This window comes from Meles meles, chromosome 1 (assembly GCF_922984935.1).
Source record: "Meles meles chromosome 1, mMelMel3.1 paternal haplotype, whole genome shotgun sequence".
Taxonomy (NCBI): Eukaryota; Metazoa; Chordata; class Mammalia; order Carnivora; family Mustelidae; genus Meles; species Meles meles.
This window is the reverse complement of record NC_060066.1, coordinates 203,949,881-204,522,593: the sequence shown is the minus strand read 5'-3', so window position 1 is coordinate 204,522,593 and position 572,713 is coordinate 203,949,881. Positions and strand designations below refer to the sequence as shown.

Below are 572,713 nucleotides of genomic sequence, written 5' to 3'. Positions count from 1 at the left end.
CAGTCTTATTTTTAGTCCAGCCCAGCCCCTGCCTTCAGAGACACTGCAGCCAAACCCCGAAGCCTGTTCTTGGAGGATGAATCTGAGTTGCCATCAAAAGCGACTCCAGAATGAAGAGTCACCGCCTTGGCCAGCTGTGTTCATGTCTGAGATCGGGAAGGGTCGGGAGGGCTTGTTGGTGCCGCGGTTTCATCCTCCTTAAACCAGAGCTACTTCAGCTCAACAGGCTGGGGCGTCAGGAGGGTTAAGTACCCCGAGTTCTTGGTGTGTGGCCCTCCCCTCCATCCACTGGCACTCACTAGTGACCGGGGGACCCTGCCACCTGGAAAGTCCTCGGCAAACCGGGGGCACTGTTGGCCACCTGCCGCATGCAGGTCTCATGCTGGGTGCCAGGAACGGACACAGGAGTCAGAGCTGGAGTTGCCTGCTGTCGGCGAGGAGTGGCAAACCTGACATGCATTAAACTAAGCTGTGGTTTGGGCTCTGGGATCTGATGAGGAATCCTTCCCGGGGGTAATGCAGCCAGCAGAGTGGGAAGGTACAAGTGCAAGTACCGGAGGGGCTGAGAGATAGGAGAGGAGTTTCTCAGGATGGGACACCACAGCCTCACTCAGGGGTTGGCCCTGACCCAGCCATTGTGCCGGGAAGTGCACCTTGGGGTCTAACCTGAATCCTTCCTGCTGCATCAGGTTCTCATGTCCCCCAATCCCCATCCTCCTAATAACAGACCATGTGAACTCGGGGCCCGCTTGGGAAATTTAAGGTCCCCTAACAGATAGTGAGAGACTTTCCTTGTGGGGCTCAGAAATAGCTTGGAAAATAACTCCCAAAGCAGATCGGGCTGTAGTGGAAGGCCTGGCCCTTCAAGCCTTCCGTGGTTGCTCCTTTACAGGGGCAACACTGACGAGGGTAGGTTAGCACCGGCCGCGCTGGACAGCTGAACACCCAGACTGTTGTCGCCAAGATCAGTCTCACCACTTTACACCTTTGAGGTGGGCTGTCATTTTTTAAAAGATTTTTTTTTTTTTTTTAGGGTTTTGCTAGAGATGGGGTCTGGACATATTGTGAATGGACAGACTTGTCTTTAGTCTTAGATCTGTACCCCTTCCCCCAGCCACTAATTATCATTGAGCGAAAGATCGATGAACTTGGCTGAGCTGTCCAAAGCTGGAATTGTTGGGGCAAGCTGCCTGCAAACCCAGCTTCAAAATCAGCTCCAATTGGAGGAAAGTGACATTTTGATCTTAAAAAGGCTGGTGAGCAGAAAGTCCCTTTGGAGCAGGACATGTTTCTGAGGATAGAGACACCAAAAGAGCGGCAAGGTCCTAGCCCCCAAGAAGGTGACATTCTAGTTTGGGAGAGGAGACATACAAGCAACACATGAACCCTCCAGCTCCTGACCCTCAGTGGTTCCCCCACGGCAGGTATCCCCATCTACCTCGCTGTGAAGTTCATTGTCTTGTGTGTCGTCCATCCCCACGCTCTGGGCAGGGACTTGGTCTTGTTCACGGCTGCATCCCGAGTACCCAGCCTAGTCCCAGACACACAGCAGGTGCTCAGAAAACACATGCTGAATGAACAATGAGTGAATGAAGGCAGGTAGGATGGCCTCAGCAAGGCTTTCCTGGGGTGTGGGATGGCCACAGGGTCACTCGGGCTCTGGATCTGTGGTCACATGTCTCCCGGCAGGGTGGAGACCCCCGCCTCCTCCCTCGCTCTGGGATCCTCTGTCTGGCCTGCCCCTGACTCTGTACCTTCTCCCACCACCCAGCCTGCCTGGGCTGGTGGAGGAGGAGAGCCAGTAGCCGCCCTTGGCCCAGCTCGGTCTGGGTGGTCAGCTTCCAGATGCTGTCTCTGCTCTCCCATCCCGGAACGCTGAGTGGCGGAATCTGCTCCACCCTCCCCGCCTCTGCCCTTGTCTTCTGGTCAAATCCTATGCCTGTCAGTGTTAGTATCCAAAGGCTTATTCCCCAAGACAGACTTGGCTTCCATCCACCGCTCACCAACATGAGACCTTGGCCCAATGACGGTGTATTATTGAGCATCAATTTATTTATCCATAGAATGAAAATAATAGTAAAAATACTAATTGAATCCCATTATTTTGCAGCAAGGTTTGGTGAGAGAATGCATGCGAAGCGCTTGGTACCATGCTCAGCACGTAAGTAATTTACACCTTCTACTCAGTATTTCGGCTGCCACTCTTGTCGCTATTATAATCTCCCATTTTTATGTGCTGGGCACTTAGTAGGTGCCAGCAAATCAAGCAGGACTTAGCCTCTTGCTCTCTTTAAAAGACAGAGCTTTTAGTTTGTCGTTGTTATGAGGGTGAGTACCGTGAGGATTTGGGTTCCCCTGTTTCGGCTGACCCAGAGTTTACCCTTCTGGGCGAAAGTCTTCCTCTGGCCATTGCCAGAAGAGCTCTTCTTGTCAAATCAATATTGGCCAGAGGACAGTCCTGGCCAACAGGTGTTCAGAGTCCTCCCACACTTCTTATCTATCCGCATTTGATGGGAACGAACATCAGAGCCCAGAGAGGTTTGGTGCGTTAGCTAGGGTCACACAGCATGCTGATCCAACCCACCCCACCCCACCCCACCCCCAGCCTCTGGTTGAGGGCTCCAAGTGCCAGGCTGCTGTCACCACCACCGCCACCGTTAATTGTCATCATCTACATGTGCATGGAATGCTTAAGTCTTCTAATCACTTCTGCAACCTTCCTCTCTCATGATCCTGCAGCAGCCCCAGGAGCTGGGCAGAGAAGGTCAGGGTGGGGCAAAATCAACCCAACATTACTGCCATTTTTCCAAGGTGAAAGCTGAGACTCAGAAGAGACTCAGCCTGGCCTAAGGTTACACAGAGGGAGCAGCTCCCCGATGCCCAGCCTGGTTCTCCAGCCTACAGAGCAGGGCATCGCTGGCGTGAGGTCCTGGTCTTGTTGCTTTGTGCCGGTTGCCTCCAGCCCCACAGCTGCCCTCCAAGCCCAGCTCCTGCAGCCCCCAGCTGAGAGCCTTCGAGGGGGTGGCCTGCCCCTCTTGCAGGAGACCTCAGAAACAGTTTTAGGGACCCAAGACCCTGGACACCAATAGGCAATGTCTTTTTTTTTTTTTTCCTTCTCTTGCGGAGCGGAAGAGATTTATAGCTTCTGACTCTCGACCCTGCTTGGAACCAAGTTGCACAAATATAACAGGCATCCCTTCCTGGAAGACAGACGGTGTCTCTGCAACGGGAGGCGGAGACCAAAAGCCTGGTGACTTCCCTGGGAAAAGTTCCTTCTTATTTAGAAATCACCTTGGGGGTTTTAAGAAATGGAATTCATGGAAGAAGAGGGTGAAATTTGTCATGGCGACTTGGCAGTGTGTTAAAGCACCTGAGATTTCAGGTTGTTCCGGGGCCCATCACTTCTCTCCGGAGGAGGGCAATGGGCGAGGTCAGACCAGCCCCCACACCTGGAAGGTGCACTTGAATCCATCCTCGCAGCTCGGGGAGCCCCTCTTTGGCTGATGGGAGTCTCTGGCTCTGGGGCCCCGAGCCCACCGGGCTCTGATGAGGATTAAGTGAGTTGGTGCAAGTAAAGCACTTGGAAGAGTGCCCAGCACCTGGCGGACACCGTGGAAGTGCAAGCCGTAGTTACTCTTATTCATGGCATCCATATAACGTTAGGTGGGGGGTAGGAGGTACGTGTGTAATAGCGCAATCCTTCAGTGTGCTGGAGGGAATCACAGGAGAATGAAACCCTTTTGGTCTCTGTCTCTCAGTGTCCCGAAACTTGCATCTCATTGCATTTACAAGGAAAAACTGTAAGGACAGCAAAACAAAGCTGGGTCTGACCCAGAGAAGGGGGCCTCTGAGGACAGATTCTTGAACACTGGTCCAGGGAGAAGACAGCCCAGAAGCAGGGCTCTGGGGCCAAGGCCCATTTCACAAACCAGCTGTGTCACTGGGCCACAAAATGTCCATGGTCCCTGGGCAGCAGGTCGTTGGGGGGTGCCACACCCGCCGGGAGCAGCAGGGGCCTGAGCTTGAACAGCAGGGACCTGACGGGCAACTGCCCAGGGGGCGGAGGGTCTGGACTCCCCAGGGAAGGGTCCTCTCTGAGCCTGAGGGCTTCACCTGGTGTCCAGATGCCTCAGTGGATGAGTCTGTTCTGGAAGATCACCACTGGTCCTTCCCTGAGTTGGAGGACAGGTGGTTACATCACCTGCAAGATCAAGGCCACCTCTGTCCCCACTGGTCCTGCCTTCTGTCTGCTCTTGTCTCGCCCAGAAATGGTCTGGAAGAGACCCCCGGGGCTGCAGATAATATTGCCACATGGACCCCTTCCCACCTGCACCCACTGTCTGGTGTCCAAAGGTGGGGCGGCCTCCATCTGGTTCCAGGCAGGAGGCTGGGCCACAGAGCAGCGACAACAGTGCTCATTAGACCGGTGTCCCTAAAGCCTTACAAGGCACTGGGCAAAAGGGTGGGATCCCTTTTAATGCCCCAAGTAATCCCTTGAGGGTGCTGGGACAACCCCGTTTTCCAGATGAGAAAACAGAGGCTCCGAGAGAGAAAACAATTTTTCCCTAGTCATGGTTTGAAAGAAGCAGAATCAGGATTTGAACTGAGCTGTGTGTGATTCCATTCTCAACTCCCACACTGCCGTGTGCTTTATAAAGTAGGAAGTAACTGGTTTTCTTTTTTAATTAATAGATCCATTCCCCATCTTCTTCTTCCTTCCTTCCCTTCCTTTTTACAGATTCCAAAGTTTTCCCACCCATTAATTTACTGGATCCTACGAGGAGAACTGGGGGATTGCCTCTGCATTTTCACAATGAGGGAACTGAGGCCCAGAGAGGTAAGGTGATGTGTCCTGAGTGGGAGCGGGGAAGCCGGGGCTCCTGCCTCCTGTCCAGGCACGCTGGGCTAGAGGCGACTGTGTGTCCGGGAGAAGCCACCGGGGTGTTCTGCCAACAGAAGCAATGATTATCATAAACTCATTTCGCAGAGTATCATTCTCCTTTTTTCAGAGATTGGATTTCCGTCCTTACTGAGGGCCGCGTTCCCCAGCCCTCCACTCCCACCTCCAGTTTTGCAGTGCCCTCCCTCTGCTGCAGTTTAGCCAACTTATTCATTAACTGCTATGTGCCCAGAAGGTATTTATATCAACTGCGCGTTTGGAAATTCAGCTGCCCTTGAAGTGTGGGTAGCAAGCTGATGACCTGCTTGGGGATGGGTGAGACCTGGGGAACCTGCTCTGGCAGGCCGCACCTTCCCGTGACCCCGCGTGTGCAGAACCGCACCAGCGGCTCTGAGAGTGGAAGCCTCAGGAGGTGGGGGCTGACACATGTGGGTGCTGTCATTGTCTCGCTTCAGATTTTCGCTGGTTCCCTACCTCCTAGCCAGCCTTCTTCCTTTCTTCCTGTCTCCTTCCTTCCTTCCTTCCTTCCTTCCTTTGTTCTTTCTTTCCATTAATCCATCTTCCCTTCCTCCCTTCCTTCTTTTCTTCCTTCCTCTTCTCCTCTCTCTCTCCCTTCCTCTCTCCCTCCCCTCCATCCATCCATCTTTCTTTCCTTCTATCCACCTTTCTTTCTTTCTTTCCTCCCTCCCTTTCCTTCCTTCCTCCCTTTCCCTTCCTCTCCTCTCCTTTTCTTTCCTTCATCCCTCTGTGCCTTCCATCCATCTTTCTTTCCTTCCACCCTTCCTTCCTTCCACCACCCATCCATCCTTTCTTCCATCCACCTATGCATCTATCCACCCATCTTTTCCCTCCTTCCTTTCTCTCTTCCTTTGTTTTTCCCTTCCATCCATCTTTCCATCCATTCATCTTTCTTTCCTTTGTTCTTTCCTTCTATCCATCCATCCATTCATCCATCCATCCATCCATCCATCTTTCTTTCTTTCCATCCATTCATCTCCCCTCCCTCCCTCCCTCCCTTCTATGTATCCTTCTTTCTTTCCTTCCATCCATCCAACCTTCCTTCCATCCATCCATGCATCTCTCTATTCCTTCCTTCCTCCTTCCTTCCTTCCCTCCTTTTCCTTCCATCCATCTTTCCATCCTTCCATCCATCTAACCAATCTTTCTTTCCTTCCTCCCTTCCTTCCTCCCTCCCTCCCTCCCTTCCTTCATTCCTTCTTTCCATTCATCTTAATTCACTCATTACTTCATTAATTTAATGACTGTCTACCATATCCTGCTCTAATTTTCTTATTTTCCAAAGCACTTACCACCATTTAACATGCTGAAACAGTTATCTATCTATTGATCAATCTAATTGATCTATCTATCCTCATTACTGTTTATTGCCTATCTTTCTCTACCACCATTTTTCGCTCCCTGACTAGTGTGAAAGACCTACAAAGGCAAGAACATTGGTTTTGTTTACTTGTATTCTAAGTGCTGCCCAGTAGGCACTTAGTGTTTGTTAAGTGAGTGAATAAATGTGGATATAATATTAAACAAACACACATTTATAGAAATTAAGGTAAAACTGGGGACTTCAAATATGTAAAGAAATGCATTTGTCTGGACCCCAGGCAGTATTTCCTTCCATCTGCCTCTAGTGCTTCTTATGAGGGAAATTTTGAGGACACAGGCCAGTAGGAGGAATTCTTACCTGGCATTCTGAGCTTCCAGCATCTGACCCCTGCCCTCCTCTTGTCACTCTCCAACAGGACTTGCAGTGAGTTGGACTTGCTCATGCTTTCCAAACACACTCTGAGCTATCTTTTCATACCTCAGGGCCTTTGAACATGCTCCCCCCCCTTACAGGAATCACTTTTACCCTCTTATCCATCTGGAAAACTTTTTATACACTCTTTGGGACTGGATTCAGATTATACCTCCTTTGGGAAGTGTTCCTAGTCTTTTTTCTTCCCATTCTGGGCAAAATTAGACCCACCCTCTGCCTCTTGTGATTTCCTCTACTTGAAGAACATTTCGATGGCGAATTTGCTTATTTCTGTCTGTATCCTTCTTGGCATGGGAGTGAATTATTGTAGTAATAACTATTTGTAGAATTATTATAATGATAGTGCCTACTGATTATTGGGTACCTATCATTTACTGTTCAAAGTATTTCAACATTCAATCATAATAACTTTATGAGGTAGGAGCTACTATTTTCCCCATTTATAAATGAGAAAATCGGTGCAGAGAGATTATGGTAATCTACCCAAGATTACACCTTAAGAAATGGTAAGATGAGAAATAGAGCTCGGGGAAACTGACTCAGGATCCCCTGAGCTGAATGTCTCTGTGACATTGGACAAGACCTGGCACCTGTCCAGGTCCCATCTTCCCCATCTGTACAACAAATTGTTAGTATGAGGTAATGTTCAAGGACTCTTTCACCGAGGATGCTCTTTGGAGTCTCTTCTCTCTAGAGATGGTGTCTCCATGTGGCAACCTCTTCCTTATAGAAACATGGTGGGGACCCCAAAAAGCTGGGAGAAGAGGATGTCAGCAAGCATTTGTTTCTAGGACAGTTTTGGTCTGGGAGGATGTGTGGGGAGATGGGTGATAGTGTGAACGTATCAAAGATTCTTTCTGGACTGTGTTATATTGTATGTTTTCCCTCAGTTCTCCTTTCCTTCCGGCCGTACCCATGGCTTCCATCCATTGGGGAAGAATATACTTTCCCATTGACTTTAGACTTAGTCATGTGACTTGCTTTGGCCAATAGAGTGTGGGTGGAAATAATTGTATGTTTATTATAAGACAAGATCTTTAGAGCCACAGCCAGCTCCTGCCAGCGCCGTTGAGCTCCTGTTCTCAGAAGACTGAGGAAATCTGAGACCAGAGGTCCTAGAATAAGGACACATGGAATAGACTTGGTTTTCACTTAAATTAGCCTGGAGTCGGCCTGGCCCACCTTAACCCAGCCCACATCAACTGAACTGTAGATGATCTATAGGTCTATGAGTATGAAACACCTATTTGACATCATGAGTCATTGGAAACTTGGAGATGTTTGTTATGCAGCATTGGTATAGTGGAGATCTGACCAATGTATAGACTAAAGGCCAGAGCAGTGTAAGGGTAGCATCCTTGTTGAATTATATTGTCCTTAGTCATAAACATTAATTTCAAAGTCTAACATTAATTTCAAAGTAGCAATGACATTTGAGCAAACAGGTCATATTCAGACTTTCTTAATTCCTTGTGGAGCATAAGCAACACCTTGCAAGGTGAATGAGGGGCATTTTGATGGACAGACAACCATGTAACAGTTCTTTGTCCTTGTTGTCACATAGCTAATAAAGTTTTATTTCCTCTGCTAATCAAACATGCTTCCATGGGAAGTGCCTGGTCCCAGCCTGCTGGAGGAAAAGGCTGTGAGTGGGCAAAGCCTGTCCCCTCTGTCACTTTTGGCATATTTAATCTACAATGAGGATCTCTGTGGTTTGATGCATGAAGGACACGGAAGAATCTGGCTTGGATTATTTGAGATATAAGCAATGAGGGAAGGTATCCCAGCAGAGAGGTTGATGTGTCCTGTTGTTCCAGCTCCCTGAGTCTGTCATATGGATGTGGGTGGTTTTGGTGGTGTGTTGAGGAGGAGATGAGAATGGTGGGAAGGGACTTGAAAGGTTTCTGTAATTTTGGAGCCTACACAATCTTTGTGAAAGTCTCTCTGATTCAAGCTTGGCTTGGGCATTGCCTCCTCCCATGATTCTGCATATGCCAATAAAATCTCCTATGATCCCTCCAGCCTGTTTTCTTAATTCTCATGACCTAAGCCTAGGGTCATGGCTGCAGTGATGAACAGGTCCTGTGGTCATGACAGACACATTGTCTCATGGGATCCCGTATTAGTTTCCTATGGCTGCTGGAATAAATGTCCACAAACCCAGTGGCTAAAACCAACATTCATTAACTCTCCTATGGTCCTGGAGATCAGAGATCTGAAATCAGCTAGAGTCAAGGTGCAAGCAGAGCTGGTTCCTTCTGGAGGCTCTGAGCGACAGCACGTTTCTTTGCCTTTTTCAGCTTCTAGAGGTGACTCTTCCCTTGACTCGTGACCCCTGCCTCCATCAGCCCAGCCTCTTGCTTTCATTCTCACATTTTCTAGTACTGACTCCGCTTCTGCTGTCCCTCTTATGATTACATTGGGTCCACCTGGACAATCCAGGAGAATCTTCCCATCTCAAGATTTGCAAAGTCCCTTTTACCATGTAGTGTAATATATTCGCCAGTTCTAGGAATTAGATATGGATGTCTTTGGAAGGGGCATGTCTACCTCAAAGACCCTGCAGGGTAGGGAACACAGGTACTAGTACCCAGTTATTTCCATTTTACAATAGAGGAAACAGAAAACAGTAGGTTGCTGATCCGGGACCAGAGCCCAGACTTAGGACTCCTACTCTTTAAGCTATTATTTTTAAAAAAGATTTCATTTATTCATTTAAGAGAGAGAGAGAGGAAGAAAGGGAGAGAGAGAGCGCACGCATGAGCAAGGGGGAAGAGGCGGAGGGAGAAGCAGACTCCCCGCCCCCCCGCCCCCAGCAGGAAGCTAGATGTGGGCCTTGATCCCACGACCTGAGCCGAAGGCAGATGCTTAACCATCTGAGCCATCCAGGCACTCTTTTAAACAATTATTGTTATTATTATTATTATTTAGTAGTAGTAGTAATTTCAACGATAGTAACACTCATTGAGTGTTTGTGATGCGCCCAGCCAGGTGCTAAGCACCTTTACATATGTCATGCTGTGCTGTTATCCCCATGGGACTTAGGGAGGCTTAGAATCACTTAGATCACGGAGGCACTAAGTGGTGGAATCAGGATTTGAATCCATGTCCTCTGTGATGAAAAAGACGCAGTGGATGTTGTTTATCAGATTGTCTTTTCCAGACCAGCGCACCCATCCCAGCTGCTGAGAAGGCTGACATCTGACAGCACTCAACTGCCCTCTTCCCCAGAGAATTGCCCTTGGCCTCTAGGAGCCATTTTGGGGGGAAATGCTTAGAAGAGTGTCCCTCCTCCACGGGTTCCCCTAGGAAATCACTAGTGGATAATGATGGATAACAGAGCTGACCCGCTTCCCTCAAGGTGGGACAACTCTGGGGTGTCTTTCACACTCCAGGACTCCCAGGGGATAGAAGCTAGATTCCAGCTGACCCCACTCCTTATTTAGCTTCTTCCCCTACCCCCATCCTACTTCACATACTCTCAGATTTCTCCTGCAGGCTCTCCTTCTGGAAATCACTTCCACTGGAATTACAATCTCAGGCTCTACCTGCGGGGAACCTCACCTAGGACATGGTCTCAGTTAAGAGTAGGACAAGGAAAGAGAACCAGGAAGACTACTAAAGGGTGAAGGATTTGTTATAGGGATTTGACCTCACACAGTTGTGGGGCCTGGTTTAACAGTCTGTGTAGAGTTGTTGCCTCTGCATCTCGTGCTTATCCTGAAGACAGTCAGGCAGGCAGTTTGGGAAAAAAGACAGAAATGCAGGAGGGCAAACAATGACATCTGTAAGAACCCACAGTGATGCACTGGAACTCATGCAGCCCTCCCCATCTCCCAGCTCCTGACCTGCAAAGCAGCTGCCATTCTTTATGTCAGAGTTCATGGCACCCTGCCTAGGACCTGGGGGTGCTGGAGGAGGTGATGTGCCAGGAGCTAGGGTTGCCGTGGCCCCAGTTGCTGCTCTACCCTTATGAGGGGAGCCATGTGCTGATCCTACACTGACCCAAGGACAAGCCTGGCTGCTGCCTCACTTCACTTCCGCCTCTGATCCCAGTCCCAAGCAAATTGCTCTACTGCTAACCAAACTCAGAGCCAGAAGGGGAAAGGGATTCTGGGAAATGTAGTTCCAGCTTTGTTAAACTGACTCGGTTCAGCTTTGTTAAACTGATCGTCGGTTCCCCATGTCAGCCTAGCACATGGACACACCTCTTTAACCATACTGAACTTCCAAATTAAGATTATAGCGGACATGAAAAGTACAGCATAGGGATTATACTCAGCAGTACTGTAATAACTTTGTGCAGTGACTATACTTACCATGAGTATTGTGATTGTATGGAATTGTCCAATCGCTATGTTGTACACCTGAAATGAATATGACATTGTAGGTCAGTCATACTTCAGCAGAAAAAATAAAACATCAAGCAAAATCATGCTTCTTTCTAATGCAATAGAGCTATCCCTGGCACACTAACCTTCTTCCCCAAAGAAGATACAGAGTTCCTTTACCTTTGGGTGATGTTCATACCTATTTTAGGTGGGTCACAATCCTTGGTAGGCAGTCTATCATTTAAATACTGGATGATCATGGAGGACATTGGGAGATGGAGAGGAGAAGGAAGTTGAGGGAAATTGGAAGAGGAGGCGAACCATAAGAGACTATGGACTCTGAAAAACAACCTGAGGGTTTTGAAGGGGCGGGGGTGGGAGGTTGGGGGAACCAGGTGGTGGGTAATAGGGAGGGCACGTATTGCATGGAGCACTGGGTGTTGTGCAAAAACAATGAATACTGTTATGCTGAAAAATAAATAAATTAATTAATTAATATTAATAAATAAATAAATACTGGATGATCAGTTAGCAACTGTTAACAAATCTTATTCGAGGTGGTCAGGGAATCAGGGCAAGGGAGGCAGAAGAATTAATTAGCATCCACACAAAAATTGTCATACAGAATAGAGAAGAAACTCCCCAGTCTGTTCTCTTCCTCCTTTCTTCAACTGGTTATGTATGAGATTGTAACTGGTATTTATAATTTTCTTCTTCTACTACTCATTTCATATTCTGCTCGCCCTCAGTGGTAGGTTTGACCTGTTATGGTTCCTTGCCTGATGGGGTAACCCAACTTTCATTCCTTAAGTGTCTGGGCCATTAGCTGTCTTACCTATTATGGGTGGTTGTGTTCACCTGTTTGTTTGTATTTTAATTCCAGTGTAGTTAATTAAGATACACTGTTACATTAGTTTCAGGTGTGCAATATAATGATTCAACTTTTTAAAAAAATTTCTAAGGGCGATTATGTTTTTTAATTGCTTGTATCACAGGACATGGGAATACTTAAAGGTGCCTCAGGGGGTCTCTTGAATTCAGGGAATCTTCCTGTTTATCCTCATTGGACAACAGCATCCCAATTTCCCCTGATAGTCAGAATCAATCATTCTAGCCAGTATGGAGACCCCTTCTATGCCCATGGATTCATTGACAAGGAGAGCCCAATGTAGCCACATAGCAATCTCAACTCTAGTTTCATGGGGCCATTATGCCTCATGGTGCAGGCATTCCTCCTTTGGGAACTAAGATCTCTGGACAAACACACCTAAAGTCCTGGAGACAGAAAACAAAAGTTTTGCTAGTGAATTGTATAAGATAATAGTGAGAGGAGCCATACCCATTTCCACCCCAATTCCTGGGCCTGGGAATCTTGGCCATGAGATGAATAGCACTGTGTATTTGTTGCTGATTTTAGAGCATAGATTGCTTTCGGGAGGATGTTGCCCTAGCCCTCAAGATGTTGCCATAAGGCTGGTACTGTAACCAAGCCTTCAAAAGGCCATTCCACAATTCAGTCAGATCAGCTGCTTCAGGGTGATGAAGATCATGGTAAGACTAGTGAGTTAGTGACTAGTGAACAGGGGCCATATTGGGTGCCATCTTGGGGGTTCAGTGCTGGCCTCTGTGGTAGGAGCTTGGGTACTTAGCTTGACTGTAGCTAGCTCAGCCTCGATGAGCACAAGTCCAGTTTGCTGTGTCCTTGCATCACCTCTATCCTTTCCTCTATGGCCATTTTGCTTACAAGCCCACAAGTAAGGATGCAGAGGTCTTGGGAAAGAGTTTGGCTGAAATCCACAAAATGGACCACTTTGCCTACCCACTTGTTAGAATCCCCCTCCACTGCAGTGACTCTGATGCACATTGACACAAACACAGATCTGTTCACCCAATCTGCCCATTCGCAAGTTCTGGCCATACGCTCTTGCCCAAGACCTCATTTCACCAATTTTCCAGTTACGTTTCTTCCAAGTGCCTGATGAGTCAGCCAGCCCATTAGCCACAGCCCATATATCAGTGTAGATGCATACCTATGGCCATCTCTCTTCCTAGGCTAAGTAAGCAAAGTCCTGCCACGGATAGGATTTTCTTGACCTCTGGCTCCAAGGGTAGGGCTGGCGGGTTGCACCTTCATATGATGCAGAACCTCCTGTAAACCAGAACATTTCTTCTCTTTCTCCTCCTCCTCCTCCTCCTCCTTCTTTTTTAAAGATTTTATTTTTTGACAGAGAGACAGAGGTCACAAGTACGCAGAAAGGCAGGCAGAGGGGGAGGGAAGCAGGCTTCCTGCCGAGCAGAGAGCCCGATACGGGGCTCGATCCCAGTACCCTGGGATCATGACCTGAGCTGAAGGCAGAGACTTTAACCCACTGAGCCACCTAGGTGCCTCTCTCCTTCTTCTTCTTCTTCTTCTTTTTTAAGGGTTTTATTTATTTATTTGAGAGAGAGAGAGAGAGTGAAAGAGGACAAGCAGAGGGAGCAGTAGAGGGAGAGGGAGAAGCAGGCTCACCGCTGAGCAGAGAGCCCAGTGTGGGATTTGATCCCAGGACCCTGGGATCATGACCTGAGCTGAAGGCAGATGCTTAACCCTTTGAGCCGCCCAGGTGTCCCCCCTTTTTTCTTCCTTAGTCAAATTGTCAGCAAGTCCCACATGAGGTCATAGGTTTGGGTTGAGAGAGAGAAAGTAATGTAGCATGAGCAGGAGAGAGGGGCATTTGAAGTATTGGGTCAGGAGACTTACTTGAGTCTTCTTGAGCTGCTTGAGCTGATCTTTGTGCCACTTCCATTCAATGATGAAACTGCCACTGCAAATGCTCAATTTTATGGTTTGGTTGCTCAGACAACACTCAGTTCATTGACGAGCAGCTCAGACGGCATGTTAACTTGGGGCCCGTGATCAAGCTTTCAGTGCCTAGTAAGGCCCAATGGCAATCCAGAAGCCACTTCTCAGAAAGAGAATAATTACCTCCAGAGAGTAGCACGGCTTTTCTCTGAAACCTTAAGGACCTCTGCTATTATTCGCTGGTGGGGCCTGCCTGAGTCTGGGACAATATCCCTACCCGCCGCAGACCCTTCAAGTAACGTCAGCTCTTCTGGGTCCCACAGACCAACTGGCAGAGCAGCTCACATGGCAACCCGCACCTGTCGGGGGTGGACGAACAGGTCTTGCGTGATAAATCCGTTTCAACATTTCAATATCCCTAAGCCTTTGGATACTCCCCTCTACCATCTACCGGGGAAAGGCTGGCACCAGAACTCCACTTAGTGGAGGCCACCTTTGCATCCAGGGTTTTAGTCCATCAACCGAACAAACAGAGCCGGTCCCAGCTGCTCGAGCGAACACACTGAATCCAGAATCTCTGCTTACTACACCCACGTCAATGCATTTGGCCTGCTCTGACACTCTGTTTTTTCCACTCTGATCCAATATCCTAAGGGCTCATTCCGAGAACTGCAGAGAAGGGGATGCCGGGAAATGTCATTCCGGCTGAACTGAGTTGACAGTGCAAAGCGCGGCAGACAGCGTGCCTTATTTTACCTGGTGGCCTCTTTCAGCTTCCCAGCAAAAATACTGTATTTCCCTGGAAGAGGGGTGTGTGTCTTCTTAGAGCTACAAGGGCAAGTGCGGTAGCATTCTTCCCCCAGATTGAGACCCAAGGTCACCCTCAGAGTCACACTTATCCTCTCTGGGGCATTTCCCCTCTCTGGGTAGTAATAATAGCTACCCACCTCCAGTCTGCCCTTAACTCACATCATTTCACCTAATTCTGATGACCTTAGGGTGAATCACTAGCTCCGTTTTACAGATGTAGAAACTGATGTGCAGGGAGGGCCTGGGCGGCAAAGTTGTGTCACTGGCAAGGGACGGAAACGAAATTCAGATGGAGTTTCCAGCTTCTGTGTCCAAAGCATACTATGCAGAATCTCTCCCCCCCTTCCCTGCCAGATTAATATCCATAACAGATTATGGGGAATGGATTGCATGTGGAACCCCAGAACCATAGACTGTCCTTGGTAGATGGGATCCACTTTAGGGTTAAGGAAATCAGAGCCCAGAAAGGTGAAGCAGTTTGTCCAAGGCAACCCAATGGGTCGTTAACAGGACTCAGACCAGAAGGGGACAGCCTGAGCTACCCCCAGGGGGGCAGGAATTAAGTAGCTAAATGAGCTTGCCATTCCAAATCTGCCTGAGGCTGGGATCCACATCAGCCTTGGACAAAAACGCCTGTTCGGGACTGACGCAGGTTCTCCTGCCATACCCTCTTGTCCTAGTAGCCAGGTAGAAACCAGATTTTGACTCTAACCAAGCAGCATGAACAGCCCACCTCCTTGTCCCCATCAATGTCTGCAGAGTCCCTTTTGCTGGTCACCAGGTACATTTTGGATGTCTTCTGCTTCACTTTGTGCAAAGGGAGTGGGGAGTCTCTCTTCCTGGTTTGTCTGTTCTAAGAGCAGGGCAGGGTGTCCCATGGAGGACTAGCCTGGTTTGTGTGTTCAAATAAAAACACACAAACCACGTTGTCTTATTCTGGGCTCATCCGGGCAAAAGCCAGTGTGGACACTCCTGCTCGGGGGCCGGCATCTCAAGTTCAAGGGATTCTCTGGGGCTTCCAGCAAAAGTGTCATTTCCTTGACATGTGGCCCGTCTGCTCTTTCTCTGCACGCAGAGCCTGAGGAAACAGCAGGCACTGGATGAGGAGGGCTTGGGCTGGATTCACGCAGCCATTTAACAGGTTTCGTTGAGTGTCCTCCGTGGGCCAGCACTGCCGGAGGGTCTGGGAGGTGTCAGCAGTACAGCAAACAATACCTTGCCCTGCGGAGTCATATTCTAGCACAGAATTTGATAAAAACAACAAATAACTAAATTCTGTGGTGTGGTCAAGGTATTCTGTGACGTAGAAGAGGGTAAAGCAGAGCAAGGTAAGGGGGGGCAGGAGTGAGGGCAAGAAGGTGAATTGCAGAATTAAAATGGGAGGTGAGGGAGAGCTTCATGGGAAAGTGGGATTCGAGCAGGGACTCGAAGGAAATAAGAGAGGCTCCCTGTGGATGTCTGGGGAGGAACCTGCCAGGCAGTGGAAACAGCCAGTGCAAAGGCCCTGGGGTAGGAGAATGCTGATGTGTTCCAGGAATGGTGAGGAGGCAACAGTGGCTGAGCAGAGGGGAGTGGGGGAGATGTGGGAGAGACAGGAGGTGCAGGGACAGAGCCTGCCACCACTTGAGCTGTGGGGACTGAGGACCAGGCTGAAGGGTGTCCGTCAACCTGATAAGCATCCAGTGTGGTAACTTACATTTGTAAAGGGTGTCTCAGGCTGCTGCGTAGAGAACAGACTGCAGGGGGTGGGTGGGGAGGGGCTGTTGCAGTAACCAGCTAGGTGAGAAGTGATGGGGGCTCAGACCCAGATTGCTGGAGGGGGATGGTGAGCAGCCTTCGGAATTGGGAAGATATTTTATTTTCATTTATTTAGTTTTAAAGATTTTATGTACTTATTTGAGAGGAGAGAGAGCATAAGCAGAGGGAGGTGCAGAGGAAGAGGGAGAGGGAGAAGCAGGCTCCCCACTAAGCAGGGAGCCCAATCTGGGGCTCGATCCCAGGACCCCAATATCATGGCCTGAGCCGAAGGCAGATGCTTAACTGACTGAACCACCCAGGTGCCCCAAAGAGTTGGGAGCATATTTTAAAGGCAGAGCCAATAGGATCTGCTGATGGGTTAGATGTGGGGTGTGGGAGGAAGAGCTGACGCCAAGCTTCTGAGCAACTGGTTGGGTGGATATGAAGCAGATCTTTTGGACCAGCACGGGCCATGCACGACTTGGGCCAAGTCACCCAGCCTCTCGGAGCCTGGGCTCTCACCTGTAAAACAGGGACATCTTCTATGTTTGGCCCAGAGTGGAAACCCATTTCGTCAGGAACCTTGGCTGTCTTGTCTACATCCTAATATCAGGACCTCATCGCAGCGCCTGGCATGTGACAGATGCTCAGTAAACGTTTGTTGAGTGAATAAAGGAGCGCAGAGCCTGCGTGGAGTGGATACCGGATCACCGAGGCTGTTTCGTGATCATAAGGTTGCTACGAGATTGTAGGATTCTCTGCAGCGCTGTGTCAGGAGCAGCTGTGATTCCGGGGCCTGGGTGGGGTTTTAGGGGCTGCCCGAGGAAGGAGTGAGACCATGGAGTTTCGGAGGCCACCAACAGGTTTGGATTCCCTGGGGAAGCAGGCGAGTGAGTGAAGGCCATGGGCGGCTCTGACACACACACGCAGAGACAGGTGATAGACTGACAGATAAATAAATACAAGACAGAAGGAAAGGCAGACAGGCAGGTTGCCAGGCAGGCAGATAAATAGGTAGATAAGTGGCGGTTCGTGTCCTCCGCACCCAGCCCTCCTCCTCCCTCTGCTGTCACATACTCCTGGTGACACAGCCAGCCCCATGCTGACTCAGAGCCTGAGGTCCCGGGCCTCGGGGGACATTCTGGGGATGGCAGTGTCCTACCAGCCCAGCTGCCTTTCCAGGCAGATGTCAGGACAAAGGGAGGGCAGGTGGCAGGCGTGAGGCCAGAGAGAGCCTGGCTACAGGTGGGAGTCTTGGGCGTGAGCCTCAGCCCTGCACTTCCTGACCGTGGGACCTGGACCAGTGTAATCTTCTTCCCCAGAGCCCAAGGCCAGGCTGAGAGGCGCTGGCAGTGTCTCTGAGAGGTGCCCGCCGCCAGGAGTGGGGTGACGGCTCACAGGCCCCCACCTGACGCCCAGCTTGGGGAGCCACGCGGTGCCGAGGCAGGGGCTGTCAGCATAGGCTCGCCTGCGCGTGGATCCGTGAGCCTGTGCAGAGCCGGAGCTCAGCCACACAAGTGAGGGGTGGGGTGCACGTCATGGGCGTTGGCGTCTCAGCTGGACTGCCTCCCTCGAGGGGGATGCGCATGCAGGGGCTCCCTGTTCCCTGCCTTCACAGCTACGCTGGCTGGGCCGCGAGGCCAGGAGCCCCATCCCTGTCCCTGAATCTCACAATTTCCCTGCCAAATCATCTTAATGTCGAGAAGCCAACTTGGCTATCTACTTTGCAGAGCCCAGTGCAACACGAAAACATCAGGCTCTGTGTTCAAATGTCATTAATTTCAAGGTGGCCGAGCAGTAGACCAGGCCCTGTGTGCCCGCCCAGAGTGTGGGGGAGGGGGCTCGTCTGCAAAGCCAGCCCCATTGGTGGCCCGTGGCGTCCTGACTTGGTCGGTGGGGGAGGGGCTGGTGAAGGACAGCGGCTCCCGAGCTGCTCAGCCCTCAGTCTGTACCGCGGTTCCCCCACTTCTTAGTGTTGTGACTCTGGACAGGTCGCTTGGTCCCTCTGGGCCTCAGTTTCCTTATGTGAACGTGGGCGTAAGGGTAGCATCGGTGCCTGTGCTGTGTGAGGCAGGGAAACGGATGGGGACACCTCCAGGCTGGGCCCTGTGCCTGGTAAACACCAGCTCTCGTCATCGTCCTACAGACCAAGTTATGGAGCTAGTAGGTAACCACGTCCAGAGCTGGGCCAGGGTGGTGGTCACCAGCCCCACCACAGCAGCAGTTTGCTTTTTTCCCCTAGAGGATCTCATGCACGTCTCTTGAGGAGCAAATATGTCACGTGCTTCCACTGGCTAGGAGCCCCGCTTCCTCCCCTCCTTGAGTCTCCCTGTTCCTGCTCCTGACGTCCTCCTCCGCACCTTCCCCCATTAAGATGCCCTTGACGTTTACTTGTACCGATCTCACCTGATTCCCCAGAGACAGGGTCTAGTCTCCAGGTCAGGGCGTTGAGCTGCTGTGGGCCCTGAACCCTCTCCTCAGACACATTTCTTCCCTCCCTTGGGTTGGCAGAGGAAGGTAGTTAAGAGAAAATGACCCTTGACCTCATGCTCATCATGGTCCTGGTTTTTAGTTTTAACTTAATGGTCCCTTCTAGAAGTCAGGCATGCTCCAGGGATGATAAGGCATCATCTTCTGGGCATCCCAAACCACTTGGTGGCCAGACCTCCCGTTTCCCTGTCTGGACTGAAGTAAGCTTTGAGGGGGTTAGCCTTCCAAGGATGCCGGGGTCCAGAGTAGAGGTCTGGGTGACATCCTGGCTGGTGATGGGGTTTATGAAGGTCCGAGCTCTTGGGGGTATTTAAAACAGATGCTGCGGGCGATATGGTCAGCGTGCAAATCTCCTATATTCTCATGGGCTTAAAGAAACATTTCCCCTCAAGTTATGAGGCTTTAAACTCTCTGATTCAGGAGCTTGAGGAAGACCCAGGCAAGTCAGTCCTGGGCAGCTCGAGAAGCCTTTGGGTTGCTGCTGACCTTTCTTTGGTACCATTGAAAAACCCAGTCGGAGAAACAGCTTTCCAGAACATCTCTGCTATTTTGTTCTCCTGCAGCGGAGCTGACCGCAGTCTTCCTCCCTGAAAAAGCCCTGTCTGGCATCAGCAAGGGGATGGCAGAGGAGAGTTAATATTGGTCAAGCTTCGACAGAGCCTGTCCTAGAAACTCTCACCCCAGGGGAGTGGCAAGGAGTCAAGTCTGGAGCTCTTAGGTTTGAATGCTGGCTCTGCTCTGACTAGCTGTGTTCCCTTAAGCAAGTCATTTAATCTCTCTGTGTCTGCTTCAAAAAGCTGTTGTGGGAATTAAATAAAGTATATATATACATATATATATGTATACATATACAATGTCGAGAACTGGGCCTGGCATATTGTGAGAGTATGTAAGTATTAGCTGCTACGTGTTCTCTTTTGGACTTTCCCCAAACCTGCTAAAGTGGGTCCCATTAGGACCCCCATTTTATAGATGAAGAGAATAAGGCTCCAAAACGGGAATGACTTTCCTTAGGAGGGGGCAGGGGGTGGTATATGCCTGGGCTGCTTCCTGCCCGGCCCGGGCCTTCTGGGCAGCCCATACAGGCAGGTGGGCTCTGCCCAAGCAAGCATGGAAGGAAGGAGGAAGCAAAAGCTGTTCTGAACCACCCCCTCCAAGTAGGTCCCCAAAGTCCTTGTCAGAGTCAGTCTAGTGGCACTTTCCAAACTCATGCTGACAGTCCTGTCCCTTGATCTCACGCCGGGCCAGCTGGGAAGGGGAGCAGCCCTCCTCCTTGCCTCCCAGACTGTCAGATCCACTCCAGCTCAGATGAAGGGAGCAGCTGGCGCAGGGCTGCCCTGTCCATCACTTAGGGAAGTGTCTGCTTTGCCTCTCTGACAGGCTCCCCACCATCTCCAGGCTTGGGGGCCAAGGTGACTGGTACCTGAGTATGGAAGGCAGGACCAGCCCAGGGTTCCTCAGACAAGCTTTCTGCCTTGATAGCTGGGTCAGCTCTGATGACCCAACCTGGCTGTCCTGGCTCCGGGATCCATTAGAGAATCCTTCAGAACGGGATGGAGGACTATAGAATAAATATAATGTTGGAACTTCTAAGTGTTTCTGTGTTTGGGTGAGGAAGGTAAGGAAGGCCTGTTGAGCTAAATTCTCTTCAGGGTGCCAGGAATCACAGCCACTGAGGCCCAGAGTCTTAGAGCTAGGAGAGCAAATTAGGTGTTTCTTGGTACCATTGTTTCATTTTCCAGATGGGTAAACTGAGGTTTGGCTTACCTACTTGAGGTTACTTGCCCAACACCATAGAGTGAATCTTACTTGACTGAGCAGGACCTCGAGCCTCTATTCTAGAGTTGCCGATCTAGAGCCTAAATCCTAGAGCCGCAGACCACTAAATTCCAGTGCCTGCCGAGAGCTTTCCATTCCTGGCAGTCCCAGGTCTCTGCTGAGCCAGACTCCCCTGACCCCACCTCCACCCCCACCATGCTGATAACACTAGCTGACATTTACTGAGCATATAGTATATGCCTGGCACTCTTCCAAATGCCTTATAAGCACTAACTTATTTTACCTCACTTCTTAGGGAACAGTTGATAACATTGTCCTCATTTCACACATGGGGAATGAAATCACAAAGAATAATTTGCTCGAAGTCCTTCTCTCAGGAAATAATAGGCCTAGAATCCAGATCATTGGGCTCTAGAGTCCGGTGTCTTGAAAATACAGGAAAAAATAGCTTCAAGGGAGCTAGAGCCTCTTGTCCTCAAGTAGTCTTATGGTCTATCAGTTTTGTGTGCCATTAAATATCTTTTATAAAAATCCTGTTTACCATGTCTTCACTGGAGGGCCTCAGGGCCAGCAGCAGACTGGGTTTGAAGTGGTTTCATGAAATAGGATATGGGAATATTATTCTGGTCTGTGGGGAAATCCTACATCTGAGGGGGAAAGATCAGAGCAAGGATGCATGGAGAGGACTCTTGTCTGGTGCCTGGCCTAGGACAGGGTCAAGACAAGTGAGTTCTAATGCCCAGCCGACCCCTCCTTGGTGTGTCAACTTCATCTCTCCCAACCCTTCCCTGGGCCTCAGAAATCCACCTGTAAAGGGGGAGGTCTGTCTGAGAAATGTGCTCTCTAAAGACCTTTCCAGCTCTGACATTTGAGGATTTGATGAGTGGCACCTGGTAATCCTGCTATTTCCCCACGGGTTTGCATCAGAATGGCCCCCTAAAACTTCCCTGCCTTCTCCACAGGGATCTGCTCTCCAGTGAGGTTCCCCCACCCACCCTGGAGCTGGGCAATGCCTGTTGTTGGGAAAGTCTTCCTCAGGTTTAACTGAAATGCCCCTTCCCCCATTTGATCTATCTTTCTTCTTCAAGGAGCCTTTGTGTCTTTTTCTTAATGCCAGACTAACTCAGAACATGACCCCGGCTCAAATTTGCCATCACAGGTCTGGGCACGTCCAGGCCCATCAGGGATGCCACCAGTGGCTTCATGACACTGTTGCTGAGCAAATGAGTCATGGATGGGAGAGAATGTGCCACCTCTGCGGTGCCTACCTGAGCCTGCAGGTGAGGAGGAGACTGTCTGTTCCCTCAAGTCTGGCAGAGACTGTGTGGGGCAGGATGGAAGGCTCAGCTAAGGCCGTATGCTACAGGGTGAGCCTCTCAGCTCAACTGACCCCATGGCATGGGTGAGAAGGTCTACTCCCTCAGGGGGACAGGGGACAGGACGACCCGATGTTCCTCTGCAGGCCAGCATCTGAATGCAGCATGTCATGCATCCCTCCCAGACTATTTGCACACTCACCCAATCCACTCACCGGGCTTTTATTCATTCTCTTAATAATTTGGCATATACTGAGCCTCTGCTGGGTGTCACACTCCAGGATGGTGCCCGGCTTCCCAAGATCTCATGGATTGGTGAAAGACAGCTTGGAGCCTAGATTCAGATGGACCTAGGTTTAAGCCATGGCTCTTGCAGCAACAAGCTAAAAGATTTGGGGTAGCTGCTTTGCTCTTCCAGTCCTCTGTATCCTTACCTATAAGGATAGGTATAATATTATCCCTCGGCATAATATTATCGACCTTCTACAGTGAGGACTTCATCCATTTGGAGCCTAGCATAGTGTTAAGGAAATGTTAGTTTCCTTTCTACCCCTCTCCACCCCTGCCTTTAATCTCGTATGTCATGACTTTGGCAAGTATGACTCCCACTTTCTGTACCAGACTGGAGACTCCTTGTGAGCTCTCTTCTCTTACACCCCACTCCCCTCCCTGGAGCAGGATCTGAGTCTTTTCTCAGACCAAGAGCTCCCTGAGAGGGACTTCTTCCCTTCCATTCAGCTGATAACTCCAGGAATTCCAAAGGGCTAAGCCCGCAGGAATGAAGAGGACGGGAGCTGACCATGGTGCTGACTTACTCTACCATTCTCACCCAAGAGGAAGAGAATTGTATTCCACAGATGACTTCACACCCCTGGGTGGATCTTCTGGATCCTCCCATCACAGAAGTGTTTCCAAGTGTGAAAGGCTCCATCAGACTCAGCTTGTATGAAAGGCCTAGAAATACTCTTAGAGTGGTGAACAGCTCAGGATGACCAAGCAAACCAAGGGCGCCAACTCTCCCTCCCCTCATCCCTCTGATGATGGAGGAGGGTGGGGGGGGGGGTGAGGTGAGTGGGAAGTTTTAAAATGCACAAAAAGCACAGCAGTGAGACAATCTCCTACATGTCTCCCTGCTGTCTTCCAGCCTACCCTGCAGGCTATAGCCAGATTCATCTTCTGGAAGCCTGGCTGTTATCTGAGGAAGAATCACAGAACACTAAGAAGTAGAAGACTCTGCGTCTGGGCTAGCCTTCCTCCCTTGCTTCACCAGTAGAATGCTGTGGAAGTGACATTCTTGGCCTTTCAATGCCAGGTTATAAACAGCTTTTCAACTTCTACCTGGAGGTATAAAGTATTTAGCCAGAGGAAACCAGTTACCATGTAAAAAACTCTCCCTCCTCTGAGACCACTGAGCTGGGAGGAAGGTCAACTTGGCACCTGGGTGGAGAGAGAGAGCTGCCTGGCCAGCCCTCCGCTGATGCGCCATCCCAGGTGAGGTGCCAGACATACAACTGAAGAAACATCATCGACACACAGCCGCCACGTGACTGCAACTGCATGTCAGACCTAGGTGAGTGCTGCCCAGCAGAGCGCCATCAACCCACAGAACTTGGGGAGATAATAATAAATTTGTATTTTAATCTACTGAGTTGTGGGCATGGTTTGTAACAGAATAACGGGTGGTGGAAACAGTGTACACCTACAGACTCCTGAGCTCCTATTATTCACTCATAGTGTTAGAGTGACTATTCGTGTTGGAAGGGAGGTGAGCTCCTCACCCCAGACTCCACATCTCCTGCATATGGTGGCGCAGTTGTTAGGAAGGGGTTACCCAGCCGTCTGTATTTCCCGGCTCTCTTTGCAACTTGGTAGGTCAGGTGACTGAGCTCTGAACAGCAGATTAGGGATGAAAGTGATGAACACCACACCATCATATCAAAAGATAAGGAAGGTCTACAGAGAAGCCCTGAGTAGTGGCACTCAGTGGTTAGCTCAGTGGGTTAAGCATCTGACTTTTGATTTCAGCTCAGGTCATGATCTCAGGATCGTGAGATCGAGCCCAGCGTCAGGCTCTGCGTTCAGCACGGAGCCTGCTTGTTCCTCTCCCTCTGCTCCTCCCTTACCCCCTCTGTCTCTAAAATAAATAAATAAATAAAATCTTTTTTAAAAATGCCCTGTGTGGTCTTCCATACTTTCCACCTCCCTCTGCCTGTCAGCTGGGTGTGAATTTGAGAGCCGTAAGTTGAACATGAAAATGCTTCCATCTGCCTGGGTTGCTGAGGAGATCTCTCTCACCCACAGATTGATCTGTGCACAGAGGAGAAATAAACTTTTCACTTAAGCTACTGAGATTTGAGGGGGTGTGGCGGTTCCACTGCACATTACTTAACACCATAATTGTAAATTATGTATTCTCACCATTTAGACTGTAAACACCACAAGGACAGATGCAACATTTAAGTGGCTCACCCTTGTACTCCAGCCCTAACCCGAAGCCTGGAACATGGGGGACATGTGATAAATGCCCAGTGTGTGAATGAGCACATGCCTGGGCTATTTATTTATTTTTCTGGGGGGTTATCTGACTCACACTTGACCCCTAGGCTAAACTTTGATGCTTTGGTTGTCATGCTCACCCAGGTGGTAGTGACGGACTCTATGTGTGTATTGTCTCCCCAAATGCATATATGTTGGAGTCCTACATATGCAATGCGCTGGTATTAGGAGGTGGGGCCTGTGGGAGGTAATTAGGATGAGACTAGGTCATGAGGGTGGAGTAGCCATGAATGGGATTAGAGTCCCTCCAAGAGCCAAGAGAGAACTCGTTTCCTCTCTGCTCTCTGCCATGTGAGGACACAATGAGAAGTCACCAGTCTGCAACACCAGTTCTCACCAGAATCCAACTATGGCTGACACCTCAATTGTGGATTTCTAGTCTCCAGAACTGTCGGAAATAGATTTCTGTTGTTTACAAGCCAGCCAGTCTATGGCATTTTGTGGTAAGAGCCACTCGGACGAAGACAGTGGTGAACCTGACATGCAAAAAATCCCTCTCCTCCTAGAGTCTCCCTGGAGAGGCGGGAGCTGGGGAGTCCAGCTTCCAATTCCTCCCTTTGCTTTGGCCTGATTTTAATGACTGATTTTTTTTTAGATCTTTTTTTTTTTTTAAGGTAGTGGAGGGTTGGGCGGGTGGCAGCTTCATTCTACTCAGAAGCTAAAAGGCTCGTTGATTTTTCTGATATCCTTTGAATGTGCCCCTTCTCCACAGACAGCTCCTCGCAGCTGTTAGGACTTCAAATTCCTCGTGCATTGAGGGGGGCAGAGAAAAGATATGAAAGGCTTTTCAGCTGACACAAAAGAGGGGAAAAAAAGTGGAATAAAAACGACAATGTGGTTAATACATAAAACGGTGAAATTTCTGGCACTCACTGTATCATTAATCTGTCTAAAGTGGCTTTGATCTCTTCTGCTTTAATTAACTTGTAATTATAACATGATGATTTTTGCAGCGGGCAGAATCTGGGAGCCGGGCCCTGAAAGGGACTTCAGCCTCCGAGTGGCATCATAAAGCAGGGTTTGCAGTATCTGCCTTTCAGAGACGCGCTTCCCACATCTGTGCTCACACATGCACGTGTACACACACACGCGCGCGCTCCCCAGGCTTCCCCAACACACGTTGCCATGGGATAGAATCTGTGTGTTCTTAACAGCTTCCCAGACCTAACTGAGAGTTGAGGGTTATCTGGGCAGAACTGGTAAGGGAGCAGGCATATCATTTTTGAACATGTCTCATGACAACCCTGACAGGTGGGTATTATTAGCCCATTTTCTGGATGAGGACACTGAGGCTCAGAGAGTTTAATTCACCTGCTTGAGGTCAGCTAGTTAGAAGGGCGGTAGATAGACTTGTTGGTCTCAACTCTTCACCCTATCCTGGCCATGGTCTCACTGTGAAGGGACTTGACTTTAGGTTTGGCCATGAAATTTGTTTTTCATGTTGGTGAAAATGACCAAATGTGCCCAGTCTCACCTTCAGGCCCCAGAAGAGTCCAAGAGGCAGAGCTGAGTCACCCTGGTGGCTGTCAGCCTGGATCAGCCAACACCCAGCAGACCCACAAGTGCATGAGTGTAGTAGATATTTCTCTGTGTAAGTCCTGGGTTTGGGGGTAACAAGGGGTAACAAATATTTTGGTGGGATTGGGATTTAAACCCAGCCCTAGAGATCCATCTCTCTCTAAGACCCATAGGCTTTACTGATTGTCCTGTGATCTTGGAGCTGGGGGCTGCTGAGTCTGTCAGCCCAGTGATTCTCAGGCTGAGGGTGGGGAGGGAGCCCAGAGTTCTGTCCCTGTCACCCTTATAGCACTCTGAGCTCTTCCACACCCATTTGTCTTATATTGGTCTGTTCTGCAGTATTGCATTCAAAGAATGTGTTCTGTTGCTTAAACTATGTTTGAAAACCACATACTGAGTCCAATCTTCTCATTTTACAAGTGAGGAGATAGAGGCTCAAAGAAGGACAGTGGCTTGGCCGTGACTGCAGCTGCTCAGGGGCAGAGCAAAGATTATAGCCCACCCTTTCCAGGCCCTTTAGTCAGAAAATATTCGCACCACAGAATATTTCAGGAAACTCTGAGACAGAAGGACTGGGCAGGGATACTGATGGGGTGTTGGGCACCAAGAAGAGGCTCAGAGAAGGGAGTCCTTGCTGTACTGGCCTCCATCTTCCACTGCCCCGGCTGGCTCTTATCTCCCCCCAGACCCTCCAAGAAACTTTCCCAGATCATGGAGACCAGGCTCCCTGGTATTACAACTTATGGGATTCCAGCCCCCTTGCACTTCTAATTATTTCATGCAAGGAGTAACCTCCTTGTCCCAACCTTATTGTAAAGACCTCAGGGACAGGACCTTCGAGTTTCATCTCTTGCTCTCCATTATCTTGTTCAGGGCACAAAGCTGGTCCCTGGGGAAACTGTTGAATAATACACAGTAACATTCCCAGTTTCATTTAGTGCAGGGCTGAGAACGCTTGTGTCTTGATAATCATATGTGGGTGGATATGTCCTGGTGAGGACGGGATGGCAGACTGAACTCACAGTAATAGTATCAGACCACACAGAGTGTCTTGTGGGCATCACCTCATTTAATCTTTCCAACAACCCTATGGGGTAGTCATTCATTCGCTCATGCATTTGCGTACTCATGCATTCATTCATTCAACAGATATTTCTGAGCATCTTTCCTGAGTCAGGTACTGTACTGGGCTCTAGGATATAGTGGTGCCCATGATTTCATCTGACAGAGTTTCATGTGACAAACCAAGACACACAGCAGGGAAGAGACTTGTCTAGGACCACACACTGGTTTGATGTATCCAGGTTCAGACACAGAACTTTCTCCTCTGAGTACTTTTGCAGCTCTTACTTGCCTGGGATCTCTTTCCTTTAAGTCTCCCTGGTTTCTCTTCTTCCACCATGCCTTCACTACCCAGCCACTCAATCTCTGTCTTACTAGTTCCATCACTCCTTCATTCATTCATGCATGCATTGATCCACTCAGGTTCTTCCTAAGCTCCTGGCATGCTCAGACCTGAGCTGGGCATTGGGCACAGCCCATAATAGCTCAGTCAACATCAAGTCTGGAAGCCAACCTGGGATTTCTAGGTATTTTTCCAGGTGTGGTTGGCCCCAGCAGAGGTGGGCAGAAGGTGAGAGGGCAGGGGGACAGAGAACAATGTTGGGGAGCCTAAAGTGTCAGGAGCAAATCATGAACAAATGTCAGTATTTTGGGATTTTAAAAAAAAAAAAAAAAGCGATATGCAAATGAGATGCAAAATGATGCAAATCACGGACATTCCATTTCAGTCCAAAGCTACTTTTGGTAATAAGTCTGCAGCAGGGCTGGCAGTGGAAGAGAGGGTGTATCAGCAGGGCCAACACTGCCTGTCCCCCAACACTTAGCCCCCGCCTTGGAGCCAGAGCAGAGCTGTGCTGGAGCAATTGGAGTGGCTGTGTCAGTCGGGACATCATCTCTAGGCTGGATGGTGCAGGATGCAAGAGGGACAAAGTATAGTCCTGCCCGGGGTGTGGTGATGAGGTTTCCGGGCAGGGGTAAGTGTGAAGGAGGATTGTACACCTCCCCACTGAGTGTGCAGGGTGCTGTGTGAACAGGCAAGAGGATAGGAGCAGAGCCCATGGTCACAGGGCCTGGGGGTCAGGGTGCGTGGGCAATGGGGCCATAGGAAAGAAGACTGGAGATGTAAGTAGGACCACAGTCTGAGGCATTTGGTCTAGAGCTAGAGCGGAAGATCCGAATGCCTCCAGGGGCCGGTATTAATGAGAGAAGCTGGCTGTTGTTTGCATTTTAAATACATGGAAATATCCATCCCTTCCACAAAGAAACATACTCTCCTTATTTTCCTTGAATTAGGAGGCCCTCGAGGTCTAGCTTTCCTTCGCCAACTTTTGACAGAGACATGCACAGAGGAATATCTCTAAAATAAGGAAACAGAGAGCGTAAGATAGATGGTGACTAGTGCTCAGGCTTGGTGTTGGGGAAATAGGAGTGGGGAGGTCTGTTGTCACAGCATGGGGACCGCACAGGTCCCAGGCTCATGCGACAGCTGCTTCTCAGGCCCAGATGGACGGAATCTTCTGATTTTTCTATATAAGGCTTCCAACGTGTAAAAGGTGGTTCAAATTCTTTTTTTTTTTTTATTAAACACATGGTGGGAGCAAAAGGAAAAGAGAAAGCACAAGGAAAGGGAAATAAAAGGAAAGAAGAAAAAGCTGGAATCTGTGAGCCACTAACTGAGGCCTCTGTGGGGGAGAAGGGATTAGGGAAGAAGAGAAGGCTAAAGGAGGGTAGGTCAGTTTCACAGAAGTTGGAATTGTCACTATTTAGGGTATATGGGTGCCTTAGCACACCAGTGAGAATAACAAGGAGGGAATGTGTGAAGATGTATGTATCAGTTATCTCTGTGCTGTGTAACAAATAGCCACAAAACCTCAGTGGCAGACTATTGTCAGACATGAGTCTGAGTCTGCTGAGTGGTTGTGCTAAATGAGTGGACCTGGGCACACTCAGGAGATGAGGGCACACTCATCTGTCTGGCCAGCTGCAGGGGAGAGATGCATTAGCCCCCCTTGTGCTCTCGAGGGGCATACGTCCTTAATGGAGAGAGGGACATGGCTGATTCTGTCTCTCCATTGTTTGAGTATTAATGAGGCTTTTATAGATGGCACCTTGCTGGGCAGGGTGACACAAAAGATAGACTTTCTCACAGGCCCAGTTTCCATGTATTGAAACCTGCAGGAACCTGCAGGAACCAGGAAGCTCTGATGTCTCAGGGCTCTCTCTCATGTTGGGCCTGGCTGGGGCAACAGGGCTGATGGGGCTCTGCTCCTTCCTCCAGCTGGTGAGCCCAGGAGTGTTCTTAGGGTAGAAAAACAAGGGGAAGACCAAAAGCTCATAAGACTTTGGAGACATAAGTTTAAAACTGGCATGGAAGCATTTCTGTCACTTTTGGTCAAACAAGTCACATGGCCAAGCCCAGCTCCAAGAGGGAGAGAAATACATTCTGCCTTGTGGTGGGCAGAGCTGCACGGTCATGTTGGCAAAGAGCATGGATATAAGGACGGTTGAAGTAGGACCATTTTTGCAATTTATTTAGGATAGTGTAGCTTTGGGTAAGTCACCCACTCTGTCTGGACCTGCTTTGTCATCTGTAAAAGGAGGAGGTTGCTTGGACTGATCCTTTCAGCTCAGCTAACTTGAGAACCCACCTCCAGGCAGGCCTCCAGAGCTCCGCTGGATTCTAGCTGGCAACAGTGAGGAGAAGGGTCTTACCTCTGTCCCTCCTCTGCTGTTCCCAGGAAGGGCCTGCCCAGGATTCCAGGCATCTTTCATCAGGGATCAATAGCTCTTTGCCTTCTAATGGGCTCCCTGAGGGTTGGCAGTTGCCGCAGAGTCATGGAGAGAGATGCATTAGCCCCCCTTGTGCTCTCGAGGGGCATACGTCCTTAATGGAGAGAGGGACATGGCTGATTCTGTCTCTCCATTGTTTGAGTATTAATGAGGCTTTTATAGATGGCACCTTGCTGGGCAGGGTGACACAAAAGATAGACTTTCTCACAGGCCCAGTTTCCATGTATTGAAACCTGGAGGAACCTGCTTAAAGGAATTCACCCTGTCCATCTGTCCAACCGTCCATTCATCTGCCCATCCATCCATCCATCCATCCATCCATCCATCCATGCATACATCCATGCATACATCCATTTTGTAAGACCTTCTATGTGCCAGGACAGGTGCAGACAACACAGAGATGAATAAAGCAAGGCCCAGCGTGGGTGGGGAGGGCACACAAGGAAGCAGTCAGTGAACCATTCTGGGTGTTGGGTGCAGCTAAACATGAAGGAAGAAGCCAAGCAGAGGTAAATTTTCACCCTAAGCCTGAGAGGAAACTGCATGTAGGCTGAACACTGAGGGAAAAGATGGGGCTGATTCTTTGGAGGCCCAAAGAACCACCTTCCAACACTGAAAGGATGAAGGGTCACCTCAAGCCAGAGCACAGGATCAGAGCCCTGTCCTTCATGGGCTTACATCTAAGATGTTGACCACGGAGAGTCTTCATGGGAGAACACCATGATGATGGGACATGCACCTAGGGGACCCATGGGGCTAAGCTCCAGACATGCTGCTTTGTGATCTCAGTCCCAGGGAATGGCCACTTCATCCTGCCCCTGCAGCCCCTGGGAAGAAGTGTGTGGACAAGGGTCGAGAGCTTTCTTGCTTTGTAGCCATCTGTGGAAAGGGTTGCTGAGCAGCCAGTGGGTTGAGTTCATCCATGTCAACACTCCAGTGGGCTTTCCCCTGAGAATTACTGAGAATTAGAAAGATCCAGGTAAGCTGGTGCATTATCTGTGGTTATACATCTGGGCTCCAGCCACCACCCAGCTCCCCCTGCCAAGGTGAGTGGAGGCTAGGAAGGACCAGATAAGAGAGAGACCCTCTTTCCCAGCAGGACAGAGCCCAGAGAGATGTTTACATTTCTCTTGGAGCCACAGGAAGATTCCTAAGTGCTCAAAATTGGACATTTAATTTCAGGGAGACCCCTAGAGTCCCAGAACAGGAACCCCAACTTAAGGACTTTTAGATTAGCCACATAATTAGACCTCCTGCTCAGACGAATGAAACGTTCTGGTATCATTAGACAAAGCCATACCCAGCCCCAGACTAGATAAGAAGGGTTCTGAGACATCGCCTCTGTTACAGCTGCAACTCCTGGCCCCTGAGAGAGGCAACCGCCCAGGAAGATGAAGGAACTCAGCCATTTCTCTCTGTAGTCAGAACCAGGAGGTGCCGGCAAAATGGAAATTTCACATCCAACGAGAGTCTCTTCGCCATGGAAAATCTCAGTATCGATTCATCACTTATTGCTTCTCCAGTTCCAAAGATGGATTGTGTAGATATGTAAAATAAGTGTAACAAATAAAGGAAATACATTTAAAATGTACAAGGATTGGCCAATTTTGCAATATTTCACCTCAATTTTATATGCTGTCAAATATACTTGAAATACATGTGCGCTAAGCATGACAAATACATAGAAACTAAAGCTCTATTATTTTGCTGTAATGGGCCAGGGGAATAGCTCTGAAATAATATTCTTCTGTCTGCAATAAAGGCTTTTCTCTGAAGCTGTCTTAATGCTGTGAACAAAACCTAGAGCTCTCTCAAGGGCTTCTTCCTTTGAATTAGTGCCCCTCTCTGTGGCCTTCTACCATGACGAGTTTGGCAACCAGCGGGTGGATGGATGGGGACCTCGCCCATGATGCAGCAGGGTGCGGGGAGCGTGACACCCTGGCTCAGGCTGATAAGCATGGAGAGGACGGGCGATTGTGAGAATGCATGCCTGGCACCACAGGGTCTGTGTGAGTTACACCGTGCCCAGTGCCCGCCCCTGCAGTTATACCTTGTTTGTCTGTATTTCTCCTTGGGCAGCAGTCCTCGGGAAAACTGGAGGCACACTTGGCTTGAGAGGTTGGCTGCAGGTGACTGTGTGGCATGGCAGAAGTAGGTTGGGGAGGAGTCTAAAGGCATCAGGGAATCAGTCTCTGCAGTTAAACAGGTTCAGAGCTGCATTTTTGCCATTCATTGGCTGTGAGCTTTTGGGAAGTCCCATAACCTCTCTGAGAGTCACTTTATTGGCTGTAAAAAGGGAATAACATTTTTGACATTACAGGATTGTTGTCACCCCACGGCAGGCAGACAGTGCTCCCTGAAGTTGTACAGTGTGCTACATGTGCTGCTGTACATGGCAGTTCTGCATGACATAAAGACCTGGCACATAGTACGTATGAAACAGGTAATAGTTCTCATTATTACTGCAATCCTTAGTCCTAAGCAAACTTACTTCTAGAATGTTGAATTTGGAAGGGGCCCAGAGGCAGCTGTTATACAGAGATTAAAGAAGAGGGTGCTGGAATCAGACAGGCCTAGACTCACACCTTTTCTCTGGCACTTTTTAGCTCTGTTATCCTGGGGAAGTTGTTTTTTTTTACCTCTGCCTCGGTTTCCTCTTCCATAAAATGGGGATAATCATGGAGCCGGTTGCTGCGAGGATGAAGTCTGATAATTCAAGTCTGAGCCTTTATTGGTCAGTGTCTGGCAAATGACAGATGTTCAGAATGTTAGTTTGCACAAGCAACTGGATGGACAGAGGGAGAATATGGCCACCATGCGGCTGAGAGCAGTTAGAAGCCACACGCCAGATGCACCCACAGCAATATAATCAATTGCAAAGCCCAGGGCTGGGATGGAAATGCCATTGAAGTATGCTGAAAATGCATGCATACAAAACAACAATATGCATTTCACAAAAAGACGTACAAACAGAAGCATACACATAAAACTCACCAGAAGGGCTGCCTGTGGGAGGAAAGAGGGAGTGAGGATTGAGGATAAAGGGGAATATGTCAATATATAAAACTGGGGTGGCAAAGCCGTAAGTCCTTCTTCTGAAGTCTCTGGACAGCACTCTTCCAGAGCCAAGGCATGAAGGATTGCCTCCAGCTGAACCCCATCCAAAATCAAGGCTGAGAGGTAGCTGAAAAACTGTCCAGTTCAAGGGAAGGAGAAAGTCAGAATGGGCATCCTGGCCGGTGGAGTACCTGACTACAGAGAAGGGGGTCATGGTCAATGCGAGGGTCTGGAAAGTTCTATTTTAAGTTTGCACTACCGTGCACAAAGGGAGTCATGTCTGCTGACTCCCTCATCTCATGGGTTTGGAGGAAACCAGGAAAGCAGGTCATCCTGCAGCTGGGCCAGTGCAGCTGGAGGAGGGCAGGGTGGGAGAGGAAAGGTCAGGGAGAAGAGGTCCCTGAGCCAGAAGTGGCCACAAGCTCTGCTCCCTGGACAGTGCTCAGAAACTGTGGGAGAGCATCAACCATGCTTGCTGCAGAACATCAGCTAAGGGGCTTAAATCTGTGACATTAAAGACCAGGGGCTTTCTCTTACACTGAGTCATAAGAAGGAGCTGGAAGCAGAACTGACCAACTTGTCCTTGGGTGGGAGTCTTGGTATCCTGAGGGCATGTCATCAACAGGACAGGGAAGCAGCACTGAAAATTCAGGACAGGGTTGGGGGGACCAGATGTCAGACATAAAGACATCAGTGGATTCCAGTTGAAAATGAATGAATGATTGAATGGACATTATATGCAACACCTGTCACCTAATTCGGTAGAATTTTTCAACTTTTCAACTAGACACTCTGGGGATGTGTCTCTCAGAACTGTTGGGATTCACTTGGTTGCCTGTTCCTCTTTCTTCATCTCCCCTCTTCCTTCTCTCCTCCCTTGTGTCCCCGGTCTTGCTCCTCTGGCTCTGCTCTCTCTCCCCTCCTCAGCACAGAGATGTCACTTCAGACCAGCGCCGACCTCAGTCACCACAGATGCTCCCCAAATAGGAAAAAAAATCAAATTGCTCAAAGGATTCACTTACTTTAACCTTCCACCCCGCCTCATGCCTTCCTAGGGGACAAGGGGCCCTTGGAACCACCAATGAGACAGTCAGGGTTCCTGCACCCCAGGAGGGAAAGGCTAAGCCTGGGACACACTCCTGCATTCTTGTGTTCCTACAGAGTCATGAATGCACACAGAAACACATGCACAGACACACAAACACACAGATGCTTGCCTTAGCAGTACCATAAAACTGTATGGCTTTGGGGGTGGGAATGATTAGCCCCATGAGCTAACACAGGGTGGGGACCAGTGTTGGAGCACCAGCCAGGCGCTGTACACACACCATCTCATTGGATCTCAGCACTTCTCTCCCTGCGGGACCACTGCCTCCGCTTCCTGCTTCCCTGCTTCCTTGCTTGTTTCTTTGCAAGGGGACATTCTCTTCATATCAGTCAGAACAATTTTGTTAACATATAAGCTTAGTCATGACACTTCTTTGCACAGAACCTTCCAAGGGCTTCCATTCCATCAACTGTAATGCTGAAGCCCCGCAGCTTCTGGATGTCCTTTATCATCTGGTCCCTCATTGACTCCCCTCCTGCTCTTAACCTTTTGCCCTCTCTGCCCCAGCCACGCCGGCTCCCTTGCTGTTGCTCACACACACGAGGCATGGTCCTACCTCAGAACCTTGCTGACCCGCTCCCCTGACAATGCCTCTGTTGTTCATTAGTGGCATGACTCCTTAAATGTCACCTCCGTGGAGCCTTCCTTGGACATCTGACCTATGATTACATCCTACCAAGTTCCTGTTGCCTCTTCCTGCTTCACTTTTCTTCATAATGCTTACAACAGTCTAGCAAACTGTACACTTTACTTATTTTTCTGGTCTATTCTCTGTTTCCCGTCTATCACATGAGCTCACGAGAGCAGGGTCTGACTTGTTCTGCTTCATGTCTAGGGCAGTACCTGGCATGTAGTGCGTGCTCAACATACATTTACTGAAGGAAGGGACCATCCTGTAAGGTAGGCATTTTCATGCCCATTTCACAGATGAGGAAGCTGAGGATATTAATGCTACATCAATCTGTTCAAACTCACAAGGCTGGCAAGTAGTAGGGCCTGAGTTTGAACCCAGATTGATTTAGCTCACAGGACAGAGGCTGTACTTGTCCTGCCTGGCTATCACCTGTAATTGCACCACATGTAACCATGTGCCACGGAAACTCCATACCCATGGTTGTCAAACTTTGGTGTACATCAAGGTCAATGCCAATCCCTGGGCTCTCATTAAGTCAAATGGTGCTTTGCATAACACACTTTGAGAAACACAGCTCTATGCTATTTTCCCAAGATACCAAAGATCCAGGATATCCCTTGGTTAACCCTCTTACAATGTTCCAGAAAGTATTATTTTCTACACTTCCTTTTTTTTTTTAAAGATTTTATTTATTTATTTGACAGAGAGAGAGATCACAAGTAGGCAGAGAGGCAGGCAGAGAGAGAGGAGGAAGCAGGCTCCCCACTGAGCAGAGAGCCTGATGCGGGGCTCGATCCCAGGACCCTGAGATCATGACCTGAGCCGAAGGCAGCGGCTTAATCCAGTGAGCCACCCAGGCGCCCCTCTACACTTCCTTTTTGAAGTGTAGGTGATGATACGAAGTGTAGGTGATGATTCAAAGCGTAGGTGATGCCTAGGTGGTGATAGTGGCATGGGACCTGGTTATCTAGGGCCAGGACCAAGGGAACATAACCTTTACTGTACTCTTATTACATGTGAACACTATGTTAGGAATGTTGCCGGTGCTGGTGAGGCAGACCCATGTTGTAGCAATCTGCATGGGCTCTGGACACAGTTCGCTGGCTTAGAGGTCTGGTTCTATCCTTTTGCCAGGTGCTTAATGTTGGGTGACTTATTTATCTTTTCTGAGCTTCCATTCTCCTATCTGTGGAGCACTGACTTTTTTGCAGAAGATTGTCTCCAATAGTTACTGCTTTCTTTTTCTTTTCCTAATAGAACTAGCTGCCTTGAGTTGGGCACATAGTCCCCACCCAAACACTACCTTTCCCATACTCCTGAGTTGCTAAATGTGGTCACATGATTATGTTCTGACCTATAAGACTTAAGAGGAAGTTATGGGAACAACTTCCGGGTCATGCCCTTGGAAGAGAAAGAATTGCCCTCCACTTCCGCTCTGGTCCCAGATTGCCGGTGACAAAGCTGGGCCGCATGTGGACGGCCCCAGAGCAGTGAAGACGAAGGAGGCCTTGATGTTGACAGAGTGGAGCTTCTTTATCAGCCTGGGATCCACCGTCACCCAAGACAGGAACTTCCGTCGTGTTTAACGCACTCTCCCTTCGGCTTTTGGTGCAGTCGCGGAGGCTTTGTCTTGACTACGATGCACTTGGGCTCCAGGGTGGGGCGCTGCGGTAACAAAACAAAGCCTTAAAGCTGAGGCCTGTGGTCGGGGGTTGGGGATGGGGGGCGGTGGAGACGTAGGAGTCCCGGGATGGGAAGATGGCGACCCTCAAGGCACAGGGTGGACATCTGACGTTGCCTGCGATCCCTCCAAAACAGAGCACCTGCCAGCAGTGCTTGACTCCAGCGGGTCTTCAGACTGTCAGCATGTAGCCTGCCTGACTTATTTCTTCATGTTCAGCAGAGTCCTGTGAGAGACGATCTGAGGCTAGTCACCAAGGAATTGGAAGAGGAATTCTTAGTGGGGAGGAGAGGAGAAGACCAAAGCCCTAACCTTTGCCCCCAGTGACTCAAGCTGTCAAGGATGGACTGTGGTAGCGGAGTCAGATTGGAACATCACCTTCCCGTCTGAGCCTCCTGCCCCAGGTGGCCGCCAGGAAGCCTCCTGTGGGTTGGGAGATCCTGGGAAGTAAAAGGCAAGAGTTTTCAGACAGAAAAACACCTGGAAGAGATCCGGGTTATGATTATTTGTATGTGGAACTGATGAAGTAAAGGGAAGGAGAGTCTGCACAACTCATTCTGTTGCTGAATTTTTCTGGGATGAGTTGGTCGTCCTAGGCCAGAGCTGCATCTGGAACGGGGCTCTCCAGGCACCCAGGCTCCTCAGGCCAAGCCCAACTGCTCTTTTTACATGTGGGGAAATGGAAAACAAGGAGGGGCAGTGCCCAAGCGAAGACCACACAGCTCCACGGTGGCATTCACTCTGGTCATGGGACTCACCAAGGACCACTTTGTGCATCACTTCCAGGACCAAGTGTAAGGAAAGAAATGAAGTTTGTGAAAGTAGTGCACAAAATATGAGGGATCATGAATCATGCTGATGGCACCTGCCCCTCCTCCAAATCCCACTTACTCTGCCTCCTTCCAGGGGAATGGGAGAGGTTCTGGCAAGACAGGGAAATGAGAACTCGGGTGTGAGCCTCACACTGCCAGAGGCTGAATCCTGACCATGCCGTTAACTACCTGTGGGACCTGGAGCAGGTGATTTGCTTCTGTGGACCCCAGTCTCCTCATCTGTAACAGTAATGGCTGCCTTAAGGAGTTATTGTAAGTTTTGGATGAGGAAGTCATACAAAATGTTTACAGAGGCACCTGGCACAGTGGCCGTTATGGTGGTGGGGTGATTAACGTGAATTGCTAGCGTCTCAGTGGCTTTGTGCAATTGTTGATTTCTTACTCATATGGCAGTCTGGTGGCACCAGGTAGAGAGACTTTCTCCATCTTCCAGCTGCACTGCTCAAGGTCTCCAAGGAGAGGAAGAGATGAAAGACGTTCCTAAGGGCCAGGCCCAGAAGTGACAGATAATCCCCTCTGCCCAATCCTGTTGGCTGGAAGCTGTCGGTGGTGCAAATACATTGTAGGGGATGCTGTACAGTGTGATTCCCTGTGTACCCAGAGGAGGAAGCATCATCTAGGCCTCATCTGGGCTGCAGTACTGATGTGATCCCCTTTATCTTGTATGATTATCTACATGTTTTCAGCCTCTCAAGCTCAGTTTCCTCATTGTCAATGGAGCTAATGATACCAGTTTTATTATTACGAAGCTCACAGAAGGAAAGGGAAATTCCGAGTGCTTGGTGTGTGGAGACTGTTCAGGGAATGTTATTTTCCTTCCTTTCTTTGCTCTTTAGGCCTCCTCTTTGCCCCACCTCCACCTTCCCTCCTGCCCACACCTTCTGTTCCCCTCGCTCCTCCCTTCCTCTGCAGTGAGCAGGTGACAGCCAGCAGGGCTCCTGGTCTGCCATCACTAAACCTGATCATTTTCAACCAAAGGGACCAAGTTACCAAAGAAGACCCGAGAGGGAAGGTGGTGGCCCAGAGTGGGTGACTGGAGCCATGTCCCCTGCTTCCCATCATAAATCTCCAGGAAAACCATTAGTGCGCCCTGCAGCCCAGAGACAAATTACGAGGCAGGGGATCAATGTTATTTTTTCCACAAGCTGAATTCATAACGGTTTATGGCAAAATCGATGCAAATCTTCATGAATAAAGTGAAGGCAGGTGCATGTTGGAGAATAATGAAGGGGTTCAATGGGGGAACCTTAGCGAATTGCCACTGGCAGTGGGGACCAGGAGGGAGTCACCTGTCCAGCTGCCCTGGGGTTTGGTCGTGTGTGGTGCTGCAGGGCCCCTCACCAACTAGTCACAGGCTGCTTGCACACCCGTGGAGGAGGGGGCCCGAGGGTGGGCAGGGGGTTAAGAAGAGACTACTTTCGTGAGAACTTACTCTGAGCTTCATGCCTTGTGTTCTTACTGGATCCTCAAAAGAAGGCCAGAGATCGATGACATCATAACCCTCATTTCACAGTTCTGGAAACCGAGGCTGAGAAATGTAAAGCAACCTGATGCCACCTGATTAATAGCTGGCAATGTCTGGACTCAAACCCAGATCTTCCCTATCCCAGAGGCCCAGCACTACTTCTTCCAACAAGCATGGCCTGTCTGTCCTGTGATTTCCTGCCTCTGGCCTCTGCACAAGCTATGGCCTCAGTCTGGAGTACCCGACTCCTCTTCCTTCTACCTGAGTAAAGACAGTCCTCATTGGCCCTCCGCACCTGGGTACAATGCTGCTGGGAAGGCTGGCTGTGTTTGTGTGTCTTCAGCTGGCATTGTCATGCCCTTCTGGTGGGATTTGTGTGTATGTCCAGTGTGGACTCTATGTCTAGGGAGCGCTTGTCCACCCAGGCCCTTACTAGGCTGTAAGCTACTTCAGGGTTGGAGCACATCTTCTCTTACTATCTCTTCAGTCCATGAACCTGCATGCTGGCACTGACATCCATCCTTCTATCACCCATTGTCCACTCAGCCATCTTTTTGTCTGTCCGTCCATCCATCCATCCCTGTGCTTGTTCATCCATCCATCCCTCTGTCTGTCTGTCCGTCCATCCATCCACCCATCCATCCTTTTGTCTGTCCATCCATCCATCCATCCATCACTCTGTCCATCCATCCATCCCTTCATCCATCCATCCATCCATCCATCCATCCATCATCCATCCATCCATCCTTTTGTCTACCCATCATCCCTCTGTTTATCCATCCATCCATCCTTCCATCCAACCATCCATCCATCCTTTTGTCTGTCCGTCCATCCATCCATCCCTGTGCTTGTCCATCCATCCATCCCTCTGTCTGTCTGTCCGTCCATCCATCCATCCATCCTTTTGTCTGTCCATCCATCCATCCATCCATCCATCCTTTTGTCTACCCATCATCCCTCTGTTTATCCATCCATCCATCCTTCCATCCAACCATCCATCCATCCTTTTGTCTGTCCATCCATCCATCCATCACTCTGTCCATCCATCCATCCCTTCATCCATCCATCCATCCATCCATCCATCCATCCATCCATCCTTTTGTCTACCCATCATCCCTCTGTTTATCCATCCATCCATCCTTCCATCCAACTATCTGTACATCCTCGAGCCTTTTATCTATTCATCCATCTTTTTGTGTTTAATGGGTGTATACTTTCAGTTTCCCAAGATGGAAAGAGTTCTGGAGATGGATGGTGGTGATAGAAGAACACCAGTGTGAATGTACGTCATGCCACTGAACTGGTCTCTTAAAAATGGTTACAGTGATAATTTCATGTTATGCATATTCTTCCACAATTAAAAATAAGTTGATTTAGAATATTATCAGATTTCCTGGGGAGGCTGAAGTACACTACTCCCTCCCAACCTGTTCCAATTCACACTCCTGGTAGAGCTCTGTCTTGAGTCCTGCCTCCCCCATGCATCACCAGCAGGTGACTCCAGCCCCCTCCAGCTCTCCTGCTTCCAGATCCACCAGATGCTCACCCGTTTCACAGAATCCTGATAACAGTGTCAGTAACAGCAACCAACACACACGGAGGGTGTCCTTTAGGTCAGTATTCTTTAACTGCTTTGTGCAGACCCGTGCATGTCCCCCCTGGGGACATTCTAAAGGTGTCTCATTCTAAAGGTGAGGAAACAGGCCCAAGGAAGTTCAGTAACTTGCTCGAGCTCCCTAAGCTATTAGGCTAAAGGGACAAGACTCAGACCCAGCCCTGATGACACCCTTGTCCTTAAAGCTACCGGGTGCTTCTTCCCATGAACCATGTTCACTAATTACCCCCTTAGGCACTGAGCTCATGTAAGTCTCATCTCCCCAAGACCACTTGCGTTCCTAAACACAGGGACTGGGTATTCATGCTCATATTACACACTCCTGACCCAGTGGGGATGCAAAGTTGGGGCTCTGTAGCTCAGAGTCAGGGCTTGAGTGAGGGGCGGTCCCCTCCAGGGCAAAATCGGAACGGGTGCCAAAGATCTCAGTGTAAGGTAAATTCTGTTTTAATATGATCTTTTGAAATACCAAGTTTAATGCAAAAAATCCTGCACAATCCTACCTCACCTACCTTAATCCAAATCCTTTTCTCTTTTTTTTTTAAGATTTTATTTATTTAATTGACAGAGAAAGAGAGAGATCACAAGTAGGCAGAGGCAGGCAGAGAGAGAAGGGGAAGCAGGCTCCCTGCTGAGCAGAGAGCCCGATGTAGGGCTCGATCCCAGGACCCTAAGACCATGACCTGAGCCAAAGACAGAGGCTTAACCCACTGAGCCACCAAAGCACCCCAATCCCAATCCTTTTCTAACTACCTGGGATACTTGTTAAGATGGAGCCATGCCCTGGCATGGTTTGGGGGAATCACTGATACATTTGTTTTAATAGGTAGATATTCCCCTCTGCTCTCACCCATTTGGCGAGGACCACGTGCTGTAAGGCAATTGAGCAAGGACCCTGAAGCCAATCTTGGCTTGGCAGCTTATTTCCAGGCCTCTGTAGCTGTGCGACCTCGGGCAAATCACTTCACCTTTCTGTGCCTCAATTTCCTCCCCTGTAAATGGTGTGTCTGATGAAACTAACTTTGTAGGGCAGCCCTGAAAATTAAATGAGATAAAGCTTGTGAAGAGCTCGGCGCAGCAATTGACCCTTATCTAACTACAAAGGGCAAAACTCTGGTAAAAATGATTTAACTGATTCCTCCATCCAGGAAAAGTGTAAGACATGAATCTGTGTTAGCAGGCATCAAAAGCCATCAGCTTTCATCCTTCCTTCTCTTGTCTCGCTGTTGACATTTCTTGACCACACCCAGCACGGGGAAGTTGGCAGGTGCAGAAGTGAGAGCGGAGACCCAAAGACCTGGACAGGTCTGCAGACAGGCTGGGAGGAGGGGGCAGAGAGGAAAGCAAGGCCCAGCTTATCAGAGCGAGGCAGCTGACAAGCTTCTGTTTCCCACTCTCTAAGCCTTGCATATTTCTTCGTTAACTTCAATAGGAGGCGTTCCTGGCTCTCCAGAAGCATGCTCTGTTCTCTGTGCTATACATCTGGAGGAGAAAGCACTGGGAGAATAAGCTGTTTTATCCCTCCTCACTGCCAGGAATACTCAGAGAGCCAGACGTCCAGTGGCCGATGGGCAGCACATCTGTAAGGCAGGTGGAACTTTTTCAGCCAGATGTGTCAAATATCTTGGTGACTTGGGGACACAACGTAAGGTCCTGGTCATGGGGAACAGTAGAGAGATGGCCAATGCAATCCCCCAGGGTCTCTGCAAACCAAAGGTGGCTTCTGTCTCCATCTTCCAGCTGAGAATTTGAATGAGACTCTTTGCTTTTCACTGTCCCTGAAGACCAGCATCCTGAAGCTGAGGGCTCTGGCCAGGGTTTTTTGTCCACGAAACAATGGACGAGGTGTCTCCCTGAGGAGTCAAGGGCTGTGAGGGCCATAATTCTGACTTCCAGAGACCTTGACCTGCTTCTCTCTTCAGGATCAAGGGAGTGGGGGGAAGCAGAGGAAATGTCCATCACACAGCCAAATGGGTGGAAGAGAACAAGGATCAGGCTCACTTCTTCACAGCAGCCTGAAAATCGTCTTCATTCCCAGTGAATCTTAGCCATCCCAAGGCCCTGGGGCTAGAAGGGACCCTATTTCTTCCGTTCTGTGCCGCCTTTGTTCCAGCTGGGAACACCAGGGCCAGGGGTGGGACGCGCCTGCCAAAGTGAGGGAGTTGTTTCCTAGAAGAGCCAAGTCTATGATCCAAATCCCCTGACCCCTGTGATCAGTCCCCTGGGCTGCCCTGGAGGTAGCCTCCCTGGGGGAGCCCCCACTAGCCCACTCCCTGACCATAGGCAGGTGCTGCCTCCTCTAAGCTCTGGTTTCCTCAAATGAATGAATGAGGGAACAAGTCCCTTCCCCATTTGACTCAAAGAGGAGTTAAGAATTCAGGTAATCAATAAAAACGTAAGGGTTTAGAGAGCGAACACTTTCTGGGTTCTCACCGCATGCCCCAGGCCCTGGGCTGAGCACAGGACCTGCGGGGTCCCAGTGCCTGCAAGCTCAGCCACCTCTTCCTGGAATAGCTCCTGACTCTCCCTCTTCTTGCCCTGTCGCCAAATCCCTTCATCCAGCCCACACCCAGTCAGTACTGTGGTCTCTACTACATGCCACCTCCTCCAGGAAGCTCACTCTGATGACCAGTGACCCATCTTTGTGTCCGCAGGGCAGCCTGTGTGTCCTGGCGTAGCACTGGCCACAGAGCGTGTTGCCCGTTTCACCATCTACATCCGCACTGAACGTCAGATCTGGGTGTGTGGACAAGGTCTGTGTCTTTCTTGTTCACTATGGCAACCCCCCACCCCCAAGGTAGCTGATGCATAGTATGTATGTGATGTGTATCTGTTAGATTTTACGGAGGAATCTGAGCTTGTAGATATGGAAAACTGCGAACTCTAAAGGGCTCCTTTTACTTCAAAGAGGAGGACTAAGGCGGCGTGAGGTGTTGCAATCCCGCAGCCTACCTACAGAGGGCAACACGGAGCCCAAAGGACTGCTCTAGAGTTCGTGGCATTTCAAACTAAGGAGGGGTGGAGAGACCTGATGGAGCTGGGGACAAAGGGCTCTTGGGCCCTTGCATCACACCACAGGGTGATGCCATAGAGCCTACCGCAATGAATCCTGAGGCCCACATGGGTTAATTCCAGCAAAGGAATAATTTCCAGGGGTTTTAGCACCTGGTTCACGAGCCCAGCCCAGCTTGTGGTCAGGGGTTGATCAATTGCGCTAGACCCTATTATTTTGGCTGCATTTTCTGCCTCCCTCCTTTCCTGTTCCCCAATTAGATTTAATTAGATATTGACAAGAGTTGCAGGTGGAGTGAGCCTCTGTGGTCTTGGGACTGAAGGCAGAGGGAAAGCTGCAGAAAGGGGAGGCCACAGGAAGGGGACAGCCAATGTCCTGGGGACCCAAGGGGTTGGTATTCCTAAGGCTACTTCCAAAGCTTGCACTTTCATCCTCCTTCCCCTCCCCATTGCTTGCGGCCCCCTCCCGCATCCTCTCTGCTCTCCTGTGGGATCCATAGCCCAGTCCACGCCTGCACTGGTTGGTCCCTCTCTCCAGCCTAATTGTTTCCTCTCTCCAAGCCCCAGGTGTTCTAATGTGGGTCCTTCCTGGAAGAGGGGGGGGACACTTTGGAATACTGTTCAGCAGACATTCTCTCTCCTCTCTTCCCACTGTGGTAGAGCATCCCCATCTCCCAATGCAGAGCTTGACCCCATGGCTTCCTTTGACCAATGCGGAGTTGGCAGACATGACCTTAGCAGAGGTCCTAAACATGCATGCATCAGCGGCTCAATGTCTTGTGTTCCTGTGACGCAACAGAAACAGAAGATGCCTAGGGGGGCCATTGCTACCTTGGGGTTGGCTCCAGAATGACCACCCAGGAGTCAGATCTGAGCCTAGCCTGCAGCCAGAATGGAGTAACCCCTCCGGGTCCAGACTAGACCAGCCAAACCATAGCCCAGCTGAGCCCTAGAATAGATAAGCTGTGATTGTAAGTCACCGAAAGTCTGTGCTATGTGTTATGGAACATGACCCCCGTCAGAGTCTGGCTAGTATGGAGGGTGGGTGGGTGGAACCTCAGTGAATGACACAGCAAAACAGATGATTCTAGACTCTGAGACAGGAGACCCAGGCTCTCGTCCAAAAATTTCTGCTAACTTCCTCCCTCGCTTTGGAGGCGAAGGAAAGCTGCTCATACTGGTTGATCATCTTCTGTGGGCCAGGCACCGTGCTAAGAACTTTCCATATATCAATCTATTTTATCACCATCATTTCTATCTTATTTTGATCCTAATCTATGCCAGGCTTTGTGATGAGTGTTTATAATGCTAATTAGGATTATGCTAAAAATGATTAATAACTTAAAAAAAAAAACACCTGTCTGTTGATGACACAACGTGGAACAAGCTTGCACCAGGTTATTTAAATGTAGTGTTTCAACTCACTCTCAGTACAGCCACAGAAGGTGATCTGGGGTAACACGTCAGTGGTGCTCAGCGAGGGAAACCCTGGCTGGGCTGTTGGGCGAGGCTGGCTCTGATGTCCTGGCAGCAAATGACACTCTGATTTGTCTTGCCCCAAAGCACCTGTTACTTTCCTGCAGCTGCCATAGGGAGTTCCCACAAACCGTATGGCCAAAAGCCATAGGCATTAATTTCCTCACAGTTCTGGAGGCCAGAAGTCCAAGATCAACAATGGGCGAGAGCGTGTTCCTCCCGGAGGCTCGGGGTGAGATCCCCATCCTCGCCTCCAGCTCCGGAGCTGCCCACACTCCAGCCTTGCCTTCCAGCCTCGCGCCAACTTCTCTTGGTCTCAAAGGATACCTGTCATCAGATTTAGGGCCCACTCAGGTCCTCCACATTCTTTCCTCGTCTTGAAACCCTTTAGTGTGGTCTTGTCTGCAAGACCCTTTTTCCAAGTACGGTTACATCTCTGGGCTTAGAGAGTTGATGTGGGTATCTTTTTGATCTATTACTTCTTCTTAGATGTGGACCCATCCTGTCTGTCTACAGATATTATTTACATTTTATCTTCACAGTGACCCTCCAAGGAGTACATTTCCCTCCAGGGCACTGAGCCTCAGAAAGGTTGTGTAACTCTCCAGGAAGAATCAGTGCCAGGGTCGGGATTTGCTCTCTGGCTCTCCAGCTCCTGCTCTCAGCCTTAAACTTGCTCCGTGAACCCTGCCCACCCATCTGGGATCACAGATGCCCAGACTCTGCCGGGTACCTGGACAGGTCCCCTGGACCAGCTGTGTTTGGTGGCCAATGGGCATCCTACTGGGTGACATGAGTCGTCAGCAGGCTTTTCAGGGGACTAACTGGAGATACTGGGCAGAGAAAGCCCCAGGATCGGCAGCCACCACTGGAGAAGGAGAGCAGGAGGCCTTATCCTGGGGACTTTGCCATGAGAGTCCAGCCCAGGCTGAGCCTTGCCTTTCCGTCACTGTGGCCCCAGTGAGTCCCCTTCCCCTCCCCCAGCCACATGCTTCCTCACTAGCCTTCAGGTAAGGAACTGTGTGTCAGCATGCTGCCGGGATGGAAGCCAAATGATGACAGGAAGGGGTTTGTCTGGCTCCGGTCAGTGTTTGAAGGGGTGGATGGAGCCAGTTGGGGGCACAGGCATAAGACCCCCCCCCACTCTTTGTAGGGAAAGTCCCACCAAACTCCACAGAGATGAACGGGAGTCACTGGGTATTACATCATTTAATAGCCTCAATAAAATTCATTTCCCCCTCTTTTTGTAATTGTTTTATTGAATCATAATATACACACAAGAAACTGCGTTATCTTTAAAGCGATGCACTGGGTGTATTTTGATGTATGTCTACATCTGTAAAGCCATCGCTACAATCAGGATAATGAATATATACATCACTCTCCAGAAGTTTCCTTGTGCCCCTTCGTAATGAATGTCCCCCCTCCTCGCTCTCCCTGCCATTTCCAGGCGATCACTGATCTGCTTTCTGCCACTATAGATGAGTTTGCATTTTCCAGCGTCTGTTTTATACAGATGGGATCATACGGTTTGGACTACTTCTGGTGTGGCTTCTCTCGCTCAGCACGGTTGTTTCACAATCCGACCATGTTGTAACACGTATCAGCAGTTTGTCCTTTTTATTGATGGCTCCGAGTCCGTCTTGTGGCTCCTCTGCCGTTCGTTGACAAATCATTCACCTATTGGTGGACCTTGGATTTTTTTTGGTTTTTGACAGTTACGAACAAAGCTGTTGTGCACATGTGTATAAACGCCCTTGTATGGGACGCATGCTTTCCTTGTCCTTGGAATGGCTGGACCCTATGGTGGCTGCATGTTTAATTTAAGAAACCACCCAAGCCTTCTGAAATGTTTGTACCAATTCACGTTCCCACCGGCTGTGTGCGTGATTTCCCATTGCCCCACAGCCTTGAGGTGCTCTGTACGGCCGGTCTCGTTCTCAGCCGTGCTAACAAGTTCGTTGGTCTCTCTGTGGCCTTAATTGGCATGGCCCCGTGTCTAATAGTGTTGGGCAGCTTCCTGTGTGCTCATTTGCCATCCCTACATCTTCTTCGCCGAAATGTCTGCTCAAATCCTTTGCCCCTTTTTAATTGGGTTGTTTATTTTCTTCCCGTCGTGTTTTGAGAATTCTTTATATATTCCAGCTATGTCTTTTAGCAGAAGTATGGTCTGTGGGTATTTTTTTTTTTCTCAGCCTTTGTCTTGCCTTTTCCTCCCTGTAACGGTACCTCTCAAAGGGCATAAGTGTGCCATTTTGATGGAGTCCCATTTTTCAATTTGTCCTTTGACAGATCGTGCTACTGATGTTGTATCTAGGAAATCCTGACCCAGCCCTGAGTCTGCAAGATCTTCAGCAGCAGCGAGCCGGGGCAGCTGCAGAGCCCGACCCCCATGCCTCTTGTTTCTTGGGGATCAAATTCTTTCACTGGTTAGCGCCTCATGTCTTAGAAACCACTGTTCAGTATGTTCTATCTGGTTTGTGCTGTGGTTTGGGGCAAAAGAGTAAATCTGATCCCTGCCATCCATCCTGACCTGAAGCCCTGATAAACTTTGAAGGCAGGCATGATTCTGTTTACACCGCCCCCCAGTTCTTAGAGGAGGACAGGGCTCAGAGAGGCACAGTGACTCGCCCAGGGTCCAACAGCACGTGCATGGCCAGCACCGGCTTAGAAGCCCAGGGCTGCCCCGCTCCAGAGCCCAGACTTGCTGCTGGAAGTTCCAGGGTCTGGAATGCGTCTGGGGTCTGGGGCTGGCTAGGTGGGAGACCCTTGTTTGGTGTGGCTGGCTTGGCACCGTGATTCTAGAGCAAAAGTAACCTCTCTGCGTTTCATTTGTCTCATCTGTCTACCAAAAGGGGTCATTCTAACTTGACTTGCTCTGTAAGAGATGCAGTAAAAAGCAACCACAAAACCATAGGCTCTCCATGACCACATGGGTTATAGCGCCCAGCCTTCCGCCCAAAGCCACTTCAACCGCAGGATCAGAAATCCAAAAGCACCCGCCACCGCTTACCCTTCCTGTGTCCATTGCAGACATCGCTCATCAATGGTGGAACTCTTTGCTGCTGAGCTAGACTTCCCCTCCATGTCTAATCTTCTTTCAATCGAGTATGGAAAGACCCCACCACCCCAATCAGATTAGCACCAGAAATGAAGCCTGTTTGCACCCCAGCTCTTTTTTTTTTAATTTATTTCTTATTTTTTTATAAACTTATAATGTATTTTTGTCCCCAGGGGTACAGGTCTGTGAATCGCCAGGTTTACATACTTCACAGCACTCACGATAGCACATACTCTCCCCAATGTCCATAACCCCACTCCCCTTCTTCCAACCCCCCCGTCCCCCCAGCAACCCTCAGTTTGTTTTGTGAAATTAAGAGTCACTTATGATTTGTCTCCTTCCCAATCCCATCTTGTTTCATTTATTCTTCTCCTATACCCCAACCCCCCATGTTGCATCTCCACGTCCTCATATCAGGGAGATCATATGATAGTTGTCTTTCTCCGATTGACTTATTTCACTAAGCATAATACCCTCTAGTTCCATCCACGTTGTCGCAAATGGCAAGATTTCATTTCTTTTGATGGCTGCATAGTATTCCATTGTGTATATATACCACCTCTTCTTTATCCATTCATCTGTGGATGGACATCTAGGTTCCTTCCATGGTTTGGCTATTGTAGACATTGCTGCTATAAACATTCGGGTGCACGTGCCCCTTCGGATCACTACGTTTGTATCTTTAGGGTAAATACCCGGTAGTGCAATTGCTGGGTCATAGGGTAGTTCTATTTTCAACATTTTGAGGAACCTCCATGCTGTTTTCCAGAGTGGTTGCACCAGTTGCATTCCCACCAACAGTGTAGGAGGGTTCCCCTTTCTCTGCATCCTTGCCAGCATCTGTCATTTCCTGACTTGTTAATTTTAGCCATTCTGACTGGTGTGAGGTGATATCTCATTGTGGTTTTGACTTGTATTTCCCTGATGCCGAGTGATGTGGAGCACTTTTTCATGCGTCTGTTGGCCATCTGGATGTCTTCTTTGCCAAATGTCTGTTCATGTCTTCTGCACGTTTCTTGATTGGATTGTTTGTTCTTTGGGTGTTGAGTTTGCTAAGTTCCTTATAGATTTTGGACACTAGCCCTTTATCTGATATGTCATTTGCAAATATCTTCTCCCATTCTGTCAGTTTGCACCCCAGCTCTTAAGCGCTCTGGTCAGACGGCCGGCCGCCCGGCCTTGTGGACACAGCTGCTTTGACCAAGTCTCCACCACCTCCCAAGGCAATCCACTCCATTTTCATCAGCCGCAGTGTCTGAAACTCTCTTGCATGTGACAAACCCACTGTCCACTCAGCATTTCTTCTTAGGTTAAGCTGTGCCTGCTGGGGACGCAGAGACCAGACGTCACACCTTCAAACCGAAGGCGCTCAGATACAAGGTGAGCGTGACGGCCACGTCGGCCTGGGGAAGTGTTTCCAGTTCCTGGAATGTAGCCATGGAGCTTTTCAGCCCCGCTTTCCCTCTGTTCTCAGATGCTTTGGTTTGCCAACCTCTTCCCTAAAATGTAAATCCAAATTCGAAAATTACCCGGGGTATGACTTGAGGAAGGCGCCGAAGAGGAAAACTCTCCAGCTTAGTCTCAACGTTTTCCTTTTATTAACAGAGCCGAGGACCTTCCTAGCTTTTAAAGCCACGCTCTCATAATCTGTTCACGAGAGCAAACGTGAGCTCGTTTTTATGTGAACGGAAGTGAGGCCAGATGTGCTCCCTCCGACAGCTGTAAGAATCTGTGGACCCCAGTGCAGCGCCCGACACCATCTCCCGTCACACCCCATCAGTGCGGCCCGTGGCTGTTTGCAAAGCGCTTTGTCTCTGGGGCCGCCCAGTACCGATCGCCGTAACAGTATTGGCTGACGCGGACCTGTTCTTAGCGTGTGCCCATGTGTTCGAGGCACGTTACATGTTTTAGCTGATCTAATCCTCACCACAGCCCTGTGAGGTGGAGACTGTTTGGTTCCTATCTCGCAGAGAAGGAAATGGCTCCAGAGGGGTTAAGTAAGCTAGTGAGTGGTAGAGCTGGGACTTGACCCAGCTCTGAAGCCCGTGCCCAATCACTACCTTACACTGCTCTGTAGGGCGGAACCTTCCTGTAAATGCCTTCCATATGGCTGTTCATGTTTCTGCACTGTGGTTCTCATGGAAGGCTTCCTGGAAGTGGCAGGAGAAAGTGAGGCATGGTTGCTGGCTATCTGCTGCTCCAGGCCTGTTTCCCCTTGTCCCGCCTGGACCAGAAGCCGCGGGGAAAAGATAGGAAGAGAATGTCACCCTCTGGCGGACGGTTTCCCTGCTCAAGTTCCTCTTAACACTGCAGGCTGCACATAGGTGAGGGCAGCTTTACCCAGAGCAACCAGCCTCTCCCCCCATCCTGGAGGGCCGTGGCCTTCAATTCATAACCCAGAGCTCCACTCTGAAATGAATCACAAGGTTCAGGGCACAAAGGGACAGTTTGAGATGAGGACTCAGGTTCTCCGCCAGCAAAGCCGCCCGCTTGCTCTCCGCTGGGGAGTCCTCAGGCTAGACAATGAGCCTGGCCGTGTGCTTCACCCTCCCGCTCAGGGACCCTGATTCTGCTCCAGGCACATGACCCTGGGGGTCTAGGAAGAGGCAGGCCTGGGACTCTGATAGAAACTGTTCTTTTCTATGGACTTGAAGCCCAGGGGAGGAGAACCTTGAGCCTTTGTGGGAAGAATCTACTTGTTTGTAGAAAACGCCAAGAAGGGCAAACAGAGCAAACGCCGTGCTGATCCCTGAATCCAGCCACGGGCGGCTCCGCTGTCTGAGCCTGTCAGTCTCCGGGATTCTTCAGCTGGGTGGGCTGGCTTTTCTGCGGCAGACTGTCCAGCGAGCTCGGACAAGGACAGGCTGTGACCTCAGCTTCAGGCCCTCTCTGGCTGTTATGTACCCTCCCCCACCAGGGCCAGGGACTGTGAGGGGACTCACCACTGCTGTGAAGTGGGACCCCCGACCCCATGTCAGACAGACAGATACGTTAGGGTCCAGCAACGAATCAGACGTGGTCCTTGTCCCCATCGGCTCACTCCCTGCTCACAGACGTCCGCCCTGTCTCGGGGGCACATGACTCCAGCCTTCTGATGGCTCAGATTTTTCACTCGGGTGTACGCTCTGGTTTATACATTTACAAGCTCTCGCTCACCAGCTAGGCGTTGTATTCTCTCCCTGTTCTAGAGGCAAGAAGTCCAAAATCAAAGCGTCTGGTGCTGTCGTGTTCTCTCTGAGGCCCTGCATAGACTCCTTCCCTGCCTCATCCTAGCTTCGGGTAGCCGGTGGCCGTCTGTCCTTGGTGCTCCTTGGCTCAGACACTCCCCCGCAGTCTCCGCTCTGTCACCGCATGGCCTGTGGGCCCCATGTTCAGTGCCCTCTTCTTATAAGGATTATAAGAAGCCATGCTGGATTAGGCCCACCTTAACGACCTCGTCTTAATTCGATCACATTTGCAAAGACCCTTTTTCCAGGGGTGCCTGGGTGGCTCAGTGGGTTAAAGCCTCTGCCTTCCGCTCAGGTCATGATCTCAGGGTCCTGGGATTGAGCCCCCGCATCGGGCTCTCTGCTCCGCGGGGAGCCTGCTTCCTCCTCTCTCTCTGCCTTCCTCTCTGCCTACTTGTGATCTGTCTGTCAAATAAACAAATCAAATCTTAAAAAAAAAAAAAAAAGACCCCATTTCCACTGAAGATTTCCACTGAAGATCCTATTCACGGGAACTGGGGTTAGGGCTTCAACACACCCTTTTGGGAGACACATTTCACTGTGTGAAGAGTGATTTGGGAGACACTGATAGCCACGGTGCCCAGGGACATGCCTATCCAGGGGAGAATTCATGCTTCAACCCCCCACAGTCCCCCAGGGAAAATGCTGTCCTAGGGCTGAGGACCACGCTCAGCTGAAAATTCCAAGGCTCCGGCTTGCTGGGAACGCCTGCCCGACCTCTCCGGCCTCACCTATCTGCTGGCAGCCCCTGGGTGGGCCCCAGCAGCTCGCCAGTAACTGGAAAAAGAGCAGTGGGGCAGGGAATACATCTTGCAGTGAAATTAATGTAGCTTGAGAAAAAAAAAAAGGTACATTTACTCATTTCAACTTCTTGTTGCCAGACCCATAAGTGAATAAATCCAAAATAAATGTAACCAGGACAAAGGGAGAAGCCACGAGACATGCGATCCCATCGCCCTAAACGAAGACAAAGACTCTGAGACAATATTAAATTCCATCCCCAAAGGCTCATTTCATTTCAGGCCCAGATTTGCACAAAATCGAGTTTTCCTGTGAGCCAAGCCCCACTCCGTTCAGAGCCTCCTCCCCTGCTCCCTCCCCCGGCCCGCTGGTCCCTTCTGCCCAGGCTCCTGGTTCTTGGTTCTCGTCCCTGAAGTTTGCACAGTCTCTTCACTCGACAGACAGCCAGCTGGGCCCCAAACTCCCAAGACGCAGTGACTTCCTCAGTTCCTCGGCTCTGGACGGACAGCTTTGCGGGACTCCAGGGACTGGAGCATCTGCTTGGGCTTCCAGGAATTCATTTCCTTAGTTATCGGAATCCTCCTGCAGCCCAGGCAGAGCATGGGGTCAGGGAGCGCTGCACTCACCTGCCTGTCTCCACAGAGGCTTAGGACCTGTGGGGTGTGTGTGTGGGGGGGGGGGGGGTTCGTGCCTGCAGGCGGGAGGCCCATCAGTGCTGAGCAGCTTTCTAACCAAATACTTAAGCCAACAAAGCTGGGAGAGGAGGCAGGGCTGTGCCCCTTCTTTCTCTGCTGCATTGTAACACAATAACTACTTTAGGTTGTATATTAACACAATAACTACAGATTCCAGACCCCACGCTGTGCAGACCTGCTGGGTGGGCATCCCGGCATCCTCCAGGAAGAGGAGAATGGGTGTGGGGAATCACAGGAAGGAGCTGACCGAGGTGTGTCACCAGAGTGAACACTTAGGTCTGTGTCAGGATTGTGCCAATGTCAAGAACTGTGTTACCTGGACCCAGCCCTTCCCAGGCAGGCCGTAGGTGTTGATCTTCTGGTTGGGCTGGGGGTGGGGGCAGGCTTCTTTTTTTTTTTTTTTAAGTAATCTACGTCCAATGTAGGGCTCGAATCCATGACCCCAAGATCAAGAGTCACATGTTCTACCAACTGAACCAGCCAGGTGCCCCCAGGTTGACTTTCTTTTTTAAATTTTTATTTTTTTAAAGATTTTATTTATTTATTTGACAGAAAGAGATCACAAGTAGGCAGAGAGGCAGGCAGAGAGAGAGGAGGAAGCAGGCTCCCTGCGGAGCAGAGAGCCTGATGCGGGGCTCGATCCCAGGACCCTGAGATCATGACCTGAGCCGAAGGCAGCGGCTTAATCCACTGAGCCACCCAGGCGCCCCCCAGGTTGACTTTTAACAATGATAATAGCTGCCATGAGTTAGCGCCTACTGTATGCCAACTCCTTTCCATAGGCTTCTCCTCCTGTTCATTCAATAAATCTCACTGGAGGGCCTACTATTTGCTCTATTTTAGTGGTGCTGGAGTTTGCTCTGGCGTCCTGAAGTTTACGCTCTGGAAGGAGGTTATGTATTTTATCTCCTTCTGTTATATTCTAGTGGAAGGAGTTATATATATTCTATCATATTGTTATCAAATATGTATTCACATGTATTATGTTGTATTCAATCTAACTAAAATTAGACGTTATTCTATGATATAAAACTCGTGTTGTATTATGTTCTATTACCGACCCCAGAGGGCATCATGTGACATCGCGTCGGATGTCATGAGATATGGTGTCGCCTGTGATACGTACATATCACGTCATACTATTCCCATTGAACCTTCAGAACAGTGCTGTCTTCGCGCTGGAGCCTTCAAGACAGGGTTGGAGAGAGAAGTGATGGGCCAAGGGCCTGCAGCTAGGGACGTGCCGAGAAGCCAGAGGGAAGAGGGAGGCTCTCGGAGTGGGACTGGCCTGGATCTGGTCCCAAGGAGGCGACCTCATACCTCATACTCCACGCACTAGGAGGGCTGTGAGGCTCACCTGGGCGGATGCCGGTGCTCAGCTCCTGGCTCAGCTCTAGCGCAGGTGAGAACCACCCTTCACTGGGGCAATGACTGTGGTCCCTGTGCTGCCCGCACCACGGAGCGGCCCGTGTGGCAGGATGCTGATGTCTGCTCCCCTGTTGTCCCCTGCTGTGAGGACTGAGCAAGTCTCCAAAAGCACCGCCTCCACCCCCCCTCCCCCGACCCCTGGCGCTCAAACCCTGAGGTCAGGCAGGCAGCCCCTCCGGGTGGCGGGTGGCGGAGAAGCAGCAGGGTTGAGGACAGACTTGGGGCTCAGGCTGCCGGGTTCCAAAGCGGGCTCTGCCACTTCCTCACTGGGCAAACGGGGCCAAATCCCACGCCTTTGCCACGCCTCCGTGTCTGTCAAAGGGGGTTTTCCCTCCTGGGTTGTAGGAACAAGTATATTGGAGGGCGTGCCCCATGAGGGGTTAGCTTGTGGATGGCGGGCTTGCCCACTTGGTGAGGAGCTGGGTGGCACCTGGCCGAGACGGGGGACTTGCCAATGAGTCTTGGAAATGAAGCTCCAGGGGGATGGTGGCTGTTGTCAAGGCAGTCAGGAGTCAGGAAAACATGAGTTTGGAAAACACAGTGCTCTGCCCAGCGCTCTGGGCATAAGGAGTCCAGGAAGCCCACGCTTGACCCTGACCCCCTCTTGCGTCCAGAGGCCCCACTGGCTGGCGTGTGTGAAGTACGTGTTTACTGGGCAGGATCTTCAGGACACCAACCCTGATCACCCGGTCCCGGTTCCATGGGGCCTTAAATCAGACCTACTTGTTTGAATTTTTTAAGAACTCAGTGGGTTTTAGTATATTCATGAAGTTGTGAAACTATCACCATCATAAACTTGAGAATATTTCGTCTCTCCAAAAAGAAACCCCACGGATCAGCGATCACCCCGGCTCCACCCCTCCGGCTCCCCAGCCCCAGCAACCATCAATCTGCTTCCTGTCTCTGTCTACTTGCCTGCTCTGGACATTTCACACAAAGGCAATCATACAATATGTGGTCTTTGGTGACTGGCTTCTCCGGATTTATTTATAGACTCCTACATGTATCGTCAGGAGGAGCCCCCGGATCATTTAACCCAAATCTTTCATATTTCAGATGGGAAAGTGAGGCCCAGAGAAGGGAGGTCCCTTCACTATGGCCAGGGAGAGGATTAGAACCAGTAACCCCTGATACTCAGTCCCACCCCCTCAGGAAGCCTGGATCAGGAGCAGCTTAAGGATATAATCCTTGAGCAATAATGAGGCCCCTTTGGGGGGCCGTAGATAAGCAGTTGCAACCATCCATCCATCCAACCATCCATTCGTCCGTCCATCCATCCACGTATTCATTCACCAGCAAACATTTGTTGGATCCCCATGTCCTTCTAGGCATGCGTCCAGGCAATGGAGACACAGAGAAGGAGACAGAGAAGCCCTGTAGACAGAGATTACAGACAACTAACCTGGGAACAATACAGAAGAGGGGCAGCAAGGGCAGCCATACTGTGAACACGGTAGGGGGAAGTGGGAGAGTGACTGACCTGGGGGAGGGACGCCACGTCCTCTTGGGTGGTCAGAGAAGCTTCTTGGAGAAGGGGATGTTTGGTGCAGTGAAGTCACCTATGCAAAGGTCCAAGGGGAAGAGCATTCTAAGAGGACGAAAGGGAGTTTGGGGACCGAGTTTGGAAAGGAAGGGGGTGCAGAGAATCCCAGTGTGGCTGGAGCATCTTTACGGGGATAATGGCAGAAGGTAAGGTTCACTTTCCCCCTGACCTTCCCAGAACCATGTATCATCACAGTGCCATTATTTGCTTAAGGTCATGTCTCCCTAAGTCTGGGGCATGGCTCCCCCTAGCAGCTGGGTCAATGTTGTTTGAATGAATGTCTTAGCAGAAACTCCCATTACAGGTCTTTCTGAGAGCAGGTTTGCATAAAAGAAGGTGGAATAGGACCCCAAAATGGTGTTAAGGGAGGGGAAGGGGAAAGAACCGGGTCGCCAAAGATAGGCTTGACCCCTCAGTCCTTGCCTGTTTGCTGCATTTGGGTTTTCTTGTTTGCCCTTGTCTCCTCCATCATTCTCCTTGAGAATCAAGTTGTTTGGGAAAGAGAAAACCAGTTGCATAACTGTGTCCGTTGGCAGGCGCGTTCTAATTTTAAAAAATGTGTCACTCTCCAAACTGCGCGTCCCTTAATCAGGCAATTACTTTATGATGTAGTATAGTTAAGGAGAGGGGGGAAAAAACACAAACCACCAACCCTTGAAGTCCCAAACATTTTCTTGCAGAGAATTAATTTGGTAAATGTTTGACTTGAGCTCAAGAATGTCTTTTGTTTCCATTTCTAAGACAAAAGGGACACAAAAGAAAGGTACTAATTTGGTATTAATCAATCTTCTTCATTAAAATTAGCTCCCCAAACCAAGGGTGTCATGGAAACAGCAAATGCTGGGAGAAGAGCTTGAGGGTCTGGAGAGAGTGGGGATGAGGTTGTCTGCAGAGTGGCGGGGTTCTCACGTGGCCGTGGCCCCAAGGGGACCCAGAACATGTCAGGATGGACTGCCAAGCTGACACAGAAATAGTAACCATTCTAAATGCTTCCCACATTCTAGCCCTCATTCCAAACCCTTTCCAACATCCTCCTGTTCCCACCCGGAGCGACCCTGGGATGAGAGAGTGGCTATGCCCATTTCACAGCGATAGGCACTGAACCATGGGAGGTCAGAGCACATGCGCAGTATTACAGCTCAAAGTGCAGAATGGGGACCTGAACCAGGCTCCACCCCTGTTCTGTCTTCTCATCCCTATGTGCCCTCTCCTCTGCCAAGTCCAAGGTCAGGGCCCACAGGCCAGGAGGGCTTGCCAGGAGGGCCCAGGGGTATGTCAGGGACTTGACCACTCCTGCCGCAGATGCTTCTGCCGAGGACCCCCTGAGTGGAAAGGCAGATTCCAGACATCAACCATGCTTCTCCCCAGCACCAAAGGGCACCTGTTCTTCACCTGCCCTGAGGCCTGATTCTAAATGTTTCTTGTGCCCCTCACTTCATCAGAAGACCCTCTGCCCTTCCCCTGGACCTCCTGGGTCACAATGAGTCAATATGTCCCTAGTCCTGTGTGATCTACGTGCTGTGAACCCCAAGAAATCTCAAAAGCTAGAGACTTCCGCTTCTGTACAGGCTTGTGGAGGAAGCATCTGGGCCAGGACAGGCAGAGGGGGTGGGGACCATTTTCCGTAATTCAAATCTATCCCTCATCTCTCTGTCTCCAAACCCCAGCGCTGAGACTTTCTCCTCCCCTCCCTACCCCCCACAACTCGTTATTATGTAGAGCAGCGGAGATGGCCAGTCTGGCCAGATTTTCCCCCTTCGTTCTTCCTGACATAATCCAACATGCTGCACGGAGCCCCACAGGTGCACAGGGCTGGCCGTCACGGGAGGGACTGGGGAGTCTGGGAGCTGAGCCTGCAGAGACAAACTTCCACTGGGAGGAGGAGAGGGTGGTGGGGAGTCCTCACGTGCTCATGCATCTTGTCCCTGTCAAGTGATCACATATGTTTCAACAGTCACTCTGCCACCTGGAAAGCAGAGCACTCTCGATCTGCTAATGTGCAGGCGTGTCTAGAGACAGCAGGGAGGCCAAAGGGCCTGTGGAGACATTCCTGCCAAAGGATGGTTGGCTGCTGATCCCTGGAAAGGGTCACGGAGGGGCGACGGAGGCCTTAGCCCAGGCAGCCCCCGAAGGAGCCCAAGGCCTCTGACAAGTGGAAATGGGAAATCCCAAGCGAGTAATTACCTCAGGTCAGGCCCCAGGCTCTGTGAAGAAAAGCAACCAATGATTTAGCACACGGGCTATATACAAAGTCCCCACTTCCCTGTAAGATACTTATCATTTGCCTCCATTTTACAGATGGGAAAACAGAGTCTCCAAGAGGTTACTTCACTTGCTCAAAGCCAAACAGCTTGTAAACGGTGGAACAAGGACTCGAACTGAAGTCCTGCTGATGTGACCACCCGGTCCCTGACCATTACACCCTCTTGCTTCACAGTCACGTGCAGAGTCTCTGTTCCTAGTCCCTGAAAGAGACTCGGACTGATTGTATCCTAATGGGTTCTCACATTGGAGGCATGTCTTTCTTTCGGGCGCTTGGATAAGGGCAGACTCTGGGCAGCCTGGGACCCCTCCGTGGGTCACCGTTCTAATGTCCGCATAGCATTTGATCCCCATGGTAAGAATTTGCAGTAGGCAATGCATTAATTCGTGTATTCAGTTGTTCAAGCCTGTGTACCAGGCACTGTGGCAGGTGCTGTCATTGTGAGCATGGCTCATCGGGCTTCTGGGGGCATGCAGTCTGTGGTCAGGAGTATTGCCCTTGACCGAGCAATTGAAACATTGTATCTGTCAGGGTACAGAGGAAGGAATTTAATACAGGGGATTATGTGTTTCTAAAACCACTGGAGGATCTGATGAAACAGAGCCTTCACTGGGTACCTGGGAATGACTCAGAACAATGTGGACGTGGACTGTGAGGGGGGCCGGGACCCCTGAAGCTACCCTGGAGGCCACGCCATGTAGGTTTGGAGCCACCAGCACTGACGACGCCCCCACACACCAACAAGCGGTAAAGGACCCTGGACATGCTGTGGTGCGATGATTAGGGGGTCAGCTCAGGAAACTGTCACAACCACCATTCTTGCATGACCGCCAGGAGGCTGGCTAATTAACCTGGGAACTTGCTGCAGGAACATCACAACTCTTCCAACCAGCAGAGAGGGTCAGAAGGCACAGAGAGAGGCCATTCACCTCATGTTTGCCTTCCAGATGTCATGCAAGCACACATTACTGATAGAAACTTCACTTATAATCTTGAATCTGAGCCACAAAGGAATCTGGGAGATGAGGATTTTAGCCTTCCAGACCAGAAGATGCAGGGAGTGCCCAGAAGGGCTGGGAAGGTGGGCCATGTGTCCACAGGTGGTATCCAGGGCAACCATGATGAGGGAAGAGAGAGAAGGCCCCCAGGGTGCTGTGGGCAAGAATGATGGGGTGAATCCACACTCCAGGGTCAGAGGCAGCTTCTCTCATGAAGGTGACTTCCAAGCTGAGATCTGAATGGTGCACTGGAATGTTCCAGGTGAAGTGAACAGCACGTGCAAAGGCCCTGAGGTCAGTGGTGAAGGGAAAGCATGGAGTATCTGTGATACTTTGGATGATGGTTCCATAGACACTCATTTCCTCTCCTCTTCCGTATGGGCAGTATGCACTTTCTTGCCCCATTGACGTTGAACTCAGCCACGTGACTGCCTTTACCAGATGTGATATGAGCAGGGGCCTGGTTTGGCTGACTTTATCGTGTCCTAGGGGACCCACCAGAAGAGCCTCCCTGAACTCCAGGAGGAAAGCTTGGGATGCAGGAATGAGCCCAGCCTGTAGCCTGAACCCAAATCCAGGCAACTCACAGCCTGAAGCTAAGTTCTTCAGCTGAGCCCAGCATGGGTCAGCCAGACCCTAGCCAACCCGCAGACCCATGGACTTGAGAATAAATGCTGACTATTGTATCCCACTGAGATTTGGGGTGGTTGTTATGCAGCACTGGTGTGGTCAAAGCTGACTGATACAGAACAGGAACTCTTGAAAGGAAAGAATCCAGTATGATTGGAATGGGGAGGTGAGCAGGAAGTGAGAGGCAGAGGCTGCTGTGAACCCAGTGGGGACTCTGTAGACCCTGTTAAAGATACGGGAATTTTCCCAGTTCATACAGGGTCAAGCCATGGCCAAGAGAGGTGAAGGGTCAATGGTAGGAGCAGAGCTGGGGCTGGAGCTCAGATCTCCTGGCTCCCACCTATACACATCCCTGTTCCTTTCATCTCACTGATGACAACAGCAACCACCCAACCCCAGCAACATTCAGTCTGACCTCGTTGTGTCTTCTTTGTCCAGTGCTGCCCAACTTAACCCTGGGAATATCTCCACGTAGGAAACTGGGGATCAGAGAGGCTCCACATTCTGCTCGAGGCCATACCCTCCTTTGATCTAGCGCCCGTGATCCTAAGCCCTGGGCACCAATGCTCTTCACCAGCCTGGTCCCTGTGGGCTCCCCAGGCATATGTCTGCTCCATGGCCATCCGCTTCTGTCTCTGGTTCTCTGTCACTCCGCTCTGACTCAGGGGAGCTAAGCTGACCCCTTGGGCGGGGGCGTGTGGGGACTGCGTGCTGTGGGTGAGAGAGGAGTTCAGGTCCATTGCACATCCCCGTCAGTACAGGCTTCTTTGTTGGCAGGCCATCACCATACACCTGTGGGGAGGTCTCCATCACAGAAAGGGGCTCATGAAGAGGGCTTAACCTGTCTCTAATGGGAAGTGACAAGGACAAAGGATACCGGGGAGAGAATGGAGGAAGGGAAGACATGGGTGACCACTACTCTTGGAGCCTTGGTGGAAGGAGACAGGAAAGAACTCCAGAAATCCAAGTGGAGGTCTGCCTCTGGTCCAGCCTGGGCACCGGGCAACATGGAGATGCTTTCCCAAACAGAGCTGCTGAGCCATGGGGATTCACAGAGTGTTGGAACATAGGGTACAGACCAGAGAGCCTCTGGATGTGGATCTGTCCGGACACGTGGCCACAGTGCACTTGCTGGCCCCCTGTCCTTGAGTGAGCCATGGGGCTCGTCCACCCATGAGCTGCAAGGGAAGGGCACCCATATCACTTCCGCATTGGAGCTTTTGATTGCTGGAGCAGACCCTCAGGAATTCTCTGCCTCCTCTGGACAGTGCCTGTTGAGAAGGGGTCATGAGTGATTGCCATGAACAAACACCTCCATCTGCCTGTAGTGGACAGACAGTGTGGGTGAGCCCTACATGCGTGTGGCCACACCTGCGGGGGCTTCCTGGAGATTCCTGTTATGACAGCACGGCTGAGTCTAGCTTCATAGAGAAGAGTGATCCAGCGAGGCAGGGAAATCCTGCACTCTCGATCCGTTTCTTAGAGATTTACAGGGTACTTTATCTCATAGTGAAGGAAGGAAGCTGTCCTCAAAGGAAAAAAAAAAAGAAAGAAATTTGTTTACTTTGAATAAATTCAAAGTTTTCCAAGCTTATGGAGTAGCAATGCCCTCTCCATGTTTGTGGAGCCCCATGAGAGTCCAGTGGAACAGCTTTGGGAAAGGCCAGTCTGGGAAGACTGGGACATATGGCAGCTAAAACCTTCTGGGGTGCTCCCCACAGACTCTGAGGGGCACCTCTGGAGGACTGTCATGTCAGGCCTCCTCCTAGGCAGTGCCGAGGGGGCACCCTGGGGAAGGGTGTGGACCTCAGACAGGAACCAGAGCAGCTCCATCCACCCAGCTCTGCCACCAGCTCCCTATGGACGTGGGAGGTCATCGTACCCCTAAATCCTCCTAAGCTTCTTCAGCATCCAGGCTGCTGGGGAGGGTGAACTGACTCTGTCCAGTGCCTGGCACATCGGAGGGACCAACTTGGCCCTCTGCAGCTGTCCCTGATGTGCAGGCAGCTGTCTGAAGCGTGGACCACAGCCACGCAGGAAGCCCAGAGGCAGGATACATTGGACCTGCCCGGGAAAGATGGCGAGATTGGGAAAGTGTGGTTCTGGCGGTCTCTAGGGGTATGAGCAATATCATAGACCCCACTCATTGCCCTGGGACGCCCCTCCCTCTCCAGCCAGAGTGTCTATTTCCACAACAGTTTCCCAGCTGAGATTCCCAGACAATCTCTAGAGCCTACCCGCTCCCTGCCACCCCAGGGATGCGGGGTTCTGCCTCTGGGACCCTCGGGCTGGGACTCACATTGGCCAGAACCCATGGAAATGCACCCTGATCTTCTTGCTTCTGGTCAGACCACTGAGGGGTCCTCAGGTCTCAGCTTTCCTGGTCTCAGCTGCTGCCGGTTCCCTGGAGGTCTCACAGGGTCCCATTTCCTCATCCCCTCAAGGCCTTTCCCCAGCCTCAGCTCTGGCAAGGATTCAAGCTTGGATGCCTTCTCCTTTGTCCTGTTGGAGACTCAGCATAACACCAACTCAAAAAGTGTTGCTCTTTTCTCTGGATCTCAGTTAAATGTCTGCAGTGGGGGGACTGTGGGCTATGCTGTGGGTTTGCAAACCTTGTTTCTTAGCTATGGACCCTTTCCTTTGAACGACATCTTCGATGGAGCCCAGACGTCCACAACACATGGAAGCAGAGTGCCCGGGGGTGGGGGGGAAGCTGCCACCCTGCTTTCCGCTCCCCCTTCTCACTTCCATCTCCACCCCCTGATGTCCAGGCCTTCCTGGCTCAGCCTGAAGGTCACCTGGAGATCCTCCCAGCTCCGGGGCAGTCCACAGGTCCATGAGACAGACCCTGCTGCCTTACCCTCCCTTCTCTTCTGAGGACCTGCACCTTTGAATCACCTCGGGGTCTGCCCATGCCCAGAGGCTGACATTGTGGCCCGGGGGTGCCCTGGAGCTCACAGGATGGTTGTGGGGGCTGGGATCTGCCCCCCCCCATATCCTTGTAGGCTAGCCCCTCACCAACAGAAGAGTCAGGGCGGTTAGCTCCTGGAGGCAGGGGCTTGGCAAGATGTGCTCTGTGTGGGCTGAGGATCTCTAGTTTTCTCACATCCTCACCCCACCAACATGCAACCTGAGCCTGGGCATCCTGAACTGCCCGGGGGCAGGATGAGGCTAGGCTGCCCTGCCTGGGGAACCAGCTCTGATGCCTTCACAAGCCCTCCTGGCACCAACCCTTCCTGACCTGCTAGCTGAAGAGAGGAGCTCGTTAGATACAAATTAGCATGATTATTCAACTCAAGTGCCCTGTCAGGGGCTTACACAAGGGAACCATCAGATGCCCAGTATGTGGGTCTTCTTGTCCTTGCTGGAGATTTTAATAATCTCCGAAGGTGTTTTTTAATAATGCAATGATGATGATGATGATGATGATGATGATGATGATGATGATGGTCGGTGGAACAACAGCATTCCCTCCCTAAGGGGTTTTGGCAACCTGACTCATAGGGCCCAGGGTGATGACCTGAGGTGGGGGCAGGGTGCATAAATTCACCTCCTGAAATAACCATGAATAAGGGTGATAACACACCTTGTGGATACATTTCAGTCTGGCCCCGGCTTCTAGAACTGTGCCAGCATGAGTATCTCCCCTGCCCAGCTTCACATTACTTCAGGAACAGGAACGTACTCAAGAGTTCCCCACTAATCCATTTTGGGGAGCTCCCTGAGATGCTAACTGATTCCCTTCTTGCTCTTTTTGGAATGGTTCCCTCCTAGCAAGTCATTTGAGCTTGGCCAGAAGAGGGAAGAGCCATATTATACTAAATGGAGCCCCCTGCATCTGAGAGAACTCTTTTGGGACCAAGAGGCAGAAAAAATTAATTCAAATGGGCTCAAACAACAATGACAACAAATGATGTTTTAGGCCACAGAACATATTAGTTTGGAGGAGAGCTTCAGCTCCGGCTGGATCCAGGTGACTCTAAAAATATTATCAGGATAATTTTAAAATATAAGTTATATATATATAATATATAATTTATAATATTATATATATAATAAATATATAATTTTAATTTATACAACATAGGGTAAGTCCCAATATGAAAATATTGATCTTTTTGTTGCCATCACATGGGCTACTTTCCTTTTGTTGACTGTGTTCTCAGGCAATCCCCTCATGGTGTCAAGATGGCTGCCAGGGATCCAGCCTACCATCATAGCGGAAAGAGTCTTCCTCTTTTTCACTAATCCCTATTAAAGTCCATCATTGACTCTTGTCGGCTCCCACTGGCCCAGCTTGGGTCACGTGCCATCCCCAAATCAATCATTATGACCAGAAGAAAGGTGCTCTGTTTGAACAGGACTAGACGACATGTCCATCCCTGGAGCAAAAAAGGATGAGAACTGCACTCAAGCCACCTGGACTGAGACGGGTAGGAGGGTTAAGAAGCCCCAGGAAAGTCGTTGTTGCCAGGAATAAGGGGTCTGCATTCTGGACAGACTAAACCTAGATGGCTATCCATATATATTTATACTTCAGATGGAATCGTTCTGCCCTCAATGGTGCTACCACCACACTCAGGGCCTCCAGATCCAGAGCTGGCCTGTATTTCAGTCCCAACCTCAGACCAGGGAAAGGCTTCTGTAGCAAGATGGTAGCCTCTGGGGCCAGATCTTGGCCATGGTTGACTGAAACTTAGGCAATCACAGGTGTCCAAATCACTCCATCCAACCTTCACCGGATGCTCCTTCCCGCTGCCACCTCTCCAAGAGGTAGTCCGGTCTACACACCCAGGGACTAACACCTCCAGGACAGCCCGCGTCTGCTAGAAAGTGAGCTCCTTCCGGGTGAGGGCTTTGTTTTGTTCATTTTTTAATCCACTGAGGGCAGTGCCCAGTACATACTGTTGCATAAATGAACAAATTTTACAATTGGTTGGCTCTGACTTTTTGAAAAAAGAAAATGCTACTCACATATGGATATTTAACCAGAAATCAGTTGTGGGGGATTTCTACCCTCTGGTTAGGCCCACTCAAAAAAGCTTTACTATTTTCAGGGGACTGCATGTCAGATATTTGAGACTACAAAATATCCATTACCTACACTCCATTCAGTCTCTCCTCCGGCTATACAGGACTAGTTTCTTCAATTACATTCCATGTGATATGATCTGGAGTCCCTCTCCCAAGGCTCTCTCTAGATCTAATTCCCTTTGGCCATTATCTTGTTTAAAGTACAGTGCCACTTCTTTAGGTGTGGGAGTTTTGGAGTATAGCATGGTAGGATGATCACCTCCTACATTCTACATAGTGTATCTCTTTTTAATATGGCCAATATCCCATTATTGTTTGAATCCCTTTATCTTATTGGTGATTCACAATATACTTACTGTTTCCTAAATCCTCTGTGTTCTTTGCATGTTGTAACTATAGATTTCTCATCCATTACTTACATGGTTGACTTCTTATATGGCTCTAACACCCAAGTAGAAGCTGAGGATGAAGATAATTAACCCTTATGGAGCACTTCCCATGTGCCAAGTACTTTGTGCACATTCAACTATTTACTTCTAACAATCCCACAAAGTAAGTGTAATTGTCCTCTATGTATAGAAGTTGAAACTAAGGTTCCGAAAAGATCCTCCTCTACAAAAGTCACACGACTGAAAAGGGGCAGATTCGGGATTCAAACCCAGAATAGCCTGGCCCCCAAGCCTGTGCTCTTATGACAACGCAATGAGTTACTCCCAAGTCTGAGTTGAAGTCAAGGCAGGTGGGTCACCCTGGAGAAGATTTCATCATGCACGTAAGTTCTCCTATGTTTCCAGCTATGCTCCAGACCCACCCCTTCGTACCCCTCTCTGACTGCCCTTCTGGATACTGCTTCCTGGAAACTGCGAGAACTTTTATAACCTGTGAGTTCCCTGTGTCCATCTGCTTGCTTGGCACGGCTGCATCGGCAGGGCACTGTGGACAGCAGATGGGGGGGTCAGTGAGTCGGGGGCCAACAAGCCATGTTGGAAAAGGTACTCGGAAGAGAAAAGGCCAGTGTAGCCCATTGCATTCCTACCTTCTATCCACCAGCTGTCATGGGGGCTCACCAATTAAGTGGCTGTTTAGGGCTTTCAAAACCACTAATCAGACCTGCCAAAATCTTTAAAAAGAGCTTTTAAAAAATTTTCTCTTCATTTATTTTTTTAAGTGTGTTAAAAGGTTCATTAAAGATCCGCAAAGGATGAAGAAGCCCTTCTCCAGCTGCCTTCCTCCCCCACTCAGTAATTAAGCATGCGGCTCCCCCCACATTAGCTTTCATGCCTCCCCTACTGGCAGTGGAAAACGCGGACGGGAGTTCAGAAGCATCTTGTTAGCGTGTCTGCTTCGCAAGAATCGCTCATTAATGGGAGATGCTGGGAGTTGGTAATTTGGTAAAAATGGGTTGTTATTGTCAGCAGACGGTTTCTCTAGCTTTCGCCTGGGCCTTGCCTTCTCCTTCTCTTGTGGTTGGAGCTCTGCTGGGAAGCAATCAAAGAAAAGCTAGCCCTCTGGGGAGTGCAGGCGGAATGAGTTCCCTTAAAGATCTCCCCAGAGTAAGTGGCATTTGGGAAGCTGCATTCCTGGGAGAGAACTGCCTTCCCACTGTGGTGGGAGCTGGGGCCTCCTGGGAGGGTGTGACCCCTCGAGTCAAAAATCTGAGCCGGGAGACCCTGTTTCTGTCTCTGACCTACCTCGGGCAGGTTGTTTCATCCTTTGGTCTCAATGTCTCCATCTGTGGAGACTACCATATCTTTCTTGCAGGATTGTCCCAAAGTTGCACAGCCACAGCGGTAATTAGAACGACCAGTGCCATCGAGGGAGCATACGCCGAGAGCAAGACGCCCTGCTAAGATCCTCAGAACACTCCTTGCCTTGGCTCAGAGAGGCTGAGTGACTGGACTCGAGTCACAGAGCTCACAAGTGGAACGGGATTTGAAACCAGGCATGTCTGTTTTCAAAGCCCTGTACGGCTGCGTCTCTTGTTTCAATCAGATGCCGGATACAATTGTAACCACCGTCTCTGCAGGGAAGTTCTGTGGCCGCCCGACTTCGCAGAAGCATCCGTACTGACATTCGCTGAGCTGTCAGGCTGCAGGAACAGAAGCACAAAGGACCATCACCAATTTTGGGGGATGGAGCAACAGAGGGAGGAGGGGGTGGGGGAGAGACAGAGATGGGCGGGAGGCCCCACAGCACAGCCACCAGCCCTGCTCCTGGTGCTCAGAGGGACTGGATCTCAGAGGCCCTGCGGACTAGACCAGCCCCGCCCCTGCCCAGAGTCCAAATTCACATTCTCATCGAGTAAAAAAGCTGACATGGAGTAAGTGGAAAGGTACAAACAGCCAGCCAAGCCTCACTCTTGTTTATCCGGCAGGTATTTCCTGAGCGCCTCTGAGCATGGGGCCGGGGGTATGGGGGACACGGGGTGCTGGTTAGAGCTCCACCTAAAGTGCTCTTAAGTCTCCCCTCTGTGCAGCCCTTACCGAGTGCCCACTGACCGGGCCGCCCCTGCCCCATATCCCAGACCCTCCTGCTGCTCGCTCTCCACCGCCGGCCTCGGTTTTGCTCAAATGTCATTGCCTTGGGGGGGCCAGGGTGGTTTTGTCGGCTAAGCATTTGACTCTAGTTTTTGGCTCATGTTGTAATCTCGGGGTTGTGGGGTCAGGGGCTGAATTGGGTTCCGTGCTCAGCGGGGAGTCTGCTTGAGATTCTCTCTCCCTCTCTCCCTCTCCATCTGCCCTTCCTTCCCCCCGCTCTCCCTCTCTTAAAAGAATAAACATCACGGTCTTAGGGACACCCCACATGATGCATTGCTGTTCCTTCCCTTCCTCCCGGTCTCTGTCCTCAAATCCATTTGTCTCCATCATAACTGTTAGCACCTTTCATGATTATTTCACAATCTGTGTGCATCCTCTATCTCCTCTCCAACTAGATGGAAACTCCTTGGGGACAGTGACCACGTCTGTCTCCTTCACTTCAGGGCGTGTGTCCAGAGTCAGACACTGAGCAGGTGTCCAGGAAGTATTGGTTGCAGGAATCTGCCCTTGGGGAGGCTGAGAAGGTAGCCACAGGCTTCCCTGGCAGGTGACAGAAAGGAAGAGATAGTCGTGGTGGCTTTCCTGGTGGGCTGAGGTCTCCAGGGTAGAGAACGGCTTGGGCACAGGTGGAGAGGATGGGGTCCTACGGAAGAAAGCAGAGTTTGTGCTCATCACTGGGCCCAGGCCACAGAGGAGAGTCCCAGCTCTGTTCTGGTGGCTTCGGTGGCCGGGCCGTGGAGGATAGTGGTTGGTCACAGTTAGCCATATCGCGGGCAGAGTGGGCAAGCCCGGGGAAGCTGGTGGTGCGGGGGAGGGGGTGTGGGGGCAGCCCCAGACCCTGATCCCGGTCTCCTGCCTGCTGCTCTCCCAGCTGTAGCCATGCCCCTCTGCCAGACAGAAGGAGGAGGAAAAGAATGAGAAAGAAGAAGAAAAAAAAAAAACCCACACCAATTCCCTGGGAAACACACTTGAAAACATCTCGTTGAACAAGGAACGTGTGCAAGGCTCAGGCGACCGCGGGCAGGCTGGTGGACGACCTCATTTCCAAGCTGACACGAGACCCTCCCGCTGCCAGGGGCCATGGAGTGGCCCCCGTGCCGGCCTCACCAAGCCAGGAGTCTGCTGGGCAAGTTGTCTCTCCTGGAAGGAAGTGCTGATGCCCAGCGGACCGCGGGGGTCTGATGAGCAAATGTTCTCTCTTGCTCAACATCCCGGGTCAGTAGGCGTTCCCTGACGGCAGCCAGGTTCCTGGCGCGAGCCTCCTGCTGGGAAAGCAGATGAGAAACACCCAGAGACACAAGGAGAGCAGCCCTGTTGTCAGGAGGGCGGGAGGGACCCAGAAAACAGACATCAGAATCTGTGCAGAGGTGATGGGGGACAGACAGTAGCCGTGAGGCTGACAGGCCCTGGAACCCTGTTTGCGGGGGAGGGCGAAGGTCAAGAGTCTTGGGGAGGGCATCCTGGGTGGAGGAGAAGACACCAGTTTGTAGACAGAACCAGCAGCTCACGGTCATATCCAACTTCCCCAGTTCCTCTGAGGATCACAGGCAGGCCAACATGTCCATAGGTAACAGAGGATCGACACAAGGGCCACCCAGGGCTCCCCAAGCCCAGAGGCCCTGCAGAGGGGACAAGGAATCCACCTGGAAGGTTCTGCATGTGGTTAACATGGATTGCCAATCTGGGGGTAAACAGTGGTGAGGAGGTGGGGGATGAGCTGTCCCAGTGGCTGCGGACACTGTGCACACGAGTCACGTGGCTGCCGGAGAGATGGGCACGGTGCTGGTGGTGATGCAGACTTAGGGGGCCGTGGGGACTGTGGCACCAGAATAAAGGTGGTGGACCTGGGACACTGGGAGTGTGGTGGTGGCTAGAGGGCAGTGTGGTGATGGAGATGCTGAGGGAGTGTGATGACATGGGGACAGTGTTGTCATGGACATGCTGGGACTGGGACAACTGTGGGGACAGCAGTGATGGAGACACTGAGGGGATGGGACAACCATGGGGACCTTGGTGATGGAGATGCTGGGAATGGGACGACCGTGGGGACAATGGTGATGGAGATGCTGGGAGTGGGGTGACATGGGGACAATGTTGTCATGGACACGCTGGAACTGGGAATGGGGACAGAGCTGGTGGTGCAGGAGAACTGGAGGATGTCCGGATCTTTCTCGAACAGCTCACCCTCCAGATCTAAAGTGCAGACAGCGGTGAACATCCCTTGTCCACCACTCCAGGAGCGCTGGTACGCTCTCTTTGTGGCAGGAACAACAGAGCTTTCCTCGGGAAAACATGCTTCCAAACCCTGGTGCGGCTCTAACCGTGTGTGCAGTCTTCTCCAGTGCTGGCCCCCTGGCAGGGGAAACTTTCCAGTGTCCCCAAGAGTTCAGGGTGGACCTCTAGAGACACAGCCATGGCCTGACATTTGGGAGGGTCCCGATGAGAAGGGGGCTTTTCCCTGGGAGGCTCATCCCCCGAGAGGACAATGCTATCTGTGGATGAAGAGGTCATCTTGCACGTTGGGAGAGAGATCAGCTCGGTGGCCGGCGAGTCAAGATCAGGGGTTCTAGGGTAGAATTTGCCTCCTCCCATCTCCTGTCTGATGGTCTTTGTCAGCCTGGGATGCTCTAACAGATTTCCATAGACTGGGGCTTAAACAACAGACAGGTGCTTCTCCCAGTTCTGGAGGCTGGATGTCCATGACCAAGGTGTCACTGATTCAGTTCCTGGTGAAAGCCATCTCCCTGGCTTGAGGATAGCCACCTTCTTTCTGTGTCCTCACAGGACGGAGAGAAAGCGCTCTGGTCTCTCTTCCTCTACTCTTCTGTGAAGACACTAATCCCGTCCTGGGCCTCACCTGAGCCTAATCACCTAACTCAGCATCGGTTGGAGAACCCGAGGCCAACGCAGGATGCACAGAGGTGGGTGAGGACATCCCCAGGACCCTCTGCCCAGTGCTGGGCTGCTTGTCAGCTGACCTCCTCATTAGCATGACCCTTCTGTGCCTTTAACAAGCTCCAAACTGTCACAGCTGATGGTGAGAGACAGTCCAGATCCTGGGGAGGAGCTCCAGGCTCTAGGCAGGCAGGCAGGGACAGTGCCAGCGAGAGCCACCCTCTGGGATGCCTTGGAGAATGGGCTCCCTAGAGGAATTTGGGGGAAAGCAGAGTGGGCTGTTCCCTGTTGCTATATTATTGGGACCCACCTCAGGCTTCTTAAAGGGGAGTCTTAGTCCCTCCTTCCCCTCCACACACAGTTAAGTGGGCTCACTGTCTGCCAGGACCTATAGGCCACCACTGCTCACTCATGCATCCACGTTTACTGAGCACCTACTATACGCCACAGAGACAATCCGGCCCAGGATCTTCCCAGATGAGAGTGAGGCAGGAGACACCCACACATAACCGAAGCAGAAGGAAGAGAGGGACAAAGGACATGTGGGCTTCAGAGGGAGAGGGACATGGGTCCAAATCCAGAGATATATTCCACCTATCTGGGTCTCGGCTTCCGTGTCTGTAAAATGGAAACAATGCCTGTTCATCACGGGTGCCCTGAGGATTTTTAAAAGGCAGCTCCCAAATCCAGAAGAGGGGTACAAAGGAAGGGGCGGAATTCAAGGTGGGAGGGACGGACGCTCTCCAGCCGGAGGACCACGGGAGTCTGCCTGGAGGAGGTGTGCTTGGAGAACCTTCCCATGACCAGCAATTCGAGCGCCTGGTGATGAACCCGTGATTAATAAGGTCAGGAGGATTGACATCCACACTCCGTCCGCCAGCCGGTTGGTTTTCATGACCCGCGTCTCTATTTGAACTTACCATGTTTATTTGTCTTCCTGTATATTGGCCATCTCCCCTAACTAGGACGTGAGCCCCAGGAGGGAAGCCCTGGGTCCCCAGTGCTTAAAGCAGTCCAGCGCGGGGGCGCCTGGGGGGCTCAGTCGGTTAAGCATCTGACTCGATTTCAGCTCAGGACATGATCTCAGGGTCGTGAGATCAAGCCCCGCATCGGGTTCCACATTGAGCACAGAGCCTGCTTCAGATTCTCTCTCTCTTCCTTTCCCTCTGCCCTCTCCCCACTCTATCTCTCACCTAAAAAAAAAAAAAGTAGACTGGAGAGAATGGCATTCGATGACTATTTGGTGGGCGATGACTGAAGTTGGAAATGATGTCATCTGTGAATCCCCAGGGGAGCCTTATGATGAAGCCATGGGCCACTGGCTCACGGTGTTCCACAGAGTTGCTGGCTTTTTAGGAATTCTTGACCCCACTGATACCAATGTATGTTGAGCTAATGTCCTTCCAAACCCCCTTCCTTTGAGGTGCACAAAGCAGAGCTCTTTCCCGCTCTCATTGAACTTATCTCTATTACATCACCTATTCCAGCAGGGAGAGCAGGAACAGGGACCCCATTTCCCATTCCTGGAAAGTAGGCTTGGGAAGGTAAGGCACTTCTCGGGTTCCCAGAGCTGCTGGGGGCTTGGGGGGCAAGGGAAGACAGCCAGCATGTGTCCCCAAACCCAGGGCTCTGTCTCCAAGCCCAGAACTCCTTCCAGGAGCCCCACTTACCTCCAAGATCCTAGACTGACCCATGATGCCTGTAGAAGGGCCGCTCCATTTCTGGAACTTCTCTCCCACCAAGCATGATTTCTGTGTTGTGGGATGTGCCAGCCATTCGCCTCCCCGAGCCTCGGTTTCCCCACCTGTGCCGCATGCATGACCATTTCCACTTTTCCTGCTTCGTGTGAGGGTATTTGCACAGGCCCGGAACCTGATAGAGGTGGTGCAAACAGCGGGTGCTAACGTGTGAGCTGCTTCCCTCCCTTTCCTGTCTGGGCCCCCACCTGCCAGTGGGAAGAGAGGCTGCCCGGGAGCTGCTCTGCAGATGAGGGCATGGAGGGCGGGCAGGGAGACGGGGTGGGGGAAGGATCACAGGGTTGGAGCAGCAGGGCGGGGGCCCGAGGGCAGGAGGGGAGAGGCAGGGAGGGGCAGCCCCCAAGCCGAGCAGTGCTGATCTTAAACAGGAATGAGAACAGCACACACTTGCTGTGTCATATAAATGATAAACAATAATAATAATGCGGGTTCGCGTATAATGAGAAAGACTACAGAGACCGAATTACCTTTGTAATGGGTTGTGAATGTCAAGGAGTCATTTGTTTCTTGAGGAAAGAGCTGAGGATTGCATTCTCTCTGTCTCTGTGTATCTCTCTGTCTCTGTCTCTCTCACACATGCCCATGCACACACCAAGGATGCTGCTAAGGGTGGAGGGGGAGGTGGGGAGGGGGACGGAACCCTGGCAGAGAACGGAGCGGGTAGGGCTCAGAAAGGGAGTGTGGTCATCACCGTTGCTGGTCATCAAATGCGTCCCCCCTCACCTTAGGGACACAAGCTGGGTATATTTCCAGGCCCTCTTTTACTTGCTGGAACCCTTGAGCTGTCAGGGGAAGTGACACGTGCCACCTCTGAGCCGGAGCTCTTACTAGCTGGTGCGAGGACTCCCCCCGTCCCCCCAGAATTGCCTTCCTGCTGCGGCAGCACCTGGTAGAGGGATGTATAGGTGAGGAACTCTCAACCGGGGCAGCGTAGAGCCTCCAAGGCAGAGGACACACAACAGGAGGCAGAAAGGAAACTTTGTGGACATGAACCTCGGAGGCTGAGGGTCACTGTTCCCGTAGCGTGACCCAGCGCAGGGCCCTACCTGGGGGTCAGAGTCTCACAAGACAAGCCCAGAACACAGAGTCATGCAGCTGTTGTGAACCATGGCCACATAAAGAAGAACTTCCTGTCCCCAAACCTGCCAGACTGGGAGATGGGTGTCTCGAGCTGGAACGATCGAATGGTTTGGGGACAGGTCTGGTCCTTACATGGCTTTGTGCTGCTGGCTGGACCACCGATCCAGGAGTCACACTTGCCTATTCCGTTCAGGGAATAAAAATAATAAAAACCAGGGGGATGTCCAGTATGAGACGGAAGGTGACCGGTTGACTGAATTTTGCCTTTTCGATTACTTGTGAGGTCAGGAGACGTCCCAGCACTGTGGCTTTGGAGTCAGAGCCTGGTGTGTTGTCCAGGTGCTCAATCAGAGTGTCAATTTTCATCCCATCCCCTGACCGTGAGAGGGGAAACTGAGGCTCATGTGTTCAAGGCCGTACGAGACAAATTTTGTCTGTTTTAAACTTCCCTGGAACCTCCCTGATGTTTCTGGCTCCATTGTCCCCCCCGGACAGGAGGTCTCTGAGAACCCAAACATCACCTTCCTGTCTCGTTTAGGAAGGCAGAGGGATAAAGCGGATTCTGCAAGACGGAACCTCACACCTGGGCGTAAATCTTAGCGGCTACATAATGATACGCACCCTTCTGCCAGGTGGGCAAAAATTCGATCAGCTCTCCGCTTCCTATTTAATCATCCGGAAGCTCAGCTGGTGTCTCACCCGCGAAGTTTCTCGCTGTACGGGGAGAGCTGGTACCTGGGAATTCTCCATAACCTCTCCACCTCCACGGTAGTAAATAATCCACTCTCTGGCTTCCTTGCCGGGAGGTGCCGTTCCTCAGACCTTTAATCTTGTCCGTGGCTCTTGGCTGGCTCAGTTCCAGTTGCCACATTGCTCGGCATCTCTGCATAGATCGTGCATTTACTGCTTCCCCCCCCGTCCCATATATTACACCCTCACGTAGTCAGCCTAATAGCCCTCGGAGCCTAAAAGCATAAATCACATTTTAAAAAGGAGCAAAGTGGTTTAGCATCTTGAGCTGGAATCATAATAACAGGAGGTAACAGTGACAGAGGGTTTCTTCCGTGCCGGGGACCGTTCTAAATGCTGCGGGCGTGTTCACGTCTTTCCTCCTGAAAACAGCCTGGGGAGAGGGTCTGATGATTTTTCTGCCAAGGCAACTGAGGCAAAGAGCACGGAAGGAACTTTCTCGAGGTCACGCAGCAGGGGTGTCTGCTCTGGACCCTGGACCCTGGACCCTGGAGTCCTTCCTCTTGAGCATGCTCTCTGTACTCCTCCAAGAGGATATTTCAGGAATTTCAAATCCAGCCCTATATGGAGACAAGACCCAGAGAGGTGAAGGGACTTTGTCTAGCTCCCCTGCAAAGGTAGTGGCCCATGGATTAATTGATCCACTCCCCAGAGGTTCTATTCCAGGCTTCTCTCATCCCTCCTTGTGGGGCAGTCTTTGTCCAGGCAAGGCTGCATGGCTCTCTCTTCTCTCTTCTTTGCTCCACCCACTTGCCAGCATTTTGGTTTGGTTTGGTTTTTCCCCAGAGCCCCAGCCCCCAGTGAGCGCACCCAGTCTGCTCTACTCCCAGGCACATCTGGAAATGATTCACAGATGAGGCACGGTGGTAGACACCGTCCCATAGGCGGGAGCTGCCAGGCATGGAGGAAATGCCAGCAGAGAGTGGGGAGCCGACACTACCTTTCCAGCGGAGCTAGACAAAGTCCCTTCACCTCTCTGGGTCTTATCTCCATAGAGGGCTGGATTTGAGGACCTCGAAATATCCTCTCGGAGGAGTACAGAGAGCATGCTCAAGAGGGAGGACTCCAGGGTCCAGAGCAGACACCCCTACTGCGTGACCTAGAGAAAGTTCCTTCCATGCTCTGTGCCTCAGAGACCTGGGCTGGGGAAGATTGAGGCTGACCAACTCCAAGAGGCAAGGCCAGCACGGATGAGTAAGGTTTTCATAGCCTGCCAGACCTGAGCTGGATCCTGGCTCCATCCTAAATGACCTTGGGAAGGTTACCTAACCTCTCTGAGCTTCTGTTTCCCGCCTTGAGAGCAACGCCACATACAAATTATCTAGCACGGTGCTTGGCACTTACAAGCTTTTGATAAATGATGGTTATTATTATTAATAAAAAGTTTCTCCCAAATTTGAGATTCTGAGATTCTCTGCCTCTGTAAGTGCATGTGTTGTATTAGGCTTTTGTTTTGCTTTGTTTTTGCACTGAAACAGGAAAACAACCCCAAATTGCAAGGCTTTGCAAAAACAAGCATTTACGTCATGCTCCTGGGTCTGTGGGTCCGTGACAGCTCAGCAGGGCTGGGTCCAGGCATCAGGCTCCAGCGAAGGACTGGGTTCAGCTCTGCTCCCAGCATCTCTCATCCCAAGACCAGCCAACCCGGGACACACCCTGCTTGAGATGAAGGGCAGAAGGTTTGCAAAGGACACTTAGAAACACACAATACCTGTTGGGCCTCAGCTCAGAAGTGCCTCACCGCCACTTCCTCCCGCATTCCACAGGGCCCAAGCAGGTCCCAGGGCCACGCCCAAGGTCAATGCTGCAAGGATGTCTGCAATGCCACTGTGCGGTAGTCACACGGCGAAGGGGAATGCAGAACGGTGAAGAATTAGGAACAATACTCTGATTGCATACACACAGAACATTCTAGAGTTACTCTGTTCTGGGTAGGAGAATATATTTCTAAAAAAACTTCTTCAAGAACCATGAGGCTATAAAATATAAGGTTCAAAAGCCTCAGCCTAACAGTGAACAGTGAAAATGTAATTTTCCCATTTTATTGGCTTATATAATAAAATCATTGTATAGCTGATGAGTTTTAATGCTCCATGATATGTCAGTGAAGAGGTAAATTCAGAGCTCTGGGGTCTTTCTTCCTAATTCTGGGTCTCACCTGTTGACCAAAAGACCCCAGAGACTCGCCTACTCCTGGCTGAAAATTGCTTTTGTCTTTTTTTTTTTTTTCCTGTATTCTCAGACTCCCTGGCAAGTTGAGATTTCTGTTTAAGGGCCTGTTTTGTCTCTGGGTCAAGCAGAGGGGCTTGGAGAGGAGGCCGCCGGAGTCTGGGCTTAGGTAGGGGCAGAATAAGATGTTGTTCTCCTTCAAAGAATTTTCACCAGCTCAAGCAGGCCCCTGGCCCAGCAGGCATGTCCGCCCCCCACTCTCTGCTGGCATTTCCTCCATGCCTGGCAGCTCCTGCCTATGGGACGGTGTCTACCACCGTGCCTCATCTGTGAATCATTTCCAGATGTGCCTGGGAGTAGAGCAGACTGGGTGCGCTCACTGGGGGCTGGGGCTCTGGGGAAAAACCAAACCAAACCAAAATGCTGGCAAGTGGGTGGAGCAAAGAAGAGAGAAGAGAGAGCCATGCAGCCTTGCCTGGACATTGACTCATCCTCCAAGATCTTTGCCAAGGTTCACATCAGGGCGCCTTGGAGTCCTTTAATTAAATAAAAAATAATTAGTTTCCCCCACAAAAAAAGTGTACTCCCTTTTTGAATGTCTCTGATTATTGGAAATTCTTCCTTATCTTGAGCTAAAACCTGTCCCTCTCTGATCCTGATTTTTTCATTTTTCCTCCTTTGGGACTATGTGGAAAGATGGTGTCGTCCCGGCCACATCTGTGTCATTCAAATACTGGAAGACGGGTTTTACACTCGCCCCTTATTTTCTCTTCTGGAACTAAACAATCCTACTTCCTCAGCTGTCCTGAAGAAGATGTACTTTTATTGTGAAATGTCACATACAGAAAAGTGAGTCCCATGTAAACCCTCTGAGGCCAGGAGCTGGAACTTGGCCATCTCCTGAAGACCCGTGTGTGTCCCCTTTCTGATTATCCCCTGTCCCTCATCCCACTGGGACCACTGTCCTGACATTTATGGGACTTACTATCTTGGCGTCTGCTTTTTGTTTTATTACCTGTGTATGCGTCCCTGAACTCTACGGTTTAGTTTCGCCTGTTGGTGAGCTTCCTGTAAATGGGGTCACGAGGCTTCTCTGTGCCTTGCTTCACTTAGTTCATACTTTGTTTATAAGATTTGCCAACATTGTTGCTTGCAGTGGATTTCATTTCTTATCCTTGTTATATTGTACTGTACTGGGTAAATACATTGCAATTATCCATTCTACTGTTGCTGCACATTTGGGATATGTCCGGTTTGGGCTGCAACAACTAGAGACGCTGTAAATATTCTGAATCACGTACCTCGGTCGTATACCCAAGAGTTGCTCAAATCATAGCATGTGGGTATCTTCAATTTTATGCGATGATTCTTAGCGGCTTTCCAGAGCGAGGGGACCCAATGCATACAACCATTGGTTGTTTTTGTGAATGGCCATTGCTCTTCTAGTGTTCTTCCTATGGCTTAGTTCCAAGTGGCCTTTGTTGGCCTCTGTAGGCTGGTTTCGTGGTTTCCACGTGTGCATACGAAATGCATTCACATTCACAAGGTGCACTCTTGCCCGACAGTTCAGGACTCATTTGTAGAGACAAGAAACCCCACTTGACTAGGTTTTAGAAGATACACAGTTTATTAGGATAAATCACTGTGACAAAGAAGATAAGAAACTCTTGCCACTTGATCACAGCTCTCATTCTGTGCTCACACGAGTGGGTGAAAAGTCAGAGTAAGTGCTCCCGAGTTGCTCGCTGTGGCAGCCGGGGCCCTGGGGCTCCTCCTCACTCCCTATCCAGTACCAGGATCATAGAGCCACACTCTCGGGTGCACACCTGGGCCATCCCCTCCCCCTGTTGTGGCCCAGGCATCCTCCCCTGTCCCTTGAGCTGGGGCTCAGTGTCATGTCTTGCTTCGGCTGGTGGAAAATGAGTAGATGAGACATGAAATGCACTCATGCGGTCCGCCCTGTGTTCTTTCTGCCATCGCCGTGGGCCCAGGAGGAGAACTAGAGTCACGAGGAGCCCGGCAGCCCCCGCGAGCCCAGACCAGCCCAGCCAACTAATTAACAAACCAATGAAACATTGCTGTCCTGTGCCACGGAGGTCTGGCCGTGGACGTGGAGTAATGGCGAACCAATGCCACCATCGCTGTCGCCGCCGCCACTGCCCTGTGAGTCACAGTTACTATTTACCGAGCATTTGTCACTTGCCAGGCACAGCTCTAAGAACCGTACTGGAGAAACCCACCCACTGCTTTGTACTAGACACCCTCATCCCCTCCATTTTGCGGGGAGAATCTGAAGCTCAGAGAAGTTAATTCTTGCACAATCACGGAATTAGGAAGAAGATCGGCCAACATTTATACTTGGTTCTCTCTGATTTACCACCAGCTTGGGGAAGAGGAAGGAGGAGACTTTTAAATAAATATTTAAGTTAAATAGCCTTAGAGGGCACAGGGGTCGCACACGTTCAAAGGACCAGATGAAGATAAGCAGAAGAACAGCCAAAGGTGGGCCCCCCACCCGTCGGCTCAGGCTGGCCCTTGGGGCTCTCCCTGATGTTAGAGTCTAGCAACAGAGCCACTGACCACAGTATATTTGCAGATGTGAGACAGAAGTAACCCGAGATTGGAAGCAGGTCGGCGCTGGGATGGAGTCCTGACTCATCTTCTTACCAGCACTGTGTCCTTGGGCAAATCATTGAACCACCCAAACTCTACTCTTTCACCTGTAAAATGGGGAGAATGAAATACTCCCTCGGGGCTTTGATCCTGCTTGTGTGAGGACCCCTGGCACAGGGAGGCACCGAGTGTGTCAGTGGCAAGGCCTCCGCAGGGTGGGAGGCTGTTATTTTTATTGTTCTGATAACAGTGTGGGTCCCCCGTGTGATCAGGCCTCCCCACCAGCGACACGGCTCTCCTGGATGATCCCGGGCCAGAGGGAGAGTCGGGAACATGAAGAACAGGGATGGGTCACAGGTCACTGGGATCTCAGGACCAGCCTTTGGGTTGGCTGACCCCACAACAGCTCTGAGAGGGACTTGGCATTGTTTCTTTGCCTTCCCTCCGAGGTTGGGAAGATGGGGCTCAGGGGTGAGACCCGAAGGTAGGTCGCCCCCCGCCCCCGGGCGGCCCCAACAGCAGCCTGGTTACTGGGGCGGCCATCTTGAATGTCCTGTGTGCCCCCAAAGAGCCAGAAGGGGGGCCTCTGTCTTGACCTTCAGCTTTTATGTGCTTTAGCTTCTGCAAAAGCCTCTTTCATTTCTCCCCAGGACAGCCTCTGACAGCTCTCCTCACTCCTCTGTGTGCGATGGTTTCTTTGTTTGGCTGAATAAAGAAGCTTGTTACCGGAGAAAATGCCTTGGCAAGTGTCAGTGGAGATATCTGTTTCCTTGTAGAAACTCCCATAAAACCTTTCAAGCTGCTGCTTTTGAGTCCCAGAGCTCCCTGGATCCAAAGTCCTCTCCATTTTCCTTACTTTCTTTAGCGGTTGCTTGGTGATTTTCCAGGTCTCCTGGCTGCGGCAGGAAAGATGAGCCCCGCTCCTGGCATCTCTGGGGCATGTGGCGGATTGGCCTCTATCGGTGTGCTTTTTCCTCACAGTTGACTCGAGGCCGGGGCCAAGGCGCTGGGGAAGTGAGGGGTTGGTAGGGGACAGTCACCTGTGGTCATTCCCCCCAGAAGGTTTCCCAAGGTCCATCTGGGCTTCATTACATTTCTAGGATCTAGCCATAAGTGAGCTCATAAGAGAGCACCACATGCCAGTGTGTCTCTCTGTGTGGGCCATGGTCCTTGTTCCTTGGCAAAGATGGTAAAAGATACTCTTGGTTCTTGCTCTTGGTTCTTTTCCCACAACTCCCCCCTACCCTTACTCCCCAGGCCCTGGGCTTCATCCCACACATACCTGCCATGCAATCCCTGTGGCTCACCACTCTCTCCCAGTGAGCTCTGCTTTTGCAGGGCTCCTGTCCCCAGATGTTCCTCTTCCTCACCTGGACCCAAGTCCAGTCTCAACATCCCCTCCTCTGACCACCAGGGAGGCCTCCCATGGAGTCCCAGCCTGCTTTCATTATAGCCCTTCTCACACGACTCTGTCATAGTCCACGTGGACGGCCATCTTCCCTGAGGCAGGAGAAGCTCCTTGAAGGTCAGGAGCTGGTCTCTCACATGGTGTGGGGCACGCCACAGGGGCTGTGTCCATTTGGCTTTGTAAAACTTCAAGGATGACTCACGTCCGTGTTGACTTTGATGATGTGGGGGGCAGGGACTGTTTGCTGCAAGGACAGAAAGGGCAGTGAGCTGGCATAGCCGGGCCATCATGCTGGGTTCTAGAATTTTCTGGGCTCATAAAAAACAGAAACAAATTCTCTGTGGTGTCCAAAAATACGTAGGATGACCCTCCTTCTCTGGGACCTCCAGTGTCTAGACCCCAAGAAGAGAAAGCCTCTGTTTGTTTCCACCGCAAATGAAGAATCATTCCTGAGCAAGGACCCCTTGCTCTGAATGAGGCTCCGAAAAGGACAAGGACTATTGCAGGTTTGTGCACTGACCCTGATCCTACCGGAAATGACTGGGGCTAGTAGGATCTCCATGCCCCGACAAACTAAGGTCTCCCTGAGGAAAGACTCTCTCATGGTATCTTTTCTTAAAAGGGACAGCAGGCAGGGTGACTCCGGGGCCCCCCGCAGGGCCACACAGCGCCCATCACAAGTGGAAGGAAGCACCTCAGAAAGGATCTCCCTTTGTGATGGGAAGCCATCTGGCCTCATCAAGAGAATGGAAGGAAATAGATGTGGAGTCCCTGTGGCATTTCAAATTCTGCAGGTGATCGACGAAGCCTTCTCTTTGTGCCCGAGTTCAGGGCCGCCAGAGAGAAGGTCCTAGTATCCAGACTGCCCTGATTCCTAGCAATGAAAATAATTGGCAATATATGGGGCATCTCATATGCATCAGGTAGGCATTATGCCATTTGATCCCCCATACAGCCTGATGAGGTCAGGTCCTACGCTTGTCCCACTTCACAGGTGTGGAAAAGGGACTCAGGTGGAGTGACCTGCGTCAGGACATGGAAGGAGTAGGTGTCCAGATCAGTTTGATCCCAAGGCTGGCACTCTTTGCCTCTGTTCTACACTGCCCAGCCAGCCTGTCCCGTGGTCCTGGGCTCCCAGACTCACCCCTGCCCTGGGTCCTGCCTCTGCCTCATCTGGTTTCTGAAAGCTGCATCTCATCCTGGACCATCCGAGGAGAGCTTCCCATCACACCTGCTTGCTGGTGTCCACAGGAGACTCTAGGGGCTGCTTCTCTGTACCTCTTGCTGCCCACCAGGCCTGGGATCATCCTGGTTACACTCAGAGCCTTCGAACCTCAATACTCCCTAGTAGCAGACTCACTGATGCCTGGAGGGGTTTTTGTCTTGGCCATCCTCCTTGGAGGTGTCTTTGTTCCTTCTCTAGGACATGCACTCTACTCAACCAGTAGTCCTTCAGGCTGGGGTCTAATACAATCCCGGGCTCTCTGTTCCTCATGGGTGTAGAGTTAATCTGGCCACCATCACTCCTGGACACAGATGAGGGTGCTTCTTCCCTCCATGGTTGCTCTCATCCTCACTCTGAGATAGCTCCCGCCTCCCAGACACTGACTGCCACCGACTTCTAGGCTCTGCCCTTCGCCAGATGCTTCTGTGAACCAAGATGACCGAGGACCTTCATAATCCAGCTTGTTCTTCACTGAACCAGACATATGTCCATGCAGAGCTTTCACGGTTTCTCTTTGCCAAACCTCATCAGATTTCGGAGACCCCATTGTACAGATGGGGAAACTAAGGCTCAGCAAGAGCAAAGGACTCTCTCAAGGTGGCAGAACTGAATTGTGGGCTGAGATCCCAGGTCCCCTCCATCCCCTGGACACTGAGAAGTGACCACCTCCTCAAAGATGGGTCACTTGTCTCTGGCGCAGTGCTCCAGGATGGGACTAGACTGCTCTCCAGCCTAGGATTTCCCCTGAGGACACGTCCTGCATCTACAAGGACTCGGAATAAAATCACCAAAGATTCCAGCCACAGAGTGAGAGGTTTGTCTGGGAATGGCTACACTTTGGTGTAACAGAGGAGCGGTCCCGTCCACCTTCGAGTGTAGACCAGCTGGTGACAGTGCTCAGGAAAACAAAAACGGTGACAACAACCTGGGCCGACATTTAAAGCGTCGCTCCCCGGGAGACTAACGGCGATACGTCCTTCGCCCGCAGTGGGGCTGCAGAGAAACAGCTCGTCCCCTGAACGATGTGGACCCAGAGCCCTGCATCAGGGATCCGAGGGACAATCCGTCTCCCTGCTTTTCTCGGAAGCCTTAACATCTGATCTGCCGCAAGGTCCAGCCCGGCCCAGCCCAGCCCACCCCCCACCTTTCCTTTGCCAAGTGAAATAATGAGATTTTTGCTTTTTTGCAAAAGGGTGGGGGAGGTTAAAAAAAAAAAAAGCACCCTCAACAACCAACAAGAAATAATTAGCGCACGTCGTGTCATTAAACACTAGACTTTAATTAAATCGCATGGAGATAAATACCTCTAGCGACTGGAAATCTGGAGACCGTAGACAGCAAAGCACTCAGCATAATGGAGTAATAGACTCCGCAAAGAGCGTCGAGTCAGGGATCCCGACTTGATTAAGAATCTGACTAAATTGGGTTGTCACCGTGCGTGCTGCACCTACCACCTGAAAATTGCTCATTATCTTCCCCATTTGATCTTCTTGGAACTAACAAGCCTTTGCGGAAATTGGTCCAATGATCAAAGGACCCATTTATTTGGAGTTCTTTCCCGCGTCGGGGGTCCTCATGGCTGGTGTCACCTTCCTCCCTTTTTTATTTGGAATGAATCATCACCTGGCAGCAGCCAGTGGGGAGGCCAGGCTGGAGGTGACCTCTGTGATTTCCGTGACAATCGTCCCTTCCGTAACCCTGGCTACGGGGACCCAGGGCATGGGCTCCAGAAGGCAATGCGTAGTCTCTCCCCTCCCTTTGCCCCCTACCAGCAGCCTGCCGCCAAAGCCAACCTCCCCTTCCTCCTCCCATGTGATGTCTCCTCCTGAGGTTTACCTGCTACCCCACCCCGGTCAGCACAACCCACCCCCCCCCCAACTGGAGAGCCCTGCATGAAGATGTCTAGCCATTGTCTCGTCCCCATCACTCCCTGGCCAGAAAGGCACCCCCAGAGCACAGCTCTGATTCAACCTCAGCAAAGACTCCCCATTTTCTCACGTGGCTCTCAGAGCCTTCTCCATTCCCATCTCGACATGCCTATGCAGTCCAGATGACTAGCCTATGACGTGTGTCTCCAGAAAGCCCCTACGCTCCAGCCACGCTGAACTACCCTCATTCCCTAAGGCAACCCTGCCCTTTTTTTTACCTCCTAACCTCCGTTCATTCTGTTCACTTGTGTTGCTCTTCCACATGATCCCAGCCTGGCAACGTGGGGCACACTTCCCAGGGCCTGCCTCCAGCTTCCTCTGCTGTGAGGTCTTCTCTGGAAACTGAAACTCAGAGGCATTCTCTTCCTGGCCGACTGAGTCCTGAATTCTTTTTTTTTTTTTAAAGATTTTATTTATTTATTTGACAGACAGAGATCACAATTAGGCAGAGAAGCAGGCAGAGAGAGAGAGAGGAGGAAGCAGGCTCCCGGCAGAGCAGAGAGCCCGATGCGGGGCTCTATCCCATGACCCTGGGATCATGACCTGAGCCGAAGGCAGAGGCTTTAACCCACTGAGCCACCCAGGCGCCCCTGAGTTCTGAATTCTTGTGTGATGGCACAGGTGGGAACCCTAGGGCAAGATCCCCTTCACTGAACCACACCTTAAAAAGCGTCTACTATGCTTCAGGCATTGCAGCGGGCTCTGGGGATAGAGCAACAATCTTCCATGCAGGTGGAAGGTAGAGAGTGAGGGATGGGGGGGGTGGGGTGCCGAGGCTCTGGGGGCGTCAAGTGAGGGGAGTGAGTGGGTAAGCTGGAGGGTCCTCGGCATGAAAAACCTGGGAGGTGAAGGGGTTTAAAGCACATCCCTTCTGTAGGGGGTCCTTGAGAGCCTCTAAGCCTCGGTGTGTGCATCTGTAAAATGGGGGAATACTTGAACCCAGATGGTTGAGTCAGGCTGGGGCTAAACTGTACCCCATGATAGTGGGTCTGACCCCTAGGTGGCCCTGAGGAAGTCTGGTTTCTGTGGCTGCCCTTCCCTCGGAGAGTTCCTCCAAGAGAGAACAGAGTCCCGTTCTTTATCTTCTTGATCATAAACTGTTTGAAGACACGGACTTTCCAAGACTCTCCCTGGGCCTCAATTTCTTCCTCTGCAAAGTGGACTTAATGACATCACCTGCCTATAGGCAAGGTATGGGGGGGGGCTTTATTAGAATGATAACAGTCATGGTAGTGAACATAATTTTAGGCCAAACCACTGCACGATTTGGCCAGCCTTCCTTTGTTCCTTCCTTCCTTCTTTCCATCTTTCCTTCCTTCCTTCCTTCTTTCCTTCCTTCCTTCCTTCCTTCTTCCTTCCTTCCTTGCAGAAATGCTTAATAAACACTCACTGTGGGCCAGGCACTGTTCTAGGTCCTTGGGATATATCTGCGAATAAAAGAGAGAAAGCTTTAGGCTTCTGGAGGAGTTTATCATACAGCGGAGGGAAGGACACTATATTTCCATCTCTTATAAAGGAGGGCTAGCATCTTACCTGATTTACAAATGAGAAAAGTGAGGCCCAGAAAGGATAAGTAACTGAGGGCGCCTTGAGCTGTCAGTCAAATGGAAGGTCTGGGATACAATTAATTCACGTACACTGAGAACAGAACATTCTCTATGAATGATCACTTCTGGTGATGATGATGGTGATGGTGATTTTGCAAACAGTAGGTGATCATTAAAGTTTCTAGAGTTGAAACCAAATGAAACCAGCCCCATCCACCAGAACATGTCAGCCAAGCCCCTGAGAGAGAAACGAGGCAACATGGGAGGCCCCTCCTGTTCTGGGTGGGCAAAGCCCAGGTTACACAATTGCAGTCCTGCAGGGGGACCCTTGCTCCTTGCCTGGATCCCTGGGTCAAGGGTGTAGCCTCCCTGCAGGGAAAGCCTGGGAGGTGGGTGCTGGGACCTAGGGGAGGAGGAAGAAGCTGGAGCCAACGGACAATGGTGAGATGGAGAGGGACCAAAGGAAAGAAACTGCTACAGAGGTGAGTCAATAATTCATACGTCTCCTTTAAGTATTCAGTTCTCTGGCTGCTTAAGATGTAGAATGGCATCTTTGAATATACATGTATATTTTGTAGTTTGAGCACAGAAACATGGACATCGCTGACAAAGTGATGGAGAACGAAGGGCGTGGGGCCCTGAAGCCCTCAGGGAGGTGCCAAATCCTTTTACCTGTAGGAGGAGAGCGTGTGATATTGAAATCCTAATCCATCATGAGCGCCTACTATGTGCTGGGCCTTGTGCTAAGTGCTCTACCTGCTCAAGCATTCATTCCCTCGCCCAGCCTTCTGGTTCTGGAGCTTAACAGCTTGCGTTGAAATCTTGGTTCTGCCTTGGGGGACCGGCTGCATGTGTGACCCTAGGCATGCTGTCAAACCTTCCCGTGTCCTGTCTCCTCTGTGAAGGGCCTGGAACAGTGTCTGGCATGTTCTAAGGGCTCAATAAATATTATCACTATAGTCATAATCATCCACTCATTTATTCCTTGGAAGAAGTATTTACTGAGTGCTTACCAGGTACCGTGGAGTACAATGATGAGCTCAGAAAGATAGTTTCTGCCTTCGGGAAGTCTCCACTGGGGCACGGGCATTAAGCTAACAACAACAAAAATCAATGAATAAAGTTCAAATTTCTGTAAGCACTGGGAAGAAGATGAACAGGCTGAGGGGACAGAGGAGAACTCCACTCACCATGTGGTCAGGGAAGTCCTATCCGAGGAGGTGACTTTTACGCTGAAATTTAAAATATGTAAAGGAGCCCAGGAAAGAAAGCTCTAGGCAGCAGGAACAGGAAGTGCAAAGGCCCTGAAGTGGCTAGTAGTTTGATGTGTTGGAAGAAAAGAAAGAAGGCCGTTGTGGTTGGAGAGTAGCATAAACTTTTCCAAAACTCTCCAAGGGATTTGGAACACTTGCAAATGTGGGAAAGGCAGCCCAGAGAGGTGTAGAGATTTGCCTAAGGATTCATAGCTGCTGTTGGAAAAAACCAACGTCTGTTTGACTCCAGGGCTTGTGTCCTTGGTGAAGTCACCAGACCACACCCAAGTGGGAGCACAGGCCCCCACAGAACGCAGTCCTACTTGGATATGTCCAGGGTCAATCATGGTGACTCTGAATTAGGGAGAGTCCTGAGAGAGAGGCAGCGGGTGCTCTTAGAGCTCTGACAGTCTCTCAAACCAGCCACCCACGAAATGCTGCCAAGGAGAGGCTCTGCTGGACCTTCCTCACTGAATACATCAAAGACACCTCCAATTAGCATCTCCCTGGGCACGAAACCAACCCCACAAGGCAATCTGAAATTGTAGTACGGGCTCGCACAGGCAGCAGGAAAGGGGACGGGAATGGGCTGGACAAGATGGAAGGTTCACAGAAACCCTGTTAGGTTCCAAGCACTGGACCAGTGACTTTGTGTGTCATTCAATCCTCAGAGGAACTCACACCTGAACATATGACTGTCCTTACGTGAGAACATGAGGTACGTCAATATCAGGTAATTTATTGGGAACAGAACAAGAAAGCAGAAGGCTCCAAAGCTCCCCTAACCACTTCACTCCAAACCTATCGCTGGTTCCAGATGATGCTCGGCTCAGGCTACGAAGCTTGATGTAGCTTCAAATTACCTGTCTTTGCCTCAGTTGCTAATTGGTCCATTTCGTCATACCAGAACCTTCTGAGACATGGTCACATTCATTCACATCCAAGGTGGCCATCGGGTCTGGGAATTCCCACTGGGCTTTCCAGAATTCTTGGTGACATTCTAAGGACTCAGGGAATGCTGAGGTATCAGCTCTGGGAGGAGGCACGGTGTCTTGGGGTCACTGAGTTTGTTTGGCTGGAGTGTGAATAAGTGTGATCTGGGGGCTACCCCTTACTGGGGAAGGAGGAGGAGTCTTCGTGGGTCCACATGGCAAGGCTGGCTTCTACTAGACAACATCGGATCAGAGCTGTACATATAGGAGGACAGGATTCGTGTCTTTCTATCTCACCACTAAAACAGCAGGCCCAAGGCCTAGCCTAGGATGTGGCACATAGTAGGAGAGGCAGGAAACAAGTGCAGACCCATAGTGGGGACTCATGTGTCTTGGATCCTTGCTAGGTCCCAGACACTTGGCTAAGAAGATGATATCGTTGGTATGCTGCCTCAGCCACAAAGGGAACTACCCGGGGAGATCGCAAAGATGTTGATGCCCGAGTCCTGTTTCTCAGATATCCTGTTCTGTTTCATTTAGGGTACAGCCCGGACACTGGCATTTCTTTTTAAAGGTCCCCAGCTGACTGACGTACAGCCAAGGTGGGGAGCACTGTTTTCTGTGCCTCGTCTCGTCGAACACTTCCATTAGCTTTCAAGGTGGTTACTATTGGCATGCATGCCCATTTTGCAGACGAGAAAGCAGATGCTCAGAGACATTCGGTAGCCTGCCCAAGGCCACACCGCGAGGAGATGGTGGAGTCAGAATTTCAAGGGAGACGGACTGGCTTCAGCACCTGGACAGAGCCACAAACCGCACGGAATGCACAGAAGGATGAAGGAGCATCCTTAGAGCCGTAGAGAAAGGACGAAGGTGCAGGCTGGTTAGGAAGCCCCTTTGCAGAAGCAACAAGGAGCTGTGCCTGGTTGCAAGCACCTCCTGAGGGACGTGGCCCCAATTCCCTTAGGGGAAGATGAGTCTCTGCTTCTAGAGCAGCAGAGACACCTTTCTGTGTTTGTAAACTCTCCCGTGGGTCAGAGATGTTTGGATCTGGGGCCGGTGTCTGACTCAAGGGCCAACAGCTCACAGACTGAACAGCAGCACATCGGGGGGTCTGATACGAAAAAGCCTTTCCTTGTAACCTAATCCCAGTTGACACAAGTTAAATAAGCGTTTATTAAATTAATTGCTTGATATTGCATTTTTACAAGCCAATGAGTAGGTTGGTGTACTGTTCACTTTCCTCTTTTTAATCCCAAATATCCACTTTTCTTATTGGTTCTTCTGATCAGCGTATGCTCTACCCTTCTGACTATAATGAGTGGAGACTCAGGGCAAGTCATTCATTCATTCCTTCTTTGCTTCATTCATTCGTTATCGTCTCTGTGCAGGGCTGTCTCCTAGACGCCGGAGCCTTTCCTTGTGGGTAAGCGATGAGAGAAGGACCTGGATTCATGTTGATTTTCACTTGCCTTAATGTAAAACAGGATTTCAGATCCTGCTAGTTTATCTTGCACGGCCAAAGCCCCAGTTATCTCTGCTTCACTAAGTCTTGAGATTGGTTTGGAACTTGAACATATATTCTTCGAGACCATTAAAAGTGGTTTAATTGGCTGTTCAGGGATGTCCCGCACTCAACTCTCCAGATGGATCATCTCTCTCGTCTTTCTCAAGAACCAGGAGGCCGGAAGCCCTCACCTAGATGATCCACTCTCCTGGATTTCTTTCTCTTGCTCTGGGCCCCAGAAGCATCCAGCTTTGCATATTGTACATCCAGCCTCTGCTCACAGCTACATCTGCAAATCCAACCTCAAATGCTCGCTGGGGTCCACAAAGCCACAGCCCCACAGGGCGGGGCGATGTCTGCCCGTGTCCTCCGAGGAGAAGCCCAAGTCATTCCTACAGATTCAAGCCTCACCTTGATGCAGCATGGGGCTGGGGTTATCTGAAGGAGGACTGCAGGAAGAAAGATGGACAGCCACCTGGGATTACACAACACAGCAGAAAGGCAATGACCTTGGGAGTCAGATTGTCCTAATATACCGGTCTGTCGCCCTGCATTTGTCCCCAGACACAGGGCTTGGTTTGTAGGCAGGCTTTCCCTGCTCTTAGCTGTATGACCTTTCACAGTCACAGAACCCTGAGTCTGCCTGGTTCACAGGCGCTCTGAAAATTAACCGAGGCCAGAGATGTGACAAACAGCCAGTAATTGATAAGGGCTCGTTCCCTCGGCTGGTTTAGAAGAGCAGTGCCCAGTCATTTGGAACTGGGCAGCTCATCATTATTTACTCTTATTTGTTGAAATATATTTCATCTCACCCATCCCTAAGGCTCTGTGTGACGCGTACACGGATATATTTGTGTACACACACGGGAAGGCTCACCCCTGATAATTGTGTGCATATTTTACAAAGATAAACAGAGAGACAGATGAAGCTAGACAGGACAAAGACAGACAGAGATGAGCACACAAGTCTAGATATTTTCCTGACGTCATTTCTGGATCATTTCTAGGACCTACCAAAGCATTCAGCATGCGTTTAATACCAATCTGTCGAATGAATACCTTTCAGAGTTCGTGGCTCGTATACATGTGTGAGACAAGGAGTTTGAGCGTGTTTCTGGGCAGTTTTAACTGTAACTCGAGGGACAAAATCATATTTAATATGAGATGCCAGGAAATAAAATTGAATAAGTCAGAGCACGGAGTGGCATATCAGAAAACAAGACTGAATTTTCCAGTCCTCTTCTTCCTTTTCTCTTCCAGTGTGGGCTGCCAGATGAACACCAGGACATTCGGTTCAATGTGAATTTCAGGTTTAAAAAAATAATCTTGTAGTGTAAGTATGTCCCAAATATTGGATGGTCAGATAGTACACAGGCCATACATATGTTTAAAAACAAACGAACAGGGGCACCTGGGTGGCTCAGTGGGTTAAAACCTCTGCCTTCAGCTCAGGTCAAGATTTCAGGGTCCTGGGATCGAGCCTCGCATCAGGCTCTCTGCTCAGCAGGGAGCCTGTTTCCCCCCTCTCTCTCTCTGTCTGCCTCTCTGCCTACTTGTGATCTCTATCTGTCAAATAAATAAATAAAATCTTAAAAGAAAAAAACAAAAACAAACAAACAAAAAACTATTTCTCCTGTATTTTATTTGCTAAGTTTGGCAACCCTACCTGACCATTCTAGATTCGAAGTCCCTAAATCTACTTTTTTCCCCCCAGTGTCATTTAAGTGCTCAAAGACCTGCAGAGGGTTTTCATCACCTCTGGGGTAAGGTAGAAACCCTTTTACCTTGTGTCTGACTCAAAAGCCTTTGCTGCCTTCCTGCTCCATTCAGAGAGGATGTGTTGCGGCTGCCTGGGGCATTCACCCTCTGTCCAGGCCCGGCAGGTTCTAGGGCTGCAGGCAGTTGGGGCAGGTGCATGGACTGTGGTCTGCGTTCCAGGTTACGTTTCATTGGCTGCCTCTCCCGGATGAGTTGTGTACCAGCTGGTCCCAGCCCCGTGCTTTTGTATCCCTCTCCTGCCCAGAAACCAGCCTCACGTCCAAACAGATGGAAGCCCAGGAAACCTTTGTCTCTATCTTTTCAGGGCGCTAAAAATGCAATTACCTTTTCCCTGGTCAAGGAGGAGCTCATAAAGAGCCTTATCAGAGATAGAGTCTCTGCCGTGGGTAATGGGCCAGAACTCACGACCTGGGGGCCGAGGGGTCAGCAGGCGTGAGTCACCTGCAAGCTGTTTGGGGAGCCTTTCCCTCCCACCAGCCTTCCCACATAACTCAGCTGGACACCCCCAGGCTGCCTTTGGAGGTTTGGACAGCAAGAGGCTGGAAAGCACTCGAAGGAGGGGTAGGGCTTGCAGAAGGCAGAGAAGGAGAATTTTAGGAAACCAGCGGAACAGGGATGGCTGGAACTCCCCGGCATGCTGGGGATCATCCCTGGAGGTCACATCACCTGGAAAAGTGGAAGCCACAGTCCAAGCTGTTAGGGTTGTGAAGAGACACTGAGATGGGGCGTGGGAAGCGTCTCCTGGAACAACCCGTCCTCCCCTCTATTCCCCTCTCATTCCTGCACTTCTACTCCCTTATCCCAGTGCACAGCCAGCAGCCAGACGGCTAGGTGGCCCCCTCCATCCCATGGCTGACTCTCTCTCTCTCTCTAATAGGGATGGCAGCCATTTGAAGACACACTGAGTCGGCCCTGGGCTGAAGCAAAGACACAGGCTCTGCTTCCAAGCCCACTTACCTCCCACCCATCCTGGAGACGTCTCACGGCCCGAAGCCTCTCGCCGGGCTGTCCTCCCTGATCTGGTGAATCACCATGATGCCAAGAAGTCTCAGCTGGCCTCCAAAAACGGCCTATCGCTCACGAACTCCTTTCCAGCCCTGAGCCCACCAAATTCTGCGAACCATCTGAGGCCAGGCACCCTTGTCAGTTCCAGCTTACAGCTGAGGGAGCCAAAGCTCAGAAGTCTGGATTCACCAGCCCCGCTGGTCACTGTTTGCTTCCAGAGCTCTGATCTTAGCCACTGGGCCCGCAGGAGGCTGGAGGGGCACTTTGGCTTCACATACACAGGCTGGAAACGTCCATTCTTCCCTCCCCTTTCCAACCTGGGAATGGAGAGGGGTCCCCAAAGCCCCATGCCCTTGGCCCACACAGTGTGTCCAGGTTTGCTTCAAAGCTGGCCCAGCCGCTCTGGGAAGGAAGCTCCCCAACCCTCTATGGCCTCACAGCCACAATCTTTTCTCCTGAGTGTTTTTTTTCTTTATTTCTCTCTGTGGCTCTGGCCCTTTCTCCCTGAAAATACAGTTTGCTGATATTAAAAAGAAACACACAACCACTAAACACATTTTATATAGTCTTTGAAGTCTGATGGCCTCGGGCTCTGGATTGATAAGCATGCCGATAGTGCAGACCAGAGCTGGGAAGACAGCACCGTGGGCAGGGATGTCCCCACACAGGGGCAGAGGAGGGAAGCCTGAGGGAAGGAGGTTGGGGACCAGCTGACAGGAGGTGCCCCCCCAGGAGGTGGGGGGGGCGGCAGAGGAGGTACACAGGCCCCAGAGGGAGGCAGCCGCCATGGAGGCTATCTGAAAGGGATTTGATCCCCCAGAAGCTGGGGATTTGGAGGGGTTCCCTCTCAGAACAGGTAGGGAAAAAATGTTCTGTGCACCCCAAGGCCTCGGAGGGCATCTCTGTACCCACAGAAAGGGTCAAGATGGGGAACCGGTGAGGGTGTTGCAGGTACTTGTGGGATACAGGTACGTGTGTGAAGGGAGGTGGAAAAGGTGTTGAACTTGGTCTCCATCAGTCCCTTCCTACAAAGCTGCTGGGTTGGGGACCCCAGTCCAAGTGTAGGTACTCAGCCAGAGCCCTGGGGGCATGACGCTCTCTTAGAACAACAGTCCGCAGGTGCAAGAGAGGAGAAAGTCTCTACCAGCAGGGAGCTCCCAGGCTGATGGGGGGAGCCCTGATCCCTCTCAGGCCATCTCACTTCCAAGTCAGCTCCCGGCTTCCCATCCATCCCCAACGTTCCCACACTGACGCTCCTCCCGTTACACATAGCTTCCAGCAGCAGAATCCTATTTGTGTGCCCATCACCTGGCCAGGGAGGACGCCTGCCTTCCGCATCTTCCTCTTGGTGCCGAACAGCCCAGCCATTGACGTTCATGCCGCAGCTGTTAAGTGCGTGCTCTATGCTGGGCCCACGTGTGCCATCGCATCAATAGATGGGAGGCCGCGGCCCCCGAGAAGCCTGAGAGCTGGCTCTCCCATGGCCTGGGTCATTCCTGTCATCCCCTCAGGTCCCTGCCTAAATGTCCCTTCCTTAGGGATATCACGCAGTGTCCTTCCCGTCTTGGTAGCACTAATCACAGTGGTGCTTAATCAATCATTTCTTTGATGGTTCACTCTCTCCCCACTCCTCTGCGGCCCCATAAGGGAAGGGCATATGTCTTTGCTGTTGACCTCCCTGTCCTGAATGCTCAGCACCGAGGCTGGCTCAGAGAAGACCCCTCCCCCAGGAAATATCTGCTTTGAAGAATCAGTAGCTTACTGAGTTTGCACACCTAAAGTGCTCTGAACTTCAACTGCTTCAGGTGCACACAGGTGGAAAATAGGCCCCCATGACCAGCTCACTGTCAAGGTGACTTTTTTCCCAGGTCCCAGAAAATACATTTTTAGATTCTACTTTCCAGGAAACCGTCCACAAAAAGGAGAGGCAACCTAGTGAACGTGAGAAGCTATTTGCAAAGCGTACATCTGATAGCGGGTGAATATATAAAATACATAATGAACGTGCACAACTTAATGCCAAACAAACAAACACCCAAACAACTAAATTAAAAACATGGACAGAGGTCTTGGGTAGACATTTTTCCAAAGAAGACGTACAGACGGGCCAACACGATGTTCAACATCATTCATCATTAGGGAAATGCAAATCAAAACCATGATGAGATCGTACCTCACACCTGCTTGGCTGGCTAGCATCAAGAAGACAAGAAATAACAAGTGTTGGCAAGGATGTGGAGACAAGGATGTGGTGGCAAGGTCATGAACTATTGGTGGGAATGTACCCTGGTGCAGCCACTGTGGAAGACAGTATGGAGGGTCGTCAAAAAAATAAAAAAATAGAACTACCATACAATTCAGCAATCCCACTTCTTGTTATATATCCGAAGAAAATGAAAATGCCAATTTGAAGAGATATAAGTATCCTTATGTTCATTGTATCATTGTTTACAGGAAAGCAAACAAAGTTCCTTCAATAGATGAAGAGATAAAGAAGATGTGAGATGTGTGCATATATATACATATATATTATATATATAAATCTATAATGGAATATTACTCAGTCATAAAAAAGATTGGGATCTTCCGATTTGCAACAACATGGATGGAACCAGAGGGTATTAGGCTAAGTGAAGTAAGTTGGACAGAGAAAGACAAATACAGTATGATTTCACTTATATGTGGAATCTAAAACACAAAAGAAACAAAATAAAACAGTGTCACAGACACAGGAAATAAACCATTAGTTACTAGAAGGGGGATGGGCTGGGGGGGGTGGATGAAATAGGAGAAAGGGATTAAGAGGGACAAACTTCCAGCTATAAATAAGTCATAGGGATGTCATGTACAGCACAGAGGGTCTAGTCAATAATATCATAGTAACTGTTCTATGGTGACAGATGGTAGCTATGCTGATTGTGGTGATCCTTTTGTAACATATAAAAATATTGAATCATTACGATGTGCACCAGAAACTAATAGGATATTGTATATCACGTATTCTTCAATTTTTGAAATTCCATTTTCTTTCCCCCAATTAAAACAACACTATCGTACCACTTTACACTAATCCGATTGGAAAAAAAATTAGAAAAACTGGATAACGCCATGTATCGACAACAATGTGGGGAGCACCAAGTTCTGGAAGAAACCCAGCAATATTTAGGGAAATGAAGTACCACACACCATGACTCCACCATTCCACTCCTATATAACCCAGGGACACCCCCCTGGGGTCCAAGCAGGGCAATCTGGGTGAACACCTTTAGGAGACCAGTTGTCCCTCTGGAAGACTCTGTGTTAGTTGGAGACATTGAACAAGATTTACACACAGCAAGATTGGTAGGTCTTAAAAATACAGAGATAAGTGAAAAAAATTAAGCAGGAGAATGAGATCTATAGCCACTACAATTTATGTAAATTAAAACACATTCACACAATAAACAGCACCATATATTTTCCAAGAAGCATCCGTATCTCAGGACACAGATTAGAGGGGGGGCTCGGGAGAAGGATCAGGGGATAAGGGAGAAAAATTTAAAAAAACAGGAGAGGGGCTGTGAAAGATCATGGTGGTAACAGGAATGAGCTGGGGGGTGTGGGAGCCTTCCTTTCTGTCCCTTCAAGGTAAAGGTCAACTGACCGGCCAACCAACCTTCCTCCTTCCCTGCCATCTGTGGTCCCCATGGGGCTAGAATAGATCTGGACAAGATTTCTTGGCTTCAGCACTGGGACATTTTACTGGGGGCTGTCCTGTGCACTGTAGGATGTCTGCCAGCATCTGGCCTCTCCTGCCAGCTACCAGTAGCACCCACTGAGTGGTGACAACCACAATGTCTCCAGACATTGCCAGATGTCCCCTGAGGGAACAAAATCACCTTGGCAGAGAACAACTGTGTGGGGATGAAAGTCTAAAAATGGTGCTATGTCTTCAAGGTAAGTGGTCCACACTTGCTTTACCAAAACCCACACCCAGAGCACCAGAGCCTTGGGACCTGGGACGGAGCTGGGAGGTCCATCTTGAAAGCTGCCAGCGTCCCTTGCATGTTTCCATCAAGGCTCTGTGGATATTCCAGTTACAGCCCACAACCACATCTGCCTTGGGCTTCCTCCTAATTTTAACTGGCAGCTGGATTTGCATAGGACATTTGCATTTGAGATTACCCATGGTTCTCCAGGAGACACCGTCTATAGCAGACGGTGGCAAAAAAAAAAATGTAATTCCATTTCAGCTTGCAAGGGAGGAGGGAAGAAAAAGGAGTGCTTCGGGGAGGGAGGATACTTACAGGAAATTTCAGTGCCTTATGCATTTGGTGAGGGGTTGGAAAGGGGATGGTCTGCTGGTTCCTTGGGTGAAGATGACTGTCTGTCCTGGCATTGGCCTGCAAATTGGTGAATCAAATGGTGAATGAAGGGGTCCCCCTGAGAATTTATCAGGAGGGGGCTGCTGTTTTAAGTAGAGGCAGTCAGAGGGAAGAGGAGGATAGTGTAGACTATCTATAGATAAGCACACAGACCCAGCCCCTGTCCCCAGAACCACCCACCCACCAGCACTGCCTAAGAGCCCACTCTGCCAGACAGTGCTCCCTGAGTGTTTTCACCACACAGGGCTATAGCAACACACAGCCCCACCCCTCTCAAGGGAGACATCTCTCCTGTCACTTAGAAGAGAAGGAAAGAGAGGCTCCCGGATCTCATCCTTAGTGAAGAGTAGAACCTGGTAAAACGAAAGTCTGCCAGACTCTAGAATCAGGTCTCTTTCCAAGGCCCTCGATGGGCTCTCACTGACTTGCAAAATTCATGAATAAAGCAAGGGTAGGTAGGTAATGCTCAAGAGGACAGACAGCCTCTCCCTTACAGGTCAGCAGGTCATACTTAGCCCAAGATATATAGCCAAGCCTGGATCCCATAATGTATAGACAGACACCTGTGGGCCATGACCTAAATGCCAGGAGAGGTGTGTGTGTTCCACATGGGTCAAGGCTAAATTGGAAACTTCCTCACTGAACTCATACTCATCCCAGTTATCCTAGGATAGTCACATTCTCCACTTTGCTGCCCCAGAGGCTTGCAGTCCTCTATTATTACATGTAATTTATTCTTTCTATATCTCTCTCACCTACTAGTCTAGGAACATCTTGAGGGCAGAGATCATGACTGGTTCCTCTTTCTATTTCCAGTGCTCAATAAATATATGTGCTCAAAACTGAACTAATTTTGGGCTGGGAATAGGTGAGTAACCAATCCATATCATTTCATGGAAGTGTTTCTTGATTTTCCCAGAAGGAAGATCGTAAAAGGACCTTTCCTTAAACCAAATGTAAGAGGAGGCATTGTGTCCTTGACCACATTCCATCTTACATACTTGAAGTCCATGAACATGCAGAGGAGTCCTCAAGGGGTAGGAACTTGTCCGATGGTCCCCGCATTCTCAGTGCCAAGAATGGGGTCTTGCATGTAAGAAATAGAAGATGGATGGGTAGATGAGATGGATGGATGAATTGGATGGATGGATAGACAGACGAATGGAGGGATGGGTGAGTAGATGGTTGATGGAAATGAAAGAAGGCATATGGTTGTATGGTGGTTTTTTTAAATAGCTAAGTGAGTAGAAAGATGCTTGGTGGATTTGTGGATGAGTTAGTAGACACACAGATGAATGGATGGAACAATGGTGGATGGTTGGGTGTTTGGATCAAATCAGTGAAAGAATGAATGAACGGATGGATGAAGGTTGGATGGGTGGATTTATGGTTTGTAGGGTGAGTTAAATGTATATGGGTAGGTGGTGAACAGCTAGATGGATCCACATGGAATGGGAGGGTGGATGGCTAGTAGGGTATTGGTTGCTTAGATGTATAAATTGTCTTTCCATCTCCTGATATCATTCTCAACCTTCTTAAGTAAAATAGCTTTTTGTACTCCTTTTTTCCAGATCCCACCCTTAAGTCCCCCTGCCTCTCCTGCTCTCTTCCATCCGCTAAGCAGGGGCTCTAAGATGCCAGATGGAAGTCTTCCCAGGAAGTTCAGCTCCAGTCTCTGCCTCTGTGCTGAGCGTTCCACACTGTGCAGAGATTTAATACTTAACTCCATCCTCTCCCCGCTCCTTACCTGCCTGAGGAGGTAGAGGCAGCAATTTGCATATTTATTAAATATCTCTTAGCAGGATACACAAGCCGCATTGCTACATCCCGCTCCCAGAGCCTTCCTGCTGGCATACAAGACTGTGCACCATCAGCGCTGCATCACCGCCCACTAAGTAGCTGTTCCAGAGCCCAGGAGGCGAGGAGGGGAGTGAGGGGCCACAGGGCAGGTGGGGAGGAGGGAAGCCGTTATCTCACAACTGCTCGGTAGTGGTGGGGAGGGTCTCTTCTTGGCCCAGGCAGAAGGGGTTCTTCAGGCATCTCCTCTAGCTCCTGTGTCCACATGGGCACCCCTGACAACCAACCCTGTCTTTAGAAAATTCCCAGAGGAGGACACTTAGAAGCATCTTGGTTTTGTGTTCCTTCTGCTCTTCAATTTACTTGGAAGTCCATCTTGTTATCTAAACAGAAGTGTCCTTGCCTTTGAGTAAGCCCAATGCTGGTGCATTGTCTTTGGTCAAAATGGCATAAGTGTCCCCCGTGGCTCAGGTCACCCTTCCTCAGGTAGTCATCTGCTGAGATCCAGCCGCAGGTCTAAGTAGCCAGTGTCTTGGGCACACGTGCCATCTGCATCCTGGAAAGGAGTCCTCTGGGTGAGTGTTCTTCTAGGGAACAGGAACTCCCTGTTATAAACAGGGATGAACTTTCCCACTTCCGACTGGGTACTCTTCTTCCTGTCTCTTGTCACAATTCCTAGATTGGGGCTCAAATCCCAGAACGTGGTTTCAGGGGGCAGATTTTCCAGTGCTGATCCGGGTCTCAACTCTTACTAACTGGATGACCTGGGGAACGCGACAGAATCTCTCTGAGCCTCAGTTTCCTCATCTGTAAATGGGGTTGATGATCATATCTACCTCAAAAATTATTGTGTAGGTAATTACAATGAAGGATGTTGAGGGATTAGCACAGTGTCTGGCTCTGGGCTGAATATTCAGGAAACACCAGCTGTTACGGTTGTGGAATCATGCAAAATTGTAAGTGCAAAGTGAGGCTGGTTTCTTGCTCATCTTTTCCAGGGAGAAGGGAAGTGGGGCTCATATCTATCTCATATTCTCTCTGCTGGATTCAGCTTTGAGCACCTGTGAGGTAGATATTCCCAACACTCCCACTTTACAGATGAAGAAACTGAGTCCCAAAGGGAGGACAGAAACACACAAGACCACACGTTTGTTGGAGAACCCCATTCCTCTTGGTTTTCTTTTCATAAGCAAGTTATGAGGGGTCTCTGACCTGGGAACATCCTAGGACCCAAGGAAGAGGAGGAAGAAACACACAAACAGCTTTTCCAGCTCCATCTGCCCCCACATCCCACTGCCCTGAACTGGCAGGAGCCAGAAGGAAGGGTCTGGGCTACAGCCTCATAAACCTTCCTGAAAGCCCTCGTAAATGTAAGGCCCAGCTGGCTCCGAGTCTGCTGTTGCAAAAAGCAAAATCCCTGGTCATAAAGTAATCCCCATAAAAAATTTTAAAAAGAAGAAGAAAAGAAAAAAATCTGTGCAGTAAAAACAGTAAGAGCCTCTAGGACATAAGGAAGAGGAGACTGATCTCCCATGAGCTCAGGCCCCACTCAAAGGCACCAAGCTCGGACAGCCTTGTGGACCAATGGTCCAAGCAGACAGAGTGGGTGTGGGTGGCTGGGCTGGGGACTGCTGGTGTTGAAGAACGGTGATGTTTCTGATGGTGATGGTGGTAGCACTGAGGAAGCTTCTAGAAGATGTCCACTCATGCCCACTGCCTCACTGGAGCTGCCATTGTCTCAAGGTATCCAGGGTTAAGATCCCCATTATACAGATGAAGAAACTGAGGTCCAGGAGAGTAGGAGTTTGCCATCAGATCTCGGGCCTACTGCCTCCTCTAGGACCCTACATTGCTATTTTTATAAGTCAAGTCTCCAGTAGAGATGGGGGCCTGGCTACTCCTTCCCAAAAAGGAGTCCAAGGCTGGGGAGGTAGATGAAGCTGTGGGATTCTAAGCGGGTGCCTGCACATCCTTGAGTTTTTGATTGTCATCTGCTCACTGAGGATGTTCGTTCTTACCCCATCTAGGGGTTGGAATGAGATGAGTTATGTACAGGTATAAGGATCTAGTGCATGCTCAGGACTCCGACAGTGGGAGGTATGGGATTCAGGGTGGGGTGCTTAGAATCCCGGCGAAGTGAGGCCCCCAGCCAAGGGGGTAAGGACATTTGGAGGTAAGGACAACTCAGTACTGGCACAGATCACCTTTGCCCCTTGTCAGCACCCACTCCACCCACAGACAAAGCAGTTCTGCTCAGCTCCAAGCTTCCCAGTCCTGACAACTCACAGACCTTCCTTCCTCCCTCCCCACCCCCAACTCAGTCTTTACATTCCCAGGCTTATCTCTTCCCTGCAACTCTCTCCTTTCCTCTCTGCCCCTTTGCTGGCTTTTGTCTGCCATGTTCAACCTCACCATCTTTCCGTGGTGCTGACATCTCCTTTGCTCTCTTGCTCCAGGTTAGGGAGACTGCTGTCCTCCTGGTTGTCAGAGCCAACTCTGCATTTCCCTATTCAAGACGACATGCACTGGCTTCTCCCTGGACCCTCTGGCGACCCCATGCAGGAGCCAGACTCAGTCCTGAGGCCTGTCCCAGCCTCATCCCTTGGGAAAGGCTTGCTTTGATCCCAACCCACAGTCTTTCAGTGAGTGGGAAGTACCCTTGTCCCACACAGCTCTTCCTACACATCTCCCCCCACCCTGCAGGAAGTAAGCTCGGTAGGAAACCATCCCTGTCCCCACCAGGCTCATCCTCCATCTCCCTGAGGACAGGAGGAAGGGATGGATGCTCTGTTCCTTCACCTCCCAGCCAGGGCCAGGAATATAAGAAGAGCATGTTTTGAGTTACTGAGCCTCAGGGAACGAGCTCCCTGACACAAGGAACCTCTTAGGCAGAGAATGTCTCCCTCGCCACACTTCCCCTCTGCCACCCTCCCCTCCTACACAGACACAAAACAAATGCAAGGAAGCCCAAACCTGTTCTCATCAATTCTGCTCAAGAATGCTGTGGGGGAGGGGGTTGCAGGAAAGTCAGCTTCCAGAAGCCTCGCTCTCACCACCCATGCCCTGAGCTGCCCCTCCCCTTGCTGGGATTTCATTTCCCCATCTGTAAAATGGGTGTCAAAACTAGCAGGGTCTGAGGTGTGATGAAGACAGCAGTCCCAGTAAGATTTGCCAGGGAGGCCAGGGGCTTTCAAGCCCGCCCTGCCTGGAAAGGGTTGAGCTGCCAGAGCTTGTCCAGGGGCCCTGCCTCCTCCTCATAGGATCCACCCTAACACAGGGGACCCAGAGATAATTAGTTCCAACAACGCTCCACTTCAGAGAGACCAGGGGATCAGTGAGGGGGAGGAGAGTGCTGGAGCCCCAGCTGGCATTGGTGGAAGCTGGGCTCCTGAGAGAGGTGGTTGGGGCTCCTGGGGGGGGTGGTGGTATGGGAGTGCGGGACCAGGGTTCCAAGGCCAGTGATCCCAGACTCGGCAGATGGAATGACTAAAGCCCAGAGAGAGGTTGGCCCCCAGTCCTGTTACTGCTCCTCCCTCCTCAGGGGCTGTAACTCTTATTATTATTAGTAGTAGTAGTAGTAGTAGTAGTAGTAGTAGTAGTAGTAGTAGTAATGGTTATCAGTAATTTAACCAGAGCCCCTTCTCTGCTAGACACCTTCTTGGAGGCTAACATCACCTTCCTAGCCTCCCCCCGGGGACCCTGGGGGACCAAGACGGCTTCACCAGCCTCATTGCACAGAAGAGGAAAATGCAGACTTTCAGGTCTGTCTAGGCTCATCCAGCAAATGGGCTGCATGCTGATTTTGAACTTGGGTCTGACTCTGAAACCTATGTCCTTTCTAAGAAGCGAGACTGCCTCATACAGGACCTGTTACTGATTCTCTCAGGATTCTGTGTCCCTTCTCAAGCTTGGCGCAGACCAGGGCCCACTTTGATGGGGTCATCTTGACCACTGGGGTAGGACAGACCTGGGTTCGAATCCTGTGTAAATGAGAGTGTCACTTGCACGACATGCAGGCATGTTTGTGGGCATGTGTAGACATTGTTGGTTGGTTAAGTGGCTGGTACAACCCCAACCCACCCCCGACAGAGTAAATATTGAGTAATTTCTTCAGCCCTAAGAATACCTTGCATTTAGCCAGAACCCATTTGCATTTTGGGACCTTCCAACCCGCCTTCCTCTCTGCCTGGAATCTCCTCTCTTTTCCCACTTGGCTGTTTTCTGCTCATCCTTCCAGATGGTTCCTCGGGAAGCCTTGTTGGATTCCCCAGGCTGAGTTAGACGTGCGCCCTCCCCTTCCAGCCTGCACAGCACCTTTAACATCTCTCTCTTCCTGGTAATTGCCAATTACACATCTGGCTGGAGTACTGCGAGATCCCTGCGGGCCGGGAGGGTGTCATACTCAGCTTGCTTTTCCAGCATCACGCAGCACTTCGGAGCCTGCAGAACCGATAAGCAAGGAAGCAGACAAATGAAGAAATGAACGCATGGGCGACAGGGAAACCAGCGTGAGCGCATTCCTGTCTTGCCACGTTCAGGGACAGAGACATGGGTGACAGAATCCCGTCCCAGTCCCCAGGCACCCAACACCCACCAGTGTTCCTCTCCTCAGCATTTAAAAGTGCCTGTTGCCCTTGCTGAAGATGCTGCCTGGTCATGAATCTAGAGAGTCAGGACCACAGTGACCTCTGGACTCTGTAGCCACCAGCCAATGGTGCAATCTAGAGGTCATGGGACCAGCGTGACACGAGACATCAAGGGGTGGGTGTCCTTGAGAGACCCGACTTCCTCCAAATTTTCCTTGATTTGCACACCACTTGGCTTTTCCCTGAGGGCGGGGAGAACACGTGTACCACAGTACGTGGCTGCAGAAATCTACATACTCCTTACTCCTAGCAACCTCCCCACCCCTCCTGCCACAGTAGCAACTAAATTTATCATGAATTGGCGCATGTCCCTAAGCCCTGGCCCAACCCCATCCTCATCTGTGTCAGAGAAGTAATGTCTACTTCCTTTGTTTTGGAGACCAGCAAGGAGGCTTCTGGACTTTGACATGCTGTCTTCCAGGAAACTGGAGTTTGAACATGATCCCTTGGGTGACGTGACCAAAGGAGAAGTTCTCGCTGAAATCCCCACATCATAAAATGTCAGGATGTCTGTGGTCTTTATTTATAGACAGATTGCTTTTCAACTTTTCTCACTCCAACATTTCCATGTGTTATTCCTGAAGATAAATGCACATTATGATTTCATAATAGAAATTGCATTTCTCCCCCGTGTCACCTCTAAGCATGTATATACATAAATATGGCACATTGCCTCCGACAGTAATTTAAAAGGCACTTTGGAGAACATATTGATCATGACCAGAGAACAGGGCTGGCATGGTCTCGATTTCATCGAAGTCCGCCTCCTCCCAGCCCCTGCCTTCCCTCTTTTCTTCGTTTGGATCCTGAAGCTTGGGGACTTATGATTTCCATTTATCTTTGTACGTTGGGATGATTGTTTATAGGCACCAGGAGCTCTGGGGTGGGGGGGGATGTGAAATTTTATAACTCAAAGTGTAAATAAGGAATGAAAAATGTAGCCTTCCTCCAGAGTGAGTTCTCTGGACACAGGAATCCTCTATCTCACACCCACATATACTTGAGATGGCGTGGGGTGGATGCTGTCTACCCCTGCCTCAGGGTCACCTGGATGTACACTTTCCTTTCAGCTCACCAGCACATTCTCCTACAACTGAATTCCTATTCCAGTCAGAGCAGCCTCCTCTCTATTTGTTTGCCTCCCGGGGACCTCAGGCTCACCTGGGAGTGCTCACCTCCTCTTAGCGCTATGAGTCACTCCCCATCACTCCTGGAAACTACTAGAAACTCACCTCTTCTAGGAAGCCTCCATAACCACTCAGAGCAGCATCCCAGCATCCCACTCTCTCTATGGCACCCTCCACACTCTGTCCATTTTTAAAATGATATATCTTTCGGTCCCTTTGAGATCACATTTTCCTAGGCCAGGTAGCTCAATGTGTTGGAGGTAACCAGGCTGGAGTTTGCTGGGCCTCTACAATACCCCAGGAAAGTTCCCTTAGCCCATCTCCTTGAGTTTCCACAACTATCTTGAAGGGTAGTGTTTTATCTTTCCATTTTTCAGAACAGAAAACGGAGGCTCAAAAATAATCAACCTACGCAACCACAGTCTTGAGGCCCCAAGTGGAAGAGCCTTGATTCAAACTCTCCATGTTTCATTGTACCAATGGGGCTAGGGCTTGGGGGTCCAATTTTCAAGATACCTATTACTTTTCCAGTCGAGAAGAATAGCTCCAGAATTGTCCTCTGACAGCAACTGTGGCCCAGCCAAGTGTTCTGTAGACACTCACCTCTGGTCGTAAGGTGAGCAGGTTGAGAAGGATTAGCTCTTCTACTCTCTTTATCTTTGTACTACCTCCTTGGCCCTCCTCTTCAAGCCCTTCCATTAGCCTCTTTCCTCTGCCCACTCCTTCAACATCAATATTCCCTCCACTTTGGTCTTGGACCTCCTCTCTTCTTCCTTTCACTCTTCCCGGGCTCTGTCACCCACCCACCCCCTCTCCCCAGCTTCAAGGATCATTTTTCTCCTGGCAACATTCCAATCCCCATTCTGGCTCAGATCACTCTCCCGACTAGCTGTCCACTGGATGTCTCCATTGGGGTGTCTTGTAGGTCTCTCAAAGGTAATCTGGCAGATTGAGCTAAGCATCCCACCGTCTTAGTGGGGTCCCAACACCACACAGGCTGCCAGTGCGAGAACCCTAGCCATCATTCTGGGTTCCTTCTGTATTATCACATGCATTCCTTACCAGCCCCTCTATCTTCCACTTCTTAATACCCCTGGATGATCTCTCTTCTCCCTGTCTCCCAATATTATGTATTATTTCAAGCCACCACTCATTCACACTTGTCATAGCAGTACCCTCCTAGCACATCCCCAACCCCCACTCTTGCCCCTTCCAGTCCATTCCCCATATTACAGCCAGAGTGAGATTCCTCAAGCAAAAAACTGTCCCCACCCATCATTCTCTTGTTTACATCCATCATGGCGCCCATCGATGGTCAATGGGGGCAGTTCCTATTGTGTCCTCTCTATTGTGTCCTCCCTCTCGTGCCAGACACATGTAGTAAGCAGTCTGTGAAGAGTTACCAAGTGAGTTTTCTGCCACTTCTCCTTGGGTCTGCTCTCTGGGCTTTTTACTGTTTAACTTTTCCTTCCAGAGCCTCTCAAGACGATTCTGCCTTAGCATCTGAGCTTTGCCAAGGAGCCAAGACTGTGGGGGCTGAGCTGGCCTTTACCTCTGCCATTAGCAGTCTTCCCCTCTCAATTACATGGTAATCCCTGTTAAAATTACAAATTTATTTATAGGGTTTTTCCCCCCCCTTTCCTTTTTTTTTTTTCCCAACCCGGCAATTTTTATGGCTCATCGGCCATAACAAATTCTACTGCATAAAGCAAAGGCGCACGTTATTATTACCTTATGGGAATAGACGGCGGCAGCTGACTCCATTCCTGGCCGGAGTGTTGTCTCTGCGAATCCGTAATGGTCTCAATCAATACCCTCGTGGGATTTGTTCCGCTCTTTGAGGCCAAGAACATTTGGACCTGGAGATTCTGTATCTGCCTCTAAGCCAGCTGGCAGCGCTGGCCCCTCCCCAGGACTCTGGATTTGGGTGGTTGTCCTGGTGATTCCATTTTGTCCAGGAATAAAGAACTCACACTCGTGGGTGGTATTCACCGAAAGTTCTCTCTAAGTATTGTGATGGTAACCATATGAAGCAGGTGCTGGTCATAACCCCATTGTACAGGCGAGGAGAGCACGGCTTGGAGACACTGTGAACCGAAGGTCAACATGACATGGTCAGGGGCTTCTCTGAGGGGAGAACACAGGCCACCGTGTCACTTCTGATTGGATCTGGAAGGCTCAGGGGTCTAGGATAGGGGTTACAAAGGAGTGCTACTGGAACTCTCCTCCTCTGTTCACTCCTCCCCCTCTCTGTCTTCAGATTGACTCATGTTTGGAAAGAAAATACATATCAGAGAAGGACAAGACTTCCTGCTGCTTGGGCACAGAGCTAGAAATGACTAGCAGGGCACCCCTCTTCCAGCCTCACTTAGATGCCTCCAAAGTCAGGGAACTCACTAACTGAAGAGCTGGCTCACTCCTGAGGAGTCCAACTCGCTCAGTTTTCTTTCCATGAAACCCAAGTGGGCAATGCTGTCACTTCTATCTGTAGCTCTTAGTTTGGCTTTTGGAAGCCACAGGAGCTAGGGTGATCCTTCTGGTCTGCTTTGGCTGCTCAGCTGTTGCCAACAGAACATCAGAGCTGGAAGGGATTCACAGAATTCACGTCTCCCTTCTTTGTGCTGTGGTCATTGCGACCCTGAGCCAGCTAACGTGACTCACGTCCATCATCCGTGGGGCAGAGCCTGTCATGTAGGATGTTTGTCCGAGACCTGACCCTAGAGCAGGGGCTAGACCCCAGCCTCCAGTCCGCTCATTTGCTGCCTTTGGTGGCCACAGTCTACAGCAGGTCGAGTGGGCCAGGATGGGTCTGACTCCAGCGACGCCCACTCCCAGGAGCCCCTGGTTTACCGTGGCCTGCAGCATAGGCCCAGCCTAGCCTGCGCAAAATGTCGGGTGCTTAGTCGCAATCATATCTTTCTCTGCATCTGTCTGATGAATTCGGCTGCTGGAGATAGTCCAGGGTTTTGCTCCAGTATGTTTAAGAGGGATAGACTGATTCCCAGGTCCCAGTCACCCCAAAGCCAGGCTGGAAGCTCTGCGGTCCCTTTCCTGGCCCTCAGGGTAAACTCTTACTGAGTCCTGAAGGCAGCCTGGTAGAGCAGAAAGGAAAAGCAGGGACTCTGGAGACAGAGAAGGCAAGTTCCAGTTCTGGCTCTTTCTTTCACCAGGTGTGTGGCCTGCCTCAAAGCTCTCCCCTTCTCTTGGTCTCAGTTTCCAAATCTGTAGAAGAGAGATAAACATATGCCAGTCAAAGGGCCGGCGTGGGACTTCAGGCATGAGGAGTGAAGGGAAGCACCTGGCGTGGTGTCTGGCACACACTGGACTCTTGGCTGACACTGGCCTTCCCCATCCCAGCCCCCTTCCCAAGCACCTTGGTCCTTGCCACATCCCCCCAGACCTCAGCCTTCTCTGGCTCACACAGGAGGATCATGGTTACCATGGCAACCTTCAGGCAGCTCAGCTCCTGGTCCCTCTGGGCTCCTGCACCCAATCCACCCAGCCCAGCTTGGACAGCGTCCAGGGCAGGGGGATAGTGTGGGTGCCATGGGCCCTTCCTCTTGGAGCTGACCCCCTTACTGAGAGATTTTAAGGGGTATTGGACTCAGAGGGTTTAATGGCTTTTTCAGTTGGCACAGGCTCTCCTGCTCTCCTTCCTCCTAGATCCCGCCTGGATCTACTTTGCTCCCTCACAAGGAAGCCTGGCCAGGGTCCAAGCTGGTGTTTAGAGAGCTCTTTCTGGTGGCAGACCCCTTCCTCCTAACCCCTGCTTCCTCCAAGCATTGGCTCAGAAAAGCCTCTCCCCAAACCCCCTTGGCCAGGTAGGCTGGGTCTGGGTGAAAGCATATCTCAGTGCAGAGTAGCAGCAGTCTCTGAAATCAAGGGTTCAAGTCCTCACTCTGCATTTGCCAGCTGTATGAGCTGTCATAACAAAGCACCACCAACTGGGGCTTCAACAACAGACATTTACTGTCTCACAGTCTTGGAGGCTGGATGTCCAAGGTCAAGGTGCTGGTCCCTTTGGAGGGACTGGAGGGGAATCTGTTCCAGGCCTCTCTCCTACCTTCTGAGGTTTGCTGGCAACATTTGATGTCCCTTAGCTTGTAGACACATCACCCCAAACCCGGTCTTCATCTTCACAGGTGCTCTCCTTGTGTGTGTGTCTGGGTCCAAATTCCCCCTTTCTATAAGAACACCAGTCATAATGGAGTAGGGGCCACCCTACTCCAGCCTGAATTCATCCTAATTATATCTTCAATGACTCTATTTCTTTTTTTTCCATTTTATTTATTTTTTCAGCGTAACAGTATTCATTGTTTTTGCACAACACCCAGTGCTCCATGCAAAACGTGCCCTCCCTATTACCCACCACCTGTTCCCCCAACCTCCCACCCCTGACCCTTCAAAACCCTCAGGTTGTTTTTCAGAATGACTCTATTTCTAAATAAGTCACACTCCGAGGGCCTAGAAGTTAGAACGTCAATGTGTGCATTTTTGAGAGACACAGTCCAACTTGTAACACTTGCCGGGTGGCTTTGGGCAAGTCATACCACCTCCTGGGAACTTAGAAAAGCTCATCTTGAAAATAAGAGTAAATATAGCAAAGCCCTTGTGCAGTGGTTGAAAGGATTAAATGGGGTGATGTATATAAGTTGATTAGTCCAGGACTAGCAGAGAGTGGAGTTGGTAATGAGCTGCTATGAATTCCCATTTGGGGGAAGGCTCTTTCCCTCAGGGAACACCCTCATTGTTCCCCTTTGTTCCTGATGGGGAGAGTGAAGAGACGCATGGGAAGAAGTTCTAGGCCTTGGAGCTTCATGCCTCTGATTCCAGCCTCCAGACAACCTCAGTGGAGCCATGCTGTTAGCATTCACTCACCGATTTACTCTACAAATGCCCAGTGCTTTATGCATGCTATTTCGTTTCATCTTTGCAAACCTTTGTAGTTTTCATCATTGTATTGTTATTTTCATTTCATGGATGAAGACATCGAGGCTTGGAGAGGTAGAGTGGCTTCCCTAAAGTCACGGTGGGGACTGGCTCCCCAGTTCAGATCTCAGAGCGTGGATGTGTCTGGGGCAGCTTTGTTTTTTCTCTCCTGCATGGGCCCTTCTCTGAGCTCCTGAAGCCCACCCCGGAGGAGCCCTTGTGTGTTCTCATGCTGTCACCACCCTGCATGCAGTCCCTGGTTATAATTTTTTGTATTTATATCTTCCCTTTGCTTGTCATCAGGCTGTTTATCGGCACGCAGTGATGCACCCGTGTTAAATATATATGCATCTGTGTGTGTGTGTGCGTGCGTGCTTGTGTGTGCCTTCCCAGTTATAGTTATGCAGCTCCTCCGAGGATTAATTTAGCCAAATAACCGAAGCTATTTAGGTAGTTGACATTCACACTGTGAAGGAATGCGGGCGCTAAGTCATCCAGGCACTGGCTTTGCTCCCAGGCCTTCCAAGGACTCAGTTTCCTTAACTTGGGGTGAGTGTGGCAGACAGTGCAGGGGCTCAGCAAGCCCAGAGTTTGAATCCTGGCTCTACAATGCAAAGCTGCATGACTCTGGAGGAAATCCATAATGAGCCTCAGTTTGTTCAGCTAAAAAAGATGACTTTTTCTTGCAGAGCTGTTGTAAACTTTAATCAATTCAATGAATATAAACTTTTTTCATAACAGGTGCTTATTGGTTCATTCTGGGTTTTTTCCCCTTCCATCCCTCCACATGGCTCCTAGAGGCATATACAATGATGTTAAAATGCCCTGGCTTGGCCCCCGAGGTCCTCAACCCTGTTGTCTTTGCTGCTCTTCCTTCCTCCAAGAGTTGCCCTCTCGCCTTTCCTGGAAGCGTGGTTTAGTTGGGATGGCTGATACTACCGGTGCCCTTTCAATCCCTCTCTGGTGCATGCCAACCTCATGATGTCCCCTGGCCAGCATGTGGGAGGGTTTTCTCTGGGTGCCAGCACCCACTCACCTGCCAGAGGGGCAGGCTGGAGGTGGGAGCAGCCCTCAACCACAGACCAAAGGGAGAGGGTGTGTAAATACCCCATACCCATTGCTCCTCAGTCAGAATAACTCATAGGTCTGTTCTACACTCTTCTTCACTGTGCTCCAGAGGGCTGAAGGCCTTGTTGCCCACAGCAGGAGCTAGCGCGATAATGTCTGCTTTCCTTTCTTCTCTTCCTTTCCCTGTCTCCCTACCTCATGCTCTTACAAGGTGTCTGGGACCTCCTTCAAAATAAATGTTATGCACTCAAATCCTTGTCCCAGGGTCTCTGTCTGAGAAAACCCAACCTAAGAGCAGGTAGGGTGGTGGGTGGTAAAATCTGGGGCTTGGGGGTTCCCCTATCTGTCTTTGAATCCTGCTTTAAGAGGCAGTGAGCAATTAATTACTTGAAGTTTCTGAGCCTTAGCTTTCTCTTCTGTGGCATAAGGGTAGTGATGAGAGTACCTACCCCTGGAGGCATGAAGTGACAGAGTGGAATGACCTGTCCCTCACTGGCCGACTGCAGCTTGGTCCACCACCCTCTTCATCCTCTTCATGGAGCATCTATCACTTATTGATTTGCATGTGGTCTTCACAGAGAGTGCTTCCCCATCCTAGAGGAGGAGCTCCATGAGCAGCTATCCCCATCATTTCCTTCGCTGTTGTTCCTCAGGACCATGGACAGCGAACACACACAAGGCCGTTCTTCAGCACCATGGACAGCAAGCACCTTCACTGCAGTTCTTCAACACCATAGACAGTGAGTACTGAACCCATTCTGCCCCCGACAGGACCGTATCTCAGTGCTTCTCCCTCAGGAGCTTGGCTCCTTTGGCCTCTCTTTGCTTTAGCTCTTCCCATCGCCTTGCATTCCTGCTCTGTCCAGCTCTATCTATGCTTCACAGCCCAGGGAGCTTCTCAGATCAACTCTGGCCCTGACTGTACCCTGCTTCCTTCCTGATTCTCTACCAAGGCCCATTCTTGGGGGTCCAGACTGAGGTCTTGGGCCTAGAGCCAATACCTGCTCAGCTCCTGAGCTCCCCTCTCTCATCCTCCTTCTCAGGTCCCACTGAGATGCATCCCAGGGTGCCTGAAGCTCACCCCCTCCTTGGTTAGCAACAGTAAGCAGAGAGGCCAGCTGAGGACCTCTCCCGACCCCTCCATGGCCAGGTTAACAAGATTCCTCTCTTCCACCTAGACTTCCAGACCACAGACATATGTAGGTCTGCTCAGCCTCACGCTTGTGTCCAGTCCCCTGGTGCGGTCTCTTAGCATCTTCGTGCATGTCCAGCCTCACAGGTCAAGAGCAGCAATGTGGCCATGCTTCCTATTTACCTGCCTCAAAATGACTGAGATTGTTTTGGACATCACAGGGGGAAATCAGTGTATTGAATTGTGTGGAATCAGGAACAAAGAGTCAGGTTGGGGTAGGATGTTCAGAAGACCCGAGCTCCATGGCCTCAGGGAACTCCTTCCCTCTCCAGGTCATGTTTTTCCCATGCACACTCCAAGAAGGGTGGGTAGGAAGTCCTCCAGGATGCCCCCAGTAGAGCGCATGAGCCCCTCCCTGAACATCTAGCATATTCCCGCGCGCTCACCGATGTGATCCCATTTTGTTTCGACAGCCAAGGGGTTATGAACATCTCCATCTCACAGTACAGTTTCTGAGGCCAGAGAGCATGAGGTCTGGAAGGCCTGGAGCTCTCTGCCCTCTAGCCAGGCCTCTGGGAGAAGCTGCCTGGCCTGGGGATGAGGGTCATGGCAGCTGGACCTGAAGGAGCTTCCACAAGTCTTGAGCAAGCAGCCTTCCCCACCTTTCACTGTTGTCCTGGTGAGAGCCTGGTTCCCCTTTCCACACCAGTTTTTTTTCCAGTTGCAGACAGGAATAATAATAATGCCTACCCCACTGCCTTCATGTGAGAATTCAGTGAATTCATACCAGTAAAGGACTCAGCTTGGACTTGGCAGTCAGGTTCAATAAACACCAGGCGCTATTATTATTTAACTTTGTTTTCTATCATTCTCTTTCTTCCCTATCATTACTAGTCTAGTGTGGGGCTTCAAAGCTGAAGTTTGCCCTTGTATCTGCCCTAGGTCCCATGGTCTGCAGCCCACCTAGCCCCCAGGACAAGACCCCTCCCTCACTCAATTCAGCCGCCAGTGGAGGGGCTGCCCCACACCAGCCGGAGGGGGTACATTCACATGAGACTTCGGGGTTGGCTACACATGGTCCTACCTGGGGTCATGGCAGACTGGACCCAGGATCAAGGCCTGAGCCTAAGGTCACCCATAGGCCGGTGTGAATCTGCCCAGCCTGGGAATACTAACAAACTCAAACTGACCTGTCCTGCACATCCAGCACATGACCTCACTGAAACTCACGGCCATCCTCTGAGGCTGGTGCTATCATCATGTCCATTTCACAGGTGTAGAAACAGAGTCGTTAAGGTGAAGCAACTTGCCCAACCTCAGGGCTTGGCCAGATCTGTCAGAATCCAGAGCAGGCACTGCGGGGAACATACCCTGTCCTCTCCTTCTGGGTGGTGAGTAAACCGAGAGCCCATGTGAACCACTCAGATCTGAGTACCCCTGCCGACTACAGATGTGGTGGGAGGGGGGAGGGCAGACAGAAAGTCAGGGAGTGGAGAGGAGCAGTCATGGCCCAGCCCTGTGGTGGGCAGGCTGGGGCCTGAGGCCAGGAGCTAGCAGAAGCCGGAGAGCAGGCATCAGGCACTGTGTTCCAGGCAACAACACCCGAGGAAGGCTCCATTCTTCACGAGGCCATGAGTAGTGGCTCCCCATGCCCCAAGGAGCCCGAGGCACATCTCTACCCTAGTAAGCTGAGTGAACCAGCCCAACACTGTCCCAACTAAACACCACCATCATGCTGCACCCCGGCTTGACGAAATGGTCCCAGCCGCTGTCATCCCCATCCCCAGTCTTGTTACATAATGTTCATGGATGTCTTCTCCACACCATCTGCATGGTCGACATAACCATGTGCAATCACTCACTCACGCGTTTATTCAGCAAATACTCTTGGAGCCCGTGATGTGCTGGGTGCTCTTGTTGCCACTGGAAATACAGTGGAGAACAAAACCCAGTGTCAGCTCTCTAGGGATCTCATCCGTCACTCTCCCGTGCCCTTTGTGACCTTGGCTGCTGGCATCGGTGCCATGGCTACACCATCACCTTGTTACATAATGGGCATCGACTCTGTGAAACGTGCCAGGCTGGGAGCTGAGCGCAGACAGAGGCACCACACCTGGCAATGCACATCCCACTTCTTACCCTATCATTGGTGCAGAGGGAAACCCTTCTTTCCTGGGACTCACCCCCAAGAACCCCTCCAGTTGGTACCACTCAAAGCCTGCCAATAGGAGTATGGTGGTCTGACCTACTTGAAAGTCTTATAGTGCAAAAAAAAGCCGATACTTCATTACAGAGGCAGCTGTGTTTCCCCAGAGCAGGAAAGGATATAAGACAAAGACAGTGGCTTCCTTCCACCCCTCCACAAAAGAAACCCCAAAAATGCCCAAGAGATGCCAGAGAGGTGGTGAGGAGAACACCGGGGTTTGTAATGAGCTCGACAGCCTCTGACCACAGCAGCACCTTCCCTTTAAGGAGTAACTGATAGGTGCATAAGGACGCCTCATGGGGGGCGGGGTAAGGGAACCTTAATTCTCTGGCTGCAAATGAGCCCATCCACTCACCCAAGTGGCTTCCCCCAGCACCCGACTTCCTCCTGACCTGGCATTCCAAATTACAGAGGGTCTCCTTTGGCCCCCAGGGCTGGGATTTCTTTAAATGTGAGCGAGCCAGGTGGCTAAAGTGCATGTTAAGCAATGTTTATTACAATCAATAAATCATGGTCCCGTATCTGATCCAGAGACAGAAATAGCTCGTGAGCCCTAGCCATGGGGGTAGAGCGAGGGTGACTGTAGTCCCCGAGATAATGCAAACCCAATGGAGCTTGCCTCTCCATATTGGCTGTGAGAGGCTGGCGTACCCCAGAGCCCTGGTCTCTTCTCTCCTGACAGTTCCTCCTCTGCCTGTCCCTTGGAGGAACCTGGGGAGAGCAGAGGGCCATCTTTCCTCAGCATGAGCAGGTGTGTGCCTTACGGGGCCAGGTGGGCTCCACAAGGAGCAGGACTTGGACGAGAAGTTTGTTGGGTCTCCTTTGGTGATGTCTGTTCTCATCGTGGGTGGAAGTTTGGCTCCGTTCCCAGCAGGTCTGGAAGGGAAGCAGGGTGGTGGATGGGGAGATGACTTGCCGTGCCACACTGAGAAAGTCTGCAGCCTTGCATGGGAGGAGAGGAACACTAGGGACAGGCAGTGCCATTATGCTTCAGAGCAGTGTCTCATTATCACAAAGGGCTGGGTTCGAACCCCAGCTTCGCCACTTCTTTGATGCTGTGACCTAACTTCTGCTAGTACCCATTTCCTCATGTGTGAAATGTCTCAGGTTTTCTGTCTCAGGTTTTCTGGGGAATACAAGAAGGTAACATGCATAGATGTACTTAGTGTGGGGGCTGCAAAGGATACCTCTTGTCGGAGGCTGAACCATGGCCCTGAAGATGTTCTTGCTCTAATCCCCATAACCTGGAAGTGTCATTTACATGGGGGGAAAGGACCTTACAGAGAGTCTTCAGATGGGGAGATGATCTTGGGTGATCCGGGTGGGCTGTAATCAGAAGGGTGCTAGAAGGGGCAGAGCGGTCAGAGTGAGAAGGTCATGTGACACTGGGAGCAGAGTCAGAGAGAGAAGGTGCTACTCCACCGACTCTGAAGATGGAGGAAGGGGCCACAAGCCAAGGACCACATACAGCCTCTAGAAACTAGAAAACATAAGGGAACAGATTGTCCCCTGAAGATTCTAGAAGGAACTGGCTCTGCCAGTCCTTTGATTTGAGCCCCACAGGACTCATTTCAAATGTCTCACTTCCAGAATGGGAAGAGAATACAGGTGCATTGTTTAAGCCCCTGGGCTTGCGGTAATTTATTACAGGAGAAACAAGAAAACTATTTCATCGGTGATGACAAGGGTGTTACCGATGTGGGTGCCAACTTCTGAGATGCTTCCCAGGGTCCCTTGGGTGGTGCAGGTCACCTGGCCAAGCATGGAAGGTGAGACTAAGGCTAAGGTAGACCCGACTTGTGCCACTTGGCATGACCAGGACAGACTAGGTGGGAAGACGAAGCATCACACAGATTCCTGGAGACAGGACAGGAGGCCCCTTACTGGTAAAAAACCAGAGCAATCCTTCTTTGATGCAGGGATACCAGAGACTGGCCCAGGGCTCCTTACAAACCCCTGGTTAGGATCAGGATCCGTCCTGGGCTTCAGGGTAGAGCGTGGTAAAGCCTCTGACTGTGGTGTCCATGAGCTCCAGCCTCCTCTAGAGAAAGAGTGGAGGGCTGTTAAAATGAGGAGGTTATTTTCTCACAAGTCATGTTGTCTTTGGATGGATGCAGGGGCCCAATCTCAGGATGGACTCCATTGAGGGAGGCTCTTCCTACTCCCAGATCAGACAGACTAGCCATCCTCAACAGAACGACTCAGGCTGGTGGGAAGCAGTGGCTGGAAGTTTCCTTTTTCTTCATTGGAGCTGCCGGTTCTGCGGTAGGAAGGACTGTGTGGGGCAGGGGTGGGTGGTGGCTGGGGAGGTCACGTGGGATGAGGGGAGATGGAGCTGAGGGCACCAACATGGATGAGTCCAGAGTCTCCACTGGTGGCTCCCAAATTCTGGCACCTGGACTAGCCATGGCAGAGTCATCCTGGGAGCGGGACCAACGCCCAGAGATTTCTGCTCAGTGGTCTGGGTGAGGGGGGAGGCATTTGTAGTTTTAAGCAGTAGGTTTGGGAAGCACTGGTGTGCACAAACAATGTCAACGAGGCCCACAGAAGTCTTGGTGAAGAGAGAGAAAAGGAGGTGGGAGGAGTGGAAATGAGAACAAAGAAAGTGGACGAGGGAGAACCAGAAAAGACAAGGTCTTGAGCAGAGAACCCACCATTTGTAGTGTTCTCCAAACACTGGGCCCCTTCACTCCTCCCTGGAGCCCCGTGACATTAATGCTTCTATTTACCATGACTCACCATTGTTCAGCTCAGGTGATCGGCGCCCCAAGAGGTTATGTAGCATGTTCAAGGTCAAGGTCATATACAGACAATGGGCTGAGATCTGATCATGTTCGTGTGCTGCTCGGGCGGCCTCTTGAATGTGTGTGTCTCCTACGTACTCCAGCTGAATGACTGGGAAGAAATGATTGTGCCCTTGGGTCCCTGGGAGAAGGAACAACTTTCCAGCTGGAGAGTCAAGGCTGCTGCCATGGCTCCTGGCCCCCATCCTAATCTCAGGCTTTAGGGACTTCACCAGGAAGATGTGAAGTCTTGTTCTCCAAAGCAGAACGCTTGGGGAGTTCACCAGAGCCAGCTTCTCTCCCCCACCTCCCAGGCCACCTACGCCACCTGCACCCAGAGCTGGCCACAGCAACGGCCTCTGCTCCCTCCCCCTGTTCCGGACCAGTTCCTGCCCCGCGCCAGCTTCCCTTGGCTGCACGTCTCACCTGCCTATCTCAGTTATGGCTTTGGCCTTCTGGACTTGACATTGGGAATGGCTCTTACCCATAAGCCTCTGTCCCCTTCCCCAAGGACTAACCTCCAACCCACCAAACCAGCTTGTTCTACCTCAAATGGTGTGCCCCACCGGCTCTTCACCCCCGCCTCCCTGTTGAAGGTAGACACTCCCCTCCCCCGCACAGGGACATTTGAATTTTTTGTCAGTGGTGCTTGTACCCAGGGTGTGATATGGGACCTTGGGAGGGGAAGAAAGGTGTCCTATTTGTTTTTATCTTGTGCTTGTATTGCAGGGTGATCCAGCTTACCTGTACCCTGGAATCCCCAGGGTGTGACTGGCAAGGATGGAGCAGATCCAAAAGAGGTGTGATGATAATCGCAGAAGATAACGGAGGAGGGGAGGGGGAGGGCGGACGCCTGCTTCTCTCCCTCCCCCACCGCTTACAAACCACTCTCAGCGCAGGAGCCAGAGCCATGACCGTGATGCTCACACACACAGATGTCTTTCTTCTGCAGTGTTTCTCATTGACATTTTGGACAGGTTGATTTTTTGCTGTGGGGGATTTTCTGTACATTAAAGGGTGTTTGAGAGCATTGCTGGGCTCTACCCGCTAGATTCCACTAACACCCATCCCCAGCCATAAGAGTGAAAATTTTCTCCAGATATTGCCAAATGTGCTGTTGGGGGAAGGGAGGGTGTCACGTTGCCCCCAGCTGAGAACCACTGCCCAAGTACAGCAAAGTCCCCAGTGGTCTCTCGGATGGGTTACATCATTGTTCCTAATTCTTCGTGTGTGCCCTTAGCCACAGGCCTTTCTAGTCCCCTCTTTTAGAGACAGAGTACATTTCCCCATCGCTGCAAAGAAGGGCACAGCCAGACTCGATGTGGCCCGCAGGACGAGAGTGGAAGTGACAGGGTACCAGCTCTGAGATGAGACCTGAAGAGACATCACCTGTTCTGCTCAGCCATCGTCTCAGGAAGCCCATGCCCAGAGCAGGACGTGTCATGTGGAGCAAAGCTGAGCCCCAGCCAAGCCCAGGCTGCACCGGGCTACCCCCAGTCAACCCACGGACGTGTGAGTGAGGGCAGGTGATCACTTCTTCAAGCCATCAGGTGGCTTGTTATGCAGCATTATGTGGCAACAGCTGACCAATACGGCTTCCTGTGGAAACTGGGAGAAACCCTGAGATCTTTGCTCTGACCCAGGAGACCCTGCATGGTTTGACCTCTGCCTAATTCTCTAAAGGGTGGGGGATAGGGTGCACATGTCAGGCATGGGGAAAATGCCTGAGGACTCGGAGACAGGGCTAAGTTCAAGGGAGAGAAATAGACTGTTACGAAGAGACCAGATGCCTGCTGTAGGCTGCTGTTTCAGAGAACCTATACCTGTATTACAGGTACAGCCAGAGCCAGAAACCAGAACATTCTATTCTCATGCACTATTGGTGTGAAGGTAAATTGGTACAGCCCACTATGGAAGGCAGTCTGGAATTTCCTCAAATAATTGAAGATAGAATTACCATGAGAGCCAGTAACTCCACTACTGGTTATTTACTCCCCCCAAAACAAAAACACTAAATTTGAAAAGATACATGTCCGCTATGTTTATTGCAGACTTATTTACAATAGCCAAGATATGGAACCAGCCCAAGTGTCCATCCATACATGAAGGGATAAAGAAGATACGGTGTCTAGATGCAATGGAATATTACTCAGCCACAAAAAAGAACAAGATCTCATCATTTGTAACAACATGGGAGGAGTTAGAGGGGATTATGCTGAGTGAAATGAGTCAGAGAAAGACAATACCATATGATTTCGTTTATATATGGCATCTAAAAAGGAACAAAACAATCAAAAACAGAAACACCCCCATAAATTCAGAGAACAAGCTGATGGTCACCAGAGGGGAGGTAGGTGGGGTTTGGGCAAAGTGGGGGAAGGGGAGTGTGAGGTGCAGGCTTCCAGTTATAGAATGAGTGTGTCTAGGATGAGAAGTACAGAATAGGGAATATAATTAATGATATTGTAATAAGGCTGTATGGAGACAGACAACAGCCACGCCCGTGGTGAGCACGGCATAACGTACGGACTTGTCAGATCACTGTGTCGTGCACTGAAATGAAGGCTACAGGGTGTGTCAACCAGGCTTCAATCAAAAAGTAAGAAAATTTTAAAAATAAAAATAGCGGCCGGGACATTCCAATTCTAGATTCTGGGTTTGCCTCTCTCTCCCACTCCATAAACAAAGATGATTGCTGTTATTATTAACAGTACTATTAAGCTCTTCCCTGAGCCAGGTACCAGGTTCAGCATCTCACGTAGCATGAGAACCTCCTGCTAATGAGGTTCTGTTTTTGCAACCATGTTATAGGTAGGGAAATCGAGTCACGACCTGCCTGAGCGCACACAAGTAGCGGTGATAGAGTGGGAATTTAAACTCAGATCCACCTGATCTCCAGAGTTCAAGTTCTCAAGCCCTCGCTCATCTCTCCCTTGCCTAGGTCTGCATACCCAGACACATTTTGGAACCAATTTCCCTTCAGAGAGCGGGAGAGATCCGTTGCTTTTCAAGGGCATGACACCTTTGGGAGACAACGGTCGCCATGGTGTTATCAGACCCTTCAGTTACTTTCCAGGCTCACAGTGCCAAATCCCGCCTTCTGCAGGGGAGGATGGGTTGTTTGTTTATCTGGAGACAGGCCTCTGGGTGCACATTAGGGGACAGACTCCAAGAGGATTTTTAGACTCGAACTGGATCCCATGTCCAGCACCAATAGCAGAGGGGTTGGGGGTGTCGTGAGGCGTTGGTGAGAAGATACACGTAGAATGCTTAGAATAGTCCTCAGCACACCACATGTGCTCAACCGATGTTCACTACTGTCGTCCTTGACGCCTCCCTCCCCCACTCCTTGTATGCAGTCCGTCACCGAGCCCTGCCAGTCTGTCTCCTAAATATCAAATCCATCCCCTCTCCTCCATCTCCGTGGCCACCCACTGAGCGCAGGTCACTGTCATCTCTATCGAGGGCAGCTACACCTGCCTCCTCATTAGCCTCCCTGCTTCCTTCTACCGCCTTCAGTCTATTCCCCACGCAGCAGCAGCTGGGCGATCCTCTAAGAACAGAAATGGAACGGAGGGATTGTGTCCCTTTGCTGCTTAAAACCTCAGTGGCTCCCCATCTCTCCCCCCCCCCCCGCTGCCCCCAGGCTCTTACAGCACAATCTTTCTGGCCCTATCCACTCTCTCTACCCCCGTTGGTCTTCTCCTGATTCCCTCCTCCTCCTCATCCAAGCCCACAGGAGCCCAATCCCTGGGGCAGGTCCCTGGCTCTGTGCCCCCATGGTGTATCCCTGGTGTCTCCTATCACAGCAGCGCACCCGTCTCTGGTCCTCTCTGCCTTCCAGGCCCTACCACAAGCATGCCACCGCTTGGCACAAACGGCCTATGGGCAGAAGCTGCTGCGGTCTCCCCATTGCCCCGTCCCTGTCATCGTCCTCTCTCTCTGGTCAGCTGCTGCCATGACATCACTGCGGGCTACTGTTGGTAACTGACCTGGAGACCCATCCCCTAACTGCAAGCCGGCTTTGGCTTTCAGCTTCTCTGCTAAACCTGGGAGCTAGCTGAGGCTTTCAATGCATCTGTACCCTGCCTTTCCTCCCTTCCCCACAAACCTGCTGCCTGAGCTTGTGTAGCATCTCGGAGATCCCCTAGGGCCTCTGCTGAAGTGGCAGGCTCCCCCTTAAATGGCCCTGGGGGACAGGGATGGAGACGTCGCCCTGCTTCCCAAACCGCAGTGCCCGCCTGCAGCCCCTGCTCCTAGAGCCCACCTGCCCTGGCAGGAGGCCCTCGGTGTTCCCAGTGAAGAGCCTCCCAGGCTCCCTAGTGAAGGCTTCTCTTCTAGATATCTGTCGCTCATTGCTGGCTTTGCCCATCAGGCTCATGCCATAAACCCTTCTCTTGCCTGTAGGGCCAACAGTGACTGGGAGCCTCTGTCTCTGACCTGGCTGGGTCGATGCTTGGTTGCCGCCTCTGCCCGGCCAGCATTCGGGCCCAGCCCAGAGGACAATGGAAGTCTTTTGAGAACTCAACACTTAATTCAACATTCTTTTTCCTTTCCTTCTTTGAAAGAGAAAGAGTGAACAAGCCAGTTTCACACAGGCTGATTTTTTGCACCTGTCTGAACATGGTCTGGAAGATTCTGCCCTCCCTGGCATCGCCATGGGAAGAGGGAAACTGCTTCCGCCTTGAAGCCACCATCATAGCGTAGAATCCGCCAAAGCATGAGACAGTCCGATGAAAATCTAGCCCCACGTGAGCCTCCAAACACACACACACACACACACACACACACACAAAGAAGAGTGTCTTCTCCATGTTCCTGAATGTTTTAAATTTCTTAGACAGCTCTTCCATTCTGAGGGGTTGCGGAGGGATCTGTCTGCTCTGTGAAGGCCCCCGGGGAGCATCATTTCCCTCTCTGGGGCTGGAGCCCACGGCTGTTTCCCTCCAGGGAAGAGGGTGTCTCCATCAGCCTCCGGCAAGCTAGAAAGCAGGCCTTCGAAAGCGTGTAGACTCCGGATGACCCAGCAGTTCCACTCCCAGTGATAGATCCCAAGGAACTGAAAGTGGCATCACAAAGAGACATTTACATACTGTGTTCACAGCAGTCTTATTCCCAGGAGCCAAAAGGTGGGAGAAGTCTGTCCATGGACGGACGAATGGATAAACAGAATGTGGTGTATCCAGACAATGGAACACAATTGGACCCTACAAAGGAAGGGAATTCTGACACCTGCTACAACGAAGACCCCCCAAGGACATTATGCTGAATGAAATAAGCCAGTCAGCAAAAGACAAACGCTGTGTGATTCCGTTTCTCCAAGGCACTTAAACAGTCCAATTCGTAGGGACAGAAAGTGGAACGGTGGGGGCCAGGGTCTGGGGGAGGGAGAAATGGGGAGTCAGTGTTTAACAGGTGCAGAGTTTCAGTTTTTGTAAGCTGAAAGAGTCCTGGGGATTTGCTACACAACAACTTGAATGTACTTACGATTACCGCACTGGACACTTAGAAATGACGAGGATGGTAAACCTCATGTTATAGGTGTTTGTTTCTTTTTTTCTTTTTTTACCACAATTACAAATAAAAAGGTGTACACCATCCTTCTGTTAGACTTGTTCAAAAATATAAAGGAGAAAACAAAAGACACCCTTCATTTCCATGGCCCGCACGTCCATTTTGGAACACTTCTAAAAACACAAGTAATAGGCACGTGTGGTTAGCCTACTTACACGTTATATCTACTTTTTAAAATTTACACAGAAAGGATCTTTTCCTACCATTCTGGGTCTTGCTTTTCTCCCTTAATAACACACCTTGGAGATCTTCCTAAATCAGCACATTTCACTACAATGTTCTTTTCAACAGTCCACGGTCCTAGGGGGACAGTCCCTGATGTCAGCCCTCGTTCTAGGTCAGGCACTATTCCAAGCGATTCACCTGTGCCCACTCATCTAATTTTCCCAAATGTTCTAAAAGAGGTCTTATTATACAACCCCCCCCCCTCATTTTCTACAGTAAGAACCAGGCCCAGAGAGGTTTACGTGACTTGCCCAGGTTCACACAGTTGGAAAATGACAGAGCAGGATTAAAACCCAGAGACTCAGGCTCTGGGGCTATGCTCTTCGTCACTCTGCTGCCCTGAACAAGGTAGCATTTTCTTGGACAAATGACCTATGTCTTTACTAACCAGTTCCCGAGGTGGTGTTCTGGTTGTTTCCGCTCTTTTGCTATTACAAATAATGCTGCATAAATATTTCTGTGCATGCGTGCGTGTGTCTTGAACACAAATATAGAATGAGTCTGGGGGGTAAATCCCTAGCTATGGCATGGATGGGTTGAAAGGTGTGTGCATTGCAAATTCTGATATGATCACCAAATTGCCCTCTGAAGATGTGGCATCGAGTGCATTCTCAGAGCTAGGGGAGGAGAGGGGCTGGAGAACGTCTCCCGGGAAGCGCGCTGCTCTGTTTTTAAAAACTGGCTTCTCACACTTTGGCAGTACACTGCCACCTTGGCCAGCTCCTTCGGGAGCTCGGGGACCTGGCCCTGGACCAGGACGGTGGAGAAACAGTGTGAACCACAATGGCGTGATGACTTGTCACTCAATGCAGAAGCACCGGGCTCTGTGCTATGTAAGCTCAGGACATGCTATTGTCTGACTCTCCCAGGTGAAGACAACAGGCTTCCCCAGGATGCCTGCTTCCCGAGAGGATCCCTGAGCTATAGCAGATGAGAGGAGATCTGGGTAGGAGTCCCTCCTCCCCCATCAGCTCACTGCAGGAGACTGGTCAAGTGACCCTTCCCCCTGGGACGTGGTCTACCCCTCTATAAAATGGGAAGGTGGTACCCAGTGTCTTGTGACTGCTCTCCAGCCCCACATTTCTCTGATTCCGTGGTTCTCAGTACGGGCAAGGGTTTTCCATAGAGTCCTTCTAGCCTCACATTTATCTGCAGAACTCGGCAAAGTACAGGGGGTCTAAAGCCGGACCGCCAGGGTACAAAGCCCAGCTCAGGGTCGTACCGGCTGTGCGTCCTCAAGCAGATTACCTAACTTCTCTGACCTTTGGGTCCTTCTTCTGAAGGGGGGAATCAAATAGTTATATGCTAGAATTACGGTGAGAAAAGAGACAACGCATGGGAAGTGTTCAGCATCAACGAGCGCTCGGCAAACGTGAGCTCTGACCGCTCGGCTTCTCCCATTCTTACTGTTGCCTTCACTATCTTCACACCACGGGCACCTGGAGCGAAGCGGATGCTGGAAACGGCTCCTTCCCCTGGCCAACTGCCCAGCCAGTCTTTCGACAAGGCACTTCCTTGGGAACTCCACGCCTTGAAATCTGCCTGAAAGTGAAGCTTCCATGTTGCGTGTCCTGCATGTCACAGATGGGTGGGGAGACACGTTTATAGTTGCAACTAATGTTGATAAAAGGTTTGGAGGTCCACCAGGGAAAGGTTGCTCCAGGATGTAAAGAAGCAGGTCCACGGTTCCCCGAATTGAAGTCTTCAGTGTCCTGGGAGCACCGCCGGGGGAGAGGCAGGAAGACACAGCGAGGAGCTCCTTACCCTGCTTTGATGCAAAGGCAGGTGTTGGGAGAGCTAATGACCCGGCGTCAGAGGCTAAGCCTGACACCTGGTAGCTGGGTGTCCCCTGAACCTCAGTTTCTCCATCTCTAAAATGGGCATAATAGTTGCTTTGCCAGCTGCAGGAGTGAAGATCACATGAAAGTGGGTGGCACATGGTAGGCGCTCAGTAATTGTTGGTGTACTTCCTCCCCTCTAGGCTCCGGCAGCCCTGTGAGCAGAGCCTTGGCATGGGCACCGTCGGGAGTCAATGTGACACAGACAGATGCAGGCTCTGCTCTTGGGGAGCTCCCAGTCGGGGGGGGGTGCCGAGCCCCACCCTTGGTGAGCTTCAAGTTTTTGGCCATCAAGGTGACACTCTTTTGTCCTTCCCCAAGAGGCACATAAGGCCACCTGGTCCTCAGAGTATGGTCCATGGGCCAGCAGCAACAGCACCCCCCAGGACCTTGTTAGAAATGCAGAATCGAGCCCACCCAAGCCTCCCAGACCAGCATCTTGCACTTTAATAAGATCTCAGGGGATCTACATGCTCAGCTGAGTTGAGAAGCGCTGGTGTGGGCACCCATCCTAGCCTTCACTCCCCCAGCTCAGCATTGCCATGAGGCTCCCCTTTCCAGGGTCAAGAAGGCAGTGGGGGAGGGAAAGGGTGCAGCTCCCCAGGACCCGCAGAGGAAGTAGGAGATGCTCCCAGAAGGCACCACCACTCAGGGATGCAGGCACACCTGCACGGATGGATGGGTCCAGGGGACAGGCAGGGATGGGAGACCATGTCACCACCCAGCAAGCAATCCTCAGAGGTCAGGCCAGCAGGACAGAGCCTCTGCCTTCCCCAGGCAGGTGTCCCATAAGCCTTCTCCCACTCCCGTATCTCCTGTGTCTGGGGGAGCAAGCTGGGGAGACTGAGGCAGCTGGGCCCAGCTGGCTGGTAATGAGGCAGACCCAGCAAACAGCCGCCGCAGAAGGCATATTAAAGACGCTTGATCCCACTTTAATAACCTGCCAGCCTGCGCAGCCAGACGTGGCTCAGAAGTTGTGGAACAAGAGGGCCATTTCTTATTATTTTTAATAAAGAGCTTTTCATAACCGACTTCGTTGGTGCTATTAACATGCCGTGTGTTTAATAAGACTACATGGTAACAAGGGGACCGTCTTGTTACTCACGTGCTGGAGAAGCCGGAGCAGCTGTGGGCACATCCACGCTCACGCAGCAGCATGCTCCGTGCAGGTGGAGTCTTACCAAGTTTGCACGTCCGCTCTCCCAAACACGCTCGCCTGGCACGCTCGCAGCCTCACCCACGCGGGCAAGCGATGCCCATGCCCATGGGAGTGCATCCTTAGGGACATGCATGCTCTCACACACACATATCCATGTTACACGCATGAAAATACGTGAACCTGACGTGGGCACCCAGCGACCTGACCACACAAGCTAGACAAACGTGCATGTGTGCACGTGCCCACACGTCTGACTTTCCAATCCACGGCGTGGATGGGGAAAAGGCACCTCCGAGAAGTGTTCCCCACAGACCCACAGGAGTCTTCTCCCAGGAGCTCTGCGGAGCAGTAGGATGGGGGGAGGGAGTACCGGGACGGTACGCTGTGTGTGTCAAGTAGGAAAAGACGAGTGAAGCCGTCCTAGGAGGGATGTGGTCAGAAAGGAGAGAGAAGCCAGCAAGGAGAGGGGAAGTAACAGCCACCAGAGCCTGCTGGTCAGGATGGGGTCCAGGAAAGGGAAGGCTGGGGGTCAGCAAGTAACTCAGACAGGGGAGAGAGAGCGTGGGGTTGGGAGATCGGGGAGTATGTGCAGGACTCCTTGTGAAAAGTCGGTAAGGGGGTTGGAAGGGACCATGTGGGTGTCGCAGTCCTGCTTCCCTATTTCAGACATGCCTTTTCTACTCTCAAGGATCTATTTCTGGATTCATAGTCTTCTGACACACACACACACATACGCATGTACACACATAGAATGAAAGCAGTAGCCAACGTTTTGCAGTACCCACGATGTCCCGCACCCTCTTCTAAGCCTTGCACAGCTATGAGCTCATTCAAGTCTCTCCACACACACCCCATCCCCCCCAAGGCTCCATGACCACCTGGTTCTCCAGTCAAGGTAAAGGAGACAGAGAGAAGGGGAGTGGTCACTTGGGAGAAAGGGGCGCCCGCAGCCCTGGCCGAGCTGTGTGTCCCATCCCCTCTAACCGCAGAGAGGGGAAGGTGGAGGCAGTAGGAGTCCAGGGCTGAGGTTTGGGCTCAGAAGGAAAGGCCATGCGTGCATCGCATGTGGGTGGAGGTGAAGCTGAGCCAGAGGGACGGGAGTGAATGGGCCTCCGGGAAGGACACCCACAGCGGCACTTGGTCCCCGTGTCAACCCTGGGAGACGGCAAAGGAGGGAAAGAGGGTTGGGTGGCCTGGGAAGTTGAGCAGCATACCCCAGGTGACTTCGCAGAGCAGGTGTCCCACCCAGATCTGCTGGCCGCCCCCCTCCCCTGCAGGCGCACATCCGGGGACTCCACTAGAAGCGTGACCACACACCCTTTGGCCACTGGCCACTCCCCTACTGCTCCTTTGTCAGCAGAGCCAGGGCGCAACGGGTCAGCATCTTCCTTGCAACATCCCCACGCTGGGCACCTGGTAACGAGACACCTGTCAGCCTTCTCATCCCCAGGCTTCCGCGCAGAATAGATGAGAGGAGCTCTTTGCAGAGTCGCGCTGAGCGGGAATAAAGAGGAGGAGAAGGGCAGGAGTAAGGGGAGGAGGTGGGGGACGATGAATAAAACCATCGACGTTTGCGAAAGAACAGACGCAGCGTTTTTTCTTTTTTTTGCCTTCTGATCTATAAGCCTCTGGAAATTGGGGGTCTGCGGGGGTCTCTCTGTGCGGCGGTTTTAATTCTGGCCTCTCTGCTCCATGCAGCTTTCTGGAGCCATCATCGAACAGGCTCCCCAAAGGAGGCATCGATAGGCCCGGGAAAGACAAAACGGTGAATCCCGTGCCTTCTCCGGGGGCTGGGGGGAGGCGGCAGGCGGATGGGGAGCGATCGACATTTTAACAGCCACAGTCAGCACGGCACTGGGCAGCCTGGGCCCAGACAAAGGCACCGGGTCCCTCACTCTCACCCCACCTTCGTTGCCTGCCACTTGGGCCCTGTTCAGATTTGGCCTCACTCCCGCTGGGCCTTCCAAAAGGTCAGAGGCTCCTGCCGCCAGGCTGAATTTGGGCCTTGAACTTTAAAGGGGACAGGAGAGGCTGTCGGGGCTGTGTGTGCAGCCGATGGAGAGGAGGAAGTAATTCGGGTGGGGGATGTGGTGCTCAGGGGACAATGGGAAGGATCCCAGGGACAGGCCAGAGGCAATGAGGCCAGCAGAACGCTGTGATTATCAACTCCGGCGGTAGGTGGCGCTGCGCCGGTCCTCGCGGCTCGCCCACTGACCTACTTTCCCGGCCCTCCATCTCCCCACTGCTTCCCAGACGCACTTGCCAGGCCCCTCCGTGGACTGAAACCAGTCCTGTTAATGGACATCTCTCGGACGCAGCCCCAGGACCCCCTCTTATGGCCCACTGTTCTGATCCGCATCCCTAACCGAGCTTGGCAGGCCTGGCAGGGCTCAGACAAAGGACATGGAACAATGATCAGAGACAGACTCTGCAAAGCGGCTGCATGAATGTGGGCAATTCTAATGACAGTGGGAAGGGGAGTATTTTGAATGCACATTCCCCCCACGATGGAGACATGTCTTAGCGAGCGCGGGGTCCACCCAAGGTATGCGGTTCAGCAGTTTGCACAAGACATTGTATTTAGTCTAGACAATGACCCCGAGAGAGAGGCATGTTCATCTTCCCAGTACAGATGGGGGAAACTGAGTCTCAGCGAGGCTTATGTGCCCTGCTCACCGTGCCACACAGCAAGTAGCTGAGTCTGGATTGGAGCTCTGGATCATATCCCTCCGTATAGCCTCTTCCCCTCTTCCCTGTGGATAGCCTCTCTGCTGATCATCTGTCCCCACCAACCAGCTCAGCAACCTCCACGTGTCCCCAGACTTACTGTCATTTTCTGCGGCACTACTTTTCCCAGAAGCTCTAGACTGTCTCCCTGCAGGGCACCGGCAGACGATTAGCAATGATGACCTTGTCTCGGCGAGCTCCAGAGAGGGTGACTGCCGGGTCCTGCACCCACAGAGCCTGCCGGGAACACTGAGGGTGGCTTCTCAGCCACATGCCACTTCCAGGGATCGGGAACAGAGAGAGGACAGGGTCATGTTCTGGGTGTTTGAAGCCAGCAGGAGGAAGAGTCCATCCCGCAGGCACCGTGAAGCAGGGAAACCCCTGCTGGACCAGGAGCCTTGTTCCTACCTCTGTACTGTCAGCGAGTGCCTCGGAGGATGGATACCTCTCCAAACCCCGGCCACACATGGAATTGACCTCCCTCAGCCCTCTCTGGAGGATGAGGGACAACACGGGGAGGTGGCTGGGTGACGCAGAGCCCGTACTTGGGAATCAGGCAGCTAGGTGTTCAACCCCTATCACATATCCTCTCATACATCAGTGGTGTGGTTTTGGCAAGCAGTTTCTCCATACTGGGTCCCTTTGGGCCTGAGTTTTCTCATCTGTAAACATGAGGAGGATAAGGCTCACGTCACAGCTATTGCCAAGACTAAAGATGCGTGGTAGAGCACAGACATTGCATAGCGACATCCACCGATAGACGTGACATGGCCTCCTGGAACCCCTGTTCCATCTTTGGAGACTAGGACTGGGAAGGAGAGGTGGATCTTGGGGGACATAAGCAAGGGGGTGGCTCTCATGGGGATCCCAAGCCATGGGCAGTCAGTGGGCAGAGGCTGGCTGACCAGCCGGTAGGGGTGCTTTGAAGGGCTTCTTCACAGGCAGGGAGGGAACAGGATGGCTTCAGAAACCCCGCTCTGTCTTTACTTGAATCACCTCTGTCCTTCCCTGACTCTTAGCTGGAAAAGCAGCATCCGAATATCAATGTCCACTCAAATGATGTGAATTAGATCGAACTAGGGGCTGGAACAACCCAGCTCAGGCTCCAGAATATGGTGTCCATAGCGGGCACTTGGCAAAGATTCTTAATAGTGGCGCTGAGGACAGACTGAGGACAGACTGACAGAGCAGACCAGAAGAAGCTGGGAGGGCCTGCCAGTGGCTGGAAACAAATTCCTCCAGGTCAGCGGAAGAGCAATGTACTGGACCCATCACATCCCCACAGAGGGCCAGGGCCTGGGGGTCCCGAGATGGTACAACAGAGTCCTGGCCATGGGCCAGCGGGACACAGACCTTTTTGGCGGGTCAAGGTGGTAGGGCTGAATCAGAGGTAGACATGGAAGCTAATGGGAGCCAGGGGAGGGACCAGCCCAGAGGGCATGACCCGGAGACAGTCTTACAACACAAATAGGTTAGAAAGAGTGATGGCAGAGAAAGATAGGTAAGGGATTCTTGCAGATGGAAGAAAAGAGAAAAAGGAAACAAAAGTATGACCCATAATCTACGTTGTTCGCCACGATACTCTGGCACTCAGCCCAACGCCTGGCAATCCTAGGTGCTCAATAGACATTTGTCAAATGAATAACTAAGCTAATGCTACCTATTGCTTATTAATCGAACCTATGCAACAGCTCTATGAGCAGACATTATCATTGTCCTCATTTCACAGATGGAAAATAGAGGCACCGTGAGACTAAGTAAAGTGCTCAAGGTCGGGTGACTTGAATAAGTTGATACATAGCACAGCTGGGGCTCAAATGAAAGGATTCTGGATGCAGAGTCATGCTCTGAGCCCCTCTGCTAGAGTGGGCCTGCTATGCTCCCCTGCTGCTGGCCAGGATACTGTGAGCAGGAACCACAAACGGGGGTGTGCTAGTCTGCTCGGGCTGCCGTAACAGAGTCCCACAGCCAGAGTGGCTTAAATGACAAACTTATTTTCACATGATTTTGGAGGCTGGAAGTCTGAGATCAAGGTGTCAGCAGGGTTGGCTTCCCCTGAAGCTCTCTCCTTGGCTTAGAGATGGCCATCTTCTCTCCTGTCCTCACATGGTCTCCCATCTGTGCAGGTCCGTGTCCAAATTTCCTCTTCCTATAAGGACACCCATTGTGCTGGATTAGATCCCACACCAATGATGTTATTTCCACTTTACTACCTCTTTAAAGACCCTATCTTCAAAGTCCGGTCACATCCCGAGGCACTGGGTAGTTAGGATTTCAACAGATGAATTTGGTGGTGGGAGGAACACGATTTAGCCCATAACAAGGGGTTGCAGGGAATAGATGGGGGACAAAGCTAGAGGGGTGGGTAGAGTCAAATCCTGCTGGATCTTGGCATGGAAGGGACACATCTGGATGACATCTGGAAGCACCAGTGAAGGTGGATGGCGGGATGATGAGGCTGTAACAGACCCTACCCCATGCTTCTCTACACAGATTACTCCACTGGGATAAAAGGCTCCTCTGGGTGCCCACTTCGCAGCTGAAAAAAAAAAAAAACTGAAGTGGTGATAATGGTAAAGTATCATTTTCTTTAGCCAGGGATGCATGGATGGTTTGCTTTTAGGTTTAAGACATGCACATCTAGAATTCCACGAGGCTTAACCATACACGGTAACATGAACCAAGCCACCTCTAACAAACTAAATTGATAAATGGCGATGTTAAGCTAGAAGGCATCGCTAATTACAAAGCAGGGAGAGCAACCAATGAAAACCACAGCCCTCTCCAGCTCACCCCGCTGATTCACTGATAACAGGGCATCCTTTGCTAGGAATGGGGGATTGACGCAGTCTGCTGCACGAGCCCGTGCACAGTAGGAGCCGTGTGATGCTGTCAAGTGTGGGACGCACCTGGATCTCTTAAAGGAAAGACAACTCTCACCTCTGAGCTGATGGTCACTCTTAATAACGCACTGAGCTGGTTAGTAATAAATAGAGCTTTGATGTCAAAACAAAAGCTCACAGAATTCTGAGCCATTTGCCTGGAAGAAGCTAAGGAAAGACCTGCATTATGAGTTTGGTCATGGCCACCGTGGGACCCTGAAGAGCCCCGAGGGAGCTACAGACAGATAGTACCATGAAAATCCCTGAGGTACAGAAACATCTCAGAGCCGCCACACCTGTCCTACACCCAAGAACTGTCCAACACAATACAGATTCTGATACAAACAGAACATATTTAAATGTATTAAATGCGTCCTCGGGGAGAGATGCATGCATTTTCCAAATCCATATTTAAAATCTCGAAGAAATTGCATGGCAACATTCAACAATTCATATGCCAACAGATAAAGTTCTGGATGGGGAGACAGAAGACCCAAGTACCATTAATCTGCCCAGTCCCAACTCAGCCACGAATCAGCAATAGTGATTAGGTTTACCTATAAATGTGCTCATTTATTCAAAGGGTGGTATGGTTCTTTAAGATCTGTGCTCCTATGGAATAGCTTCTGTTACATGTATTGCTTCTTTTCCGATTCATTTCCTGTATTAATTATCTACTGCTATGTAACAAATTGTCCTCAAATGTACAGGCTTAGAATAGCACAATTTAGATCACAGGTTCTGTGGGTCGGGAATCCAGGGACCCTTAGATGGATCCTCTGGTTGAGGGTGTCACCTGGGGCTTGTGGGGTCATCCTAAGGCTCAGCTGGGGCTGGATCTCTGTCTGAGCTCATGCCAGTGGTTGTTGGCTGACTCGGTTCCTCCAGGCTTTAGAACCTAGGGCTTCATTCATTTCTCACGATCTGTTACCCCAGCCCCCTCTTTCCCAATTCTTTGCCATGTGGGCCTCCCCATAGCGCAGCTCACAATATGGCAGCTGGCTTCATCAGAGCAAGCAAAGGAGGGGCCAGAGAGAATCCAGCAAGTCAGAAGTCACAGTCTTTCAGAGACTAATGTCAGAAGTGACATCCCATCATTATTGCCTGTCCCGTTCACTAGAAACCAGTCACCAGACCCTGCCCACACTCAAGGGGAGGGGGCTACATGGGGGGTGTGAAGGCAGGAGATGGGGGTCACTGGGAACTACTTTAGAAGCAGCTCACCTCCCCTCTCCACCATTCTCTGTGCCTTCCTAGGGCATCTGAGATCATGGTTCCCCTCTTGGGCTTTTATAATATGTTCCATTAAAAAAGGGTTGAGGATTTTGCAGCAACATGGACGGGACTGGAAGAGATTATGCTGAGTGAAATAAGTCAAGCAGAGAGAGTCAAGTATCATATGGTTTCACTTATTTGTGGAGCATAACAAATGACATGGAGGACATTGGGAGATGGAGAAGAGAAGGAAGTTGAGGGAAATTGGAAGGGGAGGCGAACCATAAGAGACTATGGACTCTGAAAAACAACCTGAGGGTTTTGAAGGGGCGGGGGTGGGAGGTTGGGGGAACCAGGTGGTGGGTAATAGGGAGGGCACGTACTGCATGGAGCACTGGGTGTGGTGCAAAAACAATGAATACTGTTACTCTGAAAAAATAAATTAATTAATTAAAAAAATAATGAAAAAAAAAAAGGGTTGAGGAGAGGCCTGGGTGGTGCAGTCAATGAAGCATCTGACTCTTGGTTTAGGCTCAGATCATGATCTCAGGGCAGTGAGATCGAGCCCTGTGTCCGGCTCTACTCTCAGCGGGACGTCTACTTGAGATTCTCTCTCTTTCTCTCCCTGCTGCCCCTCCTGCTCATACTCTCTCTCTCTCTTTCTCTCTAAAATAAATAAATAAATCTTTTTTAAAAAAAAAAACCAGCATGGTGCCTGGGTGGCTCAGTTGGTTGGGTGGCCAAATCTTGGTTTTTTGCTTGGGTCGTGATCCCAGGGTGGTGGGATCAAGCCCCATGTTGGACTTCAAGCTCAACCCAGAGTCCACATGTACCTCTCCCTCCCCCTCTGCCCCTGCCCCCCTCAGATAAATAAAACATTTTTTTAAAGGATTGAGAAGTAGGCATGGTAACTTAGAAGAAGATAGGTTTGACGCACCAAGGGTATGATGAGAGGGACACTGACGGCAGATGTGGCCCCGTTACCACCAATGGGGGCTGCTTTAGCCCATGGCATTCTGGGAGCTACATCTTAATACTTTGCAAAAGACTTGGGTAAAAAGGCAGTGTCCAAGGCACATAAAATTCGAGTCTTTCTCATGCTCCATGAGACCTCTTGGTCCCCAGTCCTCTAACTCCAACTGTCGGAGGTGCTGGAGGCTGATGGGACCACCTGAGTGAAGCATGGTATCTAATCTGTTCTCTTGAGCTTGGTGGATATTATCACCTCCCAGAAGAGAAAAAAAAGAAAAGCCAAACCTTCTGTAAGAAGGTTAATGGAGAATTATCTCTGTTCCATGGGAAAATCACTTTCTTACTGCGGGGTTAAGGAAAAGTTCAATGTTTTGTGAAATGTGGAAGGGCAAGATGGTACACATCTCAAGGTCCGGCCTCCCATCCTGCCTTGGCCAAGCTCAAGAAAGAGCTGGAAACTGGGAGTGTAGAGAGCAATATGCAGGGGGAATCCCCGAATGCTGGTTGACACATGCAAATGTTTAGTTGGGGGTTAAACTCTGCCGTGTGCTCTGGTTTCATGAGTGGGGTTTCACACCCCTATGGCCCCAAATGGCAGGGCTAAGTGAGGCCAGGACTGGAACTAGTGGAGCGCCTGGAAGAGAAGGTCCAATTTATGGAGACCCTCACTGTCAAGAGCAGGTCAACCCCAGTCCTGGCCCTGGGGTAGACTAATTGGTCATGTGATTGTTGTTTAATGTCAGCCTCTCCATGGGCACTTCATGTCTGGTTTTGTTCCTCACTGTGTTTGCAGGGCTCCCTATGGGCTCTGGCACTTACTGGCAGGATGAATGAATGAGTAAGTCATTGACTCAGTCAATAAACTCTCCACTGGGAGAGATTCTGTGTATCTGTCAAGACCAGCTCAAAGGCTCTTCCTCTCCAAAACTTTGCCCATTGCCCAGGCAGCAAGCAGCCACTCCTTGGGTTCCCATCACGCCTTGAATCCCTCATCCCAAACCCCTCCACCTTGTGCCCATTGACCTTCTGTAGGATGGTGATTAGGAGCTTGGGCTCTGGAGCTATACTGCAGGTTCACATCCTCACTCCATCTCATGAATGCTGGGACCCTGGCGCATTAGCTTAACTTCTCTGTACCTCAGTTTCCCCATCTGTAAACTGGGACCAATAATAGTTGTATTGTAAAGATTAAAGACGTGTATACATGGAGGCATTTAGGATGATGCCAGACACATCGTAAGTGATCGATAAATGCTGGCCATTTCCTGCATCCTCTCACTTAGCCCCCTGTGCTGTAATTACCTACTTACTTCGACTGTGAACTTGAACTTCTCAAGAGCAAGCACTTTGAGCGTCCTGTCTCCTGGCACACGGTGGGCTGTATATCCTGATTCACTTAGTGGGTCATCTTGCCTCAGGGGGATAGAGCACAGCCTTGAACTCTGAGATGAGCTTATGACCTTCTTCCTCCCCACTGCCGTTCTCCAGCACTCTGGTGTGGTAAAGACCCCTCGCTCGGTCTCTGGAGACCTGTGGAGGGCTCTGGGCCCCATGTTCTTCCCTCCCAGCCCCTCATTAATCTTGATTAGGAAGTCCTTGCACTGGAGTTAATTTTCTTGCAGATGCATATCAGTCATGTAGCGGGGAACCTCTCCTGAGCTAATGAGGAATCATAGTCTTGCCATGTTATTACTTAGGTAATTAGTACACAGACTTCTTTGGTGGCAGTGGGTGGGGAGAAGGTCAGGGAAGGTATTGGGAGAAAGGGAGAAAGTTGGAGTCTCCGGGGGACTGGGTGTGGGTGGCGAGTCTCCCAGGAGGTGGGGGAAACACTGGGCTCTGTGTCTGTCCTGGAGGTGAGGCCAGGGCAGAGAGAGAGAATGTCCCCACCTTGAGCTCGTGCCCCACGTGGAGGTGCCCCCACACCGCCACCACCCCACCCTGCCCAGGTGGTGAGAGCGTCTGATGTGCAGATCCCATGTCCAGAGGCCAGTGGGGGAGATCCTGAGGGTCCAGCGTGACCATTCCACGCGAGCAAGGAGGGCTGCTGAGCCTGACTTGGAGACCAGGAAGCCAAAGCAGAGGAGAGGCTGTAAGCACCACAGCTGCCTCGCCTGGGCATTTTGTTCTACCGCTCAAGATTTGAATTCGAAAGAAAGGCACACCCTGTCTCCCTCTTCCCCACCTCCCGGGAAACAGAAGTAGTCTCCTCCTGACCATGCCACAGACTACCATAGTATTGAAGGCTTAACTTCTCCAAAGAGAGACGGGTCCTGCCAGGTAGGGAAAGTTACTCTGAGCAGAGAGGGAAAATGCTCTCTCTGCCTCTCTAGTGAGCAAGTTTTCTCCTCCTCCTCCTCCTCCTCCACCTCCACCTCCTCCTCCTTCTCCTTCTCCTTCTCCAAGATTTTATTTATTTATTTGAGAGAGAGAGAAAGAGCACATGAGCAGAGGGAGAGGGAGAAGCAGACTCCCCGCTGAGCAGGGAGCCTGACACAGTGCTTGATCCCAGGACCCTGGGATCATCCTGGGATCATGACTTCAGAGGAAGGCAGACCCTTAACCAACTGAGCCCCCCAAGCGCCCCTCAAGTTTTCTTCTCTATTCAACAAAGTTGGGTTAGGTGTCCACAAATGCTGGCATCTGGGGCTATGTTTGAGGGGCCTAGCGGGGAGGTCAGAGAGATCCCCGTGTGTCTCCCAAGCATGGTTCACTCTGGAGGGCACGCTGGTCACACCGGTCACGCTGGTGTCATGGTCCCACCAGGGATGGAAAGAGGCTCACATTTGGGGGCTTGTGACATCTAGGACAGTATCAAATCCCAGAGGGGTGAGGACCAGAAAGCTGTGCGGAGCAGCAGGTCAGACAGGCCGTGGTTACCGGCCACCCGACGAGGCAGCTCCGTCTCTGGGCCCAGAGCCCAGAAGAATCCCCACAGGAGAGACTTGGCCTGCAGAGAAGCCTCTGGTCACATGGCGGCATCTTTCTCTGACCTCCCACTCGGAGGGGAGACAAATTCCATCCAGAAGGAGATGTGCGAAAATTGGATTTGCTGCCAGGGTCAAGCTCTGTCCCAGCTGTCACCTGCTTTTGAAACAGAGTGTGTCTCCAAGAGACGCCTCTCCCTGGGGCCCTCCCTGCTGGAAGGAGATCCCTGGGCCACGGCCCGGGCCCCACCCTGGCCTGGTCACCTCGTCTCTCCAGGGCCCTGGCGGTGGCTGGCCCCCTCCTTCCCACTTTTCACACAGCAGCCCGAGAGCCCTTTCAAAAATGCAAATCCGATCCCACCCTTCTCCTGCTCAGAGCCCGCCCCCTGGCCCCCTGTCACTCTGAAATAAAATCTCAACGCCTACTGTCCCCAGCCCTGTGCCACCCAAAGCTCATTTCCTAGAACTCACTCCAGGCGCTGTCTGCTCATTCCCGGAACAAGCAGAGCTCTTTCTCCCTCAAGGCTTTCCTCTGGTTCTATCCTCTGCTTTCCACAATGCTGGCTCCTTGCGACCCTTCTTGGCCAGCTTAATTGCCACTTCTTCAAGGAAGCCTTCCCTGACTGCCCTATGCTCCCGTTATCACCGTTCACGTACTCTCATTTCTTTATGTTCTTGTACAGATTACAACCTATTATCATTTTGGTTTAGTTGCTAGCTTGTTCGTTGCCTGTTTGTCCCTTGACATCAGCTCCAAGAGGACCAAGAGGACACCCAGTCCGTCATGGCTTTATCCTCTGGGCCCAGCATGCTCTGGGATAAACGAATTCCTCTACCCGGAGGATTGCAACACCGTCTCAACCTCCATCACTGCCTGCAGGCGTACCCTTTCCAAACCACCCCGTACACAGCCACCAGATGAATCGACGTAAAGCTGAACCCTGAGCACGCAACCATCGTGTCAGTCGCCCCAGGTACCCACCGGTGTCCGGGACACTTGGCCTCAGGGTCAAGGTTGGGGCCAGCCAACCATTTCCTAATGTTCCAGCACACGAGCTCTGGGCTCGGTCCGACAGAACATCCCCTGCCATTTTCTGTCTCTGGGCATAGGCTGGGATGTCCTCTCCACCTGGAAAACCTTTCTCATCTTTGGAGGCAGATATGTGTACTCATCTGGGCTCAAGCCACCTCCCCTAGGAAGGCGTCCTGGCCACCTCTGTTGGTGCAGAGGGAAGATGTTGGGATTGGTGATCAGGCCTGGATTCATGTCCCTGTTCTGCCTCTAGCCAGTGTGTGCCCTTGGGCAAGTCAGCCCACATACCTGAATCTGTGCTGAGGGAACGGTCCTGGCCATAGGAGTTGTTGGAGGAAACACATGATCAGAAAGTGCTTGCTCCAAAGTAGACACAAGATGGACATGGGGGGCCCTTTGCAGGTTTGCTGGTAACGTGGACGTGCCGCACACTCAGTTCTTCCTGCGGCGCCCTCGGTAGTGGACTGGTCTTCCTCCACCCCACTGGTCTAGGGGCAACATCTGGGCAGGACCACAACTTCTCCCACTCCATTCCTTCACCTTGCCCACCAAGGGACTTGTGTGCACCCAGTAGGGTCTATGGACAGTTTGTGGAATGTTCTTGACCTTTCTTCCTTTCTGGATTCTCCTCCTTTATAGAGTAAAACCACTGATGCAACCGTATGCTTGTTCACTCACTCATTCCCTGAGCTCCCATCCAGCCGACGTGAGAGCCACATTTCACCCCACTGTGGGACCTGCTTTCTAGAATTTTGGAACTTCTGCCGTTCGTTTGGTCAACACACATCCACCCACTAAGTTATATGCTTACTAATGAGTCCAGCAGAGTCTTTAGCCTCCAAGATGCTGTCAACAGTTGCCAGGGACACCTGGGTCCCTCTTCCCTGTATCTCCAAGCTCTCTGGGCACCGTGAGACTCAGGTCCCATGCAGGCGGAGGCTACGAAATTGGCCATGATCCCCTAGAGCCAGACAGGGCGTAGGGCACGCCCTGCCTCCCAGTGTCCTGCATGCATTCTAGCCTCTCTGACCATCTTCAGAGGGCGCTGGGGGAGCATGGTGGACCACCCGATGGCGTCTCCTTCCTTGAAGAGGAGGCAGCACGTGACCCAGCAAGTCCACTTCTGGGTATAGATCCTAAAGAACTGAAAGCAGAGTCTTGAAGAGATACTCAGGTTCACAGCAAGATACCCACAATAGCCAGAAGCTGGAAACAACCCCAGGACCCAGCACGAGACGAACGCATGAACGAAAGTGGGTTGATGCACACAATCAGGTATGATTCAGCCTTAAAAAGCAAGGAAGTTGCGATACATCCACAACATGGATGAACTTGAGGGCATTACACTCAGGCATGAAGCAGGTCACCAAAGGGCAAATGCCATTATGATTCCACGTACGTGAGGTAATTAGCGCAGTGGAATTTGTAGCGGGGGAATGGCGGACCCCACAGGCTGCGGAGAGGGAGGGGAGAGAATTAAGGGATACAGAGTTTCAGTTTTACAAGATGAAGAAGTTCCGGACTTTGGTTGAGCAAGAATATGAATGTACTTAATGTGACTTAAAAAAATGGGTGGTCAGTTTCATGTTATGTGTACTTTACCACAATTTAAATTTTTATTTTTTATTTTTATTTTTTTAAAGAGAGCTAAGGTGGAGAAGAGAATCCCTTCTAGGAGAGGATATCTGGCCAGGTAGGAATGTCCCTGTGAGATCTGCCCTTGGTCTCTGAGCCCCACCTCCTCCCGAAAGTCCTCCAGCTTTCATACCTACTCCCATCAACAGCCCGACCTCTTCTTTCTGGGTAGCCTGAGTATGGACACACCTCCTTTCCCCTTGGCGCTCCCTAACACTGCTGACTAAGGTTGCTGTCTCCAGCTTTCCTGAAAACAGAAATAAATTAGAAGGAAATAAAGCGAGAAAAATCAAACTGGAAAGAACAGGTTTCTGATCCCACAACCTCCAGCCCACTTCTCCAGACTCAAGAGTCCGGATGGATTCCACAAGGGCCGCCCTCTGACAGTCTCACTTATTTCTTCGTTTACAAACCAGCATAGCATTTCCTATCAGTAAGCCATGCCTGGCTGTTCCCTGGAGCCCTTCTTACCGCCATGGCTCCCCTCATTCTGCAGACCACCCCCTGCCTCAGAGGTGTGCCTCTGCCTTCCCTGCGGCGTCTGGGGCTCTCGCTGCTGGCACACTGATGTCGGTGGCCCTGGGCAACCTCCTTATCCAATCCAACCTGGCTTCCGGCCGGTAAACTTGGTACTTGCCCTCGTGGGCTGCACTTCCGCTGGACCTTCAAAATAGAGTCGGCAGGGGGCACCTGGGTGGCTCAGTTGGTTAAGAGTCTGGCTCTTGATTTTGGCTCAGGTGTTGATCTCAGGGTCCTGGGATCGAGCCCCACTTCGGGCTTGCTCCTCAGGGATGAGTCTGCTTGAGAGTCTCTCTCCCTCTCCCTCTGCTCCTCCCCCTGCTCGTGATCTTTCTCTCTCAAATAAATAAGTAAATAAATCTTTAAAAACAAAACAAAATACAGTCAGGGAAGGTTTCCTCATCAGCTGCTAAGCCTCCCTACCCAGGGAGCCGGGTATTGGAGAGCCCTCTGGGGACAGTGCCCAGCCCTGGACCCTTGGCCCTCCGGCCAGCCTTAGGGGTAACCCGGCTCCTGAGAAGCGAGCAGCCTGCTTCCCTTCCAGATCTTCCATGGTGGGATGTGAGTTCAAGACGAGAGGCCAGAGCTCAGCATCTTTGACCCCCGCCCCCGCCCTTGGCCATCAGAGACTGTAATTGCTCTAAACCCCATCTTCTTCCCCCAGGGCACATCCCCACCAAAGCCTTGTGTTTCTCTCTCTGACTCAGGGACCTGGCAGATGAAAGCCTTCCTCTCTGCTTCACTCTGTGTGTGATAAAAGTCAGACCGGGTTTCACGTCCTTGCAATGGCTGGGAGTTCCTGGCCCCAGGAGCACATTTCCCAACTCCATGCTTCCTCTTGGGCCAGGGTCCCCACAGTGAGGCTGCTCTGAGGGCCACATCACAGGCCCAGCCCATCTCTAGGGGCAGGCAATCCACCCAGAGACCTTGATGCCCTGTGACCTCATTGACCTGTGTTCATGCGGGGCTTCCCAGCTCCCTCCCTGGCCTCCTGACACCTTGCACACGTTCCTTAACCTCTCTGACTCCAGCCTCCTTGTCAGCGAACCGGACTAGGGATGCCCCCGCCCGCCTCGGTGTGGCTGTCCAGTTGAAAGGCGGTAATGTGTGATGTCACCAGGTCTGGAGCAGGAGATCAGGCCGTGCTTCCTCCTTTCTCCTCTCCACGGTGGGCGAGGCCGCCTGGAACCACCCCCCACCTCAGCAACCACTGTCTGCATTACCAGACCCCCGTCTTTGTACTTCCACTAACCTGCTCCAAATGAACGGCTGGGGAGGAATAATGATAAGCCTCTTACGGTTGTGTATTATAGTTCTCAGGGGTGATTTCCATTCTTTATCATATTTGTTCTTTTATAAAGAGTTGGGAGGCTGACAGGGGAGGCATGGTTAACCCCATTTTATAGATGTTGGGGCTGAGCCCCAGAGGATGGAAGGGCCTCATTCAAGGTCACGCAGCTGGGAGGTGGCAGAATTAAGGTGGAAACCCAAAGGCAGCCTTTTCCTCTTCCTCCTCCTCCTCCTCTTCCTCCTTCTTCAATTTTGCTCTGGAAAGTTTGCCAAGGCACCACCCTGTTCTAGGAGCCAATGAGAGCAGCGACCACTCCCAGGAGAATGGAGCCAGTGATTCTTGGGGGAGGGGGCAGGGAGGGCTGGGGGCATGGCCTTTCCGACCTGGCAGGGCCTGTGCCCAGGTTGAACTAATCGCCATGCTCCCTCACACTCCCATTGAGCCCTGCCTTCCACAGAGGCCCTAAAGTGCTTCTGAGCTCCTCGTACATGTTTATATGCCGGCTTGCATGATAAAAATAAAACCACTTCACCCACCGCTGAAATGCAGCCACTCGGGGTGTGAAATATGGGGCTTATCGAACAGCCGCGAGGAGCAGCTCTCAGGGAGAGGCTCCTGTCCCTCCTGACATTGCAAAGGGGCAGCTGGAGGCAGGTGGAATTTAATTATCTTGATACGGAGGCGTTGGACTTGGAAGCAGGAACCGGGATGACGACGGGTCCCCAGGCTCCCGGGACCCCCTCAAGCCTCCCCGGGATTGGGAGCTGCGCCTGCCAGCGGAGACAGTGCCGTCTCCAGGGGAGTGTGGTCCCGTCAGCACAAGCCCCTTCATGTGCACCCCCGAACCTTGCTCCCTGAGAACTGGCCTCCAGCCTTCTGTTGTTCTAAACCCAATGTTTACCAGGTACCACGTTTTTCTTTCAAGGAAGCTGTCAGGAGGCTTCCGTGATCTAAATGTCTTGGAGTGAGGACTTGCATCTTTGCCAGCGGGCCACCCGGGGCAGTCCTAGTTAAGAAAGGGATTGTTCTGGGGCCCCTTTTATGGCCATCCTGACCTTCCCAGGCACCTGACTCTGTTCTGATTGCTGAAGCTGAGCCTCGCTCTAGAGTCGGACTTCCGGCCCCCTCCCTCCTTGCTTCCCTCCCTCCCCCTGTACTTTGCACCTCTTGCCACCCTACTCTGAATTCTCTCGGTGGAGCACAGAGAAGGCACCTGACACAGACTTCCTGAGCTAGTGGCTGCCAGAGCTGAGCCTTGGGGCCTGAGTGGGAGTTAGCCCGCCCACAGAGTATGTGTGGGGTACAGGGAGATGGGTAAGGGGAATGGGGGAAGGGGGAGTGGGTTAGGGAGGAAGAAAGGGGGAAGGGTGTTTCTGGCAGAGGGAATAGCCTGTATAAAGGCCGAGAGTTAAGAGTATGATGAGCCCATGGGGCGCCTGGGTGGCTCAGTGGTTTAAGCCTCTGCCTTCGGCTCAGGTCATGATCCCAGGGTCCTGGGATCGAGTCCCGCATTGGGCTCTCTGCTTGGCGGGGAGCCTGCTTCCTCCTCTCTCTCTCTCTGCCTGCCTCTCTGCCTACTTGTGATCTCTCTCTGTCAAATAAATAAATAAAATCTTTAAAAAAAAAGAGTACGATGAGCCCTAAGAACTGCAGAGTCGGGTGCGGAGTGAAGAGGAAGACCCTGCAAATTTTGCCAGGGCTGTTGGCTTTGCTCTGCAGGCCCTGAGGAGCTAGGGAAGGATTTTACAGGGGTTGTCCCAACCAGCCAGCAGCCCTTGGTGTGCCCAGGTGAGCTGGGGCGTGGAGAGATGGGGGTCATGCTTTACATGCTGGATAAAATTCGGGCGACCACACAGAGGTCCGTTCAGCTGTCTTTCCTTTAGTGGAGACTGCATGGGGCAAGGCCTGGGGGAACGGCCCAAGACAGGGGCCTGGGAGCCATCTGGGAAGGAGGAAGCTGGGGAGTGGGGAGGAGCTGACCGATGGGAGCAGGACTCTGATGGCAAAGAGGTCTGGCGAGCAGATATGGGGTGGGAGGCCCTGACTTTGGCTTTCAGGTGTTTTAGCCTCACACCGGCCTCTGCCCGCTGGGAGCTCCTCAGGAGCACAGACTGTGTCCTTGTGTATCTGTGTCCTCGGCACCCAGTTCAGCGCCTAGCCCAGAGGAGAAGACCACTGTGCACACACAACCTTAATGCCCTTGGTGGAGGTAGAGACCCACCAGAACCACTTATTTAGGGACACTGGAATAACACCATAAGGGTTTGAGGCCCCCGCCCCCATCCCACTTAGGGGGTTAATGTCCCCAGGGCCCAGGCACCTTCCCTTAGAATCCGACAAAGCTTAACAATGCCCATATGTTTGTTGCCCATGGTCCATTAGCTATTAGCACCCCTTTTGAGGGACGGATAGCTTTGAGGGTGGAGGGGACTCTCCGTTTGTGCTTCCCAGTATTCTCCAATCCCAGGGAAACCCTCCAGCCTGATTTACCAGCTGCCTCTTTGTAGGGTCATCCTCTTGCCAGGGTAAATGGAAAGGGGAGGACAGGAGGCTGGGCACAGGCAGAAGACAGGAAAGCAGGAAGGGGAGACCAAGTCAGGTGACCGGCAAGGGGGGCTGGGAGGCTCGTGGATCCTTGGTCAGGAGTTGGGGGGAGAAATGGGGAGGAAGGAGGAAGGGGTCTCTGCAGAGATGTAGATGAAATGATAAGAAAGTCCCCTCTGGCGGTCGGGAAGGGACGGTCAGTGGAGAGAGATTCACCATCAAGAGTCACAGAATCTCAAAAGGGGCAGAGGTGTTCAGGTCATTTTGTTCAATGTAGGTTTTCAGATCAGGTTTTATTGTCCTTTCGCTGTTCCCTGGCACACGTGGGCTTCTGTGATCTGCAAAGAGCCTGCCTAACCTCACAGCTCTTCCTCCCCACACACCCCTGTCCCAGCCTTCTTAGATCACCTGCTGCTCCGTGGCAGGCAAACCCCACCACGTGTCTGGACGACTGTGCGCACTGGCTCTGCCTCAGACATTTTTCTGTTACTCTTAGGCAGCCTCCAAAGCTTCAGGTATCACCTCCTCCAGGAAGCCAGTCTCCCGTGTCCTGGCTCAATGTCCTGGCTCAATGCCCCGTCTCTGCTCCACTGAAGGCATAAGAAGGGGGAGGTGAAGCAGGAAGGTGGAGGTCAGTTTGAGTCCTCTGTCAGGGGCCTGGCGAAGCAAGCCTGGCTTACAAATGGGGGCTCTGAAGCCCAGAGAAATGAAATGGGCTTCCTACACCATAAACTGAATTGGGATTTTTCTGAAAGGTTTGGGCACCTAGCAACTCAAGACAGAAAGCAGGCTGATGGGGAGAGGAGGCAAGTCATCAGTTTTTAATCAGATGGCTTTGTAATTTATGAGAGCACTTTCGTCTTCCCGGCCCCTTCAGAACATGTGACCCAGGCCTGAGCAGGGTGACATTGGAGATGCCAAGGGATAAAGTGAAATACTTATGTTATGACCTGGGAAGACAAGACACACAGGTGAGTCACCTGGAGAGACACTACTTCACTGTGTAGTACAGACAACAGGCACCTCCGACAGGGAGAATGCAGGGAGCTGACAATCTTGCTTTGGGTCTCAATTTCCTCATCTGTAGTACTATGGACCCATCACACAGTTATGGCTAACTAGAGAGTTTAAGTGCACATGTTCTCTGACAGTGTGCCTCGCTGTGATTACATTAAAGCTTAGCCAATTGGTGAAATGGGAAGCTGATTCGTTTTACAGAATACAGGCCCTCAAACTTAAGGGTTGTAAAAATGGAACAGATCACATATTAGATGGCGCCACCTGTTGTCTATGGGTGGTATTGTAGTTTGGTCATGAAAAGAGCAAAGGGGCCGCTCTAAGGGTGACCTCTGAAGATCCCATGTCCAGCCTGACAGCGTGGAGTCAAGAATCCAAAGGCAGGAATAGAGTGAGTGATGCTGTAGAATGTCATAGAAGAGAAGTTCACTGTGGATCCAGCTCTCACCGAACTTTTCCTTTGGTTCGTCGTCACAGCAACCCCAGGCTGAGTCCCTTGGGGACTTGACCCTGGAGACATTATCCACCTCACTCTGATGCAAAGTGCAGGAAGCTAAGGGTGAAAAGAAGGAACTGCAGCGTGAGGGTAATTATAGCATTGTGCGGCTGCCTCTGTGGGTAATCATTGTTACAGCTAATATTTATTGAGTGCTTATGCCATTTAAAGCATTGCCTTATTTAATCAGTGTGACGGAATGAGGTTGGTTCTCATCCCCATCCCCATTTTGTAGAGGCAGAAATCAAGGCATGGGGAGACTAAATAATGTGTTCAAGTTTTCACGGCAATTCCTCCCTCCTCCCCTCCTCCTTCCTTCTATCCCTTTCTCCTTCCTTCTCTTTCTCCTTCCTTACCTCTCTCCCTCCTTCCTTTCCTCCTTCCCTGCATCCGTCTTTCCTCCTTCCTTCCTTCCTTCCCTCCCTCCACTCAACCCTCTTTCTCTTCTTTCCTCCTTCTTCCTCCCTTCTGTCCATTCAACGTCATTTTCTTGATTGTCAAAGCTGAGATTTGGGTCTAATCAGGCCAACTCTAGAGCCCATGCTTTTAGCCATTGTGCCTGACTACCTTTGTTGACACCTTCTAACTATCACTAGTATCTGTTAGTCTGGGTCTCTCATACTTAGCAAATTCAATGACACAGGAAAAAGTCAAGTCTTGCTGATGCTTTCTGATCTTGATTCATCTATCCACGCTTCTATCCATGTGCTCATCCACCCATCAATCCTTTCTCTAATCCCTCTGTCTACACGTTCACTCACCATCATCCATCCATCCATCACCATGTACTCATCCACCCACCCATCCACCCATCTATCTATCCACTCAATAATTCTTCCATCCATCCATCCATCCATCCACCCACCCATCCATCCATCCATCCATCCATCCATCCATCCATCCATCCACCCACCCACCCATCCATCCATCCATCCATCCATCCATCCATCCATCCACCCACCCACCCATCCATCCATCCATCCATCTTCTCATCCATCCAACTTCCCATTCATCCATTCTTCCTCCCTTCCATCTAACTATCCAACACCTTCTTGGGGTAATGCAGAGATGAGTTGGCTGTGGTCCTCCTCTTCATGCTGTCCCAGAAATAGGTAAAAGCAATGTGACCTTGGGCAAAGAGCTTCACTTCTGTGCCTTATTCTATTTCTTTTTATTCTATTATTTCTTATTCTATTATTCTGTGCCTTATTCTATCCTTCTGTGCCTTATTCTGTGTCTTAGTCTATTGGGATTCAAAACAGAACCTTCCTGCTCCGGTCATGGACAAGTTCCGACAAATTAGTTCAAGCAAAACACTTTGAACCGAGCCCAGCACATAGTAAGCCCTCAGTGAATGCTATCAGTTGAGCGTGGTTGTTGCTCTTCATATGATCATGATTATGACTGTGATTATGATTGTGATCTCTGCTGCTACTACAACTGGGGTAATCCAGGAGGCTTGTCAAACGCTGGAGCAGTATCTTCTATCCATCCCATGATCTCCACAACTGTTGCTTTATGGGATATTAATAGGTATTTATGCAAAGAGAGTCCTGAGGCCAAACAGTTTGGGTTTCAAGGAAGTGAAACAGAAGACCTCTGCAGGATTGCTCATAGCCTTTAAAACGTTCCTGTGAATTGTAAATCTCCAAGAAGGTGGGGGGCCCGATGACCTAATATGCAGCATTTCAAGAAATGTTTATTGCAAACTTGCATAACAGACAGTTGGGGGACCAGTGTTGGCCTGCTTCTCTCTGTCTGAGCTGACCCCTGGGGCTGCATTTCCTGTCCTTGTTCTTCCTGTGGCCCAGCTCCCCTCTCTGGGCTTGCATCTTGCATTGCCGCAGCCCATTCAGCAACCGGTAGCGTCAGACTCCCCGCGGAGACGCACTGGGGTCCTCCTGTGGCAAGGTCCGCTGGAGCAGAAGCTTCAGGGTTCAGGTGGGGCTGAGGTCCATTAAGGACGCAGCGGTGGACTTAATTTCAAGCGGCCGACTCGGAATCGATTTGGGTCACCGGTGTCAAGGCATCACTTTCAGTCGTGTTTAATTTAAACAAACAATAAAAAAAAAAAAAACTCAGTCCTGTCTGGGATGCAGCCTGATGGATGCTTAATTCCCAGCACGGAGTAGCAGGGGACAGGGTAGGAAGGAGCCGGAGGACTGCATGGCTGTGTAGCGGGGAGAGGCGAGGAGTGGGCAGGGAAGAGAGAATGTGTGGCTCTTGAGGTGGGGGGAGCCTGGGGAAGGCCCCCACTAGATCCCTGGCCCCCAAATCCAGCATCCCGGTACCTTGGCCACTTCAGGTCCTTCTTTTCACTTCTGAGACTCAGTTTACTTATCTGTACAATGGGCATAAATAAAACTGCCACAGAGGGCTCTCATGAGGGTTGAGGGAGGTGGAACACGTTGGGCTCGTTGGAGTTTCATTTTTTTATCTCCTTTCCCAACCAAATCCTGGCTCCCTGGGTGTTTGCGCGCGTGCGTCTGCTCAGGTCCTGTGCGTATGCGTGCGTCTTAGCCCAGAAGGGCTTTTCAGAACTCTGGCCTCTCTCTGCGTTCCGATCTGGCTCTCTAACGAGCTGTGTTGCAGGAGACAAGTTCCTCAGCTCACCTGTGTTTCAGGTTCCTCATCTGTGGAATACACATAAGGGCACTACCCACCTCATATGTTATTGTGAAGATTCTTACACTCATTGATTACTCTAACCGTGACTAAGAGAAGCCCTCACAAAAATGCTTGCCCTTCTATTAGCATCCCAGGCCATAGCATGTCCTTCCCCACACCAGCGGAGCCCATCCCCTTGGAAGCTGGGCTGGGGGAGATAACGATAGGCCATATTCCTCCCTTCTCCTGCAAATAAACATGCCAGAGGTCACGGAGGGGTCTCTATGACCTCTGGGGATGTTCCCTAGGGTCCAGAGAAGAGGAATTTCTTTGTGCTGTGGTGCCCTCTGTTGGGAGAGCTTCACTCCGGAACCATGGGCCGAGGGAAGTGGGGGCAGACAGCCACAGCTCCTGCTGCCAGGAGGTCTGGGTCCCCTGCTCCACCCCACACCCAAGGAGGAGGCATGTCCCCCTGGGTCCCATGGGACTGAGTGTCTGGACTGCAAAGTGGAGGCCGTCCCACCTCCGGCAGCCAATCCACCAGGTGTCAGGAACAGAGGCACAGGAAACAAGCTAAAAGCCTAGGGCTGCCCTGGGTGACCTTTCCTTTGGCTAAGTCACCCTGTGCCCTCTGCCTACCATCCCTCCCAGTGCTTCGGATACGCCTTTCTCTGGGGCCAAAGGACAGGCACCAAAGCTGTGTTTATGACACAGGACCTGGAAGCGTGGGCCTCCCCAGGAGGCAGAGGTAGTGGCATTAGGATGAACAATTACCATATGGTAATAAACACACACTTGGCCGCCCACCGCTTTGGGAAAACCACCTGTGCACCTGGGCAAGACGCCCTCTCTCTGAACACACCATGGAGGGGGGGGCTGTTGGTTCTTTGAAAAGATTCACTGCCACAGGATGCCTGCTAGCCATTGCTAAGTCAGGGCCTTGTGCCCTAGGAGCAAGGAACAGAGTGGGTAGGACAAAGTACCCAGTCTCCATCCCTCCCTCCCTCCAACAACTATTTATTCTGGGCCTACTGTGTGCCAGGCACTGGCCAGGAAGACTTATGATTATAATACAGGGTGATGTTACAAGAGAGTGAGGATGTTTTGGAAGTCTGGTGCTGAAGGAGGATTCATGGAGATCTTCCGACCCTGCCCTGGCCCAATCCTTAGCCCTAGGAGGCAACCCTCCTTTGGCTATCAGGCTCTCTTCCTCCTTGCTAGCCTCTCACCGGGTATCACTGACAGCTGGCATCAGGGAGGGGACTCTAGAGCCCCTCTCTGCTGCTCCCTGGGAATTTCTCTCCCAGCTGGTACAGACCAAGGCTGGAAGGAGGCATCACAGTGGTGGTGGGGGTGGGGTGGAGGTCTGGAATCCCACCCAGTCTGAATTTCCTCTCTAATGCCCAGGCTCCCACAGCACAGACAGGAAAGCCTTGCCCACGCAGGTGCTCACCTGGCGAACTGTTGCCTGTCTACCTGCCTGGCAGCTCTCGGCTTTGCGCTGGCTCAACAGAGTAGGAATGCCCACACCGTGATGCCTGACATTTGCTGGCCAAACTCAGACCAGCGAGCCCACGTGAGGGTCCTCCTAGGTCGCTGCTGCTCCCCTGGCTGGCCGGGAGGGCTCTTCCAGGGCGGGCTGAGCGCCTGGGGTGGATTGGGTTCTGCTGGCTCTTTTCTCCGCCAGAGGTGGGAAGGTGGAGGGGCAGGGAGAGAGCAGTCAGGGATGGCGCCCCATGACGTGGCGGGGTCAGCCCAAAGAGAGGGTGTGGGGGAGAGGTGACCCCCAAGCTGACCCTCAGCGACTTGGAGAAGAGGAGACCTGGGTGGGTGGGGACGAAGTGGCGCGAAGAACAGCCAGCAGAAGGGAGAAGGACCTAAGCTAGCGCCACATCCAGCCCAATCAGCCTGGCAGCCAATTAGTCTGATTCAAAAAAAAAAAAAAAATACCCACGTAGGGACAAACTGTAATCAAACACCTATTTATAAGGGTTTATTACGATCATTATTATTATTTTACTGAGAGGATCATTCTAAAGCCTGTCAGGTGAACGTATGTTTTCAGATCTTCATAAATGCAAATCGCTCCTTCCCCTGGGTGGGTGGGCGGGAGCTGAAGCAAGGCTGCCTTAGGAAGCCCCGAGGTGAGGCTTGAAGAGGGCAGATGGAGCTACTCGCTGCCGCCCTGGGGCATCTCTGCAACAGGGCTGGCCAACCCTCTACCCAGCTCACTCCCTGCACCCCCTCAAAGGGCTGCCAGAGATGCTACTGCCTATGTACCCATTGCCTATCCAGGTAAATAGGGCAAAAACCCTTAGGCAGCAAACCTGACAGAGCTGGGAATTCTCCACAGAGAAGGAAGTTGGGATTTCTCCATAGAATGTTCTAGAAAGAACACTGGGTCAGGAGCCCAGAAGCTTGGATTCAGAGGCCTGTGCTGCCTCTGGCTGTGATGGTCTTTCTGGGCCTTGGCTTACGGGGGGGGGGGGGGGGGGGGGGGGGGGGTGGATTTCCTGCCAGGTGTGAAGGTCCATGGCCCGAACCCCATCTAACCTCCTCCCGCCCCCAGCCCACCCCAAGGGCTGGAGTACCTCTCCCCTCCCAGGGGACCTCAAGTCAAGGCTCACAGCCAGACTTGAGGCTCAGTGGTGTGTGTGTGTGTGTGTGTGTGTGTGTAATGAGATACAAGCCCCAAACCTCACTCACTCCAACCCTCTTTGGGGAAAAAGTGTCAGGCCTGCCAAAAAGGTGAAAATGTGGTCTCTGCCAGGAGGAAACAACCAGTTCCTTAACCATTCTTGGCTGGATTGAAGAATGTGGCTATTCTTGGAAGAAAGGACAAAACATAACAATTTTGCTGGTACCTGGGGGAAGCCGTTCATAATTTGGGAAGTTTCAGAAGACTGATGCCCCTAATCCTGCCCACTACGAGCATTAAGAGGTGCAGGGCCAGTCAGGGGGGCCACACCCCGCCTGCTCCGCTCCGCTCCGTGGAAGGCACAGCTTGCTCTCAAAGGAGGCTGCCTCCCTCCATCCGGCTGGGGGTGGGGGGTATGAGCCCAGGGAGGGGATCAGGTGGAGGGGCATCAGACGCAGCTAGCTTCTGGGGGCCAGGGGTGCTTGGCCAGCTGGGGGTGGGTGGTAGAGCTAAGGACTGGGAGACTTGTGAGGAGGGGAACCCGGGGGAGGGAGGGGGTGGGAGACAGGGAGAAGGGGGAGGGGGCGGGAGGGGGGAGCTCTCCTTCTCCCTGCAATAAATCGGCTTAGCAGACGAGAGCCGAACAGCCCAGAAAGGATTAAAGAAAAGTCTGTATAATACAGCGGAGAGCGCGGCGAGGGAAAGGCAGGAGGGCGGGGGGCGGGGAGAGGGGGAGGGGCGGAGGGAGGGCGCGGGGAGGGGGGCGCTCGCGCCTCCGGGAGAGGCGAGCGCGAGGCGCAGAGAGCGCGGTTCGGCTCCAAACTCCGGCGCCGCAGCCGAGCCGACTCCGGGCCGCGGTGGGCGCCGCGCGCAGCGGGGGAGCCGGGAGCCGCAGCGCGCCCGGAGCACGGCCGGAGCGCAGGGTCGCGGCGCCCCGCGGAGCCCGAGCCGAGTCGAGCCCGGCGCCCCGGCTGCCCGGCCGCGGCGGCATGGGGGCGCCCCCGCGGCGCCCGGAGCTGCCCGCCATCGTCTCGGCCGGCGGCCGGAGGCAGGAGCGCGCCTGAGCCCATGGCGAGGGGATCTGCCGCCTCCGCCACCGCCTCCGCCCCGCCACCGCCGCCAGCTCCCGGGCACCATGCGAGCCGCCCCGAGCCTCGGCGGCTGCGCCTGCCTGCTGCTCGCCGCGATCCTGGACCTGGCGCGCGGTGAGTGCGCGGGCGCCCGGCGGGAGCCCCGGTGGGGGACGCGCGCGGGGGCGGGCCGCCGGGGAAGGGCGCGGGCCCCGGGCGCCCCGGAGAGGCTCGGGGTGCGAGCACCGGTCCTGGCGTGGGGGTCCGCGCAGTCGCTCGGCTCGGCGACAGAGGGAGGAGGTCTCCTCCGTCGAGAGCGCTCGTGGGTCTGTGCCAGGGTATGCGTGTGTGTGTGTGTGTGTGTGTGTGTGTGTGTGTGTGTGTGTGTACGAGCGTGTGCCTTTGTTGCGTCTGTGGGTGAGGGTGTCCGGGAAGGAGCTGTGTGCGGGAGTGCATTTAGAGATGTGAGTGTGCGGATGGGGTGTTTGAGTGTCTGTGTCAGTTCCACGGAGAAGGTGTGCGTGTGAGAAAGAGTGAGCCAGAGTGTTTGGGGGTGTGAGCGGGTGCCAGCTTCTAGGGGAGGTGTGAAGTGTGAGAGCTTGTGTCATTGTATGTGTGAACGTGTTGAAGGGTGGTGAGTATGCGAGGTGTGGCGTTTCTCGCGGGTCCCAAGTGTGCGGGTCTCTTTAGGGATGTGTGGCAGAGGATGACTACTGCTGTGTGTGGGGCGATTGTGCGTGCATCGGAGAGGGGATGTGACACTTGGGCCGGAGTGTGCGTGGATCTGGGGTGTGTGGAGGTGCAGGCGCGTGGGGGTTGTGTTGCTTGGTGGGCCGGGAGTGTGTGTGCCCGCGATGGAGCGTGTGGTTTTAGTGTAGAGGGAGGTATGGATGCGTCCGGGGGCAGAGAAGGTGTGAGCAGCCGTGTGTGTGTCCCGCATGGACTTGGTCTCAGCTAGACTGAACCAGCTGGGAGGAGGTGGAAGCAGAGCGGGGTCCCCAGAGCTAGCGATTGGTGGCTCCGCAGCTCCGGGGTCCAGGGATCGCGGCTGCCTCAGTGCCTCGTTCCCGGCACCGCCGTCTGGTAGGTCTTAAATGGTGCTGGAGCCTATCCTGGCGACCCAGGCACCTTTCCGGCAGTGAGCCAACACCTGGGCTAGGAGCCCAGCAGGATGGAGGCGGGACCAGAGAGTCGAGGGCGTGGGGACCAGAGGGTCCTTGTCACCGGTTCCCCGCTGAGCCTAGTGCCAAACCTGAGTGCCTAGAATTGGCCCCTCTGGAGTTACAACCTGGCTCCATGGTGATGGGGGTGCGGGGTGCCAAAAAGTAGCCACTGTGGCCAGGAGGATCTCAGCCCCTAGCCCAACTGAGTGATGAAGGCAGGGGGTCAACTCTGTCCTGGTGTTTGCCTTGCCCTCTCTGGAGGTGCCTCACCAGGCTCTGAGAGTGCCTGGCAGGAAGGGGTGTCCCCCTAAAATAACTCAGCCCCCAGGTCCTTGGAGAGTGGTGGGTCTGCAGATGGGAGAAGTTGCAGAATTTGAGTCTAAATGGTGGTCTCTCAGGCAGAGGGCGGGGGAGGGGTTGTGTAACCCAGAAGAAATGTCAGGCCCGTACTTTGTCCCCCTACCCTTGGAGCAAGACACTTTCCAAAGTGGATCAGAATCTCCCCCCAAATTTGGGGTGAGGGCTCCCTCGTCGGATGCCTCTAGAGGGAAAGGTTATATGGGAGAGGGGGTCCCGGTTCCAGCGCCGGCCACCGGGCTTTGTTGAAAGGCGCTGGAGCCCTCACCTGGACATTGCAGGGAGAAAGGATTAGGGTTTGGGGGCCGGAGGGGAGCACCCTTTCTCTCCCTGAATGTGCAGAACAGACGCCACAGGGGGTGGCGACTGTTGTTAAAGCTACGTTGGGAAACCGACTCTGTCAGGACCCCACCCTGAGAGCTCTCCTCAGAACCCGCAAGCGGCGTTCTTTGGGCTGCAGGGCTGCGGAGAGCTGACCCGGCCTCCCAGCGCCTCCACCCCCTTTGCCCGCCCCTGCAGGCTGCGGGGGGGGGCAGGGGCTTGGGCGCGGAGGTTGGGAGTTTTGGGGCAGGGGGAGCCGGCGTGGCCTCGCGATCCTAGGCTCAGGGTGAAGAAAAAGCGCCGACTCGGATCGCGGAGGGGAAACTTTCCGAGACTGGGGCGCAGGCAGGGGTTCTGCGCCACCGGGGGGCCCTCTTCTCCGCAGAGGAAGAGAGAGTGCTTGAGGGTGGGGTCCCTCCTTCCCCCGCTTCCAAGTCTGTGCGCACGAGGGGGCGGGAGTACGGAAAGGGTCAGCAGGAGATGCAAGAGGCCGGCTTGCCAGAGGAGGGCGCCCTTCCAGGATATGAGCAAGAACTATACACCTGGCCGTTGGCTTAGCCGGGCCACCTGCCAGCGGGGCTACCTGGGAGGGAGGAGAGGGTAGAATCCAGGGCAGGCATTCCGAAACACGCCTTCCATTTGGCGGGAGGGTGGGGGGGCGGGTCGGTGGTGGTCACTCCTGAGTAGGGGCATGGCTCGCGTGCCCTCACCTGTTGTGCCCCTAAGGGTCGCAGACAAGGGGGCTCAACTTTGGAGAGGTGGGTCTGTGCATTGGGAGAAGACTCAGCCGCGCACAGGATTGGCTGGGACATAGTTTCTGCCCCTAACTCACCCTCCCCAATATCTGACTCTGCAGTAGAGAAACCCCAATTTCTCTCTTCTCCCAGATCACCCAGGAGCCCCCGAGGCGTTTTCAAGTCTTCGGGCCCCAGATTCCCCTGCCTGGGCACTTCCGGGAAGGAAATCTGGCAGTTGAGTCTGTGCAGTGGCCCGGAAGAGAGGGCACTGGCAAGGTGGGGGGTGGGGTGGAGGTAGGGGAGAGAGTGATTCTTGGCTCTGCCTCCTTGGGCCCCCGGAAATTCTCGGCGAAGAGTAGTGGGTGGGCAAGCTCGGTTGGGGTGATCCAAGGTCCCCAGCCAGTGGCCCTGCCAGTTCTGTCTCCGCAGCCGCGTGTCAGCAGGTGGGTGGGTGGGAGGGCTGGCCGAGGCTGCCGCAGCACTGAGACTGCGGGGGTTGTGCCCGCCCGGGCTGCGGTGCCGACTTTTAAGTTATTTATCCTTCCTCCCCACACCCACCCCACGCCCAGGGCGCGGGGCGGGGGCTCGGACTCCTGGGTTCCTTGTCAGCCCCCGCCCCCCAGCGCCACGGTGCGCTGGGCCGAGCCCAGAGCCGACTGCTCCGCCCCTGCTCCCCCAGCCGCCCCGCCCCTGCTCCCCCAGCCGCCCCGCCCCCGCCTGGCCACACCCCCATCCATAAATCCTTCCCCTTTCCCACCCCAGCCGCAAACTCAAATTTCTCCTGAGATGTTGAGCTAGTTTTCGCTTTTTAAGTGCAGGGAATGTTCAAGCTGGAAGCGACCTCCACGATCATTCATTCAGTGGGTCCGAAAACTCCTATTTTTTAGCTGGAGGATCCTTTTAGAGTAGGAACTGACGATTACCCCCCCCCCCCCAAATCCTAATGCCTTGGGCAAGATAGCAGGCGCAAAGGGAGAGCTGCCTGGGTTCCTGCGAGTGATGAAACTCCACGGGGAGTGATCCTTACGCACAAGTCTCCTGAAACAGTCTGAGGTTGCTTCTTTCCTAATATCTGGCAGGGAGTCTGGTGTTTCAATAGCCCCAATTGTGTGGCTCAGCGGCAGTGTGCCATGCACGTGCTGGCCGCTTCCCAGGCCTCAGGCAGCTGCAAGATGGGCTTAAGCTCCTTTTTTCACAGACTAGGAAACTGAGGCTCAGAGTTTCACGATTGGTTAATGACAGAAGTAGTGGCTCCTTCCAGCTTCCTGCCTGGCCCAGCCCCAAGCGCTGTCTTTCCTTCCAGGGTTCCGTCCCTAAACCCCAGCTTGGAGAATCCCTTGGGCAGGGGCAGGCAAACTACCAGTGATGCCTTAGATTGGCCTGGCTACCCTCAGCTCTCCATAACATCTGTCTCATACACAACTGGGGCCGTGGAAGTGGCGTCCTCGGGTTTCTGGATTACAGTGGAATTATACAATTCCCAAATTGGAAGGCAAAAGCCAAATCAAGAGCCTAACAAAGAAGAGACTGGTTAGTTCTGTTCGCTGGATTTCCTGGGCTCCATGTAGATGTCTAACCTGGCTTACCACCCTACCCACCTCTGCAACACCTCCAGACCAAGCACAGTGCTAAGCACTGGGAACATGACCTTGAACACGGTGGGGGTGTCCCTGCCTTTATGGTGTTTACCACTTAATGGAAAATGGATTCTTCACTGAGCCGGAAGAAGGGGCTGCATCTCCGACCCTTACTGAACTCTCACCGGTTCGTCATTCTCGTCTCGTTTAATCCTAACAACCACACAGAGAGGTAAAACTAACCCTGTTTTGCTGATGAGGGAACTGAGTCTTGCAGAGGTCAGGTGACTCGTCCAAGGCCACTAGGTCAGTGCCTGGTGAGCAGAAATGCAGATGCAGGGCTGAGTCTCGCCCTCTGTGCCCTGGTGTCTCCCAGTGGGGACAGCACTCAGGCACTTCCTCGGCTCTGGCCACGTGGACCGTTTAGTGTGTAGTTCCCTGTCTGGATGTTTTACTCCTTACAAACCCTCACGAAGATAGAATTATCCAGTGTGTGCTTCTGCGCAGATGGGAGAAGGGGTTGTCTCTGTTAAGCCTTCCTCTTGTCAGGACAATGAATGGGCATCCCTTGTGGGCGGGGCACATCGGAAAAGAAAGAGACTTCGATCCTCCTCCCAGCGGTGAGAGAGGTTGGGCATGTTCCCCAGAAGATGAATGGCAGTCCAGGGGGAAATGTGTTAACACTTGCTAGATGCCAAATGATTGACATCCCCTGCAGGAAGATCCTGGGGAAGAGGGATTCCTTGAGGGATCCAGGGGATGCTTCCCAGGGGAGGGGGGACTTGAGCTAGACCTTGAAATAAAGAGAGGACATTAAAAAGCTCAGGGCGAAGGAGGACAATGTGGCGGGAGGGAAAGCGAGAGCAAAGAGCTGGAGGGTCGGGTTGTGTGTGGTGGGACCCATGCAACTCAAGACTGGCCTCCCCAGAGACTGGTTGAGAACTGGGAGAAACAAGAATCATAGCGTGGATAGCTACCATTTATTGCACACCTATTAAATGTTCTTTATGCAGTAAAAGCTCTCGGTAATCTGTGCCATTAGCCATTTTTGCAGCTGAAGACGAGAGGCCCGGGATCTTTCTCTTTCTCCCTCCCTCTTTCTCTCTCTTTGGCTTCTTTTTTTTTTCTTCCTTAAATAATGAATGAGGCTCGGGATCTCTTTTTAAGTGCAACAGATGGGAGTTTCAAACCCAGGTCTGAAGCAATCCAGAGACACTGCTGCTCCCAGAGGAGAGGAGAAACTAGTTTTTCATCACTGGAAGGAGGAATACAACAGTCTCCCTCCACTTGCCAGAGGATGCGAAGCCTTCTGTTTTAAAAAGACAAATGTCAGCAGTGGAGAAACACACAGCATCACTTCCTAAGAGCTGTCTGCCTTCAGGATGAAGGTCCCGGGAAGGAGCAGGGGAACGAGGTCCCAGAACCCACCTTTACGCTCTCAGTGGGGTCCGGGAGCAGAGGGGGTGCACATGATCACCAAGACCTCCTGGCTAAATTTTGTGGATGGAGCAAATAAATCCAACGTGGCTGGAGCTGGAGGTACACAGAGCAGCAGCTCCAAGGGGCAGGAAAGGACACTGCAGCCCCCAGGCAAGGAATCTGATCGAACAGCCATTCCTGCATCTACGGGCCACTTGCTAGATTTGTGCTGGAAATCATGCACACTGCCTGCCATCTTGGTAAGCCACCCCAAGAGGATCCCATCAGACACTCGCCCGGATATGGACCCAGAGCAGAGGAAGACTGAGAACCCCTGTAAAGGACCCCTTTGCCAGTGGGGAGTCCCCAAGGAACTGTACTTCTCTGGTGCCCTGAGGCTAATAATGACCCGACCTACCCTCCAGGGTGTTCGCAGGATGGAACAAGTCCTTACATGCAAAGCTCTTGTCTCAGTCCTGCGAGCTGTGCCGATGACAGTTTTAACCGTGGTTGTGCCAGAGTTGCTGTGCCCCAAACTGCACAGGTCTTTCCAGTGCCTGGGGCTTCCGCTTATCCTCGTGTTCCAGAAACTTCCATGTTCCACCTGTTACTTTTGGGGGCCTTGAGCTGTCCAGTGTTGGTTTCTACTGCTTGCAAAACAAGGACCCCATTGATCCCTTTCCAAGGCACCATGAGCCTCAGAGCCTGGGTTAGCTCCTGGTCCACTAGCTGGGGGGTGATTGATCCTCCCACCAACCCCCTGACTTCCCTGGGAGGTCCACGGCATTGGCGCTGCCCCTCGCCAACAACCGAGTAGAGATGCAAGTTGTTTCTCTCAGTGGGATGCGGGGATGGAGTCAGTCTTGCCGTGAACCTCCTGTCCCCTGCCCTGGGACGCCCCATGAAGGCAGGGGGCCCTGGCCGGTCTGTACGCTACTGAGTCTTCCCCATAAAAAGCATAGTGGGTTCTCAGTGAAGCTTGGTTGTTCGGGTGCATAAACCATCTTTGGCCTTCAGACATGGGTGTCCTGGTTTAGAAGAGACTTCCTACAGAAACACGCACGGAAAGATGAACAGCACATGAAATTTGGGCTGGACTCACAGGTGAACTTCCCTTTGGCAAAGTTCCACTCCTGGAACTACGAGCCTGTTCTCTCAGATCATCCAAAGGGCAGAGACGCTGGTTCCAGACATCGTGCCGGGGGTGGGAAGTGGCTTAAGTGGGGTCTGGGTTTGTTGGCTGCGTGCCAAGCCTTCCTTCCCTCCGCCAACGACTGTGCTGCCTCACGGAGCCCACAGGGTTTCGGAATGGGACAGGCCAACTCCCAGGGGCCTTCAGGCCAGTACACCGACCAGAAAGTATGCTCTATGGGCTGGATGCGTAGGCACTTTGCTGACGTGAGGTTCTCTCTCCTCCACTGCTGTCCAGAAGGGTGTCACGTCCCCAGTCCATCGGCAAGGAGGCTGGTGTGTCCGGGCCAAACAGTGGGGAGACCAGAGCTAACTGTCTCTCTGCTCCACAATCTTGGCCTGCTCAGAGGTTTCTGGCTTTAAACTTCACCCTGTCTGTCCCTGCCCCAGTTTTCACCATTTCTTGGCTTGGAGAAGAGACCTCTGCCCTTAGCCAGCACAGCCCCTGGCCACATAAACCTCCTTCCAGTCTCTGTCCCCTACTTCCCCGCCCTCCATAACTCCTCCCCTTGCCCCCGCTGACTCAGGTGTCCCCTAAAAGTCTTGACAGCAGCACTTTGGGCGATACTGTGTTAGAAGAACCCTCCTCTGGGGCTGGAGATGCCTTAGGGCTGGTGTCCCTGCTGAACCGAGAGCTCTCAAGGGCGGGCATCCCTGCACCCCAGCCTTGGCACGAGGCCTGGCTCTGGGCGGATCCTCAGGATATGTTTGATGAATGAGTGGATGATCCCCCCCTCCCCTACCGAATCTGAGTTTCAGACACCAGACCTGGGCCTGTTTCCCAGCCCGGACCAATAACCTCTGGAAAGCACTTTCTGGTGTGAGAATGCTCCCGTTGTGACTGGTCACCGTCACTCACACTGGCATCACGGCTGGCATCTGGGGAAGAGTCAGCAGGGGAATATGGTAGGAAGTCCAAAGGGCTTCCTGTTCCCTCTGGCTTCTCCTTGTGGAGGGGTGCTGTCCTTGCCTGGGGATGAGTGGGGGTTTGGGGAAGAAAGCATGGGAGGAACCAAGGAAGGAAGGAAGGAAACATTCTGTGTGTCCAGGCCTGTGCCAACCTTGTTCACGAGTTCTGCCCTATTAAATCATCCCAGAAACTTTGGGAGGTCCTGTGCTTCTCATCTGACAGATGAGGAACAAGGCTTGGAGAGACTGTGATTTGCCCAAGGTCCCACCACTTGTCGTGGGGGTTGGGGGGAGAGCTGGACTCACACCTAGGCATTGACTGGCACATTGCTCTCCAGACTCTGAATGGATCCCGTTGGTGGCCTGAAATCGACCATAGCAGGAGTATTTACACCATGGAAATCGGCAGACACTCCAGAGCAGAGGTCCCCCCAATCCGCAGCTGGTTGTTAGCCTTTGGCAGCACAGCCCTGGGCAGGCTCATCCTTCCTCAATCGCTGTCTTTCTGGGCAGCCAGCTGGGGTTAATGGACTCGGGTTTCCATCTGAACTGGGTTCAAGTCCCAACACGGCCACTTCTTAGCAGAATATACTGGAACCAGTCGCTCCCTTTCTGAGTCACAGTTTCCTTATCTTTTGAAAGTGGAGGGTGTCCTGAGACACATGAGATTCCACGTGGGAGCCCTTGGCAGGTAACCTGCCCTCAACCCCTGGCCCCTCCCTTCCTCCTGACCCTTCTGACCTTCCTTCCTTCCTTCCACCTGTCTCATAGGCCAGGTGGACTCACACTTTCTTCTCCCTCCCCCGGAGGTGGACTCAGGAGCCAAGTCAGGGATTCTGGTCACTTCCACGAATGGAGCAGCTGCCCTAGCCTCCTGCTAGGCTGGCAGAGACCTCCCTCAAGGAATTTCAGGTTGTTGGCAACCCCACACAGCCTGGACTCATTTGAGAACAAGAAACGATCGTGTGTAATAAATAGCCAATACAGGGATAGCATGGGTGATTTTTCGGGGGCTAAAGGAGTGGCCCAGCAAGGTTCTGAGGGATTGAGAGCATCCTGATGGCCAAGGAGGGTGTCCCGGGCAAGGGGACAGTTTGCACAAAGGCCTGGAGGAAGGAGTCAGAGGGCTGTCTAGGTGCGTAAAGGGTTGAGAGGCAATGAGCCGGCTTACCTCACTTGAGCATCGGGTGCCCGGTGAGAGGCTGGAGATGAGGCTGGCGTTGTTGGCGGAGGCCTGTGTGCCGGGGGCTGGGGGTCTGGATTCGAGCCCGGGGACTGCAGGGAGCAGTTGAAGAGAGAAGAATGACATTCCCAGAACAGCGCTCTAGGAAGACGAATTGGTTTTTCTGGGCCACCTGAAGCTGGAAACTGTTTGGAACTTCCATTGGGTTATAAATGGTTGTTCTGGAGGGCCCAAAGAGACAATGGCCTGAAGGAAGAAGTGCCGTCAGTGGGGTCGTTCCATCTTACCCGGCGTGTCCAGACCTGGCAGGGAGGAAAACCAGGCCCCGCCAAGATCACACGGCCCGGCATGCGGCTGCTGCAGCGGGAGCATGTACCTTGGGCTTGAACCAAGAGTCATGGGAATAGTTTTTCCTGGGGAGAAGCTTCTAGCTCTCCAGGGAGCATGGGCACCAGCGTCTGACCTAGGCTCAGACCCTCTCTCCACCATTCATCCAGCACGTGAACTCAGGGAACCCTTCACTAATCTCAGCCTCGACTTCTCCCACTGAGCCCCAGCTCGTCGTGGTGGCCTGGTGGGGTGGGGACAGCTGGGTGTGGTAAGTGACTTACCATGAGGAGACCACAAGCTCGGTGCCCAGCACACAGGAGGCATGTGAGAAATGGCTGCTGCTCTTAGGGTGATGTTTGCCTCCCCGCCATGTCACCAAGTGCAAAGGTGAGGAAGTGTTGGCGAGCCTCGGTGCCCGGCCAAGGGCGTACATTGTAGGTGTCCCTGCTTGGAGCCCTCAGTGAATCTTCATTGGAATTACGCAGGCTTGGAATTACAGAGCTAAAAGGGAGCTGAGAAATCACTGGCATTATCTCCTTACTCCCATTTTAAGTCAGGAAAACTGAGGCCAGGGAGAAATGCCTCTCTGTCATTGTGCACACTGTGCGTGATATGGGGACAGTCCGCATTCTGCGGGCCACCCCAGGGCTCGGTCCGGTGGCCCCACCACCCTGAGAGCCTTCAATGGGGGAGGCCTCAGGGGTCCCCCAGCCTTGGGTGGGGATCTTGACAGCCCTCTGGAGGGAGCGACCCCCAAGCCTCATAAATCACGGGAGCCGCTTGGGAGTCGCCAGAGAGAGAAGCAGCTGAGGCTTTGGGTTTTTTTGTTCCTTTGCCAAGCTGTCCACTTTGCCCTTTTGTTTTTCTTTCTGCAGAGGCACTCCTGCCCCTCCGATGGGGTTGTTTGTCACCAGTCGTTGGCGCCTGCATTATGTCCTCAGCACCGACTCTTCCTCCCCTCTCCCTCGCACTGCCCCCAGAGGAAGGCGTCCATCACGGGCTGCCCTGGCATCGTGCTGGGCTGGCGGGGAGGGGCAGCGCGGGGGCTCGGGGACACGGGCAGGGTGAAGACTGACCGGGGCGGACCTGGGTTGTTGTCAGGAGGGCGGTGGGACCTGCACAGATAGTCTCAGGCCAGGGACCTGGCGCTGCAAACTCAGAGAATTTTAAGTGGTGCATAGTCACCCAGCCCCTGACCTCACAGGCAGGGGCAGCGGGAGGGAGGTGGGAGGGAGGGAGCCCCCAAAGCCACCACATCACAAAGACTTCTTTGTTCGCTGGGGCAGCAGAGGAGTGGGCTGGGGCCCAGCTCGGAGGAGGGAAGGCTGGGGAAGGCGAATTCCTGAAGCCCAGTCGCCCAATGGGGAAGAGTTCTCGGTTCCCGGGGCAGTCTGAGTTGCAGAGAGCAGGTTTTTGTTGCAGGAAACAGTGGAGTTTGTCTGTTGGTTCATTCATTCATTCACTGACTCCCTCGCTGGAGCAGCCGGTGTGAACTGAATGCTTCCTGGGGGTGATGCACTGGGCTGTTCTCGAAGTCCAGAACAGAATGAACAGGCCAGTCCTTCCCCTTCTGGGGCTTATAGTCCATGTGGCCATGGCCCTTGGTGTAGACACAACTACACCAAGTGTCTCAGCTTTTATTGAACGGAATTGACCAAAATTCAGTTCTGCGGTCCGCCGAATCACATGCCAAGTGCTCAGGGGCCACACGGGCCTCCCTTTTCGGACCGCACAGATGTAAACAGGACGTTTGCATCGTTATAGAAAGTTCTGGACAGGGCGGATCCAGGGTGGATGATGTTCCTCTTTGGGCAGGACCAAGGACTGGTCACAGGTGACAAGGAATCGGGGAGGGAGGGTCCTTCCGTGTTTCTTCCTCGCTCTGTCCTTCCAGTGGTGCCAAGGAGAAAGCCTCAGGCTGATGATATCGTGTCTTTAATGCCCTCTGTCACACGCTGATCTGTGTTTCCAACAAAAACGGGGTGAGCGCAAGGGAGTGAGAGTTGTCGTAAACGGCGTTTTGTTTTCATTGTAATTCTTGTAGTTACCCTGTTTAAGGCAAGGGAGGCTGGTTTGCCATTTGGGGCAGTGATTTAAATTCTCTCTCTTTTTAAAATGGCTTATTTAAGTAAAAAATGAGCCGAGTTAAAGAAAAACGTTAAGTATGCCACAGAGCAGGTGGCACAGGGATATGGCCAATCTGGGAAGGTGGCGGGTGTGAGTGCCTGCCGCGCAGAAACCCCGGTTCAGATGGAACGATCCAGGCTTTGGAGGCAGATAGCGTAGGGTTCAAGTTTCAGCGCCCCTGTGTGTGCGCTTGATGGCTCTGCCTCTGTAGTGTTTAGGGGCCAGCAAGCTCAACTGGGGAGTCTGGGAGGGGGCGCTTCTTAAGGGGACAATTTGCAAGGGGTTTTGGGCGGGCAGCAGCAGATGGCGTCACCCTGGGCTCCGAGCAGTGTGCGCCTGCTCCCACCCACAGACCAGAGAGGGTCATGCAGAGAGAGCCTCAGGCACCTGACCAGGAGTGGGAGGGAGAAAAACCCAACATTACCCTCTTGTCTTTGAACGTTTTGCTGGTGCTGACCATTGACCAAACCCAGGAGGAAGCCCATAGAGGGGGGTCTCCCAGGTACAGAGGGCGAGGAGGGTGAAGTGGAGTGCAAACAGCAGCGATCTAGCACCATCTCGCTAAGCCTCAGTTTCCCCATCTGTAAAATGGGGATGGTGCTACCTGCCCAGCAGAGTTGCTGTGAGGAGGGAAGGGACCACGTGAGTTGCTATTTATATGCACGACAACAGCAGTAATACAATGCCTACCCTGTGCCCAGTCCTCAGCTGATGCTAGATTTTTCTGAACTGAAAAGTAGCCTATGAACATAGGTCCTTGGAAAAGGTGGAACTGGCTTTTCAGGGGCACATGAACTTGAAGCAGCAGGTAACTTTGCGTTCATGCGGCAGTTTGCAGAAAAGACCCACCTGCACTCCCTACTCACTGCTCGTGTTGACCTTTGCAATGCGTCATCTGCGCTCTAGACTGCTTGGTGGTCCCTCCACCTCCCTGTCCCTTGGTGCATCTCGCTGATTGATGACCCCACCCCAGGGCACACGGATTCGTCATCCTCCAGTCCATTTTCTACCCGATTTCCCACGGAGAGGTTCTTTCTCTTTAGGTCCATTTAGGTCATCTTTCCTGCCATGCCCACTGGCTCCTACCACGTGCCGGCTGGTCCTCATCTGTCATGAACGGGCTGCAAGCTAGCCTCCTTCCAAGTGGAAAGGCAGGTGCTCTCCCACTGCTAGCCTCTTTCCCTGGAGGCTGCTCCCATGCTCACAGGTAGGGGAGGAGAGGGAGGGACTGGCGAGTAAGTTACCCCTTTGGGCCGCCAGCTCTTTATCCTTCACCCGAAAGCTGAGGATGCCACAGCCATTTTTAGTGGCGTCTTCTTGGCACGGGGGTGGGAGACGGGTGGAGGAGGCGGGGGCAGTTCGCTGGAGGTCAAGGAGGAGCCGGCTTCCAAGATGATAACTATTTCTTGGGAAAACTTCCTCCAACAGCCTCCTTAGCTCACAGCTCCTCGGTTGACGGAGGTGACTTTCCTTAGGTCCCTCGATTTTCCTTTGTCTGGCCTTTTTTCCCATCTACCTTGACTGTTCAAAATGACTTTGATGGGCACTAATTCCGCCGGTTGAAATTCATGAGACGCTTTACACATTCGGTGCTTTGCTGAAATTGCTGTTACAAATACCAGTGGCAATTTCTTCCCTGGCTCATTCTCTAATGTGCTCCGGGCAAGACAGAGTGCCCTGCCCCTCGCCAACCTTCCATCTGGCAACACCGCCATCCTCCGCCAGCCCTGTGACGTGCCCTGCCCCGGCGCAGGTGGGTCTTAGCCCCGCCTGCTGGCTCAGTGGCTGTGCCACCTTCCTGAGGGGGACCGGTTGTTTCCCAGGGAGGAACATCCATTGGGAAGAACTTCACCAACAGCACCATCAGATTTCAGTTCCCAAGTTGGCTGAAATGACATTCTTTTGTTCCATCCCCTTCCCATCTACCTGACTGTCCTGATGGGCTTTGATGAGGATTTGTTGCCCAGCCAACTAGCGGCCGGGTCCTGGGGTTCTCTCCGTGCTGACTGTGGGGTCTCCAGCTTAGCCCCAAGGTGCCACTCCTGGCTTCTTGGGGGTAGGATCCGGGGTCTCCAAGGTAGCTTTTGTCACCCATCAATCTTATCTCCCTGGGTGCTGGTGTCTTCTGGTCGGCCCGTTCTGAGCTGCTCCCTGTGGAGCTTGCCAGGTTTCCGCTACCCCTTCATGGCGTTTGTCCTACGTAGCTGTGTCCCATCTCTACTATTATTCACATCATCATTTTCTTAAAATCAAAGCTAAATTAATTTCCTCTTTGTTGATTTGTCTTGCGTAAAGACATCATGTATAGGTGTGCTATACTGAGTATATATTTTTTCTTAATTCGTAGTAAGATAACCTGTAACTATTTGAGTTTTTAAAAAAAGCTTTCTCCTACCCCCTACCATCATCAAGAGCCACGATGGAAAACACCAGTGTGGTAGAAAGGGCACCGGCCTCAGACTTAACCAGCCTCAGGATCCGATTTCAACTCCTCCATTAACTTGCTGGCTTATTGACCCCCTCCTCCGAGTCTTAGGTTCCTAATACAAAGGAGTCAGTCTGGACGATTCCAGTTCTAAGATTCTGTGATGGGTAATAGAACTGGAAGGGGGAATCTCACCTACTTCCAAAATGTCTCCTTTAAGACATGTTTGAATTGGGGCGCCTGGGTGGCTCAGTGGATTAAGCCGCTGCCTTCGGCTGAGGTCATGATCTCAGGGTCCTGGGATCTAGCCCCGCGTCGGGCTCTCTGCTCTGCAGGGAGCCTGCTTCCTCCTCTCTCTCTGCCTGCCTCTCTGCCTACTTGTGATCTCTCTCTCTGTCAAATAAATAAATGAAATCTTAAAAAAAAAAAAAAAGACATGTTTGAATTACCCTGGAATTTCCACCTTTGGAAATTCCCTCCTGTGGATCCCTCCAATGGCTACTCATTTCCTTGGTGCACACATAGGGCCTCAGCTCAGTTCCATCCTGCGGTCATTGCTCTGGGTGGGGCTCTGTGCTAAGACTGACACAGCAGGGATAAATGAGACCCAGTGCCTGTCTTCAAGGAGTTCGCAGTCTCCCAGGGCAGCTAGGCAGGCAGGCAGATAAACTGGGGTATGATATTGGAAATTTTAAAATTTAAATAGCTACCGAGTCCTTGGAAGAATGCAGATGGGGCAATAATGAATCTGCCTGAGGTTTGGGGGAAAGCAATGTATCACTCGAAGGGGTGACACATGACTGGGTCTTGAAGGGTGCATAGGAGTTTGCCAGGCTAAGGAGGAGAAGGAAAGATTTTTAAGAGAATGTAACAGTAGGGACAAAGACTCATAGGCTGGAAAGGGCTTGGATTATCTGGGAGTGTCTGGGAGACAGTGTTGGAGGGTACGTGTTGCAGGAAAGAAGCGAGGCTGGAGATGACACAGGGGACAGACAGATCAAGTGCATTTGCTGGAGGTGGGTTGGTCTTGCCGCTGGGTAGGTTTTCCAGGTCCGGACCCACAGGCCCACTGGCACTTACAGAGGCCCCAGGGAGCCTGCTGGCCCCACCCTGGGAAGCAAGAATTCCTCTTTTCCCACTGAAGAGACCTCCCAGGGCCATTTGCCACATAGAGACAGGGGAAAAGGCTATGTGGGCAGGACTTCAGGGCTGGAAGCAGGGAGACATTTTCATCCAGGTTGGTCTCTTCAAAAGATGCCCCCTGCTGTGAATCTGGGCTCAGCCCCCTGGGACAGCACCTGGTTACAAAGCGGCCTTTCTCAGCTTTGTGGATGCAGGGAAAGACTCCCGGGCTTGAAATCGACAGAGATGTAGGTCCAGGCTCTCTACCTGGGCCTTCTGGACGTCACCTGCAAAGTGGTGAGAGCAGGAACCATGTGATGAACACTGGCTCTGTGTGCGCAGGCGCTGTGGGAGCTCCTGCTCGTGTTAACTACTCCCTGCACCAGCTTCTTAATAACCCCTTGGGAGGTGTGCGCTACTGGGATCCCCATTTTACCATAGAATAAACCGAAACACAGAGAGGTTAAGCCACTCGCTCAGGGTTGCCCAGCTACGAAGTGGCTGTGCTGTTTTGAATCCAGAATGTCTCACATTTTAACTGCTTTCTATGCTCTCTGGCGGAGATCCCTTTCTTTTGTGATCCCAGGACTCTCCAGACCTCCCATCTTGATCCTACAGAGCTCTCAGGGGCTTAGGGACTCTAGCCGCAGCCGGAGCTGGGCCTGGCCTCCACGGCTGCACCACAGTGGAAGGCCACAGGCCCAGCGCCTCCCAACGTCGGCAGTCGTGGTGTGGCAGTCCGGCTCTGCTTTGTTGTTTCTGGCCTTGTTATTATTATCATTTCTTTCCAGCATGCTGCTAAAAGCTTCCCGCAGTGAGCACGCATCCCAGCTCTTTAAAATTTTAAGGGCTTTACTTAAACAATGTTATTTCCCTCGGAAAGGAGCCAGAAGAGGCATATGTGACGGATATATTTAGTGCAGTGTGTGGGTCTGAGCACACGCGTGTTCGGTGGGCCTGGAGGTGACTAGGGAGGGGTGTGTGTGTGTGTGTGTGTGTGTGTGTGTGTGTGTGGCAGTGGGTGGGTCTCCAGCTGGCCTCCCCCTCTCCTGTCTCCCAGAAAGCATAGCCTCACAGAGAGCCTATTGCGCGGTGTTCAGTGAACAGGAGGATGGATGCTACCTGCAGGGAGCCGCTGGGGAGACATAAAGCTGGACAGAGAGCTCCATCCTCCCGCCATCCTCCTCAGCACTGGAAGCACAGTGGTCCTAGCTGCCCTGGGGCCTTTGCACATGTTTTCCCCACCCCCTCTGCTGAAATCCACCTCCTTTGGACTGAGGCCCGTTCGTTATTCAGATCTCACCTTGGACATCACTTGATCCATTCATTTCACAAATACTTTCTGGGCACCTGCTCTGTTCTCAGCACTTGGGGGCACGGGTGCCCTTTGTGACTTGTGTTCATGCGCCCTGCACCCGGCACGGGTCCTGGGGCCGAGCAGGCTTTACCTCGTGTTTCTGGAGCTGATGAATGCCCGCACAGATGCTGTGGGATCTGGAAAGAGGATACGGTTGCCCTCCAGGAGCTGATAGCCTTGTTGGAACTCGTACCAGAGACACGGTGAAATGGGAGCGAGCCCGTTAGGCCTGGCAGAGCTGTACTGGTTTGGTACAGGAGGGAAGAACTCATTCCTGCCTTCTTATCCATCTGACACCTTGGGTCCTTACTCTGTTCCGGGCAGGGTGCAAGGCACTGGGGGTGGAGGGGAGGCTAGAGAAAGGCAGAGCCCAGCCCCGCCCTCCTGGCGCTTCGCTTCCACAGTGCAGGATTGACACATGCATGAGTAGGAATTTTCACAGACAGGCGGGGGGAGTGATAACCACGGTGCGGAAGGGCGAGGCCTGGACGCGGTCATGACCACGTGCAGAGGTGCATGGGGGTCAGGCCAGGCCCAGTGACCAGATACCTAGGGGCTGCAAACACCCAAGGGCCCTAATCACTGACTGTGGGAAATGCTGGCATGGGGTGCCCATGGATGTGTGGCAGTGACTAGGGGAGGCCCACGACCTGCAGGGACCCACACTCAGGTTCTGGGGGAGGAGCTGGGCCTTAGGGGGGAAGGGGATATTAGGTGGGAGTTGGCAGAGTTGTGGTTTTCAAACTGGGTTCCTTGGAACCCCAGCATCCCACAGAGGTACCCCCAGCACCACTTTGGGAGGCCAGAATGTGGGTCCAGGTGAGAGTCAAAGGGGCCCTTGTCCCCAGATCAAGGCAGCGAGCCCTGCTTTGTCAGTTTTACAGACTGGGTTCTCTTTCTGCTCATGCTTTCCTTTGAATGGAGGAATGTAAAAATGAGTGTTTTGGATGATGTAGGGAGACCATCAGGGCTGGAGGAGGTTCTGGAGCTTTCCTGTTTAGGTGCAGCCCTCCTTTCAATCTATATGTGGGGAAACTGAGGCCAAATGTGCAAGTGACTGACCCCAGGTCACCAGCAGGAGGAGGCCGTCCCTGGGAGAAAACCTCATGACTTGTGCCTGTCCAAGCTTGGAAAGGAGGCCTGGGCAAGTCCACTCTACCCTGGACAGGAGGCCTGGGGTTACTGTCCCCAGCGGGTGCCTGCCCCTCCCCCAGCCCAGCCTCAGAATGGACCCCTATGAACCGTTCTCCTTTGCCAGCCCAACTGGTCTGTCCCACCCTCGTGGGGGCCGGGAATGAGATGAAATATTTATGATCCCATGCTTCGTTATGTTTTATTAAAAGTGCCCGTGCTGGCTTCCGCTGGTACATCTGCCAGGCCCGGTTCTGGGGCTTCCTGTCCCTCCCCGCCCCCACCCCTTGCTGTCAAGAGGAGGCAGACAGCTGCTGCCCCATTCCCCAATCCTTCCCGCACAGAGCAGGGCCCCAGCCGGGCTGTCAGGTGTCCAGGAGATAAAGGGGAATCCTGCAGGTGAGGACAGATTGGAGGGCTTAGAGCCATAATCCTGTGTGTTCACACATCCCTAACCCCATCTGGTCCTGCTGCTACCCCTGGAGGGGACAGGCGCAGAGAGGTGCAGGGGCAAGTCCACAGTCACGCAGCACGTTTGATGCACCTGGGCCTGCATTCCTGACCTTCCCCGTGTGTCCTGTGTGAATCTAAGATCAGGCTGACGTCCCTCCCGAGGCTGGTCATGTCCTATGCACCGGTGACCACTGGAAATGGCTTGCTCTCAGCAGGCTGCCAGTTTCGATCTGGGTGCCAGCAGGAAAATCCTTGCGTCCAGGTATTTCCGGCAGAGAAGCAGCACCCATGTGCCTCCTGGTGCAAGGCACTCTGCCATATCGGGGGCAGCTGACGTGTTAAGGCACAGCCCGCCTGGATCAGAATGGCAGCCGAGTCCCCCGCTGGATGCGTCACCTGGGGCAAGGCATGTGACTGCTCCGAGCCTCCATTTCTCTTCTGTAAAGTGGGAGTGACGATATCTACGTTGTTGGGGAGATCTGACACCTAATAGGCATTTCATACATGGTGGCAGTGATTTTGAATGGGCTCCCCCACTACCGGTGAGAAAGTATTTAATCAGCTTTTCTTTCAAGGAAAGTGGGAAGTGATCATCTCATTATTATTAGCGAATACTAATGCTGAAGGTGTTATTCATTTATTAAGGACTTACTGATTGCGTACTGTATACCTAAGGACATGGTACAGCACAAAACAATCAGAGCTTTGGGCTCATGGGGCTGACATCCTGGTGGGCAACGCAGAAATGAACAGACAGTCAAATCACCTAACCGGACAAATATGGCGCCATACTGAGAAGAAGGCCATAGGGTGGTGGGATAGGGCAGGGCTTGGGGGCAGAGTGGCTTCTCTAGACTGGGTGGTCAAGGATGGCTTCTTGGAGGAGTTGCCTTTGGAGCTGAAAAGGAAGAAGAAAAGCAGGTCCTACACGTATGTGTTTGACTCCTCCTGATGACATCTTCTCTGGGCCCTGCTCCCTGGTGCCTGGCATGAGCCACCTGCATTCTTGGGTGCCAGTAAAGACGGCCGGGCCACAGCCGCACCCCCTTCTGCCTGGGGCTGAGGCCCAGTGAACCAGGAGGCAGGGGACTGCATTAGGCACCTTCCCGACCTGTTCCCATTGAGCTCTTCCCCACGTAGCAGGTGGATCTGTGGCTTGCTCCCTTTTGCGGGTAAGGAGCCTGAGAGCCCAGGAAACTCTCACAGCTGGTTCGAGGAGGGTCTGTCTGGGTCTGTCCCTCCTGAGTTACTTCCTCTTGTGCTTGATGGCTGTGTGCACCTGTGAGTCTAGCGGATGCTGACAAGTCGGAAGCCTACTCCCCTCCTCCTAGTCCCCTGGGGCCCCTGGGTGTCTCTGGGCTGGGGCTGGAGCCCAAGCCAGGGGGCTCGAGTGGGTTAGGAGGGCAGGGAGCCTGGAGTATTGATGGCCTTCAAAGCTGGCAGGTGTCAGGAGGCAAAAAGGTATTAATTAGCAGTTATTCCCTGGCAGTGAGGAGATGGATAGAGATTAAGGTGGCGGCCCGAGCATCCGTTTTGTAGCAGCCGAAAAGCAACAGTAAATCAGGGCTATGAATCGATACTGTAAGAGGGAGATATGTTTTAATCTTATTAGCAAGGCGGGAGAATTCCTCACTTGTGAGGCTGGATTGGAAGTAGGGAGTGAAGTGACGGGGGAGGGGGGGCGCTTGGACCTTCTGGGGGGGGTGGGGTGGCGAGCACCAGGATGGAGAACTCGGACCCCTGTTGGGAAAAATCAGGGCGTGGAAGGTGGGAAGGCAGCTCTGAGTCAGCAGAGGGGGTGGCCTGCCTTCTTCCCGAGGGTCTTGGCTACAACCCAGCACCCTTACAACCTCTCCCTGTGAACGGAGGGCTCCGGGTTGGGCATCAGTTCAACTGCTGGGCGTGGATGGGACTCTGACTCTGGCGCTCGGCCCAGCCACATCCACATGGTGGGCAAGGTTCTGAGGCCCCCAGAGTGGGGAAGGACAGGGTAGGACGGTGATCAGGGGTGCTATCTGGGAAGCAGCCCTCACAGCAGGCACGGAATGCATGGCCTTTGGTCCTCTTGATGACAGACACCGGGGTGGGCGCTCTGGCCCTGTGCACCGAGGGAAACAGGTGCAGGCGAAGACGTCTGCTCAGGCATGGCCGGGCTTGGATTTAACCCCATATCTGGGCGGCCAGAGCCTGAGTCCTTTCCACTGGAGCACCAGACCACCCCCAGCAAAAGCAGGGGAAAGACCCATGAGGTCCAGCCTCTAAGTGGGATGAGGGACTTAGATTCGGGACAGTTTCTTTCTCTTCCTCTCCCAGGGTCAGGTCCTTTCTGCACACCGGGACAGAAAGTGCCTGTGGGAGGGAGCCTGGGATGCAGAGGACAAGGTGGAAAAAAACCAGAGCAGTCAGGATAACTCCTAGCACCTACCTTTCTGTTCCACCCAGGGCAAATAACAATTACTATCTCTGGGCCTCGGTTTCCCCATGAGATCTCGGAGGGCCTTGCTAGCTAGAACATTCTCAGACTGTATTTTCCTCTCCTTAAATATCAGTTGCCTACTATGTGACGTAATCAGAGTCCCTGTGGTACAAGCATTATTAGCCCCATTTTACAGTTACGTGAACAGAGGGGCTCAGAGAGGGTTAGTTGCTTGCCCAGGGTTACCCAGCTGGTGAGTGTGTGTGTGTGCATATGTGTGTGTGTGTGTGTGTGTGTGTATGGATTTTGGGTAGCCAGCTGCTGTCTCTGCCTCAGTAAATGTCCCATTTACTTATCTGCTTCACTCACTCTATGAAGTCAGTAAGAGTGGAGTTCCGGTTTGTCTTACTAATTTCTGTAATACAGAATTCTGTGAGCACAGAATATGCCTTTATTAAATATTTGGATGGACGGATGGTTGGATGGATAGGTGGATGGATGGGTGGATGGATGGATGGGGGGGTGGGTGGATACATGGATGGATGAAATGATAATTAGTGAACGAAACCACCCTGGTTTGACCTATGACTAGGGAACCCAAATGTTTTTGGTTAGTCCTGTGGACATTCCTGCTTTGTCCATGGTGATATTCCCATTTCTTAGCATGGTAGGTGGCACATGGTTTTCAGTGAAATGGAATTCTTAGAAATCCTCTGCAAAGGCCAGTATTGGAAAGGCCAGTATTTGAATGTAGACTGAGCCTTGGAAGCCTTAGTGGGCAGGCAGAGGGATGGCCTAGAAGACCTGGGTGTGTGCTAACTCCCGAAACTGGGAAATGACTACAGAATTTTCCCCCATCCGTGGATTCTGGGCCTTGGCTGCCTCTTGGGGCTACAAGAAAGGAGATTTTGCAGATTTCCCCAGAGCGTCATTAAAAAGCATCCTGCCCTCTCCTGAGTGGCCGGGGAGACCCCTGGCATTCTCCTCCCTATTCTCGTCCCTGGTGGAGTCTGGGCCTATGAAGCAGACAGAAAAGCTCTGAACAGGCCAAGAAAGGGCGGTGGGGAGTCCACTGAGACGGGGTAAAGGGCCTCCCTCTCTTCTTGCCAGGCCACTGAGAATTTGCCTTTAAATTTTTAACCTAAATAGAGTTATATTCATTCTCTCTCCCACTAGATGCAAAGCGCTTTTTTGGAGCAATTAAGGAAAAGCATAAATCAGTCCGTTTTTAAAAGCTCAGGCCGACTTTGTGGCTGGCTAAAATTAGTGTCTCCATAAAGGAGGAGGAGGAGGGGGAGGCAAGAGCTGGATTCGGCTTCAAGTCGTTCATTCACTGAGGCTGGGGGTGAAGCCAGGCTCCTGCCCTGTATCGGCTAGATCTCGGGGAGCCACGCTGTCCAGCCCCACCTGACTTCTGCCAACCAGCACACCCTCTCTGCTCCAACCCCTGTCTCGGGCCTTTCCCGATCCTCTGGTATGGAGGAAGGAGAGTGGGGTTGTAGAGTGACTGGGCTCAAACCCCAGCTTCACCGCACACCCACTGTGTGGCCCTGGCAAGTTGCCTCACCTCTCTGAGCCCCCAGTTTCTGTGTCAGACAAATGCCACCTTCGTACCTTCAGGCCTCCCCTCTTCCACCTGACTTTGGATCCACATAGCTCAGAATACGAAGTATTCTCCTCCCACGACCCCCGCCTGGCTCTGTGATCACACTCGGTCAGCGTACTGGCTCTCTGACCACGGCCCACTCCTTCATTGGACTGGAAGCTCCCAGAGGGTCTCGTCTGCCTGCTCATCGCTGGCACCCTGTAGGTGTACAGTCACTGTTTTGTTTTGTTTTTTTTTGTTAAGAAATCCATAAGGACCCCATGGACCCGTCACTTTACTTCTCGGGGCTTCACTTCCTAACTGTAAAATGAGAATAAGAAACGTATTCTTTGCAAGTGAGTATTAAGTGTGATAAATCCTGTATCTGGGAGATCTTTATCAAGCTCTTATTACATTCTGGGCTTTGGGGAGGCAGCAGTTCAGCAGGACAGGTGTGGTCCATCCCTTCAAGGACCTACAAACTGGTGGGAGAAAATGTGGTGTTCTAGCACCTTGGAGAGCACCCCTGCCCCCGGCCCCCACCGGCCACTTGCTCCTAGTTGAATAATGAACGGGGGAGTGGGCGAATGAGCGAACAAATGAATGAGAATTCTCTCCTTCCGTGGCTCCCCTGACTCCCACCCGTAGCGTTTCCCCTACACCTTATCTGGGGAGTTGCCTTTTGTGCTAATAGTTTAGACTTGATTCCGTTCTGGCTGTGTTGCCCTGCTGTGTATCTCATCCTCTCTGGGCCTCCTTTTCCCACCTGCAAGGTAGAAGGGTGGGATGGTCGTCTCAAAGTCCCTTTGACTTGGGAGGGATGTTCTGGTCCCTTGTAGACAGGGCCTCAGAAGCTTCCGGGAGAGAAATCCTGTCACCTCCTGCCTCGCTCCTGGTCTGGTTCTTCTGTGGGTCTGGCCTTGATGCTGGCTCATCTCCCAGGGGGAAGGTTAATTACTCACAGGCGCTATCTGCTCATCTCCCAGGCCTCTTATCAGGGACATAAGCGTTTAGGCAAACACATTAGGCCAAACCAGTCCAGGCACATGGGAACCAGAGCCTTTTGACAAATATCTCTGGGCTTCTCTTGGCCGTGGAGAACGGATACAGATGCTGGACTGTGCTCCTCGTTGGGTTCTGACCCCAAAGGCCTGTCCAACCCACACCTGCAGGACTGACCCACAGGTCTTGAAAATTCCAGGCACCCGAATTCAGTTCTCCCCCAGGACCGTGTTCAGCAAGACTGAGCTCTGGGCTGGCGCTCTCCCCAGCAGCCCGCTCAGCGAGATAGACGCACTCCAACAGGGCCTTAGTCAATCACGGCAAGGCAGAGAAATCCTACATAGAGTTCCACGGCCATGCCTGGGAGATTAGGGGATTCTTTGCGATTTAGATTGATCAACAGATTTTTCTGGAAGAAAATGGGGCTGTCACTGAGCATGTCACTGTCTCTGGGGCCTGGGCTCTAACTCTCACGTGCCCCCGCCCACCCACCCTCCCACCGACCATTGAAGGGGCATGTCAGACTCCCTTCACAGGTGAGGACTTGAGCCCCAAGGAAGCCAAGTGACTTCCTTGGGGGATCTGGGGAAGGAGGCTCATGCTGTCTGGGCTCCTCAGGGGGTGGAGCCTAGGCCAGCTGCTTCCCTCACCCTAAGAGGTGGGTGCCATCATTACCCATCTATACCTGAGGCCTGGGAGAGAGTGCGAAGCCACGCCCTCCAGGTCCCACTTCGGGGGAGGGGCAGCTCCGTATAGCCCACCTGGCTCCTGGTGTGGGGTGAGTGGGGGGGACCTTCAGAGTCCCTTTTCTGTGTACCATTCTACAAAGTCCACGGACAGGATGCCCTCTGGGGAAACGGAGAAAGAATTCATAACCGTGATACATTTGCCTGGATTTCTACCACGTACGAGGGATTTTCGCCTACTTATCATCTGGTGATCTCTCCACAACCCTTTGAGGTAAGCAGTATAGGTGTTTATTTAACAAATATTTACGTAGTGCTTACTGTGTGCCGGGCTTTCTTCTAAACACTTTATAAATATTCATGTGTTTAACCTGCATTAAAAACTCCACGAGTTAAACTCTGTTATATTCCGCATTTTATAAATGAGGGACCCGAGGCACAGAGAGGGGAAGGGACTGATTCCAAGCCACACAACTAGTGAGCCACGGAGCTGGGATTCCGTCTCCAGCAGTCCTGGCTCCTGGCTCTGCCCCCTTCTGCCGAGGCCTTCTTGTCCTCAGATTTTCGGGTTGGGAAGGAGCTCAGAGTGGGGTGGGCAGAGGGAAAGTGGCAGGGCCCAGCCTTGAATGACGCCGACCTGGGGATGAGATCTGCGGGCCATCCCTGTGCCCCCTGCCCTAGGTCCCCCGGGTCCCCAGTGTGGAGGATATTCTTTGTCTTGCAGCAATGTTGGTGAGCTTGGATCCATTTCAGGGAAGTGTTCTTCTGTCCCAGGGTCGAGGCTGAAGGGAACGGTGCCCTAAATGACAGACAGGAGCCCTAAGTGATAGGCACGGGCGCAGCAGGGATTAGCAGAGCTGGAAGCTGTGCCTGAGTCCCATACGCGGGCTATGGAATCATCGAGCTTTAAGACCCTTATCTCACCGCGGAAATCTAATAATCCCTTGCGGGACATGTGGCCTCTCTTTCTTCTGTTCCTCGTCTTTGTCCTGCTGTTTATCTCACTCAGTCCCTGGAAGGCCTGAGAAGTAAGCGGGAATAAAGGTGGTATGTACGACTCAGGTCTTCGGTGCTGGGAGCTGTATGTAGCATTTGCTTTGGGCGTTCCCATCAACGCAGAGCCTGAGACGAGGATTTGGGTGCAGGTAGTTTACTGGGGAGGGACCCCAGGAAGCACCAGCAGGGAGGAAAGGAGTGAGGCAGAAGAAGGAAGGAAAATGATACAAGGTATAGCCAGACCGCCTGGGAGACAATGCAGGACATCCCTCAGGATCGCCCTCCCCAGGACACAGCAGCTGGGGCATTTGTCCAGCCGTTCCCTTCCCTCACTGAATGAATGTCTCTTTGAGGGCATTGCTGCCCTGGTCTACCCATGTGGGCCCAGGACATCCACCATGGGGTCTCCTCTGCAGTGTGTGTGGGGGGGGACTCTCAGGACGCCAGCCCTGTGTCTGCCTTCTCACCCCGTGATTGTGTTCCTGCCGCTGCCACCACTGTGAGCTGAGCACCTGCCCTGAGCCAGGCTCCTGCTAAAGGCTTTCCCTGAATTATGGTACCTAAAATCCCCTTTCTGTGGACTTGACTGACCTTCTGCAAGTCAGGAAACTGAGGCACAGCATCTGTGAGAGAGTAATATTCAGACCCAGACCTTCCCTCATCAAGCCCTTGATAAGCATGTGCTCACTGTGTGCCCAGTCCTGGCGGGAACGGCAAAACCCACATCCATAACCATGTCCTTAGCACCTCTCCAGGGCACAGAGGCTGTATTTTCCAGATTCTCCGGGATGGTCCCTGTTGCAAGTTTTTTTTTTTTGTCCTTTTCAATACGGACGGTTTGTGACATACATAATCAAATGCATGCAAATGTTTAACCCTTTGTAAGACTTTTTGCATGAATAAATACGCTCTTCCCTTCCCACCGGGGAAGCCATGTCTAACAGGAAATTGAGCCCCCTGAACCAAAGGGGAGGGAACCTGATTCAGCCTCAGAACCTCGGCCTCTGGGGCAGCCCTGCCTGGACCTCACTGATTGAGGTCCTTGGGGTTCCCCAGCACCTTCCCTAGGGCCTGGAACATCTCGAGGCTCCTCTCTCCTTCCAGGAAGTCTTGGCCTTCTGTGCTTCTTGGCCTCTTTCTTGTCTGTCTTCATCATTAACATGTTCCCCTGCCCTCCTGCTGGGAGTACACCGCCGTTGGGCAGCGTGACTCTGTGGTCAGGATCACAGGCTCTTGAGTTAGACCCCACAAGTACGTGTGCTGGCTTGTGACCTGGCCCTGGTCACTGGCATGCTCTGGGCCTCAGTCTCCTTCTTTGTGAAGCAGGGCTGTTGTGGTAGCAGACACTGTCAGAGCCACGCCCCCTCCCGGGGAATCAGCGTCTGCTCACTGTGACCCTCTGCCTGGGAGTGGCAGCCCCCCACCCTGTCTGGGCACAGGGCAGTCCAGATGTACAGAGAGCTGGTGTCCCGAAAAGCAGCCCTCAAGCCAGGATGGACAGAAAGGGGTATGATGGATGTCATGCGTCCTTTCTCTGAGTTGGGCACTCTGGGCGCACCTTCTGCACCGGCCCCCAGAGATCCCCGGTGGGATGGAGCTCCAGCCGCACACAGTGGCTGGGGACTGGCATGATGACACACCCACTATTGGCTGCCTTCTCTGGCTCATGTTTCCTGGGTCACCTCCCAAGGAAGCCTCCTGTACCAGGACCGTTTTCTGAGTCTATATCTGGGGGACCTCAAACCAAACCGTCGCTGTACCTACCTTTGGGGCAACTGTGGGGATTTTGTGAGTCTTTGTATAGCACAGAACAGAGCCTGTGTGTACACGTGCCTTCGGGCAAACACTTCTGTAACGAGGACCCTGCTTCCGCAAACGCATCACATGCTCACTGTCTCCAGGCCTTTAGTCCTGCTGTTCCCCCTGCCTGCCCTACCTTTCCCTTCCTCTTCCCTGGCTCATGCCAAGATGTCCTTTGGACTTCAGTTCAGAAGTCACCTCTTCTTAGAAGCCTTCCTCGACCACCCTTTGCATTTGGCTGGTGAGGGGTTCCCTACTCCATATGCCCATAGGCTTCCTTCCTTCCTGGTATTTACACCCAAGATTATAATCCTCTCCCCATCTGTTCCCTGAGGCCGGAGACCATGTATCCTTGCCCTGTGGTTCTTTGGGGAAAGACAGAGCGTGTGTGTGTGTGTGTGTGTGTGTCTTGCACGACCCTCTGCTCCTCACAGCCCTGGACACGAATCTATACACACAAGGCACCCAGCAGGTGTGGAGCAATGGCAGCTTACAGCTCACATGGGAAGGACTCTGAACCCTCAGCTCCTTTCCCCCACTTTCTCCCTCCTCACCCCCTCCTGGGGACACCTCGTGGTACAGGATCCTGGGGCAATGGGAGTTCAAAGAAAGATGAGCACCCAAGATGATGAGACTTGGCTTTGGAGAGGAAATGTTAAAGGACCTTGAGGCCAGGGTCTTCTTTGGTGAGGAGACCAGGAAAAGAGAAGACAGAGATAGAGACAGAGAAAGAGGGAGACAGGAGCTGAAAGCTTTGAGGCCTGCTTTGTTTGCGTCCTATTTATTATGACGATAACAATGGTTATTTAATGAGGAGGATGCTGAGCCAAAGTTTTCCCCATCTGCCAACGATTAAAAAAGAGAGAGAGAGAGAGAGAGGATACAAGTTGGTTTAAAGCAAGAGAGATTGCAGCTAGACACCAAGAGGAACTTCCCTCTCTCTGAGCGGGATTGGCTGTCATCGGGTTCTCAGCAGGCAGGCAGCAGAATGGTGGCCTCAGCCGAAAGAGAGCCTGGAACAAGGACCCTGGGGGCCATATAACAGCCTGAGGGCTGAGAGAGAGGAGGGAGGGAGGCTGGTGCACAGATGTGCTGGGCACTACGGCTCTCCACCAGCTGCTGTGACTAGAAGGGGCTCGAGAGCGAGGGGCCTGGAGACCGAGTGCCCTGATCTACTGCCAGCCTGCTGGAGGACTTTGAGCAAGTGGCTTCACCTCTCTGGGCCTCAATTTCTTTATCTGTAAAATGGGGACATGTCCCCAACCAACTTCACCAGCAGTGTCCTAAGTTACTGGATGGAAATAGGCTTTACAATTTAAAACACTGTCAAGATTAAAAACAAAAACAAAAACAAAAAACCCAGCAAAACAAACACCAACAGAGCAAGGAGAGGAGACACAGAAGAGAATCGAGGGACTGCTTCTCATTCTGTCCCAGCGACCGGTGGCAAGGGGATGCCTTTCCATGAGCAGCTGCTCCACACCTAAACTTCACCTGTAAGGACTGTGTGAGCCCTCACAACAGCCTGGTGGGAGGCAGTGTCTCCATTTCACCGATGAGAATGCTGAGGCCCAGAGAAGTCATTTCACTTATCCAAAGTCACACAGCAGCAAGTGGTAGTATAAGGATTAGCACTCAGGCCTCGCTGAGTCAAAGCCTGAGCTTGTTCCCTTCTGCCACATTATCAGAACTGGGATGGTCACACGTCCCACGCTTGTCTGATGACCTGATGGCCCCGCCTTATGCCCAAAATAAAAGATAAGAGAGCAAGGCTAAGAGATCTTCCCAGGACTTTAGGCGCTCCCCAGCCCTCCTTGGAAAGCCCTGCACAGACTCCTTTGCCACCTGGAAGAGAGCATCAGGCCCAATGTGGGACTTCCTCCCCCACCCACCCAGGGCTCGGCTGAGGAAAAGCAAGGTTCTGAGCCCGAGTGATGAGACCCAGGCACTGCCGCCAATCCTGGCTGCCTGGCCAGGCGGAAGGGTACGATAATTGTTCTGTTGGTAGTGCAGCCTTGTTTGCATATATGCAAATCGGGGGGCTTATTAGCTGTTCTCCCAGATGGGTCAGTTCAGGCCTCGGCCTGACCCCTGCATGGCCTGGTTTGAAGGCTTCACTAGCCAGTGGGACAAATGCCCAGCCAGATGGAGAACTCAGCAGGCAGGGGTGGCCTGTGGCCTTGGCAGCTGAAGGATCCAATCAGGACCTGAGTGTTTTGCTGGGGGAACCGGAGGCTGTGATCTAATGTTTCTCTGGCTGTCCCAATCGGGGGGACCCCAGAATATCCCAGGGCTTTCTCCTCCCAGGCACGGGATTCATGAAGCTGACCTTGGCCCTGCATGTGCCTAGTTGAGGCAGATGCCCGGTGTCTAGATGCGAGGGCTGTCACAGACCAGCAGGCATCTGCAGAGGACCCTGGGCCTGCGTCCTTGAGCCCAGCCAGGCAGCTGCTTGGAGGCAGAGTCGTTGAACCTCATCACCCCTCTGGCCAGTGGAGCTCAGGGTGCAATGCTTCAGGACTGCCATCCAGCACCCTCCACCAAGCCCTCAGGCGGGGTCCCTCATCACCCACCTGGATGACCACGACAGTCCCAGCCCTGGTCTCCTGACTCTGCTCCTCCCCCCGACTGCCTCTTCCTCCCGGCAACCCAGCTGATCTTTTCAAATCACAAGTTGGATCCCTCTCCTCTCCACTTAAAACTTTCCATGGCTCCCCAGTCCCCGGGCATCAAGTCCAAACCCCTGACCTCTCCTGTACAACCTTATGTGGGTGTCCAGTCCCTGCTCTCCTGCTCAGTGTCCAGCACCCTCCTCTTCTGCACCATGAATCCCTTGGGAGGGTGGGCAGGGAGCCGGTCTTGGTAGCTGCCCTAACCTGAAAGCCTGGCAGGGCGGGGTTGGACTTCCAAGGGTCAGAGAAATCACCTTCTCAGGGAGGTCTTCCTGGATGCTCTCTGTGCCTTTCCCTCTTTCTGGATTTCGAGTCTCTCAGGAGCCCAGCCAATGCAGATAACCCAGCGGGCCCATGCCTTCATTTCTGTGTCTCTATTCAAGATATTCAAGATCTCTGTTCTGGGTCTTCTCTGTTAGATCGGGAGTCCTCAAATGGTAGAGGACTTGTGCCTCCTCCATCAGATGTGGGACCTCTCCAGGGAGGACTGTGTCTCCCCCATCAGACTAAGGCCTGTGATGGCAGGGGCTCTGTCGCCCACATGGGAGTGGGACCCCTCCCGAAGGTAGAGTCAGCGCTCCTGTAGCTTAACCACATTTCAGTCTAAAAACAATGTGAGTGTCCGTCCTGTTTCCGATGCATGGTGTTTTCACGTGGCTGTCTCTGGAAAGACCCGTGCAGAGGAAGAAGCGATGGATTTGGTGGGGGGTCACTGTCCCCACCCCAGGGCCGATGCCAAAGCCCTTCCCTGGGATGGGGCACCCTCTCCGGAAATCGGACTTGAGTGGGGAAGACCGGGGCCCCCAGATCCTTCGCAAGCCCCTCCTTCCTGTGCTCTGTGTAGGGAGTCCAGGGCCCTCGCACCTTCTGTACCCCCTACAGCCAGGCTCTGCCCAGATGTGGGGCTGTACCCTGTTTCCTTCCTGTTCAAGCTGCCTGTGACTGCCGCAGCGGATTTGACTCCACTCCCCGTCCCTAAGGGTATGGACGAAATGCAGGGCATTTCCCTGCATACGCAGTCCCTGCTTCTGTTCAACCCTGACCTAGTCTAGCCTGGCTCTAGAACCTTCTGGAAGCATCTAGGTCCAGTCCCCCATACCCTTGAAGACAGCACCAGGTAGTACTAGGTGACCAGAGTCACGAGTCTGACCAGAGAAGACTCCATAGCCTCTCTGACCGCCCAGAAACAATGCCCAGGACCGTCCGAAATGTATGCCCCTCACCCCATCTGAGGATTGCCGGCTGTAACCCCCTCCCCCACCCCAGGCCAGCAAGGAACCTGGACAGGGAGGGACGAAGGCCATGCCGAGAGGGGAAGGATGCTGGCTCCTGTGTGGGCTCTTTTTCTGCATGACCTTGAGTAAGACATGTTAACTCTCTGTGCCTCAGTTTCCCCCTCTTGCAAGCTAGAGAATCATGTTGAGAAAAAATGAGATGCTCGAATAGGGGCCCCAGTGATGGGTTATTACCATGGGTGAATCATGGGTGCCTCAGAAAACATTCTTTCCTGCTGTTTTGGACTATCTGACTTTTAAAAATCACCCTTTTTTTTCCCAATTACAAACATAATACCCGAAAGCTGGAAATAATTTGGAGCATTTAGAAAGGCACAAAAAAGAAAATCCCAGTACTCAGAGATGACCGCTGTTAACTCCGCGGTGATTATCCTCCAACCGTTTCTGTGCATGGAGAAGCAGACTTTGGGGGGCAAAACAGAAGGGAATTTATGTGAATTTTTCTTTTAAGTTATCACTGGAATAGCTTCTGTGGCTAGATGGTACCTCTCAGCCTTTGTTCCCTGACCCTTGTGTGAGTGTCTGAAAGCCACCCATTACCCTGTTTTTGCCACCAATTTCCTCGATTCATACTCCCTATAAACCACCATGGGGAACTTTATAGACCCACAAAGGCATTCAAAGTTAATGGCAAAACCAACCATGTGAAAACTCTGCCGTAAAACCTGCCTCCCTCCCTCCCCAGTGCCTGAGTGCCCCTGCCCCTCCCGGGCCCCTGGAGGCCACCCCTTCCCGGATGCCCCAGCAGGTCCCAGGCCCTGGGACAGGGATGAAGGCAGGGAGACAGTCCTGGGGTGACCTTCCCTCCACCAGGACATGGCGTGCACACACGCTCTTGCCAGCACAACACAGAAGCAATAAATATTGGGGCTGTAATTTATGTAGATGTTTTGGAGTCCAAAGAGAGGGGTGGGGAGGACCTAATGAAATGACATCCCTCATGTCGGCTTCTCAGGGCAGGAGTGGAGAGGGTTCATGATGTACAGGGGCACTGCTAGCCTGAGGACGGAGGTTAGATAAATCCAAGTGCGGGCTGCCCTTGGGCTCCTCTGCTGAGGTCAAGGCTCTGTCGGGGGGTGGAGCCCAGAACTGGGAAAGACTCCTGCCACTCCTTTACTTGTACCTTCAGCAAGCACCCATGGGCTGTGTTCTATCTCTGGCCCCAGCCCACTGGGGTACAGAGGCACAGAAGCCCGACTTAGTCTTTGGGCGGAGGTTCATGTGGCTTCTGCTAGGGCAGTGGACAAAGCATGAACTTGGCACCGAACCTGGAATTGCTGTGTGACCGTGGGCCGTTGCTCACCTTCTCTGATCCCGTTTAGATACCCATCTAACAGAGAAAACAAGAGTACTGAAGGAGTGAGAGTACAACTGAGAGATACCGGCGGGGGTGGGGGGGCGGCGGGGGCGGGCGGGCGGGGCGTGTATGATAAATGGCAGGTCCTCCCCACCCTCCATCCTTTCCCGATTTCAGGTAAACTGTGAGGAAGAGCAGATCCCTGGCCACAGACATCTCAGACGGCCCGGTTCGGCAGCCCTGGGCCCAGCAGGCTTCCATCAGTTTGAGGACTGCCCTTCCGTCTTTTCAGACGAAGAGGCAGGTGGGGCAGCTCAGACCTGCTTTGCACCACTGAATGACTCAGCCAGTGACCTTGGTTGGGTCCTTCTGGGAGCTTGGCTCCGAGGCAGCAGAGGGTTGTGACAAGGAAGAACAAGGCTGCTTTGCCCACCAGCCCAGCCACACCCCTGCCACACCCCCACAGCTTCAGGATAGAAGCCCCGCTTTGGGGCCAGGCGGGGGTGGATCTCTAAGCTAGAGGACCATTCCGGTCAACCTCATTTGATGGGCAGAGGAGTTGGAACTGGTTTTTGGCCAAGGTCAGAGCCACTGAGCGTCTCAAGTGGGACCAGAATCAGGCCCAACATCTCTGCCAGACTCCCCGACTCTGTTCAGAGTTCTTAAATCTCTGTGTCTTATCTTGATGGATCCTCACAGCAAACCCTGTAAGGGGCCAGATAATACTATCCCTAATTCATAAATGAGGAAAGTGAGGCTCAGAGAGGTTAGGTAACATACTCAAGGTCACACAGTGAATTAATGGCAGGGTCAGAAATAAAATGTGTCTCCCAGCAGGTGCCCAAAACAACAGCAACAAAAAAGCAGTCACCCTCTCTTCCTCTCATTTTCCAAGTCCAGCCTAAGAACAAGTTCAAGCGGCTCTTCCCACAGCACATCCCGAGTCTGGCTGCTTTTCTGTCCTGTCCCTGGCACCCCTGGTCCAGCCACCACGAGCCTGCCCCTGCCTGCCACGGCCTCCCAGCTGGTCTCTGTGGCTGCCTCCCCTTGCCCTCCCGTGCTCAGCTCCTCTCCGTGTCCAGAGAGATGTTATTAAAATGTAAATCAGATCCGATTGCTTCCAGGCTTAAAACCCTCCAAGGTTTGTCATTGTACTTGAAGCCAAATCCCACTCCTTACCCTGCCTCCTCCAGCGGTGGCCTCCCTCTCTGACCTCCCCTTGTCTTGCTCTCCTGCACCTTGACTCTGTTCTGGGCACTCCAGCCTCCCGCTCTCCTCTCCATGGGGCAGGAGCTGTCCAGCCTGCAGGCCTTTGGACTTGGAACTTGCCTCTGCTAGGATCACTCTTAGCAGGATCTTCCCACAGCTGCCGCCTTCCCTTTCTGCAGTGTAAATGAAAAGGCTTAGGAGATGCCCTCCCTGGCCACCCCCATCAAAATGCTCTCTCTCTCTCTCCCACTTTCTCCGTTTGTGAACACATCTGAGCCATCCTTTAGGGCACTTTTTGCTATCATTCATATTTTTGCCCAGTCACGTGTCGGCTTGTGCTTCATCTGATGCCCCGCTAGAATTTATTCCTTTTGAAGATTTTCTCCCTCCTACATACTGAGACTGTTCTAGAAATTTATACGCATGACTCCTTTAAATTCACAACTCTGCAAGAGAGGTACTATTATTATATCCATTTTACAGATGAGGACACTGACGCCCAGAGAGGTTAAGTAATTTGCCCAAGGCCACACAGCTGGTTGGTGGTCAATGTGGAATTTGCACCCAGGCCTTCCAGCTCTAGAATCCAGGCTCTGGCCACACCCCAGAATGTAAGCTGCACCAGGACAAGGGGGCCAGGTCCTTCCTGCTCCCCTCTGCACCCCCGGTGCCTGGCACAAGGTCAGTCGGCACAGAGAAGGCACACGGTAGAGGTTTGTCATGGGAAGGAGTGCAGGCCACAGTGAGTGAGAGGTCTCCTATTACAGCTTATTGCATTGCTTAGAAATGGGGAAATAAAATAAAAAGTGGAAAAAACAAGCCTGTATAATTTAGAGAATGAATGTTTTATCCTTGAGCGAATGAGGTTGTTTCTTGTCAAGTACAAAGTCCCCCATCTGCCCCTGTGCAAACAAGTTAATGTTTTATACCCATTAAAAAAAGCAGGAGCATAAACCCAGTACTTGAACTAAGTGTCCATGACCTCTGACAGCGTCAACAAGACAAGCTCACCATCCTGGGACCCATGGCGGGCTGGGCGCATGGAGAGGGTTCAGGGCTCCGTGTTCTCGGAAGGACCCCTGCAGCTCACCTCCCCTGAACCAACAGGCCAGGTACATGTGCATCCGTGAGCTTGGCCTCTGTCTCCTGTCCCCGCTGGTCACAGCCCCTGCTGGTCAGTGCTGAGAGACAGGACGAGCAAGCCCGTGGGGGAGGCATGTGGCCACAGCGGGGGATGTGTAGTGTTCGGGGGAGGCCACTGGGGCTGGGACAGTCCCTAAAGCCTCAGGGTGAGGGACAGACTTGAGTGGGCCTTGCAAGGCGGGGATGGCACGCACGGAGGGAGGGGGTGGGTGTCCCGGCACGGTCCAGAGGCTCGGACTCATTGCTGTGCTAATCATTAGTGTCAATACCGTGAATGCTTGCGAATCATGGAGCTAATGTTGCTCATAATAAGGGGTGATATATTCTGCCTCCCCCATCCTGGCTGGATGCCCAGAGATGGACCTGCTTCCCCAGCATCACTCAGCTACATAACTGGTCCACGCACCATGGGCTTTCGGTGGAGGCCAGCCACCGCACCCCCCAACCTGCCGTGATGATGTGGGCAGGTCATGCAAATCACAGATATCTTTCTAAGGGTTCTGCCAAGTAGGACCCTGGCGAACCCATCTCTCCATCCTGGCTCCGTCATCTAGCTGTGTGACCTTGGCTAAGTCACTCCCCACTTTGTTCTTGATCTGTAAAATTGGCACTACAATGCTCATAGCAATTCACATGTTCGTGTACTCAGTAGCAAGAATGTAGGCTCTGGAACAGGGTTGATCTGGGGTAGAACCCGCTGTTGCCACTCAATCTGACCATGGGTCTCTTAGAGGCTCAGTTTCTTCATCTGGAAAATAGGGATAATAACTACCTTGGAGGAGGTAGGGAAGATTAGAGATAATGTGTATATGACACCTGGTCCTGGGTAGGAGGGAAATCTCAAGATACTTAAGGTGGCTTAAAGCCGGGTTTCGGCTGGGCACCAATCCCTGGGCGGGGGGCGGCTGGAGACACCTGGAGACACCTGTCGCAGGACGCTGTTTTAGCCCCAGGTGCTGGAGGCCGTGCAGTGGGGAACAGGAATGCTGGCCTCCTTGAAGGGTTGCTTGTGGGACTGGGTGGGGAGACAGGTGCCTAAGTTCCTAGTTGGGGACCAGGCCATCCACAAATAATTGGGCCTTCCCTCCTCCCTGGACCCTCCCTGGGCTCTAAATTGATTTCTTAGCACTTTCCTGGGGGCTGGCGGGGGGGAGGGGCTGAAATCCCTGAATTCAGAGCAGTATCTGCCAGGTAGTCTAGTTACCCCATCCAGGCCCCCCACATCTTCCCTGGAACAAGTGCCTCCTGACATGGTCCTGCCAAGTAGGGTTACGATGCCAGTGCATTCTGAACTATTCGAAATGGAGAGTGTGTTGGCTGAGGCAGGAGAGACCTGCCTTCAAAGGCCGCTGGTCTCTACTACTACATCAGCCTCCCCACCTCGTGCCTTCCGGGGACAAAGCTGGGGCAGTGCCCTTTCCAGTTTACACCAGAGTAGGTCAAGGTTCGGGCAGGGTAGGTGATCTGAGCAATAGGGCCAGATGGGGAGGGATGAGACTCAGCGCCCTGGGTCACTGGGACTTCTGGGGCCTTTGCCTGCGCTGTGCAATTCCTTCCCTTCCCTGAGATCTCTGTTCGCATGTTCTGTCCTCCGAGAGCCCTTCACCGACGGCTTGTCATTGTCAGGTTAATTAACGCAAGCTGCTGTAATAAATAATTCCAAACTCGCCATGACCTAACTTGATGAAAGTGTATTTCTTGCTCAGGCAAAGTCAAAGAATATTTATGCCTACATTTACTCGGAGGTTCCCCTGGGTGACTCACCTCGCCACAGTGGTTCAGGGGTCCCAGGCTCCTCCATTGTGTGTCTCTGTCACCCCCCAGGCCACCTGGGGCCCCCCACCTGCGGCAGAGAGAGAAGAAAGAAGAATACAGCAAGGGTCTCTGCTGGTCTTTCAGGGGGGCAGGTCCAGAGCGGCCAGCATCACTTACTGCCACATCCCAGTGGTCAAAACAGGTCATGCGGCCAAGCCCCATGCCCACGGGGAGGGGAAGTCACTTCACGCCAGGCCGGGGAGGGGACTGAGTATTTGCTGACCAGTAACTTACACAGGTGAGTGGCAGAGCACTTCACGGGATGTCTGGGGCCAGGCCTGGATGTGACAGGTGACACGGGACCTCCTTCCTGTGACCGTAACTGAGTCATGGGCTCTCCTTAACTTCAGGGCAGCGGGGAAATACTTCTGTCTGGATATTGGTGAAACCAACAGTTTTTACCCCACGACCTAATCAAGGATAGCCTGATAGTGTTTCCTATCACAAGGGTGGCCACTGAATTTGTCCTTCAAATGGGATAATTTTAGGGGTAACAGGATCACGAATGGTTACCCACTGGACACAGGACTGCACCAGATTGGTCCAGCCACCCTGGAATGTGTGGTCACCCGCCTCGTCTCTGCCCATCCCTGTGACCCACTTTATCATTCTTGTTTCTATGTGACGTTTACCCCTCATGTCCCCACTCACTGTTCTGTTTCCTCTCTTCCCCACGAGGATGTAGGGTCAGTGGGGGGCAGGGATTCTTCTTTGTACCCTACCATCTCTTCGGTGCCCAGGACTGGCCCTGGCACATGACAGGTGCTCAGGACATGCTTGTTGAATGAATGAATGAATGAATGAATGAGTGAATGAATGAATGAATGAATTTACTCCGTTACCCCACAGATTCGGTTTGAGGACCAGCCGTGTCTTCCTCCACAATGTGCCTGCTCTCCCAGAGCTGAACTCTGGTGGGGCAGACAGACTTTGCATTGGTGGGGAAGTGGGTGGGGAGAGTAAAAATTCAGAGGCTCCAGGTGGGGTCAGAGCAGCCCCGCTGCAGAGGTGATGTTCGAGCGGAGGGCGTGGAGAAAGCAGACCCCACAGACTCAGTTCCAAGTGGTCTTGAGCTCACAGTCCAGTGTGGCCTTTCTGGTGCTGTGGGAGCCCGAGTGAGGTGCTTGTCCTCTCTGAGTCATTTCCAGCTTTGGCGAGCAGGGCCAAGCCTCCGTACTCTTGCAGGGTGGAGGAGAGGTCTGAGTGCCATCTGGCTGGAAGGAGCCCGGCAGGTAGGCAGGGGCCCGGCAGACAGCGTTGCTGGCCAGCACCGCTATTCCTCGTAACGCAGATTTCGGACCTGGCTTCCATCGCCATGTATTTTGGCCTCTGGCCCATAGGAGACATGGGGATCCTGCCCTGCTCCTGAGGCTTCCCCTCACAGCCTACCATGGACAGCTCCCAAGGCTCTTGGGTGGGAGCCCTCCAGGGAGGGTGGCTTGCCGTGGCTGGGTCCCTGTGACTCAACGGGGTAGGAGCTGTGTGCACCTGCACAGCTCCCTCGGCCTCTCTGAGCCTCAGTGTTGTGGACTAGGGACCCGAAGAGCTGCCCTACAGGGCAAAGGGGAGAACTACAGAGATCCTTCAGAGCAAGAACCCGACACAGCCCCTGCCACAGGGCTACGGGGTCGCAGCGCAGGATGGGCGTGCGCTGCCAGCTCTGGGGGTCCTGTGTGAGAGCCCCTGAGGGCACAGGGGCCCTCCCAGAGGGGGCGGTGGGCTCTGTGGCACCACAGGGAAAGGGGCATGTGGACGTGTGTTCGTCCTGTCCCCTGCTGGTTTGGAGAGGCGGCCGGGAGAGACATGGGGACCACCCCCGGGTGCTGCTCTGGCCTGGGCACAGACCATATTGCCATTATAATGGTTTTGTTCCCTTGAGCTGGCCGTCCCGGCATCATCTGTGGATAGCCGTACTGGACCTCAGAAGGCCTGTGCCCACGGCATGCAGAGGGGGCCTGGCCGGAGGGATGGGGTGGGCTCCATGGGGCACCAGCCACCCTGGCCCAGTCCCCAGCCTGGATCTGGACACTCTCCTTACTCAGCCAAGCCCTGGTGACCGGGCTCATCTCAGGGAGGAAAGAGCAGGGTTTGGCTACCAAGAAAATGGCACAAGGCAGGCGGGATGGGGGAGAGTTTCTTCTGAGTCAGGTGCCAAATGGGTCTTCCTTAATCCCCATTGCCTTGTGTCTGGTCCTCCTTTCGCAGATGAGGCAGTCGCGGAAGGTCAGGAAGGTGTTGAAGCAGGGATGGCGAGGGGATGGTGGCTGGTAGAGGGGGACTGGGGCTCGAGTTCTGGCTCCCGTCACCCCACACGGCGTCTGCGGCACCCACCACCGTTTACCCAGAGAACCAGGGCTTTATCCCCTTTCATCGACTACTGAGGGGTCGGGAGCCCCCAGATAGCACCAGGCCTGCATGTTCATTGAGCGGATGGGCTAGCAGAGGCCCATAGCAGGGCAGGGCCTGCTGCGGCCATGCACTGAGTTAGCTACAGGTGTGGCGTCCATTCGCAGGTCCAGCACCTTCCACCCGCTGTCCCCACCTGCCGTCTGTGTTAGTTATATTCATAGCTTGAGGCAGAGCACACATTCCCCTTTTCACCGCAGTCCCCACCATTCCCTAATGCCTCCACGCAGACTGATTCTCCCATTCATATCTCCTGCCTAAGACCATTTGCCTCCTTGCCTGGGCTCTCCTTCCAGGGGACTCTGATGGCATCTGAGCTTCGACTCTTCTCCTTTCTCTGAGCACAGCATTGGCCCCCTCAAGCCTGGCAGCCCCCGCTTCTGCTTTACACCTTTGCTCAAACCTTCCTGCCATACGGAAACCTTCCCATTGAAAGCCGCATGCCCTCAGCTGCCTCAGATTCTGCTTGGTAGTGGAGGAAAGCATGGGAGAGCCGCTCGTGGTCATACAGGCTTCTCTTCCCTGAACTTAGTGCCTGGACTAGGGTCAGCCCTGTCACCTCCCTGACTCTGTGCTGGGTCCTGCCCTGAGAGTGTGCACATGTGTTCCTGACTGTGATGCAGGTAGTGCTGAGAATGCTTCCCTTTTAGGGATGCCGAAGTCAGAGCAAAGAGAGGGACGCTGTCCCCAGGGAGGGCCAGCCGTGAGGGGCTGGTGGTGACAGGGGCTGGGCACCTGGGGATCTCTCTCATGTCCCTTGCCGGTCCCCACTGAGGCTGAGAGAGCCACGGGATCAGGACTGCTAGATTCACTCCTTCTCCAGGCAGCTCTCCAGGACCTTTGCAGATTCTAACCAGCCTCTGGGGTCTCTAGAGTTCCTCTTCTAGGGAAGGAAAAATAAAGGAGACAGGAAAGATGGGACAGGAGAGGAGGGAGAGAAGAGAGGACAGGGAAGGGAAGAGGATGAACTTGGGCTACATAAGGCAACCCCATTTTCTCTGGGCCTAAATGGCTTAGCTCATGTTGTTACTGGCTAGAAAGCATCCCTCCCTAACCCCTCCTTATGTCCTCCAAGTTCTAGCCCAGAGGCCACTGTTCTGCCTCCCTGCTCCCCTACCCTCTGCTCCCTGGTCCCACGGCACTTTGTATGTGCCTGGATTTCATTTCTGACCTTTGTCATATGTGCTCTTGCCCGCCCCCCACTGTGACCCCTGGACGACAGAGCTGACCCTTTACCCCAGTGCTCAGCACTGTGTGCAGCACAGAGAGACCCTCACCCATGCCTGGGAGTTGCCCCAGGAGTGACCCAAGCTTCAGTCCCGACTCTGCCACATTGGGGCCCTGTGACCTTGGACGGGCCATTAGCCTCTCAAGGCCTCCCTCTGCTCCTTCATCTGCGAAATGGAAATAACAATACCAATGTGCTCTCTAGGGTTGCCATGGGGATCAGAATCTGGCATCTGTGTACAGTGAGCTGGGTACGTATTAAGGACTCATCCTGAAGTAGCTATAGCCCAGAGAGAGAGAGCGGGCCCGACTCAGTCCGGCTCGCCCACGCACTTCAAGGGCAATGCTGCCGAGCCCCCAGAGGGGGAGGGCACAGGGCTTGTGGGGCCTGGGGTTTCCAAAGAGCTGGGGCACCTCATGGAAGGACTTAGCTCCCTGCCAAGAACCAGGGTCCAGGGACATCATGGCACCCCAAGATCAAGCCTGGGGGAGGATGGTGAGCCTACGTGATGCCGCCCTGCGTGGAGGAGGGCCAGCCCATGCAGGGCTGTAACCTTGGGGGAGCCCTGCTCCCCGCCCCCTCGGGGAGGCAAGGGGAAGCTAATAACTGCAGTCGGTCAGGGAGGCTGGAAGCTTAATTGATTAATGTTGGTTCATGTTTTGACGGGCCCAGATGCAGTGCTGGCGAAAGGTGAAGTATTAATACATATAATATATAATTATGATGTACCACCGGCCTGGCAGCCTGTGTAAATAGTTACCCAGCTGGGAACTAATCCGGGTAAGTGGGCCGGGGCTGCTGGCGGGCCCCTCTGGACACAGCAAGCCAGCTGCCGTCCTGTCGGGAGGAGTGGGGCTCTGCCTGGCCTCGGGCACCCCCGGGGACCATTCTGCCTGGGTGGAAGAAAGGTCATTTCTTTCTCATCGACCTTTGAGAGGCAGCAGCCAGGGTTGGAGGAGGCCCGGGGTGGTCTGGACGCTCACGGCCGGCTAAGCGCTGCTCACACGTGATCCCACCTTGTGCCCTTTCAAGGGCAGGTCCTCCTCTCTCCTCTGCGCGGAAGGAAACCAATTCAGAGAGTGTGAGTGACTTGCTTAAGGATGCACAGCCAGTGGGAGGCAGAGCTGGGATTTAAGTCCAGGCCCACTTGGCTTCAAGCCCAGGGGCTACTCCTTGGGGAAAGGCAAGAGCAAAGCCACCAGCCACTCCCCCCGCTACCCCGGGGTTCCCCTATAATGAGGATGCTGAGGGAGGTCTGCAGCATTCTGGGTCTTTCTCCCATTGATATAAAGTAAACGTTGAGAGCCAAGGGCTCATAAAGAGTGTGGAGGAAGACCCCACGCCATCGTAGTCTCCCCTCCCAACCAACGGTGTGGTTTTCCTCTCTGAGTCTGCGTGGCCAGAGAAGCACGGCTTGGCCGGGAGGCCACAGTGAAGAGCCGCGGGTGTGCGGCCCGGAGGGGGTGGTGGGGGGACTGAGGCCTTGAGAGTCAGGGGCCCCTGGAAATGACATTTACATTCAGAAAGACTTGCCTGGCTACCCGCTGTGCCCTCCCAGCCCAGAACTCTTCTTCGGACTTCTCGCCTTCTCTGCTCCCTGTCTCAGGACATTCTCGTCTCGTCTCAGGACATTCTCGGGTGCGGAGGGTGCTCGCCTGGTCTTGGGAGCTCCAGCGCGGTCTCCCTGTCTGTCTGCTGGCTTGGGCGGAGCAGGACCCCGGTTGTGGTGCCCCCACTGAATGGTGAGCTCAGGCAAGTCCTGGTTCCCGGTGCGGGCCCCCGAGCTGGACACTCCCCAGGCAGGGGATCCGTGGTGCCTCCCTGGTCCCTTCCCCTCCCTGTGTGTGCCTTGGCTTCCTGCCCCTCTTGGCCAGGCCTGCTACCCATTTACCTTCAGTGACGCGGGCCAGCCTGGCGGGCCCTGCTTCCTCCCCGGCCGCGGCCGCTCATGAGAAGCTAAGTGCCTATTTTACAGATGAGCAAAGTGCGGTTAAGAGAGGATAAATAACTTCGCTGGGGCCCCGTATTCGGTTTGCCTGCCTCCAAACACTGATTTTATTCCCCAGATTGCCTCTTAATGGACAGATCTTCCAGGGGTAGAGCTGTTTCCCCTCTCGGACTCTGGGCGCCCTAGCTGGAGGGCTGGGTCTCCACCAGGGAGTAGTAGGTCTTTGCTGAGGGGGGAAGTAGACCGCGAGCTTTCTGGGTGCAGAGACTGCGCAGGCCCCATCCGCCTGGGACGCTCCAAAGTTAGGACCTTGTCTTCCCCGCCAAACCAGGAAGATCCTAGTGTGGGATCCATCCCCATTGGACTGGGATTTTCCTCGAGCTAAGCTCGGTGCCTCTTCCACCTGCCCCAGGGCTCCCAGGTGGCAGAGCGAAGTCAGAGGTCCCTCAGTGTCCCCGCCCGTGACGTCTCACCCACTCCACCCCAACCCCAGGACCCCTGCCTGTGGCACCCCAACCCCACCTGTGTCCCGCCCATGACAATCCCTCGGCCCGAGCAGAGGCTGCCAGCATGCCACCAAAGCCACAGAGCGCCCCCGACATTAATTAGTGTTGCCAGTGGTTAAGTGTTTCTCCCCGTTTATGCAGATCAGCGAGGTAAGAGGCAAATAATGAAGTGTTTGTGGTTTAATACTGTGCGGTAGGAATGAAGATGAATTTTAATTACTGGCTCCTAATTGGATGGATGGCTTGTTAATAGCCGTCTGATGGGCTGTCTGAGCTGGTGCTGCCCACCCACCCGGGCCCAGGGGTCTGCCGCCCCACCGCAGGGCGGCGCGGCCAGCTGGTGCCTCTGGGAGCCTTCCTGCCTGTCCTTGCTCAGGGGTCATGCTGGCCGTCCCTCTGTCTTTGCCTTTGGAATTTTTGTGGAAGCTTGTGATCTCTCCCTCTGTCTATCTCTCTCTGCCTTTTGTAGGGCCTTGGGGCTTGAGCTCAGACCCCCATTGTGCTTACGGGGAGACCGTGGGCAAGTCATCTCCCCTCTCTGAGCCTCGGCGAAGTGCTAAAGTGCACGGATGAGGGGCAGCGGGATCTCTGCAGGTGTGTGTGGTTAGAAGAGATGTCTCAGAAAAGTGGGGATCCCGAGGACACACAGATCAGGAGACTTGGAGAGAGCAGCCGAGGGGCGGTCTGGAAAAGAGGGAAATGTGGGGTGTTTGGACGCATTGGGATGTGGAGGGGGTGGTGCTGGGACCTGACTGAGGGTCCCTGCCCAGGGTTTCTGGTAGAACTCTTGGGTTGGATGGCCTCTCTTTGTCCCCTGGCACCCACATCATAGCGTCTGTCACACGGGCCATCACTGAACATTTAGCAGGCACCATCCCTGGCCAACTGTCAGCTCCACGGGATACAGGCCACTCTGTTTGTTCACCCAGCAGCCCAGTGTCTGGCGTGGCTCTGGGACCCTCTGCTTGTCGAAGGCAAATTTGTCCGATGAAAGACTGGTCAGCAAGTGGGTCCAGGTTGAGGCTGCATCTCTTTGCTGAAGGTGCTCCAAGGCAGGGTGCCCTTTGGAATCGGGGGGGGGGGGCGGGGGAAGGCAGGCACTAGGGAGCCATGGAAGACTCTAAACAGGGAGCTGGAGAAATACTGTGTTGTGGCATCTTTGTGGGTTCCCTCTGCCTCCTCTCTCCCTTCCCTCCCCTTTGAACAGCTGACTCCTGACATGATTCCAGGTCTCCAGAATACAAGTTCAGAAGCACTTATGGGCCCTCCAGGATGGACCGGGTGTGAGATGTGAGAAGAGCAGGGCTTGGGGGAGAAGAAAGCTCTTCTTAGCAGGAAATCCACTGAACTGGCTTGAGACGTGTTATCACAAGTAGAAAAGTTGCAGCCTAGGTTCTGTGTAAGACAAGGAGCCGTCTCCTTGGAAGAACACGCTGGAGTTTGAGCCTAGCTGTGAGACTTAACCAGCTCTGTAGTCTTTCTGAGCCTCAATAGACCGATCTGTAAAATGGGCTAAACCTACTTTACAGGGTGTATTGAAAGAATAAATGACATGAAGTCTTTCAAACACTTAGCACATAGTACATGATCAACAAATGATAGGTGTTGTTCTTAGATCTCACACAGCAGAGAGAAAGAGAATACTTAATTCCCAGGTTTTGAGGCTTGCTTTCCTGGGTGCAGCTTCCTGGGGAGAAGCAAGGTGTTCAACTTAGGGTACACCTACCTTGCTCTGCCGTGTGCTAGCCGATGACCCTGCCTGGTCCCCTCCCCCAGGCATAATCTCATTATTGGTGAGATGGGAATCCTATGGCCCATCCTCGCAGGGTCTGGGGAGGTTTAAATAAGGAACTATGGGAAAGTACCAGGCACTGAGAGCATGCACCTGATGCATTGGTTGTAACCCACTTCCAGGGAACTAAGTGAGCCTCTTTCCCATCCTGAACTCCAGCTTCCTCATGGCAGCACCGTCTCTGCATAGCTGCTCACTCAGAATCATTGCAAAGATGGCAAAAGGGACCAATGCATAGTCTTCTAAACTGAAGCGCCGGGTGAGGTTGGCCAAGGTCAGGTGGCCTTTCTTGGCAGCTGACTGGGCTGGCCAGCTGGGAGGTGACCATGACTTCCTGCGCTCCCTGCACCCAGGTGGACCCCAGGAAGGGATCATGGGCATAAAGCGTTGGGCTCTGGTTCTGCTCCTGCCTCTGCCCTCCTTTCTCCACCCACAATCTCCAGGGCCCTCCGCAGCCCCGAGAGGGAGAGATAACCAGCGTTTACTGCCCACCTTCTGTGTGCAGCAGGCCATCCTGTGGGCATTGCTTTCAGCCCCGTGCCACAGATGAGGAAAGAGGCATTGCATCTGAGATCATGGAGTTGGGGTGCTCGCCGAGGCCCGCCAACTCCAGCCCCATGCTCTCTCTGCTGGGCCTGCGGACACCTACTTGATTGCCAGAAGTGCGCCCCAGCCGTCACAGCCTGCGATCCTGGGGCTTATCGGGCAGACGCCAAGGCCACTGCTCACATTGCAAACACTCGTTCCAGATGCCCCACCAGTGACAGGAGAACAAACGAGGCTGAGCCTTCAGGAGTCCCCTGGCTGAGAGGCCTGCCAGGGTTTTTCAAGGATAGGAAAAGCCATGAAACGGGCATTAGGAAAAAAACCATTTGCTTGAAAGGAAAGCAGATGCCAGACAGATGTGCTCCCCACTCCCGCCGCAGCCGTCTAACGTGGTGGGAACAGGCTCTGTCGTTGCGAAAAGGGGCCAGATATTGATCAAGCATTCACTGCCAGAGGCACAGTGATAGGACCTAAGACACAGACACTTCGGGACCAAGCAGGTGAAGCAGGCCTGGGTTTCAGTCCCAGCTTCCCCTCTAAGTGCTGTGTGACCTTGGGCATGTCACTTAACCTCTCTGAACCTTGATTTTCTCAGCTGCAGAAGAGGGTCATCATACCCACCTTATAGGCTTTATTAATATATAATGGGGCATAGCATCAGTCCCGATATGTTGTAGGTACTCAGTAAATGTTCTTTCCCTTCCCCGTATGATAGAAGCTTTACCAGTCTAAGGATACGAAACCTACCAGTTGTTGGCCCTACAGATCATACCGATTGGAGGAACGATGACACAAAGTGAGATTCTGAGGCAGGTTGGCTACATCCCAGAGGAGGCTTTGCACTCGGGGTAGCCAAGACAGGGTCTTGGGAAGACCCTGGTTGGTGTCCCACCGGAGGATGGGCCGGTCGGGGTAGTCACTGGAAGGCCAGTGGAGGGGGGTCATGCAGGAAGTGGAAATGGGATGGTTAGATGAGTTCTGTGGTCACTTGGGGGTGACTCGGGAACTGAAGAGGTCTGTCTCTGTGGGGCCTGGGGGCATCACAGCAGGGGCCGGGTGCTGCCCCAGTCCAGGGCCAGAAGGCTTGAGCTCCCAGCTTGGTTCTGCTGACTTTGGCCAAGACTGCTTTACTTCTCCAAGGCTATTTCCTGAACTGTAAAATGAGGATCATAATGCTACTTACCTTGTAGGGTTGTTGCAAACAAATAAATACATAAAGGAGAAAAGAAGAGAAAAGTGCCAAGCAGGTGGTAACTGCTGTGAAAGCAGTGGTTATTAATGTGTTGCTGGTGTTGATGACCCCCAGGGGCTGGAGGAGGTCTGGAGGAGGAGTTTCAAAGGGAATGAATGAGGAGGAGGGCAGGGGGAGGAGCTGATGCAGGTGCAGTGCGGGAGGGTAGCTGGGTCTGGAAACCTGTATTTCCTTGGCACTGGGGAGGAGATCCTTTCATGAGAACTGTGGCTCTGGACAAGTCTGTCTAGGTCAGGCACGCTGGCCTTGGTTTCCCCAATAGGAGGTAAGGCTCGTGAACAAGCCTGCACTTTGCATTCACTCGGGATTATGTTGAAGGCTGCACGTTGCCACCTTCCCTGCAGCCCCATTGGTGCAGATGGGTGGGGCACTGTGCCCGCCCAACCCACCGTCCCTTTGTGGGGTGCAGAGAGGGGAAGGAACCCAAGCATTCACCAAGGTCTTATTTCACTTTGTCTCCTGAAGATGCTGGGGGAGGTGGGGGAGATCTTAACTTTGGAACCCCAAATCTGGGGTCAGGACCTAGCAGAGGAAGTTTTCTGTTTCCTGAAAATTCATTTATATGGAGAGGGAAGTACAGTGATAGCTCTTAATTATATCAAATCCAGTTTACTTACTGATTTGGTAAATTGAGTGTGGAGTCCCCTGATATGAAGACCCTTCTTCCTTTCCTTTTCTTTGTTCTTTCAGCTGGATACTGCCAAATCGCCATCTACAAGCTTGCATGCTTCATACTCCCACCAGCCTTGATGGAAAGTCCCTCTCTGTTCTCTCCCAGTCTTACCAAAAGCGGTCTTAGCAGATCTTTAAAATCTGGTATAAAGTATGCAAGCTTATAGATGGCGATTTGGCAGTATCCAGCTGAAATCTGTTAAAAGATGGCATCCTGGTGCAGTTTGAATTGGTTATGAAGGGGTTAAGTTAAGCAACTTTTCATAGGTTTATGAGCCATCAGAATTTTTTTCTTGTGAATACCCGTCATATTCTTTGCCCATTTTTAATATCAGTTTGCTAGTCTTTTTCTTATTGATTTCTAGGAACTCTTTATATATAAAGGATACTGTTTGTCATAAGAGACTGTATTGTTTTGCTCGGGCTGTCATGACAAAATACCACAGATGAAGTGGACTCAACAACAGAAATCTGTTTTCTCACGGTTCTGGGGCCCAAAAGTCCAAGATCAAGGTGTCTTCATTTTTTATTAACTCCTGAGGTCTCTGATCTCACCTTATAGATGGCCGCCTTCTCACTGGGTCTTCACAGGGTCTTTCCTCTGTGCATACACATCACTGGTGTCCCTTGTGTTTCCCAATTTCCTTTTCTTACAAGGACACCAGTCAGGTTGGATGAGGGCCCTCCCTAACGACCCTCCTGGAACTTAATCATGTCCTTAAAGATCCTGTCTCCAAATATAGCCACAGCCTGGGACCCTGGGTGTAAGGTTTCCCCAGATATGAATTTTAGGGGGAGCACAATTCAGCCCATAGCAGAGTCCTCCATATTTTTCCTCGGTTTGCCTTTTATTTATTTTTTTTAACCTTGTGTATTTTTTTTACTGTATCGTAAAGCCTCCTCAGTGCCTGAATTTGAGTATCTGAAATCAGGACTGATCCAGAAAAATGAGTGTTCTCTTTGCCTCGTTCTCCCAGTTTGCCCTCTGAGTGAGCTTGGTCCATGGGGAAGGGTGTGACAGGTTTGGGCGTCACTTTGACTTGGCCTAAAGTCCTGGTGCTTTACATGCAGCAGGATGACCTTGGGCGAGTCACTCTTTCAGTGTCTCAGGATCTCACTTCTTATAAATGATGCTGTTAATAGCTCACTGGCAGAGCTGCCCAGAGGATAAAATGAGATGATGTCTGTGAAACGTGGAGCTCCGTGTCTGGCCTACAACAGAGGCTCAATGTGCTGCAGTGATTTTCTCTATGGAGAGCAGCCCGTGTTTACCAAGCATCCGGGATGTACAGGGCATGGGGCCTGGGAGTGTCCACATGTCCACTCTTGGGAGCCCCTGGTCTGGAGGGGCAGCTGGAACACATGGGCCGGGCCCCCACTATTCTCCAAAGCTGAAATGGGGGAGGGAGGCAGGCAGGGGTGTGGGGGCTCAGATCTGAGTCCCTGGGGTGGGGGAGGGTTTCTGCAGGTGGGAGGGAGGTGTGAGGGGGAGGGACCCCGATGCACAAGGGCAGGAGCAGGAAGGTGGAGAGCACCCCCATGGGATGGGGTCTCTTTCCACTTCGGAACGAAGGGAAGTGGCTGGGAGTGGGGGAGTCTGTGGGGGACCCAGACCCCCCTTTCTCCTGAAGCAAGCTGAGCACATGAGTGCTTGATGGAGTTTGCTTGCTGAGCGAGCGGCCCCCCGAGCAAGCAAATGTCCAACTTGTGCATCCGTGCTCTGCATGTGGGTTGGGCGTCCCGGTTGTGGCTGAACTTAGACGCGGGAGCACACGGCCTGGCATGGACCCCTGAGCACCAGAGAAGAGTGTGTCGTAGCAGGAGCAGGCGATGACCAAAGTCATCAGCAGGACGGTGGGGATTGGTCCAAGGGACCACAGTGCGTTGAGGCAGCTCAGTGAGGCAATGAGAAGGAAGGGACTCCGTGCATGGCACTTCGTCTCACCTAATGCTTGCTTGCACCCCGCAGAGTGGGTGTTATTGGTCCCTGTTGTGCCTAGGAGGAAATTTGACACCAAGGTGACCACCGTTGCTGAAAGTCAAATTAAGGAAGAGGTAGGGCAGCCGGGCTTAGAACCAGGGTGCCTGTGTCCTCTCCCTGCACCCTGGTGCTGGTTGGGGCAAGGATCTCAGATGGGGGTGATTGAAGGGACAGGAATCCTTATGTCGGGGTTTAGTGCTCCTGAACCATAACCGTCTGCCGTGCCAAACACCCTCCTTTCCCACAGAGGGTGGATTTGGCTAAGCCAGCGTGGGGTTATGGTGCGTCCTCTGTGGCTCCATTCTTAGGAGAAAAGTACCCTTCCTGTCTGCCTGGAAGCTGGCTTTGGACCTTCACCCTCATGACCTGATGGGGGGGGCACATGCTGGGCCTCCCCTTTGCCCCCCCACCCCTGCTGACCCGGAGGAGAGGAAGAGCCTGGCTTTCTCCATTCCCTGTGGCAGGAGGGACTGGCTGGTCAGGAAACCCTTACCGTCCGTAGGGTCCGGGTGCCACTCTGAATTACTCTGTTTGGCTGCAGATCCCTGGGCTGGGTCTTCTCCCACATTCCCCTGTTCTCCTGTGCCAGGTTGGCGGAAACCTCCATCACTTCTATTACAGGAGCATCTGCTCTCCATTTAAAGATCACGTTCTTGGGAGGAGAGCTGGCAGCTCAGAACCGCGGACCAGAATGTCTCCCAGAGCTAGTGGAGACCTCGGGAGTCCATAGGGTCCTCCTGCTGCCTTTGGGATGAGGGCGGGGTGAAGAGGCAAGAAACCCCCTGAACTCCAAAGAGGGTCTCCACTGCTCCTGCCAGGGCCCCTGCCACATCCCTCTGCCCGCCACGGAAGAGCATCTGGCCGTTAACTTATATATAATAACCCTTAAACACTGCCATTAAGTCACCTCTCATTCTTTTAAACTACCCAGGAAGGGAATTCAGGGTGATATATGGAGGCTTTTATGGCTGGTACTGGGCAGCTTAAGGACTTAGCAGCACGCTGAACACACACATTGTTGCATAAATAAGAATCGCTGTGATATCAAAGCATCACTCAACTCGGTGTCTGGGCTTCTTAGTGGCACGGAACCCCTCCCTGTGCCCCAAGTCACGGCCACTTGGAGGAGCGACACAGAAGACAGGAATCGGCCCAGAACTGGACCACTGGGTCTCCATGATGCCATCCCAGCTGGATGCACCAGGACACCCTGTTCCTCTTTCTCTCCCTCCTCGTCCTCAATGACCCTTCATGTTGCGTGAGGGACAAGGGATAGAAGAGAAAATGCATTGCCTTTCTTGGGTTTAACCTAGTACACTGACCACGTGTTAGCACAGCAGAGCCTCGCCTTTCCCCAGTAGGAGAAGTGTCCAGAACCCGTTCCAGATCACCCAGCTCGTTGGTGGCAAAGCTGGGATGTGAACCCCGCTTCTGTAACTTGCCAGGACGTGGTCTGTAAGAAACACGAGGCTCTTGGGCTGGAGCTGGGGTGGGGGCGGGTACCGGTGGACAGCTCAGGGGCTCCCGGAGCCCGGGGGGGGGGCGGGGGTTACAATGAAGGCAGGACTGGAGGCGGGAAGGGAGAGCTCAGAGCTTGTCAATGGTTTTGCCGCCGAGGGAACTGCTCACCCAGCAGGTGCACTCAAATGCGAGCAAATGGACAGTGTTAATATTTAATGAGCGATGCTGGCTATGGGAGAGTTGCTGTTTACTCAGCCATTCTCTCTGACCTCCCTCTGCAGGCAGGCCTTGCATGCGGGCACATCCGCGAGCACGCCAAGCCCTGGGGGCGCCCGGCTGGGAGTGAGGTGCCAGGTGGAGGAAGAGCAGAGAGCTGAGGTCCGGGCCCCAGGCTTGGGGACTTCCGTCTGTGCCCAGGAGCAGTTGAAGAACAAAGCCCTAACATTTCCTCCTTCTTGCTTTCCCCGCCATCTTCCTGCAGCCCTCCCTCCAGCACCGTCTGAGAGGCGGGGCCCCCTGGCTTTGCAGGAGTCTCCTGGTCTTCCCCATGCACAAACGCATCCCACGGGTTCAAGAGTTGATTCTTTTTTCGTCGGAGGACCTCAGGGAGATCACCCGCCTCCGCTGCTGTTGCCACCATCCTGAGGACGGGGGCACAGGTGTCTGCGTTATCCAGTGTCTTTGCTGAGGGCTGGAACACCCCAGCGCCTGCTCGGCGGCCCGGGGCAGGGAGTTCTCACAGAGCTGGTGACGTCTGATTGGCAAGTGGGGAAGCTGAGCTTGTTGCCAGGGCGTATGCATTGCTGCTTGCCTGGCGGGGAGAGCCGGCTTTGCCAACCCCGGAGTACTGGGGAGGGAGGAAGAGGTTGCAGATGGGCTTCCTGGTGCTAAAGAGTTTGGGGTCCACAGTGTGGGTGCCTGCTGCTTATCTCTACAAGCTGTGTGCAGGGTGGCTGGGAGCGCGTGGGCCCTGAGGCAGGAGAGGAGCAGTGTCTTTATGAGCGGGGGTGGGGGGTACTGTTCTCTGTGCATGAGGTCTCGAGAGGTTCAACAGAGCAGCCGAGGTTCAACAGAGCAGCCGTGCCAGGAAGGCATCGCGGCTAATGGCTAAGGGCATGCCTTGGGGCCACAGAGCTCTGTGCTCAAACCCAGGCTCCATTCTGAGCCTCAGCACTCAGCAGCCCCGAGCCCCACCCCCGCCATCGCCGGGAAGTGGTGGTGCTGATGCCGTCACAAGGAAAGGCACAGTGAGAGGACCCAGTGTGGGCGAAGACACAGCTGAACCTCCATGCCGAATCTGGGGACTCCTGCTCCCACCTGAATGGAGGCAAGCGAAGGGCAAGTGGGGGAGAGGTGGGAGACAGAGGTTAGGGACCTGATGTCCAGCTGTGGAATGGGGTCTTAGGGGTAAAAGGGAGCCAATGACCATTTCTGGGTAGGGATTCTAAGAAGACAGACTGGCGACTTACTAATGGCCAACCTTGAATCCTTGCTGGCTGGCCACAAAAGACCTATTTGGGACAAGACAGAAAAACACAGGGGTCAGGGTTCAGAGAGTCTGATTCAATCAGTCAAAATACCTATTAGGTATCGAATGTCTTCTAGTTGCTTGATTTTATTCTAGGTGCTGTACTTTTTTCTTTTTTTTTAACCTCACAACCCTCTTATGGGTTTAAGTACTATTAATGTCTCTGTTTTACCGGGAAAGGGGGTGGGGAGGGGGAAGTTATTGAAGCACAGAGAGGTCAAGTAATGTGCTCAGGGTTGCACAGCAGCATTTGTCAGAACAATTTGAACCCAGGCTGCCCGATTCCAGAATTCATGCTTTTCATCACACACAATCGTGCTTTTTCATCCCGGCCATTACGCAGATTGGGAAAATTTTACTTTACCCTTTCCCCTCCCTAGATGCTAACAGGCTGCGGATTTGGGACCCACTGGCATTGTCTACAAAGTGCCCTTGCATTCAGCAAGGAGAGATGTTAGAGCAGGTGGTGTCATAAGAAAGGGCTTTCTGGAGGAGGCGAACTGAAGGGGGTCAGGCTGGCTTGGATGCAGGGAGGAGGGCTTGCCAGGTGAGAGGTACAGCTTGGCAAAGCCAGGAGTGGGCGGACACGCAGGGCAGTGGGAGAGGCTGGCAAAGTGAGGCTGGGTGCAGAGTAGACTCCGAAGGCTCGGGGGGAACTTCTGTGTGTGTGTAGCATGCGGAGAAGTGAGTGGGTCATGGGATTTCAAGACCCCCTCTTTCCAGAACCTCCTCAGACTCCATGAGAATGTGTCCATGGTGAAAAGACCAGCCCAAAATGGGCGCACCTGTTGCTTCACTTAGAAACGCTTCTCTCCTCAAAGACCCCTGGCTTCCCTCCTGTCAGTGGGCTGTGGAGGCACAGAGAGAGGAGGAACCAAGGCTCTCCCAGCAGCATGGGCAGGAAATCACTCTCCTCTCTGCTCTGGACCAGGGAGCACCTGATGGTCCCTGAAATCCCGGTGGGGGTAAAAATACTAACCAGGAAGTAATAGCCATGCCGAGGAAGTGGCTAGCGGAGCTGTAAGAGCCCAGTCCTCAGAGATGGAAAGTTCTAGTTCTGGTTCTGCCATACGCTAGCCATGTGGCCCTTTCCACTGACTTCCTCTCTGAGCCTCCCTTTCCTCTGCCGTAAAATGAGAACTCAGGTCCCCTGCTAGGGTGAGCTGATGCCCAGAGGCTCTCAGTAAACAAAAGCCATTCTATTATTTCTTGCCACCAACTCTGTTGATCACCTGCCAAACAACCATTCTTACTCTTTACTCTTTCTTTTTTTTTTTTTTCTAAGATTTTGTTTATTTACTTGACAGAGAGAGACACAGCGAAAGAGAGAGAGAGAGAGAGAGCATGCGCGAGAGCATGCACAAGCAGGAGGAGGGGCAGAGGGAGAGGGAGAAACAGGTTTCCCACAGAGCAGGGAGTCTGATGTGGGGCTCAATCCCAGGACCCTGGGATCATGACCTGAGACGAAGGCAGATGCTTAACGACTGAGCCACCCGGGCGCCCCATCTTTACTCTTGTTTTAACAAGACTTTAATTTTGTTCAGGATTCACCTTTCTCCATGTGGACATGGACTTCACCAAGGTACACCACCTCCAGCCTCAAGGGCCGAGCCCTGATTGGTCTCAGGCTAAGCCAATCTCGGCTGTCCCCATCTCTCTGCCAGGGATGCGTGGAGTCATAGGCACCTGACAGGGTTCTGACCAACGAGAGGAAATCTGCAAGGGAGCTTCTAGGAAAAGCTTATATCGATGAACTAACAAAAGGGCGCACATGGGAAGAAATGGTCCCTCTTCATTTCTGGACAGCTGTTGGTGGGTGGAATGGTTGCAGCCGTCTTGTAACCATGAGGGGAGTTAGGCTAATGGGCTGAGGGGGACAGGGAAGAAAGGTAATGAGATCTGGGACCTCGATGAGGGCCTGGACTACTGAACTCGTCAGCCCTGGGAGTCCCCTCACTCAGGACTTCTTATATGAGATCATATATTTGCGATGTTGTTTCAGCCAAGTCAAGTGGTGGTTTCCTGTTACTGGAGCTGGAAGTATCCACTTAACACCCTGTATTAAATAATCAAAGATTATTGAGCACGAGTGTCCTGGAAGAAGGCACTTCCGTGCCTATAATCTCATGTTTTCCTCACAATAATAACAACAGAATTGGCATCCCCCTTTGCCTTAGTTAGCTTGGGCTGCTATAATAAAACACTGGTTTTTCTCATAGTCTCCAGTTTCTGGAGAGGCTTTCTTCTGGGCTAAGAGACGGCCGACCTCTCTTTGCACCCACATGCTCTTGCCTTTCTGCAGGCTCATGGGGGGAGACATCGCCCCAATGCTCTCATAAGGCCACCTGTCGTTTTGGTTTAGGACCCAACCCTAATGGCCTCACTTAACCTCAATTTTTTAATTACCCGCTAAAAGCCCCATGACCAAATACATCACACTAGGGATCAGGGCTTCCTTTGTATTAGTTCTGGGGGAACCCAATTCGGTCCATAGCGGTATTATACACGCAAGAACATTTAGGCACACAGAGGTGACATGACTTATCCAAAGTCACACAGTTTGCGAGGGGATAGAGCTGGAATTTGAACATCTATCTGTCTGAATTCCAAGGTGTGTACCTTCTACAGCAGTCAGGTATCTCTGGGGAGTGTGTGTGTGTGTGTGTGTGTGTGTGTATGTGTGTGTGTGTGTGTGTGTGTTGTGTGTGATACATTATATGTGTGTGTTGTGTGTCTGTTGTGTGTGCCTTGATTCCCAAGTCATCCCACACTGAGATACATTGGGTTTATTAATTTTTTTCATTTTTAAAGTCAGCTTCAGCTGAGGTATAATTTACCTACAAAAATCACTAGTTTTAATTGTCCAAGTACAGGACTTTTGACAAATGTGTGCATTCCTGCAAACACCACCACAATCAAGATACAGGGTAAAAAAATCCATTAGCCCCCAAAGTCCCTTCATGCCCCTCTGTCCCCACCCTGGGTCCAGGCAACCATTATTGGCTCCCGGTCACTGTTCTAGAATTGTCTATAAATAGCATCATGCAGTTTGTGTCTTGCGGGTCTGGCTTCTTTTCACTCAGCATAGTGCTGAGATTTACTCAGATGGTGGCAAGTATCAGTGGTTCATTACTATTTATTGCTAAGTAGTATTCTGTGATAAGGATAGACGGGCTCTCGGTTTATCTGAATATAAAAATAATGCCTCACCCACGTGGGTGCTCCAGGAAGCTCAGCCCCTTCGCTCTGTGGTTTTGCTTGTCCCTTTGAACGGTGTGTCCCTTTGAGCGGCGTGTGCCTGCAGGGGATGAAGGCAGCAGGCAGAAACGCCCCAGGCTGTGGGGTCTGTGCTGCTTTCCACCCCTGCTGCTGACGCCCCTCAGCAGCACTGTCCGCTGTTCCCCGCTCCCCACCCTGTCACCAGAGAGCCCCTGGGGCGCTGCAGGGAAGGAATTCCAACCATTCCCCAAATGCTTCTAGCCAGTGTTTAAGCATCTTCACAGATGGGCAGTTCTTCTTTTATCTGGTCCCAAACCTTCATGCTTCATTACCGTCCTTCCTGCCGCAGACAGGATGGGAGCTTTGAAGTGAGGGGAGCGCCTGGGACTGTAGGCACAAGGGGAAGAGCTGATAAGACGACCCAGGAGTCCCTCCTCCCATCCCGGGTTGTAGAACAGTTGCTCCCGGGACCCTGCATCCCCCTCTCTCCTCACTTCAGAGCAAACCGCCCACCTCAGCTGCCGGCTCCTGCCTTTCCTTGCTGCGGGGCTTCCCCACCTGGCAGAGCCCGTTGTGCCCACCTGGTACCCTGCCACCTTTTCCCCTGGGGTCTGGTGACTCTTGTCTCCCAGTGTTTGCCAGGGTTGGAGCCCTGGTCACCCCCAGCAGGAGCTGCCTGAAAACACACTCTGTCTGGTTTCCACTGGGCCTGGACCGTGTTGCCAGGCAGAGCCTCCCAGAGAAATGACACACACTAAAATCCTTGTCTCGGTCGGCTTCTGGGCACCCCCCCCCGCCCCCCCCAGATCCAAATGGTGCCATTTAGTGAGCCCTTCTGGTCTGTTAGGCTTGGGGCTAGATGCTTTCTGCATGCTTTTTAAAAAAAAGATTATTTAAATTCAGTTAATTAACATCTAGTATAGTATTAGTTTCAGAGGTAGAGGCCAGTGATCCATCAAGCTCATATACACCCACTGCTCATTCTCTCGTGTGCCCTCCTTCATGCCCACCCCCCAGCTACCCCGTCCTCCCCTCCGGCAACCTCAGTGTGTTTCCTACGATTAAGACTCTCTTATGGTTTTTCTCCCTCTCTGACTTCGTCTTGTTTTATTTTTCCCTCCTTCCCTTATGCTTCTCTGTTTTGTTTCTTAAACTCCACATGAGTGAGATCGTATATTGGCCTTTCCCTGATTGACTTATTTCAGTCAGCGTAATACCCTCTAGTTCCATCCATGTTGTGGCAAATGGTAAGAGTTCATTTTTGATGCCTGAGTAGCATTGTGGGGTGTGTGTGTGTGTGTGTGTGTGTGTGTGTATTTTCCATCTTCTTTATCCATTCATCTGTCGATAGACATCTGGACCCTTCCCACAGTTAAGCTGTTGTGGACATTGCTGCTATAAACATTGGGGTGCAGGTGCCCTTTCGGATCCCTACATTTGTATCTTTAGGGTAAATACCCAGTAGTACGATTGCTGGGTCGTAGGGTAGCTCTATTTTCAACTTTTTGAGGAACCTCCATGCTGTTTTCCAGAGTGGTTGCACCAGTTACATTCCCACCAACAGTGTAGGAGGGTTCCCCTTTCTCCACATCCTCGCCAATATCTGTTCTTTCATGACATGAGGATAAGTCCCCAGAGGTGGGACACATCCCATGACTGTCGTTTTGCAGATGACGAGGCCCAGAGAGGATGAGTAGCCTCTCCAAAGTCACACAGCCAGTGGCCAAGCCAGATTTCCACCTCCCAGCACTTACCCCACCCCTGAAACACACACTCAGATACCTGCGTGACCCTCATGTGGAGTCTGGGTAAGGTGCTCCCTCTCGGGAGTCCGAAAGTCACGATTCTGTCTTTGTCTCTTCCACCCATGTACTGTGTAGCCTTGAGCAAGCCCCTTGCCTTTCTGGGCTCTGTTTCCCCGTTACAGTCTGGAGGGATTGGTTTGCTTCATGTAAATACACCCTTCTAACTCTGGCATTTTAGTAAAATCTAAGGTCAAAGAAGGTGATTTTAGGACAAATAACGGGCTGTCCATTTCACCCAGTGGGAAGTAAATATGTAGAGTTAGCCCCAGTAGATGGTGCGGAGGGCAAAGAGAAAGGGTCTTGAAGGATTAGGGGAAGTTGATATGGAGTATAAAAGCAGCCCCTAGAGAGATAGCAGGGCTGGGGAGTGGGGGGGAAGAAGTCCAAGGTTAACGCGGGAGGGTCATCCCGGAACCTCTCCGCATCCCTGTACCGGCTGGAAGTACCCTGGTGAGAACCCGGGGAAGAGGTGTCTCTTTTCCATCCCTTATGTGGGCTCCCTGGAACAGAGGCTGCTCTAAATCTTCCTTCCCAAGGTGGCCCCCTCACGGGGGGGGGGGGGGGGCTCTGCCTCCCCCAGCACGGAGGAGTGGCAGATGAGGTGTAGGGAGCACTAATGAGCCGGTGCCGTGTTCCTGCCACCTCCGAAAGCAAAGAGCAAGGCGGAGGGGAGAGCAGGGTGAATTATGCATGTGCCTGTTAATCATGGCCTGATTAAAATGATTGTGCTAATATTAAGTCTCCCAGCCCTCTCAGAGGAGAGGGGCTGAGGCCCCTGGTGGAAGCCGGTGCCGACTCTCTGCTCCTGGTGCCAGGTCCTGCCCACTGGACGGTGAATGTGTAGGATGCTGGCTCTCCCTCAGGCCCTGAGCAGCCCCTGGGTGTGGGCTCACCCCCCCGGCGTGGGCCCCCTATCCTGTGGAGGAGGAAGGACCTCCAGGTGATTGACCTGGTCCAAGGAACCTGCAGAACGAAGATCAAATGCCTAAATGATGGACACACAACAAGGGGCCTGGGTAGGAAGCATGTTTCTGCTCCCCAGGCTGGGGCTGTGTGAGGCCGTGGGGGCACAAGGAGGATTTTTAAGGCAGCGTCCGCGGGGAAGCTACTTTGGAAAAGACAGAATTCTTCATCTGGTCAGATAACCGCGGGAGAAGCGCGTGGGGGCATCCTCAGCTTACAAATTCCTGAGTTCCGAGCACCCAGACACATGGGGCTCCATTTTTTGATGCCTGCAGGCATCATGGCAATGTTAGCAAAGAGTATGGACTCTCTAGCTAAGCAGACCTGAATCCCAGCTTGGCCTTCCCCAGCTCTAACGGGTGATCCTGATGCTAACTGACTCCACTTCTCTGAGCCTTCGCCATCCCATCTGAAAAATAGGGCAATGATGCCCACCTCCCAGATGTGCCATCAGGATCAAAGGATACAATGTGAGCAGAGTACTTCCTGGGGCCTGATGGTTGCTCTGCGAGGGGGAGAAATGCTGCTCTCCATCCATACAGTGGATTTCCGCAGAACTAGTGTTTGGGAGTTTCTACCCATCCCCCCCATCTCCTGCCTTCCGCGAGGTTCTGGAGGGCTTGCCTCCTTTTTCCTGGGTCAGGTGGGAAGAGTCCATACACAGTTCCCCCAAGACACTGTTTTCAATCACGGGTGACCACAAGTACAAATAGAACGTCTTCGTCAGCTACGCTCGGCATTGAGAGGGCTGTGGGGGTGGGGGTGGGTGGCAGTCTGGGACTCCGAGAGCCATCAGTAGTGAGAGCAGGGAGCTACAACATCAGCGCTGATTCCAGTGGCCCCAACCACGGTTTATAAAGTACTTGTTGGATGCCAGGTCCTTGACATGCATTATGTCCTGTTTTTTTCAACCTGTTTGAGGTTGGTGGATATTTTTATCCAACCCCCCCCCCCACCTTTATAGATGAGGAAGCAGACTGGTTCAATTATTTGCTGAAGTGTGCCATTCTCAGAGTCCGTGCTTTTCACCGTGACCTTGTTTATTGCGTCTACTGACACTGTTTCTCTGGGAGGATGTATTGCTTGATCCAAGAAGCTGACTTGTAAGTGAACTTTGGGAGCAGACCCTTCCATAAACTTAAGGATTGCGTGGGGTAGAGGATCAAGAGCCGGGAGAAATCCAGTCCGTGGGTGCTCTCGGAAGGGCCCAGGCCCCAGGGCCGGTGGTCCAGGGCTGGAGGTTTTGCCTCTGCCCAGAAGAGTCCAAGAGAGCTCTGAGCACGTGCCTAGAGATGGCTGGTGAGAACTGTGGGCGTGTGTGTGTGTACGCACATATTGGTACATACACACAAATCTGTCTGCACTCACCTCACACATGCATAAAACTTGCTAGCTTCCCGGGATGAAATGTTTTTCCCCAGCTGATTACCGCCTTGCCCTGTCCCCTCATCTCTCGTTTACAAACACACTCATCCCGTGGGGGCTGCCTTCTGTTAATTTGCACGGGTTTGCCTAATACCCAAGGAGTGATTGTGATGTCTTGCTCCCCTCTCCTCATTCCTGCTGGCAGTTCCCTCTGCTTAGAGCAATGACCCTGTGCAAGAGAGGAAGCCTGTGTCTTAGAGATGGGACTGGGGGAGATGGCACATGGACTTTGGAAAGCCATCTTCAACATGCCCGTTGTTTTCGGGACATAGCGTACAGCAAACCAAGCTTCTTGGTGGGTGGAGAAGACAATGAAAGTCTAAATTTGGACCTGCTGGGGTGTGTGTGTGTGTGTGTGTGTGTGTATGGAGAGGCCCGGAGTTCGGTGAGTTTAGCTGAAGGGGGAAGGGACTCTTCTTGAGAAGCCTCCGGGAGAGTCACAGAGCAGGAATTGCAGCCTGGAGGGATGTGACCTGAGCTGCCATGGGACAAGCCTCTTCGGTGTGGCAAACTCTCATTGGTCAGGTTCGAAGAGATCGCTCAGGTTTCAATCAGCTGTAACAGATGTAACCTTGAAGTGTGAGGTTGTCGAGGGAAAGAGGAAGGCAGTGGGAAGGGAGGGGGATGCTGGCTGGAAAGAGAGAGCTCAAGGTTGTCTTCAGAACACCTACTGTGTGTCCAGCCGTTTCCTGGAGGCCTACTAAACCCTGCTAAGGCCTCACTCTGGCCTTCAACCCTCCTAGTGATGCCCTGCACTTTTGCAACGAGGAAGTGGTACCTCAGAGAGGCCTCTTGGCCTTCCAGAGGGAGACTCAGGTTTGAGCCCCACGTCTGACTTTCTGGGTTCAAATCCCTGATCTACCTCTTACTGGCACATGTTGCCTGGCGAGTTATCTAACCCCTCAATTGCAGCCTCGATTTCCTCCCCTGTGAAATGGGGTAATACCTCAGAACCCACTGGGGTTATGTAAGCATTAAACGAGTTAATATATGGGACATGTGTGGAGTGGTGCCAGGCGCACAGTAAATTCTGTACAAGGATTAGCTCTTAGCCTATTATTGTTATTCTATGTGCGTAGAATTTCCAGCGCAGCCCCGAAAGCCCTCTTCGTCTCTTGCTCCCAAGCCCCCCTCCCTGGTAGAGTCCAGCCCTGGTGTCAGCTTCTCTAGCCAGCCCAAGTGGAGTCGTGGTCACCCCTCCACCAACTACCCCCCCACCCCACCCCCACCCCGCAGGGAGCTTGGCTTCCTGAAGGATTTCTCTGTCCATGGTGCTGAGACCTCTCATAGCAGGCAGAGCTGTGTAGGTGGTGGGTGCGGGGACACAGGTCCCCCACCCCTTCTCTCTGAGAATCTGAGGGCATAAGTTAGATAACCGTGACACCTGTTTTAAATTAGCCTTCAGAAGCCTCCGACAGCTGAGAAATTATTTAACAGGGAAAGAATTGAGTACATGAATAAATATTAATATTAAATCACCTCTTCCCTAGATTTAAGGGGAAGGAAGGGGGACTCACCAAGAAATGGAAGCAGCGGCTCTCCCAGAGACACCGCTGCCCGTGGCTGGGAGAAGGGAAGTATGGGAGCTCCGGAGTGGGGGAGCAGGCCATCGGCCTCCGCTTCCTGTCGCTGGCTCTGAGGCTCCATCTGTTGAGGGGGCTGGGCAGGCGGTAGAGGCTCATGCTGGCTCAATAGGCAGCTCGTTTGGGCTCCAGGCTTCTTGGGCTGAGGTCCCGGAGGGGCAGAGGGGCAGCCTGGGTGCAGCCAAGTGTGGAGCAGGTGTCCACCCCCCCCACCCTGCAGGAAGGAGCCACAGGGTGACTTTAGCAGGCCTACCCGTGTTGCAGCCATGGGCACCTTCTTTCTTTTTTTTTTTTTTCTTTTTTACAGAGAGAGAGAGAGAGAGAGAGATTACAAGTAGGCAGAGCAGCAGCCAGAGAGGGGAGGAAGCAGGCTCCCTGCCAAGCAGAGAGCATGGGCACCTTCTTCATGTAAAACATTTTAGGGGCCGCTGAGTGGCTCAGTGGGTTAAGCGTCCAACTCTTGGTTTCGGCTCAGGTTGTGATCTCAGGGTCGTGAGATCGAGTCCTGTGTCCATCGGGCTCCACACTCAGCCTGGAGTCTGCTTGAGGTTCTCTCTCTCCTTCTCCCTCTGCCCGTCCCACCCTTGTGCTCTCTCTCTCTCTCAAATAAATAAGATAAATCTTTTAAAAAGTTTTGAAATGGGTATTTTATGGCCACATTGGTATAAAGGCAAATCTGTTCCAGGCTGGGTTCATGATTATATATTCGTTGTTATTATACCCTCCCCCTGTTGTAAAAAAATCAAAACAAGGATGTTTTCACGAGCCCTGGGCACTGTGCTCGCTGGTCCTGGCCAGGGAGGGGCTGCTTCTGGTCCCCCAGCAGGACCGGTGAGGAGGGGACGGCCTGGGGGCGGGGATCTTCCTGGAAGGCAAAACCACCTGAAGGTTGCAAGGATTGGGGAGCTCAGGCCATATCATCAGGCCCAGGTCACATTATATTAAAGGACAGTAATAAATTACAGTTATTAACAAAAGTAATAATAACGGTGGTCATAGGTAACTCACTGTGCCCCAGCCGCCTCAACTTTAGTTTCTGCTCCTACTCGGGGATTAGCATTTCAGTTCGTCCCTGCTTCACAGCCTTCCTGGCTCCCTTTCGGAAGTTGGAGAGGCTATGAAGTTCCTGCCCTGGGAAACCTGTGCACGTCTCTGGCCTCTGGACCTCACTCCTCACCTGTGCCTCCTGCATGGATCATGGGCGCTGTGCTCCTCCTTCACCAGGGAAGGGAAGGTGCCTTCTTCATTTCTTCTCCCTCCTCCTGGTCTGCCCTATGCCCAGGCAGCCCTATTTGCTGTCCTTTAAAGCCCTTCGGTTTGGGGGGAACAGAGCCCTGAGCATCTGGCAGGCCACATTTCCTTTTAACCAGAAAGTGTCTCTTGAGGGCTACTTGTCCCTGCTTTCCCTGCACTGGTGGCCTGGGTCCTGTCCACCTGCTGCAGGCTGTCACAGTCCACCTGTAGGCTCCCTCCAGCAGCTGCCAGAGCTATTATGATTAGGTAATTCGTGAGTCTCATGAGAAAGAAGACTCTGTGTGTATGTGTCTTGGTCATCACCGTTGAATGAATGAATGCTGGCATGCGCATGAAACGTGGCACTCATTCCTGAACCCCCCCCCCCCCCACCAAGCTGTCCTTCAGTGACTGTCTGGAAGGGGTCCTCAGTACACACAGGAGGGACTGGGGCCAGTGTGCCGAATGGGGTTGGAGGCCTTTGCATCTGGCACCGTTGCCTATGGATTTCACTGCTGTGTCCATCTATTTGGCCTGAGCTCCTGGCCCCCATGTCCTCATCTCTGGTTCTTCTGATGAATCACATGAGCTCTCATGATCTTATCCAGCAGATGGGACATCACCTCTCTTCACCCGCTGCGCCCTGGGCACAGCGCATTGCGGGAAGACGCCCCACCCCCTCTCCAGCCAGCCTGCGGTCCCCCAGGTAATATCCGTTTTCTAATAGAGTGACCTGAACCTTGCGTGCTCTTCTAAAAGCAGCTCAGAAGCCCCTGAGAGAGGTGGCCGGGTAATTCCTGGGCTGAGGCATGATCTTACCTGGTACCCCGGCTGGGATCCTGCTGGCTGGCTGAAGAGGCTTCCTCCCCAGCAGCCTGATGTGTGCTATGGGGGCAATGCAGGAAGTGCTGAGCCAGGAGTCAAGCCACCCAGGTCTCCTGCGTCTCCCCGTCTGAGACTCAGTGTCCCCATTGATTACAAAATAAAGGAGCTTCATTCCACAGACTTTGAGGCACCAACCATCACTGAGATTTGGGACTCTCTTTTTCCCCATTAAATCATAAACTCCATGAGAACAGAACATCTCTGTGAATTGGCGAATTTTACTTTGTGTTAATTACGCCTCGGTATAGCTGGGGAAAAATGAAGGCGAGCAAGCAAGATATATGGCAGTCACAAGAATGTTCCAGGAACTATGAGAATCTTGTGCCTAGTGTACCAGTGGGCACGAGGTCAGAGATGAGCCTGGAAAGCTGACATTAGTCTGGTCACGGGAGACCTTGGGCAGCATTCTAATATCATGAGATCTGTAACTGTGTGATAACCAACCCCAGACTTGGCAGGTTAATACAATCATTTATACCAGGGACCAAGGATCTGTGGTTGGAGAGAGGGTGATGGGGCAGCTTATCTGTGCTGGCTCAGCGAGGTGGTTCTGTTGAAGCTTTGGGGACAGCTAGGCTAGGCTCCAGGTTGCAGGTGACCTGCCCCACGTGGGTTCATTCTGGGTTCTCAGCTCCTCCAGCAGGGAAGGCAGACGTGCAAGAGGTTTTGCTGCCATCGAAACAAGTCACGTGACCGTGCCCTAGATTAATGAGTGGGGAAGTACCTTCTGCCCACAAAGAATGGGAGAAAGGATTTGCTGAATAATGGTCCGGGTGATTCCAAGTTTACTCAGTAATAGAGTCAGCTTTAATTCACGTTCTGATACTCATCAGTCATATGACTTCGGGCTGTGCCTCAGTTTCCCTATCTGAACAGCAGATATCAGGCATCGCCCATTAAATTATGTAATGTCCACCAAGCTTCCCAGCCTTGGGGTTCCCACACAGTGAGCCCCGACGCCAGCCATTGTTTCCAAGATGACCAGAGATTTTCGCAATTTCATCTTGGTCATCATTTCCGGTGCCCCTTCCCCTCATTTCCTTTCTCTCCTCTGCCCCTCCCCAGGATCTCCACTCTCTTCAAATATTTGGAAACGTTCCCAAAGTCCCCAATCTCGGTCATGGTTAAGCCAAGCTACACAGATTTAGTTCCTTTAATCTTTCCTTGTAAATTAATCCCTCTGAACCTTTAATCATTTTCCTCGAATGAGATTCAAATGAGCCACATCTCTGGGCCCTCACTGTACACAGGCTGTGATCTGGTGACGGCCTGGCAGGCTGTCAGGTTCCTGCTTCTGCAGGGAGGCTGCCCTGAGGTAAGAAGATTGGGGCCTCCAGAGCCTTAGCCTGGACCACGAACCAGCCCAGGTTTTGTTGGGGTCCTGCCCCCAAAGGAAGGACCGTCTGTCCATGTGCGTTCTCTGCCTTGGGGGTGGGCGAGTGGACACCTACGCACCCCCTCCTCCAGCCCCTGGTGGCTCTCGGTCCCCAGCATGCGTCCTGTCTTGTATGCAACGTGTCTAACCCTCCATTTGCAGTTCAGAAATGGTGAGAACCCATCCCTTTGGATAGCTCCAAATCCTGGGGAGGCCCCAACTCCCTGGTTGCCCTTGCAGAAAGGGAGCAAGGTATCCCCACATACTGGAAGGTGGCTAGGACTGACAAGCCCATGTGGGCACTGTACCCAGGATTGGGGACCAGCAAGCATGCCAGGGACACGCCCCGTCCACCCTTCTGACTTTCTCTGGGATGTGGATTTGGAAGCTGGCTGCTTATGTCTGTGACCTTCTAGGACATACTCCCTTGACTAAACTTCAGTATGGTTTCCAAATATAAAAGTCAGTGACCGAGGAGAGACACCAAAGCGTAGCCTGTGTCTGGCCGGAGTTTCTCCAGGCAGCAAGACCCACACGGATTTGTAATTCCTAATGGCCTTTCTCAGGCGCTTAATTCATGGGCTGTGTAGCCCACAGGTAGCTGACGTGGTGTGACTTGGACGCTGGGCGGATGAAGCTGACTTCCTCCTGCCTAGTTGTGAGAACTATAAGCTGGTGACTAAAGGTAGATCTCTTTAGGGGTGACCCTTCCTGAGTCAGGATCCCAGTTCTGCCCCTTGCTGGCTGTGTGACCTCAGTCAAGCACCTTTGCCTCTCTGTGCCTCAGTTTCCCCCTCTGAAAATGGGGATTAAAACAATATCTGTTTCATAGAGTTGTTGTCAGGATGACTCAATGAAAGATCGGGAAGGACCGCCACCATACCAGGACTCCAGACGCGCTTGCCACTGTTACAGCCGTGTCCCTTCCTCTGTGCCTCCCCACAGCCTGGCAGGACATTTCCCTCCTCGGAGCCTCAGTTTCTCCATCTATAAAATAGGCATGCTGCCACCTGGCTCCCAGGTGAGACTCAGGCGAAATAAAGTGTTTGCGAAATGGCGAAATATTATGCATTTGGAAAGATTATTGCAGAGCTGGTGGCGAAAACGTGCCAGCAATAAAGTGGGTGATGAGCTGCGACATTTAATGAGAACTTCTAGGCTCCTCAGAAGCCTTTATTTCCCGTCCCCAAACAGGTCTTGTGTTGGAACATTCTCGTAGCTTTCTGTCCTCTACCTGGGAGACTGATTTGCTCGAAATTGGCTTGGGGAAGGCAGAGCTGTCGGGACAGGGCAGGAGGGCAGGTTGTGAGTCCATCAGGGATTTGCTGGGTGATGAGAAGCTGGGCTGTAGGACTCTCTCTCTCTTTCTCTCTCTCTCTCTCCCCCCTCTCTCTCTGTGCCTTTCCTCCCTCCCCTGGGATGACAGAGGAGTGAGATGGGTGCCATCTGTCTCAAAGCCAAGTACCTGGAGCTCACTCTGCACACACTTCCTGTGACCTATAAAGAGCCCTCCAGAACGTCACTCGGGGCTGCCCACCTTACCCCCTCCTCGGTCACAACACCCAGCGTCTCTGCCCTGAATGTCTTCAGTAGCATCCCACCCGAACCCCTTGCTTCCTTTCTGCCCTCCTGGACTCCATTCTCCAAATAGCCGCTAGCAATGAAAAATGCAAAACTGATCCTTCCCAAAATCCGCTGGAGGCTTCCCTTCCTTCGTTTATAGGAAAGAGTTCAAAATCCTCTGGAGTGGGTACTGTTATTAACCCATTTTTCTGGTCAGGAAACTGAAGCCTAATCCAGTTGAGTGTCTCTGGTCCCAGGTGCGGAGCTAAGTGTGAGGGTTGGGTCATTCCCCCAGCAGCCCGTATCCATCCGACAAGTCTTCTTCTTAGCCATCTGCTTGAACAGGTTCTGTGTGACCTCAGAGCCTTTGCATGTGCCTTTCCTACCTCTTAGAATTCCCTCCCTTCCTCTTCTGGTCTCCCTAACCCCACCTCATGTCATTTGCTAGAACCTGCTCCTGCTCCTTCTTCCCGTGGCCTTTCCCAGGGCATGTGCCGAGGCTGGCCTCCCTGGCTGGGTCTGGGGTCCACACGCTCACAGCTTCTCTCCCTTTCTTCAGGGCACTTATCCTGATGCAGCCATCATCCCCCTTGTGACTGCGCTGAGTGACTTGCCTCTCCTAGTAGACCAATATCTGATGGCAGGGGGGGTGTCCCAGCCAGCTCAGGCTGCTCTGACAAAATGCCACTGACCTATGTCTCTCATATGGACTTGGAGCATCCAAGTCCGAGGTCACAGAGCCAGCACATTCAGTCCCCAGTGAGCTCCTTCTTCCTGGCTTGCCTTGGGCCACCTTCTCAGGGTGTCCTTGTGGGACAGAGACCGTGTGTTTGGGGAGGGAGCTAATCCCATCATGGAGTCCCACCTCCTGACCTCATCTAGACCTAATTATCTCCCAGAGGCCCACATCCGAATATTATCACACTGAGGGTTAGAGTTTCAACGGAGGAGTTTGGGGGGTTCACAAATAGGTGGTGTGTATACAGGCGGTATATATATGTTGCTCCTTCCAAGCGCTCAGCAGACACTCAGAACATGTGTTGAATGAATCAGTAGATGAATGAATGAGTGAACAAGGAACAGTCGTCCTGCTTGGACACTGAATCTGGAGGTCCCTTCTAGATTTGAGAGGCACCTTGCCAACCCACTTCTGTCCCAAGAGGTTTTTGTGACATCAGAGAGGGCTGGACGAATCACCATTTGGCAAAAACCCTCCTTTTTATTAGCAGTGACCTAAACATTGGCAAAATTGGGGCATGCTAAGATACCTTCACTTTTCTTGAAACATACAAAATAAATGAGTTTTTTTTTTTTTAAATAAAGGAAGGTAAAACGTCATGATGAATAGCTCTGATCTCCCAAACCTAAAATATACCCCTGGGATTAGATCCCTGCAGTGAAATATTGCCTCCTGATTAGATCACAAGCCATGAAATATAACCAGGAGTTTAGATCTCCACCTTGGAAATACAGTGTGCCGATGAGATCGCCCCCATGAAATATGGCCTTTGGGTTAGTACACGCCGGTAAAATATGGCCTTTGATTAGATCACTGCAGGGAAGGCTGAGTCGCTCGCTGGGAGTGGGGACCTTTACCACATCCTCGCAACGTAAAATACAAATATATGGAGAGGAAGAGAAAGTGGAGAAGGTAAATTAATAACAGTGACATTTTGGAACTTGGGCTTTCTTGGAGCTTGTCCGTGTGAGGGGTGGGGCTGGGGACAGACTTGGCATGGAGACCCTCCCCACCATGCTGGCGGCATCCTCAGCCAGAGGACAGTGGTGGTGGTGATGGGTGTTGTACCAGAGCTTTCTACGTGCCAGGAGCCGAATGCTTCACGAAGCTTGGGTCCTCCAGTTCTCCCGCGGAAGGTGATGTCATTCTGGTTCCCAGTGGCAGGTGGGAACTGAGGCATGGAGGAGCTAAGTCGCTTGCTCAAGGACACATGCTAGGGTGTGTCAGAGCTGGGATTTGAACCTGGGTCACCTGCCCCTCGGGACTTTTTCCATCACCCCTGCCCTTTGGTTAGCCGAGCTGACGCCACTCTTGGCCTGTGGTCCTGGGGACATGTGGTCCCCGTGGACTCTCTGTGCTGTAGGGGTGAGGGCTTGGAGTCCCTACAAATGTCCAAGACAGGCTGGTGGTCTCCTGGGTCACCCTGGTGAGGATCAGGACCAGAGAACCCCAGGGTCAGAGTCTGGAGAGACATGCGGCCCAGCTGGGCTCATCCCCCACCCGGTGGCTGCTTGATGGGACAAGGAGTGCTGTCCTGTCGCCTCAGTTCAGAGTCATCTCAACTCCAGAGCCACCTGGGGACTGGCTGAGGACCACAGCCCGCTCCCCTCTGCCTGCCTTCCCTCCCACACTTCTTGGGCTCCCATAGGGAGCCGTCCCAGGACATCCCCAGGCCCCGTACACACAGATCTCAGCCTCGCGGTCTGTTTCCCGGAGCCAACCCACCACAGACCCTCGTGTGCCTCTCAGGACCTTGGTTTCTTATCTGTAAAACAGAGAGGGTTTGTTGGAGGCGAGCGAGGGAAGGGGTGGGCAAGTTTTCATCCTGCTCCCGGTGCTCGGTGAGTGAGCGGTAACCTTTGCGGAAATCCAAGACAGCTCATCTCCAGCAGGAGTGAACCACTACGCCTCCTTTCATCTGCAGACTGCAGCCCGTCCGACTGTCCGGGGGGGCGGGGGGCGCTGCTGTAACGTCTGTCCATTCTGGGTGGTGGAGGGGGTGTGTGGGGGCCAGAGCAGGTTCTCCTCCTGCCTTAGCTCCAGCTGCACCTTTCTTTCCCACGTGGGTGCTCAGCGAGCCAAGGGAGGGAGAGGTGGGCATCTCCTTATCTCGCTGGAGCCAGCCGGCGGCCCGCTCTTATCACGGATTTGTGAGCTTGTAAAACACGGCTGGTATCACGCCATCTCCCTGGGGCAAGGGTGCTCTCAGCTGGGCCTTATCATGGGGTGATCTTGGCCTGTGATTGAGGGGAGAGCTAGGGTTGTCCTGAGCGGACAGCAGTCAAGTCCACTGGGGAGTTGGGGGAGGGCTGTAGGGCCAGGCCATGGCTGGGGGAGGGGGGCTGACGCCGGAGCTGATGGGTATAGCAGATGGGTGAGAGACTCCCCCTTCCCTCTTTGCTTCCCTGCCACGGGCTTTCAGACCATGGGGTGACCCCGAGAAACTCCAGGAACCCAGAAGGAGAAAATTGCGGGGGGGTGGTAAGAGGAAGACTGTGTCAACCTCAGTGACCCCCCTTCATTTACCCCTTCCTTGCTGAGCCCCTGCTATGTGCCAGGCACTTCTCCCAGCTGGCCAGAGCACTGGACTTCAAGGGAAGGCTCAGTTCTGCCTCTAGCTGTGTGACCTTAGGCCGGTCGCTTGTCCTCTCTGGGTCCCATGTGTCCCGTGGAAATACGAACACCTCTTGCCAGGTTATTCTCAGGGCCCCTTGAGGCACTGGGTGTGAAAGAGCTGCCTCTGAAAATTGAAGTCTTGGGGCCTTAGGAACGCTGGGACCAAAGGATAAGCTTGCACGTGGTTTACTCCCAGTGAGGGATGACGGAAGTCCCAGGAAACGGAGCAGGATTCTGGGAGTGGGAGCAGATTGTGCTAGGGTTTGCCAAAGACTCTGGGGGGAAAAGAGGAAATTTACTATGGAGAGGATATTCCAGGCGAAGGGAATGGTCTTCACAAAGGCCGGCAGGGCAGGGGGCAGCCGGGGCGGGCCTGAGCAGGGCTGGCTTGTGACAGCCGTGCCGGCTGGGGAGGCCCGGCCCATCTGGCTGTGTTTTTCTCCCACCATTTGGATGCTTTTGTGCTGAGTTCCCTGTGTGTCACTGTTTCCCTGTGATTCTCTTTTGAACCTGGCATCTGTTGGGGGCTCCATCCGGTCCCCGCCTCCTGTGTTCTGATTCTCAGCTCTGTTTACAACCTGGGCATCTGGTGTTAGGGCAGTAGGGGGTTCCGGCTCCCTCTCGGGGTCTTAGAGATGGAGCAGGGGATGGGAGGGGCCGGGGCAGAAGGCGCACAGCAGGTGCTGACCCTGGGTGACCCCGGGCACATGGCACCTTCCCTTCCACCCCTGCAGCCTGGGCCACGCAGGCTTCCCTTTCTCCATTGGTGCATCTGTCTGTCACTCTCCAGGCTTCAGGCAGCAGGAGAGGCCCACCGTCCAAGTATTTGCTTTGGAGCCAGCAAGCCTGGGTTGGCCCTTTGGCCCTGTCAGTCACAAGCTGAGAGTCCCGAAGTTCAGCGTCCTGTGCCTGTGAAATGGGGATGGTATCCCCTGTCCAGGGTCTCCTGTGGGGCTTCCCTGCCTGTCATAAGCACGTGGGGTGAGCCCAGCCCTGGGCCAGGCTGCTGGGGCTCTATCCTGGTGGGGGCATGTTAATTAACCTCTCTTGGTGCCTCAGTTTTCCCACCCGTGAGATGGGAACAAGAGCTGCCTCGTAGAGCTGATGGGAGCCGTCAGTGAGGTTATGCATCTGCACAGTGCCTAGGGCGGTGCCTGGTGCAGTTATGGTCACCCCCAGCATCCTTGGCGCCCAAGAGTACGGACTTGTAGCCGCCCTGGGGCCCAGAGAGCGAGCGTGGGCCAGTTCAGGGACATGGTCAGGTGTGTTGAGTGTGCAGGAGCTTGTGGCCCAGGTTCAGAGTCTGCAATCGGCTCGAGGGGAGATGGGAGCCATGGGGACGTTTTGCGGGGGGCATGACCTGATGGGATGTTTGTCCATTGTGCTCACATAATACACGAGGATCAGTTTGCCTACAGTGAGATGAGCTGAAGGAAAACAGATTTTTCCCGAGTGTGTGTGTGTGTGTGTGTATGCGCGGGCACGCGCGTGTGCGTACAAGGGTGCACGGAGAATGTATTTGTGAGCGTCCGGGGACGGCGCCGTGGTTTAGAGGACATTCATGAGTCAGAGAAGAACTGGGTGAGTCAGCCTCTGAGACAGTTTTTGACCCGGAGACTCTGATTTTATGGAGAAATGGTCGTGCGGCTCATTTTCCGAGGCCCCAGACCGTGAGCGAATGGAAGACTCTGGGAAGAATTAGGAAGAAGTGGGCTGTGGCGGCTGCCGCCCTGGAGGTCTGTGCTTCTGGGAGCGGGAGGGGAAGGAGGCCCGGCTGCTGCGGGAGCTCACGTGTCTGGGGTGCTGACTCGGCGAGGCCCCACGAACTCGCCGTCTTGGCTCTGACGCCTGCTGTGTTCATCTTCCGGGGCTGCCTTAACAAATGATCCCAACCTGGGGTGGCTAAAAACGACGGAAATGCATTCTCTCCCAGCCGTGAAGGTGAGAAGTCAGACATTCGGGTGTGTCGCCGTGGCCGGGCTCCCTCCGGAGGCTCCAGGGAAGGATCCTTCCTCACCTCCGTCGCTCCGGTGGTTGTCGGTGATTCTTGGCGTCCCTTGGCTTATGCACACGTCACTCCATGCTCTCCTCTGCCTTTGCCACATGATGTCCCCCCAGTGTGTCTGTCCCTGTCTCTCCTCGTCTTCTAAGGACGCTCGTGGTAACAGATTACATCTGCAAAGACCTTCCCTCCAAATAAGATCACATTCTGATGTACCACGTGGACATGACTGTTGGGGGACTCTGCTCGACCCGCTACGCCCACGCTCTTGGGGGTAGGGGATAACGTCACTGCGGTTACACAGAACCTCCAGAGGGTGAAATATTCTACTCCAGGTCACATGGGGACATAGGGGCAGAGCTGGATTCGAACCCAAGGGCGTCCCCCACGAGGGCTCAGCCTTGTGCACACCCCCAGGCTGCGCCCCGTGGACGGCCTGGCACGCCCGCCAGCAGCTGGGCGCAAGGAAACCAGAGGTGCGCGTGGCTCCATGGGTTGGGGGGGCTTGAGCCAGGGCAGGTGTCCGCTGCAGAGGGAGCTGGAGTGAAGATGGGAACAGCCTCGCAGGGGACTCTCCTTTCCCTCGTCTACCTTCTGGATTCCTTGGAGTCTACCAGGGGCCTGCCCTGGGAAGCCTCCCAGATGCCCTCGTCTTGTTACAATGTGTCAGCTCTGGCTCTGAGCTGCTCCCACCTTGTTGCGGGGTCTCTCTGGAACCAGCTCTCTTCTCTTTGCACCTCATCATTCCCTGTCTGTAAGTCGCGTTCACCTTAGTGCTTAGTCTTGACCTCCAGGCAAGGCTCTGTGCTTGATTCTTCTGCTTTCCCAGCGCCGAACCTGGGGAGCAGCACCTAGCAGGTGCCTCGTAGCATCGTAAATTCGTTCACTTCGCACATAGCTGCTAAGCACAGTTACGGGCTGCAAACTGAAAACGTAGCCTGGAATGAGAGACCGTCTGGTGGGGTGACCGACACAAAGACGGACATGTCCATGGGGGCTGCACGGGGGATCGTGGGAGCCAGTGGGGAGCCCCGTCCAGAGGCAGGGTGACAGGTGACACGGTGCAGTGATGGGGAAGGAGAGAGAAGGTCACTGGGGGGGGCGGCGTGAGCAGCAGGTGCAAAGCTCTTGCTAGCCCAGTGGGAGCTCAGAGCCTTCCCGATTTGCAGGCACTCTCTGGGGCTGGCAGGCATGTCCAGAAAGAAGATGGGAAGGGGACATGGTGATGGGGATGCTCAGATGAGGAGGCTGGGGCTTTCCCCTAGGGTACCCTCCCCTTGAGACAGACATTGAAGTGGGGGAGACTGCTGAGGGGTTAAAGTGGGGGCTGAGCATGGTGGAAAGCTCTTACTGGTAGTGGGGGTGGAGCGAGGCTGGAGGCAGGGAGGCAGGGAGGAGGCTGGAGGCAGGGAAGAGGCTGGAGTCAGGGAGGAAGCGAGGCAGGAAGGAGGCTATCCTGTGATCCCAAAGAAAGATGCCAGTGGGGTAAACGAATTTGATGGTGGTAGGGGAGACAAGGGGAGAGATTTGGGTATTTACTAAATCCTCATGGAACCAAATTCTGTATTGACCTGCAGGACTTGATTTGACCTCCCTGCAAGGAGGAATGATCTTGGAGGCCTCCTGGGTCCTTGCTGAGTTCAGCGGGGTGAGGGGGGGGGTGTTCTTTCTGCTGTGGGGGTGGGCGTGTTGGTGTGCAGGAGGCAGACAGAGAAATGGTCTCTGCCATTTCTTCACCATGGAGCCCCCCTGCCATTCCTGATGAGGTCGGGCCCTCACCCTTGCCCGCAAGGCCCATAGCTGTGTCCGCTGAATCCAGGCATATGGATGGCCTGGAGCTCAACAGCCAAGACACTTAGATGTCAGGAAGAGAGCCTGGGCCCTGTCTTCACAGCCGAAGCTTAGCCGGGGGGGGGGGGGGGAATGGGCCCTACAGATGGCCCTTCTTAATGATCTCAGTCAGAACTGACACTTATCACTGGCTCACTATTCACCAGACTCTGGTGCAAGTGCTCTAGGCATTATCTCGTTGAGCCACATAATGGCTCCATGATTATACCCATTTGTCGGATAGAGAAACTAAGATCCTGAGAGGGGAAGTGACTGGCCCAAGGTCATGCCCCTAGGAAGCAGCAGAGCTGGGACTGGGACATTTGTTCTCACAATTCCCAAGCCCAGGCCTGTGCTGCCTCCCCGGGAAGCTGCTGTTTTCCCAGGATGCTGATCTGTCTGGAAGATAAGCTTCTGCCGGAGCCGCGTGGGAAAGCCTTGCCGTGTCCCATCCAAATGAGTGAAGGAAGACTGACGGGCTGGCTTCCTCTCTTTCCCTGCTTTCCCGGTATCAAGTATATATTTTTTCTAATCGGCCTGGCTGCTGATGGTTATCTGGCTTCGCGAGAGAACGAAAGAGACTTTGTGTCAAATGCTGAAAAATGACTTTTCAGGCAGCCTCTCTGTCTCCCGAAAGGAGGTGACGTGCTCAGAGCATACAAATCACTCAGTGCCCGGGCGTCTTGATGCGAGGAAGGAGTGTGTTTAGATTGCTAAAACCACTCCCGTCCCTTCCCAAGGTCATGGGCAGGCAACCCAGCCTTGTCGGCCCCTGGAGGGCAGCGAAGCCTAGAGGAAAGAGGTGATGTGGCTCCGGATGGCCACCCTGGGGGGGTTCTGAGCTCAGGAAGAGTCCCTCGGAGGCAGAAGGTGTGAGAGCCCAAGAGGAAGGCTGGCCTGGGACTCCAGGTCTCCGTCTGCCTGCAGGAAGCTGTATGACCTTGGACGAGTTACTTAACCTTTCTGGACCTTGGGAATCCCCCTGCAGACATAGTCTCCCACAAATGCTGTCTTCAGCTCTGCCATGCAGCCGGCCAGATGTTCTAATAAGTGGGGTTGCCTCATGTCAGCTGACACTCAGGATCCCAGGCTGCAGAATTTCCCAAGAGGCCAGTGGGTGTAGGGGAGGAGGGTGGGTTTTGGAGCATTTCTGGAGTGGTGCTTGAATCCAGGGTCTGGAACGGGCAGCCTGCTTGGGTTTGAATCTCGGTTCCGCCACTTGAGCTGTGTGACCCGGGGTTTGTGGCTTACCTACTCTGAGCCTGTTTCTTCATCTAGCAAGTAGGGAAATAACCAGGACCACCTTATAGGGAGGCTGTGGTGAGAGCAAAGGACTTAGAACAGGTGCATGTGTCCTGAGTAGACGTGGGTATTGTCGTGGTGACTGCTTCTTAGCTGTCCTGCCTGGGAAGACCTGCTCACCTCCCCAAGCCTCGGTTTCTTCATCCATAAAAGGGAATGAGGATTTAAAAGGTCAAAGTACTTAAAACACTTGGCACTTAGTAGACTCTGAATCCTGTAATGACATTATTTGGGCTTTTTGCACAAAGATAGTTTCTAATGAAATTTCAGTTTTTAAGTGTAGAGGATGTTTTGCAATCTCTGGACAATTTGGGATGAAGTATCTGGGTATCAATGTGGGATTGATTAGAATGTCCCATTCTCTGCATGGCCACGATAGGGGTCGGCTGGCGGGGAACAGTGGTCTGTGTACCAGAGTGAGAGCCCGCAGGGGTCAGGGCTCGGGGAGAATGCCCAGAGCAGGTTCCAGGGCGTAGGGCATACCACAGTGTTGGATGCCAGCCCTGCTGCCCCTGGGACACGGGTCCCACCTGCCCTTCCTCCTGAAATGCCAGTGGGTTAGAGGGTGACCCCCACCTGCGCAGGGAGGGAAGCGGCTGCTGGACCAAGACCCAAGAGAGCATAAGCCAGGCCCTCCGGCTACTGAGGGAAGGACATTGACCATTTGCCTCTCCTTTTTTATTTTCCTGGCTATAAAACACAGACAAACCACACAGCCAGGCCTCTAAAAATACAGACGGTCTCCAGATGAGTTCCCGATGCTGGACAAGGTGCTTTCCTCATGCTGTGGCACCACCAACATCCCTCCCTGGCTGGAAAAAAACTCTAAAGTTGGAAAAACTCTAAAATCAGGGAGTTAGGCCAGCAGTATAAAATATGCAGGATCAAGATGGAGAGCAGGATATTAAAGAAAGGGCCACATCCTCACTGGGAGGAGCACAGGTCTGGGCATCACTTCAGAGCTGGGTGACCCCAGGCCCATCACCTCCCCTCTGGCCCCACGTAAATCCTGGGGTATCGTGAAGGAGATCAGGGAGGAAAAGTCTTTGCATTTTATAAAGAACTAACATAAACTGACGGTGGGAAGGGTCCTGTGGCTCCCCCCATTCCCACCCCCGCACCCACACACGTACACGCAAACATGGTTACACACAGTTGCTCACCAAAAGCAGGCACACGCCACAGTGACAGGCTCCAAGGGACAGATGACAGCGGCTGGATGGCGCTCTCTGTCAGTCCCTCCTTCTCATTCCATCTTCCTGATCCCCCTTCTGGTGGGTCCTGGACTGAGGCTCCGATGCCTCAGGGGTGGGGCCCGATGCCAGCAGGTGGCTTGTGCAGGGGAGCCAAGGAGCACACTCAGAGAGGAGCATCATGGAGAGATTAGGAGCACAATCCAGGGGGCACACCCAAGGGCCAGCGGGTGCTAGGTGGCAGCACCCAGGACAGAGAAGCAGACGGGTCAGTACCCAGCAGAAGATGGATGGTCCAGGCATCAAAGAGAGGGGGGGCCCTACAGCAGCTTTCTTGGGGTGAAGGCTGCGGCGAGGGAGGGAGGAGGCCCAGACCCCGGGCGGTTGCTCTGTGCCCTCCGTGACTGTGCACAGGGCATGCGACCCAGACCCATGACCTCCTAAAACACACATTTTTATGCATGACCCTGGGCAGTACCCCAATATGTCCAACAGATAAAAGGGGAGCTGCTCCAGTTAAGGAGTGGTTTGGGGACTCTGTGTCCCGTCTCTGGGTCCCATCTCTGGGGTGCCCTGACGTTCACATGCCACCCCTGAGACTGACAGGCGGGAGATGTGTTTAGATAATTTGACCTCTGTTTGAGCACCTGTAAAATGGGGACGATGTTAGAATCGAGCTCACACACTGAAGATGAAATAAGACAGACGAGGTGCCCGACCAGAGCGTCCGTGTCACAGTTACGATGACTACGGGATTCTTTGGAGCCCAGGCCTTCCAGGATACCTCGGGGCTGCTGGGCACAGCTCAGGCAGGGTCCCCCCAAACAAACCGTCTCCTAGAGCGACGGTTGCCTCAAGCACTCTCGGGCTCTAATGTCCTCAGCATCCCTGACCCGGCAACTCCGTGGGTCTCTTATTGGCGATGCTGCCCTTGCGTGATGGAGGATTGTGCTTGGTGCCACCTTGCCTGTGGTTGCGGTGACCGAGACAGAGGGAGCGGGCTACGGCTGCCTCCCTGCCCCCCACCCCCCGCCCAGTCCCCGTTTGCTATCTCTCATCTCGGGCAGTCACAGCCACAGTGCTTGTAATCGTCTGCATGGTCTGCTCCGCACGGGTAATCTGGGCTTGGAACACATGTTAACAAATGGGCACGGTTTTATTGGGAGCGGGGCTCCCCCAGCCCGCTTCATCAGATAAGATGCTCCCACTTCCTGAGCTCACACTCAGAAAGCCGCTCCCTCGGGAATGGGTCCCTGGGCCCTGGCACAGCCCACAGAGGGACGACGGCAGGCTGGGTGGGGGGCATTCCTGACAATGGGCCACTCAGAGCTCGGGAACCTTGGAGACTCGGTTGGTCACGGGGCAGGAGGGAGGCCTGCGGGGGTTTCTGGGTTCGAGTCCTGCCTCTTCTAACCACATGATTGTGCATGAGTCTCTCCCCTTCTCTGGCTCTTGGTCAGCCCAGGAAATAAGAAAAACACCATCAGCTTCCCGGGCTCAGTAGGTGGACTGTCTCCTTCCTTCCTATACTAGTTTTCTAGAGCTGGTGTGACGATGTGGCACGGGACTGCACACATCTGTCCCAGCTCTGGAGGCTGGAAGTCCAAAATCAAGGTGTCGGCAGGGCTTCCCCCCTCTCTGGAGCTCTAGGCAAGAATCCTGCCTTGTCTCTTCCAGCTCCTGGCGTTGCCGGCCCTCCTTGGCTTGTAGACGCGTCCCTCCAGCTCCGCCTCCGTCCTCCCGTGGCACCCTCCCTCTGTGGATCCGTGTCTCTGTGTCCACATCTCCCTCTTCTTATAAGGACACCAGATGCCAGGTTAGGGTTCATAGCCTCATCTTGACTTGATTGCATTTGCAAAGACCCTGTTTCCAAGAAAGGTCACACTCACGGATGCCAAGGGTAAGGATTTCACATATCTTTTGCGGGACACATTTTGACCCACAAGACCACTCTTTGGCCAGACCTTCCTCACTCAAATAGTAGGGATCATTAGTGCCCTGGAAGCAGACTGTCACCAGGTTTGCCCGGCTCCGAGTCGCGTGCCTTATCTCATCTACCTTACCACGTCCCGTGAAGTGTGTGCTGCTATAGGGCCCTCCCTCCCCTCCTCCGGGGCTTCATCCTGCTCTCCCCAGGCACGGCTGTGTAAACAGAATAGTCTTTACAGGAGGTGCCCCCCCGCCGAGAGATGAGCATTTACAGAAGCAAAGATTCAGTGTTCCTTCTACACGAAGGGGAAGTGAAATTAGGAAAGTTCTCAAGGGACCAATTAACTGAGCCCAGAAGGACACAGAAGGATGAGAAGGGCATTCTGGGCAGAGGGAACAGCAAAGGGCTGGGGAAGGGAGTGCATTTGAGCTGTCCCAGGTGGGGCCAGGCAGGGACTGAGTGTTTCCTGGAAGGGGGCTGGAGCTCCTTGGAGGAGAGGCCGAGGGGCAGCTGGACGGACACCTGGAAGGGCCAAGCTGAGAAGCGCAGACTTGAGCCTGCAGGCACTGGGGAGCCAGGGAAGGTTGTGAAGGAAGAGAAATCGTGGCATCAGAGCTGTGGCTAAGAGGGCTAATGCAGCCGTGAACACATTTTGAAGTTTTTGCTGAAGGGAAGGCTTTTCCACCTAGGGATGAAGTTATCACCGGACATTTAAAGAACTGGGAAAGCCTGATGACCAGAAATTTCCCAGCAGGTCTTTAAGCCCCATTGCCTCAGCCTTCTGGTCCCGGCTCCTTGTGCACTTTGATGGCGGACGCCAGACTTGACCCAGGATATACAGGGGCTGGGACCTGGTTGTTCTTCTCAGGGAAATAGCAAGGGGGCACATAACCCTGGCCCCCTTTTGCCCTTGATCAGGCCATGAGAATCAACCCTTCTCCATAGGCCACCCTCCCTCATCCCACTCCCCCAAATTTTAATGTCTCCATCCAAACCTCAGCTTTCCTGGTAGAACCTTCCAAAAGCCAGCGGTGAGAGGCTCCAAAGGCCTGGCCCTCCGTTTCTGTGCCCTGCATGTAAGTGCAATCATTTATTTCTGTCCTCCAATCTTGATTAAACCCACCTACAAACGAGCCAGATATTAAATCCGCGACCTCGGTCCTCCCTTCCCCTGAACCTCCCCTCCCTCTTTCCACCGCAGGAGTGGGCAATTTGGTCGTGGAGAGCACCGAGTTCTTGGAACACTCCGCTCGGGGCCTGCCCAGCTCCTCTGTCTGGTGCCCCGCCACCTTCCCACCCACCGCTTTGCTTTTAACTCTATTTACAGTCTGGAAAGTATGTAAGCCTTCTATCGTGCACTTTCCTAATTTCAATTTTCCCACAATGAGAACAAAGGTGTCAACACCCATATTTTCATAAGCCTATTATAGCCCTCCGTGTATTCAAAGCAGATTGAGTGATGCTATCACACTCTCCCCGGGCTGGCAGGGGCTGGCAGGGGCTGGCAGGGGCTGGGACAGGAAGTCGGCTCAAGACCAAACACCGGGAGCCGAAGTCCATCCGAGTTGCCTTTATCATTCATTCGACGATTGTATGACCACTTTCCTTATATTTTGGTGGCCCTTCTGCTGTGCCTAAATCATATACCCACTTCTGATCAGCACCATCCAAACTTGCGGACTGCTAAGTCCAAGGAAGGAACAGATCTCCACAATGGCGCTAAGGGAGGGGACAGGGCAGGCCTCCCTGAGCCCCGGTCACTCTAGGGAGAGGCACCTTGGGCTTGGCATCCTGGACCCACATGGCGTTGGACTGTGCGTGAGAGACACCACTCCTGATGCTGTCCAGGACTCCAGGGTTCTCAGGAGGAGCAGGATGCATTGGGCCAACATGCCATGGTGGGATTTTTAGTCCCTGAGCTTCTAGGTAGGGATGGGTTGGCTTTACCTGGAGGACATAAGCTATCAGTGACCAGAGGAGTTTTCTGGTAAATGTAAGTTTCACAGGAGAAGCCCTGGCTCCTTCCTGCAGAGCTCAGGTGTCCAAGGCCCACTGGGGGAGGCTCCAGGAATCGAGTCATGTAAGTCCCATGGCCATAGGGACATGGCCGGCTCTGTCTGTGGCCCCTTGATAAACAGCGGTGGAATGAACACCTGAGTGTGTGCTATTTGAATCCCCTTCCTGAGGGCTGAAGGACATTCATTCACTAGAACTAGGGCAGCAGAGTCTGTGTGAAAGGGGACACGTATGTGGCTCAGAATCCCACCTCCAGCCTTTAACCCTTCCTAAGCCTGGGGCGGGAAAACTTTCTGAAAGAGCCAAATAGCTTTGCAGGTCAAGAGGTAAAATGGAATATATTAGGTGGGGACTTACACAACCATTTAAAAATGTAATCATTTAAAAATATAAACACCATCTGTAGCTGGTGGGCCCTACCAAAACAGGTGATGGGCGGGATTTGACATAGGGGGCCACAGTTTTGGTGAGTGCTTCTCCAGGCCCTTGTGTCCTGTATCTCTAAATTGTGACCAGGCCTCGTCTTTTGGGCAGTTGTGAGAGTCCATACCCCAGATATAAGGTGTGTATCTGGCAGCGTTTAGCACGTGATAACAACACAATCTTAAAAGCTCTATGGAGTGGAGGGCTCCCCAGGTCCCAGGCACTGCTCTGAGGACATGAATTCATGAACTCCTCTGACCCTATGAAGCAGGTACCACCATGAGCTCCAACATACAGATGAAGAAACGGAGGCTCAGATTGGCACAGTCACTTGCTTAAGGCAGAGCTGGGATTTGAACCCCCATAGTTGAGCTCCAGAGAGCTTGCACTTGATGACCAGGGTCTGCTGCTCAAGGAGACCTTCCTGCTTCATTCACAAGCACCCGAAAGGCATCTAACATGAGCTGGGACACAGGTTACGTCCAAGCCACGGGCGACACACAAGGGTGACACCCCTAGTTGGGGACGGTGTCCCTCTGTTAGTTTTGTGCAGACCCCGATTTCCCTCCTGAGTGACAGGTGTGGCATTTCTGAGCCTGGGCTTGGGGACACAAGGGAGGGGAGGGGAAGGGGAGGAAGTCCAGGAAGGTTGAGTCCTGTGGACAAAGACGTGGGTGGGGTAGGAAGAGAAACTAGAGGGAGATTCTAAAAGAATGAGATTCACATCCAGTTCATGGCCTGGTACAGTCTGGAGGCAGGAGGATGGACCAATGGACCTCTCAAGGCAGCATCCTTCCTCCTTGTTGAGCTGGGGATTGTGTGACCTGCAGGAAAAAAACCCCTTTGTGGGTGTGAATGTTCTCCTTACATGGGTGTTCAAAACCCCCTTTTCAATTTCATTTGAAGCAGACTGAGCTTGGAGAGACAGGATCTGAGAGGACTCACAAAAGCTTCCTTTTTCCGGGTGACTCTGGAGAAGTTTTAGTTTATTATGGTATTGACGGTTTAAGGACTGAATATTTGGGTTGGCCTCAAATTCCTATGCTGGCATCTGACCACCCCTCCCCCCACCCAAGGCGATGGTGTCAGGAGGTGGAGCCTCTGGGTTAGGTCACAAGGGTAGCATGCTCAGAAACGAGGTGGGTGTCCTTGTGAAAGGGACCCCAGAGAGCTCCCTTGCCCAACAAAGACACAGAGAGAAGAGCCCATCTAGGGGGCAGGATAGGGCCGTCACCAGACCCCGGATGCGTCAGCTCCTTGATCTTAGAATTCCCAGCCTCCGGAACTGTGAGAGGCCAATTTCCGTGCTTCATAAACCACTTAATCTCCGGTGTTCTGTGAGAGCCGCCCCAACTGCCTAAGATAGACATAAATAGAGTCATTAGCATCTTTTCATCTAATCAGATTAGAGAGTCAGTTCCAGAAACCCCAGAACCAACTCAGAAAACTGAGCCTCAAAATCCTCTTCCTCTAGACCCACTCTGGGGTCTCGAAATCTGCGTGAGTCTGGGTTCTCCAGGGAAGCCGAGGCTGAGGAGTCTCACGGGTCTGCCATCTGCCGTCTGCGAGCTGGGGACCCGGGAAAGCCCATGGGGGTGATTCTGTCCTGAGTCCAGAGACCTGAGAACTCGGGGAGCCCATTGTCAAGGGTAGGAGAAGATGAGAGGAGAGGTCCCAGCCCAGGCAGTGAGACTGGAGATAAAGAAGCAAATCCCTGGGGCGCCTGGGTGGCTCAGTGGGTTAAAGAAGCAAATCCCTCCTTCCTCTGCCTTTTGTTCTGTTGGAGGGCCCCATGGATTGGGTGCTGCCCACCCACTCGGGGATAAGCTACTTTACTGAGGCCCCTGATTCACATGCTAATCTCCCCCCAAACACCCTTATGGAGGCCCTGGAAATCCTGTTTCATCTGGGCGCCCCATGACCCATTCAAGTTGACAGGTACGCTTAACCCTCAGGATTGGGCAGGGAACAGTTTGCATTTACATGTCCAGTGACACCAGTATCAAAGAATCCCACTAATTTTTTTTTTTAAGAGGGAGAGAGCGAGTGCATGTGAGTGGGGCAGGAGGGAGAGGGAGAGAGAGCAGTCGGGCCCCTAACCGAAATGAGCCACCCCGGTGCAACCCCCCCCACAACTAAAATGTTACAGTGGGGGGGTAGGGGGCGGGAATTCCAGACCAGCAGCAATGCCTTTCCCTGTTTATAGGATGCAGTGGGGTTTTTTTTTCCTGTACTTTTACTGGTGTTATTTATTTTCTACAATAGACAGATGTTCTTGAAGTCACCAACAGGAGAAGTCATTAAAGATAAAAATATTGATAAGAGCAGGCTGTGTCTCTTCTTCCAGAACCCAGTGGGAAGTTACCTTCTCCATGGAAAAACCATCCCATTTGTACAGCGGACGTTTGTCATCCTGGTCTTTCCCCAACTCCTTCTTATCTTGCTGACAAGGAGAAGGATGGAGAAGGGGGTTCTGAGCAAGTGTAGCTCACAGGAGCATGACTCCAGCAGTCCATGGTGAAGGGAGGTACTCACAAGCAGCAGCTTTGGAAATAAAATAAAAGAGGCCGATCTTGTAGCCAGTGGGGGAGTCTCTTGAGTGTTTTGATTCCAAGCTCTTCTGACACCTTAGAGCTCCCATGTGAACCCCAAGACCACTGGCTGCCACAGGGTGACCTTCACGCCAAGATATGAGTCCAAACGTCCAACATCAGAGTCAGGGATTCGTGAGAAAGGTACAGAATCCTATACCTGCGGGATTTTTCTTCTTGGAGCTTGTTCTATAGGATGATCTCTGTTAATGTTGAAGGATGGTCCTGTTGACGTGTTTTCATTAAAGCAGTGGATGGCATCTAAGCAGTGTTTAGCTTACCGTAAATACTGTAAAATGCTGGCGATTCCCCCACCCTGTTTCCGGTGCTGGGGACACTGCAGCGAGCAGACAGACGAAGTCCATCCCCTCCTGGAGCTGACATTCTAATCAGCGGGGTAGGAGGGTATCTATCAGTCCTTGGTGATAAGTATACATCAATTAAAACCACGTGTCAGACAGAGGCATTGTTATGCAAAGTACAGTAATTTCAGGGTTAGGAAAGAAGTTAGGTGGGAATTCTAGAGAATTTTAGACTGGGTGGTCAAGAAAGGCTTCTGTGGGTGGCGGGGTTTGGGGATCCATGACAGTGAGCAGGGGTCTAAAGGAAATGCGTAGGCAAGACTTGCACATAGCTGGGATGTGACAGTGTTCCAGGAAGAAGAAACAGCAGGTGCAAAGGTCCCGAGGTAGGCATGAACTTGGGGTACTTATGGAAAAACAAAAAGGCCAGTATGGCTGGAATGGGGTGAGCGAGACCGTGTGGTAAGAAGCAAGGGAGTGAGAGCCAGGCTGTCTGGACCACAAGGCTTTGGCTCTCACTGTCCAGTTAGCTGGGAGCAGGGGAGTGGTGTGATCTCGGTGATCCTTCCAAACACTCCCAAATGCTGTGGTCTCAAATAAACATGTTTTATCAGCAGCTTAAAACGACACCCATGTCTTGTCTCACACTTCTGTAGGTCAGCAGTCCCCAAGGGCTAGGCTCACTTCCTTGCTCTGAGTCTCACAAAGTCAAAACCAAGGTGCTGGCCTCTGGGCCCACCTCTGGAGACTCTGGGGGGAATCCACTTCTGATCTCATTGGGGCCACTGCGGAATTCAGTCCCTCATGGGTAATGGGACTGAGGTTTTTGTTTCCCTGCTGGTGCTCCATGGCGACTGTTTGTTCTTTGTTTCGACAGCCTGTCCACATCCCTTCTCTGGCCAGCAAGGGCACGCCAAGTCCTTCTTGGACCTTGACGTTCTTTGACCTCCACCCCATGAGACGTCTACTGGCAGGAAACCTACTTGGGTAGGTGCGAGTGTCTCTCCTGGAGAACTTGAAAATCTGGAATTACAAAGTCAGGTCAACAATTCCAATCTCCATTACACTCTTGCTGAGCATTTATTAAGCACTTCTGTATTCCTAAGAGTTGTTGTGCACTATGGAAGGATTAAGGGAGAAAAAAAAAGCAACAATGGAAAATTTCATCTCACTGGGGAGCTGGGACTAATGGTGCAGAAAGCAAGCCATGGATTTGGTAGAATACAAGAGCACTCGGTGCTTAAGCATGCAAAAGCATGCCAGAATCTGCCGGAAGGTATGGTTCTGTGTTTATGCATCTCCCACCAAATTAATTCATGGCTCTTTTCAAACGCCTGGGCCCAGTGGCTGACAGGTGTTTCATAAATGTTTGTCCACTAAGTGGATGAGTCCATGGGCTTCAGGTTTCCTCCCTGATAAATGGGGTATTGGCTTCCCCACAGGCTCGTGGGAAGATCAGATACAGAAGGGCTTGTCTTCTTGGAAAAGGCAAAGCAGATTCAAATGTCATGCTTTTTGAGAGATGTCAAAAATTGGCTTTGATGGGCCCCTAGGAGAGAAATGTGGTGGAGGGGGAGAGCATTCACCTCAAAAGCAAGTAAGTGGCTGACTTTCTTATGGGATATCCTGCGTGCCCCTGGGAGGAAAGGCAAGGATCCCAGGGGGCGCAAGGGCATGGTGAAGGCAAAACCTTCATCTTCTTCATTACCTCCCAGCAGGCCTCCCTGCCCAGAGCTGGCTAAGGACAGAGATCAGCTCCCCTGGGAAGAAAGGGGGCTGGCCAGTTGTCCCTTGGGGCTAAGATTAATATTTTAATGACACAATAGGCTTTATGTGTCATACGCCCAAACTGGAAACCACCTAAAACATCCCTCAATGGTAGAATGGATAAATGAATTGTGGCATCTCATACAACAGAATATCACCCAGGGAATTTTTTTTTTTTTTTTTAAAGCACCAAGTTCTGATAAATGCAGTGCAGAGATGAGTGTCACAGACGCCGGGCTGAGACAAAGTAGCCGGACACAAGAGGGCACCTCTTGCGTGATTCTGTTTATACGAGGGCCAAGAAGCAAAGCCATCTATGATGGCAAAGCCAGAAGCGTGGTTATCCTTGGCGTGGGGGTAGGGCCTGGCGAGGAGCTCGGGGAACCCGCCAGGGCTGCGGGGAGCTTTCTGTGTTTTCATCCCGGGGAGTGCTTCCGTGAGTGTGTGATCTGTAAAAATTCATCGAGCTGCTCCCTTGAGATGTGTGCATTTCACCATAAACTCTCCCTGTAAAAAGAAATCAAATGGTGCCCACCGCGGTAGCGTCGACCACGTATTGGGAGATACGTTAGTGCCGTCCGTCTCGTCTCTCCGACCCCCGGGGGGAGGCATCCGGATTCCTAACTGGGTGGATGAAAAGCTGAAGCCTCCTGTTCCCAGAGTTAGGATGCCGCAGAACAAGAGGCCCGTGTGTTTTCAGGGTCTGACTCAAGCCCCTTCCTACCAGCAGGGCTGGCTGGCGTGCACACGGCAGGCTTACCATTCTTGTGTGAGTTGAACTAGAACTATCATTTGAGTCTGCTTTGCTCTGTTCTTGCATTTGTATCCCTGTGACAAGCTGGACCCACACGGAGTCTGTCCAACTCTTCCCCTGACGCCTTTCTGTCTTTCCCGGGAAGCCTCAAGCCCCAGAGGATGGGAAGGAAGAGTCTCCTACTCTCCCCGCGCCAACCCTCTTGCCGCCCATCAAACCCCTCCACTCAGTAAGATGCCTACAATCTGTACCCTGGCCTGCAGCAGGAAGAAGTTAGATGGTGAACGAATCAGCCCCCGATAGCCTTCGGGTGACGAGAAGGCACTCTATAACGGAAGAGCTGTAATAGGTTGATGTTTATCTTGCAAGACATGTGCGTTTAATAAAGTATTAATATGAAGACCAGATTGCTTCTCCTGCCAAGCAAGCAGGCTGAGCGAGATTAGCAAGGAGGGGGGCGCCGAGGGGTCTCCTGGGAGGAAGGAGCCCTGAAGACTCTCCTTTGTGAGCTAGAACTCCTTTGCTTTGCAGAATAAATGCATTTTGCCTAGGGTGACCATAAAGAACTTTCTCCTAGGATTCTTGTATCAGAAAATCAATGTAGGTTCTGGAGGGCAGGAAAGATGCTCTGATGGAGTGAGTTGATCCATGTCGGTGGGGAAGAAGCTTGGGTGAAAGTCAGCCTTTAGGCCCAGCCGGTGCGGGGGTCCTGTGGAGGGAGAACTTTCCAGAAATCTCCATTCCCAGCTTCACATGGCTGAGTGTTTGGAGATTCTCTCTGTCTCCCGTGCCTGCAAACTTGCAAGCGCCTGTTCATACCATCTAGATGTTTGCTTGCCTCCCTATTGACATTTGAGGCTGGACAGTTCTTGGCTGAAGGGACTCACCCTGTTCATTCTAGGGTGTTGGCAGCATCCCTGGGGTCTACACAGTGGGCGCCCACAGAAGCCCCCACCAGCTGTGACAGCCGAAAACTTATCTCCAGACATCGCCATATGTGCCCCAGGGGCAGGGGGTGCAGAAATTGGCCCTGGTTGAGACCACTCTATTTCTGATGGTTTCTGGAATGATAATTTGAAATCTCATGGACCAGAAGACTTCCACCCTGCCTGTAGAGTCTTAACATAGGGGCTTCGATTCTGCCAAACGAGCCCCCAGTCATCAGCGGGAAGCTCTGCCACATGCTGAAGTTCTTCAGCGGCTGGTGCAGACCCAGTGAGCAAAGCCAACCTCATTCAGAAGACCTGGAAATGGACGGTCGAAGGAAACCGTTGTTACTGAGCAGATTTCCGCTTGCAAATTTCCAGATCCTTTGGTGCCAACGTGAGGGAATCTGGTCTAACGCAGGCTGCCTTTTTGGGAGAGAAAAATAAAAGATCAAAAAAATTAAGGATTCCTTTATTGTGCCTTTAGCTTCTGAGCCCAGCAATTAATTCTTATATGCTAAAGGACTTCTGTGTTTATGAGGCATTATTATTTAATGTAGACCTATTTTAAATTGTAATTTTTTTCATTAAGTTGCCTCGTTTTACTGATTAAGACCAGTTTATAACCCAGCTTAGACTGTGTTCCTTGAGTAATAACTATTTTTCTTTCAAAATGTTCCTTAATAACTTATCACCCATATTTTAATTTTTATTCTAAGTCAGTGAAGGCTCCCTGTGGCTCACGAGTTGGTGCTCATGATCCTGCATGATGTCTGAGGATGCCAGGCTGCCAGGCCCTCTGTGTGCTTTGCTTCAAAAATCCCCATGGAGGAAACAAGACGGCATCAGCTAGTGCTGCTCAGACTGTATGCTCCCAAGGCTTATCTCAAACAGCCAACAAAAATGGGCCATCTGCCCCAAAGCCTTCTAGCAAAGTCCTCAGAGTGGCCTTGCTCAGTGGAAGAGGGTAGAGGGCGTGGGGGAAGGGGGCGGCTGTGGCAGGGGAGTGATGACCAGGCTGGTGGTGCCTGCTCCGGTTCCAGGTGCCAGGCACTGAACTAGGCTCCTTGCAGGGGCCGGTCTACCTGCATCTGCCTTGTCCCCATCCCTCCCAGCCCTAAGAAGGAAGGATGAGTATTCCCATTTGGCAGAGGTGGAAACAGACCCAAGGCAGTGAAACAGCTCACTCGGAGCTGCGGGGTTGGCTGTGACCATGTCATGCTTCTCCCCACATCTGCCTGGTTCCTGAGCCTGAGACCATAACCTCTCAACACCAGTGCTCCCTGACATTCACCCCATACAAAGGGGGCCAGCTTCTCCAGTGGCTCTTTTCAGATCACTTTCGCCTCTGGTTTCTGTTTGGCATCACCATTGCCCAGAGCAATAAGCACTGTGAACCCTTTTTTCCAAGGAGACACCTGAGGCCCAGAGAGGGATGGGGACTTGCCCTCTGTATCCATGGCAGGACAAGCGGGGTCTTTGGCTTCAAGGCCTGGAGCTGTTTCCTTTCCTTCCTGCCACTGCCCGTGGCTTCCACATTGGCAGCTGTGCGGGTAGCCCTGACCGGGGCGGCTCTGACCGCAGCGATAGCTTGTCAGGCATTTCCTGGGCATCCTGCATCACAGGTCTCTCAGCCTTCTGCCTCCCAGCGGGCCCAGCTGTTCTTTGGATGCTGGGCTGACCCAGAGATAAAGCAGTGGTGGTTCCCCTCACCCACGCCCAAGGACACAGAGAAAGTTCCAAGAGGACGCCAGGCTGTCAGATGAAGGCTGCTGGAGGGAAGACGATGGTGTGGCAGAGGGGTTCACGGGACTAAACTCAGGAGACTGGGATCCTGGTCTTAAATTGCTTGTTGATTGTCTCTTTGACCTGGGCCATGGCCCTCCCTTTCTCTGGGCCTCAGTTTACCCATCTGTATAACAGAAGGGTTTTGATTTGAGAAGAAGAAGGCCACTTCTCTGTGATGGGAAGAGTGCTTTGGGAGCCCAGCTCAATGACACGGTCGCCAGAACCATTGATTGATTTTGTTGCTTATTTCTTTTTTTTTTTTTTAAGATTTTATTTACGTGACAGACAGAGATCACAAGTAGGCAGAGAGACAGGCAGAGACAGAGGGGGAAGCAGGCTCCCTGCTGAGCAGAGAGCCCGATGTGGGGCTCGCTCCCAGGACCCTGAGACCATGACCTGAGTTGAAGGCAGAGGCTTTAACCCACGGAGCCACCCAGGCGCCCCTTGTTGCTTATTTCTTAATCTGCCTGTTCACTTGGTTTTCACCGAGAATCTTCTGAGCACCTACTAAGCACGCTATCTTAGTGGAATGTGTTGCTGCAACAAGATCTCAGTGGCTTAAACACAGTAAGATTTTATTCCTCACCCATATCACTGTCCATCGGGGACCACGTCATTCCCTGCTGTCACTCAAGCATCCAGGCTCTTTCCCCCTTATGACTCCGCCCCCTTCCAGGTCCTCAGTGCCCTCTCCATCCAGGCAGCTGGCACAGAGAGAGGGTATGGAGGATGGCACGGGCCGTTCCCAGGGCCTGGGTCTGGAAATCACACTCCACTGCCAGGGTTTAGTCACGTGGACCCACCATACTGCAAGGGAGGCTGGGAAATGTCACCCAGTACCCGAGGGAAGAGGGATAGGGTGGCTTGGGGATCACGCACGCACACAGGGCAGGCACCGTGTATAAAACAGAGCAAGGACAGTTTCCCACCCTGGAGTGGACTTGGGTGGAGGAGCCTGGGACAAGCAGAGCGTGAGACCTGCTTAGCCGGTCCCCACCAACATCCTGCCGTCAGCATCCTATTGTCAACCCAGGACTTGCTGCCTCGTGAAGCTTCTCCCCAGTCCCGTCACTCTCCTGGCATACATCTCAGAGGCAAGGGGACTAACCAAACAAATCCTGCCTTTCTCTGTCCTCAGTGTCTCCCATCCACAAAATGGGAAGAAAAATGACCTCTGCTGGCTCTCTAGGGAACTGGAGGGCTATCAGGTATCTGCGAAGGGTCACAGAACAGCCTTCCCCAGCCTTTTTATTAATAGTATAACCACATCATTATCAATAATGAAACACAAATTAATAATAAATAAACAAACTAATGATAAATAATACATACGTCATGAATAATACATTAGTACTACAAGGCTTTTGAGCATCTATTGCCTCTGACAGAGGGGAATTTGATTAGCTGGCTGGAGATCACAGAATGGGAATATTTCACAAGAACCTGGAGGTTGGGACAGGGGATGGAGGCCCAAAAGTGGTAGGCACATTTCCCCACAAAGCCTGCAAAATGTTTGAGGCTTCCGGTGAGTCCGAGCTGAGCCAGGGGAGGTGAGAATCAGGAGTCTGAGGGTGAGGACTCCCCTTCTCGATGTTCTTTCATGGTCCAAATTTAGGGTGAAAAGCCATAGCTCAATAAGGCAAAAAAAAAAAAAAAAGAAAAGAAAAAGAAAAGAAAAAAACACCACAAACAAATGAACAAACCAAAAATAACCCTTCCAACCCCAACAGAATTGGATGCTATGGCCAAGGCTAGGCCAGCTGAAGTTATCTGTAGAATTTATTAGTTCAGCCATGGATTCATTCATTCTTTCTTTCTTTCATTCATTCATATGCTTTTAATGCCGTCAGTGTGGTCAACAGCATGCTACGCCCTACTTATACGGTTACTGAGACGTGCTTTTGGTTCCCCAAGAACTCACAGTCCATGGTAGTAGGAGACAGATCAGCCACAAAGGGTATCACCATGCAGTGTGTTAGGGTTATAATAGGTGCTCTGAGGGGAGCACTTAACCCCAGCTTAGGGGTGCTGGGCACGGGCTGGATGAAGTAGCGGTGGGTGTCATGGGGCCTCTCCTGTAAGTGGTGTCTAAGCTAAGCCCTGAAGGGCATATCAAAACAGTGAGAGTAAAGCGATGGCAGGTATTCTAGGCAGAAGCATGGTAGGTGCACACGCCCAGTAGCCCCAGGAAGTCTAGCATATTTGGGGAACACTAAGTAATTTAGGATGGCTGAGGCTCAGCATACAAACGGCAGGGGGACAAGAGATGAGCTGGGGCGAGGCAGGCCATGAGTGCAAAGGGACAGGGTTTGACTTCATCCCCCAGACAAAGAAGGATGTGGAGCGGAGTGTGACGTCCATACACTAGGCTACAGCATAATCTTCATTTGTCCAGGACTGCACGGCTCACTGGGTGCTGTCATATGCATTGTTTGTGGGATGGCTCGTCTGCTACCTCATTTGTGCAGGACACTGTCTGAGCACCTACCACGTGCCAAGCATCATACAGGGAACTGGAGATGCACACGGGGTCCCTAACCTTAAGAACCTCCCAGTCTTCCGGCAGAGACACACACAAAGAATCGTGCGCTACATTACAGTCGGTGTGGACGGCTGTGATTGAGATGTTTATAAGGGTCTGGGAGCTCAGAAGAGGGAGTATCAGACTCAGATAAATCCAGGAAGGGGTGACTGTTTCATTGAACCTGGAAGGACAGGTACAGATTTCACTGGGTGAACTCAGAGAGGGCCATTCCAGGAAGAGCAAAGAGCACAGACACAAAGAAGAGCCTGAGCGGGTGTGGAAGGGGTGGTGGGTGGGTTGCACGGCAGCACAGACGCGGCAGGAGACTGATTGAGTTGGAGAGGCTGGGAGAGGCGAGATCATTAGGGGCCCGGCTGGCCATGACAGAGTCTGAACTTGATCCTGAATTGGAAGGCAATGGGGTGGGGAAATTGAATGGCATTAGCCAGAGAGGTGTTGTTATCGTATCTGCATTTTAGAGATGTCCCTGAGACCCCAGGTGGTGGTGCCTTTGAGTGCCTGGGCTGGAAGGTAGACATCAACAAGCTGACTGAACAGGATCCTGGGGAGGAATTTGAGGGGCCCAGACCAAGGCAGGATCGGTGCCGGGCAGACACAGTTTTGAGAGCTACTGGGGAGGAAGAATTGATCCACCCTAGAGACAGGTGAGCTGTTAACTTCTGTTCTCTCAGAGGCTTTCTTTTCTTAAAAGACCCCCTCCACCCTCTGCCCCACCTCTCAACCTGGTTCCTGGCTGGGAGCACCTGTTAGCCCAGCATGGAAGGTGTATTTCACAGAACGCTCTGTACCTGCCCGAAAGATCTGGTTGCAGTAATTGTTTTGTTGTATTAATATTTATTACGGTAGTGATGATGCGGCACAGGGAGCCCAGGGAGGTTGTCATCAATACCACCCTATGGCATTTATCTTGATGAGATAGGGTGACCTCCTTTCTTCATGAGTGGTGGTGCATGGAGCTCCTCTTATCACACGGAGATAAATCCCAGCCCCACACAAAGGGGAGGGTGTCATCGGGAATTTATGTGACCCCGACTCCCATGGTCTACCCCAGCGGGGTCTTAAATCCAGCTGGTGAAACTGCTGCCACCACCTGACTCTGTCTGCCCCAGGTCACGTCTTGGTGAGTCCAGGCTGATTCTCCCAGGGGAGTGGGGTCCATGAGACCCTGCATCAGTTCTGCATGCCCAGCCACAGGAGGAGGCGAGACACTGTCCCTGCCCGCCTGCAGGGAGCTCCTAGTCTGATGGCAGACACAGCCCTTTGATTCTTCTCTAGCTATTTTACATCAAAAAGTGATGGCTTGAGTGACACAAAACAGGTACTTTGAGACCACAGTGACTGTCCAGAGCTGGGATCAGGGGACTGTATGTCAGGGATGTGATAAAACAAATTCATTCATCAAGGCTTGGGGTCTCTCATGGCCCTAGAAACATTCTCAGACACAGATTCCTGGCCTTCCTAGCATCCTCTGCTGGCTTTGAACTTGAAAATGGCCTCAGCTACCAGTCATCCTGCTATCCCTTGTGGAGGTGCTGTGTCCTGCTGATCTAGCCTGACGTCTGACCCTGCCCACTTGGAGCGAGGTTTCCCGTGTACTTCTGGGCACCCAACCCTCTGACTCACTCCTGTTTTTAGCTTGCTTGCCATTGGAGAGCAATGGGCCGGGGGTGGGGGATGGGGAAGCATTGTGTCCTGTGGGAGGGATGGCAAAGGACTACCAGATTCAGAATCAAAGGGCCGGCCTGTGGGTACCTGAGTGGCTCAGTCGGTTAAGTGTCTGCCTTTGCCTTGGGACTTGATCCCCAGGGTCCTGGGATGGGGCCCTGTACCAGGCTCCCTGCTCAGAGGGGAGTCTGCTTCTTCCTCTGCCCCTCCCCACACTCATGCTCGCTCTCTCCCTCTGCCTGCCACTCCCCCTGCTTGTGCTCTCCCTCTCTATGTGTCAGATAAATAATGAATAAAATCTTCAAAAACAAAAAACAAAAAAAAACCCAAAGGACCGGCTTGCTGAACCTGCTTCTGTGTGATCATGAGGACGCCATTCTCTATCCCAGAGCCTCTGTCTCCTCACCTGTAAAATGGGGACACTGTCCCACAGGGTTGCCATGGTGATCAGTGAGCTAATAATTACCAATATCCTTTGAAAATCGCCAAGCACTGATCACATGTCTTTGGCTCAGTTTTGGGTTCCTTCAGCACATATTTATGAAATTCCTTTTAAAATGTCAGGAACTGTTCCAGTTTCTAGGGATAAAGTAGTGGTTAAAAAAAAAAACACAAAAGTCAAGGACCTCTGGTGTGAAGTGATGAAGATCAGCCTCCCTTTATCTCCCACTCATATGACTGTGAGACCTGGACAGAATGTATGGACACCTATTTGGAAAAATCAGAAACATAAATACTAGCAGGTGGTTTGAACACTAGAATTTGAAGTGCCCCTGAAAGAAAGAGTATGAATAAGTCTGTAAACCAGACTCTCATAAGGTAGTACTTAAAATGTCCAAGATACAAACTAAAATCACTTGACACAGAAAGAATCATGAAAATCTCAATTCACACAGGCAGACAATCAGCAGGCTCCAGTGACAAGGTGACAGCTGTGTTGGAAATATCTGACAAGGACTTTAAAGTAGGTATTATAAAAATGCTTGGACAGGCAATCACAAATAGTCTTGAAACAAATATTAAAATAGAAAGGCTCGGCAAAGAAATAGAAGGTATAAAGGAGAACCGGACAGAAACTCCAGAACTGAAAAACACAATAACTGAAATGAAAGCCCGCCAGATGGACTCAGTAGCAGGACAGAGATGACTGAGGAAAGTCTGTGAACTTGAAATAGATCAACAGAAATTATCCAGTCTGAGCACTAGGGCAAGAAGTTTGAAATATACACACATATGCATACACAAAGGCTTCACTCCCATGGAGCTTCCAACCTGGTTGGGTATGGGAGAGGGTGGAGGGAAATATCAGTAGACAATAAGCAAATAAATATGTACCAGGATGTAATAAATGTTTAAAAAAGAATAAAGCAGGGTAAAGAGCAAGAGAAGGACAGGATACTATTTCATGAAGGTAGTTGGAAAAGGTCTCTCCAAAGAGGTGGCAGTTGAGCCGCAGAACTGAGGGGTTGAGCCCTGTGGGTATGGAGGGAAAGATTTTTCTGAGAGGTGGACCAGCAAGTGCAAAGGCCCTGAGGTGGGGATATGCTTGGAGTCTTTGGGATTGGGCAGAGTTCATTGTGCGTGGGTGGAGGGGATGAGGAAGAGAGTGAGGGGAGATGAAATCAGAGAGGTAGGTAGGGCAAAGGTGGGAGCAGGGACACTAGTTGGGAGGCATTGCAGTTGACCAGTGACAAATGATGGTGGCCAGGCCCAGAGAGGTAGCTAAAAAGAGGGAGGGGTGAGGGATTGGATTCTGGGTATATTTTATAAGGATGGCAGGCCTTGCAAGTGTTCCCGGAGCTAAGGGGGGGAACATCACTTCCATTCTGGGCCTGTTTTGTTGAGGTAGCTGCAGACATCCAAGAGTGAATCAAGCAGTGATGTGGTGGCCTATGTTTGGGGTCCTTAACCAACCTGCTGCAAGGTACCTGGTTACGAGTGTTGGCAGCCGGGCCACTGGAGGAAGCAAGGAGACCGGACGCCAGCCCTACACAGTGTTCGCAGGAGAAGCAGGACACTGTTCAGAATGCGGCAGTAGCTCTCTCCCCTGACACTAAGCCTGTCACTTCCAGCAGCCACCTTGCTCAGGTGGACACCCACTGTTTGCCGCTCGGGGGCCCTGCTCTATGGTGGCTCAGCAAGGGGCATTCCCTGTGGGTTCTGTTGCCTCTCTTCGTAGCTCGTGCTGCCCGTGGTCTTTGCTCTACTCTGTCTGTCTGTCTGCTCACTCAGTCAGTGTGTCTTCTATCCTTCCATGGTGGCCGCTCACCACCCACTGCTAATTTTCTCCTTTGGATGGAGTTCTCCTGCCTGACCCTCAGGAGAGACTCCCTGGATACCCAAAGGCAGTCTGGGCAGATGTGGTCAGAGAGGCAGGTGCAGAAGGCACCTGAGTCTATAGAGAGCCCTGGCCAGGGCCACGTCACACAAGGCCACAGGGAAGAGTTGCTTGTATGGTAGTCCCCCTGGGAAACCACCCGCTCTAACTATGGGCAGTCTAGGGCATGGGCACAACCCATCTGTGCTTTCGTCCAACAGAGACTCTGATTTAGGCATGATCCGGGCACATCAGTACCACAGCATCTAGATCCAGCTCGTGGCCTCCTTACCGGTCAATGTTCACCAAAGAAATCATCACAAGCCCTTCTCTGTGTCCTAAGTGGGAGGGAGGAAGGGGTATGTTGGGACCGTGGCAGCCTGGGGAGTCAGGAAAAGTCTTCCTGAGGAAGTGAGATTTCCATTAATCCTTGCAGGTGAACGGCAGTTTCCCAAGCCAAGAGTGAGGGTTCGGGTTGGGGGGACCACCTGTGCTAGGACCCAGCTGAGAGAGGGGGTGCTGTTTGTGAGGAGGAGTGGGGGCTGGACAGGGAGCTTGGGCTGGGCATGCACCAGATGCCCCCAAGAGGATTCAAGACGTTTCCCACGGAGCGACTGGAAGCTCTGAAGGCCACTAAGAAAGCCAGGGGTGTGCATTTCAGAGGAAGCAGCCTGGCTGCTGGCAGAGGATGCTGGAAGGGCATGAATGGATGCAGGAAGTCGAAGCCGGACCCCAGCCCACAAATTACTTCCTTAACCACCAATGCCTGCTGAATCTGCGCAGAGTCGAGCACCAAGAAGGAGGTCACCATTGACTCTACCGTCTTTGAGTTGGTCAAGAGACGTATGTCTCATTGCTGAACTAGATAGAGAGGTTTCAGCAATGTGCCAGGGCCATCCACGGGTCGTGGTGCGATTGTAACTTTGCCAGGGACATTCTGTTTTGGAGCTGCTGAAAGTCCCCATCCCGGGAAACCCGTCAGTCTGGATGGACGGAAACATCTGGTCACCCCAAACATAACTGCTCTCTCTTTTCACTGCATCAAGGCAGGCCTGGACCCCTCCCGTGGCAGCCCTCGCTGGCCCTCTGAGCAGGACAAGGGGAGAGGGAGAGAAGGGGCGCTGGGATATGACAAGGCAGGTTTCCGGACAGAAGAGCTATTTGTCACCAGCTCGTCCTGGGTGGACGCCTGGTTCCTAAATATTGCCTGTGATTTTGCTAAATGTATCTTAACAGGAGTGATGTGAATGCAGTCAGAGATAGAGGGGGAGAGTGATGGCCCCATTCGGGATAATGAACTGCTTCGTTAAGATGAATCCGGCTCCACTCCTGATCCTGCTTCTTCATACCGTGCTTGGCGGCTTTCATGCAAAAGGCTGATTGGTGGCAAATTTAACGCAGAGAAGGACAGAGCTCCGTCTTTAGCTGGTGGCTGATTAATTGAGAAATTCACTTCTCGGAGGAATGGGGTTGAGTCGTACCAGGAAGGAAGGGGGCAAGATTCGGGCTCAGTTGCCATCTGACATGGGATTGATTGGAGCTGGAAAGCTCTAAAAATCCAGTTTATTCCTCATTTTAGGGAGAGGGAGACTGAAGCCCAAAGAGGGACAGCCTGCCTGAGGTCCCGGAGCTGGTTGGCGGCATAGCCGAGGCCAGAACTCAGGTTTCTTGGGCTCTTTTGACTATGCTCGCCGCGTCCTGGCTGGTGGATGAGCCCATCTCCCCCGACCCCTGCCTGCTCAGCTGCTCCTTCCCACCAGCCCAGACCTGAGCAGTAGCTAGAAGCAGGGTGGGGAGGGGACAGGTCCTCAGTCCTGCTCAAATCTCTTCTCTATGGTTCCCTGTCCTCTGCCTTGGGGGAAGGATGCCATGTGGGTCTCCTGGCTCTGATCCCTGGTCACCTCTGACTCTCCTACTCCTTGACTAACTTCCGGATGTCCGACTCTTCCCACCTCTATCCAGGACCAGATGTCTCAGCTGGACAGTGGGAAGTGGGAAGGAATGGAGGTCTGGGAAGCCAGGAAGCACGGTGCCCGCTCACCCTGGTCAGGAGCGCCTCCCTATGTGGGCAGGGCTTCACCAACCTGTGATTATTCCCATCTCTGCATTACACCTGGGGAAACTGAGTCCTGTGGTGGCCACCTAGCTTGCCCAGGTCACTGCCGCGTGGTAGAGCGAGAAACTTGAACCAGATAACTGGCTTCAAATTTGCTGGAGGCACGTGGGTGGGGGAAGCAAAGGAAGTGAGGGAGGAACTTGCAGAGAACAGCGTTCAGGAGGTGATGGGATTCAGTGAAACAGGAGCTGGAGAAATGTTTGTCGGACCTAGAGAACTTCCCGTGTATTTTTCTTTTGCAAAAACCTCCTTGGCCGCGAACCCTTGCTGTCCTCTCTCCTGTGTGTGACTGCATCTGCAAAGGTGATTTCTCACCTGTGATCCAGGTGTTGATTGGCGTTGACGGGATCTTCTCCTGGTACATCTATCAGAAAATTGCCTTGTCGCCTGACTCTCCCCTGCCTCCCCTCATGCCTCCCCTCTGCCCCCCTAGTGATCCTCCCTCCAGATCTGAGGCTGCTATGCCCACGCACCACGCACCACCTGAGGCTTGTCCTGGCCTTGGATAGGAAGCACCCACGCCCTGAACCGCACCGTTCCTGCTCGGTGACAGCAGCATTCGCAGGGCGGTGGCAGCAGGGGGGTGGGGAGCCCACACCACCTACACGTAGGAGAGCTCCAAAAGCGGTCCCTGTCAAATCTCATTTCCATACTCCGCTGACATTAGTGAAGCTCGCATTCCAGAAGGAGAGGCAGATGTGCAAACAGACAGCTACACGCCAGCATGACACAGGCAGCAAGCACGGTGTCGCACAGGTTGTTGGGCGTGCTGGTGACTGACCGGGGGCGGGGCGCTGGGACTGCGGGAATGTGGCGCGCCCCGGGTGGAGACTTTAGTTCCTGTGGTGGTGGCTGGAGCCCTTCCCTTGACTCCCCTCCCCGGGCCACTACTAGGCTGGGAGCTCTCACCCTGGCCCCCACCCTCCGAGCAGGAGGACCTTGGGAAGCAGAGACAGTCCCTTCTGCCTCGGGTTAGGTCCCTGTTCCTGGTGTGTGTTCCAAGGGACTGAGCACGGCCAGGAGGAGGGGAGGCACACGGACTCAGGGGCCTGCGGTGGGCTGAGTGCCCCGCTCAGCTTTGTACCCTCCCTTCACCCCTGACCCTGGTTCTCCTCCTACAAGATGCTGAGTCTTACAGGATCCAGAGTGTACCGTGTTATGAAAAAATGTCCTACTACCCTGGCCCAAACTGAGGGAGGACCCTGAGCACACTCCAGCTTCAGGGCCTTTGCTCATGTGCCGTTCTCCATCCGGAATGCTTTCCCCCTAGATACCTGCATGGCTCACACTTGCCTTTAGGCTGGCCCCCTCGGAGAGGCCTCCTGGGCCACCCAGTCCAGAGCAGCCCCTGCTCCGCTGCTCCTGATGCCCTGCCCTCGTTTGCTTTCTTCATGGCATCTGTCCCCGGCTGCCGTGTTGCCCATCATTCACACATTTGACTGTTGTCCCCTCTTCTGGAACGTCAGCTCCTTGAGGGTAGGATTTGCCTGTTGCATCTCTCGTGCCTGGAGGAGTGCCTGGGACTGCCTAGGTTCCCAACAATATTTTTTCATGAATGAAGGCAAGACAGAAAGCCGGAAGGAGAGGAATCATGGTGGGGGGGGGGTGGGGGTGGAGAGCACCCTTAGTTTTGTTCCGCGCTGTGTTGGTAATAGAAATCTCGTTGCCTGAAACATCTATTAGAAGCTCCCTCGGTCTACACGCTTTGGGAAATGCAGGCTTAAGGCATCAGAAGCACCGCACTCATGCTCCCTCCTTCTAAATCTCCTCTTCGGGGGTCCCATGTGCCCCTGCGCCCCGGCCCCGCTGTGCCGGGGGCTCTGCACTGCTCTCACGCTGCGCGCCTCTGAGTCCTGTGCCCCGGACCTTCTGCCTCACCTTGTGGGGCTCCTAACCCAACCAGCAGTTACCAGAGCTTCAGCTGTTCCCCACCCCACCCCGGCCTCACCGGCTTCCCCCCTGTAATTCCCCCCTGGTTTGCCAACAAATGGCGACCCTGCAGGCTGGCATCTCCATCCTCCCCCGCCCCAGCTCGCCTCACACGCACGTGCCATCAGCACCCACCGTAGGCCGGCCGCAGGATTCACCCAGCCGAGAATGTGTGCTTCCCACCTCCTTCCGGTGGGAGGGAGCCCCTCTCTGGTCTTGAGCTCTTTGGCCATCTGGCTTGCAGCTTCGAAGGCGAGACCCTCAGGGAGGGCTGCCCCACTGAACAGGGGAGCCCGGGGGTCCGCCCAGGGCTGGGAATGACCACAGACAGGATCAGGTACTGGACTTCTGCCACAGCCCCCCAGGAACACTCTGCCTCCTCCCTGGGGCTGGATGTGAAGTGTCTGCCAGCCCTTCCCCTCCCTCTCCCATCAGGAGACAGGCTATATAGAGCCTAGTGGTCAGAATGGAACAGAAGGTCGGGCATCCGTCCCAGCTCTGTTATTTACAGCCGTGTGATCTTGGTGGGTTACTCTGCCTCTCTGTTTCCCCATAGAAAGTGGGAATAACACTGGTTCCTCTCTCCTGGGGTTGTCAGGACAGGTAAATGAGTGGTTTAGCCCAGGACCTGCCTCAGAGTAGGTCCCATGAAAATGTAACTGGTTATTACTATTTCCTGCTTAGGACTGGCTTGCCCGGGGTCTTCTCGGTCATTGGGCTTCATCCCACTGAGGACAGTGGGTTTTTTGTCATGGTTGGGGACCCAGCTGGGCTTGGGGACTTCTCCGATGGTCCAGACTAGAAAGATTTCCCTCCCCTTCCATAGCCCCCCACCTTGACCTGCCCACTGAGGGTGACCAGGTTGCGAATCTGTCCCCAAACTGTGCCTGCCTAGAGGACAGAGCAATGCTGGGACCATCCTGCTTCCCGGATCATGGCCCTGCTCACCGCAGGTCAGAGCAAACTTGGGGGCTGAATGAATGATGAAAGGAGGGAACAGAATTGGTCCTTCCAGCTGGTTCCAGTCCCTGCTCTCAAGGACCATGCAGGCACTGTTGAGGCTCTCACTGGAGGTGAGCCCCTGCCTTACCCCTCACCCTGGCCTGTTGGGACCTGAAGCCTGGTACCACACAAGTCGATTCTGACTGCAGCTTCCAGATTGATCCTGCAGAGCTCGATTCTTGGTTCGCCCCCCACCCCGCCTCAGGAGTGTTGTAACCATTAAGCTCCAGGCAGGGGTCAGGGCCCTGGGCTCGATCCATTCAGGTTGCTTGCACAATTGAAATCCCCAAACCCATTCTGGCTAGTTTTCTCATTAAGACAATCGGACTGGATTGATCCATTAGATCAATGGATGGACATCAGCCGGTGGGAAGCCAATCAGAGGGGCCTGGATGATCAGCCCAAGAATGAGGTCCCCTCCTGAGCTGGAGTGAGCCTGGCCCTCCGGGATGGGGCTGTGGGAGGCTATGGAGAGGGTCAGAGGCTTCACCAAGCTGGACTTGGGTGTGGGGACAGGAGTGTACCCCAGGGGGTGGCCACCAGGAGCAGCTGGGGCGCCGGGGTGTGGACTCCTTCCAAGGCCTTGAGCTCATTGTCATCCCTTTGCCACCGTGGCCTTGGGGGGAGCTTCCTCTCCCCTTGTGGGGCACTGTGTGTGACATGGGAGACTAGGAGAGCTCCTCGGGGAGCTCTTCCCCTTCACCAGCAGTAATCTGGTTACAAGGCTCGGGATGGAGGGGTCTGGGCACCTAGAACACCGTTTCCCGACGTGGGTTCCGTGGCACCCTGATGGCACAGGATAGTGACAAGGCATCAGGGATGGCTAAGAGAAATCCTGGGTTAGATGAATTTCCACAATGTCATTTCCTGTGGGGCTTCGCTGGCTAATTTGAATCAAGACCCCATTAAAAGGGAGAAGGAAGGAGGTATATTGTTTGACCACAGGACCGTTTCTCTGGGACGTCTTGTAGAACCACAGGAAGGCATTTTCTCCAGCTGCCAGCAGGTAGTTTGAAGGGAAAATTGATGCCAAGAAGAAGTGTTTCGGGACTGGATGGACCCGCAAGGGCTAGGGAGGTTCTTAGGGTGGAGTCGTCGATGAGAGGGAAGAAGAGAGTGATGAGTGGGACCAATCCCGCGGGATCCAGGGCGAACAGCACCCTCCCCCGCAAACTGCTGTGCTAAGCTCTCTCCGGCCCTGCCTGGTCAGCCCAGCCCTTCTGCTCCCCCCATGCCCTCACCTCCCTTCTCCTTTTTCTCATAGGCTACCTGACTGTCAACATTGAGCCTCTCCCACCCGTGGTGGCTGGTGACGCCGTGACCTTGAAGTGTAACTTCAAGACGGATGGTCGCATGCGTGAGATCGTGTGGTACCGGGTAAGTTGCCGCAGCTCTCCCCTCCGCGCCGCAGCCAGGGCCGAAGGCGGAGTCCCCAGAGTCTCTCTGGAGTCTTCTGCAGGCTTGGCTGTGTCCTCGGTCCCAGCTCTGTGTTGTCCTCTGCCCTCTTACCAAACTCTTCTCCGAGAGTGCTTTGTTCAGGCTTCTCCTCTGTCCTCAGGATCTCTCTCTTTCTGGCCTCCTTGGTGTCCCTAATATGTCCCCATGCTCAGGAAACCCCAGCAATACCAAGTGTGAGCACCCTGTGCACCCTGGTTTGCTGTGTGACAAGTAAGGAACAACGAAGGCTGAAATTTCAGGCATGAGGCTCTGGGTGACAGCGCCCTGCTTTCTTAAAACCAATTACAGACATAGTCCGCCTTCTAACTCGATGACACGTAGGACCGCCCTGGTGCCTGGCACCCTGGGCTGGGTCTGAGGAGGACTGTCCGCTTGTTCAGAGCCCAGCTGTTGGCAACAGGAGGACTGGCTGTGGGTATGGGATGCACGTGTTGGCCTTTTCAACCACTGATGGGAACCTTCACGTGTCTGAACGAGGCACCCCAGCCTGGTATCTCTTGGTCACAAGGAAGTCGGGGCTGGCGGAGCTCCGGAGAAGGTCCAGTTGAACTGACATTCTTGCCATGCCGTGCTCAGGTTTGCACAAAGCAAGATGCCGCCATCTTGGGAATGGGCCGGGCAGAGAACTTCCTTCCCATGCTCTAAAATAGGGTTCGGCAACACGTGTCGGTGAGGTCCGGATAGTAAATATTTTCCTCTCTGGGGACCGTATGGTCTGTGTCACAACGACTTGGCTCTGCTGCTCTAGTGTGAAAACAGCCACAGACGATGTGTCAACGGGAGGCCATGGCGGGGTTCCAATAAATCTTTATTCATGGACCTTGAGACTTGAATTTCATATCATTTTTATATGTCACAAAATACTCTCCTTTTTTATATTTTCAACCATTCAAAGAAGTAAAAGACCATTCTTCGTTTGTGGGCCCTCAGAAACAGGCCGTAAGCTGACGTGGTCCAGCGGTCATGGTTTGCCAACCCCTGAGCTAAAACAACACTTGTCTGACCTCTGTCTCCTGCACTGCCCTTTCTGCAGATGAAACCCGTAGATGACACAGTTGAGTGGAAGGGCTTGGGATGGAGCAGATGGAGCGAGCAGGTGGGGGGTGTGGAGTGCGGAGTGCAGGGGAGTGGGGCATGGGCAGTTTGACGACCAGGCTTCTGGAACTGGTTCCTTTGCTCCTTCACACTACCCCTACACACACGGGGTGGAGCTTGGAAACCCGAGTTGGCGGATCCCGCCAGGGCGCACTCACCATTCAATGCCCTGACCCAGATCTGCGCTCCTGGGTCTCCTCGCTCTCGCTCTAGCCTTGCTTGTACCCTCCTGTCCTTACCGGTCGTTCTTGCCCTCTTGCTCCTTGATTCCTCATTTGCTGGTTTGTTGGCTGTGACTTGGGCTCCTTTAACCAAAATCCTTATTCTCCATCTTAGCACTGTAGCCCCGCTAAGACACCCCCACCCCTGGCCACCAAGCTTACCTAAGCTCTCCTGGCAGCCTGGGCCCCACAGGTGTGAACCTGACATTGAGCACCCCGCAGGGTCCCAGCGTTAGATGAGATTGCCATCCTGGGTAGATCAACAAGCCTAGAGAAAGTCAAGGCATACGCTAAACAGTGCCATGAACTGAATCACTAAGAGGCGTATTTACATGATACGGGAGCTACTTGGCTGAGACACACTGCGAGCATCTCATTAGCACCTGGCAGAAGGACCGGGCTAAATTATCTGCAGCTCACTGCTAACGAAGGGACTGTCTCTCCCTCCACCATCCCTAGATGGGATCGGCATGAAGGGAAGCAGAAGACCCGCCCAGCCGGCAAAGAGGAATCGGGAGACCCAATGGGAACAGTTGATGGGGGCGAGGCTTGCAGACGGGGAACGACCAGTGGACACCTCATTGCCTTGCCAGCCCTTGAAGCAACGGTTCCCACTCTGGTTTGAAATGGAATTTTGAAAATCTGCCTGCGGAGGGGGCCGCCAGGGTCGGGGGAGTGCCAGCGGCAGGCCCAGGTGTACAAAACCAGAACACAGGGCTCCACCCTGCATCCCCCGATGATGGGGGAAAAGGCTGGGGCAGGACAAAGATGCCCAGTTTTCAGTCCAGACATGGACTCTCCCTCCCCATCTGTATCCCGATGCTGAGACTCCCCCATCACAACCCCCCACCCCATCTCTCTCCACCCTAGCCTGCCATCACATTGATTGCCTTAAAAATCAGTTGCATCTCTTACGGTGTCAGGCCCTGTGTACTGGGCTATGGTAGGCTGCACTAATTAATTTATTTTACTTCATTTCACATCTTTTGACTGCGTGCCTCTGGAGTGGGGAGGGGGTATGCAGATGTATGTAAATCACATGCAAATCGCCCATTGGAGCCAAATGTTTGGGCCCTTGTGATTCTGTAGCTGGATTGAGGGAGCAGGCTCAGCTGACTTGGAAGTCTCCTTGGGACCAGGGGAACCTCGCGTGCCCTGTCTATGCTGGTGCGGGTGGGGGCAGAGGCGGGGGGAGACTCCAAGGAAGTGTCTCCATGCTGCCAGTTCTCTCTCTGCTGGCTGCCACTCTGGCCTTCCCCCACCCACCGCCTCTCTTCCCAAGGAGCCAGCTGAATGGAGAGAGATAAGAGCTTACCAAGATGGGGGCTGCAGGAGCCAAGGCTCCTTGTGGAGGCGGGGCACGGTTTCTAGAGGATGTGGGAGATGCAGCAATGGGGGCCCCACTCTCCTCTAGTCAGAACCCCCTCCCCACCAGACAAGCTTCTGCATCTCCATTCTCCCACCTCCATCTCCCCGCAGCTGCCCCCCTCCCCAAACAGGGAGCTGTCCAGCACTGTTTGTTTTCTGTACGTCTGTTTGCTTCCCCAGCTTCCTTTGCCCATCCTCTGTGAATGAGCTTACAGAGTCCGGCTTGGAAGGAAATGAATAGATTACACAGACCCAGCCAGGGCTGTGTCTCCAGTCTCTTTAGAAAGGAAAAGCAGGGCATTGTGGGGAGGCCGCCACTGCCCGCTCAGCCCAGTGGGTACAAAATGGCCCAAGACATGTAAAGCCCAGCAGCCTCCCCTCTGGTCCTAAAGACATTATCTTAGCAATGGAATCATCCTGAGCTTTCAGCAATGTAATGAATGGATTGGATTCTTTGGGTAGATTGGCAGAGCTGATGAAATTGTCTGGAGCAAAAGGGATCACTCCCTTGGAGTTCACAAGACCTCTGGCTGAGCATTTGGGAAGGTCTCACCATGCGGTTGTCTTAGGAGTGGGGTAAGGGGAAGGGAAGGGAGGAGGTGGCCAGGGCCTGCACCTTGGGCACTTTGCCCACAATCTGCCCAGTTTGTAGAAGAAATTGCCAAACTATAGAATAGACTCAAGAAAACATCTGCAATTAGGAGACTCTGTGTCTGTGCTGTTCACTATGGCAGCCACTACTAGTCACTTTGGCTATTTAAATTTAAATTGAATTAAATCGGATCAAATTAAAAATCCATGTCTTGGGCGCCTGGGTGGCTCAGTGGGTTAAGCCGCTGTCCTCGGCTCAGGTCATGATCTCAGGGTCCTGGGATCGAGTCCCGCATCAGGCTCTCTGCTCAGCAGCGAGCCTGCTTCCCTCTCTCTCTCTGCCTGCCTCTCTGTCTACTTGTGATCTCTCTCTGTCAAATAAATAAATAAAATCTTTAAAAAAAAAAATCCATGTCTTCAGCCAGGCTAGCCATATTTCAAGAGCTCACTAGCCACATGCGGCTGGTGGCTACCATGTTGGACAGAGTAAGTATGAAACATTTCCTTCATCACAGAACGTTCTATTGGACAATGTGATATAGATATTTGCAATTTTTTCAGAGGCCTCTGGAATATTCTGTGCTTTCCTGGCAAGGGAATAAGGTTGACTGCTCATGGAGCCAGCTTTCTAGGCAAACTTACTCTAATGTGAAGTTCTGAAAAATGAATTGTATTCGTTGTGTGTTTGTATTTGCCATCATTAGACTGGGGGAAGGGGCATGGGAGGGATAGGCAGGGCGATCATCATTCTCAGAACACTTGTTTGAAAACGGAGAGATGTCAAGAAGGTTGACAGGCACCCGAAGTCCTGGGTATCCTAATTGTCTGTCAAAGCCCTGTTCACCCTTAGGATGCCTCTCAGCCCTCCTCCCATCTCCCCACGCTTTCTCTATCATTGTATGGCTTCCTGTCCCAATTTGAATTTCCCAGGTTCATGCTTTTTCTCTAGAGTGCTGCAGAGGCTAATAGAGCAGGGGTGCAATTCCATACTTGGCCAGTAGGGGATGGTCACCTAAAAAGCAAACTACCCTAGCATTAAAGTCAGGACTTGGTTCTAGGAAACAAATGATTAGCAGTATCCTTTACTTAATCATTTCTATCCATTCGCATCTATAACTGGGGATTCATCCAGTAATGCTACAAATACAAATCTGGGTGACTAATATTATTGAGCATTTACTATGTGCTAGGCACTGGGTACGTAACTGCCTTTGATCCTCACCTTAACATTGTGAGCCCGGGTCTGTTACACGGGCTCTTCAGATGAAGATACTGAGGCTATCCAAAGAGATCCTGTCTCAGCTCATGTTGCCTTCCCTGACTTCCACAGAGTTCTAGACATTCCCCTCGTCCATGATTCCTCTTTGTGGGTCTGTACTCCAGCTCTTCCCACTCTGTGTCGGAACACCTCTTTGTCAACTGAATGGTGAACATCTCAAGCTCAAGGATGAGCCTTTTCCCCACTGTATCCATAACACCTCGCACGGAGTCACCTCAGTTAAGTGTTTGTTAAGTGAGCAAGTGATGGAGCTATGGGTACAAATGCAGACCGTGTCACATAGCCCACTTGCATTTCGGGTGGGGCATGTGTGTGCAGCTGATAGCATTGGTCTGCGGGGGACAGTGGGTCTTTGTATGCTCAGGGGGCTTGGTGGAGTGTGGGGAAAATAGGAACATTTCTTATTAGGGAATACTGTCTAAACTCATTTAGTTGGAGGTCACCTGCCCAGCAGGCAAAGCCAAAGGTCTGTTTATATCATAGAAATCCATTAAACAGCCACAGAGAATCATGGGAGCTTAACCTTTCATGGCAGTTTTTATCATCTTTCCTTTGTTTTGTCTTTTTCCTTCACAATTTGTTCCCGAGAGCTGCGCTGGGCCCAGGTTACAAGGCCACAGAAAAGAGAGCCATGGAAGGAGATAGAGAGCCCCAGTGATAATGCCCTGCTTTCAGGACCCCTGTATCTCGCTTCTTTCACCTGGGGGGAGCATGTGCCTGGGTGTTTGTTTCATGGTATGGGTCCCTTCTCCGTGATGCTACTTGGTTGGGGCAAGCTCTCGCCCAGGGGCTCTTCTCAGTTCCTCTGCGATAGGGCTGTGGCCAGTCTAGCCCATGAGGCTGGGAAGGATAAGGGGGCTGAGACATCAAGATACTTGCATATGAGTTCAGGGTGTGTGTCTGGGCAGTGACCTAATCTTTCTGTATTCTAGAATCCTCATGTGGAATTAGGCATGAAAACACCTGCGTTGTAGGCTTTGAGAGATAACGTCTGCAGCCAACAAATCCAAGGCTTGACTCCTTGTGGCACCTATTCAAAATGGTGGCCATTGTCCTAGCATGTCTCTTGGTGGCTTAAGGGATTGAGGAAAGGAAATTATAAATCAAGTGGAAGGTGTTTTGGGAAGATCCCCAGAGATCGTTAGATTCCTTGAATTCCATCCTCCCTCCTACAGTCCCAAAGCAGACAGGGAGAGACAACCATTTAGAAAGGTACATTCTTTGTGTGTCTGCGGTTACACTGGTGAACTCAACTGGATTTCAATTCTTGGAAATGTCATCACATAGCTAAGCCATGTCAGTGGATCTTAGCTCTTCTCTCCCTGAAGCAAAGAGTTATTTTGAAATGGTTTTACTGGCATTGGCTCTCTTTTAGTGTAAGTCCTTGACAATGTTTTGTTGTCTGAAACCAAAATAGAAAGTGACGATCACAAGAGGACATTATGGTCCAATGATATCATCGAGGATGAGAAGGCAGGTGCACTCTTGGTGATTAGTAGAGACCAGGTCTCAGTCCTGGAGAAGTGAGCCGGATCACCCCTCCGGCCCCCTCTGGCTTGGATCCAGGCTGACTGCTCCTTGTTCCTCCCCTGGACCCACGCATCCTGTTCTAACAGCTCCTAAATCTGGAGGAGGAAGGGAGTAAGAAAGACAAGACACATTCTTCACAGAGCCAGGGCCAAGCTGGTCTGAGCTGCCTTGTCCAGGACTCTCTCCCTCCCCCTGGCCTCCCAAAGGGGCAGGCTCTCGCTGATGAAGACTGTGCCGTGCCCCATCTCACCACCCCAGTTACAGAAGAAGAAGGACAGTGTGCCAGATAGAGGGCCTGCCAAAGGACAGCTGATTATAACACATAAAGAAGTAAGAACACATTTTCAAAGCTACTTCCATCGTACTTATTTCTTCCACTCTCAGGAACAGGTTGAATCCAACCCAGACCCTTTTCATAGGGCTCCTCCTTCTGGGGGTGGAGTGGTGGAGAAACCCGGATGCTCCCCCTAGAGGTGAGAGTGTGAATTGCAGTTATTGCAGCCCCAATCCCTGGTCTTTAATGGTGGTTTGGCGGTAAAGGGTCAGAAATGGTCCACTCCAGCCGCTCCGTAGAATTTCCAGAGGGACCTGTAAAAATATGCCATTGGCTGAGATTTGGGGCCTGAGTTCATTTTACTTTGAACCAGTTCCCAGGTGACCCTAATGCACTTGGCCTGGCTAGGGACCATGTTCTGGTGCACGGGAAACTGATGGAAGCTGGGTGCTCCGTTCACTCGGTCAAGATTAATTGATCCAGCATGTAGTTACTGAGCAGGATGGTTCTAGGCACTGGGTGTGCATCAGGGAACAGGACACCAAGATCCTGAACTCCTGTAGCTGAGCTTGGGGGAGGAGATAAAAAGAGAAACAAACAGGAAAAATACCAGACAAAGGTAAGAGCAGTGAGTGCATAGACTTGAAATAGTCTGGTGGGATGGAAAGGGATTGAGTGGTCAGGAAAAGACTCATTTAAGCTGAGACCTCAAAGGCAACAAAGAATCCGTCTTGCTGGGGGAAGGAGATGGAACATTCCAAGCAGAGAGAGGAGCACATTGCAAAGGAGCTGTTCTGGGAACAAGCTTCGCATGTTCAAAGAACAGAAAGGAAGTCCACGGGCGGGGCTGGAATGCAGCCAGTTGTGGGGAGTTCAGAGATGAGGCGAGACAGACAGACAAGCAGGACCCTTCCTGCCACGCCTGGTGTTCTAGGGCACGGGGTCTGGAGTTATTCCAAGGGCAGCTTTGGAGGGTTTGGAGCAGGGGAGTAATGGAATCTGGTTCAGTTTATTAAAAGGTCACTTGTGGATAGAGGGTGGAGTGGAGGGGATGGAGTGGAGAGCAAGAGTGGAGTCAGAGGGACCGCATGGAGGTTGGCCCAGCAGTAACAGGCAAGGGGTGGCAGTGGCTGGAGTAAGAGCTAGGATGGTGGCCTTGGAGTTGGTGGAAAGGAAAGAAGTCCTGCAGTGACCTGCAGGTGGCCTCTAACGGGCTCACTCATGTTCTGATGGAAGGAAGGAAAGGAGGTTTCAGGGTGACTCCTGGCTTTTGGGCTCCAGGAGCTAGGTGTGGGGAAGGATGCTATTTCCTGAGACTGGGAGGACGGGGGGAGGAGAGGGAGGGCAGGGATTCCCCGTCACCTGGGCTAAGTTCCCAGGGCCTCTAAGACATGGGGATGGAGTTGTCAGAGCAGCCGCTGAGGCTACAAGTCGGGGGTTCTGGACTGAGATCAGGACTGGAGATTTATACCTGGGGACCTCAGATAGGGCTGGTGGGCCTGGGCAGGAGGATGGGGGGAGGGGTGGGAGGAAAGTACCCAGTGCTGGCCCCTGGGGCACTCAAAATTTAGAGATAGAAAAGTAGACCGGGGGAGAGGCTGAAAAGGAGCAGCTGGCAGGTTTGACAAAAGCCAAGTGCATGGGGGTTTCAGTCCCAAGGGAGAAGGGCCAGCTGTGTCCAGTGCTGCGACAAGATGACTTAGGACGAGACACATGGAGCTCACTGGGGACCTGGACAGGAGCAGCCTCCTTGGAATGAGGAGGCTGAAGGAGGCACGGAAGCTGAAGGCTACGCAGAGGCTAGCAGCGGTGTGGCCTTGAGGTTTCAGCTGTTCAGGGAATTTGACCCTGATCTTCCGGACAAACCTTTGCCGTAACATAAGAATAAGACTCCGTTTCTTCTGTTGGGTCCCTCTCCGTGTGTACGTCTTTGATAAGCTACCAGCTACCCTGTCTATTCCGAACTTGCCCAGCCTTGCAGCCCAGACCTGGCGGCAGTCTTGTTCTCCTCCTGGAGAACAGGAAAGTGGCTGCCCGGAGAGTCTGGGGATCCCAGAATAACTCTGCAATGCATGTGGTATTTGGAGGAGAGATCCCAGCTCTACCATCCGACAACCTCCCTGAAGCTCTGCTCCATGCCGAGCGCTGTACTCAGGGTGGAGACTGAAAGAGCCAGGTGGATGCCCTGCCCCCGGGGAGACATTCCAGGCCCGCCAGGCTTCACCACATTGTAAAGATCCGTTTTCTCATCTAGCCAACGGGCTTGATCACCCTCTCCCAAGCATCTTACAGGGATTTGTGGAAACAGAAGAGATGCCCTGCAGACAAACTGCTTCCTTCACCCACAGAGCAGGGGACGAAGGCTTCGCTTCGCTTACTAAATCCTCTCTGTGCGCCTGGCCAGACGTCCCTCACCAAGCTGGAGCTCCCGCAAGTTCCTTAGCACTTTGTACAGACTTCCATTTGAGACGCGTCACCTTGTATCCTAGTTACGCATCTTGTTTTTGTGTCCGCCGCTGAGTTTTATTTATCTTTTTCTCCAGTACGTGCTATGGTGCTGGCCGAGCCCAGGGCCATGGTCCTTACGTGGGATCTTTGGATCCCTCCGGAGTAGTTTAATAAGCTTCTGGACCCCAGAAATTATGCCCAAAATGTTGTACGTGGTTCTGGTTGGGGAGAGAAGGGGCCAGGTATTCTCAGAGGGGTCTGTGATGTCTCCCTGAAAAGCCCTAGAAGAGCAGGTGTCCAGGTGCTCGAGAGAATGAAACGTGCAGGGTCTCTACCCTCGGGTCACCCGGGGTCACATTCAGCATGGATCTAGGAGACCAAGGGGCTGCAAGGCTGAGTTAAAGAGCCCGTGTCCCGCGAGGGACCTGAGGACCTGGTGGGAAGACTGTGCTGCAGGCAGCCTCACATGGGAAGAATGTTGGACGGTTGGACTCAGCCTGGACACCGCAGGACAGTCGGTCTGGATGTGTGCATAGACGCCCTTGGATGGAAGAGGGAGAAAAGAAGTGGGGTGGGGGGGAGGAAAGGCTTTGGCAATATGTCACCGTTCTCCCTGGCACAACGTGGGCGGGTGGGGGGGGGGGCAGTGGTTTGAGCAGAGAAATTCATCCTCTTTGGAGGATTAAGATCAAGTTTCTGATATTGGCAATGAGACCATTTCTCTGCCTGGAGGTTTCATACAGGACTGAGAAGACATTTTGATGACTTAGCTCAGTCCTGGGAAGTTCGTCCTCACTTACCAAGTGCACAGAAGAGAAAACAGCAGGGATCGGGGGCCAGACATCCTGCTGTGTGACCTTGAGCAAACCAGTTTCCCTCTCGGAGCCGGAGCCTCAGGCTCTTCATCAGGAAAATAAAACGGTGACGCAGGGTTGGTGTGTATGGAATGTGAATGTGCTGTCTCTTTCCCATCTTGCACCCAGACTCCCTCCTTCCCCCAGAGGACGCTAACCTGGGGAGGCTGCGGGCACTGTGCGCTCCCAGAGTGAGACTTGGGCGCTCCTCATCAGAAGTGCAGAAGCTCTGAGCCAGTGGACTCCGGGAGCTATATTGAGCCCAGAATGCAGTTTCCGGCAGCCTTGGCCTGACTTAGCCCTGCTGGGTTTAAGTGACAAGGGGCTGACTTAACTTGTCACAGAGGATTAAAGGTGAACTTGCACTCCAGCACGCCTGGGATAGAAAGTAAGGTGGCTGAAATGAGGGACGTTTCCAAGAAACACCAGCCCAGGTTCCTCCTCCCCTCCGAGTCCCTCCTTCTCCTCCTCTGCCCACCTTCTCCTGGTGGGGTGTGTCCCGCTCAGGGTGACTGTGCCTTCTTACCAGGGCACTCAGAGATGCCCACAGGCATCCAGACAGTCCCCCCGTTGCAGATAGGCAGAGCCTGGCACTTTTCCAAACCACACAGCTGATCACAGATAATACCATGACTGACTCCCACCTCTCACCCCACACTTCGCAAGAACTTCGGTCACCTTAAGGACCATGTTCAAGGTCACAGGCCCAGATACAAGGTCCTTCATGATTCAAGCTCCGTTGGCTGATTTCTGCAGCAACACTTCCTACCGTGTTCCCAAATGGGCCCACCACTCCCATCTTACGGCCTGTTTGCTGTTCCTGGAATGTGCTGATGCACACGCTGCCATCATCCTCTACCTGCTCCAGCTGGCAAACTCCACTTGCTCGCCAAGGTCAGCTACAAGGTCATTCCCAGAGACCTCCCCCTGCCCCATGCATTTTCCCCTTCCAGCTTCTTCCCCATTCAACCACGGTGACCAGGCTGAGTTAGATTCTCTTCACGGTCTCAGAACACTCAAAAGTCTACCTCCTGACCCAGCACCCTGGACTCAGGTGCTCATTTCTGAGACAGGCGTTTCTCAAGCATCCATAGTGTGCTAAGCGCTGGGAACAGAGCACTGTGTAGGAACGACATAACAGCATGGTCTTGTTTGTACGGCACTTGCAGTGAAGCAGGGAAATGGGTATTCCGTGAAAGGTGGTCAAAGGAAAGCTTTGAAATTGTGGTAACTGCCCCCCAAAGAGGCTTGGTGTCTGCTAGCTGAGAGCTCACGAGGGGGCAACTAATTATAACCGTGGATTGCCTTTCTCCTGGAATGTAACCTGTGTTGATAAGGACCAGGTACCCTGTTTGTCCCTGTGGCCAGGCACATACCTAGAGAATGAATGAATTCGTGAGTGAGTGAATGAATGAAGGGCTTATGTGGTTCTGAGGGACACAGAAGTAAACTCTTAGTTGATGAGATAACACATTCTCACAACGAGAGCTTGTCAACAAAGGATGGGGTGTCTTGGGGACTGGAGAGATCCCCCAGCCTTGGAAGGCTCTAAGCAAATGTTAGAATAGCCGTGGGTCAAAAATGCAACAGACAGGATTTCTGGCCTCCTGGTCCAAGTGAGCGCAGGGCAGGATGATGCTGTCCGTTTCAGCTCTAGAGTTCTATGCTGTATCCAGTTCAGCTGCCCAGCAAGGACATGGTGACAAGGCAGGGAATGGAGCATTGACCCAGCCTGGCGAGGCCACACATCCAGTGTGGGACACCAGGTTCCTGGAAAGTTCTAGATTCCCAGGAGAGGGGTGGGTTGTGGCTGTCCCGAGAGTCACACACGTATGGGCGCTCCAACCTTGAGTGAGCCTTCAAAGCCGCTGAAGCAGCAGATGCCTGGGAACCAGGAAGAGGGGAAGACCAGATCTGGAAGACCACTCTGCAGCCCAAGGTCATGGCCAGCACCCCTCTGTTCGCATCGCCCTGCCCGCAACACAGTAGGGCAGTGTCCCCGTCGTTCTCATGATGGAAACCGGGATCCCTGCTGTCGCCGGGAGCTGTGGCCTCTGCCTCCTCTCCAGGCTGGTCTCCCCATGCCCCCAGAATGAGACTCCGAGAGCCTTTGGGGAGCAAGAGGGCAGCCCGCTGGGGAGGAAGAATGGGCCCTGCTACCCGAACACCGCGGTTCCCATTTCGGAGCCTGGGATCCCGAGGTGAGGTACCGTTGTGCTATGGGAGAGTGGCCCGTCTCTCTTTGAACCCTGCTGCCTGACTCCAGAGCCACGCAGTCAGAGAGGCGCCACCAAACGCTATCCGTGCCATTCTGGGGCACGGATGACAGGCAATCCCAGGGCTGGACTCTCAGAAGAGCTGAGCCCCGTAACCTGGGGAGCCTGTCTCTTCCCCATATTCATCGCCGTTAATGCCATCCCTGTAGCACAAGGCAAGGCATGTCAGGGCTGTCCTCGGTCACCTCACTGAATTCTCATGGAAACCACTGGACGCCAGTCGTCTTGTCCACTTTAGAGCCGAGAGCACCGAGCATCCAAGAGGTTGGGTAACCGGCCCCCAGCCTTGAGGACAGTAGGGTGGAGCGAGTTTGTCTGCCAACTGTCTGACTTCCCCTACAACCTGGCCCTCCTGGCTCCCAGGCTGGTCCACAGAGCTCCCGGGGTGGGGAAGCATTGGGATCCCCTTGGGGAAGCTCCGAGCCTCCTCCTGGGGAAGAGGGCCGGCCAGATGAGCAGAGTGGGCTGGAGATGTCTGGGCTTGGCTGCTTGCAGCTGTCCTCATGACACAGCCGGGGCATGTCTGCAGAGCCACGCAGGGGCGTCACCCAGGAAGGGGGACCCCAGGGAGAGCAGCTTCCCCCCCGCAGAGATGATACAGTCGCACACGGAGCCGACAGGTGGAGGGGACCAGACCTGTGCCCATCCCCCGCGCTCTCCGCTCACGCGGGGCAGCTGCCCAGGTGCCTGTGGCGAGTGTGGGAGAGTGTTTGGTGGTCCCATCCGTGGCAGGGTCTTCTTCGAATCATGACGCTTCGCCCTCAGGAGCCCCGTTCGTGACGGAGGCAGGCAGCCTGGAATAGCGGCAAGTCTGAACTGCAGACTCTTCCTCAAGAAATGGAATTTTTATCCTATTATTATTATTAATATTATTTTGCAGGCGGAGGAGGAACGCGAATGAATCTAAACAAGTGTTGTCAAGTGGTGGTTCTTGGGGGACCTGCTTTAATGGCGATAATAATCACTTTAATTGGCACATTAATTATATGTGAGCAGGTGTTTCCAAAATAATTGAGGGTGTTGGAAAGCTGCTTATTTCCTGAAGTGGTTGAAACATTCCCCTTTGACCCTGTTTACTCTGCGAATATCGAGTCACACAGGGAGGCGGAGAGAAGTGAAGCCTGTCTGAATCCGTACGCTCTGGCTGACTGAGGTTTCCAGGTCCTTCCTTCTGGTATAGAGCTGACTCCCAGCGGACCCCCGTGGGGGGTGCAGGCACCGCACAGAGGGGCCGTCCCTGGCTCACCCTCTGCCGGGAGAGGCAGGATGCAGGATGTCACAGAGGCACAGACAAGGCGTCCCCCTCCCTGCTCTGGAGCTATTCTGGAAGGAGGAGGGGACAGAGGGTATGGCAAACAGGAGGAAGAGGTGCCAAGGCCCAGAAGATGGGTCTGTCGGACCAGCCATCAGGTGCTGGTGAAGGACGGAGGGCTGGGGCAGGGAGGGGAGGCTATAGGCAGTCAGGGACTCAAGCAGGACGTGCGGCATCTGGGGTCCCCATCTAATGGAGCTTGGATTGTAGCCACAGGGGACATTTGAAGAATTTTCAGCAAAAGAGCAACAGCAGCTGATATTCCAAATCTCTAGCCACCCCTCCCCCCAAGATATCTCAGAAGCATCTCAGACTTGACATGGCCAAAGGAAAATTCTGGATTTCTCCTCCAAATCTGTTCCTCTCCGTTCTTCCCCATCTCAGTAAATGGTTTCCCCGCCCACCAGCTTACGTGGCCAACAACCTAGGGATCTCTCCTTTCTCCTCCCTTCCTCTTCCCTTCCCCCCACCCCATCCTATAGCCCCTCCGTCGTACCATGCAGAATCCACTTGCTTCCTCCCATGTCCTGGCCACCCCTCTCTTCCCAAGCCTCTGTCACCACCTAGAGTTGGCAGCCCCCTAACTGCACTGCCTGCTTCCAGTCCCGTCCCTCGTCCCCCCCGCCCTTCACGCCCCCCAATCCAATGTCCACACAGTAGCCAGAGTGTCCTTTTGGAGACAGAACCAGGTCAAGTCATTCTGTAGCTTTAGAATAAAACCCCTGAGGCACTGCTTGGGCCCTGCCCCTCCCTGACGACCTCCCCTCTTTGGCCTTCCACCAGCCCAGCCTTGTGAGTGGTCTGCAAGCACCCCCAGAAGTCCACGGGTCCTAAGGGTCCAAGCTGACCTGACTCGATTTCTGATATGCGGGCGCTTGGCAGAGTATGTGGGCCGGAGGCGAAGAAGCCACCAGCACGGGAAGGCCGGAGGCAGAGAGATCTGAGGTCACTCCCAGGTTCTGCCTCTCCCTGTCTCATCTCTCTGCCTCCATACCAGTGTTTGTGCTACAGAAGGGCGGCGAGAGGAGCCATGCAACCCAGTTTGCCTGGACCCATCCAGACAGTGCTTGTTATCTGAGGGTAGCTGTTAAGAGCGTCCCTCTTTCGGTCTCGAAAGTATCCTGGCTTGAGTGATACATCACACCATTGCCAGTGGGGCACGCAGGTGGTACTTGTCCTGTGTTAGGTTTTATGATGGCCCTCTGGTTCTCTGTGAACACAGGCTATGGGGCAGATCTGAGCCCTCCGTGCATGGCCAACAGCCCTAGAAAACTCAGAGCATTGGTTGGAGAAAGGGAGGGCACCTAGCCTGCTGGATTAAGAGAGTGCCGACTTGAACGTCCCCTCCCTCTCCTTTTCTAGCAGGCACAACAGTGCTGTGACCCCACCCAGGTGTCAGGCTGAGATGGGACAGGGAGCGGCACAGCTGGTTTGAAGGCGGTGTTGCAAGGACCCTGGGGAGAGCAATGAGAGCACGTGCTGGAGAGGAACCAGCTGGAGGCTGGAGGGAAGTCCTTCCGTGGACCCCTCAGAGAAATCCAACGGCGTCGCTGACCTAGTTTGCCCTCTCCAAACAGTGGCTTACTCCTCGTAGAGTCATCGTTCAACAAATAGTTATCAGGAATCCACCGTGTCCCAGTCAGGGTGCTGGGCACTGCTCTGGAGGTTCTGTCCTGGTGGAATAAAGGAAGCCGGTGACCTCGGCATGTTTGTCTTTTATGCGGACGTCTTACTGGCCTCTCAGTTCTAATAGGCTTTAAAAAAAAAAAAAAAAAACTTGACTCTTTTAGATTTTTAAAAAAATATGTGATTATATCATCTGCAAATAGTGGTAACTTTTCTAACAACCGAGAGATACTGTCTCTTAACCTATAAAAAGCACATATCTTGGGACCAGATCACCTGGATTCAAACTCTAGCTTTGCCCCCTAGAAGCTGTGTGACTTTGGGCAAGTTACTGAATCTCTCTGTGCCCAGTTTTCTCATCTCCCCGAATGAAGGTAAGATAGTGCCTGGCAACTGCAGAAACATTGGTGTTGTGATTACTTATTGAACTTGTTATAATTTGTTGCCTTACTGCAATGTCTAAAACCTCCAGAATGCTTGTAAAATGTTTTCTTTTCTTCATTCTGTTTTTCTTTGGATTGCATTTAACATTACGTATGATATTTGCTGCTGGTTTCTGATAAATACTGCTTGTGTCATTTGAAGGAAGTTCACTTCTATTCCAATTTTACCTAGAGTTTTTATACAGAAAAATTAATTAAATGTTTCTTAAAAATCCATTGAAGTAATCATATGGTTTTTCTCCTTTAGTTTACTAATGTAATGAATTATGTTGATGGTTTTTCCTAATATTGAGCCTCCATTGGGTTTTTATAATTTTTTAGAACAAATACATTGTGTCCCCAATTAAAAGAACTCTCAAGTATTTATTTTTAATTATTATAAATGGAATCTTTCTCATTGGATTTTCTGTGGGTTTCTGGGATGTTAGAATGCAAGGCAATTGATTTTTTGATTTTTTTGCGGCTTTATCTTGCATCCTACAAATTAGATGAATTCATTTTTCTCTTTAATAAGCGTGTGGTGGCTTTCCTTATATCGTCCCAGCATTCAGTCTCCCCACCTGACATTTGTTGTTCTTTCTTTCGTGTGTTTCTCAGAGATCTTGCATTTATCCGTAAGCAACTACGCGTTGCACGCCTCCCGTGTGCCAGGCACTGAGCTAGTCTCTGCCTCCTCGGTAACTTGATGACTCTTGTCACTGGCAGAACGAGGGGGTCAGTGAGGGACCTTCCGTGCTGACATGTTGAGAGCAGAGACCCGAGGAAGGGAATGAGTCCCTCCAGGTCCCAAAGCCCCTTCAGTTCTGATCGGGATTCAAACCCCATTAACCCTTAGGCCAGGCTGCCTCCTGACGGATGACCCTCCCCTTTCGGGGGGCAGGAGTAATTAACCTTGACCCCAAGGGGCAGTTTCAGACCTCTGGTCATTTCCCAAAGAGAAGTGAAGGTAGACGCCATGACAGTAAAACCAGGCCTTGATCAGACCTGCTCAGTGTCCCTCTTCTCGTCCTTGCATCAGGGACTTGCTTGGAATAAAGAGGTGCGAATGTCGCGTTCCGATTTTTCCCTTCCAGCAGCATGTCAGCTGTGAGGGGCATGATTTGGAGCTGTGGCGTGCCTTGGCCCCCCTCCTCCGACCCCTAGCCTGTGGGTGATGCTCTGCTGCTCCCCAGATGAGTGTCCATCTTGGTTCCCAGCAGGCTGCCCCAGGCCTCACACCTCCTGCCTGCTGTCATCTCGCTCTTGCTTTTTAGCTCGTTAGTCGGTCTCGTCTTGCACGGGCGGCCCCTTCCCTCACACCCCTGGGGCTCTGTACCTTGTGTTCTCGCTTCGTCTACACGGACGACTTCATGATCCTTGTGGACACCCCAGCCCCCGCCTCCGGACTCCCCCTCCGCGGTCTCATCCCTCCAGGCATCTTGCTGTGGACTTGTGCCCTCCCCACGGCCTGCGTGAGAAGGCCACGCGGCCAACTCAGTGTGTGTTCTAATCAGCGCTCCCCATGCTTCCGACACTTTTATTAATTCACACCAAACCACTGTGTGGGTTTGCGGTGGCCTGTGTCGCCTATGGCACCAAAGAGCTGTCCTGCCCACACAAGCCACAGGCTTGAGAGCCTCCCGGGGTCCCAGGCAGCCATTGGGCACAGCCCCCCCCCCAAAAAAAATAAAATCCCAGGCTCTCAGAAGATTCTAGCAAGTCCATCAGCTGCTGAGGTTGGGTTTGGAAACTTCTTCTTGATTATTCACGCCATGCCAGGCACGGAGCTGAGAGCTGTCCATGTACCACCCAAAGCAGGAGCTGGGAGTGGCTCCATTGTATAGATGGGAAACTGAGACTCAGATCTGTGACTTGAGTCCCCAAAAGGTGCAGGGCTAGGATTCGAATCTTAGTCCTTCTGACTCTGGAGCCCCACGCTAGCCTTTTTCTTGTTCCCTTGAGACGTTCAGTGGGTGTGAATCTTCCCCTTCACAGGAGCTGCTCGCCTCGATGACCCCAGGATGAAGCCGGTTCTCTCAGGCGTCCAGACATGAGACGGGTGCTCCAGGCTGAGGCCCGGGTTTTGTTCTCTTCCTCCTCCTCCCAACCCCTCCCCCCGACCCGGCACCCACCGCTTGTCTTTGTCATCCTGGCTGGTGACAGCGAACGAGGGCGTCATCTCTTGAGGGCAGGCTTCCAGAGTGCTTGGCGGGGGAGGGCACCAGGCGATGACAGGGAGGACGGAGGGGTTCCCGAGCTGTGCCCAAGCTCCAGCCCATGAGTGGTTGGGAAGCAGCGTGCGTGGCTGGCGGCCTGGCAGTGGCCCCTCCTGGAAAATGAGGGAAGGAATAACCCACTATGGGGCATTGTGGGAGATACAATGACACGGTTCCGGCAAGTGTTTGCTGGAGTGTCTGGCAAACAGTAGCAGTAGCAGTAATAAAAGAAGCTAATATTTACTAGAGGCCGCACTGACCGTAGGGCAGACGCTAAGTCCCTCACGCATATGGGCTCATTTAACCCCCCACAGCAACCCTGGGGGTAGGCACTGTTTTTGTCTTGCTTTTTAGAAGACAGGACGATGGCTCAGGAGCTGAAAGTTGCTCAAGACCATGCAGATGGTCAGGGACAGAAGTGGGATTCGGCCCCTGGCCGTTTGGCTTCAGCATCCGTGCTCCTAAGCACTTCAAATGTTAAGTCCTCCCCACGCGCCTCCAGCCCAGACAGATGGGAGTCAGGAACCAGGAGAAGTAAACACTCAAACAGAAAAGCCCGGGAGTAGAAGCGCCCGTACCGCTTGGAGGATTGCTCCCCAGCCTGGGAGACCAATGCCCACGTAACACCCGCCCCAAAGGGGAGGCAGCCAGCTCACTGGGATGACAGGATTCCTGCAAGCTGAGCCCACGCTTCTCGCGCTCCCTCGGTCCCTTCAGTGCTCCCGCTGTGGGGCTCTGCACACACAGGGGCCCTGTACACAACGGGGCTCTGCACACACAGGGGCCCTGCCCGTGCTGGCTAACTTGACTTTGAAGGAGACAGTGCAACTCATTGCAAGCTGCTGGACTAACCCCTCCTGTGCAGCTCACAACTTTGCACAACGTGGGGGGCTTTGGCAGACCGTCAGCGGCTGATTTCTGCAGTGCTGGTGGAGTTCTGCAGCGTGATTTATAGATTGCCTTGATAGAAAAGCGATGCTGGGAATTTCCATTAGAACAGGGCAGCTTGCTGTTGTGGCTTTCTAGAAGGTCAGAGGGTAGGATCCTGAGAAAATGCTATCAAAGCAGACAGACAGCCTCCTTCTTGGGGCCTTGAGGATTCATTTAGGATGTTTGCTTTTGCCTGCCACGGTCCCCGGGACACAGGTGTGAGTCACACAAGGTCCGACGATGCCACATGGTGAGTTTCCCCCACAAGGCATTCCGGGCAAAAGTCATTCGCTATCCAGCATCCCCAAATTACTCTCTTACTTAGCCAATATTTCTGGGCACCTGCGGGGTGTCACGCCCTGTGTTAGATGCTAAGAATACAGTCCCAAACAAGGCAGACAGGTTCTCTCTGCTCCCAAGGAGCTTCCCCTCTGGGAGATGCAGAGGGTGTGGACCGGAATTGCTTGTCAAATGATAGTTATGTAGCTTGAACCCCCAGCCCCAGACTCGAGGGGTCAGGGTTGGCTTCCCAGAGGAAGGGAAATGGAAACTAGGGTTTGAAGAATGAAAAAAAAAAAAAAAAAAAAAAACCTCGGCAAGAGCTTGTGCAAGCCTCTGAAGATAAGGGAGTACCGCACCCCGAAAATTAACGCAGGCCACCTGGTTGGAGCCAGCCAGGGAGAGCCCAAGGAGCAGAACACAGCTGGAGGAGGTGGTGGGGTCTAGATCATGTGTTTGTCGACTTAAGATGCTTGAACTGAGCCCTAAGGGCAAAGAGGCACCCCCACAGACCCAGAGGAGGTACCCAGTCCTGTTTGGTGGCTGGCTGCCGTGTGGTCAGTGAGCAAGGACCGGGGGAGCCTGGGCAGAGGCTGCTGCAGCAACCCCGGGGAGCAGTGATGTCACCCTGCATTAGGGCATGGACTGGGGGGCGGGGGAGGTGCTGGGGAGCGCAGGGGCTGGTCTGATGGCCCAGGGCTCACTGGATGCCCAGCTGGGGGAGAAAGCTCCTGCATGGGGGGACAGGGAGAGGTCTCAGAGAGGGGATGACGGCCGAGGTGAGCTCGGGGTGTGAATGCCTCCAGGAATTCACCAGGTGGAGACAATGGGGAGGATGGGAAGGGGGTCCAGGCAGGGCCAGCCGCATGTGGGTGACCGGGGCAGCCTCTCCCAGTGCAGAGAGCTTGGCCGGCACAGCTGCATGGCTGTCTGCCTGCCCTGTTTCCCTGAATCTGTCTGGTGGACACCAGGGAACGGGCTGGGAACCACGTGGCGAGTGAAGAAGTTCCAGCCTTAAAGTCTAAAACCTGCTGCCCGCCGTCCTCTTCCTGGATTTTGCCTCCCCATCTCCACCCTGGCACCCGGGGGGGTGGTCACCCGGTCAGCTGGTCCTGGGCCAGAAGCCTGTTGGTGCGTGGGCCTGAGATTCCCAGAACCAGCAGGCCAGGCCCTGCTCCCGACCACCTTCCCTCTGTGTCCACACACTCACCAGCAGACCTCGGCCGCCCATGAGGCCCCGCGGGCTCCTCTGTGACAGCGTGTCTGCTCTTGCTGGGTGGGAGGTATGGGCAGCCCAGTGCACATAGCACTCTGTCTGTCTGTGTCCCTGTCTCTCTCTGTCACTCTCTGTCTCTGTCTCTCTATCTGTGTTTCTGTCTCTCTCTGTCACTCTGTCTGTCTCCATCTCCTTTGTCTCTCTCTCTATCTCCATTGCTCTCTGTCTCTCTCTCTCTCTCTCTGTCTCTGTCACTCTCTGCCTCTCTGTCTCTGTATTTCTCTTGGTCACTGTCTGCCTTTCTGTCTCTGTTTCTGTCTCTCTGTCTCTCTCTCTGCCTTTCTGATTCCCTCCATCTCTCCTCCTGTTCTCTCTCTCTGGGTTCCTTCTGTGCAGAGGAGACCTTGGAGAGGCCCTATACATCGGCAGGTGCTCTGTCCATTGGCAATCCCCTACATGCTGCTTGGTAAATCCCCTTATGATTCTCTCAGGGGCTGGGATTCTGGCTCTAGCCTCAGACTGGGTGCTCCTTCAGGAGAAGAGGACCATGTCTCTCCCATCAGACAGGAACCCATGAGGGCAAGGACTTAACTAAATTAACTTAAATTAACTTAACTAAATAAGGAAATTACTAAAGACAAAGTAGATGCCTCTCTTCATGTTGGGTCATAGACCCCGTGTAGTTGAAACACTTTTGAAAAAGTAGAAATTCTGGAGTAAAGAGGATGTCCATGGAGTTGGAACCAAGTTGAAATCTGAGCTCTGCCATTTACTGGTTTCAACCTCTCTGGGCCTCAGTTTCCTTCTGTGCTACTTGGAGATGGTAATTCCCACCTCACAGAGCTATAAAAGCTAATGTTCCCAGTGCATGGACACAGCGTGTCTCCTGTGTGCCAGGACCTCTGCTAGGTGCCGGAATGCAGTGGTGAATAAGACAAATGATATTCCGGCTCTGGTAGGACTCGGGTGGGGAGACAGACCATTAATGAATCAATTAGCAAGAAGATATCAGACAGTGATAAGTGTGATATAGGTGATTTAGGATGATGTGAGAGAAAGTAACGGGGCTTCTTAGATTGGCTAGTCTGGAAAGGTGTCTTTTAAGGACGGACACTGAAGCTGGTGGGACAAGGGGCCACGCAGAGATCTAGGAGATGCAGGGAGGACACCTGCGGAGGGGAGAGCTTGGGTGGTCTGTCCAGAGATCGAACGTGCACCTATAACACAGAGGGAAGAAGGAAGAAAGGACCTAAGTCAGAGAGGAGGCTTTGATGCCTCACCTAAGGCTTTGTAGATTTAAAAAAAGAGTTTTTCCTTGAAATATAGTCGATGTGCAATGAAGATGTTAGCTTCAGGTATATAACAAGTGATTCAACATTTATGTACATTTTTTTCAAGATTTTATTTGTTTATTTGACAGAGAGATCACAAGTAGGCAGAGAGGCAGGCAGAGAGAGAGGAAGGGAAGTGGGCTCCCTGCCGAATAGAGAGCCCGATGCGGGGCTCGATCTCAGGACCCCGAGATCATGACCTGAGCTGAAGGCAGAGACTTAATCCACTGAGCCACCCAGGTGGCCCATCAACATGTATATACATTAACGATGCTCACCCTGTGAGTCTAGTTACCTCTGTTACCTCACAAAGTGACTACAATATTATTGACTGTATTCCGTAAGCTGCACTTTCCGTCTCTGGAGATTGATTTATTTTATAACTGGAAGTTTGTACCTCTTAATCCTCTTCACCTGTTGCACTCATCCCCCCACACCCTTCTCTTCTGGCACTTGTTTGTTCTCTGTGTTTGAGTCTGTTTCTGTTTGCTTGCCCATTTGTTTTATTTTATTTTTTTTAGATTCCACACATAAGTGAAATCATTCACTATTCATCTTTCTCTGTTTGACTTGTCTTACTTAGCATTATACCTCCTGGGTCCATCCAGGTTGTTGCAAACAGCAAGATCACGTTCTTTTCTATGGCTGAATAATATTCCTGTGCGTGTGTGTGTGGACACACACATACCACATTTTCTTTTCTTTATCTATTTGTTTATAGATGGATACTCAGGTGGATTCCGGGACTTTGTAGATTTTGTTCACAGTAGAATGTGGAACTGAGTGTAGAGGGTCCAGCGGGGGATAACGTGTTTTGAAAAGGTTACAAATTTATGTTTTGGGAAAAGAATTCTCTGGCTGTTGTGCAGAAACTGGACTATAGGAGGGTGTATGAGTCAGGCTCGGTTGTAGTGCATTAGCAGAATCGCCTCCCAGGTCTGTGGCTTGAGGCAGCAAAGGTTTCTTGTTCACAGAAAGTTGGATGTGGGTCGTGCCGCTCCAGGGCAGCTTTTCTCCATGCGGTGACTCGGGGATCCAGGCTCATTTTGTGTTGCGGTTCTACTCTCTCATCACGCACGTTACCACCGAAAGGGGGCACAGAAGAGAAGCAAGAGAGTCATGCAATTGCTCTTGGGGGCCTGTCTGGAAGTGGCTTAGGTCATTTCTGCTCGTATTCCGTTGGCCAGCACCCAGCCACGTGGCTGCAGCTGCATGGAAGGCTGGGAAATGGGGCTTTCCTGGCTGTGCAGGAGGAGGACAGCACTACGAGAGTTGGTGATCACTGCACTGTCTCTGCGAAGGACAGGAGCCAGGAGAGAAGGGTTAGGAGGGTCTCACAGCCTCCCAGAGGAGGAAAGGTGGTGGCCCCGGTGCAGGTGGTGGTGATGGGCATGTAGGGAAGGGGACGGTGTACCACTGATACAATACCTGGTACCATGCTGGACTGGAAGGCCCCCATTGGACATTCACTCTTATTATAACCCCTCATGATGAAAACATTGAAAAGTTCCTTCCCACGATAGACTCAAATGCCCCTAAGTGTCCTTTTCTCTGATCCCAAAGATTAATTAATAGGCTGAGGTACTCTCTGACCAACGCTTAAAGAGACATGATCTTGTGGAGTGCCTGGGTGGCTCCGTTGGTTAAGACTCTGATGCTTGGTTTCAGCTCAGGTTGTGAGCTCATGGATCATGGGATCAAACCCTAGGTCAGACTCCCTGCTCAGTGGGCAGTCTGCTTGAGATTCTCTCCCTCTCTCCCTTCCCTACATGCACATGTGTTCCTGTGCACTCACTCACTCGCAAAGAAATAAATCTTAAAAAAAAAAGAAAGATGATCATAAGACCCTGGAACCTTAGCCTTGGCATGGCTCTTAGAATTGTCCGAGTCCACCCCCTGCATGTCTCAGGTAGAAAGAGTGGCCCAGAGGAGGCTATAGGCTTGCCCCAGCTATGGAGGAGGTCACTAACTAAGCAGAGGCCGGGGGCCAGAGCCAGGGCCCAAGTCTGCACACCCCACGTGTCTCTCTACAATCAAGTAATATCTGGATTTCTCCTTCCTTAGCAAATCCCAGAGCTGGGGGATGAGACCTGAGTGGAGGAGGTGGAAGGGGGGAAGGACTGGGGTTTGCTTACCCAGGCCTCCTGCTGCTCTCCTCCCTGTCATCATGCTCCTGAGAAACAACCTATGGGGTGTGAGAAAGACCATGGGTTCTAATCTGCCCTCTGTTACCTCCTCACCATGATTCTTCAGTTGGTTACGTTACCTTTTTAGAAAAGGGGGCTAACGACGCCAGCCTCGTGGGGTTGTCATTAGGATGGACGAGACTGTGTAGGTTAAAAAGCCTAAGCTCAGAGCTTGGCACCCAGGGGATAGGTGGAAATAATTACTGGGAACAATTGCCAAGCCTCCTTTTGTCCCTACCCCTCACACCCATGACCCTGGGTGCAGAGTCATTTTGCCAAACTCCTCCAGGACCAAGAAACATTTAGGAGCCCAATCTGCCATGATGAATGCTTCCCCCTTCCCTGAGAAATAGACAGACTTTCCTGGCGTCTTTATCCACTTTAGGGGGTCCATTGGGCCTTGCAGTAAGATGCAATGGCGTATCCTTGCCACCATGTCTAGAGATCAGAGAGGCCACAGCAAACCCAACTTTCCCTAGTTGTCTAAGGGGCTGCACTATTTTCTGGCACCCAGATGTCCTTAGATAAGCTTCTATCTATTGCATTGGATCAAATTTAGAGTATAGAAGCCACTTACTTAGCAGGTGCAAGGGCCCCTTCATCTCTCCATGGTCCTGACCAGCCAGCTTCCAGGCTGGATCCTGCCAGTCTCTGGGATCCAGCATGGGCTCTCAGAGGTAGTTCAATAAAGAGAAATTTAAAGCCTTTTAATGCTTAGCAGGGAATCTATCCTTTGCCAAAGCACCAATTAAAGGTATAGGCCAGTTCAACATGACTTTATTACTAGCATTTTATCTTTGAAGAGGAGGCACAGGGGAGGTGCAGACAGTGAAGGCTCTGGGACAGACAGGCATCCCGGCTCCTCTGGACAGGACTCATCTACAGTCACCAAACGCCTTCCCCCGAAGCCTCCATGGAGAAGCCAAAGGACTCCTTGACTTCCTCCCTACCCTCAGGAGCTCTCAGAGCAGTGGAGAGACATGAAACAGTGGATTGAGACTGGTCAAGTGGATGTCCTGAAAGGGGCAGGCTTTAAGCTAGGCTTTCAAAGGCGGGTACGATTAGGGCAAGGTGGAGAGAAAGCCCTGCAGGGGGAAAGGCAGGGTTAATGGGCTAATTGATAACATTTAGGGGCACTTTCTATGTCCCAGGAACTGTGCTAAACACTTTATAAATGATCTCCAGTCTCTCCAACGACTTTGTGACACAGGTTCTGTTATTATCACCATTTTGTTGATATAGAAACCGAGGCTTAGATACTTGAGGCTGGTTCATGCTTTTGGTAAGTACTGGAACCTGGACTAGAGCCTACGGAGATGACCCAGGTTTTTGCTTTTAACCCCTGGGCTGAGTAGTGGGAGGAGAGGTGTGATAGGGTCACAAGTATGGGATTCATGAAGCTGTTGCTTGTGTTTATCTGAAACCCACAGGTCCCCATGTCCCTCTTTCTGAGCCTCCCAAGGGCTTCTGTCCACTCACTTATCTCTCCATCCACCCCACTCACCAGACCTAGGTCTACCACCTGAACTGACCTGGTGTCGGCCCCAGGTCCTCTAACCCACTGTCTGTCCCCTGCCGTTCTAGCAGGTGCCTTTGGAAACTATTACTCCCCAAGGAGTTTGTGTCAGGTGGCTCATGGTCTTGAAATTCCTCATAGACCACCAAATAGACTGTTTACACCACCGCCTGCACTACTCCTGACATAGGTTGCCTAAGGCCAGTGGCTGTCCCGCTTCTGGAATCTTCCAAAAAGACTTTATGCCCAAAGAAAGCCTAAGCGTGGATCCCTAAGTGAGGGTCCCAGATCACCTAAAGAGGCAGCCTCCTACAGCCATCACTGGGAGCTGTCCACGGTGCTGCCGGGGGTGGGTCCCATGTTTCATTGAGGAGCAGCCTTGCTCAGGCATCATCTTGGAGGTGCCCTGTGCTCCTGGATATTTCCAACTGGGAAGGGAAAGCCCTTGGTCTGACCTAAATTTGCAGTCTGCTCCACTGGTGAATTTGAGTCTGCCTTTATGTGGAAAGCTCAATGGGAAAGCTTCAACCTCTTGATACAACACCACCCTCTTGGCATTTGGCCAGATTTCTGAGAAGAAGAGGCCACCCCAGCAACAGATAATTTAAGAAAGAGTTTTCTGCCCACTAGCCTAATCCCCCACCCTCCCTCTCAGAGTATCTGGGAAACAGAGACCCGGTCCCCTTTCCTGAAGCCCTGGCTCAGGGGCCGGCAAGGGCCCCCTCTCCATTCAGCTTCTTTGCTCACATTGTGCCAGGGACCTGCTCGCTATCTCTTTGACTCACCCATCTCAGTTGCTTCCCTTTTTCCTCTCAAACTCAGCCCTCTTTGTAATATTGGATTAGCCCACTTTCTTGAAAGCTGATTTCTCTCTGCATAATCCTCCCCTCTCAGAGTTGCTAGGCCCTCAGTGATAAGCTGATGGGGATGGGCCGGGGCAGTCAAGCAAATTATACACTTTACTCTGAGCAGCCGCTGAAAGTGGAGGGAGTTGATTTTTAAAGAAGACGCACTTTATTTTTATCTCCGCATTCCTTTTCACCAGTTGTACCACCCCTGCTTTGGGTGCATTAGCTTACATTTCCTGGAATACTTAGATCCGAACTAAACCGCAGCACACAGGATAGAAGTTAGACCTTAGGAAGGACTTCCTCATAGTGTTCAAGGACAGAATGCACATGAGAATCCCTGGTGATGTCAGCACATTGCACTTTATCTTTAGAAAGCACATCTGATTGTTTTTTTTCCCCGTGAGAGACACTTAGGCACCCGGGAGAGGCATCTCTCCCAAGTGACAGTCTAGACTCCCAAAGCTTAGACAGGTGTGGGTGGAGGTATGGATGGAGCCGGAAATAGAGAAAATGACCCCAGTTGTCGTAATGCCCAACTCACTGAGCCCAATTCCAATCAACAAACACCCACAGCCTGCTCTGTGGCAGAGGCACCCAGGCTACAGGCCAGTGAGCCTTTTATTGAGGACCTACTGTGTGTCCGTCCACAACTTACAGCCCCGGGGGATTTAGCACAGACCACAGACCTCTAAAGAAACGGGGATGGAAGAGCCGAAAGGAAGGCACCTCTTATCTCGATGGTATCCTTTTCTTGCCCAGCTCCGGGCGGAGGATACAGCAGCCCTCCCTCCCCTCTCCTTGAGCTCTTCCCCTGAGAGCTTTCTGAGGGGCCCACCGACAAGGCGGTAGTCTCCCAGTTGCTTACAAATGAATGACACTCTTCATGGAGCTGAGGCTGCAGGACCGCTGAGCTATATTTGTACAACTTGTAAATCAGCATGTCAGGCTCTCCTGCAAAACCCAGGAACCTATTGTGTAGGGAGGCATCAGCTCAGCTGGTTCTTTCCCAACCCCCAGAACAGTCACACTCCTTGACATGCCTCAGGCCCGCCAGCTCCCTAAGGTTACAGGCGCATCAAAGACACAAGCAAAGCTGAAAGGGAGGGAGGGGGCAGGGGCTCCCTTCTTTGCATTGGGCTTTGCTCTCTGCAAAATCCTTCCTAGGGGATGTTCGGGAATTAAAGGGATTTCTATCCACCACACTTAATGCTCCTCTTCTCTTTCAAGGCTGATTAAGAAGCAGAATGTTCCAGAGGCAGGAGAAGGGACTCAATGACCTTAAGGGCCAGGTGGGCCCTGTCATCTTTGAAGTTCTAATAACCCTGACCTCGGCAGGTGGTGCCTTGGGCAAAGCTGGAAAGGATGGTAGAAAGAGCACAGGACTGGGAGCTGGGAAACCTGGCCTTGATCTTTGTCACTGTTTGAGCTTGGTCATGTCTGAGCCTCAGTTTCTCCATGTGTGAAATGGAGACTCTAGTGTAAGAATGTTTAAGGACAGTGTTACAGCAGGAAGAGCTCAGAACTGCCGCTGTGTGAGCTCAAGCAGTTTGCTTCACCTCACTGAGACTCAGCTTCCCCATCTACAAAATGGGGAAATACTTCCTTCTGTGGGATTTTGTGAGGATCGGGTACACACTGACATCAAGTTTCTGGTGCAGTGCTTGGCACCAGGTAAGGTCTCAATACTCCTCACCCTTCCCCCTCTGGTAAGTCTGGTTTCTGAAGAAGATTTCTGCACCGTGGGGTGCCCAGGCCTGAGTGCTCTTCTGAGTGTCCCAGTGGACAGAGCTGGGCACGGAGCCTGGCACACTCCTTTCTCCTTTCTTCTCCCCTCAGCCTCTGGTGAGGCCCTTTTGAAAGCAAGTAAAACACTAATAAATGTTGAAGGACAGGAAATGAGCCTGGCTGCCGAGTCTTTGCAGGAATAAATAAATAAAACAGCAAAATGGAAAAGATCGTCCCAGAGTTGGGCATCTGCCAGATCCCCTTGAGGCTGGGACGTACTGGCTGAGGCCAGTTTATGAGAGAAAATTTGGCTTATTGCAAAGACCAGGCACTTTGGGGCCAGGCTAGCTTGAGTTTTTGTTGTTGTTGTTTTGTTGTTTTTTGTTTTGTCTGTTGAGAGAGAGAGAGGGCATAGGGGAGGGGCATAGGGAAAGAGAGAATCTTAAGCAGTGAGTGTGGAGCCCATTGTAGGGCTGGATCCCACAACCCTGAGGTCATGACCTGAGCTGAAATCAAGAGTCAGATGCTTAACCGACTGAGCCATCCAGGTGCCCTGAGTTTGCACTCTCGATTCTACCTTTTGAGCATCTCTGTGATGCTGAAGTAGGCCACTCTGAGCCTCAGTTTCTTTACCTGTGCATCTCTGTGATGCTGAAGTAGACCACTCTGAGCCTCAGTTTCTTTACCTGTGAAATGGGGAGATCCATTCCCACCTTACAACGGTCAGGCTTAGAAAGTGTCTGCCAAAGTTCATGGCATACACTAGGTGCTCAGTACGAGCTAGTGTTTCACCCTCTTCCGGGAATCCCCAAGACCATGGAGCAAAAGAGGGTTTTTCATGAATGAAATCATCTGTGTTAATTTTAGGGGACAGTGAGGAGGTCTGAAAAGGGCCAGTGAGCTCAGTGCCCTCCCATGAGCTGCCTTCATTTCTTCTTCTTCCTCCCAGAATCTTCTACTCCCCCATGCCACTGGATAGTGTCTGCTTTCTTGACATTTCACATTAAAGAACAGGAAGGACAGGAGTGTGAGTGTTCACAGGTATGTCTATATTAAGGACAGGGAAGCTGCACTTGTGTTTTGGGCTGAGGATCAGGAGCCAGTGGAGGGGAGGGCTTGGTGGCGGAGGTAGGAAGGGATGAGGAGCAAGGCTCCAGCTGGTGTAGGAAAGGAAGGGCTCCAGCACTCCAGCGCGGGGGCAACCACGGGAAGGAATGTGAGTGTGCGCACAGTAGGACAGGAGGGCGCCCTGGGCAACACATCGACTCTACTGACAGACAAACCTGCATCCAGACTCCAGCTCTGTCGCATGCCATATGGGTGGCCTTGGCCAGATCCCTTCATCTCTGAACCTCAGTTTCCTCTCTTCTCAAATGGATGCAGTAGCTGCCGCGTTATCCATGTGGGGTGGGTTTAAGTGGAGCTTCAGGTATGGTGCTTGGTGTTTGGAATGTTCTTTCCTCTCTGGGCTGGAGGAATGCAGAAAGGGGTGAGGGAAGAGTCAGGAATGGGGCAGGAAGGAATGATGCTGAGGTGGTCCTAGGAGAAGAAACAGTCCCATGTCTTTTCCCAAATGACTCCCTGTCTGTGTCAAGCAGAAGGGCCGGGTGACTGGTCCCGGGGGAGATCTCAGCCAGTCAAGAACCAAGAAGCCGAGAGACGTGGATGGGGAATCTGGCTCATGCTTGAGCCTCCATACATGTGCTGGTCTTGGCTTGTGTGGGCTTTGTCCACACGATGCTCACTTGAGGTCACGGGTGTGAGGGAATGTATTGAGAATCAGTGAGCGACCAGGAGATGGAACCCAGGTGACAAGATTGGGGTGATCTCTTTGCCTTCAGGCCAGAAGCAGCCAGAAGCGACTGCGTGGTGAGTTGTTGCTCCCTCAGGCTGGTTCGAATGTGGGGTCAGCTGAGGGACCTGGGCCAGCTAAACTCACTGGGCCTCAGCCCTGCGTATCTGGTGGCTAATCACTGCCCCTCCTCCAGGGACTTGATGGCACAGTTAAATGAGATGATATCTGTGAAGCTGGTCCTGGGAGAAGGGCCCTATCATGTCAGACGGAAAGGAGGAGGAGCAAGAAAAGAACGTCGGTCAGGGTATCCGGGGCTGGACAGGAAGGACCTGGTACCCCTCGGAACTTGTTCTCAACCTTGGCAACCAGAATGTGACTTCTCACCTCCGCCTCAAAGATCCCACAGAAAGGACTGGGTATTGGGTCTGTGTTAGGTAGGTTTCCCCTGAACCACTCCCTCGCGCCAAGATTTGACGATAAGCCATTTATTCTGGAGGTGATACTGGGGGTGTTTTCGGAGGTGGGGTCGTGGCACAGGGAAGGGAGGCCAGCCAGCAAATAGAGTGCTATTGAGCAGGTGGGAACTGAGGTTCAACTCCCCCACCCCCCACAGGGGACCTCAGGAGACGCTGCAGGGAAAGACCTGCTAAAACCTTAGCGTGCGTCTGGTCTGGCGAGGGTTTTTGTTTGTTTGTTTTTATGTAAATTCAATCAGCCAACACCATTCGGAAAGACCTGCTAAAACCTTAGCGTGCGTCTGGTCTGGCGAGGGTTTTTGTTTGTTTTTATGTAAATTCAATCAGCCAACACCATTCATCTCTGACGTGGTGTTCAATGACTCATCAGTTGCGAGTAACACCTCGTTCTCGCCACATTGCGTGCTCTCCCCGATGCCCATCCCCCAGTTACCCTATCACCTGACGAGGCTTTTAGGGGAAGATTCTGGAACCCCGCCTCCAGAGAGTCTGGTTCTCTAGGTCCAGGACAGAGGCCAAGAGTTCATGTGTCTAAGCACCTCCCACGCCCTGCAGAGGCCACACGTGGAACAGTGGTGAAGACCACGTGCAGAGTGACCCTGCCCCATCCAGGCTGGTGACCCCTGGTATTGGCCCACCCCCTCCCTGACTGCTGTTACTGAGGACAGCTTCCGGGGCAGGAACACTCTGCAACCCGGGCAGCCAAAGCCCCAGGCTGGTGCGGAGGGTGGCCGGGAGTGGCAGCAAATGGGCATGTAGACGTGGGCGCGGAGTGGGTTCGCAGCATCTGCTACAAAGTCAGCGAGCTGGGGTCTGAACCTTGGCTCCGTCACCTACGACCTGCAGCACTCGAGTCTGTAACCTCTTCAGTGCCCTCCTCCAGGAAATGGGGCTGGATTGCAATGTCAGTGTTCGCGATGGGGATCTAGTGTGCGTGTTTGGCACATAGTAGGTGCACAAGATGTGTTTGTTGAATCGGTAGCAGCACTGTTCCTGAATGGGTGTGAGCGAGCTTTGGATCCTAGAGAGGGCTGGAAGCCAGAGGCCAGTGTGAGCCCCATCTGTGCGCCTGCTTGGTCCTCACTGCCTTGAAGGCTGAATCATGTATTGAGGGAGGGTCTTCTTTTTTGCTAAGAATCAACTCCGTTCCACCCCGGGAAAGCTCTAGCAGAAACTTGGCCTCATGACCCGGTGTGCTTTCCAGCGGGGCTCCTGAGGTGGGTCTGCACCTTGAGCAGTGGCTGGCAGCAGCAATCCCACAGTGAAGGACGTGGTGATGGGACAAAACCTTCCCCTCCCATCCCAGGCCAGCCTTCAGCCCTCCCTCCCCACTCCCTGCCCTCAGCATCTTGAAGACGTATGAGGGAGAGTTCTGGACTGCTGCATGATGAGGGGTCAGCAACTGCGAGACACAGCCCAGACGTGCAGGTGGAGAGGGGGTAAGAAGTGCAGAGCCGAGAACCTAATACCAACAGCCCCTGTGGGACGCTGCTCAGAGCCGGCCTTGGGAATGGCCCTAAATGCCCAGGAGAGGCTGTGCTTTCGCATCCTGGTCCTCGCTTGGGACTACCCTGCTGAGGTGAACCCAATGAAAGAGAAGGAAGGATTTGGGGCTCTTCTGGTCCCCCCCCCCACTTCGCTCCTAGGTGTGTCATGGAACTAGTATGGCTCCAAGCATTAGAGTTTTAGCCCAATTCTGCCTCTTCCTTGGTATAGAACCATGGAGCTCTGGTTTCTACCCATGATGTGAATGCACCAGGTTATCTCTGAGCCCCTCTCCGGCCCCGACAGTTTCCAAATCTTCATCCTCTGGACATCTCTCAGATCCACACACTGCCCCAGTCAGGCAGGTGGGGCTCAGGTAGGGCCCAGAGCCACAGCACCTGGAGCCCAAGCGAGAAGTGTAGACTCCCGGGTCCCTCCGGGCTCTTGCTTTGTCTTTGCCTGCCTGTCCATCCCTGGGACACACACACACTCTCTCTCTCTCTCTCTCTCTCTCTCACACACACACACACACACACACACACACACACACACACACACACGCCGCATTTTGAGAACTCCTGTTGAAAAGATGGGAGAATGTTCTCTCCCTCCCTCTCCTCCGTAACCAGTTAAACAAAGCCACCCAGCCGGGCTGGGTCACCCGACACGGGTACATGTAATTTCTAAGTGGGAACAACAACTCATCAAACGGAACGGTTTACAATTGCCTGGGATAAAACTATTTTCTTTTCAATCTTCTCTGGAAAGTGACAGATAATAACCAGCCTGGAGATTGTAATATTATTAGGGCCAAAAATAAAATAAAACCCCTTAACTGCTTCCTTTTACACAGTGAAGCCAAATATTCCTCAATTCATTTAAATAAAGTGATTGTTTTCCTTGTTCATTTATCTTATGTTGCCAGCAACCTGCACTGCCCTCCCTCCCTCCAAATAGGGGGGCGGTCCCCTCTCTACTTCTCCCCTTGTCTCCTGGGGTCTAATCTCTGATTCGTCTCCTGCTTCACAGGTGTCCTGTTCAAACCCACCAGCAAGAAGCTAAGCATTTATAAACCATTTTTAGCAAGCTTGCTTCAGGTCAACCCCCAGCACTATATTAAATGAGATAATACGCGTAAGGCGCCCAGATCCAGGCCGAACATATAAGTGCCCAGCTAATGCCAAATGTCATTATTAATAATGTTGTAGGTGGGACATTTGGATGCCATGATTTTTGTCATGCTGAGACAACATGTGCCCTCAGGACGCTGCGTGCTGAGCCTCAGTCTTTCCAGCTGTGAAGTGGGGAGAGAAGGTAGGGACAGAGTGAGTCCAGGAGAGGGATCGGTATGCTGGCATCTCTTTCCAGGAGGACATAGGACAGGGAGCCCCTGGGGGAAGTGTCCGATGTCCTTAAGGCCTCATCTGTCTCTTACTCAGAATATATTCTGTATATAAACAGAAACGGACTGGCAGGTGCAAATTCAGCTGATGAGCCATTTAGTTCATACTAAACCTCTCTCTTCCTACACCCATCATCCTAGATGATTCTCTGAGTGCAACTTGCTTCTTTTCTGCTCCTGCCTCTTCTTACCAGTTGTGGTGACTTGGGCACCCCCATAACCTTGGCAACCTTGCCTTTCCACTTCTCCACCAAGTAGAAAACTTCACGTGCGCTTTTTAGGGCCATGATGAACATTCCAGCCAGCCCACGAGCAGGGCTGAGCTCGTGGTGGACGACCCCACACACGGAGCCCCCTAAGCCGTCATTGAGAGTAACACCTTCATTCTTACTTTGTTTTCACAAGCCTGCAGTGCAATCGCTTGCAAAAAAAAATCTGAAAATTGAAATATTCGGAGGTTTTGCTTTCATTTTTGTTTGGGGGACTTTTTTTTGTTTTGTTTTGTTTTGTTTTGTTTTGTTTTTAGTGATCCATTTGGTAGCCAAACTGGACCTGACTCGAACTGATCTGGTGGCGGAACCCAGCCTGGGGGTCGATGAGAGGTTATTTATGGTGTTTATTTGTCTCATTTACTGTTTCCATCCAGACGTCTTACTGCAGAACTATCGACGTGGGTGATTGTGAAGTGAGTCCTCAGCCCCCTTCCCACCCCCCCACCCCCCCGGGGAGGGATGTAATAGACTGAACAAGGACCACATCACCTTCCTATAGAATGAGGCTCCAGTTCCAAACGCATCTGGCTCCAAGATTCCGACTGGGATTGTGGGGCGGGTGTGTGGTCAGGCACAGAGCCCCACCCCCGGGTGTCCCCTGTGTGCCTCCTGCAAGCTTCCACTCTTGGCAAGTCGTGGTTTGGCCGGCTGTCCTGTCACTGACTCGCGCACGGAAATCCAGCTCAGCCACACCCACCTGAGCACGGCTCCTTGCCACACCCCACGCACACGCCTGCGTGGGAACCCAGCAGCCCTCCGCCCCCCAATCAGCCCCTTCCTCGGGGTCCTGAGTCCCCATTTTACCGGGCTTCTATGTCTGCCATTTCTAGGCCGACGTCCATGCCCAGCAGGCAGCTGGAAGGGAAGGCCTCTGCCCTCCCTGCCATCCACACGCCTGCCTTCCCCCACGCTGTGCTGTTGGTTGAATTCTCTGCTCGTCGCGCAGATTTTTGGCACTAGGTCCACACTGGCGGGGAGCTCACAACGGAAGTTTCCCAGGCAAGCCCACTCCTTCCTTAAGCTCCCAGACCCTAGGAGCCCGTGGAAGCCCAGCCAGCCGACTCTGTCCAAGGTTCTGGATCCTTTTCTGCTGGAACTTAGTCCTGCGGGCTTTTTTCCTGAGCCACGGAGATTTACGAGCTGGAGGCTGGCCGCAGAGGAAAGGGTCGTCTGTAACTCAGTGCCAGGTTGGTGGAGCCAGGAGCGGCGGGGCTGGGGCAGGGGAGGGGTGGGAGTCCCATCCTATCAGACTGTGCAGAGGTGGGAATGACCAGGAAATGTATCCTTGCAGTTTCTGGTCCAACTCTGGGGCAGCAACACCGACTTAGTATTTCTTGAACACTTGCTACGTGTCAGGCAGTACATGAACTATCAGATCCTCTCAGTGCTTCATGAGATGAGTTCTACTTGGTACCTTTACATGATAGAGGACAAGACTGAGTCCCAGAGAGGCTGGGTAACTTGCTCCAGGACACACAGCTAGTATTTGTTGGAGCCAAGAACTGATCCCCACAATTGGACTCCAGAGCGCAAATTTGTAACCATAAATGTGTCAGCTGCCTCATGGCTTGGCAATGCTGTGTAACAAATGACCACAAAGTCTCCGTGGTTACAATAATAAGCACGTTTTGCTCACAGATCTGGAGCAACAAGCTAGGCAGCTCTGTTTTCTTGGCTGTGCTTGCTCACGTGCCCCGGGCATTGACTGGCTGCTGGCTGGCCTAGACATTGCCCTCACCTTAATGGAAATAAGTGGGCTCCTGGGTGAGGTGGGGCACTCCTATAATCAGAAAACAAATGTCACTGCACGTGGGGAGGGCGAGCTGATTTGGAGAGATACAGGAAAGACCTGATCCAAGAAGGTTTCAAGCTGGGTGGCCATCCTGTAGGAGGTGAGTCTTGGCCCCAGAGAGGCAGAGGAAGCTCCCGGCTCGGCTCGACAAGGGCTAGAAGGTGGAGTCAGGGAGAGCAGGGGAGGAGAATGGAGGAGCTAAGTTCCCAGCACCATGACCTTTTGTGAGCTTCCTTCATACCTTGCGGTGGCTTCCAGCTCAGGACCTACTCTCTGAGGGTCTTTTGCATTCTTTCTCCCTCCCTCTCTCCCCAGAAGCCACTTCCCCTCGTCTGTCAAGGAAGGCTGTCATTGGGCTCAAAGGGAGAGTGTGGAGGGGTTTTGAGGAGAAACCCCCCAACCCCCTTGTGAAACTTGGTGGAGGGAGAAGACGGGGGAGGAGAGGGGAGGGAGAGCAGGTCTTACAAGCTGGAACCTGCTCATTTCTCAAGACTTGAGCTCTCAGGTTCTGAGAACAGGCTCTGTTCTTTGGGCTGTGCCTGGCTCATTCACTAGAGATAGAAGAACTAATTCTCCAGTCTGGGTCCCTTAGAGCAGCCTCCGCAATACATTGAACTGCAGTGTGTAGGTGAAATCTGGCCCACCACTTGTTTTTGTAAATAAAGCTTTATTTGAATACAGCCACGCTCATGCACTTATGTATTGTCTACACTGATCGACAACAGAAGTAAGTCATTATAGTAGAGACCACATGGCCTGTAGAGCTTAGAACGGTTCCTGCCCAACTCTTTACAAAATGCTGTGACCTTGCTATAGAACGCACGCTCCCCAGGGCAGCTCCCCTGTTTTATTCACTGCTCTGTCCCCAGTGCCCAGAACTGTGCCTGGCACAGAGTGTATGCTTGATCAGTATGTCCTGAACGCAGAAATGGCCTTCCCCTACCTGCTGATGATGCCAAATTCGTGCTGTCCATGGCGGAGGAAGAAATCTCTTTCCCATCCCACAGAACAAAGTTGTTCTGGCCCTTTGTTAAATTCTGTCTGGGCCAGTCATTTCACAGGTGAGGAAACAGAATGTGAAGGGGTCAGGTGAACAGCCTTAGCCTTCCAGCCCTTCAGCAGTGAGCCAGCCCTGAGACCCAGGTCTGTCGGGCCCACATCTCAGGCCTCTTTTTCTAGAAGATGCCATCAAAGCTTCCAAAGCTTCCCTCCCCGTCGCCTGAACAATCAGCTTTGAGGTTTCCTTCTTTGGTGTTTTGTAGGAGGTGCCCAGTGAGCGCACGCACTTTGGGGCTGTGGAGTAGGGTATTAGGGAGCCCTGGGTCCCAGGCTTGCCTGTGGTACATCCAGAAGAACACCGAGTGCTTCCAGCTGGGAGAGAGCCTGAGGCCCGGGCTGCGATTTGTCTCTTCCAGCCCTGCTTGGGACGGCCGCTCCTAAGGTTTGGGAATGGAAGAAATCACTTGTCACCAAATTGCAAAATAAGAAACCAGTGAGCTCTTCCCAGAGCTAGAAACAGATGAAATCCAGGGGGCGTCAAGCCTGCAGCTAGCCTTGGCCCGAGGGGGACTCGCGTGGAAGGGGTAGGGGAAGCAGCTGGACAACTGTCCCACAGGTTTATCCGGGTAGAAGACCGTCATTTGTCACACCTGTGTTAGGAAGGCAGGGGTCCCGCTCGGCCCCCTCAACGGCAGCTGCTACGGATTGAAATGCACGCAGATGTGCCTTGTGCCGTATTAGCTCCGGGGCCTTCTGTGCCCTGATTCCTTCACCTCTGTCAGTTCAGGACCCTCCCTTTCCTGAGCCGGTCGATTGTTGTTGACGTCCCCAGCTCCTCCACTGAACCTCCCAGTCCAGGAGCAAATAGGCTGTAAGTAACATGTCAGAGGGCGAGAAGAGTGGTTGTTTCGGTCCCGGGGTACCTGTGGGGGCGGGGGTGGATCTGGTGGAATGGGGGTGACTGCAGCCTCTGATGGGCTCTGACATCATTTACGGGGGGAAGGCTGCATCATATTGATGGGACTCGGGGTGACAGGCCTGGGGAACACATGGGGCAAACGGGGTCTCGCTGAGGGACTGCTTTGGGTATTTTGCCCAGGCTTTGGGGTCACTGTAAGTCCCTTCCTCGTGGAGAAAGGAGGATCCAGACTGGCCTAGGTCATGTGTCGAGGGGTGGGATGCAGGTCTTGGTGAGGCCTTCCTGGAGGAGGAGTATCAGTAAGCTTATGGGCAGAGTTCACTGTGGGCTCCCCTCTGCCAAGGGGTGGCCCTGCACAAAAGGTCTCCTCTCAGCCTGGAAACCTCCCCAAGTCTAGATTCTGCACCTTTTCCCACAGAGCTCTGTCTCCCACATCAGACTGGGAGTTCCATTAGAATCAGAGCTGTGTTTTCACCCTCTGACAATGTCGCGGGACTGGGGAGTACCTCCGTACCATCGGACCAGCGGTCGCTGGAGGGCAGGTGCTGAGCCTCCCTGGTCAGCGATGTTTCTCCCTTATCCTTATCACCTAGCAGTAAGGCGAGGCGCTCCTTGCCCTCCGCTGGCGATCCCAGACCCTGACCTCCTTGCAGGGCCACAGGACCATTGAGAAAGAGTAGAGGGCTTCCCAGAAGACAAGTACAGCTGCAGAATTAGCAACTGGCATTTGCCGTGAACTTAGGCTCATCCCCTCCCCTCTCTGGAGCTCCATCTCCCCAAGGCATACACCAAGAGGCTTCCCAGCATTTCAGAAGCATACTTCCCGCTCTGTGAACTCCCACCACTCACCTTCCAAACGGAGCCTGCTTGCCCCTCCCACCCCCATCCTCCTCGGCGTCTCCCTCCTCAAGGACTCTGGCTCTGGCCCGGCTGCTGCTGCTTTCCTCCTGCTGGCTGGCGGCAGCTTCATTTCCCACCTCTTTGTGCTCCAAGCCTTCCTGGTGTCTGAATTACCAGCCCTGTGGGGAACCAAAATCAAGAGACTCCAAACCCCATCTGTCCCTCTCACCCGCCCAGCGCTCCGGGAAGTGTTTCCTTTGAAGACTGCCATTTAATCAAGAGAGGAAACAATCCTGAGAAAGTCCACTCGCTCGGCTAGGTCTCTCAAAACGTTTTCTTGCTCGGCTGCAGATATTCTAGGAAGGATGAGAAGAAGAATTGGGGCAGGTACCTGGATGGCTCACCTTCCCCCAAGATTCTACTGACACTCGGCACCTGCTTCATTCCTCTCCAGGGCAGCTAAGATGCCAGAAGGGACCTCTGTTTCGTAGCTCAGACAGCGGCACACCAGCACAGAACGGGTACCCAGCAGGTGCTTCACGGAGGTAGCCCCCTTCCCCATGGAGAGAGCCTGAGCCGGCCCCCCTGGAGGCTGCTTGAGACCCATTGCTAACCAGATTTGTGGTCATGACCTAGGAGACCACAATGTCAGCTGCCCTGGGAACAGGCCAGGCAAGGTAGAAACGGGCTTCCTGCCCTCTGGGCACACTCCACCATCAGAGAGGGTGAGCTCTGGTCTCCTTCATACCAGGGTCCATAAGCAATTTTAAAAAGGAAAAAAAAAAAAAAATCCAACGACCCAAACAGGTGCTATTGAAGCTGCCAATCACTGCTCCCCACTCTCAGGCCGTGTGTATAATTTGATACACTGGTAGCATTTCTGTAAATTACACATCACTCTCCCCACCAAAGCCACACCTTTGACTGCTGTAATATTTACCTGACCGTGCAAGTAATTTTCAGGCCTCACTTAGTGGGCCGGTGAGGCATGGCAAAAAGCAGGGATGGAGTCGACTTCTGACAGCGGGCCCCAGGGAAGCTAAAATGTGGAGGAGGGGTCCTAGCCAGGTAGCCGAGCACAGAGACACCACTTCTCTACCCACTTCACGGAGACAGGGACAGGGGACGGACTTCCAGCAACTCTCTATCAATGTCCTCAAACTGCTATTTACATGCCTCTTATGTGCAGTGGGTGGTGAGCTCCCCATCATAAGAGGCATGTAAATAGCACACACACACCGTTCCACCTCTGAGTGTCTCTGACAGTTAAAAAGTGCTGTCTTGGGGCGCCTGGGTGGCTCAGTCGTTAAGTGTCTGCCTTCGGCTCAGGTCATGATCCCAGGGTCGTGGGATGAACCCCTGCATCGGGCTCCCTGCTTGTCGGGTGGCCTGCTTCTCCCTCCTCCACTCCCCCTGTTTGTGTTCCCTCTCTTGCTGTGTCGCTCTCTGTCAAATAAATAAATAAAATCTTTTTAAAAAAAAAAGTGCTGTCTTGACATTGACGGGCCTCTGTCACCTGATAATTTCAACCCATTAACGCGCTTTCTACTTCATGAGTGATGTAGAATCGGGCAGGCCCTTGCTCCGTGAGTCACTGCGATGGGAGAGGAGAGCCTCCCAAGAGGCGGGCAGGTGAGCCTGCGGACGGAGGTAGCTGGGAATCCACTACCAGGGCTGCCGTTCCTGCCTGGGCTCCAAGCCTGGTTCTGCCACATCCTGGCTGCGTGACCTTGGGCCAGTCACTTCACCTCTAGAGGCCTCGGTTTCCCTGTCTGTAAAGTGGGAATAACAAGAGCTCTACTTCAGGGTAACTGGGGGATCTGGGGAGCATGTGCTAAAGGCCCTTCGCATGGTGTCTGGCACCGGGTAAGCTCGCGGACGCAGCACTTCCTTGCCCTTGTCATTACTACCGTCGTGTCACTGTGACGTCGATGCTGCTTGGTCCATTGCCCACAAGACCCCGCCAGTTGCTTCTTGCAATTTCCAGCATTGGAATGAGTGATATGGAAGAAATTAGATCTCTTGCCGGCGGCCTGGCTGCCTGGAGTGGGGGAGGGGGCTTCCGGAGCCTCTAGGTCTTGCCAACGGGACAATAGAGGCATTGTAATCCCAAGGGACCTGAGGTCTGAAGATGCTCCTGCATCTTCTCCATTGGGCCGACAGATGTACATTAAAGCTCCTTGGGGAGCCTGGGTGGCTCTGTTGGTTAAGTGTCTGCCTTCAGCTCAGGTCATAATTCCAGTGTACTGGGATTGAACCCCACGTTGGGCTCCCTGCTCAGCGGGATATCTGCTTTTCCCTCTTCTATGCCCCTCCCTCCCACTCATGTTTCCTCTCATTCTCTCTAAAATAAATAAATAAAATCTTAAAACAGAAACAAAACTCAGATGACAGGGAAATGTAGGAGGAAACAAGAATCCACCAAAGGCATGGATCAGGGGTCTAGCTTCTGTCCACTTCATGCTCAGATGAGAACTGCTATCTGTTCCATAACTGAGGAGCCTCTGGCCAGGTCTCCTGCCCTTACTCCACCCCACTACCACCCCATCCCTCACCCCTTGGCCCTACAATCCCTTCTCCACCAGCAGCAGCTCGAGGGATCTTTTAAATGTGGAAATCTGGTCAGATTACTCCCCTACTTACAATTCAACCTCCTCACAGCAACTTGTAAGGTCTTTTGTGATCTGACCTGAGGTAGCTCTCTGAACTGCGGGTCCTCCACTCTCCCCCTTGCTTACTGCACTTCCACCCTCCAGTTACCTTTCTCTTCCCTCACACAACAAGCTTGAGCCATCCCTGGACCTTTGCACTTGCTTTCACCCCGGCAAGGCGTTCTCCTCTTCCTAGCCACCCCAAAGCCGGCTCTCTCTTACCGTTCAGGTTTTTGAGAGAAGCCACCTCTGGCCTTTCCAGAACCCCCGGGTCCTCTTCTAGCCCCTGACGCTCTGGTTTGTTTGCTTCACAGCAAGGTGCATTACTCCAGATCATCTCAGTCTTTGGATTTTCTAATGTCCGCATGCATGATTGGTCTCTCGGTACAACGTATGCTCCCTGAGCCCAGGGGCCATGTCTCCTATAAATGTGCTTGGCACAGAGCAGTAACTATTGACCACATCCCCATCTCATCCTTGCCTCCACGCTGGGAGACAGGCAGCAGTATCCCCATTTTATAGGCAGGAAGACCAGGCTCACAGAAGTGAATGATCTAATTCTCTCAGTGAGTCTGTGGTCAAGATGGGATTTGGACCCAAGACTGTGTGACGCCAAAGCCCACTTCTTTTTTTTTTTTTTTTTTTTTCCTTTTTCTTGTTTTAATCACCCAGCCAGTGAAATCCTTGCTCTCTGGGGACAAGAAAACAAAACACAACCAGATCTATAATGAAAAGCAAATGGGATTTTTTTTTTTCTGAATGTAATAACACCAAGTGTTCATTCAACACCGGGTAAAGATTTTTTTTTAATATACTGGGTGATTTTTATTGGACAGTTTCCTTGTAATAAGACCCAACAGCAGACTTCAATTTTCTTTCCCTCAGAGGAAATAATCCAGCCCTCCTGTTGACCTGGTGGGGAGAGGGACCATCTACACACCCCTTCTTGGGACCCAAGAAAGCAGCCACCCATGTGGGTCTCCTGGTTCGACACCAGTGCCTAAGTCCAGCTCCCAGGTGTGGTGAAAATGGGCCTGGCCTGAGAGTCTGGATCCCTCCTCTGTCACTGGTCTGCTGCTGTGTGTCTTGGGGCAAGTTGCCCAACGTCTCTGGTGAAGATGTCTACAAGGTCCATCTCAGAAATGATTCAGGGGCTCAAGTGGTCCAACTCGAAGGAAAGAATTGTGAGCATACAGCCATGCATTTGGGTGTTGTTTTACTCTGCCTGCTACCACATAATTCTGCTAAGATTGGGGAGACAGAGTATTGGAAAAATGGGTCACAGCCTTGCCCTTCTACGGTGTGTATCCTGGACCTCCCCAACGACTGACCACAAAGCTCCTTGAAAGCTATAGTCATGCTTCCTGGCTCACCACTGTAGCCCCCTTGCTTAGCCCAGAGCCCGCCACTTAGCTCAGGCCCAGGAAATAAATGTGTGCAGGGGCTGGTGGAGGTGGGGGCCGGAGGGCTTGCTGAAGGCCCTGAAGATGTGAGGGAGAGCTTTGAAGCTGAGTCATAAAGAATGAACCAGAATCAGACAGGCGGTCAAGGAATGGAGGGGCTTACGATTTAGACCAGGGAGGGGCTACAGGTCAAACCCAGCCCATCATCTGTTTATACAAATAAAGTTTTGTTGGAAGGTGGCCATATCCATCCATTTATCGATGATCTCTGGCTGCTTTTTTGCCGGAACCACAAAGCTGATCAGGGTATGACAGAGACCACATAGCCTGAAAATTCTAGAATACTTACAAGCACAGATTTGTGGAGTCCTGGTCCGGATAAAGGAATCGAGCCAAGGGAAGCCCAGAAAGCTCTTGCTTGTTTGAAAACAGGATGGGCTACCTAATGTGCCCGGCCTGGTACAAAAAGATGAGGAGTCCTTCCCCCAAAACGGATGACAGCTTTCAGAAGGGCAGGAGCAGGGCATTCAGCGGAGCATGAGGCCCCCGAAGATGGGGCCCCGGGTGAGCCCATGGACGGGATGCGGTGGAGCTGGCCCCAGGGGTTAGCAGCCTCTCCCACGGAAAACCGGATGACTGTCCTGGGAGCGGTTCTGGGAAAAATCTCAGCCCGGGACTCTAGGTCCAGGCTCGGACAGGGTGGAGGACCAGTCTACCTTGTTCAGCTCCCCTGCCTCCCCGCTGTCATGGGGCCTGGCTGTGATGGAAAAGCAGACGGACCCAGCTCTGTCTTACCGCGGGGGGCACCTTGGCGATCCCACGTGAGGCGGCTATGGGAAGAAACGTGACAGTTTATGGGAACCTCTCTGATGGCAGTGCTCGTCAGGAACTGTCAGGGGAGGCGAGCGGTGGGGGAAGGGACCCCGCTCTACCCTGCTGTGGGACGGCCCGACGAGACACAGCGTCTCCAGAAACCCCCACTCGAGGTGGCCACTCACGCTCAGCCCCCTGGGTCCCTAGACTGACGTCTGTGCCATCTGTCCCTCTCTGGACATCTTCCCTGATGCACCTCGTCTTTCTCCATCCTTCTTTGAGCCCAGAGGCAGACCTGGACCAGCAGCATCACTGGGCTGCCTTGCCCACCAGCTGCCAGTTGAATTTGGCCTACGGGAGGCCCCTGCAGGAGGTGGATGGGCAGCGTCCTCGTTCCTCCGCTCTTTCCTCCCAGGTCCTTCTCCCTCCATCTAAGCTCCTGGTGGGGGGCATTCTGCTTCAGCCGCTGTTCTCTTGGTGCAGGTGAAACTCCCACTCCTTTGTCCCTCTCCCTCTGCTCCTCAGAGGAGCAATATCTCCCACCAGCCCCCACCCAGGGACTACCCGTGCCTTGTTGGGATCTCTTACCCTTGCCTGCATCTCTGTAAATAATTCTGCTCTTGAAGGCCGCCCTGTACCCTTTGAGCCCGGACCATCTGTTCCCTGCGGGACCCTGCCTGACATGCCCTCCCCCCTCCCCCGCCCCATCCGCTGTGGCCCGGGTCGGATAGAGGCTTTCACACCCAGATGGAGTCTGAGCGGACACCTCCTGTGCAGGTGGGTGCTGACACCGACTTCCGCCTCAACAGGAGGCTGAACGAGCAGCTCTGGAGACCACTGCGTACAAACCATCCCGAATCACAGTGGCTTCAAAAGCAACAGCTAGTTTATGACATTGCACCGTTTCCCGGGGTCAGGAATTCAAGTAGGTCAGGGCTGGGCAGTTTTGATGATGCCAACTGCATCTGCTCGGGTCGTTGGGTAGTGTTCAGTTAGAAATGGTCTGGTCTAGAAGGTCAAGGCGGCTTCACTCCTGTGCAGCGCGTGGGGCACGCGGGAAGTCTGGGCCCTGCAAGACCCCCTCCCCTCCCTGTGCTCTCTGCAGGACCAGAGTCAGAGACAGGAAGGAGAGGCCGCCAGCTTCCTAAGGCCTGGGCGTGGACGTTCACCATTTTTGCATGTTCTATTTGGCAGGAAACGAGCCGGTTTCGGAGGGACGGAGCCCCAGCCGCCGTCTCTCAATGCGGGGGTGTCAGAAGATGTGGCTCCATCTCTAACCCACCCCCTCTGACTGCCATCCCCTTCGTCTTTGCTTAGAGTTAGGCTCACAAAACCATCGTCTGGGGCCAGATTTGCCCCGTAGATGGAGTCGGTTAGATACACACGAGGTGTGTGGTTTTTTTCGGGGCACCTGGCTGGCTCAATTGGGTTAAGCGTCTGACTTCAGCTCAGGTCATGATCTCAGGGTCCTGAGATCAAGCCCCACGTCAGGCTCCCTGCTCAGCGGGGAGCCTGCTTCTCCCTCTGCCCCTCCCCCCACCCGTGCTCACGCTCTCTCTCAAATAAACAGTTAAATGACTCTGGGCCTGCGTAGCTTCCCCACTCCCCAGTGTCTGTCAGAAGCTCACACTCTGACATCTGCCTGGCTCCTGGGACCCTTGACCTTGTGCTCCCGGAACAGCCGACAGAAGGGACAGTTTACTCCAATGGGCTCACACACTGGACACAGATACACCCACATAGTCAAGTCTTTGATGCAACTCCACTGTCCCAGCCTTGTTTCTGGAAGGTAATTCTGGCCCAGCATGTACAGACACCTTAGCTGAAGATCCCCCCCCCCCCGCCCCAGATGGAGCCAGCATGGTGTTGGAAAAGAGCCCTCTGTTCTTGTCACCGCACCGTCACTGTATGACCTTGAACAGACCACCTGGCCACTTGGGGCTGCTGCTCCTGCCTCCTGCAGGACAAAGGAAAGAGGATGGATTAGCGTCACCCTGAGTCTGGACAGGCTTTGGACAGGTCACTTTGTTGCTCAGGCCTTGGTTTCCTCCTCTGAAACCTGGGGTCACATTGAGCACACCACAGAGCCGTTGGGAGGATGACACAGAATGCCAGGCACAGAGGACTGGGTCCCATGCAGTCTGACATGCCGTGCCTTTCTGGAGCTTTCAGAGCCCAAGCACCTCCCCTACTGCCGCCCCGCCCAGGCTGGGATCACTCACCTCCATGTCCAGCACAGGACCTGACGCATAGTAGGTCCTCAGGAAATGCTTGCTGAATTGAACTCACCCTTTGGCCAGTAAAGCAGGAGCAGGTGGAATGAGTGCATACGCCGATTGACTGTGTACGAGGATGCTCTTAGCCGCGGCAGGCGGGAGAGCCAACCCGGAAACTGTCCAGGTGTCTGTTAGCAAAAGAACACACACGGTGGTGTTTCTTCCCGTGGAAGACTACTTGGTAGTGAGTGGACTCTGAGTACACACGGTAACAGCAGTAGGTCTCAGAAATATGCTGGGAGCCCAGAGATTTCTCTAAAAACTTCATGTTGTATGATTCCCCTTCTATGAAACTCTAAAACAAGAAGGCATGATGTGAGAAAAACTGGAAGGATGGCTGCCTCCAGGGGGCAAGGATTGACTGGCAGAGGAAGAAGGAACTTTCTGGAATGATGGTGATGTTCTACATCGTGAGAAGGGTTACAGAGTTGTGTGTGTTTGTCTTTGAGATTTGTGCATTTCGTTGAACACAAATTCGAAACCTCAAAAAAGAGAATGGCAAATAGATACTGAACTCTAATGGGTGATAGATGTGCTGAAGCATTTAGGGACGGAGGCTACTGAAGTCTGCAGCTTTGCCTCAGAAGACGGGGAAGGGGGAGGAGAAGGGGCAGCCTATGAGAAAGTGAGCATGGCTGGGGGCCATGATGGAAGCTAGGTAGCGGGCACATGGGTGTTGGTTTTTAATCTGTTTATGATTTCCTGTATGGTGGAAAACATCCACAGTCAAATATCGGGGGAATAAAGCATGAAGCTGTAGGACCAAGCCAGGGAGTAGGACCCCAGTGGCTTGTGTAAGGTCACTCAATCGGTCACAGACGCTAAAACTGGTTTTCGGGAAGGTGGACGTAGTTATAAAGACGCCGTACAAAGAGGATTGTAATTTCCAAGCTGGATCTGGACTGTGGGCATGCCGGCAAGCCCATTCACCCCTCTGAGCCTCTGTACTCGCTTCTGAAAAACGCAGGCAGCCCTGCCCAGAGGGGAGTCTCGGGGATTAAATGAGAATCCAGAAGTGTTGAACAAAGAGGACTTTCTAGGGAGTGGTGGGAAGCAACGGGCTTTTTCCCAAGCAAGACTAACAGTGCCTCATTGGAACGTCAGCTTAAATGTGGTCTCCTGAAACAGGCCACCGAGGCTCTGTGATCCCCACCCTTCTGTCCATAATCTCCTTTAATTGTCTGCATGACACGTGTCCCAATCGGATACATGTCTTCGATATTCTTTTATCCTGTTCATTGTCTGTGGATTCCAGCAGAAGAGGGACTCTGTGCTGTTCGTGGCCTCACCCGCTGCACCTGAAACAGACTTGAACTCATAGTAGGGACACGCGTGCCTTTGCTGAGGGAAGGGATAAGGGAACATCGCTGGATGAACCCTAGTGTGACCGTTCGAGGGCAGAATTCGGCCACCCAGCATTTGCCAGTGAGCACCACCTGCACGGGGGTGTGGGAAGTGAGCAGGGAGGAGAGATCCGCCGTCTCCACCCCATTCACAGATGAGGAAACGGAGGCTCAGAGAGAAAAAGCACTTCGGCAACCTCCACAGCCAGTTAGTGAGCAGAGATGGGCACCGGCCCTCAGGGCTCCCAGTGCAGTGCTCTTTCTCTCTGGCAAGCTGCAGGGTTGGAGCAGGCGGCTGCAGACGGACAGACAGGCTCTGCTGGGCCGGACTCCCTCCAAGTCCATGTGCTAATTACAGTGGGCAGGATCCGCCAGCCCAGCAGCGTTCGTGGGTGCGCTCCGCCCCTGCTTCAGCAGGTGGGAGGCTGGCACGGGCAGCAGAACGGCCACGTCCACAGCTCCACCGGTGGCTGATCATGCTGGCACAGGCCGGGTTGTCGGCAGCGTCCGCGGAGCGTGGACAGCTAGCAGACTGGCACAGCGAGGGCCCCCCCTGAGGACTGGCAGCCCTCCTGTCTGCAGTGGTCAGCCAGATGAGCAGAGGCTGGCACCCGTGCTCATGACCAGCCTGCAGGTGTTCCTGCTGATCGGCAGCCCCGGGGACAGCATGAGCACGGAGGGCTGAGCGTAGCCATGGAGGTACATCACGGGGGTGTCACCAGCAGGGGATGGGGGCCAGAGCCTCCCACACAGATACACAGACATGGGGAGCAGAGAGGGCTCAGCCGATGCCCACACCCCAACACACACCTGCGCCTCTGGCTCGTGGGGACCCGAAAGTCAAGTTGGAACCCTGCAAAGGGGTCTGGGAAAATGGTCTGTTCTCTTTGTTCTCTTTGTGGTAACAGCCTCTTTGCAAGTGCAGACTGGCTTGCCCCTGGGTCTGTTGCCCACCCTGCAATAGGGCAACACCCTGGTGTTCCCACTAAGGGGTCTTTCTGACCCCGAAGGGAACTGCCTCTCCCTTGCTCGAGGCCTTCAGTGGCTCCCTATCTCCCTCCCAGAAAATCATAGCAATAGTAATAACTACTCCGTAATATCCACCGTGCTAAGCATCTTACTGTTAGGTCCGTTATTAAACGAAACAAAACCGAGACAAAGTGAAAGTTATTTAAAGCTTTATTTTATGATAAGTATTAGAAGTTAGACTGATCGGTCAGGGGAACGAGATTGAGACAAGGTGAAAGTTATGCCAAGCTTTATTCTATGCTAAGCATTAGAAGTCAGACTGACCAGCCAGGGCCATCTCCGAAGAGAGCGACCACCCCAGCTTACAGGCTCAAGAATTGATTGACCGGTCAGGGCCACCCCGAAGAGAGCGACCCCTCCCATCTTCACAGACTAACTTTTATAGAGCAAAAGCCTGGCCACACATAGGCAGCCAATGAGATTGTATCATTGCATAGTCATGTTAGGCCACACACAGGTGGCCAGTGGAATTACAGTTTACCCTATAGTGGCTGTTTGAACTAACCTATCACTCTGGTCAGAACTGGCGCTCAAGGTTGGTGCCCAAAAGGCGGGTTTACATTCTTTGGTGGTTAGGGAGACAATATGTGTGTTTCTTACGGATTGGATGTCTCCACCTGGCCCGACTCGTTCTTGTATCGTGGGCTCTATCAGGAACTGGCCGACCTGGCCTTGTATTCTGGGCTCTGTTATTAGGAACTGGCTGACCATATTTTACTGGTTTCCCAGACTTGCTTCTGAGTAAGTTTCTCTGGGGGGAGGGGGGCAGGGTCAGTTTAAGTTTTACTGCACAAACAACAAAATGGCTTTTAACCAAGATGGAGTCGCTCTGGCTAAATAGGCCCTTATACTTACAACCAATAAGCTAACGCGTGATTGTAGCATTGACTCTATGCTAGCCACCTTCAAGTACTTTGCCTGGGAAAATTCAGTTCCTCCTCCAGCCGTCGATGAGGGGGCCCTACTGTTTATCCTCAGTTCATGGAAGAGAAAATGGAGGCAGGAAGATGAGAAAGGACTTGGATGAGATTTGGACCTGGGGGCTTGACTGCCGGCACCGAACCCAGACTCGCCCACCATCCTGCCTCCCCGCGGGGCTCTGAGTCCCTGCACCGCCACAGCGTCCCGCGGAGCCCACCCTGCGCTCTGGCTCACTCTTTGCCTGCACCGCGCCTTCTGAGGGGCCAATGCCCCGTTGTCTCCAGGACTCGAATGTCCTGCTTCTCTCGTCTGCCCTGCAGACTCTCCCCGTCCTCCAAGGCACAGCTCACTGCTTACCAGGCAGCCACAGTGGGCGAGCACGGGAGCTGCCGTTTCTTTCTCTGTGCCCCTGCCAGCCCTTTCTGTGAGCCCCTTAAGGACAGAGCCCACGTCCAATGCCACGCTCTGTCCACAGGCCTGACCCCCGGGAGATGCTGAATGAGTGAACAGGCCAATGAACAGATGAGGAGTGGAAGGCTGGGGGCAGGGAGGGAGGCATGGCCTTCAGGGAGAGAGAAATGGGGCAAAGTCTCTCTTCCGTCCTCCATCCCTGCACCATCCTCTGGAAAGCAGCAGAAAAGGGCATGAGCTGTCCTGGGAAGGAGGCCATCCGCATGACCCCGGAGCCCACCTCTGATGCTGTGGCTCTTTCCCAGGAGACAGCGGGGAGCAGGCTATGACCCCCTGATAAGAACATCCCCGGTACCCCAGCCACAGAGCACTCAGTGGGGAACCTTGCTCTCCAAGGTCTGGATTCCACGCACCAAACGCGTGAGTGCAGGAGGTTCCTCAAAGCCAAGGACTTGGCTCCCCTGACCCTGCCACCTGCTTCCTGTGGGACCCTAGGCGTGTCTGTCTCCCCACTGGACTCAGGTTAGCCTTCTATAAAGTAAGGACTCTAGATGGGCCAGTTGAGGGTCCCTCCTGCTCCCAGGGCACCAAGGGTCTGGCAGTTGAGAGCCACCTGGGAAAGCAGCAAAGGGGCCCTCATTGCGGGAGGGTCCCAGGGGTGAGGCCAGAGGGTTCCTCCTGTGGTCCCTGACCCCTGCATCCAACTGACCCAATGGGGCTCTTTTAAAAATGCAAAATCCAGATGCCACCCAAGACTCACAGAATTTGAACCTCCCGGGTGGGCTTTCAAAGAAATCGACATTTTCTAACCCTCCTCCCTTCCGGCCGTCTGATTTTGCTGTGCTCAGAATTTTGAGCATCTAACATGTACCCAGGTCCTCCCTGTCTGCCCTGCTTCTTGGCTCTTAGCCCCGCAGTGTGGGTTTGGGGATATGCACAGAAAATGGGGAGGGAGGTCTCCGAGCAGCCTGCTGTCTGGCGGGGCTGAGAGGGCTCAGGTGGTTGGGCTCTGACCTGTGGCTTCGCACCTGGCAGGTGGGGCTGGGAGACCACAAGTGCCTGGGTTTGTGTGATGGTGTCTCCTGGCCTGGCACTTCTCAGAAACATACCCACTGCACACACGCACCCTCACTGACATCCTCCATTCCCCTGGGCAGGGCAGGGAACAGGGTGTTTAAACCGGACTCATGCTGTGGATGGAGGTAGGCATCGTTCCTGCACACGCAAGTGCACACACACCATGAATTCACAAACCGACACACAAGCCCTCCTGTTCTTTCCCAGACATTTAGGGCTACAGCGAACATTCTCACCATTACTTTGCTTTACACACACACACACACACACACACACACACACACATACCCATCCTTGTATGCAGCCCAGAAACACACAGATTCATATACTCGCCCCTGCAGACACACATACACACCCACGCCCCCAGACCACAGGCTACCTCATTCACCCCGGTGCTCACCTTCGTGAGCTGGCCTCCAGCATCTCCGGGGACCCTACGGCTCCGCTAGTTGCACACACAGACACACACACACTTGCATATGCACCTGCCCACATGTGTGGGGTCCACAAAGCCAGCAGCCGCTCTCGTGCCTGCCATGCTCCCCGGTGCCCCAGCCCCCTGCCCGCCCCACCCCCCATCCCCGAACTGCTGTCTGCCATCACACAGTAACCAGATGAGACACAGAGCAATTTATGACACCAGCTGTCTCTGTCAAAACCGGATCTGCCACACACACACGGGGGAAGCCAGGACTCACAACAGGGACAGAGCAGGGCTGGAATTTGGCCATCCAGAGACCTAGGTGGCCCTGGCCTTGGGGATGTCCCTCCCTTTTGTCCTTTGGAATCTGGCATCCTCCTCCCCCATGCCCCAGGGGAGCCTACCCTCCCGTCCCCTCTGCAAGAGCAGACTGGTGGTGGAGAGCAGGTGGACAGGGCTCTGGGGGAAGAGGGGCCCTAGGTCACCATGGCAACTAAGAAGCCAGGAGCCCTGTGCCCCTGCCCTGCACAGCAGGCCACGGGGAGGCTGCCTCCTGGCCCCTCCTCCCTGAGCAGATGGCCCTCTGCCTTGTGCCTCTGCCCCCCTTTCTCTCTGCCTAGATCCCCTTCCCTTCCATGCCCCCTACCCAGCACTCTGTCTGACTCTGCCTTCTGGATCACTTCCTATCTGGACTTTGGAATCAGATCCAGGTTCGAATCTCCGCTGCTCCATTTACCAGCTGGGCAGCCTGGACGAGTGGCAGCCCTTCCCTGGCCCCAGGTTTTGCACCTATACAAACGCTATTCATTTCTATAACAACAATGATCGAGAGTCCCCTGCATGCTGAACAGTGCTCTGGGAGTTGGGGTCAACGTGGAAGGAGGTGTAGTCCGAGGCCCCCTGAGCCTGAGCTCAGCTTCTGCTGGAGGAGTCAGAAGCACCCCCCCGAGGAGGTGGTTGTGTTTCTTCACTGTCACACGTGTCGTGTTCACCTCTGTGCTCCCGAATCAGGTGCGGCTCACGGAAGAGCTCGGTCAGGAAAGGACGCTCACACGCTCCCTGGCCCGAGCTCTACTCCGGGGCACCCTTGGTCTAAGTCAGCCCATTAGGAATGCCAGTTGAACCGCTGCCCTCTTTGCATGGGGAGCTAGGTGAGGTGGGAAGGGGCTTCTAGATGATGGTTTCACGGTGGAAGTTTCTAGAATGCTCATCACCTCCCACGGTACTAGGAACGGAGCAGTAAATTCACGTTCTCTAAGATGCTTTCACATACGTTCCTTCCTTTGAGTATTTCTAACAACTCTGGGGCACAAGTTCAGTTAACATCCCTCATTTTACAGATGAGGAAACGGGCTCAGGCCAGGCAGTGACAGCGTCTCGGAGCGGAGACCGGAGACCCATGCTGGGCGCAGCACTCCAGCCAGTGCGGGCCGCTTGCATGGCCCAATTAAGTGTCCCTTCCCCTTCCCTCCCTCCCAACAACAGCCCTGCAGGGCCGTATGGTTCTTGCCCGACTTACGGCAGAGGTGCTACCTGTAAGCTGCTGTGCTGGGATTCGAACCCTGGCCGCCGGACTCCGAGAGCCCAGACGCTGTCCCCTCTCCCATGTCTAATCAGTTCATTAAATCCCTCCTTGTACCGCCCCCCTCTCGCTGCCCAGCCACAGAGACCTCAGCTGCTCCATTTCCAGGAGAGCAAATTCCTTCCCGGCTGGAGAGGAGCCTGGATAATGTAGGCAGGCAATTTAAACAGCTCCGGCAAAATACACCAGCGGTTTTCACTCCCTGCCACTATTACACTTTCCGGCCGCGGCGGGATTGGCCCATAAGTGGGATATCAAGTTTATTACAGCTATTTCCAACCTGTAATTGGTTTTGTGGAACACAAAGAGAAGGAGGCCGGGAGTGGAGGAGGTGATTTCCCCCCCTTTCTTTCTTTCTTTCTTTTTTTTTTTCCCTCCTCTCTCTCTTCTGGATGATGGCACCCAGGGACGATGGTGTGGAGGTGGAGTTGGAGACATTTGCCTCAAATGAAAAACCCCGGCCTGCCCAGCCGTTCCACTGGCTGGACTGTGTTGTTGGCTGCGCGTTGATTCCTTCGCTGGAAAATCAACCCAGCCTGGCTTAGGCCAGATTTGCTGGTAGAGGGGGGCGCGGGGCAGCCAGCGCGGGAGTAGCTGTGGTCTGCTCGCTGTTCTCAAAGGAGAGCATTTGGGCATTCAGAGTAGAAATAGTCCTCTGAGGTCACCCCACCCCATAGCTTCTCGTCGAGCACTTAGGGAAACTGAGGCCCAGGGAGGGGAGCAGTGTGGAGGCCAGCCTGTGGGATGCAGAAGCCGGGTCTCTACTTTCTCCATCCCTTCCAGGCTGGGACATCATGGTTGAGATGCCCTCGGTACAGGGGTCGGGGTGGGGAGAGTCCTGCGTTCTCCAACACTTCCTCTGGGCTGCTACCTTTGCCAGAGTCTGCCCACCCCGACCAACTGCTTCACTTTGGATCCAAGTAAAAACAAATAATAGCAGCTAATATGCATTGAGTACTTTCTTATAATTACCTGAGTTCTGGTTTGCAAACAGCACATGGCCTGTGACAAGCAGCATGGGAACGCCGGCTGTTCCGATTTCCTGCCCCGTCACTGCCACCGGCTGCCGAGCCAGCCTCTGGGGGCGCCGTGCATGTCACCGCGCGTGCTGTGTCCTCACATGAGCACCTTACAGGGAGCTGCGAGGGCTCCCATTTTACAGATGAGAAGGCCGAGGCACAGAGACCTTTCCAAGGTCACACGGCTTAACCCAGGAGTGGCAGAGCGGGCCCCTGACTCTGCAGGGCTGTGTGAGCCCCAGGCTTCTCCGGTTGCCCCCACACTGGGCATGCCTATCTCCTCGACCTCAGAATGGATCCCCCACTGGGCTCTTTTCAACTAGTTTGTGCAGAGGGCTCAGCTCCCCCCACTTCCTGCCCTCGTGACCCGGGCAGTTCACTTGCCTTCCTCTTGGCCTCGGTTGCTTTATCTGCAAGACACAGGTGTGGGGACATGAACAGGACAGATGACAGATGACAGGACAAGAAGACCTTGTCCTCATGGAGGTTATGTTCGAGGAGCAACTCACGTTCGACGACCCATTTACGGATTCAGTAAAAACCTGTTGTGTGAGTGAATGAGTGCCCGGGCTCCTCTCTCTCTGGGTGGGGAGAACCCACACTTTCTTGGGCCTTGGCTTTCCAGGACAGCATCTCATCTGCTCCTGGCAGCCTTGCCGCCCTCTGCGGTGCTGTGATCTTTTGTCACGTGATCTCATGTCCCTTTAGCACCAGGGGAGCGTCTCGGAGCCGCTGGGACCAGCCTGCTTCCAGGTACTCGGCTCAAAGCGTCCATTGGCTCCTTCCCTGTGGGGCTCTACTGACTGCGAGCCAGGCCCTGGGCCCCGCTCTCGACTCTCTCTCCCTCCACCAGCCCTCCAGTCCTCCCTTGCCAGGCGGGCCCCCTTCGTCCATTTATGGACATTCTACATCCTCTGGCTTTCCAGTAAGAGCTATTCTGCCCTCCAGCCCCAGCCCTAGAGAGGGTGGCAAGGGACCCAAAGGAAGGGATGGCCAAGAAAATTGTTAACATGCATAGAAATAATTGTCCCTACCGAGCGCTTCCCCACCCATCGGGTGCTGTTACAAACCTCATCTCATTTAATCCTCCGGAGAGGTTCAGAGGTGGGTCTCGTTATCCCACTTTACGGAGGAGAGAGGAGAGTCTTGGCTTGGAGAAGTGAAGTGCACCAAATTACTTAGTAACAGAGTCGAGAACTCTCCTGGGGGTGGAGAAAATCAGCCTTGCGGCCTGCTTCAGAGTCTCCCAGAGGTGGGGCACCAGCCTGGGACTAAGCATTTTCAGAAGGGGCCCGCCTCCACCTGGAGGCCTTCTGTGATCACCCCTCCCCCCACAAGAATCTCTGCCTCCTCCGTGGTATCAGATAATACTTGGCAAATATCTGCGGCTGCAGCCAGGCTTTCCCTGGCTCTGGTCTCCCAGTGACCTACGGCCCAGTCATCCCCACCGGGTTCAATCGTCCGCATTTGGTTCCTCTTCTCCCAGGGGACCTGAAGGTCTTAGGTCCGGAGCAGTGTTTCCAGAATTCAAGAGAAGGTGTGGCTCACCATCTCCACTGCCCCACAGCCTGTGACAGCTCTCCTCCCTCAACCCAGGGGCTGCCACCTCCGAGAACTAGGGAAAATAACATCGTTGCAAATAGCCCCTCGCCCAGGGGCCTGGGACCTGAGGTTGCATTCCAAGGCCATCCCCTTCTTTCCAGAACCCTCCCTGAGGCCCAGGGAGGGAGGGAGGGCAGAGAGCCAGCCACTGGGCTCTCATAGCTGGGCGACCCAAGTGCCGGTCCTGGTCCCGGGTAACAGGAAGGAGTGATTTACTCCTAAGCTGACTGGGAGGCCCCAGACTCAGCCCCAGGAAAAAAAGATGTAAATAAAACCAAAGGAAAACTAGGTGCGTCCTTGAAACTCCCCTGTCCCTCAGCCAGAAACAGTGATTTACGACTCAGATCATTCCTCGGTGCTTTATCTGGGGTGTGCGGGTACGGGTGGACGTGTGGGGTGCAGCTGTATTTTCCTAGTAATAAAATCCTCGGTCCCGGCGAATAAATTTGAGGAGACAGTTTTACTGACAGATTTTTTTTCTCCTTTGTATAATAAAAAAAATGGAGTGAAATTTGAGATTGGGACGATAAGGGCTACCGCATTTTAGGAGGAGATAAAAAAGCAGTTCCTGAAGGAGGCAAGCCTGCAAGTCACACGGGCAGGACGCCTTCCACTTTTACGACTTGGGGAGAACGTTCCTCAAGACTCCGCAGGCCTCCCGGTGTCCTCCTGCTAAGGACTCTCTTGCCTGGGGGGCGGTGGGGGCACTGAGAGCAGCTGCTCTGCCTTCAGCTCCTGGGGGTCCCGCCTGCCTGGCAGGGCTTGGGGGTGGAGGGCAGCCCCACCATGGGAGCCAGAGCCTCACCAGGAAGCCCCACGTGTGCCCTCGGCTGAATCTCCTATCCTCTCTAAGCCACGGTTTCTTCCTCTGCGAAATGGGCAAGCTGCTGTTCACTGCTCACGTCCCAGGGGCACAGGGGGTCTGCAACAAAGAGATGGCACCTTTCTCGTCTGGAGCCAGATAATTCTTTGGGGTCATCTTGCGCCTTTTGGGATGGTGACGGCATCCTTGCTCTCTGCCTCCAGACGCCTGCACCAAACCGCCGTCCTGCCAGGCTGTGACACCGAAGATGTCACAAAGACAGGGTGTGGGCAAATTCATCCCCCCCACCGCCCGCTGAAGGCCATGGTTTGGAGGTGCTTGCTCCTCTTCCTCCCTCGTCCCCCGTCTTGGTGTCCCCTCTCTGGGCAGCCAGGCTCGTGGTGCAGAGGAGGCGAGCTGAGAGCACACAGCCCCACAGGGGACACGAGTGAAGAGGACGAGCTGAAGAGAAGCCCAGAGTCATCAGAGGGGCATGAGCGTAGGGAGGGGTAAAGAGAAACCGTGCTGTGGGGAGTCAGTCCCACTGCTGATCTTCCCACACAGGGTCCTGGAGCTTATCACCATTCTAACCCTGTCTCCGGGGTTCCCTGGGGCCCCTCTGGGATGGTTAAGGGCCTCTTCACTCCTTATGAGCTTGCAGACCAGGGTGGGGGTTGGGGAGAGGTGACCCATACTGATGTGGGCCCGTGCCTGGTACACAGTTGGTGCTCAATAAATGCTCACCGGATTGCATCAAGCCTATGTCCCCTAAACCAGCCACAAAAAAAAAAGGCCACATAGGCCAGACAGATGTGGTCCAAGTCAGCTTGGGTCCAGAGGTACCCAGAGGAGCTGGGCTGCCCCCAGGCCCGTCCTCTTGGGAAGGCTGCAGATCTTTTCAGCATCCCCCGCCCCCACCGTAGCTGGGCCCAGCGCTTTGGAGAAAGCCCCCCCCACCCCCCCCCCCGGGCCACCGCCCTCCCAGCCGGCCCCCCTGCCTCCACCACCAGAGCCGCAGGGAGCTAATTCCACTTCTCCAGGCCCAGGCATGAGCCTCCTGGGTTGCAGGCTGTTAGCGTGGAGCCCAGCTGAGCCGCGAGAGGCGGCAAGCTCCGGGTCTATAATAGAGTTGCTGACGCAGGCGGAAAACTGCAGCCGAGTAAACAGATAAATAATTGAAACAGTGACAACACATACCTTGCTGCTTTGTGGAGTAACACTTTCATTAGCTGCAGGCAGCGAGGGGCGTGGGGAGGCGGCGGGTGGCCATGAGCGGGAGCGCCGGACACTTGGGTCCGACTTTTATAATCAACCGCAAACAGCTGGGCGCCTGAGCAGACTTCGTCTTCCCTCGCAGACTTTATCGTCGTCTCCTGGGGTTCCCCGCCCCCCGGACTCCTCTGGGCCTCTGTGCTCGTAGGGGCAGGGGGGGACCTCCTGCCCTCCATGCTGGTTTGTCCCCAGGACAGCCTTTGAGGACGGTGAGCCCCCGTGTGGTCCAGGGGGCTCTATCCCCAGGTCGCTGGCTTGAGTGCTCCCTAGTCTCCTCAAGGGCCCCCTGCTTCCAGACATGCCTCACCCTAAATCGTGTCCAAGGTGACCTCTACCACATTGCCTTCATGAGTAGTTGTGCTTCCCTGCTTCCCAGACCCTCCAGGACCTGGCAGCTCTTGGTTTCTCACCATTGCCTTTCTGCTCCGGGCACTCTGAACACAATCTCTTGCCTGGAGCGCACCTGCTCTTTCCTACCACAGGACCTTTGCTCCTGCTGTCTCCTCTTCCCTGCCTCCTGCACTCCCACCTTTTGCCAGGTTGCCTCCTGCTCTTCCTTCAGAAAGCAACTTAGACCTCGCTTCCTCCAGGAAGCCCTCTGGGACGACCCTATCCCCTGATGGGGGCTTCATTCTGTGCCTACCTCTGACAATTTCCCAGAAACTATTGCCTGGGAGAAGAGCCAGCTCTGCTCCTTCCTGGCATAGGTCCTCAGGAAGTCACTTCCCTCCAGAGCCTCAGTTTACACATCAGTAGGGTTGGGATAACCTGGGAGGGTTCTAGTGGAGGCAGTGACATGTCCCCTAGAGGCCTCTCCCAGGGCACTGGGGTGCAGGTCTACTGGCCTCTGATTCTCCCAGTGTCCCCCAACCCCGCATGCTGTCTGGAGCAAAGGGGCGGGGCTGGCTGAGCGCTCCCGGCAGCTGCGTCTGTGCTCTGTTGCAGGTGACGGACGGCGGCACCATCAAGCAGAAGATCTTTACCTTCGACGCCATGTTCTCCACCAACTACTCGCACATGGAGAACTACCGCAAGAGAGAGGACCTGGTGTACCAGTCCACCGTGAGGTGAGGGCCCGAGCGCTGGGGGCCACTTCTCCAGCCCCTTCCCATCGTATGCCCTGTGATGCCCTTGAGGGTTCTCACGGTCATTCCCCCCAACCATGGGCTTGGAAGGCGGGGCGGGGGCTGTGCTGCAGGGGGGATCCCAGTGCCTCGAGGGGCCTCCCTGGAAGGAGGAGCGGGGAGGGGTGGAGTCACAGCTCTGCCCCAGGCCGCAGACCCTCCACATTGCGTGTCCAGCCCCCAGCCCCACAAAGCCAGCTCCTCCCACAGTCCTTCGAGGTGAGTTGCCCAAACCCAATTTCCAAGCGGGGACACTGAGGTCCAGAGAGGTGAGCAGCGTGCCCCACATCCTGCAGCCACAGGGATAGAGCTGGGACGTCAGCCCGTTCTGCCTGGCTCAGCAGCGCGGGCAACACGCTCTCCCGTCTCCGCGGGCCCCCAACCAGCAAGGCAGACAGACCTTAAACAGCTGGATCCGGGTCAGATGAGGCAGCAGGACGGGAGAAAAGAGTCCTCAGGGACGGAGATGCTTGACATGTTTACCCCACCCCTTTTCTAGAAGACTCTAAGGTAGCCGCAGATCCCATTCCGTGCCCTGCTGTGTTTTCGGTGTGTGGGTGTCCGCGGCCCTGCGCCCTCCTCGTGTGCTCTCTAAAAGGCCCCAATCCTGTTTTTGCCCTTACCGCTCATGTGCCAGAGTGCGGCTCTCCTTCCGGGGACCTGCTGAGCCCCTCGTCGGTCTTCAGAGCCCAGCTCAAGCACGCCCTCCCGTGAGACACCTTGTTTAGACGGCTTCTCGCCCTAGCAGAGCGACTGTCCCCCGAAGCCAGGTGGCTGCTGGCCCTCCATGAGATGGGGAGTGGGGAGCTTCACTACATCCATGACAAGTAGCTTCACACGGGCACTTAACATGAACAGTCTTGCACACAGACACACGTGTGTGCGTTTTTCCACGCGACACAGCTGAACGCTTTGCCTGGTGTCCAGGCAGAAAGCAGCAGTTTGCAGGCCGGGCACGTAGTAGGTGCACAGTGAAATTTGCACACTGATCCTGGGTATGCTCCTCAGCCATTAGGGCCTCAGTCCCCCCTGGATAAAATTAGAAAACTGGATGGTAAGTTTGCACAGGGCTTGGCCAGCCCAGCGTAAGAAATCTGGCAGGTGATCCTTCCCTGCGCACTTTGTAAGAGGGAAGGTGGTGCTCCCCTAGAGGACCTTTCTGGGTTCCCCTCCTCTCTGGGCTTTGTGCCAGGAGCTGAGAACCAACCCTTGTTGGGGGAATCTGGTGAGCACGTGGGCGCCAGGGGATGGGGGAGAAGAAAGCAAATGGTCGCACAGACGCCTCTGTTCATGTCCATGATTTCCCCTGGACCTGCTTCCAAAAAAGATTTGGGGCGTCTTAAAATATTAAAGCACACCTAAGACCAGCCAGTTACTATCAAGATGAAAACCTCATTTTGGGAAGTAGATAACCGTCCTGGGAGCCACAAATGGTTGGGAAGTGAGCACTCAGACCCCCCCACACACACTCCCCCACTGCTTCCCAGAACCCCACCGCCTGCCTCCACCTCACCCCTACAGGGTTACCTTGGTCTCTGAGAAGCAACCGTCCCCCAGCCTATGCCATCATCTCCAGCCCTCCACTGGAGTCCTTAGCCAGGAAGGAAGCCCTAGAGCCCCAGACCAGCCCTTCCCAGCCTCTGGTGCTCAGTGGAGACCCCAGAACCCAGCCCCGGGACTGTCCCAGAAGATCTGGTTCAGAACGAGCTCAGCCACTTCCTACTGAGTGACCTTGGACGAGGACCTCTCTTGGTGTCCATTTCTTCCCCCGCAAAGCAGACTTAACCAGATAGGTTTCTCACCATCATCGTGGGATTTAAATGAGATTTCTGTCCCGGGAACCTGAGTTCCAATGCTGTCCCCTCCATCTCCGTGCGTTCGTGTCACCAAGGCTTGGTAACTGTGCCTGAGTTGCCCCGATCTCTAGAAGGGAATGACAATAGTGAGCAGCTCCCGGCAGCCTTGCGAGGGTCCCCAGGTTAATTCACATTTAAGTGCTGCCACGGTCGCTGAGCAATGCATCTCTGCTGTTCTTGCCCAGAAAACCCCCTCCTTCTTCCACCATAAAACACCCGCACCTTTATCCAGATCGCGTAAAGGCCCCTTATGTGTCTTCTGGCTCTTCTCATCTTCATGAAAAGACCCTGTAAATGCACACGCAGATGTTACTGTTTTCTCTAGCCCCGGTTTACAGCCAGGGTCATAGTTGGGCAAGGTCAAGGGACTTGCCCCTGGGATTCCCGGCTGGAATGACACCGACTGCATCAGACCCCAGGCCACCTTGTCCTGGTCCTGGGCCTACACCATGCTGCCCTGCTCATCTTAAAACTGAGGACACTGGGGTCCAGGCACGGAGTGGCTCGCCCAAGGGTCACACAGCCGTGCTGCCTTGTGGCCGGTGCCCTTTCCTTTCCTAGCCTCGGCTCCAGGGGTGGGCTACCGGGGCAGTGCGCGCCAGAGCAGAGGAGCCTCCAGGAGGCCACAACGGAAGGGAAGGAAGGAGTCTAATCGGATCAGGGAGAGCTGGCTAGCAAAAGGAGGCTGCGTCTCCAGGCTGCTGGGCCCCGTTAGGGCTGGCGGTGGGGCGCGGCACTCCGCATTTACATATAAATGAAGATATTTACAAATTAATGCATCTCAACTAGAGAGAGTCCCAGCTCCACAGCTGTGTGAGCCGCTTCCTCCTCAGCTGGGGAAAGTCGGGGGAGAAGGAGGCTGAGATCACTAAGAACGGGCCGAGAGCAATTCTCAGGCAGCTGAAAGGAGCCCCAGGGACTCCCAAAGCGTGTCCTGCTGGTGGGGTTCCCGGAGGGATGGGCGTGGGAGGGGTGCAGTGATGGGACTTCTACCTCCTGGGGGGGTGCAGGTGTGGCACCCCAGTTCATGACCTTGAGCCGGTCCCTGCCTCACCCAGTGCCCCAGAGGCCCCATTTATCCAATGTCTATAGAATGAACCTCAGAATCCAGAACTCCCAGTTTGGGAGTTAAATATCCTTCGGAGGATATTTAATCAAGCACTTACTAGGAGCCTGGCATGGTGGAAGGTGTCTTGGGGGATCCAGTGGGGAACACAAAAGACCTGGCATTAAACTTTCATGCGGGTGGGGGGAAGACAGTAAACAAAGAAAGGAAGACATAAGTAAGATTTGTGTACACATCCCACAAAGGTGTGAATTCGGATGGCAGCTGTATAATGAGAGGCAAGCAGGGCACAGTGCCAGGGAAAGACCACTATGCTGGGGTGCTGGCCGCATGGTTAGGCAACCATGGTAAGGACATGAGCTGGAAAGAGCCATCATGGTAAGGCCAAGGGCTATGTGGCTGAGGACGGGCACCCCCAGAGCAGCCTTGGCCAATGGGAGATGTTGGGTGGATCTCCCGGCCGCTCTGCCCCCGAGTGGGACTACTCAGATGGATGGCCACTGTGCCCTGCGCCTCCCCAGCAGGAGTGAGGCTGAGTGACCCCCCCAGGATCACCTCCGTGGTGCACCCATGTTGGCTCCTCCCCTCCCCACTATTCTTCACTCCCTTCCCAGGTCCCTGGGGCTCCTTTGCAAATTCACCACTGGCTCCTGAATCCTTGTCACAAAGTCTGCTGCTCTGGGGCCCCCCTGAGTGGGGAGGCATGATAGGGGTACAGTTCCACCTGCTGACTTCCTGCATGTCGCCGTCCTCCACACCTGCCCGCCCGTGCTGTGCCTCGGCCCCCATGCACCCGTTCCACCAGGCCAAGAACGGGTCGAGCAGGTGGATAGATCCCCCACAGAGGGGAAGATTGTGTGGGCAAAACTCACAAATCCCTGCAGAATGCAGCCATCCACATCCCAAAGTCTTATGCAGTCAGTCCCTTGTCCCATTCCATGTGTTCCGGATGTCCCGAGGAACACCAAGCAGGAGCCAGCAGGCTTCGCTGGCCCTAATTTGGCAGCGAGGAAAGTCTACACTCAAAGAGTTGAGGGTGCTCCTGCCCCTCCCACACCTTGCCCACCTTCCTTTGCTGAGAGAGGCCCTACTCATCCATTCAGGTTCAGCTTGCACGCCACCTCTTCCAGGAAGCCAGTCGTGATTGCTCAGACCGGATCAGATACCCCAGGGTACTTCCCCTCCATCCCCTCCATGCCGGGACACTAGGTGTTCAAAGTCTGTGGTTTCCACTAGACTAGAAGCCCATGGACATGGGACCGGGTCTGATGTCTTCATCACTGTCCCCCCAGCCCCACCCCACCCCCGCAACATTGAAGAAAATATGTAGATGCTTGCGGGGCGGATGAGTTAGCGGCGGAAGCGATGGTGTTCTCCCACCGGCTGGCTCTCCCTGCAGCTGGATAAACGTCGGAGGGAGCGGTTTGCCTCCCCTCCCCCGCACCCCACCCCCAACCCTCGCGCCTTCTCCAACGTTTTCATCCTTCATTCATCACAAAGGAATTGAGCAATTGCTACATGTCAGGGACAGTGCTGGGGATAAAATGGAGAGCAAGACATAATCAGACCTGCTCTTGTGAGGTTTGCAGTGTAGGGGGTGAGGAGAGGCAGACTATAAAAATATGTTTAAAAGAATAAGGAAAAATATTGACAGTTGGTGATAAGTGTGTGAAGGAAGAAGGTAACGTGACAGAGAATGACAAGAATAACAGAGTGTGCAGCGGGAGGGTGGGGGGCGGCTGCAAGTTCTCTTACAGGAGATGACATCTCAGCAGCAATCTACAGGATGAAAAGAAGTCACTGGCAGGGTCGGGGTAGGGAGGGCATTCCAGGTAGAGGGCACAGCAAGTGCAAAGGTCCTGAGGTGAGAAAGCTTGGCATGGTCTAGGGGCTGCTAGAGAGCCAGTGTGACCAGAGTCTTGGGAGCAAGCTGGCATTTTGTCCTGTGTCCTGGAAGCTGCTGAAGGTCATGGTCTGATGTGATATGTCTTGTAAAGCTCCCTCTGATTGCCCTGTGCAGGGTGGGTTGGAGGCGCCAGGAGCGGAAGACAGAGCTCTCCCCAAATGAGTCTGGGGAAGGAGACCCAGGTCTCTTCCTTGGCCTCGGGACTTAGTTTCCAAGCCTGAGTAAGCTGGGAGAGGGAGCAGCCACAGTGTGGCGCCGGCAGAGGCCAGGAGGCGAAGGGTGCCGGACAGCCAGCTCTCCCTCCCCGGTCTGGTTGCCATGCCCTGTGAGCATGTGCGCTGTCCCCAGAAGCCCCGGCTGGAGGTGAAGAACAGCTGGGTGAGTGGGGAGGAGCCTGGGGCCTTCACAGAGCACAGGAGAACACAGTTACACCTCCCTAATTCATATTTATCAGGGGAGGGAGATGGGGGGGAATCAAGTGAATGAAGAAAGAGCCTGGAGGAAAGAGGAAGTGAACAGAAATGCCACTTCATTTATTACTCCGAGACACACCCACTCACATATTCCCTTGATGGCCTCATTGACCATTGCTGCCTCCAAGGCCCAGAGTGGGGGGGGGGGGGGTGAGGGGGAGAGGGGAGGAGGGTGGGCCCAGCACCCAGTGGTGGTCTGAGGGCAGCCCCAGCCTCTTCCTCCTCGGACCTTAAAGCCTGCCTTCCTTCCCCCACCCCCACGTGCTCAGAAGCTCCTCCCAGGCTCCGCTCTCTTTCATTTCAGTAACCCCAGACCCTCCTCTGCGTTTAGAGAGGAACAATAAATATTTGCGGAATGAAGGGAGAGAAAGCGGAGATAAAACATGGAGATAAATAGCTAACAATTCAAGTAATAAAGTGATAGCTGTCCTAGGAAAGACTCCGATATAATGCAGTGATGAATCAGAGCTGGAGAGAGCCGGGAAATCACAGAGAAGGTGGCGTCTGAAGTGGTCCTAGAAGCATAAGGAGGTTTCAGACAAGGAGGGGCAGGGTGCGGACACTCTAGGCAGAGGGCACTGTGTGGGCAAAGGCGTGGAGGGAGGGAGGCCCTGGAAGGAGTGGCAGGACGCCTCCAAGCAGGCAGACAGACAGAACCTGCGAAGCACAAGTTCCCTAGAATCTGTTTGAGGGAACACTGTGCTGGTTTTTATTTATTTTCAAGATCTATTTATGTATTTTAGAGAGAGAGCAGGGGGAGGGGCAGAGGGAGAGAATCATAAGCAGTCTCCCTGCTGAGTGGGGAGCCTAATGTGGGGCTCCATCCCAGGACTCGGAGATCATGACCTGAGTCGAAATCAAGAGTCGGGTGCTTCACCAACGGCGCCACCCAGGCACCCTGGTGCTGGTTTTTAAGTAGACGCATTCACTGTTTGGTCCAAAGAGGCTTGCTTCCCTCTCAAAAGTCCCCGGGCCCTCCCGCAGGCTCATCTGTGAAGGTGCAGAGCAAACTCCTTCGGTCCTGGTACAAAGACAAGTGCCCTTGGACCCTGGTTGGTTTGAGTCTGAATTACATAGCTCCCTTGTCTTTCCGCACGTTATCAGGAGCCGTGCATCCTTTTCCTCTGAAATATGCACAGCACGTGCTGTTTGCACTGACGTGTCCGTTCGCGTGTTCGGGCATGTGCCAGGTGATGCCCAGTTCTTGACCCGCTGGAGACGCCCCTCCTTTCTCGCACCCAGTAAGCCTCTGGGAATGCGTAAGAGCCAGGGTGACGTTATAAGGACAACCTTGAGCGTTTCCCTGCAGATTATTCAGAACAGATTATGCCTCTTAGTCTCATGTGAATTGAACCCCCCAAGTGGGAGTGGGTCCTGGTCTCAAAACCAGGGATGATTTTAGGAGCGAGGCTGCAGTTCTCCTTCCGGCCACTAGGGGAACGTCCAGCCCGGGAGTTCAGCTCTCCGCCTGGTCAGCAAGTTGCAACAAATTGTCCTTGGCAGGTGTGGGGTTGGGGGGCCTTACCCCCTAGGTCAGTCCCCGGACCACCTGCATTAGGATCACCTTGGCAGTGGCTTAAAAAAGATCAAGTCCTGGGTCCGCCAAGATGAATTTTGATTCAAGGAGTCTGAAGGGGGCCTGGGGCATCAGTCTGTTTAAAAAGTCCTGCAGTTCAAGTTGATCCGATCACGCAGTGCCTTCTGCCTGCTCCGATGTGCTGACTGGGGCCCAAGAATTCAGATAATTCTAGTTGCTGCTGGCCGCTGGAGGCCAACAGGCGATTCTCCTAAGTCCCCCTAGGCCGCACTCATCTGGGTTGAAGATAACAAAGTAACTGACCAGCTAGTGACCTCCCAGTCCAGAGTGACCTCCCAGGCACCAACCAGTTCCCGAGCCTGGCTCACCCCCCTCCCCATGCCCCACTGGCACAGTTTATGGGGGACAGAGGACAGCTGGTGTGCACGGGGGCCTGTGCTGAGCTTCTCAGAAAATGAGGCCTTGACTAGGGAACAAAGGGGCCCAGGTGCAAAGGGCTCTTCCTCCAGCCCCCTGGCATTTTTCCCAAAGGCGGAGTGGTTCTCTGAGCCAGAGTCCCACTGGGCCCAACCCCAGGCCGCTGCACCTGCACCTCTGATAGCCCAGAGCTATCAGAGAAGGAGGAGTTACTGGACCCGCCCATGTCCGGCCCTGGGCCAGTCTCTCAGGACAGGGACCTTCCCTGTTCCACCTCTCGGTCCTCAGTGCCTGGCCCAGGGCCCAGCACGGAAGCCCAGGGCCTCAGTAAGGGCTTGTGCAATCAGTCGACTGGCAGGTAATCCGAATGCGGACAGCATTTCAGACAGTCAGCGGAGCTGTTTCTGACCCATCATCTGGTTTCACCCTCACAACCGTCCCATGGAGCACACATCTCAGATTCATGGAGTCCTGTTGTATAGATGATGACACAGAAGAACAGAGAGGTGCGGTCACCAGGCCGAGGTCACACAGCATGCCCGTGGGAAAACCTAGGTTCACACACCAAGCCGGACTGGGTCTCTGGGCCACTGGAGGCAGGTTTGTTCAACAGTCACTGAGTGCCCACCTGTTCCAGGCCCAGGGCCGGGCACTAGAGACTCGGGTAACTTAGTAAGGACATATGACCTTGTGTGTCCATCCCAACACACAGGCGACGGATGTGCGCACGCGCTCGCTCGTGTGCACACACACACACACACACACACACAGTGGATCTGTAGCCCAAGGCGCTTGGTGCCTCTGGGTAGGAAGCTGCCAGAGTCAGTCTCCATGTTAAAACTAGCAACTGCCCGGCTGTTCCCGGCCCCTGGATGCCCTGGCCAGGGGGACTGAGCAGGACCCAGTCCAGTCCCAGCTCTAGAAGTGGGACTCCAGGAGCTGCCCCAGCTCCTTAGCTGGCCACATCAGTCCCCTTGACCGGCTGACGTGCTTCCACAGCCCTGAGTGGGATGCGCCCCCTGCCCCTCACCCCTACCTGCCCCCTTCCCAGCTACCTCCCCCCGCAGTCACTGCGTGCATCACACCTCTGCTCTTCCCGCGCCGGTGGCCATTGTCCACTCACACAGATGCCGCCACTGCCCACACTCAGGCCCCGAGCGGCCCAGACCAGCAGGGCCCACTCGCCACAGACCGGTCCTGAGCTCACGCCTCCCCGGGGCCCTCACTTCCTGCCCGAGGATGTCGATGTTGTTCTCCTCTTGTTCCCTGACTTCAGTCTTTCCTTTTGCTTCTGTGGTTTCCCTCTTGGCACGACCTTCCTCTCTTCTTTCTTTCCCCTTCTGGTCTGGCACTTCCTGTGTGGGGGTTTTGTCCTCTTACTCTGTGCACGCAAACACACACACGCGCGCGCACACACATACATGCAAACACACACGCACGTGTGCTCTTGTGTGCGCCTGTGCGCACATGCACACACACACACACACACACACACACACACACGATGCCTTGCCTCCCCTCCCCCTGCACATACCTTACATCTCTTGGGATGGAGTCCCGCAGTGGCCCCAGAATCTCCCCGGCAGCAGGGAGGCCGGATTCCAAGGCCCAGAGCTTCAGGTGGGTCCCTATTCCACACTGGCCATGCTGGGAGGGGTTAGGGGGTCAGGAGCCCTTCTCCATGGTTGGGTCTTGGGGTAGTGGACAGCTTTGATGCAGGGGACAGAGTTGAGTTGCTCTGTTGAGTTGGCAGCTCCCACAGAGCTGCGTCCTCCCCCCCTCCCTCGTCCCCATTCTCTGGTCCCCTGCCCCCGTGAGGAGGCCACTGGGGCTCCCAGAATGTGCCCTTCTCTCAAAGGTCTTCCCTCTGGGGAGGGAAGGCTTGCAAAGTTGTCTGCTGCCCTCTGGTGATGTACTGGGGTATTGCATCTGGGGGGGTGTCCCCTGCCAGTACGCCTCGCCCCCTCCTCCCCCACCCTCTCCAATCACCAAAGATGGGTCTTGTCCCTTAAGCATGGGGAACCTTCCTTTTTGCATCTCTAGGGCTTCAATACCCAGCACAGAATGTCAGTAGAGATTAGTTAAATTAATGATCTGACAGGTTATCCAAATGCGGAATTACTACTTCAGTCGGTCAGCAAAACTCTCTCCCATCCATCATTTGCTTAAACCCTAATGACAAACCTATAGAGTGCAGATCTCAGACCCTATTTGTGGGTATTAAGTTCATCCCAGAGAGGGGAATAGCCCAAGAGGTGGGAGAGCTCCCGACACAGAAATTTCCTCCCTTGGGGGTTTCCCCAGTGAATGGAGCTGAGCCCCTTGCTAATGGAATGGGGGCCCCTCTCCTCTTCTGGGGAACAAGTTGCCTATTACCAAGGGCCTCCGGGAGACAGTGTCTTCACCCACTATCAACCACAGGGAACTGCAAACTCACGACAGACCTGGGATGCAGAGAGGAGGTAGCTGTGAGGCCGCGTCCCAGGCACCGAGCTGCCTTTCAGCCACCTAAGCTAGGGCTGACCGTACTGATTCGTCTGCCATTTGAAGTGTTTCCTTTTAGCTGTGGACATCAGGAAACAGAGGTGAATAAAGGAGGTAGGGTCCCTGGGCTATGTCTGCAACACAGGGAGAGGCCGAGGGAAGGGCCTCTCTGGGGTCTGGAGTACAGAGAAAGCCACCCCATGGAGGCCAGGGAATGAGCATTCTGGCAGGGGAGGAAAGCAAGGGGCGGGGGGGGGGGGAGTGATGAATCCTGCAAGGAGTGTGGGGAGATGAAGTAGGAGCAGGCCTCTTGAACTTGATTGTGCACAGGCATTGCTTGTTCAAATTCAGTGGTGGGGGTGGGGAACCCCACGATCCTGTGTTTCTGATCATCTCCAGGTGATGCCGGTGTTATGGGCCACACGCCCCATTACAAACGCCCAGGGGAGCTTTGCACACTCCCGACGCCCAGGCCGAGCCCTGACGGTTACATCAGAACCTCATGGGTGAGAGGTTGGGGTCACAGGCATCCGTTTTGCAAAGCCCCCCAAGGTGATTCCCACAGGCAGGTGAGTTTGAGAACCACTGCCATAGAACATTGTGGGTCATCAGAGTTTGAATTTTATTCTCGAAGTGATGAGGAGTCATTGAGGTTGATCCTGTTTCTGTTTCGGGGTTGTGAGAAGATTGGCCTCAGCTACCGGGGAGGACATGGGGGCAGAGGCAGGAAGCACCTGTCACCAGGGAGCTGAGGAGGTGACGGGGTGTGCTGGCCAGGCTGGAGGAGGGTCTGGAGGCAGAGCTGGCAGGACTCACTGATGGGCTGCAGGTGGAGGCCATTGGAGGGAGAGGAGTTGCCAGTGGCCTCCAGGGCCATGGTCACAGCACTTCGGTGGTGGGGGGTGGGGAGTCCTGCTTCCTGAGACGGGGAGACTGGCAAGGATCAGCCAGGGCTAGGGACAGGTGCAGAATTCCCAAGTTCTGTCTCGGCCAGGAGAGACGTGTTTGTGAGTCACCTGAGCAAAGATGGCAAGTGAGTCGATGGACACACGGGGCGAGGGACAGGTTTCGGTCAACAGACACAGGTGTAGAAGCCACCAACACATAGACAGCATTTAAAGTCATTGTCCCCTCCCAGACTCAGGCCAGATCTGCCAGTAGCCTTCTGACATCCACCCAGGCCAACTCCCCCTTTCTCCAGATGAGAAAACCAAGGCCCAGAGACTGTGGGTGACTTCCCTAACGTCGCACAGCACGTCAGCTGTGAAACCGAAGCTCATCTTCTGACTCCTGGAGAAGCATTTCCACTCCACAGAGCTCAGTGCGGCTTCTCCAACCCCGGCCCATGGGACGGAGTTGCTGAGACGGCAAATCATTTATGTATCTGCAGTCAGAAAACCAGAGCTGTTTGAAATTATACACACACACACACACACACACACACACACACACGCACACGCACATCTTTTTCCTTCTAAGTAAAAAATCAGTAACTGGGCTGTCAGATTTATTACTAATTACGCAACTACTTTATTGCCAGTATTAAAAAAATTGAAGGCTAAAAATGTCCAGGAAGGACTTAATTTAGTAAACGGTTCAGAACAAAGTATTTGTCGTCGTGGTATTTCTTCACATTAGAATTTGCTCTGGGTGATTCAGACCTCCTCTTTAATATATTACTGCAGCCTAATAAAGTTCCCATGTTCTGGGAGAATCTTTGCCTCGGAAGGTAATTTCGTTTCAGGAGGTGAGGACTGGGTGGGATTGATGGTGAATGGGAGGTCGGGTGAGCCTAAGGGTCCTAAGGAAAAGTCAGGCAAGGAGACGAGCTCACTGCTGAGCATGCGCGAGCGTGCGGTGATGGCGGGTGGCCGAATGAATGGAGGATGGGATGCGTGAATGAATGAATGAATGAATGAATGCACGCATGAGGGACTGGGGGAGGGAGGGAGGGAGTGAACGGAGGAGCAGTGCCCAGCTGGATCACTGGGTGGTTGCAGAACTGAGCCTCGGTCAGGGAAAAAGAGTCACCTGACACTTGCTATGGAGAGACATAAATGAGAAGATGATGGGGGCCACCAGCCTTTTGTACAAAATAGGCCCCTGTCATGTCCACGTGCAGGTGACACCAACTACAACCAAGACAACGAAGCAGCACCATGGAAGGCTGTGGGGCAGGGAGGTCTTTCTTGTTTTAGAAAAAGCAAAGAGACAACCAGAGAAGTTGAGTCATTTGTTTCAGGTCACACAGTCCAGGAGCCAAGGAGGGGCCAGGGTCCAGGCTTCCTGGTGTCCAGTCAAGGGCTAGCTGCTTCTTTCCAGCTCCCAACAGCTTGAGTCCTTTCTCTGTGCATCTGGGTCCTTCACTGCCCAGGTGCCTTCCACGCCCAGCAGCCTGAGGGAGTTTTCAAATCATGGCACCTGCTACTTGAAGCCTTACAAAGGCTTCCCAGCTTGCTTGGGAGAGAATCCCAACTTCTTGTAGCTTCAGGGCTCCCAGATTGCAGACGATCCCAACCACTGGGCCAGCCTCATCACCCACCCCTCTTGCTCCCTGGCCATCCTCTGGGCACCTCAGCCTTGTGGCCAAGCTTGTTCCTGCCTCAGGACATTTGCTCGTGCTTCTCTTCTTCCTATCCCAGGTCTCAGATCAGACGCCCCCTCTGCAAAGATGCCTCCCTGATCACCCATCTCAAGGGGTCCCCCCAACCCCAGTCCCTTATCCCTTTGTTCCTATTTGCAGCTTGCTTTTTCATGGCATTGACTACTGCCCAATGTGATTCTCTCATTTATGTATCTGAATATATGTTTTCCCTTTTGCACCCTCCCTGATGCAACCTTGAGTGTGAGGGCTTGGTCCCTCTATCTCTCCTCTGTTCCTGCAGTGTCCAGTTGGTACCAGATAGCTCCGCAGTAAGTGGCCAGTAAATACTTCTTATACAGATACGTGAGCCCCTGATCAGAGGGTTAGGTTATTAGACCACAGCCTAACATTGAGACAAAGGCCCAGGGACCTGGTCCTGAGTCTGCAGGGAAGCTGCATTGTGACTTGGCCGGTGACTCAGCTTCTCTTGAGCCTCAGGGTCCTTCTTCCAGTACACGAATGGGAGGGAGCACTCGGAGATAGGCGTCGCTCCCAGCTCTATCCCTGACTGTCTCTTCTCTGCTGTACTATCGACATGAACAGGGGGTAGACCCGGTCCCCAGGGGCCCTGAGCCCCAGGTGACAGGACTCTGTGCACAGCCAGGGCTGAGACCAAGGAGACAGAAGCCTGGAGTCCTGAGACATGTCTGGAACCCGCCTCGGCACCCTATGGGTTCTTCGTTCTCGTGTTTGGATTCTCAGGGGAAACGGCAAGCCCTTGCAATGGCAATTTCCTTGTGAGCTGGGCTGACACTCCTAATTATTATTTGGAGAGGCTTGGGGAGGTTCAGTTAATTGATTACATATTTCCTTCCTTGACAGGGCATTTGTTTGGTTATGTCGTTCGTTTTCCCTTCCTGTGCTAAGTTAATGTTCCTGGGCATGTTGAGTATTTTGTGGGGACCATGGGACTAAAGCCAGTCATAACTCTCCCCCCACTCGCCAACCCTGCCAGGAGCTTTCAAGCACTTTAATTTAACTTCCCTGGACCTTTGCTTCCCCCTTGAGAGTGAGGATACAACCAGAGCCCTAAGATCGCAGAACTAACAGTAAAGCTAAGGTCAGTGTTTTTCAAGCTCTTAATGCTGCAAGCACTTCCCATCCATTGACTTGCAAATCTGCAGTGTGGGGTTGCTGTTACTACCCTCATTGGGAGGTGAAAAGATGGAGCTCAGGAGTGAAGTGCCTTGCCCAAGGTCACACAGCTGATGAGTGGCCAAGCCAGGTGAGAGGTGAGAGGCAGGACCCTGGGCTCTCAGCCAGTGCTCTGTAAATGCTCCAGCAGGCTTGGAGTATGGAAACATGGGACCCCCATTACCCTTGGCCATGGTGCAGGCAGATGGGCCGCTACCGGGTGCTTCTACCGGATGCTATTCATGGTGTTGGGTGGGACTTGGAGGCTTAGCTCTAGTAATGATTCCAGCCCCATGAGCTGGGCGGCAAAGGGGATGGTTGTAGGACCTCTGGTCTTCAAAGTGCCTAACCCAGAGTCCAGTCCATGGTTGTGATAAGTAAGAGATGAGTGGGTCACAGGTGCTTTTTTTTATAATCTCTCCTCAATGTGTTGTGCATATTCTGTATGAGACAAGTTGACCCCTTTGTGCAAAATAACAAGGACAACTATACTGGCAGTGATGGAGGGGAGAGGTCATTGCTCCTGGGGGAGGTTCCCCACTTGCTCCAGCAGGAACACTCTGCTCCTGTGATCTCAGGAGCCTTTCTCATCACCTTCTGTGGTCTGACCACCAGAGCATTGGTCCTGGAGGGAGGGCCTGTGTCCGCACTAGGCTTTGCCGAGCTCAGTGTGGAGGAAATGCCGAGGGAACCAAAGAATAAGTGAAGGATCCAGCTTCTCCTTCTGCTTTGTGGGGGACCCCTGCCTGGCTCCTCCCCCAGGTGCCCCTCCTGAGTACAGCTCCTGCCCCTGGCCTGGCCTGAAATATTCCAGAAGCAAGCGGGGAAAGGAGTCGCTGAACATTGTATGCATCTGTCCATTCAGGCAACATTTCTGAGCACCTCTGATGGACCGGCCGCCAGGTTAAGCAGAGCAGGGAGACAGGATAGCAGAAGAAGTAAGAAGTCAGACCCTTCTCCCAGAGGAAGAGCTTCATCATGGAGCACTTTTGTGGGTTTGAATATTTTACTTGGATGATCTCATTCGAGTCTCACCACACACACCCCATGAGGCAGCCCGTGCCCCATGCCCCATTTTACAGCTGAGAAGACTGAGGCTCAGGCAGGCATGTACAGATACCATGACAGTACAGGGTTCTGTACTGTCCAGGGATGGGCAGGAGGCCCAAGGCATGCAGGTGGCGTCTTTCCGTGCCCAGGCAGCCCAGATGCCAGGGTTGGAGAGCTGCTGTGTGGGGACTGCCTGGGTCTGGGGCAGCGGGGTGTGGGAGAGTAACCTGCTTTGTAAGGTCTTCCCAGAGGGGTCAGAGACCCAATACTGGGAGCCTTACCATGGTGCTTTGCTCTCTGTCCGAGGACTACTGGCTCTGGTTGTCTCCTCTGCTTGACCACTCACTGCCTCACCCCCAGCCCTGGGACTCCACTTCCCACCTTCCCCAGAGGCCCTCCTCTGGAGATTGAGATGAGAGGCAGGACCCCCCCTGTTCTGGCTTGACCCAAGTGTGTCACGGGAAGGCAGAAGGATGGCCCAGAGCTTCTCTGAGATGTGTGGATGCAGCACAGCCCGAGTTCATATCCAAGACCCCTGCAGGGCACAGCTAGAATTTTCAGCAGGCACTAGGCTGGGTCAGGGCAGTGGGGAGTGGCTAGAGCTCAGGCTGATGGGCTCAGGATGCCACTCGGTGCCTAGTAGCAATGGTTCCTCCCATTCACACGGCCACACAGGAGGAGCTGTGGCTAGGCTCCGCCTGGGCTCTGCCTCAGGGCCCCGGCAGCCCCAGTGAGGGGATCCCTCTCCCTTCTATGACCCCTGAGCTGCCATGCCCCCCCCCTTACTGGACCCTGCCCCCACCCCCAACCTCTCCCCATTGTGAGTCATTGAGAAAGGGGCCTACAAAGTCTCTGTCAGTGGGTCTGATGTCCTCAAAGGGCCCCCAAGCAGATAGGTAACTTTTGTTGCTTTCATCTTCGTAGGCACAACACTAATTATATTATATAAAAATTATATTAGCACTTGTCTGGGGCTTCCTATGTGTCAAGCACCAGTATTTCCCTGGTAAAAACCCACAGCCATGGAGAAAATGCCACTGCTTGTCCCATTTCACAGATGGGATAACTGAGGGGACATGAGCTTCAGCGTTTGCCCCAAGTTAAGTACTAAGTACATGGCGAGGGGCAGAGTCAGGATTTGAACCCAGCAGCCGGCAGCCACAGTACCTGTCCCTCTCTGTTAGACCACACCACTGCTTCCACCCCGGGCTGTGAGTCCATTCATCTGTTTGCGTGTTGCATGAGTGAAGCATCTGGGGAGTCTGGAAGAAGGGGCCAGGCTCAGGGGTTAAGCAGACCAGAATGGGGAGCACAGAGCTGGCCCTTCAGAGCTGTGGGCCGTGGGGCTGTGGGGCCAATCACTTGGTCTCCTTGAGCCCCTACATCACTTCCCATGACAGCCCAGTCCTATCCTGGGGGACATTTCGTTCCCCGTCTCTAGCCAAAGGCGAAGGCTGTTTTGCCTCCATAACATGCCCACGGAGGGAGGGATGATGAGGGCTGGGCCCCAGAGCAGCCCGCCTGCAGGTGCTGAGGTCTGACAGTACACACTGGGGCGCCGCGGAGGGCCAGAGCTGATGAGCACAGAACAGGGCCCAGCAGAGAGCTGGTAAGGGGAGGCTGGAGGGGAGAGAGTGCGCCCGGGCTGTGTCTCTGCTCCATTAGCTCTCCCTGCTCTGTTTCTCCCCCGCCCGCCCAGGCTGCAATGCCAGCTTGAGATCCAGGGCAGGGAGGGGCACGTTGAGGCCCTGCCAGCTACTCTGGCTGATGATGGGCCAAGGGGGGCCCTGGACTCATCATAAATCCTCTTTGGATGCCACTAAGTGTCCCCAGCTCTGCCCATGGCTGCCTGCGCAGCAACCGTCCATCCCCAGCCTCTTGGAGGCCAACAGAACGAACTCCAGATGCCTTGTCAAGCTTTCAAGGCTCTACCCTGGGGGGGTGGTCCCCATCTATGGATTTCCCTTTTACACGAAGCTATGCACCCAATAAAGTGCTTAATACAGAGGGTCCGGCTCAGGGAAACACACACACACACGCACGCACACACACGCACACACATGCACACATACACATGACCCGGTGCCTGCCCGCCGCACAGCTCGGGGTGTAGGACATTCCCAGCACCCCACAGGGTGTCCCTCCACCAAGAGGGAAATAATGATTCTAGCTTTTGAATCAACTCAGACTAGTTTCTCCCAGACTTGCTTTGCACGTGAATAGAATGGCGCATTGTATGTCTGTCTTCTTTCCCCCCGGCATGACGTCTGGGAGATTCATCCGCTGGGTTCTATGTGTCGGTGGATAATCCTTTTTCATCGCTGTGAACTACTCCATTTATGGGGCTTGACTACCAGCTACTTATCCGTTCTCCTGTGCAGGGGGTTGCTGCTTCCAGTTTTGAGCAATAACAAGTAAAGTTGCTTTGAACGTGAGCGTTCATTTCTGTCGAATGCACCCCTAGGAGGGAAGATGCAGGAGTGTGGGGGAGGCAGATGTTCATCTTTGGTGGAGGTCACCTGTACTAACTTGCTACCATCGCCATAACGAAAGACCACAAGCTGGGTGGCTTGCCAGAAACGTATTCTTTCGTAGTTCTGGAGGCTTGACGTATGAAACTAAGGTGTCAGCAGAACCATACTCCCTCTGAAAGCTCTAGGGAAATATCGTACCTTGCCTCTTCCCAGCATCTGGTGGTGGCTGGCAGTCCTTGGCTTCTGGGCATGTCTTTCCATCCTCTGCATCTGTCCTCACATGGCAGCCTCCCTCTGGCTCTGTGCGTCAGTGACCCAATTTCCCTCTTATAAGGGACACCAGACAGCGGATTAGGGCTCACTCTCATCCTGTCTGACCTCATCTCACCTTGGTTACATCTACGAAACATCCCATTGCCAAATAATGTCTCATTCAAAGGTAGCAGGGGTTAAGATGTCAGCCTGTCTTTTGGAAGGACCTGATTCAGCTGATAATACCGCCCGTTGCCCAGGTGGTTTTCCCCTTTCAGAGCCCTGCCAGCAACGGATGAAAGTTCTAGATGCTCCACATCCTATGTGTTCCTACCCTTGGTGCAGCCATGGGGTGCCTCCATTTCTTAAGGCACCTACCATGTTTCTCTGCCACCTGACTTTGCAGAAGTGGCACCCATCGCCCCTGCCTCTCTACCACCCCACCCCCCAACTAATACTTCCAGAACAAACACACATTTCTACCCCTGAGCATCTGTCCCGCGACCTCTACCCAGTCTTAGTTCAACAGCCCTGGTCTTCAAACCCAGGTGAGCAAGTGCTTCACCTCTCTGCAATATGTTTCTTTGCCTGGAATGTTCCAGACCTCCACATGGCTTCTTCCTTTGGTCACCTCTCCAGAGAGCCTTCCCCAACACCTTGCCTAAAACAGCATCCCCATCACTATCTTTACTCTGCCTTTTTTTTTCGCCCTATAGAATATATCTATGTAAGTTCCTGGTGTCGTGTAATACATACTTCCAAGTCTGCTTGTTTCTGGTCTCCCTTGCCTTCTAGCAATCACGGTTCCTCTCCTCTCTTGCTCCCAGCTCCATCCCCAGCAGCTGGAAGGTTGTCAGGGCAATCTATAAATCCTTGTTAAAGAAATGAATAACTGGATCTGTAGAATGGGTGAGAGCACCTGCTTGCCCGGGGAGGGGGCGGCTGGGAGAGGAAATGAGATCTCTCTCGGTCAGGTTCTAACGCAGCAGCAGCGATCTCCATCCCTGTGGCTGCTGTATTCCTTCCTGTCTTAGCGCCTCCACCATGAATCACCGTAAACCTGGTGGCTTCAAATGCTACCAATTTAGTATCTAACCATTTCAGAGGTCAGAAGTCTGATGTGGGTCTCACTGAGCTAAGATCAGAGTTCAGGAGGGCTGAGTTCCTTCTGGAAGTGCCAGGGAAGAACCTGTGTCTTTTCCTCCTGAAGCTTCTGGAAGCGCCCATGTGCTTGGGCTTGTGGCCTTCCAGCAGTGACATTGCCCCCAACGTGCACCCGTTACCACCTCCTCTTTCTCGAGCCTGCCGCTCCTGTCCCTGTTTGCTGGGGACTCCTGTGATTTCATAGTCCAGGAAAGTCTCCCCGCTTTGGGATCCTTGAGCACACCTGCAAAGTCCGTTTGAGCATCGGTAAGATGCAGGGACCATCCCCTTCCCCTTTCTGTACCTTCAGTTGCCTCTTCAGCAGCTGGTGCACAGTAGCCTGGCATGTTCTTGCTCTCAAGAAGCCCTCCTGTCCATCCCTGTGCCCCCACCGTCTGGGCTGGCCTGGCAGGCTGAGCAGCTCAAAGGCGTTTGTTGAACTGAACGGACCCACTGGGTCCAGCCTGAAGACTGACTGGGTAGAGAAGTGGGGGTCGGGGGAGGAGGAGGCCGATGGGGGAGAGGAAGTGGAAGGCATTGCAGCCAGAGAGGCAAGAGGCAGACAGCTCATGCGAGGTTTGGGCTCCGAAAGAGAGGTCTCAAGTTCGACCCCCTTGGGGTGTCATGGAACTGGATATTTGTTGGGAAGAATCAAGGCAGAAATGTAAGGAACCCCTTAAGACAGGAGGTGACATGATAGGGTCACCCCAGCACTGGGCTCCTGGCATCTGGATCCCAGCTCTGCCGCACTGGCTGTGGGACCCTAGACAAGGCCTCAGTTTCCCTCTCTCTAGACTGGGACTGATCATAGTTAAGAGTACCTACCTTGTACGATGCTTTTGAGGCTTAAAGGAGTTCATAAAGCTCTTAGAACTGGTACGAGGCACAGCAAGTAGAAGTGGGGTGATGATTATGGGCTAAGCACCTCACATGGGTGTCGGCCTCTGCCACGTTCACCCAGCAACATTTACTGAATGCCTGCGATGAACCAGGCATGGCACTGGGCCCTAAGGAGACGGTGGGACCAACCCGACCCAGGCCCTGCTTACCCAGGGCTCTCAATGACCACTAGGGGGAGGAATCATTATTGCTCCCATTTCACAGGTGGGAACACTGAGACCTACACCTACCTAGCACTTGAGATCCCATGACGAGAAAGCAGAGGTGCCAGCATTTAAGACTGGACAGTCTGTGCTCTGGGTGGACCCTGTCCTCTGTGGCTTCCTGATTTGCATCCCTAGTACCCAGAGTCCTGGAACTCTGCCCTGAGTCTTTCTGGAAAACTTGGAAGCAGCTCTGAAGTGGGGGTCTCTTGCCTTATTACAGCCATCTCGGGAAGATGTGAATATTTGGCTGTGATCAAATTAAACCCGTGTTGTGGTATAACTTTCTACATTCACCATAAAGCTAATAAACTAATAAATTAGACAGAATGAAAATATCATCAGGCAGGACTACATACTAACGCGTGGCCGTAATTACTCCTGCGGCCGGGGCCAATTTCTCAAATTTCGCCTTGGCCAACTTTCCTCAGCTCACCAATGTCCCTAATAAGGCATAACTCATTCTATAAACATGAAATTGACTTATTTATTTTAAATCACAGTGGAACTGAAAACCACCTTGATAAACCTATTCTCATGCATCTGCCTTCTCCAGAACATAGCCTATACTTCTTCTTTTTTTTTTTTTTTTAAGACATTGTCTAGTCTGCCTCAGCCCTCCCCCTCCTCCTTGTCCTCTTCCTCCTCCAGCCCAGCCTGGGCTCGCTCCTGCCACATTCCAGCTCTAGAGATCTGACTCATCCCCTGGAGGCTAGCGGGTCATCCTTCATGTATAAAGATGATTCACACCTAATTAATAGTAGTCACGGGGCTAACGTTTATTGAGTGTGTACGACCGCTGCTGTGGGCTGGGCCTTCTCCGGCTTCTGTGTACATGAACTTGTCGAAGCTTCATAATAAGCCCGCAAGGACCACCCTTCATGAGCCCCACTTTGCAGAGGAGGAGACGGGAATCAGAGAAGTCAAGTACCTTTCCTGAGGCCACACAGAGAATGACTTGTAGCAGAGCCAGGACCCGGCCAGGGTGGTCTGAGGCCATCCCTCTACCATTCTGTCTCTCAGCAGTTGCACAGACACCGGTGAGCATCAGGCCCTGGAGAGCAGCTCGGAATTCCGGCGGCATTAAGACACATTTCTTGAGCTGTGGGAGACACTCCTAGCCTGGGAGGGATCCCAGGAGTCCACAAGCATCTACCTGGTCTGGCGGACAGAGGTGCAGGAGAGTGTGGGGCTTGGATGGTTTATCAGAGACCATGCCTGGTGGGAGATGGCCAAAGAAACAGGAGGAAGCTTTCCAATTGGGGGGCACAGCAGGGGTGAAGGCCAGCAGGGCATCCAGAGATCTGTGGCTGGAGCAAAGGCGGGGGAGAGTGGAAGCACCATGTGAGCAGAATCACAGCAGTGGGGAGCATTTGCTCTGGCCCGCCTACACCCTCCCAGGCTGAGTGGGAATCCCACTCAGCCCCAAGGAGACGATGCCACTGTCAGCTGAGAGCTCTCTGTAGGCTGAAAAGCTGGCCCACCTCAATCCACCTGGAACCAAGAAAAGAGGGAAACTCTGGCTCCAGCCAGCAAGCCCGGCCACAGTTGAATCCAGGGTTTGATAATATTGTTCTTGCCCGAGATCAGCTTGGATAGGCCCAGCACCAGGGCCCATTATGTAACTTCCCTGAGGCCTGTCTTCATGTGTAAAGGGGGAGTGATGATGCTTACATCAAGGACATTGAGTGGTACATGGTAGACACTTAATGTAGACTTATTAGATGGATGAATGATGGTTGAATGGATGGATGGATGAGTGATGGATAGATGGATGGATGGATGGATGGATGGATGGATGGATGGATGGATAGTGGAGAGGTGGATGGCTGGCTGGCTGGCTGAGTGGATAAGTGGAAGGATGGATGGATGGATGGATGGATGGATGGATGGATGGATAGTTGGATGGACTAATAGAAGAATAGACAGGTAGAAGGATGGATGGATGAATGGAAGGAAGGATAGAAGGATGAATGGATCAATGGATAGACAGAAGGATGAATGGATGGGATGGATGGATGGATGGATGGATGGATGGATGGATGGATGGATGGAGAAGTGGAAGGATGGATGAGTGGATGGATGGATGGATAGACAGCTGAGTGGAGAGATGGATGGATGGATGGAGAAGTGGAAGGATGGATGGATGGATGGATGGATGGATGGATGGATAGACAGCTGAGTGGAGAGATGGATGGATGGATGGATGGATGGATGGATGGATGGATGGATGGATAAGTGGAAGAATGGATGAGTGGATGGATGGATGGATAGGTAAAGGTATGGATAGATGCACTGAAAATTTAATAAGATCCTATGTAGAAGCCCCCAGCATGGTATCTGGAACAGAAAAGTCTTTCAGTGTGTGTGAGGTTGGACGCACAAAGTCTTGCCACACTCCAGAGTGCAGAGATTCCTGCTTGCCTCTCAGGCTCACTTTCTGGAAGTCAGGGACCCTGATGGAAAACCAAGACACAGAGTGAGCCTGAGACAGAGGTGTATTGGGGCTCCCTTGGGGTCCTCAACATATGCCAGTCACTGGGCCCGGGCTCTGCCAGGCAGTGGTGCCAAGCTGTGGTGGTCCACAGCCCTGGAGACCTTGGACCCCATGAGAGCAGAGCTGCCGTCATCCCCTCTTCCTCAGCAGGGGGCATGGATTTCTGAAAAGCCAGACAGTGAGTTTCAGTGTGACTTTTGGCAAGTTACTTAACATCTCTGTGCCTCAGCTCCCTCAGCTATAAAATGGAGCTGAGATCATATATATATTTAGTAATTGCATAATAACAACCACAGGGTGATCAGCGGATTTGGTGGGTCGGTAGGTGTAAGTGTTTATTTAGAACAGCGTCTGGCACACTCTAAGTGCTGTGTGTTCTGTATTATTATTCAGCAAGCACACCGACCACCGGTATGTGCCTAGCAAAGTTCTAGGTGCTGGGGACACAGGTGGAGAGGTTAGCTTGTGGAGTTCATGTTCAAGGACGGAGCCCACTCTTTGTTCCACTTTGCTGGACTGATGACATCTCGGCACCACTGCCTTTCCTTGTGACCTCAAGCCGGTTACAGAACATCACCGAGCCTCCAGTTCCCCTCTGGGTCTTGGTGACAATTATGACATGGAATAAGTGGGGTGCTTGGAACCAGTGCTTTCTCAATCAATGGTGGTATTATTCATGCCAACTTTTTTCAGGACTGGCATCCACCCCTCTCCTCCAGGGTCTGTGAACAGGGAAAGAACATTTCATCTTTTCATCTCCTATTATCACACCCCTCACTGCGGTCCTGGGAGGGCAGGTACTGTATTGGTCCCTTTAACAGATCAGGAGACAGAAACTCAGAGAAGGTAAGCAACCTGCCCAAGGTTGCAGAGCTTCCAAGGGGCAGAGCTGAGATTTGACAGAAACCCAGAGAAGGTAAGCAACCTACCCAAGGTTGCAGAGCTTCCAAGGGGCAGAGCTGAGATTTGACATCAGAGGACCTCCCTCAGATGCCAACACCTGTGCTTTTGGCCGCGCAGCTACTCCTTAGCTCTGAGAATCAGAACCACCAGATTCCAGAGACCTCAAGGCCAGGACAAAGCCTGGAACATCCAAAACCCACTGGAGAAAATGAATCCCCAGTGTTCGGTCTTGAGTGTCAAGAGTGGCACCCAGCCACGTTCTCTCTATGTCCCCCCTCCGATGGCTCTGTGTTCCAGAACATGCTTTTCCCACCTGGTCTCTGGGCATGAGTCCGCATCCCTACCCAGGCCTCTCAAGGAGCAGCAGAGGAGCGCCAAGTGAGGGACAAGCAGCATGAACATCCGTGCTAATGATGGGAATGAAAACAGAAAGGCGGCTTTGGGGGCAGGCTCTGCTCTCTGCCTGTGTGCTCTCTCATTTGGTCCCTCTGAAAGCCTGAAGCCCACAGGAAAGGTACTATTATTGTCCTGAATATTAAGGTGGAAAAACAGAGGCACAGAGTGGTGGCGTAACTTGCGCATAGTCACATAGTTGGTCAGTGGAGGAGTTGGGGTTCAGAGCCAGGCTCCAGGGTCCATGCCCTGAGCACTGCTGTCTTTGGTGTCCATAGTATTCTCAAAGATGTTGACAGTGGGTCTGGACAATGTGCAAGGACAGGTCACCTGGAAAATTAAAGGCATTTTCCAGAGCTGCAGGCAGGCGTGTTGACTCTCTAGATGGATCTTCCCAGACCAGGATTGGGGGCCACCCCACACCCAGCTGCTGGCACTGTCGTAGGCCAGGGCAACCATGAAATATTGCTGTGGGTGTGAGGGAAACCTCTGCCCATCCCCACCTGCCCCAACCTCACAGGTGGGTGAACAGTTGCTCCGTTCCTCATTCTCACTTTTCCAACACCACCACCAAGAACACAGCTCCTCTTTACACTGGCAATTAGCACAAGGAACAGATGGTGGAGACTTTGGTTGAGAGTGATGTGTCCATTAAAACGCTCCAGGCTGCCAAGCCGCTGCTCACTTCTGTGGGCCTTGTGTCCACTGAGAAAGGTTGTGTGTGTGTTTGGCTGAACACCATGTCTGTTCGGCCTTGGTGGAAGTCCAAGGTGCCCACTCCAGGAGCTCATACCCAAAAAGGCTTGTGGGGAGTTGTCAGGTAGGTGGCTGCCTCCCCAAGTCCTTCCTGGCAGGCTCAACTGAATGCCTGACAGTCCCAGCTCTGCCACTCACTTGCTCCTTAGGTTGTTCCTGTAAGTCCTTCCTCCCATGGCGTCTTGCTCACAAACTAGGGGCACACGGGCCAAAGCCAACCAGTAAACAAGTTCTGTTTAACCAATCCTGAGGGTTTTTTTTTTAATTAAAATTTTTTAAATTAAATCAATGGCAAATTTTTGAAAACTAGGAGATTGCACATCTATATCTTTATTGTGGCCTTTTTACCACTTATTCCCAAATTATAGCAATCTACTGCCATCAGGGGCGGCTGGATTTACAGGAGGGAATCGTCTGTCTGTTCCCCACAGTCCATCTGCTTTCTGTTGTCTGAAACTGTATCAGTTAGTATTCGTTTGGGCTACATGTAACAAAAACCCAAAGTAAATGTGTCTTAAACTAGATAAAAGTTTCTTTTTTTCTGAGAGCCTCTGTAGCCTGTCCAGAGCATGTGGGCTATTCTGTGGTGTCAGGGATTCTGGCTCCTTCACTCCTGAAGCTCCACTGTGCATGGCCTCCATTCTCAAGGTCGTCTCACAGTCCAAGAAGGCTGCTTCAGCTCCAGCTGTTGGGACTAGGTTCCAGCCAGAAGGACCAGGAAGTGGAAGGAGAAGGACACATCCCCCTGCCCTTAAGGATCCTTCAGGACTCTGTATATAACACCTCTATTATTGGCCGGAATATAGTCACATGACCACCCCTGCTCTGGGGGTAGCTGGGAAATGTAGTCTTTATTTCAGGCAGCCATGTGATCAGCTATCAGGGGTTCTATTGCTATGGAAAGAGAGGAGCTGTTGAATTGTTTAACTTCCTTACACAGAAGGTAAGCCTGTGAGGAGGAGACTTTGTCTTTGACTTTGTCTCTGAGCTTCTGTTACTTTACTGGTAATTTACATACCCGTCGTTCATCTCATAAAGTCGGTCCAAGGAATTCACAAGGAGATGATGAATGTAAGCGTGCCTGGCAGACTTTGTGGTGCTTCATGTGGGTTCAGCGGTCGTCGGTGGCATCCGTTCTTCCCCGCGGTGTCCACATGGCTCGCTCACTCCCCTCCTTCAGTCTCTGCTCAAGTGCCCCCCCACCACCCTGCAATTTAACATTTAAAATTTGAACCCCCCACTTGCACTCCCAGCGTGCCCTATCCCTGGCCTGTCTTTATTTCATATGCCTATAGCCACCAGCATGCTATTTTTTTTAAAGCTCACACTGATTTTTGTCTGTATGGTTCCCAGCGGGATCCCCGCACCTCAGACAGGCCCTGACACATAGTAGGTACTCCGTAAACATACACTGAATGAAGGTCTGAATGAAGAGATCGTTCTAGAATGTCTTCTCGGTGCCAGGCACGGCACTGGGACGAGAGACAGAGCAGTGAACAAGACACCTTCCAGTTTCCACATCCCCGTGGCATCGAGCCCAAAACTGAACCCGCTAAGATAAATACCTATTACCTTGGATGGGATCTCGATGCCAGCAAGAGTCTGGGCATTTTAATTTTGTTTTGACAAAGAGGCTGATGGGAGAGGCTGACTGTCTCCTCTGTCTCCCATCTGCCAGCAGCTCCAGGCGCCCTGGCCTGACCTTCCCCACACTCAGCCCCACATGGCTCAGGACAGTAAAACATAATTGGCCTGCCCTACTTTTTAAGAGAACCCAGACTGAAGGATTGGGTCTTTTGGTGGGCTGACCTGTTTAAGAGCCTTAAGAGGGAGCTGTGAGTTTCAATTTTCCACTACCCGTGCAAAGGCTGTTTTTAGTTCAGCTTTGATGAAACAGTAGGAATCGGGTTTGGCCTCGGGTCACCCATGAGCTGACCTGGTTGGGGTTGGCCCTCCCACAAGGCCCCAGGCCCCGCTGCAGGTTTGCAGGGAAAGTTAAGGTTTGCTTTAGTCAACCAGGGTAATTGGTCCTGCTCTGAGCGACCCCGGGGCCATCCCTGAGGAGAGCGGGAGCTGCAGGCCGCCGTCTCAGGTTTTGTCCTCTCGCGGGACTCTCAGAGCCAGACAGATCTGCACCCCGGCCCCGGGTCTTCCCGGCATTGGCCGCGTGACCTTCACCAAATTGCTTGGCCTGTCTGGGCCTCAGTTTCCTAATCTGCTAAGAGGTTTGTCATTTTGATCTCGCTGGGTGGTGGCAGGTCCTAAAAGATAGGACGTTGCTGGCTGCTGTGTCCATCTTGGACTCTGAGGATATTTCCCCCAGTTGGGTCTCTGCGGGGAGGCTGGGCTGACTGATAGCCATGCCAGAGAGCCCGGCTGGCTGGGGCCTGGCCCACAAAATCTCTCTGAATTATAGTGCCTTGGTACGCTGCCTGCTCATCCCAGGGTCAAGAACCATGCCTCTAAGCCTCTTTTCTGATCCTTTTGTCAAACTGGTTGAAGAGACTGGCATCTGGGCCACTCCAATACCATAGTAGAGGGACCCATGTGATGGGTTCTTGCTGGACTTCGCTTCCAGGAAAAACGGGGTCCCTGCAGATGAAGGGTTCCACCCTCGGTCCCCAGAAGACACAGCCAGGCGTGCGCTGCCTCGCCAGCGGAGGCCCAGAGCCAAGCCCATTGCTCTGTTGCACAGTTGGCTGCCTTGTTTTCTTCATTGCTCTCACTCGTCCTGCTCCTCCCTCCCCTCTCGTTCCAGTCTGCAGGAGTTTCCTTCTGCCCTGCTGTTGGCCAGTGACCTTGCAGAAGCCTGTGTCACTCCCACCTTGAAAGGCAATGAGCATGGGACTTTAGGGCATCGACTCTGGGGCCCCGTTCCCAGGGTTTGAGCCCCAGCTCTGATGTCCTCCGGCTGAGTGAGCATCAACAAATTCTAAACATCTCCGTGCCTCAGTGTCCTTATCTGTGAATTTTGGATGATGCTACTAATACCTAGCTCATGAGGTTGTTGTGAAGACTGAGCTTGACAGATGGGGAAATTGAGGTACAGATCCTGAATAACTTGTCCCAGATCACTCACTTCAGCATGATAAAACTGGGAGTACCGGGCACACAGGAGGCTCTATTATTACTATTACTATTGTTCTCTTATTCCAAAGGGCTTCTGTGAGGGTTGAAAGAGATGAGTGTGCAAAGTGCCCGGCACTGGGTCTTGCACACAGTAGGTGCTCAATGAACCACTGACATGCAGAGATGAATGAGGCATGCGTGATCTAGAATCCCTCTGTCTCTGGGGTGCAGCTGTGTTCATCAAACAAGACCAGAGTGATCACTGGAGCCAGGAAGTGTGGGACCCCAGGAATGGCCACTTTCCATGCTTTCCTGTTCTTACTGAAGGCAGTCTTGATTCCAAGACACTCTGGATCTTCCTGATGCCCATTCTCACCACCGCCAAGTAGAGAGGCAAAGGCAGAGAGGCAGGGATTTCTGTTAAAAAGTGAAGCATCCACAGGAATAGAAAGGAGGCAGCGGGCACAGCCATGAGCCCCCAGCCTTCTTCCTCGCTTCTAGCTGGTCACCACCCAGCTCTCTTTGTCTGAGGTCCCTTTGGCCCACAGCCTGGCTTCTGGTTCCCCACTGTCCAGAGTCTTTCCAGGCAGCACCTGTCCCATGCCCTGTGCCTGCTGGGCTTGGGATGGCCTGGGGTGAAGACAGGTGGAAGGGACGTCCTGAGCCTTTTGGTCTTCCCACTGCTGCCTGCCCCCCCACCCAGACCCTGCATGGAACATGCCAACCATGAGAAACAGATCAATCAGGGCTTGGAGGAGGAAGTGGTTTCCATGGCAGCAGCAAGAGGCTGGGGAGGAGAGGCCATGAGAGGAAGGGGAGGGAGAGTGTGGGGGGTGGTCAGAAGGGGAAGACTGGGGAGGGGAAGGCAGCTGACCAGAGAGTCAGGAAAATGGGGTGGACAGAGCGAGAGGGAGGATGGGAGTGGGCTTCTGGCTGAAGCTCATGGTAGCAGCTGAACAGGGTGGGATAGGCCAGGATGGATGGTTCAGTGACCCCCCCCCACTCCCCACCTTCCACCAACCAGGCATCAAGGGCCAAAGTGTCAGGGGCCAGTGAGCCCAGATCTGTCAGCGTCCAGCGCCCGTTACTAACGTCCCACATATGGGTGATCTAGGGATCCCAGGTTCGGCTCTGTAGGTTTTTGTTTGAGAATGCAACATGGCAAGATCAAATCTGATTCTGAGAGACATTTTCCCACCTCGGAGACAGGTCATTTCGAGGGCAACCACTGGGAGATCCCGGCTGCCGTTTCTGGAGCACTCCTCTAGGCAGGAATGAGGGGCCTTGCACAGTGACCCCCCTGTGAGCCTCAGAACAAAGGCTCCCTAGAGTCCAGATGCAGAAGAGAGTGACCTGTCTGACATCACACAGACTTAGGAGTTTTAACTGGATTGGCACGAGCGCCTAGCACCTCCAGACTGGGAGGAAGGGAATGAAGTTCTAGAATGTAGGAGGGTGCACCTCAGGGGTGGGCCAGTGAGAGAGAAACCCCTCCCCTTGGAAAGCCAATGCAGGGGCAGAAGGGGGCCTTACCTGGGTCCTCCCCCTTCGCTGTCGCTAGAGTGAGGGGCTGGCCAGAGACCCACAGCCCTTGGGTCCCTGTTACACCACCTCAAGAACCCATGGCCAGGATTGCCAACCCACAGATTCTGGGGCCAGGCAGGGCCTGAGCTGGGTCCAGACTCCCAGGACTGTGGAGGGAAGCCAGAGGGCAGGAGGGGACTGGCATGGTCTGGAACTTCTCCCCCTCCTTTGCCACCCCTCCCCATGATCCCCCCACCACCACCCAGCAGCCCCACATTTGATTGGAAACCACAGATGTTTTGCACCCACTGAGAGGTTTTATGATGGAAACCATTTCAGATTGAAAGGGGGTTGAAATTCACTAATGGCTTTTCAAAGGCCCTGGGGAAAAAAAAAAAAAGAGTTCAGGTAGTTTCTGGAAAGAAAGGGGAAAACGCACAAGGAAGAAGGTAATGAAGCTCTCAGTGCCAAGGGACAGGCTAGGCCCTTAGCTAAGGGGCTTTTCTGGCAGCCCTAGGCCCCCTGCCCAGAGCTCCATCCCTTTCCCCCCAAGTCCCTGAGCCCCCTAATTAGAGACAGCCTGTTCACCCCTAACTGTGCCACTTAAATGTCCCCACATTTAGACTGACTGGACCCTTGACTGGTTCCCCAGGGGTGGGGGGAGTGGGGAGTGGCTGGAGGGGGATGGGGGGCAGCCGGGGGCTTCTTGCCCCAGGGAGCAATTCTGACAGGTCCTTCTTCTGCTCGGTTGGGGGCAGGAGCAGTTGGACCCCAACTCTTAAGCTTTGTCTTGTGAAAAGAGCACCAGGGATTTTGGACTCATGGAGCTCCCGATTCACTGAGGCCTCGGGTTCGAAGCAGCCACAGTTCAGGGACCGTCCCTATGGGCCCCAGGTGAGGGGTCTGTAAGGCTCTTACAATCCTCAAGGCACCATGTGGGGGGCCGTTGGTAGCCTGTTGCCCAGGTCCCTCTCTGTATCAGCCGACACAGGTAGCCTGGCCTCTCCATCCTTGATCTGCCACTGACTGCTGTCTGGCCTAGGGCAGATCTCTCCTCTCTTTATAGTTTTCTCATTTGTCAAAGAGAAGGTGAGCAGTAGCCCAATTGGCCTGGAGCTGAAGGGCTTCTAGAGCATGGGAATATCAGTGCTGAAATGGTGAAAGTCTTGCACAAACCAGGACTAGTTTGTCGCCCTGGTTAAGCGACCAGGCTGGATTGAGAAATCTGATATTACAGGAACCAAGCACCCAGCCTCCTCCATGTACATTCTGTGCACATGGGACGACCCCCTTAGCTTAAGCAAGAGTCTCCTTCCTCCACCAGCATCTCTGAGTACGCAGTCCCCGTGGCCCCACACCCGCCCAAGGGAAACATCTCCGCAGTCTGTGCCTATCAAGGGCTCGCTGGAGGAGAAACTCCGGAAATCGACCCAAAGGAGGCGAGGGAATTGCTCCCGGGTTTCAGAATGTTCATCCCCATCCCATTGGGGTTGAAATTTCTCTCCCCCACAGGCAGCTTCCCTCAAATATATTCATGATGGATGGCTCAGGTCTTATCACTTCTGGCCACATTAGCCAAGTTCCCACCAGGTAGAATGAGACCCCACTTGCTCTTGATCTCGGTCTAGGGTCTGGGTTGCACCTTCCGGGATGAACTTGAGTTTAGACTCACCTCCCAGGGGACCAGGAAAGCCATCATCTCTTTCAGAAGCTGGAAGACAGAGAACAGGCACAGGGTCTGGCTCAGGAGGGCAGAGAGAGATTCGGCACTGAGTCAGAGCAGAGTGAGAGGGATGGAGGCCATGCTCCGTGTGTGGCCAGCTTTTTGGCAGCCCCTGGTGGTTTAAAGAGTGGCAAATCTCTTCTCTGATCATTTCTACTCAGCAGTACTCACTAGGAGCACACGTGTGTCAAGGATTTCCAAGCTCTACGCTTGCTATTTGGGGTTTGGTGAAGCCAATGGGAGGGGACCACCCAGTGTGTCTGGTGGGGCAGGGCAGGGTCAAGCAGATGGACGGACCTACAGGGGAGGGAGAAGGACTGAGAACCCGAGATGGAGTTTGCTGGCCAGTAGCAACAGCATCATCTGGGAGCTTGTTAGAAATTCTCGGGCCCTGTGCAGACCTACTCGGATCTGCATCTCAACCAGACCCTGGGCAGTTGAGTACATTCAAGTTTGAGGTCTGTACCCATGTACCCTCCCAGAGTCTCCAAAAGAGGATACCATCCCGAGACAAGGCCCTTTCTCACCCCTCCCTGGTAGCTTTCCCAGGTCTGCCAGTTGCCACAAATGCTATCCGTGGTAGCCAGTCCAGTTCCTAGTTCTGGGGTGGGGGGGATTCTTGTAGCCACCAGGGCTGTGAGGGGAAGGTCAGAAGGAGCGAGGGCAACCGGGAAGGGGTAGCAGCCAGAGCTGGCTGAACAGGTGCACACCTGGGCCACTGGGTCAAACAAACAGACCTAAACTGGCCCCGGACTCCCAGGCAGGTTCTGCAAATGGCTTAGGTGTGAGGGAGGGGGCAGAGCCAATTCCCGCGCTGCCTTTCCCAGAGGGCAGCAAACCTTTTCCAAGTGTCTTATTAGCAAACATCCCAATAGCACCCACGGCTGCCAGAGACTTTATGGCCATTTTTTTTCAGCCCTGCCTCAAGGCTCTGTAGAGATGGAGCCGGTATGCTGCGATAGTTACCCCTGCGTTGCGGGAGCATAACCCTGAACTTGGAGAGTAAGCAGGTGTTTGAGGGAGGGAGAGAAAAAGATCTGGGCCCCGGGGGCTGTGCAGTCAATCAGGGAGGCATGACAGATGCACAAACAATAAAACTTCATTACTTCCCACTTGAGATCTTTCCAGCGGGGATGAGAGCGAGCACTGGGCTAATAAGATTGCAGGGGGGTGTGTTTAACCTACTTGCAAGAAGGAACGATTTCCCAGTCCCTCAGAAGCTCTGTTTCCATGCAAACAATGGTTACACAAATGAAAAGGATCTCTCCTCTCTTCATTAAAGCAAAGCCCCACAGGACTAATCGCTACCTGAATCTTCTCCATTAGACCAGAATGAGGTATTGTGTATATAAATGAAGACATCTGAATTACAAAACGCCTTTTAAATAGGGCATATTATAAAAGTTTGGTCCTGACAGCTCTTCTTATTTGATTGTTGAATTTTGGCAAAAGATGTGAGGCCACACGCCCCTTCCTTCCCTCCATCCCTCTCTCCTTCCTTTCCGGGTCCAGATCAGAAATGGTCTCGGTGTCACTGAGTTTGGGCTTCATCCTCTAGTGGATGGAAGCTCAGGGAAGGTTCTAAGTTGGAAAAGGACCTGCCAGATTGCACTATGATAAGGTCACTCCGGCAGGAGGGTAGGGAGAGGATGGCCTGGAGGATGGGCATCCGGCAGGGAGGGGTGGCAAGAAAGAACACAGATGGCGAGGTTGCGGACAGAGCAGAATGGGCAGAAGGGAGAAAAGGGAAAGAGCAAGTGTCTTGTCACTTGTCCTGCCACCTCCTTTCTCCTGAGAGATTAGAAGGAAAGAGGGTCAGAAGCACATATCTAAATGCCACGCATACTTTTCTCATAGAGAAAATCACTTTACCTGAAATCCTACGAGATATGATCTACAGGCACAGAAAGCAGATCAGCGGTTGCGGGGCTGGGGGATTACAAATGGACACCAGGAAACTTGGGGAGGGGATGACAGATATGTTCATGAGCTTGATCGTGCCAACGGTCTCAATGATATCTCCCTATGTCAAAAGCCATCAAATGTCTAAGCTTTGTGCACAGTTTGTCAATCATACTTCACTAAAGTTATAAACAAACAAACAAAAAATTCCTTTAAGAAGCGAGGATCCCAGAGACCTGTATAAGTAGAGGGGCAACCCGACCTAACACACGGTACTCGCCATAGGACGTGGTAGGATGAGACTGGAGTTCATCAAGATGACCTTGATCCTAGGGCAACCTCATTAACGTCCAGCCGACTTCTTCCAAGAAGTGTGGAGACATCTAGGCAGACTGGGTAGAGAGGATGTTTTATAGTGTTACAGTGTTGCTGTTGAAAAGTGGTTCCCTGTCTTCTTGGCTAGTTAGTCGTAGTCAGTGCAGACAGCGCCTGGTGCTTCTGGTGCTTAATAGTTTAAAAATGTAATCATGTAACGGTGTAGGGGGAAGAAACCGACAAGCGCCTACCCTGCACCAGGCTCTGTTCTGAGTGTACCCATCTCGTTCATTCATTTAGTTTTCTGATATCCGCACATGTGTCTCACTGGATCACCTGATTCCCTAACAATACAGCAAGGGAAACTCGAAGACGCATTCTGTTTCCTCCCCATCCTGCTCCCTGTTCCCGAGTCTACCACCTCCATTCTGTGCAAATACAGGAGTCTTCCCAGTGGAGAGACAAAGCCATGAAAGGAGAGGCGAGCGGAGGCTGTGAAGTCGGGTCAGGCGTGGAGAATGTGAACACAACTTGCTTGGGGAACTGCAGTCAGCGGAATTGAGGGGGCCCACCGGAAGCTGGCGGAAGGAAATTTAGGAAAATAAAAGGCCATCCTGCTTCTCCCAGCAGGGAGGAAGCAGATGGCTCTCATTACCTGGATAGTGGTGGGGCTCAGAATAGAAATGCGCTCTAGAGCAGTGGAGGCGAATTTTGGTACCGGAACGCTCAAACTCACCTGCCTGTTGGTGAAGGAATATCCGGGAGCAGTGAAGGGGGGGGAGGCGATGGGGCCCAGAGACAATTCTCCAGCTCTGGCATCTGCCAGGCTTGGTTTCAAGTGATGGCACCCACCTGCTTCCTCTCTGACCTTGGTCATATTATGTACATAGGATTGCTAGGTACAGAGGATTCTAGTCCATTGGACCATGATGCCCCATTGGCTCTGAGCTAAACTCTTGAGTTACTCCCTGTCGCCTTGTCAACTCTCTGATGGGGTGGGATCAAAGACAGAGGATCACATGATAGGCTTTGAAAGCTGGCTAGAGGCTGGCCATGTGGACAAGAAAGGAAGAGGGGTCCAAGCAGAGATAATAGCCTGGGCAAAGGCATGAGGGCAGGAACCAAAATCCTTGGCATCTCTGTATTGGCTTCTCACCCCCAAAACTCAGCATGGGACGTAGTACGAAGTAGGCTTACACACTAGTGCTGGCCCTGGGCCTGGCAGAAGCCCCAGGGACCAGCCCTTGCATGGCCTAACCTGAGCCACGGAGGCCATGGGGACAGCCGGTGCCCCCCCCCATCTCTGTGTCCAGTTTTTTAAAAACACAATTACATGCCCTTCAGAACCACTGTCAGTGTTGGTAAACTCCAGCCACTAAACTGCATTACACTGATTTTGCCAGAAACCTTTGCAGTTATTAATAGTTTATTGATTGGAGCCCAGTGCTGATGAGAGCTGGTCTTCTTGCTCCAGCCCGTCAGGGCCCCTCTCTCTGTGCAAGGCCTTTTATCCAGCATGCAGATCAATGCCACTCAGATCTGGGGAGAGGAGGTCACCGGGCCGTTTAATCCACTTTGGAAGGCTAGCACTGAGCCCACGAGCTCAGATGAGGCGTTTGGTCCAAATCCGAGCCGTGCGTTGGAAGCTGCTATGTCTGCAGGTAAGAATGAGACTCCACACCTGCTTTCCAGCACAGAGGGAAACAGGGTTCTCCGTGCTCACTCCACAGCCTCCTGGAAGGTTGCCGCCCAGGTACTGAATGTTGGTTGAGTACGGACTATGACAATAAGCACCACGCATGGTTGTGGGACATGCTGGTAGACCAGACAGAGGCTGAATCTGCCTTCCCAGCATTTGCGGTGCATGGCAAGGGAGGAAGATGTTAGAGAGTCACCGACATCAGTCGTCAGTGACAATTTAGACAAGTACTCCTGGATCGGTCCGCTACTGCTGCATAACAGGCCATCCCAAACCTGGATCGTTTAAAGCAATGACCATGAATTATTGCTCATGAGTCTAGGGCTTAACTAGGTTCCTTCTCAAATCTGACCTTGGCTGGAATGGCTGGGCCAGCTGGGACCTCCGTCTCTCCATGTCTCTGTGTGCTCTTGTCGACATCAGAGACTTGTTCTCAGGGAGGAAGCCGGGAGAGAGAGCAGGAGTGAGGGGAAGGGGGCGGCAAGGGGGTACAGAGAGAGTTCTTTTGAGACTTTGGCTTGGAATTTGCATATCTTCGCTTCTACACATCCTTTGGTCAATGTAAGTCAAGAGGCCAAGAATGGGAAAGAGACTCCACCCCTCGATGGGAAGAACTGCAAGGTGATTGGCCAGAGACGTGGATACAGGGAGGCTATGCGTGAGAGCCATCAGGGCCATGCATCCAGCACACTCCCCAGGTCCAGATGGTGCCCATTCCTTTGAAACTTGCAGGATGCAGCCAGGGGAAGAAAATGCAACATTCCCAGGAAAAGAGAATATTGCAAGCAAGAGTGCAGAAGCAAACAAGACACTGGGCTAAGTGCAACTTTGTCAACTCTGAAGGGTCCTGGGTGGGATTCTGGAACAGAAAAGAGACAGTAGCAGAAAAACCAGGGACATTCAGAAAGAGTCTGGGCTTGAGTTAATAGTGATGTATCAACATTGGCTTCTTCATCTGACAAATCACGACGGTGGTTTAAGACGTTCATAATGAGGGAAATCGGGTGAGGGACGTATGGGAATGCTGTATTCTCTGGCAACTTTCCTGTCAATCTAAAATGATTCCAAAATGAAGTTGATTTTTCAAGAAGGCACTTGGCAATGGGAGGAACGGAAAGAACACCGTCGTAGTTTGAGGAGGGCAAGGCTAAGAGGTGCTGGAGATGTGGCGGGGAGCAACAGTGGGGGCCTTGTTGGCCAGGATAAGGATGCGGGTTTTAATCTTCAAGATCAGAGAGAAGTCTGAAGGGCTTTAGGTAGGGACGTGCCATTAATTCTATTTGCATTTGAAAAGATCTGGGTTCCACCTGCAGAACAGATCTGGAGGGAGATTAGCCAGGGCTGAAGAACCAGTGAAACTTCTTCCCCACATTCCAGGTGAGAAAAGGAGGGGGGAGGGGGGATGTGGCTATAGGACAGGATGGGTTTGAGGTGGAGCGCCCAGGACTTGGCCACTGAGTGTGGTTGGGGAGAGGGAGCATGGTGTCCATAAGCGGGTCTGGGACAGTTGGAGGAGGTAGGGAGCCCAGAGGAGGAACAGCCGAGTCTCTACAAAGTCCTAAGGGGAAGGCTGCCTTCTTCGCAAGGCACCAACCCAGGTGTCCCCTGAGCCGTCTTCTACCACCTGTTCTGTGTCACCGACACAAGTCGCCCAAACATATGTTTATGTTACTGTCCCCTGAGCATGTCATCAGCGTAGCACCTAAACACGTCACCTGCATGGCTCTCCCCTAAACATGCCTGCGTGCATCACCCACGTGGCAATTACCTGCACGTTTCCGCCTGGGGGCCAACCCTGTCACCATTCCCTCTACATCGCCTGGGTGGATGCCAGCTACATGTGTCTCCTGAGCCTCTTTCTTTAGGGGGCTGTCTCCTGAGCAAGTCCCCTGCACACGTGTCCCCTGCACGAGTCACTTACCGTATAACTGATACCTATGAGTGTTACCGAACATGTCACTCTAGGCCACTGTCACTCAGCAACGATGCCTGATAGAGGGGCTGTTTTTCCAGTTTAGCTGAGTTACAAGCAAACAAAATAGCTCCCGAGGGGAGACAGTCCCCTGCTGTTCCCGCTGACAGGGTGCTCTTCCGAGGGCGGGGAGGGAAGGAAGGCAGCCTCTTCCCCACAAAGTTTCCCTGATGAAAAACATCAGTTCTCTCACTTCTTTTATGACAAGTCAGTAGACCAGATGTCAGCCTCTGTGTATTCTATGTAAATGAAGGTGTTTGTTTATGCTAATGTGTGGCGGGCTCTGCTCTGAGCCTAGAGCGTGGAACCCAGGCTGAGAGCCCAGGTGTGGGGGACATTGAGTCAGGAGGGAGGTGGGGGACATGGAGGCAGGAGGGAACGGAGCTGGGAGACAAAGATAGGGGCAGGGGATGGGACAGAAGAGAGTGCCTCTGAGGTTGGAGTGCACAGCAGAAGCTGATGGGAGCAGGTGGTCGGCTGAGCCAACACGCTCACGTGGGGGTGGAAGCAGAGAGCTGGATTGAAGGAACCTCCCTCCTTGGGTGGCAGGGCAGGATCCACATGCAGTGCCCTTCACCACCACCCTCTCCTTCCCCTACTGCCGCTTTCTGATGGGACTGAGGGGCCACTTTGGTGGCTAGTGTTTCATGACCGTGACCGTGACTGTGACTGTGACTGTGAGCTTCTTTCTATTTTGTGCTACAGCATGACAACCTGAGACCCAAACGCAGAGACCCCACTGCCTCTGGGTTGTGGCCAGAAGAGCCTCCCCTATGGCTGCATGATTAGGTCCAGAGAAGGTTGGAACTTGCTGGAGGACACAGCGATTTCCCTGATGCAGAAGTGGTCTAGCCTGCGTCCCTCCCGGCCACCGCACCCTCCTGAGGACCCCAGGCAGAACTAGCTCCTCCCTGCTTTGTACTTGGATAGACTCACCCTTTGAGGGACAGGGAGCACTAATCTGCTGGGACAGAGGTTCCTTGGAGATGACAAGTTTAATGTTTCTTCTCAAGCCCCCAAGGCTGGACCCAAAGGGATAGGAACTCAGGTCCTAAAGAGGAATTGAAATTCCCATCCTGGCTCTTATTAGCCATATCGGTGGTGGTTTGGGGGGGGGGACATCTGTGCCCCCTCTAGAGCCTCAGTTTCCATATTTACGGGGTGGGAATAGGGATCCTAGGTGGAGGGCGGAGTGAGGTGACCCGCTAGGGCTCAGCTTTGAGCCTGGGCCACACAGCAGGTGCCTCTCACTCTGGGCATACCCGGGGCCCTCTGGGTGGGGGGCACCATTACTGAAAAGAGCCCAGACACAACCGCGGTTGAACACACAGCCCCCGCACCTTCACCTCTCCAAGTGTCGAACACAGGGCCGCGCATACAGTCAGTGCTGCATAAATGTTGCTGCTCCCCGCCCCCCCCAGCATAGCACTGGAGCACGTGGTCAGTCCAGAAGGCTGAACAGTGAGGCTTGGGGACTCTTTTGGGGGTGGTGGGGGTGCTTTGCTTTCCAGTGCCCTATGACCGGCCCTCAACCCGCCCCTCTCCTTCCCTCAGGCTGCCCGAGGTCCGCATCTCCGACAACGGTCCCTATGAATGCCACGTGGGCATCTACGACCGCGCCACGAGAGAGAAGGTGGTCCTGGCATCGGGCAACATCTTCCTCAACGTCATGGGTGAGTGCAGAGCCCCCCGGCCCCTGGGGTCACAGTGAGGAGCTGTGCGTGTGTGTGTGCGTGCCCCGTGCACGGAGGGGCTGTCCCAGGAACCAGCTGCTGCAGTGTCTCTGGGAGGCCGTGAACCCTCTTCTTTCCCACTCTCACCCCAAGGAGCGAGAAGACCAGTCCTGCCAAGGTAGGACAGGTGTGGCCTTACCACTTCCTCTCAGGAAGCCGTTCTCCCAATCCTGATACCCCACCCTCAGGACAGCAGGGCCGGACCTCGTCCCTGGGTCCTTGTGGCCTGGGCACTTTGGAGGGGCTCTAACACCCTGACTGGGACAAATGAGGGGCTGACAGAGGAATGAGGGCTTCCCGAGGAGCAGCAGACCTCAGTGTCCATGTCTGTAAGCAGGGGTGGGATGAAAGTCCAGTGGATCATTCGTGGACCCCCAGCTCCGGGCCCTGTGACCCAGTGAGGACCCAGGGAGGGAGGGGCTGAGCAGTGTGAAGGCCGATGTGGGAGCATTTTTCCAGGCTGAAGCCAAGAGCTAAGTTCAAGGAAATGCCCATGGGGACAGTGCAGTGGTGGCGGGTCCCCCTCTGGGGACAGGACAATCTGGGAGCCTCCCTGGGGGAGGCGATGCATTTGGGCTACAGAGAGTGAACCTCCCCCAGCCTTTCCTGGGACATTGAAGCATCAAGTCATTGGTGAGGACATACACTGGACTCCGTGTCAGGGCGTCCTGGGGTCTGACCCCGTATCTGTGCCTCCATTTCTCCATCTGCAAGATGAGGATAGTAAGGCTAGTACCTGTCTCTGGCTGTCTGTGTCCCCACCCCAGCCTCAGTTTCTCCATTTGTCAAACAAGGGCTTTGCTCCCAGCAGTCTCAGAAGCCTCCATCGGCGCAGACGTTCTCGTCAGGCACACTCTCCAGTTCTGCTGTCCGTGTTCCAGGGACTTGGCCCTGACTCTGGGCTCCAGCATTCTCTGATTTTCTTATTAAATGATACTTAGCAGCGAAACAAAGCTTGTCGTAGTCAGGCAATCAATGAAAGCATAAAGGCCCCATGGAAAGACACCGCTTCTGGGGAAATTGAAAACCTCCAAAGGCCAGACCTCCAGAGGGACATTGATTCCCACAGCAGCAGCATGTGGCGAGTTCTGGCTTCCTGGGGGCTGGGCTGCGGCGGGGAGGTGGCCGTGCCAGGAAAACCCCCCTCTTGCTGTCGTCCCCTCACCAAAGGCGCGTTCTTGGTGCCCACCCCTGGGGCTGGTCACCCCCAGGGAACCTGGTAAAGAACAAAACTCAGGGTACACCATCCAGAGGCTCCCAGTCTGATGAGGATGTGTGCATGGTCATCTATCCATCAGATATTTCTTGAGCATCTACTATGTGCTAGGTAAGTGTGTCTCCTTTGATAGGACAAGGTCCTTGGGGAATTGTATCGGGTGCATGAGCCAAGCATAAAGCACGCACAGAGGCTGTGGACGGTGCCGAATCCCGGGCAGAAAATCCGGCGGGTAAGGGGATAGAGTGTCTACAGCTGGGGCGGCAGCTAGTTTGGGGGGAGGACCCGAGGAGGCCCCGGAGGTCTTCTGGCTGCACTTCCCATGTTATGTCTGTCATTCAGTCCTCACAACCCACCCGAGGGTGTATACTAGTATTATCAAGCTCCTTCTGCAGACACAGATATGGAGGCACAGAGAAAGCAAGCAACCTGCCTAGGGTCACACAGCCAGGATCACAAAATCCTCCTGGGATAACAGCCCAGAGCTGGGGCCAGAAGCCAGGCATCTTGCCTCTCGCAACAGCTGTTGCACCCCTGGAAGCAGTAGAGACGTTCCAGCTGAGGCTTCTCTCTATGTGAGCAAAGACCGAGTCCTCAAAAGCCACCTCCACCAGGGAGCCCACCCTCCTCATGAATTCACCAAATCTCCCTGAGCAGGTTGCTCTCCCTCCATGGCCTCTCTTCTCCTCCATACAAGGAGGACTTGTAACCAGATGGTTCTAAGCCCCCTCCTAGCTCTGACATCTTTAAGTCCGTTATCCCACCCGCCAGGCAAGGAACCCAAGGCCCAGAGAGATCTTGTGGGACTGACCAGAACTGCACAGATAGCCTGATGGTCCTGGCTGAGCAAGCCGGTGTGCTCCTGGTGGGCGTGGCTCCTCTCTCTGCCTGAGGCACAGCTGGCCAAGACTTTTCTCCTCCATTCTCATTGTCTGGGCAGCAAGGAGCTGTGAGCTTCTGGGCTCTTCCCGAGAGAAGGTGGCAGCCATGTGGGATGGAGCAGAGAGCTAATGAGATCCCAGTTACTGAGCAGGAGGCTGAGGCTGTCGGGGAGACCAGGAAGGGGTTAGGACCTCCCAGTGGCCCCAGACTCAGGGAAAGGCTCTGACCTCTGGAAATTCAGGGTACCTGTGGGCAGGCTTCTTACTGAAAGAGCACTCACCCATCTTGGTCCATTCTCTGATGGATCCACTGCATAGAGGTCATTGTGCCTGCTATTGGTGGCCCCAGCCCAGCTGTCCCCTGATGGGGCAGGTCCTCCCATGCTCACCAAGACGGCAGCTGAGCTGACATCATAGCCACTGTCTGTCCCCACCCTGTGCTTAATAGTGCTTGAGCTTCTGGCTTCTTGCACATTGTCTTACGGAATCCTGGCAACACCCCTGTGAGCCAGGACATGTTATAGCCCTGTGGTACAAGTCCAGGACACACAAGTTTGGTGCTGAATCCCAGATCCATTATTGTGTTCATTAGCCTGTCTGGGCCTCAGTTTCCCATCTGTAAAATAGGGACAAGGGTGGCTATCCCCTAGAGTAGTCGTCAGGGGTTTTTTAATTTGAATAAAGTTTTTGCAGGGCACCTGGGTGGCTCAGCTGGTTAGTGATCCGACTCTTGGTTTCGGCTCAGGTCATGATCTCAATGTTGCGGGAGCCCCACATCCGGCTCTGTGCTCAGCAGGGGGTCTGCTGGAGATTCTCTCCGTCTGCCCCATCCCCTGCACTCTCTCTCTCCCTAAAATAATAAATCTTTGAATGAATGAATGAATGAATGAATGATGTTTGCAAAGCACCTAGCCCAGATGAGGCAGCCAAAAGTTTCCATACATTGGACTTAATCGTCTCTAGTACTATTGTCTCAGGCCTGTGTGCTCTTGGGCACAGCTGCGGTCATTTGTCTCTTGCCGCTGGGAGTCTCATCGACCATTCATGACTCTGAGGAGCTTCAAGCCAGTCTGAGAAACACAGCTTCGTGCACTGAGTCCCCACACAGGGACCCAGCTCCGCCCCGGTTCTGGGAATTGCATCCCTCTGCCTGCCCTCTCTTCCTGGCCTCCTGCTGAGGGGAGGAGTGAGGACAGACCCCAGTTTTGCTAACAACAGCTGCACCTACATTCCGCTGGTTCTGCCAGGTCCAGAGTGCTTTCGGTAGAGCGTGTCCCCTGATGCTGACAACAGCCCCTCCAGGTCGGGGTGACTGCCATCCCCAACCCACAGATGGAGGCTGAGTCTCGGGGAAGGGAAGGGACTTGCTTGGGCCTGCAGGACTGTGGCCGTCCCCGTCCCATAGCAGCAGAGCGGCATGCCTTCTGTGGCTCACTGAGACCCAGAAGGTTGGGGGATGGGGTGTTCTGGGAGCGACGGGGGGCTGACTGTGAGGTTGTGTCCGCTGTGCAGCTCCTGTGCTCCAGCAGCCCGCATCAGCCTGGGAGGCAGAGACCTCACGGCACCTGTCGCCCAGACCCAGGCTCGAAGAGGAAGCGGCTTGGCCAAGGTGGGGCCATTCCGTGAGATGATCCCCAGGACAGAGTGCCCTGAGCCCAGCACCCGGCACCTTCCGAGGGCTCAGTGAATACCATCTCTCACGACTAATAGGGACCATGCCGGTTACACATCAGTCACAGTTAGAAAGACTTGAAAGCTGTGTGACTCTGCCTCCCCCTCCCGGACCTCCTCCTTTAAATATATTTCAGGGCAGGTGTGAAGCCCTACAACCTGCTCCTTGCCTTGGCCTGTGACGTGGCATACACGCTCATTGCACACACACACACACACACACACCACGCACGCAGGCACCAACACACTCCCTCCAAGCAAGGGGAGGCCGTTGAAAGCTGGGGTCTCCTTTGAGCGACAACGGACCCTGAGGACCGTGACCACCAACAGTGGGGCAAAACAGCTTCCTCCTTGATTTGGGGGTCAAGGGGAAATTCCTAAGACGGTGGGGGAAAGGGAGACGAGAAACGGGGCCCGTCCCACAGCCCCTGCATGCGTCCCCAGCACAGCGCGGTTGTGCTCCCGAGCCGGCCTCCCATCCTCTGCCACTCAGTCTGCATCTAGCACATTCTGCCGCGCTGTTGCCACGGGCCTCGGGGTGCAGATCAAAATGTGAGAGCGGCTGTAATTTCACGCCTATAACATCCCCGCTATGTGGTGGGAAAAGACATTTGGGAGCCCCGTGGGTGACACCGAGGGTTCGTGCCGCACACAGTCATTAAAATGTTTTTATCCGAGCTGCAGATAAATTGTAAGCCAATTTGAAAGTTGCGTGCTGGGCCCCAGGAACACATTATACACAGTCACGGGAGGATTGCCGAGGCTCTTCTCGGGGGTGCAGGTTACGCGGGGAGCATGTTCGGGGTGCGATGTTACAATCAATTAAATGGGAGCCCGCACGTCCCACCCCTGCCAGTGTTGAGAGACGCTGCTCTCCTGGTTCCGCCAGGAGGCCGAGAGCCAAGGTTTCTCTGTCCCCCCCCCCCTCCCCCGCCATACAGGACTGCCACCGAGCAGGCCCTCTCAACCCATAGCGAAAAATCTAGGCCACTTTCCATCAAGCACAGGCTGTATGGCCGCCACACTGTTGATCACACGACCATCACAAGTGTGCCCCGAGACAGGCACCATCATCCCATTTCGCAGAAGGAAGGAGGCTCTGCGGGCTAAGGGGATCCCCCAAGTGAGGGAGAGCCGGGGAGGGGGTGTCCACCAGATCTGCCCGAGCCCAGAGCTGGTGCACCCAACAGCAGCTCTGAGCTCCCAAGGGACACGTCCCCTCCTTTGACACAAAGGTCAAGCAAGCATGGGGGTGACGAGGTGGGATTATGCAGAAACAAGATAGCTTGGGGGGGGTCTCCATGAGACCGAGCCCTGCCCAGAAACACATGGCACTCAAAAATTCAGGGACTTCCTGTGTCCCAGGCCCCATGGGGACCGCTGTCCACTTAGACCCTGGGCCCCTCGTTGCTCAAACCTTCTGAAAGGAGCACCCTTGGAGTCCAGCAACCCTGGGTCCAAATCCAGGTCAGTGCCCACTTGTGACATGGACAAGTCCAGTACTGAACTGTTTTTCTAGTAAAAACATCAGAAGAGTTTTGTTGTGGTTGTTAAAATGGATTAGAAGTTTGCTTGGACGTCCACACGCAGGCGTTCCGAATCTCAGGGATTCATTCATCCAGCCTTCATTGGTTCATTCCTATAGCAAACATTTATTGAGCACCTAGTACATTCCAGGGGCTGTTGTAGGTCATGGAATTGAGCTTCAGTAATGAGCCAGACAAAATTCCTGGTCCTCGTGCCTGGTTCAGGCAGGAAGGGGGGCAGACCGAACAAAGAGACCGTTGGAGCCTGTAGGTATCAGAGGGTGATTGAGCAAAGCAGAGGCAGGCCCAGTCTGGGGCAAGGGGGTTATTTCGAACAGATGCTCACCAAGGCCCTCCAAGAAGGGGAGGCCTGAGCGCATGGACTTGAGGTCTTCATGCACCTGATCCCACGCTGTCTGACTCAGCATCTGCCCAGGGCCAGGTGCAGTTCCAGGTGCCGACGATGCAGTGGAGAAGGAGGAATTCTTTGCCTCGTGGAGCTCAGGTGCCATCAGGGGAGATGACTAGCTCAGGACAGATGCAGAAGCCCGGGCTGACCCCGCTGCCTGATACCTCCAGGATGCCAGTAACTAATGATCACCCTGCAGGGCTGAAAGTCACAGAAATATATTCCCTCATGGTTCTGGAGGCCAGAAGTCTGAAATCAAGGTGTCGTCAGGGCCACCACCCTCTGAAAGCTCTAGGGAAGGATCCTTCCTTGCCTCCTCCAGCTCCTGGTGGTGGCCCGTAGTCCTTGGCCTTCCTCTGCTCCTGGATGCCTCCCTCCAGCTCTGCCTCCATCCTCACAGGGCGGCCTCCCTCTGCGGCTCTGGATCTCTGTGTCCACATGTCCCTCTCCTAAGGACACCGGGTATCAGATGAAGGCACACCCTGACCTCATCGGAACTTGGTTACATGTGCAAAACCCTTTTCCCAAATAAGATCATGTTCGCAGGTGCTGGGGGTTAGGACTTCAACACATCTTTCTCCGGGACACAGTTTGGCCCGCAGTAGTCGCTGAGCCAGGAGGTATCATCATCCCATTTCCCAAAATCCCAGAGGATTTTGCCATCTGACTCCCATGCACATGGGGTACCCTTTGCTGAGCCTTTATGAACATGCTGCACACCAGGCTAAACGAAGGTCTTCCTAAACTAACTTATCACATAATCTCTAAAGCTCCGGGAGGCGGGTGCTGCCATTTCTTTGCCAGATGAGGAAACTGATAGGTGTGTAACTTGCCAAAGACATCCAGCCAGACAACGGCAGAACAAAGGGAAAGACATCCTACACATGCACCCATTCTGTCCAACTATTATTAATATATTAATAAGCACTAAGAAAATGTCCTATTGTGGGATCCCTGTGTCTCTTCTGTATGCTTCCAAGTGAGGATGGCCAGTAAATGTAGAATTTTGGAACCAAAGGCCATCATGGCACCAAACCACACCAGATGCTTTCAAAACCTGGGGCCAGGCGACAGGTCCCACTGCAGAGAGCAGTTGTTAATGAACTTTGCATAGCTTGCTTTTTTTTTTTTTCCAGTATGTTTTACTGGATTTTTATTAAGCGCATCTGGTGCTTTTCCCCCCCTTTTTAAAACTGTTTTATTGAGCTATAATTCATGTAACATATAATTCATTCACTTACAGTGTAAAATTTAATGGTTTTTAGCACACTCAGAGTTGTGCAAACACTTTCAGTTGTGCAACCAATTTTAGAAGATTTTCTAAATCTATACCCATGAACAAGGACTCCCCATCCCATACCCCTTGCCCCAGGCTAAGGTAATCACCAATCTACTTTCCTTTTTTTTCTTTTTTTTAATTAGAGAAAGAGAAAGCCTACGCATGAATGGTAGGAGGTGGGGGGGTGGGGGGTGGATTCCAGTCAGGCTCCACACTGAGCACAGCAGAGCCCAATGCAGGGATCGATCTCAAAACCCTGAGATCATGACCTGAGCCAAAATCAAGTCGGACGCCCAACCGACTGAGCCACCCAAGTAACCCTTACCAATCTACTTTCTATCTCTGTGGATTGGCCTGGACATTTCATATAAATATCATATAAATCACACAATAGACGGTCTTTGTCGTTCTTGTGACTTCTTTCAGCTAGTATAAGGTTTTCAAGCTTCATCCATATTGGAGTGCACATCAGTCCCTCGTTCCTTTTTATGGCTGAATGGTATTCTGTTGTACACTACACGACATTTCTTTTTTTTTTTTTTTTTTAAGATTTTACTTATTTATTTATTTATTTGTCAGAGAGAGAAAGAGAGAGAGAGCGTGAGCACAAGCAAGCAGAGTGGCAGGCAGAGGCAGAGAGAGAAGGCGGCTCCCTGCTGAGCAAGGAGCCCAGTGCGGGACTCCATCCCAGGACCCTGGGATCATGACCTGAGCCAAAGGCAGCGGCTTAACCGACTGAGCTACCCAGGTGTCCCTCAACATTTCTTTTATACAGTCACAAGTTGACAGACATCTGCACTTTTCAGCTGTTATGAGTAATGCTCCTGGGAATGTTCACGGGCAGGTTTTTGTGTGAACGTACAGTTTCAGATCTCTTGGGTGTATGCCGAGGAGTGGAATTGCTGAACCAAACAGTAACTCTGAGTTTAACCCTTGGAAGGACTTCAGGCAGTGGCGCCATCTTGTTTTTGCTCCAGCGCCCTGGGGGTCCCCATCTCTCCAGACCCTCACCCACTCCCACTGCCTGTCTTGTTGATTATGGCCATCCTGGTGGACGTGAAGGGGCTCTACTTGCGGGCTTGGTTTGTGTTTCTCTAATGGCTAATGATGTTGATCATCTTTTCATGTGCTCTGGAGCCCTTTGGACACCTTCTCTGCAGAAATGCCGTCGGATTGCAGGAGCATTTCAACTAGGTGATTTTCATGATTAAGCTGCACGCGTTCTTTATTTTAGATACAAGGGCCTTATCAGATGTAACATTTGCATATATTTTCCCCTTTTGTGAGTTATCTTTTCCCTTTCTTACCAGTGTCCTTTGAAGGATGAAAGGGTTTCCTTTGGATGAAGTTCACTCCCTGCATTTATTTTCTGTTGCTTGTGCTTTTAGTGTCCTAGCTGAGGAGGCTTTGCCTGACCCAAGGTCACAATTTACTCCTGTTTTTCTCCTGAGTTTTAATAGTTTAAAACTCTAACATTTAGTTTTATGGTTACTTTCTTCCTTCCTTCCCTCCGTCTGTCCATCAGTCCTTCCTTCCTTCCTTCCTTTTTCTGACACTGCCCGAAAGATAACTTCTTTATTACTTCTATGTACAGAAAATTCAACAGCATCCACTCATCCCAGATTGGTGGCCAGTCCTTTGGTGGCCTCTAGCTTTTCCAGCTTGGCAATGAGAGCCACTGACTTTGGACCCAGTCATTGCCTCCCCAATGACGGTGGATCTCATCATATCTGTCATTGTAACCAATCCTGATAGCTTCCACCAGCTTAACCAGAGCTCCTTCACCTTTCTAGTTAACCTGTGTGAAGGCAACAATGATTCAGGCCTTCCTGCGGACCAGACACCCCCCAGCCTGGCCTTCTGCTAGACGATGAAGTAGGGAACCCCTATCTTATGATGCTGGGCAGGCAGAAAGACACCCAGCTCAGTGGGATCCATGGCAGGGCCAATCACTACCAGCTGAGCCTTCTTGTTTTACACCAGGGTGGTGATCATGTTAACCCCAGCTGGAAGGACAGGTGGCCTCTTAGTGGGGACCTCCCCTTTGCCGTCAGCTTTCTTCTCTGCCCGAGCCAGCAATCTCTGTTTCTTCTCTGGCTTTATCTCCGGTTTGTATCTGTGGGCCAGCAGTAAGTAGCCCTTTGGCAGCCCTGAACTAGTTAATTGTAGGAGGCACTTTTAGACATTTCTAAAGTCTGGAGTGGGGTCATTTGACACAGTCGGTGAGGTCCCCTAAGGCCTGGATGTTCTGTCTGATGCCAGAATTCTTGGGCCTTTTGTCAAGCAGGGGAATGACTACCTCCTTGGCCTCCTGCTTCTTCGTGATGGCAGGGGCGGGAGCCACCTTCTTCCCCTGTGCCTTCTTGCAGACTCTTGGACGGCTGGAGGAGACAGAAAGCTATCATCTATTTTGAGTTAATTTTTCTACATTCTGTGGAGGAGCCATCTGTCTCCATCAATTACGTGTGGATGTCCGGTTGTCCCTGTACCATTTGTGAACTCTTCTTTCCCCCACTGAACTGTGTTGGCATCCTTGCTGAGAATCGATTGATTATAAGTGTGAGGGTTTATTTCAGGAGTCTCTATTCTGTTCCATTGACCTATACGTCTCTCCTTACGTGTGTATTTCTGATGCTTTTTAAAGCCATCTGGCCATCTCCAGTCTGGCTCTGTCCCTCCCCTGCTGTGTGACTTGGGGCAGCAAGTCTCTGGGAAGTCTTCCTGGGGCCAGTTCCTCAAGCTTTCCCTTGAAGAGAAGCTCCCCCAGGGCTGGTCAAAGCTCCCAGGGGAAAGAGCCTACTTCATCTGACAGAGCTGAGCTCACATCCATGAGGCCAGGCCAGAACTAGGATTTTTAGAGATCTGGGACTCTGCTTTCTAAGGCTAGATTCTTGAACCTTATCCTCTGGACAGCCAGCCTGGTGCTCCTCTCTAGAAAAAGGAGCACGTTCCCAGGACCAATAATTGGAATGTCAAAGACCTGGGAAGGAGAAATGTCTGTGGCTCCAAGGAGGATGGGGGATCTGAGGGCTGAGGACAGAGCCTGTACCCCTCAAAGGCCTGGTGTTGCTGCCATTGGCCTGAGCAGAAAGAAGAAACACAGTTCTGCCTATGAAGGATGCTAGCGGGAAAGCAGGCGCCAGCTTGCAGAACCTCTTTCGAGATGCTTGCCTGTGTGCAGGACGGCCATGGGGAGAGGTGCGTCTCCCAGGCAGATCCAGTGCATGCCCTGAGTATGTGGCAGTCCAGGAGACAGCATGGGTCCATGGAGGGAGGCCGCTGGTCTGAGAATCCCTGGGGCACCCCAGGCAGGGTAGCTGGGAGGCGAGACTCAGGGCTGCCACGAAGTCCTCTCCATAGCTTGTGATGCCTGCTGGGTGGGTAATGATCGGCTCATTGCTCGTCTTGGAGCCCGAGTGGAGGAGCTGCCTGCTGGGCTTACACTATATGAACTGGCCCCAGACGATGGCAGTGGCCACAAGCTCCGGGGAACAAGGCTGCTTTCAGAACAAGGAGGAGGAAATAGGGAGCAGGTTGGGATCCAATCCAGAGCCACAGAGGAGTTTGGGGTGCTGAGGGGGAGGGGGCAAACCCAAACCTCCACCTCCCATCCCAGATGCCCCTCAGGGTCCAGAGGACCAGGCCTGGGCACTATTGTTTCCCAAGCGAATGTCTGGCAGGCCCACCTCCAAGCCCCCTCCCTTCCCTGTCCTTCTTCCTACTGGCTCTGGGTGAGTGACAGCGAGTGCCCAGGGTCCTCTAGATCGGAGCCGGGCGAGGGCTGCGTGGTCCCGCATGAAGACTCATTCCTCTATTCAAGTAGGTTGACTGGAAACTTCATTTACTTCCTTCGAGAGCTGGGGAATGGTGACAGGGATGGGCCTTGGATTCAGCTATAGAATTTAAACCCAGTTCTGGAATTCCCGATAATAAAAGCAGCAAATGTTTATTGAGTATTTACCGCACACCGGGCACAGATCTGCTCCGCACCTGCTAACTCATTGTCCTAACAGCCCTCTAAGGAAGGCCCACGACTCCCTTCCCCATTGTACAGGTGTGAAAGCAGAGAGCCTAGAAAATGTTCCCAGGGGCACAGGCCTAGCAAGGGGAGAACTGGATTTGAACCCAGGCAGGCCGGCTCCAAGCCCTCAGCAGAGCCACTGCCCTGCACTGGCAAGTGGTTTGTTCCATCTCCTGAGCCTCAGTTTCCCCGTCTGCTAAATGGGGGTTACAGCAGCACCACCCCCCCTCCCCCGCCTGGGACAGGAAATGTCCTATGTCAGAGCTCACTGTGAATGCTCTCAAAAAGGGCCATGTGTTTACTGTGACCTTGTCCTGATCTCTACCCTGGAAATGTCCTCGGGGCCGGGGAGTGGGGTCAGGGCCACAGGAAGTGACGCCAGCCGAGGGGAGCTCTCCCAACCAGGCAGTGAGGACTGTGGGGTCCCATGCTGCCCTGCAGAGGACACCAGGAAAGAGCAGCCTCACCGCCCTCCAGCAGTCTCGCTGTGACTTTTCCTCCCCAGCGTCAGTTACATCATCTGGAAACTTCTGCTAGAAGGACTGTGAAAGTCCTCAGCCCACCGAGCTGTTGAGGATGGCGGCGATAGAGAGCTGATGGCCCGGGTCTGCCAGCGGCTTCTGAGGACAGCGCGGGCAGCTGGAGGGGGAGGCTGAGCTGGGCTGGGGCCGTAGAGGCTGGACGTGCAAGGCGTTTCCAGACAGAAGCCACAGGACATGGGGACCAATCGGAAAGATAGGACCAGATGGGGAGGACGTGGCGGGACCCAGCCCTGGATGGAGATGGTCCTTAAGAAGGCACCGGTGAGACCTGTGGTCTCGTTTAGCAGACGGTGACTGCAAGAGATGGGCTTTGGGGTGGAAAGGCAAGACTGTGGTTCTAAGGACATATGCAGGCCCCCTTACTGCTCGTGGGAGCCTCTGAGGGGACAGCTCGATGGGCCTCAGGGGCCTGAGACAGTTGTCAGGGCTCGGCTGCTGGAGGGGAGCTACAGCCCGGAGGACCGGGGCCAGGGAGGCCAGGGTCTTCCAGGACGGATGTGAGAGCATGCTCAGGGACGGCACACTTAAATGCCTGGAGAGCTTCCACCTGGCCAGGGACCTGGAGAAAAGATACTGCCCGCCCGCCCTCAGGCCTCCCACTAGCTTAGGTCACCAGCTAAGAGCCAGGTCAGACAGGGGCCAGACAGATGGGTTTGGGGCTCAGAGGACCACTTTGGAGCTAACTGGGTCATTGACCAAGGACGGTCACTTCCCAGTTTCAGCCCCAAAGTCCCAAGCCTGCTGACCACCTCCTGCACAGGCTTCCGGAATCCTCCATCCTTCCCTGTCTGAACCCGGGCCTGCAAAGGAGGCATGCCCTTGACAGCAGCCTACTGTGCCCTCAGCAACAGGCCCAGCACATTCCATCCATTACCCAGTCCAGACTCTAGTCTCCTCACCGCAGGCTGGCCCCATCCTGCCTCCATTTCAGTGGGCACTGGGCACGGCACAGAGAGGGTAGGGAACTTACCGAACATCCCACAGCACTGAGTGGGCTGGGATCTGAGCTCAGAGCTGCTGGAAAGAAGAGTCGCCAGTTGTCCCTCTGTGTGAGGCTGCCAGGAAGACAGAGGGACACCGCTCCTCTCTGAGTGGGGGACAATATGACAGCCATATGGGCCTAGGCCAGAGACCAGTGGTCCTCTCAACAGCGACAGCGTGGAATAATTGGGCTGCCCCGTCAGCTCCGCCTTCTGGAAAGTCAGGAAGATCAGCATCCCCATTTTACAGAAGAGAAGACCGAGTCTGCTCATGAAGGGAAGCTTAGAGTATGACCCAAAAGTTCTCTGGTGTCTTCCTTTGTGGGGACCTGAGGCCGCAAGCCGGGGTGGAGACCCAGCCTCCGAAGGGCACTCCGGGTGTGAGACGGACAAGCTGTGTGACCTCTCCGACTGGGAAGGGAGGCTGGAAGGAGGAGGCAGCTTTGTCGAGCTGCATACTGCTTTGTGTGGCTTGTCCCTGGGGCCACAGGCGGGTGTCACCAGCCGTCCTGTGAGGGAAGCAGACCGTTCGCCTATTCATTCCTCACTTGTGCAAGTCCTGCTCCAAACAGCATTTTGAGGCCTGCCGAGTGCTTTCTCGCTTTGGGGGAACGACTGTCATGTGGGACGGGCAGGTATTCTAGAATAAAGGTGAATTTTGCAGCTACGGGAGCCAAGCCTGGCTCCAGTATATGAAATATATTAATTCATTTAATCCTCACCACTCTAGGAGGCAGGTGCTCTGTCGTTCCCATTCTGATGGGAAACCCGGCCCAGAGACGTTAAGTAGCTTGCGTAAGGCTGCCCAGCAAGCGAGTGGCAGAGCTTGCATTCAAACCCAGGTCGCCTTGCTAAGGAGCCCCCGTGTAGCTTCTCACAGAGGGGCCCACTGTGCACCCTTGAGCCAAGCTGGAGAGACCCATCTGCTCCCTGGCACTGTGCAGGCAGGGGGGCTGCCCCCCACCCCCCGGAGGTCGTCACCTGCTCCTGCGTGGTGCTCCTGCGGTGCCCCCCAGACCAGGGGGCTCCGTATTCGTCCCACGGTTGCCTCCTTCTACCTACTCCCCGCCCCTCTCAGCCCCAGCCTTCCGGGCTCCCCCCTCACCCGGAGCTGGCCCACGGGGGCGTCATTAAGCCTTGACAAGTGTTAGGTCAGTGTGATGCTTTATCCCCTTCACCACCGGGAGCTGAATTTAGTGTCTCCGGCAGAAAAACTTCCCCTCCCTGGGACAGGCCCCTTAATTACAGGTGATATGTGGCCGTTGAAACTGCAGCGCCTCGGGCCCCGTGATTTAAGGAGCAGGCCTGAGTGTGAGGGTGCGGTGTTAACAGAGCTGTATCGGAGTGGGGAGGGAGGGCAGGGCAATGGGGAGCCGGCCCCCGGAGCAGGGTCTGCTGCTGGCAGCCTCTCCTGGAGAGAGCAAAGGAATCCCACAGCCTCCTGTACAGAAGGGGAAACTGAGGCCAACTCCACACGCCAGGTTGGTTTGGCCTGGGAGTCAGCCATCCTATCTCGGCTGCCAGCTCATGGAGCATCCTTGGACTCAGTTTCCCCCTCTGGAGGAGGGTGGGTTTACCTCACTCAGTCCCTGGGAGAGATCATCTTACAAACCAGTAATCCTAGTAATCACAATAATCTTCATGGCAGCAGCGAGCAGCACCGTGCCAGGCATTGTCCGAGGCTCCTCGTGCGCACGCTCCTGTTTGATGCTCACGTGTGCTGCTGAGACAGTGGCTGTAGTTATTCCCATTTTACAGACAAGGAGCCCGAAGCTCAGCGAGAGAAACAACTTCCCTGCGATCCTGTGGTTAGTGAGGGGCACATGAAGATCCCCAGCCCCTGTCTCTGCATCCCGAGCCTGACCTCTAGGCTCTGGGGACAATGGAAGGTTATGAGACCCAGTGTTTGCCCCGCAGGAGTCCCTGAAGGATGAGGGAGCCAGAGAAGAGCTCCAGTTTCCAGAATCCAGCAGGAGGAAAATGAGAGGGGGGGAGGACGAGAATGCAAGCCGAGGGACGGGGGAGTTCCCAGGGGAGGGTCTCCTTCAGGAGGAGGCAATCAGGAAGACTTCACGGAGGAGGAGGTATACGGCTGGGCCTCGTAGGATGGGGGGAGACCCACAGGGGCATTTCAGGCAGAAGGAACCCTATAGGCAACGGTGTAGGAGCAGGAAAATCTGGCAGAGTGGGGAGCACTCCTGTGTGGCAGGACCCCAGGCACGGGTGAGGAGTGGGCGGTGACTCTGATAGTAATCACAGCCGCATTGGGGACAATGACATTTATTCAGAGCTTGCCAGGTGCCAGGCCAGGGTCTAAAACCTTACTTTCGAATCCTCTCCCGGAGATAGGACGATCCCTACACTACAGATGAGGAAACAGGTATGGTGGGACTCAGGGACTTGCCAAGGTCACCCAGCTAAGAGGTGGTAGAGCCAGGATACCGCAGCCTGGCTCCTGAGCCCACGTCAAGCTAGTCCTGGTAGAAGCCAGAGGGAAGGTGCTCCTCTCTCGTGCCAGGCTGCCACAGGCCCCACCTGCCCTCTGTCTACCAGGCTTGGCCACAGGCAGAGAGGAAAGGTGAGGCCAGAGCAGGCCCTGAATCTGGGGACATGTGTCCAGGGATGTCATGGGAGCTGCGACGGGCCTGGGATTTGGGAGGGGAATTTAGGGTAGAGAAGGTACTCACCCGGCATGCTGGGTCCTGCCCTACCCTCCCCGCTGATTCCCATGTGGCCTCCAGATCCGTCGGAAGGGAACCCCCAACTCCTGAGGATCCCCATGAGGGAGGGACTGGCCCTTCTCTGCTGAGCAGTCCCACTGCCTCACAGCTGGTCACCTTGACCCCTCCTGCTGTCGCTTCCCTCCAGACCTGCCCCCCTCAGAGCCGCTGAGGTTGTGAGCAGTGACGTGGTCCCGCCCTGTCACTGCATGGCAGAGGAGACCGATGCTTTGAGAGAAAGCCCAGAGCCGGTGAGATGGAGGGCCAGGCGGTGTAGGGTGTGAACCTGGACAGGGGGCTTAAGCCAGACACGGTTCAAGAGCTAGCCTTGGTCCTTGCCTGCCAAAGAGCTGTGGAACATTGCCTTTGAACACCTCAGTTTCTGCCTCTGTATAATGGGGATAATAATCCCTACTTCCTGGGTTATGTGAGGCTCTAATGCAGAAAAGCATTTATCATGGACCCTGCCCCAGAGTGACCACCATGAGCGTAGATGATGGTCAAGGGCCCTCCCCACCCCCACCCCACCCATTGTGTGCCTGGGGACCTAGGGGGCCCTCCACTTCGGGTGCAGAAGGGGATGCTCACGGAGCAAATCCTCCTCCCCTCCAGTCACCCCTGCAAACATCAACTCAGAACACACTGGCTGGGAACTTCCCTGTGCTCCCCACGCTCAGGCCCCGGCCAGCAGAACGAACTCGCGTCCCTAGTGCAAGGAACTCCCAGGCCAGTGGTCAGAGTGAGCAGTGTAGGCAGAGGCCAGCTGCTGTTCCAGGCCAGGGGTGGAAGTTGCTGTTCGCAGACGGGATGGCCAGTGGGAATATGGGATCGCCTGCACGAGGCGTCCTGCTAGGCACTTCACAAATAGGAGCTCAGGCCGTCCTCACAATGGCCCTGTGACTCACTGGTCCTGTGACTAGGTGTTAGCACCTGTGACTAAGGACTGTTGTTTGCAATCCCCATTTTACAGAGGAGAGGACTGAGGCAGGGCGGAACCTGGGGAGGGACGAGGTTAGAGGGCTCAGAGATGGGGCCCCAGCAAGGCCAGCGGGAGAGGCCGCTTATGCCGGATCTCTGAGACCACCTCCCCCAGATCGAGCCCCTCTGCCCCGGCCAAGGGTCCGTCCTGTTGGCAATGAAACTTGGCTCTGCCTCTCCCACAGTCTCATATTTGGGCGACAGAACAAGTGCAGTTAAATGTTCACCCTAGAACCTGGGCGGTGGGGGCAGGAGTGGTCCTTGGACAGTTATCTGAACTTCTTAGGTTTGAAAATTTTCATCGTACAATGTTGGGGAGAAAACATGCACAATTCCCATCCCACCAAATGCCCCTTCTCCACAGCTCCTCCTCTCCCTTCCTGCCTCTTCTCCACCCACCCCCCACCCCCGCCCCAGAATTTGCTTTATGAGAAGCAAGTGGTCAGAATGATTTCCCTGCCCTCTGACTCAGGAAATCAGTCCTGAGATGCTGAGAGAGTAGGGAGACTCAGCCGCAGGGTCCCCCGGGGAAATCTCCTGCTGGAAGAGAGGGCTCTGAGCTGGGGTTTGGCGGGGGTCGAAAGTTGGGGTTCTGCTGGGAGCTTGGCTGTGGGGGACACCTGCCATGTTCTTCAGTCCCCACAAGCGCCCTACGTGGACCAGTGACACCGACATCATCCTTGCTCTATGGATGAGACCAGGAAGCTAGCAGCTGCCTAAGGGTGACTCTGACTGTGGACAGGTGACTTCAGGGCCAGCTGCCCAAGGTCAAGGATGAGCTCTGTTCCGAGCCCCAGAACACAAAGGCCCGGGTGTTTGGGGTTCAGTTCTGCTGGAAAGGACAGAGGTCTTGCTAGGGGGAAAGGGGAGGTCTCCAAGCTCCAGCTTAGTGCTCTCTGGCGAGCGTGGAGCCGGGGTGGGGTGGGGGGGAGGACATAGAGAATGGGCTGAACTTGAACTTGAGCAGGAAGGACTTGAGCTGGGTGCTGCTGCCCCTGGCCAGATCTTGAGTGTGCTCCCCTGCTTACTAGGGCCTCCCCAGGCTTCCGCAGGCTTCCGCAGGCGTCTTTCATAAAGCTACAAATATGGCACCTGGTGAAATCGCCCATGTGTGTAATATATACCTCTGGGATACATTGAAAACATCCTCCAAATAGCCAGCCTTGCTGCTATTTAAAACGGATTCATGTCACACCCCATAGATTTCATCTCCGCAGAAATGGCACCTATCATGGGCCTGAACACATTTGCTCTATCGCCACAGAAACGACAACGGAGGCGTGGAGGGGCTGAGCCCGCCTCCCACCGCGGCTGCGGAGAGGCGACCCAGCAGGCTGCCTCCGGCCAGGAAACCCCAGGCACAGGGAGGAGAGCCCACAGGGGACTGACGGCCTAGGAGGCCAATCAGAAAGCTGGAGCCGCTGAGAAGCAGCCAATCAAGGCATGAGCTCAAAGTTGAACTGCTTGTTGGGGGGGGGCGCGGATTTGGGGATTTGAGGTCCTTTGACTCTGCGCAGAGAGCGGGAATCTCCAGAGAGTTCTACCCTTGGCCTGTCTGCTGGGCCAGGAGCAGCCAAATTGAGGCTCACTAATTCCCCTGAGTCTTGCTCTCCCTGCCAGTAATAATTTCCAGCGTTCACTGAGCACCTACTGTGAACCAAGTCCTTGGTGCACAGACCGCCACCACCGAGTGGGTCTTATTACTCCTAACTTCGGGGTGAACAGAGGCTCACAAAAGTCGAAAAGAGTGGTTCTCACGTTGAGCTTGCATTAGAATCTCCCCGAAGGCTTCAGATGGCTGGACCACCCCCCTTCACGGAGACACCACCTTCCCCCCCCCCCCCCCCCACGCCGCTGCCGCCCCCAGTTCTGATGCAGCAGGTCTGGAAGCGGGCTCGGGAATTTGCACAAGCTCTTTGTAAGGCCGATGCTCCCGGTCCACTCTGAGAGCCACCAGGGGAAAGGTATAGTCTATCATTTTGCACCAGAATACACATCCAGATCCGACACTAAAACCTGTGGCCTGGCCTCCCCACCACCCCTTTGAGTGTGCGAGTGTGCGTGCGTGCGAGCGCGCGCATGCAGGATTTTATTTCTCCATCAGCAGTGACCGGTGTCGGATCCCGCTCTGCCCAGCCTCGCCGATTCTCCGCTTCACATGCTGCCCCCCCTTCCGGCACGCCCCCCCCGCCCCCGCTCCCCCAGAGCAGTCAGCCAGAGCCTCCAGTTGGGGTTGTTAATTTTATCTTCCACCGCTGCGAAAACACAACAGCTGGCAGGGGAGGGGCGAGGCAGGTGAACTGGGCGCTGCCAGCTCCCGCCCAGGGGAAGGCGGGTGGATGGATGATGCCTGCAGCCGCCGGAAGTTACCCCGTGACCCTGTCCACTCAGAAGTTCTCCCCCCCACCCCCCGCCCCAGCCAACCCCGGGCAGGGAGAATCCCAAGCAGTACCTGCCTACACGGGCAATGACCTAGACCCAGGTCCGTCACCACCGCATCAGCCCATGGACTCCCACCCACTGTCAAGTTGGAGGGGGCGGTGGGTGGGCTCAGCAGCTGCCGCATAGCAGGGCCCGTTGCAGCCCATATAAACACAGACGCTGCGTTTATCTCTCTTGTCACTGATGGTGGCTCCATTTGGGGGCTTTTTGTCAGGTTTTTTTCCACCTTGGCTGCTGTTACTACTCAGTTCAATATTTAATTTTCCCATAAACCAAAGTGTTGTGCTTTTCCCCTCTCTTTTTCTTGCTGGAGTCCGCTCCCGCGGGTGCGGTCTGCTTCCTCCTGGGGCTTCTGCTAGGAGGGAGGGTCTTGGGGGGGCCAGAGAGTTCAGTCCCTTCCAAATGGGGCAGGGATTGGAGGGCACCGTGCTTGGGTCCCATCCCCGACTCATTCACTCATTCACATGGTACATATTTACTGAGCAAATCCTCGCGTGTCTGGTGCTTGGGATGTGACCATGGATAGGAGGCTCCCCTGTCTTCCTGGTGCTCACATTCTAGTGGGGGTGTCAGAAAAAAAGACCCAATGCAAACCAGTATATGAAATAATTGAACATTATGGCAGGCTTTGTGAAGAAATAGCAAAGAGCTGTGACAGAGAATAAATGGGGGCCCGGCTTAGATCAGAAGGTGATACTTGAGCTGAGAGTTGATAGATGAGCAAGACCCAAGCATGCAAAAAGCTGAGCGGAAAGCAGCGACCTGTGCAAAGGCCCTGGGGTTTGAAGGAGCTTAGGATGTTCATGGACCAGATTCTCAGTGTGCTTGGAGCATGGTGAAAGAGAAGGTGGCCGTGGTCAAGGCAAGGCAGGGTCCATAGAATTACAAGGTCTCATGGGATTCCTTTCCACAAACAGGCTGTGTGCTTCCCCATGCTGAGACAAAAGAAGGAAAGAAGGAAACAGGAATTAAACTTGAACTCCTGTGTGTCAGGCCTGCACTAGCTGAGGTTAGGTGGAAGAAAAACAAAGCTCCAGACTTCAGGGAGCACAGTCTCGTGGAGAAAGAGATGTGACCCAGCACAGAATGACAAGCACCAGTGTGAATGACAAGAGCAGAATGCTCCGGCCATCCAGAGCATAAGCCCTAACCCAGTCTGGCCAAGTCCTAGAAGACTGCCTGGAGGAGGCAGCACCTGAGGGCAGCCTGAAAGGAAGAGGCAGAGTTAATCCACAGAAGGACTGGTTTGTGCGGGGCACAGGGGAGGCGAGCGAGGTGCAGGAGGAACCTTGGGCAGCTCAGTGTGGCTGGAGCAGGGTAGCTTCCTAGAGGGCTGCCTGGAGGAGGTGTTCCTTTGAGCAGCATCTTATAGATGTGGTAGAGAGGATGGAAAGAAACTGAAACGAGGGACCCCCTCCAAAAAAGGGAAGAATTTAAAACGGGGAACGTAGAGGGACTCAGGCACAGACATATCTATGTTGTAGGTGGCTCTTTTTTTTTCTTTCAAGATGTGGTATAATGACTGGTTGCTGATTGAATGGAAGGCAGTCAATAGAGCAGGCATGCTGAGAGCAAAGAATGGATTTTTGCAAATAATGTAATTTTGAACTTGTCTTTTTCCTCCCCCACCCCTCCCCAAATCTAATTGGTTACCGCCCCATGATAAATGATAGTCAGAGCTGGAGTGTGTTCAGAACCGTCACACTGTGGGACCCAGGGAATAGGAGAGGTGATCCCCTCCTCTAGACACTGGCACCTCCTGGAAGAGAAAGAAGCTCCCTCAGCCCTGGGAGGGGTGTAGGCCATCAAAGGGTCACATACATAATCCTTTCCATTTGTACAGAACGTTGATGTCCTTATGGAAGGTTTATGTCCATTTTCTCTTTTGCTTCTCTCTATCCTGGAAGTGGAAAAGCTAGCAGGATATGTTTTATTGGACCCACTTGACAGGTGGGAAGACTGGCGCCTGGTGGGTTAGCGGATCTACCCATGATTCCATGGGCTGTAGGTCCAGAGCCTGCGCTGGACCCTTGGTGTTACTCTGTCTGAGCCGGACCTCGGGCAGAGGTCGGGGAGGACCTCACGGCAGGGGGGAGAGAACTTCCCTCCAGTAGCTGCAGTTTGTGTAGGGGCCTGCTGGGGTTTGTGTTAAGAACGGGTTCGTGTTCCCAAATTTCAAAGGCCACAGGGTGATTTACAGAGCCGAGAACCATCACATTACCTTCAAAGTGAGTTACGATGACCGAAACAAAGTCCTGCTTTCAAGATAAAATACAGGCAATATTTCAGAGTTAATTTCATAAAACCGATCACCAGACCATTACCTCGCTGTGTCGGTGTGAACTGTCAAGAATAAAATAACCACAGGTCCTCCCTCCCCTGGCGGCCCAAGGAACGGGGCAGCAGAGGGTGGCCGTGGCCGTGGCCGTGGCTGTGGCTGAGGCAGCTGGGAAGCCGCCTTACCTTTCCTGACGCTAGACAAAATTTGTCCAGGGAACGTCTCGCTGCAGTCCTCTGTGCTTAAGACCAAGTCAAACAAAACTGGGAAGTTGGTTGCCTTGACGTGGGGTCCGGGGATTCAGGGGCATTTTCTGGTGGTGGTCTCTGTTTGATCATGGATGTGTAGAGCTGGGGGGCTTCTGCAGGTCCAGGGCTGGCCGTGTGTCTGGAAGTGGCTTATCAGTTCTGAAGCTCTGCTCAAGGCTAGATTCTCAGCCCCATGGACCCACCCTCTCCCCGATCCAATGATGCCTGCTCCGTGGCTCATCCCCTGAGGATGGTCCTTTCAGGGAAATGGTGCAGGTGGGTGCCCCCCTCCTCACCACCCAGGAGAGCATTGCACCAGCGTCTGAAGAGACATTCCCAGGGTTCACAGCAACAGGACACTCGTGGTGGGGGCACCGGACATGTTGCAGAAGATTGGGGGAGGGGGACACCCGCAAGGCAGGGGTCTGTGTGGATTCTTTGCCATTCTGTGCCCCATGGCTCACAGCCCAGTGGCCTGCTTTATCCTGCTGTTTCTGAAGCCCAGCTTGGACCTCGGGATTGTTCTCATCTAGGAAGTTGCATGGAATTTACGCCTGTGCCAGCAGCTGGCCACTTGCCTTGGAGTGGACCCTGTTCCCAGGGCCACGTATCTGTATCGGGCATGGGGAACAGGTCGGGGTGTTTGCTTTGACCTTGGTCAGAGATTGTAAGAAGGATGGGCAAAGGGATGAGCATGGAGATGGGGTTGGGGAGACAGAGTGAGGACGGACGTGAAAATGGGAAGGGGCACACATGGGGAGGGGAGCAGATGTGGCGATGGGGTGGAGGTGGAGAGGGGGGCGGGGAAGAGGAGGCAGCCAGAGGCTAGGAGGGCTGGAGACAGGAAGGGGAGGAGGAAGGAGGAGAGGATGATGCGATGGGTGGAAGGAAGCATCCATATAGAGCCAGGTGTAGACAGCTTCCTGGCTTCCTGCGCTTGGAGCCCTCCACCAGGAGACAGGAGGCGAGATGCAGAGTGACATTTTCCTGGGACACAGCGACTAAGGACTATGTTGGTGGGGCGAGTGTGGGAAGCCGGGGCTGTCCACGTGGATCTTAGCAGCCCTGCTGTGTCATTGTCCATACAACGGAGATCTGTTATTGTCTTATGAGCTTGATTAGCTGTACATTTTGCTAAGACCTGCTCAGAAAAATAACGAGGGACAGGAACACATCCCCAATCAGGGTCTGTCCGTGTGGGCGGCCTGCGTGACATGGGTGCAGATCTCCAGAATAGTGATAAGTGCGTGCGCGTCTGTGTGTGTGCACACGTGCATATTGGGGGGCAGGGGGGTACCTATGCTCTGCAAAGAACCTTGGCCAGAATTCAGAACTCCCAAGTGCCAGTCTAGGCTCTGCCACTGACTTACAGTGTGACTGTAGGCAAACCTCTCCCTCTCTCTGACCTCAGTCTACTGACCTGTAGAATGGAAGGTCTAGACCAGTGTGATCCAGTAGGAACATCCTGCAAACCACATATGGTTTTCTAGTCACCACACAGAGAAAAGCATTTAAGGGTGAATTAAATTTAATAACATATTTATTAAGTCCAGTAGAGCCCAAACATAGTTTCAGCATATCAAATGTATATTGAAATTTATATTTCAATATAAAATATTAGTGATGCATTTAACATTCTTTTGACAATGGGCTTCCAAATTTAGTGCGTATTTTATGCTTACACAGAAGAACTCAAAAAACCCAAATTTCAAGGGCTCAACAGCCCCATGGGGTGAGCTGACTGCTATGTTGGAAGGTGTGCAGCCAAGGCATCTTCTGGTCTTCTCACTGAACTGTGAACACCCCAATGGTAGAGACCTTTTATCCTCTGGGCCAGTAGCAAGGAGACTCAGGAAAGCATGTTAGTAAATTACCCTGCTAATGGGCACCCCTGACATATATTGGGTGCCCTTTCAGAACACCTTCCATCCAATCATCACAGGTACCCTGTAATTCCATTTCACAGATAAGGACATTGAAGTTCAGAGAGGTTAAACCACTCGCCCAAGATCACACAGCACGTACGTGGTACAGCTGCTCCTTGAACTCTGGGTAGTCTGATTTACAGCCCATGCTTTTAACCCCTGCCCTGTGCCACCTCCCGGGTAATGGCGATACAGATCATAATGAACTCTGCTACACTGCACTGCCAGGCATCCTGGAAGCATCCTGCCGTCTCCTCCTCAAAGCGGTCCTATAAGGAAGGGTCTAAGGGTGTGGGTGAAAGTGAGAAAGAATGAGTGACCCTGAAGTGGCCATGCCATTTCTGAGCCTTTAGGAGTCTTGCAGGGTACACTTAACACGTGCACAAACACCCTGAGCGCTGGCAGAGGTTCATGCCACAGTTCTAACTGGCACGGTCCCTTTGTCACGGGGGTAGCTGATTTCAGTAGAGCCACCCACGGGAGAGCTCCCAAGGGATCTGCATCACAAAGTGACCATGAAGGCTGAGCTGTGCCACTAAATGAGCGTTCTGGTGGCCCAGATGGGCATACTTAGGGCTAAAGGTAGATACAAACTCCTTTCTTCTTTCCAAAGACCCAGGTGGCACAGACTCATGTCAGAGCTGAGGCCCTTGGGTTCAGATCCTGGTTCTGTGAACCCCTGGGCAATTTCCTTCACCTCTTAAGTTTGCCATCTATAAAATGGGAATAAATAAACCCGCCTCTTAGGCCGATGGGGAGGGTGGAATGAATTCACCCACGCTAAGGGCTGAGAACAGCTCCTGGCTCATCGTGTTGGCCAGTCGTCGGTTCTTGCTGTGGGGACCCAGGTGTTTTGCTGGAGTTTGAGAAGTTAGATTGCAGAATCTGGGACTTCTGGCTAATGGATGTGTTCCGGTGTGCGTTTCCCCTCTCCGAATTCCTACCCCACTTACCATCTGTTTCCTACAATCTTACACTTAATTACAATTCTGCATCTATTGTTCTCCCATTGTTTCCCGTTCGTTCATCCCGCTTCCCTTGCCAAGAGAGCAGCACGAGGCGGCTGCCTGAATGAATGGATGGCTCCTACCTGGCTTCGTTTCACTAGACCTTAAAATTGTTGAAAGAGTTGCCGGGCGGCTGTCACCAGCCCCCTCCCCCAGCCCCAGCCTGTGGGCTTCTCGTCACTGTGTTTCATCGCTGCGCGCCCACAGCAGGCGCCTGGCACCATGCCCAGCACCGAGTAGGTATCCGGAAATGTTTATCAAACTTAATTAAACTTAACTAGAGTGAAAACCCCCTGCAGGAAGGAAAGACCTACGGCAATTCCTTCTCTCTGCTTCCCCCCTCCCCGACGCTGCTCTTGACCCAAGGATGGATAAGCCAACGTGGATAGGCTTGCCCAACCAAAGTTCTCAGATTCTAGCCCCTACCCTGGCTGAACATAAGGGGCTGGGGAAACCATTGTGCGAATCCTAAGAAGAGCAGATCCCGACCCTGTGCTGAGCCCTTTATACATCTAGTAACTCATGCGTCCTTCACGGACGTCTGCCCAGTCTGACTCCTATTTTGCGAATTGGGGAACTGAGGCTTGCAGTTTGGGTAACTTGCCCAAGGACATGGAGGTGTGGTGACATCTGGGATTCAGACCCAGGAGCTCCTGATGGCTCCATCTGTGTCCTTTCCAACATTGCACGGTGTCCTGGAGCGCTGGCTTTGTCATACCAGCCAGTGGTGGCCGGCAGGCAGAGCACAGCCGGTGGGGGACGGGACCAGCCAAAATAAGCCAACCTCCAAAAGGAAAGGAAAGCAGCAGCTTGGCCTTAAATGTCTCTCCAAGTCATGTACTCTCTGCGGCCCTCAGCTTGCTCTAAATGGCCAGCCTGTCTAGCCTGAATCACCGTCTGTGTTTTCAGTCTCCAAACTGCAATTCAGATCATGTCACTGCTCTTGCCTAAAGCCTTTCCATGGCTCCCCTCTGCTCTCAGCACAAAGGAGAAAACTCATAGCCAGTGGTGTGCTGGGAAACCCCCTTTCTGGGAGCTGGGGCAGGAGAAGGAAGCACACAAAAAGCCTTATTTGTAGTGGCGGCCAATTTCTGTGGTGTAAAGACACCTGCTGTGGCCGATTTCAGGGTACCAGCAGTCCAACAACTGCTTGACAACAGTCCTGAAAATGGCACATTGAGGTCTCATGAGCTGGTAGGATCCAGCCCCAGCACAGCACTGCAAGGACTAACCGACCATCAGCGGCTCTGTCCCCTACCCTGCACATCTCCCAGGCCCCCTGGACACCACATTCTCCAGTCCCCAGCTCCTTGCACGGCACCCCCAGCCGCTGCCCAGGGCTGCCTCCCACCACCCCCTGCCCTGGGCCGACACGCTGCAGACCTCTGCATGTGCGGTTCCCTCCACCTGCCACACTTGTCCTCCAGCTGCTCTTGCTTCCTCAGATCACAGCACGATGTCACTCCCTCAGGCTCGGGCAGAACCCCTCTATACCTGTTCTGCCTCCCGGTAGCTGGTGCACTTTGCACACTTAACTGCATGGTCCACGTTTAACCTTCGCGAGCAGGCTGTCCTCCCCAGGAAGCAGAGCCCTTGCCTGTGTGCCCAGCCCGGACATCGTTCCCACTAGAGTTGATGCCAGCGGCACCGCCTGGAGTTGAGCAACTTCCTCCCGTTCCTGCTCCCAGCCCTCACCCCGGGACCTGGCCCATCGTAGATCGTCTGCGAACTCTTCCCAAATCTTCCATTAAACCTCTGTCTCGTTGTGCTTCCCTCTTGGGTAGCTCCTCCCACCTCCATCGAAGTGGTGGCCGCGGACATGCCAGCCCCCTTCAGCCGCTACCAAGCCCAGAACTTCACGCTGGTCTGCATCGTGTCCGGAGGGAAACCAGCGCCCACAGTGAGTACCCGTGGAGTGCCCAGTCCCTCCCCAGCCCCTGCTGGACCACCCTTCTCAGTGACTTATCCAGCTAGCCATGTCATCACAGCGCCCACTTTGCAGAATAAAGGGAGAAGGTGTGGTCTCCATAAGGTAACTCCATGCCATCCGCCCAGGTCTGGCCCCACCCACTCATCTGACCCCCTTCCCCCAGGTGTCCATGTGTCTGCCTTGCTCCCAAGATCCCGGCACAGACAGCCCCATTTTTTCTGGACCCTCGAGTTCCAGAACTACACATGCATCTTTAGAAGAACTAGGCATCGAGCTCACTCCTGCCCCAGTTACTGAGCAGGTTGGAGACAAGTGAGACCCAGAGAGGGGAAAGGACATGTCCCAAGTCACCCACAGTGTTCTTGACAGACATGGAACTCAAGTTCATGGCCTCCAGCTCCAAGTCCACTGTGGAGGAAGAGAGGCAGGGGAAAGGACAGAAGGAGGGAAGAAAGGACAGAAGGAAGACGAGAGAGAATCCCTGTTTGGTCCAACTCCATATTAGACTCAACCTAACTGCTTCGAGATCTCTCAGCCCAGCTCACGAGTCATGGTCACGGCCACTTCGAGGGGTGGGGGGCACTAAGCTGGAGAACTGGGGTCTAGCCCCGGCCCTGCCACACGCACTGAATGCCCCTCAGGTTCTGCAAAGGAGGTTTAGGGAGGGGACAACATTAAAATTTTCAGCTTTAAAAAATATTTATTTATTTATTTGAGAGAGAGACTGAGAGCGTGAGTTGCGGGGGGTGTTGGTGAGCAGGGCAAAGGGAGAAGGGGAGAGAGACTCCCAAGCAGACTCCCTGCTGAGTGCAGAGCCCAATATGGGACTTGATCTCAAGACCCTGAGCTCTTGACCTGAACTGGACCGAGCCCCATAGGCACCACCAGATTTTGAGCTTTTTTAGAAGCAACAGGACCTATTTGGTCTCGATGAAATACATGAAGCCTCATGTATAAAACATTTTAAAGTGAAGGAAGGGCAAGTTGCCCTTATTGACCCCTGAAGCACCTGTGTGGAACACCTAGGGTTCCCTAAACCCATACTGGGAACCCATGGGCTGCCTGCTTTCAAGGCCTCCTCCAAGAGAATTGTATAACACTCTTGCCCCTGTGAGTTTCGTACATCACTAGGATCAATGAGGGGCCAGGCCTGGAGTGGAGGATGGGTAGGGTTAGAGTTCAAGGCGGGAAGACAAGGATTCTAGACCCTGATCTGTCTCACAGGCATGATGTAGTGGGGTGACCTGGGGGCCCAGGCCAACTTGACTCCAGGACCTGGGTGCAGATAGACCCAACTTTTTAGGGCAGGGCAGGAAAGAGGTGCAGAGAGACCCAAGACAGGGAAAGAGGCAGGTGCACCAAGGCACAGGTGCAGCAGTAGGCAGGGGTGGGGAGACAAGCCTTTGGTGGCACCCATATGTTTTTTATGTTTCCTTGTAGTCCCAAAGAAACATAAAAAAGGCAATTTCAAACCCACTGATCGGTGAGAGCAGGATATGGCCCCCAAGTTTCCCCCTTTGGAAACCAAAAGAGGTCTGGCCACCCTATAATCAGACAAGCTGGTCTTTTTCTCCAAAGAACAACTTCTTTTCCAGAGGATACAAAGAAAGGTTCCTTACAGCCTCAGGGCTGTGGGAAGACTCCCCTCCCCCAGCCCCTGCCTGCTCCTGCCATTTAAGATACGGCAATAAAATACTCAATTTCACACATCTATGTGGTTGAATACAGATATAGATGTTAAAGACATCTTTCTCTCTCTCTCCACACACACACATAGGATCCTTAATCCCCCACATTCCAGGCACCTCCCATTTGCCTGGGATGTCAGGACTTAAAAGAATTCTTTGGCATAAATCACAAATCTGCTTTTGAAGCACTTTTCAAAAAAAAGGAAGAAGGAAGGAAAAATCCGAAGCAGGTTGTTATCCGCATATGAGACTCTTTGCTGGAGCTATAAACTCTGAGAGGTCCTTCCTGTCCCACATTTCATCCCCCACCTCTCCCTCCTGCCTCGCCCACGACCCCCTCCCTCTCCCCTCAGCCACAGACCCCCACTTCTCCTTCCCTCCTCACCCCTAACCCCCCACTTCTTCTTCCTGACTCTACCGCAGTCCCCCTCTCTTCTCCCTCCCCCCAACACCCCTCCTCTCCTTCTCAGCATCCTCCTCTCTCCCCTCACCTGCACCAGCATCCCCAGAAAGCTGCTTCCTGCTCTCCTCTCTCCCTGTCTCCCATTGACTTATTTATCTGATTTATTAAAGAAATACACCCAGTCCCCACAGGCCTCTGGGCGCCTGTACCAAAATAAAAAGACAGCAAATTAAATTAAATGCCGCCTCTCTGAACTTGAATTCCCCATTAGCAGAGAAAGCGAGCAGACTCAGGCTTTCGTCTCATCCCCACACCCTGCTCCCTCCCACACATGCACCTGTTTCCTTCTTTCTGGTCCAAACCTCCAAAAGGCGCCCACGCTGAGATCCTTTCCTCTTCATTCTTCTTCCGAAGGTTCCCTTACTCTCCGGTGACCGCCCACCTTCTCCCTCTTCCGCAGGCTGTCCCCGGGTGGGCAGGGGCAGGCTGCCCCGAGCCCAGGGGGCTGTTGTGGGCCCCTGTTTTGGGACATCATGTCACTTAAGCATCCAACAGCCCCGACCAAGGAGTCTGTGCTCTTATTCCCCTTTACAAGCAAGGAAATGGGGGCTCAGAGAGACTCACCTGCTGGTAAACGAGATGCCCTCAACCTCTGTCGCCAGGAGCTATATGTCCCTGTGGACCTGTGCTGACTGGTGCTAGGGGTGCCGGAGGGAATGGAAGGAGGAGGAGGCGGTGGTCCCGAAAGAACTGGCATTCTGTGGCTGGTTCCTCTGAGAAGCCATGGGGAGGTCGAGGTCACTTCCACCCAGTCTCTCCCACACCCTCCTTGCAATTTCAGGTTTATTTCAAACGCGATGGGGAACCCATCGAGGCTGTGCCCCTGTCGGAGCCGCCGCCTGCAAGCTCTGGCCCCCCCCAGGACAGCAGGCCCTTCCGCAGCCTCCTGCACCGCGACCTGGATGACACCAAGATGCAGAGGTCACTGTCCCTGCTGGACGCCGAGAACCGGGGCGGGCGTCCCTACACAGAGCGCCCCGCCCGCAGCCTGACCCCGGACCCCAGCATCCTCTTCCAGCCCACCACGGAGAACGTCCCAGAGACGGTGGTGAGCCGCGAGTTCCCGCGCTGGGTCCACAGCAACGAGCCCATCTACTTCCTGCGCCACAGCCAGGCCCCTGGCAGTGACGGCACCGTGGAGGTGCGCGCCCTGCTCACCTGGGCGCTCAACCCGCAGATCGACAACGAGGCCCTCTTCAGCTGTGAGGTCAAGCACCCAGCGCTGTCGATGCCCATGCAGGCAGAGGTCACGCTGGGTAAGACTTGGTGGGTGCCGTGCTGCCGGCCCCCCTGCGGAGCTGGGTGGCGGGGAGCCTGGGCGCGGGGTCCTTTGCTCGTCGGATGTTGGGGGGAGGTGGAGCAAACGGGCAGCAGGCACAGAGATCAGAGCTGGGGTTCTGAAGATTTATTTATTTATTTATTTATTTGAGAGAGAGCATGAGTGAGAGATCACAGAGAGAGAGAGAGGGAGACACAGACTCCCTGCTGAGCAGGGAGCCCCATGCTGGGCTCGATCCCAGGATCCCAGGATCCCAGGATCCCAGGATCCTGGGATCATGACCGGATCTGAAGGCAGATGCTTAACCAACTGAGCCCCCCCGGAGGCCTCCAGAGCTGAGGTTCTTCAGAAGGTTCCTGAGCTGGATTGGGGAACGTGGGGAGGGGTTCCAGGGAAATCGGGGAAGTTTGCGGAAACGCAAGAGGTGGGGGGAATTTGGCCAGTTAGGATCAAGAATATGGAGAGTCAGAGAAGTTTGCTGAACCTGTGATTGCTCAAGGTAAGCAGACGAGGATTGGAAGGTGGACCTTGTGGCCCCAGAGTCTTGCTCGGAGCGTCTCACTGTGCCTCCTCACGCACCCACTGTCGTGGGCCACAGTCCTGAGCCCTGTTCTCTTGTCATTCCATGGAGACTTCATGAGCAGCCCCTACAGCCAGCCCCGGTGCTAGACGCTGAGACCTTGTCAGCCCGGAGCCCACCCCCACTGCTCTCTCTGGACCCTCTGTGCTTCCCACTGTTCTTTCTCGAATTCCAACCTCCCTGCCCTCCAGATAGAATCTGCCCCGGGCTGGGAAGCGAGGCAGCCGCAACTCTTTCTTGGGCAGCTGTTCCCAGGAAAGCCGTCCCCGGGTCCTCTTGCCCAAGCGTCGGCTTCCCGGGACAGTGCCCTGCCCCACCCCTACAGAGAGCGAGAAAGCCCAGACGAGGACTCCAGAGCAGCCAGAGGGGTGAGCTTGCCGTTCACATCTCCTGCCTCGGTGATGGTGAGAAGGGGGTGCTGCTGCGGGCTTGCCCCACCCCCTTCCCACCTGCACCCCACGCCCGATTAAAGCATTCACCTGCTCGGTCCTTGATCCCAGATGGTTCTCTTGATGGGAGCACCACCCCCATCATCAGAGCAAGGCCAAGGCCCACCGACAGACAAGGGGCATGCACGGGCATGGGTGTACCCCCCAGGGAAGTGAGGAGTGGGGACACAGCAGGGATGTTTCACAGTGGATGACTAGAAATCCCGGGCTGGCTTCCCATCCACCCTGGGCTGCTGCCTGTTGGGGTGACCTCAGGCCTCATGTCCCTGAGCATCAGTTTTCTGACCTATTGAATGGAGCGAGTAATTGGGACCTCATAAATGACAGGGGCCGGGTCTACACAAGATGATTTCTGCACAAGGTCTCCTTGCACCTGTGTAGTGAGCCTCTGGGACCGTGAGAGATGGCGTCCTCATTCCCATGTCATAAGTGAGGGGAGCCAGCCTTGGAGTACCTCCCCTTCTGTCATCCAGCCGGGTCAGATCCCAGGCTCACCCTCTTCACTGCTGCCCTCTACTGTCCACCTGTCGGGCCTGGGGTGAGGACGCTCAGAGCCAGTATACGTAACCTGTGCAGAAAGCTCTGAACCAGAGCAGTCCCGAGGGAGCAGAGGTACCCCTGCATTCTGGCCTTGGCTGGAAGACAGTGGAAGGGGCAGGGAGACGACCTTGGGGCACAGAATCCAACCATCTGATTGGGACTTTGAAGGTCAGACCGGCAAAGATCAGAGCATGCTTCTCCATGATCCCTCCTGTTCCCTCTGCTGGGACGTCCTCCCCAGCTCAGATGCTACTCCCCACAAGAAGACATGCATGGTGGTCCCAGAACCTGTCTCAGTAGGTGGCAACTACCTTCTTCCCATCAATGGAGTCAGAACCCTTGCAGTCACCCGCTTCTCGCGCTCTTTTCTCCTACACCACGTCTAAGCCAGTACCAAGCCCTGACAGTCCCACCCGAGAACCTGTCCCACATCTGCCACTTCTCGCGGTTTCCTCTCCAACCACCCAACTCAAGCGCCATCAGTCCCCGTCTGCATGCTTACCGTAGCCCCCAGACTGGTCTTTCTGCTCCCACTCTTGTCCTTTTCTGTTCTTTGTCCTGATTGATCTACTTAAAATATAAATCAGATCATGACACAGATACACAGCCACCCTTGACCCTCCAATAGTGGACAGATAGATTGATAGAACAGAATAGAGTCCAGAAATAGACCCACATAGAGAGAGTCCATTGATTTTTGACGAAAGCCCCCAGGCTGTTGAATAGGGAAAGAGAAGTCTTTTTAACAGACAGCCCTGAACCACCGGAGAAGCTTAAGGACAAAATGACCCCAGTCCCCAACCTCGCATGCACACGAGAATTAATTTGAGATGAATCCCAGGCCTGACTGTGAAACCCAACAACATAAAGGTTTTAAAAAGCAAAACATGGAAATATAGCTTCGTGATGTTGAGGTAGGCAGGGATTTCTTTAAAAGGTCACAAGAGGCACCAAATGAAAAATTGAAAATGACTAAATTAGCCTGAATCAAAATTCAGAGCTTCTGCTCATAAAAAGGCACCTTTAGAAACATGAAAAGGCAAACAGCAGACCAGGAGAAAATACTCTCAAAACAGATAAATGACAAAGGACTGGCATCCAGAATATATGAAGAGCTATTAAGATCAGTTATGACTAGACAGCTCAATTAAGAAAGGAATACATTAAAAAATTTTTAAAAATACAGAGGACCAATAAGCATATTAAAAGGTGTATAGTATCATTAATCGCCAGGAAAATGAAGACTAAGGCCTCAGTGAGATACGCTATGTCACAGCGACTAGAATGGCTAGTGTTGGAAAAGCCAGGGACAGAAAATGCCGGCAAGTTCCCACTGTTCTTTCTCGAATTCGAACCTCCCTGCCCAGCGCAGGGACAGAAGAGGCAGAACCGTCATGCGTTGCTGCTGGGAATATAAAAGAGTAGCATGACATCGGGCCCTTAGTAGTTGCTTACCAAGATTAAAAAAACCAACCCCCACTTTATGACCCAGTAGTCCCACTCCCAAGTGTTTCCCCAAGAGAAATGGAAACGTATATCCACAAAGATTCGGACGTGGATATTTGCAGCCCCTTTATTCATCACGACGGCAACCATAAAAACCGGAAGTAAACCAAACGTCCATAATTAGGAAGATGGGTGAACCAACTTGTGGTATATTGGTATCATGAACGACTTCTGGTCGATACAAATGAAACCCCGTTATAGGCAATAATGGGGACAGGGCTCAAAACCATTATCCCGAGCGAAACAAGCCAGAGAGAAGAGTGCACACTGCACGATTCCACTTCTGTAATAAATGTCTGGGACATAAAATCTCTGGTGATAGAAATCAAAACAGTTCCCCTGTGGGAGATGGAAGGAGGCATAAAGGAAACTTCTGGAGGGGTGAGAACGTTCTAGAGTTTGGGATGGTGGTTACTTAGGTGTTCACATTCAGATTCATCACACTGTGTTCTTAAGAGTGCATTGCCCCATAAGACTGCCACTGTATTTAAAACCAAATCTCTGGTGGTGTTCACCCGTCACTCCCCTCTGCTCCATCTATCCAGCCACGGGGTCCCCTTCACTCTTCTGGGAATACGCCCAGCTCAGCCCACCTCTGTGACTCTGCACTGGCTCTCCTTTCTGCCTAGCACATTCTTGCCCCAGATAGTCTCAAGCCCTCTGCTCAGAAGGTCTTTCCTTGAACACCCAATCTCAAACAGCCTCTTCCTCCTGGGCCCATCAACTCCTTGCGTGGTATTATTTCCTCTTATCGCATTTATCTCAACCTACAGGTGTATTATGTGTTTCATTATTTGCTGGATCCCCCACCGGAATTGAAAGTCCTTGTGGGCAGGGTCTATACCTGCCTTGTTTGCACGGTGCAAGGCTCAAAACAATCCCTAACATGTTACTTAGTAAGCACCTGCTTAATAATTAATTCATACTTTTCTGGGTTGTTGTGAAGATTAAGTAAGGCCAATACACACAAAGTGCTTAGCATAGTGACAGGGTAAGTACTCAGTCAATATCAGCTATGTCATTATTCACCATTGTATCCCCTACATTGCCCCGCATAGTAATTGACACAGATTTGGTGTACAATAAAGAACTACATGTAGAGAGCAGATGAATGAATGGGTGGGTGAGTGGAATGGTAGGTTTATGGGTGGGTTTGTGATGGTTGGATGGATGGATAAGTGATAGATGGATGAATGGATGAGTAAATGGGCTAGATGGCTGGATGGCTGAGTGAGTGAGTGGGTAGGTAGGTAGATCAATGGTTGGATGGGGTGGATGGGTGGATGGGTGGATGAATGGATGGATGGATGACTGGGTGGATGGATGGGAGGACTAGATAGGTGGATGGATAAGTGGATGGATGGATGGATGGATGAGTGGATGGATGAATGGATGGATGAGTGGATGGATAGATGGATAGAGGAGTGGATGGATGGATGGATGGATGGATGAATGGATGTATGAGTGGGTAAGTGGATGGATGGATAGGTGAGTGGGTAGGTGAGTGGATGGATAGATGAATGGATAAGTGGGTGGGTGGGTTGACGGATGGATGGATGAATGGTGGATGAATGGATGCATGCATGCATGGATGGGTGGATGGATGCATGGATGGATGGATGGGTGGGAGGATGAATGGGTCAGTGGATGAATGGGTAAGTGGACAGATGGATGAGTGGGTAGGTGGGTGGGTGAATGGATGGACGTTTTAGTGAACACCCAGAATTCCTGGAAAAGCCTACAGGGACTTTTCCAAGAGATTTCACAAGGCTGTTGTAATGCTCTGGAGAGGTAAGGAGGGCAGCTTACATAATCAGGGTCTTTTGCTCTCCTCTGGGCAGATGCATACCACTTTACATTTCATATCATAGCCTCCTATCTGTCCCCCATTATTACTTTCAGAGAAATGCCTCAAATAGTGTAATACCCTATTCTCCCCGCTCCGGGTAAGGAGACCGAGGCTCAACAGTTTGAACGAACACATCCGAGTCAGGCCACCAGAGAGCAGAAGGCCAGGCCCCAACCTTGGGTCTCTGGACCCCTGCTCTTTCTGGAGATCAGGAAAAGTCCAGGGGCTGAGAACATTCCTTTTGGACCCTCTCAGGGCTGTGTTTTAGGAGCAGGTGTGGGGGGAGGGGGCAGGATACAGCTTCCAGGAGCTTCTGGTGGCTTTCGGGGGGGAGGGGTGAGGGCGGCAGAAGCGGGCCTGGCTTGTGGAAGCAGCATTCGATAGGTAGTGGGGTTAGGGGGTGTCGTGGAGGCCCACCTGCTGCAATCACTGGTAGTTGCAACGGGAGCTCAGGATGGAGCTCAGAGGGAGGGCGGACCAGACCCCTCTCCTGCCCCCACTATCCCTTGGGGTCAGCTCTGCACGGGAGTCTTTGGGAGCAGGCAGCTCAGAAGGCCAGGGAGGGAGTCTGGCTGCCCCAGGGGAAAACAGCCTCCCTCTCTCCCCACCCTCCCCGCGGCCCCCAGCCCCTGGGCCTCCCTCCGCAGTCCCGTGTGCCACCAAGCCCTGCTCCTGCCTCCCCCTTGATTATGACAAGGCCAGACCTCTGGCAAGCCACGACCCTCCTGATGGCCATGTTTAGGGCCTGCAGAATGGGTTTCGTGGTACCCAGCCTCATAAGCCCCCGGGTGGGTGATAGGCCTGAAATGGGGTCTCGTGCACCTTAGGCTCCCTCTCCCCTCCGTCACTAGGTCCAGGCCTCGTAGGATCAGGTGGCACACAGGACAGTGAGGACAGTGAGCAAATTGACCTGCACAGGAAAGGGGTTCCCGCTTCCTCAGGCGCAGTGCCCTTGGGCGCCCTCTGCTGGCTGCGGCCGGACAGTGCCATCCCAGAGGGACACAAAGAGCGGTCGAAATAACTCAGGGCCACCCCCCCCCGCCCCCCGTGCAGGGCTTGCACCCACAAACTCGCTTCGCAGCCCTTGAGGGTCAACAAAGAAAGGGAGGAGGCTTCTTGATCCCCGTCCCAGGCCCCTCCAGGCCTTGGTTTCCTTACAGGGACAATCCAGAGGTTGGGAAGTTCTAGGAGGTGCTGCACAGGGCCTGTGTGCAGTAGGCTCCCCGCCAAGGCCAATGTCAGCCCTGCACCCCACCGCCTCCCAGACCACCAGCACAGTGGGGCGGGGTGGGCGGCTGTGGGGGGTGGGCAAGGGCTGCTCTTATTGTTGCCATTGTGCACCTGCGGAAAGCAGGTGCAGTGACTAGCCCAAGGCCACACGCCCTAGATGAGAACCTGCCCAGGGATCCCAGGAGCCAGGGCTCCTTTCTCCCGCCGCGGGCGGAGATGGTAGCTGAAGCCTTCCCTACGCTCCCCCTCTTCCCACCCATGCTTCCCTCAGCCCTGTGTGGCACTTCAGAAGCCTGGCTCGTGGTTTAATTAATAGTCCTTTAGTTTCGTTCTCGCAGAATGAACTTGGCAGTGCCTGGGAGACCACCCACATCTGCTGGCTGCTTAGATTTCTGCTAGGAGAGCCCAGTGGGAAGGAGAGGCTGGGGAGGAGGCAAGGCCAGGTGGGGGCGATCCCAGGCCAGCCCCAGGGCCTGGGACAAAGCTTTTCTCCTGCTCCCTCCCCTGGAAGATGTTCGTGAAGAAGTCACAGAGTGGAGCGTGGCCTTCTACTCAAAACCCTGCACCCTTCCTCCAGCCCAGGAAGCCCCAGCCCCCACAGCCCCGAACTTCGGCCTCAGCCCTAGGTCCTGGCTGTTCCCTTCCCCGGAACCCTCCTCCTGAGTTTCGTGTCTCCACTGAAATGTCAGCTCCTGGGAAGGGACTCTGGCCACCACTTACCCTCAGTGCGACTGCAGAACTCTCACGTTCTCCTGGCTTCTGCCTGCGTGCTTGTTTGCACATGGGACCGTCTGCCCTACAGAAGCATATGCCCCCGGCCTGCAGGTGCTCCCAGCTGCACCCAGAGTCAGGCACGGGAGTGGCTCAGGAATGACCTGTTGAACAACTGAAGGCATGAATCTGGAAGAAAGAGCCCCAGGAAGCATGGGAAATTAGCTCCATGGGTGACCTTGGATAAGCCCCTTTTTTTAACCTGTGTGCCTCGGTTTCCCAATCTGAACCCAAGGGGACAGGCTCCGAGGCCCCAGCGGCTGCCCCAGCAGCTCTCTTAGCCCTGCTGTTCTCTTGCGTACCGGATAGCAAGGACCCCGGGTGTCATGCCCTCAAGCTCAAGCTATAAGGGGTCTTGAAAGAAGCGAAACAAGAATGTGAGGAAAAGGGGCAGGGAAGACAAAGGCCCACGGAAGGAAATGGTCCCTCCACACCTGTCTACCTCCCCTGCCACCTCCAACCTAGGGATTTCAGAAAACCCCACTGGGCAGATTACCTAGAAGGAGCCCTGGAGCAGAGGGGAGGAGAGCTGAGTTCTGTCCTGGCTCCTCCTCACTGTGTGACCTTTGGCAAGTCACTTGCCCTCTCTGGGCATAGTGAACCCAGCTGGGCAGGGGACAGGAACAGCAGAGTCCCGCCTCACCAGGGTTTAGTGCAGGTGGGAGTTTGGGGTGCCTCAAGCAGTCAAGGCTGTGGAAATAGTCACCCCCCCATTCGCAGCTGAGTTGTTTCTGGGGTGGACTGCTTTTGAGACATCCCTGACTCCACTGTCCACTGGGCTTCTCTGCCTTGACTCTGGTCACGCTGGCTTGTGTCTGTCTTTCATCCTTACTGTGCGTGAACCCACAAGACGTCGTGGTCTGGGCACCACTGAATGCCCAGCTCTCAGACAGGCTCTGACTGACTGCAGGGGACTTTCCTTGCTCAGTCTCCCCTTCCCCATACCTACGTACACCTCTCTGACCTGGCCTTCTTCTCCTTACAGTTGCCCCCAAAGGACCCAAAATCATGATGACGCCCAGCAGAGCCCGGGTTGGGGACACAGTGAGGATTCTGGTCCATGGATTTCAGGTTGGCCTCTCCCTGAGCATCTGGGAGGCTGGTGGGAGGGGGTATGGGTGCCAGTGAACACAGCATCCCAGGCAGCATGCTCCAAGAGCCTTCCCTTGACCTTCAGCACTTCCGCAGGCCTCCGTGTCCTGGACTATGGGGCAAAATTGGCCTTGATGAGGAATGGCAAGATGTGCATGCATTTTTGCTCTCCCATCCAGAGCTCACAGCAGACACAGCTCATGGACCCTGACCGTCGGTTGAGTCCTAGAGTCCTTCTCTTCCTGGTGTCCCGGGGCAGCCACTGCCAACCCATGGGATGGCCCTGTGTTTCCAGTCCTGGCCACACCAGGCCTCTGACCCCTTCCTGCACGGACAGAATGGATCCTCCTGTGACCCGACTCCCCCCACCCTGTCCTGACCCATACAGAATGAAGTCTTCCCGGAGCCCATGTTCACATGGACACGGGTTGGAAGCCGCCTCCTGGATGGCAGCACCGAGTTTGATGGGAAGGAGCTGGTGTTGGAGCGGGTTCCCGCCGAGCTCAACGGCTCCATGTACCGCTGCACGGCCCAGAACCCCCTGGGCTCCACCGACACACACACACGGCTCATTGTTTTTGGTACGCCGCCCTGACTGGGGATGGGAAGGACGACCAGGGGCCGCCCTGGCCGGAGCTGTCCCAGGGAGGAGGGAGCATCAAGGGGCAGGATCCCCTAAATTGGGCCCGAGAGGATGCCCTATGTGAAATACTAGAGTTCCGTGCTGGAAACCAGAGAGCTCTGGGTGCAAATCCCAGACCCAGCCCTTCCTAGCTGGGCAACGGTGGGCAAGCGACGAAACCTCCCTCAGTTACTGCATCTGTAGAATGGGGCTGACGTTAACCACCCTCCGAGGCTTTCAGCTGTACCGAGAGCTCGCGCATCATGCCACGTGGTGGGGGCTGGGTACCGGGAAGCTCTTTTACCGAGTTCTGAATGCCGCCCCCATCTGCTTCTCTTCCTGTTCTTTCCAACAGAAAACCCAAATATTGCAAGAGGAACAGAGGACTCCAATGGTAAGTCCTCACTCTCAGAGCTGTTTACCTGAAAGCGAGTGATTTGCAAGGCTCCAAGACGCCCTGGTTCCCCAGCCGCCCCTTCGCATCCCCTTGCCTTTCCCTGGAGCCTCAGGCAGGCGACTCTCTGCCAGTTCAGCAGTCTGGGTCAAAGGCAGTCAGGAGTGGGTGCTGAGGCAATAAGGGGGGACTCAGAACCCCAAACCAGCCAGTGGAGATTTCCAGGGACCTAGTGTGCCCCCTTCCTCCCCACCACCATTATCCACAATGAACTCCAGCTCTCTTAGCTCAGAGAATTTAGGGCCCTGGCCCCAAGAGGATGCGTCCAGAATTGACCATAGGGTTGCGCCTGCTCCCCCGCCGGGCTCAGGACCACTCCATAGGGCAGTCAGGTGCCTCGGCTGGAGACTTTGATACTGTCCTCCTGGAGCTGCCACGCCATGGCACCCAGACCCTGCTCCCCAGCCCACCAGCCCTCCCCTCCTCACACTGAGCCCACTGCACATTTCACAATGGAGGTCCCTGCACCTGGTCCCCACTGGATGATCCCATGGCCAGGAGGCTCAGTCCAGCAGCCCTGGGACAGAGAAAGGGTCACACCCATTTTGGTGCGACAGGTGGCAGAACTGGGATTTGAGCCCAGTATATCCTGTTGCTGAATCCAGACTCTGGGGGGGCCCTTTGAAACTCTGCCATTCCGGAATCCACACCCTGCCACGCCCATCCGGGTCGGTGGCCCTGACCCTGATCCTGACCCTGACCCTCCTCCATGCCGCCCAACCCAGGTTCCGCTTCTGGCCCTCCTGGCGTCCGGCTCACCTTGGTGCTCGCCCTGACAGTGGTCCGGGAGCTGACGTGAAGGCTCGGCCCCCACTCCTGCCACTCCACCCAGCACTGACATCTCTGCGATCGGTTTTCATTTCTTTTCTAAACTATTTCCAGTCTGTTCTTAGTCTCTTTCTGTCTGTGTCTTGGCTTCTTCAGTCAGTTTAATTAAAACAGAACAATTTTCCCCACCTTTGTCTGTGGCTCTGAATTCTTCATTTATTGGGTGACCGCAGCTGTTGGGACGGGCATTGGGGAGGGTTGAGGAGGAGACGGAAGAGGCGCTCCTCCCAGGAAGGGGAGCAGAGCTGTACCTCATTACCTTCCCCCAGTCTTAGCTGCTGGATGCGGGAAGTAGCCGGAAACTGCCAGAAAATCCAAGGCTCCTTGGGGCCAAGTGTAACAGTCAGCAGTTACCACAACAGTGCTGTATACCAAAACAACCCAAACCTCAGTGGTAGGCAACAACACACGTTTATGATTATTATGTGCAGGTTCAGGATGAAGCTATTCCGCTGATCTAGCCAGCTCATGGCAGGTGCATTGCATGAGGGAGTGAGTGGACCAGCACCTCTCAAAGGCCCGGCTGTGGGTCAGGTCCTGTGCTAGTCATCCAGGCTACAAAGACAGGCAAGATATCCTCTTACCCTGAAAGGCTCATGGTCCAGTGGGGGAAAACATTTACCCAACTAGCAGAGGTAAGTCAGTGTGATGAATGTTCGGCAGCTCCACCCCACCCAGGGCTGTGGAGCACTGACCTGGGAGAGATTCATACCACTGGGGTAGGAGAGGCAGGTTGGAGGAAACCAAAGAGACCAGATGCCATAGACAGATGCCAGAAGCCAAAAGAGAGGTTGGCCAGGCAGAGAATGGAGGAGAACATTTTAGACAGAGGGAATGGAATGAGCAAAAGCTTAGAGGGAGGACAATTTATCATGTTCTGTGGGGAAAGACAAGAAGTTATATCAGTGCTTCCCAAAGTACATTAATTTATTCGACAAATATTTATGAAGCAGGTGCCATGGGTCAAGGAACGTGACAAATGCTGCAGGTTGATGAGGAATGGAGTCATGTGGCTCTGGTAGTTGTCAGTTTCCACAATGCTGCTGCATAACAAACATCCCCAAACCATCAACAAAGGCAGCTTTTTATTATTTCTGTTATGCAGCTTGTCTGAGCCAGGTTGAACTGATTAAGGCTGGGCTCCCTTTCGCATCTGCAGTCAGCTGGGGCTTCCTGGGCTAGGGTGGCCTTCCCTGGGATGACTTGGCTCTGCCTCATCTCATTTGTCATCCTCCAGCAGGCCAGCCCACGGAAGGCAGAGGGCCAAGAGAGAGAGCCAAAGCATACAGGCCCCTTGGGGTCCAGGGGAACCCACACTCCTGTCCCTTCTACTGATTTTGTTCACCAGTGCAGGTCGAAAGGCCAGCCTAGCTTTAAGGGTTAGAGAAATAGAGTGGACATTTTAAAAAAAGATTTTATCTATTTAGTTATTTAGAAAGAGAGAGTGCACAGGCAGAGGGAGAGGCAGAGGGAGAGGGAGAAAATCTTTTTTTTTTTTTAATATTTTATTTATTTGACAGAGAGAAATCACAACTAGGCAGAGAGGCAGGCAGAAAGAGAGGAAGAAGCAGACTCCCCACGGAGCAGAGAGCCTGATGTGGGGTTCGATCCCAGGACCCTGGGATCATGACCTGAGCCGAAGGCAGAGGCTTTAACCCACTGAGCCACCCAGGCGCCCCGAGGGAGAGAATCTTAAACAGACTCCACACCAAGCTTGGAGTCTGACTCAGGGCTCCATCCCATGACCCTGAGATCATGACCTGAGCTGAAAAACATGAAGTCACATTGTATAATGTATGGACATAGGGAGGAGGCAGAGTTAGAACCATTTGGGCCACCTATGTGATCCATTCATTCAATAAATATTTGCATGCCTGCACGTTGCAGGTGGATAGCGACACTGAAGCATATGATTTTTAAGTGTTAGGTGCTCTCAGATGTTCATCAGTATAAACATCCGGGCCAGATCAGCAGGCGACAACCACACAGTACCACCAGCCCCCTCATCCTACTTCCTTCTCCAAAGCTCTGTTCTGTCTCACTGGAGCCACCTGCCCCTTTCTGCTGCCTGCCAGCAATTTACCTAAGCTTCTGTCACACAATGCCTTTGCCTGTTTTCTGGAAGGAATAAGAAAAAAAGATTTGTTCCCTCTCTTTGCCTTAATAGAGGGAAGCCCATGTAGGCATGAAATTGGAATTGCTTTGCCCTATTAACGGTACGGTCGTTGGGCTCCACTGACCCCTGAAGTGCATTAATATCTCAGCAGCAAGTGGATGAAGTACATAATGTGGCCGGGGACACGCCAGAAGAAAACCAGCTGAGTGCCCTGGGGGATGGGCTGGCCGCCCGCTCTGTACTCCGAATCTGAGGACCCGGTGGCCCTGAGCAGACTGGAAATAGTGCTTTGTTCAACCTGGGATTGAAGGGAGGGATGCATAGGGCAGAGCCCAGCCTCAGAGGGCAGATGGATCCTTCATTTCTTTATCTGCTCCTCTCATCACTCATTTGACAGATCTGAGCATCCCCCCTGGCCCGGGCCGATGCCAGGCGGGGAGATGCAGATCGTGCCATCGAAGAGCTCCCAGTCCATCTGGAATGACAGACTGAAGGGGAAAGGACTGCAGTCCCACGTAGTACGTGTTGGAATAAATAGATGAGAGAGCACGGCGGGGTCAGAGAAGGAAAGAGAGATTGTTCTCACTGGGGAAGGTCAGGGGAGGCCTCTAGGAGGTGGTGACATTGCAGCCAGGCTTCGAAGGATAAAAAGTCCGTTCTGCAAACTTCAGTTTAGCCCCAGTCTTCCATACCCCTGAGCTGTCTCTCAAGCACCAAACGGGACAGGTTGTTGCGAAGCGGAAGGCTGCAAGGTGGCTTTGTGTCTCCTGAGCGCATCCGTCTTAAAAAGGGTAGACCAGCAGACATACAGCTGCTGATCAGGGCCTGACCACAGATGTCCTGACCCCTGGAAGCCCCAGCTCTGCCCACTGCTCTTTCGAGACACAAGTGAGTTCTGATCCCCGTGCACCATCCACAGGCGTTTCCTCCCTGACCCCAGCCCCTTGGTGCTCCGGTTTTACAGAGGACCCTCAGGCTGGTCGACTGTTTCCCCAGCCTTCTGCCCATGGTGCCCATTGATCCCTGGGCCCGGAAGACCACCTACTGGGCCTCAAGGGGGCCACTCCCCTTCCCCATACCCAGCCTATGGGCCAGGCCGTCACTCCTCCTGCTGGGGCTCTCAGAGCTGGGCTTGTCACTAGGAAGTGCCACGGGTGCCATCTGCTGTCTCGAGTGGGACCACCGTTCTCTGGCCTGGGTTCTCAAGCTGTGAACAGCTCAGGTCCCCTCCCCCAGCCCTCAGGTCACAGGAAGTGGGGGAGGCCCACGACACTCCCCCCAGTGCTGCCCCTGCCAGGAAGGAGGGTCTGTGCCAGTTCTGTGGGTGGCCCCTTGTCACCACCTGCTCCTCAGCCCTGGGGTACCGACCCCCCGCAGCACCTCACATGGCTCTTCTGCCCTACTTGCCTCTGTAGACTGGAGGCCTCCCTCTTCCTGTTCCTTCCTGGGCTGGGCTGTCACCAAGCAGGAGCATATCTGGACTCCCGCCTCTGGAGATCCGCCTCCATCATGGGCATCTCTGCCCAGGGTCACAGCCACCTTGTCCGTGGGGAGATGCGGAGCAGTGAACCGTCGCCCCTGCTCAGGGCTCTGGGGCCACACCAAGACAGGGACCCAGGGTTTTCAGGGTCGCCATCCTGAACTCAGAAAAGCCATCGGTGTTATGGAATGCACCCGTGTACACAGAGCTGAGAAAACAAAACCAAAACCAAGGGTCCCTGGGCTCTGCCCCCGTGGGGGAGCTGAGAGCCCCAGGCAGACCCTCAAACCTGGATGCGTGTCTCTACTTTCCCAGGGCAGCGTGGATGGGTGGCCGACTTGGGGGAAGACTCCCCCAGGAGCCCTGGCTTCCGGTGAGAAGGAAAACGGGGTGCACTGGGTGGGGGATGGGGTGGAGAAAGGGGCGGCGACCCGGGAAAGATGCTTGGGGAGCTGTGAGTCAGACTCACCCTGGGATCAGAGATCCTGGGGAGACAGGAGGCTCTTCAGAGGGTCTTAGAAGTGAGGGATGGAGAGGACTGAGGGGGGGGTCCCTTGGGGAAGACTCTGGAAGATAAACCTACAGTCCTGTTAGGCAGCTGCAAAACAGAAAAAGACCAACAGTAGGACTGAGTGAGACGAGGGGAAAGCTCAGGTGGGTATGAGCGGAGCTAGAGGAGAGACAGAGAGACAGACACAGGGAGGGGCAGACAGAGGGCACGGGAAGGCAGGGGAGGAGCGACAGAGAGAGAAAGGGAGAGGGGGTATGAGAAGCCAGTCCGGACACAGAGACAAAGAGGGGGAGAGAGAGAGAGACAGTAAGGAAAACAAGAGACAGAGACGGAGGAAGAGAGCCTGGCCCCGCAGCCCAGCCACGGAGGAGGAGCCACAGACCAGAGCCAGGAGTGAGTTTTCCAAAAAGCACTTAAGCTGTTATGTCAGCAATTATGCCCTTGGCCTCCTCGGGGAATGACAGCCTTGAGTGATGGATGGAAGGAAATAGATCTGCAAAATACATGCATTTTTGTCAAATGGGCTCAACTGTCAGCACCAGGCTTAAATGTCAGCGCGCAGAGCAGAGCCCTGGCTGCCCGCTGCACGGACCCCGGGGCGGGGCTTCCTGGCCGCTGCCTGGCCTGTGCCTCACTCCCACCCTTCCCCCTCGGCCCTCGCCTCCCACCCGGGCTCGCCCTCCCTCCCGCCTGGCATCCACTGACCCTGGAGTTTCCTGGGCCCCAGATAGAAAGTCCTTTCCTAAGCTGGTGCCCCTGACCCACCGCTTTGAATTCCACCTCCTGCAGGGAACATCCTTCTCTGACCACAGGGAAAGTCCTTAAATCCCAGCATGAGGGGATGGGACTCCGTAAGGGGGGTGCTCAGAGCGGTCAGGCACATAGACCTGGGTGCAAAGTCCAGCCTTGTTATGATCCGTGTGACGTGGCCACTTGGCTTTACCTCTCTGTGCCTCCATTTCCTCTTCTGTAAAATGGGTGTTCGTGGCCTTCATCTCAGAGAGTTCAACGGATAAAGATTGGAAAGTTCTTCCTTAGCGTGGGGCTTGGCATGCCCAAAGTATGCCATGAGCCTTAGCTTTGTCGTCCTTACAGTGCAATAGGGACCCAGTCACAGCTTTCGAGCCAAGGGTGAGAGCATCAGAATCATGGACAATGCTCAGAAGCAGAGAGGAGAGTATTGGTGGTGGAAAGTTCTAGGTCCTCACTACTCAGTGTGGGCCCCAGACCAGCATCTCCTGGGAACCTGATAGGAACACAGAAGCTCAGACACCCCCCCCACCCTGGAACTGCTGAACTGGAATCCATATTTTAACAAGATCCCAGGTGCCTGTGTGCCAGCTCAAGTTTGAGAAGCCTGCTCTTGGCACAGGGAGACCAGTGGTGGGGGTTACATAAGCCGTTCAGGGGAGAGAGTCCTTGGAGGTCATCGGCACCTGGTAGAGAGGAGGGATGTGTCAAGCCTTGATTATTTACCGCAGATTGGGCTGGATGCTTTAACCCTTAAAACAATGCTACCTCCCTTTCTGAATTCGGAGACAAAGCTCAGAGGGGCAACGCGAACGGCCAAGCACAACACACCGTGTAGAGCGCACCCAGGTCTGGTCCCAGGTCTGATCAGCAGCCAGGTCTGATCGCAGGGGCAACACTGGGTAGTGGGGCTGGAGAAGGGTCAGGCTCAGGGGGGAACCCTCAGACCTTCGGGAATGGTGGTTAGTGAGGACGAGGGATCAGTGGTAACGAGCCAGAGGTCCTTTGCGAGCACACTCAGGTGGAATAAAGACCCAGGAATGAGAACACAGGACAGTGACAAGTTTGACGCGGGAGCCATGGCGACATCCAGCAGATCTGGGGTCCAAGAGCCCGTCTGGGATCATCTGTCTTGAAAACAACAAACATGGATTAAGCCCCGACCATCTGCCAGGGCTCCGTCACACTGGTTCTATGGACAGAGGTTCCCTATACTACAGATAAGCAAGTAGAGGTTCAGAGGTTGAGTCGTTTGCATAAGGTCACACACAGCCCAGAGGCACAGCTTTGAGATCGAAGCCTACATCTGCTGGGATAAAGAGCTCATTGTCTTGCCATCGCACTAAGCCAAGGATAATCCATGCTTGAAGTGGCCGAGGCAGGGGGGTGTCTTGATTTGGGTTCCCCCAAAAGCAGACCCTGAGACAATCATTGGATGCAAGTAGTTTATTGGGGAGGAGACCCAGGAAGCACAGTGAGAATCAGGCAGCTGGGATAGGGAAGAAAGGAGAGCCCTTCTCGGGTGGTTCATGGGCGAGTTCCCAGCTGGGCACTGGGGTCTTCACTCCAAGGGGAGCCTTGAGATTCTTCACGCAACCTTGAGATTCAGACTGGCCCCACTAAGAGACAAAGAAGCTGGAATGGTTCTGCACCGATCGCTGCAGCATTAAACCCCACACCTCTGGCTGCCCCACGGAGGAGGGCTGAGCTCACCCCTGCAGAGAGGAGCAGATGCTACGGAAGCGAGCCAGAGGCTTGTAACTGCACGTGGCTCCCCCCACCCCCAGGCGCTCAAGCTCATCCCATCCACAGTGGGGACCAGGGTTTGGAAAGACGTTGGGGAAGAAATCTTGGAGGGTTCCTGCTGCAGCTTGGCCACGTTCTCACGGTGAGATTGCTCAGCCTCCCTGAACTCGGTTTTTCCAACGATGAAATGGAGATGATCACACTTAACTTACAGGATGTGTGGGATAAATGAAATACCAACACTTCCGTATGCAAGAATTTACATAAATATCAACATTCCCATATTTAAGAATTTACCACGGTTCTGGTGCTCGCTCTCTCTGCAGGCACCATGCTGAGAGAGCTGTCAGTCGGGGCCTTTGAACTGCACAACAGAGGAAGCGGTCTTTCTATTCTGCAAACAAGGAAACAGAGGCTCAGAGAGGTTACGCCACTTGCTTAGGTTCACACGGCAAATAAGCCCAGGAGCTCGATCTGTACCTAGGCACAACGCACCAGGTAATTTTGCCTCCACAGGTGAGAAGCATTGTGTAGAGCGAGAACTCAGTTCCTTTTCCTCCGTTCTCCCCAAAAGCTCCACCAAGGCAGATCATTCTCCTAGATATTCTAATGATCTCAGGCTGATCGGCACAAGCCGCAGTACAGTGCGGTGGGAAGGAGGTTAGCTCTGCAGCCAGGCTCCTCTGGGTTCAGGATTCTGGCTTGGCTCTCAACTAGCTGTGTGACCTGGGGCTCTTCGCACACCCTCTCTGTGTTTTGGTGGCCTGTCTCTCTACATAATGGGAATAAGCGTTCCCTCTTCGTAGGGCTGAATGTAAGCGTGTTTATGAGGTACTTAGAAAGCTGTCTGGTGTATAGTATGTGTTCAGTAAATAACACCTGTCATTACTCACTTGGCCCCAGATGCTAACATTAGTCTCCAGGTTTTAGTGCCAGATCAAAGAGATCTCGTGGGGCTCCTTCCCCTTCCCCAAGGTCAATCCCAGCATAAGGGAAGGGGAATGGAGAAGGAAAAGAGTGGGGAGAGAAACTCATCTTTACCAACTCACATTCTTTACAAGGTTGTGTCCATCAGACCACACAACAGCCGCGCAAGCACTACTTGGACCCATGTAATAAGCAGAATGAGACATGAACGTCAAGGGGAAGAAGGATTTCCCAGCATCACACAGCTATGAGTAAGCGGTGACTCTCTCTCCCTTTTCTGCTTCTACTCAGTGGGGTGACGTGGCCACCGCACCCCCACCGTCTGCGGCATAAGACGTAAACCGCTGCCAGCAGGGGGCGAGGGCCACACTCCTCCATGGCCAGAGACCACTGGAGAGAAACAGGAGAAAACATTCTCTGTGGATGCCCAGGGCAGACCCTCTATGTGCTACATAAGGTCCACCCCTCACCCCAGCACCAGAGAAAAGGCTTCTTCCTTCCAGCTAATTCGCAAAGGCACATTGAGTTGCAACCCATATGACAGCTGGGAAAACAGGTCCTGCACAGCTCCGCTGGGAAGCTTCCTACAGGTTAACCGCAAAGTGAAGCCCAGAACCTGCGTTGCCTCACCGCTGCCCCCTATCGCTTTTTTCTGGAATTACACTCAACTGAGCTATTTCCACCTAGTCAAGAAAATATTAACTCAGCCACTGGGCCCCCCTTTCTCTCCTTCTGCCGTCTCGGAATCTGTACAAGGAAAGAATTCCAGGGCAGACCAGTCTTGCTCGTGGGGGCTGGGGGAGGTGCTTCTGCAGCCTGGTCAGGCCTCCCTGGAAGTGGGTCCCCGCCCCCAGGAGGGCCTGAGGCCTGAACCCAGTGACCCCTCTTGCCACCACCTCCTGGGCATGGGGCCAAGCCTAGCCTGCAGGAAGGGCTACCTACACTCAAAGACAATAGCCTTGACTTTGGAACACGGCACCATGCCCGGCCTCCCAATGCTCTGATTATTGGGGCTTCTAACAACCCCAAAGGCTTTTATTGGAGGTTCTGGCTGAGGGACTGAAGCAGTCCAGGTTGTAGACAACAACATTGCCTCACTGCAAGCCTGCTCCCACCTTATTTTTTTCTCAATTTCCCCTTAAATATATGCATATATGTGTGCACACGTGCACACGCGGGTGCGTGTGTGTGCGTGTGTGTGCGCGCACGCGTCCGTGTTGAGGTTGTTCCTGGGGGACTATTAACTAAGAATAATTTATCCAAGAAATTTGTTATGTTAGAATTACCAATTAGATATGATTATAACTTACCATGGCGAACACCGCACTACTGTTGGAAATCTGAATCCCATTAAAATCTAATTAGCATATATTAAGTCGAAGGCGGTTACACTGCCGTGCACCAGCACATTTGAGCCGCGCCAGGCTGGACACATGGGTTTGGTGCTCCCGTCAGCATGCGGGCCACGTTGCCCACAATGCCCAGGTGTGTGCGAGGCAGGCGGGCTTGGGGCAGCTTTTCTGATCCTAAGCTGGGACCAGATGGTTCACGCCCACAGAGAGGGGCAGCTTTGAAAGTGGACATGACATTCAAGACTCTGTCCCAGGACGGGTGGCCAGAACCCAGGGCAAGGCAGTCAGGGTGTGCTGGGTCAGGGCTCTGGGCTAAGGGAAGGACAGGGAGTGGTTTGGACAGCCCCCAGAGAGCCAGGGAGCTCAGCACCTCCCTGGCTAGCGTCATAGGACTTACCCTTAAGGACGTGGTGGGTCTCGTGTGAGGACGTGACTGCAGTGCCCTCACACCTAGCAGACACTTCGTGGGCTCTTACCAGGCGACAACAGACTTTACCTTCCTGCTCAAACGTCCTCTGCATGAGAACTTCGAGAGGAAAGCTCTAATGTTGTGCCCATTTTATACACGGCGAACCTGAGGCTTGAAGAGGCCAAGGGACATTCTCAAGGCCACGTAGCCACTAAGTAGCAGAAGCAGCATTTGAGCCCCCCATGGCTTTTTTAAAGTCTCTCTCCCTGTCTCTGTTAACAACTTGTGACGAGAATGAATGAGGTCCATGGTTGGGGTCAGACCTGGCCAGAGCCCTCCTCTGCCAGCAGGGGGAGGCGGTGAGAGTAGGGAGCCTGGTACCCCGCCGGCTGTGGGAAGGCATCCACACTCCAGGCGCAGGCTGAGGACCCTAAGATGATTTTCCAGAAAGATTTGTTGAACACCATCATCCCAACCCCCAGTTTTTGAGTTTTTAAGGGGAAAACATTGCTTCTTTTGCTCAAAAGCTTAGAGAATGTAGCAGATCAGATTATTGTGCAGCAAATATTCTCTCCCTCCTCACCAGCTCTATGATGATGTGGACTCCCCTTTTGGTGCCCCGCTGCTGTGGGACGTGGCCACGGGCCTCACTCTGGCCAACAGGATGCCTGCAAACACGCCACAATGCGGGGTTCCACATGTGCTCGTCCACTGGCCCATCTGCATCACCGTGAGAATGGGACTCGGGGAGCCGAGTCTGCAGAGTGGGAGAAATGCCTGCAGCAGACCTGGGCCCAGCCCTCAGCTGGGAGCCACGGCCCGCCCCAATCAGCCAAAACCCCATAGACCGTGAGTAAGGAACACGTACTTCTTGCTAAATGCCACGGAGGTTTGGGCTGGTTTGTTACACGGCAGTAGCTGACTGACATACCAGGCAATGTTACAGCAGCTGTCACTCCTCCCGCCCCTGCCCCTGAGCTGAGACTTTGGATAAAAGAGCTGTTGCTGCCCCCACCGGGCCCTGTGGGTGTGAAGCCTGGAGACTACTGGGAGGCCGTTGTCCCTGTCATCTGTGGGCACCAGCCCAGCGGCTCAGGGGTTACACATGGGGAGAAGATGCCAGGAAGCGGACATCTGGTCAGCATGCTCAGGCTGTCCCAACAGCACCACACACCAGGGGGCTCGACGACCTGGTTCTGCCCTCCCAATCTGCAGGAGGGACGTCCACGGTGTCGCAGGGGTGCCGGCCTCTCTCCTGGGCTGGGCAGTGGCCACCTTCTCCCTGCGTGTTCACACGGCCGTCTTCATGTGCGTCTGTGCCCTAATATCTCCTTCTAAGGACACCAGTCCCACTGCATCAGGGCCCATCCCAATGACCTCATTGTAACTTAATTGCCTCTTTAAAGACTATCTCGAAATCCAGTCACCTTCTCAAGCACTGGGAGTTAGACTTCAACATGAATTCCGGGGGGCGTGGAACACCACTCAGCCCAAAACAACACCCTTTGGAACGAGAGGCCATATGGCTAACTCATCTGGCTCCCGTGGAGTGGGGCAGCAAAGGACCTCGCTGCGGACGGGGGCTGGGCTCTGCGTCACGGTCACACAAGGTTGTCCCCTTTCTTCAACGCTGCCTGCCTAGAGGCGGCTCTGCACGCACCCCACAGTGGGAGCAGAGCGCCCAGACACGAAGGGGAGCAGGAGAGGGACACAGAAGCTCAAACACCTGTAAAGCGAATCTATGCTCTAACAAGTCGGGACCCCACATGGTGAACTTGGAGGAGACGGGACAGGACTGGAGGACGCACAGGGGACCCTTCGGGGTGCTGGTCATTCACGCTCTTGTTCTGGATCTGGCTGCTGGTTTCAGGGCTGTGAAAACCCACTGAGCTATATGTGTTAAGACATGCAAACTTCTTATGTTGATCATACGGTACCGATGTCGACTTTCTGGTTGGGACGGTGTTCTGCGTTCATGTAAGATGTCGCTGGGAAAAGCTGGTCCATAGTAACCCTGCGCTATTTTTGCAACTTCTTGCATGTCTTAAATTTTTCAAAATAATTTTTAATGCTGTTTAAAAAGAACAGTAAAGGCAAGACATTCTAGACTTGTTTTAAGATTTTCCATTTCCAGCCCCAGAAGAGTTGAAATAAATTTTAAATGAAAAAACAAGCAAGAAAGATTAATGCACTTTGCCATGTGCATGTTGTACTTCAAGTAAAAGTTAAAAAAAAAAAAAGACCTCTGCCAGTCTCGGGCTTACCCAAAGGACGAGGAGACTAGTGAAATTCATGGAGGACCTGTTACATGCCAGATATTTCTGGGCCCTTTGCCCAAGTCATCCCCCTCGTTACTCAGAGAGTGAGAGAGATTATTGTGTCCATTTGCAGATAAAGAAACTGAGGCTCAGAGAGGCCAAGCGGTCTGGGCAATGACACACAGCTCATTCAGGGCTCAGCCAAGGTTCAACGCCGATGCGGTCTGCCTCAGAAACCTTGCTCATGTCTGTGCCCGTGCTTAGGTGTCTCAGAAGGACACCTCTCCCACCTCCACTGCCCTGAACTGCCTTGCTCAGCCTTGGGATGGGACACCAAGGCCTCCAATCAGCCCCTTACCTGACTCCCACCTGCAAAGCTGCTGATATGGGCTTTTCCGGGGAACATTGCCCCATCTGTCAAGCTCCCTGGCTGGGATGGACCCCTGTACTTCTTTTTTTTTTTTAAATATTTAATTTATTTATTTGACAGAGATCACAAGTAGGCAGAGAGGCAGGCAGAGAGAGAGAGGAGAAAGCAGGCTCCCCGCAGAGCAGAGAGCCTGACGCGGGGCTCGATCACAGGACCCTGGGATCATGACCTGAGCCGAAGGCAGAGGCTTTAACCCACTGAGCCACCCAGGTGCCCGACCCCTGCACTTCTGTGAGCAGCATTCATTGCAATGCTGAGTAAGCAGCTCCCCCTTTCCTGCGTCCCTGCAGACCCCAGAGCACATTCCAAGCTGTGCCCGTACCTCCCCCCACCTCCAACACATATGTACACCCTCGGCACCAATGTTCTCAAGACAAAGTTCTTGGAGCTTGGACATAAGTAACTCGTTTATCCAAGCAACCCACTAGGGAAGACTCTGGCTTGTTGTCGCAACCCCAGAATGAACCAGGTTCATCAGATCTTTTGAATTTGGGCTCTGGCAGCACTTTCAGGCATCTGGGAATGAAATCAGAGCGGGAGAGGCTGGAGCTGAGACTGTAATTCCAGCCTCAAGGTCACCTCTCAAGGAGGACTGAGGCCAGGGGCAAAGATGGCATGCCACTCACCCAGGAAGGCTGTGTGTGGTGGACATAAGTGGGGTTATGTCTTGTTTGAGTCCTCCTCGCCCAAGCCACCAAAAGAAAGCCATAGACTACTCTTTAGAGTGCTGAGGTATACTGCCCAAAGGAAGTCTGTGAACTTACAAGTTTGAGACAATTCCCTTCCTGCAGGACTTGTCAGAGCCTTTATGATGCTAACGTACCCCACAAGGCTCCAAGAAAGGCCCTTCCAAGACAACGTTTTCCACTCTACTTTGGAATGTTCTTCAGAGAGATGCCAGTCCAAGTCCTTGACCACAGATGTGTCTCGGGCAGTTCTGGGACAAGATGAAAAAGGAAAGGTCCTAAGGTGGTGACAGGGTGACAGACAGGTAATAAGGTGATAGGTAGGAGTTCCTATCCTATTCCCGTTCCTGGTCGGCCGCTGGAGAAAACTGAGGCCCAGAGAGGAGGTGAGACTTGCCAGGTCAGCAGAAAAACTAGCGACAGAGTCCTGAATGTCAGCAAGGTGGTCTTTCCTCTGCTCAGGGTGGAGGTCAGGTGGGTGGGAATCTGCTAGAGGATTTCCAGGGATTCCATGGTGGTAAAGACATAATGTCCACACTGTCTACCAAGTGCGGCAGGACAAACCAGCAGGGACACGTAATTTTGTAACTTGCATGTAACACTTATAAAACTCTTTCAAAACGATGCTTTATCATTTTTTTCAAAAGTTGTCATCCTTTTTAATCTTTACAATCTTTCTTTAGATCATAGGCGAGAGCCATCTTTAAAAAGAGGTGACTGGGGACGACTGGGTGGCTCAGTGGGTTAGGCGGCTGCCTTCGGCTCAGGTCATGATTCCAGCGTCCTGGGATCGAGTCCCACATCTGGCTCCTTGCTCAGCAGGGAGCCTGCTTCTCCCTCTGCCTCTGCCTGCCACTCTGTCTGCTTGTGCTCACTCTCTCTGACAAATAAATAAATAAAATCTTGAAATAAATAAATAAAAAGAAAAAGAAGTGACTGGGCTTCATTTGTTTTGTCTAAGGTCTCAGTGTCTATCAGTGTCTGAGCTGACCCGTGCCCAGCTCTCCATCCATGATTCTGGCCCGCCCTCAAGGGTGGCACCTAAGTCTTGCTCCGTTCCATGGCCTCATCACCCCAAGTGACCAAGCCATGCAGAGGGGAGCCTGCCCTCCAGGGAGAGCCCTAGAGATCTGATTGGGGTTCCAAATCCTCTTATGTCTGAGGAACTGCCCCTCCCCACTACTTCTCTTCTTTTCCATCACTCCATCCCTGCCAAAGTCAAATTCTGCCCCAGCAGCCTAGGTATGGCAGGATGCATTTAAACAGGGGTCTTCTCCTTTCCGCTTAGTTGAGGAAGAAGTTCTCTGAGATTTGGATGTAAGCTCCTGGGAGGAAATATATCCTTTCTGGTGCAAATCAGGACTTCAGGTTCAAGGTGATCAAGTAACTTATCATGAGTCACCCGGTAACTGGGGATGGAATAGATTGACCCGGATTTCTCCACCAGATAAAGCTGGGTCATCATGTGTTGCTGGAGGAATTCAGCACAGCCTGAGTGACTCCCCAGGAAGAGGGCTCTTGCAAGCTTGCATTTGGTTTGCCTGGGACTTGCCTGTTCCCTTTGTTGATCTTGCTTAATATCCTTTCACTGTCCCTCAAAAACCACGAGTATGACTGTATGCTGAGTCCTGTGGGTCCTCCTAATGAATCATCCACCTAGAGGTGGCCTTGGGACCCTCCAACCCAAGGAGGCATTGCCACACAGATTCTGGGCCACCTGCCGCATGAATTTTGATCCAGTGCATCTGGGAGGAGGTTCGGAAATCTGCAGGTTTGCACTCATTTGGGCAGTTCTGGGACAGGGGTCTGCCCACTTCGTTTTGAGAAACACCCTTAACTTGTTCTATGGTAGACATTTCATGGAGAGAGGGTGGCCCACAGCCCCATTATCCACTTTGTTTCTCTTCTGAGTGAGAGCCCAGAGCCTGAACCTGAAGCCACTTTAATGCGGCTGCCGCGGCGTCCTGGCTGCCCATCATCAAGGCTAGCAGGAGGATCTCCTTCCCTAATTGCACCTGGAAGCTGTCAGATGAAGAAGTGCAGGGGAGAGGGTCTAATTGCTGCCAAGGAAACGTGACCATGAGAGAAGGCTCTCAGACACAGCCTCAGAAGGAGGCATTGGCCTGGCTGCTGCGGCTGGAGGCGTGGGCCCATCAAAGTTCATCTCGGGCAAACTGCGCATCCTTCTCAAGGTACTGACGACCGACTGAAAGAAATACACTGGCGTCCCGAGACAGGCAAGTCGCTCTCAGCTTTCGTGTCTGCACCGGATGGCGGTCTGTCCTCTACAGGGGCCCCCATTCCTCCCAGCCCTCTCCCTTCCCCAGCTGCAGCTGTCTTCTGAGTGCGTCTTAGGCCAGTGGGCGCCAGCACCAACACCTTTTTTTACTTGTAACTTCAGAGCCACATCGATGCCTTGATTAATTCAGGGAGTACTCCCCGAGTCCTTGCCACATGCCAGGCCCCGTTGTAGGTTCTGGGGATGAGCAGCGAGCAAAACAGGCAAATGTTCCCAACCCCGTGAAACCACATTCTCACACAGGAACACTTTCTCTGGTGAAAGGTGGAGCCCAGAAGGCGGATATAGAGTTCGGGGGGGTTGCCATGGAATTGGGATGGTGGGTGAGGTCTCCACTGCCTCTGATCTGAGAGAGAGAACTGAGCTTCGGGGGTCCTAGGTGTGGCCTGAAAATCAAGTCAGGGAAGACAGACAACCTGCAGGAAGGCTCCTCAACAGAAGCCTAGGAGGCAAAAGCGATCGTGCCTAGAGGTAAACTGAGTCAGTGCCTGCAAAGGAGCTCAGCGAGTAGAGGTGACAGTGACCACAAGTCCACGATAACTTGCCTCTGCCCTGCGCTTTGCAAAGAGAGCCCAGGATGACCCTTGTCTGCGGGCCCCACCCAGCAGCTAACGTCACAGCACAGGGAAGTTGTTACCTGTCTCCCCATGAGCCTTAGCCCCTGTCTTTCAAAGGGCTGAAGTGAGCCAGGTGGATGGGTGGGGCTGATGCCCTTGGCAGAGTGGCCAGCTGAGTGGGATGGGGGATACAAGCAGGCGGTGTCCCCCACATTGAGCTGGCCAGACCAGGGACCTGGATAGACCAGGGGAAGGAACCCCAGCCCAGTAACGGGACAGTATGTAGACTTCTCTGATTGCCAGGTGCTTCTGGGGAGAGTGAACATCGCAAGGTCACTGAACTGCGCAAGGTCAACGTGGAGAATAGAATCATCACCTTCTTTATCCCAGGTTCTAGACCCGAGGCAGGGAACAGGGAGGAGCTTGTCAAGATTCCCCTGGTTGCTTCATGACAGGGACAGGACTGTAACTCAGGACTGTGACCTTGTCTCAGTGCCTTCCCTGCAACCCACTGCTCTGACCGGGGGTGTCTGGTGGCTGATTGCACCTGACCCCAATGCTTGTCAGAAAGGCTCCTTGCTTTGGAGCCCCCAACTCCAAGCCCCCTGCCAAAGAGGGAAGTTACAGAGGATAAGAGACCCTGGTCTTTGGTTCCCAGCTCCATCTGAGATGGTGGCAAGTGACTGTCATCCCCATTTCAAAGATGGGGAAACTACTACCTACTTCCTAGGGTTGCCACAAGGAAGAAATGAAGTCGCGAATAAAATGGAAAATGCACTTAAAGCAACAGGATGGGACGGGACCGCTGTGATCGACTGACAAATGTGGCTAGGTGCAGGTACTTTGGGGTTGAAATGAGCACAGTTCTCCCAGGCCTGCCCTCCAGGACCCACAGTCTGGCCACAGATAAGACGCTCATGGGACACATGCAGGGAGCAAATCCATGCCAAACTAGGGGACGATGACAAGGAATTTTGGCAGAGGACCAAGGGGCAAACAGAACCTAAGACCTAACCTCAGAGTGAGGCTCACTGTCCATTCTGCCTCATTCTGTCCACCAAAACAAGTTGTCATCACGCCCAACTCAAGCCAGGAGGCAGGCGATAACCTCCACCTTTTAATGGGACAAACTGCAAATCAGAGAAGAGGGGCAGGGTGCATCTGCGGGGCTCACATAGAGAGGGCTGGAAGGGTTTTTAATTGGAAGGAATGGTAGGCTCACCTGGGGAGCTCCCCAGAGCTGCTGGTGCCCAGTGTCTGCCCCCCAAGCTGTCCTGGAGAGGGGCCCAGGGACCCACCCACTGCAAGGTCCACAGTGATGGATGCAGGCAGTCCTTCTTGTCCCCGCCTCACGCCCCCCAGCCCCCAGGTCTGGATCACTTGATCTCACAGCCCCACACATTTGCATCTGCAAGGTCTTCTCTTCACTGCCTGGCTATCTCCTTCACACCTTTCCAGACCGGAGCCCTCTCTGCCTCAGCCACCACCCCTGGGCACACCTGTAAACATTCACTGTGGAAGCAGGACAGACTTGGGAGCCAGGCTGACTCTGGCTGGAATCCCTGCTCCTCTCCCAACTTACTGTTTGAGCAAGTAAGTTAATATCTCTGAGCTTTGGGATCTTCGGCTGTAAAATGAGTATAAAATAGTCTTTTGGAATTCTTGAGAAGATTACAGGAACTAATGCATACAAAGGGCCTCGTACAGGAAATGTTCAACAAATGGTAGCTAATATATTAAGAACATTAATAATCAGAGTAATAACAGGGACATCTGTTGGCGTGCATCTCCCCCTCTAGTCTGGAGATCCTCAGGGGACTGTATTCTATCTCTTTATATGCCCAGCTTCCAGCATTGGGCTTGACGGTGGCATTTCGTGAATGAATGAATATATTAATGGAGGTAAGCAGTTTGGGGGGGTCAGGGAAGGCTTCCTGGAAGAGGTAACTACTGAGCCAGGCTGCAGAAGACTTGGAGGATTTGGGTGGTGTATCAGTTAACTATGGCCTTGATTATGCTGCATAACAAACAACCCCCCATTTTCAATGATATATAACAAAAAGCACTGATCAAACTTTCTGATCAAAGGGATGACCTAACCAGGGCAGCTCTGCTCCACATGCCTCTCATCCTCCTCCTGGGGCCAGCGGGCTAGCTCGGCCGTGTTTCCCTTGAAGCTTTGGCAGAGGACCAAGGGGGCAAACAGAATCTAAGACCTAACCTCAGAGTGAGGCTCACTGTCCATTCTGCCTCATTCTATCCACCAAAACAAGTTGTCATCACGCCCAACTCAAGCCAGGAGGCAAGCGATAACCTGCACCTTTTAATGGGACAAACTACAAGGTCACACGGCAAAGGACACAGATATAGGGGATGCTGAAGAAGTGGGATTAAATCACAGTGTCCCACAGGTGGTCCCCAGGGAGGGGAGGGAGGCTGTTCTGGGGGTGCAGGAAGCCAGAGGAAGAAGCCGACCATGAAGTCCAGTCCAGGATTCTCGTTATGGGATTGGAGGGTCCTGGAGGGATGGAGGGATGATCCTTCATGCTCTCGGGACCGTGAGAGCTTCCTTCCTTCCTTCACTCATTGGCCCATTGAACAAGCTTCAGGGGGCATCGCGTGCGCTGGGACGTGTGCTGAGCACTGTGGATACCACGTGAATAAAAGGACGTGAGGTTCTGACCCTCAGGATGAAGAGGCGGCTCTGCTGCTGCCTCTGGCCCCTCCACCGGCTTTCTTAGTGACCCTGGGAAAATCAGTCCCCTCTCGGGGCACCCCAGCCACCACTAATAATACCTCCCATTTGTAGGACACTTTTAACTTCATCCCATCATCCTCACATAACACTCTCTGTGAAGCATCGGAGACCACTTTTATTACATCCCTGATCTGACAAGCGAAACTCTAATGGATATAAAATGCACAGCTCCTTGGAAGTGCTCTCCGGAGAGGGCTCGGGGGGCAAACCCCTTATAACAAACCCTAGGATTCTCTCTACAACAAAGCCGGTCCCTGGATGGAGGCAATGGTTGTCGTTTCAAACAATGTTTGGGGGCCCTGCAATTCCTGTATGACCCAAGGACTGGGACAGCTTCCTTTATCTTCCCTTTTATTTTAAAAAGCCACCGATCTGAACATTTCAAAGATTCCTGCAGAACTTTTCCAATTAAATTTAAAAAAAAAAAAAAAAAAAAAAGGAGACTGTCTTCTCCTAACTGGCTTCACAAGAGAGAGAGAGAAAATGGGACAGAAGCCAGGCCAGGAGGACAGCCGGCTCAGCCCAGCTCCTCATTTAAAAAGGGGATGCACAGCAGCTCCTCATTGAAAAAGGGGATGCTCGGCTAGCTCAGGAAAGCAGCCCGCAGGCGTTCCGAGGGGACAGAGGCGGAAGGCCGCTTCCTCTCCATCCCACCAAATCCGCCTCTAGGCGAGGACCAGAGCAGGCTTCTCTTGCTGAAGATCTCCCATGATGGCCTCTCCTTCTGCGGGTCCTGTAAGGTGCGCATACCATTCTGCAGGGTGGAAACGGAGGGTCAGGCCGACAGGAAGTCACAGCTAGGAAGTGGCGGGTTTGGGTCCAATCTCGGACTCTTCTGGACCCAAATACTCTTTTTTTCTCCCCTTACCCACCTTTTTGCTATGGGGGATGGGTGTTAATATTGATGGGTGTTGGGTGCAGTGGGGTTCAGTGAGTACAGAGGAAATGAGGAGATGGGGCAGGAACAAGGGAGGGAAGGAAGGAAGGAGGAAAGGACGGAAGGAAGGAAGGGGGAGGAAGAAGGGAATAAGGGAAGGAAGGAAGGCAGGAAAGAGGGAGGGAGGGAGAAAGAGAAGAGGAGGAGGAATGAAGAGGGAGGGATTGCGGGGAAGGGGAACAGGAGGAGCAAAGAGAGCAAAGGAAGGCAATATTTGCTGGGCTGCTCCCACGAGCCGACCATGTCATGCCACGCAGCACAGATGACGTGGAAACCAAGCACCCGGGACCCAGAATGGCCGGCGCCTGGGGTGGCTGCTGATAAAGCCTTCCCAGTGAGATGTTGTGGAAGATGAATGTGGAAGAAGGGCCGGCAGGGACAAAGAGGGGGCTGGCAGCTCCCAAGCAAACCTTCGTGGAGCACCTATTACTTTGATCCAGGCCTGCCCGCCGATGTCCCCTCTGCAGTGGCTCTGGGATCCGGCTACCTGTATGTCTGAGCGCCTCCGCCTCGACAGATCCAGGACTTCCTCCCTGTCTCCTGCCTACCCCCTCAGCTCCTCCAGGCCTTTCCACACACAGCAGCCCTCAACACCTTCCCTAAAGCAACTCTGATGAGGCCCCCCTCCGGGGAGCCACCTGGGGTCTCCGAGGTCCCGCCTGGCCTTGCCTGTCTCACTTCCTGCCCCACGCTCCGCCTCGACTCCAGCCACACCGGTCCGGGGAAGGTGCTGATCTTCCTGCCTGGAAGTCTCCTGCGTCCCCTCTGCACCTGGCTAAGTTCTACTCGGCTCACACTTCCTCTGTTCATCCACCCAGCAAATATTTTTGGGATTTCTTGGCACTGTTCTAGGTGGTGGGAACACAGCCCCCTATGGACGGGAGCTGGAGGGTGGATAGATTCTCTATCGCGGAGTGAGAACTGAGCCCAAACTTGGAGGCTTCACATAGTCATTTATTTGTTGATGTTCCTGAGGCTGAGCTGGAAGGCTCTCCTGTCTGTGTCGCCTGGGGTCACCCATGCAGTCTCGGTCATCGGGCTGATGCCCTGGATGGGATGGCCCTGGATGTCTGGCAGAGGGTGCAGCTGGGCATGGGGGTGCCCTAGGCTCTTCACTACGGCCTCTCGGTCAAGACCAGCCCCAGGCTGCTTGTATGGGGGTGGCCGTGTCCCTGGGGAAGTCCTAGTGGGCAGGTGCTCATCAAGCCAAGTGTCAAGATGGATAAGACCTCTGCCAGGTTGTGGACACAGGGGGCAAGAGTCATGGGGGATGGCATTAAGTAGCAATCTACCCCAGTGGGTAAGCACACCAGCTCCCTTGGCCAGCGATGGGCCAGTTCTAGGTGTGTTCTCTGCAGGCTCTCAGCGAGTCCCCAGAGGGTCTGAGCCCAGTTGCCCTCAGCCCACCGCCTAAAGTGTCTTTTCTAGACTTTTCTGTCTTCCCTGGCTCACTCTCCCCACTGCCTCACTGAGCTTCCTGAAATTCCCTCCCCAATAAACTACCTGCAACCAAGTCCTTGTCTCAAGGTCAACTGGGGACCATGGCGTTGCCAGGAGTTGCGATCCCAAGTATGTGCTCAATTCTGCCATGCTGGTCCCTTGGAGCGACGAATGGGGAGAGGACAGGATGAGGTAGAAACATGGTGCAGGGTCACTGAGGAGCCATTGAAAGCCGTATGCAGAGAGCAGGGTGTTCAGCAAACAACTATGGCCCCTCTGAGTCTTGGCCTGGCCCTTAGGGATGGACCAAGTTGGGTCAAAGATGGAGACCTGCCCTGCCCAATAAGGACAGGACGACAAAGCCCTGCAAAGGGAGCTCCAGTTGGAGGAGACCTCCCACCCTGACCGCCAGCCTTCTCAGGTCCATCAGTGTCCCCTGAGCTGTGCTCGCAATCTGCTAGCCTGAGACCGACACATCCTCCCCCTTCCCTGATTCCATTTTTACTGATTATGCAAATCTCCGGTCCTGGCCTAGGCGGAGCAGGCTGGAAGCGGGGCAGCTCGGCAGGATAAGATGGGCAAACGACAGATTACGGCCGCCCACTCTGGTAAACACACGTTTCATTGCTTTTTCAGTGGGGAGAGAGGGGGGGGCAGGCCCAGAAATAAAACAAATTTCCAATCAGCTGTCAGGGCTGCGGAGCACAACGGATGGCGGGGAACAGGAAGCAGGAGCAGTGGACTCTGACCTGGGGGTAGGGGGGAGGCAGGAGGTAGAGAAGGAGGTGCTAGAGACTTGGGGTACCAGCCCCCCGGCCCCTGGAGGGGAGGCAGAGGCGAGGCAGGGTGCTCTGTACCACTGGGGTGGGGGGAGCTGAGTGTCCAAGTTCTCACCTGGATCTCTAACAACAACGACGAGAATAACAATATCTCGCATTGACTGACCACTTCCTCTGCGCCGGGCACGGGACTGATGCTCTACCCGAATGAACTGTTGAATCGGCACAGGGATCCTGTGATCATATCACCATCTGCGATTTTCAGATGAGAAAATGGAAGCAGGTATTAAATTTGCTGAAGACACAAGGAAAAGGGATTGATCTTCTACTCCGAGACCAAGGGTCTATGTAGTCAGCAAACCCCTGTTTTTTTTTTTTTTGTTTGGTTTTTTTTTTTAAGATTTTATTTATTTACTTGACAGAGAGAGATCACAAGCAGACAGAGAGGCAGGCAGAGAGAGAGAGAGGGAAGCAGGCTCGCCGCCGAGCAGAGAGCCCGATGCGGGACTCGATCCCAGGACCCTGAGATCATGACCTGAGCCGAAGGCAGCGGCTTAACCCACTGAGCCACCCAGGCGCCCCAAACCCCTGTTTACTGAGCCCTTGCTCCGGGTCAGCTGCTTCATATACGATGGCTCATAGCCACCCTATGTAGTGGGTAGACTCTTCCCCTATTTCACAGATGAGGGAACCGGACTAAAAGAAGTTACTTTCCTATTCTGTGTTCATATAGTTAATAAGGGGTAAGGCTGGGTTTCAAACCCAGGTCTGATTGATGCCAATATGTGGACTTTTAACTACTCAGCTAGATAATGTTCCTGAATACTACTACACAGGTCTGAGCAACAACTCCTGTTTATCCGGCACTCATTCTGTGCCAGGCCCCCAGGCTTACATGCTGAGCTAGGACTGAGTGATGGTCCCTGTCCTTGAGAGGCCTATGACCTCACAAGGAAGACAAACTCTGTAAAATCTTAAAGTGATAAGGGCTTGAAAAGATGAACAGGATAGGTTGGGAGCCTAGGCAGCACCTAATTCTGCCTGCAGAGGTTAAAGCAGGCTTTGCAGAAGACGCCACATTTGCACGGAGTCGGATGTCACCGGACAGGCAGGAACAAGGCGGACAGAGCACGTATAGAAGGTCTCAGGGTATCATTAGCATGTCCTCAATCAGCCAAGCAGCCTGTGGCGGCCAGGACACAGGAGCGCATGGGGGAGGATGGGGAGACTATGGTTGGAAGGGCGGCAAGAGTCACACAAGGATGGGCCTTACCCGCCAGTGCAAGGCCTGCTCCTGCTCGCCAGGGCCCGTCTCCTCCAAGGCCCATCTGGGTTGATGAGATGTCCCAGGACAGGCAGGTCCCACAGCCAAGGAAGTTTGGGAAGCACTGCACACATCTCTTCTGGAAGCTGGTCATGTGTCTGACCCGTGGGACAACCCTGGGATTAGCTTTCCAGTGACAAGTCCTTCAGGAAACATTTCTGTGAGTGTTGAAGTGGGGGTGGCCACAGGGAGGGTCCACCTTGCACAGGGGGCCTTGGACAGGACAATGGCGATGATCATAATATTCACAGGTGCCACTGACTGAGGACGTACCGGGACAGGAGATGGGCTCCGTGCTAAGTGCTCTGTGGGAGTCTCCTCATCGAGTCTTCATGTGATCAGTATTCCCATTTTACAGATGGGGAAACTGAGGCGTGGAGTGGCAGAAACTTGCCTGTGATCTCTCAGTTACTGGGTGGGTGGAGCCAGGATTCAAACCCCAGTCTGCCAAACCCTGGGGTCCAAGGCTTCCTGCTGCCCAGTAGCTCTGGTCTGCAGTACGGGCCCGGCTTGACCTGCGGAAAGGGGGACAGAGGAGCCTTTCTTTCTTGTTCAGGAAAAATCCTCGGGGTTCCAGCTCCTCTGAGCACATTCTGCCCTTCACGGGGACCATGTCAGAAATAACAGAATCGAGTCAATCCAATTCAGCAAACACTCACAGCCTCAGGCTAGGCACGAGAAGCTGCCCAGGGTGGGAGAGAGGAGTTGGTCCCTGGGTGTCAGGACCCCACACCACCTGGAGACTCTGACCACATAATTCCTGGACAGAAGGGACCTGGGGAACCACTCAGACCCCTAAACTCAGATTTAAAAAAACCCAGGGGCACCTGGATGGCTCAGTCGGTTGAGAATTAGACTCTTGATGTCAGCTCAGTTTATGATCTCAAGGTCCTGAGATCGAGCCCCGTGTCGGGCTCCACACTCAGCAGGGGAGTCGTCTTAAGATTTTCTCTCTCCCTCTCTCTCTGCCCCTCCCCCCCAAATTAATAAATAAATCTTAAAAAAAAATAATTAAAAATGAACAGAGGCCAAACAATGAGATACCACTACGTACCCAGCAGAAGGGCCAAAATCCAGGGCCCCAGATGCTGGCGAGTCCAGGGAGCATCAGGAAGTTTTGCCCATCACTCGTGATAAGGTGCAAGGGCACAGCGGCCCTGGAAAGCAGTTTGGCGGTTTCTCACAAAACTAAGCATAGTCTTAACTGCTGGATCCAGCAATCACACCCCTTGGCATTTACCCAAAGGAGCTGAAAACCTGAATCCACACACAAACTTGCACGTGGGCGTTTATAGCAGCTTTCCTCGTAATCACCAGAATTTGAAGCAACCAAGAACGCCCTCCGGCAGGTAAATGGATAAACAAGCCAGGGTCCATCCAGATGCGGGAGTATTCCTCAGCGCTCAGAAGGCATGAGCTCTCAAGGCACGGAAAGTCACAGAGGAAACTGAAATGCACAGGACTGTATGCAAGAAGCCCATCGGAAGAGTTGTAGGACTCTGACTCGGCAGCATTCTAGAAAAGACAGATTGCGGAGACTGTGCAGAGACCAGTGGTTGCCAGGGGCTGGGGAGGGAGGGTGAACAGGCAGGGTACGGACTGTTAGGGCGGTGAACAGTTCTGTAGGATACTGGAACTGTAGGTACGTGTCATTTCACATTTGTAGAAACTCACAGAATGAGCACTGAGTGACCTGCTCTTGGAAGCGTGGATGTCGGGTGATGACGCTAGGTCCGTGTGGCGTCATCGATCATGACAAATGTGCCTCTCCCGTGGGGGAGCTGGGCATGCGTCCAGGCAGGGAGAATATAGGGGTTCTGTGTATCTTCTTGATTTTGCTTTGAACCTAAGACTGCTCTAAAAAAATGCCAAAGTCAAGGAAGGAAGGAAAGAAAGGAGGAAGGAGGGAAGGACGGAGAGAGGGAGAAGGGAAGGAAAGAGAAAAGCAGACACCAATGCCAACCCCCGAAATTTAGAACAGAAAGAAGCAGAGTTGTCTGCTTGAACTGGGGGTGGGAGCCCAGGAGCCCCCCCACCCCACCCCGCTGAGCCCTCCCTCACCCCACCCGAAAGCTCCAGGTCAGAGCTGCAGAAATAGGTACAAAGAGAATGCCAGGAAGTCACAAGTCACCTTGTGGGGTGACTTGAGTGGGGGGGGCATGGTGGTAAATCCATCATGCTGGAGCTCCAGCGGTGTGATCTTGAGAAAGTGGCTCTCCCTCTCTGAGTCTGGGTCTTCATCCACAAAGAAGGGGTAGACTAGAGTGGGGTTCCTATAAGGCTCTCGCTAGAAGAAGGTGGGTGTGGCTGTGTTGTGTGAATGGTGTGGGGCTTTTTACATCACGCTGGGTCACCGGAGGTGCCACCTGAATTCCCACGCACACAGCAGGACTGGTCATTGTAGCTGGTACCCTGGCAGAGACAGGTGCACAGAGAATGCTGGCCACACGCGTGTTATTAACTCTCACTCAAAACTGGGACTGTATCAGTGTGGACTGGGGGTTGGCGGGCAGAGCAGACAAGCTCCTCACCTGAAAGTTGGAGAATCCCAGCCATCAGGCAGTGCCCCAAAGGCCAATCCTTCTCAAGGTCAAGGGCAATCGGAAGTGATGTTGCCTCCCCTTTGCAAAGCCCCTACAGGATCCCAGGTGCTTTGCCTCGGTGATGTGGAAGGACACCCCCCTCAGGTTCTAGATAGGAAGGGGGATGCCCAGAACAGTTGAGCGACCTGCCCACGGCCGGCCACACTTTATCCGCCCAGGTAGGTTAGGTTTCCGATCCAGGTCTCTCGGCAGCCACATCTCAGCCATGGTTTCTCTTCTTGGCAGTGTAAAGGGAAGGCTGCGGGAATTTGGGGTGACAGCTACATGGGCTCAATCCCGGAAGCCTTCCTGGAAGGGGTGGGGACAGGGCCCATGCAGGCTCAGGGAGAGCACCCACTGTCTGCCTCCCCTGCCTGCTGCACTGACCCACTAGGCCCACTGGTGCTGAAGATCTTGCTTCCTGAACACCCCTCATTTGATCTTTGTCTTTGTGCTTAAGGATTTAAGATGCACCAACCCCCAGTGCTCCGGGGGTTCATCTAAACATGATTAAACAACCATTAGGCCTCCGCGGTAGGGAAATGGAGATTTACAGACTTCCAAACCTCCATTTAAATGCAAATGCAGCGTCCTCCCCCGGAACCAAAGATCTGAACGCATTAAAGTCAACATGGCCCATAGCTTGGGCTAGGCTGGGCCACCTGGGGGGAAGCATTTAATCCCCCCTATATCCCCGCCCCCCCCAGGACTAGGGGCACCCAGGCCAGGGCAGGCTAGGGGACAGGACCCACGGTGACCAGGGTGACAGATGGCAAGTCCCCACCCTGCCTTCCTTCCTCCTCATGACCCCTTTTGGCCTGGGTGAATGCACCCATGTTAACCTCTGGCCCAAGGATGCAGCATGACCTTGTCAAGGTCACACATAGTCGGGGAATCCTGGAGCCAGGACTCAGTCCCCAGCCTGAGGAAGGCCAGACTCCAGGTAGAGTGGCACCGCCTGAGTCCTCTGAACACAGCATCTGGGAATAGTCCTCGAGCAGAAAGCAAATAAGAACCTACCACACAAGGCAAGCTCATAGCAATGGGGTCTGTTTTCCTGGGCACCTACTATGCGCCAGGCAGAGAGTAAAGCATTTCACCCTTCCAAGGCCCCGTGAAGTAGGTATAAAGATCCTCATTTTAAGGGAGAACCTGAGAGTCAAGGGGGTGAAGAGCCTGCGAGGTCATTCATGGAGAAGTCACCGGCGTGGGATGCTGGACTCAAGTTTACCTGACCCCACATCCACACTCTTAAGCACTTCTCCAGGCTGTGCCACTCAGCTTCTCTGTCGCCTTGGGCAAGTGACGTGGCCTCTCTGGGCTTCTGCTTCTACATCTCAATGGGGTATAATAATCACACCCACCCCTTAGGGTCTTGGATCCCAAGATTAATGGAGTTAACCTAAGTCAAAGAACTGGGAATGGTGTCCAGTGCAGAGAAAGAAATTAATAAGTATTAGCGACAGATACCAGTAGTTCCTTCACACTCAGAAAGTGCCTGGTGCCCTGAGATATGCAGACTACACAATGGGTGGGGGGGGGGTGTCTCAAGGGGACCCAGATTTGCCCCCCTGGTGATAAAATCTGGGACAGCCTCTTGGAAGAGGCAGCCCTAGTAACAAGCTGTTGAGGGGAGGGCAGGGAGGGAGTCAGGAGTGGAAACAGCTGGATAGTGTGAGACAGAGGCATTAAACAGGCAATTGTCCTTTGAGGCCAGCTCTGGATGGCACCCACGGGAGAAGGGAGCAGGAGGGCGCAAAGGTCAGCTGTGCAGGCTGTGAAGGCCTTGAGTGCCAAACTGGGAACACGGGACTGTATTTTGCAGGCAGCAGAAGCTCTGATGGGTTTGGCAGGATTTGGCCCCAGACATGAAGTGCAGGAGAAGGGGAGGGCGTGAGGGACCACTGTCGAGGGAGGGATGGTTCACCGAGCACCTGCTGCCTGCCAGGTGCCATGTTGAGCTGGGGTCATATCCTTCCTCCTAGCCACCCTCCTGGGTTTTATGACTATTAGTCATGTTTCAGGTGAGTCAGCTGTGGCTCAGAGGCATTAGGGACCACAACGAAGGTCACCAGGCCAGGAGAGGCCCAGCGGCCAACACGGGGAGGATGTGCCCATCCCACTCCCAGCACCGCTCTCTGACGCTGACATTACCAGTCCGGGTGCCTGGGAACAAAGGGAATAGTAGGGGGACCAATTCATTCTGGTTTGCTCTAGACTTTCCTAGTTTTTTTTTTTTAATACATTTTTTTAAGATTTTCATTTATTTATTTGGCAGACAGAGATCACAAGCAGGCAGAGAGGCAGGCAGACAGAGAGAGCGGAGGAAGCAGGCTCCCCGCTGAGCAGAGATCCCAATATGGCTCGATCCCAGGACCCTGAGATCATGACCTGAGCCGAAGGCAGAGGCTTTAACCCACTGAGCCACCCAGGCGCCCCTAGACTTTCCTAGTTTTAAAACGAAGTCCTGTGTCCCTGCAAACTCTCTCTTCTAGAGCAAACCAGAACATCTGGTCCCCCTGGTGATGATCCAAGAATGGGACAGCAGGTAGGGAGCTGGGAGAGGGATGGGCCAAGATTTTGACGTGTTGCGTTGGGTCCGGTCAGAGGCCCAGATTTGGGGTCATTTGTAGAGAACAGAGGAGCCCCTGGGATCTGCTCAGCTGCTGAACCACGCCGCGAGAGGAATCCACCCCAAGGAAGGGATCTTTCCCAGCAAAGAGATAGCACAGGAAAAGCGTGCCTGCCACGTGGGGTCCAGGAAGACCCTTCTCTTCCTGGATAACACCTTAGCCACTGGCCACGGGCTTTTGCTCAGGACTTAGATGCGAGACATCCTGCTCTCACGGGGGAATTTCAGGCAGCAAGCCTCCCCCTTGTTTCTGGAATCTGTCCAGTTGACCAGTGCCCGCGGTCCTAGTCAATGGCGACAAAGAGGAGAAAGGGTGAGTGATTTTTGTTTCTGTTTCTGTCTCCAGCCACTGTTTGCTTCTGACCTTGGGCCCCAGAGATGGACCCTGAGAGTGACAGAAGCCAGGGCCAGCTGTGCACGCTGGGCGGTCTGTCCCCCAGGAGAGGACTGAGCATCCAATATATCCAATATAGACACAGTCCTGCGGGAGGGATGGGGGTGGTCCGTCAACTCATTTGGCCTAAGGTCTGGGGGGACAGAGCACAGGTCCGGGAGATCCCCAACTATAGGTCTAGCTCTGACTGCCCTGATTTGCTCCGGGACCTTAACCAAGTTGCTTCTCTTTGAGTCTCAGTTTACTTATCTATCAAATGGGCCTCATAGCATCTCATGGGACTTTGGTTGTTAGGCAGCCAAAGGATAAAGCCTGGATGTGCAGTAGCATCACAGACAGGAAGAAAGGAGGGGATGGTGAGGGGCAGGGATCAGTGAGAGAAGTAGGGGTGAGATAGGCCTAGGAGGGGACTATCTGGGCAGAAGGTCAGGATGGAGGCAGGGAGAGCAGGGGTGAAATGGGGGGCCAGATGGGGGCGCCTATCAATCAGCTCTTATACCCCCTGTCCTTCCCCCATCCCCTCCCCAACCTGGCCCTCCCAGCACCTTTGCCTAATTACCAAGGACACGGATGAAGAGGACCGGGCCCCTTGGCTTTTTGTTTGAAGCCCTCCTGGTGAATTATGCAGGAGGCTGCGGGAGAAGCAGGAGCTGGGATCGCTTCATTATTGATGAGAGATGACGGGTCCTCTGCTGACAGCCTGCCTACGAGATATGATTAGCTTGTAAAAAATTAATCACCATTCTCAGGGAGGACACAGATTAAAACCCCAAGGAGTGGGTGTTATCGATGTTCCCTAATTTCTGGGGACTTTGAAAGGGTTTTAGCTCAACTTGGAGGAGACAATTAAATTCAATTAGAATCACAAGTGCTGAAATGTTCCTCCCTCCTGGGGGGCAGTGGCGGGGGTGGGGGGCTGGGGGGTGGGGGGTTTGGCTGCAGGTGCACCGTGGGGGGGCAGGCTGTAGGTGAGCTTGAGATGGGGGGGCTGCCGGTAGGCGTGGGGGCGGGGCGGAAGGAGTTGCTGGTGGGCTTGAGGGGAGGGCGGGCTGGAAGGAAGGCCTGGGTGGGGGTTTGGAGGACAGTAGGGGATAAGAGGGGGAGGGGAGAGGGGAGGCGGGGCTGCAGGGGGACTCTGAGTTGGGGTTGACTAGGGAGCCAGGCCTGACTCTCCACCTGCTAGGGAGGCTCCTTCCGCCCTGTTCTCTCTCCAGGTGATCTCATGCTCACCCATGGCTTCAATTACCACCCAGACTCCGATGACTCACACATTTATGGCTCTGGCCAGGACCTCTCCCCAGAGCTCCCCATCCATACATTCAGCAGCCTTCTCGACACCTTCTCGGGGATATCACAAAGGCACCTCCAAATCAACATGGCCTCCCAGCCGTCCCCCTTCGTCCGCTCAGACATGGTCCTCCCCGGGTTCTGTTCATGAAGGGCAGCAACCTCACCCAGAGCCATTACCATGGCCTGTTGACTTAACTTCTGAGCGTTTGGAAATCCGTCACTTTCCTCCATTACCCACAACCATCTCCCCCACCCTCCACCCGCCCAAAGCCTGTAGACCTTCCTCCCTCACCTGGATGATGTAAGTAGTCTCCAATAGGTAGCAGATGCTTCCGGCCCCCTCCCTCCCATCCTCTGATCTCAGCGGGTGGATCGAGGGAGCTTGCAGGGTCTGAGACACCGCACTCTGATACCCTGTGCGCCAAAATCGTCTTGCCGGTGGGTCCTGGGCGCCTCTCACGTTGGGGTATCTGTGTTCATGCACAGAATGGAAGTGTAGGAATGTCAGGGCCCCTACAGGGTAGATGGACGGTTCTGGGAGGCCTGGGGTTCCCTTCTCAAGAGGATGGATCCTTGTTACCTAGAGCAGCGTCCTAACAATGGCTGTCCCGTTCTCCCGGGTTGGTCACTCCTGTTCCCCCGGGATCACACCCAGATAAACTCCCTGCCCTCAAGTCCTTGTCTTGGCTCTGCTTCTGAGCGATCCCAAGCTCCCACTCTGGACCCCTCCGCTCTGTTCTCCTCACTCTATTCATGATCTTTACAAACACACGTCTATTCGTCTTCCTACTTAAACCCTCCAAGATTTCCCGGGACTCTCAAGATAAAAGCCAAACCCCAAAAGTGGCCTCCAAGAGCCCAAAACCTCTGACTCCTACAGCCCTATCTTTTGTGATGGACCCAACCTCCAGAGGCTCGTGTTCCCATGACCATCCTGCCACAGACCCTTTGCTCATGCTTGCCTGCTGCCTGGAGTCCTTTCCCAGCTTCCTTTACTCTGGAGTTCATGTCCGTCCTTCAGATCCTGCCCCACGGCCATGTCTGCTCCAACTTTCCCCTGACCCTTTTTCCTTATAAGTTCTCCCAGCACAAGACCCCTCTCCTCTTCTTGCCATTCAGAGCTACAGTTCACAAAGTTCACATTTCTTTGAGGGATTGTTTGATTAGCATCTGCCTCCCCCATTAGGTGTGGGCATCATGAAAACAAACGGTGTCTGGTAACCCCGGGGCTGGCACAGGGACGTTCTAGGAAGGAAGGAGGGAAGGCAGGGAAGGAGGCAGTCTACCTCGAGCGGATGGCAGGTCTTCCTCTACTCTAAATCCTTTGCTGTTTCCCTTGTGCCAACAGAGAGAAATCAAAGCTCTGTAGCAAGGCTTTTAAGACCCTCCACTGAACCCCAGCTTCTCCCCAACATTATTCCCTCTGTGCCCCCCCCCCATCCGTCCCTGGGCTCCAGCCAATCTGAAATGCTTGCCCTTCTCCATTTGGTCCTCTTTGGTGGACAAGCCCTAGAATGTAGGTTCTGGGGGCTAGCACAGCTAAGCACACAGCATAAAGACTTGTTGTCTGAACAAAAACCTCCCACATGGGCCCCTCTGACGATCCCGTTCCAGAGCAGTGGTCGTCTTTGGGTCAGATGCTCCGTGGGGCTGTCCTGGGTATGCCCCAAGATGCTTTCCTTTTTACAGATGAGGCATGTAGGGGCTCAGAGATGTAAAGTCATTTGCCCAAGATCACATAGCTTGAAAGTGGCAACATATGGTTAGAAACCCGGGCTTTCCTGCTGGCCCAGTGTCCCTGCCCCTCATCATCTCCAGCATCCAGATTCTCCCCATTCCCGGAGGGCCAGTTCAAATGTCACCTCTTCCTGGGAGACTTCCATGATCACTGCCTCCCCGGTCAGAACCAGTGCCTCCTGTTCTAAAAGGCCCGGAGTCTTTGTTTATTGGTTTGGGTTTGGTTTTATTTTCAGAGCTTTACTGAGGTATAATTTACATGCCATAAAATTCACCTGTTCTAAGTGAATGATTCAAAGATCAAGCCTTTTGTTTTTATACCCCGAGCGGACGTGTATTGATTTCTAGCGGTGGCCATGAATTCACTTACAATGCTCAGTTCCCTGCTGAGGGTGGACCAGGGTATTGTTGTTTCTGGGCCCCACTAGCCGGGCCCACAGGTGCTGAGCAAGGGAAGTGAGCCCATACCCACATCATCTCCCTGGGCCAAGGAGGGCTTGAAAGAGAACAGCGGCCGGCATTTCCTGGCAGGCGCTAGATGCCAGACCCCGTGCTAAATGTCCTCTGTGCATGGTCTAGACAACACACGGGGTCCCCCCGTGGTGGGGTGCCTTACCTCATCCTCCAGATAAGGACATTAAAACACAGACGGAATGAATAACTCATCCCAATCCCATGGTTAACAGGCAGCAGAGCTGGGACTCAAAGCCAGGGAGTCTGGCTTCTGAGCTGTGCTTTAACCCAGCGTGCAGTAATGTTCGGTTGACCCTGGGTCACGTGACATTCAATCAAACCGTTTCAGGCCAAGGGGGTGGTGAGCGCGTCCATATCTCTATAATGTCCGCGTTTACATGGGAGCATACCGGAACGAGGGTGCTGGGTGCCATGAGGGCTCCTCTGAGGTTCTAAGGAGTTCTTTGGGGGACTATGTTCCCTCTGCTCCCTGACCCCTGCCCTGAGAGTCCAGAACTTTTTAGGTTCTCCTTCCCTCTTCATCAGGCTCTTGGAAGATCACTCCGGGACCCCACCTGCCAGGTTACGGAGGATCATCAGGGGCGTGGTGTGTAGTGATCCCGGGAAAGAGGCAGAAGTGCTGGCCTAGGAGCTGGGCTAACCCCGCCATCCAGGGTTCCTTGGGGTGACGTCCACTAGGACCGTGGCAGCAGGAGGAGCCACCTGGGGAGCAGGAAATGATGCTTCTGCTCATTGTCAGTTTGCTGAGCGGCCTCTGCTCGGAGGCCCCTCACCTTGCTCAGTGGGGCTTGCCGGTTTGCTAAGCAAGCTGCATCTGTTGTCCAATGGGCCCACAGCTGCCCAAGGAGCTGGGAGGCCAGGAAGGACTATCGCCCCCTGACCACCACCAAAACCGAGGCTCAGAGAAGCGCACACAGCCTAAAGAGGTGGCCGAACTGGAATTCACGCCAAGAGACTGTCCCACTCTGTGACTTTCACTGTTCTGCCCTGCGTGAAGGAGCGCAGGGAGGAGGGCGGGGTGCTGGGGAGGAGCCAGTCTTGCTGGAGATTTAAGACGATTGACCCACTTTGAGGGCAGCCACCGAGGCTCCGATGGACGTGAGGTCCCAAGGGAAGAGGGGACCTACCCTGGCCGCGTAGCTAGCCGGCAGCCACCATTCAAGTTTCCAAATGAACCGAAGCTAGATTTATAGGGAGAGAGGCCCCTTTCCTCCCGTGGGCTCCTGTCCTCCAGGTTTCGGGCGCTTCTCCAGCCCCTTTGTGTCTGTTGTCTAGATCCTAGAGCTCAGATTCCTGGTCCTTTGTCCCCCATGTCTCCACCCCCCAGAAAGTTCCCTTCCTTCCCAGAACCTGCCCAGTGCCTCCTGAAGACAGCAACGGGTCCAGCTAACATGTATAAAACATTGACTATGTGCCTGACACTGAGCTATGAACTCTTGTATAATTTTACAGTTTTTACAACAACCCCATGATGGGTTTTATGCACAAGCCCAGGCACACAGATGAGGTGGAGGCTAAGGGGCGTGATAACTTGCCGACCCCCTCCCTGACCCACTTCTTTCCCCACCCTTGGCCTCACCCCCTCACCTCCAAGGACAAGAGGAGGCCGACTCTGTTGGTATAAGTTGAGAACCAGGAAATCTGCATTTTTATCAAAACCCCCCACGCTGAAATCAATGTTCTTTCCCTTTCACAGCTGGGGAAACCGAGGTTTAGAGAGACTAAGAAACTGTCCAGGCTCCCGAAGCTCAGAGGCTAGAGAGCTGAGGCTCAAATGTAAAGTCCAGGCTCCTGCGCACCTGAGAGGGACACGCGGTAGAGCCAGGACCTGGGTGCTCCCAGCTGGGAGGCACTGCCACCCAGACCCCAGCAACAGGGCTCAGCCAGGGTCCCAGCACCCCATCCCTGGGCCAGAAAGGCCCAAGACAAGTGACTGAAGTCCCTCCTCCAAGAAGAGCCCACCGAGAGGAAAGTTCACTTGCTGGAACTGGAGCGGCCCCATCCACCTGCTTGAGGAGTCGCTAGTAATGGCTGGGTTTTAATGAGGCGAAATTAGGAGCAAAGATGCTGCAGATCTTGAAGGCGCTCCTGGAATGAGAGCATTCGCCGGGAGTGGTTCCCAGAGCATCTTTCCCTCGGGGCAGACGAGGGTGAGAGACACCACGGGTGCGTCCTGGGGAGCATCCAGAGGGAAACCCTGGGCACCAGACCTTCAGGCTGAAGGAAGCTGCACAGAGTCCCCCACCCAGCCCTTGACCTTGAGCCCATTTCCTCCTCTCTGTAAACTTGGGGTATCTAACGAGGGCAGCCCTGACGATCATCGTGGCGGGGCTGGCATTTCCTGAAAGCTTATTAGACGCCGGGCACTGCTCTGAGTGTGTTCCATCTAATTAATTTAATCCCCACAACAACTCCGTGAGGTAAGTACTGACGGCGGTTATTAAACTTGACTGCACAGTTTTTGACATCAAGAGACCTGGTCTGTGTCCCCTGCCCACCCACCTTGAGTCTGGGGTGGGGGTGCCTTGCAACGACTTCGACTAAGAGAAAGGGTTGCCATGTGATTTTCAAAGCTATATCAGCCAAAGACATGCAGCTTCTGCCTTATGGGTGGGAACACGGGCTCCTGGAGCTCGGGGTCTCCTCGTAGGACATGTAGTCACCCCGAGGCTGCCCATGCTGCTAGGAATCTCGGGCCACATGGAGAAGCTGAATGGGGATGCCCCCGAACAGAGCAGTCAGCCTCCAGCCATTAATGTCTTCCCTGCCAGGATCCCAAAGGCGAGCCATCCCCTCTCCGCCCTATCCAAATTCCTGACCCAAAGAACCCATAAGCACGGTGGGTGTCAGGGACACAGGGTCGTGGGGTGACGGCTACACCACAGACAGCCGTAGACGACCAGAACCGTAGTGTTTTCACCTCCGTTCCTAGTTGAGAAACTGAGGCATCACCGGGACTAAGCCTGAGGCAATCTGGTCCCAGAGGCCACGTGCTTTAAAACCCTCAAGAAATAGGAGTGGTTGTAATTCCTATGGCCCTGGGCTTAGTCCTGTTACCTCCGTGGCCAATCTCCGAGCCACGCTGATCGCCAAAACTCACATTAACAGGCAGCGACAATGAAAAGTAATTGTATGATTTCCTGGAGTCTCTCAAGGTAGATTCAAGGTCGCCCCAAAATTCTGTCCCCAAGCTTCTGAGCCTCCCTCCCACTCGCTCATCGCCCACTCTAGCTGTGGTCCCTTTCCCCTCAAATCTATCCTCCATGAAAGCCCCCTAGCCCCTCCTCGCCTTACTTCTCCCCAAGAAAGAATTCTTCTTCCTTCCAGAGGGTCCCAGGGGCGCTGGCTGACAGTGTGGGGCTCTCGGCCATGCGCGGGCAAGTGCACAGCCTGGTAATTCTCCCACCTCCCACCTGGGGCATTTTGGTTCTGATTCATATTGAGAGATTTCCAGAACCACCTGGCGGGCTGAAGAAGCCCCAAAGTTCCAGGAAGGTGGTGGTTTTCGGGAGCCGCCATCTCCACCTGGGTGCTCTCATAGGCTGGTCTAAGTTCATAGTCCAACCCTGAAGTCCCTCCCACCTCCTACCTGCCTGCTCGCCCAGGTCCCAGCCCAGCCCAAGACACACTGCTCTGCCCTGGTCGCTTGGCCAGCAGCAGGGGCCTTTCAGGGGCCCCTCTCTTCTCACTGTCGTGTCCGAGCCACAGCTCTATGGGTTCTCCCGCCTACTCATCTCCCACGTCCCCCCCTCCCCCCCCCCGCGCCCTGTGGCCTCCACCCTGTGCCCCGGCGTCAGCTCTCCTTCCCCCACGCCCAAGCCTCGAACCTGGGCATCTTCCTACTCTCCTTCCACACCCAGTGCTGATTGGTTCTGCGTCCCTCGAGTCCTCTCGTTCCAGCCGCTTCTCTCCGTTCCCTCTGTCCCCGCCGTCCAGGCCCTCGCCCTTGCTGGCTGGCCTCCCGGACTCCAGTCTCTTCTTTTTCCAGCACACCTGGGATGGGGAAGACAGAGGATCTTCCTTCAGGCCATGGGGCAGGGATCCTGTCTGCTCACTGTCACCTTCCAGGCACCTGTCAGTGCTGGAACTATGATGGCACCCCGCGCTGGCTCCCATTCTGAGCCCACTGTCCCAGCAGCGCTGTCCCAGCGAGGCGCCGTCCCCATCCCAGGAGCGGCCACATCCACAAGTCCAGCCTAAGGATGCTCTAACTGTATCGGCCCAGCATCACCCTGACTCTTGGGTCCTGGACGTTGGAGTCTTCACCCGGAGCCCCCAAGGCCACTTGGCAGAGACCTTCCATGGGGTGGGCACCCCACCCCCACTGCCCCAACTGTACCTCCTCCTGAGTCTCACCTCCCCAGCAACCCAACCCGGCTACAGCCCACTGCGCCCAACCAGAGCCAAACATCTGGGACTGGTGGTTCCCACACCTCCCAGCACGGACTCCACGGCGGCCCTCCACTTGCTTAGCAGCAATCCTCTCTGTTGGCAGAGAACCCTTGTTTACAGAGCGCTTGCTCTTTCTTTTCTTTTTCTTTCTTTCTTTCTTTCTTTCCCTTTCCCTTTCTCGCTCTCTTTCTTTCTTTCTTTCTCCCTTTCCCTTTCTCTCTTTCTTTCTTTTCTTCCTTCCTTCTTTCCTCCTTATTTTTCTCCTTTCTTTCCTTCCCTCCCTCCCTCCCTTCTTCCTTCCTTCCCTCTTTCATAACATTCACTGAGGCTCTTCTATGCCAGGGGCCAGGCTATGCATTCTCTCCTCTGTCTCTCCTAAATCCTCACTGCTCCCTGGCCAGCTCGGCATTCCGATCTCATTTACCGATGAGAATCCAAGGACCTGGGATGTTCTACATTAACCAAGGACAGGAGGACCAGGAAGAAGCAACTGAGTGGCCCGTACTTTCTGACTGTGCTCTCAGCGTTCTGAGAGCCGTTCCTGCGGGGGTTCCTGCTGGTGGGAAAGGCAAGGGCATCATCCACGGAGCCTTTCTCTTTAGTCACCGGCTCTGGCGACTGAGGGAGAGAAGCCACTGGAATGACAGCTTCGGCCATAGTAATCGTCAAGTGTCGGCATGATAACAATAAAATTAGTGACCGTGGACCAAATGCTTGTTCTGTGCCCGGCTGGATGTGCTACCGCATTGGAGTCTTGCTTGCTCCCTGTCCTGTGGCGTCCCCGTGGGTGCTCAATTCAGCGACAGCCAACTGCCCCGCTGATCCCGACACCCGCCAACATAGGTGTGTGTCCCTTTACATCCCACATATGCATGAACGGCCTTGTGCGTGTTAACTTATGTGATCATTACAACCACCTGTTAGACTGATGCTGTCATTATCCCCATCTTACAGATGAGGAAACTGAGGCACGGAGAGGTTTTAGCAACTCGCTCAAGGTCACCAACTAATGAGTGGTTGAGGTGAGGAGGGAAGCCAGGCAGTACCCGTGCGGGCGGCCTCAGGTGTTTCTAGAGTGCAAACATTTCTCTCCTTTCCTTCTCATACTGTCCAGGAGAGCAAGTGCTTCCCAGCTCAGAAATGTGCATCGGGGCGCCTGGGTGGCTCAGTGGGTTAAGCCTCTGCCTTCGGCTCAGGTCATGATCTCAGTGTCCTGGGATCAAGTCCGGCATTGGGCTCTCTGCTCAGTGGGGGCCCTGCTTCCCTCCCCACCCCCACTCTTACCCCCTGCCTTGCCTGCGTCTCTGCCTACTTGTGATCTCTCTCTGTGTCACATAAATAAATAAAATCTTTAAAAAAAAAAAAAAAGAAATGTGCATCAACAATGTTTTACTACTTCCTCCAGTTTTCTTCTTTTCTTGATGATTTGACATCCTGGGGGCCTTGCTGGCCGTGGAGAGGCGGGACCTCCCAGATCCAGCTGATGCCTGCACAGAGCAAACAACTCCCCTTCTTCAAGTGTGTCTTTCATATGTACACCCACAACCCAGGGCCAGACCCCCAGCTGCCTCCTCCCTGGGGCTCTCGCGTGTCACCCTCTGCCCCAGTCACCCTGGGCCAGGTACCAGGCAAGCAAGAGCATTCCTTATGCCCCAGAATCTGCCGAAATTATTCCCGCTAGCCAATCCTAAGCCTGCTGAGCCTGCCTGGTCTGCCTCACCTGTTCCTTCCTGACCACGATAAAGCCTCTGGCCCATGGTTTCCCCTTTCCAGTCTGTCCCCCAACTGATCCTGGTGTTTCCTCTTGTGGACTTGCAAACTGCACTCCTTCCTCTGGGGAACTATGACCGTGTCCTCCAGCGGCAGTCACCCCCCGATCCGTTGGCCTCACCACCCCTGAATAACAATAAATCCTACGTTTAAAATAAAGTGCTCCAGCCTGCCTTCGGGAAGGGCTGGCCCACTCAGAGGGGCACCTACAATATCCTGCATCTCTCGCTGGGGGTCCCCTCCCTGACCATCTCCAGAGCCCCCTCCTGCCTGGCAGAAACTTACCTTCTTACCTCTGCCTCGAGGAGATAAGTCTCAGGCCATAGTTGCTAAGAGTGTGCATTCAAGGCCCAGCCATGCCACCCCCAGGCTGTGCACACCCAGACCTGTCAGCTATCATTTCTCTGCCTCAGTTTCCCCAACCATAAAAATAGGAAAATAATTCCATCCTTGCGTTTTTCTTCATTGAACCCTGGGTCCCCCACTGGTTAGAAACTATTATAAGGACCTAAGAGATAGACATCGGCACCCGCATTCTGCAGATGAAAAAACCAAAGTTCTGAGAGGCGTGTGTCTTCCCCCGGGTCAGGTGACGAGAAACCAGTAGAGCTACTGTGCCTCCCCTCTCCCAGCGGCAGCACGGGGACTAGGCTGGAGCGTGTAAGGCATCTAGGATGCAAACCTCAGGGAGACAATCACCCCGGTTCGGGCCCCCGAGAGTCGGCAGCTTGCTGACACTTCAGAGCCTGGATGCCTTCCTCGCCTCACCCTACTCCCTGCCCTGCCCATCACACACACACCCAGGCTGCCCTCCTCTCCCAACCCTGGCCCCCCACCTTGGTCTGGGCTCCTCATCTTAACCTACAGGGAAGGAAACAATGTTCTGGTGCCAACCTCTTAGTATAGATGAAAAGCTAAGGTTTAGGTTTTTTTATAAAGACCGTATTTTATTTATTTTAAAGAGAGAGAGAACATGCACACGCACGTGTGTGAGCGGGGGGGGGGGGGGGCAGAGGGAGAGAGCATCTCAGGGAGACTCTTCAGGGGCACAGAACCTAAAGAAACCCCCAAGATCACAACCTGAGCCGAAATCAAGAGTCGGACACTTAACTGAATGAGCCACCCAGGCGCCCCAAAGGCTTTGTTGTGTGTGTGTGTGCGTGCACGTGTGTGTGTATGTCTGTGTGTCGGTTTGTGTGTGTGCACGCACACACACATGCACACACAAGCCTGAGAGAGGCAGTCAGGGCATTGCAGAACTGGTCGGACTCCCCTACAGAGTGGTCAGCCCAGAACTCCACCCATCACCAAGGGTCAGCAGGTGTGGCCTCCAGGGGAGTTTGCTCCATGTTTCCCCCATTTTGAGGCTGGGAAGAGTCCCTAGTGGTTTCAGCCACCCCTTGGCCCTGGCTTATGTATGTAACCCTAATAAAATCGCAACTTCTGTGGTCCAGTCTCATGGCAAAGCCATGACCAGAGGAACCCAGCCCAGCAACCAGAATGTAACTTCAAAAGAATTCAAGCTCTTTGCATTTCTCCATCAGCAGGACACGTGGACCACGGCAGCAGCCCTGAACCCCTCCTCCACTGTCTTCACCCTCTGAAGGATTCCTGGTGTGGCTTCTCCCCCTGTGTCTCCAAGTCCTCACCCCTGAACTTCTGGCTCTTCTTCCTCAGTCTTTCTTCTCCTTCCATGTCACAGAAGCCCAAGGAATTGGTCTGGCCCCCTCTGAGCCCAACTCAGAGCTGGAGCTTCAAGCAGCCTGAAGAGGCACAGCCAGAATTCTCTGCCAGATGGAAAGCATGCAGCACGTGGTCCTTTCTGCCTTGTCCCACAGATAGGACCTCTTCATATCTTCTCAGCTGACCCCTCCTTCCGCCGCGTCCTCACCTCCACCCCGAGAACTCAGTTCATCTCTTTCCCACCTCCTACGTTCGGTCCACTAGGAAGTGTGGTGTTTGTGCTCCAAGCACAACCTGATGTTTCTGCCTGCCTGTGTCTCCTCTGCGGTGCTCTCAGATCCTGCAGTGACCCCCTTGACTGACCCCCACTACCTCTGCTGGCTCCCCTCAGGGAGTGCCAGTTCTCCCCACAGCAGCCCGAGCCGTCTCCTGACAAATGCAACTTAGAGCATGCCATCTCTCTGTTCAGAATGTTTCAATGCCTCCCATGTCCCCAGAAGGAATCCAAACCCCTCAGCACGGCCTCTGAGATTTTTCATGATTCGATTCCAGCCAGTTCCTTCTTCTTCAACTTGAAAGCTGCTTCCTTGGAGACCCTGCTCTGGTAATTAATTGTCTCTGATGGTGGTGGTCCCCCTGCCTCAACGCCCCTCTCAGTCTTTCGTATGTCACCCTGCTTTATGGACCTCATATTTTCCTGTCTCCTTCTTCATTTCCCATCTCACTGAACGCTCTCTCCCAGTGCCTGGTGCGCTGTCTGGTTCTCAATAGATGCTCAACAAGTACTTGCTGACCGAACAAATGAAAACACAAATGAACAACCTGGAAAAAAGGCATCTGCTCTCTTTTTTGGCTGCAATAACAGAAAACAGACTCAACCTGGCTTAAACAATGATGACATTCCTATTTCACATAATGGGATCCAGAGCTTGGGTGGGTTCCAGGTACAGCATCATCAGGGCTCTGGTTCAATTTCTCTGTCATTCCTCAACCCAGCTCTTCTCCAAGTGTGGGACTGTCTTCTCTCATTGGCATTCAATGGCTGCCCGTAGCACTGGGAGCAAGAGGACTCCCTGTTCCCACTCAGTAGAAGAGAAAGAAATAGAGACTCTCTACTCCTACCCCGCCAATGAGATGTTTCCTCCAATCTGCCAGGACCACCCATTGGAATGCCATGTGCTGTTCAACTTAAGCCTAGGCTCCTAACCCATTACTGGAAACCATCACTGTGTCTGATGGATCTAACAGGGCCAAGTATACCTAGTCCTGGGGATAGGGTCTGTTCCCCTATAGAAATGGGTTTCATTAGGAAAGGGTGAATGGTTGAACAAAACGGGAGTGTCCTTAGGAAGTATCCTCAAGAAGGAGGAATGGGGAGCAGATTTTGGGAAGGCAGCCAACAAGACCTACCACAGCATTATCATCCCCATGTCACAGATGTTACAGCATCTGCCCGGTGAGCTTAGATTATGTGCCCAAGATCATAGAACTCATGTATGGGGAAACTGAGCTTGGACCCTGGACCTCTCTAATACTAGGGATCCTAGTGACCAGGCTGTAAGCCTTCTCAGATTGCTTAGATCCCAGGACAAGGATGTGTCTAGTGTTTTCCATTATCCGGAGCAGTGAAGTGGCAGGACCTTCTAATGTTACAACAGTACTGGGAGTCTTGACTCTGCCATCTTGGCCATCACGCCCCTGCCTGGGAGAATGGGGGGTCCTCCCTCATCTTCTCAGTTGCTCTAAGTCCTCCCCTTCCCTGGAGGTCCGGGCCAGGTGCCCAGGTTCCAGGGACATTCACAGTCGGCCCAGGCCTGGGGATGTCCCCACCTTCATGTTCCTAGACTGATGTCGTCCCTAAATAAAATTCATCTCTGGAACTCTGCCTCTCCCAGACTGCCATCGCTTCAAGGTGGGAACGTTAGGGATCTGTCCCAGCCTCTCTGTTCATTCCTCCTTGCACTCTCTGTTCCATTCTGCTCCCTCTCACCTCGACGGCTTTGCACAAGCCATTCTCACTGCTTGAAGCACCATGTCCCAGCTTCTCCCACCCCTTTCCCCAACCTTCACCTCTCCTTCAGCATCCCTCACTTCTCAGTTTGCAACCCCGGTAAATTACCTCTCTCACCTTCAGTTTTCTTGTCTGAGAAGCAAAGGTAACAACAGAATCATTTTGGAAGTTACATGAGAAAATGTATGTAGAGTACTTAGAATGCTGTTTGGCACATAGTAAGTGCTCGTGGAAATTTTGCTGTTATGATCATTATTATCCACATCATCCTTTAGGTCTGAGAGGGTTTTTGTGTTTATTGTTGTTGTTGTTGTTTTAGAGAGAAAACAGGTGTGCACATGAGCAGCTGGTGGGGGTCAGGGAGGGGCGGGCAGAGGGTGAGAGAGAATCTTAAGCAGACTCCACGTCTAGCACGGAGTCCAACTCGGGGCTCCAACTCATGATCCTGAGTTCATGAGCTGAGCCAAAATCAAGATTTGGATGCTTAACTGATGGACCTGCCTTGGATCTGATTTTGAACACTATGCCTTCCAGCAAGCCCTCTTGACTCTCTCCCCCAGGTCAGAGGAATGTGCCCTGCCCTGTAAGGGTAAGTGGTGTAAGAACCCCACCACTCTTAACACCGAGGTAACTGTTTCCTCTATTATCCCTGAGAGCAGAGACGACCTTGTCTCTCTTGCTTACTTTTGTATCTTCAGTGCCTAACACATTGCCTGCCACATTGTCAGAAATGAATAGACACTCGAGAGAAAGAGAATGTAGGAACAACGGAGCAAGCAATGATTCTCCACACCCCCTGAGTCACTGAGCCATGGGTAGATTCACCACAGGGGTGGCAAGGATTTCCTTCTGCTTGGAGAAGTTCCTGTCCCCTTTCCCACCTGCTCCCTGGTGAGCACCTGCCTGGGGTTTAGCATTCATGGTCTGATTAGACTTTCTCTTCTCCCCAGCCTGCCTTTCACAACAGATGCCTGTCCCTTCTAATCAGCCCTCTTTGCTGCTTCACCTAGACCTTCATCAAAGAACCCTGATTTCCCTCCTGCCACCTGAAACCATCAGACATATGTCGGCTGCTAACAGGGGTTGAACCACCCTGCCCACTGGGCCCTGCCCTGGCGGGGAAGCCAGGTCTGGTGCCACAGCCCCACCCTCCCCAGGTCTCCCAAGAACCACACACACCCTTCACACGGATATAAATAATCCACGTAGACAGACAGGAATCCAGGCAAAGATAATCCAAAACTAGCAGAGGATCCAAAAAAGTCATCTTTATTTGACTTCGAAGTGCATTTGATGAACTTAGTTTTTCCCCTACCACAGATTTCACTTTTTTTTTTTTAAAGATTTTATTTACTTATTTGACAGACAGAGATCACAAGTAGGCAGAGAGGCAGGCAGAGAGAGAGGGGGAAGCAGGCTCCCTGCTGAGCAGAGAGCCCGATGTGGGGCTCATCCCAGGACCCTGAGATCATGACCTGAGCTGAAGGCAGAGGCTTAACCCACTGAGCCACCCAGGTGCCCCCAGATTTCACTTTTTAATCCTCTTTTACTTCAGCTAATTTTGAAATGAGCTTCCCTTGCCCTAGGTGCATACTGGGGACCTGACCCAAGGGTGCAGTTTGAACAGCTTTAGGTTTGAATTTGGCTAAAACAAAGTGCCAGGCCCTGTTGGGATCCAGGGACCCAGATGCAGACCCTGAAAAAACTTGCAAGGGTCCTCAGTTCAGCTGGGCCCCTGCCCAACTGTCTCCCACTGGACCCCCTCTGGCTGAGAAGCCCTGTCTTCAGAGAAACAAAGAACAGCTCTTCCCTGTCACCACTATCACCCATGGGTGCCCCTGCGTACACGTGTGCAGGCCCAACACATACACACACACCCGTACACACACATGCCACACCAGCGTGTCCCAGGAAAAAGTCAAAATTGATTCTCATATACGTGGAAGAACTCCACAGAACCCTGGCTGAGGGCAGAATTCCTCCCACTTCCAGGAGGATTGGGACTTCCCACTCACTCCACCACCCATCCTTTTCTCTGGCCAATATTCACTTCTTCTGAGTTGAAGAAGGAAAGGAATCAGAGGCACATTTTCACCTGTTACTAGCTGGTTCACCTGAAGTACGTCACTTGCCCTCTCTGAGCCTTAATGTCATCTGAACCATGGGCAACAGTCCCCCCCCCCCACACCATAATGGTAGCTACAGTTAATTGAGCTCTTACTACGTATCAGCCTCTATTGGTAGAAATTTATATATATTAACACGCCAAATCCTTAACCAAATTTCTAAAGCAAGTATTATTGTTCCCATTCTCTTTCTACAAATGCAGACGTAAAGACTTAATAAGAAGCCCTGTATCTTTCAGAGCCAGGACTCAGACCCAGCTGGGTCCCAGCCTATGGTGGAACACTGCCATTCCCAAGGGCCCATAGTGTGGTGCGGACAGAGGGACACGGAGAGAGGGACAAGGAGCCATCCGCTGGCAAGGAAGCCAACCCTGTCCTTTGGAAAGGAAAGCAGCCAGCTGCTTAGGAGAGCTGGGTGACACAGTGCCGAGTGAACACAATGACCCTTACAGGAAGGAGGAATCGTACTGACTCTAGACAGGCATGGGTTATCTCTGCCTGCCTATGATTCCCATCTCCGTCTGCTTCTAACATTCCTTCGGTCATTCCACAAACTTCCATTGGAGCCCTACTGCATGCCAGTCTCCAAAGTAGTGCCCCCTGACAGTCCCTTGTCATTTGCCCATTACTACAACCCAGAAAGCCCCACGTAGGCAACACTCTCCAAGGGCCTGTTGGACCTCCCTGACCACCTTCCCAGACCTGGGCAAAGTCAGAGGTGTGTGAGGGACGTGGACATCATGACCTTCAGTGGGGAGCCCTTCATTGCCACTCGCCAGTGTCCTCCTAGGAGGGAACCTGCAGCACGCCAGGGCACAAGGCTGACCTGTAAAATGCAGCCAGGCAGGGAAGCCTCCTGGAGTGTGGAGGGTTCACTGCACAGAGGCGAGAGGAACAAACGCTCTCTCTAAAGGAACAAACAAGGAACAGTCTCTTTCTTCCAGCAGATGATTTCTTTGTCTTGGGAGCTCTCTACTCTCTCAAATCCCTACTCAGGATAATGGAGGGTTTGCGATGAGAAGAGTAAGAAGATGGGTGTTTAACACTTGAATATGCCACCTGTTAGTTAACTCCATGACCTTGAGCAAAGTCCTTTTGGGGCCCAGATTCCCTCTCTGGTGAAATGCATCAGCCCTGGTATGCTTCTCCACGGCTGTGTCCATGGCAGACATTGCTAATTCATTCAGTCATGTATTTATCATCCCAGGGTACCACCTATGTCCTAGGTGGTGTCCTGGGCACTTACTGGAGATACGATCATTTACAAGACAGAGTCCTTCTCGGCTGTAACGGCGCTTGTATTCACTTTATTCTTATTCATGGAGCCTAGAGTGGTCTCCGACTCCCTCTCAACACAGCCTTCAAAGCAGCCACTAAACAATCAGATTAGCTTGAGAGATGAGCTCCGTATTGGTCAGGGTTCTCCAGAGAAACAGAACAAATAAGATATAGGTACAGATATAGACACAGAAACAGATTTATAGAAAGAGTTATTTTTAGGTATTGGCTCATGCAGTTGCGGAGGCTCGCGCATGTAGAATTTGTAGGGCAGGTCAGCAGGCGGCAAACCCAGGGAGGGTTTTAATGTTACGATCTTGAAGTAGAGTACGCGTCCCATCTTTCCCTCGTAGGGCCTTTAACGGATTGGATGGTGCAATTACCCCATTATTGAAAGTAATCTCTTTTACTTGAAGATAACTGATTGGAGATGTTAATCACACCTATAAAACACACTCAGAGCAACATCTAGACTGGTGTGTGGCCAAACAACTGGGCGCCGTAGCCTCGCCAAGTTGACTATAAAACTTATCGCAAACTCTATGTCCCATCCCCAGGAATTATCTCTAAGCAAACGTTCAGCACTGAGTCTGGGGTTCAAAGTCTTTGATTCTACGTTCTCAGGATAGTGTCTTCAGCTGGACAGTGGACAAAGTAATATGGGTCCATGTAAGTCCCTTCAACAGAAGTGAGGAAGGAGCATTTCTAGTAGGACAGTTTAGACAACCACGTCCATAGAACCCTCTCGGGATGTTTTGTTAAGGTGATCTGATACTGACGATCAACGAAGAACAATTTCTTCTTGTTTAACCCAGAACTTGGTGATGGACGGCCCTTATGATTTTCAGAAGACTCTGTCTTAAGGCAATGGCATTTTTTCGAGGTCAGTGAAATCTTTCTACCGTACACCTGCCCTTTCTAGTGGCATGCGGTTTATGTTCATCTGAGCCACTAAAGGAGGGGACAAGGGAAAAATCTGAGCACTGCCACAGGCCAGGTCCTGTGCTAGGGACTTGTTATCAGGTATAGTCTAAGTTGTGCTGTGGTTGTAAATATCCCTGCACTCCCAGGGACTCAACACAGCACAAGTTTCTTTCTCTCCATTGTTCTGTGTCTAATACAGGCTGGCAGGTGGCTCTCAGCTCCAGAGTCATGCAAGAACCCAGGCTGGAGGTGCCACTACTTGGTGATGCTGGTATCCCAACATGTGGCTTCCAGGGTCTCCATGTAAGCTAAGAGACAGTGTGGAGAAGCCACACCTGCTTTTAAATGGACTGGCCTGCAATGGCACATCTACTTACATTCAATTGGCTGGAACTAGTCATGTGACCCTGGCTGACTGCAAAGGACGCTGGGAATTATAGTCTTCTGTATGTCCAGGAAGGGGAGTTGAAAACCAGATCTGCTAAGGGTCTCTCTTCTGATCCTCATGCAGGAACTTCAGTGTGGGGAGCAAGGCAACTCCAAAATCTGTTGTAATGCCCCATCCTGGTTCTCAACCTGTGTCCTGGGACACACCTACCCATGGGCAGATTTCCCCGTGCTATTCGCTATTAACAAAAGGCAGGGCGTAAATATTTGCAAGCTAATTGCTCTGCTAAAAAACATATGAATTAGAGAAAGCTCAAGGTTAACCCCAGAAGGGCAACAGTCTCGGAAGAGTGTGAACGGGATGGGCATTAGAATAGAAACAAGCATCCATGAGGGTGTTTTTCCCTTGGGAATCCGAACCTTCCCAAACAGGCTGGAAACCACAGCTGAGGTTTCCCGTCAAATGCCCTCACAGAGCAGCGATGTTCTGATGCAACTGTCTGAGAGAAGAACGCAACAGTCATCTCATCTGATAGAAGAGTGGTCCTCTGGCCACGCTCAGGACGGAGCAACGAGGGGCAGAGCTAGAGAGTCAGGTCCGTCTTCAAGTCCTGGCTCTGCTCAGCTCTAAGACTGTCGTCCTGACCCTCAATGTCCAGAGCCTTGGTCCCCTCCCCTATAAAATGGGGAGAAGATTCTACATCCCAAATCATTGAGAGGACCAAGGGGAAAATGCAGGGGAAGATCTTAGCACGTGTGTGGCTGCATCTTCTTCCTTTCCCCTCCCTGTCTGGTGGCCCCTTTGGCTGGAGGCAGATGTGTTGGTGTGCAACATTAGAAACCCGGAGGGAGCTGTTGCAGCCACCTGACCCCCTGGGGGATATTTGAAATGCAGTATGGAAAGAATAAAATGGGAACAGGTTTACATATCCAAGAACAGGAGATGGGTTAAGTAAACTCATTCAGATTGATGAAGATTGTGCCGCCAAATGTTTCCACGGAAGTTGAAGTAGCAAAGGAAATGTTTATGATACAATTTCGAGAAGAGAAAATCAGGGCACAATATGGTATATGCAAGATGGTATCAACTCGGCAAACACAGGGGTTCTGTGGCCCCCAGGAAACACACGCTATGGGTCTTCGGATGAATCATTATCCTTTTCTTTACATTGTGTTTTGTTTTGGGTTTATTATGTGTTGCACTTTCAGTTTTTCTGGTATTTAATTTCATATTTTAGAATATAACAAATTACAATGAGCGAAGTAACCCTTTCTTTCAAAGTGTGAATGTGGGTCACCTGGCCGGTTCCGTCGGTGGAGCATGCGATTCTTGAACTTGGAGGTGTGGGTTCAAGCCCCACATTGGGTATAGAGATTAATTTTTAAAAAATAAGGAATTTTTTTAAAAATGTGAATGTGGTATTTCCATAGGTACCAAGTACATCAGTGTGTCCAAAATGCAGCTGTTTGATGCTGGATGGTGTTTGACAAATGAGGCGTGGAATGGGAAGCAGCAGGCATCACCGGAAAGGCAGAGCTGAACTTGACCCTTCCAGACGTCTTCCGAGCTGTGTGATCTTGGGCTAGTCATTGAACTTCTTGGAGCTCTGGGATGTGCGTACATCAAAAAAGATGAGAATTCCCACCTCCCCACAGACCTACATAAGCCCCTAGCAAGATCTTTGGCACAGAGGAGATGCCTACAGCCAGAGCTCCACAGATGCTAATGCTTTTCCTTCTCTACACCCTGTAGGTATTTCTGGGATGGGAGCTGCCCACCACCCAGATCAGGACCCTGGCAGCTGCTGTAGAGGCCTGTGGCTGGGCATTGGTGGGCGGAGTTTTCTCTTGCCCCTGTTTACTTCCCACCAGCATGGATCCTGTGCTTGCAGCATGAGCGCTTCCCTCAAGGCCCTTGGTACCTGAAACTGCATTGCAGCCCTCTTGGCAAGTCACGGGGTGTTGCTGTCACCAGCTTCATCTTCAACGCAAGGTCGAGGAACAGCAGTTTTCTTCGCTAGAGCCTTGAACTCCAGGCCCCAACAAATAGGGCAATTGGGCAAGATGACCTTGAAAGTTCCCTTCTGAACCAAGGGTCTGAGATGGCCTCCTAGCTTTCGTCACATTCTCTGAAAGGTAATGTAAACAGAACCTGACTGAGCCTTTGCTGGTCTAGAAGTCTTCCCTAAGCTCACTGCTGACTGGGTTGGATGGAGTCCCTCTCAATTCTAGTCTACATCCTCAGTAGTATAAGTGCCTTGCAAATGACCGTCATCTCAGTATACCCTGAGCTCCTGGAGGGCAAGGACTGAGCCTGGCTCACCTTCACCTTCCCGTACCTGAGGTCAGATCTGGCAGCGGAAAAGTGTCAAGAGATGTTTGATGAGGTAGTTGATCCCATTCCCTCCCCTCCAGACCTAGTATCTCCCCAAGCTTAGCTGTGGGTCCCCTAGAAGGGATCAGAGTCTATGACAGTGTATCTCTGCTAGGTACCTCCTAAACATTTTTTTACCCCATTTAATTTAATTCCCCAGAGTGCCTTAGGAGGTAGATGTTATTGCCCCCATTTTACAGATGAGAACACCAAGGCTGGGAGAGCTTAAATGACGTGCCAACCAAGTGGCAGAACGGGGACTCAGTCAGGGTCCCGTGGCTTTAAGATTGGGCTTTTCAGCATTCCTCTCTGCGACCTCCCTGAGAGGCCTGGGCGCTCTTGCCTAAGAATTCCTTAATGATTTCCCTTAAAGACTATGGGCTAAAAGTATATTTATTTTTTCAACAACTTTATTGAAATATAATTGACATATCATGACATTCCCCTATTTTAAGTACAGAATTCAATGGTTTTTTAGTAAACGTTATAGGTTTGTTCAACAGTCACCACATCTGATTCTAGAATACCCTCTGTCATTCTAAAAAGAAGCCGTGTGCTCATTATTGGTCGCTAACTGGTCCCGCTACCAGCCCCAAGGCAGCCATTCATCTTCTTCCCATCTCTATCGGTCTCTTTGGGACACTTCATACAAATGGAATCATAAGATATACAATCCTTTCTGTCCAGCTTCCTTCACGATCTCAGTGTTTTGAGGTCCCTCCTCGTGCTGGCACTTTGGTCCTTCTCACCGACAGGTAGGATGCCACCGATGCGTAGACCACATTTTGTTTCTCTGTCCACTTGATGGATACTCAGGTTGTCTCCAGCTAGGGGCAATTATGAGTAATGATGCTGCTGTCAGTGTTCACATGCAAGTCTTGGAGTGAGCTTAAGCTTTCATTTCTCATGGGGAGATTCCTAAGAATGGAATTTTTAGGTCAAACGGTAAAGGTACACGTCACCTTTTTAGAAACCGACAAGCCATTTTCCAAAGAGGCTGCCCCCATTGTACATTCCTGCCGGGAGTGAATAAGGCTCCAGATTTTCTGCAACCTCGCCAGCACTTGGTATTACGTGTTTTTGTAGTTTGGGGAGGTTTTCTTGTTACAACCAATCTCCTGGGAGTGAAGTGGTATTTTGTTGTGGTTTTCATTTCCCTTTCTTTAATGGCGGATGATGTTACATTTTTCTCATACTTACTGGCCATTTCTATATCTTCTTTAGTGAAATGTCTATTAAAACCTCTTGCCCATTTTTTAATTGGGTTGTTTTCTTGTTGCTAGGTTGTGAGAGTCTGTTTTGTTTTGTTTCTATTAAAGCCACATTCTAATAACTGCTTCAGAGAGAGGAAGAGAGGAGCTTAGCTGGTGGGAAAACAGATCCGAGTTTAATCTGGGCTCTGCCACTTTCACGTTTGGGATTTCAGACAAGTGCCTTCATTCCCTCTATTTCAATCTCTTCTGTGGCAGAACAGTAATAACACTCTTGAAGGCCCGTGACGCACCAGCTGCAGTAATGCAAACAAAACATCGACACAGAGTAAGGGCTCATCTTCTATTCGCTCAAAAGTATTTCCTGATCCCAGCTCTGTGCTGAGCACAGTGCTGAAGCCGGTGTAGGGCAGGGATAAGGCAAACAGGCAAGTCCCTGCCCACATGGAACTCACATCCCAGAGAGGGAAACCAGCAATAAGCGAGTTCATAAAATAAACGTGTAATATAAAGTCAGGGAGTGAGAAATGACAGGTGAGGGGCAAGGTAAGGGAACAAAGGGTGGTCAGGACTGATCGGGCGCCTTCTCAGGTAAGGTGGTTATTAGAATGTAGGTTTATCTTAATGCATCATCCGTGGTCCGACATAACAGTGCTTAAGCAAAATAAGTTTCTTGTCTCTCACTCATCACCAAGGCCATTGGAGGGCTCCACTCCTCAACATTGTGGCTATGCCTTCCCTAGAGCACAGCCCTCCTCCCAACCATCCACAGTGGCTAGCCTCCTCATGCACACTGCATGCTGCCAGAAGCGGAAGCGAGGAGAAGGGGCACACCCCCTCCCTCCAGGAAATGCCTGAAAGTTGCTCACACACCTTGCCCTCCCGTTCCATCCACCAGCGCTCAGTCACATGGCTACGCCTACCTGGGTCTGGGGAGGGGAACTAGGAAATAGAATTCTTTATTCTGGTGCCCAGCCAGGTGTCCAGCTGAAGGCATTTCTATCACCTCGAGTTAAGGGGACAGATGATATTGGAGGAGATCGAACCATCTGTCATGGGTGGTCAGGGAAGGCTCCTCTGAGGGGGCAGCAGTTGAGTGAAAATGCAAGTGAAGTGAAGGAGGGAACCATGCAAGGTTCCAGGGGAAGAGCATTCTGTAGCAGAGTCAACAGTGATTGCAAGAGTCACGAGTAAGTTTGGGCATTGGAGGGAAACCAAGAAGGCAAGAGGGGCTGGAATGGAGGAAGCAAGGAGTGGCTTGGTGGAAACATGAGCCTGGAGAGATGGTCAGGCCAGATAATGGAGAGCTTGGTGAGAAGCATGAACTGCGCTCCAGAAGCAGGAATCCTGTGATTCTAGGGCTAACACTGTCTGCATGCCGTCATATGACAAGGACCACTCAGGCGAGAGCTCGTACTGGGGTAGAAGGTAAGATGCGGTCAGCGCGGGCTGCATTTCAGAGGGAGAGTCAGCAGGACTTGCTGAGATGAGCTGGTTATGCAATATGCAGAACCAAGGAGAATCAAAGGTGACTCCTATTTCTTTTCAACCAAGCATTTATTCTCTTACAGATCTGGTGCCGACCAGCTGCGATGACACGGAGCACTACAGAATCCAAAAGTCAGATCACGCCACTCTTCTGCTCCAACCCGCAAGGCAATCCCACTGGGTAGAACACAATCCAAGCCCCGTACAATGGGCCAGGCGCCCCCACCAGGTCGTTAGAACCACCCTGCGGGACAGATGTTGCCCTCTCCACACTCCGCTGTGTTGTAGATCACAAGACCAAGCAATGGTCCTAGCTTGGTACCCACAGTACCTGTGAGTGGTGGGTCCGGGATGTGAGGCAGACTTACAGTCCCGCCTCTCACTTACTGACCCCAGCTCAGTGGGATCCTGTCCCCTGTGAGTCTGGGCAGGCATTGATGGAATCACGCTGCTGTCTACACTGGGTCCGGGTTTCTGGTGTCCCTCCAGCCTCTGCCTCCACACACATATGCAGACACTCATGCATGCATCACGCATGCCCATGCACACACACAGACCCGCCTTCACACACACACACGTACCGCACACACACGCACATATACATGCCTTCGTGCACACACGTGCACAGACGCATGAATACTGTGCACACACGTGTGATGCACACATGTGCATGCATCCACGCACATGCACTCGAGCGTGCACACGCCAACCGCTGGCCCCTTTCCTCTGCTGCTTCTTCATCTGACACTAGAAGCCCCACAGGGGGTTCAGCACACCAGGCTAAAGTAGCCACACCTCCATCACCTCCAGAGCTCGTCCGACTCATCCCTCGCAGCGCACGGACATCCAGAACTGCTTCTGCACAGCAGCAGATGCTTTTGGAGCCCTCTGGAGAGGCTGCCATGTTCCCGAATCCCCCAGATGGGTTTTTAGGGATCACTGGGGCCCTTCCTAAGGCTCCTCACACGGCGCCTTGCCACTGGAGGTGGACAATAAGCATGGCTGGGGGGTGCCAAGGCTCTTTCTGAGGCTGCCACCTTCGCCTGGTGGGCCCCCTGCTGAGTAGCTAACTGTGAGGGTCCTAGATCCGCACTGCCTGAGTTCGAACCCTAGCCTGACCACTTACTAGCTGTGTACCGTTTCGCAAGAAGCTTAATTCCTGTGATCCGCATTTTTTTCTGCAGACTGCTGACCATGGAGTCCCCAACACAAGGATTCTTGAGAGAATTAAGTGCTCGGATTGGTGCCCAGCACATATGGTAAGCTCTAGGTCATATTATTGTTCTACTGATGACCTCTTCCTGAGGTTGATCTTGACAAAACCTCCCTCTTCTTCCAACCAAACCAGACAAAATAATTCCCACTTTGTGTCCGTATCTCCTCTTCTTTATCCATCATTCTCCTTTAAAGTCTATCATGACCTATTTAAAGTTTGTTTTACCTTCTGTCCTCAGCTTTAAGCCTACTTCTTTCTTTTCACCCTCCAGCCACTCCAGCTTTCCCAGCTGCCTAAGTTATATACCTGCCTCAGGGCCTTTGCACATCCCTCCAAGTCAGAAACTCTGTGTCTGAGAATAAGATATCCAAAGAGGGAGGATCAGGATTGGAACCCAGGCCCTCAGGTCACAGAGAGGGAACACTAAACCATTATACCAGTGGCTCCCTACCTCCCTCCTCGCTCCTGCCCTCCCACATTGCCACAGATCCCACCTCTAGGCCACATCCTTGGGATGTAGAACTATCTGATGAAGGTCTGTCTCCCCTGGATGGAGAGCTCCATGCAGGCTGGGCTGTGGTGCATTTTGCTCATGCCGCATCCCTGGTGCTCAGCACTTAACACTTAGTACATATTTATGAACAAATGGGTGAATGTCTGCCTGCTTCTGCTACATAAGTGAGCCCCAGGCACAGAGACCGTGTCTTTTAGTCTCTGGATCCCCAGGGCGCAGGCAAGGACCCAGCCCTAGAAGTCATCACTGTGCTCACTGGATTGAAACTGACCAATTTCTTGCACGTTCGCCAGCCACGCCCCCTCACACCCCCACTCCCGTGTGAGCAAGACAATTACTGTCCCCAAATACCCACATGTGTTCCTGCCTCATACCTTGTTCATTCATTCCTTCTTCCCAAGACAGCTTTCTTTCTTTCTCCGTCTGCTAGAAACGTCTGCCGAGCCTTCAAGGTCTTGGGTAGACAAGCCCTCCTCCACCATCCCCTCCAGGGCATGTGTTGGGCTCTCTCCTCTGCCCACCCACCGTGTGTTCAAACCACTGACTGTGCCTTACGGGATAGTATTGTGGCTTTTTCTTCCTGCTAAACTGTGAGCCTCCTGAGGGCAGAGTTTGTCTTATTCATTTCTAACCCCAACCTGGGGGCCTTTCACCAGGGACTCCCAGAGAGGGTGTGATATGCCAGAGGTGAGTAGATGAGCAGTAACTCAGGCTGACTAGCCACCCCCCGCCGATCCCCCAGTCCTCCTCTGTAGCAGGTGTGATCACAGAGAGTTCTCAGGGAGCAGGTGCTATTAGTTCCATTTTACAGAGGGAAAAATAGAAGATGGAGAGGTCAAGTTGCTTGTCCAAGAATGAAAGCAAAATTGCTCGGCCTCAAGCACTTGCTGGTGGGTATGGATGTTGCACGCTGAACGGTGCGGATGGGAGGCACTGCTGTGGTCCCTGCTCCCCTCTCCATGGACTGTCCAGGGTCACCATCCTCTGTTCCAGAGTGCACGACAGCCTATCAGGAGCGCAGCACCCCCAGAACGGTCCTGAAGAACACAGCTTCCCTGACGTTTCTTGGCACGAAAGCCTGCCTTTGTTGGTGACAACCAGCAAATCCCGGAGTATGCAGGGAGAGAGCCCGCTCTTGGGCAGGGATTTGGAGCAGCCAAGAGGGCAGGAAAAGGGCTCTCGGGGAAGCCTAGGTGGCAGGTCATGTTCTGTCCCCATGGGGGTGCCAGGTCTTACAAAGCTTGCCATGCTACATTTCTTTACATGTTCGGGTGGCGAGATGTGAGCCCAGTTTCCCAGACTCTAAGCAGCTGCAGGAGAATCAACTTTTCTGCTGAATGGAACGGGGCTGGGGCCTGCGGGGACCAGGGCACATGGAGGCAGGGGTTGGCATTACCAAATCTGGGCTTCCCTAGACAAAATGAGCCTGGACACAAATGGACACGATAAAACCAGGAGAAACAAAACTTGAACAGCTTAGCCTGGTGCCTCCCCTGACCTCACACCCCACACGACTTGCTTCTCCCTTCCATGCCAGGCCCGGAGGCGGCTCCACCGCAGGAGGGGTGCCATGCAATGTTGGGGTGCCTTTGCAAGGTGAGAGCCGCTCGCAGAGAGGCAGGAGCCTTGGTGAGGGCCCCAGTCCTCCCACACTCCTGGGTTCATGTCTTCCTGCTGCCACCCCAAATCACAGAAGACAAAGTGGTTTTAACAACACGAATGGACAAGATCCTGCGGTTCTGGAGCTCAGTGGTCTGACACGGGCTCGCTGGGCTAAAGGCGAGGTGTCTGCAGGCACCAGGGGGAATCTGCTTCCTCATATTTTTCCAGATTTGAGGGGCTGCCTACCTTCCTTGGCTGGCTGCCCCTTCCTCCAACTGCAGAGCCTGCAGTGGCCAGCCGAGTCTCTCAGCTCATCGTTCTGACCCTGGCCCTCCGGCCTCCTGGGTTGACTTGTAGGGACCCTTGGGATCACCTTGGGCCCACCCAGATAACCCGGAGAATGTCTCTGCTTTAAAGTGAGCTGATCCACAACTTTTATTCCATCGTCAGACTTAACACCCCTCTGCCGCGTAAATGCTGGTCACAGGTTCCGGGGGTTCGGATGTGTGTGTCTTGGGGGGTCATGACTCTGCTGTTACACCTCTCACCCAGACCCAGTCACTACTTGGGGGCACTCCCTGGGGGGCAGGCAGCTTCACACAGTTATCTCATGTCTTCCTCCTGACAGCCCTGGGAGGTCAGGGACATTACATCTCTTCCTGAGGTTGTGACCCTGGAGAGCCAGGCCACCTATGACTTTCGGGGGCCTGGGACACTTGTGCCTTCTCTCATAAAAAAGGCTTTAAAAGCATGTTTATGGACATGAACATAACCAGGGTAATTTACATTATTCTTTTATTTCAGATTTTAAAAAAGAAATTAAAACACTGCATGGGTCCCAAAGAGTGCCATGGGCTCTCAGCACTGTGCCCATGGTGCCAGATGGGTCAGCAAACGCTGGGGATGGGTGAAGGAACGCCCAGGGTCACATGGCCAGCAAGAGGCAGAGGCAGGGCTCATGCCTGGGGTTCCCCTGACTCCAGGACCGAGCTCACTTCTCCAGTCTTCCCATCATTCCTCTAGTATCCAAACGACCCAGAGCCACAGGAACACTAAAGATCATGGGCCAGAGGCTCTTGTCTGATGGACATCCATGTGCCCAGAGAGGGATTCAAATGTTCTCAGGGACACACAGCAAGACAGCACTGTAGCCAGAATGAGGACCTGGTCCCCCGACTGTCCATCGGGGCTCTTCCCCCCAACCCTCTTTCTCCCATGTGCTTATCCCTCTGACTTGAGAAGGAAACAAGCTCTTTCCCAACCCCACATGCACACACATGTGTACGCAAACACGCACCTCTCTTTGTCATCACACACGCAATGTCAACCTTGACCACAGTTGGGTTGACTGTTCTTGATATCTGGGCTGGTTAGGATCCACCCAAGGTCCTTGTTTCACAGATGGGGAAACTGAGGCTGGAACAGAGCCTGACTGAAAGCCACTCAGCAGATCACCGAGAGAGAGCCAGCACTCCAGCCCCATCCCAGTCCCAGTCTCTCTGTCCCGAGGCCCCCTTGTTCACACACACTCTGCAGTTGGTCCCAGATGTCAGACTCCAGCCTGAGGGGCCTCCCTTGGCCCTCATCCGGCCCACAGGGACAAAGAAGCTCATGTGGCCAGAACATCCTGAAAGAGCAGTTTCCGAGTCCTCAGCGCCCAGACTTGGCACAGTGGTAACCTCCAGCCCAGACCCAGAGCAAGAAAAACCAGTTCTAGAGGCCACCCTCCTGCCCTGACTTGACCTCCAAAGCGGTTGGTTGCTCAGGCTGGGGGAACTGGGCCAAGCCTGGGGTTCAGGCCTCGTGCTGCAAAGTGGCAGTGCCCCCCACCAGATACCTCTGGCTCCCACTCCAACGTCATTTGTCCCCTCCGAGCCTCAGTTTCCCTACCCAGGAATGGTCATAGTTCCTACCTCTCAGGGTGGCTGCTGTCCGGGATTTGTGCATGGCACTTGGTGAAAGCAAAATAAATATAACAACTTTCTTTGTAACCATTAGTGATGGTTAGTTGTGATACACAAAGAAGCCAGCGCTTACGCTGGATCCTGAAGGCCAGGAGGTAGTGCTGAGCTGGCAAAGGACCAGAACAGCTCCCCAGGGGAATGGCACAGGGGCAGAAGCCAAGCCAGAGAGGAAGCGGAGGTTGGGGCCCCGACTGGAGACCCCCACAGACCCCGGCACACAGGGAATCCCAGATTCTCTATCTGCTGCCCTGCACTGGGGAAACGAACTTTCAGGATCTGAATCAAGGGGGCAGTTTTCCAACTCCCTGCCCTTGTTACAGATGGGGAAACTGAGACTCAGAGAACAAGAGCCACCTGCCCAAGAACACACAAAGATTTCACAATGATGCCAGGACCCAGAGCAGCCAGACTTTTGATTGACCACAAACCTTTCACTCAGCTCTCCCAGGAAGAGTTTATTTTTTCTTTTGTTTTATTTCCAAGCCTTAGCCGACATCCACTCAACACAACTGACTTGTCCCTGTAGTCCTGAGAAGAGCTCAAAGAAAGAACGGATTGCCGAGCTCAGAGATGGCAGCCAGCCCCACTCCCCTGAGGCACCCATGTCCCCCTGACCTAGCCCCCCGCTCTGGCCGCAATCACGTACTTTCATCCCAACCCAGCTGCTCGTTCCTACCACCGAACCTTTGCACAAGCTCTTCTGCCTCCCAGAATGCCTTTCTTCAGCAATCTCTTTGGGAAGCCACGTCCCCTCCTTCCAAATGCAGCCCTTTCCAGCCTTCCCTGATGGCTCTTAGCCCCGAAAGTACCAGCGCTTCGCCTCTCAGTATTTAAACCAAAGAAAAGCTCAATCTAGGCTGTGTTCGTTTGCTCTTGTCAACATAGCAACTCACCTGTCCTCATTTATTCATTTGCATTCAACAAATGTTTACAGATTACCAAGCACAGGCCAGACCCTCCCTGCGTGCACAGCCTGCCCTCCAGGTGTGCGCCTCCTGTGAAGAGGGAGTCTCACGGAACCTCGCCGGCATTGTTAGGTGCTGAGCGTCACCAGGGACTGCACAGGGGCCCCGTCTTTGTCTCTGGATGCCTTCCCAGCAGGGCCCCTGGCCAGCCAGGAAGGGGTCTCTCCCTGCTCTGCCGATTGCTTGGACATGAGGCTACGGGAGTTTCCTGAGCCATCTTGGTATCCCCGTCCTAGGCAGCCACAGGGCTTGGAGGACGACAATCCTAGCTCTGCCACCTTTGAGCTGAGGGATTTGGGCAGGTTCACCTCCCTTCCGGGCCTCAGTGTCTCTTTTGTGAAACAGCACTTGGGGCTCCTCACTCACGGATTTGCTGTGGAATGGGGGAGCAGTCTGCAAACACATGGGGCGGGGGAGGACTGTTGCAAGGGGTGGGGGTCCCTGAGCTCACCCCAGTGCTCAGAGACATGGCCCTGACACGTGGGTCCCCTCTGCGTGGATGTGGGGCATCACCTCCCTCTGCGCGGTCTCTGGGTAGCACAAGAGGTTTGGACTATGGGCCTCCAAGGTGGCTCTCAGCTCTGGGAAGCTCCGTTTCCTGGCAAAGGGAGCCTGCTGCCTAGAGACCGCGGACTTTGAGGCTCTGGCCGGAGAGGTTTGTGCTTCGTCTCTCCGCCCGCCCCCAACCGGGCTCTCAGGCAGCGATGAAAATGAAAACACAAAGTGGTTTTAACAACACAAATGGAAAAGGGAGGATAAGATACCCAGCGTTCACCTATTTCCGTCACTGACTAGAGGAATGTGAAGCGAAACACTCCGGCAAGCGACCCCACCACCCCGCATCATGGAACCCAGAGCACGGGGCTGGGACGCAGTCTTTGAATCACGGCACCAGGGAAATTAGAAGGCAGAACAGAAAAGCACCGTGCTCCTGGGAAGTGGTGCCAATGGGGGCGCACCGGGGGGATGCAGACAAGGAAACACAATGTAGGTTCCCCCTTCTCCAAATTGAAACTAGCCCCTCTCCGTTCCACCATTCTTGGTGACTGCTGATGGAGGGGATCAAGGGAACTCCTGCCTTCGTTCCTATCTCAATCTTTCTGGCTTTAAGGCCCAGACTCATTTGGTCCCCATGTCATTGCCGCCCCAGTGGACATGAAGCTGGCCACTGCAACCCCCCATACACTTTTCAAGTGCTTAGAACCATCCCTGTGCCTGAATTCTTGATTTCGGCCCCCAGCCTCAGGGCCTTTGCACCTCAGGGGCCCTCTGCGTCAACTGGCCTTTCCCTACCTTGTTTACCTGTCAAATCCCTGAAGACTCAGCTCTGGAAAGCCCTGCTCCCCTGAAGCCTGGGCTCTTTCCTCCTTGTTTTCATAGCACCCACAATTTGTTCTGATATGATCTCCCCCACTCCCCTGGGAGTTTCTGGAGGGCCAAGGCGGGCCTAAAAGGACAGACAGAAGGATGTATGTCGGGGTGAGGCTGAGCCTGCCAGCTGGGGAGTTTGGGCCTCTTTGGACTTCCATTTGCATATCTGCAGGCTGGGAACTATCCCTCTATGGTGGACTTCACATTGGCCCAGGAAACTGATACTGGCCTCTGTAACCAGCAAACCCCAGCAGCTCAGTGGAATACCAGTTCACTGTCCCAGTCATATATGGGCTGGGGGAGGGGTAGGCTGGGACACCTGGGCCTCTGAGATCACCACTGCAGGGGGAGGAAGGAGGGGAGCCAGCACATGGGTTCTTCCCCGACTCAACCCAGCAGCCACTCAGGTCAGCTCAGCTTGCCCTTCCTTGGCCACACTCCATCAAATACCACCCCGCCCCCACTGCAGGGGGGTAGGTTCTGGGAAATGTCCCTTTCCTGGGTGCCCAGGAAGAAGAGAAGAACCCGGATTTGGTGGAACACGCAGCCTTGTCTCAGCCATAGGCTTGTATGAGGATTAAGTCATGACGAAGATGGAGTTCTTTGCCCACTGGCTGGCACATAGTAGGTGCTCAGTGAAGCTGTCTCTTCTCCATTTGTTTCTCACTCCCCAGAACCAGGCCTGGGTCTGGCCCCTAGCACCCTCTGGACGCTTGGGCAGGGCCTCCGACCCCTGGCCCGGCTTCCCCGGCTGCTCTCCCTGAAGCATCACCCCACCCGCCCCCGGCTCTCCCGGGCTTGGCGGGGACCACTCTCTCCACCTTCTGCACCTGGGCAGCTGTCTCTCTGCAGAGCGCTGATTTGCAATTGGCCTCAGCAGCTCTAATGGGCCAGTGAGGCCCCTGGCTGCACTGAGTTAGCTCCATTTAGAGGCTCAGGGCTGTGGAACACAAACTTGTCCTACCTCTCAGGGGCCAGCACCGGCTCTCAAGTCTCTGGGACAGACCTGAGGCAGCTGGGGGCTCCTCCCCCGGAAAGCCCTGTGGTCCCTCCCCCAGCCCTCTCTGCTGGCGCAGGCTCCTTGCTCCTCCAGCCCCACCCTCCATGGGGCCTGCTGGGGAGAGGATCTGGGCTTCTTTCCTACCTGGTGGTGTCTTGAGAAGAGCACAGGACGTGGGGCTCCAAGAAAATGTGGTCTTCAAAGCACTGTAACTCACCTCATCACTGTGACAATTTATATAGTAGCAGGTTTTATTGACCCCATTTTACAAATGGAGAAATTGAGCTCCGGGGTCACAAAGCAGTGCTTTCTACACTTATCTGCCCAGGAAACTTTTTTTTTCTTTCTTTTGCATGGAGTAACCCAAAGCACACATTTATTTCAAAACACACTGCCTTGAGCTGGTGTTATTTCTTACCCCTAAACCCATCTGACACATACTCCCAACAAGCTCAGAGTGCACCTTTCCCTGACTCAGAGATATCCTATCTCTGAGGGCCAGGGGACTTCCAGAATTTGCAAGTGAAATAGTACATGTATAAGCATTTTTTTTTAAGATTTTATTTATTTATATGACAGAGAGAGAGAGAGATCACAAGTAGGCCAAGAGGCAAGCAGAGAGAGAAGGGGAAGCAGGTTCTCTGCTGAGCAGAGAGCCCGATGTGGGGCTCGATCCCAGGACCCTGGATCATGACCTGAGCCAAAGGCAGAGGCTTAACCCACTGAGCCACTCAGGCATCCATATATGCATTTCTTAAACGTGGGTCTGTAATTATGCATTTCTTAAACATGGGTCTGTAACTTCCAGGGGTGCCTCAGAGGAACCTGTGATCCAGAGAGAGTGAAGAACTGTTACCCTGGCTTGAGTCCCCGTGGAGAAGGCCCAGTTTCAATCTGGGGTTTTGCGAAAGTGAGCAGAACGGCAGAGGTGTGGGCAAGCACGCCATGAGTGGGAGAAATGGCCCGTGCGACAGCAGGGACGAGGGGACAGTAAATGGATGAGCTTGGCTGGAGCAGAACGGGTGTTTGGGAACAGTGACAAATGAGGTTGGGCCGTCAAAGGGACCTTGGAGAACAGGCCGAGGCATTTAGATTTGATAGGGGAGGCTGTGGGGAGCCACAGGACATGCTGGAGACTGCATGTGGAGAGAGCGGAGGGGAGCCATGAGCTGCTAGGATGGGGTTCTGGGGAAAGCCGGGCGCAGAGGTCTCACTGCCCCTGGTAGGACATGCCAGGCTAGTAACTGTTAGGAATCCCACAGGAGGAGGAGGTAAGAATAATGACAGGAGAGCAAAACAGCCTGGCCGGAAGCAAGGCCCTTAGACATAAATTTGCCTGGTTGGAAGCTCGGGTCCATCATTTCCTAGCTGTGTGGCTTTGAGAAAATAACTTAACCCCTCTGGGCTCCTTCCTTGTAAAACAGGGATAATCCCACCTGCTTGGGAAGGTTGCAGAAATTCGCTTAGATGAGAACCTGTCTCTGCAACACTTCAGAGCAAGGCACACCTCCAGCCCTCAACCATGACGGCTTCTCTTCTGATCTGCCAATACATTCTATAAACACTTAGTGATCCCTGCTATGTACCTGCAGCAGGTGTCCTCCTAGGCGTCCTAACGTGTTTTCTGACAATAATCCCAATGGTGTCACACCCATTGGAGAGAGAAGGAAGCAGAGTCACAGAGATTTGGATAGTCAGAAACCATGGTGATGTCTATTAAGGTTATCACAAGAGCTCAGGTGTCCTGGGGCAGTGACAAACGTGGGACCTCTCTCTGACCCGGGGTAGGAGAAGCCACATTGTCTTGAGGCTATCCAAGGTCATGCAGTTGGGACTACAGGTAGGCAGGGGACTGATCCAAGTACTTACGGTGCTTCCCTGTAGGGATCTGGTGAGCAGGAAGAGTCTAGGCCGGGGAGGGGCTGAGGTCCTGCACGCTAACAAGGGTTTCTGGAAAATGGCTTCAGGGTAGAACAGACTTAGCCTCGGGCAAGAAACTGGGCCTCAGTGTTCTCACCTCTAGAATGGGTCTTACGCCCTCTAGAATGCGGGTGACAAGGTGGAAGGAGACAGTGCCCGCAGCCTCAGTGCCCAGGGCCGGACATGGAGTGGGCACCCCGAGAATAGTGGCTCTTAATACTTCTACTGTTATTACCAGCTCTGGGCCCTCTATCCCCGCACGCCGGCAGAGGGTATGCCGCGTGCTCCAACACCGGGATGTTTCCCCCGCCTCTGCTCATCCCACCCCGGGAGCAAAAATCAGGACGCACGCTGCCATCTCCAGCGGCACCCATGAATCGTTTCACGTTCAATTTCCCCATCAAGTTCACAGGCACGTTTCAAAGGCCATTATTCCACTTCCTAATGGGCTATGCAGTGGAATTGTAAGTAGGACATTTCTTTATGCCCTTGGCATTCCTGACTCTTTGAAACTCCCTTTCCTGGTGACTACGGTACACCGTGCCATCTCCAAAACCCTGGCAGCACCCAGCCCTGGCCTCTCCTTGTCCCACAATGGAAGGGAACAACAGGGACCTGTCTCTTTGGAAAACAGTGGTCGCTTCCCCGAGTTTCTGTGGAGGTCAGCTTTGGTCGCAGACAGCAGGGTAGGCTGAGGGGTGCAGGGCCAATGTCAAAGAGCAGACAGACCTGAGCCCCACCCGCATTCTACTCACCGGCCCTGGGACCGGGGCAAGGTCACCTCACCTCTTGGGAGCTCGGCTGCCCTCACCTAGAAAGTAAGAATGCCGCTGCCGACCACACAGTGCAGGAGAATCAGAAGGGTGGGTCACAGGCTGCGCCTGTAATAACCAGGAGAGCGCTTTGCGGCGGTCATGTGAGTAGGAGGCTGGATGGGATGCGCCACCTGGCTCCGGAAGCTCGGCCGGTGGCGTTCATCCTGGCAGGTCCACCAGGGGCCCGGTGGGGCCTCACCTGGGCTGTCTCAGATTCCTGACGAAGTTGGTAGCTTCCGTCCCTTAGCTATGGTGCCGACATCCCCAGATGGAACTCAACTCGGCCCCAGAGGGCAGCAATGCCCAGGGGAATGTTCTAAATTTTACAGCCTGGTAAAGTGGGGCACTGCCCTCGCAGAGTGTCGCGAGGCTGGAGGACTCTTGTGATACGAAGCCTGTAGTCCACGAACGGCAGAGTGGACGGAGGGGGTCCTGGGGGGATGGCAGCCAGGCTGGTGGGGTTCGAGAGTGGCTGTTCCCCAGGCAGGATGGAAATATTGCAGCATGAAACAAGCTGTGTGGACGTGGCGGTCGGTCCACGCCAGCCCGCTGTGGAGGAGGGGACGGCCTGGGGGTGCTGAGTGTAAGGAAGCCCATCGTGTGTCAAGGAGAGTTTGTCAAGGGAAGGCCCCTGGGTACATGTGAAGAATCACCCTTGCACTACCAAATACTCACCGTGTGCCTCTGGATGAGTAGGAACGTGTCCCTGAGCTCCTCGGCCACTGCCAGGGGCCCATCCAGATGCCCTGTGCTCCACTCCCAGCTGCACAGACTTTCCCTCCCTAGGCCTTGGCCTCCGCATCTATCAGACCAGGATCCTTTCATGGCTGACTCTTCCGGACTCAGAAGCTCTACCCTCTCCGTCGTGTGTGTGCGCATGTGCACACGGGGGTGTGTGCACACGGGGACGTGCGTGCGCGTGTGTGTGCGGCCACAGTCCTCCCTGCACCCACCTCCTCCCAGCCTCGGGTCCCCCAACTCAGGGCCTCACCTGGGGCTGATGTCCTCCTTGGGAAACGCTGACCCTTGGTGCTGAGCAGACCAGGGGAGGGACAGGCACCACCGAATTCAAAGCCAGTCCCTGGAAGATGGGCCTGACTATTTGCATGGCACGCATTCAGCTCCGACTGTTTACCACCCCCTGAGCCAACCCCAGACTTCTCAATTTGCCCTGCCGGCACCGAGAGCCCAGACTGGCGGCACGCACGCACCCTCCCAGAAGCCTGATACAGACTTCCAATTATCTTTTAATTTCGCTCCTGTCTTCATTTGTTCATTTCACTTTTTCCAAACAGACTGGGTTTGGGGCGGAGGAGGGAGCGGTAATTTCGAGAGATGGAAGCCAGCTCGTGGGAGCGTGGTATTCCCCTGCAGGCTGAGATCCGCACACGGGTGAGAGTGGGAAGCTCACTCCCAACCTGCTGGGCAGGTGAGCCACTGACCTGCTGGCCCGGAAGGCAGCACGAGTCTGAGAGCCCTGCCCTGGCCTCTGGGTGCCCTGAGAGGACCTTGGTCTGGGGAGGGGCAGAATTAGATCCAGGCTTCACGTTCAGCTGGTGACGAGTCATATGAGTGATAATGACCCCTGGGGGGAGGAGGAAGAAGAGAGGGAGAAGAATGGCTGGTATTTCATGAGCTTTCACAAGGTGGAGCTCAGCACTGCGGGCTGTCCACACACCAGTCACAACTTCATGAGGTATGTGTGCTGTTCCCAGCACCCACCACCCCCCTCTTCAGTTAAAGAAACTCATGCACAGAGAGGGGAAATCACTTGCCTAAGGTCACACAGCTGGCAAGCGGCAGAGATAGGTTGCCAGTCTGGATCTGGAACCCACAGCCCTGGTGAGATGGGGGCGGGCCACATACCCTTGGCCTCTCACCGGAGAACATTGTCTGTTTTCAAGGGCAGGGATGGGCCTCGCGTCTCTCCCTGATCTGGGCACTAACTCCCAGTGCTTTCCCCATCTGCCCTCAGGAGCCCTAGAAGGAGGGCAGAGGCATTCAAAGCTAGGTCAAGTGGCTTGGCTGCCGTCCCAGGCTCAGCCTTCCCCACTGCTACTTGCGGACCTCACCTCCGGGACCAGCAGACCCCGTCAGGAAGGAAACAGACAGGGAGGCTCTCGGCCACACCTGCCACGGCTCCACCTGTCTCCCAACTCACCACACCCATCCCTCCTAGCCCAGTGGATTTGCAAAAGAGAAAATAAAACACACACATATAATAACCAACCCCGTGCGTTTCCTGGCATCAGGTGACTATTTGGTCAAGAGAGCTTCCTCCCTCTTTGTGTACGAGCTAGACACTCCTAACATCCTCCAGCGGCTGCTGGCTCGGGTGGCTGATCACAAGCTCAGCCCTGGGGCACAATCCCCACTCCCACCCCCAGGAAAAGTGTCAAAGGATCCAAGGAGGCCAGCACCGAGATCTGCTGGCCCTGAGCCCTCGTGGCCACGGTCTGCCAGCTCAAGGTCACCTTGGCTCCCACTGTCCCCCGCTGACCGGTCGCTGGCTGGTCAGAGCCAGCCCAGAACCCCCCTCCAGCTCACCCCGCTGGAAGCAGGAACCGGCCCCTATTGGGCAATCATTAATCGGATTCTTGACATTCTCCAGCCCCAGGTCGGCTTTGGGAAGCATGCTCCCCGGAAGAGGAGGAGCGGAGGCCCAGGACTGGCATTCGGACATGCAGCTGGCAGGCAAGGTGGTGCTGTCCGCCGCTGCCCTGCTCCTGCTGACCGTGGCCTACAGGCTGTACAAGTCGAGGCCCAGCCAGGCCCCACTGGGGGGCAGGAACGCCAAGGCCGAGGCCAATGAGGAAGCCGAGGGCTCTGGGCAGCCTGCGGTCCAGGAGGCTGTTCCTAGGGCACCGCGCTGGGCGCTGAGACACAGGAGGGGAAGCAAGGGGACCAGAGAGGTGCCAGGCCATGGCTGGAAGAATCAGGGGGACTCCCAAGTCCTGGCAACAGGACCCTCTCCGGAAGACCCAGAAGCCCACGAGGCTCAGGAGCCCGAGGAGAAAGGCGCTGGTGAGGAAAAGGGTGGGCAGCGCCGGGACTCTGAGCCGGGGCCTCCTCGCTGCGGTGGCCGGGAAGCCGGAACAGCTGCTGGCGGTGAGTCCGAGCTGCGCCCCCACCCCCATCTGGGCAGCAAGTCCCAAAGCTCCCGCGCTGACCTCACCACGGAGGACGGCGGCGGTGTGGGCAGCGAGCCTGCCCTGTGGCTGGATGGTGGCCCCGCAGGGCATCCCCTGGAGCAGGAAGCTGCCCCCACCACCTGGATAGCCCACGTGGAAGGCCAGAGTTACACGACCAAGAGCTGGGTTTTCACGCGAGCCTCGGGAGCGTGGCACCACAGGGAGGAGGCCAGGGCCCTCCAGGCTGCTGCAGACATGGGCCTGACCGTGCGTCAGCAAGAAGGAAACACCAGCGCCTCCTACACCTACACGTCGGTGGCCCGGGTGCGTATGGAGGAGAATTTCCTACAGGAGAAGGTGGAGGGGGTCGGGCCCAGGCTGAAGGGCAAGGTGTATGATTACTATGTGGAATCCACCTCGCAGGCCACCTCCAAGGGCAGGCTGGCCCGCAGAACAGCTGCCCTGGCTGAGGTCCCACCCCTCCTGCCACTGCCAGGCCCCCCAGGAGCAGGGGCAGCTTCAGGGGGCCATGCCGCTGACCGGGTAAGTGGAGCAGAATCACCCGTGTCCTCCCATCCCACGCCGCTGCTGCCCTCCACGCAAGGCTTCAGCAGGAAGGACAGCCTCCTCCAGATCCTGGAGAACCCAGAGCTCCAGCTGCAGCTCGATGGTTTTGGGGCCCCCACTCCATCCTGCCCTGACGGGAGAGCCCTGCCCGGCCTCCCCCTACCCCGGGCTTCTCTCGGGTCCAGCTCAGCCGGAAGCAGTGGGGAGCCCCACGTGCAGCTGGTGGCGGGGACCAGTTTCGTCCACCTCCCGCTGGCCCCTGGCTCCACCCCCGACGTCCACCTGGATCTGGGCAACTGCTACCAGGTACTGACCTTGGCCAAGAGGCAGAAGCTAGAGGCACTGCAGGAGGCAGCCTACAAGGTGATGAGTGACAACTACCTCCAGGTCCTGCGCAGCCCAGACATCTACGGGTGCCTGAACGGCACTGAGCGGGAGCTGATCCTCGGGCGCCGGCTGCGGGGCCGCAAGCACCTGGTGGTGGCCGATGTGTGCCCCCAGGAGGGCTCTGGCCATCTCCGTTGCTATGATGACAAGCGGGACGTCTGGCACCCGCTGGCTTGTCTGCCCCCCGAGGCCGTGTCCCGTGGCTGTGCCCTCTGCAGTCTCTTCAATTACCTCTTCGTGGTGTCCGGCTGCCAGGGGTCCGGGAGCCAGCCCTCCAACCGCGTCTTCTGCTACAACCCGCTGACGGCGATCTGGAGCGAGGTGTGCCCACTCAATCAGCCCCGGCCACACTGCCGGCTGGTGGCCCTGGACGGCCACCTGTACGCCATCGGGGGCGAGTGTCTGAACACGGTGGAATGCTATGACCCCCGCCTGGACCGCTGGACCTTCGTCCCCCCGCTCCCCAACGACACCTTTGCCCTGGCACACACGGCCGCGGCATGCGCGGGGGACATCTTCGTCACGGGCGGCACCCTGCGCTACCTGCTGCTCCGCTTCTCCGCCCGGGAGCAGCGCTGGCAGGCCGGCGCCACGGGGGGCGGCAAGGACCGCACGGCCGAGATGGTGGCGGTCAACGGCTTCCTCTACCGTTTTGACCTCGATCGCAGCCTGGGCATCAGCGTGTACCGCTGCAGTGCCAGTGCCCGCCTCTGGTACGAGTGCGCCGCATACCGGACCCCCTACCCGGACGCCTTCCAGGGCGCCGTGGTGGGCGACCTCGTCTACTGCGTGGGCCGCCGGCGCATGCTCTGCTTCCTGGCCGACCACATCTCGCCCAGGTTTGTGCCCAAGGAGCTGCGGAGCTTCCCCTCGCCGCGGGGCACCCTCCTGCCCACCGTCCTGACCCTGCCCATCCCCGAGGTGCCTCAGACCAGGGTCTAGCTACCCCTCTGCCAGACTGCTCCTGCAAAACCGGGAAGCGACAAGCACCCCCTACCCGCCACTCTGTGAGCCATTTCTGGGAGGGCTGGCGGCTCGGGCATTTGGCCAGTGAGGGGTGGATTCCAAGCCCCCCTGCTCTGCTGGCTGGTGGGGGGCCCTGGGATGCAGCTTTGCTGGCAGTGGGATGCAGAGCTGGAATCAGGACCAGGCAGCCATGTGTGCAGGGACGAGCGCTGCCTGCTTCAAATCTGAATTCTTGGTGGAAGGGATGTCAGGACCCTGCCAAAGTTCAGGGGCGTAGCCTCATCCCAACCACCAGTTCCCGTGGTTGACCCCCAATCACCCCTCAAACCGACGCTGCTGGACGTGGCCCAGCTCGCTATGAGACACCAGAGTCCCTTCCTAAGCACTGGCCACTGAGCCCCTACCTCCAGGGCTCCCAGAAACACCTGGGGCAAACAGGGAGGTGGTTCGGGCCGTGCGGTGAGCCCTGGGGAGCCCGCAGGGGCTTGGCCAGAGGAGAGATGGCTGGAGAAGTAGATCAGCGACAGTCGGAGCTGCCCATGCGACTCTTGCCTCCGGAGCAAACTGACCATTACCCGCTGCCCTTTTTCTCATGACCTAGAATCCTAGCACACTAGGAGGAGAAGCCGCCAGTTAGCAGCCATTTGAAAACCTCCATCCTGTAGTGGTCCGCTGAGGACGCCAGTGGTCCCACATCTGAGGTCTCGGGAGGGAGAAGAGAAGACGTGCTCGGCCAGCACCTGTCCGCCTGGGACATTGCTTGGGCCCATTGCTAACTGACCACTGACCATTCCCCAGAGCTCAGAGCCTGCACGACACAGCTGTCCAAACAACACAGCCCTCACCTCGGGGAGCAGGGACAGCCACTGCCAGGCACCCCTCCTGGGCTGTTGAGAGATTCTGGCATAATTTCTCCTCCCTGTGCTCGTGATCACCTGGTCTGCCTGGTCAGGCAGGAGAGGAGGGAGGGGCGGGTCCATGATGGCCCTGAGGAACTAGAAAAGTCTAATGTCACATGAGGACCCTGGGACATCCTCTCACATCAGGGTCTATAAATTTGGAAAGCACAGAGACCCTCCAGCCTTAGGAAGTTGCCCATTCCTCTTTGGAGGGGAGGGAGAGAGACCAGTCCGATCTATTGTGGCGGGCCCATTCTCTCGCTGAGGATGACACATACACAGAGGGGAGGGCAGTGATGCTCCTGGGGCCAGCCGGAAGCCAGGACAGCAGGAATCCCTTCTAAAGTGACAAGCAGCCTAGAGAAAAGAGGTAGAGATGGGGATGCAGCAGGGCAGGCTTGACAAGCAGGGATCTGAGGATGCTTTGGATTTCAGCGTTCCAACGTTGAAAATGGGAAGCATGGTTCATGGCCTTCTCTGCCAGAGAAATGAGAACTCCTGGAGAAAATCCTCCCCAAGTTCCCCTCGGGATCTGGACAGGAGCTTGTGTTCACTGCAGCTGCTAGGGCTAAGCCAGGGTCTTCCCGGGAAATGCACAATAGAACAAGGAATAACAGGGAGGTTGGCATGGAGATGAGAACTAGGCCACTCAAAGCCACCGTCCCCATTCTAGGGCCTGGAAGGGGAGGCTGCCTAGTCTATTCCTAACTTGGAATCTGGTGACCTCCCCCACTCCCTGCCAAGGCCATGCTCAGCTCAGAGCCAACACTCAGAAATGAGCATCCAAAGGACCCCTGGGATGGAGGGGAAGTGGGGGTAACTCAGTGGCATGACTGGGCCGTGGCATGGGCATCAAGATGTCAGGCTGGGGGTTGCTTGGAAGGTGAACCCCATCTGGGAGCTAGAGGCACATGGAGCCAGATCCAACCCCCAAGGGCAGGCTTCCAGCAAGGAGCCAGGCAATGACTAGACCACAACAAAGCAAGGAGACCACAGAGGAGGGCTCCAAGGCCAGGGTGAACTAGGGATCACTCCAGAAAAATTTCAGAGCCCCATTGCCTGGGGCATGTCCTCATGGTCAGGACTAGGGAAACAACAGTTTGTTCCTGACCCACTGCTGGACCAAGAGCTGGTGCGGTCTTCATGATGAAGGGAGAGCTGAGATGGGAAGTATATGGGGCCCTTCTCATCTACCTGTGCAGACATCACTAATTGGCCGCCTTATCTTTTCCTATTGAGCCCCAGAAGCGGGTCAACATCGGGCTCTGATTGACGAGAGCTGGTGCGTTTCTCATCACCAGCCTGGGTCTCCAGAGCTAGCCTGAGAGAAGTAAGCGGTCAGGACCATCCTGGTAGAGCAAGGTCGTTCAGGGAGCCTGCAAAGACCACCTGGGTCCAAGAGAGGCAGGATTCATTCTTGGGCACTGTTCCAGGCGCTGGGAATGCAGCAGGTCCCTGCCCTAACAGAGCTCACGTTCTGTTGGAGGAAAACGGGCAATTTTTATAAACAAATGCATAAGCAAATGAATGGACCCCGTGCTGCGTACGTGCAAGGAAGGCAGAGGAGGCAAAGAAGTAGTATCGTGTGATCAGCCTCCCTGAGAAGGAGACAGTGAGCAGAGCCCTGGATGGAAATCCGGGAAATGCATGGACCAGGGTTGGTGCTCAGGGCACCAGTGAGGGCTTCGTCACCCTGGCTGGGGAGGACAGACCTGCCTACAAGGAGCTCCGCCTCGGAGTGAAGAGGTGGGGACACCCAGCCATCCTGCTCTAGCCATTCACATGAGGGATCGTTCAGGAAAGAGGCTCCTTGCACGACGGTGAGCTACATTCCCTGGAGAGAAGCAGAGGGCATGCGTTTAAGGGGAGAGCCCAGATCGCACACGCCCATCATGCCTGAGTGGGTGTCCAGGTGTCAGCCCGCCCATGATCCTCTGTGGGGTCAGAGTCTAGGACTTCCACTTGACCTTGTGGGATAGTCTTATCCGGCCACCTGGAGCCCTTCAGCCTCACTGCAGCCTGTGTGTCATTTGGCCTCTCCCTGGGTCATCCGTCCTGCTTGTCCCTAAAGAGTTTCCTCTTTAAGACAAAACCAGAAACCACCCTTCAGTTTGGGTTGCTCTCCACGTGGGGCCAACCGCGGCTTTGTGGGAAAGAAAACTGGAAGACGCAGAAGTACAGAAAAACCTCCCCAGCTTCGCCCCCCAAAGACCACCCCCTCTGCGGTGCGCGTCCCTCCAGCCTGTGCCTCCTTTTCCTTGCCTCGATTTTTGCCAATGCGTGATTATGCTGAATGCACAATTCAGCTGCTTCCTTTTTTCACTTAGCTTTTTAGAATACGCATTTTCCGTGTTGCTACAAACCCTCGGTAAACACCATTTCAATAGGTTGCGATGTTCCATCCAGCCATCCAGTGACTGTACCGCGGTTTATTTAAGCAGTCCCCCCTCCTGTCGGGCCTCTAGGTTTTTGTTTTTTTTTCCCCTGTTGGTTTCTTTTTCCATCATAAATAAACCTTCCTTTGTTTTCCTGTTCCTCCCTGTCTGGGGCCTCCATCAATATTTACAAGAGAAGCCCAGTCCAGGGCTGATCTGGAATACAGGGTTGCTGAGGCAAGCCTAGAAGCAGCAGCATTTGCCTCAGGCCTCACTCTGAGTGGGGGGGTATGGGGCTGCTCTTGGAAACACCCCGCCAGGAAGGCAAGGCCACCCAGAGGGGCTGTCCCAGGCGCCCTGCGGTATTGCTTGAGCCGGAACGTAAGGTACGGGCCAGGTGTCCAGAGCCCCTTCCCGGCATAGACCAAGCACTGGACTAGATGCTTTCTGCATGTCACTTCACTGAGCCCCACGACAACCCCATTTTACAGGGAACAAAACTGAGGCTCATAGAGTTCAAGGAAACTCACCTTCATGGCAAAGTTCAAAGACCTTCAGGTCTCTTCAAAACACTCTTGAACCTGGGCTGCCCGGGCTCTGTCCTTCCAATCCCCTATCATGAAGCCCTGGGGCCAAGGACTTGGGATCAGCCATCCACTAGGCCACTCCCAGCCCCTCCCCCTCACACAGTGATCTCGTATCCTTGAACTTTGAACTCAAAGACAATATTCCTCTTTTTTTAAAAAAAAAAAAAAGATTTATTTATTTACTTAGAGCAGGGGACAGGCCGAAGGAGAGGGAGAGAGAGTCTCAAGCAGGCTCCACGCCGAGCATGGAGCCCCTCATGGGGCTTGATCTCACGACCCTGAGATGAGACCTGAGCTGATATCAAGAGTCGGATGCAAAACCACCTGAGCCACCCAGGCCCCCCTCAAAGAAAATATTCTTGAACTCTCCCGTCCTCCATGTCTGCATCCATAAAATGGGTTTGTCACCTCCAGCCTCAAGACGATGTACAAGCAAATGTGTGCAAAGCACCCGGCCCAGGGATGCTCTAAAGTAGGTCTTTTAAGTACCATCAGCTTCTGCAGGGGCCGGGTGCGGGGAGGATCTGCTGGTACTCCCACTCCCCTTTCTCCGCATCCCAGATCCAGAGGAAGTTGTCTCACATTGAGCTGCAGGAGCCCTGTCTGGTTTGACAAGATTTGGGGGTTTGGGGGAGGAGTAGAGCAGCATTCACGTTATCCATATTTTACACCATTCAGGTTTTGACTCTGAGCCTGTGCCCCCCTCTTCTGCAGTCGATGACTTGCTGGTGGGAGTCTCCCCAGGCTCAAGGTGTTCAGCATCTTCCCAGGGTGTCGGACAGCACAGAAGAGCTTTAGGAGCTCCTCAGAGCTCCCTGGAAACCTTGAGAAGGTGCAAAGGGGAGCCAGCCCCTTTCTCTGCCCTGTGTCTGGCCTGCAGGTAGTTAGAGCCCTGACAGGGGCCCCTCACTTTCTGCCTTTGTCATCCTTGCCTGGAAGAGCCCTGTGGCCTCAGGGCTGCCCGGTGATTGCCTGAAGCTGTGGCTAGACGGATGTGAGGGTGAGGCTCTGGGTGAGGCTCGGGCAGGGGAAGGGGACGTAACAGAAGGGAGAAGGTGCCCTCGGGGAGTGGGGGATTAGGCAAGAGGCTACAGCAGCCAGAAGAAAGGACAGCGCAAGGGCAGTCTCTGCAAAGAGCTCTTTTGGAAAATGGGATGTGAGTCAAAATATGAACAAAAATGAAAAAGCGATCAAGTCTGGCTTGCCGTTTTTGTTGTGAGAAGGGGAAGTGGAGACGACTCTCCCACGGGTAATAGGATAATAACGCCACCAGTGTCCCTGCACCATCCTTCCCACCCTCACCGAACCCTTATGGGGACATCACTGTCTGAAAGTGACAATCCTCATCACATAGGGGAGGAAACGAAGACAAGCCATTTCACAAAAATATAGAGATCACTAAAAAGCCAGAAGAGAGAGGCGACGCCTATCTGACTCCGTCAGAAGAACACACAACTCTTGATCTTTGGGTCATGAGTTCAAGCCCCACATTGGGCACAGAGTTTACTTTAAAAATAAAAAAACAGGGGCACCTGGGTGGCTCAGTGGGTTAAACCTCTGCCTTCGGCTCAGGTCATGATCTCAGGGTCCTGGGATCGAGCCCCCTGTCGGGCTCTCTGCTCAGCAGGGAGTCTGCTTCCCTCTCTCTCTCTCTCTCTGCCTGCCTCTCTGCCTACTTGTGTTCTCTGTCTGTCAAATAAATAAAAAATCTTTAAAAAAATAAAAAATAAATAAAAAAGCAGAAGACAGAAATCTAATCTCTATCAATACGTTTACTGAGTGTTAATGCTGACAGGTGCTAGATTTGAATAATCTCGTTTATCCTCGAACAACCTAGTAGGGACGCCTACTAGGATAAGAGTGGCAAGGACCTCTCTCTGAGGCTGCCAGCTTCCAGGCTGCTTGGATCGCCTACTGGTGATTTTGAGGGTACCCCTGAGCATCCTGGCCCGAGTGTGGTCCCTGGGGGTGAGGGCCGGCAATCCAAAATCCTGAGGCCGCTTGCCAAAACCCATGGCTCTGCTCATCTGCATTACCCAACACTTGCATTTCCTGAGCAGATTATACAGAGATTTCAGATCTCCCGTCATCCCATTTCACAGATGAAATAAGTGAGACTCAGAGAGATCTCACAGCAGTGACGTCAGTACTCATCCTTCAAAGTCTTGAAAGTGTCGCATCAGCTTCCCACCATCGACATTGCCTACTCCTCCATCAGGACACCCCACGCTGCACACATAAGTCCCCCACATCTCACTCCTCAGCTTGCAAGTGTGCTGCCCTCCCCCTCCCCATGAGTCTCCGTGGGCGGCAAGGAGGTCTTGTCTGCTTCTGGTATGCGTGCAGGCACAGAGCAGCCATGCAGCATGGCCCAGAGGCAGGTGCAGCTGAGCTTTGTCTTTATTCAAAATGCACCTTCAAGTACTGCAATGGGGTGTTTGGGACTGCCCAGCTGGGTTGCTCTCCGTGTTTCCAAGGGAGACCATTTTATGCCTTCTGCCTTCTCCTCAAACACCCCCTCACGTTGGCACACAATATTGGGGTACAGAGAGTCCTCCAGTCCCCACCTGCTTTTACCGCCCAAGAGCCTTTTGGCATCCATGCTAGCTCCCATAGAGGAGCCCAGCTGGCAGGAATTGGTGTATAAATACCCCAGCTCCCTCTCCCTCTGTAGATAAGAGCCTCAGAATGTGGCTTTAACTGAGTCTCTCCAGTCTTCTTGCCTATCTTTCCACCTGCTCCTCCCTCTTTCTAGAGACTGTGGAAGAGGCAGACCCTCCTTTCCCCTCAGACCCATCTGCTCTCACCTCCTTTATGACTTCACACCGGAGAATGCCCGGCTCTGGCACCAGCCACCTGCCCCTATCCGCTGGGTGGTTCCAAGCAGCATACAAATGGGCTCTGACCTCTCCCATCTTAATAGAAGAGCCACTTTCACATGATTTGCCTGATAGCACAATAAATGAGAACCACAAATACACTTTGGAAGGTTAAAAACATCACCCACATACGACGCATCTTTATTTGTAATGAGTATCAAAGCACTGTGGTAACTTTGTGCTCCTGAAGACACTTTATCCTCTGAAGATTTGTGATTGTTTTTCCTGCAGTCATGTTCATGCTATCACAGTCAACAATCTTTGCTTTGTAGAAAATATGCAGGCTAGCTTTAACCTGGCCTCAATTTGAATCATAATAAATTCCCAGTGAACTCTCAAAAAAACAGCTTCCTGTTACCAAATGCTTCTCATCTGATCTGGAGGAGCCAAAACTCTTGGATTGTACCTAGAAACATTTAAATCCATGCCTGATATCTTTTAGCTACTCAATTTTACCTCCCAAGCCTGGTCTCTCTCCCCTGGACCATGCTGTGTGGCAGGGCCAGGCGCTGAGGACAAACTCAGACAGGATCAACTCCAAGAAACCCCAGGGAGGTAATGTCTTTAGTACAAGTTGTCTTTGCCTTCTATTTATTTATTTATTTATTTGGCAGAGAGATCACAAGTAGGCAGAGAGGCAGGTGGCGGGGTGGGGGGGGGCGGGAAGCAAGCTCCTCACTGAGCAGAGAGCCCGATGCGGTGCTTGATCCCAGGACCCTGGGATCACAACCTGAGTCGAAGGCAGAGGCTTAACCCACTGAACCACCCAGGTGCCTCTGTCTTTGCCTTCTTAATCATATTTTTATGTGTTAAAATGTACATAACACAAACGTGACAATCATAGCCACTTTAAGTTATAAAACCCAGTGCTAATAAGTACATTCATGATGCTGTGTGTCCAGCTTTAACTGACTGCAAAGGATACCCAAACATTAATTGTAGATTATCCAACTGGAAAAATACACAGAAGTTCAAAGAAGACAGTAGCAATCACTCCCACTCAGAAATAATCAATTATTGCTTTGACTTTTTTTTAATTTCCAGCCTCTTATTTATTCTCCATAATTTTAACTTTTTGTAAAAAATGGCATCTTCCTCTGTTCTTGCTGCCTAACCTGCCTTTTCTCCTATCAGAATATTGTAACTACTTTCCAGTAAGATATATCAGTCCATTCTATTTATTGTGGTAAATATGCACAACATAAAAGTTACCATTTGAACCATTTTTAAGTTTACAATTCAGAAGCAGTAAGTACATCCGCGTTGTTATGTGAATAACACACCACCATCCATCTCCCAGACTTGCTCATCCTCCCAACTGAAGCTCTGTACCCACTAAACACCAACTCCCCATTCCCCTCTCCCCTCACCCCCAGCTCCCACCCCAGAAGTAAAAGTTGCCTTTAACTTTGGAAAATATCCCTCCTAAGGATGAGGAAGTTCTCTGTTCCATCAGCACAGATAATTGGGAATGTACCTTAAGCACAAAAACACACTGGTTTTCATTCATTCTGGAAAATGCAGGAAAGACCCCAGAGTCCGGCCCAGCAGGATGCTTTGGAGCTGAAGAATCAATAGCCTCCTTCTCAAAGACTCCAGGAATTCCCTCCTCATTACCACGGGGAAAGACAAAAAGGGAAACCCTTTCTCTGTTCTCTATAAACTTCCTCCATCCTCACGCTAAACGAATTACTTTTGGGGCTTTAACAAAAATATCGTTTGGAAAAGGCCAAGGTATAAACCACGTTAATGATTGTGTTACATATAGAACCCATATAATTATGGGTTCTAATTATGCAATTACAGGCACTTACAGGAAGGCGCAACTGAGTCGCATTAATTGCATAGTAATGATCCCTGCAGGGTGTGTACACCCTGGACAGGGCTGTGTTTAAGGGACCTGAAGCTGCAGGTACACAGGGATGAGGACAAGGAGTATAGAAGGTTGGAAGACCAGGGCTGGGGTGGGTAAAGGAAGGTCTCCCTTCCTGGACATAGGGAGGTCAGGGCATGGAGTGACAAGACCAGCAAGTCAGCACAGACTGACTGCCATGAGTTCTGCCTTCACTCATTAGGAGTTTATTAAACTCCTGCTCCCTGAGAGGCGGCTACATTATGACTGTAAGTGGGTTGGGCACGTTCTCCTGGGGAAGCCGGGAGTACACTGGTAAGCAGGTACATAAAATAATGGCAGATTGGCATAAGCTCAGAACAGGAAAGAAATGTCGTGTGATGGAGATGGGGGACATGTGTCATAGTTCTCAAGGTGGCTTCTTGGGGGAGGGGGCATCTAAGCTGTGATATGAAAGATGAGAAGGATTTGACTGGAGGATAGGAGGGAGGGGAAGAGAGAGAAGTGGAGGGGTTGCTAGGGAGGGGGGAGGAAGAGAGAGAGATTGGGGAAGAAGAGAGACAGAGAGGGAAGGGGTGGGGAGAGAGAGAGCATTCTGGGAGAAGGGGATGCAGGAACCAAGGTCCTGTGTCCTTGCCCAAAAGAAGGCCAGAATGAGAAGAAAGGTAATGTGAGGTGGGGACCAGCCAGGTCATGTAGGGCAATGTCAATGGTCCACTAGGATAAGAAATTTGGGTTTTATCATCAGCCCAGTGAAAAGCTCTCAGAGGATTTTGTTATGCCTCCTCTGCTAATAAATCTTTTCTTTCAGAAGAGCTTTAAATGCACAGAAGAGTTGTGACATGATAGAGAGTCCCCAGAGACCACACACCCCGTGTCCCCGTTATTAACATCTTATGTTAATGCGATACATTTGTCACAACTAAGGAACCAACACAGACACATGATCTTAACTAAAGTCCATACTTTATTCAGATTTCCTAAATTTTTACCCAATGTCCTTTTTCTGTCCGTGGAATTCATTTCTATCCTTGGATTCCATCCAAGATGCCACATTCCTTTTAGAAGTCCTACCTCCAGTAGCTCTGCTTGGTTTCCTACACTTTCCTTGTTTTGCATGACCTTGACAGTTTTGAGGAGTCCTGGTCAGATACCACGTCCTTCAGTTTGGTTTTGTCTTGGGTTTTTTCTCGTGGCTTATGAGTTCCTTGACTGGGATTTTTGGAAGAAAGATCATGGAAGTACAGTGCACCTCTCCTCACATTGTAGCAAGGATACATGACTTATCAACTGTTGTCTTTGACCTTGATCAACGGGCTGAGGTAACATTTGTCTGACTCTCTGCAGTAACATAGCCCTCTTTTCCCTCTTCCCATGTTCTGTCCTTCAGAAGGAGTCTCCATGTACTGCCCACCCTTATGGGACAGGAAGCTCTGCTCTACTGCCTTGATGGGGGACTATCTCCATGAATCATTTGGAATTCTTTTGTACAGGAGATTTGTCTCTTCTTCCCCATTTATCTGAATAATTACCCAAAAAATTATCTGCTGATGTCAGCGTAGACTCATCGATACTGACATTGCACTTTGGGTTATATTCCAATACTATATTATTTCTTTTGTTGCTTAAATTATCCCAGCTTCGGCCACTAGGACCTCTTTCAGTTGACTCCTATGTCCCTTTGAGACATAGCTCCACCATTTTGTTTCTGAGCCCTTCGGTATTCTCTGGCACTGCGAGACCTTCCGGGCTCGTCTATAGGTTCCCTGCCCAGTCCTAGAACCCACCTTTTCTCTAAGGAGCCCTAGCTCCTTTTTTTAGAGAACAGTATTTAGAACCGAGATCTGCACTCAGTCTGCAGAGGTGTCTAAGCACAAGGGAGGTATTATCTGATTTCAGTTTTAAAGATGTCCCTCTTGCTGCTTGGGGGGAATGGGGCAGGGAACATAGTGGTAGGAAGCCAGAGAGGAATTGGGGATACCAGCTAGGAGGTATCACGGTTATTCAGGTGAGAGGTGTGGGTACCCACTTGGACGCTCGGAGTTGACATGAAAATTATTTTAAATTGAAGACGTCTGAGATTAACAGATACAGAAAGAAGCCTTCTTGGAGCTTTCTTTATCTCACTAAAAGCAGAAACTTCTGGGAGTGAAACTATCATCAATTCCTTCCTCTGGGGAAGCTTTATGGTCATGAAAAGGATGGAAAAGACCACTCACACCTGCATAAACAAACATTATCACAAATTTCCTTATCTCCTGTTTATTCCCTTAGAAATCCATTTGTTTTTTTCCCATAGAAGCCTCTTTTCTCCCTTCCCTTTCCAAAGCTTCAGCCACTTAGTGAGCTCCTTTTCCTGGAAGTTCCTATTTTACACATGAATAAATTTTAGGTTTTTTTCTCCTGTTGTTCTGTTCTTTGTCCATTTAATTTGCATGCTCCCAGGTACTGAGACTAAGAGGTTTTTCTATCCTGACAGAGGCAACAGATCTGAGCAACACAAGGACACAATGTCAGCTAGAGATGAGTTCTTGTTTGGCGATAGACCCACCAGCCTATCCCTCTGTCCAGCCCTCCTTGGCCCCCTGAACCATCCCTGGACCCCTCCAATACAATCCCTTTCTCTTCACCTAAGCCTGAATTGATTTCTGTTGCTTACAATCGGGAATCCTAACCAATACCATTTAGCAACCTCGCCACTGACTTTTAGGATTCCTAAATCCTCACCACTGACTTTTAGGAATCCTAAAGGACAGGGTCTGGAGCTGGTTCATTTTACCTTCCCTGCCCTGGCATGCGTGGGCATAGCTTTAGCCCAGAGGCCGGCCCAAGGGGCCATGATCAGAAAACGCTCGTTGAGCTGGATTTGCGCTATTCAGTGAACCCAACAGTTGACTGTGTAATGGAACACCCTCAAGCAGGCTGCAGGGGGCACCTTGGTAACCCACTTAAGAAAATAAACTGTTTGCAAGTTCTTTCCCCACATTCATTTGCATGGAAACAATTTGTGTGCTAATTAAAATCGAGTCTTATCTATTCCTTAAAGTAAAGCCCAGCAGGACCTCCAGTTGGCAAGATTTTGTTGGCAGAAAGTTTGAGGTTCTCCGGTAGTAGGAAAGAAGGCATTTTCACTTCCCATCAAATATTTAATAATCAGGTGGTTGCCGAATTTGGCAGACCCTCCCTTCAATGGGCTCGCATGAGTGAAGTTGGTGGGAACGTTTTAACTGACACCCGTACCCCAACTCAAACGAGGGAAAATTGGTAATCCTTCTCCCAGCCTAGCCTGGCTGCAGTTGCCTTACTCCATAAAGGAAGAGTTTGTTGCCCAAATTAATAGTATAAACAAGATTTCAGAAGGGAATGTTTAACCTACTTAAGAGAACACACTATTTTCAAGCAATTAGTACATTTGCACACAACGAATGAGCTAATTGCAGATAAGCCTTTCTTCTGCTTTGAAGGAGGATCCGGCAGGACTGGTACTTGGCAACACTTTGCCAACAGTTAGTTAGTATCGCCACATGTTCTGAAAGGAATAATGTTGCAATTCACTGAAAGCAATCCCCTATATTCAGATTTCTAAGTAATTCTCAGTAATTCTCAATAGGTCTTAATGCCAGCATCTATAAAATGGGGGTAATACCCATCTCAGAGAGCTGTTGTGAAGAGTTAATGAATGTGTTCATGCCCATAAATGGCAGCTAAATGTACTCTGGCCATCCCCCAAATTTGGTCAAATGAGGACAAATTCTGGGCTCAGCTGCTGCTGGGGGCTACCAGGCAGCCCATTGAGGCTGAGCTAGCAGCCACTGTTTTCATAAAAAACAGCAACTAGCCTTTGCCTGGGTTTTGCTATGAACTATCCAGGCAACTTGGAGCCAACCTTCCCTCCTTGGAGCAAATGAGCTGGGTGAATTAGCCACGTGGTTTTGGACTCTTCTTGAAAATGAATTTCTTTCCTCACTTCAATTCCATTCTGGAGGAAGAACTTTTCCCCCACCTTTGTAGGGCTGTGTTAGGGTCCTGCAAATTATACTAACAAAAGGCATATTAGCTGGAGAAAAAGACCAGAATTGTTACTAATGGATACGTGCTAGGAGTTCACAGAACAGAACAGAAAAATCAAAGAAGCACTTAGACTCAGGGGCTTATGTATTCTTTTAACAAAGGAAACATGGGGCTTGGACTTCCAGGGACAACAAATTGTGGGTAAGTAATGAAGACATACTCAGGAGAAGCTAACAGAAGATAAGAGCTACTTTAATAAGGTCCATTTATGCAAATTGATCTCAGTGTCCACTGCCAGTGTTTGATGATAAGAGTTGTTCTGCTCTCCCCCGTACTTGAGGTGAGGGGGTGGAGAGCAGGGGCTACCTTCCTCACAGGGAAATTTCTGTCCTGCTTTCAGGCAGATAAGGTGAGGGCAGAAAACTCTTCCCACATCTGTGGATTCTCGATTGCCTTCAGCTCAAAATAATCCTTACTCAAAGTGGCATGTTTGGGGGTGACATAGCCCAATCTTCTTCAAGTCCAAGGAATCACCACAGGTGTGGCCCAGAGTTTTACTGAACTGAGAAGATCTGGTCCAGAGAGTCCTCCTGCTGAGCCTCTCTCTCTCGACTATGGAGTGAAATGTGAACCCAGACGGAAAACATTCCTCTCTCTGTCTTCACTCCTCAAATACCCACATTGATACTTGGGGGCAGAATTAGTTATTACGATGAAGGTTCTAATTCCATCATCCCTTCTCCATTTGTTAATTGGATTTCTACTGTATGACCCTTCTCTTCTCAGTGATCTATTCATTCATTTATTTTTATCAATATAGACTCAGCAATTCCTATTTTAGTCAATGCATTTTAATCTGCTACTAACATCATTTATTTTGATACTCAAAAGGTCCCAGATCTGACCAGTGGTGGCCCTGTCAAGCTGGCCTCTGTGCCCTTTTTGACATTTTTGCCTCATATTTGGAGCATGTCCTTACTTTCTAGCACAAAAAGATGCTCCAGCTCGTCTTATCCTTTCCCAGCCCCACCTTTGAAATCAGCCATTTCTCCAAAGATCGCTTATTCCTTTTAGTGGAGAAAGGCCATTTTGAAACCAAGATCTGGGAGCTAGGGTGCTCATTGCTTTTGGGATGCTGGAGCCGCCAGGCCCTCAGTGACCAGATGCATTTAATTCTATATTTATCTGCCTATCTCTGTGTTGAAAACACAGGTTATATGGATACCTCTGATTCCAGTCCAATATCAGAGAGTCTATCCTAACTTTTCTCCCTCTCCATATTTATAACTGCTCAGACAGTGAAAACCTCCCATTATCCTCAATACATTTAATGACTGGTCTAATTCCCCTGTACACAACCATCTCCCATTACCACTGGTGCTCATGCATGCCGTCACTCCCGCCATCCTGCCAGGGCTGTCACCCCAGGTCAAGCCCCCACAATCTCCTCCCCAGGCAAACACCTTCTTCTCTGCTCAGGCTCCAACACCTCCCACCAGCTGCAGGACCATGAACCCCTCTCTCTCTTGCAGACAGCTTGTCTGTGCCAACCTGATGGATTTGGGATTACATCATTCAAGAAGGATGATGGGTAAGCAGGAAGCTGCGAACTGGAATCCTAATTCTGACAATGCCCTAAGTTGGATTCTTGAGAAGTAGAACCTGCAAGCAGAATGCATATGTATGTAAGTTACTGAAGAGGTGTCCCAGGAGAAATTTGCAAGAGGGTAAAGGATGTAGGCTGGAGGAAAGACAAAGAGCCATGTAAGGGAAGAGAAAGCTGTGGTTGGATCCATTCACAGGAGCAGCACAGGAACTGGAGGTGGGCAACCTAATCACAAAAGGAGATCTGGGTGGGATGCCAGCAGCCTCTGCTACTCATCCATTTCTTCTTTTTCTGAAGAAAGCAAAGATTTCCATTCTGCACACTCTGAGACTGTGTCCAGGGTTAAGAGAGTTTTCTCTAAAGGAGCAGATCATAAACATTTTAGGGTTTGAAAGCCATATGGTTTCAATCACAACTACTTACCTCTGTTCTTAGAGCTCTCAGGTGGGCATGGGCAGTATGTAGGTGAACAGGTACAGTTGGGTTCTTACAAAACTGTATCTACAAAAATAGGCAGAAGCCCATATTTGGTCGACAGGGATAAGTGCATGAATTTCTACGGCCTCCCTCCAGGCTGTGCATCCAAACAAATTCAAGTACTTTGTGGTGACCAGTTGCTGAATGCTCTCTCTAAAACACCAAGGTTATCTCCGTTCTGGCCCTTCCCACTGTTTTTCAAGGCCTAAGCAGGACCACCAAACAGAAAGTGACTTGAGGAAATGAAATCAAGCGTTCTAAATTTTCTAAAGTTTGGGATCTGGAACCAGATTCAGGGGCAAACTCTTTAACAGGCCTGAATACCTGGATTTGGGATACAGAATAGGAAGATGATGGAGAAAATTAAACTGAGTGGCTTTTGAAGGTGACGTCATATGCAAAAGAATACATTGGACCCCTGACTCACACCATATACAAAATCTGACTCGAAAGGGATCAAAGACTGGAATTTAAGAGCTAAAACAATGAAACTCTTCTAAGAAATCATAGGTGAAAATCTTTGTGACCTTGGAGTAAGCAATGGTTCCGTATATGTGACACCTAAAACACAAGCACTCAAAGGAAAAAAACTGGTAAATCAGACTTCATCAAAACTTAATACTTTTTGGGTTAAGTGACACTATAATGGTTAACTTTGTGTGTCAATATGGTTAGGATATGGTATCCAGTTATCTTAGCAAACAGTGGCCTAGATGTTGTGATAGTATTTTGTAGATGTACTTAACATCTATAGTCAGTTGACTGTAAGTAAAAGACATTACCTTCCACAGTGTAGGTGAGCCTCATCCAATCATTTGAAAGCAGTAAGAGCAAAGCCTGAGGTTTCTGGGAAAGAGGAAAGTCTACCCCAAGAATACATCATCAGTTCTGTCTGAGTTCCCAGCCTGTAGCCCACTCTATGAATGTCAGACTTGCCAGCCCCACATTTGTGTGGACCAATTCCTTAAAATACATTTCTTTTGTATCACTTATGTCTCTCGGGAACTGTGACACAGACACTATCAGGACAGTGAAGAGACAATCTGCCGAATGGGACCAAATCATATATCTGATAAGGGTCTAGGATCCAGACTATGTAAATAACTCTTATAACTCAATAAGAAAAAGGCAACCCAATTAAAGATGGGCAAAGGGTTTGGACAGACATTTCTCCAAAGAAGATACGCAAATGACCCACAAGCCCATGAAATGATGCTTGGTGTCATTAATCATCAAGGGAATGTGCATTCTTTTTGGGAAAGTTCATTGAGCTTCTTGGATCTGTGGGTTTCTAGTTCTCATCCAATCTGAGAGCCTTTTGGCTCTATTTCTTTAAGTTTTTTGCACCCTCTTCCCTTCCTCTTGGGTCTCATATGTTAGGTCACTTTCCTATACAGGTCACCAGTTCCCAATTTTTTTCCTCTTAAGTCTTTCTCAGTGTACTTTCTTATAAATAGTTTCAATTGCTCTGTGTTCACAGTCATTAAGCTTTTCTTCCACTATCTAATCTGCTCTTAATCCCATCTAGTGTTATTTTTCATTGCAGATACTTTAAGACTCACCTCCCTGATTTCCTTTCTCTTGAGGGATCTGTGCTGCCTGCTTCCAGGGGCTAAAAAAAAAACATGGCTGCCATAGATTTCGTCAGATTTTCTCGCTGTTTCAGATGAGAAGGGTTAGGGACTCTGGTGCCTGCTTCTTCGTTATGGCCAGAAGCAGAATACAAACATATTTTAAAACCACCACAGTAAGCTGTTTTGGTTGGCAAATGAGGACCCAAGAAGCTGATACTGGCAAAGAGCTGGGCACTCACCAACTTTGAGGGGTGAGTTCTGCTCACGGCCGAGTCTTGGTTTGTCGAGTGGGGTGTGCAAATTTGAGGCTCTGAGCAGATGGCTCAAAACAAAGACTGAGTGCCACCATCAGGAATCTTCCTCTGCTAACCCCAGAGTTCAAATTCTCTTTGAAAGAAAGATTGGACAGTTACAGGAATAATCGCCTTTAAAGGGTCACAGAACTATTAGCCTGCTCAGGACATGCTCGTGTCTCTATCTGATCGGTTAAAATAATAGGATCCGGGAAAGCCTGGTTTCTAGGCAATCAGCAATGACAGTTCTTGTTTGGTAATCTTTCTCCTATGCCAATCTGATCATGTCACTGATAACTGTAGCCATTCTCCGGGTATGGTTCAAGCTTCTGCCTGGCCTAAGGGAACACCCCTGGAGATCCGGCACACCTTTGGCTCCAGCCATACCAAACCCCCCTATGCCCTCTCACCTGCCACCAGTCCCGTTTGAGCAGTGTCTGCTTACGAGGCTTCTTCCTCGTTCAGAGGAATTCCCCTTTATAGAGCTACTGCAAATGATAGTAACAATGCTTATTTCCGTGTCGTTAAAATAAGGGGATTATGGAGGGGAGATCAGGTTTAACAAGGATGCTATTGCAAGAGGGACGGCAGGCTTTCACAACTAAGGCTATCTGGGTCCACTGACCTGGCCTGGTGGGGCTTGCCCCCTGCCATTGCCTTGAGTTGAGCCAGGCTGCCTGGTTCATTGACCCTAAAATTCTACCAGAAGATAGATCAGAAGTTAAGTCTCAGCCAGGTAAAGATAATATGAGCCTTGATCCTTTAGACACTTAACCCCCCCCCCTTTTTAAAAGATTTAATTTATTTATTTGACAGACAGAGGGAGTGGGAGAGGGAGAAACAGGCTTCCTGTGGAGCAGGGAACCCAATGTGGGGCTCTATCCCAGGACCCTGGGATCATGACCTGAGCTGAAGGCATATGCTTTAATGACTGAGCCACCCAGGTGCCCGACACTTAACCCTTAATTCCTAGAATAATCTATAGTAGAGGAGGAGTCAGAGAACACTTGGATTCAAATCTTGACTTCCCTCTCACCAGCTTTGTGACTTCAGGTGAGCTCTCTCTCTCTCTCTTTCGCATTCTCTCTCTTGGCCTTGGAGATTTGCCTTGAACATAAATGAAGATGACTTCAGCCCCCTCACAAGGTTGTTGTAAGATTAAATGAGACAGTGGGTGTGAAGCACTCAGCCCAGTGTCTGGCCCATGAAGCCACTTACTGAATATTAGCTATTGTAGAAGCTGGAATGGTCGGTCCGCACTGGTCACAAGGCTGTGGGGCTTTATTGCTGATGTGTCCAAGCGCCTGTCATCAGATGAGACCTCGGCGGGACCTCTGTCTTCAGCCTCTCAGCACCGTTTATATAAAAAGACAAACAAATTCAAGTTTCTCTTGGGCGCCTAGCACACGAATTAGTTCCTACATGGACTCTGAACACTTTCTCTGATTGAATAAGGGAAGGGAAACTCATCTGGCTGACTGTTGGGCTGGCCGTTTCCTGCAAGGAACTCGTGCAAACAAGGAGAGGGGAAAATCTATATCTGAGCTGATTTCTGAGGAGCGCAGCCAGCCAGCTCACTGGCTGAGTCTCCTGGGCTAGAAATAAAAAAGGAATGTTTTTTCTCTTGTCTGCAGGAAACAGTCTGCCTTCAGGCCTGTGTTTTTCACCAGGGTCAGCACTGGATTCCACACTTTGCTGGTTTGGGGGCGTCTCGATCTTAATTCCAAATCTTTTTCTCAACATTAACGTTGTCTTTGTGAATGAAGATTTATTTTATGGCTCCCTGTTGAGATGAGCACTTCAGACAACTGCCCCTCACCACTGGCTAGTCTGGGTGGGTGATAGGTTCCTCCTTCCCCGAAAGTCTGATTAGCAGGAAGGTAAGGGTAAATGATGTTGGGGGTACTGGTGGTTTCACAATTCCTGGTCAAAAAAAAAAAAAAAAAAGGCAGAAAGTTTGCAGTTGGTTTCTCCTTGTAGCATTGGTTGGACGAAGAAAAAAAAATTTGGAAGTTAGAGGTAGAAGACTGAAGAGTGATCATTATTCTCTCTCCTGTTGGCCAGGACATGTCTTAGATCATCAAGGGGCTGGTGCACACAGAAGCCTCTTGGCCATTTCTTTGACCAGCTGCACAACTGGCCGATTTGGGGCTGGTTTGAGAACCATTGATGGCCGAGGTATGGATGTGCCTGGCAAAGGACAAAGGCTTATCTGCTCAGAAGTAGAATCAGAAAGTCTAGAAAATGATGTCATGCTTGTTTCTACATATGCTGTGTAGAGCTTTTATCTCATATCCCTACTTTAAGAACTTGGTAGGTAAGACCTCTCTCAAAATCATAGTAGCCTAGTCCAGTTAGCTTGGCTCCTGGGCTTAGAGCTCAGCTTGCATTGAGGAATTTGCAAACAGATTGTTCATAAGGAGATTGGCCAACATGCCCCTGCCTTTGGTCCACACCACTCAGGCATAAGTGATACAAATTCACTTCCATCCACACTGGCTGATAGCCTCCATATCTAAGGTGGGTGTATATGTCTTCCTGTCTGGTAGGGGATGAGGTACAGGGATAATAAAGAAAATGTAGACACTGTCCTCCAAAACTCATCTCTGGAGACCATGAGTTGTCTTTACGATACTCCAAGCTGAGACAAATAATAAATTGATATCAGATTCTTCCCTGGCATCCCCAGGGTGCTTAGTGCTATCTTATGGAAGCACAGGAGAAATGAAAGGAAGAAGAGACATAATTTGGGGACCTATTTGAGATATTGTCCACACCTTCCACCTCCCCCGCCACTTCTTTACTATGTCATCCAAGCAACCAACATATCACCCACAACCCCCAAACGTACAGCAGTCAGTCAGCCAGAAGGTCAATGTTAATGAAAGATGCTATCTGGAAAACCAATGCCAAGCCAAGCTGACATAATTAACTGTATCTGTGTTCCTTGAGGTTTGGCAAGTGAGGGTGGGGTGTGAGGAGAGTTGGGGAGGGGGGGCGAAGCTTCTGGAACAAAGAGAGCCATTTGGATGTCTTCCAGTTAGCGACAGCATCTTTGCGAGGGGCTATCTAATTAGTGCCTGCCCAGCTTCCGAGAGATGGCTGCACATGGCAAATAAGCAGGGACGCTCGGTTTCCCTTAGCTCCAGCCCATGAACTTTCAGGATGTCGACAGCTTCAGACTCTGCCTTCATTACCTCTATTCCAATGCCAGAGGGTGTTTTTCCCCCAAAAAAGTGCCATTTGCATCATGGCATTTGGAGTGCAATTTAATAACGCTGTTGACATCCTAAATACCCCCAGAGCCGTTTAAGAAGAGTCATTAGTTCTCTGAGGTTGATGGGGAAAGAAGAAACATGGACGCGACAACAAACATCCTTTTTATCTGGTTTTTAAATTTCCAGTGAGCCACGTTTACCTCTGTATGGTCTTGAGCAAGGAGATTAACCTGGGCGAGCCTTGATTTCCTCTAAAAGAAGGTTAATAACACACACATCCTGGAGGATCGTTGTGAGAATCTATGGCAGGGATGTAGTTCGATACTCAAGAAGCAGTAAGTGATGATTAACACTGTGACATTGACAATTACGCTGCTGCTGCTGCTGATGATGATGAAGAGGATGATGGTGGTGATGGTGAAGATGGTAGTAATGGTACTTCCCCTCGCCCCCCATGATCTTGTTTCCCAGAGTGGGAAGAACTCAACCACGTGACATAAAGAGGAGCTCTTGGCTGATGTGCCCATGTACTGGAGTTCATCGTACAGTGAGGCATAATAATGATAATTACCACGTGTAAAGAATACCTTTTCAAAGGACTTTCACATGTATTATCTTGCTTGGACCAGTCTGCGGCTCAGTGAGGAAGTTACTGTTATTGCTCTCAGTTTACAGATGGAAAAAAAAAAATGAGACTCCATTTGCCTTGCCTGAGGGTCCACGTTTGGTGAGTAAAAAAACCAGGTCTTGAATATAGGCCTTGAAACCACCCATCTGATGTTCTTCCTGTGACTCACGTGTTGCCTTGCAAGCATTTCAGGGAGTACAGAGAGAAACTTAGTACGTTGACGGAGATCCCAGTACATGGAATTTATCAAGAAAGGAGCTCAAGAGACAGGGACCTGTGACAGAGTGGGCCTCTGTGACCAATGACGTCAGCCCACAAGGGGTAGGAAGAGATAAGAACACAGGGAAAAGCCAGAATTCCAAAATACATTTAAAGAAATTGGTTTTGTTATCTCTTGCTACATAGCAAGCCACCCCAAAATTAAGTGGTTCAAAATAACAACCATTTTATGTTATCTCGCAATCCTGGAAGCTGAGAAGATGTAGGTCGTTCTACTCCAGGAAGTGTTAACTAGGCTGCAATCATGGGGGGTAGATAAGGCAGAAACACCCAAGATGGCGCACTCCATATTGACAGATGATGATGTCTATTGGCTGAAATCACAGCTGGAGAGCCTTGGTCCTCCTCTCCATGGCTTGGGCTTGTCGCAACTGAGCAGCTAGCTTCTGAAAACAAGGACCTCAAGGGCTAGGCATTACCAAAGAGAGAAAAGAGAAGCTTCCAGTTTTCTTAAGACCTGAGCTCAGAAGTCCCAGAACATCCTGTCTACCACATTCTACTGATCAAAGCAGTCACAGGGCCAGTCTGCCTTCAAAGACAAAGGAAATAAGCTCCACCTCTCAATGCAAGAGAAAGCTTGTATGTACAGGGAGGGGAGGAATTCATGACAGCCATCTCTGAGACCAGAAGCCAAGTCCTATCCTTTTCAAGCATAAATTATAGCTAACTTGGGTTTACATAGTATTATCTCATTAGAGTAATAGAAATAACAAAAGCTAATTATTGAGTGAATACTATGCACAGTTGATTTACATGTATCATGTCTGTTCCCACCACAGGTAGGGATTGTAGAGATTAAGTGATTTGTCCAAGGCGTCATGCACAGACATGACATAACATTCAGAGGAAGGAAAGGGCTATCTTATCTGCGTGCCCTTTCTAGAAAACAGAAGACTTTACCTGGAAGCTCCCTCCCTTCCCCAGATTTCCTCTCACTCCTCCTTGGCGGAGATTGAACTATACAGCCATCCCTAATCAACTGATAGTGAGGGGACAGCAATGATCATGAAGGCTAGAAGCAGATGCTTCCCCACACAAAAACTGATTATTTGTGCACCTCTCTGGGGGTAGCTACCCCAGGGGGTTCTGACCACCCTACGCCATATCTAGCTGTCTTGAGGTTTGAAGGGGTTCATACCTTCACTTGAAAATTCACTTGAGGGGTGGTGGAAGAATGGACACTGGGGAGTCAACCACAAACTGTCCTGGCTAGAAAGGGGCCAAACTAGAACCAAACTCCCATCTCTTTCCATCCCCAAGCTCACATCCCTTTTATACGCTCTATACCACCTCAGAAAAGATGTGATGAGAAAGGAAGCTCCAGCTTCCTGCCTCTGCTGTCCATGCTGATGATTTGATAATCCCCATCAGGCACTTGAGTGGCATGTGTTCCTCATGACTTTGTCTCCAAAGCTCCCCTGCATCATGGGGGGTAATCAAGATTGACACTTAGAGCACAGACTCCCGGGAGGCTAGGAGAAACTGCTCTTCTGCTTTCCTGGGGTTTATGTGGGTATGGACTATATAGACAGATAGCCTCTGATGGGCACATGGAGTTCTGAATCCTTTGGTCCAGTCTTCAGAATCCAGCCCACCCACAGCTTTTCTCAGCTGGGTCTGAGCAATAGTACATCTTGTGTAAGGACAGACTTCATCCCTCCATCAAACAAAACCCAGACCTCCAAATTGTACCTCTTGGGAAAGAAGTCTCAGGATTGGACAGTGGCAGCAGGATGGGTTGTAACATCCCAGCTGGCCTAATCATACACATGTGTGGTGTCTCATGATCCTTGGCATGACTTCTTTCTCCAGAAGGTTAGTTGGATGTCTTACAAGGCTGCTTGAGGTTCACAAGAATACAAAAATGGAAGCTTCCTGGCCTTCACTTCTGCTTCACTCTACTGGCTAAAATGAGTCACTGCGCTTACCCCAATCCAGTATGGGATGAGATTATATAGGAGTATGAATGTGAGGAATGGTAGTCATGGTGGCCATCTTCAAAGAACATTGACCATGCAAACAAGCAATAAGAACTTCCAGCTTCCCAGGCTGACACACTGAATCCCAATTCTCGGGTAAATTCACCCTGATGCATCTATCCAGGATTAAATCAGAAATGTGATTTAAAATTACATTTTTCCCTCCCTGGTTTAATGCCTTCAGAATCCATGCTCACCCAACTCACTTTTTGCTAATGTGAATTAGCAAAGAATTACCATTCTTTAGATGCATGAGATGCTTGGATCTGATTAGAGTCACAGATCTAGAGGCAATGGTGTAGTGGAAAAGATCTGAAGGTAACCTGGCTTCCTATTGTAAGGTGGAGGTCATCACAGGATTTCCAGATAAGATAGGATTTGCTGACAGGGGATGATCAGCAAATTTTGGGATTTGTGGTACCTTAGTCATTAAAAAACACCAAAAATCTCAATTCCAAGACTCAACATCCCATTCCTCTAATGCATGCCCAAGCTCTCACTTAAGAAAACTATTGAGGCTATGAATTCAACCTATATTATAAGTTCATTAATCTGTAGTTTCAAGTAAGATAATTGATTTTCAGCTGTTAGACCTGTAGTCAACAGAGATGAGAAATAACTTTTAAGGAAGCCATAGAAGTTCCACGGTCCTCTTATGAGACCAGAAGACATGAATTTAAAACCCTGAGCTCATTGTGTCCTTTCTTAAACTCTAAGGTACAGTTAGAAATATCAACAAACCCTTCAGTGCTTTTATTTTCGTTCTCGCCTGAGTAGATTATCACAGAAGACGACTGCCCTGCCAAGACTTGCCTTTGATAAAGGATTCGTGCTAGATCCTACCTTCTCTGCCAACTGGATTCTCACTGCCTTGAAATACAACCAGACCAGATGATCAACCATCGATTTCTGTTTTCTTGAAAATCTTAGTCTACAACATGTTAGGATTCAGTTACAGATAGTAGCCAGAAATTAGGCAGAAGGGGATCTACCATCAAGAATTAGGAAGCTTATGGGCCATTGGAAGAACAAGAGAAATTGGCTTCGAGCTGAGTTCAGAGGGGAAATCTCCAGTGTCCAGAATCCTTCTGTCTTTGCTGTGATCAGAAAGTCCCTCTCATTTTGCCAAAGAAACCAACAACTTGAGAAGCTGCTTAAGTACACTGTCTCTTCATGACCCATGCCAGCAAAACAGGGATGACTTGTGCCCTATTTGTTTTCATTATCAGTTCCAAATCTTGTGCAGGGGGTTTTTGACTGATGGAACCTATAGCATGTATGAAACATTGGTTGCAAAAGAGGCTGGGAAATTAATTTTTATTTTTCCAACCTCCATAGTATAGGAAGGCACAGTAGAAAGAGGTCAGAACAGATGTTGAACAAGCACATTTATAGCATCCACTGCATAGCCAATTTCTTCAGATCTAAATAATTCTTTTCCTGAAAGCCTTGCTCAGAAATATGCTTTCAACTCATTGAGGGAACTTTTATCTCCATCTTTATTCAGTTCCACCAAGGGCCAAGAGAGAACCTGTTCAGTGCCAGCCCCCATGCTAAGAACTACAGGCATGGAGATGAATAAAGCCAGGTTCCAGCTCTCACAGAGTTCACAGTCTAAAGAGGAACACAAAGAAACAGAGGATAAGCTGGGGAAGGCATAGAGCAGAGGCAGTGGGAATGAAGTTGACTCTATGTCATGGGTTGTATGACATTCTACAGTTCTTATGTCTTTATAAATCAGACTGCCTTTTTCAAGTCTCTATCCTGCTGGGTAAGAAGGAAATACAATGTCAACTAATACTGAGACTCCCCTATTTGTCCCCAAGGATTGAGTCAAGGTTCCAGGGTCTTAACAGCCCAGAATGTTAAGGAAGGCAACCAGTTGCATATATATATACCCCTGTCCAAGCCCATAGTGTCCTTTGAAGTCAGGTGGCTACACTGTTTCCAAGCCAAACTTGGATATGCTGGCTTTGATGAAGCAAGTAAGACTCATGCTCCATCCATGCAGTCACTTTCTACATGTCTTCCATTTTGTTGGGGTGACTGTAAGAGCTTAGGGTTCTGCTCCTCACTTTGTGGGACTCCACAATGACCTGTGTGCCATTCCCAGCCCAGAGAGATTTCTAAGCCTTCTTCCCTGGGGCCACTCCCACCTCCTCTAAGGCCCATCCATCCCTTCCTCTGTACTAACTTCCCCATAATGGGGTATTAAGTATATAATGTACCCAACTCAGTTTTCTGAGACCAGAATACCCTAACACCAAAACTGGACAAGGACGATACAACGTAGAAATTTTAAATCAATCTCACATTTATGATCATGGATACAAAAATTCTAAATAAAACATTGGCAAATGTAATCTGGCAGTATATTTAAAATAACAATATGCCATGACTAAGTAGGCTTTATCCCTGGGATGTAGAGACAATGACAAAAGCTGACCTTCATCAAAGGTTCACTACATGCCAGACACTGTTCTAAATTGCTTTCTAACACTTAGAATCAATGAGAGTAGATGCTGATATTCTCAATTTTGAAAATGAGGAAATTAAAATACAGAGATGTTAAGTAACTCACCCTAGGAACTCAGGTGGACACTTCAACATCAAAAATCTATCAAGTGATCTATCACAGTAACTGTTTAAGAAGAATAATCATTTTCCTTATTCTAAAAGATGCAAAAATAACCTTAAAGATTTTATATTTCATTCATGATTTTTAGAAAGCCATAGTTCTGACCTCTGAGGATCTACCTCTTCTTCATTAAAGCAATGAGAACACTGGTAAAATTCATCTTGATCAACTTTTTCAGAACTGTAATGTAACCAATGGCTAACAATAATCCAAAGAGCATTTGTCAAGAAAATAGAGCTGAATCTTGGGAAGATCCGTGAGGTTTGTGCTATTTTAGCTTTCTCTATTCTCATTCTTTTCTTCCTAGCTCCATATCCTTGCAAACTAACAGCCACAGAACTGTAGAAGCCATGAAAAACAGTCACTGAAGGGGACAGATTGGGTTTGTAGCTCTCAAACAGCTTCATCCCCAGAGAAGTGTCACTATTTGACTTTTGGCAGTTCCCAGGAAAAGCCTTATTTGCAAGCCTTGTCATTATTTGATCTGACTCAGAGCCTGCTCAGTGGAAAAAGCCTCAAGCCAGAGCATTTGCTAAAAAACAACAACAACAACAACAACAACAACAACAAAAAACCAAACAGGCAAAAACAAATTAGTGGCAATTGTTCAACATCACAGCTGCCTGAGGTGGTGACACCAATTGAAACAATGAAGAGTCTGGCCAAAAATCTTATAAGGAAAATCTGAGGAATGTGATGCCCACAAGGGGTTTTGAAAACTTACAATATAATCCTGGGAATCCAGAAGACCACACACAAGTGCATGGTGTGCACATGCCCAGAAAAAGGGCAGAGAAGACCCTGATATCTCACATTTGGATGACCTTGAGACCCTAAACAAACAGAAAATGAAGGCTAAAGCAGAGCTGGAAATTGTCAGAGCATTGAATGCACACACTGAGTCCTTTGGCAAAAGACAAATGATTTTTTGGTTCAAGGCATTTAAGAAAATATATATCCAATAAGTTAAAAAAAAAGTGTATCTGACCATGAGGCGGAACAAGCAGACTTCAGTGGCTACATATGACAGGGAATTTTAGATCATTAGCCCAGAAAGGTTGCTAAACAAATACTGGGGCTGGGGTGGGGGGACAGCAACAATATAGACTTGGGTGGAGGGAGAGTCTGAGTTCCAGAGTTGCCACATTTTATTATTAAAGTTGTCCAGTATTCAATGAACAACTTAACACACAAAGAGACAGAGAAGTATGGCCAATAAGTATGGCTCATATGGCCCATGGAGGGGGGAGATAAATAGATTTTCCTGAAGGTATCTAGATGTTAGATTTACTAAAAATAAAAATAAAAAATAAAACCTTTAAATCAGCTCTTATAAATATGTTCAAATAAATAAAATCATGTCAAAAAATTAAAGTGTGAGAACTGTGGCTTGAAACACAAAATACCAAAAAAGAGATAGAAATTATAAAATGGAAATAAATAGAAATTCTGAAGTTGAGAATTATAACTGAAAGGAAGAATTTAATTGAGGGCTCAGTAGCAGATCTGCAATGACAGAAGAAAGAATCTGCAAACTTGAAATCAGTTAATTGAATATATCCTGCTTGTGGAACAAAAAGGAAAAAGGAAGATAAATAAGCAGAATGTCAGAGACCTATGAGATACCATTAAGTGCACCTACATATGAATAATGGGAGTCCAAAAAGAGAGGAGAAAGAAAGGAACAGGAAGAGTATTTACAAAAATAATGGTAGAAAACCTTCCAGATATGGCTTCAAAGAATTAAAACTCCAGTTATCTACACATCTAAAGAGCTCAGCAATCGCAAGCAGGATAAACTTGGATATCCACACCTAGACACATGGCATGGTCAAACCATTAAAAGACAAAGACCAAAAACTGTGAAAGTAGCTAGTGAGAAGGGATCCTTCACAGACAAGGGAGCCCCTGCAAGATTAACAGCTGACTTCTCATCGGAAACCATGGAGGCCAGAAGGCAGTGGGATGACATATCTAAAATGATGATAGGAAAAGACTGTCAACCAAGAATTTTATATCCAGAAAAAGTATTTTTCAAAAAAAATGAAAGAGAAATCCTAGATAAATTAAAAGTGAGAGCATTTGTCTCTAGCAGACCAAGGAAATACTAAAGAGAGTGTTTCAGGCTAAAATGAAAGGGTTCTAGGGGCACCTGGCTGGTTCAGTCAGTGGAGCATGGAATCCTTGATCTTGGGATTATGAGTTGAGCCCCATATTGGGAGCAGAGATTACTTAGAAATAAAATCTTTAAGAAAATAGCCAAAGCAATCTTGATAAAGAACAAAGTTGAAAGACACACTTTCCAATTTCAAGACTTATTACAAAGCTACAGTCATCAAGACTGGGTAGCGTTGGCATAAGAATAGATACATAGATCAATAGAATAGAACTGAGAATCCAGAAATAAACATGTGTAGTCAATTGATTTTCAGTGAGGATGTCAAGATAATTCAAGGGGGAGTAACAGTATTTTCAAAAATGGTGCTGGGGTAACTGGTCCATCCACATACCCCCCCCCCAAAAAAAATTGGACTCACATCATATGCAAAATTAATTCAAAATTAATCCAAGGTCCCAATGTAAAGCTAGATCTATGCAACTCTTGAGAGGAAACAGGTGTCAAACTTCATGACCTTGGATTAGGCAATGGTTTCTTATACCTTACGCCTAAAGAACAAGAAAAACAATAGATAAAAGGACCTTATCAAAATTAAAACTTTTGTGCAGTAAAGGACACCATCAGAAAGTGAAAAGATAACACTCAGACTGGGAGATAATATTTGCAAGTCATATGTCTAACAAGGGACTTACATGCAAACTACACAAAGAACACTCACTACTCAAAAATAAAAAGATAGATGGTCAATTTTTTTTAATGGGAAAAATATTTGAATAGACATTTCTTCCAAACAGATATAGAGTGGCCAAGAAGCACACAGAAACATGTTCAACATCACTGGTCATCAGGGAAATGCAAATCAAAACTACAATGAGATACCACCTCCCACTCGCTAGGAGGGCTGTAATTTTTTTTTTAAGATATTCACAAGTATTGGCAAGGATGTAGAGACATTGGAGCCCTCATGCACTGCTCGTGGGAGTGTAAAATGGTACCATCATTTTGGAAAATGGTTCAGCAGTTCCTCAGAAAGTTAACAGAGAAAATATATGTTCACACAAATGCTTGTACACAAATGTTCATGGCAACGCTATTCACAACAGCTAAAAAGTGGAAACAATCCAATGTCCATCAATAGGTGAATGGATAAACCAAAAGTGATATATCCATGGTTGTGGGTTCGAGCCCCACGTTGGGTATAGAGATTACTAAAAAGTAAATAAATTAATTTTTTAAAAAAGAAATGTATTTTTTAATATTTATTTATTAATTTATTTATTTGATAGAGAGAGCCAGTGAAAGAGGGAACACAAGCAAGGGGAGTGGGAGGAGAAGCCGGCTTCCCTGCCAAGCAGGAAGCCCAATGCAAAACTTGATCCCAGGACCCTGGGATCATGCCCCAAGCTGAAGGCAGATGCTTAACAACTAAGCCACCCAGGTGCCCCTAAAAAGAAAATTTATTTTTAAAAATAAACAAAATGGTGGATTTTAAGTGTATTAATTTTATCACAATAAAACTGTTCTTTTAAAATAATAAGCTAGAAATAGAAAATTTTCTTAACTTGATAAAATAGACCTACCTATGGTCTATGATATTTACCCTAAAGTAAGCATCATATGTAATTGCAAAATTATAAAGATATTATAACTAAAGTGAAAAATAAAATAAGTATGCTTGTTATAGCAGTTTAAGCAGCAATATATTAGAGATCCTCGCTAGCAATATAAAGCAAGAAAAAATCAGATAAGGAATAAGAGGGAAGACAGGAATAATTATTGGTGGGTGGTATGATTATTTAGGAAATCCAAGTTAATCTACAAATAATTAGAACCAACAGGATAGTCAGCAGAAGTTTCTGGATACGAAACTCCATAGCATCCTTATAAGCCCACAATGATGAATTAGAAAATGTAACTGAAAGAATGTTCTCAGTCATAAAAGCAGGAAAAACTCTGTTACTTGAGAATAAATCTAACAAAAGATGTGAGAGACCTTTATGGAAAAAATTATAAAAGTTACTGAAGAACATAAGAAAAGATCTGGGAAAAAAATGAAGAACTATAACATGTTCATGCATGGGAAGGTTCAGTATTATACAGATGTCTGTTCTCCCCCAAAGTTAATCAATAAATTCATTGCAGTTCGAATCCAAATCCCAGTGGAGCTTTTCACAGAGCTTGACAAACTCAGTCTAACATTAATATAAAATGGCTGAGGGCAAAGAAGAGGGGAGATAAAAGAACTTTGAGAAGGAGCCTTCCCAACTAGATATAAAGGCCAACTGAAAAGCCATGTGAATTTAAAATAGTGGGAGAGGGATGCAGGGTAGACATATCTGTCAGTGGAACAGACCAGAGAGCTCAGAAGTAGTTCCAAGTATTTATGAAGCCTTGGTATATGTCAGAGGTGGCCGTAGGCATCAGTGAGGAAAGGAGGATTATTCAATAAATGGTGTTGGGAAATGGGTACCTCTATGGGGGATATTTTTTACTGGATTCCTGCCCCCACTCAATACATAAATACCAGGCAGATAAAAATAAAAACTTTAAAACTACTCTAAGGAAATATAGTTGGATATCTTCACGACACAGGGAAAGCTTTCCTAAACAAATAGCAAAAGATACAAATTGCAATAGAAAAATTTATATTTGACAAATATAAATTTCAAGTTTCTGTATACTAAAATTTATATTTGACCAATACAAATTTCAAATTTCTGTATATGAAAACCATGGCAAAACAAAGTTAAAGAATAAACCACACATTTGAAAAAGATAGTCACAACCGTGTGGTAAATAATGTTCAGAACACACAATACTTCTGTAACACAAAAATAAAAAAGCAAACAACCTGATTTTAAAAACAGAATAAAAGGAGATAACAAAAGAAATATAAGAAGGAAATACAGAAGAAATCTCAAAGGTCTGACACAAATTTGTTTAAAATGAAACTTCATTATAATCTGGAAAATAACATTTAAAACAAAACAAAAAAAAAAACTGAGTTCTATTGCATAAAGATCACAATGGCTGAGAAAAATCAAGTCTCACCCTTCTTGTCCCCGCAGGATCTCTCATGCATTGGGACCATGATGGGAGCAATCAGCCCAGGAAACAGTTTTATATTATCTAGGAAAGGTAAATATGCAGCTCTTCCATGACCCAGCACTTGTATTTCTAGGTATATTTAGACCTAGCGAAACCCATGCATGGCATTGATTGTAAGTGCAAACAAAAGAAAACCCAAATGATCTTCAAAAGGGAAGTGCTTTTTTTTTAAGATTTTATTTATTTATTTGACAGCGAGAGAGAGAGATCACAAGTAGGCAGAGAGGCAGGCAGAGAGAGAGAGAGGGAAGCAGGCTCCCTGCCGAGCAGAGAGCCCGATGCGGGACTCGATCCCAGGACCCTGAGATCGTGACCTGAGCCGGAGGCAGCGGCCTAACCCACTGAGCCACCCAGGCGCCCCGGGAAGTGTTTTTTTTAATGTGTTATATACCTATGATGGACTACGAAAATGAATGAATTGGACCTGTAATGGCATAGGTAGAACTTCTCACACATGGCACTGGGTGAATCAAGCCAACTTCAGGATGATAAATACAATGTATCATTTATGCAAGATGTTTAAACAGACCAAAATCACTACATATCATTTGTAAGTACAAATGCAGAAAGGAAGAATTTAAAACATGAACAGCAAGGACTAAAACAAATTTGTGATCATGCTTGCCTCTGAGAAATAAGGAAGGAAATTGGGCGAGGAGAGGACAAAGGAACTCAGCTTTATCAGTCATTAAATGTTCTTTTTTTTAAAGATTTTATTTATTTATTTGACAGACAGAGATCACAAGTAGGCAGAGAGGCAGGCAGAGAGAGAGGAGGAAGCAGGCTCCCTGCTGAGCAGAGAGCCCGATCTGGGGCTCGATCCCAGGACTCTGGGATCATGACCTGAGCTGAAGGCAGAGGCTTTAACCCACTGAGCTACCCAGGCGCCCCAGTCATTAAATGTTCTTATTCTGCAAAAGAATGCATATGAAATAGGACAAATATTGACAGTCATGAATTTGGAGAGGTAGGTGGATGGGAGTCTCTTCCTTCCCTCCCTCCTAACTTTCCTTTCTAACACTAAACAAAAATACTCGCTTGTCCTTTCTTGAGGTGGGGAAGAGGGGAAGAGTGAAAAGCTAAAATTAATCTATTTCTCCTGAACTCCTTCCCTTTCATATATCTTGGAGTAAGGGTTACGATGAGAGTCCAGAAAGCCTTCCATGATGAGGTGATACTGAATGGCCTTTTGGTGGATGAACACAAGTTCCCCCATGTGAATCAAAGACAGAGGTGGAGGAGGGCCATTCCAGGCAGGGAGAAGAGTTCAAAAACCTGGAGGAGCCTGCATATTCAGGTATGATAAGCAAAATGGGCAAGGAAGAGGGGGGTTGGGGGGTGGGAAGCAGAAGACACCAGGTCCAGAGCATAGAGACATTGGTGAGACAGGCTGAGGGTCTCAGACTGGAGACTGGGGACTCGGGGTTAAAGTGTCCTGCCAGAGGCCTTTCAGCCTCTGCCTGGCATGTACCAAAGTTTAGAACAAATTTCACGCCACTTGGAATGCGTTAAGGTGGGTCCGCCATTCCAGTGGAGAGACCCTCCCTCTTGTCACTCTCCTTTCTTGAAATGCCAGCTTCAGAGCAACCATATCAGTGAGGGGTACGATTGACCACTTGGTAACCAGATATTGGGGGCAGGCAGCAGTGCATAGGAGTTTTCTGGGAATGCCAACTGTCCAGTGAAGTGGACACACCTCAGTGCCCGGGGGTGTTTCAGTCCCTCTAACCAGGAGAAAGTCCCCAGTCCCATGGGAAACTAGCTTGGATGCAAACCCACACTGGGAAGAGTTGGGTGTGACATATTAAGTCCCCTCTGATTTACTGTTCAACAAGCCCAGAATCGATAGCCAGGACCGCCCTGGGTCATTCTATTCATCACCCGATAAGCAACAAAAGGATGTGGCCAGGCTTGAATTTTTAAAGCCTAACATCAAATAAAAGATGGATGGGGTGAAGGAGCCAGGGCCACATTATGACTTCATGGGCCTTAGGCACACTCACCTTCATGAGCTCCTTCTTCCATAAAAAATAGTAAAAATTCTATTTCCTATTTTATATGAAAACATTTTCTTTGATCTAAATTTTATATTTTTCTTCTGAATTTTGAAAGAAATTAAAGTATCTTCATTGGCCCCTTAAAAGTATTGTGAGCTCTAGGCACAGTGCTTAATGTGCCTAAGGGAGAAGTCAGCCGGCGGGGAGGAGACGCAAGGAGACCATGCAGGAGGCATCACAACAGTCACTGGGGTGGATACTGATGCAGTTGCCATGGTGATGGAGAGCTGGGGGAGGTGAGAAAGGTCTTGGGGAGCCTGGATTGGAGTGAACACAGACAATCCTTATGGAAGGATAAGGATAGAGGGGAGGTGGGGAAGGAGCAGAGGCCCAGCAAGCAGAGAAGTGGCTCTGCCCCCCCTCCATACTCCTCTCTGCCTCCGGTACCTCATGCAATATAAATGAAGACAAAGAGAAGGAAGCTAATTGGAGCCGTTTGCAGCCTAAATGGAGCTGCTTCCTCATCCCTCCAATGGGACCTCCTCACTTGGGAACTGGCATCCAGAACAGTCAGATTTAGGAGCTTGCTCTCTTCCAAGCATGTGGCTGTTAAATGAGCTCCTGGGAGAGCTCACCATGCCAGAATGGAGACACAGGCATTCCTGAACTCCAGGTCCAGGCAGGGGCAGGGAGCCGGCCCCCAGTCAGGATGTTCCTTACAGCTCCATCCATCAGTGGGCAGCCTGCCCAGCTGGCATCGATGCCCCATGTAGAGCCCATGCCTAAAGCAGAGGGGGAACATGGTCCAGACACCGGCTGCTTGTCAGTGTGTCACTTCCACTGAGCTGAGCCAGCAGCTGGGGAGAAAGAGAAATGGATCCTAATTAGGGGCTGCCTCAAGCTGTGGCAGGATGTCAGTGGGTGTCTCCAGCTACCTCTACACACACACATACACACACACTTTCCTCCTATCCTTTCTTAGAAAGCTGGATCAGCAATCACTGTTTCACATTCTACAAAAGCTCGGGCTCAACTTCCTACACAGCAGAAAGAAGTCAGGGCTTCCTGTGGTCCCATTCCATAAAATAACACAATACCCTCTGCAGACATCCTGCTATGATTTCCCTACATCTCTCCCTGCTGTCCCCCCAGGAGAGGCCAGCTACTTGGCCAAGGGGGCATGTGGGGACCTACCTGTTGATCAAGCCCAAGCCTTGAACCAAGCTAGTTGGCCTCAAACTTCAGTCTGCAACAGAATCACCTGGAGACATGTTAAAAAAATGGGTTGTAGGACCCACCTTTGGGGTTCATGACTCAGTGGGACTGGGGTGGGGTTGGAGAACCTGCATTCCTAGCAACTCCCAGGCGATGCCACAGCTGCTGGTGCTGAGCCCACACTCAGAACCACTGTCTATTCCTTTCTTCCAACCTTCCCCTGTTCTACCTCTGACCTTCTTGACTGTCCTCCAAATCCTTCCATTTCTGCTCTCCTAGCATTTCTCCTAAGTTGATTTTCGACTTTGTCTTCCCACCCAAGCCCTCGATTCCTCTAAACCCCAGTGCAGCCATGCCACCTGCAGCCCTCTGGCTATGAATATCCCGCCCCAGAACTGCCCTACCAGGGGACAGCCCCACCTCTGGTGCTCACGAGTCTCTCATTTTTAAGAGCCCCTTTACGTGCCTCACCTTAAACACTTGATGGACCGTCTGTCCATAGGAGGTACTCATCAGAGCACAACCAGAGGGTACATCTGTGTGTAGGAAGGGGGAACTCGTGCTGGCATCACTCCAGCCTCATCACAAGCCAGAGTTTACATTTCACGAAACTGACATGCACATCACTTAAGTAACTGGTCCATATGCTGACTGTATGACGGAATTGAGCACGCAGCCAGGTCTCCTGGTGCCAGGTTCTCTGCCCTTCCCACTTCCTTGGCTTCTATATCTGTTGAGAATACTTTTGGCTGCAAGGAACACAATACCCAACTAACAGTGGCCGAATCCCACAGAGGTGTATTTCTCATGAGTTCTCCCCTTTCCTCCAAAGTTAGGAGATGAGGTGTTGTGGGATAGGGTCAGGGGTTTGTCAATGATCAGGGCACAGGGAGCGGCTGTAATTCCTTGACCTTGCTCTGGGGGTCACAAGGTGGCAGACACAGCTCAGGCATGAGCCCATCCCCACCCCCATGACCATGTTAAGGGCAGCACATGGGGGCAGGTGGAAAGCAGAGCTTTCTTCTCTTGTCAAAGAGGAAGCTCCCTCCCCCCAGCAGCTTTCGGCTTTCCCTTTCCATCTCACTAGCCAGAACTAGACAAGCAGGGAAGTTCTGCTCTCAAAGAAAAAAAGGCAGTGATAGCTTTGAGGCGAGCCATCGCAACAGTGTGCTATCTCCAGACTCTGTGAGCATCTGAATGGCCAATACATTCAAACCTGCTGGACTGTGAGACACTGATCCACATCCTCTCCCCCGTTTCTATTCCCAGTGTCTGACACAGTAAATCCGTTCGTTCAACACGCATCTGTTCTCCAACTCCCTGCTGTGTATCTCACGCCATAGCAGGCGATCAACCAGCATGGCCTGGTGGAAAGTGTGGCTTTGGAGCCAGACCAAATGGTCTTTGAATGCCACCATTTTCAAGCTGTGTGACCCTGGGCAAGTCACTTCACCTCTCTGCACTTCACTTTTGTCATTGGGAGGTGGCCGTGAAGACTTAATGAGATAACACATAATAGGCACAGGACACATTGTCATTCAGTGGGTGAGAACAGATGATGATGGCGTCAAGACAGCATGAAGATGGGGCAGGGAAGGGGGTGGCTGATACACCCACATGCTCGTCGCCACGTTTCCACATGGCATTGCAACAAATGGCTCGGATCTCCCTGCTGGGGAGAAAGGGCCAAAGCAGTCCTCGTCATTCAGAGCTCCGATTCCTTCTGGAGCCCACCATGAAAAAATATAGAATGATGGGGTGCCTAAGTGCCTCAGTCAGTTAAGCTTCTGACTCTTGGTTTCAGCTCAAGGTCATGGTCTCTGGGTCCTGGGATCGAGTCCCATGTTGGGCTCTATGCTCAACAGGGAGTCTGCTTGAGATTCTCCCTCTCTCCTTCTGCCCTCCCCTCTGTCCCTTTCTCTCTAAAATAAGTAAATAGATCTTTAAAAATATATAGAACCGTGACAATAGCTATCATTTACTGAGTGATTGCCATGTATCTGGCACTATGCCAGAGCTTTACAAATATTAACTCATGGAAATCCTAACAGAGAGGTACTACTATGAACTCTGTTCTTTAGCTGAAGAAACTGAAGCACATGGAGGTTATAGACTTGAACCCTAGCCCCTGGATTTGGAACCCAAGCTCTCACTACCTCTAATTGCCTCTCTAGACTAGATTCAAAACATCTTTGCTGCCCATGGTTTCCATATGGCAGATTTCACTCGTTCACCCGGAGGATATCCAGATGAAATTTGATTTGGAAATATGCCCACTAAGAGGAGAGTTGGTGGCATTGTCCCACCCTGCCCCCCACCCACCCCCTCAGAGGAGGGACATCCCATTCTGCACCTCCAGGGGGCTATGACTACAGTGGTGTGAGCCTGAGTGGTCCCATGGTACACTTGGCTCTTGGAAGTATTGCTTTTCTATTGCTGCTGGTGTCCTGTCTCCCTAGACCATGCTGTGAGATCCTCCCTCCCTTCCTAGCACCTTGTTACATCAAGCTTTGAGCTGCACACCTGACACACACAGAGACTCAACGTCAGTCCCCAAAGGGCTGAAGGTCTACAGGAGGGTGCAGAAACAACCAACAAAAACAGATGCTTATAAGATGGGCTGCAGAAGCCCAAAGGGAGGTCTCTTACCCAGCTTGGGGAAGGGGTGATCAGAGGAGGCTTCAGGGAGACCCTGAGCACCTGCAGAAGGACAGAGACCAGCCAGGTGGTGGGAGGAATAATAATGAGAGCAGAAAACACAGTGGCAAGCACTTTTCTAAATAACGACCAAAGGTCACTCACCAGGACTCAAAAATAACCCAACTAAGCAGGTGTACCTGCCAAACCCATTTTTCAGAGAGGAAACGGGGGCACAAAGAAACTAAAGAACTTGCCCATGATCATAGAAGACAGTAGATGACAGTCAGGATCTGGTTCTGCCTTATGGGCTCTCCACCTCCACACCATGCTGTAGAGGGCTCCGTGCTGCAGGCAACATGTGCAAAGGGCCAGGTCCCCGTAGCAGGGCCTACCTAGGGACAGGCCATCATGGTGAGATGGGCAAAATCAGCAGAGAGAGCATTTGTTCACTGAGACAGCTCTTGGACAGGGCAGCAGCAATCCAGTCATTCTGCCAGGGTAAAAGCACGGTCAGTTCTCTCCAAATCCTGGCTGACTACGGGGTCCTGAGACCCAGTCCCCAAGGACTCAGCCCTGATGCCAATCCCAGCCTGAACCTTGGCTCCAGCCTCTAGAAAACTTTCCCCAGTGAATTAGGAGAGTGCAGACCATCCAACCCACCAGGCAGGATTCCTGCCCATTCTTCACTCACAGCTCTGATCCCTACCTGGTCTGGTGTCCGTATGCATTTATCCGATTTATGCATGTGCTTTAGGGGATCTTTTAATGTATGTCCTCAGACTGCATGTGACTGGTTTGCTCAGTACTGGCCCAAAATCCAGACTCACTCAGCAGATCAATTATGGGACAACTGTTTGCCTTGCAGGAGGACTAACCACAAAACTCTTTAAACAGCAAACTTCTTTTTTATGCCAGTGCAATACAGAAACATTCTATTTTAAAATCAATCTGCAAATGCTTGTTCTATTGATTTTGTTGGTTTGTTTATATATACCATCTCATTCCACAAAAAGAGGAGGGGAAAAAAGGCTTGAGGCTGTTTTCAAAATGCGTATAACCAGATACAATAAATAGAATGTGGAGTCAGGACGAAGGAAAAGTGGGAGTAGGACATATAATTTAAAAAGGAGTTTTATTAAGTCATAAAATGTCATGTCCCATATAGTTTGCTTGAGTTGGGTTTGCTTCTTAGAATTGAGCAGCCTAGTGGCCAAAGCAAGAAGGACAAATACACTCATCCACTAGATTTCTGGGTTCATGAAGGAGAAACAAAACAGTTCCTCAGAGAAAGAGGACAAAGAAGGAGTGGGAGCAGGAGGAGAGGGAGGAAGAGGAAGAAGAGGAGGAACAACAAAGCAATAGTGATGTAGTGTTTCTGAGTGGTCCAGAGAAGTACTCATCGAACATGCATTGGATTTGGCCAAGGTCTCGGGGGGGTGCCAGGGAAGCCCAAACTCAACCTGATTTGGCCCGAGCATAACCCCATATCTTCAGCTGGATAGGAACAATCCAAAAATCAGGTCCTGATGTTGCTGAAAAGACTGATTTAGGTTGGCCCTGCCCCAGGCCATTCTTCCCGAGTGGGCAGGACAGGTAGAGGGGATAGGTGGATGCTCACCCTCCAGAGCCTTGCAAACCCAGCCCTTTGGTCTCTCTTTCCCCTTGAGCTCTAATGGGGTCACACCTGAGCCAGCTTAGTTGAGTCTCTACCCTCATCAGTGGTCCTCACAGTTCCCCACCCCCGACAGCAGTCCTGCTTATCTCTGAGCATGGATAGACGATGGTCCCCAAGGCCCGCGTGGGCCACCCCCTGGCCAGCAATGTAACTTTCTTTGGATTCCTGGAAGTTCTTATTCCTAAAAAGGAGGGGGCTACTCTCTTTTGAAGCCCTCCTAGATGATGAACATTGTACAAAACACCCTACATCTACCTTGGCCAATTCTCCCTCTGTAAGGTTTGCATCTCCAGCCACAACATCTCCTTGAAGTCTAGACTCTTTCAGAAGTTCTTAGGTACTTGGGTGTCTCAAAGACACTTCAAACTCAGTGTTTTCAAGATGGTGCTCCCAGCAGTCTCCTCCATCCCCCATCCATCTCCCTGTGTTTCCTGCCTCAAGGATTGACAGCACCCTCCCATTGCTCAGGCAGGAACCTGGCAGGTTGCCCTCATCCCCCTCCCCCAGCCTCATGCCCAGACAATTCCACCACCAAGTACTGTCAGTGTTACCACCTTAGAAACTCTTGAAGCCCTCATTTCTCTGTCCTCCATCTTCGCCTTCTTCCTTGATGGGCCATCTCCTCTTCCGTGGACCACTCCCAGAACTTCCCATCCCAGCTCCTCATGGCCGGTTCCTCCAGCATGTCATTCATTCTATAGCCAGAACAATTGCTTTAAGACACAAAATACACCAGAGCATATCAGTCCCACTGGCTTCCATTTACTCTGAAGATGGAGATTGCATTCCTCAGGGCAGAGAATGAAATTTGCCCCTGCCTACCTCCCGCTTCTCCAGCCACCTCTTGAATATCACCCTACCCAGCTCTTCTCCACTCTTATGGGCCATTTCCCCATTCCTCTACTTGGTCAGGCTGTCCCCTCTGCCCAGGACACTCAAGCCACCACTCTACCCAGTCAACTCTTACTCATCCTCCTGATGTCCCAGCAATCGCCCCCTCAAGGGAACTTCCTTGACCTCCCCCCACTAGTCAAATCTGGCTCAGGATTTCCTAACACCCTTCCCTCCCCTTTGAGTTCTGTATACCAGTTGAGAGAATGGAAGCCCAGCAGGCTGGCTTTGGAGTCTTTATTTGAACCTCTGAGACTACTCAATATTGTGGAATGATGGTTTATAGGATTATAGTGGCTGAATAGTGTCTCCCAAGGATATCAGAGCTTAATCCCTGGAACCTGTGAGTGTAGCATTATTTGGAAAAGGATCTTTACAGATGTGATTACGTTAAGGACTTCAAGATGGGGAGATTATCCTGGATTATCCAGGTGGGCCTTAAATGTCATCACACATGTCCTCATAACAGCGAGCTGGAGGGAGGTCCGACACATAGCAAGAAGGTGGTATGAGTACAGAGCAGAGATTTGGAGATGCTGGCCTTGGGACTGGAGCCATGTGGCCACAAGCCAAGGAGTGCCAGCAGCCCCTGGAGCTGAAAGATTCTTCCCTTAAGCCTCCGGAGGAGGCACTGATTTTGGAATTCTGGCCCCAAAACGGAGAGAGAATAAAGGTTTGCTTTTACCAAGCCATGGAGCCTGTGCTGATTTGTTACAGCAGCTGCAGGAACCTAATACAAGGTTCACAAGGCAATGAAACAGGAGCTCAGACAAGTTAAGTAATTTGCCCAAGGCCACACAGCTAGCCCATCCCCACCCTCAACCTTCTCTTGGGGGAAAAAGTTGACCCCCCCAAAAAATGCAAAGTCCAATGCAGCTGAGGTCATTTGGGAGTAATGAGAGCGCTGGAGCTGGCAAGAGGAGAACAGCCACTCTCAGGCACATGGAGCACGTCCCCAGCCTGGCCAGCCTATACCCCTTGCTCTGAGGCCACAGCAGATCCGGGCACATTCTCTTTTCCCCAACTCCAGGAGGAGACCCCACTCAGAGCTTGAGTCTCCCCAGCACAGCCCCTGGAGTGAGGGACAGCAAAGAGTTCCCAGAAAGCCCCCGGTTCCTTCACCACCGTGCTCCCGAGCTCTGCAGTCTGCTTGCTAATGTCTCAGCTCAGGAAGCTCTAGGTCCCTGCCTCTTGTCCCTTCCTTCCCTTCCTGCTGCTCCTACAGAAGGGTTGTGAAGAGGAGCAGTCCCTGAGGCCATGCAGAGGACAAAGCCAGAGTGGACATCACTTGCCAGGCCGGGCTGCTAGGAGAAGTAAAGGCAGGAGAGCAGCACCGGGCCCACCGCACACCAGACACACACTGGGTACTGTTACACGGAACATCACAGCAGGCTCCACAACATTCCTGCAAGAGACACGGTCCTGTTCCCATTTCGCTGTCAGGGAATCTGAGATCAGCAAGGCCAAGCGCTTTGCTCAAGATGTGCCAGCTTGAAAGTGGCTGGGTCGGCTGAGTACAAGTCTAGTGCGGTCCCCACCCCCCAACCCCCTGACCCTCAGCTCTAGTCCTGGAGACACTGCTCCTCCCCTTCATAGGGAAAACACTCAGGTGACCCACCTTCAAAGCCTGTCTCCACCTTTTCCCTTCCCTACCTCCTGCAAGATTTCTGCCATGAATTTCCACTTATTGTCCAAAAACCAAAGAGGCTACCTGAAGTAGCCCAAGTCCTCTCAAATGCATGAATAAACGGGGAGCTGTTTTCAAAGTAAAAAAAAAAAAAAAGTGTCGCGTCTGCGATTATTATTGTAAATACAGTACACTCGTCTCTCGATTTCCACACTAATGGGAGGGAGCAGTGGCGCAGATAATTAAAAATACATTTATATTTGGCTCCAGAACCTGTTTTTGTTCTCCTGTTTGGATAATGGAGGGTCTGATGTTCCAGGAATTCAGTGTGACTTCATAATCCTGCAAAGAGAGAGAGAGAGAGATTACAAACACCTGCCTTGGGAGAATCCGGAAAGCCAACCCCATGCTCAGCCCCAACCTCTCACCCTATCTCTGCTGAAGATGAAAATAATGTCACTTCCAAAGTGGATAAAAAAAGCTGCAAAATGAGTGATTTTTGTTGTATGGAGTCACCTCACTTGCAAATGGCACGTTACGCAGCAGTCGGTAACTGACCTGGGTAGCCCCCCGATTCCACATTCCCAGGAGGTCCGTGACCTTGCCAGGTTTTGTGTGAATTCCTGGTCCCTTTGCAGACCAGCGTCTTGCTTGTCTAATCCTTCCTCCTGGCCCTCACCTTTCCTCCCACTCTGTTCCCTTCCCAGATCTGAAAGCTAGTTCTTGCCCTAACGCCCTCCAGATAACTGACAAGGCTTTGGTGATGTAACAGACTTTCCCCGAAGGACTACAGGAGGTATCTGAGGTTTTTCCTCTCACAGGATCTCAAATGGCTTATATTTAGATGCCAGAAATTCTGTTCTTAGAAAAACCTGTGGTCAATGGCTTTCTTCCACAGCTTTAATCTCCTGGTGAGTTGCCTCCCCTTCTCCCTCTTCCTGTTTTCTTCTCTTCTCAACCTTCCCACACCTCCACATTCCCAAATTATCGGTGGCTAGTGTAGCTATCTGTCATTTCCAAACCCCTCATTGCTCTCTGAATCTCATTTTCCACCCTCAAAAGATCATCAAAGTATCTTCCAAAAACAAGGGTTGTGTTCCTCCCCTCAGGGGATTCTGATGCCAGATGTTAGGCTAGTAGTTGCATTTTTTAATTCTGCTGTTTAAGTGAAGGAGGACACTTTGAGCCATCCATCCAATATTCATTCTTTTCTTCCCTCTTCCCCTCAGAGCACTAATTTTCTTCAGGACAATTTAATTCTGTAGCCTCTTTGCGGCCCACAGTGGACATGAGACATAATTATGTGTCTTGAGATGCAAATAGAAGTCAGCTGGGGATTTATAGGAATGTTTATCCTTTCCTGATACAGGCACTGCCCGTCCTGATTCTCCCTACCTGGGATGTGGACGCAATGTCTGGTGGTGCAGCAGCCATTTTGCAACCGAGAAGATGAAAGTCACATGGACAGCAGAGCAGAGAGACAGAACAAGGCTGCACTCTTGACATCTTCCTCCAGCTGCACCTGGACTGCTTAATTCTGGACTCCACATGTGCTGTGAAAAATAAACCCCTGTTTGTTGGGTTTTCTGTCTCTTGAATCTGAATGCAATCCTACCTGATCCAATAAGTAATTAAAATCTCTCTTTCAACGGCTGCTGCTTCAGGGAAAAGGATGTCAACCACAGGCTAGGTATTAAACAAAGTTGGTAATGATGTCAATTAGAAGTGCTTAAGTCATACCACCTGCAGTGATCAAGAATTGCTCATAAATGGAAAAGAACCGCTGGGAACCCCAAGCTCATCCCCAAAGAATCTCACCTGAGCCCACCTGAGGGCAGAGGCCGTGCCCCTAGTCAGGTGAGTCTCCCCTGGGACATGCCTGGCACACACAGAGGGGACCCTGGTGCTCACCAGTGGAACAAGTGTGCCCTGACTGGACAGAGTATCCAAGGAGTGACGACAGACTCAGCACATCCTGACCTCTCTCCTTGGTTTGGGGTAGCCCGGAGGAGGGGGGCTCGTCTGGGCCCTTGGTGGATGGGCAGAGCCCATGAGAAGCAGCTTGGTAGAGACCTGCTCTCACACCTGTCTCTTCTTCCAGCTCAGCCACGGAGGAGGTGATCAGCCTTGGTGGTGGCGGCGGGGGGTGGGGAGGGGGGCAATATTTCCCCCATGAGCCTCAGCCTTCTCCTCTGTGAGATGATATTCTGTGCATCTTGCATTCCCAGCATTACTGAAGACAGAGTGCCGAGTCTTTCCTACCCACTCACAGTAAGTGCTCAGTAAATGCTCGCTTTCCTGTGATCACCCGCAGGGCGCTGTTTCAGTGCGGGAAGCAGGGAGGACACACGGACTAAATGCATGACAGTCACTCAGCAGAAACAGCCCTGCCCCGGCTCCTCCGGCTGGCTCCTCCGGCTCCCCCGGGGAGAAGCCTGCAGCAGCAGGAACAGGGCGGGGCGGGGGAGCAGTTCCCTGCTTGGAGCCCAGCGCACTCTGCCGGCCTTGGTAGCCGCAACCTCTGCCCAGATTCCCCTCATTGTCTCCGTGTCTGGGGATTTGTCAACTCTGCTCCCCTCCTCACCAAACTGGAGTTGATCTCTGTAAGGTCCAGCACCTACTAGTTGATAATAAATACTCACTGAAGGACGAATGGACAGATGGACACAAGGGTGAATCTGAACTGCCCCAGGCTCCCTGAAAAGCGGACTCAGAGCTAGGGACCTGACAAGCAGAGATCTGCTGGGTGTGGAGAGGTGTCACGCTACTGGGGGAACAGAAGCAAAAAGACATGGGAGGGGAGCAGCAACCAGACCCAGAAATTTGGAGGGGGTTCTAAGCCAGAGAGGACTGAGACCAGCAGCAAGACAGGCTCCCGTCCACGGAAGGTGAGTCTGACCGTCCCCAGGGGCAGGACCACCTGGACCGGGAAGGACCACAGGGAGGGTGCAGACTGAGCAGCCCCAAGCCCAGGGCAGGCCTCAGTGTGTCCATCTGTAAAACAGGCAATTGAGCAGGATGACCTCTGACTCCCTGCATCTGGGAACGGGCCGCTGCATTTTAGGGTCTGGACAGAGGTTTTCCCAGAGCCTAGGCCCCCTGCCCCTCACGCAGTGTGCTGAGAGTCCCTGAGAGTCCCGGAGTGGCCTTGAGGGCCCCGGTCACAGACCCCAGGACTCCACTCCAAGAGGCTAAGAGCAGAAAACCCCTAAGGCATTGGCAACGAGAGGAAGAAAGCATCACCGAGCAGTATATGGAACTTTCTGCTCTTCTGAACTACAGAGCTAGAAAGGGCCTCGCTTCCTCCCTCATTCATTGCTTCCCTCTCTCATGCTCAGGCAGGCAGACCTGACTATTAGTCAGACTTCCACGGGATATGCCAGGCCCCACGCAGGGTCCTGGAGATGATTACAGGACTAAGATACTCCAGAAGCCCACGGTCTAACACTGAACCAATGCTAACATGAAGAATTCAGATCTGGAACGGAGTGGCAATGAGGGCTGCAAGAGGGGCATGGGTGACCAGGGGGAGCATTGTGGGAAGACCGGGGGAGGGGAGACAGTCCCTGCAGAGCCAGAGCCTTTAGCCTGGCTTTGGAATTGTCCTGGGAACCTCAGTCCCTGGTGGACCGGGATGGCCGGTGACCCTCCCTGGAGGGGATGTCCACACCTCAAAGCTTGCATTGGGGGAGGATGAGGCAGGGGTGAGCTGAGAGGGAAGGTTCTAGGGAGGGCAGAGGCAAGATGGGGCCGCCACATCTTCCCTCCACCTCCTGGGTAGGGTCCTCTCACGCCCAGCAGGCCATGCCCTGCAGCGTCTGGGAGCCAGCTGGGAGCCTGAGGCTCAGTCTTTCTTCCCTGTCTTTCTTTAGCAGCTATGAGTACAGTAGAGTTGAAGGCACACTGGCCTCAGCATCCATCCCTCCCTTCCTGCCATCAGTCCCCAGGGTCAGTGGGGGTCTCTGGACCCAGAAAGCCCCTGTCGCTGCCCCTCTGGTCACAACAGCCCTCGGGGGGTGGGGGCAGCTCCTTGCCACATCGAGCCCCACTGAGCCAACCCCAGAGCCTTCGTTTCCCTCGGGGAGAGAGTGTCCCACATCGACCTCCCTGTGCCCTCTGGGCTCCTGCTACACTTTGATATATTGGCCTAATATTCCCGGAATTATTTTTTGTTCTGTGTTCTGTTTTCTTGAACAGCCCCTGAGAGGCCTCATTATCTTGCTCGGAGCATGGGACGCTACTGTCATCAAGTCACCCCTAATAAGTGTGGCAGAGCCAGGCTGACACGGAGCAGGGCCCCGGGAGGATTTGCCGCCTGGCGCCCAGTCGCCGAGCAGGCATGCGGCTGACACTCTCGGAAGCTTCGCCAACCCAGGGACCCCGGAGCCCATTAGCACCCACGTCTTCACCCCGCTCCAGGAGCGGCCAGCCCGGGAACCTGGCCCAGCTGAGGGGAGGGGCCGGGAGATCTCCGTGGGGGGTGGGGGGGGCGCCCTCCTCCTGACTTGATTTCCCTCTTCCTGTTTCCAGAGTGTCTAGTGTCTTCCTCCTGGTGGCCCTCCATCCCGGCTGTGGTGCCGGACAGCCCCGGTAAGGCTCCCTGTCTTTCAGCATCTCGCTCTCGTCCTCTTTAAAGTGAGGATGCAATCTTCCGCCTTCTCATTCCATAGGTGCTCAGTATTTCATGGGCAGGAGCTACGTGCTAGGTTCCACGCCGAGCTCCCACACCCCAGAGCTGCGGAGGAGAGGAACACCAGTCCTAATAAGAACCAACCCACACGGGCTGGACTCTGCGGAACACCCCGTCCCCTCCCTATTCCCTCCCCCTCTTCCCTCATCATCATCACCAGCATTATCAGGCTAGAGGGGGCCCAGGCCAGGACCGCAAGTCGGTGCAGTGAGACTCTGCACCAGGAGTGACCTCCCACAGAGGGATAATCCAAGACCTTGTAGACCTTTGAGCCCTCAGCCGCAGTCTGGGCACCTGCCAGTCGGGCTCCTGAGCTCCCGATGAGGTGTGCTGACAATGGTCACATGGTGGTATGAGCCCTTGGAGGGGCCTCCGCCCTGGAGACCCTGCAGGAGCCCCCAAGCCAGCAGGGAGGCTCCTCCAGAAGGAAGAATGCTGAGCTGCTAACGTTAAGGTGGCCTCCTGTGAGGACTGTCCCACCTGGCTTGAGGCCCATGACTCCACCTCCCTAACCAGACAACCCTAGAGAGTCACACTCCACACTGGGACCCTGGTTAAGTTACCTCTTCTCCGTTCCTTGCCACAGAGCTCAGCAGAGCACTGGACTTGAACAGGGGATGAGGTCCACACCAGGCCCTGTGTTCTGTGCATGCAGCCACGGTCAAGACTCTGACCTTCTCTGCTCTGCTCCTCTTTGAAGCAAGGATACAATCCCTTATCTTTCTTTGCTCACTCGACACACACTCATTTGGCACTGACTGTTGGCTGGGCTCTGAGCTGCCCACAGGTTCTTGTGGGCAGCAAATGCACAAAGCAATGACAACCATAACCGCCAGCACAGCCTAAAACACGCTGTCCTCCTGAGGACGGTGCTCGGAAGAGGGTCAGATCCAGGCCTGGGTGCGCAGCTCTCTCTGCTGCTTCCCTGATGGTGTGATCCTGGCTAATCCTCTCTGTGCCCCCATGTCCTCACTGTGACATGGAGATGATCCCTCTCTGGTCAGGTCTGGTGGAAGCGATGGGACAGGTCAGGCCCCCAGCACAGCACCTGGGTCACTGTGAGCGCTCCGTACATGGAGACCATTGCTACTGAGATGGCTTTTCTCTGAATCCTGCAAATCAGGGTTCGGGCGGCACTCAGGATGAGGGAAGGGACTCCATTGACTTACCTTCTCCCCCTTTTCCCTCCTCCCCATTATGACCTGAACTCAGGCCTCATCATCTCCCACATGGGGTTTTCTCTCTGCCTCCTTAGAGCCTCCCGGGCTCTGGCCTCATCTGCTCTGTGATGGGCTGGATTGCATCCCCCTGCCACCAAATGCTTATGTCATAGTCCTAACCCCCAGTACCTCAGAATGTGACTGGATTTGGAGATGGGGTCTTTAAAGAAGGGATTAAGTTCCAATGAGGCCATTAGGGTCCGTGCAATCCAACAGAACCGGTGTCTATAGGAAGAGGAGATGAAGACAGAGACAGGCACAGAAGGACGACCACGTGAAGACCCAGGGAGGAGACGACCATCCACACGCCAAGGAGAGAGACCTCAGAGAAACCAGCCCGCTGACACCGTGGGCTCCCGGCCTCCGGGCTGGGATAGCGCAGCCTGAGCACAGAAGTACACTGTTCAATCCCCCTGCCACATGGCCACCAGGCCGAGCCACCCCAACCTGCCGACCGTCTCAGGATCAGGTCAGTTGGGAGGGTAGAACCCCCTGGACCCCTCAGTGGTCACCCGGCAGAGGCCACGCTTCTCTGCCTGTGTTCTAGATGCCCCTGCTGCCTCCTCACTCCTGCCCCAGCAAGGCCGACCTCACGGCCCCGGGGCAGCAGGAGGAAAAGAGCAAGAAGCCTCCCCACTGTCTCAGGGGGCGAAGGGCCCCTCCTGTGGGCCTGGGGGAGAGCTGGGCCTCCTCCTGGCAAGCGGCAGCTCCTCCTTTGCTCCTGGGGGTGGCCGGCGGTCCCTGGCATCCCTCGACTTGTACCTGCATCACCCCCATCTGTCCCCCATCTCTCGTGGCCGCCTTCCCTGTGTGTGTCTTATGTCTGTGTCCTCACGCAGCGCTCTCCTCAAGCCCCCAGTCCCAGGATCCAGGGCCCCCCCAAGGCAAGATGACTTCATCTTAACACCACCACAGCTGTAAACACGTTTCCAAATAAAGTCACGTTCCGAGGTTCCAGGAGGACATGAATTTTGGGGAGACAGCGTCAGCCGACCACAGTGGACATTATGCCCCTGTGCCGTAGAAGGGGAACTTGGGGCACAGAAGTGACTTGCTGGATGGCAGTCATACAGCTGCCCGAGTGGCCAGTCCAGGATCCAGGATCAGGTCGCCCCCCCATGCACCCCCACGGCCGCTCCCTCGAGGACCGGAAGCGTGGCTGCCACTCACAGAGGTGCCAATTACCCCTGTCATTTCACTGAACCCTGACACTGTTCTCCGAGGGCTGGGGGCACTAGGCTGTTTCCACAGATGAGGATTAAGTCTCCGAGAGGCTAAGTGACTTGCCCAAGGCCACACAGCAAGTCGGCAAAAGAACCAGGATCAGAAAATGGGTCTGACTTCACTTCCATGGGCTTAGCCACGACCTTAAAATGCCTGTAACTGTCCCTTCACTTGGTGACAGTGTAGATCTGGAGGAGGCACAAATCACCATCCCCTTACCTCAAGGCCTTTTCCAAAACCAGAGACTCTCCTAGTCAGAGCCATGTTGTAGGGGGCCCCCCAGCCCCTAGACACCAGGGGATGGCGCTAGAGGGGAGAAGCCAGGGATCCCCTGAGCTCTCCCCAGGCACACTCACACAGGCACACTCACACACGCGAACACTCACACAGACATAGACACACTCACGTACATGTACACAGGAACACACACGCAGAGACACGCTCACACATGCATACTCACACACAGACACACACAGGGACAGACACACATACATGCACACAGGCACGCTCACAGACACACTCAGACACACACAGGAGCACACTCACACACAGACACACCCACCCATACGTGAGTACACACATATACACACTCACACAAGACACAGAGACACACACAGACACATAGACACACTCACACATACGTTTACACACTCACGCACACAGAAACATGCTCACACACGGGGACACTTCTATTCACACCCGCGGGCATACTCCTCCACCAGCCCACTGGCTCCCAGAGCCAATTAGGGAGGCTGGGTGGTCCCAGGGGAGCCCCACGGGGTGACAGACGGTATTGATCAGCTCCGCAGTGGAGTGTCAGGCCAGGGAGAGGAGTCATTTAGGCGGTGTTCTCCTCTTCCCCAGTGCGGAGGGCACTCTGGGAGCCGAGAGTGAGTTGTATTTACTATGACGGCAAATGAAAGGCAGCCGCAGCCACCCCGCATTGTCCCGGCCATACCTAATTGCTGGACCAAAAACTGCTGGAGAGCCAGGACTGGGGCTGGGGGGAGCGGGGGGAAAAGTTAATCTAGCCCAGAATCAATAGCGAAAGCTTTCACAGTGTCAGGCACAATAAATGGAGCTGAACTGGAAGCTACAGAAAATTAGCCTCCAGGCTGACTCGGTTTGCAAGCTGAAATCTGGTAACTACAGAAACAGAAGGCGACTCTCGCCCCTCCCCCGCCCCCCGCCCCTCCCTACCCTTCCCGCTGCTTCTCTCTGCGTGTTTGCGGATGGCAAGCAGAACCCCGGTACCAGCTCAGAGTCCACGGGCTTGGCTCAGCGTGGATCAGACAGGCCCTAAATGTGGCCCCCTTGGGAAGCGCTCGGGGCATGGGAAGCCCGTGGTGGCCCAGGACCTGGACAAGTCATGCCAGCTCACGGAGCTTCGGGTCCCTCCTCTGCGGATCGTGCACCTGCTCCGTGGTGGGGGCGGGGGAGAGGGGTAGACGTGAAGACCAGGGTTTGAATCCCAGGTATGCCATGTCCCCGCTGTGGGACATTCAACAGGTGAGTTACCTTCCTCTAGAAAAGGGGGATTCTGGTCCCCAGCTACGGTAGGCTGAGAAATGAACCCTTAAAGGATTTCCACATCCCAACCCCCAGAAGTTGCGAATGCCATCTTATGTGGTCAAACAGAAAAGGGTCTTTGCCGGTGGGATTAAACGAAGGATCTTGAGATGGGCTGTGGGTGGGTGACCCCAAATGCCATCACACGTATCCTCCTAAGAGCAAGCCGGAGGGAGGTCTGACACTCGGACGGAAGGTGCTGGGAGGATAGAGCTGGCCTGGGAGCCATATGGCCACAAGCGAAGGAATGCTGACCAGCCCCGGAGCTGGGAGATTCTCCCCTGGAGCCTCTGGAGGCAGCACACCCCTGCTGACCCCCTGGATTTGGGGCTAAGGATACAGATTTTGCACCTCAGCCTCCAAAACCGTGCACGATCCGTTGCTGTGGTTTAAGCCACCAAACTGTGGTGACTCTGCCACGGGAAACTAATGCATTGGCTTTGCCGAGTTGGAAAAGTGAGAAATATTTATTAAAACGCCTGCCACATAACAGACTTCAGAGTCCCAGCGCCACAAGCCTCCAACACCCAGCAGCAGCCGTGTTAGGGCTAGGAGCCCCATGTGAAAGGAAGGTCTTGCATTTCTTTTTTTTTTTTTAAGATTTTATTTATTTATTTGACAGAGAGAGAAATCATAAGTAGGCAGAGAGGCAAGCGGCGGGCGGGGTGGGGAGCAGTCTCCCTACTGAGCAGAGAGCCTGATGTGGGGTTCGATCCCAGGACCCTGAGATCATGACCCGAGCTGAAGGCAGTGGCTTAACCCACTGAGCCACCCAGGTGCCCAGGTCTTGCATTTCTATGCAAAGCATGTGAAATTTCTCCAACAGATTAATGGGGCAAATTATGCATTTCTGTTTCCTTTGGAGGTAAGTCCCGTGGGGGCTGGTTTCCTTATTTTGTTCCCTGAGGCATGCAGGTGCCTAGCACAGTGCCTAGCACATAGTAAGTGCTCAGTAAACAATTCTGGAGTGACAATCAGAGAAGAACAACAGACCCACCTGGCCTGTTCGAAAGACAACAGCGGTGGTACTATTATTAACACAAGACTCTTGAGTGGTATCCCCCCTCTCCAGACCTCCGATTCCTAGTCCAGGAATGAGGACAATCAGGCAGTCAGGCTAGCGACGCTCCTGGGGAACGGCTGTGCCATAAACGTCCAATGAAGGTGGGGAGTGACCTCACCCCCCTCATCCCCTCGCCTCCCATCCCTCAAGACCCTGAGAATGTCCTTTGGTTGTTTCAGCATCCGAGAAACCCCTTAGGTGCTTGTGGCCTGTTCGATTTCCCTGGTTAAAAGTTCGATCATTTTTGGATTCTCGAAGCACATCTATAACCTTAAAAAAAAAGGTATCATCTCTGGGACAATCCACCTCCCATATGTCCAGTTGTGGCCAGCCCCAGAGGCCAGCACAGGCCGTGCCCCAAGACCAGACGCTCTGGGAGATGTGGTACAAATACTGGCTTTCCTGAGCCAGGAGTGTGGGGCTGGACGCAGGAGAAGGGGAAGGGAAGGTGGGGTGGGGTGCTGGCTAGGAGCACCAGAGGGCCAGGGAGAAGCATCGGGGTGCGCAGGAGATGGCCCACACCTGCCCCCAAGAGTTGCTGATGTACATCTCCGCGGGTTCTGTAGTAGCTTGAGGCCAACCCTGACAAATGCTAACACAATGGAAATCAGCAAATGCTACAAATCGGTTTGTCTTTGGTTCTTTCCTGAAAAGCTGGTCATTAAACATCTTCCCAGCACTCTACTAGAAGAGCCCCACCTCAGAGAGAAGCTATGCCTTCCAGAGCTTTGCAAGGGAGCCCCCACAGGGGTCCCCATGCAGGAGGCCTGGGTCCGACATTCAATCTATGAATATTTACCAGGACTCTGCTCAGGTAGGTCTGACACCTGCCGGGCCCAGAATGGAGAGGATGTCCCCCCACACCCCATCATCTTTCCTGAGGAGCCTCGGTCACTGCATTACCTCTGCAGAGGGTCCGTGGGACCCCCCCCAGGGACAAGGGGGACTCAGGCAGGGAAGAACCCCCAGCACACAGAGATGCTGCCTCTAGTCCATCTGGGTCCGCCTCGTTCCATGCGCCCATGGGGCCAGAGCTCGCTTCCCTCGACCCCTCTGAGTGTGCAGATCCTAGCCCCCAAAGTCAAAGCTCAGATGGGATGGGGGTACAATAAGTCCTCGCCTTGCCAGTCACCTTACATCTGCAAGGCTCCGTCTCCCCTTACTTTATCCTGGCATTGGGGGTGGCAGCTGTGCGAATTCAATAAGATAATGTCAGGTTCGTTGAGCGTCTTCTACACACCAGGAACTTGACAGGTGGCACTGCAATTCTCCCTCCTGACAACAACTCAGGAGGCGGGCACTAGCCCCATGAACCCCTTTTCTGGATGAGGAGACTGAGGCATGCAGCAGGCAAATGTCATGCTCGGAGCCACACCGCGGAGCACTGTCTGCTTCCAGGGCCTCTGCCATCACCTGACTCCCAACACAGAGCTTGGCCTGGCAGCCGTGGTTTCCAGCATCCACACCTGACCCCCAAACACCCATGAACTCTTGCTACAGAAACCATCCGCCTGATACCAGCATATCTTCTTTCCCTGGGAAAGTCACCGGCTCCAGGTCATTTGCTGGCCGAAGAACAGGGGAGGAAGGCCTGGGGTGGACGTTTGGGCCCAGCCTCAGCCAATATGCACAGCAGCGTGGCCTCCCCGGGTGGAGGTGGGGAGAGCGGGCCACTGCCTCTCTGCAGGCTGGCTGGCAGCAGGTCCCACACCTGCCCTCCGACTCGCTAATTGGCACTCCCTCATTAAAGCCATTCCTGGAGATGAAAAATATATGTGTGTATGTATGTGGTAGGGACCAGCCAGGAAGGCTGAAACACCAAATTAATGGTGCCAGCTCCTGCAAAGAGTTCCAAAGACGGAAAACCGTGAGCGGGGAGGAGGCAGGAAGGGAAGATGCTGGGGTCTCGGCCATGTTGGTCTGGTCAAGTGCATGCCCTCCAGCTGCAGATGGGTCTAAATGAGAAATTCACAAAGGATTAACAAACAGAGATTTTTGCTAAAGCAGGTGCCTGTAGCATCCACAGAGCCTTGGCTCCAGGAGATGCAGGAGATGGAGAAGACACTCCAAGATCCCGTGTCTTCTTGGGGGACTGGCAGCCTGTGTCACACACACCTTGAACTGACCATGAGGGGCTTCCAGGAGCCAACGGAAGCTCCTGACTTCTCCTGGCTATAAATAGGTAGTAGCAGGTTCCAGCATCTTCTCTGAGAGAAGATTGTCATCTTGGAAGGTGGGTACCCCTGGCTTTGGCCACCTAAGCAATTCAGCATCCAGACACCAAGAGGGAGAAGAGAGTGCAGGTACCATCCATTCATCCATCCACCCACCCATCCATCAACCCATCCATCCATCCATCCACCCACCCATCCATCAACCCATCCATCCACCCATCCATCCATCCACCCACCCATCCATTCACTCACCACCCACCCACCCACCCATCCACCCATCCACCCAACCATCCATCAATCCACCCATCCACCACCCACCCAACCATCCATCCATCCATCCACCCACCCACCCACCCATCCACTCATCCATCCACCCATCCTCCACCCACCCAACCATCCATCCATCCACCCGTCCACCCACCCACCCATCTACCCATCCATCCACCCATCCACCTATCCATCCACCCAACCATCAATCCATCCATCCATCCACTCATCCATCCACCCATCCACCTATCCATCCACCCAACCATCAATCCATCCATCCATCCACCCAACCATCCATCCATCCATCCATCCACCCATCCACCCATCCATCCACCCATCCATCCATCCATCCACCCAACCATCCATCCATCCACCCACCCATCCACCCATCCACCCATCCATCCACCCATCCATCCATCCATCCACCCAACCATCCATCCATCCATCCACCCATCCACCCATCCACCCACGCATCCACACACCCACACATCCATCCATCCATCCACACATCCACCCACCCACCCAACCATCCATCCATCCACCCATCCATCCACCCGTCCATCCACCCACCCATCCACCCATCCACCCATCCATCCACCCATCCATCCACCCATCCATCCACCCATCCATCCACCCAACCATACATCCATCCATCCACCCATCCACCCATCCATCCACGCATCCACACACCCACACATCCATCCATCCATCCTCCCATCCACCCATCCATCCACCCAACCATCCATCCATCCATCCACCCATCCACCCATCCATCCACGCATCCACACACCCACACATCCATCCATCCATCCACCCATCCACACATCCACCCACCCACCCAACCATCCATCCATCCATCCATCCATCCATCCATCCACCCACCCATCCATCCATCCATCCAGTAAGCACTGAGTTCTACTCTCCTCAGGGCCTTTGCAATAATGTTCCCACTGGCTGGAACACTTCCCTCCACATACCCACATGAAGGGCTCCCCTCATTACTCAGGTTCCCCCTCAAATGCTACCTTTTTAAAGAGACCTTTCCTGATATTTGTTTTCAAGCAGCTCCCCTTCTGTAACTCCAGGTTTAATGGCGCTTGCTTTCTGCCCAAAGTCATCTTGTGAATTTGTTTTATGACTTGTTTATTGCAGACCCCTCCTTCTGCCAATAGAAAGCAGGCATCATCGTTACGGCTGCACTCCCAAAGCCTCAGACACTGTGGGCTGCAAAAGCGGATCCGTGGGCCAGTGGGCAAGTGAGAGAATCATTGGCTGAACCCCAAAGGCCAGGCCCTGGGCCAAGAATCCCTAGAGAAAACCAGAGTAACTTAGTCCCTGTGTCCTCTAGCTCACAGGCCAGCAGTACTGGTCTGCTGGGCCCCTAGTTTTAAGTGCTGTAACAGAGGTGTGAACATAGCTCTCAGAGGGCCCAGGGACATCAGAGGAGGCTGTCCATAGGAAGGGGCATTTGAGCTGTGTTTTGAGAGGGGAATAAGAATTTCCCAGGCAGGCATGGGATAAACCCCATGGGATTTTATCCCAGCCATGGGTTTTGGGGAAAGGCTCTAGCTGATGGGGAGTGTTTGGAGAACTACAAGTTGCTTGGTGAGTTTTGAGGACAGAAGGGAGTGAAGAACTTCCAGAAAGACTTCCCTGAAGAGGCAGCGGGGGTCTGTGTGGATGGGAGGGTGTCGACTGGTGGAGAGAACAGTCAGGTTGCAGCTGTGGTGGGAAGCAGGGAGAGAGAAGGATGGACATGAAAGATATTAGAGGTAGAAGGGAAAGACTTATAGGTGGGGAATAGAAGAGCCCAGGATGATAGCCAGTGATTCTCTTCCAGGCACCTGGATGGGTCCTGGGGCCCCACTGAGTGAGGGAAGCCTGAGGCAGGGGCCCGTGGGAGGAGGAATTCTGTTCTGGGCCTGCTGAGTTTGACATGGCTGTGGAACCACCTCCGTCCCCTCCTCTGAGTGCTGTTGCACTACAGAAAGGACTTTGGCTTGGAGAGCGTGGAGGTTCGGAATGAAGCAGGGGCCCCGGGGTGGGTGAGAACAGCACCCCCCCCATTCTCTTTGGGATGGAGGGACCCTGGAGGAGATCAACCATGTAGCCCCACCCCTCATCTTGCAGATGAGGAAACTGAGGTCCTGAGCCAGGAAACAATTCTCTGCCTCAGGCAGGAAAAGCTCTGTTTGCTGCATTAACAGACAATCCCCAAATGTCGGGATTCAGGACACTCAGTTCTCATTTCTTACCTGTTTAACTTGTTTATGGCGGGTCCTCTGGGGGCCTGCCCTTTGTCCTCCTTCTCTTCCCTGAGTCATCCTAGCAAAGGGGGAAAAGTCCTGGGAGACTCTCACAGGGACAGTCATGATACCCAGGTCCCTCCCCAACTCCCTGACTGGATGCAGTCCAGGACTACACCCAACCACGATGGGTTGGACACGCAGTCCTACACGTGCCCAGAAGGGGGCGCTGGGAGTGTTTCTGGATGGCACGGATGAGCTTCCAGCCCAGGCTGCTCCTAACCCAACCGACTTGGTGCTGGGCCCCACGCTACTTCCTGCGCACCACCCGCGGATCCTCACACCCTCCAAATAAAGCCCCACACTGGACCCAGCCGACAGGCAAGAGACAGCCGACAGGCTCAGAGAGGCAATGTGTCTTGGCAGAGACCACACACCGGTAAGAGGTGGAGCTGGGGTTTGATCCCAGGGTCTCCCCCTTGGGGGACCAGCAAAGAGTCTGGGCTCCCCAGAGGAGGAATTCAGGGAACAGCAACCCCAAGCACACTCTGGCTGGTCTTCTCTGTCCTGCTGTATTGCTTCCTGGCTGCAGCAGCCACCTCCGTCCCTCAGCTCCCAGGGGAGTCGATGGTGAAATCTGATCTTAAAATCTGTCAAATCATGTGCGCAGTGAGAAGAAAAGTGCCATACACTTTCCAGGTGTTTTTATTGGAAAAGAAATGTGCAAAGTCCGGAGTCACGCTGTCCTCGTAAGTGGGACGAGGCCAGCCAGCTGGAAAAGTGACAGTTCTAACCCAGCTCTCGGTGTTAATTGCATCACAGCCGATACCTCCGGCTGGAGAAACACAGATGCAATTAACATGGAGCCCTGACCCCCCAGTGCCTGATCTGTCATCGCATTTGTCCACGGAATTAACACGACCCCACGGCCACCACTCCTCCCAGGATGGACTCCCATCCTGGAAAAAGACGCTGTGCTGAGCTCTGCGTGTGTCGTCCTGGTTACCTTCCTGGATACCTGCTGCCTCTGTTTTGCTCACCTTGTTCTCTGGTGCACCTGGCAGCGCACGAGACATGTACTAGGCGTGCCCTAGATGTCCGGGAAGGAATGAGTGGTGCTGCGGAGCCTTCCAGCTTTATGGATTTGCCTGTCCTTTCGTATTCAAATCAAGGGGCTCCAGCCACAGGCGAACACTTCCTCTCGCTCGGAGTCCCCAAGATGGGAAAATCTCCATCTTGCCCAAGTGTCCTCTCACGTGGTCCTTCCTTCCTCTCTGCCTTGTGCCAGCCCAAGAAGGGGGGACATGGTGCCTCCCTTGCCTTGGCTCCTCCTCAGCTCCTCTGGGACAAGACACATGTGGGTACCGATGGGCTGAAAGCTTGGGGGAGTGGTGATGGAGGACCACTGCACTGCCCTAAAATGACCAAAACGGCAGCTCTGTCGTGAAGTCCTTCTGGAATGCCTGTTGTCACCGACAACCCTCCCACCAGCTTCTCTGCCTCTCCCCTTCCTCCCCTCTCTTTCACTGGCCTCCATGTCCCAGGAGCCACCTGCTTGAGTCTCTTTCCGGCCTTTCCCAGAATTCCCTCAAGCCTGCCTCACATACCCCAAATCTCACTCAAGTGCACTGCTCAACACCCGCCCTCCCCTACACACCACCACCAGTTTTCACCCTTAGCAGCCCAGAGCCCCAGAAGAAATGGTTGTTTCTGCTTGGACTTGGAATTCTTGACTTGGCTCTTGGCCTGCCGGATCCATAAGGGGAAAGCCTCAAAAAAAAAAAAAAAAATTTATTCTCCCCCAGACATGAACTGTGCCCCCTCCTTCCCTAGAGGAAGCAAAAGTAGCTACAGCTGCCTTCAGGGGCATAAGTGACAACTTTTGTTTCCCTCCCTGCTTCGAATCCCTACAAGAATCACCTGAGCTGGTGAGACAGCCGGAAACTGAAAGGCTCCGTACAAACCTGCTTTTTGCTCCTTTTCCTGCTTCTCTGCGTGCTAGGACCTGCACCCTCACTGGACATGTGCCTCAGAACATAAATAGTGTGTGTCCTCCTCGCGAGGGACAAGGAGTTCGTGATTTCTCTACAACAGGTAACACCTAAGGAGGGACCAGTGAGAACAATGGGACAAAGTCATCAGGTGCACACTGCGGGTCACCAGGACTGGACATCTTGACACCAAGGCTCCCAGGCTCTAAGCAATAACACCTGGGCCCTCATCTTTGTTCCAACCGGTTCCTGGATGCCTGTGAGGTCATGGACACCAGACCACCGTCTTCAGGAGACACCCCCCGACCCTGAGAGAAGAGGAGGCTTTCTCCTTTCCTTTCTGGGTCTCCCGGACACGCTGCACCTGCTCCCTCTGTGCACCTTCAAAGAAGTCGGCTCTCACCTCCTGCTGGCTCACATTTGACTTCCATCCTGCGTGCAGCCAGGGACCCTCTTGATTGGTCATGTGGGAACCCTCTGGGTCCTCGGACCCGGCCAGCTGGCATCGGTACTGTGATTCTTGTCCTTTTACAGACAGGCACTGAGGTCCATAGAAGCTCACACAGCTTGTAAGCAATCAAGCTGAGAACCAAAGTCTGTTGGGCTCCAAAGCCCACGCTGCATGTCTCCATCACGGCATGGTCCCCAAGAGGCACCCATCGTGGGACAAGGCTGCATGGAGAGAAGCAGTCGCATCCTTATCATGGCTAATTCAGTCGATGGACTCTCCTCCTAGCCCTGTTCCTGCACAATGCTCCGTGGAGGGAGGCTGGGGGACAGAAAATGCCAGGCAACTGGTCTACCCACTCTGTCTCCATTTCTGCAGGCAGCCAACATGAGGTTGTTGTCCACATGCAGTCCAGTCTTGGTGTCCTCTCCCGTCCATCTGTCCCAACAGACTGCTCTAGCACAAGCTCCATGCCCCGCTGTGCCGGGATAGAAGTGAAAACTTGGTCTCATCTACCTGGCACAGGCTTTGAGTCAGTCCAGGCTTAAATCCAGATTCTGATGAACCATCTAAGATAGCAAATGTGTGACTCCAAAGTAGAGAACCAAAACACAATGTTGTTGTGGAAGCTTCAGTGGGGATCTCTCTCTCTCTCTCTCTCTCTCTCACACACACACACACACACACACACACTCAATCATATGGTCCAGGCTTCTATCTCGGCTTTCATAATGTGGTCCCCATTTCACAGACAAGGAAATCAAGGTCCGGAGCTCTGCCTCAGCACATGGTCAGCTCCTCCACCAGTGGGCTTCGTGCCGAGTCCAAGGGAACCCTGGACCTCCTGGGGGTGTGCAGGGTCACCCCAAGGAAGGGGCCAAGTCTGGCCGGCAGCTTCCGCCATCAGAACAACCCTACTTCTCTCAGCACCTCTGTTGAGGCTCCAAGTCAGGTTTCTTTAAAGATGTTTAAATGCAAGGTTTGCTGCTTAGGGAAAAAAAATCTGAAAGCCAAGGCGTGGCTGCTCCAGGCCCAGGTCAAGGTGGTCTTTGTGGGATGAGGGGGTCAGCACGACAGTGGTGCACCCCAGGAAATCAACTACCCCAAAAACGCGCACCTTATTTCATCTATAGAATGCCTCCTCCTCCCCAAAGACATTTCCTATTTTCTGTTCTCCATCTTCTGTTCAGCTTGTTCTCCCTGCCCGTTGCCAGCTGGTGGCCTTGCCCCTTATGCCAGAGAAATAGAAGCGTCAGATCCAAACTCCGCATCTTCTCTCCACCAGTCCTTCTCTGGCCAGGGCATTTCTCGTGCTCCAGACCGTCCTGCAAAGGAGAAATCACCCCCACACCTATACACACACACACACACACACACACACACACACACACACACACTGCAGACCATTATCTCACCGGGACCCTATGTCCCCCAGGGACCCCCTCTGTGTGGTACCCCATGACTCTCCCATATTTCAAGTTTCTGACTTTCCCAGATCTCTCCTGTTTGCATTCAGGAATATTCTACTCTCTCTCTGTCCACAAAACACCTGCCCAGGGCCACTGCGATCCTTCCCCCAGCCCTTCCTGTAATCAGCTCTTGCCTTCTGCCCCCACCATCCCAACAAGCAGCTCCTCCCATGTCTGAGTGACCCCCATATTGCCAAGTCCAGTAGGCTCCTTTGCGTGTCCATTGTCCCCAGCAGAGTCCAGGGCTCCCTTCCCCAAGACACTCTTCTCTGATCTTCAGTGACAGGTGGGTCCTTTGCCTTCAGGACCAAGTCAGGAATGTCTTTCGAGCTACATTTTCTCCTCAGGTGACTTCACCCCCACACATGGGTTTATGCCACCTGCTAACTGATGATTCCAGGCTTCCGTCCCTGCCTCCTGCCTCTTCTGAACCACACCCTCCATGCCCACAACCTTCTTCATTGGCTTGGATGCCAGGGAGATCTGGACTGGCGCACAGTCTTCTCCTCCCCTACCCTCAGCTTCTCCGCCTTGAGGATGACTTCTGTCACTCAGCACTCTGTCCAGAGACCTGGGATTGTGCTCAATGCCCCCGTGTCCTTTGCATGTGCAAGCTCCCAGCTGGCCCTACCACCTCCACCTCAGAAGGTTCTGGAACCACCTGTCCACCCAGGCCACCATCAACAGTTGCTCAGGCACTGCAAAGACTCTTCCACCCCAACTCCTCACACTGTTTTCCCTCCTGCCCCCACTCCAACCCATTCTCCGTGAGCAGTCAGAGGAATGTGATGGAAACAAAATCTATTCATGCTCCTTCCCAGCCCAAGGAGTCCCTGAACCCCCAATATGGTTTCCTGAGTCCCTCCCCCACTTGGTGTCTATATACACCAAGTATCTTGCCTCAGGACCTTTGCATATGCAACTCCCCCAGCTCCTCTCACTGGCTCACTGCCATTGATCCTTGGTGGGGGGTGGGAGTGGGGATGCATTACAGCCACAGAATAAGTTAAATGGGTCTGTCTTGCAGCTGCTCCCAAGCCTCCTCCCCCTGGAACTAATCCAAGTAATGCCTGCCCTCCTCCCTGGACTGAGAGCTCCATGAGGTGAAGAGCTCCATCTGTCTTCTGAACATGGTACCCAGGAGCCAGCACTGTGCCCAGCACCAAACACACAATGGGCACCCAATAAATCCTTGCTGGGTGAACGATTGGGTTAGATCAACCCTCAGAGCTCTCTAGGGGATACCCAGGGGTAACCTACACAGCCATGTGAAGAAGCTCGGCGGGAATTATCTGGGGGAAACTGAGGCCCAGAGAGGTGTAGTGACTTGCCCTTGGGGACTCAGCTAGGACCAAACAGGCCCAGACTCACCCCAGATGCTGCACCAGGCTGCCCAGGGCAGACGATAGCCTAGTGACCCACCTCCTCCCTGACTTTGGTAATGGGCTCCAGCCACAATGGCAACATCAGCAGCGATAGACCCACAATTGGTTATAGATTTAATTACACAAACCATGTCCCAAACCATCTCTGGTGTAATTGGCCGCATAAGACACATCTTCCTTTTCGTTCAGCTACAACTTAATTTACCAGGTCAGCTGTTCTGCCTAAAGTCACAGCAGACAGCCCGGCTCTGAATACCAACCGATTCTCCCAGCACCCCTCGGTGGACCAAGCCCGTCGGCCCTTCCCAGCACAGGGAGCTTGGCAGAGAAGGAAACTGAGGCCAAAGAGAGGATGGCACCTTCTCCAAGCCACAGGACCGATGGGCGCTGAGCTGGAACTCAAACCCAGTGCACACCCCCTCTGACCTCACACTCCATGCCTTCCCTCCTGCCCCACGCTCCCTGGGACTCGTGGTTTCGTTGGTGTTTTCTTTTTCTTTCTCTTTTTTTTTAAGATCTGTTTATTTACTGTAGAGAGAGAGCATGCACATGCGCAAGAGAGACAGAGGGAGAGGGAGGGAGTGAATCCCAAGCAGACTCCACACTGGGCACGAAGCCCGACGCTGAGCTCAATTCCATGACCCTGAGACCATGACCTGAGCCGAAACCCAGAGTCAGATGCTCAGCCCAAAATACCACCCAGGCGGCCCTGGGGTTTTGTTTTTCTTAACAAACATGTAAAGCTTCTCTGAAACTTACCACCTCCCCACCCCAGTTCCAGAATATGAGCTTCTCTTTGTCCATAGGAGGTGGAAATTCTTGCTCATGGGCTGTTCAGAGTTGTTGGCATCTGTTCCCCGCTCCTGCGCGCCCTGCCTCCCAGCATGGGCTCCAGGCGATCCGGGGCAGCATCTACCCTGATATCGGAGGTTCCCTGCATGAGCCTGAACCAGAAGCCAGTCATCCACGAGAGCACTCCCTGGACAGAGTTCGTTACTTTGTGAGCATTGCCTTGTGCATTATTAACAGGGATAGTGCTGAAATATTTATGAATGAATAAAGGGATGCTTGAGATTTGGTTTAAATGAATAAGGGACGGGAGAGGACGGGGAAGTGGGTGGAGCAGGATGGGTTAGGGGTTGGTGGTGCGTGGGGTCTGAGGGCTGGGGGCTGGGTCCCCGGAGGCTCCTTGGACAGCCTGTCCATTTCCAAGAAATTGCAAAATTCTCCATTATCAAAAAACAATTTTAAAGTAAATCTCCTTCTGCAAATGCTGATGAAGGTAACGGTGGCTGCTGAGAGTGAAGGTAAAAATGATCTTTTATTGATCACTTACTATGTACCGGCATGTGCCAAGTGCTTCTCGCATCACCTCATTCGGTCTTCACACTACGCTGATGATATAGCCTGTGTACTTATACCCGGGAAGCAGGGGTTCAGAGACGGACCTAGAAACGTGGACCCAGGTCTGTCGGGGACCAGTGTCCAGATGTCCAGGATCTCTACCCCCACACCACGTCATGCGTCCCAGTGATGTTGGCAGAACCTGGGACACGCTAGTCTGTATTTTAGAGGCAGCCCAAGGGACTGGCACGTTGCTCCTTCACCGTCCCATATCTCCGTTCTCCAAGAAGTGTGACGCGGATTTTCAGAGCCATCTGAGAGTCATTTGGAGCTAAAATCTCCTGGCCTAGGAGAGCTGGCAAGTTGGGAAACGCCGCCTTGGGTCAGAATGAGCTGCAGCTGTGGAAAACGTGCCCCTGGCCCTCCCGGGCCCCCGGGGTTCCCACCAATGTCCTTCTTCCTAGTTTTGAAGTTTGTCCCATCGCCCTGCTCACCTGCCTCCCACCTGTCCCCAGACTCATTTGACCTCTCCACAGTCAGCAGCTTAGACCCCAGGCCTGACAGACCTCTCCCTTTCCACAGGCTTCTCAAGCCGGGGGGATGGAGCCCAAGTCCTTTAGCATGGACTTCAAGGTACTGGGGGACCTACAGGCTCCCCACCCTGTCACTCCTGATCCCCCAGCCTCGTGGATCTCACTCTCCCTCACCCCCACTCCCTGCCTTTCCCTCTCCACCCTGGCCAGATGGACCCATTCTCAGGCAAAAAAGGCAAACGAAAGCCCCACATTCTTGCTTCTGGATGGCTTTGCCCGTTCTGTTGCTCCGTGTAGCTTGGAGACTACCCCACCCTTCAGCCACTACCTCCTCAACATGGTAAATTCCTACTCATCACTGAAGACTCCACTCAGGTGTCACCTTCTCTGGGAAGCCCTCGCTGATGGCCCAGGCTGGGCTGTGTGTCCCCGTGGGGCATTATGCGTGTCTCCAGCGCGGAACACAGCCTACGGGGTTATACGTGTCTAGTGATCTGTGTTCCACACCAGCCAGGAAACCTCCAAGGCAGGGGGCCTTCTCTGTGCCCCGACCCGAATACATAGCAGGTGCTAAATAGATCCTGGGTGTTTGTTCATGGGCTGGTCCTCTAGTTTCCTCACCTGTAAAATGGGGTTAATCGTCCAACCACGTAAAGGCGCACACTCATTCAACAAGTATTTATTGAGCCTCAATTGTACAGTAGATCCAAGTCTAGCCCTGGGTTTAGAGCTGAGAACAAAGCCAGCTAAACTCTCATGGAGCTCACGTTCCAGCAGGAAGAGACGGACAAGACATAAAATAAATAAGCTTGATGTAGAGGATGTGACATGGTAATGATGAATGAAAACAGGGGCGATCGGGGCGCCTGCGTGGCTCAGTCAGTTAAGGGTCTGCCTTCGACTCAGGTCGTGACCTCAGAGTCCTGGGATCGAGCCCCGCATTGGGTTCTCTGCTCAGCAGAGGGTCTGCTTCTCCCTCTCTCTCTGACCCTCCTCCCCACTTGCTCATTCTCTCTGTCTCTCAAAAAAAAATTTTTTGAAAAAAAAAAAAAGGAAAGGAAACAGGGATGATCACTAGAGATTGGGGGCAGGGAGGAAGGACCAAGCAGCAATTTTACCGAGTTTGGTCAGAAAAGTCTTCACTGCAAAGGTGACAACCTCCTGATGTAGGGGAGGGAGTGAACCACGGGGGTATCTTCGAGAAGTGCAGTCTGGGCAGCAGGAAGAGCATAAGCAAAGGCCCTGAGGTGGGAACATGAGAGGGGAAGGAGGATAGAGCGAACACGTAAAAGCACAATGCTGAGTCTTTTCCCCAGAGATCAGTGGGAAACCATTCTGAAGAGTCCAGCAGCATGACCCGAATGCCAAGCACAGTGTCTGGCATCCAGAAGTCACTTCAGAAACATCGGCTGTGGCTCCCATCATGGTAAGCACCATGATCGCCATCGTCCTGATTGCTAAGACCTGGATGTTGTCTGCTTCTGACAGCAGTTCCAGAAATGCTCTGCACACAGGAGGCTTCTCTTGAAAGAACACTGAGGCCCTCAGAGAGCCCTTCTTTGAAGGACAACCGTGTTTCTGAGCCAGGAGCTATGGGGCACCTCCTTAAAATGACACAAAAGTCTCTTTACCTTGCACAAAGGCTCTGTGGGATGACTGGGGAGCCCTGCCCAGGAGGTATTTACTTGCTGGCTGGGGAAAAGGCAGCTTGTGGGGGGAAGGGGGAGCAGGACAGGGAGCCTCAAGGGGTCATAGCTACTGGGGCTGATTTCACCCAGGGCGAATGAGACTCCACCTGCACCTAGAAGGGCTGGGCGGGGTGGAGGATGGGGGAGGCGCAGACAAGGACAGCCAGGGCCCCCCACCTGGCCTTCCTGTGCAGACAGGCTGCAGAGGCTCATGCCAAGCAGACAGCTGGACCCCCGTGTGCCCAGGGCTGGCCTTCACTCAGGACAGCAAGGAATGGCTCCCAAAAGGAGGGACAGAGAAAAGGAGAAGAAAAAAGAAGAGGTGAAGGGGAGGGAAAGAAGGAAGAAGCAGCTTCTACAGCAAGAGATATCTGGTAGTCTGATGGGGGAGACAAAGCCCCGGCACTGGGGACCCCCTAGTCTGATGGGGGAGGCACAACCCGCCCTAAAGTGTTCCTAGTCTGATGGTGGAGGCACACCACCACCCACCTCTTTGCCTCTGCCCTCCTTCCGGAGAGTATCCCAGGAAACTTCCAGAGTGGGGAGAACCTCCTACAAGGAACAGCCAAAATGATAGATCTTTCAGAAATCGAGGCCAAGAAGGGAAGCCAAAGCGGAAGGTAGCCGCTGGTTGCTGACTTCTGTGGAAGTTTCTCCTAAGGGGGTAATCAGGGTTTGTTTTTAAATTTTAAGCAGAAGCGTGGGAGCAGAAGTAAACGAGCCTCAGCCAAAACCAGAGTGAGGTTGGTCAGACTTACAGCCGAGCTGTGTCTGCATCCGCCTTGGCCTTCTTTCTAATCACGAAACTCAGACACACGCCTTCCGAAGTCCAGAAACGAGATAACGAAGAAAGGGGGTGAACCCTGGGACCTTCCGGACCTTTCCTCCCTGCCTTCGCTCTCTGCGCTTTTCCTGCCTGAGTCGCACTGTGCGATCGTCTGCCTCCTCATTTATCGGCGGCCTCTGAAGGTTGTCTGAGCCAGGCACTGTTCTGGGGACAGGGGTGTCACAGCGACTGAAACAACGGACGCCCTGCCCCCCAGGGAGCTGAGGGTCTGTCAAGGAAGACGAGCCAGATACAAGTAATTACAGACATAAAACATTCCCAACGGCGTGGGGGGGGGGGCAATGCTCCAAAAAAATAGAGTAGGCAGAGGGACTGAGGGGCATGGGGCCATCGTGACGAGGTGACCAGCGACAAGCCCGGTCGGAGGATAGTGGAGGGGAGCCCGGCCACAAAAAGGCCAAGCCGAGACCTTGCAGGGAGACAGCACAACGCTGACCCACACTTGGCCCCTTCAAGGAATGGAGCACGTGCCAAAGAAGGAGGCAGGTCCCTGTGCCATCCAAATCTCAAGAAGAACTTCTCAGACATCAAAGCCAGGATTTGGGGGGGCTGGGGGTTTTGTCCTTGAGGAGAGAGAGCTTGGAAACTCTTGGCTCCCCAGATTCTCAAAGCGAAGGTACACAACCATGTCATAGCAGCTGCTGAAAGCCAACTCAACCTCAGGCACTATTTCAGCTCCTTGAAAACCGGAATCATTCCATCCACACCGCAGCCCCCTGATGGAGGCACTGCTCTTCTCCCATTTCCCGGTCAAGGACGCTGAGGCTCAGAGCAGAGAACTGCCTTGTCTAGGGAGAGCCAGCCCTGGAGTAGCAGGCCGTGTGGTCCCCAAGTCCTCTCATAACCAGTGACCGCTGCCTCCTCTGACAGAGCCAGAGGATAAAAAATGACACTTCTTCCCGGAGCTTCCATTTTGCTTGATGATTTGGGGGAAAGATGCTAAGTCGTTTAACTGATAAGTTCTCGGGCACATTATTACACGGACGCACACATGGATTGATGACAGAGCGCACGGCAGACTGTGCAGGACTTTTTAAGAGAAAACGCAAGACTTTACAAAAAATGGGGGGCCTTTTCTGATTGTCTGACGGCAATAGACTGTTTTATAGACGAGCACACCGAGGCCCGGAGAGCAGAGAAGACTAGTCCCTAGGGCTTTCTCCCCAGGTGGGAGGCTGGTCCCTGAGACCCCGAGACCCGACAATCCAGTGACCCACTGACCCGAAGAGTCTGCGGGAAGCCTGAAGGTCACTGGCAGATGCACCAGCCAAGGACACACGACCTGCTGGTTGACTCCCAGAGCGCACCTGGGACGGGCCCAGAGAGGGGAAAACTCTGCCACCTGCTCAGCCAGAACCAGGGGCTCCGAACCTAGGGTTGTAAGGTCGGTGCAGGGTCCCTCCCAGAGGGGAGAAGAGGCAAGCCCTGAGCGCAGCACCCGCAGCCCACCCTACACCGGGGGAAAAGGGTGCAGTACAGCTGTGAGAAGAAGTAGACGTGACGGGCCTAGTTTTGGGGAGACAAGCAGGACAGACAGACAGACAGACAGACAGAGGCCGAATGGGTGAACTTCAAACTGGGAGCTGAGCGTTATAATAGATACTCTATCAGAGAGCTGTTGGAGCTCCAGCGGAGAGAGAGAATAAATTATATACCTTTATAAATGGACCCATTTGTATTCCACACACATCTGTGCGTTTTCGAGCTACACAGAGTGTAGCCTTCAGGTGGGTGGCTAAGCACCGTGGGAACCTGGAGCCGTCTCACGCCAGCTAGAAGGAGCCAATTATACAGATTTCTCTGAATTCTGTGTTCGGTGACATGTCGGTTACTTGAAATCAGCGTTAGTGGGAATATTTACACCATGTAAATACACACTAGGTATCAGATCTCATTTTTTTTTCCAGAGAGCCGGTTTACCAACACACTACTTGTAATGCATGGTTTATAGCAAGCTGACAAGCTGGTTATAACCTCCGATAGATTTTATATCCATATTTTATATTATATATATATTTGCACATACAAAATGCATGTATACACACATACACACATAAGGGAGATCCCACGTGCAAGGTAGATTGGTTATGTTTATTTAATAAGTAGACAAACATATATATGTATCTATATACATCTATAATTTATATTTGATGAAGCCTTATGAAATTGCTGTTATTCAGTTGTTTTTGGTCTACCAAGAAAAGGCAGTTTCATATGGTTAATCCAATAGACAAGTGTTGCAATCATGTGTGGGGGAGTGTGTGGATGTGTGTGTGTGTGTGTGTGTGTGTGTGTGTGTGTGTGTGTGTGTATGATCACTAGAAAGCACACAGATGAAGAGTCAAAAAGGAGACAGAGAGACCCAGGCTCCGGGAACAACCCCTTCACTTATAAGCTGTGTGACCCCAGGCAAACAGCTTGCCATCTCTGAGCCTTGTTCCTTGCTGGAAATGTGAGGGCACTGAGACAGGCCTGCAGGGCTGCTGAAGGGACTGCTAGAGGGGACAGCCCAGAGCCAAGCCCAGCGGAGGCCTCCGAGGAGCCTCTCAGACCTGTGCCGGCCCCACCAGCACGTCTCCGCGTCCGGGCAACCCTGGGGCGTCTACGCAGCCCCACTGGGTCTCCAGAGGACTTCGCCAGCAGAAACAGACACTTGCGCGGGGGAGGCACCACCTTTCCACCTTTCACCCCTTCCCCACGCTTCCCAGTTCCAAGAGTGACATGGCACCAGCTGAGAGATGTCCCAGGCCCGGGGCTGTGGAATGACCGCCCTCAGCCATCAATCAACAGGGCAGTGACCAGCTCTTGTCCCCAAGAGAATCCATCATGGGTTCCCTCCTCACCCACCTGCTCCAACGAACTCTCCCCGGGGGAAGGGAGCCCTTCTGTACGATGGAGGAAGCTTTTAGCACCGGAGAATCTCTATGTCCCAGCGCCGCCAGGGTCCTGGGGCAGGTCCACTCCTCCTCTGGGCTCCTCAGCTGATCTTCTCTACATTTTGCCTCAAGGTGTTAAAAACCAACCAAAAAAAAAAAAGAAAAAAAAACAAAAAAAAACAAAAGAAAACCTGCCAGCCAAAGACAGCTGCCTCTGGGTGGATCCAGCCCCAGGAGGACAGCGTGCGCTCTGCCCTGCTCAGAATTCGGCTGGGGGCATTCTTACCTTCATTGCTGGTGTCGAGGAACAAACACAGATTCGGATCCCAGGCCTGTGACTTCCCAGCTGTGCGACTTCACACAAGCTACAGACCCACTCTTAATCTGTTTCCCCGTCAGTAAAATGAGGGGAATAACACCTGCCCCACGGGGCTCTCGGGAGATTTCTAAAACCTTATGAAAATGACACCTGCCATCTCTGTCGTGAACTTTCTATGTTATCTCTCTTCTTTCTGCAATAATGCTGTGAAGTAGGTACCATTTTTCTGCCCACATTCCAGAGGAGAAGATTGAGACCTTGGGAGGCAAAGTGATTTGCCCAAGGCACATGGCTGGCCAGTAGCAAAGTCAGGATTTGAACCCAAGATTCAGAGACTACGGGCTCCCCTGCGGTGCCACACCGACAGCGTGCATAAGACCCCGGACATGTGGCAGGTGTTCCATCCGCATCTGTTATCAGGATCATCATCGTTAAGTTTTAATCCTTCCCTTCCTTGGCTAAAGGACCTTCTGAACGGGGACATTTCCTCCAGGGCTACGCCTTGGGGCTTTGGATCAAAACTGTGAAGGGAAAGCAGCTCACCTACCTCTGCTGAAGCACATCAAAGCCTTGATCAAAGACAGTCTTGCTGTCCTTCTGACCCGCTTGTCCTGAACCAAGTACAGCTTTACCGGCCCTCACTGTGCTGGGGATGTTTCAGGCTGTGCGGAGATACAGGGAAGGAAGCAGGTCGGGGAGGCAACAGGTAAACCCGGTGTGCACCACCTCCGTCTGGTGCCCTGCCCCCCTCCCAGGGGCAGGCTGGGCAGGTGGCCATCCAAGAGAATGGGGATCCAATCTGGGCTCTCTCTTGGGCCAGCCGTGTGACCTTGGACTGTTGAGCTGACCACTCTGGGCTTCTGCTTCATCCCTAGTAAAATGGGGATATTGATGCCCACCTTGCAAGGTTGCAATGCACAAAAGGGCCTGGCACATAATAAATGCTCAGTAAACTGTAGCCGTCATAATTTATTCCTTAATTCGGGCAAGCCACTGTTTCTGAGCCAGTTACCATCAGCCATTTCTAGACCCAGCTGCTGGTGGCCAAAATCTGTCTGGCTGGTTTCAACACACCCAGAAGTTTGAATTCAAAGGCTTTGGGGAGGGTTGGTTAAGCTTCACTGCTAGTTATTTGCAAATTGGCCAGAGGCTCCGACCCAGCCCTAGGGGCTGGTTCTTCCAGGGACCAGTCTCTGGACTGAAGAGTGCAGGCTGTGTGCTGGAGAGCTCGCTGCTGCCGGCTTACTGGCAGAACAGCCAGGTAGGGAGTGGAATTCTAGCCCTTCCTTTTTCAAACAAAGGTCTGTGGCTGCAGTCAAAACCCAAGCCTGGCTTGGCCACAGAGGCAGCTCTAACGGCACTCAGCCTGCAATGCAGAAAGTCCAGGTTCGGGCAGCCCAGGACTCTGTTCCAAGCCTGTCACTATAAAGGAGCCCTCAGCTACCTGAGCTGCCCCCTTGCTGTAGAATGTTCCAGTTGGGGTAATTGCGAGTGGGATGCGGCTGGACTCTGTAATGGGTATCAGAATTGTCCTCAGGAGGTAGGCAGGGCATCATGGAACACAGCCAGAGAAGGGGCACGTCTCTGCTCCGAGCAGACCCCCACCCCACCTGGATGAGCCCAAATTCTGGCCATCGATTGAAAGCAAGGACAGAGCCAGAGAAGTTGGAGAGGAGACAGAGAGGAGAGCGAGGAGGCCAGTGTGCTTGGGGCTTTATCGGGGAGCCTGGGAGTGACCTGTGCTGACAAAGGGACAAAGCTGTATGGTTTTTCTTTCCACCTCTGCTGCGTAACCTCGGGTACACCGTTTGCCCTCTCTGAGCCTTTTCTGCCTACTCAGGGAAAGTGAGAGAGTTGGCTTGACTATGAGCTGTGTAAGATGACAAGTAGGTTTTTCCACGGCCGTCCCCACAGCACCCGGCTCAGTGACTGGCACGGTAGACACGCCTGTAAATAATTACTGAATGATGATGCCCCCCATCCCTTCTCCATGCAATTCTCCCAAAGGCAAGCTTTTGATTAGAGAATCACTCTATGTCGGTACAACCTGTTCCTGACGCAAGAAACAGTCAGTATGTATCTGATTTTAAAAAGCATTGATCTGGCCTGTTTGGATCCTAATGAGGCAGAGACAGGGAGAGGCGCCTTCATTCCTCCATCTCTCTCTGAAACTGCTTTTCCGCCGTAGTGAAGCTGATAGCTACAGCAACCCGCACCGCCGCCTCAGGCCCCAAAGCCGGGACTGCAAGCACCCCCAGGACGGGGTGGGTAACAGGAGCAAGTGGGGCCGGGGGAGGTCACGGTGAACTGGACAGTGTCTTTCCCACCCACAGGGCAGTGCCCGCCAGCGTCCGCCCATCCCTGCCAAACTAAGTACAGCCTGGTCCCGCCAGCTCACATTTTTTTTTTTTACAGACAAAAATCTAGACTTTTTAAAGTGTGAAATCACCTGATTTTAAAGGGTTGACAACTCACTCAACAATTAAAAGGGGAAAACGACTGGCTGAGGGAGAGCTTTCTGCAGGCTGGATTCGATCTGACCCCTGAGGTCTAGGGGGTCTCGGAGGGGAAGCTAGTCCAAGGGAGAAACTCAGCCCTTGCCCTAGGGGACCCGTCAGTCTGATGATAGAGACACAGCTCTGCCTTTGGAAATCCCCCAGTTCTGGTGGGGAGACGCAAAAAGAGACAAGATACCTCTAGATACTTCTAGAGCAGATGGATTTCTGTTGACTAAGACCGCAGTCCCGAGGAAGCCACGGGATGGAGGGTCCACCGGGACAAACTGAAGGTGAACTAGGGCAATAGCTCTCCTACCTTCCTGCAAACGCTTGCAGAAAAGGCCGGGTGTGGGTTGATAGAGAAAGTGGTCCCTGGGGCGGGGGGGGGGGGGAGTCCTGCCAATGCAGAAACCCAGAGACAGGGCAGAGCAAGGCGCTGGGGTGGGAGGCAGGAATGCCTGGCAGTTGAACCTGGCGGAGATGCAGCCTGGGGAAGTCTGAGCCCAAAAGCCTCCCAGGGGTCACTCAGCCCCATGGTTCCAATACACAGATGGGAAAATAGAAGTTGAAGGAAGGGAGAAACCTGCCCAAGGCCATGCAGTGAGCCTGGTGATGCAGACAGGACAGGAATGAAATTGCAGGAGACCAGGCTGGGGACGGGGAGGGGGCCAAGGAACACACCGAAGGCGACGGCTGCTCAGCAGTTTTCATGGACAAGGAGCCTGCGGTTGATGACCTCACGCCCCCTCCCTTCCTGATCTGTGAGCTGGAGCCAAGTAGAGGGCACCATCTCCAGCCACGGCTGCCCTTTGAATTAACCTTTAGACCGTGCAGATTAAGAGTTCCATCCATCTCCTACACAACAGGCTCCAGAAGTCTGGCCCCGGTGAGGGGTGGGGGAGTGACTGTGGTCCAGAAGGGGCTGGAGACTCCCTGAGAAATGGGAAACTTGCCTGCCAGAGCTCAGGGTCCTGGGTGGGGTGGTGGCAGGAGGGAAGCTGCCCTGAGCAGCCCCCATGGCCAGCCAAGTGCCTGGGGCCACAGGTTTCATGGACATCGTGTCCTGGATCCTCCTCAGTCCTGGGAAGCCAGGACTCTTGAGATCCATTTCACAGATGAGGGAACAGGGACTTGCCCCAGGCCCGTCCCAGAAGTGGGAGCCAGAAGCAGCCACTCTGTAATTCTGCCCTTTCAGAAAGGGAAACCCAGTGGGGTCACAGACCTGCTTGGAGCATTTCCATGAGCCCTGGGTTCATGAAGTCAGATCCCACGTCATATCCTTCAAAAAAGTTCTCAACTAGAGTATAAAACACACCCAGGTGTAGAACTTAAGTGAACAGCTGCATAAACGTCTCACTGAGCTGTAGCCATGAAAGGTCCACTCATACCCAGGCACAGGCCATTTCCAGCACCCAGAAGCTTCCCCGTGTGTCCCTCCCCATTCAACACTACCTCCCCAAAGAGGTAACGTGACTCTGACTGCTGTCACTATCCATTCATTTGGCCTTTTCTGGACTTTCCTAGAAATGGGATCACCGAGGATGGGACCAGGGGCAGACAGCGTTTTCCAGAGATGGACGCAAAAATCTCTCCCATTCCTCATGCTCTTCCAGCAGGCGAGGTCGACTCTCCTCCAGCAGAGCAGTGCGGTCTGTGTCCCCTCCCCTGGAATCTGAATGGACCTTTATGAGGGCCTCAGGGAACAGGGCACACTGTAAGGGATGCTGAGTGATTTGTGAGAGGGTCACAACAATGTCACGCACTCACCAGGCTTTCTCGGGGCACCTGCTCTCGGATCCCAGCGAGGAGGAAGCTCCGGCGGGTGGCCGGGGGACGACTCTAGAGTGGGCCAGTCATGTGAGTGATGATGAAAGCAGATTCTCCATTCCCGGCTGAGACACCTGCTGATGTCCTGCTGAGCAGAGACAGGCCAGCCGGGGGGGGGGGGGGGCATGTCCTGCTTAAATAGCATCTTACAAGCAAAATAAGTGATCGTCTTGTTTTATGCCACTCAGCGTGTTGTGTATTTATACAGTAACCGATACCTGAAGCATGGTCCCTAAAAAGATTTTCAGCAGAACAGCGGTGTTGACATGAAGTCTTTTACGCTCGTCTATAATGAAAGACTGAACTTGAACTGGCTTAAGGGGAAAAAAAGGAAGAAGGATATATTGGTTCTCATAACTAATCTGCTCAAAGGGGGTCTTGCATTCCTTTGCTCCGGCTGCTCTAACAAAGTACCACCTCCTTGGGGCTGAAACAACAGGGGTGTATTTTCTGACAGTTCGGGGGGCCTGAAATCCAAGTTCAAAGTGCTGGTGGGGTTGGTCCTTCTGAGGCCCGGTCTGGACCTCTCCCTTTGGATTATAGAGGGACTTCTCCAACCTGTGTCTTCATGGGTCTTTCTTCTCTGTGTCCCCATCTCCCAACGTCTCTCTCTCTCTCTCTTTTTTTTTTTTTAAGTTGTTTTTATTTTTAAGTAATCTCGACACCCAACATGGGGCTGGAACTCACAAAGCCGAGATCAAGAGTCCTGCGATCTACCAACGGAGACAGCCAGGCACCCCCCCCAACATCCCTCTTTAATAAGGACCCCAGTCATGTTGGAAGGATTAAGTACGACCTCAACTAATTGTATCAGCAATAACCCCACCTCCAAATAAGGTCCCATTCTGAGGCTCTGGGGCTTAGGATTTCAACATATGAATGGGGGCAGGGGGTGGCGGGGACACATTCCAACCTATGACAGGGCTGACTTCAGGTCAGGGCCTCTTCACTTCTCAGCTTTGCTTTCCCATGTTGGGGTCATTCTCTGGTCCCCTGTGGTGGCCCATTGCTCCAGGCCTTCAGCTCTGGGTCTCAGGGACCAGCAGAAAAGAGAGCAGCCTCTCTGTGCAGCGCGGTCCCCTCCTGTCTCATAGCCTCTGATCAGGGGATTGGGCTACGGAACCACACTGAGACCCGTCACTGCAGCCAAGGAAGGCCTGCTTTCAGTGGTCAGCCTGAGTTTCCTGCAGACTCCTGGAGTCTAGCGACGGGTGGGCATCACGAATGCAAACCCCAGGAGAAAAGAGCCACACTAGAGGCGTCCGGCACGGAGAGAGGCCTGTTTGGACACATGGCCCTGGCCGGGGAACAGAAAAGAGCGTGGAAGGCTCTGTGCCAATGTTCCCACAGCCAGGAGCCAGTCCTGCAATCCCTGGCCCCCTGGGTCACATTCCCATCCAGAGAGCAGCATGCTCCAAACCCAGCCCTGAAATGATGAGAAAAAATAATATTTAAAGGCACTTATTAAAGATCCTCAGAAGGCCCTTCGAATGTCAAACAGCTGTGAGCAAACCCTAATTTGATGATCTACGTGTTAATGAATCCCAGACATGCAGATTAAATTCTCTTTAAATCGCACGTGGTTTTAAAAATGTATTTCTCTCCGGCATGTCTGGTTCGAAACAAGGTTAGCCAAACACCTGTAAGGCAGGTCGGCTGATCGGGGGGATGGATCTAGCAGGAGCTGAGGACAGGCCTGGCTTGGGGCCTCTGGGAGCTGGCGAGGCAGATGAAGGCAGAGATCCACAGAGAGACACATTAGCGCCAGCCTGGGTCGGCACAAGCCGGGGCCTGCTCAGGGTAGCTAGCTGTGTGCGCTTCTCCCACTTAGCAAATATTTACTGAGCCCTGATGGTGCACCAGGCCCCACCCAGAGGGCTGGGGAGCCAGGGGTGAAGAGGAAGCCACAGACCCCACCTCCCCAAAACATCCAGGTGAAGGGGACAGACTGTGAAGAGGGAGGGAAGTGACTAGTCAAGCTGGTTTCCTACTACGACAGCACTATTAAGGGAAGGCAAGCAGCAGTGTGATGGGAGAAGCAGGTGGGGAGCAGAGAGATGGGGACAGGAGGTTGTCCAAGGAAAGGAGTGAGACAGGAAAGGCTGAGAAACACCGAAGTCAAAGGAACCAGTGTCGGAACGGGCCAGATCCATTCAGGAATGAAAGCAGGCAGAGAGCGAGTGGGAAGGAGCCCATAGCAGGTGCACACAGCGGAGGCGTGCGGCGGAACAGCCACACACTGCCCCTGACGCACTGGGTGCCAGGAGACCGAGGCGAGTCAGAAAAAGAGATCTGTCAAACATACCCGCGCATCCTGGGATGGGCAAGGCGGGGCAGGGGCGGGGCGGGGCGATTTCCATGGCTCAACCCCAGGCTGGTTATTTCAGGGAGTCCCCTTCTGGAAAAGTCCTCAAGCCGCATGCCCAGGGTCCCTGTCCCTTCCTGTAGGTACGTTATTCCTCAATAGGATGCCTACCAAAATTAGAAACTTACACGCCCAGGAAGCAGCCATGCATCTGTGGCGAAAACACCTACCAACCAACCCACAGAAGGTCATCCGTCGCCGTGGCCGGCTGGGAGGGATGAGGATGAGCCCCTCGGTAACAAATCTTCCGGAAGTGGCCGCGATGGCCGGTGACTTAGGTGTATTAAGTCACGTATCTGACATTCCCAGCAACCCCGCGATCTCGGTAAAACACGCAAGTGCGGGAGATGGGCCCTGTTATCCCTCCAGTACGGAATGAGCAGACGTGTGAGCGTGTGAGCGCGTGAGCGAGCGCAGGAGAACCTGCCCCGGTGCCTCCGAGTGGTGGTGGTGGCAGCTGAGCAGGGGCAAGTCACCAATAGAAGCTTCAAAGGCCCGGCCAGGTAGGACTCCGCCCCCCCGGACGCCCCACCCCCTTCTGGTCAAGGTGAGAGCTGGCCCCCATCACTTCCACAAGCTGCGGGTGGCCAGGGACAAGTGCCCACACCCTGGTGACCGCAGGACAGATCAGGAACTCCGCGGAGTGAGCCGTGGGAATGACAGAGGCAAGTGATTATGACTCTCCCCGTCTCCCACCTGTTTTTATTTCTCTTTGAACCTTAAAAGACAAGGGTTCCAGCAAGGGGCTCCTGCTCGCTGGCGGTGACTTGAACGGACCCCAGTTGCTTCTCAATGCCCCGGTCCTGAGTTGCTGGCAGCTGGACTGCGCTGGGAGAGGCCTGAGTGGGGAGGAGCTCTTGCAGGGGTACAGGGGAGGCTGGGGAGGGAGGGAAGGCTCTCCAGGCCACCCACATGCGGGCACTGATGTCACTGGCTGGCCTGAGACCCCAGCAGGCCCTGGGGCCTTGGTTCCCTTACCCCTTGTTTCCCTTATCCCTATTCCCTTGAGACCTTAATAGATGGGGTCTCCCAGCCCCATCACTGGGATTCGGGGAGAACTGGCTGCAGATAATGTCTGGCCCACCACCGGATCTGACACCCTGAGACGGAGTTGCTCTAGGCCTCCTCATGCCATTCCAGCGCTGTCACTCTCTGGCCTCCTGCAGTCACCAGGGTCCCCGCTGTGTCGAGGGCATACTCTCCATCTTTGGGATAAGGCCAGGCCGGAGCTAAATCCCAGCACCTCCATTCTCCAGCTGCCTGACTGGGACAGGTCGTTTCTCCCTTCTGGACCTCAGTTTCTTCATCTGTGCAATGGGGACAGGAGTGCCCCATTGCTGGCCTCTCTAGGGAGAGGCTGAGAGCACCCCCTGGCATCTGAGGTCACCTTACTGAGACATCAGGTGACTAGTTAATTGTCTGTAACCGCCCCACCCCCCAGCATGTAAGTTCTGTGACAGCAGGGCCCAGGGCCCACCAAGGGCCTAGTCCCGCACCTGCCTTCAGGTAAACGCTGAAAAAAACATTTGCCGAACGAGAGTGTCCCTCCGTAAAGGAGGTAGAGGTTCTTTCCACATGCTGACAAGGCAGTTGGAGCTCAGAGGAAGAGCATTGGAACCGGGATTGGGAACTGCAAACACTGTGTTGTTCTCCCTCCCTTCCAGGCCAGTCCTCAGGCCCAGGAGATGTCGCCTGAGAAAGGAGAGTGCATGATGAACTGTGCATGCACGTTACTATCCAGTATCACTGGGGCTGGCTTCCACACTGTCCCAGGGGCTCTGGGGGAACTCTGGGACATGGATGTTGGAAGCTCTGCTGCATGCTGGTCCCTCGGGAGGAAGCTGGGGGGCAGGCAGGGAGACCCCCGGAGGAGGCAAGGGCAGGCCAGGTTATGGCCTTGGCTGGGGAAGCCTTTAGCACGGCAGGGGCAGGGCTCCCAGGGACATAAGAGAGCTTGTCTGGGAGTTCCACGCAGCCCAAAAGTGGGGGTCACCACCTTATCTTGTCTCAGCAGCCTCTGAGACTAACAGAGGCCAGAAACTAATCAACCTATCCCCTCCCAGGACTGTGGGGAAACTGAGCTCCGGGAGGCCTGGGGAGGGATGATGTACCCAAGGTCCCACAGAGGCAGGTCTAGCACTCTCTTGACCCACCTTCAGGGACACTGATGACACCCCATAATAGGGGGAAGCAGCATCAGGCTCTGCAGGAATGGCTGGGGAGCACGTGCCCTGCAAACCCTGAGCCAGCCCTGCGGGACAGGCGGCAGGTACCTGGAGACCCAGCTGCGCCCAGGCCTTTGGCTCTGCTGCCCCCTGGTGGTCACTGGCTTGGGTCTCCTGCCCAAGTCCCTGGCGTGGATCTGGGCTGTTCCTGGGCCAAGGGAACAGACAGGATATAGGGAAATGGGAGGCCAGGGAGGTGGAAACTGATGAGAGGGAGGTGACAGGGAGAGATAGAGTCTTGGCCTTCTTCCTTTATTCCACCCATCTCCAGACAGAAAGAGATCCTGGCAGGGAAAAGGGACGCCAGTCAGCGTAGGGGACAGGAGACCATAGGACTCCAGTCCTGGCTGGGTTTTTTGTTTTGTTTTGTTTAAAGATTTATTTACTTATTTTAGAGAGAGAGAGAGAGGCAAAGGCAGAGGGAGAGGGAGAAGCAGGCTCCCCGCAGAGCAGGGAGCCCAACGCGGGGCTAGATCGCAGGACCCTGGGATCATGACCTGAGCAGAAGGCAAATGTTTAACCAGAAAAAGCCACCTAGGCACCCCCTTCCGGGGTGGATTGTAAATGACAGCAAATCCCTCGCATTCCTACTACCCACGAGGAGTCTTGTTCTCTCCCCTCAACTAGTCGTGCTGGAATCGTTTTGACCAGTAGACCGCAGCAGAAGTAACCGCGGGTATGTCTCCAGGGTGGGTACTGAAAGGTCTGCAACTTCGCCTTTACCTCCTAGAACACTCCTTGGATCCCAGACGCCTCGTGATCCAGCAAAGAGCTGTTCCTGCGGACAGCCTAGCTAGTCCTCAGCCAAACTCCGGCACCGATGGCTGCCATGCAAGTGGGCCACCTTGGACACTCCCACCCCAGCGGGATCATGTCTGCAGTGAGGGCCAGCCCCCTGAGTGGAGAGGACCCCACAACTGAGCCCAGTCAACCTGCAATCACAAGAGATAACAAATGACATAGTTATTTTAAGCCACTACATTTTGTTGTCTTATTATACAGAAAGAGACGACCAAACAGCTTCGCCCCTAGCAGCCGTGTGACCTTGGGCTTGTCACTTGGCCTCCCATAGCTTCAGTCCCTGCATGCAGTAACAATGCCAAAGAATAGGTATGGGATTAAATGGGATGATGCGTGCAGAGCACTGAGTATCAAGAACCTAGTAATAACTGACAGGGCTGAGCATTTCCCGAGAGCCTGGTCGGGTGCTCAGCTCTTGGTGCTCACCATCTGATTAAACCCTGCGGCAGCCGTCTGAGGTGCTCAATTTCACAGATGAGGAAGCAGGTTTCCCTGGTAAATACTCCCAATTCACAATAAGGAAAACAAAGTGAAGAGATAAGTAACTTGCCCAAAGACCTCATTTGGTAAAGAGAGCCAGAATTCAAATTCACATAATTGGCACGAAGTACAAAAGCCATCATCATCTCCATCATCTTTATCATCTTCATCATCATCTCCATCATCATCTCCATCCCCATCATCTCCATCATCTCCCTCACCCTCACCATCATCTCCATCATCTCCCTCACCCTCACCATCATCTCCATCACCATCATCTCCATCATCTCCATCACCATCATCTCCATCATCTCCCTCACCCTCACCATCATCTCCATCATCATCTCCATCACCATCAGCTCCATCATCTCCTCCACCATCACCATCAGCTCCATCGTCATCTCTATCATCTCCATCGCCTCCATCATATCATCGTCTCCATTATCATCACCATCATCTCCAACATCATCACCATCTTCCTCATCATCATGATTGTCATCAGCATCTTCACTATTATCTCCGTCATTATCATTGTCAGCATCGCCATCACCGTCACCACCGACATAATTACTACTCACGGCAGCATACTGCCCTGTGTCTCCAGGAAACTGGTGGGACCTCTCACAGCCAAGAAAAGCTGTGCCTTCTAAAGTGGGCTGTGCACTCAGTGGAGGGGATGAGGGATGCAGAGCTGTATCCTCACTCTGTCTAGCTCCCTTCACAAGGACCAGCAAAGATGTGTGAGTCTTCGCCCAACACGTACTTCACTTCTGGGCAAAGTTTCCTGAACAAATGGGACAAAAGCCAGGCTCCCCTCTCCTGGGCTTCCCTTCCCCCATCTCAGCTAACCAGAGCCCGTAGGCCTCCAAAAGGTGCCTGTGGCCCCTTGGCCCCACCTGTCTCCCTGACAGGCCCTGGACAAAAGGGAAGCCACATGCGACCAGCCCACATTCTCCAGTTCTTGGTCCTTCACACATATTTCCGGAATGCCCCAGGGGCCATGTACTGGGCTGATTCTCACACTTATACAAACAAGTAGGTAAGAACAACCTTAAGAATCAGACAAGCCGGGGCGCCTGGGTGGCTCAGTGGGTTAAGCCTCTGCCTTCAGCTCAGGTCATGATCTCGGGGTCCTGGGATAGAGCCCCGTATCGGGCTCTCTGCTTGGCAGGGAGCCTGCTTCCTCCCCTCTCTGGCTGCTGCTCTGCCTACTTGTGATCTCTCTCTCTCTCTCTCTGTAAAAAAGAAAAAAAAAATTTTTAATAAAAAAAAAAATTAAAAAAAAAAAAAGAATCAGACAAGCCTGGAAGAAAGCAGACTCCTCTAATTCCCAGGCATGTGCCTCCGGGCGAGTCACCTAGCCTCTCTGTGCCCCATATAATGGCTATATCCCCAAGTGTACACAGCCCCTTCCGAGGATCCTCCTCCGCACCCCGGAGCACCAGCATCCAAGGCTGAGTCTAGTGTGGACTGAACAGTGGGGTTGGTCCCAGGACTCTGTGAACTCAGGCAGCCTTCCCTCCAGCTCCAAGGCTGATAGGCTGGGTCTGATGCCCTCAGCCATGCATGAGCCTCTCAAATTCTCTGGACCCTGCTTTCCCCACTCTGTTCCCAACTCTGAGCTGCTCCCAGGCTGCAGAGAAGGGGTGGTCGGTCATTCAGGGACCACTGGGAAATGGACCTCTCTTTTGGTCACTGGGAAGTGGGTTTTGATCTTCACTGTCCCCCTTGCCTGATGGCCCCCTGCACAGGCACCTGTCATCATGGGCACACGACCTCAGAGAATCGGGCTGCTGGCTTCATCCAAAATCATTTCATCTCCCAGAACTGCCACCACGTGTGTCTCAGGCACAGCCCTAGGGACTCGCCATGTGTGTGTTCACCAAGTGTTTCTCGAGCACCTACTATGTGCCGAGCACTTCGCTAAGCACTAGGGAGAGAACGGTAACAAAAACAAAGATCCCTGGCCTTGTGGAGCTAATTTTCAAAGAAGGAATTTGAGGTAATAATAATAGAATAAATAATAATAAAATAGTAATAGTAAGAAATAAATACTATGTACAATAGGCGGTAAGTCCTATGGAAAAAAACGAAAACCAAATGGGGGTTAGGAGAATTTCCATTTTTAATAAAGCAGTCAGGATGGGCCATATGGAAAGGTGACATTTAGCAGAGACTTAGAGGCAGTGAGGGGATGAACGAAGCAGATATATGGGGAAGGTGTGACCCATGCAAAGGTCCTGAGGCAGGAAGGAGCTACCACGTTCCAGAATAGCGAAAAAGCCAGAATGCCTAGGACAGGGAGGAAGTAGCAGGAGACAGGGCCCTGTAAGGGCTTTGGCTTCAGGCTAGGGCCACTGCAGGGTGCTGAGCAGAGTTGTACCAGGATGTGACTCACATTTCAAAAAGGTCCTTCTGGCTGCTGCATGGAGAGTAGACTAGGAGGGGGGAAGCGGGAGAGCAGTGTGAGACGGCTGCCCGGCAATGCGGGCAGCGAGACGATGGCAGCAGAGACCAGGTGGGGAGAGGCATTTGGAAGGTAGTGCACTGACCCGACTCCCCGGCAGATGGGGCACTGCTTGATTCCAGCTTCATTGCTCCTCTGAAGGGGGGCACGATTATGCCCGTTTTAGAGTTGACTCAACTGAGACTGAAAACTCAGGGACATGGCAGCCCCATGTCGCTTCACAGCAAGTGGCGCCGCTGGTGTCCGGACACCACGAGAGATGAGCACGAGGCCTCGGGTGGAGGGTGGTTAAGGGGGCCGACACCTGGCTGCCCAGCACCCCATAAAGCGAGCTGGAGCATGAATTGATGGCCCATTAATGGCCCAGAGCTCAGAGCAGCCATGTCCTCCGCAGTTTATAAACTCATAAAAACGCCGTGGTCATGGCCACACGTCCCTGCCTCCTTTAGCTGAGAATGAATGGGCTTTCCTGGGGGAAGAGGCAACAGGCTGCGGGGGGTGCACCTGAGCTGGGGCAGGACCAGACTCCTGTGCCTCTTTCCTCTTTGTCGCCTGCCCTGACCCCACTTCCCATCCCGGCCTCCCTGCCCCAGGAAGCCTCTGGCTGGGGAAGACCAGGGAAGGAAATCTATGCCTGGTGACACCCACCAGGTGCCCATAGTGACCTGGGAGCATCACGGCATCCCCAGAAGGTTAGAATCACAGCCCCTGTGTGATGCTGATGGATGGACAAACTAACGGTCAGAGCACTGAAGGGCATCACCCTACGTACCCAAGTCAGCATCCCTACCTCTGCCTTCAGAGCCACACGCAGTCCCCAACCCTGGCTGCACAGATGAAAAGAGAGAAACATGCAGCGTGATGTGTGTGTGCCAATGCAGGCCCCCAGATGTGACCCCGCCCTGGCAACACCCCGTCACACATTCATTTGGCAAACGCTCCCCGTGCACCCAGACATGGCTGAGGGCTTTCCACACATCACACACAGTGCCAAGCCCCAGTCAATTCACTTAATCTGCCCGGCGATTTTGAGCGGCACACTGTATTCTTTTCCCTGACTTATAGGTGAGGAAAGCAAAGCACAGAAAGGTTAAGTAACTTGCCCAAGGTCACACAGCTGATAAAAGGCAGAGCCAGACTTCAGCCTCCCTCATTTCCAACCACACCCCACTACATCACACTGCCAGCTTCCCTTCTTACCCGGTCTGGGCTGCTCATCCCCGCAAGGCTTCCTCCCAAGCACAGGACTCTCTGTCTAGACCCCTATGGAGGGCAACAGGGGGATGCCTGCCATGCTGGAGACCAGGTGGCTGGGGCCATCCCCACCCCCACCCCCCAGGGTCTGGTAAGGCCCTGCTCCCCCCCCAGGTGGCCCCAGGGGGGCAGTGGAGCCCCCTCCTCTATAGTGACTTCCTCAGGGACACAGATATCCAGGGCCTAAGAAGACAAGACTCAGCCCACACCTGCGACAGGTGGGGTCTTGGCGCCCCCTTGTGTCCTTTTGCAGCCCTGTCACTGGCCACACAAGCAGGATAGGACATGGCTGGGCTTCTAAGCCCAGACTCAGATGTTTCCACACTGCCTTCAGTCTTTGGTACATCTGCCTGCCACCCAAACTCTTACTGACTCCATACATTGTTCCTTAAATCAACGCAGTGTTTTACTTGGCTTCATCCTAGGCAAAAATTCCTAGGAGATCCCAGGTCTGACGTGCCGTTGTGTTTTTGCATAATACACTTCATCTATTTTTTTAAGATTTATTCATTTATTTATTTGAGAAACAGAGAGAGTGAATGGAAGTGAATGGACTCCACACTGAGCAGGGAGTCCAGGACCCCGAGATCATGACCTGAGCTGAAATCAACAGTCAGACGCTTGCCCAACTGAGCCACCCAGGCACCCCTCATAATACACGAATACACAAAACTTCCAAACTTACTTGCATGCCTTGTAAAATGGCCCTCCAACTTGCATTTTGAGCAGCCACTGCTCATTCAAGAGCTGATCGCCTCCTTCAGTGGGTTAGGCAGTGAGGGTGATATGGCTCCTGTAAGCCGAGGAAGTCGGACATTGCCCCTGTCCTCACCAAACTCACAGCCAAGTGGCAGAGTCAAACATTAAAGGAAGAATCGCAAAAAAGGGTTAAGAAATTATGACAACAATTTATTAAACTACAAAACTGGCTTGCTGGAAGGAAGTAGGACACACTAGAAATACTAGAAAGCCCATAACAAGAGGATTTGGCCTGGGAGGAGAAGTCAGAGAGGGCTTCCTGGAGGAGGTGGTAATTGAGCTGAGATCTAAAGGAAGAGCAAAAGCCAACTAGGGGAAGAGGGAAGGAAGGAGTGTCCTGAGCAGAAGGACCAGCATTGACAAGATCCCTGAGCCTCTCCCATGAGTCCCTGGACCCCACCTTGGAACCTGGCTCACTGCTCACAGCCGGGGTGGGATTTCTGCCTGTGTAGACTCCCTTCCTTTGTCGTCCTTGCCTCCAGCTCCAGCCTCTCTCCCACCCACATCCCCAGCACCGTCCGGACATTTAGTCTCTTACCTTTTCATCCCTGTACTCTGAAGTTTGGTTCTCAGGACCCCCCCCCCCCCATTTCCAAATCAGAGAAAAAATTTCATAGATGTCAAGTTATTTTCCCGGAGTCGCACAGCTTGGCAAAGTCAGGATTTGCACCTGGACTCCGAGGCTGTGCACTCTTACTACATCAGGCTGCCCTTCAACAGCCTCCCAACCCTTACTCCTGTGGAGCTCCCATCGGGACACCTGCAAGCAACGCTTGACTTGCTGAGCAGGTGTGGGCAAGTTACTGCCCGTCTCTGAGCCCCAGTCTCTCCATCTGTATAATAAGAAGTATGTACAATAATACTGCTAACATGTATTATTCCCCACATTGACTCTTCGAAGTCCCCACTAGTGTTATTCCCATCTTATAGATGAGGAAACGAGCCCAGAGAGGTTTACTGACTTGTCCAAAGTCACACAACTGGTAAGTAGCAGAACATCATAGAACTTTCGCAGAGGTCCTTTCCCATAATAATGTGCTCAGTCTGACTCTCCCAGGGAATCCCAGTCTGTCCCTGGAATGTCAACCCACATCTGGCCCCCCAAAATTGTCTACACCCTGCTATCTTTGGCCATGATGTTTCTCTCTCCAAAGAGGCAGGGGCCCAGGATGCTGCCTGCCCCCCAACTGCCAAGTCCATGGTGAGCTGAGCAGGGGCCCTGGGGTCTTGGAGAAGCCCACCGCTGCTCCCCAGGCCACCCGTGCAGCCTCCCTGCAGCCCTGCCTCCCCGAGATATACTGACCCATTTAGAGACCCTGGGGAGAACATTTTCTCTTCCTGAGCGGTCTCATTCTCCTGGCCTCCAGTCAATACAGGGTTTGTTCCTGGCATTAGAAAACATTTAATTGCCGTCTCCATGGCCTTCTGTCAAAGCTGCCTTCACTCCCAGGCTCTGCCCGGGTCCCTTTGGGAGCCATGAGGCAGCTGGGCTGAGCTGCTCTGGCTGAGGGCGGGGCCAAGACACGAGTGCAGTTCCTGTCAGCGTCTGCTCTGCGGCCCCAGGACACTGATGCAGGAACAGAATATGCAAACCCTCTGACCAACACCGGGAACGGGCCTGGGCCAAGCATGCTGGCGTGGCCCCTTTCCAGAGAGAGCCCCCAGTCCGAGGGGAAGGACCGAGCCTCTGCCTTCAGGGAGCCCCAGAAAGATGCAAGAAACAAAGCTTCTGCATCTCCCAGACTCAGCCCCGAAGGAGGCAGGACACCAAGATGAAAATTGTATTAAAATAAAGCTACAAAGAGACAAACCAAACAAAGGCCCAGGAAACGGAGTCTGGGCCACAAGAGGTTGGGTTTGGACAAGAGTTTGGGATGAATCACAGCTGGCTGCGTGGAGGAGGCGAACATTGCGCTGTATTTTGAGCAGGGATTAGCCAAGAGTAGAGGGGAGCTTCTGCCCAAAAAGCCCAGGCTGGGGATGATCTGGGTAACTGGGCCGCTGGGGCTCAATCTTAGACTGTCTAGAAAAGCTGGGTTTTACTGAGCACTTACTATGTGCCAGCTCTGTTCTAAGGGCTCCACGGGCTTCATTTCTCATGATTCTCATGGCAACCCTGTGAGCCAGGTGCTACCATATCGTCACCGCCACGTTCAGGTGGAAAACAAAGGCACAGAGAGGTCAAGTAACTTGCCCAAGGTCACAGCTGGTAAGTGGCAAAACCAGGAAGTTTCCAAGGAATGACCCAACATAATCTGTCTGTGTCCCAAGCGGCACCTAAAGCCCAGAGAGGGACAGCAACTTGTTTGGTGTCACATAGATACCTAGTGTCTGAGAGGTAGAGCCAGAATGTGAGCCAAGGTCGGAGCATCCTAGAGTGCAAGCCTGGGAAGAAGGATCCAAAGCATGGAGACCAACCCTCTCTGTCCCTGATGGATCCACAGAGCGGGTCGAGGCAGGGTGGGCAGGCAAAAGCAATGCAGAAGGCTCGTGGCCAGCAGGGAGCGAAGTGGCCCCTTTGTTGGTGAAGTCTCCGTTCCCCAGCAGCCATCTGCCTGGGGTCAAAAATAGCATAGAATTAAATTTTCAGCACAGGCAAACGATGAAAACAAGACACTTTGCCAAAGAAGATATTCCAAAGGCAAACTAGCACATGGCAAGAGGTTCAACATCCTGTGTCGTTAGAACACCGGTGAAAACCACAGAGAGATGTTCCCCGGGCGCCTGTCTGAATGAGCCCGACTTTTAAAAGCTGAGCTGATCCGGTGCTGGGGAGGAGGTGGAGGACCCCACACCTTAGTGCCCTGCTGCTGGGAGGGCAAAATGGAACAGCCGCTTTGTGAAGGTCTGGCAGTTTCTTTAAAGTTAAATTGACACCTACGATATGAGCCAGCCATTCCGTTCTTGCGTATTTACCCAAGAGAAATGAAAGCCAATGTCCACACGCACACACTTGTGTGGGCATGCTCGTCCAAGCTTTATTTAACCAGCCCCAAACTGGAAACAGCCCCCACGCCCATCCGCAGGTGAATGGAAGAGAGGAACTGTGGCGTACCCAGCAGATGGCAACAGAGGGTCGTCAGCAACAAAAAAGAACAAACTATTCATAGACCGCGGATGAATTTCCAAACAATTATGCTGCAGAGGGAAGCGAGACAAAATGAGCACGAACCGTACCATTCCCTTTATATAAAACGTAGAAAATGCAAGCTCATCTCTAGTGACGGAAACAGATCAGCGGTTGCCAGGCGACGACTGGAGGGCACGGGGCCACAAAGGGTCACAGGGAAACTTTTAGGGGTGATGAGTGTGATTTTGGTGATGATTCCGACAATGTCATATATATCAGAATTTATCAAATGGTACGCTTTAAATATGTGATGTGCAGTTTACTGTGTATTAATTATATCCCAATAAATCTGTTTAAAAGAACACACCAGGAGATGCCTGGGTTGCGGAGTGTCTGCCTTCAGCTCCTGTCATGATCCTGCAGTCCTGGGATCGAGCCCCGCATCGGGCTCCCTGCTCAGAGCGAAGCCTGTTTCTCCCTCTGCCTGCTGCTTCCCCTGTTTGTGCTCACTCTCTTCTCAGTCAAATAAATAAATTAAATAAATAAATTTATAAATTAATAAAACAAATAAATAAAATTCTCTTCTCTGTCAAATAAATAAATAAAATCTTTTTAAAAATTTAAACATAAAGGGGCGCCTGGGTGGCTCAGTGGGTTAAAGCCTCTGCCTTCGGCTCAGGTCATGATCCCAGGGTCCTGGGATCGAGCCCCGCATCGGGCTCTCTGCTTGGCGGGAAGCCTGCTTCCACCTCTCTCTCTCTCTCTGCCTGCCTCTCTCCCTACTTGTGATCTCTATCTGTCAAATAAATAAAATCTTTAAAAAAAAAAGAGAAAAATTTAAACATAAAGAATAAATAAATTTAAAAACCCAGCCCTGAGCTACAGAGAGATGACCCTGAACTAGAGAGGTCTGAGGAGGGGGCACCTATAGACCCTCAGGGACTCCCCAGGTCCCACATAACCCCAACCTTCACCACAGAGCCCAGGATTTCCGAGGGGAACTTACAGGTTAATCAGTGCAACACCTTTTGGCAGAAATCCACTGCACCATCGCTGTTTCCAGACTCAGCCCATGGGGAAGTGCAGCCCACAGGGCATCCCCGCCCGGCCGGGCCAGAACTATGGTCATTGTTGCTAAAGCACCTCATGGCCCAGAGCTGGACGCCCACCTGGTCCAGGCCCACTCAGGTGACCAATAGGCCCGGGTTGTTCTGTCCTCCCTTCTCTAGCTGTAAATGAGTGATAATGTCAGATGTTTTCTGAAAATGCTTTAGGGAAACTCAGCTCCATCGGATTTCAAACCACAAAGGGAATCCATTGGCTCACATAGCTGTGAAGCCTGGTATTAGGTCAGTTCAGGCCAGGTTTGATCCAGCAGCAACTCAGGGGTATGACCAAAACACTAGTTTCTTTCCACCTTTGCTCTCTGCCTTTTGAAGTGAGGACTTCTCCTTAAAGTTGGCAACCCACATGATCCACAATGGGGGCCAGCCGTGGGTCAGCTGTTACAGATGTCCTAGTTCATTCCCTGCGTGAACCAGATGGCATCTCCCTCCCCCCACCACTGCATCCCCAGCCCAAGTTAGTGTGTAAGCATCCTCCAGGGGGCAGCATCATTGCCTACACAGGTGCAGGTAAGAAATGTCTACATCCCACAGGAACTAAAACAAAGGGCATATTCTGGGGATCCCGGCAGGGGAAGGAGTTGGGGGAGATCTGAGGGAGCGAGGGAGGGAGGGCAGAAGCAGCGGCCAGAACTGACCACAGCCAGGTCTCTGGTCAATCCAACAAGGATCCTGGGAATGGATGGAGGTTTCCAATTTGTGGGAAGACAGTAGCTGAGTCAGACAGGAACCACTCTCAGGACTTGGATTTTTAAACGTGTCGGGGAGGGTGTGTCTGAGAACAGAGACACGCGTCTGAAGCATCATGTGCATCCCTGGGCAGTTTTATTGTAAATTTCATTTCATTTTAATTTTTGAATCGCTAATACATTCGCAGGCTTAAAAAACCAAAAGGCAATAAAAATGCATATAGTATAAAGTTCTCCCTGCACCCCCGTCCCTCATCAGCCCGTTCCCAGCACCCCTCCCCTGCAGGGGGCCCCTGTTCACAGCGTCTCATGTGGCTCTCTCCAGCATTTCTTCTGCATACCCATGCCAATGAGAACACGGATTCTTGGCCATCCCCCTTTTGGCACAAAATGTAAAATATTGAAAATGCTGTCTTTCCTCTTTTTTTTCTCTTGATGGTGGCATTCCATTGTATGCATGGGCCATAGTTTAACGAATCAGTCTCTCATACCTGGGCATGACTGTTTCCAATTTGCTGTTATAAACAAAGCAGTGGCTTGATGATTGAGCAACCATGTCAGGTGTATGCAGGTTAATTCTTCAGAGGTAGAGGTCAAAGAGGGAGAAGAAGAGAGAGAGAGAATCTTAAGCAGGCTCCATGCCCAGCACGTGAGCTCGATCTCATGACCCTGAGCTCACGACCTGAGCCAAAATCAAGAGTCCAACGCTGAGCTGACTGAGCCACCACCCAGGTGCCCCCCCTTTTAAAGATTTTATTGATTTATTTGACTTGGAGAGAGAGCACAAGCAGGGGGAGCAGTAGAGGGAGAGGGAGAGCAGGCTTCCCACTGAGCTGGGATCCTGACGTGGGGCTCAATCCCAGGACCCTGGGATCATGACCTGAGCTGAAGGCAGATGCTTCATCAACCAAGCCACCCATCAATCTTTTAATAGCTTCTAGATTTTTGAGTTATAATTAGAAAATCTCCGCACTTGGAAGTCATAAAGGAATCCTTCCATGTTTGCCTCTAAGACGTGCATGGCTTCATTTTCACATTCCTGTGTAGTTTGTTTTAGTATAAAATAGGAATCCAGAATTTTTTTTTCTAGTTGTCTCACACCATTTGTTGAATAATTCGGCTTTTCTTCCCTGGTTCAGGGTTCTGACTCTATCAAATACTAAACAGCCATCTGAATCTGGGTCATTTTCTGGCTTTTCAGTTTTATTTCCCTGGTCCATTTGAGAATTCATGAGTCAAAACCACGTTGCTTTGATGATTGAAGCTTCGTACTCTGTCCTTTCCATACGTCCTCTCTTTTTTCTAGAGTTTTTCTTGCCGTGCTTACTGGTTAATGTTTTATAGCAACATTAGGATAGACATACCGAGTTCAGCAAAAACTGTCGATATGTTTCCCGGAACAAAGTAGGTTTATCAATGAGCTGAGAGAGAATGAACATTTCATGAGGTCGCTTCCCCTTCCTGAGACATGATGTATCTTTCCACTTGTACACATCTTTTTGTCTTCTAGTAATTTCGTTCATTAAAACGCTTACTGAGGGGCGCCTGGGTGGCTCAGTGGGTTAAGCCGCTGCCTTCAGCTCAGGTCATGATCTCAGGGTCTGGGGATCGAGTCCCGCATCTGGCTCTCTGCTCAGCGGAGAGCCTGCTTCCCTTCCTCTCTCTCTGCCTGCCTCTAAAAAAAAAAAAAAAACGCTTACTGAAATAGAACACGTATTCAGAAAAGTCACCAATCATTAAGGATACAGCTCGATGACTGTTCTCAAAGCGAACAGCCCCGTGAAGTTTCCTCCCAGACCGAGAAGGAAAAAATGCCCTGCGCCCCAGGAACCCCACACCCCACTCCCTCCTCCACACCTACCCTCCCCTAAGGAGCTACTTTCCTCACTTCAGCCATCATGAGCATTTCCAGGCTTCAAGTGTCGTCACTTAATCACACTGTACCGGGGCGCCTGGATGGCTCAGTGGGTTAAGCCTCTGCCTTCGGCTCAGGTCATGATCCCAGGGTCCTGAGATCGAGACCCGAATCGGGCTCTCTGCTCAGCGGGGAGCCTGCTTCTCCCTCTCTCTCTTCCTGTCTCTCTGCCTACTTGTGATCTCTGTCTGTCAAATAAATAAATAAAGTCTTAAAAAATCAATCAATCAATCAATCACACCGTATTACTCTTTGGTGTCTGGCTTCCTTCCACACCGTGCTGTCGCTCGGCTCATGTTCATGACGATAGTTTGTCATCACGTGAGTATGCGATAAGGTGCACAAGCTTCCTGCTTCTGATGGCTCTCTGGGTTGTTTCCAGTTTAAGACCAGTAGGGACAGTGCTGCTATGAACCTTCTAGTCCACGTGTCTCTTGGTGCAAACATGAGCTCATTTCCGTTGGGCTCTCCTGGGGGTAGCATGGCTGGGTCATGGGGTAAGTGTGTATGAGCTTGCCAGCATACCACCAAATCGTTTCCAAGGCGCTGGTGCCCATGTCCCCTCCACCAGCTGTCTGCTCCAATCCGTTCTTGCCTTCCTCCTGGGCACACGGCAAGATGACTTCCCCTAGCGTCCCTTGCGATTGGATTAGGTCAGGCGATGCCGTGTGCTCACCTATGGCTTTTTTTTTTTTTTAATGTTATGTTAGTTACCATACGGTACATCATTAGTTTTTGATGTCGTGTTCCATGATTCATTGCATATAACACCCAGTGCTCCATGCATACGTGTCCTTCTTGATAACCACCACCCAGCTCACCCATCCCCCCAAGCCCCTCCCCTCTGAAATCCTCAGTTTGATTCCCAGAGTCCGTAGTCTCTCGTGCTTCATCTCCCCCTCCGATTTCCCTCCCCTTCATTTTCCCCTTCTTTCTCCTAATGTCCTCCATGCTACTGCTCATGCTCCACAAGTAAGTGAGACCACATGATACTTGACTCTCTCTGCTTGACTTATTTCACTCAGCATAATCTAGTCCAGTCCTGTCCAGGTTGATACAAAAGTCGGGTATTCACCCTTTCTGATGGAGGCATAATACTCCATTGTATATATGGACCACATCTTCTTTATCCATTCCTCCATTGAAGGGCTTCTGGGCTCTTTACACAGTTTGGCAACTGTGGCCGTGGCTGCTATGAACATCAGGGTGCATATGGCCCTACTTTTCACCAAAGGCCCTTGTTGGGGGCCCATGTGTCCTTCCATGTTCACAGAAGGAGGCTTCTTCCACTCCCTTCCCCTCCCCTCTCCTTAGAAGCCACAGCGACCCGGGTCACCCATGCAGACAATGACAGTGCTGTACGAGGGGGCAGAGAACCATGCTGGCAGGGATCTGTCTTCTAAAAACCCCCACCAACGAAGCAGCTCACCTCACAGTGCCTACAGGTGAGGCAGGTAGATGCATGCCCTCCAAGTCAGCTTACGTGGGGGTCTTCTTGTTTTGAGTTGGATGTATTAACCTCAACAATACAGGAATTGCCACCCGAAGAGGCGTACCAGTATGTGAAACTGTCAGCACTGTCAGGCAGTAGATGAGTGATTCCCGGTGCTGCAAAGATTCTCTGGGTCTTTTATCTGCCGTAATCAGGAAAGAGAACAGAGGTGTGTTCCTCCGTGAATTTCATGGAAATTCCCCATCGTAGACACACCCACCGTGCTACCCAGAGCCTCGCTGTCCCTCCCTCCTTTCCCCTCCACTGGGGCTCACACACTCGTTTATTCCAAAGTGCCCTTCTTTGTCTCCTTAAGTACTTTTCTGGGCTGGACCCCACACCGTCTACCACCAGGATGGAGAGAGATACTTACCCGCATTTGCCCGTGACACCTCTGTTCTGCTTCACTTCCGACTACTTTAACTTTCTAAATCACTTCGGTTGAGGTTTGCCTCCTTCCACAGGACCCACAGCTGCGTTTGGCTTGGGAATCCAATCTGATGGCATGTCTTCATCTGGGCAAAGAAACCCACGGACGCGTATTGACGTACCTAGCAGTCTTTTCTGTTCTTAGGGAGTTTTTAAAATCTCTGGCAACACAATTTGTTCTCTTTGCTTTTCTACACGATTCCTCCTCTCCACAAGGAGTTTTGCACTTCCGTTTGTCTGTAACTTTGTATAATATTCTTGGTCCACCGTGTCTTAGGAGATGAGCTGATGAACGTGTTTCTTCTAGTTTCTTCCCCCGCTGTCCCACTTCTGGCACTAATGTTTCCTTTCTCGGTGATTTCCTGTGCTTTGTTCCATGGTTTTTTTTTTTAAATATTTTATTTATTTGACAGAGAGACATCACAACTAGGCAGAGAGGGAGGCAGAGAGAGAGGAGGAAGCAGGCTCCCTGCAGAGCAGAGAGCCCGATGCGGGGCTTGATCCCAGGACCCGAGGATCATGACCTGAGCCGAAGGCAGAGGCTTTAACCCACTGAGCCACCCAGGCGCCCCTTGTTCCATGGTTTTAAACTTCCATTTTGATTTGTCAAATTTGAATGACATTCCTGGGTCCCCAGCCACGACAGATGAGGTGCTCAGCAAATACGCTCTTCTCTGTCTCATCCTGACACGTCTTCTTGGATGCATCAGTTTTCTTTGTCTCTTGTTTATGGTAAACTCTACACCCAACACAGGGCCCAAACTCATGACCCCGGGATCCAGAGTCTCGTGCTCCACTGGCCAAGCCAGCCAGGCGCCCCGATGCGTCGGCTCCAACATCATCAAGATGACTGTCATTGAGGTTGTCAAAACACCTCTCTCTGTCCCTCCATCCCCCACTCTCGTGTCAGCCTCTGTTCGAAATTTAACAGCAGTCAGGACACCCCAGTCCTCTGCCAGTCGTGCGTGAGTGGCTGGAGCTCATCTTCAGTATGAGTTTCCTACAGACGGACTCCGTGGCGACCCACAACACTCCTTGAGCTCCGCAACAGTCCGAATGGCCCCTGGGGCGCTGTGGTACTTGAAGGACCGTTCAGCCGCATGTAAACTCCTGCGTCCCACTGTCTTGCCTCTGTTAGATCTCGTAGGCAGATTCTCCTGTCTTATGATACCTTAACATTGCTGCTGGCCTGGTCCCTTTAGACTACAGACCGGAAAAGAGTCAGGTGCTGGAGTCTGGTTATTTGTACACGACTCCTTCTGCCCTTGTAGGATCTAAGACATAGAGATCTTATCACGTTCAAGGTAAGCCCCTTGTTGACAGGAAGTATGAGACCTCCAGTGGTTGAACAATCTTGCTGTCGATACCTTCTTGCATTGTTTCTGTGACTCCTCTCCCCATATGGTTTTTATACCAATCGTAGCTACTTTGGACAAACATTGTACATTATTTTTGAGTCTGTGTTTTCTGAATGCTAGTTTGGCCAAAGATGGTGTTTGTGGGGACCTTTTTGAATAAGATTTTATTTATTTATTTGACACAGAGAGAGAGATCACAAGTAGGCAGAGAGGCAGACGGGGGGTGGGGGGAGCAGGCTTCCCACTGAGCAGAAAGCCCGATGCAGGGCTCGATCCCAGGACCCTAGGACCATGACCTGAGCCAAAGGCAGAGGCTTAACCCACTGAGCCACCCAGGCGCCCCTGTGGGGACCTTTAAATCACCTCTCATAGGAGATCCAGTAGGGAGAGCACGACTATTGCTGTCTCATGCTGACAAGCTCACGGCAACATTCTGTTGAGTCACCCCAGCTTCTGCCGCTGCCTGAGACCTACACTCCAGGTGCCACGTACAGGAGTTACCCCTCCCACCAACAAGGTAGCCCCAGAGGTACCGGTCTGAGTAAGAGACCTCCTAGGGCAGAAGGTGCATCTCCCCCCCCCCCCCGACAGGGAATTCTTAGAGGACCTGAGTGATGTCTCCCCCTTCACACCCCAAAAATTCCAAAGGTAGAAGCTATGTCTTCTCCCACTGTCCCACATACACAAACAAGTTTATAATATATTCTGAGCCCTGGGGAGAAAGTAAGGTAGGAAATGGGGAAGAAAAGTCATGGAGGCTACTAGTTTCGTTACGGCAGACTTCTCTGAGCAAGTGATATTTAAGCAGACAACTCAATAACATTAGGAACGTGAGGGGCAGGCCATGTGGGGAAGAGCATGCCGTGAAGAGGGAACAGCATGGGCAAAGGCCCTGGGGCCAGAGAAGCATGACTGTTTAATGAATGGCAAGGGGGCCCGTCAGTTTGGCTGGAGTGGAATGTGCAAGGGGCAGATGAGGTCTGAGAGGTGAGTCATCGTGGCCCATGACAGCGGTGTTGGCTTTACTCTAAGTGGAGTGGGAGCCACTGTAGGATTTTGAGCAGAACAGAGACCGAATCTGACTTACTTTTGAAAGCATCAATCTGAAGCTCGGTAAAGAATGGACTGTAGGAAGACAGGAAGTAGAAAGAGGGTCAGACTCTCACGAATGAGTTTCTTGCCTTTGACAGTGACAGGCATTCAGCATCTGAGGCTCAGAGGATGCTTGAGAGCCTCAGGCCACCCCTCAGCCCTGCCAAATCCAACGGCAACTTTGCAGGTGACTTTGGAAGTCACGTTCTGGCTCAGCTCCGCTTCGCGCAGAGAAGGGAATGGAATAGCCACTAGGTGGCGGCATTGCTCCGCTGAGAAATCAGCGCGGGGCTAAAACGGGGACCTCTCTGCCCTAAAGAGAAGGGAGCCCACCTGAACTGGGCAACTGGGCTCCTTGGGCCCTTCCCTGATGGGGATGATGGCAGTCAGTGCAGTGACTGTTCCAGGGGCTTCTGAAACAAGAAAACACCTTTCATATCAGTTGCCTCATATGACTCTCACAGCAAATTCTGTGAGATCACCCCCACTGGAACCTAGTAGCCCATTTTACAGGTGGGAACAGGGACTCAAGGAGGGGACTGAGGTTCTGTCCCCAAATCCTTCAGTGGCAGAGCCCAGGACCTCCTCTCTTATCTTTCCGCTCCTCCTGAACCTGGAACAGTGGTGGGGAGAGCAGCAGAGCAGGGAGGGGACGTGGAGGTTACCTTTGCCTGTGCAGGTGCAGGGGTCCAAGAGGACGAGGAGCGTACGTGGAGTGTGCATACAGCCTGGAGAGTTGACAGGAGCATACATCCTTGGGGACTCTTTCCGGGGGCTACCAAAACCCCATTAGATCAGCTGGTAATGGGTATCTAAAGTCAACCCACATAAAATAAAAAACAGATCCAAAGTGATGGCAGAGGGGTGCCTGGGTGGCTCAGTCATTAAGCTTCTGCCTTCAGCTCAGGCCATGATCCCAGGGTCCTGGGATCAAGCCCTGCATTGGGCTCCCTGCTTGGCAGGAAGCCTGCTTCTCCTTCTCCCACTCCCCCTGCTTGTGTTCCCTTGCTCGCTGTGTCCTTCTCTGTCAAATTAATATATATATATATATATATATATACAATATATTATATATATATTATATAATATATTATATATATATATATATATTTTAAGGTGATGGGAGAGGGAAAGGGGTTGAAATGGCCCGTCTTTATAAACACTCAGTGAACGTCATTATTGTTATTCATTATCACTCAAAAAAAGAGAGAGTGGCTGCCCATATGTGTCCCCCCACAGACCAAGTCAAGCCCCCACATAGAACACACCAAGTATCTTTCCTTTAGCCCAGATCTTAAGATCTAAAAGAAGCTTTTTTTTTTTTTTTAGATTTCATTTATTTGTTTTTAAGGAAATTCTACACCCAATGCGGGGCTTGAACTCACAACCCCGAGATCAAGCCACATGCTCCACCAACTAAGCCAGCCAGGCACCCCTAAAAGAAGACCTGAAGTAACTATTAGATTATTCTCTCTGTCCCCCACCAGACTGTTAGTGCCAAGAACAGGAACTGGCCCCTTTGGGTTGCAAATGGTATCTTCAGCTCCCAGCAGTGGAGTGAGGCACCTAGAAGGTGTTCCGGAAACATGAAACAGGAATGAAGGAACGTGTGCATGAATGATCAACACACGCATGAATGTCTTGCCCTAATCCCGTGGCCTCCACTGGGTCCGTCCTGCCCCCGAGCTCTGCACAGCCCACAGAGGGAAGCAGTCTTTTGCTGTTTCAGGGGCAACTGCATCCCAGGGACCCGGAACTGAAGTAGATGAGCAGACAGAACAGAACGGGAGGTGACTCGGGGAAGCCAGTCACAGCCCCACTCCTGTTCCCCCCAGCTCCTTCCCGGGCTGCATGTCCTGCCCGGGCTGCAGGATGGAGAAGCCAGGAGAGCCCCGCTCATAAATTACATTTCAGGCAGTCTGCTGGGAAGATCAGCATCGTGCTGGTCTGGAGCCAGAGTTTTCCAGCATCTCCCTACAGGAAAATCATTTCGGGATAAACAGATTCAGCAGTGAAAGGGAAGGAGGGAAGGAGAGTATAGGAAGAGGGAGGGATGGGATGGGATGGGGAGAGGGTGAGAAGCGAGAGGGAAGAAAGGGAGAGAGAAAAAGGCACAGAGATCAAAGATAACCAGAGACAGGAAGACCAGGAATCGGAGAGAAGGACCAGGAGACAGAGACATAGACAGAGAGACAGCTGAGAGCTACATGTAAGAGGCACATCACGGAACACAGCCCCGACTGCCTCTCCCATCTATGTTCTGGATCCTAGGTGTGAGGCATACGCAAAAGTCTTTCTCTAGAGGATGAGACTGATGGCCTTAATGGTCCTGAGTCCCAAAGAAGGGAAGATCCCTGTTTGCAATTGTTGCTGCATGCATCCCGGGTCTCGCCTTCAAGACCCCTCACCGTTTCCCCTCCATACAGTAGTGCCTCGTACAGAACGAACTCTTGCCTCCAGAAAGATATGCTTAAATTCAATTTCAAGCCGTTACATTGTGGAGGGAAAAAGTCTGTAGGACTGGGGATTCGGGACACCTGGCTTTTGACCCCTGTCCGTTAGGAACTCACTGTGTGGCCTTGGGGAAGACGTGTGGTATCGCCAGGCCTTGTTTTCCAGGCAAAAGAGGGCACTGGAGTGGTGGGCCCCAAAGAGTCTTCCTAAGACTCCGTAAGAGCCTGCACACCTCTTTGCGAGCGAGCACTGGACCGGGAGTCCAGCATGCCCTGCCCCCGCAGACTGAGCTCACCTGGTAGGCTCATTCGGTGCCAGCGACCCTGGTTAAAATACAAGCCTGTCTTCCACCCGCGATGATATCTGAGCCACCCCGTGGGTTCAGGCTTTGTGATGGGGCCCATTATACAGAGAGAAAACTGAGGCCAGACCCAAGATGACTCAGCTCAGAAGCAGCAGAGCCGGGGTCACACAGATGCGAGGGCACCCAACTCCGCAGCCTGGCTCACATGCACCGTGGAGGGTCTGAACCCACAGAGGAAAACCTCAGAGGGGGCACAGGGAAGAGAACGGTCACGCGCGCCCCGAGGCAACCCGGGCTCATCTGTTTTTAGGTACAGGAGATTCCAGGGCCCGTCTCCTTCCTAACCTCTATTATGAAGAAAGTTTTCTTGGACAGACAGGGAAACCAAGGCTCGGAGGGGCTTCCACAACTAGGCTAGCCTGCCAGGATACAGGACAATGTTTGGGACACATTCATGCTAAAAATAAATTAAAATAAAATAAAAAATACTATGTATTGTTAATCTGAAATTCCAAACTTAACTGGCCATCCTGCATTTCAATTTGCTAAACCTGGCTGCCTTATATGGGACACGCCCCTCTCCCCACTCCCCAACACCCCTTAGGGCTAGAATGACTGGGGGAGCCCAGCCTCTGTGTCTCTCCCTTTCCAGCACGAGCCACGCTCACCCACAGTCCTGGGTCCTGCCATGAGCAAACACAGAACAAACACGTGGGAAACAATTTCTGTTCCACAAAGCGGTGCGGCCCCGCCGTCGCTAACCGCCCCCAGCAATCTGGGGTTGCCCAAGGAGGGAGGCTTTAAAAGCGCCCCCCACCCAACACCCTGCACTTCTGGCCTCCTCAGGATCTGTCGATTCCCAAATCGCTCCTCGGGGCCTCAGTTTCCACATCTGTGAAACGGGAGAGCGTTCCTCTTTCCCTGGGGCCCTGGCCCATGGGACTGCTGCTACAGAAGCCTCACCCCTCTCCCACACTGTGTGCCTCCAGGGACCCAGGCTCTGGTAAAGGCTTTGGGTCCCTCCTTCCAGGGTACAGGCTGCTTCTTCCCCACATGCTGTGGGGCAGCACAAAGCAGGTGGGCTCTGCTGGCCCCCTGCCCCAGCCCCATGCATGCCCAGCTGTGCATGTCCTATGGCCCCAGCCCCCAAGATAGTGCCCAGCACACCAGAGTCCCCTCTCATGCTAAGTAAACAGCGTCCTGCCCCGAGACCCACGGGAAGCCGTCTGTGTGGATCATCTGGTCTAATCCCCGCTACCATCCTACAACCCCCTGAGTGAGCTCTTCACCCAGTGGCCCTAGATTTACCTGCCGTGTGTTATCTGCCTGGCCGGCCGCATCACATGGGCTCTGCCCATCCCGTTTGCTGCATTTGCTGCTGGATCCCAGGCTGGCCAGCTGGGCCAGGCTCGGAGTTGCTGGGCCGGATGAATAAGCAACACTATATACGGTGAGCGTTCCTGGCCCGTTACAGAGGAGGACACCTGCAGCTGGGAGAGATGAGGGAAGTGGCCCAAGACACAGATGAAGTGTGCTTTGAGCCTAGGCAGCCTGCCTCCGGAGCCTGCCCTATTAACCTTCCACCCTACTGAGTGAGTACAGAAAAGCAATCTCAGGAAAGAATGAATGAACGCACAAATGCTTTTGCTGCCCTCCTCCCCTTACCCTGTCCCTACAGGGCCCCGTGGCTCCCTAACAGTAGGCGGCAAAGCACCCCCCTTCAAATGTGGAAGCAATCACCTAACCTAAGATCTTGACACTTGACCCCGAAGCATCATCTCATGGGATCTCGCTCAGAGACGGGGAGTCGCAGCCCTGAGTCACACAGCGCCTTGGGAGGAGACAGGTGCACAACTCCTTGGGCCCAGGCCCTTGACCCCACCCCTTGCTCCCCTCTGAGCCCACCCTGTCCTGATAACAGAGCCGCAGCTGTCCAGTCCAGTCCTGCTCCTGCCTCGCTGTGTGACCTTCCGTGAGTCATCGCGCCTCTCTGAGTCTCTCCTGCTCTCCAGCGGGACTATTGCTCCCGAACCCGCAGGGCTGTCGTGAACATCAGGAAGTGAAACGCTGGACCAATAGCTCAGCTTCTGCTCCGCAGACCCCACCAGCCGACTCTCGGCCTCTTGGCCTCCACCCTGCAAGCACTGACTGGGGCCTGACAAACCCCAGAGCCGACCTGACAACTCTGTGAAGTCTGAATCAGAGGAAATAATTGAGGTTAATTCCTCAACATCTCCATCATACCACCCACCTCTCCTCCCAGCAGGCCCGGGAGGATTTATGAGTTAATGGCGGCATTGTCATGTAAAGGGCTTTGAGATCCTCCGAGAGAGCCCTGGGGATGTGGGAAGTATGAAATGGGAGGCATAATAGTATTAGCACCCAATTACTCCGGGATGATCACTCAGACTCCCCTGAAGCCATATCTGGAGAGCCATCCTTTCCCTGCCACCCCCTCTACACAGCCCTGCGAGGACCAGGCTGGGCCAGGCAGGGACCACTTTCAGCTTGCTGTGTGGTCTTAGGAAGTTCACACACCCTCTCTGGGTATCTTGCCTCATTGGTGTCCCGAGGGTCCCTACAAACAGATCGATAATCCGCCGTGCCGACCCCTCCAGCCCCGTGTGTGGCCCTACAGCTCTGCATCGAGGGACACGGGGGCCAGAAAGCCAGGGATCTAGCTCCCAGCCCAAGCTCCTTCTGGAACACTGAGGCCACCAACCCCATCGCAGAGCACAGAGTCCAGTGGGAATCAGGCCCTTTGATAAGAGCGGCTCTCATTTAACACACTGGGATGGACCAGCTTCCATACAGCACACCCAGTCCTCACCAGAGCTCCATCACGAAGCTATTGTAATCATCCCCAGTCTACAGATGGGGAAACTGAGGCCAGGCGGCAGGTCCTCGCCCAAGGTCCCCCGGCCAGGAAGCAGAGAGCCAGTCTTCAAATCCAGGGTGCCCCAGCTCCACTCATTCTTCCTATGTGCTCAATAGAAGTTTGAAGGAACCGCCCCAACTTTCTCCATGTTCCCAATGGGGACATCTGCCACCTGTCTGCTGCCCGCTCCCCTTTGCCGCCTCCCCCTGCAGGTAGTAGAGCCTGATCAAAGCTTTGCTGAGCCTTTACTGCACGCCAGGCTCTATGCTGAGTGCCAGGCCTTCATATCTAACTCACCTCCTGGGAAATGCGGTGTTTCCATCCCGTTGAACAGCGGAAGAACTTGGCCTAGCGCGCCACCCGATTTCATATTCTTTGCAACGCTTTTCACTTACCTAGCTGGTCTTCTCAAGCGTCTGCGTCCAGGAAGGTGCCTCTCCGGCTCGCCTTGACTTGCAGGCTCATCGGGCCCTCCTATGCCAGGTTGGGTACCCCACGCTTGGAAGGGTGCCAGGCACTGAGAGTTATAAATACGGGCTGGAAGGCAGGGTCTTGTAGGCCCAGGAGCCCTCCACAGAGGGGTGCGAGGCTCGCACTTAAAGGCAGCCTGAGAGAGGCCTGGATGGGGTGGAGGCCGCTCACAGGAGAATCAGCAAAGGCGTCAGGCCAAAGCTCCGTCCGGCCCAAAGTCGCGTGATTTCTGGAACTGACACGCAGCCCAGCCCATCTGGCACAGTTGGCACCCGCCGAGAGAGAACTCAGATCCCCTCTCTGGGGCAGTGAGGGGTCTCTGGGGTCCCAAAGCAGCTCGGGGTCCCATGGGTGCTGGTGACCCACCCGTCTTTCCAGTGCACAGCGACCCATCATTTCTGGATAAACCCAAGGCAGCCCCCTCCCTCCTCAGATGCTACTCTCCTTGTCTTTGCCGGGCTCCTCATCTTACTTGTCCTCCTCCCCCCACACCCTCCACGGCCTCCCCCACCCATCCGAAGTTAATTCCTCGGAAACTTTCCTTGGGAGCAATTTCCACTTCTTATTATGCCCGCTGCGCCGGTCCAGCTCGGTGCTATCTAGCTCCCTACAGCAGGGAAGACAGCTGACACTCGCCTGGAATAGCAGAGGTGAAGTGTGGGGGGGCGACTCCCGGGATTATGATAAGGGCTCACAGGCCGTTTGGTATGCCGGCCCAGGCCACACACTTTACCTTCCATATTGGGGTGATAAAGATGATTTTCCATGCTGGTCCCTATCTCCTATCAAGACCAAACATTCAAATGCAGCCCTTCATTCTCAACCTCCTCCCCCTGCAAGAGGCTCCCTCCTCCAAAGGAAATTGAACCTCACGATTTGAACGGGGGAAAAAAAATTAATTGAAGTAGCCAGGTCATTCCCTTCCTAGGACTCTTGGATTTAATGAAAAAATGGAGGTGATTTTGAAGGCAGGCATGCTCGTGGGGTGCAGAAAAAGAAGGGGTTGGAAGGTTTTTCTCCGGGGGGGGGTGCTCCAAGGAGGACCCACTCCATCAGGAGGGCTCAGGACCAGGGCACCAAGTCCCACCCCACTCGCGGGCTGTGCTGACTGCAAAATTGTCACATCAGAGAGGAGCCTGCAAGCAGGAGGGAAATACTGACCCAAAAGAGAGGTACTGGGCGGAGGGGGCCCAGGGAGAGAGCGTGACTTCACTTCTCATCTCAATAAAATTTTACCAAAGGAGAAAGAGGCTTCAGGAAGGTGTGGGTTCCTTTTCCTGATTATTATTATTTTTTTAGGGTTTTGGAATTGTTTCCTGGGTTTGGAGTCTGTCAGCAGAATATTTATTGTACTTTATGGTGCATTAGTAACGAGATTGTCTTCCCTCTCCACAGCCGATTTCAACCCCCCCCCCCCAAATCTGGAAGGAGAGTGTATTAAGTAGGAGGATTTCTTTTTTGCCAAAGTCAGCAGCTGTGGCAGAGACGCCCCAAGTCCCGGAACTCCGGCTTCGGTGGCATCGCCCACGGGGCCTCGGGGAGGGGGGAGACTCCCTGGCTGGGCCCGGCACCCATTGCTGTCCTCATTCCTCCAGCCCTGCCCACACTGCGCCCGTCCCCGGCACCCCCACCGAGCACTTCCCAGGTTCTTCAGAGAGCCACTGGGAACCTCAGTGCCCCTGGGCAGGGCACCCCAACCCATGATGGTCTCGGCACCAGTCACAAGTTACAGCCCAGAGGAGAGGATTACCAGCCAGCAGGAAAGGGCCCAGAGGTGGGGAGGGCCGGGCTGGGGAGGCAGCCCATCCAACCCCCTCCCGCAGGAGCAGAGGGACAAAGGGGCCAGAACAGAGAGGCTGGCCGCCCAGTCAGCTGCCCGGCCCTCAGAGGCTTCCCATACAGGTTTTACAGGTCTGCCTCAGAGGCGGGGAGAAACTGGCCACAAGCCATTAATTACAAATTGGTTCAGGGAGGGGAAGGCCAGAGGAGACATTTCCACATCCCAGCTCCGATCTCTGGTAGAAATTCCTGCTCTGTCCAGGATGGGCCCCAGAGCAAGCCCGGGGCCTGGAGAGAGCCCGGCACCCGCCCACGTCTGCTGGGGAGGCCGCTCAGATGGCTGCCTCTCTGGGCCTCACTTTCCCCGTCTGTCAGCCTGGGGGTTGGATCAGGTCATCTCGAGGGACAGTCCTGAGTCCGATCGTCACAATGATGATGATGATGAGGCCTAGCGCACCAGGTGCCACGTTTGCAATGTCATTGAGCCCTCCCAGCAACATCGTGGCCAGCACTGGGATCCTCAGGGTGCAGCATGAGGCCGGAGAAGGAGCGGCGAGTGCCATGGCTCCCGGGGCCCGGGAAGCCTCATCATGGGCAGGGAGGCGCGGGGCCCAGACCCCGTCCTGCCGGGTTCCCCCCACCCCGTGACTCCACACCGCTACTTTGGACAGTTCCACAGGCCTCGGATTACCCATTCATCTTCCAACTTTTCTTCATCAACTAAAAAGAAAGAAAGAAATGTGTCTGGAATCTTAAAGACTCCTGGAGGAGCTCCCATGCCGCGGCAGCTCTCTCCCGGGCCTGTGCAGATGCCGGCTAAAAACGGGGGAAATCCAAGTCCGGGTCTTTATTCTAGGAGGTGGACAGGGCCACCAAGCCCAGATCGTAGAAGCGCCACCTGCCGCAGACCCTGGGCTGGCACTCATCATCTTTCCTCTCTGGCCAGAACCCCTAGGCCTCCGGGCTCCTCTCCTCTAACAGACACCCCCGCCCACCACCCCCAGGCCCCAGTGCAGGGCTTCTCAGGCTCACCACGGACCTAGGGCTCCCATAACTGTGGGCTGGGGCCCTCCTGTGCACTGTGGGCTGTTGACCAGGCTCCTCGGCCTCTGTCCTCTGTAGATGCCAGCAGCTCCCCGCCCGTACTCCAGCTGCTGTCACCACCACAAATATTTCCAGGTGGTGCCTAGGATTCTCAGGGGGAACAAAATTATCCCCCAGTGCAGATCCATTGCTCTAGCAGTGAAAGGTACAGGGACCAGGCTACCTTAGGACAAACGCCCCTTTCTGCCCCTTAGTCGTGCCTTCAGCATGCTGCTCCGCCTCCCACAGCTCAGTCTCCACACCTGAAAAATGCAGGTGATAATGATATGCAAAGATATGACCTAGAGGTTCCATGAGGCACATGTGAGGGGCTCAGTCCAGCATCTGACAAGTGTGTGCAACCGAAGGAAATGATCTTGAGTGGGGGGAAGAGATAGCGTCACCCAGACAAGACAAACACCGAGGATGGCAGTCACTGGGGCGAGGGCCGATGTCTTTGTGAGCTGAGCATATCACAGGTTAAAATTTATCCTTGGGGTTTGAGACCTGCTCCTGAAAGCCCTGGTGGTCCCATTGTCCAGCCCTTGATCAGAAGACTCCACTTCAAGGTTTGTGTCCTTCTGTTAGGTCACCGGTCCTCAACCCTGAGACAGTTTCACCACTAGAGAACATTTGCAATGTCCAGAGACATTTTTCATTATTATTATTATTACTACTACTACTATTATTCAGAGAAAGAGAGAGTAGGGGGAGGAGAAGAGGGAGAGGGAGAGAGAGAATCTCAAGCAGACTCTGCGCTGAGCCTGGAGCCCGATGTGGGGCTTGATCTCACAACCCTGAGATCGTGACCTGAGCTGAAATCAACATTTGGATGCTTAACTGACAAGCCACCCAGGCATCCCTGGAGATATCTTCGTCATAGCTGGGTGGAGGGCAGGTGCTTTGGGGCAGGTTAAACATCTTACATTGCATGGGACAGTGCTCCGTGACAAAGAATTACACAGCCCAACATATCAGTGGTACCTAGTCTGAGAGACCCTGCATCAGATAGATCAAACCCACTTGCTTTCCCTTTTTGCCTTGGCCACTAGGAAGCTCAGAGCAAAATTTTATATTCAACTGCCATAGCTTCTCTTGGCCAAGGTTTCTGACTCAACTCTTAGCCCCCTCCCATTTTTAATTATATCTTTTTTTTAACCTTCCCAAAATAGGCCTATAGAATTTTTGTCTCATTTTGACCATGTTTTATTGTTATAGGAAATGGGCAAATAAACCAAACCAAAGCTAATCCCTGTTGGGGTTTTTTAAAGGGATTTTTTTCAAGATTTTTATGGCTTGCAGTTTCTCTCATAAGTTATACCATCCTCTCGACAGCCATGAAAGGCGAGTGGGAGAGGAAGCAGGCTCAGGCAAGTATCTCTGTGAGTAAGTGAAACTGGAACTTCCATGTGAATTAAATGAAATGTCAGCGACTGAATGAATCCTATCGATGTGCTTGGATAGGGAAGAGCAGTAACTATAAATTCATTGACCAATTAATCCCCATGGCAACTCTTTCAAAAATGACACTATTTCCTTTTTCAAGAAGAGAAACCTAACATTCCCAACCAGTGTGGATGACTCACTTAGTATCCTCATCCAGAAGCCAGTTCGATTAATTCTGTGTCTACACAGGCTACGTTCCCCAGATGGCTGGCACATTTGGGGCTGACTACCCACTCCCAGCCAGCCTCATCACCCTAGCACCCCCTGCCCTCTGCTGCCCCAGACTGCCTGATGGAGCGCTCAACTCAAAACACCAAAAATGGTACAACCCAACAGTGGAATGCTATTCAGCCATAAAAAAGAGCAAAGTCCTGAGTCACGCTACAATATGAAGGAACCAAGAAAATGTCATGCTGAGTGAAAGAAGCCAGACACCAAAGGACACATATTGTAGGAGTCCATTTATAGGGTCTAAATACTCAGGAGAGGCAGATCTAAAGAGACAGGAGGTAAATTAGTAGTTGCTTAGGGCTGGGGTCAAGGGCAGGAATGGGGGGTGGTCGCTGATGGGTGCTGCTCTCCTTCCGGATGGGCAAGAATGTGCTAGAAGTGGATAGGGGTGACGGGTGCACATTGTGAGGCTATCAAATGGCACCGTGTTGTACACGTAAAATGGTAAAACATGGTATATTTCATGTATGTGACTTTTGCCACGGTTTTTTAAAATGATTAATGAGAGAAAATAAGAAAAGGAGGAGGGAGGGAGGAGGGAAGGAAGGAAGGAAGGAAGAAGGGAAGAGAGGGAGGGAGGAAGGAAAAGAGGGAGAAAGGGAGGGAGTAAGGTGGGGGGGGAGATGGGCAGAACGAGTCTGACTCCCTTGGGCTAAGAGGGCGTGCCCATCTTTTTCTTCTTTCCATTTCATCTCTAATATTGGAATATAGTTTGCACAACAAACCAACCAAAAACGAAACAAAACAAAAAGAAGAAGAAATACACAAAACCCAGACCGCTGGAACAGCTGAGTCTCGCTAACATTGTGGAGAATCAGCAGGTCCAAAAGGTGATCTGATCGGTCTGTCAAAGGGTTATTTTGTCTACACAACACGGCACAGCTGGTTCGAAGTTTGGGGTTTTGTTTTCTTTTCCCTCGCTTTGACTGGCTGCCTTAACTTGGTGAATAAGCAATTTGAGAATGACTGGGGAAAAATAATATTTTTACTCAAGCCTGGGTTTCCAAATTGTCCAATTAATCGAAGGGGGAAAGTCCTTTCTTTGAAGGGTCTGGCCTCAGGCACTTGGAGCCCAAGTGAGGTTTGGTCCCTCTCCAAGCCATGGGGAAACGGCTCAGGATGCCTACTGGGCTACACTCGTCCCTGGGGCTGAGAAGGGAGGCTTTTCTTCCACAGGTGGCTGGGGGCTCATCCCAGCACTATTTACCCCAGGAAAGCAACCTCCCCCCAGTCTCAGTGGAGGCTCCGAAGGAGATACCAACAGCACCTTCCAAGCAGCTGTTACATATGCTTGTTTTCAAGCAAACAAACAAACAAAAAACTAAGGGCACGAAGATACATTTTCACACAAATTTGAGTAAAACAGTCCTTGACCCCACGGCATTATTGCAAATGGGAAATATTGGCAGCAAACACTTGAAAACGCAAGGAATATTTTGTGATGAGCAGTTTTGATTTTGTTCTGATACTTTGCAAGAGCGAGTGTTGCTTTTATCATATAAAACATTTTTTCTTTTTCAAATGTTTGCAGGAAATATCAAGGACCAGCTTTCCCTTTGAAATGGCTTCCAGCTTGCAAATGGTCTGCACTCGTCTTTGCTCTCTGGCTGTCACTGCAGCTGCGGTGGGGGAAATTCAGATCACAGGCAAAAAAGCTTCTGGAGGCTGCTCTTGGCCACGTCCCAGAGACACAGCCTCGGCACAGAGTGATAGAGAAACCCAGCCTGAGAGAGGCAATGGGGCTTCGGGGGACACACAGCCTGCCCCCAGGAATGTTTTTCTCCATCCCCCGTTCCTCCCAGGATGTACTTCTTTCTCAGAGAAGGTCGAGAGTGTCCTCTTAGATCCAAGTAAAGGGGCTTCTCCCTGAGTCTTTCCTCTACTCCCGCCTCTCCACTTTAGTTGTGTGTCCTTGGGCAAGTCATTGGAATCCCTCACCAGGAAAAATAAATGCTTGTTCCCGTGAGGTTCAAATGAACAAGCCCAACTTTAACCCCGTGTTCAGGCCCCTCGGGTCTGTGCATGACCCTCTGAATCCGTGTCAACTCTACCAATGAGGAAACAGAAGCCCAGAGTCACACAGCTGGAAAATGGAGAGCCAGGATTCGAACCCAGATCCCCGGCTGCCGGGACCAAGCTCTTTTGAATGGTTTCTCATTTTTTTTTTTAAGATCTACTTATTTATTTGAGAGAAAGTGAGAGAGGGGAGGGTCAGGAGGAGGGGAGAGAGGGATAGAGGGAGAAGGAAAAGGAGACGTCCTGCTGAGCAGGGAGCCCGATGCAGGACTGGCTGTGGGACTCAATCCCAGGACCCTGAGATCATGAACTGAGCCAAAGGCAGAGGCTTAACCCACTGAGTCACCCAGGCGTCCCACTGGTTTCTCATTCTTGTGTCCACGTTGCCCCTCGGGCTACAGCTTGAGGATGGACGCAACATCTGGTTCAGTAAACATTTGTCAAGAATTTAAATAATACTTCACTGTGCGACTCCCAACTCTGAGCCACTATGCTAAGAGCTGTCCGTGCATTAGCTCATTTCATCTGTCAAGAGTCCGCGAGAGGTAAGCATTGTTCATATCCCCATTACAAGATGAAGAGATGAAGGCATGAGAGGTCAACAGACTCACCCAGTATCTCTGAGCTGGGAAATCAGGGCATCTAAACCCAAGAGCGTCTTCGGGGCTGAAGATTAAAATTATTGACTCTGTGGCTTGGGTACTGCAACAGGTATCTCTATAGGACCTGGGGTAATGGATTCCAAACGGACCGTTTGCCCTGAGCGGGCCCAGCCTATAAGGCTGCCGGAAATCTTGAACTTGGCTCCAACTTAGAGCTGGGCAACAATGCTCCGGGCCTGGAGCTGGTACATGGAGACTCCCAGGATGAGGCAAAGATGGTGGGAGCATGAACCAGCTGTGGACATTACCCAGCTGCTGGAGACAAGCTAAGATGTTCTTTTCCTTCTGGACCTTGGATGTGACCCGATGAGAAAATGGAGGTGCTTCCTTCCCAACCTCTTACACATGATAACACGCACAGAAACGGATCCTAGGAGGGATAAATAGATGAGACCAACAACTTGCAGCCAGGGACAGCTGGCTCAGGCCCCCACACCCCTGCACTCCCACCCCAGGTTTGGGTGGGGAGGGTGCAATGTTCGGGACACCAAGTGGGAGGCATGGCTCAGGAGTACCCCTCACTACCCTCTCCTCTAGGATTTACATTTCACCTGAAGGAAAAATAAAGAATGTTCTTCTAAAGAATTTTGAAAGGACCCCCAGGGGCGCCTGGGAGGTTCAGTGGGCTAAGGCTCTGCCTTCAGCTCATGGATCTCAGGGTCCTGGGATCAAGCCTCACCTCAGGCTCTCTGCTCAGCAGGGAGCCTGCTTCCCCCTCTGCCTCTGCCTGCCTCTCTGCCTACTTGTGATCTCTCTCTCTCTTTCTCTCTCTCTGTGTCAAGTAAATAAATAAAATCTTTAAAAAATAATAATAAACATTTTTTAAAAATTGAAAGGACCCCCAGCTCATTCCAAGGAAACTCGGCTTTAATGCAAATTCCCATATTTAACGTAAAACCACTTGTGTTCATGAGTACTTGAAAATGTGTTTGACCTGACAGTACATTTGAATGGCCTATATTTTGCAATTACAGCAACCCGGTATTAGTAACACTTCTCTGTGAACATGTCTTTCAGGGAATAAAGAAAACTGAAACCTGCTCTTTTTATCTGTGTCCATAGGTATCTTCCTCCCTGTGGACTTCAGCCCACATCAGTGTTTTGGACACGGATACACACACGTGCACACGTACAAACACTATTTACAACCTCATGGGTTTCTTCCCTAAAATTAATCAATATGTGAAACACACTTCCATGAACCTTCTCGATAATGCCCAGCTCTGGACATTCAGGACAGAAGAAAATTTCTAGGTTTAAACCATGAATGCAAGCATAGGGACCATCTGACCCCATAATTAAACGGAGAAGCACATTGAGATCCAAAGGGGAAGTGACTTGCCCAAGGTCATACAGTAAATCTGTGCTGGAGCCCAAGTGGGCACCCAGGCCCCCTGACTCCCGGTCCAGCACTGCCCAGAGAGGAACAAGAATAGAAGTCCTTGTCTAAATTCAAAGGACACAAATACCACTTCTCCATCCCTGAGGAGAGCCAATGGAGGGAATCTTTGCAGACACAATTGCCACAAAAAGTTTTCAAAGCCTTTCCTAACCTAATATATGTAAAGAAATCTTTGGAGAGTCATTCCCCATTAATCAGCTGTCAGCAGCATTCTGAGGGAGGGGAGGGGAGTGGAGAACGGAGAAGACGAACTCATTTTCCAGAGCCTGTCTCCAGGATTTCAAAAACGAGTTTAGCAGAGCCAGTCACTTTGGGGACGTCTGAGAAAATGAGAAACGGCTCTCACACCCTCGTGTGCTCTAAACCTGCGCCATGATCCTTCTGATTTAGTGACTCGCACTTTAGCGTGCCTCAGAACCTTCTGGAAGGCTTGAGAAAGCACAGATGGCTGCCCTCACCCCACCCTCCACCCCCCAACACCCGCCGCCCCAGATACAGCGGATCTGATGGGGGGTATGAGAACTCTCATTTCTAACCAGCTTCCCCGTGATGCCCATGCTGCCGGTCCGGGGACCACACTGAGAATCAGTGCTCTGGGGGCCATTGAAGCTATTCAAATGATCCAGACAAAAGGGTGAAGAAAAAAAAAACCCAACTTTATTCACCTGGGGGCAGAATAGTGTGGCAATCAGGCATGAGACTCAGAGCTGGGCAGAGGGGACTGGCGGCGAGCTCTGCACAGACTCCAGGGGCACCGGACCATCTTGGCTCTTCCTCAGTGCCTGGTCCCAGGGCTGGCACATCAGGATGTCAGAGGGACATGTGCTTCCGGACACTCTCTTTGTTGCTGGGTGGAGACACATCACACCCGTGCCTGCCCACTCCCCAAGAGGAAAGGAAGGGAGAAATGGCCAGGGTCTAGGGGAACATGGAGAGTGACCCATGAGACTCATTTCTTTGCCTTGATATTGGGTTGGGGGGTAATTAGGTACTGAGGCATGAACATGGCCCCCAAATCTGTTTCTTTTCATTGTAATAACTTCCATGCAGATGACTTCATTATTTAAAGCTATAATCCTCATTACAGAAAATTTAGAAAATGCCTGGAGGCAAAAAGAAGAGAATCAGTATCTCCCAGAATTGTACCCCACCGTGGGAGCACTCAGCATTTGGCTATACCTCCTTCCGGGGTTTTTTTCTCTGCACATACGTATCTTTTTTTTTTCTTCTTTTTTTTTAAGTAAGATCATGCTGGGACCCCTGGATGACTCAGTCAGTTAAGCATCTGCCTTCAGCTCACGGCATGATCCCGGGTCCTGGGAAAGAGTCCCACATCATGCTCCCTGCTCAGCGGGGAGCCTGCTTCTCTCTCCCTCTGCCCCTCTCCTTGCTTGAGCTCTCTCTCTCTCTCTGTGTCAAATAAATAAATAAATAAAAATCTTTTTAAGAAAATAAAGTAGGATCCTGCTGATTTGGAAGCTGCTTTTTTTTCCCACTCAGTTTTCATGAACATTTTGCTGGATGATTAAAAATTCTGAGAGGTAGTACACTTCACCCCAACTCCTACCCAGCACAGCATTCTGCAGAGACAAAAAATGGGACCATTCAAGATCCACCTGCATCTTTCCAAAATCATCTATTCACTCAGTTAAGAACAACAGACCTTAAAGGTGCCTGGCTGGCTCAGTTGGTTAAACATCCAACTCTTGATTTTCGCTCAGGTCATGATCTCAGGATTGTGAGATCAAGTCCCCTATCAGGCTCTGTGCTGAGCATGGAACCTGCTTAATATTCTCTCTCTCTCTCCCCTTCCCCTGCTCCCATTCTCTCTTAAAAAAAAAAAAATCTTAAAAATAAAATAATTTTTTTCTTTTTTTTCATATTTTATTTATTTATTTGACAGAAAGAGATCACAAGTAGGCAGAGAAGCAGGTAGAGAGAGAGGAGGAAGCAGGTTCCCTGCCGAGCAGAGAGCCCAATGTGGGGCTTGATCCCAGGACCCTGAGATCATGACCTGAGCCAAAGGCAGAGGCTTTAACCCACTGAGCCACCCAGGTGCCCCCCAAAAACAAATTAAAACAATTAAAAAAAACACACACAGACCTTACAACTAGATTGTCTGAGTTCACACTGTATGTACCACTGACCAGGTAAGGGACGAAGGACAAGCTCCCTGGCCTCTCATGGCTCACTTTCTTAGCCAATACAATAGAGGTGGTAATCTTAGTACAGACCTCAAACAGCAGTGAGGACTAAATGAGCTAAGATGGTTGCTAGCATCGGGTTAAAGAAACATTACACAAGTGTCAGCTTTTACTATGTGTCCTTATGATGGCTCCAGAGGATTCCTTTATATGCGTGTTTCATGATATATTTGTCAATGTTATACTGTTTGAGATTTCTCCCCCCTTTTTCCCTATTATAAAAAAAATTGTGAAGAATATACTTATATCTTTGCACGTGTGCATGATAAGTTCCTAGAAGTACAAAGTGATATCCCAAGGATGGTTCTAAGTATTTCTAGAGCTTTTTTTTTAAAAGATTTTATTTATTTATTTGACAGACAGAGATCACAAGTAGGCAGAGAGGCAGGCAGAGAGAGAGAGGAGGAAGCAGGCTGTCCCCAGAGCAGAGAGCCCGATGCAGGGCTCGATCCCAGAACCCTGGGATCATGACCTGAGCCGAAGGCAGAGGCTTTAACCCACTGAGCCACCCAGGTGCCCCTATTTCTAGAGCTTTTAAAACATACTTTACAAGTTGCCCTTCAGAAAGCTGGTACTGATTTACTCTGCCACAAATAGTATAGGAGAGTCCGAGCTTCCAGAACTCTCAGCAACCCTGGATAGTGTTGCTTTTCCCCTCACAACTGCCACTTTAATGGGTGAACATGGCACCTCGTAGTCTTCATTTACTTTGCTTAGATATCTGGTAAAATGGATAATTTTTCATATGCTTCTAGCCCTCGTGTATTAAAGATGTAGGTCTTTAATCAGTTGCCTGCCTGTGTCTTTCTGCCAAAAATGGTGTGTCATCCTTATTGATTTGCGAGAGCTCTTTATATAGCAAAGACACTGAAGTACTGAAAGTATTTTCTCTGGTCTGTCATTTTCTTGATTTTATTTTTGGTGGGTTTTTTTGCTTGTGTGTTACTTTGTTCCCCTCAGAGCCACTTGTTAACTAACCAGAGGTGCCCTCATTCTCCCCCTTTCAGTATCCTTCCAGCTGGGTTCCATCAGCCTAGGGCCCTTTTAAGTTTGTAGCTGGGGGCCGTCCCTTTGATTTACTGCCCCCTACATAAAGAAAAACCCAATTGGAAAGTGGTCTATCAGGTCTGTCCAGAAGTCCTAGATGACCCCAAGTCTGTTGGGCTCCTACCCCTGCTGGCAGCCCAGGTCATAGGTCATCACGCCCCAATGACCCCCAAAAAGGAATAAATCAAACCCCCTGGTGATAAGAGTTGATGCCAGCCAACTGGTTTGGCTGCTTGCTTTTCTTAATTTCCCTGATAATTTCTGGTAGAACGTAAGACATAGCCCAGGGCCTCAAGAGGAAAAATAATACTCAACTGCAGATAAACCCTAAAACCTGCCCCTGCCTGAGCCCTGCTAGGTGCCAGCACTGTGCACACATCTCTCCAGCAATCCTCCACAAGCTGAGTGTTAGTGCGCCCATTTCCTATATGAGGAAACGGAAGTTCAGAGAGGTGAAGTCACTTGCCCTAGGAAACCCAGCTGGTGAGGACAGAAACCAAGATTAAAACGGAGTTCATCAGGTTTCAAAGCCTGCGCCCTCAGAGCCCCACTCGGTGGACCCACCTGGGTTAACCCCCACTGTGCCCCCTGCTCACTCCAGGACACCAGGAAAACCACTTCACCACCCTAATCCCTTTTTCCTTCATCTGGGGATGACCACACCCTTCCCCTGTGCCACAAAATATGGAAGCGAGAATCGAGTTTTTTAAAAATGGACATGAAGGGGCACCTGGGTGGCTCAGTTGGTTAAGCATCGGACTTCGGCTCAGGTCATGATCTCGGGGTCCTGGGATTGAGGTCCACGTCGGGCTCCCTGCTCGGCCCTCTCTCTCTGCCCCTCCCCTGCTCTCACACACACACACACTCTCTCTTTCAAATAAATAAATAAAATCTTTTAAAAACTAAATTATTTGTGGAGCATAAGAAATAACACGGAGGACATGGGGAGATGGAGAGGAGCTGAGGGAAATTGGAAGGGGAGATGAACCATGAGAAACTGTGGGCTCTGAAAAACAACCCGAGGATTTTGAAGGGGCGGGAGGCGGGAGGTTGGGGGAACCAGGTGCTGGGTATTGGGGAGGGCACATATTGCATGGAGCACTGGGTGTGGTGCAAAAACAATGAATACTGTTACGCTGAAAAGAAATTAAAAAAAACTAAATTAATAAGCCAAAAGTACTGGAGGCATTAAGGATAAATCTCAAAAACACTATGCGAAGCTTCAGAATGGTACACAGGGCATACCATTAAATAAACTGTAAAAAGTACAGATTTTCAGATAAATAAGGAGTAAACTCATAAAAGCATGTGTATGAATTTCCTAGGGCCCCTGTAACAAACAACTTCAAACTTGGTGACTTAAAACAACAGAAGCTTACTCTCTCATGGTCCCGGAGGCCAGAAGATCCCCGTCACTCTAACTTGTGGCCAAAACCAAGGTGTCCCAGGACTCGCTCTTGCCAGAGCCTCTGTGGTCAATCCGTTCCTTCTTCTGGCTTCTGCTGGCTGCCAGCATGCCCAGGCTTATAGCCACATCCCTCCAATCTCTGTCTCTTCGACCACAGCACCTTCTTCTCCTCTGTGTCAACTCTCCCCTTTTCTCCTCTCTTATAGTGAGACGTGTCATGGCATTTCAGGCCCCCTGGACCACCCAGGATCATCTCTCCATCTCAGGGTCCTCAGTCTGGTCCATTTTGCAAGGCTCCCTTTACACTGTAAGGTAACATTTACAGGCTCCAGGAATTAGGATGCAATATCTTTGGGAGGCGTGATTCAGCCTATGAGAGCATGCATAGAAAGGCAATGTGCCAAATTCGTGCCTGTGCTTGCTTCCGGAAGAAAAGAAAGGGAATGGGGGAGGGGACAGGTGCATTAAGGGGCCAACCACATTTGGAAGGACCCATCCTATAATACTGTCTGTGTGAAATATTTAATAAGTTATTAAAAAAAAAACAAACCTTAAGCCCTACCAGCTCCCAGCTGTGTGACCCCACGCAATTTATTGCACATTTATGGACTTTTGGCTTCTCGTCTGTCTTATGGAGTTATTGATACCTACCTCACTCAGTCAGAGACTATGTCCGACGTGAAGTGCCTATTAACAGCTAATGGTAACGCGTCACCAATAACATCATTATTGTCGCTGTCCTCCTGAAACCGAGGAACATTTCCTATAGCACGCACACACACACGCGCGTGCACACGCCCACCCTCCTGAGCGAGAGAAAGTTTTTCTGCTCCCAGCCCTGGTTTCTGAAACTCAGCACTGGGAGGGGGTGGGGAGAAGAGACCAGCTGAAAACTACAATGGCAGGAGCGGGGAGGGGGGAGCCCCTTTGCAAAGGTACTTTTTGATCTCCTCTAACTGCCACTATAGAGAATTAGATGGAATTCATTTTTGTGATGAAGGAATTAATGGTTATGGAGAGAATCAGGTTCAGGTGGAAGACTTGAATCCAAAGAAGGGAATAAAGCCTTGAAATTCAAATGAAAAATTATTATATAAGCATAAAGGAAACCTATTTTACACCTGTAAGACTAAATGTATAAATATGAACCAACTGCTCCCTCTGGGAAATGGGAATTGTGCTTCTAATTCACCTAGACAAATATGCAGCGTGCCCTCCCTTCTGCCCATACATTTCAATGAAGACCTAGCACCCGCCAGATGCTCCTGGGTATCCCCAGACTGGCCACCTCCTCCCTCACGGTAGGCACTTTCTAGCCAGGCAAAAACCCCTCTGGCCTCCCCCGAGTGCCCAGGAGGGAAGTGGGCTCCGGAAGCAGAAAAGTCCTTGGACAAGGTCATCACAAAGCCATCCCTCACTGAGCCACCATTCTCTGGTCCTGCATCCCCCATCCCCACCCCCATGGACTCCGGAGGACGTCCAATGCTATGGTTATTAGAATGTTTTAGCTTCATTCATTCATTCATTTTTCAGTAACACCTCTGAGCACCTGCCATGGGCCAGTCTCTGTGCTCAGTGCTGGGCATCATCTGGTTTATAAAAAGGGAAACTGAGGTGGCAAGAGACTACACGGAAAGAAAGAAAGCAGACTTTAGCGTCAAAGAAGTCTTCGTTAAAATCCCTTCCCTACCACCTAATATCTTTGACCTTGGGCCAGTCTTAGTTTGACCTTAGATGTCCCAGGGTCTCAGTATCCCCCCTCTGTAAAACAGAGATGCTGAGAGCCACCACACATGGGGACTTTGAGATTAAACAGCCTTGCTGTTCAATGCCTGGTACAGGGCAGGCATTCAAAAATACTAATTATTGGGGCACCTGAGTGGCTCAGTGTGTTAAGCCTCTTCCTTCGGCTCAGGTCGTGATCTCAGGGTCCTGGGATCGAGTCCCACATCGGGCTCTCTGCTCTGCGGAGAGAGCACCTCACCTCTCACCCTCACCCCGCCTGCCTCTCTGCCTACTTGTGATCTGTCAAATAAATAAATAGAATATTTTTTAAAAATACTAGTTATTGGGGTGCCTGAGTGGTTCAGCGAGTTAAGCCTCTGCCTTCAGCTCAGGTCATGATCTTGGGATCCTGGGATGGAGCCCCACATCAGGCTCTCTGCTCAGTGGGGAGCCTGCTGCCCCCCACCTTTGCCTGCCTCTCTGCCTACTTGTGATCTCTGCCTGTCAAATAAATAAAATCTTTTTTTAAAATGCTAGTTATTCATACTGGTGCCCAAGAGCAAAAAGTAATATGACCATTCAACTTAGCTCTTTATTGCGCACACTCTGTGTTCTTCTAGACACTGAGCTCGGCCCTGGAATGCTTGCAGAGGCGAATACAGGAAATGGGAAGCCAGCGTGCACTGAGTACCGACTGCAGGCCGAGGCTCCCCCAGTTCTCATCACTGCCACTGACGACGCTGCAGAGCAGCCACATTTGAGTTCCATCGAAGCATCTTTCACCACATGGGTATGGCTGGTCACCCTCCCCACGCTCCACAGGCTCTAGGAGAACTTAGCACACAGAAGGCACACACCAAAGGTTCGAAATCACTGAGACTCGCTGGTGGCACAAGATTCAAGCCCAGGTCTGGCCTGCCTTTTCCCAAGTCCAGATATCTTGCTGGTGCTAGAATCATCATTCATTCATTCATTAGGCCAATGAAGATTCACAGAGCATCTCCTGTGGAACTTGGGCTATGACTATAAATACACCGAACAAGGGCTCCTGTACCCAGGAGAGGAAAGACCCCTCCCTACGGAGGAGGCTAAGGTAGAGGAAGGGCTTCCCCAGGAGACCAGGAAGGAGGAGCCCTGGGGACCTATCCTCAGCCTTCCCTTAGCTATCTGAAGTGGGGACAAGGCATTCTTTTTTTTTTTTTTAAGATTTTATTTATTTGACAGACAGAGATCACAAGTAGGCAGAGAGGCAGGCAGAGAGAAAGAGAGGAGGAAGCAAGCTCCCGGCTGAGCAGAGAGCCTGATGTGGGGCTCGATCCCAGGACCCTGGGATCATGACCTGAGCTGAAGACAGAGGCTTTAACCCACTGAGTCACCCAGGTGCATTCTTTAATGCTTTTGTCCTCATTCCCATCCCACCCCACCCCCCAAAAGCCTGGGAGCCTGGAGGGAAAGTTAGTCTGGGCTCCTGGGCTTCCCAGGAACCTGTGCACAGCCAGGAGCTCCAGGCCAGCCAGAGCTGGGCGCCAACACCTCCCCCCTTTGATTTGTTCAGTGAAAATGCTTTGCCGACTCCGTAGATGCTCAGCTGTGATAAGGTAATTGGGCAAACGCGCAGTCTACAACCCATGAACACCAGACTCGGCACAGACTGAACTTGGGAGTGGTGATCTAAAGGGGCCAGAGAAGGCAGCCCAGCGCCATCCATCGGACACTCGGTCTTTTGTTCAGGCAGCAGGAGCTTGTGAGGAGCCTTTGGTCCCCAAAGGTTCCAGGAAACCGAGATTCCCCACGGTGTGCGCGCACACACACATCTCCAGCTCCTCCTGCCTGCACTCCCGGGTGCACACCTGCAAACACACACACTTCCAGGGACGGACACACGTACGTGCTCTCTTACACTCTGACATGGGTACACACGCGCTCTCAGCCTCACATAGGGCTCCGTGCACCCTGGCGCTGGGTCACTTCTGCCCCCATTACACCCCCTTTAGCCCCCCCACAATGGAAGAATCCTCCTCCCATTCCCACACCAGGAGTGCAGAGGAGACAAGGACTGGCAGGCAGAGGGGGAGGTTCCTACAGATATTAGGGAACACACTGCAAAGATAACCTTGACTGCATTTCTGGAAGCCAGTGGAATGCAGTTAGCAGGAGCCCAGAAGAGCAAGAGGAGGAGGAGGAGGAAGAGGAGGAAGAGGAGGCAAGGAGAAGAAGAGGAGAGGGAAGGAGAGAAGGCAGGAAGAGGCTCCCCCAGATCCTATGAGGAGGTGGGCTGGGGAGAAGCTGATTACTACTACTCTACTACTGTTGTTGTTAACCTTGGGAATTGGACTCTGAGACGTACTATTTTAGTACTGTTTTATTTTTCTGGGGCAAAGGAAAATGTCAAACGTCCCAGTTTCCCTCCCCTTCCTATTCTGGTTTGGACAGATATTTCAAGATCGCTCTTCCAAGAGTGGGACTTCTTACGAGAGAAATCTTAACAGGAGACTGCGGGCGTGGGGGCAAGGTGTTCTTTCTCAAGAGTGCCCCTTCATAAGCGGCACTGAGGAGTGCCAGCGTCCAAACCGAGGCAGCCTCCAGAAGGTCCTTTGTTCATGGATATTCCGCTTCTCTCCGGGTCCCCACGCCCACCCCCTCCTCTCTCATTATCAAACATTTGAAGACTGAATAATTCCGTTTGTTGATGTCTTTGGCCAGAGCCTCTGAAAACGCAAGAAGGCCTGCCGAAATCAAAACCCCCGGTTTTCAAGGTGGATTTATCACCCTTTAAAGGAAGATTCATTGGGTAATCGCTTTCAGAAAGTGCTCATTGCACAGGGATCTAAATTAAAGAGTGCCCTCCTCCTTGAGCTGGGGGAGCAGACCACTGGCCCCTGGGGCCAGGAACAAGGAAGGCTCAGTTGTGGCCCTCTGTGTCCCACCTGCTGGACCCATCAATTTGCAGTCTGGGGAGGGAGCAGCCAGAGAAAGGCCAGCTTCCCCAGTTGATATCAACCTGGCTGCTCGCTCCTGATCCCTGGGCATAGGTCTCTCTTGGGAGAGACCGTTGGGAGGGTTCATTTGGGGAACTTGGGAGGAGGAATTCCTAGGAGCACTGTTGTTGCCCTTAAAAGGAGGTGTGGTGGGCATGAGGTGGGAGACAGACAAGGAACTCAGACTGGACCGGGAGGGGAGGAGTTAGGGATCGGTTAGCCGAGCCAGACAGCAAGAGTACAGGAGAACTTTCTAGAGGGAGGGAGTGCTAGAATCAGGCTGGGCTGGGTCTAGAGACGCTCCTTTAGAGAGATCCCCAAGTAGATGCAAAGCAGAGGAGGGGCCCTTCTGGAAGGTCTTTGCCCAAATCCATCTGGACCAAAGAAAGGGCTTTTCCAGGAAACAGGTCTGAGGTATAGCCTGATGCAGGATGGAGGGCCCCAGGATACCATAGAGGGGGTAGGCAGTGGCCAGGATGAGCAGACTGAGAGAGGGAAAAGCTGGGGAGGAGTCAGAAAGGCAAGGAGTAAAGGGAGTAGAGACAAAAAAGAGATGGAGAGGCCCATGAGACAGAAAAGTGTGTGTGTGTGTGTGTGTGTGTGTGTGTGTGTGTGTATGCACGTGCGTGAGCTTGAGACAGAGACAGAGAGAGACAGGCAGATCAAGACAGAAAGAGGAGAGGGAGGGAGGAAGAAGCAGAGAGAGAGACAGAGATTAGGGTGAGGGGCTGAAGGGAAACTTTGCAGGCCAAGTCCAGCCCAACACAGACAATGCAGACCTGAGCCCCTCTGCGCTTAGAGCAGCGGCTGGAGGTCTTAGGAGTTGATGAATGTCTGTGTGGGGAGTGAATTTGGTCAAGAGGGTTAGCCGTGGGGAGCTGAGATGAGAGGAAAAGATCCCCACCCCCACCTCCAGCTGCAGCAGCCCCAGTTCCGAGGTGAACCCCCCTTTCCCCCGCTGGATGTGAAATCGCCATTTCACCCCGCCACACTTCTTAATTGTTGCAAAAATCATTTGTGAAATTGGTCTCCAACAGGCGAGAACCGCCACGCTCATTCCGACAGACACCCCCCTCCCTCCCCCTCCGCCTGCCCCGCAGGAGCCCACGGAATCCCCAAGCTGGGAAAAGTCAGGGTTGGTGCCTCCAGAGGAGGGTTTAGGGGAGCCTGCTCGGGGCCTCCCTGGCAACCGGACCCTCCGCAGGGTGCGGCAGGAGCCAGGCGACGGGTTCGGTAACCCCCCCTCAACCGGCGCCAGATGCCTGGGGCTCAGTGTGCCCAGTCGAAGCCTACTAGTGGGCCCTGAGCTGAGGGCTAGGGCAGGCTGTGTGCTCTCCCAGCTCAGCTCAGAAGCCACAAGGACACCGGCCACAAAGTCAGTGAGGAGGGACTGAAGGTTCCAGGGTCCACGCCCCAGAAGTCTTTCCTGCGTCTGGGAACTGAACGAAAAGTACATTTACACCTTCCAGACTGCACTGAGAACTAGCCAAGGCAGCGTGGAAGCGACCCCAAAACAGAAACACAGACACAGACCCTCCCTTAGAAACACAGAGCTAATCAGACTGGCCTACAGGAGACCTACACACGAACCCACCTTCACGCGGACACAGGCAAAGACACTCCCGGGTCCACCCACACATCCAAGAGAATCGGTGCCTTAAATCCCTCCAAGCCAGGACAGAAATTACTGATGAATGAAAGCGTGAGTGTACAATATTTTGTAATATATACGTGTGTGTGTGTGTGTGTGTGTACTGTGTGCCTATCTGTATGTGTATCTCAGAATATACACACATACATTAAATACATAACCACCTCTGGAAGTCAAGGCAAACCAGGTCCTCCAGCGAGACAAGAAGTAAAATGTCCCAAATTGAAGTCATTTTCCCCCAGACATACACATTGTGGCTACAAACTTCATTTCCCTGTCCCTCTCTCGGTGGGGGCTGTGGGTACCTCCAATGCAGAAAGGGGCCCAGAAAACCTTGTAAGTCCCCTAAAACTCAGGCAGCCTGGCACCCTGGCCTGGTTGAGGCACCCTGGTGTCCCCCTTTCCAATTCCAAAGTGACTTGCCTCCCCCAATTCTGGAGCCATGGGAGGGTGTGAGTTTAACTGCTTTTCCGTAGGCCCCCATTCCCAGAAAGCCTCCCCGTCAAGAGCCTGAGGAGCCCCTCGTGCTGGGAGAGAGGGGAGAGGAGGGAGTCTGTCACATGCTGAGAGGGGCAAAGGTCACAGGTGAGGAAAAGGGGAGGGGAGGGGGGGAGCACTAGGGCCAGCCCAAGGAGAGCCCCCCAGGCCAAGACAGGCCTGACCCCAGGACCGGGAGAGGGCGGGCAGGGGCGGGTTGCAGGGTGGGGGCCGAGTTGGAGGGCTGGGTTTATTTTATTGTATCTTGCTTCCAGTGCTGGGCCGGAGACACTCTTTCCCGGGGGAGACAAAAGGCCTGCTGTCCTGGCGTCCTGCCCCGCTGGGAGGGCGTTTCGCCCCCGGGACTCGTGTCCCCGGGCAGGGGCGTCTGGTCACTCGGGCAGGGGAGAGCACAGAATTGCAGGACCTCTGATGACCACCCCCACTGCAGACCCTTTAATTGGGACACATCCCCCCTCTAAATTCTGAGCGGAGTTCAGCATTGATGGGCCCAGCGCTCAAGGTGGAACCAAGTCCTGACCCACGTCCCTCCTAGATCCTGGGGACCCCCTCGCTGTCAGCCTCAGGGCGATGGTCTGCCTGCTGGAAAGGGGTGCTGGGTTGTGGCCAGGGGGCCTGAAAAGGGAGA

General features: G+C 52.5%; 2 protein-coding genes and 1 pseudogene across 3 annotated transcripts; 2 read left to right on the top strand and 1 right to left on the bottom strand.

Annotated features, from left to right (window-relative positions):
• The first annotated feature begins 149,089 nt into the window (after positions 1 to 149,089).
• IGSF21 (immunoglobin superfamily member 21) lies at positions 149,090 to 384,281 on the top strand. The gene is made up of 10 exons (XM_045998080.1): positions 149,090 to 149,287; positions 249,259 to 249,371; positions 306,546 to 306,667; positions 344,571 to 344,689; positions 370,657 to 370,772; positions 373,735 to 374,209; positions 382,143 to 382,228; positions 382,638 to 382,830; positions 383,227 to 383,265; positions 384,051 to 384,281. The coding sequence occupies exons 1-10, from the start codon at positions 149,218 to 149,220 to the stop codon at positions 384,122 to 384,124; spliced, it is 1,407 nt and encodes a 468-aa protein (XP_045854036.1). The 5' UTR covers positions 149,090 to 149,217; the 3' UTR covers positions 384,125 to 384,281.
• On the bottom strand, positions 353,345 to 356,470 carry LOC123947647 (annotated as a pseudogene).
• A 65,107-nt stretch (positions 384,282 to 449,388) lies between the features above and the next one.
• KLHDC7A (kelch domain containing 7A) lies at positions 449,389 to 452,596 on the top strand. 2 transcript variants are annotated; one of them, XM_045979188.1, is made up of 2 exons: positions 449,389 to 450,487; positions 450,587 to 452,596. In XM_045979188.1, exons 1-2 carry the CDS (start codon positions 449,666 to 449,668, stop codon positions 452,057 to 452,059), a joined length of 2,295 nt encoding a protein of 764 aa, XP_045835144.1. In that variant the 5' UTR covers positions 449,389 to 449,665; the 3' UTR covers positions 452,060 to 452,596. The 2 variants fall into 2 exon arrangements, with proteins under 2 accessions (XP_045835144.1, XP_045835134.1); XM_045979178.1 differs by having other exon boundaries at positions 449,389 to 452,596.
• The last annotated feature ends 120,117 nt before the right edge of the window (positions 452,597 to 572,713 follow it).

What these genes read in the sequence shown, in the direction of transcription:
- IGSF21 (XM_045998080.1), top strand. Translation starts at nt 149,218, where the DNA reads ATGCGAGCCGCCCCGAGCCTCGGCGGCTGCGCCTGCCTGCTGCTCGCC. An exon ending in GATCCTGGACCTGGCGCGCG is followed by an intron (nt 149,288 to 249,258) that starts GTGAGTGCGCGG and finishes TTTTTCTCATAG; the next exon opens with GCTACCTGACTGTCAACATT. An exon ending in GTGAGATCGTGTGGTACCGG is followed by an intron (nt 249,372 to 306,545) that starts GTAAGTTGCCGC and finishes GCTCTGTTGCAG; the next exon opens with GTGACGGACGGCGGCACCAT.
- KLHDC7A (XM_045979178.1), top strand. Translation starts at nt 449,666, where the DNA reads ATGCTCCCCGGAAGAGGAGGAGCGGAGGCCCAGGACTGGCATTCGGAC.